Raw genomic sequence first — 576,716 nt, 5'->3', positions numbered from 1 at the left:
GGTGCATGGCCAAATGGCCATGCACCCAAGACTCTATGCCCTGGCAACAACCACCGCAGCATATCACATCCATAGAGTCAAACATTTCAACTATGATCTATGGGAAACTTTTAATGTCCGCGAACAATGTGAGTGTTCTTAGAACACTTTGAACTTGCCAGCGAACAATACGGACACCGTTTTCAGGACACCCCCTACGAACATTTCAGAACAACGCGATAGTTCTTATAACACTTTCAACTTAACAACTAACAATACGGACAGCGTCCTAAGGACACCCCCTACGAACATTCCAGGACACCGGGAGTGTTCTTAGAAGCGTCTTCAGAACACCACCATCTTGTTTATTTGCAAACATTTCATGACACCGCGAGTGTTCTTAGGACACATTCAACTTGACAAAGAACAATACGGACAGCGTCCTCAGGACACCCCCTACGAACACTCCCCGGACACCGGGAGTGTTCTTAGAAGCGTCTTCAGAACACCACCATCTTGTTTATTTGCGAACATTTCAGGACACTGCGAGTGTTCTTAGGACAGACTCAACTTGACAGAGAACAATACGGACAGCGTCCTCAGGACACCCCCTACGAACACTCCCCGGACACCGCGAGTGTTCTTAGAAGCATATTCAGAACACCCCCATTTTGTTTATTTGCGAACATTTCAGGACACCGCGCGTGTTCTTAGAACACATTCAACTTGACAGAGAACAATACGGACAGCGTCCTCAGGACACCACCTACGAACACTCCCCGGACACCGCGAGTGTTCTTAGAACAGTTTCACTTTGCTTGCGAACAAAACGGACACATATTGACTCCTTAGAACACCCCCTAGTCAGTTTATTAAGAAAATTTCAGAACACCCGTGATGTCCGCAAACAAATCGAACACAAAAAGAACGTCTAACACATAAAAAACACAACTTTCATCCTATCTCACACACTCCCACCCTCCCCAAACACTCCTACACACCAACACACTCTACAAAATACACAATTTGAACAAAGTTTCACCGCGCTGTCCGGGGACGTCCGCGAATCCAATATGGCGGGCGCTACCGAAAAATCTGACGTGCTTCACGCTCCACGCCGTCCAATCAGCGAACACTTTGCATGTCCGCGAACATCACGCAAGACGATTGGCCAATCAGGACACTTTCCGCGGAGCGAACAGGGAAGTGTATCCGCAAACCGAACACAGATATCACTAATTTTTTTTTACCTACTTTTTGGTCATTTTTAAAAAAAACTACTGGACGAATTTTCACCAAATTTGCAAAAGCACGCTTTCGGGACCAAGCCGCGGCTCCTGGTCCAAATTTGGTGGAAATCCGTCCAGCGGTTTGGGCTGTAGACGCGAGCAAAAATTTTTTCCCATTCACTCTATGTAGAGTGAGTATAATGTATAGAAATATGAGCATATAGAGGGAAGGTAGAGTAATAAAAATAAAACTATGACAAAGTGCTGATAACCATAATGATTATCTTCATGCACAGAAAGGATTGCTCTCTTTCAAGCCTGTATCTTCCGCTATGTACATGTTTCATATGATGTGACAGGACCCCAAGTCTACAAATATAGTACCTTTTCAATTTTTACTTCCTGACTGTTACTGTAGAAAACTATGTGGCTTCGATATCTCAGTAAAGGATAAAAAGGGAGAGCCAGCCATGTAATGTCATCAGTTATGTCATCAATGATATTTGTGATGTCATCTTTGATGTCCTGGGTGTTAGTGTTAGCAGTGCACGGTGGCGCGAGTTATGGTTGCTTATGTTACCATAACTGGCGAATTTCAAGGGTTTTTCGGTTTTACTTGGAACCATAACGTCCCTTTAACAAAGTTTTCTCACTGAATTTCATAGGTTTTTAGTAGCACAACTTAACCATAATATCCCTGACATGTAACATAGAACATACTAACCCCCTCGTAGTGATTTTCATGTCGGCGGACTACCGCCATGTCCGTGGACACATCGAAAATCTGAGCGTGGTGAATGTAAATTTAAATAGTGTGCCCCATTTCCCCTTTGAAGTTGGCTCTGAAAAGAGCCGTTTTTTTTTTTTTTTACATATGCTTGACAGACACCTGTTATTTTATATTTTTTTCTTGTTTTTTTTTCTTACTTTACTCCTAAAATCTTCACATAACCTTCTCCAAAGCAACCCTTACATTCCAAAATAGAAAGGCATTTCCGGTAAAAGATAAAGAAATGCCATCTTCTTTAAAATTAACAGCATTACTGGCATCAATATTCTCATTGTTACAGAAGAACATACCAGCTCTAAGCATGAAGGCACACATGCCTCGGTTGATGACACACCTAGCAATGTTTTGCTGAGGACAAAAAACTGAACTATTGTCCCATATTGCCCTAGGTAGTAATCCAGAAAAAATTACTTTTGCATTTGGAAGGATCTTCATTACGGCTTGAACCAAGCGTTCCAAATCAGCCAACAAAGTAGGGGCACTGACGTTGCCCAAATGGAAAGCAACATAGTGCAAAACTACCACATGCAGACTGTTCATCGTGGCCATATCCGCACAAACTTGTACAATTCCCTGTACATTGTAATCAGGCACAGTGCTCCACACCACCTCCACTCCTTTCACATCAAAGTTCTTTGCAACATGCCTGCATTCAGCGTACTGCTGTAAACCATGCACAAACATATCTCCGAGCACCAACACCCTGACTTTCTCCACTTCTGCCATCTTCACCACACACAGTCTCTTTCAACACAAATCCACAACCTCGACATCTGATTGGCTGATCCGTACAGTCTTCTTTCCATGTTGGATTTCCTGGAAAAACCCGGATTTACCACGCCCTGTCCACGAACAGCCGCAGTGTCCGCGGACGGCGTCCACTTTACTCTCTGTACCATTCCCTATTGCATACAGCTAAGCAATCACACAATACGAATAACGTCCTCAGAACACCCCCATTTTGTGAATTTTCGAACATTTCAGGACAATTATCATTTCATTATTCTACATATTAACATTACAAATATTATACTTTTATCTTGTACTCTGCACACAATGCTATCTTTCTCCATTAGTAGCTCAGTATACTACATAGAATCCCATAATACAATGCTATTTATTGATATAAATGCATCGTTCAAAGCACTAATAACGGTATGATATTTATTGCAATATCCTTGACACTTTTTTCGGAACATTATAATAAAAATCCCTAGTACACAAATTCCATGTAAACTACATACACATGTGATGTCATCAGTGATTTCATCAATGACATTTGCGATGTCATCTTTGATGTCCTGGGTGTTAGTCTTAGCAGTGCATGGTGTTGGCGCGAGTTATTTTTCGTAGCTTACCATAACTTGCTATTTTCAGGGGTCTTTCGGCTGTACTTAGAACCATAACGTCCTTTAAACAAACTTTTTTTAATATCACGCAAACAATATACAAACATGGCGTGCAAAAACCAACTTCTACAGATGGCTTTACACAGAATGTTGCAAAGTAAGAATTTATGCTCGTTCACAGTGAAGGTCAGCTGCTTCCATTTTTTTCTCGGGCCCCGGAGAGGCTCACGAAGCAGACTATAAGGTTGTATTGTGTTTTGACCTTGACAGACAGAGATTGTGATGAAAGACTTCTCTTGAAGGAGTGTTGCTAAAACGTAAGAGAAGATAAAGATGAAATTTCTGAAACGAAACCACTTTTACATATTATATCACTATGCGAAAGACCGTTGGCACACGCGGAGTCGTATTTTGGGACTGCACCACTCGTAGACAATGGAAATTGCAATTCTATTGTAAGTAACCCTTTAGATTACTTTATACCAAATATAATTACAATAGCGTAGCATTAAAGACCGCTGAAGTTGAACTCGTTCGTTGAAAGTGGCATAATGTTTTCTACTGCACACTTTCACCGCCGAATTGATCCCCTGTCGTTTAGAGGGCTCTGAAAAAGGCAGACGACACAGAGTGGGTTAATATAAATAATTTAACCGGTCTATAGTCAGTCAAGCGCTCTACTCGCTGTGCCACTTCACTGTAGCCTGTCAAGTGGCACAGCGAGTACAGCGCTCGCTTTGACATCCGTGCACAGCTTGCTAACGCAAGTTCGAATCCCGGCAAGGCGAAACTCAGCCTTTCATCCTTCCGTGGTCGATAAATGAGCACCACACACTGTGGTTAATAATAAGCACCGCTTACATACCTCACAGTTCTTAGCGCTATATGAATGGGAAAATATTATTATTTTATTATTAACATACTCTGTTGCACTATCTTCGATAGCAAATAGTTTCACGCCCTAATAAATAAAATGATGATTTTTAATGAAGATCGGCTGGTGAGACTAATTTATGTTTTTTAAAACAGGTACGTGGCCCCATTTTGTCTATGTCACGATTTACAGACTCCAGTGGATGGGGTCTTCAACTGCCAGGTGCAAGTCCAAATATGTAACTTCATGACCCTCACCATTTTATGGGACAATCGCCAAGGACCAATATGCCCTTACGCAGTACTAGCGGCTACAAACAACATACCAACCAATACGGTGGTTTAATGGCTCGTTGTTGGAGCAACCTTCCGATTATCAGAGAGACCATTTACTGCTTTTATCATAAACCAACAGCCTATCTACCGTAAAGGAACAACGCGTGGCTCCAAATAAACTTTTGCTGATCGACAGCAGAGACAATAGCAAATCGCTGAATATTCACTAAACATTTCATGTGAAATAAGTGTACTTTACCAAATGTACAATCCTGCTGTTTACTTTTAAACCACAGTTTCATATTCCGAATTGTGGCGCACTGAGTTGTAAGCTGATCTAACACTCTCTGTACCGCAAAGGAACATCGCATGTCTCAACATGAATTTTTGCGGATCGACAACAAAGACAAATGCAAATTGCTGAATATTCTCTAAACATTTGATGTCAAATAAATGTACTTTACAACATTTACAATCGTGCTCTTTGCTTTTAAATCACAGTTTTATATTCCGAATTGTGGCGCGCTGTGTTATGACATAATGTGTGTTGTCTTCCGGGTTCTGTGTAAAGTCGCGTAGTACTGGAGACGACTGGGCGCGTTTCATTACGCACCCTGTAACGTCACGGAGAAAGGCGGGGAATATGAATGCTTTGATAATATCAGGCTTAGGGGCAGGAGATATGATTTAGTGTTAATTTTAATTACAATAGCGTAGCATTAAAGACCGCTGAAGTTGAACTTGTTCGTTGAAAGTGGCATAATGTTTTCTACCGCGCACTTTCACCGCCGAATTGATCCCCTGTCGTTTAGAGGGCTCTGAAAAAGGCAGACGACACAGAGTGGGTTAATATAAATAATTTAACCGGTCTATAGTCAGTCAAGCGCTCTACTCGCTGTGTCACTTCACTGTAGCCTGTCAAGTGGCACAGCGAGTACATCGCTCGCTTTGACATCCGTGCACAGCTTGCTAACGCAAACGCAAGTTCGAATCCCGGCAAGGCGAAACTCAGCCTTTCATCCTTCCGTGGTTGATAAATGAGCACCACACACTGTGGTTAATAATAAGCACCGCTTACATACCTCACAGTTCTTAGCGCTATATGAATGGGAAAATATTATTATTTTATTATTAACATACTATGTTGCACTATCTTCGATAGCAAATAGTTTCACGCCCTAATAAATAAAATGATGATTTTTAATGAAGATCGGCTGGTGAGACTAATTTATGTTTTTTAAAACAGGTACATGGCCCCATTTTGTCTATGTCACGATTTACAGACTCCAGCGGATGGGGTCTTCAACTGCCAGGTGCAAGTCCAAATATGCAACTTCATGACCCTCACCATTTTATGGGACAATCGCCAAGGACCAATATGCCCTTACGCAGTACTAGCGGCTACAAACAACATACCAACCAATACGGTGGTTTAATGGCTCGTTGTTGGAGCAACCTTCCGATTATCAGAGAGACCATTTACTGCTTTTATCATAAACCAACAGCCTATCTACCGTAAAGGAACAACGCGTGGCTCCAAATAAACTTTTCCTGATCGACAGCAGAGACAATAGCAAATCGCTGAATATTCACTAAACATTTCATGTGAAATAAATGTACTTTACCAAATGTACAATCCTGCTGTTTACTTTTAAACCACAGTTTCATATTCCGAATTGTGGCGCACTGAGTTGTAAGCTGATCTAACACTCTCTGTACCGCAAAGGATCATCGCGTGTCTCAACATGAACTTTTGCGGATCGACAACAAAGACAAATGCAAATTGCTGAATATTCTCTAAACATTTGATGTCAAATAAATGTACTTTACAACATTTACAATCTTGCTCTTTGCTTTTAAATCACAGTTTCATATTCCAAATTGTGGCGCGCTGTGTTGTGACATAATGTGTGTTGTCTTCCGGGTTCTTTGTAAAGTCGCGTAGTACTGGAGACGACTGGGCGCGTTTCATTATGCACCCGGTAACGTCACGGAGAAAGGCGGGGAATATGAATGCTTTGATAATATCAGGCTTAGGGGCAGGAGATATGATTTACTGTCGCAAAAGCAAGTCAGCCAGGTCAATAGCACCAGTCATAGGATTATCACATAATGTCGACGCACACCAGCCGGATTTATCGTTTCTTTAGTGGACAAAAGTCGGTTGACGCCCCTAGGAAATTGTACTATTAGCGAACAAAAGGAGTGCTCTTAAAAAACTTTCACCCTGACAACGAACAATACAAACAACGTTCTCAGAACACCCCCATTTTGTGTAATTGCAACCATTTCGGGACACTGCGAGTGTTCTTAGAACACATTCAACTAGACAGATTACAATACGGACAGCGTCCTGAGGACACCCCCAGTTTGTGTATTTACGAACAATTAAGTACACCGCGAGTGTTCATAGCTCATTTTTACCTTCCTTGCGAACAAAAAGGACACATACTCCGTTAAACACCCCACCATTTAGTTTATTTACAAAATGTCAGAACAGCCGTGTTCTCCGCGGACAAATCGAACGCAACAAAAAGGTCTAGCACATAAAAAAAGAAAGCATTGAACCTATCTCATACTCCCCAACCCTCCCCAAACACTCTTACACACCAACACACGGCACTAAATACAATTTTTTATCCACGTTTCACTGCGCTGTACACGGTCGACTGCGAATACAAGATGGCGGGCGCCACAGAAAATCTGACGCGCTCCACGCCCCTCGCCGGCCAATCAGCGAACACGTTGCATGTCTGCGGACATGACGCAAGCCCATGGGCCAATCGGGGTGCTGTCCGCGGAGCGAACAGGGAAGTCCGTCCGCGAAGCGAACGCAGATATCACTAATTTTTTTGCCTTACATTTTGGTCATTTTTAAAAAAACTACTGGACAGATTTACACCAAATTTACAAAAGCACACTTTTGGGACCAGGCCGCCGCTCCGGGCGCAAATTTGGTGTAAATCCGTCCAGCGGTTCGGGCTGTAGCCGTGCGCAAAGTTTTTTCCCATTCAGTCTATGGGAAAAAAAAAGTTTTGGGACCCCCCCTATAACTTTTCCCCCCCTGGACGAATCCTCACCAAACTTTGCAAAAAAATTCAGAGTGACCCAACTACTTTTTTTGCAAAGTTTGGTGAGGATCCGTCCAGGGAGAGCGAAGTTATAAGACGCCCAAAAAGTGCTCTTCCTATGGAAACAGCAACTTAACCATAACTACATGGCCACTACCGTGGCCATGTAATATATATATATATATATATATATATATATATATATGTATATATATATATATATATATATACATATATGTATATATATATATATATATATATATATATATATATATATATATATATTTAAATCGGCATGATTCTAATACGTAAGATATTTAATATAAAATATATTTGCTAAAAGATATTCATTTTTTTTAAATATCAGCATGCCTATTACCACAATGCTAAAGGTTAATATTACAATATTAATCCAGATCCTCAACATTTTAAATACTTGCCTTTTTTTAAAGATAATGTATCACCACTCAACAGATTGGTCTTTTAAAGGCTATTTACACCAAATCAGGTGTTGACTCACGGACATTGTGATATTCATAAAACTATGTCACACGTTACCACTCCTGCATATTTCTGTCTCTATAGACTATAAATGATGGACGTTCTTCGTGGCAAATTGATACAGTCATGCAATAAGGAAAGGATATTCTAAGATGTTATTGTTTCTCACATTCCTTCTAGATACTGTACTTTATTCGGGCCAAATAAGTCTGCTATTGTGTGTTCATTTTCAGAGGAGGGTCTGGGCTTTACAAAGCCTTCCAGTTTTCTTTTCTGCAATTCAAAAGGAGGAAAAATTACAAATATTATACAATTGTTCTCTTGGAAGAGTATGCGATTCCAATCATGCCAATTAATTATGCACTGGGGGTATTCTCTCATTAATTAATGGAATCAAATAGAGTGTTTTTTTTCATTAAAAATATCTAATGTGTCCACGATTTGTGATGTGCACCATAACTTACTTGTATAGTCTATCGAGGTGTCCTTTAAATTTTAGATCATTCTGAATGTGCAGAATGGCCAGCTTGTTTGAATTTTCACTCTGTTCTACCATTATATTTACTGGCCGATTCATGGAATTAATGTGCGCCGAAAACTTCGGCGCAAGTGTGCGAAAACGTGCGATTCGCAGTGAAAGAGCGAAAATCGCTGTGCAAGTGCGAATATCGCAGGTAAACCAGCGCACAACTATTCATGGAAGTCCATGCGCGAGTATAATCAGGGATGTGCGCTGAAAAAGTGCGCGGCGCACGCTGGCGCACAGGTCATCTAATGGCGTGCGCTAAGGCCACAGTGAAAGCGCACATAGCGCGGCGCACATAACAAAAGTAGACGGAACACGGGGCGTAACACTCGGAATGGGGAACAACTCGGAAAATGTGCGCGTCACAGGGGAAGTACAGGAGGCAAGTGCGCGGAACACCCACACGCTCATCTACAAAACCTATTCATGAAATCGAATAGGGCAAACCAGCGCATGGGCAAAGACGCGCACTGACCCAAACCCATCTGCCACACGAAGGCAGGCGGTAGCGTCCCGGCGCTGGAAAAAAATGTGCGCCAAAATGTGCGCTAACAAAAAGCATGAATATAGAGCTTTGATGAATGTCCCATACTGTGGCCCCCTAGGACAAATGATGTGCAAAGGGGTACACGACAAACAGCGACTCCCGCTGTGTGAAAAATTAGCTTGTGCGTGTATTTCGTGTGTGCATGGGAAGTTTTACACGCGATCGGGCCTGGGGGAGCGGGGTACGTGTATTTCAGGGGTGCGTGTGAAGTTCTACATGCAATCGTGCCTGGGGGAGCGGGATACGTGTATTCCAGGGGTTCGTGGGACATTTCAAACGCGATAGGCCCTGAGAGAGTGGGGTGCGTGTATTCCTAGGCTTCGCGTGAAGTTGCACATGCAATTGGCCTGGGTACGTGTAAATCTCGGGTTCACGAGAAGTCTCACACACGATAGGCCATGTGCGAGTGGGGTGCATATATTCCTGGGATGCAGGGGAGTCCTACACATAAATTGGCAGTGTGGGTCCTCCCAGGTGTTCCCTCTACACCCTTCACGGCCCCTGCAGGCAGCCCACACCACAGGGGACTCCATGTCCCGCAGGCAGCCCATCCACCATGGCCATGTCCCCCAGGCAAGCCACATGTCAGCTTGCACTACTGATCACCAACAAATGAGCCCCTCCACCCCCACCCCCCAGCAGTGCAGGGCACCTGCCAGCAGGCCCCCACTCATGTCCCACTCATGTCCCCTTGCACCCCAACCCCCCAGCATTGTGGGGCACCTGCCAGCAGGCCCCCACTCATGTCCCACTCATGTCCCCTTGCACCCCCACCCCCGAGCAGTGCAAGGCACCTGCCAGCAGGCCCCCACTCATGTCCCCTTCCACACCTACCCCCCAGCAGTGCGGGGCACCTGCCAGCAGGCCCTCACTCATGTCCCCTTGCACCCCCACCTCCCAGTAGTGCGGGGCACCTGCCAGCAGGCCCCACTCATGTCCCACTCATGTCCCCTTGCACCCCCACCCCCCAGCAGTGCGGGGCACCTGCCAGCAGGCCCCCACTCATGTCCCCTTGCACACCCACCCCCCAGCAGTGCGGGGCACCTGCCAGCAGGCCCCCACTCATGTCCCCTTGCACCCCCACCCCCCAGCAGTGCAGGGCACCTGCCAGCAGGCCCACACTCATGTCCCACTCATGTCCCACTCATGTCCCCTTGCACCCCCACCCCCCAGCAGTGCGGGGCACCTGCCAGCATGCCCCCACTCATGTCCCCTTGCTCCCCCACCCCCCAGCAGTGTGGGGCACCTGCCAGCAGGCCCACACTCATGCGCCACTCATGTCCACTTGCACCCCCACCCCCCACCAGTGCGGGGCACCTGCCAGCAGGCCCCCACTCATGTCCCCTTGCACACCCACCCCCCAGCAGGGCGGGGCACCTGCCAGCAGGCCTCCACTCATGTCCCCTTGCACCCCCAGCAGTGCGGGGCACCTGCCAGCAGGCAAACACTCATGTCCCACTCATGTCCACTTGCACCCCCACCCCCCAGCAGTGCGGGGCACCTGTCAGCAGGCCCCCACTCATGTCCCCTTGTACCCCCACCCCACAGCAGTGTGGGGCACCTGCCAGCAGGCCCCCACTCATGTCCCCCTTGCCCCCCACCCCCCAGCAGTGCGGGGCACCTACCAGCAGGCCCACACTCATGTCCCACTCATGTCCACTTGCACCCCCACCCCCCAGCAGTGCGGGGCACCTGCCAGCAGGCCCCCACTCATGTCCTCTTGCACCCCCACCCCCCAGCAGTGCGGGGCACCTGGCAGCAGGCCCCCACTGATGTCCCCTTGCACACCCACACCCCAGCAGTGCGGGGCTCATGCCAGCAGGCCCACACTCATGTCCCACTCATGTCACCTTGCATCCCCACCACCCATCAGTGCGGGGCACGTGCCAGCAGGCCCTCACTCATGTCCCCTTGGACCCCCACCCCCCAGCAGTGCGGGGCACCTGCCAGCAGGCCTCCACTCATGTCCCACTCATGTCCAGTTGCACCCCCACCCCCCAGCAGTGCGGGGCACCTGCCAGCAGGCCCCCACTCATGTCCCCTTTCCCCCATCCCCCAGCAGTGCGGGGCACCTGCCAGCAGGCCTACACTCATGTCCCCTTGCACCCCCACCCCCCAGCAGTGCGGGGCACCTGCCAGCAGGCCCCCACTCATGTCCCCTTGCACCCCCACCCCCCAGCAGTGCGGGGCACCTGGCAGCAGGCCCCCACTCATGTCCCCTTGCACACCCACCCCCCAGCAGTGTGGGGCACCTGCCAGCAGGCCCACACTCATATCCCACGCATGTCCCCTTGCACCCCCACCCCCCAGCAGTGCGGGGCACCTGCCAGCAGGCCCCCACTCATGTCCCCTTGCACCCCCACCCCCCAGCAGTGCGGGGCACCTGCCAGCAGGCCCCCACTCATGTCCCACTCATGTCCACTTGCACCCCAACCCCCCAGCAGTGCGGGGCACCTGCCAGCAGGCCCCCACTCATGTCCCCTTGCACACCCACCCCCCAGTAGTGCGGGGCACTTGCCAGCAGGCCCCCACTCATGTCCCCTTGCACCCCCACCCCCCAGCAGTGCAGGGCACCTGCCAGTAGGCCCCCACTCATGTCCCCTTGGACCCCCACCCCCCAGCAGTACGGGGCACCTGCCAGCAGGCCCCCACTCATGTCCCCTTCCCCCCCCACCCCCCAGCAGTACAGGGCACCTGCCAGCAGGCCCACACTCATGTCCCACTCATGTCCACTTGCACCCCCACCCCCCAGCAGTGCAGGGCACCTGCCAGCAGGCCCCCACTCATGTCCCCTTGCACCCCCACCCCCCAGCAGTGTGGGGCACCTGGCAGCAGGCCCCTACTCATGTCCCCTTGCACACCCACCCCCCAGCAGTGCGGGGCACCTGCCAGCATGCCCACACTTATGTCCCACGCATGTCCCCTTGCACCCCCACCCCCCAGCAGTGCGGGGTACCTGCCAGCAGGCCCCCACTCATGTCCCCTTGCACCCCCACCCCCCAGCCGTGCGGGGCACCTGCCAGCAGGCCCCCACTCATGTCCTACTCATATCCACTTGCACCCCAACCCCCCAGCAGTGCGGGGCACCTGCCAGCAGGCCCCCACTCATGTCCCCTTGCACACCCAAACCCCAGTAGTGCGGGGCACCTGCCAGCAGGCCCCCACTCATGTCCCCTTGCACCCAAACCCCACCGCAGTGCAGGGCACCTGCCAGCAGGCCCCCACTCATGTCCCACTCATGTCCCTTTTCACCCCCACCCCCCAGCAGCGCGGGGCACCTGCCAGCAGGCCCCCACTCATGTCCCACTCATGTCCACTTGCACCCACCCCCCAGCAGTGCGGGGCACCTGCCAGCAGGCCCCACTCATGTCCCCTTGCACCCCCACCCCCCAGCAGTGCGGGTCACCTGCCAGCAGGCCCCCACTCATGTCCCCTTGCACACCCACCCCCCAGCAGTGCGGGGCACCTGCCAGCAGGCCCACACTCATGTCCCACTCATGTCCCCTTGCACCCCCACCCACCAGCAGTGCAGGGCACCTGCCAGCAGGCCTCCACTCATGTCCCACTCATGTCCAGTTGCACCCCCACCCCCCAGCAGTGCGGGGCACCTGCCAGCAGGCCCCCACTCATGTCCCCTTTCCCCCACCCCCCAGCAGTGCGGGGCACCTGGCAGCAGGCCCCCACTCATGTCCCCTTGCACACCCACCCCCCAGCAGTGCGGGGCACCTGCCAGCAGGCCCACACTCATGTCCCACGCATGTCCCCTTGCACCCCCACCCCCCAGCAGTGCGGGGCACCTGCCAGCAGGCCCCCACTCATGTCCCCTTGCACCCCCACCCCCCAGCAGTGCGGGGCACCTGCCAGCAGGCCCCCACTCATGTCCCCTTGCACCCCACCCCCCAGCAGTGCGGGGCACCTGGCAGCAGGCCCCCACTCATGTCCCCTTGCACACCCACCCCCCAGCAGTGCGGGGCACCTGCCAGCAGGCCCACACTCATGTCCCACGCATGTCCCCTTGCACCCCCACCCCCCAGCAGTGCGGGGCACCTGCCAGCAGGCCCCCACTCATGTCCCCTTGCACCCCCACCCCCCAGCAGTGCGGGGCACCTGCCAGCAGGCCCCCACTCATGTCCCACTCATGTCCACTTGCACCCCAACCCCCCAGCAGTGCGGGGCACCTGCCAGCAGGCCCCCACTCATGTCCCCTTGCACACCCACCCCCCAGTAGTGCGGGGCACCTGCCAGCAGGCCCCCACTCATGTCCCCTTGTACCCCCACCCCCCAGCAGTGCAGGGCACCTGCCAGTAGGCCCCCACTCATGTCCCCTTGGACCCCCACCCCCCAGCAGTGCGGGGCACCTGCCAGCAGGCCCCCACTCATGTCCCCTTGCCCCTCCACCCCCCAGCAGTGCGGGGCACCTGCCTGCAGGCCCACACTCATGTCCCACTCATGTCCACTTGCACCCCCACCCCCCAGCAGTGCAGGGCACCTGCCAGCAGGCCCCCACTCATGTCCCCTTGCACCCCCACCCCCCAGCAGTGTGGGGCACCTGGCAGCAGGCCCCTACTCATGTCCCCTTGCACACCCACCCCCCAGCAGTGCGGGGCACCTGCCAGCATGCCCACACTTATGTCCCACGCATGTCCCCTTGCACCCCCACCCCCCAGCAGTGCGGGGTACCTGCCAGCAGGCCCCCACTCATGTCCCCTTGCACCCCCACCCCCCAGCCGTGCGGGGCACCTGCCAGCAGGCCCCCACTCATGTCCTACTCATGTCCACTTGCACCCCAACCCCCCAGCAGTGCGGGGCACCTGCCAGCAGGCCCCCACTCATGTCCCCTTGCACACCCACCCCCCAGTAGTGCGGGGCACCTGCCAGCAGGCCCCCACTCATGTCCCCTTGCACTCCCACCCCCCAGCAGTGCAGGGCACCTGCCAGCAGGCCCCCACTCATGTCCCTTTTCACCCCCACCCCCCAGCAGCGCGGGGCACCTGCCAGCAGGCCCCCACTCATGTCCCACTCATGTCCACTTGCACCCACCCCCCAGCAGTGCGGGGCACCTGCCAGCAGGCCCCACTCATGTCCCCTTGCACCCCCACCCCCCAGCAGTGCGGGTCACCTGCCAGCAGGCCCCCACTCATGTCCCCTTGCACACCCACCCCCCAGCAGTGCGGGGCACCTGCCAGCAGGCCCACACTCATGTCCCACTCATGTCCCCTTGCACCCCCACCCATCAGCAGTGCAGGGCACCTGCCAGCAGGCCCCCACTCATGTCCCCTTGCACCCCCACCTCCCAGCAGTGCGGGGCACCTGCCAGCAGGCCCCCACTCATGTCCCCTTGCACCCCCACCCCACAGCAGTGCATGGCACCTGTCAGCAGGCCCACACTCATGTCCCACTCATGTCCACTTGCACCCCCACCCCTCAGCAGTGCGGGGCACCTGCCAGCAGGCCTCCACTCATGTCCCCTTGCACCCCCACCCCCCAGCAGTGCGGGGCACCTTCCTGCAGGCCCCCACTCATGTCCCACTCATGTCCCCTTGCACCCCCACCCCCCAGCAGTGCGGGACACCTGCCAGCAGGCCTCCACTCATGTCCCCTTGCACCCCCATCCCCCAGCAGTGTGGGGCACCTGCCAGCAGGCCCCCACTCATGTCCCACTCATGTCCCCTTGCACCCCCAATCCCCAGCAGTGCGGGGCACCTGCCAGCAGGCCCACACTCATGTCCCACTCATGTCCACTTGCACCCCCACCCACCAGCAGTGCGGGGCACCTGCCAGCAGGCCCCCACTCATGTCCCATTGCACCCCCACCCCCAGCAGTGCGGGGCACCTTCCTGTAGGCCCCCACTCATGTCCCCTTGCACACCCACCCCCCAGCAGTGCGGGGCACCTGCCAGCAGGCCCACATTCATGTCCCACTCATGTCAACTTGCACCCCCACCCCCCAGCAGTGCGGGGCACCTGCCAGCAGGCCCCCACTCATGTCCCCTTGCACCCCCACCCCCCAGCAGTGCGGGGCACCTGCCAGCAGGCCCACATTCATGTCCCACTCATGTCAACTTGCACCCCCACCCCCCAGCAGTGCGGGGCACCTGCCAGCAGGCCCACACTCATGTCCCACTCATGTCCCCTTGCACCCCCACCACCCATCAGTGTGGGGCACCGGCCAGCAGGCCCCCACTCATGTCCCCTTGGACCCCCACCTCCCAGCACTGCGGGGCACCTGCCAGCAGGCCCCCACTCATGTCCCACTCATGTCTACTTGCACCCCCACCCCCCAGCAGTGCGGGGCACCTACCAGCAGGCCCACACTCATGTCCCACTCATGTCCACTTGCACCCCCAACCCCCAGCAGTGCGGGGCACCTGCCAGCAGGCCCCCACTCATGTCCCCTTGCACCCCCACCCCCCAGCAGTGCGGGGCACCTGGCAGCAGGACCCCACTCATGTCCCCTTGCACACCCACCCCCCAGCAGTGCGGGGCACCTGCCAGCAGGCCCACACTCATGTCCCACGCATGTCCCCTTGCACCCCCACCCCCCAGCAGTGCGGGGCACCTGCCAGCAGGCCCCCACTCATTTCCCCTTGCACCCCCACCCCCCAGCAGTGTGGGGCACCTGCCAGCAGGCCCCCACTCATGTCCCACTCATGTCCACTTGCACCCCAACCCCCCAGCAGTGCGGTGCACCTGCCAGCAGGCCCCCACTCATGTCCCCTTGCACACCCACCCCCCAGTAGTGCGGGGCACCTGTCAGCAGGCCCCCACTCATGTCCCCTTGCACCCCCACCCCCAGCAGTGCGGGGCACCTTCCTGCAGGCCCCCACTCATGTCCCCTTGCACACCCACCCCCCAGCAGTGTGGGGCACCTGCCAGCAGGCCCCCACTCATGTCCCACTCATGTCCCCTTGCACCCCCAATACCCAGCAGTGCGGGGCACCTGCCAGCAGGCCCACACTCATGTCCCACTCATGTCCACTTGCACCCCCACCCACCAGCAGTGCGGGGCACCTGCCAGCAGGCCCCCACTCATGTCCCCTTGCACCCCCAGCAGTGCGGGGCACCTTCCTGCAGGCCCCCACTCATGTCCCCTTGCACACCCACCCCCCAGCAGTGCGGGGCACCTGCCAGCAGGCCCACATTCATGTCCCACTCATGTCAACTTGCACCCCCACCCCCCAGCAGTGCGGGGCACCTGCCAGCAGGTCCCCGCTCATGTCCCCTTGCACCCCCACCCCCCAGCAGTGCGGGGCACCTGGCAGCAGCCCCCACTCATGTCCCCTTGCACACCCACCCCCCAGCAGTGCGGGGCACCTGCCAGCAGGCCCACACTCATGTCCCACTCATGTCCCCTTGCACCCCCACCACCGATCAGTGTGGGGCATCTGCCAGCAGGCCCCCACTCATGTCCCCTTGGACCCCCACCTCCCAGCAGTGCGGGGCACCTGCCAGCAGGCCCCCACTCATGTCCCACTCATGTCCACTTGCACCCCCACCCCCCAGCAGTGCGGGGCACCTGCCAGCAGGCCCCCACTCATGTCCCCCTTTCCCCCCCACCCCCAGCATGCGGGGCACCTACCAGCAGGCCCACACTCATGTCCCACTCATGTCCACTTGCACCCCCAACCCCCAGCAGTGCGGGGCACCTGCCAGCAGGCCCCCACTCATGTCCCCTTGCACCCCCACCCCCCAGCAGTGCAGGGCACCTGGCAGCAGGCCCCCACTCATGTCCCCTTGCACACCCACCCCCCAGCAGTGCGGGGCACCTGCCAGCAGGCCCACACTCATGTCCCACTCATGTCCCCTTGCACCCCCACCCCCCAGCAGTGCGGGGCACCTTCCTGCAGGCCCCCACTCATGTCCCCTTGCACACCCACCCCCCAGCAGTGCGGGGCACCTGCCAGCAGGCCCACACGCATGTCCCACTCATGTCCCCTTGCACCCCCACCCCCCAGCAGTGCGGGACACCTGCCAGCAGGCCACCACTCATGTCCCCTTGCACCCCCATCCCCCAGCAGTGTGGGGCACCTGCCAGCAGGCCCCCACTCATGTCCCACTCATGTCCCCTTGCACCCCCAATACCCAGCAGTGCGGGGCACCTGCCAGCAGGCCCACACTCATGTCCCACTCATGTCCACTTGCACCCCCACCCACCAGCAGTGCGGGGCACCTGCCAGCAGGCCCCCACTCATGTCCCCTTGCACCCCCACCCCCCAGCAGTGCGGGGCACCTTCCTGCAGGCCCCCACTCATGTCCCCTTGCACACCCACCCCCCAGCAGTGCGGGGCACCTGCCAGCAGGCCCACATTCATGTCCCACTCATGTCAACTTGCACCCCCACCCCCCAGCCGTGCGGGGCACCTGCCAGCAGGCCCCCGCTCATGTCCCCTTGCACCCCCACCCCCCAGCAGTGCGGGGCACCTGGCAGCAGCCCCCACTCATGTCCCCTTGCACACCCACCCCCCAGCAGTGCGGGGCACCTGCCAGCAGGCCCACACTCATGTCCCACTCATGTCCCCTTGCACCCCCACCACCGATCAGTGTGGGGCACCTGCCAGCAGGCCCCCACTCATGTCCCCTTGGACCCCCACCTCCCAGCAGTGCGGGGCACCTGCCAGCAGGCCCCCACTCATGTCCCACTCATGGCCACTTGCACCCCCACCCCCCAGCAGTGCGGGGCACCTGCCAGCAGGCCCCCACTCATGTCCCCCTTGCCCCCCCACCCCCAGCAGTGCGGGGCACCTACCAGCAGGCCCACACTCATGTCCCACTCATGTCCACTTGCACCCCCAACCCCCAGCAGTGCGGGGCACCTGCCAGCAGGCCCCCACTCATGTCCCCTTGCACCCCCACCCCCCAGCAGTGCAGGGCACCTGGCAGCAGGCCCCCACTCATGTCCCCTTGCACACCCACCCCCCAGCAGTGCGGGGCACCTGCCAGCAGGCCCACACTCATGTCCCACGCATGTCCCCTTGCACCCCCACCCCCCAGCAGTGCGGGGCACCTGCCAGCAGGCCCCCACTCATTTCCCCTTGCACCCCCACCCCCAAGCAGTGTGGGGCACCTGCCAGCAGGCCCCCACTCATGTCCCACTCATGTCCACTTGCACCCCAACCCCCCAGCAGTGCGGTGCACCTGCCAGCAGGCCCCCACTCATGTCCCCTTGCACACCCACCCCCCAGTAGTGCGGGGCACCTGCCAGCAGGCCCCCACTCATGTCCCACTCATGTCCACTTGCACCCCCACCCCCCAGCAGTGCGGGGCACCTACCAACAGGCCCCCACTCATGTCCCCTTGCCCCCTCACCCCCCAGCAGTGTGGGGCACCTGCCAGCAGGCTCACACTCATGTCCCACTCATGTCCACTTGCACCCCCACCCCCCAGCAGTGCAGGGCACCTGCCAGCAGGCCCCCACTCATGTCCCCTTGCACCCCCACCCCCCAGCAGTGTGGGGCACCTGGCAGCAGGCCCCTACTCATGTCCCCTTGCACACCCACCCCCCAGCAGTGCGGGGCACCTGCCAGCATGCCCACACGTATGGCCCATGCATGTCCCCTTGCACCCCCAGCAGTGCGGGGCACCTGCCAGCAGGCCCCCACTCATGTCCCCTTGCACCCCCAGCCGTGCGGGGCACCTGCCAGCAGGCCCCCACTCATGTCCTACTCATGTCCACTTGTACCCCAACCCCCCAGCAGTGCGGGCACCTGCCAGCAGGCCCCCACTCATGTCCCCTTGCACACCCACCCCCCAGTAGTGCGGGGCACCTGCCAGCAGGCCCCCACTCATGTCCCCTTGCACCCCCACCCCCCAGCATTGCAGGGCACCTGCCAGCAGGCCCCCACTCATGTCCCACTCATGTCCACTTGCACCCACCCCCCAGCAGTGCGGGGCACCTGCCAGCAGGCCCCCGCTCATGTCCCCTTGCACACCCACCCCCCAGCAGTGCAGGGCACCTGCCAGCAGGCCCACACTCATGTCCCACTCATGTCCCCTTGCACCCCCACCCACCAGCAGTGCAGGGCACCTGCCAGCAGGCCCCCACTCATGTCCCCTTGCACCCCCACCCCCCAGCAGTGCAGGGCACCTGCCAGCAGGCCCCCACTCATGTCCCCTTGCACCCCCACCCCACAGCAGTGCGTGGCACCTGCCAGCAGGCCCACACTCATGTCCCATTCATGTCCACTTGCACCCCCACCCCTCAGCAGTGCGGGGCACCTGCCAGCAGGCCCCCACTCATGTCCCCTTACACCCCCACCCCCAGCAGTGCGGGGCACCTTCCTGCAGGCCCCCACTTATGTCCCCTTGCACACCCACCCCCCAGCAGTGTGGGGCACCTGCCAGCAGGCCCACACTCATGTCCCACTCATGTCCCCTTGCACCCCCACCCCCCAGCAGTGCGGGACACCTGCCAGCAGGCCTCCACTCATGTCCCCTTGCACCCCCATCCCCCAGCAGTGTGGGGCACCTGCCAGCAGGCCCCCACTCATGTCCCACTCATGTCCCCTTGCACCCCCACTCCCCAGCAGTGCGGGGCACCTGCCAGCAGGCCCACACTCATGTCCCACTCATGTCCACTTGCACCCCTACCCACCAGCAGTGTGGGGCACCTGCCATCAGGCCCCCACACAAGTCCCCTTGCACCCCCACCCCCCAGCAGTGAAATGGCAATCCCACGACACAAACCAAAAGTCAACTATGTACATCAACACATGTCCGCCACACGAAGGCAGGCGGTAGCGTCCTTGCGCATTAAAAAAATGTTCGCTAACAAAAAGCCGTATATACAGCTCCGATGAAAGTCCCATACTGTGGCCCTCTAGGACAAATGACGTGCAAAGGGGTACGCAACAAACACGGACACCCGCTGTGTCAAAAATAGCGTGTATTTCGGGGGGGCGCGGGAAGTTTCACACGCGATTGTGCCTGGGCGGGCGGGGTACGTGTAATTCAGGGGCTCACGGGAAGTTTTACACGCGATTGTGCCTGGGCATCCGGGCTACGTGTACTTCAGGGGCTCGTGGGAAGTTTCACACGCGATTGGGCCTAGGCGAGCGGGGTACGTGTATTACTGTGATGGGCGTGGAAGTACAGGAGGCAAATGCGCGGAACGCCCACACGCACACGCCAAAAAAGACGCGCTAATCTGGAACCACGTACGCAAGCAGGAAGCAGGCGTACGTCGACCCGCGCAGCATAAAAGTTCATGCAAACAACAAACAAGCTCAGACGCCAGGATGAATATACCGTTCCTAGCAGCAGTGGCCATGGGATACCGCAGGAGGAGGAGGAGGATAGTCAGGCCCAGAATTTTTACACCCAGTACCAGCCTTTTTGGGATGCCTGATGACCATGTGTATGGAAGGTACAGGTTTCCACCTCACATAATACTCAACCTGGTCAGTGAGTGGGAGGATGACCTCACATCACCCGCCCTCTGCTCCCAAGCACTCAGCCCCCTGGAGAAGGTCCTTAATGTACTGCACTTCTAGGCCACTGGATCATTTCAGCGGACAAGTTCCATAGTGGGGGGGGTGCCACAGGCCACGCAGTCATGCTGCCTACACCAGGTCTTGGCCATCATGACTGCACGCCCATCAGTACACAGGCACATATACCTGCCCAGAACACCTGCAGAAAGGCAGGCTGTCGTCCAGGATTTTTACGGGGCGGCACACTTCCCCAAAGTGCTAGGTGCCATTGACTGCACCCATGTGGCTCTACGTCCCCCCCAGGGCATCTGAGCACATCTATAGAAACCGCAAGCACTGGCATTCCATCAACGTCCAGCTAGCACATCAACCACTTCCTACTGTACAGTGTTGGTGCCAGGCAAATCTGGAAGTGCACTGCTTACAACATGAACTCCATCTCCAAAGTAGACGGCCTTGTGAAGACATGAGGAATGAACCTGCAAATTAGGAGGGAGACATGGATGCACAAGCACACATCAATACACCATGCAGTGTACAATACTACAACAATATGCACTAGGAATGTATACACAGTATTGACTACAGACTGCCCACATATGTCATGGGAGTCCAACGTCACTGTGTAAGTTACTGTCACTTGGGGACATCCTTTGCAAGCCCATGGTAACGGGAAGCAGGAGGGGTGTGTGTCTCACGAACCCAAGCATCTAACCCAAACTCAGGACAAGCCTGCATGTGCCCAGCCGGAATACAGTGGATGCCCACGGGAGCCACACAAGGCAACACACACTAACAAAAGCAAAAAATTCAAAAATCAAAAATCAAAAATCAAAAATGGCCATGTGGGGGACAGGAGGGGTGGGGGAGGCCACCAAGGAGGTCTGAGGACAAGGTGCACACCAACAGCCACCTGTGTGGATGTTGCGAAAAAAAACCACCTCCATGGGCCCATGGCCTGCACGGCTACGCTATCGTGAGAGATTCAGAATCGCTGTGGTCGCTCTCATCCCCCTGTGCTGCTGCCGCCACAGGAGGTGGTGGTGCTATGGGAGGCAGCCCCCGCAAAGCCCTAGTCTGGTCCTCCATGGCAGCAAGCATGCGGGTGTGGAAGGTCTCGTTCTGGAGGAATATGGTGCGGAGATCCCCATGCACCACCTGACATGATGCCCGGACCTCCTCCTGAGTTGCCTGCATCTCTGCTGAGAGGGTATGTGTGACCCGCTCCAGCAGCTGTTCTGTCCTTGTGACAGTGGAAGCCACAAGCTCCACAAGAGTCTGCCTGAGGTGACGGACTTCTACCCTCAGGGCTTACCTCTGGCCCTCAGACTCTAAAGAAATGGCTTCCCGCATAGTGTCCGGGCCGCCCGTCTGTCCCTGTTAGACGCCAACATGTCCTCCCTGATTGATTGGCAAATGGAGTCTGTTGCCTGCTGTAGTTGCTCCATCTGCCTTTCTGGGGGGACAATGGAAGTGGCCACCCTCTCCATAGCTTGAGCCATCATCTCAGATGCTGCTGCCTGTTGGTTTGCCATACCGTATATGGATTTCTCCCATGTGGTATTGCCTGGTGGCGTACGGCCACTGCGTTGGCGGGCACCACACCTGTCTGGGGCAAGGCGAACTGTGCCTTGCTGTGTTGGCACTGCCTGAGGCTGCAGGACTGCATTCCCCCTCTGATCTGCTGGCCCAGGAACAGGATCAGATGTTGCAGAGTGTGGCCCTACATCCGTAATCACCAAAGGCGGACCTACCAACACTGACCTCCCCATAGTGGGCTGTACCCCTGGTGCAGGTGTAGTCGGACAGAACAGAATCCCTCCCAGAAACACCTACCTGCGAAGCCACATAGGTCTCATCATCCGAATCAACACCCGAAAAGAGGTCTGGGGAGGTGCACCCAGGGACACCCCTGGAAAGAATGGTCTGCAGCAAGAGTGGGTTCTCAACCACCACCACACCCCGTCCCCCACTGGTGCCCGGTCCTGCCTGAGATCCCTCCTGGGTCTGTACAATCTCCTCACCCTCAACAGCATCAAGTGCGTCATCCCCTGCAGAAACATGTAAGACAAAAAATGGAAACAGGCATTAGCACCATGGCACACAATTAGGCCTCACAAGCTACAGAACCAGTACTTGATTGACACATGTCCCACATGACTATAACCCTCCCATGCATGCACTGTCACTGAGTTTGAAGGGGAGGAAAATGTCAGACACTGATGACACCAAGATGGAAGAGCAACACATTAGCTGCATGCTGGCTAGCAGAGCCATCACACATTGGCCTGTGAGTGGCATGTCCAATCCACATACATGACACATGCCATCACACAGATGACATGTACCATAGGCATGTCACATATCGTTTGACAATAGGGCTGAGAAATGCGTAGTGAAAGTGGGGGGATCGAAACAATCAGCCTGAACGAACAATGAGGAATACGGAACAATGTTGTTGCAAGATGCCACTTCAAGGGCAACTGGCGTGATGTGGCACAAAAAGTCTACTGTGGGCAGAAGGGATACTGCAATACCCAAATCCAGGACCGCAGAATGTTTTTGAATGAAGCACATGGGTGACCCAAACCACTCAGGCACACACACCCTCACCTGGCACTCAATCCGAACCCCTCACACACACAACATACACATGGATCACACACACATGTATGTGCACTCACCGGACAATGCCTTGTAATCTGGCAGATCTCCCACACCTTGGATCTGTTCCTCTGTGACGTAGGTCCCAGCAACAGACTCATGTACAGTGAGTTCAATTTCCTCTTGTGGAGACCCACCTCCAGTCACCAGAGTAGCGGCATGACTTGAGGCCAGCTTTTTCTTTGCCCTGCGCTTAAGGTCATTCCAGCGCTTGTAGCACTCACCAGCTGTGCGCCTCACTAATCCAAGGGCACTTAAGATGCCCGTGACGGTCTGCCAGTGTGCCTGACGTTGAGCAGGTGTGGTCTTGCACCCGGAAGTGATCAACATTTCGCTGTCATGTGCTGACACATACTGCACAAGTGCATCACGTTCAGCATCATTGAAGCTAGGCTTCCTTTGCGTGCCGGACTGCGTAGCCGTGTCTGGGGTATCAGCCGGTAGTGGACGAGCACTCTTCCTCTTTTTTTTGGAAGGTGCTGGGGATCCTGAGTGGCCTACGCCGCTCTGGCCACTAGGGGCAGGAGCACCGGTAGACTGGGTAGTTGGAGTGTGGGAAAGCACACTGAGCATGGGACTCAGGTAGTCAGGGGGAACGTTAGCAAGATGGACTGGGACCAACACTGCCCTGGCTGGGAGAGTCAGAGCTGGGGTGGATGGAGGATGGAGCCCCTGCAGCCTCCCCACCCTGCCTACTTGGGGCAGCAGATGACATAGCTGCCCCTTATCCACGTGGCATGGTGACACAAACTTGCACCGCCACACGTGGTCTAGACTTGGGGACCTGGAAGTCAGCCTGGGAGTCACCCTCTGCCAGGTCAGGTGCCACAATGGGACGGTCCAACAAGGGCTGAGCAGAGATGGTGTCAGCCACGTTTCCCTCAACTATGGGCTATGGGGGGGGGGCATGGGTGTCCCTGACTGGTCCTCCACACGTGGGGGGCTAGGGGTACCCTGCAAATCCCAACCACGTCCCCTACCGCACCCACCACGGCCACCTCTTGAGGCTCGGCCACCTTTGCCACCCTTACCGCTTGGTCGCCTCCCAACCATGGCACTGATGTTGATGTGCGTATGGGAGTTGCAGTAAACTATTGTCCTGGGCAATTGGGTGTCAAAGGGGTAGGGTACTAGATGGAATTCATACCCTAGTGCTCTAGCAAGGCTGTATGTGACTCCTGGGGAAAGATGACGGGCCACGCAACGCACAGGCACCACAAAAACAGGAAATAATGTGCATGCAACCCCTCGTAAACCACGTGCATGGAAAAATGAACATGCACTACGCTGTGGCACCCAGAAACACAAAAATTAACGTACGCGTGTTACACGCAGCCTACAATGACCTCTGAAGGGGTACGCGACACACGGGGCAAGCACAGTTGGTAAATATGTGCGCGACTCACCGTCTGCCTGGAAAATGAGCGTGAAAAATATGCGCATGTGCGCGTTGGCAACACCCCCGCCAAAAGAAGAATTGTACACTGTCTGAGGAGACAGGACAAAAGAAGAAGTGAACGCTGTTTGAGGTAACAGGCCCAACAGAAAATCAGAAAAAAGCTGTCAGAGGTAACAGGGAGTACGAACTAGAAACGCTGTGAAGTAAATCGCGTGTGAACCGACAAGAAGTACAGAATTCACCCACTCGCTCTCCACGAAAAGCACGTACAAGGAAATGACGTCCTACACGTGCCTTTTGAACCTGCCCACACGTCTAACGTCACTTCCGCGTATACGCGTTAAGGCCCTAACCTCCAATTACACGAGCTGACACTCAGACGTGCAGTTCTTGGATGTGTAACATGCACCCAGGTTCAGGGAAACGCCCGCGCGCACGTCACAGATGCGCTTACGCGCTAAGGGCCTTTGGTCCAATGGAATCGCGTACGCGTGCTGACGCGCTTACGCGCTAAGGGCCTTTCCTCAAATTACATGCTGACGTGCCAGATTTTCACGTGCCAAATCACTCCGTATCAAGCTGGCCATGAGTTCTCACACGGAAGACCACGCTCCTGCCCAGAAGGCCGAATTACTGCCCCCCAGAGCTCCGAGCACGCTCCCACCTGCCATCTGCTGCTGCCTGATTGCCTGCTGCCCACGTGCCCTGCCATTTGCTGCCTGCACGTCAGCCCGGGTGCTGTTGCTGTGGCCACCCCTGCTGGAACCGAAGACTCCCGACTGCTATTCCATCGCTCCACAGCCCAGCCCCAGGACCCAGTTGCCCACCCACACCTGCCTCTGGGGTTGCCATGTCAGGCACTACACCATCTGGAACCACTGGCAACCCCAGCCAGAGAGGCAGAGGGCCACCAGCTTCACTGCCACTGAAGTTGGTGTCCTGGTGGAGCAAGTCCTGGGGCAGTATTATGCCCTCTTCGGAAGGTCGGCCGCCGACAAGGAAGGACGGACTCGGATCTGGACGGACATCATGACTGCCATCAACACGGAGGGGGTGGCAGTCCGTGACTTACAACATGTCAAGAAGCGTTGGGAGGACTTCAGGTCCAGAACCCTCAACAAGGCCCGGTGCCTCTTGAAGGCAGCGGATGCTAAGGGGCGCCGGGGCCACCTGTCGGAACATCAGATGAGGGTCCTGGAACGCATACGCCCAGCGCTCCATGTCCAGGTCCTTGAGAGGCAGACCCGTCTGGAGTCGAGCGGTAAGTGTACATGCATACTGATTGGAAGCTGTGCGTGTGGTGGTGTGCCAGTAGTGTGCAGGTTGTACATGTGGTTTTGTAGGGCCATGTATGGATGTGTATGTACAGGGCTGTGAGGCTAACACATGCAAGTCCTTTCATGTGTGTGACACATGGATGGTGTATGTGTGGGTAAGCATGCAGGCCAAATGCAGATGTGTGAACACACATGTTTTCATTACTGTGTATGTAAATTGGCATGGTTGTGGTGTCACACATGGATGTTGGTTCCAGCTGCATGTATCTGCACCGTGTACATGTGCATGTGTGTGTATTTGACATGGGTGCAACAGTGATGCAACATGGATGCATGTGAGACTGATATGTAGAAGACTGATTGCCAGATGTGACATGGATGCCCATCCCATCACTGCGACAGTTGGCGGAGGTGTACACATGCATGTAATTGTGGTAGCGTGTGTGCATGTCTAGTGCACTCCCTGTGTTTCATGTGATGTCTGGCTCACCTTTGGCTGCTCATGCTGTTTGTATGTGTATGGATGCTGCTGGCTGTTGCAATATGGCTGTGGAATAGCTCATGTGTGTGAGTTGCAATGACATGTGTGTTGGGGATTGTGATGTCATGTCTGAAGTTTGACAATGCCAATCATGTACAACTGTCATGTGTGTATGAGTCCATTGTACAGTGCCCTGATGCCTGTCTCCTATCTCTCCCTGTCTGCAGCGTCAACTGATGAAGAGGGCGGAGAAGGTGCTGTGGAGCTCAGCGGCAGGGATCGCACCGCCAGCCGGAGACGCAAGGCCCGGCTCCCCTCCCAGCTTGTCATCTCGTCGGGGAGTGAGGAGTCCGGTGCTGCGTCCCAGGTCACAGCTGCCGAGGGGAGGTCCAAGAGGCGGAGGTAGGAGTTGGACTCCTCGGCAGCCGAAGGGGCAGCTGAGACCCCACAGGGCCCAACGGAGGAAGATAGCACGGAGTCATCCAGGTTGGTGGGGGGTTTGGTGGAGGTGGAGGCCGTGCAAGGGACAGAGACGGGGTCTGGAGGTGGGGATTCCACTGGTGCTAGTGGTGCAGTACAGGGGCAGGGACAGGAGGCAGCACAGGCCGCCGCAGAGGTGCCTGTGTGTAATCCTGTCCCCGATTCTGTGACTGCATCCTCTTGCACCAGCAGGGATACCTACGTCCAGACCCGTTCTCAGGGAGGGGATTGGCTACACCAACTGGCCTTCCTCTCCCTGCGGATGTGGTTATCCGGCACCGGGTTGAGCCTGTCCTGGGTGGGTTGGCGTTGCGTCACCGTGCCATGCAAGCTGACCTGCAGTCTTTTGATGAGGAGACTGCACATCTTCTCGGATGGCTTGTTGACCACCTTGACCCACTGGGACAGCTCACAATGGCCGGATTCCTCTGTTTTATGGACCTTTTTCCGACCCCCTCCTCAACTGAACCCCCTATGTGCCAGTTGTCCTCCATGCCATCTTCCCACCCATGTGTCACCTGGGTGCCCTGTGGAGCTGCCTCTGACCCTGCGCCCAGGCTGGTGGAGGACACATCCCTGCCACAGTCGGGAGTCAGACGTCCAGCAGGGCTGGGAACCTCAACAACTGCACCCCAGCTGGAGGAGGATGTGCAGGCAGCAGGAGCCAGGGCACAGGCAGCAGCACAGCAGCAGCAGCAACAAGGTGGGAGCCATGATGGCTCGGGGCCTTCATCATCGGAGGGGCAGGCATCGGCCGGAGGGCAGGAGGACCCTGGACGGGAAGTGTCTTCCATATGGCAGCGGTTGGGCCATCCCATAGATGCGGAGCGGCAGCGGGCGGAAGACGCACGGCTCACAATGGTCAGGGCGGAGAACTCCATGCGTAGGGCCCTGAGGCGGGCCGAGTGCCTCGAGGCCATTCGCAGGGACCTGGAGTTCCAGATGTCATCGTCCCTGCGAACCCTCGGGGCCATGGAAGAGAACCGCCTCCGGGACATCGAGCAGGAGTTCGGTGATGCCCTGGCCCGGAACATCAACATGTGAGCCGTTGGACTTGCCCGCTGCCCTTGTGAATAGTTATTTAGTTAGTTTAGGTTTCCTTTGGTTTTTTCTTTATTTTGAACCTTTTGGACAATGGACCACATTTTTGTATATAGTTTTTTTTATTAGGTAGGAGTTTTTGATAGGTTTAATTTCTTCTGTTGGGATCATGGAACCTGGATTGTTCATCTGTATATAATTGACTGTTGGATTCTACTTTTTTGTTTGGATTTCCCCATGGAGCAATGGTTTGTTTTTCCCTTGGATTTCATTTTTGGAACTGTGACTTTGGACACCTTTCCTTTGGATTATGATTTGTTGTTTTTCATTATTTTACAGACATGCAGCTTATCTTTTTTAATTTCCATTGTCGTTTGTTTGATGTTAATTCCATTCATGTTGCTTTTAATACATTTTTTTATTCATGCTTCGATGTGTGGTATTATCTCATTGGTTTCATGCATGTCATGATATGGGTTTTGAGATTCACTTGCACCCATTGTGTGTGTGTGAGTGACATGTCTTCATTTACATACTTGCCATTGGGGTTGTGTCATGTAATTGGCATTTCTATGTGGGTGGGTGCAATACTTGGGTGGGTCTTTGGCATGTGGAGGCTGGCCATAAGGGCCAGGGATCTAGATTGTGATGACGTGTTGGCTGGGGGACATGTGTCAGGGCCTGCTGGCAGGTGACCTGCACTGCTGGGGGTGGGGTGCTGGGGGACATGAGTGGGGGCCTGCTGCCAGGTGCCCCACACTGCTGGGGGGTGGGTGTGCAAGGGGACATGAGTGGGGGCCTGCTGGCAGGTGCCCTGCAATGCTGGGGTGTGGGGGTGCAGGGGGACGTGAGTGGGACATGAGTGGGGGCCTGCTGGCAGATGCCCCGCACTGCTGAGGGGTGGGGGTGCAAGGGGACATGAGTGGGGGCCTGCTGGCAGGTGCCCCGCACTGCTGGGGGGTGGGGGTGCAGGGGAGATGAGTGGGACATGAGTGGGGGCCTGCTGGCAGGTGCCCCGCACTGCTGGGGGGGTGGGTGTGCAGGGGGACATGAGTGAGACATGAGTGGGGGCCTGCTGGCAGGTGCCCTGCACTGCTGGGAGTGGGGGTGCAGGAGGACATGAGTGGGACATGAGTGGGGGCCTGCTGGCAGGTGCCCTGCACTGCTGGGGGGTGGGGGTGTAAGGGGACATGAGTGGGGGCCTGCTGGCAGGTGCCCCTCATTGCTGGGGGTGCAAGGGGACATGAGCGGGAGCCTTCTGGCAGGTGCCCCACACTGCTGGGGGGTGGGGGTCCAAGGGGACATGAGTGGGACATGAGTGGGGGCCTGCTGGCAGGTGCCCCACAATGCTGGGGGGTGGGTGTGCAAGGGGACATGAGTGGGGGCCTGCTGGCAGGTGCCCCTCAGTGCTGGGGGTGCAAGGGGACATGAGTGAGGGCCTGTTGGCAGGTGCCCCACACTGCTGGGGGGTGGGTGTGCAAGGGAACATGAGTGGGGGCCTGCTGGCAGGTGCCCCACACTGCTGGGGGGTTGGGGTGCAAGGGGACATGAGTGGGACATGAGTGTGGGCCTGCTGGCAGGAGCCCCACGCTGCTGGGGGGTGGGTGTGCAAGGAGACATGAGTGGGGGCCTGCTGGCAGGTGCCCCTCAGTGCTGGGGGTTGGGGGTGCGAGGGGACATGAGTGGGGGCCTGCTGACAGGTGCCCCACAGTGCTGGGGGTGCAAGGGGACATGAGTGGGGGCCTGTTGGCAGGTGCCCCACACTGCTGGGGGGTGGGTGTGCAAGGGGACATGAGTGGGGGCCTGCTGGCAGATGCCCCACACTGCTGGGGGGTGGGGGTGCAAGGGGACATGAGTGGGACATGAGTGTGGGCCTGCTGGCAGGTGTCCTGTGCTGCTGGGGGGTGGGTGTGCAAGGGGACATGAGTGGGGACCTGCTAGCAGGTGCCCCTCAGTGCTGGGGGGTAGGGGTGCAAGGGGACATGAGTGGGGGCCTGCTGGCAGGTGCCCCTCAGTGCTCGGGGGTGGGGGTGCAAGGGGACATGAGTGGGGGCCTGCTGGCAGGTGCCCCTGACTGCTGGGGGTGCAAGGGGACATGAGTGGTACATGAGTGGGGGCCTGCTGGCAGGTGCCCTGCACTGCTGGGGGGTGGGTGTGCAAGGGGACATGAGTGGGGGCCTGCTGGCAGGTGCCCTGCACTGCTGGGGGTGGGGGTGCAGGGGACAGGGGTGGGAAATGAGTGGGGACCTGCTGGCAGGTGCCCCACACTGCTGGGTGGTGGGGGTGCTGGGGGAGATGAGTGTGTGCCTGCTGGCAGGTGCCCTGCACTGCTGTGTGGTGGGGGTGCAAGGGGGTAATGCATTGGTGATCACTAGTGCAAGGTGACATGTGGCTTGGCTGGGGAGGCATGCCCATGGTGGATGGGCTGCCTGCGGGACATGACCAGGGGTGCAGGTTAGTCCCCTGTGGTGTGGTCTGCCTGCAGGGGCCGTGGAGGGTGTAGACGGAACACCTGGGAGGACCCACACTGCCAAATCACGTGTAGGACTCCCCTACACCCCCGAAATATATGTACCCCACTCGCACAGGGCCTATCGCGTGTGAAACTTGCCCGCACCCCACTAATACACGTACCCTGCTGTAATCGCGTGTGAAACTTCCCCGCACCCAAGAAAAACACGTACCCTGCTGGAATCGCGTGTGGGACTTCACGCACACCCCTGTAATACACGTACTCTGCTGTAATCGCGTGTTGAACTTCCCCACACCCCAGAAATACACGTACCCTGCTGAAATCGCGTGTGTAACTTCCCGCGAACCCCTGTAATACACATGCTCTGCTGAAATCGCGTGTCAAACTTCCCCGCACACCAGAAATACACATACCATGCTGAAATCACGTGTGTAACTTCCCGCGCACCCCAGTAATACAGGTACCCTTCTGAAATCACGTGTAAAAGTTCCCCGCACCCCAGAAATACACGTACCCTGCTGAAATCGCGTGTGGAACGTCCCGCACACCCCAGTAATACTGACACCCCAGTAATACTGGTACCCTACTGAAATCGCGTGTAAAAGTTCCCCGCACCCCAGAAATACACGTACCCTGCTTTAATCGCGTGTGGAACTTCCCGCGCACCCCAGTAATACTGGTACCCTGCTGAAATCGCGTGTAAAAGTTCCCCGCACCCTAGAAATACACATACCCTGCTGAAATCGCATGTGGAACTTCCCGCGCACCCCAGTAATACACGTTCCCCACTCGCCGTTTGCTGTTTGGCAGCCCTATATACTGGTCCAGGGTTAGCGCAGCCCTTTGCGATGAATTGTGAATTTTGATGGCTTTTCCTTGCGCGAGGGGATTCTTGGGGGCGTAACTGGCGCAGCTGCAGGGTCGCTGCGCCACTCTGCGCCACGGCTGGTTTTGGAGGCTGAAATCCATGAATACGCTGTGCGCAGATATCGATTTTAGCGCACGCGGCTGGCGCAGACATTCGCACGCGCACACTGTGCGCCAGCTGCGTGCGCCACTTTTGTGTGAAATTCTATGAATTACCCTGTTAATGGACACACTCTAAAACAAAAATAATGAAAAATATTAGAAATATTCAAATTTGAAGAGAGCTTATGTTATAATTGTGTATGGTATGTTTAGTAATGTGTTATTATTCAATTACCTGGAATGCACACACATTTCCCAGTAAAGTAATAAAGTAAACTCTTAACACCCCATGTTGTTTGGCCGCTGCCATTCACGACAATGTGTAGTAGGTTCCTGAACTATATTAGCGTAGGAAATTCATGCTATCATGATGTAATTCTTTTAACATTCGGCATGTCGTGTGCCATTTTATCAGCATTTTCTTTTGCTGGTTTTTATTAATTTCCCTATACTGACACGTGACATCCTTTTATTGTTTATAACGTATTCTGAATGGTTATCCATAAATCCTCCTGAGATGGATTACATTAACCCCTATAGAAAGTGGATTAAATTGACCTTTTAACAACATTAGAAATATGTGTGCATCCATGTATTATTGCTAAAATAGGCAAATCAGGAAAGGGTTTATGCTCATTAATCAATATGCACATCCTTAGTTATCCCAGTGTGATGTAATGCCAATCAATGGCCTCTTTACTGCTGACAGACTGATTCAGGGTTTTGAAAAGACATTTTCATTTCTGTTTTCTTACTCATTGGTGTACCTCTGTTTAGCTGTACCCATATATATTGAAATATTACAGGGCCTGCATTAGCACCCCTGTAGTTATGGTTATGTTGCGTAACTCACAGAAGAAGCACTTTAACTTTGCGCCCCCCTTGATAAATTCTCACCAAACTTTGCAAAGTATATGGCCACCTCAAAATGGTTCTGTAAAGTTTGGTGTGTTTTCGTCAAGAGGGGCAAAGTACTTGGGTGGTCCCAAAATATTTGAAATCCTCATAGACACAATCGAATAAAAGTCTTGCTTGCGTGTACAACCCAAACCGTTGGACAGATGTTGACCAAACTGGCGCCAGGAGCAGTGGCTTGGTCCCAAATGTGTGCTTTTGTAAACTGGTGCAGATCCGTCCAGTAGTTCTTTAATAAATGGCCAAAAAGTAGGTCAAAACAAATTAGTGCTATTTGAATCCAGTCCGCTGACTCATTTCCTGATTCAGAGTCTGCAGATGCCTCTGAGTCAATCAGGGAGTGGCTCAATGTCTGCAGACACCAACGACGCACGCTGATTGGATGTTCAAAAACATAAGGTGCGTCAGACTTTTTGAAACAGAAACCATATTGGATCCACGGATCACTGCCTTTGTCCGCAGACAGCACAGAGGTCTTAGAGACCAGTTAGACACTAATGCTACTATAATCAACAACAACTTAGAGGAACTAGGTTTCACTCAGAAAATCACAGCTCCTACCCATACCAAAGGTAGAACCTTGGATTGGCTAGCTTACAGTCTCATCTATAATTCCACAGCCATGGTCTGATCATCACCTGATCACATTCTCCCTAGAGCCCACACCATCGCTGCAACCTAACAGCATAGCTCCAGCTGTCCCAACTAGAAATAAGAGAAATATCACTCCTGAAAACCTTATTCCTATGATCCTACCTACTCTCCTACCTACTCTTAACGCTATTCCCGACCATATGGATCCCTCAACCATGGTAGATCTGTACAATAAAGTAATTCTATCCTCCCTTGATGCCATAGCACCTCTCAAAGTGAGAAAGCGTAAATCTCGCAAACATATGAACAATTGGTTCTCTCCTCACCTTAAGGCTATCAGACAGGAGAAACAACGCTATGAAAAAATCTGGAGATCAGATCCATCTGAAATTAATAAGATAAACCTAAGTAATTTAGCTTCCCAGTACAAAAAAGAAATGATTCCTGCAAAACAAACCTCTTATAACCTTGGAATCTCTCAACCAAAATCTAATACTAAAGAGCTCTTTGCAATTCTGAAAGAAATAGAAACTCCCGTCCAGCCGCCTGACTCATGCATCAAGGATAAAAACTGGTGCACAGATATTCAAAATGTTCTTGCTAATAAAATTACTTCTCTGCAAACTAAAATTAGTAACAAAAAAAGACTCTCTTCTCTCCATCTCTAAATTGAGTAATACTAGTTCTACTCCTCAACCCACCTGGACGTTACCTCCTGTGCCCACCTCCCTCATCAACTTCAGTAAAGTCTCTACTAAAGAGGTCGAAAAAGTTATTCTTGCACTCAAACCTTCGAACTGCTATGGGGACCTATGCCCTGCACAACTGATAAAAGATGCAGTTCGAGAACTCTCACCATTTATCACTAAACTAATATATGCTTCATTTACAGCCGGTACCATACCCAACAACCTGAAACAATCCTGAGTCCTCCCTCTCCTTAAAAAAACGAATCTAGATCCGGCCATCCCTACCAACTACCGACCCATCACTAGAGTGCTGTTTCTTCTCAAAATCCTTGATGAAATAGCATACCAACAAATTCAACAATACCTTGAACTTAACCACCTCTTAGGAGTCCGACAATCAGGCTTCAGACCTCAGCACGGGACCGAGACTGCGCTTATAGATCTTAAGGCACAGATAGATGAGAGATGAGGGCAAGACAGCACTTCTGTTACTTCTCGATCTCTCAGCTGCATTTGATCTGGTCAACCACAAGATCCTCTGCACACACTTACAGTCGGCAGCTCATTTCTCCCATGAGGCAACTGAATGGATCCAGTCCTTCCTCAATAACCGCACTATGTGAGTTTTTTCCCCTTGAGCAGCCGCTGACCCGATACCCATTACCTGTGGTGTGCCACAGGGTTCTTGCATCTCCCCTACCCTGTACAACATTTTTACAAAGCCCCTTTTCGATGATCTAGATGGCCTGGGTATCACCTACACGGACTATGCTGATGATACCCAGATCCTCAAGATCCACAGATGACGGGGGATTATGACAAGGATTTGGCCTTTGTAAATCGTGTGTACCTCATCATCCAGGCATGGATGGCCTCCCATAGTCTATGCCTGAATGATGACAAGACAGAACTCCTCATCCTAGGCACCGCACCCAACCTCAATGAACTAGATCAAAACTACTCTGCTTTTGTCATTGACAATAATATCATCACCATAGCTAAGGAGGTTAAAACCTTAGGATTCTATTTAGAATCAACGCTCACCTTCAAAAAACAAGTCAACGCCATGGCTTCCCTACATCTTATACATGTAAACTCATTAGGGCATCCAAACCATTCCTCTCACCAAACAACTGCATCACTCTAGCCAGAGCATTGATCCTATCCAAGTTGGATTATTACAACGCGCTCTACGTAGGCAGTAACAAATACATTACAAATAAAATTCAAACCCTGCAAAACAATGCCTTAAGAGCAGCCCTAAGCCTCCCGAGGAAAGCACATATCTCAGAGACTAGAAGATTGTACAATTGGCTTTCTACTAAAGATAAAATCTTCCTTAAATCGGTCTCTCTGGCCCACAAATGCCTACACCAAGCGGCCCCTCAATATTTGATAACGAGATTCACCAGACCGACTTCCTGCCGTCCCCCTAGAAAGGCCAATTCAAACCTCCTCCTTGTCCCAAGATTCAAACGTACTATGTCTGGAGGGAATAGCTTTCCTGTCAAAGCAGCCCAATTTTGGAATTTCTTACCACCATCCCTTAGGGAAGACCTTCCCTACCCACAATTCAGATCTAATACCATCCGCTGGATCAAGGAACATGACACCTAATGCTAGGACATCTAAACACTTCCACTGCCGCACCTATTGTAAATTGTGTATAAATTGTAAATCCTCTCACCTCTATGTTTAGATATATCACAACTTGTAAACTTTGTATATTCACCTATAATTTGTACGTTACTGTATTGGTCCAAATGTTTGATGCTTCCAACACTGTAACCTAGTTGGATTAATTTACTCTGTGCTCTGTAACTTAAGTTGTACACTCCTCTTGTTGCTTGCACCCTGCTACCCACGGGTTAGGTGTGCTTTACAAATAATAAAAACAAACAAACAAACAAGAAGTCTGGAAATTACATTTGGGTTTATTATGTGGATGAAAGTGGATCTGGAAAGGGTGGGGGAGTGGGTCAATGTTGATAGGGGGCTGTTTTTAGAGGTGAAAAAAGCAGTACAGGTGCTACAGAGTCCTCAGCCATTTTTAATGTTCACAGACGTCATTGGGAGTGAGGAGATTCAGGATGAATCTTGTTATTTGAAGGTGTATTGTACGTACTTATTATATGGTTTCATTCTATTGTGGTGGTTGGGGCCAGTGGACAGATTCTTGGGGGCATGTCTACTGGCCACACACATTATATTAATATGTGTATAGTAATTATAGGTACTGTAGTGGGAGTATACAGTATAAGTAATATGGTGGAATAATATCATTGAAGTGTATACAGTATTTATGATTGTCGTACAATTGAGGATAGAGTTTATTGAATATGTATTTATTCCTTTGTGAAGATAAAAACAAAAATAGGATAATACTTGGTGTGGTTCTTAGTTGGATAAGTGCTGTGTTTGTGGTGCAGTATTTTTAAAGAAAAGGGAAATTGTGGCCTAATGGTAATGCAATGGCAGATTGTGGATGAAGCAATGTTTGTGGTCTTATAGTATGGTAGTAAAAGAACAGTATTTTATGTATAAGTTGAAGTGTTTTATATAGATACTTTGTTAGTATAAACATATGTGTGTACAAACGACACAGGTGATTTATCATTGAGCCTAGTCTGGGAAGGGGGTAAAGCTACAATAAGAGGGAAGCTAACATTGGAAGGGGCACATAGGAAAATAATTAACTTTAGAAGAAAGCTAAAAACGGAGATTGCACAGTGAGAACCCACACTCTGTGTGCACACAACAGAGGATGTCCTAATTCTGGACCTAATCAAAGTACGTTGAGAGGAACTGTGCAGCATATGGCAGGGAAAGACCATGACACAATTGAGATATTTAAAACAAAAATGTTATAAGAAGGGTGATAATGTCCATACCATGCTAGCCAATTACCTACGTAAACAGAGAGCAGATAGAGCAGTATACAAAATTAAGAATGAACAGGTAACGGTGCTGACCAACCCTCGAGAGATTACGGACCATTTCTCAAGTTTTTACACTCTATTATACACCTCTGAGAGAAATGGCTCAGCTCCGATATCGAAAGGTATTTATCCAACCTTCCTCAGTCTGCAATAGCATAAGACCACTTGGAGATGTTAAATGGCCCGATATTGACTGAAGAGGTTCAGAGTGCCATTTCCTATCTCAAAGCAGGCTCAGCACCGGGGACAGGACGGATACACGCCAGCCTTCTACAAAGCGAAGAGCAATATTTTGGCTCCCTTCCTAACCAAACTTTTCAACTCAATATTGGTGACAGGTCAAGCCCCTCCATCATTCTCTGTATCGAGAATAGTAGTTATCCCCAAAGAACAGAAGGGTGACTCAGAATGTGCATCGTATTATCCAATTTCACCAATAAACGTGGACGCAAAACTCTATGCCATCATATTGGCATTTTGCCTGCCCCAGTTTCTCCCCCAACAGATACACACGGACCAGGTTGGCTACATAAAAGGCAGGGGGTAGATAACATACATAAAACCTTGGATTTCATGGCCATCCCTGATGTAAATGAAGACTGCCCCATTTTAATGTCAATAGATCCTGAAAAGGCATTTGACTGAGTCTAATGGCATTTTCTAACCACAGTCATGAAATGGGCGGTCCTGGGTGAGATGAGGGCTAAGGATGCACAAGCTCTGTATCGTAATGCATCAGCTAGAGTCATAGTCAATGGCATTCCCTCAAGCTTGTTTGATCTAACCCGAGGTACAAGACAAGACTACCCACTCTCCCCCTCATCGTATGCCCTAGTTATAGACCCCCTTGCACAGAAAGTAAGATCCATCCACCAAATACATGCTATATTGAGGGGGGACAGGAATATAAACTTGCAATGTTCGCAGATGACATTCTGACATATCTCACGCGCCCCCTAACTCTATCCCCGCTCTTTTTGAAGCCATGGAGGACTATGGAGTACATTCAGGATTTTGAGCCAACTTAAAAAAAAAAAAATTGCAATTCCCCTCCAGCCCACTGTCAGCATCACATCTCAACTCATAACAGAATGGGGTAAGCCATTAGATACCTAGGGGTAGAGATTACATCAAACTTACCAGATCTGTTCGACGCAAACTATGTGCCCCTATGGAACACTCTTAAAGCTGACCTGGACAGGTGGACCAAGCTATCTCTCTCTTGGGCTGCGAGGTTCACTTCAATTAAAATGAATATTCTCCCAAGATTTCTATTTCTCTTCCAGTCTCTCCCGGTGGTGGTCCCAGAAGCTTTTTTAGTGGTGGTCAAAAGCACATTATTGGTCTTCCTGTAGGCAAACTTGAAACCTAGAATACCCTACACAACAGTGATCCTACCCAAAGATAAGGGGGCACAGGATACCCCAATCTTGCTGAATACTACAGAGCTTCCCAACTTCAGATTCTCTCTGATCATCTGTGGGAAAACCCTGAGAAGCAGTTGGTCTCCTTAGAAAACACTCTATTTTCACCTGTCACCCTGGGGGAATGGTTATTGGTCACATCCGCTGCTATACCCGCTGAATCCAGGAACACCTTATCCTGGCCATACTATAGTCATTCCGATTATTGCTACTGGACGGAATCGGAAGCGGCCTCTGAGACTCTGTCAGACTCTGTGATGAGTGGTAGTGAGTGAGGTGCAGCTTGATTCCCGTTGGTGCACGGTTCAGGTTGAGACTCGCTGGTGTATGCTGCACGTTGAGAGGTTCTTTCCTCTAACAACGTTCCAACGGCGGCTCACTCTGCGGGTCGCTGCTAGTTGCTCCACCAGGAAAGGCTCACCTCAGGGCCTTGGGAGATCTGGAGATTTGGAGTTCAATCCAAGTTGGCAGAAATCAAGTCGGCAAGCCTGCGACGGTGACGGCAGACAGAGGGGCCCTGAGTAGTGCTGACTGTCGCGCCTTGGTACGGGCTGGTCACAGGCTTTGACCTCACAGCCCTGAGTCCCAGAGTCTCAGACCTGGGTGGAGAGCCAAGGCTAAGAGCTAAGGGTAAGGTAGCTCGGATTACCCTGCATCCCGAGCCCTGAGCTCTGGCAAATGATTCTAAGCCTACCGCGAAGGGCATTGAATGCTTACAGGTGTACAAACAGCGTAAATGTCCACACTCCTGAGTCCTGGTGATCAGGTAGCCATCACAGGCACTTAGCGGCCAGGGTCAGGGCCAGGTATTGGTCAAATTCTGGGAGGTAGCAATTCTTCAGAGTGTTTTCTGTCTGTTGAGGCGGGAAGCTTGCACCTAAAAATATATAAGAGATCTGCCACACTGAGGTGCGCTCTTACGGTCTCAAGGAGATCACTGCACTCTCTTTGTAGTGGGTGGAAGCCCATATTGATGTTGCAGAGACCCCTCCTAGAAAGGTGCTAAACTGGGTACCTTGTGGTTTTGGATGATAATCACCAAACTAAGTTAATACTCTGGCTGGGATTGTAAGCAGCACGACAACAACAGGAGACTGTGGGCTTTGTGCCTTTGATCCTGTTGGGGGGAGCAAGAGTACCCAGAGGAACAGAGCCATTGTGATAACATTTAGCAATAGTAGGACCAATATATTTTCTTCTCCACACTACAATCACTCCCACAGGCACTCAGACAGTTACCAAAGGAAAAAAAAAAATCACTTACACACCAACCAAATCTTATCTACATTTCAACAGATTCTTGGATGCACGGAACAACTCATCACGTACATCCTGTTCATGACGCCAAAAATGTACTACTCTCTCCCGAAAAGTGCACGAAACAACCATAAATCATCAATGCAATAATGGAGCAAGTACTTTGAACCACAAAAAACAGACAGACACAATAACTCACAACCACGCACTCTTAGAGGATAAATCAGCTCTTTACGGCCATTTATTCAAAGCTTACAAATACATAGAAATCACTCATCACAGAAGAAATCAAAAGGAAATACATCACCGTGAGCGTAATTGAAGTCCTCATCTCGTCCAGAAGCGGCTGGAAGACTCCGGGGACAGCCAGGCCGAGAGTACCATAGCTCACAGGAAGGCCAGACGGAGCGTCCTTCTCTGGCTGAAGTCTCACCTGACCCCCTCTGGGTTTCCGCATATATAGGAACTCCAGAAAAGGGGAGTTAATTCTTGAACTTTCTGGAATTGCACCTGCGCAGTTGAGGAACAGCCGTCGGTTGCCAGCTGGGTCAATCGAGAGCTCCCCCCAAGGAACGCAGGGCCTCCCTGCTCTAAAAACACGCTCCACAAAGAACAGTAGCAAGCCATAACAACGTTAGCTTTCCCAGCAGAAATGACCTTGACTGCATACCAAGTTTGAAAAAGCATGTTTGTCTCAGCACTGTGAATCTAACACTTCAGCAAAATGTGTGCAGCCTTTCACTGCGAAGTGAAGTAAATATCCAACATGGCTCAGAGCGCTCCCAGAATGCATTGCGCACCATTTTGAACCAAGCATAATTCAAGCACAACATGCTCTCTGCCTTCTCCCTATCTAGTTGTCTTTGTAGGGTGACTACCTGCTCTGCGCATGCCCTATTGAAGTCCAGTTGTTGCTCCAGCTTTTTCTAGCACTGCAGTAGGGCGTCCAAACCTTCTTGGTACTCCTTCTGCAAGGCCAGAAATCTGGTATACTGGTCAGACTTTTCCTGTTGCAGGATTCCCATATCCTCTTTGATTTTAATGAGATACTATCTACTCTCATTTTCTGACTCCTGGCTCCTGTGCAGCATCTGCTCAGAAGAGACCAGGTCAGATTGGGCCTTCTCTAATGCCATCTGTTGCCTATTTGCGAGATCTTGGCTTTCAGCACATTTGTCCTGGATGGCTCCCTTATATAAATATAAATATGCTGCTATCCTGACAATCTTGTCGTGCTCATCTTTGGCTTTAGGGGCCATATATAGTTCACTCAGGGCCACATGTATTGGACCCTGATCTCTCCATATGTCTGACCCTGTTGTAGTGATCTGGGGTGCGATAGTCTGCAACCACACCGTCTGGTCCTGTTCCGTCCATTCGCCTCTCACAAATAGTTTATGTAAGAGGTGCTCTCTGGCTATTTTGATAGCTACCAAGGTCGTCATTCTGGAAATTGATTTCCGTCCTGACTTACAGAAGTTAGTATTTTATTTTGCAAAACAGACCGTCTCCTTAGAGCGTCCTTCTTTTGAGGGGTGCTTTTACAGTGTAACACAGCGTGGTGATCCAACAGGATTTATGTATCCTGTCAGTTAGCATACTGTATTAAGCTGCACAAGTGGTAGTTCTAATCCAGACGTCCCGGACGAGCCCCCACTCTGTTAAGTGACTTCAATTCAGCACTCCAACTAAGTCAATGCCTAGTCTGGGATGCCCAAGGGAAGCCCTTATTTATATATTTTTATGACAAGTTCATAGATCTGGATGATAATCCCTTGTATAACGCCCATCTCTTTGAATCCCCCTGACCTCACTGAGCCAAGAAGTAGGTTTGTTTTGCAAATTAAAAGATTTATTGAAAAATTAGACAAGATATATATCACACTTATATAAATACATTTATATTTGATAGCACACTTATGAATATGACAGTGATCAACAATGGAGAATATTACACTAGCACACTTTTTTAATTACTTAGGAGTTGGTATAGAGAGGATAAGGTAGCTAAGAATGCTTTTATGGTTTCAAGGAAATGCACTGATGGAAAAGAATGCAGCACAGAAATAACTGAGATGGTTTCCACAAGAGATAATATGATCACTTTTTCTTTTGACAATTCACTCCCCCCTATGCAATATAAGGAGATGGAAGAAGAGCACACAATTGTCAGGAATATAATGAAATGCAATACAAATTCTAGTTCCCCCCTAGCAAGCGTAGAACAACCGGTATGCTTTTAAAACATGCAGAAATACTTTTAATGTGATTTGCAATGAAGTGAAAATATGCTAAAAATGATTTCAATTCCCTATAGGAGATTCAAGGTGGGTGACAGCTACTTTACTCTATGGAGTAGAATGTCGGGCTTGTTGGGAAGCTTAGATTCTTAGCTTTAAAATGAAAGTTAAATCTCGCTCCTAGGACGTGCGGTTCAAAAGACACGGACAATTTAGAGGAGTTCTGGTCTCTAGATAGTGCCTGAATTTGGATGTCCTCCGTCAAAGTGCTTCGCAAGAAAGTGGAAAGTGCTGTCCCTATCTGGCTTTCAATGGTTCTTTTTAGGTCTTTTGAAAGTGGGTGGGAAGGCTGACTTTCAATGCCCATGCTCTGAGGATCCTGATAGGCTATAGGATTCTCTGTCGGCTGACTGGGGAACTGAATTGTGAGTTATCCCATGTCATCAGGCATCATTTTTATGGCATACAGAAAGAACACTCCCCTTGTCACTTTGCACACAAATCTATTTCTGACTTAAATGCATATTTATCTATGTACATTTTTTCTAATATTATATGTCCAGTTAACATATTTTCTGTAGCGCCAAACCATCTGATCCCTGTCTTTGTAAGATGTTGTGTTCACTTCGGACAGAATTCTGCCCTGTTCATCCACAACACAACCTCTAAACTTTTCCAGAATGTACACAAATGTGCGCAAGGAATATGGGCTACAGATGATGAAGTGTCAGATTTTTAACATACATACATTTGGAGTAATACCCCATTTTCCGCTACTACCCCCCAGAACATACCACAGAGTCCTAGCACCTCTTAAAATGTGCACAGAAAAATCACAGGAATCATGATATTATTGATATAATTTTGACAATTATGTACTATGAATTATCCATCTTTCTAAAATGATGCTCTGGCCCAGAGGGGAGTGGTTTCCCAAAGCACATGGGGGAATTTCTGGTTTGTCCACTTCCTCCAAGCTCAGCTGGCTCACAGAGGCAGTGCCCCTCCCATTTCCTTCCAAGAGGAAGCCATTTACGACCCCCTGATTTAGCAATTTGCTTGGCGCAAAGGGAAGTTCATTATTCTGTTTTCCTGCAGTCCCAGGTACTCCTCCCCTAATTCAATCAGAGAGGTGTAATCTCCTTTTGGTGAGGCAGCAGGAAGCAGGCCAGCCCTGTGAATACAGTTGCTGGGCAAGTTTCAACTCATGTCGGGGTAGTTGCCGGGCAGAATTCAGTCCCTTTAAGCCAGGCTTAAGCCAAAGGTCACTTTTGTTCCCATTTTTCTTCATTCAAATCAAACTTACAATTTTGACACATGCAGCTAGAACGCTGATTCTAAGTTCAAAACTATGACATTTAAACAGTTGCAACCTATGTGACACTCAAAAGTAGGTCACTCATTTATTTTAAACATTACGATTTTAGTGGCTTTCAATCCCATTTCACTTAAGCTGCTGACATCCACAGCTCAGCCAGTTTTGTTGTGAACATTATTTTAGGCTCTTCATCTTTCCAGATTTGGGATGCACACAAGACTTCATTCTACCAGACGTCTGCTGATGTTCAGTAAGATTTTTGAATATCTTGAAATGTTTGAAATAGGCATTTTGAGCTTGCATTCAGAGAAACAAAGGTGATTTGAAAGCACTTTTTGAGCTAACAGGCACGGCTGTTTTTCCTTTGGCACCACGTTTCACTCATGGCGTTTCTGGCCCATCATGCTCGCACTGGTGGGTGGCAGGTCAGGCGACCATTTTGGTGTGCGCAAAAACTGCATGGTTTTCCTGGATTCTGGCGCAAATGTGGGCTTTTCGGCCATCTTAGATTTTCTAAGCCTACAGCACCAAATGTTGCAGCATAATAACTTGAACGTGTGTCGATACACCTAACACCATGACCTATTGGCGACCTGATTAATCAAATCTGGTAATACAGGGATAATAGTGGTTGGTGGTTTAAACTGCCATATGACTGGGAGAGGGGGGAAGTCACATAACCCTTAGCTAAGAGAGAAGGGATCTATGCAACACACTAAAAAGAACCCCAAAGGCCGAGGGTGGGAACATCTGGTTTTGTCCTGGGACTTAGAAATGATAAATGGCAGAAGCGCCAGTGATTATCCAGGTCACCATACATGGTCAAATGGAATACATATTTGCCTGCCCAGGATGCATTTAAAGGTTGAAGACATAGAAGTCATGCCATATGAGTGGAGTGATCATGTCGCTTTGGTATGCAAGCTCAACACTTTCAGCAGGGATCTCCCTGTGAGAAATATGGGTAATGTAAATGTCAATAAAGCAGGAATAAGGATTAGTTGGTCGGATACAAATGTAACACATGCCATGGAAGCACTTGCTATGGATAGATCTCATCACCTTCCAAATTTTAGGGAGATGACGATTAATTCCATAGAAGATTGGATATATACTTTTGCTAGCAAGCGTGCTGTGGTTCCTATGGGGGTTATGATAAGTACTGGGGACAAAAAACCCCCTATGACAAGATGATTAGAGATGCTGAAAGAGATCTTCGAGCAGAGGTTCGCTATGCCAGGAAACAGGCTGTTCCTCTAGAGATATGTTATGCTAATTTGAGGTGTATCAAAAATAGATATAGAGCAATCATCAAAGCCAAAAGAAAGGCAGATAAGAATATGTGCTGGCAAAGATTAGTGAAGAGGATCTGTGAAGGAAAGACTTGCAATATCTGATCCATTCTGGGTGAAGCACGGGGTGTAGTGAAAGGTCCATTAGCTAACCAAATTGAGGCTGTGGCATGGACAATATTTCTGGAAAATCGGAATGCCCAGGTAGACAAGGAGGAATCAAGATCACTGGGCAGTCCCCCATCAGTTTCACCCATTAATACATCATATGAAGCTGTGGTGAATAAGATTAAGGAGCTAAAATCTTCCTGAGGGCCAGGACCGAATGGACTGGCTAATATTGTCATGAAATCCCAAACTGAGTTCTGGGCCACCTTACTGGTTATCTTATTTGATAAGATCTTAAAAGAAGGGAAAATACCACGATCATGGCAACCGGCGGTCCTTATCCCCGTCTTTAAAAAGAGAAATCGCGTAGATCCTAGTAACTATATGCTGCTCTCAATGTTAGACTCTACGGGGAAGATATTTGCCTCACTGTTACTAAAAGAACTAAAGATTTGGGTGGAGCAATCAGGCATTCTATGCAAATTCCAAAGTGGGTTCAGACATGGATATTCTACTGGCCATAACATTATGGTAATGGACCTATTACGCTGCAGAGCTAGGAAAGGGGGGCAACCTCCCTTGTACACCTTATACATAGATTTCATGGTGGCATTTGATTCTATCCCTAGAAGTCGTCTGTGCCGGAAATTAAAACTTATGGGCTGTCCTGAGGGTCTGTTATACTACCTCAGACTGTTACATCAAGATAACAAGTAAAATTGAAATGAGATCAGGGAGGTCATACTACAGGAAATGTTTCCCAAATTAGGGGGGTAAAACAAGGATGTGTCACTGCACCTTTAATATATAATCTATATGTCCATGACATCCCTGCAGCCATAATTGCTGCGATAAACTGTCCCCCTAAAATAGGTGAGGCCCTTTGCCTCATATTAGCCTATGCGGACGACCTGGTAATTTTCGATCATACCATTAGTGGCATACGAAGGTCGGCCTCAGCCCTTTGGGAATATTCAGGGGAAAATGGCCTCAGGATTAACCTGGAAAGGACGAAGGTCATGAGGTATACCAAGAGGAATACTTCTCGAGTGCGCGCTTAGGGTAGGCATTGAAAATATTGCTTATACTCCACAATATCAATACCTGGGTATCAATTCCGAACTCACTGGTGACTATGTAACATGCAAACAAACACGTGCTATAAGAGCAGCACAATTGACTGCTTTGTTCTGTAGATTTACCATCAAGCAGGGAGGTTATACTCTATGCAGCACACGTCAATTGAATATGCAAGTTCTGTCCCCGATGATAACATATGGTCTTGAAGCTCTCTTCGATATATACCTGAAATGGTTACAGGTGATTGAAGGGAAATTTTGCGATGCATCCTGGGTCTACCACCTGGTATACCAATGTCGATAATAAGGCTGGATCTTGGGCTGATTTCCCCAAAAGCTATAGTACTGAAGAAGCAGGCTGCATTATATTTGAAAATGATCAGTAGCACAAGGAATGGACTATTAATAGCAGTTCATCAGCAAATGTCCAGTAAACAATCACTGTGTACAGCTAACAGGCAAATGATTAAACTATTTGCCGTAATAGGTTGGCAATTGAGGGCAGGGAGTAATTCAGTTGAGGCATAGATGGCACTGGGAAAACAGATAGATCTCTGGGACTGGTTGGAGAACTATGATCATCTCAGGGAGTTAAAAAGTTATCAGTTTGTGCAGCATAGACTGCATAACTTCAATTAGCCCCAGAGATATTTGAATCCTTGCCCAGTGGTAAGACTCAGACGCTTTATATTATTACTCAGATTAGAGCAGATACCTTCATTAATGGTCACTGGGAGAAGGGATAAGATCGCAATGGAACTGTGATTATGCTGTTTGTGTAAAGAGCAAGATCAGTTGGAGATGGCTAAACATCTGACAGATGTCATGAAATGACAAGTGTAATTAACATTCTCTTGGGCAAGCATGCTCATAGTTATGAGTATATTAAGGAGGATCTATTTTGGCTTCACTGTGTCAATTCTAATAGCATGTGCCTGCTGACTGCATTATATAACATCTGGCTGAAGGTTGAAATCAGCCTGGGTATAACAATATAAGAAGTTGATAAAGAGAATGTGTCTAACCCGATCTGCTAGAAAACAAGGTAATGATCACATTCGACCTGGGAAGGTTGCCACATAAGGTAAAAGATGTGCCATCGAAAGTTGCTAATTTTCCTCTGACTAAGTGCAGCCTGAGTCATATATCCCATATTGACGAAGTAGGGATTTCAGTCTATGTCTGTTCTTTGTAGACTCTATAGCTCTGATTGAGAGAGTATTTAAATGTTTAGTGTAAGTTGGAAGTATTATTGTTTGTCTATGAAATTATGTTTTTTATTGTATATTTTTAATTATCTATAATATGTTTTTATATGCTATTTTCATAAATGTTTGTGTAAAGTTTCAATGTAAACTAAAACACAATAAATATTATTATTATAGTCATTATGGGGTCCCTCTCACTTAATGACAGGAGTTATAACATGGCCTTCCCCCCTTAGCTGTATCTGGTCTCCATCTATACAGAATCACATAAGCAAGGTACTCCGCTTCCAGCATTTATATGAAGGAGTTCTTGTTAGGGCAGGACAAATGTGGAGAAAAGGGATCCTTATCTCTAAATATGAGTTAGAAGAAGGATTGCAAGGTATAACGATAGCTCCTTTACTCTATCTGCTAATGAGAAGTGTTCTGCGAGACCCATGCTGGGGCAATTCCTAAAACCGCTCTCTCACAACATTTGAACAGTTATTAGCCATAAAAAGAGGTTCAAGAGGGTTGATTGCTGAATTATATAACAGACTTCTCACTAGGTGCCACTTGACACGCCCCACATCGGAAACTAAATGGGACACAGAACTAGAACTACATAATCAATCAGACACGTGGAAGGTCATATATAAAGCAGTATGGAGCTCATCCAAATCCATGCAATATAATATGCACAATGCAAGATTGCTGATGAGATAGCATTATACCCCCAGCGGCTATCAAGGATGTTTCCAGGTAATTCCCTGTACTGTTGGAGGGATTGGGGTGAGATATGTGACTATTGGCATCCATGCTGGAAGTGTGTGAATATCCAGACATTCTGGAAGGATGTTTTAGGGTGGATCCATGCAATAAACGGCATCAGTAGATCACTCTCCCCATTATTAGTTCTGTACAGCATTGAACCAGAGGATGAGGACTCATATACTCTACTCTCCTCATTATTGGTTCTGTACGGCATCAAACCAGTGGATGAGGACTCATATACTCTACTCTCTCACATTCCCCAAAATCTATTGTTGGCAGCAAGAGTGTGCCTAACAATCAAATGGAAATCTAATGTCTGGCCCTCGAAAAGAGAATGGATCATGAAAGCCCATTCCATATATGAGATGGAAAGTCTCACAGATAGACCTGATCTGGTTTCCCTTCATAGAACACTACACAGCATATTTGGAATCAATGAAAGGAGCACACTAGTATTGAATGAGGATCCTTTTTAAGCGAGTCACCACTGCTTCTCTTCGGCCTTCATGATGAGCCCTCCCAAAGACTTTAATAAAGGGTCAAATAATATGAGTAAATTGTGGATGAGGTCTCAAACATTCAAAGTGAAAGTGTTGTTAAGTATTCAATCAGGCAAAACACCCGGGTCTCCCCTAGCATGTAATTCAGATGAAATACTTATTTATTGTGTATAAAGGTTCAATATTCTGTGTGATATACCACTCATATCACACCCTTCTCAAAATATCCCCAGGTCACAATGGACCAGGAATCTGGCTAGTTGGTAAAGGTAAATATTTATTTACTTATTTAAAATTCAAATCAAACACAAATTAATATATGGGGCAGCAATCACTAATGTGATGACAACACAATTCAGAAAGTAAGTAAGGCAATGGAATTCACTTATAGCACTACAGAATTGAAAATACAGGAAAAGGAACAGTTTTGGCTTGTGAAAAGATAGTGCTCAGATTAAGATTTCCCCTGCAAAGTTCTTAATTCACAAATGAGCAGTTCTACACAGATGTCAGTAAGCAGCAGGTATTCAGGAATGTAGAACAGTATACAGTGTTTGAATATAATCTTCCCTTCCCAAACAAGAGAGAAACGTGTTTTGGAACTTTTACACCTTTAAATGACAGTTGAAAATGGCTTATAAAAACAATGAAAAGTATGCAAAAATCCTTAAATTGATATAAATTCCTATGGGAGCAATACTGAACAGGTTCTAAAAAACATAAACTACAATAAAAACAAAAATACACACTTTAAATCAGAATGCGAGTTTGGAAATACTTTGAATGGGAAAACACACATGGAAACCTTTGCAAAATTGTGTATTCCCACCTAATTTTCACTATGCAATGTTTAATACTGGTCAAATATACTGTTTTGCAATGTGGTTTTTAGTTGTGGATGTAGCTACAGGTCTTAGGTTTAAGTGAGAGTTTGAAATTAAGGTTCTAGCCATAAAATTGAAGAGGTTATACAAGTTTGAATGAGAGGTGTTTTTGAAAATAAAGGTGTGAACAGAAATCAGTTTTTACAATGACAATTATGCTCTAAACTAGGGTATTCAGGCTGGTTACCCGTTTGAAACACAGTAGGCTCCAGAGTGGTCCATGGAAACCAAACCCAGCACCTCTGTGTCCGCCTTGGAGGACACAGTCGGATTACCCGTGGGAGGAGGGGTTGAGATTGGAGTAGGACAAAACAAGTATACTATGAGTGACTATGATTCCTGTTTATACTTACAGTCCACTGTAAATTAAAATTGGACCGTCAGGTTCTGGTCATCACGGATCTGGTCTAAAGGCAGCAGGGCACTTCTGGCGGGATGGTCAGCTAGGCGGTTCTAGTCAATTGGACTGCACCTCAGATTGTATTGAATTGGATTGGCCCTTCTGGTCACTGGACACTGTAGATTAGCGGGATGAAGAGTTTCCGCAGACAAGCATGAATGGTAGCAAGCCAGACTGGATCAGAATTATTTCCCTGAAGTTTTTTGGGATGGTTTCAGGATTTGGGGTAAGCTGAGTTTTTGCAAAGTCATCTGGAATCAGGACAAGATGAAAAGTTCAGGAACAGGATGAAGAAGTCAGGACCAGAGCATCACGCGGAAATCAGGATGTACTCAGGAATCAGTGTGTGTCTGTGTGTGGTGACGTTCCCCTATTTATCATGCCAAGTGACATCACTATGTTTATGGTAGGGGCAGAATTACAAACCACACCCCAAGGCTGTGAGTGGTCAAATGTACTTTCCTTTTCCTGGTTGGAAGCCAGAAAGAGCTGTCATATCTTATGATGTGACTTGGGAACTCCCACAATTTTTTTAACCACATTGTAACTTTCCTACAAATACACATTTCTATAACTATGCCCTCTAATGAAATCAGACACATGCATTACATAGTTTGTGGGTTACCCTTACATCCGATTCTCATCTCAGTGAGGCTGGCTTTGTATTTCTGTGGAATTTTGGCAATTTTAATCATAAAGATTTGGCCTAACAATTCCTAATTCAGTATATATCTGTGCAATCACTATTGCTGTGTACACGGGTATACAATATTATATTTGCAACATCAATAGTTTTGGCACAATTATTCTTTTGGTGTAACTTTTGTACATTATGTAGTACAGGGTTCAATCACATCTTCACAGAAAGAGCATGCAATTAGATTTACAACTACCAACTTTTAGATTTGTCCTCCTTCATGTGGCAAAGTTAAAGGTTTTTAAATCTTTTTAAATCTTAATTACAAATAGGCATTTAAACACCAAAAGTTCTTACCAGGTTTTGTTTTTACTTTTCTTTCATTTGGCAACAGCTGTCAAATTCCTTTGATCAGGGTGGCGTCCAAAGGGAAGTTTCCTGCCGTTCCCCTTTGGGGATGAGTGTTCAACTTGCCATTGTCTTGGCTGGGCCACAGACGGATGTCTAATGAGTTTGTTCTGAGTATGCAAGAACCTTCCAGCAGCAATTAGCCATTTACTGTCAGTAGTGAGGTGTCAACCATTCCCAGGCTGAAGCTGTCAGCCCAGATGTAACTATTTAATTAACTCAAGACTGGGTTTAACTTTAGGTTACCCACATCTTTCATTAAACATATAAAATGCACATAGTTATCAGTGTATCTTCACATTAGCAATCCTTTGACTTTTCTTCAACAATTAAATCTTTAACCCAAAACATGCTTTTAAACAAGTGATTTTGCACTTTCTTCATGGAAAAAGCACATTTAAGCTGAGTCTTTTACATTAGATTTTCCCCTGCAGCACACACCTTTTATTCAGCATAATTTCTGTCCTTGAGTGCTGGGATTTGTCTGCAGTCTGGATGTATGTATACAGCCTTTGCTTGGAGTTCTCTCTGTACAGCTGAAATTGTTATATGTTGCCATTTTAGCCACATTTTTCCCATGGAAATGAAAACAATCTTGCTGGGCTGCCTTTTTCATGAAATACATTTCTTAGCTCCTGTCAGTCAGTGAGGCCCGGCTCCTCTGAGCCCCTCAATCCAACACTGGATGATCTGTAACCCTTTTACTCTCAAGGATTCACTGGAAATACATGGATCTATTGCCAAAACAGCACTTTGAAGGTTGCAAAGCTGCATTTTAAAAGACATTTTCGGCTTTTAGCCCAGTTCTGTAGCCTTGCTTCATGTTGAATGGAACAGAGCCCACTGGCATGCTCCTGCAGTGAGAATTCTATTTTTACCCCACTTTGACTGTGTGTGGTAGGGGTGTGCAGCCTTTTGTGGTTGTGACACACACGCAGTTTTGCAGATTTTTGCACACACAGGGGTTAGCACATCCATTTTTGGCTGTTTCTTTCCCCATTTGTAAAGGGGTGCAGTGGGGCATATCGGTATGGGTCACAATATCCCACAGTGTTGAAAGCATAACTGTGAATAGTAGTCTTTTTCGAGCAATACTACGCTACCTGGTGATGAGTGGGGGAGGGATGAAGGAGGGGTCGGGGAGAGGAAAAACAAACTGTGAAGAACATTCCAAATATGTGGGGTTACAGCTCCCAAGCAACCTGTTTGTACTATGCATAATGACTATCACTGTGAAATTAACATTTATGTTATGTTGTTATGACAATTGCTGTAAAACCAATAAAAACTATTTAAAAAAAAACAAGTGAGCAGGTGTAGAATGGATATTTGACCATTTGAAAGCAGACAATAATGGTAGAAGGGCTACTTTATGCTATAGACATCTGTGGACATAGATGGATTAGACAATCAGGTTACCTGGTTGTGGTGTACTGGAAGACAGGACAGCAAGAGTTATTTTTGTTGTGTGCAGTGAGATGGCTATTGCTATGGCTTTGAGGAAGTAGAGTGTCTGGATCGTGGGCGATTCTTGGATGCATTGGTTAAAACTGTACTCTGAGCAGTGTGGATTACCTGTGAATCTTGTATTTGACGAATTTGAAGTTTCCGAGTTCGGAGTCCAAAGAATTAAGTGGGCGCAATGGCTTCCATTTTACGAGAGTATGGTTACTTTGAAGCATCCAGACATCATTGTAGTTTAGTGTGGGGGCAAGAATTTGGGCTATGTCACCGGAATGTTCTTACAGTTTGCTATGAGGAATACTTTTGTAAAGTTAATGGATCTGTTTTAATGTTCAAAGATTGTTTTTTTCTCGGATAGCTCAAAAACAAAGGTGGAAATGTTCTCATTTATTTTGTCCACAAGTCGAGAAAGCAAGCTTCAATGCAAACAAAGGGATATGTACTTTTTTTGCAGGAAGTTGGAATGACTTCTTTTCACTATGAAAACATCAAGTTTGATATTGTTAATATTTTTCGAGGCAATGGAGTGCATTTGTCTGATGTTGGGAATCAGATTTTTCTTTTAAATATGCAAAATGCATTGAAATAGCTTTTGTGAATATGTGAGATATGTATTCAAGTATTTTTTAGTAGTCATAGTAAATAAAAAGGAAAAACAGAAAACAAATTTTAAGCCGTTTTTGTGAAAGTTAGAACAAATAGTTAAGTTCAGCAGGACATTAATTAGTACAGTATATAAAACCCCCAACATTTTTTTTAAAAAAAGGTTCTTTTAAGAGTCACCATTTATAATGGGAAAACACAAATTGATTTTAACTCCCCTCGCCCCCCAACCTGGGCTTTTCCAGGTGTCTGTGGACTATGCAGGCTGTTAAAGGTCCTTTGATTTCTTCTATGTTTACCTGCGAAAGGTTGCTCCAACCTTTTTTGTGTCTTTCTGGCTTTTATATATTTTTTTTAAAATGTGCATTTCTTGTAGGAGAGACAACGAGGTAAGGTGGATGGATTGAAGGGCACCAACCATAGATACAGAAGGGCAGGTGGACAGGTGAACATGTTGGTGTTGCCTTAAATCTAAGGTGTGGGACAGTGTTTCTCATACTCCTTGACCAAACATTTGAAAGCACTCAAAAGATGCTTCCTCCTGCACATTGGTGTCTAGCAGTACAAAGAGAAGACTGTGACCCACAAAAGGTAAGGATCAATAGCATTCTGTATGGCTGGCGTGGCAGCTGTTGGGATCCTCTGGCCCACAGGAGTGCCTTGTGTGGTGGCAGGAGTAGTTGAGGAAGATGGGGGAAAGGATGTTAACCCGCTTCCCTGAGAAAGTAACAGCCTTACTCAGAGCACCCGGATGGTTGGATCGAGTGTGGCGGTGCATGTTGGTGGTCCCAAAAGAGTACTCGCCAAGTTTCCCACGACTAAATATGACAATGCACTCAATGTATTTCACCTAGGCAGCCCAAGCTTTTGGTACACTCCCAACGGTGATAAAAAAACACCACACCCATGACTCTCTCTGGATGCTGGAGGTAGGCACTTCATCTACCTCATCATCCTCCTCCGCATTAGCATGCATGTTCCCCTGTCAGGCCCTCCAGCCAGTGGTTGTGGTGGTGGTGGCCCCTGGGAGGGGGGATGGCCATTAAAGATGCCACGGAGCAGGTTGTTAGTGTTCTTCAGAGTAGATGCTGTCATATGCTCTCTCCTGGATAGCCAGATTGAGAATAAGTAAAATTAATGGGTGGGTCCCGTCAGAGAAACCGTCCATGGAATGTGTGACTGTCTGCAGAATACAGAGTCAAAAATAGGTCCAGGAAAGTTGTAAAAAGTTGACAGATCAAATAGGAATGGAACTAGCAGCTCTGGAAGGGTACACTTTTTATTTGAAACATCCTAGATTGACCAAACATGCATTATCAAACTGTCCATGGCGACGGACACCATGCGCTGACATGCCATCACGCCGCACTGGCACGGTCACATGATGATGTCCAGGGTAATCCACAATGCTGGCAGGTGTCCATGGATCTCAGGGAGCAGGAAATGCTGGGCACAAGCTCAGGGATATCCGTAAACAGGCATGCTGTCCACAGACTAATTAAAAGTGTGTCATTTGAGACCAGACATGTCCAGACAAAGTGTGATGTCTATGGACGCCCCATTGAGTTAACCGACTCTGCTGACAGTTGTATGGTCTGTGTACTATTATTTTTTTTTCTTTAAAAAAAAAGAACTTATGACAGAATAACATAAAATAGATTTATAGTATAAAAAATAAATCTATTTATGAAAGGGCTTAGCTATCGGAATGGGAAACATACATGGGAGAATTTGGAATGTCTACAAAATCATCATCGGGAGAGGGATTGAGAGAAGTATCATCAAACATTCTTCGATTTGTATGTTGTGAATTTGATTGGAGTGATTGCTGGGGGTATTGGAGACAGGTTCAAGCAGTCCAGTGATAATCAACATTTTTAATAACATGATTTTTAACTTAATTTAGAAGTTCCTTAAAATCATTGCTAAATTCATACAATTTTCAAGACAAGATCATGACTTCATTGTGTAAAGTTTGGTATAGGGATTGTCTTGCGTTGTAATTTCATCATGTAAACTATGCGCTGTAAGAAAAGAAGAAATTATACGATTTGGCATTTTTAATCTGATAATATTGGCCAGTAAAATGATAAATGTAAACTTATCAGAATTTTTACTAATGTGAAACATGGAAAAAATAGCTAACATTTGAAGACTTACTACACTTGTGTTACTATAAACTATACATATTAAGACCCATAATGCAAACAAATCAAAGGCACATACAGGGAATCTACAGTAAGGAAGACAGAAACAACTTCACCAGAAAATGATAATAGCATTAAAGTTCATCATCACGTATATAAATAAATTGTGTGTTTGAAGCCTGCTTATTGCCCTGTATATGTGCACTATGAGCTGAGACCAAATCATAAGGAAAGTACTTTAAGAACATACAATAAGGTTAACTTGTAGATATAGAGCATCTTTCGCGTTTTCAAATTCTCACTGTTAGTGAGCAAAAACAACTGGCCTACATATGTCAGAGCAACAAAACAAGTGGCCTAGATAGCTCGCGCCACCACTGTGCACTGCTAAAACGAACACCTAGGACATCAAAAATGACATTGCAAATTTAATTGATGACACCACTGATAACATCACATATATAGGCAACTCCTTAAGCAAACTTTGCAAAAAAGTATATGGCCACCTCAGAACCATTTTGCAAAATTTGGTGCAGTTTTGTTTCAGTGGGGGGCAAAGTTATAGGGGGTCCCAAATATGTAGAAATCATAATAGATATAATGCAAAAAACATTTGCTTGCCACTAAAACACAAACCACTGTATCTATGTTTACCGAGTGTGTGCGGGGAACGGTGCATTCGCTTTGAAATAGTGCTTTTGTAAATAGTAATTATTGGTTTTATAGTGGGAGTATTCAGTATTTTTAATATGGTGGAATGATATAATTAACATGTACAGGGTATTTATGAGCATAGTGCAATTAAGGATAGTGTTTCTGGAATCTGTAGTTATTTCTATGTGAATCGCTGGTTCTTTTTTGGGGGAAAAACAACAGTATCATTTCTTAAATGAGATAGTTTAAAATGTTTAATTGCATACGGCTGAACATATAGATTATCTTTTTCAACCTTCATAAATAGCACATTCTATGTATTATGTTTGGTGCAACATTAGTGTTAGGTACACTGTTGTTGTATTAACATGAAATAATGATTGGGAAAAAATCTATGGTGTATTAAAAAATGCTACTGGATTTACATACAGATTTTGGCATTGACATAGTTTTAAAGAATATATATGTTACAGAATATATGTGTGTGGTAGCATTATGTGAGTCCTAGGGTGATATGTAAGGAACTCATGGTGGCAACAGTAAAGACAGACGCAAGTGATAACAGTTCAAGGGTGTTCATTAAACTGTATAGGTAGGTTAGAAAAACACCTAATCTAAACATAAATCTAAGATGGGAGCAAGCTACGACTATAAAAATAATAATGTGGCATTCCCAGTGGCGTCTTGTCAAATAAAAAGGCCTATACTAAGAAAAAACTATTGCCAATCCTCACGTTAAATACAAAAAGAGTGTGGGATAAGGTTCATAAGAAGAAAGAAAGAAAGAAGTGTTCACAAATGATAAGTCAGGATTTGGTAGCCGAGGGTCTCCCTTCCCCACATTTTGAGCACTTGACAAGGTGGGACTCCGGAGCACAGAACACGTTCTAGCTTTCCCAGGATGAGACTACAGTTCTGCACTTAAGTATCAGGAACTTCGGTGGTTAAGTCTCTTTTCTACAAAAGTATCTTGCCTCCAAGGACCTGATATGTTCAAAATAATAAACCAAAAAGTTATTTTCCGGGTGTACGTTGGGTGATAACATTTCATCCCTGGATCCCCCTCTTCCGGGTTCAGACTCATCTCGAATGTTGGCTTCCCTCTGTCAGGTTCACTATGGCCTTTTCTTTTACAATTACACCTGTTGCGTTCACAAGTCTTAATGTCTTTTTAAACAATACACTCTGGAGATCCATCCGTCAGGTTTACTCTTGTCAACACAATGTTCATCGGGGCATCATGCTACACCCCTTCTGTTGTTATCCTTCTGTCGGGTTCACTCTTCCCAACCACACAGTTCCTTCTCCTTTCTCACTATGCTGGATTTCATCATTTGCCACTTTCATTCAATACAGTTTGGTTTCTTATTGGTTTCTCCCCTCAACTCACCGGCTGTGATGAACCACTTGGTCTTTCTTGCTTCTTGAGTCAAGGATGGTACCAGATTAGCAAGCGTCTCTCCCTGTCCTGCTTATTAGTGAAGGAGGGCTTTGTGTACCATTGTCTTCTGCTGCAACACACGCTGCCTATTGTTTGCAGCCTTATATTTCCTTCTACAGAGGTTCTTCAGGTCTAGATTGGAAAGGGAAAGGTTGCTTCTCTCCTTGTCGCCCCTTTGGTTCTCACTGCTTTTCTCCTCCTCTTGAACTGCCATGCTTGGATAGCTCCCTCATTGTGCGGCCTGCCTTTCTTGTAGTGTGCTTTCGTGCTCCACCTTTTATCACTGTGGGGAAGGCAAAGGGCTATCAGCTGTGTGTTAGTCCATTGTCTTTCATAGTGTGCGAAAGTGTTTGTGTCGGAAAAGGGGGAGAGTAGAGTTTCTGAGTATCCTACGTGGTTGGATGGGGAAAAGGTGTTATAAGAAGGGGATACCGTGTCTCACCCATTTGTGTCCCACTTCCACTCCCCAAGGACCCGCCATCCAGGTGATCCTTCTGTACTGGTCCACCCACAGGAATTGAATCCAGTAGCGATGGCCGTGTCATGGCCGCCTGGATGACAGATCCCGGGGGACTAGTCAGGAGACACCTTCAGATTTCTCATACATAGGACATTTGTTTGAAGTGTGTTGTAGATAAGGGTATGCTTAAAGTAGTTAGATATCCATTGGCATATTCTAACTATATTGGAATTTACATAATGTATTGCAGTATCAAAAAGTTTGGTGTATAAAATAACTATAGTTATCTGATGGTGTAAAGTTTAATAAAGTATTGGTAGTAGAATGTGCTGAGCACTAATCGTGTTAGTGAGTAAGGGAGTGGTGGTGTGATGGAACAAGTAGGAACAATATGATGTTTTGAGGACACAGTGGTGTTATAATGGTGTGATTTAGTTTATAGGTATGAGAATTGTGTGGTTGCAAATCGAAAAGGAGTGAGGAAGGGTGTATGTGTGCTACTGTGTGTTAGTGATAGGGGTATAGAAGAGTAAAGAAATGAAATTGTAGGAAGTGTGTGAGTGCTGCATTTGTAATATGTTGCAGTGTTTTTTTTTTTTTTTAAGAATATGGAAACTGTGACCTGGTGGTAATGGAATGGTAGTTTGTAGTTGGAGCTGTGTATGGTGTGTTATAGTAGTGCTTGGAAAAGAACAATACTTTATATGTGAGTAGAAGTGTTGTATATAGAAACGTTGTCAGTTGACACATATGTGTCAGCAGGTGGAGAATGGTGGCACTATGAGGGATGTAATGAGAAAGGTTGGAAAGTAGGACATGTACATGGAAGGAAAAATGGAAAATGCTGCACATTTAAAGAAAATTCTTTTCTAGCATACAATTCTCCATTATTAGCAAAGCACAACATGCTAATGGAAATGTTGGAGAATCTCATTGAGCCTAACTACTTTATTGAAAAATGTAAAGTAGATGGAGTCTATAAGATTATTAGTTCTAATTTTTAACTGTAAAGGGTGGCTCCTAAAGGAACCTTTTTTGTATTTTTTTATTTTGTATTTTTTTTTTGCAAGAGAGGCAAGGAAGTAATATTGGGAGGGAAATGAGGGAAGGTGCACCAACTACAGATACAGAGTGGCAGGTAAGATAAGATGTTGAGCGTGCCTTAAATCTAAGGTAGGGAGCAGTGTTTCTCATTCTCCTTGATTGCAGCCTCGAAAGAACTTTGAAACTGCTCACCCATGCAGAGTGATGTGTCTCAGTATATACGGAGTACTGTCTTGGAAATATATGGATCAGCAGCCTCTCTGTAATGCTTACCTGATACCCTGCAGGAGCATCTGACATTCTGATGATGTCATGATTCCTGCCCCTCATGTCCCCAGCCCTCCAAAATGTCAGGCTGGAGCCAGGCCACGATCACCTACATGGCCCTCAAGGGCCTCTCCATCCCTCCAAAGACCCACTTGGAGTCAGACTTGGCGCTTGTAGACCAGACTCACTCACTCCCATAGGATAACATTGGGGATTGGACTTTTAGTGCATTGATGGGGACAAGATGGATGCCCCCACATATTTTGGTTCCCAGAACTGCATGTGCAGTCTAGTCTTTTGGGTGTGGTTCAGCCCAGAGACACCTCTGATACCCAGAGACTATTTAAGCCACGCCCAGGCTGAGAAACATGCTTTGCATTTTTTGCACCTGCAGCGTGACACTCAGCGTGTTTGGATTGGTCTCCAGTAGGTCTGCATCTTTATGCTGTGCTCAGCTCCTGCAAGAACAAGAACACCGTTAGGAACAGCCTTACCTTGCAGCGCTTCTGCCCATCATTCATCGCTCCTTCTGTTCTGCGGGCATCTTTGGCGGCGTCATTCCCATCTCGGCACGCCACTTCCTAAGAAAAAGGGAAAAGAACAGAAAAAAGGCATTAGTAAGCATTCAGCAAATCTTCGATTATTTTTAAAGACTGTACGAGCTTCAAACGCTTACCTGAATCCAAGCCGCTCTGGGGAAACTCTGTCTCTGGAACTTCTCTTCCATCTGCAAGAGGGAAAAGACACTCCAGGTTAGCATGGAAACATCTAGAGGCGCTGCATACTGCGCTTACTCACCGCATTTCTTCTTCATAACCGGCATCCACGCTTAAAACGTCGCGGCACCCAAACGGCACAAAAAAAGAACTCAGTTCAATACAAATACGAAAGGGTCTCATCGCGCATCGTGCTCTCACTCACCTTCAGCGCTATTCATCACAGCAGCACGTCGCCATCCCCGGACGCCGGCCATCACCTAAGGAAGGAAAGGAATGAAGTTAGAGAACTGTTCAAAAGACTCATTATACTTACCTGTCAGACTCTTGCCAGTGAGCCAGTGAAGTAACTAGTTAGCAACGAGCCTGCATCAATAAATGCGCCCCTGCGCTGAAAGCAGGACGAAGAGCACACTTTCCAAGAAAACAAGGTGAGCTGTGGATCAAAGGGAAGGGTTGGACCCCGGGGAACAAGGGGTTCAAGCACACAGAGACAACGGGGAGTTAAACCCTACCAATTCTGTGTTTCAGGCCCAGTCTCCAGTCGAGTAGACTCCAGGGAAGGGTTTGAGGTCATAAGAGGTCAGAACAGGCTGAGTGACGTCCCCGTGGATACCAGGTGAGCATTACAGATCAACAGCTTTATGCTCCAAACCACTCCTTCCCCAAAGTAGCACATGGTGGTGTGAATAAACCCAGGGTACTCTGCGGCAGGAAGAGCTGGAATTTGGTCTGCAGCAATGGATGTGCTGTGTCCCCATGATGGATGGATGGGTTTTGTCATAGGAACTAAGAGAAAGACAATGGGAAAATAACTATGTGCTAACACCTTCTCCCCTCCACTATACCCACTAGCTCCACAGGACTGATGAGAAGGCTGAGCTTACCTCTTAGTTTGTTGATGTGCATACACATGTGCAAATGGAGAGGCACCTACGACCAGTTCATTCACTGGTGATATGCGGTCTAGTACAGCTGCGACTTGCGTGCTGCTGGGGCAAGGTGTGTACAGTAGCGGAGCCTGATGATGAGAAGCTCAGGCCAGAGGAATAAATCCAAACAATGGAGCAGCTGAGGAGGAGTGAAGATGCGACAGAGAGTTGTCAGGTTTGCTGGGAGCAGAATTAGAATGGACTGGTAGCTTTGTGTGGTGTGGTTTCTCTTGCAGGACTCGAGCCAGATGACTGCAGGGATCCGAAGGCCAAGTACTTGCTGAAGCAGGCGGTGTGGAAATAAAGGGCAAGCAGGAGTGGTAAGTGTTAAGCTGCTGCTTACTGTCAGAAGAACCAATGCGAAGCACTGGACGAGGCTCTGGGTATGGTCTTTATAGTCCCGGGCCACTGCTTGTGTCTAGGCTGCATAGACTGATGGAAGTTATGGGGGTGCCTGGTGGCCATTTTGGTTTCTGGGTTGCATCCACCCCTGGTGGCCATCTTGGAAGGGGCTAGCATTATGTTGGCATTGTGCGCCTACACCGGCCTATGTCAGCAAGCAACTAAGGTGGTCTAGCCTTCTCCCATGTCTCTGCTCTTGTGACTGCTGTATCCTGAGGGTGCATTCTGTGTGATCATGACAGCACTCCCCCAACACTCCCCCCCCTATTAGTACAATGCCTGGTCCTGGCCATCCAGGGTAGTTACGATGGTAACAGGCCACTAAATGTGGGGCATGTACATTGGAAGCCGGTTCCCAGGATCCAACTAGCACTATACCCTTTCCAGTCAACCAGGTAATACAGCTTTCTTCTTACTACTTTGGAATTCAAGATATACTGAACTTCATATTCTAGTTCCTCACCCTGAGTTGTTACCGGCAGTGGTTTGTTATGGAATCCAGAGTACCTGGTTGCACGGGTTTATGGAAAACTGGATGCACCCTTAAGGTAGATGACAGCTCCAGTTTAACCGCTACCAGATTGATTATGGTTACGATTGGATAGGGACCAATATATTTTGGTGGAACCTTTTTGCACCCTTCAAATCGGTAAGTTTAGCAGCTAACCACACCTTGTCCTATATTTGATATATCAGGGCATCCTTTCTCCGCTGATCTGCAAATCTGTAATTTGACTATATTTGCTAGGAACACTTGGGCCAGTGTTCCGGCACTGGGTAGTCCCTTTAGGGTTTTGAAATGTGCCATTTTGGTCATGTGGTCAACCACTATTAGCAGAGTATTGTTGCCACTGCATGGGGGAAGATCCATAATAAAGTCCAGGGATATAGTGTTCCAGGGAGCGGGTGGTATCAGTAATGGATCGAGCATAACCTGTGGCTAAGTTCTTGGTGTTTTTTTTGTGTGCATATATCAACGGGCTTGACGTATTGTGTCACGTCTTTTTGCCAGGAAGGCCACCAGTAGTGCAGTTGAATCTTATCAAGGGTCTTTGTAACACCAGGGTGACCCCCAATTAACACATCATGTTAGATTTGCAAGATCCTGGATTGTGTGTTGGAATCTGGTAAATACAGGCAGCTCTTGTAATATGGGAGTCTGTTGCACTCTTCTCGTTGGGGGTCTAGAGAGACCCAGGCCTGTAGTTGTTCAGGTTTCATTGTCTGATTTCCTCTTGCAAGGAATCCAGGGGTGGAGGGGTCACATCAGTGACTCTCAATAGTTTGTGCTCCAGAATAATGGCTACCGGTGCAGGGGCAGCATAGACATCATCCCCGTCTGTATCTCAGCCTATGCGAGAAAGCTGTCCAGACGACTGAGCCTTTGCTGTTCGGGGTTGCTGTAGGTTTTGGTGGTCCGTGTGCACCATGTTGGGATGGCGAGCCACAAAGAGATAATGCTGCCATTCTTCGAAGGGCAATTTGATAGTGAGTAGTTCTTTGTCTGTTGCAGCATAGTTCATTTCTGCAGTTGCAAGGCACCAATGGTTCCACTAGAGGCTCTGGTAATGGGTCTGGCCACTCCTCTTATCCACGATTTCTGAAAAATGTGCTTAGTGTATGTGATCACAAGAATGACATTATGAACTGGTTGACTATATTTGAGTATGCATTTGAGGTACAAGAAGTAGTGGATGCTGATAAGATTACATGGTTGCTCAGTTGACTACCCCATTCTGGCTGCCGTGCTACTATGAATATGTCAAAGGCTGACAGAAAAGAGTCTAGTCTTAAAATTCAGGAAGACTCCGACCCAATACTTGAAAGGATTTAGAGAATACAAAAAGAAAGAAGGTAATGTTATGTTGCTGATTCTTTTAAAAGCTTGACTGGTTGGACAGATACATGGTCACCACATTTGAGGGTATGATGTATTTGGTCATGCTTGAACATATGTTTGCTTCTTGTTTCCTTGAGCTTAAACAGCACTTGGCTGACTTTAAGGAGATAGCTCCTAAGAAGTTAGCAATTGCAGCAGATGAATGGGTGTCAAATAGAGTGTCCCATAAGGACAGCCTTCTTCTAGTAATCAGGAGAAGGGGAAAAGCACACACATAAGGGGGGTGGGGGATCTGAAGAGTCTTCCTCTCAGAATGCCCACAAAATGTTTAAAAAGGGTAAGTCACCTGAGAACAGTCAGAGTAGTGGGAGTAACCCTCCCAGGTATAGCTCAGGTTACAGTATGCCTCCCTATGCACACAGACCCAGTGGATCTGTGTGGCTTGTGGGGAAGGTGACCATGTGAAGGGGGACCACATATATAAGGTAAAAAACTTGGGGGTCCACTCTGTGAGTCTAGCCTTCCCCTCCTATGAGGAGGAAGAATTTATCACAGGGGATTCCTTCTCCTCAGATTCCTTCCCCAGTGGGATAGAATCTGAGGTAGTCTTAGATCCCCTGGGTTCCTGGGAGCCAAGAGTTTCAGAAGCGTATGCTAGGATACCTGACAATACCAAGCACTACTTTAAAGACAGTGTGCTGATCAATGGAGTAGACATCCCCACCCTTAAGGATAGTGGAGCCAGCAGAACTGTGGCGGATGCCACACTGATCAATCAGGAGGAGCCTGCAAGAGCTCCCCTGATGCCCACTAAGTTAGCTAATGACCCCCCTCAAAACATTCCCAGTAATGCTTGTAAATCCTAACTATCAATGGTACAGTAGTGAGGATTCCTGTGAACATTCAGAGGCTAGTCCTTGGAAAGGTTCTGCTGGGTAATGACCTCAGAGACGTATGTTTTGTGGGGGATACAGCAGAGAGACCCTGCACAAGGTCACAAACAAGAGCTGCCCTGACCATGTCCAAGGCTGAGCCAAAGCCAAAGGGGAAACCCAGGGCTAAGGGAGTAAGAAAATCAAAAAGAAAGAGGGAAAGAGAATATTCCCCCAAATCACCTACCACTGAGGTGGAGGTAGTTGGCCAAGCACCTGAACCTGATGAGGAAGTGGTGCGGCCTGAAATACTCAACCCCCATGATGATCCACCAAATGTATTGGTTGAAGGTGGTCCTGGCAGGGAAAAGTGTAGCAAGGGCCAACATCAGTGCCCATCTTTGGAAGGCCTAAGGATACAGGCCTGCTCCCAGCTTGAGGGTGAACCTCCTGAGAAGCATATGATTTATTGGGAAGGTGGGTTCCTGTACAGTGAGCCAACAGAGTCTACTGAAGGAGACCATAGGAGGTTGGTGGTCCCCCTTCAAGTAAGACCCTAACTCTTGCAATTGGTGCATGGAGACCCCCTTGCCGGTCACCTTGGGATCAAGACAACCAAACAAAGGTTATCCATGCACTTTTACTGTCCCAAGTTGGGGGTGCAAGTAAAAGGCCACTGCAGGAGTTGTGCCACTTGCCAGAACTCTGGAAAAAGTGGTGCAACAATCCAGGCTCCATTAGTGCCACTCCATGTTGTGGGAGTGCCGATTGAGAGTGTAGGGATTGACATTGTTGCTCCCCTTGACCCTCAGACATCCTCTGGCAATAGGTTTATCTCGGTGCTGGTCGGCCTTGCCACCAGATATCCTGAAGCCATCCCATTGAAGACAGTGACTGCCATATTTACTAGGGTTGGCTTCCTTAACGGAATTTTGTCTGACAGAGGCAGCAACTTTATGTCCAAGTATATGCAAGCCATGTGGAAGGAGTGTGGTGTCACTTATATGTTTTCATCAGCTTATCATCCACAAACAAATGGCAGAGTTGAGAGGTTTCATAGAACTCTCAAACACATGATTGGGGCTCTGGAAGAACCCCAAAGGAGAAAATGGGATCTCCTGTTACCTTGTTTACTCTTTGCTTACAGAGAGGTACCTCAAGAGGTGGTTGGCTTCAGCCCCTTCGCGGACCACTGGACATAGTTAAGGAAAGGTGGGAGCTCCCCACTCCTCCTGTTACTAACAATGTATTTGACTATATGCTGGGCTTAAGGCAGAGGATGGTCCTCGTGTTAGCTCAGGCCAGTGACAAGTTGAAGGCTGGTTAGGCATTGGTCAAACATTGGTATGACCAGAAAGCTTCACTTGTTCACTTTAGCCCAGGTCAAGAGGTCCTGATGATCATGAGCCCTATAAGGCCTCAAACCCTACAGGATAAATGGTCAGGCCCTTACAGAATCAGAACCTCTCCCTGACTTATTCCAGAATGGTCCTTCAGATCTTCAGATGGCTCCACTGAGGGTGTCCAAACGGCCCCTCACCTGACTTCTGACCAACACGGGGAAGTAAAGACTTTGCTGAAACAGTTCTCCTCCTTGTTCTCACTGACTCCAGGTTTGACACCTGGTGAAAACGTGAGATTGACACTGGAGATAGTGTACCTACCAAAGGTAGGGGATACAGAATGTCAGATAAGGTGAGATCCTACAACATGGCGGAAATCAACAAGATGTTGGATCTGGGAGTGATTGAGCCTTTCGGGAGTCCCCGGTCCAGCCCACTGTTCTTAGTGCCAAAACTAGTACCTCTGAACTTTGCTTCTGTGTGGATCACACGGCTCTGAATGCTGTCACCAGGGCAGATTTGATATATAAATGATTTATAAATATATGCTCACCGACTACCTAGAACTGATGAGCTGGTGGATACCTGTGGTGCTTCCAAGCACCTCAGCACATTCGACCTCACTGCAGGCTATTGGCAAAAAGCCATAGCAGCACATGCCAATGAAAAGACAGCATTCTCAACCCGAGAGGCCTTATCAGTTCAGGGTAATGCCCTTTGGGTTGGAAAATGCATCTGCCACTTTCCAGAGGATTATGAATCATGTTTTAAATGAGATGGATGAATTCTGCTTAGCATGTCTGGATGATATAGCAGTCTACAGTGTCACCTGGCAGGAACATATGGAGCACCTTAGAATTGTGTTACAGGCTCTTCAGAAGCCCCACTGACCAGAAAGGCCAGCAAGAGCCAGATTGGGCAGGGAGCTGTGGTCTACCTTGGATGTGAGGTTGGTGGAGTGAGGCTTCTGACTATAACCCAGTAAGGTACAAGCAGTACAAGACTGGCCTACCCCTCACTACCAAAACCCAAGTGAAAGCCTTCTTAGGAGTCATTGGGTACTATCAACATTTTATGGCAGACTATGGCACAACAGCTGCCACTCTGACTGCTCTCACTACTCCAAAGAATCCTAAGAAGGTTGCTTGGACTGGGGAGTTTGAGAAGGCATTCAATGACTTAAAAGACTCCCTGTGCCAGGCCCCTGTCCTCAGGGCCCCTGACTAAAAACATGCTTTAATTGTGGAGACACATGCCTCTGACACTGGAATAGGTGGTGTACTATCACAAATAGATGAGAAAGGCAAGGAACACCCGATTGGATTCATTAGTCAGTATCTTAAGGACAGAGATCTCAGATGGTCCACAGTAGAGAAAGAATGTTTCTCTGTTGGGTAGGCCCTAAGGAAGATGAGGCCCTACCTCTATGGCACCCACTTCACTGTGAAAACTGACCAAAATCCCTTAAAGTTGATCATGAACATGATGGGAGAGAATCCAAAGTTGCTCAGGTTGTCCATAAACCTGCAAAGGTTTGATTTCACCATTGAGCACAGGCCAGGTATCCAACATATCAATGATGATGGGTTGTCCAGAATGTTTAAACGACCTGAACATAAGGCCTATCCAGGGGTGGATTAGTTCCCCTTTTCCTTAGTCTGGGAGTGGTAAGTGTTAAGAAAGATTTCATTTGTATGCATTTGTACCTCCATTTATGGACCCCCAAACTTTTTACTTTTGTTTGGCTTTCCTATCCTGCTTTTTCCAGTGGAGCCTATCCTCCAGCTGAACTCCGCTGGGCTTTGCTCACTTGTTATGGGGAATCTGACACGCACTTCAGACTGTCAGTACTGAGAAACTATGTTTCCCTCAGTCTTTGACTGTAATGCCATTTATTGGTATTTTTTTAACAGTGCCCAATGTGCCTTCCAGTACCGTGCGCTGGGGTCCCTTTTTGTTTTATGGCCCTAGACTCCCTCATAGGATTTTTTGGTGATTGTATGAGTGTGCCTGGGACAAACTGGTGGTAGCAGTTACATTTTATAATCTTGTACCTCTTTTTACCAATTCACCTGATATTAAAGGCAATCTTGAATTCACAGTTGAACTGTTGGATCTGATCCTCAAGAACAGTTACTTCCGTTTTCAAGCGAATTTCTTTGGCCAAATCTCTGGTACATCCATGGGGTCAGCAATGGCACCAGTTTATGCAAACACATACATGTATCATTTTGAATATACATATGTCTTGGAACATCAGCATTGGGCACCACAAATTGTGCTGTGGAAGCGCTACAACAATGACATTTTTGGGATATGGTGTGGCCCTAGGAATGAGCTGGACCAGTTCTACATCAAAAATCAAATTCACAATGGAAATTGGGGCACCAACTTAAATTTCCTGGATGTGGAACTTAAAATACAAGAAGGGCGACTTACCACCTCTATATACCATAAAACTACAGATGCAAATAATCTCTTGCACTATACAAGTTTCAACCCTAAACCCATGTTGAGGAGCTTACCTTACAGTCAAATACTCCATCTGAAAAGGATTATCTCAGATCCAGACGTCCATTATTCTCAATGCTCTAAATTGATCGACAAGTTTGAGGAAAGCGGGTACCGAGTAGAAGTATTAGATACAGCAATAGAAAGGACAATCTCACTTAACAGGGAACAACTATTGACACCTAAAGAAAACAACAAACCTACTCCTCTACTCTGCATCACAAAATGTTCACGTCAGAGCATTGAAATTGGAGAACCATAAACAAGAATTTCAACATCCTGCATAATCCCCGACCCTATGTGAACTATTCTCCAAAGTACCTATGATGGCCTTCAAAAGAGGTAGGAACTTAAAAGATAGACTAGTCATAGCAGAAAGGCCCAATAAGGAGAAACAACTTCTACTTAAAACAAAGAAGAAATGTACCTTTCCATGTCTCAATTGTAAAAATTGTAATGATGTTATAAAGGTTGACACCATTTGCCACTCCCACACTGGGAAAAAGGTCAAGATACATGATTTTGTTACTTGCCTGTCAGCAGGAGTGATTTATTGTATAAAATGCCCCTGTGGCAAACTATACATTGGACAAACCACCAGGGCTGTGAAAGACAGGTGGACAGAACACAAGTCAACCATCAGGTGTAAAAATATGAGATCACCAGTAGCATACCACTTTGGTGAATACCATCACACTATAGCACAAATCAGGTTTCAAGTGACTGAAGTAGTAAAAAGGCCTCAACGAGGGGGAGACTATCTCTCCCTATTTTCGAGTAGAGAGAAATTCTGGATTGATCAACTTGACACCTTACAACCCAAGCGACTCAATGAGGAGTTTTCCTTGAGTTGCTTTATTTAGAATTTGAATTCGACTGAACTTTACTTTTTATTCTGAGTGCACTTTAACTTTTTGCCCCTGGCCCAGTTCTTAGATATGAATGTTGTTAACCTCCTTGAACAAGACCATGATGTAGCAAGTAACCATAATGCTAAATAGATGTTACCATTGACTAGACTTCTGTGAAAATAGTTCTCTCTTTTGTTTTTTTTTTGCCTTTTTTGTTATGCACATTTCAAAATGGATATATGTAGGAGATATATCTCTGTAACCCAAAGAGTCACATTACAAGGACAAATTGGTGTCTAATGTGTCCATTCATTTTCAGAATTAGCTGGATAATGAGATAAAGTATGTGTAAGATTCAATTTACAATTTATGATAGATGGTTGGACTCTGTTATATATCTCAAAAAATTATCTCTGCATAAACAAGTTGAAAGGCTTATTTTTTCTATCAGGGGACTACTGATCCTCGACGTATACTATATGGAAGTTTGAACATATATGCATGTGGCACTTAACATGGGTATTTTCTATAAATAAATTTCCCCCAATAATATGATTCCCTCCGGATATTGCATTCATGCTATAGAGATCTGAGCTTTGCTCCTTTTTGAACATTTTGCAGTTATAAGATGGCCGCCGCCATCTACTGACTTCTTCAGTTGTCTTCCATCATTTATGTTGCTATACACTGACACGTTAGATATAGAAGTATGCGGCTGAACAGCTTCCATGGTTACTGTGACCATGGACGCATGAGCAGCCTGCGGAGCATTCTGATCCTCGATCTGGATTGTCGGTATGTGATAAACTGATGTTATTTTGCTCGTAGCCCCATGATCACATCGTGCGGTGTAATTTCCGTTGTGTAGATGTTTACGTACATTTATTGTTGAACATTGCCACGCATTTAGTTACAGGTAGATGGAACCCTGATCGAGCGTTTTCCTTCGCCATACACCGATCTCTCCACTGACAGCATAGTGCACCCTTGTTCAAAGACCTTGGCTGTAAAAGCCAGCGGTGCGGGCTGCACTCCTTGGTTCACTACAATGTGGTTTCTATTAATTTATACAAGATATATATCCAATTCACAAATAATAGTATAATCAGTCAGTTTCATCCATGTTTACTGAATTTTTATTCATAGTATTCTCAAATTATTAGATCCCTATTCATGCAGTTGCCATCAGGAAGGCCAATGCATTTCGGAAAAACTTACTTCATCAGGGCCTTATTAATCTTGTTTCAAAAAACACAACACACATTCGTAATACATAATCAAAGGACAATTTTCAGTAAATGGTGTTGCACAAACCCCATGTCTGCCATGTTGGATCCTCATCCATATTATCCATATTAATTCCAGTAGTATGCATTTTAGTAACCATAAAGATCACATCCCATTAATCGGTGTTAAAACCATGTATATAGTACCATCCGTAATGACATTAGTTCCATAATTGCAAGAATGCCCCAAACAATAATCATACCAGCATGTATCACAATCATGAAAAAATAGGAAATAAAAAGATAATACATACAGACCGGGATAATAGGTTGATGAAGATGGCCTGTACCGTGAAATATAAGGGAGACAGCCCAGGAATTAGCAAGGGTGGAGGAATCTTAACAATAGCATATAGTACTGCCATCTTTCATATGGAAGTCACGAAAAAACGGTGGATGCTGCATTAACTGACCTTTGAAAAAATAAAGTTGCTTCTGCACGTAAACCGTGTTCAAGAAAATAATCTGTGCGCTGCTGATCGCATCTAAAGCCGTTCAACATAGTGCACCCTTGACAAACAAGCTTTTTCGTGCAAGAGCTTTTCATTCAGGTATCTCTTCTGGCGTTAACGCTTACCCATTAAGAACGCAATCACATCTAAACACGCAAGGTACATTCTCTACATGTTTTTTACAATATTACATAGTATTGATTACCTACCCTTAATACTGCAAATATGTGTTTCCTAAATTAGGTAATATGAATGGGTGTACACACGAGTACCGTTCCATACTGAGTACGCTGATACCATACATTTAGTTGACTAGAAGCTCACATTGTGGTTCACGCTCGATCAATTTATGGTATGTACCCCTGCGAAATATATTTCTCCACATAACGCTTTAAATGAATTGTTTTAAGCAACAACCAGTTCTCTATATATTATATGTATTCTTTATGCTTCCCTTCGATTTAGAAAACACACTAATGTTTAGACCCTCTATCTTGCAATTTGATTTTGGGCCATTGCTGTTGGTCTTTTTCTGACAGCTACGCACACTACAGTGACACAAGGGTGAGTGGGTTACCATTTATAAATTGGGGAATCAGTACTCAGTCATCTATACACATTTTGAGTTGCCATGTGTATATAGATTTATTTGTTAAATTAAATATTTACATAGGTAATGCACATTGACTTAAACATCTGGTTCTGTAGGCAGACTGAACTTAATTATCTACATTGGTAGTGTTAGTTGACTTGATTTTTTTTTTATTATTGGTTATGCATATCAATCAATCTATACCTTTGTAAATGTTTGACCTTGTTATCATGATAGGTGAGCTAATCAAACATGTTTTCCTTTGTTTTGTTTACATGTTGCCTCCATTTCATTTTGTAAATTGACCTAACAACCAGCAAATTCACCCCAGGCTTCTGATGAAGAGGACGTATCCTCAAAACGCGTAAAGCCTCTGACTTTGTTTACAACTATGTGTCTTGTCCATCTCGCTATTTGAATGCTGTATACAATTAAAATATGACTGTGTGCTTTTATACACTCTGTGTATAAGTCATGTTTTTTAGCAAATGAATATGTGGAATATTTTTACCTTTTTTTGAATCTTTCATGAGTCATTGGCTATTACCCATTACCACCTTTCTGGTGGTGGATACTTGATAGTGTGCATGGGACGGGAGGGATCCGTAATAGGTTCTTCTTCTTCCTTTACATGGTCCGAAAATGGTTGAGCCACAATGTCTTTTCTTCTGTCCCATGGCCATTTTGTCCCCTGCCTTCACCCAGGTCGAGTAACCCGGGTTTTCCTTATTTGGTCATGCAGCCTCCTCCAAAAACCGATCTCTTTCGAGTGCTTCTGCCTCTCACGTGTGTGTGCCCAGGAAGCGGGTTGGGACTGTCTGGTCCCAGTGCTCACTACTGGTGCCAGGATGTCTGGAGTGCCTGAATGACTGAGACCACTGTGAACTGTGACTGGTCTACAACTGAGATGCCAGAATGAGAGCAGATCTTTGATTGGAAGTCCTCAATTTTGGCACAAAGCTAATCTTGGATAAGAGAAAGGACTAGGCATCCATTCTAGGTCAATCACCTGAGTTCTCACAGAACTATAGAAGGAGCCAAGCCTCCTACATGAAGAAGCAGACTTGTGGACCTGCCAGAGACACTTTGGAAGGTTTTGGCACCCTTCACTCTCTGCTGACCCGTCAGACCCCTGCTTTCCTTTTTGATCAAGAAAGCATGCCAAGGCGCTGTGCCCCTTTGGAGTAGTGGGAACTACGATCTGTGCCCTTTGCTTACCCACCAAACAATCCCCTTCGTAAGTGTTCCTGGGCCATCCAGTGAACTGTCGAGCTATACCTCAGGGTATCCTGCAGAACCGCCACGTCTGAAGTGTCATCCCGAGACTTGGGACATTGCTTGCTTGTGGTCCCGTGCATTCTCCTATCACATTTCACAGGCCTAGATCCTCTGGGTCCCAAAAAAGGAGAGTGCATAGTGATGCCTGCATCTGTGCTTCCCATGACACTACCTGTTGGTGACAGTCGCTGTAGATCCCTTGCTTTTCTGCTCTACTGTGCCCTGCAGTATGCTGCACTGGAATTTTCTTCATACCTCCTTCGGAAGCTGAGAAAAGGCAACTGTCCCTTCACGGACAAATGTTCTCCTTCACAGCCCCTGAGAGCCAGAGCACCGTAAAACTGCACGACACGAACCTACTAGCGACCTCAACTAAATTGGCCCAGACTATGGCGAGGGTCGGTGAGTACTTGCATCACTTACCGGTGGCCCCTGGCACAACCGATTACTTTTACGCACGACTATCCCTCAAAGGTATTCAAACTTGTCTGGGTTAGGCTACGCTCCCTAGCTATTCTCGCCATTTGAACACTGCTTTGCCGCCAAGGGCAGGGCTACTCGAATAGTGCTAACCAATTCTTCATAACCTCAAACCCCTTCCTGTCTTGCTACAGCTGTCCCAAGAAGACCCACCTTTTGCTTCATTTGTGTGATTGTGTATTTTCATGCACAACTGTACTGTTGAGCACAAGGCTCCACTCTTCTTAGGGCTGAACTCGAAAGTTAGGGAATAAACTCTGAAGAATTGCCTATTGCGATAATTGTGTTAATTCAACCCTCTCCTTTTCAGGTTGTGGCTAGATTTGACCACTGTAGTGCATTAGGAAATGTAAAGTATATATATTGTATAGTATAATGATACTGTGTGATAACTATTTTCGTGTTGCTAAAGTTACTTGTGTCTATTGGTCTGGCAGACAACACATGTATAGATATTTTTCATATACACTTGTCTAAGAGTAATTTGTGGTTCACTGCTGTGTGTGCTCATTGTTGGCTTCTGTCACCCCTCCGGAGACTTAGTCTTGACAGCCTGTCAAGCTACTTAGATTGGTCTGGCTTGTCCAGAGGGTTCCCCTGTTTCACTAAACCGAAGGTGGCCTACTATGCTTCTATCCATCAGGTCAGAGTTTAGAAATCCATCTTAACCGTGACAATTGGTATTTGCCTTCTGATATCATACTCAAAGTGCTGTGCAAGTGAGTAGAGATTAGATTTTTCGTAGAGTAGTTAGTAAGAAAGGGACACATTTTCTGAAAGTTGTGAAGGTTGATACTGACAGCAGAGGCAATGGTAGTGCTGAATTTTTGCAGTCAGAGTTTGCTGCCAGAGAGGGCCCAGGGATTGTAAACCTTGGGTAAGGGAGCATGAGGGTCAAGTTGAAGGAGATAGGAGTGGGCAGGGCAGGGATGGCATTGGAATCTGGAAAAAAGATGACATACATTTTGACAAGTTCAGTAAGACCCATCCAGTGACGGAGTGTAGTGAGGCGGTTGTTAATCTGTTCCAAGATGTCTGGACTGAAGCAAGAACAGACAGATAGGAGTACCAGCAGCAAAGAGGTGATAGTGAAATCCAAAAGAAGTCTTCCTAAAACAGAGGTATAGAGGTATACAGGGTGAAGAGAGGAAGTCCAAAAGTGTATTTTGTAAGTTTGGAACATAATTGATTAAATAAAAGCTTCGACCAAAAAAACAAGTACTTGACAAACTACTTGCTATTCTCCTAAACATATGCTATTCAATACACCCCACGTAAGAGGTTTGTGAGTTCCAGGATATTTTAAATCAGCAACCTTCCAAGTTGGAGGCAATCCAGGTGAGAGCAGAGGTTCACAAGATCAGTACAGATGAGAGTTTCGAGTGGTGCACATCAGACAAAAAGTTGAGACCTGCATTAGTACAGGCTCATTCGAGTGTTTAATATGGAAGCAAGACTAAAGTGGATCTTCAAGGCCATTATCCTCCAACTACCTAGTGAACTGGTAGAAGGTCATAGGCTAATGGACCTTTGAATACTGTTGAAGAGGAGGAGCTGGACAATTGAATGCCAGCGCCTTTGGTTCAGAGAGGGTTTATTCAAATCCAGACAGATTAGAAAGAGGGGCGGAAGAGTTTCACATAAAGAGATGCATCATTTTAAAAGTGTCTAATTTTATTTTGCAAATTCTCCTTGTCTCTTCAGTGTGTGCAATGATTTATTTTGTAAAACACGTGTCAAAACTTTGCTTGAATTTACTTTCACTTCTTTTCTTTCTTTTTCTTTTGAGTTAGTCCTTTTACTATTTCTGTCTTACTTTGGGTGGCTCTGTTCTTAGTATTTTTTTCCTTTAATTGTGGAAGCTGTAATGCATCATGAGTAAAATATACAGATGTATTCTTTGGTACAAATAACATATAACTTCGTATTTATTCTTTTCAAAGTCTAATAAATCACCTAGTAGCCAGCTGTGCAGTTCCACTCAGTTCCACTCATTCTTTTCCACAAACAGCAGCATCAGATATTTATTTATTGGGTACTTATAATGCACCTCTACAGAGTGGGTTTCAAGACACACCTTGACAGGGGGGGACGACAAAAACAAACATGGTGCTATTAGGCCTTGTGACATTCCGATCATGGAAGTTCAGTAACACGAAGTGCAGGGGAGAGGGGAAGTGCCGGTCAGGGCGGAAGTGCTGGTTAGGACGGAAGGGCCTATGGAGTAAGCGAGTCCCAGGCGGGGAAAGCTGTACAGAACCAGGTGAATGCAGAGAGTGAAGGGGAAAGAAGGTCCATGTGCTAAGTGCGAGGAGGGGGACTTGGAGGACTCAAAGGGTACAGGCCCGGCCAAGCAAGGGCAGGGGGACGGAGACTGGTCAGGGGAGGCCAAGTGCAGGGGTAGACTGGTTGAGGAGGGCCTGGTGGCCTGTTAGAATCTGAAGGAACCAGACAGCCAGTCAAGAGGCAGAGGAGGACTTTAGCAGTGGAGGGGGAGACGGAAGGAGGAAGAGAAGAGGAGGGTATTGAAAAGCTTCCAGAACTCAAGGAGATCCAGCTCAGTCTGAGAGCGTCAGGGAGACCATTTAGAGGGAGACACCTGCAGAAGCGAGAGATCTACCCACCACTCTCTGCTTGTAGAAGCGTCTGATTTGCTGAGATTTGGAGCTAGGAGACCGAAGGGCTCTTGCAGGATGCATTTAGGCAGGGAGAGTTGGATGTAGCAGATTCACATGCCCCAGAAAGCCTGTGGATGAGGCAGAGGGTCTTGAACTTGATCCTCGCAACAACCGGGAGCCGGTGGAGAGATTTATGTGCTGGAGAGATGTGGTCCCTGGGCTTGAGGCCAAGGATATGTATTGAAGTCCTATTCTGTTTAAGTTGAAGGGGGTGAGGGGAGGATTTAGGCAGAATGAGGCAGAGGCTGTTGCGGTAGTCCAGCCAGGAGAGGACCAGAGCTCTGAAGACATTGAGTTTCTGGGGAAGGTGAGGAAATGCAGAATACCTCTGAGGAGGTGCAGCTGAAGGAGTGCCTTCTTGGCAAGGTCTGTGATGTGAGGAGAGAAGGAGAGAGATGAGTCAAAACACCTAGGTTTAGAGACTCACAGGAGGGTGAGAGTAGAAGACACATGGAGGGTGGCCAGAGTGTAGGAGGGAAGGAGGAAACTGGGGTCCCAATTAGATGGATCTCAGTCTTTCTGGCATTAACACAGAGATTGCTAGCAGTGCACCATGCCTGAATAGCAGACAGACAATGAGGAATGAGAGAGGAAGAAGAGGAGGCAGAGGAGTGAAGCTTGAAGTAGAGCTGCATGTCATCTGTATAACACTGAATGCCAGGAGAGAAGGCAGAGATCAAATGGGCTAGAGGGACCATGTAGATGTTGAAAAGCCAAGGCGAAAGGATAGAGCCCTGAAATACACCACAGGTAGAGAGTGAGATGGTGGAAAGAAAAGGGCCCAAATGAACCTGTGAAGGTCTGTCAGAGAGGAAGGGGGGTCAAACATTCCAGAGCCAGGTCTGTGATGCCAAGGGTATCACAGAGCTGATTTATAAGGGTGCATGATTGACCTTTTCACAGGCAGAGGAAGGGTCTAGAAGGATGAGAATGGAATGAGAGTTGGAATCAAAATTAGAGAGCAAGTCTTCAGGGGTGTTCAGGAGTGCACTTTCCATGCCGCTGGCCGCTCTGAAGCCAGATTGGTGGTCGTGAAGACAATCAACAGATTCAGTGTGGTGGATAGGCTGGGAGATGACTAGCTCCTCCAAGAGTTTGCCCAGGAAGGGGGTAATAGAGATAAGGCGTTAGTTAACCAGACAGGAAGGGTTGGCAGAAGGCTTTATGAGGAGAGGGTGCACAAGGGAGTGCTTGGGGAATAAAGGGAAGGATTGAGTGGCAAATGCGTGATTGCAGAAATCAGTCAAGGCTGAACCAAGGGAGACAATGTTGTCCTTGATATTTCTGGAGAAGCAGGGGAGCACCTGTTGGGATGGAATGTTCATAGATATTACATGTCTAGAAACCTCATCAGGTGATATGGGAGAGAAAGAGGAGAGTAGGAGGGGAGGGGCCAGAGGGGCCGAGGGAGGCCTGAGAGAGGGTGAGGGAGAAGAGAGTGGTGCAGAGGTGAGTGAGGACAGGATGTCCTGAGTTTTAGAAATGACGTGAGAGGCCAGTGCAGTTCAGAGGGCCAGGGAAGGCAGAGGAGAAATGAAGACTGCAGTAGATAAATCTTCTTTCTAATAATCCCTGCCTAGTTGACTTGTCTGAAAGTTGTGGCATAGTGTTGTGAGTTCTAGAACTATAATGACCCTTTCACTGTCATTACATTATATGTTGTTGTAATATAGAGGTGGGAGAGCTGGGAAATGTATCAATGGATCCAGAGAAGCTGTATTGGCTCTCATGGCAAAACTCAAGCTGGGCTGTTGAAAGACCCATGACTGACCTCCTTCATCCACATTCCCCAAAATGCAAAACCCATATCTTTCGTCCCGCTGTAACAATGCAAAATCAATAGCTGGCAACCTACCTGACTACTCCACAGGACCAAAAAATGCACCTGGCCTCCTGACTTCCCATCCTTCACAGCACACACCCTAGACCTTTTCTCATGCCTCCCCATGCCTCATGCCATACCTGTCATCTGCATTTTGAAAGGTAGAGCACAGTGAGACTATATGATATTGCCAGGATCACACACATTTTAGAGGGGAAGCATGTATATGAGTCCAGTCTGCCCATTCGGCACTTGAACACATTACTTCTCAGCTCTAGCTGATACAAATATGTGTTAATGATTGGCTTTGCAAAGATAATATAATTAACTGTTTTATGGTGCAATTACCGATATAGAAAATGCATCACATCATAAACCAACGTGACTAATATATAAACATTATGTTAAGCAAAAAGTGCATGTGTGCAGCTTTGTCTTCCCCATCTTCCCCATTATGGATGGACATATATATATATACCAGAATGCATGTCAGTTAACAGATTGTCCACTGCCATTTGCCATTGTACCTTTATGCCTTTAAGACACAACACAACAGAAAACACTGCATGACAGGGGCACTTGTGTGTAGTCATTTTTTGACAGAGGTATGCAGCTTGTTATTATGCATGATATAAAGACAATTAACATTCCAATAAAAAGTGAATCCTATCTTGGGCACAGGTCAAACCAGCAGACTTTATCTAAATAAACAGCTGGAGATGGAGGGAGAGGATTCTGGTATAAAGCACCTATCAAGTTTGTATGACATAAAGTTCACACTTTGGCTGCTCGTCACAGGCACTAGGCTTTCCCATTCACTACTCCATCTCCCACCCGGACTTAATGAGCTTCCCATTGATGATAAGAATGAGAAGTGTCAAAAGGCTATGTATGCACAACTTGCCACCATTCATAGATGATGCCCACAGGAGTTAGGCTATGAGCAGGTGCCAGGAATTGACCTTAGGCAGATGGTGGCAGTTAAATATATGGTTTTCGGGGTCGGGGAGGGCGAGTAATTGGAGTGTGGCCTTAGCTTTATGGGAGTAGTGTCTGGAAACATGAATTGAGCTTGAGACAGCCTTTTGGGAGACTCGGGTGGATAACTCAGGGGCAACGTGCTCTCCTTGGAAGAAAAACGTCATGGAGCGACACAGGTTCGGTCCCGGGTCCGCACTTAGAAACCTCTGGGTATTATAAATAACCTTTCATATCATATCATTTGGCCCCAAATGGCATTACTCTCCCTTGCCTAGCTCACCCACCTCTTGCGGTTTCTGCAGAATGTATGTGCAGGCTCTGCTTTGCATAAATCCTAACCAGCATCATGACTCTGGAGGCAGCAAGCCACGACTGCAGGCCCTTCAAGGAGTGAGTCTCTGTGGGCCTCAGCAATTGCATCCGTAGTTTGAAATGAGTGATCTTGATATGATATATGATATGATATGGCATTTGTAACGTGCCTATACACAAGTGTTTCAAGGCGCGACGAGGTAGGGAGGGGGAGCAGGGGGGAAAGACAGACAACGATCCTACTAGGCCAGATGTCATTCAGATCACGCAAGTGCAGGGGTAAGGGGAAGGGAAAAAGTGCAAGGGGAAGGGGAGAGGGGGAAGTGCTGAACAGGGTAAGTAGAATAAAAAATAAATAAATAGGGCCAGCTGGTGGCAAGTGCAAGGTAAGTGCAGACAAGTGCTGGGAGGGGGGTGCTGTAGGGATGCAGAGACAGTCCCGCAGTGCAGGGGTTGCCAGGGAGGCAGTGCAAGTGGAGAGTGGCTGGGCCAAGGACCGAGGTCGGTGAGAGTGGCCCAGGTGCAGGTTCAGTGCATCTTTTGCCAAGCAATCCAAAAAAAGAGTGCTCTTTTGCCAAGCAATCCAACCCTGTGGTGCATGCAAAATGCTCTCTCCCACGGCACTGCTTCTGGAAGGAGGCATGCATGGGAGACTCTAAAGTGGGTTTCGTCAAACCCTTGGTCCATACCAGTCTTCTGTGGTGAGATGAAGCTTGAATCATACTCGACAATTATCGCAGGATACACATATGTGCATAACGTTCCACTTAGTGTGCCTGGCTGAGAAAAAAACAACACATAGTCAAGACCTTTTCTGAGCTGTTCCCCAAACATGCTGCAACTCTCAGTCAGATGAGGCTCAATATGCTTTGCTTGTGGCGAGTGCAGACTTAAGGTGCAGCGATGTAGGGGTAGTTATTAAGGTATGTTTCAATAGATAAAGCCTTTCAAAAGTATTGGCATGACTCCCAAGCTTCCTTTATGCAAGCCCACTTCTGCCCGCACGCAGTGTGAAGGTGCCAGTGGAGACCATGGCACTGGCAGTGCTGCATGTTATATATCATAATAACATAGCATAAAATATTACATCACATAAAATAACTGAGCCCTTACTCTTCTGAGTTCGAAATTAGGGTTTTTCAGAAAAAAATAAATGTAGTGACCAATGTTTCTTGGCCACCAACTTAAACTCATTGCTATGTGCAAGGAACTCTACCTGCTTTTTGCTGAACCCCCAGATGTTCTGATGTTCTGCACCCTACGTTGAACCTTCTCAGAGAGACAAGGCCTACATGTTCTCTCCTCTGCCATGTTTTCTTTGTGAATTTTATAAATGCAAAGAATCTCTGTTGTTCTGCTCTCGCAAACTTTGGGCCTCATTAAGAGTCCGGCGGTAACTGTGCCAGAAATTCCGGCAGGTTACTGCAAGACTCGCATTACCATTCCGCCTCCGTGATTGCCGGAATCACCGGGGCATTACAACCCCGGTGACCCGCTAATTCCGGAGGCGGAATTCTGTTAATCCCCATTCCCATAGAGTCCCATAGGACTCCAAGGGAATGGGGAAGTGGAAACACCAGCACCATGCTGTAATGGTGCCGGTGTTTCCACGTCTGCCTGCAGGCGGGTGGTGTTAAACCCACCAGGTCAGACCTGGCGGGAGTGACACCTCCCGCCTGCAGAATTCGAGATCAGCCAGTCCGGAAACAACGGTGGTGGAGGGTTTACCTCCATCGTAGAGAGGTCCCATGTCCTTAGCAGGGCCAATTCCGGATGAATCCCTCTTGAGGTCCGTATGCTGTCGCAATGTCGGTGCCCTCCTCGCAAATTATCTCCTGATATGTTTTTAATTTTCTGCACCACTTTATTTTGATCTTTTGGTGCGGGGCCCCTAAAAGGCGCCAGGCCCATAGGCCGGTGCCTACGTGGCCTAGTGGATAATCTGCCACCTACCGCCTTCATTTGACTGTGTGGGTAATACAGCACAGCTATATTTAGGCCTATCTTTTTGCGAAAGGCCGCCTTGGTAGCTGTATTTTTAGATGGCATGAACATTAAACGTTTCTGTGCCATGCCCATTTAAATCACACATACATGCCAGCCGGGGCAGTGCAAGCATGTTTGGTGTCACCATTAAGTGCCCTCTTGAATCCTTTTCCCGTCGCAATTTCAATGAGACTAGATTTTGTTGTTGCTGTTGGGAAAATGCCTCCCCCTGCTGTTGGATCACTAGGTCGCTGCATGTATTTGCCATATTGTAACATCAGCCATGCGAATGCAGTACCTGCGAGTGATCATGAAAATGTATAACTTTCACTATAAATAAAGTGCACTAAATTTAAAACTGGCGTCTGCATTCGCCAAAAGCATCGGAATGTTGCTTGGGAAGAGCAGGCCCCAACAATTGCGACGATGTCCTCCGCCTAAACACTCATCGTCTATATTTAGGACTGTACCTTTCCAAGGCCACCGGGCCACTGTGTTTAGGTCAAACTCATCAAATGCTCAGTAAACGAGAGGAGGTTTGTGTGCCTCGCAGATGGTGCCCTGAAAAGATCAATTTCCTGTTTTCTATTTGTGCAAAGGAGACTCCCTGCCTGAGAGGGGGCCAGTACCCGTCTCTCTGACCTTTTCCAGGGCTATCAAAAGTTGTTAATCTACCTGCTTGGAATCCTGCTTGCCTTGCACCCTGCGGAAGGGCCCAGCAGGGGAATCCCTAGGATGCAGGAAGTTTGGACTATACTCAATAGGTCTGTGGACCATAGGGATGCTTCTTGATGCCTGATGTTACGTAAGCCTACAGCTGCATTTGCCTGTGCTCCAGGAGAACCAAACCAAAGATGGCGGTGGTCCTGAGAAGACTGCTGTTAGCTTTAGCTATCTGCTCTGACCCTGTCTGTACCGAGAGCGATTGACAACTTAAGGGTGTGCAGGAGCGTCTCTTCTGTCTTTCAGCATCTTTGAGTTGCAAGTAAATGCGTTTATCCTTACATTTTTGCAAAACATAGTGAATGATGCAGCCTCTAAAACAGAGATCCAGACGGTAAAGTGTGCAGCAGTGCAGCATGAGCTGGGAGTTCCTCTGTCCAACAGGCTTGTGTGCAGAAGAACGGCACAATGAGGCCACCTACTGGACGATCAGAAGCGTCTAGGTTATTTTTGTGCACTCCTTGTTGATTTCCTTTTTTCTGCTTTTGGGAGAAAGTGATTTGATGATCGAACCTCCCCACATCGTCTTTGTTGTGCCCTTGATTCAAAAGCACGTTTGTCTCTTCTCCTCTCATTTTATCTTTTCTTAATTTGAGTATTTTTTATAGCACTAACGTATTGATACAATTGTATTTGTTATTGTATTTCATACAATTGTTACAATGGGTATAGTCATTTTAGCTTAATAAATTGTGTTTGACAAATTCTAATCTTAAATGTCATGCAATGTGAACTGGTCCAATAAGCATATCGCTGCACAAGCTCAGCCCCCTTTTCTACAAGCGAAGAAACCTAAAACGTGTCAATTACTTTACAATAATGCCTCATAGCAAAACACGTGCTTAAAATACAACACATCAAGCAGACCAACAGAAAAACAGTATAAAGTAGGGGACAGAAGTCATCAGGAATTGGCAAAGACAACGGTGCTGGCTTTGTGTAGCCATGGGATAGGCGTTTTCCATGCACGTCCATAATGGTGCTGCCTGGACATAAGATGGCAACGGCGGGAAGATGGTGTTCCTACTTGAGCATATATTACGCAAGGCACACTTGGTTAAGTCAATTTTCTCACAAATGGGGTGTCATTACAAATTTGCCGGTCCGGGAACTACGGTACCGGTAAACGTGCTGGCACCGTAGTTCCCGGACCGGCAAACTATGAGCTCCACAGCGGCACACACGAGCAGAACTTGACGGCAGCACCGGCACTGTCATTAACAGTACCTGTGCTACCGTGCTCCCCATTCCTATTGAGCCCTCTGGGGCTCAAATGGGAATAGTGACTGACAATTACAGCACCCGGCAATGGGTAATTAGCGGGCCCGGCGGGGTCAGACTACCCCGGTAATTGCCTGTTGCCGGGTGCCAGCATTTTCACGAGTTTGGCGACAGCCGCACCAGTTTTAACAGCACAGCTACCGCCAAACTAGTAATGAGGCCCAGGGAGCTGGTTTCCAGCAGCTAGTAAGCTATTACCATTCATAAATCTCAGAGCTAGTCAAGAGGTAACAGCAGTGTGTTTTAACTGGGAATGGGAATGGCCAATGGGCCTAGAATAGACATTGGTGGTCAATGGGGGTCATTACGAGGTTGGAGGTAAGGGATTACTGGCACCGGTAAGGACACCAGTGCCGGTAATCCCTTACCACCCTATTCCGAGGTCCCTTAGCGGGTCCCTTATGGAAGGGACCCGTTAAGGGACTTAAGAGCTAATAACGGTACCACAAATTGCGGTACCGTTATTAGCTCCATCCCCATTCCCATTGAGCCCTAAGGGGGCTCAAATGGGAATGGGGAATGGTTCCCGGAATGGGGACTTACCGGGTCCTACAAGGTTGGAATGATCCGGTAAATCCCTATTTCGGGAACCCGGACCCGGAATACGGTAAGGGGGTAGCCATGGTGCTAATAGCACAATGACTACCTCCACCCTCGTAATGACCCCCAATGTGTGGCTAAAAAACTGACGATCACCCACAAGCTCGTAGACACTCCTCACATCCCATCTCAATCCTATCTTCACTTTTTTTACCAATAATTTTGTCGTTTAGGTAGTGCTTACATCGCCACCTAAGAGCCAGAACTAAAAAGGAGTGGAAGGTGAATTAAAGTTCAAATGTATTCTAAAGAAAATGTTGCAAGAGCAATGCGTAAACTACAAAGGCCTCAGTATGACGCAACCGCCAGGATTCAACATTATGGGGTCCCACCTAGAGCGAGAGAAGCCTCTAGACCAGAGGTCTGCAACCCGTGGCTCTCCAGGTGTTTTGGGCCACACCTCCCATGATCCCACACCATTGACTATGCTGATGAGGGTTAATGGGATTTGTAGTCCAAAACCTTTGGCAAGCCAAAAGATGCAGACTCTTGCTCTAGGCGCTCTCCCATTACAGTTGGCCTCATTACGACTTTGGAAGTAGCCATGCCCTTAATAAGGGCATGGTTGCCTCCAAAATCGGGTCAGGGTCTGGGTTCCCTGAATGGGGAAATACCGGGCCATTCCGAGTATGGAGGGCCCGGTATTTCCTCCTTCAGGGAACCCGGGCCCGGTTCTTCCCCATTCCCATTCGAGCCCCATAGGGCTCAATGGGAATGTGGAGGGAGCTAACAACGGGCCCATTACAAGAGGGCCCGTTGTTAGCTCTCTGGTCCCCTCACGGGACCCGCTCTGGATGTCTGAATGAGCCAGACGTCCAGAGCTGGTCCCGCGAGTGGACCTCGTAATAGTGCAGAGTGGGTTTAACAGCGCCAGCACCATTACCAGCGCTGTTAAACCCATTCCGCAAATCTTATAATGAGGCCCGGTGTGTGGCAACTGAGAAGTTCTTGTATTAGCACTTCCTGACCATGAAACTATGACATGGATTTTCATTTGGTCAGGGCCCTAGGTTCTATTAATACAATGCAATGTATGTTAGTTTGTTTGGACCAAGTAAGCCAATGTAATTGTTAAGTTATAAATTGGCTTCACGAAGTATAGCCAAAAACTGCAGATGCAATGCAAATGAAATCTACATCAGGAAGAAAAGCTGAGGAGGATCTCGCAGTTAATGCTCATACAGGGTGAGACTGTTTATACACATGTTCTTTTTTACATATGAAAATCTATCCTTAAAAGAGGCAAAAATCATGATGACTAGAGAAAATGGTATGCAATATGAAAACTTTAGTTCTCTATATTCTATTTTGTATTTGCTTTTAGAATGTTAGTATGTTTACATATACTTGTTAAAGTTACTTTTTTCTGAAACATTAATTTTTTACAAGTGATGAACTTCAATGGAGCTCAATACGAGTTTCATGGTATTCCAGTGGTAAATCCACTGAAATACCACCAAACTCAATTACTGCTACCACCAGAGTTATCAAATGGTGGTAATTCGCCATTTTAGGAGTCTATCGGGCACTTCCAGGATTTTGGGCAGTTATACCACCAGCGGAATTACTGTGTGGTATATCTACTGATTTTTGGAGTTAAAGTTGGGATTGCACCTTCAGCAACAAGCTAGAGATAAATCCTGCCCTTTTCCTAGTAAATCCGGTAAACATTATAATAAATCCGATAAATACTCCACTTGACCTAGTAAATCGGCCAAACATTATAATTGGGTAGTGGGAGAAAAGTGGTGATAATTGAATTACCTCCACGATTTTCCAGCACCACCAACTTTGTAACGAGGCCCCATGTATTCCCATTGTGGATATGAGGCTTTTCTTACAACACTACAATCAGTGGGGAACTTGGAGTTGAATCCTGCATTGACCTGAAAACCTGGGAAACAAAAAATGTAATGTAACATAATATAATGCAAAGGGTTCTGATATAGCACAACCTCGGCAATGCTGGATGCCTCTTGGTGAATAATGTGTTACAATAATAAAGATAGAATCCTTTCAACATTGCTCACTAAGTATTGCTTTTTGTTTATTTTAAATTACAAAATTCTTTTTTTTTCCCTAACATATCTTTTGTTTCTACTTGCCCGGTACATTTTGAGACAAATATGTTTTCCTAATGTAACACGTTTAATAATGCAAGCACAAAATCATTGCAGTCTTAGCTAAAGTTTGACAGTCCAACATTCTTCATTTCCACAGTGCCACAGTCTCCCACCTGGAGCTTGTCACTGAGAAGTAGGCAGGTGTTGCCCTACAGGTGCAGCCTGGAGGTTTGTCTAATGCATGACATGATACTGGAAAGTAGCAGTAGTAAAGGCTCTTCCCATTGGGGGACTATATGTGTGTAGACAATTCCACAGTTTCCCTGCCATGTCTGATTCCTCCTGCATGCCTGCAGTATGAACAACCAATGGACAATGCCATTGGCAACAGCGTCAGCACTGTGTGCATCCCCTACACACCCCAATCTACTAAAACCCTCACTATGAGCCTCAGTATGGACTCGCAAATGGTCATCCCAGCGGATATTGAGAGATGTGTTGTGAGGCACAAATTGCCAGGATATATTTGAGCCTGCTCCTGACTTCTGGGGAAAACTAGCATGAAAGCCAACATTCTCCCCTCCAATTTCCAGCACCGCCATTTTGAAGTGGGCAGAAGCACTGGAGAGAGCTGCTGTATTCCAGCTGCAAAAGCTGATCACATCTATCCTTGTGCGGCAGTGTGTGTCACTGTGAGGATTTCCAAATAGGCTGACACTTTTCTGATTCGTTCAATAATTCAAGAAAGTGATGCTCTCATCAGGGAAATGCCTACCTTATACAGGAAAGGGTTGAGCAGTAGATATTAGCGACACCTCACAGGTGCAGTGTTTAAGCTCGTGTTTAAAAAAAAATGCAGAAGTAAGACTTTGCAAGGAGAATACCCTCCCAGTTTCTGAACTACATCACTAAAGGTAGGGCCATCGTCAGATCGTAAATCAGTAGGACACATTAAGAAAGAACATGGTGCTTTTAAGAAAAGTGTTGTTCCTTCAGGAACAACACTTTTCTGAGTGTCCGCATATCTCTGAAGTGGGCCATCAGTATCAGTGGTGTGATGATCAGCATGTGCTGTCCCAGACAACAATGACAGCGAGACCCACACACCCTACAGAATTGAAAGAGCAATGGAAAAAGCACAATTGTGTTTTGTCATTTTTCCCTGCACTCGCCTTAGGAAGAATAAAGCTTCGAATGTGACCTTCTGCTTAAAATGGTTGTTAGATCTGATGCTGAACCGTCTGGACTTTCCTTGTTTAAATGTAATTGATTAGTGTCCTCATATGTGGATCCAAGCAAGAGATGAAATCCACTATGAGGTGTGTATAATTAGTTAATAAAAAAATAAGAGGGCGACAGACTTGGAAACTAAACTGCATTTCTTTCATGGCCACGGTGATTAGATTATAAATGTGATTGCATTACAATGAGCACGTTAAGAAATGTAATATGACTGGGAGATTAAAGGTTCTCCCTGTCCCCTTTCTGTCTGCCTTTGCTCCCCAGATAATTATTTATGAGAGAATAACTTAGTGCTTGTAATCTGCTCAGTGATTGTCTGGAGACCTCTCATTTGAATATACAGTACGGAGGCAGTGGTTCAGCTCTCAAGGTCAGGCGGCGTCGCAGGCAACCTAATTTCTCACTGATTCCGCTAATACACTCGGCAGTTTTCAGACTCACAGAGTGATTGCGAGCCTTTTTTTAGCAAGGAAAAAAGGGGGGCAGTGCGAGACGATTTGCTCGCTACAACCGTGGCATCGTCCATTGCTTAGAATATCCTTAACAGGTCAAATAGTCCAGAAAGGCTAATGGATATGCTGTAAAGACCTGGGTGCAAGCAGCACAGCAAAGGTTTCAATACCAGTAAGGGAGCCCTATGTGTTCATTCACCTGCAATCGATAATTATTTTGCGGGCTCACCTGGGGGGTAATTTAGAGTTTGCCGGTATTCCACTACTAATTCCGGCGGTAAACATGCAAACAGACCTACCATTACTGGCACCTGATATCTCAAAATTACCAGGATATTACATATGCCAGCAACGGCGGTCATTCCCATGCCACGGAGTCCCATTGGACCACCAAACGGTGCTCCCGCTTACCTGAATTCAAAGTAGAGTGTGCCCAAGCGCCACGTGGGTCAACAGTATATTTCATCTACCAAATCTCAGCTGGTGATGGTGATGCAGTTCATAACTGGTTCACACTGCGAATAGCAATACGTGAACGTAATTACTCGATCGGCTTTCCAAAATAATATGTTAGAGAGGGAAACCCCCAAGCTATGCTGCCACTTACCTAAATTCGAAGTAGAGTGTACTCTACCACTAATGACGCCAGAGTTGGTAACCACGGTAACGGTTGCCGATGCTTAAAGAAAGCATCCGCCATCTTGTGTTGGTATTAAATGCTTCAAGGAACAATGGTGAGGAAGAAGGACAATCGCGTTATATCTAACCTGGCGTCCATCTTAAACTGGCTGCATATGTTTTGGCAGTATCATTACACAGGTGCAGCTAGCCCTATAATTTTGAAGTAACAGCTTACCCAATGTTCCTGTGTCTGTGTTCCGCTTGGGCGCACTCTACTTTGAATTCAGGTAAGCGAAAGCACCGTTTGGGGGTTCCCCACTTTAAGGCACATTATACATGAGAGCCGATTGAGTAATCACGTTCATTCATTGCTTTTGGCAGTGTGAACACATTATGAACTGTTTCAAAGTCACCAGTTAATACCTGATATATGAAGTAAATTTTCGACTGATGTGACGTTTGAACGCTGATAGCCCAGCACCCTTCCGCACAGAATAATTTACCTTTAAGGGTGAGTTTCAGGAGCTTCAGACTCAATCGATACATGGGACTGAAAATGATATATGATATGTGTCCATGACACTGATGGAAAATTCTTATTTTTTTACAGTTATGTCATTGTGCAGCAGCTGAGCTCTGCCTGAGAATGGCAGTGAGAGTGTTCATATTCCATTTTGTTGATAACGCGACTCACGCAACTCTAAGCGCCCAATTAATTTTTTATTGGGGATTCCCCCGTTCAGCAACTCGCTCATGATTAGGAGTTGACCCGAGGAGGTGAGTGTATCTTATAGTGCATATACACTGTTCTTGACCATTATGTGCTATCGTAAGCTATATCAGTAGCCTCACCCATTACTATTGTTCTATTTAGTTGCCTACACGGTTTGGTGACTGTAGAACTGGCTGTGAATGATACATGAGACTCTAACCACCACATAAGTTACAGTGACCACATACGTTACAGTGAACTTTGCTGCATTAACACAAGGAAGGTGAGACCACGTATCGTATTCAGTGTGTCGCCTTACAAAACCCAATCAACGAAGATACATAGGTGACACTTTGAAACGATATTTCAGGACGATAAAAACAATGCAATGAATCAAGGCAAACAAGTAAAAATGCACCAAACATGGAATTTTCCGATCTGCAGAGCAGAAATTGAGGCCCTAATTAAAAGATCTCGGGCATCCAGAGCACCTGGACTCGATGGAATTTCAAATGCAGTACTAAAGGAAAATCCGGAATTATGGGCAGAATTCTGCAAAGTTCTATTGCAAAGAATAAGGAACGAAGGCAAAGTTCCTGAAAGTTGGAAAGCCGCAAATGTAGTACTGATTTTCAAAAAAGGGAATTGGATGCTACCGACAACTATCGACCAATCACATTCCTAGATTGCGTGGTAAAAATCTTCGCCACACTACTCCTTGAACGTTTCAAAAAATGGATCAAAGAAAGTAATCCTGCCAATCAGGATTTGTAAAAGAGGTAGGTTATGGCCTTAACCTCTTCCCGATTAGCCTGCTAAAGAAAGAGCTCTCCATACTAAACAAAAAATCTATATGGCAAGTATAGACTTACAAGCCTTTGACATTATTGATAGAGGGAAGCTATGGGACAAATTAGAAGCAAAGAATTGCCCAGGCAATTTATTACTGCCCATAAAAGAACTTTACTCAAAGATATACATGCAAGTATAGTTGGACTAAAAAGGGACTCACACTAAAAAAATTAAAACCGGCAAAGGGCTAAAACAGGGATGCCCGCTAGCAGCTACCTTGTTTAGCTTCTATAAAGAAAACCTAAAGGAAAAACCAGCTAACAAAAGATAATTTCCATCAAAAATAAATTGTACTGAAGTAGGTACGCTGCTATACGAAGACGATTTGATCATTTTAGATCAAACTAAGATCGGTCTGCAAAGGTCGCTGAATAAGCAATCGACCTACGTGACCCAGAGGAACTTGAAAATAAATGCCAGCAAATCGGAAATAATAATCTTAGGAGAAATAAGAAGACCAAAGAGACTAAAAGAAACGTGGACACTAGATGGAAAATGTCTGCTACCGATAAATGAAATGAAATACTTAGGAGTCCAGCTAAGTACTTCGAATACAGAAAAGGCATGGATGGAAACCCTAAAACAAAAAACAAAAAGACTAATTGCGCAAGGAAAGGCTATCGAGAGAATATTCGGAAAATGTTAATTACGGCCAGTCATAATCTTTTATATCCAAAAAGTAACACCAATACTCATATTTGGAGGAGAGACATGCCTGGGACTGCGAGAAGAGATTTGGAACTTATTAGAAGGTTTCTTCTGGAAACAGATCTTGAGGCTACCAATGGCTAACCCCAATGGCAGTAATTCGACAAGAATTGGGGTTAATATCCTTGAGTGTAATAGTCATGTGGAAAAAGCCATGCCTATGTAGGAAGTCAATTCTCAGTAATTGTGCCCCTTAGTTCGATGTATTGGGAATGCAAAAACATGGGAACAAAGAACAGGTACTTAAAGATTGGAAAACCGAATGTGATACATTTATGGACAACATAGGAACTTCAGCAGACACCTTGATGAACAATCCATCGGTCATCAAATAGATTCTCTGGGCCGACGATTGGCGTAGAGCAGAAAAAATGAGAACAAATTTGTCAACGCATACTCTATCCAAAAATAATCATGGATTGATAAATAAAATACTATCATACTCACAAAAAAATCTCTCACCTTAAACAACGTGATCTATTGTTGAGACTGCAATCAAATTTACTCCATAACAAAACCACCCTTAGAAGATACAGAAAACACCAAGGATGCTTCAAATACCAATTATGTAGAATTGAAACTGAGACACTAAGCCATCAAATTTTATTTTGCCCAAAATTGAAGGACCTGAGTTCTATTCACTTCAGTGATCAATTAATAGAGCTGGGAGGGCTTGAAGCAGACAAATGGTGGGATCTCTTATACAGGTCTCAAAACAAAATAATTCATTTTGTGACCACAAAATGGATGGAGAGTACATTAAGAAGACTAAAAGATGATGGGAAAATGAACTAAAGTACATTCCTAAGGATTTTTAAGATCATGTAATCAGAGATGGTTTTGGAGAAATTGAAAAAAGATTTTAAGTTTGAATGTGGAAATATAAAATGTGAAAAGTGTGTAATAAACTAACCACAAATAAAAAAATAAAAATTGCGGAACATATTGAGGTTTGTACAGCAGAAGGCACATGTATTGTTTTTAGTTAGGTTTGACACAGATTAGATACTCACATATAGCAACAAAGAAAGAGCAACAAATGCATTCATGTTGCGGTTGCAGAGGTTACAGACAGGGTAGTATTATAGGTTGTGTTTGGTTGTCGTAGCCAAAGTTATAGTTTGTTGTGAGGGAAGAGCTGAAACAGGGGGAAAATGGAGTCAGAAGGTTACTGTTGTGGAAGTGAGGTCAGCGTGTTAATATGGCAGAAGTGTCACCATATTGGATGTTAATGCCTAGAACACAATGAAAAGAATAGAACGCGGTCCCTGGTATGGAGCTTGGCTCTGTTTAGCTCAACTCAAAAAACAAATTTCCTTTCCCGATCGCCAAGAGAGAATCTGGGGTCAGAGATGCCCACAGTGCACAGATAAACGCTAATTGTATCCAGCTGCAGGGCCTTGGACATGGTGGAAATGGAATGTTTACTGTGTGGAGAGAAGGAAGGGATCCACCCTTTGAAGGACTAATTCATGAGAATAGGGCATACGGTTGTGTGATGCCAATGGGCAAGGAGAAGATTTAGAGCACTACTGCGTTCACCTAAGTGGAGTAATCCCATTTGAATCACAAGTACACATATAACCAAAAACAAATAAAGCACTGAAATTCAGACTCAAGAGCAGTGCCCCGGTCACGTCATAATTGGGCACCTGGTGTTGAAGGAGATAAGGGGGGTGCAGTGTCTGGAACCTTCTGTGATTTGGGATAGGAGGAGCAGAAGTGATGCCAATAAATCTAGCACACGTTTGGGGGTGCTGCTTGTGTGTACCGCAACTTCTGGTATAATGAGAAGGCCTGTTGTCTTATCTAAGTAGTGTTTGCCTCACCAGTTTACTTTGATCTTGTCTTGATCGGAGGGATAACATCACGTGACGGTCTCGATTTTTAATGTGTCAGTAAGTTCAAACAACTAATGTTTGGCCAATTGGTCCAGGGACTATAGGTGGGCATTAGCATTTTCTATGAGTGGTAGCCAATGAGGGTGGTGGGATAACAATGTAACCTATGTATTCCGATTTTGCAGTTTACTGCTGTATAATCTGTAACTTCTTGGAAAGTGACGAGCTCTGTGCCAGTTCGGATCTACGGGACCATCTCAGATCTTTTTGCATATGATAAACTTTGTTTTCCCTTGCAAAGAGGCGCAGCGATTATTTGGCCTTTTGGATTAATTTCACTATACGGGTTGTGGGTTGCTATTCTCTTTACACATGCAAATGACCTTTGCCCTACACTATCATCATTTCTTTGGCAAGACTGAAATTCGGAAAACACTGTGGAAGCCCTGATGACCTACGGGTATTCTCTTTTGCAAAATCCTCTATTGTCTAGATATGCGTCTGCCACATTGTTCAATTCTGTCTTTCCACTACTCATACTTTGCTAGTGTGCCAGAGCGTAAACTGTGTCTGTCAACACATGCTTTAAACGCTAAACAAACACTAATAATTAACAAAAACTAGAACACATACACAGTTCCCAGTCCTGCAGCTTGGCGCAGGGGGTATGGAGGGGTGCATTAGGTGCTCGCGAGGGTGGACAAGACACACCCATAACAAAAAAAAAGATAGAAATCAGATTGGCCATAACTAGTCGACCAAACTGCAGACTTTCTATAGAAAGTCTTTTAAAACACATAAAACCTATCCACATCCATGTCATGTAATACACACTCCTCAGCGTGATGTTGACATTAATGCAAGACAGAGATAATGAAGACATCTTTCTCTCGATAACAGTCCAGGTTCTACATTGGTCACTGCACTTCTCATTCTACTTTGAACCATAACAACACAGCACCTCTTCCCTCCCTCCTTCAAGATCTCTATGTCTTTCGTGATCTCTATGATCGTGCTGCTGTCAGTAATAATTGTAGCAAACACACACTTGACAAAGAAACTCTCATCGAGGGAGAAAAAGAGAGAGATGGTGCTAGAGAGAGCCAAACCGACAGACGGAGAGAGAGTGCAATGAAAAAAGAGAGCGCGCGAAAGATAGAGAGATAAAGATATGATATAATATGATATGGCATTTATAACGCGCCTATACACAAGTGTTTCAAGGTGTGATGAGGCAAGGGAGGAGAAACAGAGGGAAGACAGAGACAGCAATCCTACTAGGACGGGTGACATTCAGATCACGCAAGTGCAGGGGAGGGGAATTGCAGGGGGAAGGGGAGGGGGCAGTGCAGTACATGGGATAACAGAGAAAGAAAGAAAGAAAGAAAGGAAGGAAAAAAGAAAGAAAGAAAGAAAGAAAGAAAGAAAGAAAGAAAGAAAGAAAGAAAGAAAGAAAGAAAGAAAGAAAGAAAAAAATAAGAGTGCGGCCAGCTGGTGGCAAGTACAGGGTTAAGTGCAGACATCAGGTGTCAAGTACTAGAAGGGGCTGTAGGCATACAGAAATAGTCCCCGAGTGCAAGGATTGCTAGGGAGGCAGTGTTGGTGTGCAACTGGTAGGGAGGGGACCTGGGCCAGGGATAGAGGGTAGCCAGGTAACCAGTGCAGTTCAGAATCAGCCAGGAGATCAGCAGGGGAGAGGAGCAGAGAAAGCAGAAGCAAAGAGGAAGGTTTTAAGGAGAGATTTCAGAGAGGCAGGAATCTGTTCTAGAGGGAGGCCCCAGCAGAAGAATGAGATCTGCCACCAACTCGCTGCTTGGAGAGGGAGTTGGAGGTGGATGAGGGAAGAGCTTGAGAAGCAATTTATTTAGGAAGATGGAGTTGAAGGTATTGAGGCCCCAGCCCCCAGAAGGCCTTGTGGACAATGCAGGAGGTTTTTAACTTAATCCTCACCTCCACTGGGAGCCAGTGCAGAGATTTCAATCCTGGAGAGATTCGATCCATGGGCTTGAGGCCAAGGACAAGTCTCACAGTCTTGTTTTGGATGAGTTGCAGAGGGCAGAGTGTAGAGGCAGGCAGATTTAGAATGAGGCTGTTGCAGTAGTCCAGCCTAGAGAGAACCGGAGCTCTGGAGACAGTGATCTTCTGAGGGAAGGAGAGGAAAGGAAGAATACCTCTGAGGAGGTGCAGCTGGTAGTGTGACTTCTTCAAGACATCAAAGATATGAGGAGAGAAGGAAAGTGTGGAGTCGAAGATGACCCTGAGGTTTTTAGCCTCACAGGTGGGAGCAGGAAGAGGGCCAAGAGAGGTCAACTAGAGAGTGACAGGAAAAGTGGGAGCAGGTGTGCTGATGAGAAGAATCTCAGTTTTACTGGCATTAAGGGAGAGATCATTGGTGGCACACCACTCCTGGATGTCAGGCAGACAGTCAGAGATTAGAGAAGGAGAAGAGGTGGCAGAAGGGAGCCTGAAAATGAGTTGAGTGTCATCCGCATAACACTGAAAGTTGGGGCAGAGAGCGGAAATGCGGTGGGCAAGAAGAACCAGGTATTGGTTGAACAGCCAGGGAGAGAGGTTAGACTCCTGGGGAACACCACAGCTAGAGATAGAGATAGAGGAGAGGAATGGCCCTAGTTGGACCTGATAGGGTAGATTGGAGAGGAAGGAGGTCAGCCAAGCCAGGGCCTGATCAGTGATACCCAGGTTATCTTGGAGGTGGTTGAGCAGGATGGCATGGTTGACCGGACCGTGTCAAAGGCAGAGAAGAGATCAAGTAGGATGACGACGCAGGGGGTCTTGGAATCAAGGTTGGAGAGCAGATCTTCACGGATGTTCAGGAGAGCAGTTTCCATGCTTCTGGCAGCTCTGAGGCCATATTGATGGTCATGGAGGCAACCAACAGATTCAGAGTGAGGATTAAACTGGCAGATGGCCAGATTTTCCAGGAATTAATCTAGGAAAGGAGTCATAGAGATTGGACATTAGTTAGCCAGGCAGGAAGGGTTGGCAGAGGGTTTCTTAAGAAGAGGGTGCACAAGGGAGTGCTTCCGTGGGGGAGAGGAAAAAAACAGTGGTGAAGAGGTGGTTGCAGAAAACAACCAGAACAGGAGCCAGCTTGTCAATGTGGTCCTTGATGGTTTTGGAGGAACAGGGGTGAACCTGTTTTGACGAGACTTTCGTAGATCGGACATGTCTAGAAACCACGTCTGAAGAGAACAGGAGAAAGGCAGAGACGGAGGAAGGAGAAGTGGCTGAAGAAGGTCAAGAGGAAGAGCAGGGAGTAGAGGGAGGAGGGGGTGGTCGAGAGAGAGAGCACAGGATGTCCTGAGTTTAAGAGATGAAATGAGAAGCCAGGGCCGTGGAGGTCCAACATCAGCATTTAATATGTCAAGTGCAGCTAGTAATACTAATAACATGTCTCTATAAGGTATGTATCACCATCATCTCACCGCTTTAAAGGACTAGCGACAATTGCTGTTGTTATTACCTATCTGAATAAAATTCATTTTTAACAAACTAGGTCCCACTTGCTGCATGTGCTGTAATCCACCAAATGATCTTCCCAAACTTTAACCATATAGGTCACTCACACTTCTTGATAGCAGGTGTGCAAGCTACATGAGATATCTAACGGAAGGTGTGTTGGTTTGGCACAGGATGTTTTCTGGTGTCAGACATGTGTGAAGCAGCTAACAGTCGTGGGCGATCTAGTTCAGGGGACGCTTGAATCAGCCAGATGTGCATTTCTTGTAGACCTACAATCAACATATAAAGTTGGACCTCTGCGGCTGATAGAGCCCTGTTAGGGGCTTGCAAAGCTCTTTTCCCACTGGCTTAACTGTGTGAAGTTACAGATTTTGCACAAGATCTTACAAAGTTTTCAGTTTTATTTCTTTCCAAATACGGTGGCAGCAACGTTTTTTCTGGCCAGAACCATTCATTTAGAGGATAACTTGTTTAACGATTCTTTTTGCAGCTAAAAACCATCGCATTCATGTACAAGTGTACCCTGTCTGGCCTGTTTGACCTCCAGTACATGGACTGCTCATATCTATCATTATTTTGTCTTCGAGTTCATCAGTTTGCAAGAAGTATGCTCAGCAAACAGAGATTTTCGTGAATTTTTCACTGCAGCCACTTTCTTCGCTTGGCATGTAACAGTGGAATTTATGGGGGGGTTTCAACAGTACAGGTAAAAAACACAACGCCTCGAGAGCACTCTTTGTTGTGCTCGTAATCACTTATGCATATTTATATGCCAGCAAATCCCGATTTGCGGGCATATATAGTGCCGGCTTAAAACTTTGCAACTTCATGAAGTTTGTAAAGTTTTGCAATACATTTCATAAAGTGCGAAATAAAAGTCCTGCAACTTCACACAGCCCTAGTGCTCGTGAGGAAAAACAGGCTGCTTTCTCCCACAAGGCTCTAGAACTCACCCATTGTCCCTGCCTCTGCCTCTCTGAAGCACATAGGGATCTGTAGCTAGAGCAATAGTTGATTATTTATATGGGCCGGCTGACCAACAAGTCAATGCGTGATTTTATGTTTCTAGCATGGTTGGTGCCTCGCGCACATGCATACAAATGTAAAGCAAAACATTGGGCCTCATGCTGACATTGCCGGTCCAGAAATAAGGGTGACGGTAAGCTCACCGACACCCTTGTTTTCTGGACCGGCAAACTACCGTTTGCCTGCCGGAACCGCTTTGCCCGACAGATCTGACCCTGCTGGACACAGCGGTCACGGTAGGCAAAACCGTCACGGAAGCACCAGCACCATTAACAACAGTGCCAGTGGTTCTGTGTCCCCACTCCTATTGAGTCCTATGGGACGCTATGGGAATGGGGATTAACAAATGGGGCTGCCGGACTTGGAATTGCCAGTTGCTGCTAACTCTTTACGGATCTGGTGGCATCCTGCCGGTAGCACCAGTATGGTTACCACCGGACCAGTAATGTACCCCATGTGTTAATTCCAGGGGCATTTGGCCACACCCCACATTTTCTCCAGAGGGGAAAGCTTGTGAAGCAAAGGGGTGATGAAGAGAACTAAATGGGACCATGAGGAGGCTGAGGGCATACAGGGACTTTGTGCTCTAGCACCTTGAAGCGGCTCTTGTGCTAGATGGAATTAACAATAAAGATCTCAGATGAAATAACCGGACAGACTCAAAGAATATTGATAAGTACTACTTTATTCTCAATTTAATAAAGCATGGTCAACTGGCAGACATCGAACTGATGCTTGCACACTCACACACAAACTTGAGTAAAGAGGGGTCTTATACCCCAATATGCATCATCTATGATGACATCCTATGTGGCAAACTATAAAAGTTATTAGTGGGATGGATTAGTTAGGGAAACATGCCCGCTTGGAAAATACATAGGGGTTAGTACACCACTGGCTGTCTCTTATCTGTGTGGCACACCTCAAACTACCTCTAAATACGTATAATACTGATTATAGCAAACACACTGGCAGCAGATTGGTCTATGCAGCATTGTATAGCAGGTTTTCCCATAGACCCGCTGATTGCTTGGCATTTTCACCCAATGTTGGACTTTCGGCTTGGCTAGCAGTTCGTAAGTGAAACCAAAACCCAGGTACTTGAATCACATCAGATTTCTCCGCACTTTCCCAATTAGTCCACCATCTCTCATGAGTCCCGTTATGAGCCAAAGTTTCCTGTGTGTAGTTGACCTTGTAGCCTGCTCTCTGTTCTGGGACATTCAAGGGATTGTAAGCAACTTACTATGTTCATCCGGGGCACAATGAATAGCTGTTGTTTTCGACTTCTGAGTGACATGTGAAGAGACCACGAATGTGTGGATTTTGGCCTTTGATTTACTGCTATTTGATTTAAGTATAGTAGGTTTCATTGCTCCTGTTGGCCTCTCGAGACCTGCTCACTCTACCTTGTATAGACTTGAAACACTTTTCATTGTCCAATACTTGGCTCTTGCAGATGTTTTCTTCTTCTTTAATCTAATAGCCATATGTCTCATCCATGGCTTATCCATCTGCCTACATTTGGGCTTTTCAAATATTCCGTAAAAATAGCATCCTTGATCCCAACCCAACATAGACTCCTCTTTGTTTTGCACACAAAGCTGTATTTCCAGTGTCTCCTGACAGTTTAACCCTGATCTGTTTCTGAGGTAGGTGAATTGCATCTTAACACAAGCCAGCGTCCATTTTCCAAATTTGGCCGTCCTAGCCACATTATATTTTCCTTTAAAGCAAGCTTGTATATGTTGTTTCTACCTTGCATTACTGCCTATTTACACTTATTGGTCAGCAAATTACTTTGTCTTCTTTTGCATTCATTATTCCTATACCATTGTGTACATGTTTCTCTTGTTACTGTAGTTACATCGGCTCTCTTATGTATTTTCCTTCAAATTCGATATGGGTTTGTATATTTGCTTTATGACATCATTCTTTCCTCATCAGGTTTCACTCAGTGCTCCATGAAGTCCAATGGTGTGTGATGACATCCATCCACGCAGCATACTTCCACACTTTCAGTGCAAAGGTACATTTGGTAAGGCTGTCTGAGTGCATATTATCTCTAATACACTTGATGTGGTATAGGAACAACAAATGGGGTCCCAGACAGAGCTCAACTCCCCCTGTTCAAGTATGATGGCATTGAGGGGGAGGGAATTCGGGATAATGCCTCCCAACTGCTCCTAAAGATCCCCCACCCCCTTTCTGGTCGGGTCCTCAACCACATTATGCTCTTCATTCTCCTTTATCATCTATTCATACTGTAGCTTCTTTGGGACCATATCTTTGTCACCCCCTTCAAGTGACCTGCATTCTTTATATGTTCACCCACACTCCAGGTAGTGTGGTAGCAATCTCCTGATGGTGGACATACTATCCATCATCTTACATATGTTTAATGATCCTTAGAGTAGTACAGGGTACGTTTCCTTCTATTCCCAGAAGTAATTTCCTCATTTTGCATCTGCTCACCAATTCCACTGTCTATATCAATCATGATGTTCATCCCAATAGCTTTCTTGGCTCTCTTCTGACATTGTCCCAAGATGATCCTTATGAAACAAAATCCTAGAAATACCAACACTAGTGCTGCTCCAAGTAATTTGAAGGCATTTGCCAATCAAGTTGGAATCCATGGAAGCAGAGACGAAAACCAGCCATCCTCCTCCGTCTTTACTATTTCATCCACCATTTCCGTGCACATGGGTGACAAAATCAGTATTGCTTCTCTTCAAGTCCCATTCTCTTCATCATGGGCAGGTAACAAATGGACAGTAAGAAGGCCCAATTCTGGGACACACACCTCCTTCTATTGCTGTTATTAAGTCCAGGGCATACCTGTTCTGGAGGGCCATGAGCCTGATTGCCCTTAACTATTGTCTGATCACATTAAATCCTTTTATTGTCATATTGATCATTTGCAGAAGCTCCCATCTGGTTATCTGTAACCACTTAGCACTTACTTCAGTCTGATTTCCTGCCAGGAATATAGCTGAGAATATCACTGTGCTTCTGCTGAACAACCTATGCTCATCTAGAATATCATAAGAGGCTTCTATTGATTTTGCTGAGAAGTAATTATCTCTCCTCTGTCTGCTTTGATGAAACAATATTTTCTTCCTCAAGTGCGTGTCAATTTTTGGGAAGTCTGTAATCTGCAGGTCGCTTTGTGGTACTACTAAGGCTGGTATGCTTATCAGTACCAATTAACAAACTCCTCCCCATTGTGGTTGCAACTTTATATATGCTCTTGATTGATCCATAGGACCAGTAATGGTCCATCAGAACTGTTGTTCCTTCCTTCATGAGTGGTACATCAAACACTCATCCACACTTGTGGTGTTCTCTAACATTCACTGTGCCATTATTTCTGAAGCATAAAGATGCATTCTGCAGAGGTAGTATCTGTAACGGCCCCCCCTCATCTTCAACCCATGTCAACAATCTTGCAATCATTTTTGCATTCCTTTTCTGCATTTGCTACAACTACTTCCCATTGTCCGGTTAATGCTATTGCATTGCACACAACCAATCCATCAGCCGATCATTCCAGAGAAAGCGTTTTTCCTTTAATTTGTTATTGACCTCTTTCCCAGCATTCTCGTATTTCCTTCCCATTCTTATCCTTCCATTGTAACTTTTCATTTTCTTCAATCTTGATTCCTGCTCCATTTATTACAGGCTGTTCGTATTTTATTATTTGATGCATTGTTTCAGGCTTTTCTCTTGACTTTATGCCTTGTACATAAGTGTCTTCTCTTTGAGATGTCACTTTATTCACCCACACTATGGATGCTGTTCTGCCTTGGAACTGACCTCTGGTTACGCAATGTGCAAGGTGTGTCAGGCAATGTGCCTTTTCAGTAATTCTTCTGAATATGTTAGAGTTTTCCAAAACATAAGGTGTGGAAGAACACACATAGCAGATGTTATCTGACGCTCTTCTGACCACCTTCTTCATGTGCTGATACCGTAGGTCATGCTTTAAATGAGACAAATTATCAAGATAAATATGTATACCTTCATGATCTTCCCCAACATCCTTTTTAAATTGAAATAAATGCCTAGTAATATTATAAAAAATGCTGTTTGTGATTTCATCAGAGGCAATAGTAAATGTTTCATTGTCATCCACCATATCTGTAGTGTTTCTTATAATATGTATAAATGTCCTAATAAACAGGAGGCAAACACAAATCATAATGCAGAATGCTACCACAATTATTAATCCATGGAAACACATGAATATTATTGATGCCAATGAGCCTCTTATATTCTGAAACCTCCTAATTTTTGCTATGACTTTAAAAATGTAACTCTGTAAGTCTCTATGAATCACACCTTTATATCAAAAGCTATCATTCTAAAATTAATATGATTGATCTTAGGATTTCCAAGAAATGTTATAATGTTGACGTATCTTCTTATTAGAGCGGGATAAGACTGTAATATGTAGGCAAAAACAGAATACAAGAACAAGAATGTGTGTTATGTTATTGCAATCAGTAACAAAAAGATGAAATCTGTTTCTTCTTCTTTCAGTTCCTATAATTCAACACATTGTTCTGCTAGTCTGTCTGAAAATGTTCCAGGATAACTACAAGTCTGTTTACTCCTTGTCAAATGTTAAAACATACTGGTCTTTACTCTAAGGTGCTGCTGTGTTCTTCATTAGTCTTGTATTTACTATTGGCAATAGAACGTGTCTGTATACACATAACTTCTTCTCTTGCTTCACATTCAGTAGTTGCAGGAGGAGTCAGGGGTTCACCTATTTATGGCTTGATGTAACGCAAATGAAGCCAGGCTCTTTGTCCTTTTAAGTTGGCTGCTGAGGCAAAAGTGGAGTTCTCATGCAGCGTCCAGTCACCAACTCATGAGAAATTATATCTGAGCCAGACTGGTTTCTTAGAGCACATAAGGCTAGGGGAAGGCAAGGGAGCCACCCTTTCTTTAGGGTCATATAGCTCTTTGCAATCCTTTCCTTCAATAATCCATTTGATCACTCACAGACACCATTTTCCTGTGGTTGATATGCAGAGGAAAACATATGTTTAATGCCTAAAAAGAGAACTGTTTGTTCAAATAGTTCATTTACAAAATGTGGTCCATTGTAAGACTGCAAAACCTCACACACACACCCTATCTTGGAAAGACTTCATGCATAAGGAACTTGGCAGCTCATGTGGCATCGGTCTGTGTGCATGGACCTTCCTCGATCCATCTATAAAAAAGACATACCACAACCAGCATATCTGCAGCATATATACATAGTCTATGTGTAGGTATTGAACTGGGCCATTGGGTGTAGGAATTGCTCCTCTCACTGTTCACAAAATATGCCCTGCAATACATGTCTGGCACACAATGCAATTTAAATTAAACTGTGCCACATGTTCAAACAGATTTGGTGAGAAACACTCTTCTGCAATTGTAGCAGCTAGACTCTCTCTCGAGTCGTACTTGCAGGGTAGTGGAGTTGCTCCGATGCTACCCTCAATAATGCTAGAGGCATAACTGGCTTTCCATTACTATCTTTTCTCCAAATTGCATCAGTGGGGGATAAAGAACACCACTGCATTTTCAATAATTCCTTCTCTTCTTGTGGTGCTCAAGCTTGTATCTCAATTAACTGGGCAATAGACAGCATGTTAAAGCCCTCCTTTACCAACATGCAACTTCCTGTCATCTGTTTAACACTTTCCGTTTCACAAATTGAAATAACAATGGCTTTTTGGCTTCTGTGTTTGCGGCTTAATTTCTGCAGGAAATTACGTCTTCACTTTTTGTATGTGTTGTTCATTTTATTACTGCTAGAGTCAATGGGAGTGCTAGTACTTCAATAATTTCATCCAACAGGGCTGCATGTTGTGCTGGAGTGCCATCTGCATGGAGGAAGTCCCTACTTTTCCAGTGTGACAGACATGTGTGTGCGGTTGACTTCACATAGGCGGTGTCAGAGTACACCGGCACATTCTCATCTTTGATTCGCCAAATCGTGGTGATACCTGCCACTAATTCTGCAGCCTGTGGAGCTTGTCAACAATTCAAATTCACCCTCTGGGTTCAGCTTTACTCCTGCTAAACCAGTATGCCTTTCACCAGTCATTGGTCAATTTTTGAATAACCATCAATAAAAACAACTTCCCCCCTTCGAGGACATTTTCTCTAGCTTGAGGAATTTCATTATAGTTTTCAGTGTACATTGAAGAATCATGTGCATAATCATCTTCCCCCTACTTGCTCATCTTTGAACGTTGCTGGGTTCACGGTCTTACATCTGACAATTGTAATTGCAGGATTCAATATTATTACCTCCTATTCTGATGCTCTTTGTGTGGTCAATGTGCTTTTGGGTTTCTCTAAAATCGAAATAACTTGTGCTAAACAAATAATGTTACACCCCATTTTTATAATTGAAGCATTTTCAATTGCAAATGCAGCAGCAGCAGCTAAATACTACTCATAAGGATAATGCCCTTTCATAACTGGATCTAAAATCCACTATAATAGTCTAAAGGTTTATGTCCATGTCCTAATATCGTTTACTGCTGTCATGAATTCTCCATTTGAATGGGAAAATAAATACAATTCTGCATGATAATCTGGACATCACAAAACAATGGATCTACTGATCAACTTTTTTTAATTCAGCAAATCACTCAGCCATTTTATCTGTCCCACCTGTGCTTTTTTAAGCCCTTTTAAAAGTGGTTGAATATATGCAGTGGAATCAAAAACACAAGCCCTGCAATAATTACTTGGGCCTAAACATGGTAGCATTTCTCTCACTGTTTTAGGTTCTGAGGTCTTCATAATTACTTCTGCTCATGCAGGCATCACTTTTGTCCCCACATGAGAAATCACCCGTCCTATATTTAAGACCTCTTCCTGACAGTATTGGTCTTGAATATTCCTTCATCCGCCTCTCTGGACATGGGTTATTTCATTGGCAGTGCCAAAGTGCTCCTGGTTTAAGCTTCATTTTAACTGCTCCTACTCATTTTAATAGACCCATGTCATATGCACTTGTGGTCCATAAATTCTTTGGCACTTTCTCTAAATCTTCGTGGAAAAATAATGCTTTTGTTTTCACCAATGCCATTCTCTGTGGTATTTCTCTATTCTCTATTTGTATCCAATAAATAAGTGTTATGAAAAATACTAATTCATCATCTGAGTACTCATCCATAAACAACTCCTACAAAATAGCTACTAATCAGCTACAAAAATATGTGGAAACCGCAAATGTATTACACGATCAGGTTTCAGGGCGGCTCACAGCACAGAGTCAGCCATGCTGGATTTACAAACACACATGATGGAACTGATAGAGAAAGCCAAACCCGGGTTACTCATGCTGCTGGATCTCAGCGCTGTGTTCGACCTGGTAGACCACCAGCTTCTCCAATAAGCTCTGGACAAACTAGTAGGGTGTTCGTCAACAGCACAGGCTTGGTTAGCATCCTTCCTTAAGGACAGGAAGGCGAGAATACGCTGGGGTGAAAACTTTTCAGAAGCAACCCCGATACTTTTTGGAGTCCCCCAGGGAGCAAGTTTGTCTCCACTCCTGTTTAATCTCTACATAAGAAGTTTCTGTTCACTGCTAGAAAACATCGGCATATTTTTTACCAATAACGATAGTCCACAGATGTCTCTTTGGGGAAGCACCGGCCTACTTCAAAAAAACAATTCGCAATGTATGCGCCCAAAGATGTCTAAGATCAGCAGACACGGGTCTTCTGAATATACCAGAGGCCAAACGGGCTACTGGAAGGGGAAGATCTTTCCCTGTTAGGGCGGCCAAATATTGGAATGGGTTAACTGTGACCCTAAAACATGAAGGAAACTACCTCAGTTTCAGGAAGGCTTTGAAAACCTTCTTATTCCAGTAAGCCTGAAGTATTTTAGTGTATCCTTAGCACTGAGGAGACACTATACGCCCTGAGAGTACTCTAATGTGAATTTAACTTCTCTGCGCTCTCCGCGCCCTGATGCCCGTGGGCTTTCAGCACGTTATAAGCACTAAGACATAGACATAGACAAGACCCTTATCATCCAGCTTGAGTAATATCTGTCCTCCCATCCATTCATTCTGTACTATTGTTATTCCCTTAGCTTTGTCATTTATTTATTTCTGCTTCCTTCTCCTTCTGTATATTTTGTCTGTCCTTTCTTTCATCATGCAGTTTACTTTCATCGTGTGTTGAGATATATTTGTATTGTCTGCTTTTGCTCTCTTCCAGATTGTCCTCACTGTAATAAGTGGGGGCCTCATATGTCGGATTAACATACCTTGCTGCTGATGTTAATTCCTTTAAATGATAATATGTGTTCTCCTCTGTGTGTGCACCTTAGTTTTCAGGAGCCAGAGGCATTATATCCTCCCCTTTATTCTGATTAGTCATCCACTCCTTCTCCACTGGATCTTATTTCCCACTCTGGTACATCGTCCATAGCTCTAAAACAGCCAACCTTTTCTGTAACTTCTTTCCCTTATATGTAGCATGCAAATATGTTGTCATATGTCGCAATACTGTTTTTGACAACAAACCCCACTGAGGCCACTGCATATCCTGCATAAGTGTAGAAGAGGAGTGTCCCCATGGGGACAAGTCTATTTCGACTGTCTATACTTACCTGATTTTTTATTCTTCTCTTTATGTTATCAAATATGCCACACTGATCAATTAGGGCAGGCACCATCAATCACCCCTTTATTTATCAGAGAAAATCAACTATGTATATATGCTTTTTTTAAAACCACTTTTGAAATCTATGCAGCAATGTTCTTTTTGTTCCTTCCTTGGCACTTTCTATCAATTTTTAATATTAATACATGCATATGTATAACCCCACATGAACACTTTTTAATTTGTCTGTTTATGCCTTCCTTTACTATCTTTAGAAATGTATGTTCTCTCATTTTTACTCATCTAGGAGCTTGTTACGCACTCTTCTTGTTGGCCTTGTCTCAGGAACACTGAACACCCATATTTGGAGTCTTTTTAGCGTGTACCTTTCCATCCCCTTGGAACTGGGATTCGTGGTGTCTACTTCTCTTCTTTAAAATCCCCAAAATTTATATATATATATATATATATATATATATATATATATATACATGTATATATATATATATATATATATGTATATATATATATAATTTACAACATAGTCCCTCACCCTATTATTGCCATTTTCAATATTCTACTTACGTCTGTTGCTCAGCTCGAGTCCCTTCGGCATTGACTTTCCCTCAACCGGTCAGTTCACCTTCCATCCAAGGGACACTTGCGGGAACCGGACAAGAATTTCATTAATGGGGGACCTGCCAACTGTATCTTTTTACAGGTGTTTTGTTGCTTGCCATTCTCCACAGGAATCTCTGCAGTGTTCTGGCTAATGGCGGCAGTGGCCAAACGACCAAAGATCTGGATATGGGCCTAGGGCGATTAGACCTGAGCCATCTGCCCCATAGACCCACTGATTGGTTGGCATTCTCACCCAACCTTGGATTTTCGGCTCTGCTAGCAGCTTGTTAGTGAAATGAAACCCAGGTGCTTTAATCTTCGTCAGATTACTCCCCACTTTGCCAATTAGTCCATCATCTCTCATGAGTCCACCATGAGCCAAAGTTTCCTGTCTGTAGTTGACCTTTTAGCCTGCTTTCTGTTCTGCGACATTCAAGGGAGTGTAAGCACATCACTATATGCAACTGAGGCTTAATGAATAGCCCTTGTTTTTGACTTCTGAGTCAAATGTAAAGAGACCCCAAATGTGTCAATTGTGTCCTCTTATTTACTCCAACGGCTTCGTGAGCTGGTTGGTCCCACCAGGCTCAAGGGGAGAAGACTCCTTGCGGATCTTCACTGTCGTCAGAGTTTTTGGCCATTTTGGACCTGCAGCAGGGCTTCACCGGGATGTCCAGAAAAATGCAGCAGTCCCTTCCTTCAGCTCCTCATTGGTTCTCTCGTTCCAGGATGGTGAACAAAGCAAACCAAACCTGGTTTGGCATGCAGAGTAAAACACAAGAAAGACCTTTACAAAAAGAAATGGCGAATAAACCCAACCGGAACCAAATAAAATTAAAAGGGGTCCAGCGGATTAAAGTTCGAGGCTACCACCATAGCCTCTAACAGTACCAAGGCTATTTTCATAGCTCACGGTAAAATAGAAATGGTAGATACCACTGCACACGGCCAAATCTTAGAGAAAGGGAGACGAAATAATGGTCCATGAGAAACAGACAAAAAAAGGGATAACTATTAACCCTTCCAGTACTCTATGTAAGATCGTGTTTACTGAGTCTGTACATTTAAAAATACTAGTAGAGTCAATGGCAACTTTACATGATCTGGGAGACAGTAGTAAGTCCCTGAAAATGGAGTTTAAAGTGGGAAGTCTAAAAAGACAACCCTGTGTCACTGCACTAAATGTGCTGTGTGCCACACAGTAAAAAGATGATGCCTATGGAGTAGGTGAGACTCCATAGTCAATGAGCACAAAATGTACAACACATGTAAGAGTGGGAAAAAAGGCTCACACTCTTACCAGGTTAAAAGTTAAAATCCTAGACATCCAGCAAAGCTGCTGAGGGACTCCGTAGGTAATGGAAATTAGCCATTCTGGAGAATTCTCCCTAACAGTCACATATGGTTCGCCATCTGTCCGATTCTGACCCCAGGGATGTCCTTTGAAGAGATTCTTGTCTTGGGGATCTACGCTTCCACTTTTGCTTTTCAATGAATCTGACCTTTGGTTGAACTAGTGTAATCTTTCAGTCTTTATTTCTGTGTATGATGATGGCACGCCGACTCTTCCACTTGGCCTATTTATTTTTGTGTTTTTTTTTTATTGGTTATTTGTAGTGTGCCTATACACAAGTGTTTTGAGGCACAACAAGACAGGAAGGGGAAATAGGGGCACAAACAGAAACAATCCTATTAGGCCTTGTAACATTGAGATTGTGTAAGTGCCATAATGAGAAGTGCAGGGGAGAGGGGAGGGGAAGAAGTACAGATCACGGAGGAAGGGCCCGTGAGAGGGATGGCGACAGAGGGAGTCTGGTGGAGGGGCAAGGGAAGGGAATAGCAGGCAAGGGGGGAGGATGGACCAGGAATTAAGTGTGAGATAAGGGGCTCGAAAGGCAAGAGGGATGCAGGCCCAGCCAGGGAAGTGAGTGGGGAGGGGCCCTGTGCAAGTGTGGTGGGGGGAGGGAAGAGTAATAGACTGGACTCCGGGGGGCCTGATGCCCTGTACGACTCAAAAGGTACCATTCAGTCCATCAGAGTGGAAGGGGAAATTAGCAGCGGAGGGGGAGTGGGAAGGAGGAAGAGAAAATGAAGGTCTTGAGAGGTTTCTGGAACATAAGGAGATCTGAGAGAGTCAGGGAAGCCTTTCCAGATGGAAGCGCCTGCAGAGATTAGAGATCTACCCCCACACTCTGCTTGGAGAAGCATCTGATCAGCAGGGAGTTAGAGCTAGTTGACAGAAGGCCTCTAGTAGGGAGGTATTTAGGGAGAGAGACTTGGATGTAAAGCAGTAAAAGACCCCAGAAAGCCTTGTTCTTTACGACTGAAATGCATTTGCAATCTGTGTGCAAAACTAAACTGTGCAATCCTTTTTACAGCACATCCATTTGGTGGCCAGAAATTGCTTCTATAAATGTATTGATACAGCAAGGAATTGCTTCTGTAAATGCTTTTGTTTCCACCATAATAGATTATTGTACATTGTTGGATGTCCTGACTCATGTTTGGACTATTATGCTGCAACATTTGTTCCCCTGACCTGCCACCCACCAGTGCGAGCGTGATGGGCCAGGAATGCCATGGGTGAAATGTGTGCCAAAGGAAAAACAGCAGTGCCGGTTGGCTCAAAAAGCGCTTTGAAATCACCTTTGTTTCTCTGAATGCAAGCTCAAAATGCCTATTTTAAACATTGGAAGATATTCAAAAATCTCACTGTACACCAGCAGACATTTGGCAGAATGTAGTCTTGTGTGCATACAAAATCTGGGAAAAGAAAGAGCCTAAAATAATGTTCATGATGAAACTGGCTGAGCTGTGGATGTCAGCAGCCTAAGTAAAATTGGACTGAAAGCCACTAAAATCTAAATGTTTAAAATAAATGAGTGACCTACTGTTGAGTGTCACACAGTTTGTAACTGTGAAATGTCATCGTTTTGAACTTAGAATCAGCATTCTAGCTGCATGTGTAAACATTGTAAGTTTGTTTTGAATGAAGAAAAACTGGGAACAAAAGTGACATTTGGCTGAAGCCTGGCTTGAAGAGAGGGAATTCTGCCCGGCAACTACCCACGACAGGAGTTGAAACTTGCTCAGCCACTCTTCCCAGGCCTGGCTGCATTCTGCTGCCCCCACCAAAAGGAGATGACACCTCCCTGATTGAATCAGGGGAGGAGCACCTAGGACTGGAGGGAAACAGAACAATGAGCCTTCCTTGGCTCAGGGAAATGTTAAATTAGGGGGGGTCGTAAATGGCTTCCTCTTGAGAGAAACGGGGAGGGGCAGTGCCTCAGTGAGCAACTTGAGTTGGAGGAAGTGGACAAACCAGAAATTCCACCATGTGCTTTGGGAAACCACACCCCTCAGGGCCAGAGCATCATTTTAAAAAGATGGATAATTCATAGTACGGACTTGTCAAAATTATATAATTAATATCATTATTCTTGTGATTTTTCTGTGCACATTTTAAGAGGTGTTAGGACTTTGTGGTATGTTCTTGGGGATAGTATCGGAAAATAAGTTGTTACTCCAAATGTATGTATGTTAAAAATCTGATAATTTATCATCTGATACCCATATTCCTTGTGCACATTTGTGTAAAATCTGGAAAAGTTTAGAGGTTCAGTTCTTGATGAAAAGGGCAGAATTCTGTCATAAGTGGACATGACATCTTACAAAGACAGGGATCGGATGGTTTGGTGCTACAGAAAATATGTTAACTGGACATATAATATTAGAAAAATTGTACATAGATAAATATGTATTTGGATCAAGAATAGATTTGTGTGGAAATTGACCAGGGGTGGATCCTCTGACCCATAAACTACCTGATCACGATGACACTCCATTTCCTTCCCCCAATCAAGGGACTGAGGAAAACTTGGCCAATGATTAGTTGCGAGGGGCAGGCTTAGTTATGCCAACACACACCCATTTTCTAAAGACATAAAAAGAGCCACTGGAAGCCAGACAGGGACATTCATTTTCCAACCTTCAACTGAGTTCCTGCGCAGCACGCTGACGGAGAACTCCAGAACCACAACTCCAGAGAGCCAGACTAACTCCAGAACAAAAACTCCAAAGAGCTGAACTCTTAAGCAGGCCGCAAAATCTTTTGCAAACTATTCAACCGCTGGGCTGTGCGGTTTGCTGCTTGCTAAGAGTCCTGTGTATCTAGAACCATGTGCCAGACCCACAAAGCAGTGCTATATCCAGAATCCATTTGATCCAGACCAGCAGAACCAGAGATCCGTGCAGTGCCGAGTGCCAGACCAGACCGATGTATCCAGAACCGCAGACCAGACCCAGACTGATGTGAGCAGAACCGGTGCCTGATTGACCCGCCGAGCACACAGAACCGCAGCTAAACCTATTGACCAGATCTGTGACAAGGCCATTTCGTTTAAATGTATAGTGTGAGTATCTCGCCAGAACTGTGCAGAACCAATCTCTTCGTTTAAAATAATCTAATTCAAACTATTTTAACCTATTGAGAACTGCATCATAGGAGTCATGTGTTCATTCTGTCATTTCAAAGCTGCAAAACTGTCATCTGTCATTCTGAGCTTGACTTTTATTTTGAGAATCTGCCTGCACAAAATCGTCCGTATCTCTTGAACCGTTAGTGATACAAGCTCTAAACCGACTTCTTATAGTTCCTCCGTAATTGCGCTTTACGCACACGACTAAATTGCCGTGATTTGACATTTTTCTTCATTTCAGCCACGTGTAAAAATATTTGTCTTTTGCTTCCATTACCGAAATCCGATTTCAACCTGATAATCCCTCATTAATCATTGTTAGTGTGGACCTGAACTGATTTAAAGTATCTCTCATTCACCCTGAACCTCTAGAGGCATTAAAATCAATTTTAGCATATTTCACTCCCTTGCAAATCACCTGAAAGTCTTTCGCCTGTGTTTCAAAATCATCCCTGGTGCTATAAGCTTGCTAGGGGGGAACTGAATTCGTATTGTACTGTGATTGTATTCCTGAAGACTGTGTGTGTTACTTCCATCTCCTTACATTGCATAGCGGGGGAGTGAATTGTCAGAGAAAAAGTGATCATATTATCTTTTGCTGAAATCATATCACCTAAATCCATAAAACATTCCCTGCTACCTTGTTCTTTCCGTACCAACTCCTAAGTAATAAAATAAGTGTGCTAGTATAACATTATCCATTGTTGATCGACATTATACTCATAAGTGTGATATCAAATATTAATTTATTATAAAGTGTGATATATATCTATTGTTTAATTTTTCAAATAAACCTTTTTAATTTGCAAAACAAACCTACTTCTTGGCTCAGTGGGGTCATGGGGATTCTAACAGAGGGGCGTTATAGAAGGGTTCATCATCCAGATTATAACTTGTCATAAAAATATATAAATAAGGGCTTCCCTTCAGCAATCCCAGACAAGGCACTGACTTAGTGGGAATGCTTGATTGGAGTCATTAACAGAGTGGGGGCTCGTAGCCGGGGATTCTGGATTAGACCTACCGCTTGTGCAGCTTAATACAGTGTACTAACTGATAGGATACATAAATCCTGTTGGATCACCACGCTGTGCTAGGCTGTGAAAACACACCACAAAAAGGAACGCTCTCAAGAAATGGTCTGTTTTGCAAAATAAAATACTAACTTTGGTAAGTCAGGAAGGAAATCAATTTCCAGAATGACGACACTGCCAGACATCAAAATAGCAAGAGAGCACCTCTTACATAAACTGTTTGTGAGAGGTGAATGGTCTGAACAGGACCAAATATCTGGTTACAGGCGATCACACAACAGGTCACTACAACTGGCTCAGATAACTGGAGAGATCAGGGTCCCTTACATGTGGCCCTGAGTAAAGTATATATGGCCCCTAAGCCTAAGGATGAGCACAACACGATTGCCAGGGTAGCGGCATATTTATATTTATATATGGGAGCCATACAGGACAAATGTGCTGAAGGCCAAGATCTGGCAAATAGGCATCTGATGGCATTAGAGAAGGCCCAATCTGACCTGGTCTCTTCTGAGCAGAGGCTGCAGAGGAGCCAAGAGTCAGAAAATGATAGTAGGCAGTATATTATTAAAATAAAGGAGGATATGGATATCCTGCAACAGGAAAAGGCTGACCAGGATACCAGATTTCTGGCCTTGCAGAAGGAGTACCAAGAAGGTTTGGACTCCCTACTGCTGAGCCAGAAAAAGCTGGAGCAACAACTAGACTTTAACAGGGCATGCACAGAGCAGGTAGCCATCCTGCAAATCCGACTAGACAGAGAGAAAGAGGAAAGCAATAAATTGATTTTGAAAGACCTGGATACCCAGGCAGAGTTTGATGAAGAGTGCCAGAAAGCTGGTGCCCTTCAACGGCAGAGGGACGACCTGGCGGCACAGATGCAGGCTATTGCTCAGGAAATGGACACCTTAGGCCAGGAAGTCTGCCAATTAAAAGAAAACATTGAAGGAAATCACCTGGCCCTCCAGGGGCTGGGTGACCTCCAAAAAGAGCATCAGAACTTGTTAGAGCACACCAGGAGGGTGGAAGATGCTCTGGCAAGAAAGGAGCAGGCCAGTAGGGATGGGCCTCAGGAGGTAACCCTCCTGCAGCAAAGACTGGCCCAGTATTCCAGGACCAATCAGGAGGCACTTAGAGAGAATGAGGCTCTCTGTCAGCACAATGATAGTTTCCAGCAACAGGTAGCCATGCACGAGAGACTGATAGAGTCTAGTAAGGCCTTAACTGAAGAACTGAAAGCGCAGGCTCTTGCATTGCAACAGGGAGCAGGGGCTGACAGAGATGAAGTTCGCTGGGAAAGGGAAACACCTGAGCATAACCTCAGGAGCCCTATTACCAGAGGCCTTCATCTCTCCCAGTCCTTGGACTCTGCCACCCCCATGTGCCCTGGCGCACATGAGCACAGGGCCACAGGGAGGGCAGATTACTATCCAGCTAAAAGTATGGGGTTCATAGGCCAGTACCTCCCAGGAATGGATGGGCGGGCATCCGGGTATGGGCACCCAAGCACAGTGCAATTTAGTGGGGAACCCCAGGAAATTAGACCCACTAAGGGCATCCTAAAAACCTCTACCCAGTTAGGTCAGTGGGGGGGTACCCATCAAATCCTGGCAGCAAGGAGGGATCTGAAGACTCCTCTGAGCGGCCCAGGACACAGGAGACCAGGTCCTCACATTCTGTCAGCCATTCCCAGGCTCGCAGAATCCGGGAAAACCTGGAAGATCAGACGGGCACCTCTGGGAGCAGTGCCCCTGAGTCAGAGGATGAGTGAACCAGGGTTACCCGAACCAAAAAGGCCAATAAGGCCAAAAGGGCCTTGCTTAAGGACCCCTTAAAGCAGATCAAGGCAATAAGGAGTGTCATCACCCCTTATCACAAGAACGCCAAGTATTCTGTTTGGGAACACTTGGAGCTTTATGAGCAAATGATGGAGACTTTCCATTTGAAGCACAGCAGTAGCTGCATCCAGTACGTCAAATGGACATTCTCCCCAGAATACTCCAGTTTCTTTGCGGGGCTGGAGGACCAAAATCATTCAAGATGGACCACCTATAGGGCGGCCATCTTGAAACATTTTTCTGTTCATAGAAATCCCCAAGAGGCTCGCAAGGGAGCCTACAATTTGCAATGTGGGGAGGATCAGGCCCCACAAGAATTTGTGCAAGAATTGAAGCGTGTCTTTGCGAAGACCACCAGAAGGGTGCCCACGGACAGCAGAGAATTCATCAACACATTTTTCCATGCTCTTCCCTAGTACATAATGACCCAGCTCGTGAGAGATTTTCACGAGAAAAGATCTTTAGACTGGGTCATTGAGCAAGCCACCCGGATCTATGAGGTGCAGAAGCCCATAGAAAATAAAAGTAATGCGCAGAAAAACCCCAAAACCAACAACACCCCTGTTGCTGACAAGGTGGCGGAGGTAAAGGTTGCCCCTGTTTTAGATTTGGAGATGGGGGGGCCTAAAAACCTGCCTGCGCCAAATAATTCACAGCCCAGAAGGCCCTTGGGCCAGTCACAGACAGGGAGTCGAGGAGGTAGTCCCACAAATGGGGTCCCCCGCTCCCCTGACTATGTAAGTCCACGCTACAAGGGAAATAGACCAATCCTGGGTTATGCCCCCAGCCCAAGGGGGGGATACAGCCAAGCACCTGACCCAGGGAACTTCCCTCTTAACTTCCCACAGGAGGGCAGACATTACCGAAACACTTGGCAGAACTTTTTTCCCAGGTATCCACCCAATTTCCAACCCCAAAACCATCCATCCTTCTTTCCCCAATTCCCTGAGCCCAGACCACCTAATCCGGGAGAGGGTAGGCCAAGGGTGGAAGGGTACCCAAATCTTCCCAACCCAGGGTATTGCCAGAGAAGGTATAGCTACCCTTCCCGGGATCAGCCCAGGGGAGAAAACAGAACCCTGTATCAACCTGAGCGGGATTCCTAACTTCAGCGCCAGGTCCAAAATATGGCACGGGATCTGGGTCACACACTGAGGGCTCAACAGAACCCTCAGATGAGCATACCACCGCAGAATGCCCCAAACTCTGGGCCTGGTGCTCCAGAACAATGACGGGGGAAGCACCCCGATAACCCACCGGTTCCCAGGGAGGAGGCACAAGGGGAAGAGGGGTGTAAAGCCTTGGTGGAAGCTTCCTTCCCAACTTGTAAACAGCCCCTGGAAAACCAGGAACCAGAAACAAAATCTCCTGCCCTTGAAAGTCTGCCACCCAAGGAGCAGAGAGGAGGTAGGAGAAACAAAGAACCCAAACAGACCCACTTTGTGGAGGAGGTACAGGTCTTCCAATTTGAGGGAGAGGGATCCTCAGAGGACGCTGGGAAAAGGATCTTCTCCTTCAGAAATGGGGGAACTCCTCCCAAGGAAAAATGGGTCCCAAGAGATTCCAATCGAGACTGGGTGGATGTGGGGATTGAGCTGTCGCCGCCCATCATCCTATCCCAGAACCAACAAAACCAAACTTCCTTGGTTCAAACCCATCCTGGTGACTGCCTCCAAGAAGGCAGGGGCGGCCCAGAACCGGAACCAGGGGAACCTAAAACCGAATCAACAGACTGGGTAGATGTGGGGATTGAGCTGTCGCCGCCTATCATTCTATCCCAGAACCAACAATACCAAAATCCCATGGGTCAAACCCACCCTGATGACTGCCTCCAAAAATGGGGGGTGGCCCAGAACCCGAAACCATTTCCAGTTGCCAACTGTTTCTTTCAGATTCCCCAGGCTTTTCACAGAATTCTGCCCAAATCTCTTCTCTCGCCATGTCAAAAACCAGAAAGTTAGCCCACCAGTTGTCCAAAAATGTGCATTATCTGTGCCCCCTTAGGGAGCAGGAGGGAAGATACTATGCCCCGGTACAAGTACAGGGGCAGGGTACAATCTTGGCGCTGGTGGACACTGGATCTGAAGCCACCCTTCTGTCCAAAAGGGCCTTTGATGAACTGAATTCAGGTAGGGGGGAGAATTACCGAATTCCTCTCACCTCTCTTCCTGGACAACTGCAGAACTTTGATGGGAAGGAAATTCCCGTCGAGGGGACTGCAGACTTGGACAATACATTTGGTCGACACAAGGTGAAACACCCGGTTATAGTAGTAACTCCAGAGGGCGCCCCTTGTTTACTAGGGAATGACCTCCTGAGAAGGTTGTCACCCCTAATAGATTGTGTAAACAAGGTCCCCTGGACCCAGACTAGCCGACCAATAAAATTAAAACAGAGTGTCAACCATGTTAGTTTAAACGGCACCTGCCACATGGTTGAACAAAAATCTGACCAAGTAGAATTTCACTTCCAGATCAACCAAATTCCAGACGTGACAGTAATAGCAGTAGGACCACAGACTGGTGATGGGGGGTCCTCTCTATTTCTCAAAATCAACCTTCCTTCCAGTTTAAGGTGGTATTCCAAACTGGAAGGAAACACTCTGAAATTCTTTACCAATCCACAATCAGACACTCCCACTCCTATAGTCCAGAAAGATGTGAAATCAGCTCAGAGTCTGGCTGATATTCAGCAAATTGGAGAGCAGTTGTTCATCCCTGTTCAGTTAAATCATGGGAAGGACTCTGTTCTCGCCCGAGTGTGTGTGAACAACGGTAAGAGCTTCATCAGCGAAGCCATGTTCCGCCAACTCCCAAAAGATCCAGCCATTCCCTCATTCAAACTGATAGACAAATGGGAAATGGACCTGGAAGCACCTAATTCCAAACATCTCCTGCCAAGCAGGTGTATGCTCAAAATCTCCATTGGCAACAAGAGCATAGTCCATAATTGTTGGGTCGTGCGAGACATCACGGCCGCCTTTTACTTAGGCAGTGACATTCTCAATCGCTTCGCCATTAGTTTAGACCTAATAACTTCAAAGTTTGGTCCCGATTAGCGGATAATCCCAAGGGCTTTGATGATCAAGAAAAAGCATTTAGGTCAGCTCAATTACTACCTTATGCAGTTGAAATTCAGCTTAAAGAGAAAGTCACCATCCCAGAAAGGACCCGACAATTCTCTGGAATTGAAAGTTAAAAGAGGACACAAATTGAAAAACCCTGATGCGTATATTCATCTAAATGCTTCTCTCCAACAACAAGGGTTAGGGGTAAACCCAACACAGTTAGTCAACATAGAACATGACACCATTCCAATAGAGGTGGATAACAGCGACTTAAAGAGTATTACGCTAGCCGCAGGCACCATTATTGGAATGGCGGTTGATGACCGACATTTATCCATTCATATAGGAAATGAACTGTTAGGACCAATCCCCAAGGACTGTTTTGACAGTGACAGTGAGGACAATACAACACTAGACAGGATTTTCACCCGGCATGGGGGGAACTTCCTGGTTTACACTTCTTGCCCTTATGGTAAGGAAGATGTGACTTGTGATTTCAGGATGGATGAGGTGATTTTCCAGGTCCATGAGGGCTGCCTTTCCCACCTGAAGCCTCCAGTCCAAATCAGCACTCTGACCAGGGACTTCTCCACCCAGCTGGAGGAGGCCGCTGAGATAGCCAAACCAGAAGTCTTTTCCGGCTTCAGGCAGATGGTGGAAGAGAGAGTCAACCTAGCTCATGCCTGTGTGAATCTGGAACAGAAGCAAAAGTTGAAACAAGTTTTCTTGGATTTCCAAGATCTCTTTGCGGTAGACTGATATGACTGTGGTCGCACCGACATCCACACGACAACAATTCCCACGGACCATGGCATCACTCCAGTGTTTGTGAAGCAATATCGCTTGCCTCTTGCATGCATGGTGTCCCTTACTGAAATAATTAAGAACCTTGAGTCCCGGGGAATAATCCGTCCAGTCCACAGCACTTTCAATAATCAGGTGCTGGGAATATTGAAGCCAAACGGCCAGTGGAGACTCTGCGCCGACCTTAGGGAGCTCAACATACGGGTCCATACTTCCCGATGGCCTCTGCCCTACATTGACCAAGGGCTGGCCCAGATCCAGGGGTCACAGATATTCACAGCAATAGACCTGACCAATGGATACTGGACCGTGCCTGTCAGTAGGGAGGACCAATACAAACTGGCTTTTACCTTTGGGGGCCAGCAGTACACATGGACCCGGACTCCCTTCGGATAACCTCAACTCCGGCAATGAATTCAACATTTTCCTACACAAGGCCATGCCCGACCTGGGTGCGAGGGGTAACCTGGCATATGTAGATGATGTCCGCATCAAAAGTTCAACTGTGGAGGAACATATAGCGGAGATCCGTTATGTTCTGACACAGTTGCGAGCCGCCGGAGCAAAACTTTCCTTTTAGAAAGCACAGTGGTGCAGAACCCGTGTTAATTTCTTGGGGCATGAGATTACTCCTCAGGGTCTCTGTCCCCAAGTAAAGAAAGTGTAAGCACTTCAGAAACTGAAATACCCCACTACTCTGTGAACTAAGGAGCCTCCTTGGACTGACTAATTACAGCAGAAATTTCATTGAGGGCTACGCAGAGATCACTAGACCCCTGATTCATCCTTTGAAGGGGGGGGTCCAGTGGGAATGGGGTCCAGAACAATCCGAGGCAGTAAGACAACTCAAAAGAAGCCTTTCACAAGCGCCTTGCCTAGCATACCCTGTCAGAAACAAGGAGTTCTTCCTGGAGACAGGGTTCTCTAATACGTGCTTGATGGCAGTATTATACCAAAAGCATGACAAGGTCAATAAAGTAATCTCCTATGCGAGCAATACTTTATCCTCTGTGGAGGAAAAATTCAACAATTGTGAGAAGGCACTCCTGGCAACAGTGTGGGCATTGAAGAATTACCACCCGTTCATCCAAGGGGAACACATCATAGTGGAGACTCCACACCAGCCTCTGCAATACCTACAAAGTGACGGAATCCGGGCCGGAAATGTGAGTAATTCCCGAATTACTTCCTGGATCCTGTCAATACAAGGCTTTCCTGTGGAGGTCAGATATGGCCAAAACAAGAAGAGTCCCCTCGTGCAAGGTCTGGCTGACTTGCATGATTGTGCCAGAGAAAACTGTCTCGAGGACGAAAGTCTAAAAATCAAGGACAACATGGAGGCATACCTTAATTCCCCACCCAAAGTCTTTGAAGAGGACAAGTGTGAGGGAATGCCCACTGTCTATGTGGATGGATGCTCTTACCATGTTGACAGCAATGGGGAGAAAGAACTGGTGGCCGGCGTAGGGAATGCATGGGTGAATGAGTCCCCAGAACCCTCATCTGGGTACAAAATTGGTCCCCGAAGTAGTCAGGTGGCAGAATTGATGGCTGTGCATCAAGCCATCTTCACTGCTGTCCAACATCAACTCCACGAACTGGTCATAATCACAGATTCAGATTATGTACGGAACGGGTTTGTGGAGCACCTGGTTAATTGGAAAACCAGAGGCATGTTATGTGCTAATAACAAACCCTTGAAACATGGGAAGTTAATCCAAAACATTGATGATCTGGTCACCTTGAATGGGATGACCATCTACTGGAAAAAGATCAAGGGTCATTCCAAAGTAGAGGGACCAGACAAAACTGGAAATTACTTAACTGATCAGCTGGCCAAAACCGGGGCCATCCAAGGGGATCTAATAAAGATTGAGTCCCTGTTGGGGGAAATCCAGGTCACTACCATCACTAGGTCCCAGACAAATGCTCACACTGATCTTTCAACTGCACAATGGAGTAAGGAGACCCCAGATCCTGATTTGATCACGGCTCAGAAGGGGGATCCCATAATTGATAAGTTTTACCAACACATTGAGGACCCTGAGAACTTTCCCCTGACGTATACCGATTACGTTGGGAAAGAGGACCTTAGAGGGTTGATGAAATGTCCAAAAATGTTCCGAATCCAAGACGGTTTGTTGGTAAGGAAATCCCAAGCTGGCCATGATCAGTGGGTGGTCCCTACCTCATTCCGAAGCCTGATGTTAAGTCACGCCCATGATGCTGCCACCGCTGGTCATAGGGGGTTTCATACAACACTTGAGATCTTAAGAGAGGTTGCATACTGGCCACACATGGGGCAGAACCTCGACCAATACTTGAAGGGGTGTCTTGTGTGTGCACAATTTCAGCCAACATCTCTCACACACCGGGCGCCTCTCCAAAAGAGGGGGGGTGACACTGCCATGGTCAGATTTGCAAATCGACTTCATAGGCCCCGTGATTCGCTCGTCTAGGGGGAATAAGTACATGTTGACGGTCACATGCTTATTTACCAAATTGGTGGAATGTCTCCCGGCCCCAAACTGCAAGGCAGAAACAGCAACTGCCCTGATGATCAACCACATCTTTTCGCGTTTTGGTCTACCCCAAAGGATTGGGTCTGACAAAGGTAGCCACTTCACCAGTGAAGTGATGACAAAGATGTGGGAGATACTGGGGGTCAAAAGGAAGCTACACATTGCTTACCGACCAGCTTCTTCTGGGGCAGTAGAACGCTATAACCAAACCATTGTGAGCATCTTAAAAAAGTTTGTGCCAGATTCTGGGCCAAGTTGGGATATCCGATTACCTCTGGTCCTAATGGCCATCAGATCTACCCCTTCATCTGCAACCAAAATGTCACCATTTGAGTTGATGACTGGACGCAAGATGGTGCTTCTCCAGCATTTTCACTACAGTACCCAAGAGCAGACGTTGATCAATGCCTCCACAACTCATGAGTATGTGGAGAATTTGAGGAAACACCTCCAACATGCTTTTGCCTATGCTCAGCGGAATCTAGAAAGATCAGCTGATAGCATGAAAACTCACTATGATTTGAAAGCCACCAGGAAGGAATATAAGGTGGGGGACCGGGTCTATCTATACAATTTCCAAAGGAACCAATCCAAACAGCGAAAATGTTTGCCTTCATGGTAGGGACCCTTTGAAATTATAGACAAGATCTCCCCAGTTGCGTACAACATCCGCATACCCAAAGGTAGTTTGGCGGAAGGGGAAGACAAGTGGGTCCATATAAATCAGTTAAAGTGTTGCCATCCCAGGCACACCCTGCAGCAATTGGAGGAGTCCTCTGCAATACCAGAGGGGGGCACTCCAGAGTAATTCAGTTCCAACCCTAAAATATTCCACATATCAAAAATATAGTAACATCATGTAAATGTCTCCTAATTATATCCTGTTTTTAAAATAAGACTGCAAAATGTATCCTGATGTATAAAATGTATCTGTTCGCCACACCAATAATAGTGGTGGAAAAATGTCTAGGAATGTGTATTGCCGCTTTGCTTTGTCATCCTAAGAGAAAGAAAACCTGGAGACTGACCACGGAATATGACCTGGGGACCGGGAGCAAAGATCCAAGGGGCCTGGGGTTCCGCCCAATACTCCCATCAGGACCGGCGAGGAGAACCGATCGATCCACCCTGCTGAAGGAAAAGATGCTGAACTTTGTCATCTGCGGAATTGGAAGAAGATGATGCGGACATCCCAGCGCGTGGATCAAAACATCCTTTGCACCCGACTCCCCCTTGACTTGAAATCAAAGCGCAGTTGGGCGGGGTAGCTTGTTGGGTGTCCTGACCCACGTTTGGACTATTATGCTGCAACATTTGGTGCTGTGGGCTTAGAAAATCCAAGATGGCCGAAAAAAGCCCACATTGCGCCAGAATCCAGTGAACCGTGCAGTTTTGGCGAACACCAAAATGTTCCCCTGACCTGCCACCCACCAATGCGAGTGTGATGGGCCAGGAATGCCATGGGTGAAATGTGTGCCAAAGGAAAAACAGCAGTGGCGGTTGGCTCAAAAAGCGCTTTGAAATCACCTTTGTTTCTCTGAATGCAAGCTCAAAATGCCTATTTTAAACATTGCAAGATATTCAAAAATCTCACTGACCACCAGCAGACATTTGGCAGAATGTAGTCTTGTGTGCATATAAAATCTGGGAAAAGAAAGAGCCTAAAATAATGTTCATAATGAAACTGGCTGAGCTGTGGATGACAGCAGCCTAAGTTAAATTGGACTGAAAGCCACTAAAATCTAAATGTTTAAAATAAATGAGTGATCTACTGTTGAGTGTCACATAGTTTGCAACTGTTAAATGTCATCGTTTTGAACTTAGAATCAGCATTCTAGCTGCATGTGTAAAAATTGCAAGTTTGTTTTGAATGAAGAAAAACTGGGAACAAAAGTGACATTTGGCTGAAGCCTGACTTGAAGAGAGTGAATTCTGCCCGGCAACTACTCCCGACAGGAGTTGAAACTTGCTCAGCCACTCTTTCCAGGCCTGGCTGCATTCTGCTGCCCCAAACAAAAGGAGATGACACCTCCCTGATTGAATCAGGGGAGGAGCACCTAGGACTGGAGGGAAACAGAACAATGAGCCTTCCTTGGCTCAGGCAAATGTTAAATTAGGGGGGGTCGTAAATGGCTTCCAACTTGAGAGAAACGGGGAGGGGCAGTGCCTCTGTGAGCAACTTGAGTTGGAGGAAGTGGACAAACCAGAAATTACACCATGTGCTTTGGGAAACCACACTCCTCTGGGCCAGAGCATAATTTTAAAAAGATGGATAATTCATAGTACGGACTTGTCAAAATTATATAATTAATATCATTATTCTTGTGATTTTTCTGCGCAGATTTGAAGAGGTGTTAGGACTCTGTGGAATGTTCTTGGGGATAGTAGCGGAAAATAGGTTGTTACTCCAAATGTATGTATGTTAAAAATCTGACACCTTATCATCTGATACCCATATTCCTTGTGCACATTTGTGTAAAATCTGGAAAAGTTTAGAGGTTGTGTTCTTGATGAAAAGGGCAGAATTCTGTTATAAGTGGACACGACATCTTACAAAGACAGGGATCGGATGGTTTGGTGCTACAGAAAATATGTTAACTGGACATATAATATTAGAACAATTGTACATAGTTAAATATGTATTTGGATCAAGAATAGATTTGTGTGTAAATTGACCAGGGGTGGATCCTCTGACCCATAAATTAACTCATCACGATGACACTCCATTTCCTTCCCCCAATCAAGGGAGAGAAGAACACTTGGCCAATGATAAGTTGCGAGGGGCAGGCCAACACACACCCATTTTCTAAAGACATAAAAAGAGTCACTGGAAGCCAGACAGGGACATTCATTTTCCAATCTTCAACTGAATTCCTGCGCAGCATGCTGACGGAGAACTCCAGAACCACAACTCCAGAGATCCAGACTAACTCCAGAACAAAAACTCCAAAGAGCTGAACTCTTCAGCAGGCCTCAAAATCTTTTGCAAACTATTCAACCACCGGGCTGTGCGGTTTGCTGCTTGCTAAGAGTCCTGTGTATCTAGAACCCTGTGCCAGACCCAGAAAGCAGTGAAATATCCAGAATCCATTTGATCCAGACCAGCAGAACCAGAGATCCGTGCAGTGCCGAGTGCCAGACCAGACCGCTATATCCAGAAGCGCAGACCAGACCCAGACCGCTGTGAGCAGAACCGGTGCCTGATTGATCCGCTGAGCAGAGAGAGCCGCAGCTAAACCTATTGACCAGATCCGTGACAAGGCCATTCCGTTTAAATTTATAGTGTGAGTACCTCGCCAGAACTGTGCAGAAGCAATCTCTTAGTTTAAAATAATCTAATTCAATATATTTTAACCTATTGAGAACGGCATCATAGGAATCGTGTATTCATTCTGTCATTTCAAAGCTGCAAAACTGCCATCTCTCATTCTGAGCTTGACTTTTATTTTGAGAATCTGCCTTCACAAAATCGTCCATATCTCTTGAACCGTTAGTGATAAAAGCGAGATTTAACTTTTGTTTTAAAGCTGAGATTCTAAGCTTTCCAAGAAGGTCTAAACCGACTTGCTACTTCTTATAGTTCCTCCGTAATTGTGCTCGACGCACACGAATAAATTGCCGCGATTTGACATTTTGCTTAATTTCATCCACGTGTAAAAATATTTGTCTTTTTCTTCCATTACCGAAATCCGTTTTCAACCTGATAATCCCTCATTAATCATTGTTAGTGTGGACCTGAACTGATTTGAAGTATCTCTCACTCACCCTGAACTTCTAGAGGGAATTAAAATCACTTTTAGCATATGTCACTCCCTTGCAAATCACCTGAAAGTCTTTCGCCTGTGTTTCAAAATCATCCCTGGTGCTATAAGCTTGCTAGGGGGGGACTGAATTCGTATTGTACTGTGATTGTATTCCTGAAGACTGTGTTTGTTACTTCCATCTCCTTACATTGCATAGGGGGGGAGTGAATTGTCAGAGAAAAAGTGATCATGTTATCTTTTGCTGAAATCATATCAAGTTTATTTCTGTACTGCCTTTTGTTCATCTTTGCATCTCCTTGAAACCATAAAGCATTCCCAGCTACCTTGTTCTTTCCAAGTCCTAAGTAATAAAATAAGTGTGCTAGTATAACATTATCCATTGTTGATTGACATTATACTCATAAGTGTGATATCAAATATTAATTTATTATAAAGTGTGATATATATCTATTGTTACATTTTTCAAATAAACCTTTCTAATTTGCAAAGCAAACCTACTTCTTGGCTCAGTGGGGTCAGGGGGATTCTAAGAGAGGGGCGTTATACAAGGGTTCATCATCCAGATTCTAACTTGTCATAAAAATATATAAATCAGGGCTTCCCTTGAGCAATCCCAGACAAGGCACTGACTTTGTGGGAATGCTTGATTGGAGTCATTAACAACATTTATCTGCAGGGGTTTCTTGCTTTGTCCATTGGACGGCTGCATTAAAAATGTGTGAGCTAGCACCATCTATTACTTTGCAAAGATACATCTAAATATGTATTTATTTTGAAGGAATTATGCAGAGTGAACCAGGCCTTAACAGGCAATAGAGCACTTAACAAGCAGGTTTTAGTACATATCACAAGAAAGTGCAATCTATATTTGGCGTAAGAAATACACACATCATATTCTGAATCAAAATGATGCACAAAGAACAGAGTGACAATAACAAGTATGCAGCCAACAAAAGATTGGCTGTGGAAATATTCCAAGAAGCACTGAGTGTCACGACTCGCTCCCTTCGCTCCCGTTCCCACCACTTGGGGGCATGATTTGGGGTTTATTCCCTACTGGACCTTTCCTCCGAACCTTATGCTACAGTGCTGTGATGAATTGGGAGCGCTAAATCCCTATTTTCCAAGCTACTTCCCTTCCGGATCCATTCCAGGTTTTTGGAAGCCAGCATGCTTCTTTAACCAAATGACTATGCTTCCCAGAATGCCTGGCCCACTGCTCCACCTCCACCCTTGCAGGACAAGGTTGGGTGGAGGATAGGTAACAGCTGTGGCTGCAGGTGCAGCAATCAGCACACCTGAGGCGTGTGCTCGTTAAGCAGCTTTAAAAGCCTCAGTCTTACTTCAGTCCAGCGCTGGTCATCGTTTGCAGTGTTCCTGTTGTGACTAGTCCCTTGTTCCTTGCCTTTGTACCTAGTTCCTAGTTCCTGTTTTCTTGTTCCTCCGCCCTGAATCTCGGATTCATGCGCAAATTGATTTCTGCTCCCTTGATTCCCTTTTTGTCTTCCTCTGTTTGCAGGCAGCATTTCTCAGTGCTTTCCCCTTTTAGATGCAGCCCAGTTTGTCTGTGTTCTATATTTCTTTGACTCTGTCCTTTGCTTCTGTAAACCCGTATGCCTTAGCCTTCCTCTTAGATTAGCTTCCTGTCTTTTCCTTGGAGGGGTAGGGAGAAGTTTGCATTGGTTATTTCGTTTTTTCCCTGCTCCTGATCCTTACTTTCTATTGGGATCCATTCCATGTTTTCCATTGCACTTCTGCATTTATTTCCCATTTGATTATTAGGTGTGGTGTGCGGTTGTAGCTAGCTCCTGTGTGAATGCTTATGTTTTCCTCACTAATTTGTAATCACTATTCCAACTTAGGTATTTAGTTTTCCTCCCATTGCTGTTCTAGCCTTTCTGGGTCCCAGTTTCATCAACAGGATTCGTGGGCTAGCTGACATTCAAGAGGTTTATCTCGTCCTCGTGAGTACAGTTCTTTAGTTCCCTTATTTAATACCATCAAGAGTGTTAGTTCACAGATCCTGTCATTACTTGCCCTCCACGTGGGTTTAGCGCTGTCAGTACCTGTAACAGCAATTGGGGGTAAGGCGCTTGCCGACTTTCCTCGCGGTCAGGTGCTTACCCCACATCCCTTTTCATATATTGGTTTTGTTGTCACACTCTATTTGCACTCCTGGGTTCTAACATACATGAGTCGTTCCTGTGTGCACGTAGTTTAATTCGAAGCTATTCACTGTGTGCTTTAGTGCACATTTCCCTTGCCATATTCGCTGCCTTTGTACTCGCCTGACTAATCCTGACAGAATGACCAGCCCAAAATTCCATTGAATATGGCAAGTTTAAGAAAGAAAGGCAGCAAGGCCTCTAACAAGTTTGTACAGACAGCTTCCCCTACATTTACCTGTGACAATCAAATCACTAGTCCTGACTTAAATGAACTCCTTGTCACGAATGGGCATTTACGTGCAAAGTACTTTTCCCATAGGATGGCATATCCTACATTGCCTGATCCTAGTTCTATCTTTTGTTTTGATCCAGATTCTATGTCAGCGCAAGCCTTAGCCGCAGAAAACAATACACTGTTAGACTTATTATACAAGAGTACCTCTGTTGTTGAACCCCATGATTCCAGTTGTGCTTCACCTCAGATAGAACAGTTTCATGGTACAAACATAAAGAATGGAGGGGTTCCTTGCATAACTTCTGTTTTCTACCCTCAGTCTAAAGCATACTCCTTTGCACAGGTACATACTGTAGTCCCTAATGCCAAGAGGTCTAATGTCAATAGTTTGCTTAAGGGAAACACAGACCAAGTTGGTAAGAGAAACTATAAATCACAGAACCTGCAAGCAGTAGAGGACAATGTACAATCGGTGCACATCCAGATTGCTAGTGCAGGATCCAGCCCTGATGCCACTATGCCTCCCCCTGTGCCTACTGATAGTGATGTACAGTTAATGCAGGGCATGCTAAGAGCTAAGCTTGAGGAGTTAAGACAAGAATTCATTTCTTTACAAGAGGAGAATAAAACCTTGCACTCTTTACTGAATACACCTCAGACTTTATCTGTTGATGTTGAGGAAGTGAACACTGTTCAGCCCCTGAGTGCAGAGACTTTGGTAAACCATGATATTTGTCAATATGTTAGATCTATTGGGAGTGAAGGTCTTTCGTCTAGCACAGCGCTTAATCTGGGCACAGTTTCTAACAATTGTTCTGCTGTTTGTCAGGGATTGCAGTTAGCTGAAGATTTACAAGCCACTCCTTTACCTAAAATTTCCTGTGTAGCAGTTTGTCATAATTCTGAGCTAGCACACATACAAGATTCTGATTTCCAAACACAATCCACAATGGTGGCATACACAGATTCAGTCACTACAGTAGGCTTAGGCCCTGCTCTTGATACAGCTGCTGAGACTGAAGTAGATGTTAAAGCTGATGTGGAAAACGATGTTACCTCTGGGTTCACTCTTCCTTCTGCCAATTCTGATCAATACGAACAGTCAGAGACAGTACAGATTTCATGTTCTGATGGACTCATTCCACAATATACAGAACCAAAAAACCGGCAGGAGATTCCTGAACTGTTGATTGTTAATCTGCCTCTTTCAGAAACTAAAACAGAGGAATGGACAATTGACGAAATCCTGATTAACAGAGACTTTACTATGGTGATTCCACTGGTTGATTTTGACTTCTACAAAGAAAGAGACTCTGTGTCACCCACTAAAGAAAGGGACTGCAAGGGTACAGCTCAGTCTTTGGTTACTGGTACCAAGGAGTCTACTGCCCTAAAGGTGCCCTCCATTCCTGAGCCACCAATGTGTCTGTCAACTTCTGAGACTTCTGTCTGTCCTCCTACAACCATTGACTCTTCTATGATCCAATCCACAGCCCTGCAGTCATCTTTGGCACACGTGTCTTCAACCAATGAACCGCTGCCATGTCTGCCATTTACTCAAGAGCCAGTCCCAAAGACCTGGACATGTTTGTATCCAGCAACCGAGATTGCTTCAGCTTGCATGCCTTCAGCCTCAAGGTTTCCCCTGGCCTGCCTGTCTTCAGCTACAGTGACTCATCCTGCAGATCATCCTTCAGCTTTAGAGCCTCCGGTAGTCCATCAAAAGTGCATGTCTTCAGTCCCGGAGTATACTGAGTATTTGCCTTCAGTTCATGAGACGCCTGTATCCTGCTTAGCCTCGCTGCCAATATCAGAGGAATACCTGTCTACACCATCAGATCCTGCTGTATTTTCTTCTGCTCCAGCGATTCCTCCTGGATCCCAACCATTTACTGTCGATGAACGTCTAGCTTGCCTTTCTTTTGCTTCAGGAGGAGCACCAGAATGCCTGCCTTTTCCACAAGACGATTCTCCCAACTGCTTCACTTTAGCATCAGAGCCTCCTAAAAATGCAGCATCAGAGTTTGAGACTTTTGCCAGCTCCCGCTTCAGAGTCATCAAGCTGGACCAAGTGGTGAGTCAGAACCACTCACCTGGGTGTGCACAGAGGGTGGTGCAGACCGGCGTATTACCTACAGGACTTGTGCAACAGAATTCCGCCAAGAAGCACCAGTTGGGTGCTAGTAGCCAAAGGAAGGGAATGACTGCTGCAGTTCAAAATGCGTCTGTTATTGCTCCTTCTGCGAGTGTGCCTGAAATACCAAGTACTGCGTCTATCACTCCTATCAGTATGCCAAACGTCCCTGCTGTTGTATCCCATGTGCAACAAGGTGGTTACACGACTGTCACCAGGAGTACCAGCCTTGTACAACCCATTGGACTTTCAGGTCTTCAAGGCGTAGAACATGTGCAGTCAAACCTTAGTCACTTTCAACCACAAGCCTTTTCCCAGATGGATGACAGAAGAAAATCTGAACCTCTACCTCAGCCGCCATCTTCTCTAATGGCTGAACATAAACCTTTCCTGAAGCCAGCAATTTTCTCACCTCCCGCATGTCCACTCTCGGCAGAAAGGCTAACAGGGCTTCTACCATTGTCTAAGGCATGTTGCACCAGCCTGCCTCCCTCCTCAAAGACTTATAAGGGTCCACTCCCAGTGACTGAGCTTCCTGGACCTTCCAACTCTACTTCAGGTCCTGCAAGTCCTTCATGCCTTTCTTCGAACCATGAGTCTCTTCCTCACCAGAAGCCACCGTTTATATCAGTACCACCTCCAAAGACAAAGCACTCCTATCATGGAAGTCCATCTGCCTTTGCCCACAGGCCACCATTTCCATCAGTGCCACCTCCAAAGAAAAAGCACTCCCATCATGGAAAGAAGATGTCTCGTGCGGGTGGCGGGCACCCGAAGACGGCCGTAGGAGGGGGTATACTGTCACGACTCGCTCCCTTCGCTCCCGTTCCCACCACTTGGGGACATGATTTGGGGTTTATTCCCTACTGGACCTTTCCTCCGAACCTTATGCTACAGTGCTGTGATGAATTGGGAGCGCTAAATCCCTATTTTCCAAGCTACTTCCCTTCCGGATCCATTCCAGGTTTTTGGCAGCCAGCATGCTTCTTTAACCAAATGACTATGCTTCCCAGAATGCCTGGCCCACTGCTCCACCTCCACCATTGCAGGACAAGGTTGGGTGGAGGATAGGTAACAGCTGTGGCTGCAGGTGCAGCAATCAGCACACCTGAGGCGTGTGCTCGTTAAGCAGCTTTAAAAGCCTCAGTCTTACTTCAGTCCAGCGCTGGTCATCGTTTGCAGTGTTCCTGTTGTGACTAGTCCCTTGTTCCTTGTTCCTTGCCTTTGTACCTAGTTCCTAGTTCCTGTTTTCTTGTTCCTCCGCCCTGAATCTCGGATTCATGCGCAAATTGATTTCTGCTCCCTTGATTCCCTTTTTGTCTTCCTCTGTTTGCAGGCAGCATTTCTCAGTGCTTTCCCCTTTTAGATGCAGCCCAGTTTGTCTGTGTTCTATATTTCTTTGACTCTGTCCTTTGCTGCTGTAAACCCGTATGCCTTAGCCTTCCTCTTAGATTAGCTTCCTGTCTTTTCCTTGGAGGGGTAGGGAGAAGTTTGCATTGATTATTTTGTTTTTTCCCTGCTCCTGATCCTTACTTTCTATTGGGATCCATTCCATGTTTTCCATTGCACTTCTGCATTTATTTCCCATTTGATTATTAGGTGTGGTGTGCGGTTGTAGCTAGCTCCTGTGTGAATGCTTATGTTTTCCTCACTAATTTGTAATCACTATTCCAACTTAGGTATTTAGTTTTCCTCCCATTGCTGTTCTAGCCTTTCTGGGTCCCAGTTTCATCAACAGGATTCGTGGGCTAGCTGACATTCAAGAGGTTTATCTCGTCCTCGTGAGTACAGTTCTTTAGTTCCCTTATTTAATACCATCAAGAGTGTTAGTTCACAGATCCTGTCATTGCTTGCCCTCCACGTGGGTTTAGCGCTGTCAGTACCTGTAACAGCAATTGGGGGTAAGGCGCTTGCCGACTTTCCTCGCGGTCAGGTGCTTACCCCACATCCCTTTTCATATATTGGTTTTGTTGTCACACTCTATTTGCACTCCTGGGTTCTAGCATACATGAGTCGTTGTTCCTGTGTGCACGTAGTTTAATTCGAAGCTATTCACTGTGTGCTTTAGTGCACATTTCCCTTGCCATATTCGCTGCCTTTGTACTCGCCTGACTAATCCTGACACTGAGGTGGAAGAAGGAAAAGGCTCAAGACATTAATGCTAAGGGGGTAAAAGAGTACAAAGTTGAAGATGGTCACAAAGATCAGACCTAATTAATGAGGAATTTCTTGAACCAAAATAATTTCAGATATTTCCTGAAGATGGAAAGGAAACCAGCCTTAGTTCTGGAGACTGTTGCAAATTCTTGGTGCCCTGCCAAGCAAGGCTTCAGGAAAGTGTGTTTTCTCTTGAAACTGAGAATTTCTAGACACAGATCCTCTTCGCTTCCATAGGAGCTATGGGATCTATGGATCTCTGAGAGCCAGTCATTGTTAGCCAATGGCAGCCATATCAATTGCAAGGCACTATGCACTGGACAGCATGGCTGTCCTGACATCAGTTTGAATTTTGATCCCTTTACGCCTTGACTGGTAACACTATGGTCATTTACTTGCCTCGGACAGTCGCAGGAAATGCAAGGGCATTGCAAGGTTTGGTTTCCGCTCATGCAGCAGCAGAGCAACTTTCCCTTGTTTACAAAGAACAGCAGAAGGCCAAGCAAAATGATGACCCAAGCCAGGCCTCCTTATCGCTGTTACCTATATCAGTGCTTCCTCCAGACAGACCCTTAGCAACATACTCTTTTTCGTTCCCTCTCCAGGCCTAGGACCTTCCATATGGTTTTTGTTCCTTCTCCTGTTTCCTCTTCTCCCATTAATGGTGGCACCAAATGAGAGGCCCTCCTGGCCCCCTTCCTCTCCTATAAGACCACCATTAATGTCTACTTAAATGGCACTGGGGCTCATTCCAAGTTCGGCGGTAGCCTTGCTGGTAAAACCGGCAAGCTGCCGCCGAATTTGGAAAATTTACCGGTGCCCGGGTATGGCCAATTACCAGGTCATTATGGCCCACCGGACTGGGTATTTGCCCATTCCAGGGTGCCGGTAAAAAAAGCTACCCATTCCCATTTGAGCCCCATAGGGGCTCAATGGGAGTGGGGAGGCTGGATGCACCGGCACCATTCAGAATGGTGCCAATGCATCCGACATGCTCTGCTTGCGGGTACGGTCTGCCCGCCAGGTCCGACCTGATGGGCGAAAAGGCACCTGTGACCAGAACTCATAGTTTGCCGGTCAAGTAACTATGGTACAGGCAAACTTACTTGGTACTGTAGTTACCGGACCGGCAAGCTTGTTATGAGGCCCACTGTCTTGGTCCAGGGCCCTCAGGCCAATCACCTCCTCTTTCATAGGTGCTTCCTGTGCCTTATCAACGTCCTTTCCTCTCCCACTATCCCTTCTTACCTACTATGGCTGCTCTGCTGCCTCCTTCCTCTGCTACCTCTTTAGCACCCCTGCTACTTCTCTGGCCACCATGTTCCCTCCCTCCTATGCCACCCCTCTGGCACTATCTTCTCCCTCTCGCACTACCCTGCCTTCTCTTCCTTTCTCCTCTGCCCATCCTCAGGCACCCCCAATACTTCTGCAGAGTGTACCTCTGGTATGTACCCCTCCCCAAAAGTCCATCAAATGTGGCAACCTTCTCCACATCGCTGCTCTCAGCTCTTGTTAAGCTTTCAAACATGCCTCTCACATCTGCTGTCTCCTGGAAGTGCTTGATTTAGATGTACTCAGTCCGACTGAGACTTACTTCACGGCCAGCTCTGTCACAAGATTCTACACTCTCCTTCCCGATGGCTACAAGATCCTCTTCAAACCTAGAAACAACTGTCCCGGTGGGTGTGTAGCTTTGATTTTCCCATAGTAGATTCCTGCTTCTATCATTCCAATGCAGCACTACCCCTCCTTTGAATGCCTGTTCTGCAGGCTCTCTATCTTTCCTGGCCACTCTCTCACTGTGGCCACTATCTCCAGTCCTCTGTGGGCTAACCTCTCCTCCTCGCTCCTTGCCTCTACCTCTCAAATTCTCCTCCTCACAGACTTGAGCATCCACCTGGATGCTACCAGCCCTTCTTCAGGACTCTTTCACAACATCTGCGATTCGCTCTCTCTCTCTCTCTATTATTCCCTCTGGCCCGACTCACTCTTCAGAGCACACCTTGGATGATCTGATATTCTCTCAAACCTCCCCTTCTCTAACACTCTCACCACTCCTCTCTTTTGGAGTGATCACATTCTCCTTTCTCCCCTCTTCTCTCTCTTCCCTGCAGATCAAGCTGAATCCAGCACTGCCACAAACCTTCTTGGTCATCCGACCCATGGAGCGTGTGTCAGTTGAGGCTTTCGCTTCTTCTTTCTCTCCTCCTCCTGCATCTTTGGATGACTCACACCCTGACGCAGCCCTCCCTTACCTTCATCTCTCTATCTCTAACACTCAGGATGTCCTTGCCCCTGTCATGATGATCTGCTTGAAGCGCAAATCCAAGTGCAACTCTTGGTGTGATTCTGATCTCACCACCCTTAAATGCAAGAGTAGGGCAGTGGAGTGTGTCAAGGGTTTTGACCCATGTTGAATTATTAGACGGGGTAGATGTGTGGATGAGCTCTCGCCGCCCATCATTCTATCCCAGAACAAAACTAAATCAATAGACTGGGTGGATGTGAGGATGAGCTGTCGCCGCCCATCATTCCATCCCAGAACCAGGAAAACCGTGCGGTTGTGCGCACACCAAAATGGTTGTCTAACCTGCTACCCACCAGTGTCAGCATGATGGACCGGAAGCGCCAGGGGTGAAAGGTGGTGCCAAAGGAAAAATAACAGTGTTGTTAGACCAAAAGCGCCTTAAAATCACCTTTGTTTTCCTGAATGCAAGCTCAAAGTGCCTATTTCAAACATTGCAGGATATTCAAAAATCTTACTGAACACCAGCAGACATCTGGCAGAATGAAGTGCTGTGTGCATACAAAATCTGGTAAGATGAAGAGCCCAAAACAATGTTTATAACAAAACTGGCTGAGCTGTGGATGTCAGCAGCTTAATTGAAATTGGATTTAAAACCACTAAAATCAAAATGTTTAAATTAAACGAGTGACCTACTTTTGAGTGTCACATAGTTTGCAACTGTTAAATGTCATGGTTTTGAACTTAGAATCAGCATTCTAGCTGCATGTGTAAAAATTGTAAGTTTGTTTTAAACTGGGAACAAACAGGGCATTTAGCTGAAGCTTGGCTTAAAGAAATTGAATTCTGCCTGACAACTACCCCCGACAGCAGTTGAACTGGCTCAACAACTCTTCCCACGCCTGGCTGCATCCTGCTGCCCCCGCCAAAAGGAGATCACACCTCTCTGATTGAATGAAGGGAGGGGTACCTGCAGACTGCATGAAATTGAACAAAGCCCTGTCCTGGACTCAGGCAAATGTTATATTGGGGGGGGTCATAAATGGCTTCCTCTGGGGAGAAACTGGGAGGAGCAGTGCCTGTGAGAGCAAACTGAGCTTGGGGAAAGTGGATAAACCAGTTATTCCACCATGTGATGTGGGAAGCCACACCTCTTTTTGACCGGGGCATAATTTTAAAAAGATAGATAACTCATAGGGCGGATTTGTCAAAATTATATAAATAATATCATTATTCTTGGGATTTTTCCGTGCATATTTTAAAAGGCGTTAGGACTCTATACCATGTTCTGAGGCAGAACCCCGCTATTTATTGATATTGCAGACACTGTGTTTAAGATAGACAAATGAAAAGTTACTGGAATGTGTGTAGAAGGGGGGTGTACAGTTGTGTCAAATCTGGAAAGGTTTAAAGGTTGTTATCTGGATGAAAAGGGGCAGAATTCTGTCAAAAGTGGACACTACATCGTACAAAGACAGGGATCGGATGGTTTGGTGCTACAGAACATATGTTAACTAGACCTATAATATTATAAAAATGGTACATAGATAAATATGTTTTTGGATCAGAAATAGATTTGTGTGCAATTTGACAAGGGGAGGTTCCTCTGACCATAAAACCTACAGCATCACTCTGACACTCCATTCCTTTCCCCCAATCCAGGGAGAGAGGAAAGCTTGGCCAATGATAAGTGAGAGGGGCAGGCTTAGCTAGGCCCAGGCACACACCCATTTTCAAAACACATAAAAGGAGCATTGAAACCCAGGTAGAGACATTCACTTTCCACTTTCTTGTGGGACGCCTTGCCGGGAGACTTCAATCTTCACATCCAGAGATCCAGACTTCCAATCCATCAATCTCCAGAGACCAGAAATTCACTCCAGAATTTGTAGCAGAGAGGCCTGAATCCACAAGCTGAATCCTCTTCAGCAGGCCTCAAAACCAACCAAACTATTCAACAGCCGGGCAAGCTGTTTGAATTCTTTGCCAAGAACTTTTGCAAGAACCTGTAGCAGTATCCAGAAGGCAGTGCTGTATCCGGAACCAGAGAGAACCACAAACCAGACCATTGCGAGCAGAACCGGTGCTTGACAGACCCAGAGAGCAGAGCTGACCCAGCTAGCCGGGACTTCAGAACCACCCGCTGGAAGTCCCGTCCAACCTGACCAGATCCGTGACGAGGCCCATTCCTGTCCAAAATCTAGTGCGAGTACCCAGCTAGCACTGTGCCAAAAACAATCTCTTAGTGTAAAATAATCTAATTAAAACTATTTTAACCTATTTAAAACGACCTCATAGGAATCGTATGTGTCATTCTGTCCTTTTTCAAGCTGAAAACTGTCACCTGTTATTTTGAACTTTTAAATTTCAAATCCGAAAAACTACCTTCACAAAATCATCCGTATCTCCGGAACCGTTTGTGCTAGGAGCGAAACGAACCTAGAACCGACTTGCTACTCCTTATAGGGCCTCCGTAATTACGCTTGACGCACGCGATTAAATTTGCCGCGATTTTACACTTTGCACAATTTCAGCTACGTGTAAAAATCAGCAGCTCCTTGCTTTCCTTTGCTAAAATTCGTTTTAACCTGCAAGTTACTCATAGAGCATTACTAAAGTGAGCCTGAACTAATATAAACTAGATATCACCCACCCTGAACCTCTAGAGGGAATTAAAAGCATTCTTAGCACATTTCTCACTTCATTGTCCTCACATTGAAAGCATTTTGGGCCTGTGTTTCAAACTTCTACCTGTTTTCCTCTAAGCTTGCTGGGGGGGAACTGAATTTCATATTGTATTTGATTGCATTACTGAGAACTGTGTGCTCTTCTTTCCATCTCCTCATATTGCATAAAGGGGGGGAGTGAATTGTCAAGGAAAAGTGATTACATTGTCTTCTGTTGAAGCCATATCAAGTTATTTTCTGTACTGCATTTCATTCATCATTGCGTTTCCTTGAACCATATAAAGCATTCTTTCCCACCTTATTCTTCTGTTCCTATTCATAAGTAACCAAGAACTGTGCTACTGTAGGATTACCTCTTGCTGATTACTGCTCATATTCACAAGTGTACTATCCATTATCAATTTATTTATAGAAGTGTGATATATATATATTGTTTCATTTTTCAAATAAACCTTTTAAATTTGGAAAACAAGCCTACTTCTTGGCTCAGTGGGGTCAAGGGGGATTCTAAGAGAGGGGTGTTATACAAGGGTTCATCATCCAGATTATAACTAGCCATAAAAATACATAAATAAGGGCTTCCCTTGGGCATCCCAGACAAGGCACTGACGTAGTGGGATTGCTTGATCGGAGTCACTTACAAGTGGAATTGGAGGACATCGGGTGCAACACTGACAAACTGGCCTGCTGCCTGCTCCATGGGTAGTACAGACTCTCTGTCCTCTCTAAGAAGAGAGCCTACATCCAAGCTTGCATCTCAGAGGCATCTAATAACTCACCCAAACCTTTCAAAATCTGCAGGGAGCTGGCCAATCCTGCTGCAGTCTCTTCCTCTCCTGTTCCTTCCCAGGCCCTCTGCACGGTCTTGGCCTCTTATTTCACTACTAAAACTCAGGACATCCTGCCCACCCTCTCTTCCTCTACCTCGTCTTCCTCCTCCTCTACCACTCCTGGCCAGTCTGATGCCGTCTCTTCTCCTCCTTTCTCCTGTTGACCCCTGATGATGTTTCTAGACAAGTCCTATCTATCAAAGTTCCATCACAGCAGGTTCTCCCCTGCTCTCCCAGAACAATCAGGGACCACATCAACACCCTTGATCCAGCCATTTCCAATTTCTGCAATCACTCCTTTGCCACTGGAATTTTCACCTCCCCCTTAAGCATTCTCTTGTGCACCACCTTCTAAAGAAGCCCTCAGCCGATCCTTCCTCTCTGGCTAAACATCACCTGATTTCTATGATTCTTTTCCTAGGTAAACTCTTGGAAAACCTGGCATCTCTCAGCTTAATCTACATACTGAATCTATTGGTTGCCCCCATGACCACCAGTCTTGCTTCAGAGCTCTCAGAAGCACAGAAACTGCTGTCCTGAACACCTGTGAAGACTTGCTCTCCAATCTTGACTCTAATTTTCTTTCTGTCCTCATTCTCCTTGATCTATCCTCTGCCTTTGACATGGTAAACCAAGCCATCCTGCTCAATCGTCCCCACTACAACCTTGGTATTACTGATCAGTCCCTGGCCTTGGTGACCTCCTTTATCACCGAGCAGACCTCTCAGGTCCAACTGGGGTCTTTCCTCTCTTCTATCTTTCTCTGTACTTATGGTGCTCCCCAGGGATCTAACCTCTCTCCCTGGCTCTTCTGCTCCAATTATAAATGTTATGCGGATGACACTCGGCTCTCTTTCAGGCTCCTCTCAGCCACCTCTGCTTCTTCTCTCATACCAGACTGTTTAGCCGAAATTGAGGAATGGTGTGCCTCCAATGATCTCTGCCTTAATGCCGGTAAGTCTGAGATCCTCCTAATTACCACCGCTCCCTCCTTTCCTCTCTCTGTCTGGCCACCCACTCTGGGCACTCTTCCTGCTACGTCCTGTGAGGCTAAGAACATTGGTGTCATCTTCGACTCCACCCTCTCCTTCTGTCCTCACATTTCTGACATCTCTAAGAAGTCAAACTATCAGCTGCGCCTCCTCAGAGGTACTCTTCCTTTTCTCACTTTCCCCCAGAAGCTCACTGTTTCCAGAGCTCTGGTCCTTGCTAAGCATGACTATGGGCCTCATTACACGGATGGCGGAGAACCATGGCGCTATTAGCGCCATGGTTCATGCCGGTAAAATACCGGCACCGCCTTGGCGGAAAGGGGAATTACCGCCCTATTCCAAGGTTGGCGGGGCGGTAATTCCCCCTTCCAACATTGCCCTTCCCCATTCCCATTTTTGCCCCATAGGGCATAATGGGAATGGGGAAGGCGCTAATTACGGTACCGCAAATTGCGGTAACGTAATTAGCTCCCTGGGTCCCTTTGCGGGTTGGTTTTTAACGCCTGCAAAAAGCAGGCGTTAAATCCCCCAACCCGCAAAGGGACCTCGTAGTAAGGCAGTAAGGATTTACCGGTACCGGTAAATCCTTACCGCCATCCGTGTAATGAGGCCCTATATCAACAGCCTCTTACTAAATCTTCCTGCCTCTACTCTTGGACCTTTACAACTTATCCAGAACAGGACTGCAAGTCTTGTCCTTTGCCTCAAGCCCAGGGATCATATCTCCCCAGCTCTGAAATCCCTTCACTGCCTCCCTTTTGCTGCAAGGATCAACTTCAAGACCCTCTGCATCATCCACAAGGCTTTCTGGGGCATGGGACCGCTCTAGCTCCAACTTTCTCTTCCAAAACATCTTCCTTCTCAAGCTCTCCACTCATCCAACTCTAACTCTCTGATGGTCAGATGGTTCTCCAGACAGAGAGTAGGGGGTATATCTCTTTTGTCTGCTGGGGCCTCCCTCTGGAACAGCCTCCCTGCCTCTCTCAAACTTGAGCAGAACCACCTCTGGTTCTGGAAGCAACTCAAGCTCTTCCATTTGCTTACACTTTTTCTCTTCCTCTCCGCTGCTGATGCACCTGACTGCTCTGTGCACAGGTCACCTGGTCACCCTCTGAACTGGGGACCAGGCTCCTGTATGTCCAGTTCTCCGTGCATTGCCTGTGGGCTCCCCAGCACTTAATGGGCTGTATCTGCTACCGTACAGTCCCTTCTCTCTGCACTTATGAGCCACCCGCTGGCTGCACTTGTGAGTTAACTGCACTTTCCCCCTTCCCCTCCCTCTTGGACCTTCTCCCCTTTTCTCTTACCCACACTTGCGCAAAGTGAATGACACAATGCCTAGTAAAATCTTATTTTAAACTCTCATTGTTTTCATCACCTTGTCTTGTCATGCCTAGAAACACTTTCAAAACAGGCGCATTATAAATGCCACCTGGCGCCTTCCAGGTTGCTGCTCTTTTTCCCCACTTAGCAAGCCCCGCCCAACTGATGCCTTTCTGGTTGCCACTCTTTTTCCCTACTTAAGGAGCCCTCCAGCCTCTTTACCTTTGAAGATGGGGAGCAGGCAGGTGCAAGTGGATCGAGGTCACCTGGCCTAAGCCCCACCCACCTGACACCTTCCAGGTTGCTGCTCTTTTTCCCTACTTAGCAAGCCCGCCCACCTGGTGTCTTCCTAGTTGCCGCTCTTTTTCCCTACTTAAGGAGCCCTCCAGCCTCTTTTCCTTTGCAGATGGGGAGCAGGTGCAAGTGGCTCTAGGTCACCTGGCCTAAGCACCACCCACCTTCTTAGCCCTGCCTCTTCCTTCCATCTCATAATGCTTAGATCAAGAGTGTCTCTTGCCCGGGCATTCAAAGTGAAGGGTAGATGAAGAAAAGGACAATTCCTGTCTGGACCTGTTCGGACCAGGAGGACCCATGGTCCGAACCCCTGCTCAGACAGCAGGTAAGTTTATTCATTTCAGATTCAGCTTTGAGAAGGCAGCCAGCCTGTCTCACACAAAAACCCATTGACAAACACCCTGTGTCGCAATGGACGATGAACCAGGCCGGTGCGTACTAATGAAATATTTATGTATTTTTAAATTTGAATAAAAATCAAACAGATTCAATATAGGGCAACAATCACCATTGGGGTGATAATTACACAGCAAAATGATAGGATACACTTAATTTAACTTTCTGACATCAGACACAACAATGCAAATATGAATGAAACCAGATCACTTTGGATAATACATTTAAATGGGACAACTGTTATTTTATGCATTCTACCTACAACACTCCCCCAAACCTCTGTTAACCAAGTTTTGTTTGGGTGGCGAGGGGTAGCAAGAAGTCAGATGTAATATGCAAAAAATAAATAAAAAATCTGACCTACCATCCCTGAATGGGAGGCCAAAATCAGATTGAAAACGCTTGAAATTTAGCATGATGGCACTCAGAATTAACTGAATAGTTATTTTACAAGTGTGGTTGAATGAAGGAGACAGGAATTTGTGTGGCTGTACTAAAGAAGCAAGAAAACCTACAAGCTATAATGCAAGGTACTACGAAACATGCATACAGGTGGGAAAATTTACTTTGGGAAGGAAAAACAGTGCAGCAAGAATCACACGTGACAAAGATGCAATTTCTTAGTTTTCACGGGTTTAAAACAAGCAAACAGCTTAGAAAATGAGCTAAACAGAGAGAATCGGGAATCGGTTTTGCTGATGAGGTACAAAAGAACATAACAGGTATGATACGAAAGTGGAAGGGAGACTCTTGATGGGTGACAGTATGGGATTCTTTATTGGGAAGGAACATCTGATTTTAAAAGGGAAACACTTTTACGGGCAAACTTGGTTTTGTTAGAAAAAGATTGGTTCTACTGCAACTATATTTTGGTGGCTAGATATTTAAGGAAAGACACGGTATGCAAGGGGGTTAATTTGCAAGGTTAACCTATTCACGCCGTGTTCATCTCTATGGCAAATTAATTAAATTATTCTAAATAGTATTAAGGACTTACACAATGAACTGAAATTATTTGGAAAGAATTGCGCTAACACATGGAGACTAACAGGGATTCAGACAGGACTGGATGCACACAGGAATCTGCCAATTTAAGAATTTACTAGGGTATATATAGCATTCTTATTGGGTTGGCCGAATGCAAGGTAACAGAGCAGTATATGCAGCTTTTTGGTTACTGGGGAGGGTAATACTTCCAATATGCACTTGAATTGGGTAGTTTGGAAAGCTAACCGGGTCGCTGGACAGCCGGACAAGAATCTGGTCACTGCGCAGGGGATGGGCTCTCCCTTAAGGGGACAGCGGGGAAACCGGGGTCTGGTCACATTAGACAGTGGGGTGCATCAGCTGGGCAAAGACACGGGTCTGGTCGCTGGATTCTCCCAAAGGGGTCTGCGCCCTTGCCTCCTTTCTCCCTGAATTATTGGGATTTTTGTAGGGTTTAATTCTGGATAAGTGGTTCTGCCTGGACAGGAGGTTCTGCCTGGATCTGAATTAGCTACCTCTGGCCTGGCTTTGCAGTCTGGAGTCTTCCAGGGTGAATGTTGAAGGGCTGAAACTCTGGATGTTGAATGCCCTGAATTTGGCATCTTGAATTTTTGAATGTCTTGACTCTCCCCATGCCTCCTCGTTTTATAAGCAGGATGACATCAGATAATTTTTACTATGTGAGCGGAAATAACTTGGACATGCCTCTAAGATAGATTAGGTCAGGCTGCGGCTGTCACTGACTCCTTGCAAATGGATTGGAACCAGGGAAGTGACATCAGTTTTAGGGTGTGTGTTTTATGATGTGCTTTGTTACACCACAGTTGTTTTTGCCAAACTCAGTTATGAAACAAAACCCTTATATTTACAATTGCTATCCTCCTGATAATCAGATGGGCAGACCCCATATTTTGCAAGGAATATGCCATTCCATACCCCAAATTTGTGCACTGCTGTTTTGTCCTTCTGACACTCTTTTGCAATTTCTATGGAAAACATTTCACCTAAAATTCCATAAATGACTACACATAAGCCTATCAATGCCGGGCATATTTCCATTAAATTTTACATCTGTGTCATGTACGCTTTCCTGAGAAATGCCTCTTTAATGCTATTCGCGTCCCCTACATGCTAGGAAGACCCAAATAGTCTCATCTTGCTGATACACAAATTACATTAACAACCATCATACTTTCACAGTACTGCTTATTCAGATTGCTGAAATAAATGTGTTAATGTAAAAAGTTGTTTAATTAAATGGGTTGCCTTTGTTCCCAAAAGTGGACAGTCTTTCCAAGCCCCTAGACAAATGTCTTTCCCTGGCCAGCTTTACACAGGCGTTGCCATGGATTCTCCTTTGAAGTCCTTCAGTTTGAATGCAGTGGATTTTACACTTCTGAGGCAAACACATGGGTTGGAACCCACTTTGTTCTTGGGACCATCTCTACCATGCAGTCTGAGGCATCCTCTAATTATCACACCTGTCAGCCGAAAGAACGGGTTGCCTGCCCTTGCAGCAACAAATCACAGGGAGGTGCAACAATTGGCCTTTAAGCCAAATTGGTCTAACAGGAATGCCTACCTCAGTTAGGCTATTGAAGTTCTTTTTGTGAAGAAAAATAAAATACACAGCGTTAACTATACCTACATTTTTTCTGCTTTTCTTCCCCAAATGTACAGCTGTGTTTCTGGGTTTTTGACAGTATTCTTTCCCATTTAGCTTCCATAATGTTATTTAATTTCTCTGCAAGGCAAAGTAACACGGTTTCATTTAATTTTCATGTCCATTTAACAAAATGTGTTTTTCCTTGCATTTTGCTTTCTGAAAGCTTTCATAGCCCTGGTCAATTTCTGTACACAGGGATATGTTAAAGAAATTGGTTCTTTGAAACTGACACCGAACAAAGGGAGAGAGAGAGCTTCTTTTGAAGAGCTTTGTGTGTGTTCATTTGTTGCAAAAGTGAACACTGGCCGTTCAGACTGAAATGAATTTCTCTGCTCTGCACTGAATTTACTTGACACAACAATGCCATTCAGGGTGGAATGGCCCTCATTTGATGATGTTCAGCCTGAATATAGATGGGCATGGCTGTGTTTTACTGGAGCCAAACTGTGTGATTTGTAAAGATGGAAATATCACCAGTGCAAGGTCATTTTAAATGCAGGTCCTTTCTGGGTGCAGCCTTGAGTTTCCAAGATGACAGCACAGCAGCGCAGAGCCATTCCGCATTTAATTTATTTTCTTTAGATTGACATGAAGAAACAAAATTCAGCCATTCTTGGGGTGTCTATGCTCCATCTCGCCCCATATGTGCTCAGCAGAGACAGCGCAGCCTTTACTTCTGTAACTGCTTAAAATCACAGTTTTGTGATGCAGGGGAATATGTGCTCAGCAGACACAGCCCAGCCATATTTTGTAACTGCTAAAATGCAGTTTTGTGAGACAGGGATTTCTGTTGGGCTGGTAAATGTACCCCATATGCCTCCCCTCCCTTTCTGCACCCCTCTCCCTCACTTTTTGTTTTTCTCCAACTCTAACAGAAATGTTGTCAGGCCTAGTATGGTAGTCGCCTGTCTGTTTACATTTCCTTCCAAAACTCCTCCTCCCTTCCTTATCTATGTCTTAGCACTTGCACTATCTGAAATTTCGTCAGGCCGCATACGATAGTTAATTTCACATCCTTACTGTTCATGGACTGCAAGAATGTCATTGTATTTTCCCTTGTTCCCTCCCTTGCATTGAAGCGCTTTTAAACACATTATGTATAGGCACTATATAAATAAACTATCATATCATATCACATCATATCATACACTTTTATCAGATGCATGGAAAGCGGGCACAGTACAGTCCTGTTTCAGCACAGCACAAGAGTATGAGTGTTAAACAAGGCACCTCAAGTAGGTTCAGCAAATAGAAGCGTTCATCTGAATTATATGCAATATAGAATACTGGCAGTAGCATTGCAAGCTTCTGTCAGCTGCACATGAAACAGGTGCAACACACAAAAGACTTGCAGCTGCACTTGGCTCAGCAGCGCAAGCGCCGATCTAATGCATATGATACGGCCAAAACATACAGCAATAGGCACTGCAAGCTTTCAACTGATGCACATAAAATATATTTAGCATATGCATCAGAAAGTGCAAGGTTCCACATTAACGACGTCTCCACATACAAGAGCAGTGCACACTTCTGCAGGCACACATGAAACATGGAGAGCGTATGTAGCAGTGATGCAATCTGCTTTAGAGAGAAAGAAAAAAGGGTCAGCAAAAACAGAAGTGCTACTTCCATTATATACATACATATAGTACATGGCCAATACATCAGGAGAACAAGCTTCTTTCAGATGCACTACACAGATGAAGCAACTTCAGGTCATGCAGCAGCGCAATCTAAGACATTGCTTCAATACAAGCAGGAGGAATGCAGTTTTACCCATATTTGGTATGCTTACATCAGATACATACACATACAACAAGTTCAGCACATAGGGCAGGAGAGCAAGCTTCTATCAGATTCACCACACACATGAAGCAGGTTCAGTACAAGCAGCAGTGCAACCAAGAATCTGAATCAACACAATCAGGAGACATGCAGTGTGGCCCATGCACGCTGTGCTTCCATCAGATTCATAGACATACAACATGTTTAGCAAATAGGTCAGGAAAGCAAGCTTCTATCACACATGAAGCAGGTTCAGAACAAGCAGCAGCAGTGCAACCAAGAATCTGGATCAACACAATCAGGAGAAATGCAGTGTGGCCCATGCACGCTGTGCTTCCATCAGATGCATACATATACAACGTGTTCAGCACATATGGAGAGCAAGCTTCTTTCATGTGCAGTGCGTACGTGAAGAAAGTTCAGTACATGCAGCAGTACAATCCAAGAGGCTGCTTCAACACAAGCAGGAGGAATGCAGTTTTACCCATACATGGTATGCTTACATATGATACATACACATACACCATTTTCAGCACATACATCAGGAGAGCAGCGTCTTTGAGATTCTCACACAAATGAAGCAGATTCAGAACAAGTAGCAGCAGTGCAATCTAAAACACTGGATCAACACAAGCAGGAGGCCTGCAGTTTGGCCCATACATGGCATACTTTCATCAGATATACACACATACAACATGTTCAGCACATAGGTCAGGAAAGCAAGCTTCTATCAGATTCAGCACACACACATGAAGCAGGTTCAGAACAGACAGCAGCAGTGCAACCAAGAATCTGGATCAACACAATCAGGAGGCATGTAGTGTGGCCCATGCACGCCGTGCTTCCATCAGATTCATAGACATACAACATGTTTAGCAAATAGGTCAGGAAAGCAAGCTTCTATCACACATGAAGCAGGTTCAGAACAAGCAGTAGCAGTGCAACCAAGAATCTGGATCAACACAATCAGGAGAAATGCAGTGTGGCCCATGCACGCTGTGCTTTCATCAGATGCATACATATACAACGTGTTCAGCACATATGGAGAGCAAGCTTCTTTCATGTGCAGTGCGTACGTGAAGAAAGTTCAGTACATGCAGCAGTGCAATCCAAGAAGCTGCTTCAACACAATCAGGAGGCATGTAGTGTGGCCCATGCACGCTGTGCTTCCATCAGATTCATACATATACAACATGTTCAGCACATAGGTCAGGAGGGCATGCTTCTTTCAGATTCACCACACACGTGAAGCAGGTTCAGAACAGGCAGCGGCAGTGCAATCTAAGAAACTGGATCAACACAAGCAGGAGGCATGCAGTTTGTCCGATACATGGCATGCTTCCATCAGATATAAACACATACAACATGTTCAGCACATATGGAGAGCAAGCTTCTTTCATGTGCAGTGCGTACGTTAAACAAGTTCAGAACAAGCTGCTTGAACGCACGCAGGAGACGTGCAGTCTGGCACATGCATGGCATGGTTCCAATATATACATACACATAGAATAAGTTCCACACATAGAGCAGGAGAGCAAGCTTCATTCAGATGCACCATGCACATATAGGACGTTCAGCACACTCAGTAGAAGTGCAAGCTTCCCTTAGATCACAGTTGTCAGTGCACGTTTTTGCTATGGCTCTCTTGTGTTTCAGCTCTGGAGGTGACATTGTCGGCGCCTTTGTTCCTTGGCCTCTCTGCTGAGAGGCAAACAGGAGTTTACTAAACTGTACACGGAGCTTAGTAAACTCTGCACGGATCCAAATAAACAGCAACTCGAAGCTAATGACACTGTGTCAGGACCTAAGTGCTTGCAATGTGACCCCACTCCGACTCCATGTCAGATGTATGGGCTCCGAACCCTGCCTTCGCCTTTGTGTGTAGGAAATGTTCATACTGATCGCAGCAATGCCCCATAATTAGTGTACTTTGCCGAGAAGTGGCACGTTGCTCCAGACTTCCTGTAATGGAGGGGCTGGGTGCTAATAGGCCACTATCTACTCAGACAGCCTGCTCCTGATTTAGAAGGGAAGTGCTGCAGTCGGGCCAGACAGCGGGGATGGATCATCCTCAAGTGCACGGACACCTCTAGCCCTTTGCGGGCAGCTCTGCAGCGAGGCAAATGGCTGAGATGAGACACTTGGCCCGAGTTCAAACCCGCAGCCTCTGAAGACCTCTGTGCCAACCGCCGCGCCATTCTGCTCGGATACCTCACTAGCTGCCCTGGGGAGACTTGATTTATCCTCTGCCTGTAAACATTAATTCCTTACCTAAAGAGGGTCAAGGGTCACCACTTACTGTACCAGATCATCAATCATGTATGTGGTGGGACTGGCGGGCGGGGCGGGGCATTCGGCAGAAGACTTTTGAATGGAGTCGGTTCAAGGAAAATCTGCCCCTTCATGACAAGATTTGCAGAAACCAAATCCAGCGCTACTCTAGGGATGGACCCTGGCCATCCTGATCTGCCATTTGATGGACTGACTTCCTGTGTAACCGAGCCAGGCAACTAACCAGCAGTGCGGCTCAGAAGGGCATCCGTGCCCCTGATTCTATGATCTAAGACAGAGCTCTCAAACACCCCTCTTCTGCCACCCTAAGGAGGGGCCGACTTTCTAGTGAACTGCAGCACGCTCATCCTTTTAGCAGTCCAAACCATTTTTGTTGTCTTTTATTTATTAAATGTATATGGCTGCAAACCTGTTACATGAACATGTGCAAAGTGAAAGTCTTGAATCGGTCTCTGGTGAGCGTTTCTGTCCACCGTGAGTGTTGGGCGGGTGCCTGCCATGGACATCCGGCAGGCGCCCCAGGGTGCCACTCATCAAAGCACACGACAGGCCCAGTGCCTGTGGGGGTTGGGGCCTGCCCTTGACATCCGGCAGGACCCCCAGGTGCTATGGGACATCAGCACCATCAGGGTGGGGGCACAGCCTGCCAGGCCTCTGAACATGCGGACCTCGGCCACCATCCTGGCACGAGGGTCCCATGGCATCAGGGCCTGCAGGCATCAGGGCCTGTGTCATTAATGAGACACAGACTCAGTCGTTCTTCTTTGGGAATCTGCAGCCGTTCTCCCTCACGTGCCTGCAGGAGCTCCTTTTATTAGCTTGGGCCATGACGCAGTCATGGCCCATCTTAAAGGGGCAATACACGTGGGAGGGACACATCCCCTTAAAGGGGCAACACACATGGGAGGGTCACCCACAACACTCTCTTTTTTCATAACAAACAAACAAACATAGCTAACACCTGTATGCGTCCCACCTATTACAGAACGACAAACTAGTTCTCACTTCAAACCTTGCGAGATAACCAAATACCAAAACATAGCACTGAAGCAATACCTAGCTAACTGAACACAGTTACAACCATAACACATGCTAAGCAAATCTAAACCCACTCCGCGGGTGACAGTCGTGGTGGGTGAGCTGCTGATGGAATGTGGGCAGTTCTCCCAATTTACAGGACCCTTTATTAACCTGGGGTTCAGAACTACAACTGCTGACAACACGCCAAGGTCGGCGGCTGGCTCTACTCACACCCCACAACTGCAAGGCCACCGTTTCCCTTATAGTTCTTTTCTGAGACCACTCTAGGCATGCGACTACTATGCAGGTTCACAGCAGCAAACACACAGGATTACAGAGTCCTCTTAAAGCAACTGCAGGACCGCAGAATACAAGTCTGTCTTCCATCAGCATCTGTTCAGGAGTCGCTTAGCGGGTCCAGGTCCAGTGATGGTGCAGTTCACAGCCGGCAAAGACGCTCCTGGCGGGTACCAGGGGCCACATCAGCTTGACCCCCTGCTGCTCAGATCAGGGTATCGAGACGCAGGTTGTTGGGCATCAAGGCTGCTCCAGCCGTTGACAATAAATGGTGCCGTCGGTCGGGCACGGGTGACAGGACATCACTCACCCCTTTTTTCTGCAATGCTCCCCCCGATTAGGGGCATTTCTTTTCCTCCAGGGGCACAAGAGGGTGTACACACACTCAGGATATGCTGCAACCCATACCCTGCCTGTTGCACTGTTTAGGGGTGTTGGTTTGGACACACCCACAGTGTTCCAGAGCTCAGGGGGAACCAGCAGGTACCTCCCCCAAACCCACGTTGGCCTGGTCTCATGACGGCATGGCATTCAGAGCGACACCAGTGTCGGTAGTCCAGAAACTACTGTGGCTCAGTGTCGAGGCCACCTGTGGTCATGCAGGGTGGCTGTGGCGGTAGGGAGTCATGGACACCCCTGGGGCCACCTGGGTGATGCTGGTATCAGAGTGTTGAGCCACCGGCTCCCTGGTTCTTTCCATTGCAATGGGAAGCCGTCCCAGGACTCCCTGGCAGTATAGGGTGCCACCTGTCCGTCGCCGACGGGTTCTCGCATGCACTATGCATGCACCATCCTCGATCTGATGACAACAGTGAGATGGGTTGTGGCAGGGTGTTAGGACCACCCGTGGGGCAGACTGGGAGCTCGTGCTGGCTCATAAGGTGTTGAGGCCACTTGTCAATCTAAATGGGTGACTGTGGTGGCATGGTGCTGCGGCCACTTTCACTGCAGACAGGTTGACTTCCGCAGCATGGTGTCCCGTTTTCCCGATGGCACTGGCTGGAAAACGTTTACTTATGTTCTTGTTGGCCATACTTCTCGACTGCTGGTAAAATGCACAAGTTCTTTTTCCACTAGCCATGCAGGAATTGCCTGGGGTTAGAGGTGCACCGTGGGATTCTGCCTCTTGGAACGCCTGGCAGCGCAGATCGCTTTCCCCCAGTGCGGCGGGGTCCTCGTCCTGTCACGTCCTGCGCATGCAGCATTCCATGTTTGACAATCCTGGTGAGATGTACAGCATACGGAGCTCCATATGCTTCTATACTCATGGACTGGAACCTCAGGAGCATACAGGTGTACACCCCGCCTTAAACACTGTGTAGCCATTGCTGGTGCGATAGGCAGAGCGCCGAGTGCAGGAGACTCACATGCTCGTTGCCTGGAATTCCCAGGAGCAGATAGGTGGCAGATCCACTTTTGGCGCTTTTGTAACAGTCCCTTTTGGTGACATATTGCTGCCGTCAGTGCGCCGAGTGCTTCTTTTCCCTTTTTCCGACCTGGCATACAAATGCCCACTTCACTGCCGATGGGGCTGGCAGGGGTCTGACTTCATGGCTCTGATGATCGGGGCGGGCCCATTACTATCTTTGGGCTACCATGGAACACTTTCCAGTGGGAGTGGCAGTGATCCTTCTGCTCTGCCACACAGGCTCGGGGAATGTAGGTGGGTGGTATGCCTCTGTGTTTATGTGGGGCACCAGGCAAACGAGCTGTCCATGTTTGCTCTCCACTGCCCAGCCCCAAGGCCTTTAAACGGCCGGCTTTACTATTCATATCTGCTCCCTTTCTTTCCCCCTGCTATTCACCACCACTGGGCCTAGGAACTGTCCCAGGCCATAAGGCTATTGGCCAACCCAAATGGCTTCCTTCCGCATGGCCAAATCGGCAGTGACATTGTTGTCACCTTTGTCTGAGGGCCCTGGATCTGAGAAGGGTCCATGCATTGAATATTTGCTGGCCACATTGGTGCGTGCCCCTCAGGCTGACAAGCATTTTCACTTTCTTCGACTCCGGCATGGAGCACAGCAGAACTCACCGCCGGGGCGGGGGGATCCGGGAACTCATTGGCCGCCTCCTCAGAGTTACGGCCATACGATGTTGGCAGCTTGCAGGGGTTTGCAGGGGGGAAAAGGGCAGTCCACGTCCCCCGCGAATGCAGAGGTTCTTCTTCCCAATGACTGCTGCCGCTGGGTTTTCCATTCTTCGCTCCCCTCCGGAGCACTCCCACTTCCCACCGCAGGGCGGGATGGCCACAGCGCCCTTGCAGCTCGCGCCTTCTTGTTGCCACGGAGGCTGCAGCGGAGGACGCCTGGCCTGCTCCTCTTCACAGGGCCGGGGGGGCTGGCAGCTCATTCCCCTCATATTTTGCGGTAAAACCCGCAGGGCGATCTCCTTGTTCCCAGAGGGGAACACACCTTCCCCTCCATGAGCCTTCTCCTTTCTGGGGGAAAACAGCAAGCCACATATTTTCCCGGCAGCAGCCGCTCCTTCTCCGGGCGGGGTTTGTTCCCCGACCGCGGCTGCACCATTTCCGCGGCGGATGCCGCAGGGTTTGCGGGAAGGCTTCTTCCCTGGCCGTGGATGCCGCAGGGTTTGCGGGCAGGCTCCCTCCCTGGCTGCACGAGCTCCCCCATACAGAGGGCCGCGGCCGAGGAGGACCCACCATCAGGGATCTTCTTCCCCACTACGGCGGGGCTAGCAGCAGCACACGCAGCCGATGCCGCTTCCCTTTGTTGCATTTTTTTTCTTTTTTTTTCCTCTGGGCCCGGTTGATGTTGGCCCCCGCTCCCATGGGGGGTGGGGCCGCATCAGCTGTTTGGCAGCTCCCCCTTGCCTGCCTCAGTGGCCACATCCGCAGCGCCAGCACAGCGTGCCACGCGGGTGGGGGAGGGGCAGGCAGCTCACCTCTTTGTTATGTCTCCAGTGGGGCAGGCGGGGAAAGACATCCTCATTGCAGGGCAGCCGGCAATCATTCTTCTCCCGCGGGGGAGGGGTGGGCAGCCACCTTCATTTCTTCCGTCTTTCTTTTTTCTCTTTTTCTCTGCTCCGGTTTCCAGAGCACCGTTCAGCCCTCATGGGTCCTGATGGTGGGGGCCCACCTTTTGGTGGGGCGAGGCTCTGTCTCCCCACGTCCACGGCCACCTCCACCACTAGAGTTGTCCTCCTGGGGAGAGGGGTATCAGCTGGCACCGCCCCCCCTCATGTGGCAAATGCCGCCTGCATATACATTTTCGCGCGGCCGACGCCACGGATCAGACATGGTTGGGGAGGCGGCTCCATCCGTGTCTCCTTTGCGGGCCCCGTTGGAGATGGGCCCGCATCCTAATTATTCGGCGATGTCCACCGCTCCTTCCCGGCACACGGGGGGGTCCTCCACGCCTCCTCCTTGTGGCCGACACCGCGTTCACACCACGGGCACCAGGCGGCCCGCACCCATTGGCAGCACGGGGCCCTGGGCAGCCCTTAGAGCGACCGACAACGCCACACGCATAGGGCTCCAGCCCTCGTCGCCATTGTTGGGGGGGCGCCTGCCATGGACATCCGGCAGGTGCCCCAGGGTGCCACTCATCAAAGCACACGACAGGCCTAGTGCCTGTGGGGGTTGGGGCCTGCCCTTGACATCCGACAGGACCCCCAGGTGCTATGGTACATCAGCACCATCAGGGTGGCGGCACAGCCTGCCAGGCTCCTGAACATGCAGACCTCGGCCACCATCCTGGCACAAGGGTCCCAGGGCGTCAGGGCCTGCAGGCCTGGGCCGCCACGTGTAGGCCTGCGGCCTACATCATTAATGATACACGGACGCAGTCATTCCTCTTTGGGAGTATGCAGACGTTCTCCCTCACGTGCCTGCAGGAGCTCCTTTTATTAGCTTGGGCCATGACGCAGTCATGGCCCATCTTAAAGGGACAATGCACGTGGGAGGGACACATCCCCTTAAAGGGGCAACACACATGGTAGGGTCACCCACAACAGTGACCAGGTCGGACTTCTTTCCAACCTGCATTCGCGATCACTGCCAACAGAACGGCCACTTACTACAGAGCAGTGTCGATATCTATGGGGCGTTGTGCCACTGTGTACACCTCGTGCTAACACACATACCGACATGCCCAGTTCCAATCGGGAGATGCCACTCCAGCCATGGTTTTAGCTTTGCATTTTACAACTTGTAGCACTGGGTTTATAATGGTGACATCCAGGGCTGCAAGTCCAGAATGCAAAGTTAAAAGCAAGGACTGGATAAGCATCTCCTAAATGGAATGGGGCATGTTGCATTCATGGCACTGTATCTTTAGGACAGTACATTCCATGGTTTTGCACCGTGAGGCCACTGACCTTTTCACGGTGCTTGTGCCATCTTTTGGACAGCTGCGGCCATTAACCTTAGGACATATATTTCACTATTTCTAGGGCATGTTTATCAAAGACAGTGCACTCTATTTTTCGAATAGAACTCTTGCAAGCTTAAAGACAGACACATCTTGGCACTGTTAAGACGGGGAGCCCTCAACCGTCTTTAAGAACCAGACCATTTTTTGTGGTGATCACTAGTTGTCTTAAGGACAGAAATCCCTATCACTATCTTTACAATAAAATGCCTGCTAATTACACAAGATAGAGTTCTCACTATCTTTAGGACAGAGGTTTCATTCTTTTTAGTAAAGAGAACCTTTAGATCAATCCAGCTTCTGGGATTGGAAAGTTAAAAGGCTTAAGTCAGAGAGCTCTCATTGTCTTTAAGGCAGAGCTCTCTTGATATCTTTTGGACAAGTCGTGTTTTATTACGTGGTGACACTCAACTCAGGGAGTTCATTTTCCCCCAGTCAAGGTGGCGCACAACAAATCACTATGATTTTGGTTCAGGTTCAATTTGGTAAGGCCTCCAAACCATTTCACACCCAACCTCAACAAATGCCCAGTGCCTCAATGGACTAGGAACCAGACCGGTGTGTAGTTGGAATATATATTTATTCATTTATTTAAACCAAATTTGACAAACAGACTAACACCAGCCACCAATTCTGTGGCAACACAAGAACAAAAATGCCTTTGTAATGACACCAACACAGAGATAATACTAAGATATGCAGTCACAATTTCCCCCAGCTTTCTTTTCAAATCACTCACCAATTCAGAATCCCTCACCAATACAGAAAAAGAACCATTCAAAACACAGTGATTGCAGATTTGGTTATACATTTTTCTCCCAGCAACCTCCACCCTCCAAACATCAATAAGACTTGACCCCTCTGAATTGAAGTCCAGTGGGAGAGAGTAGGGATACAATGGGAACATCTTTTGGGTTCTGAAAGAAATGCACTCTTTGGAAAAGTGAATCAAGGGCAAAAATAGTTTTTTTCACTTATTACCACAGATGCAATATGAGGGAAAGTTACACAATGGGAACATTTGTTTTGCCACACCTAAAAATAATAGGCAGAGCAAAGGGGAGATTTTGTTTTTTCCACCACACACGCAAAGGAAATACAAGGCATCACACTTCTGACTTGAAATGAAGGGGATCAATGGGGAATTTCGTTTTGCACTGTGCACACTCACGTGGAAACAGGGTTTTGGGATTCATTCTTTTGGCAAATCTTTATGTCCACACTGGTTCAAAACACACAGGGATGAGCTTGTTAATTTTGAATGCTAACAAAACACATCTCGTGATTTTTACAGGGGAATTCCTTCATTTACTTTAATTAAATATGCCAGAATATACACAGACAAACATGATATTTTGCTATCGGGAAATACTAGAACAGTACTTGAGAAAAATGCAGGGCCTACGCAATTTATGGCTTTGGGATAGTTTTACTTACAGGTGAGGCCTTGTAATGGGCATCAGAGAACAGCACGGCATCTCTGGGTCAGCAAGGGTATCAGTCAGGTATAATTCCCTCTGGCTCCTCCAAGCGGTCCCAGTCAGCTTCTAAGTCTCCTGGTCCCTGTTTCCAATGCACGATTTGGGGCATCTCTGCTTGGGTGCTTCTTGCAAGAGTTCAGGAGCAGGTTACCTCCCTGAATAAGTGAAAAAGCCCTGTTGCAATAAAGTATATGTTTGCTCTACAATCAGGGAATTGTGAACCCGCATCAGAGAACACTTTTCTAATTTGAATAGTACTGATCCTAAATTGTCTATTGCCATCCATTGGCAGGAACCCCACCAAATGGATGATATGAAAGACATATTGTTCATTAGCCAAATTCAAGCAGGTGTTCACCCCGGGGGAGGTGACCGTCAAGCATTATTGCGTCCGTTGGATGCACGCACTATCTGCCGGCTCAGATGCACCACTATGGGTCTCAATAAAGATACGTAACAACATGTCTTTTTATAATAGGCTGTTGTGTGTGGGTAACATGCTGTGTATGTATGGCAATGATATTTTTTGTTCACCGAAGCTTCATTATTCTTGTACCTATTCATCTGGTAAATCTGTGTGGCAATGGTGGAGCCCAGTGCTGGCCGTACTGGCGGTCCTGAGCCCTATCGCAAAACCATAAGTAATTACACACACTTTCTAGAGCTCACTATGTCAAATAATTATCTGATACTCTTTTAGAGTATCTATTTCATTTTTGAAGTATATTAGGCAGTTTTTCTCCACAACATTAATGAATGCAGATAGTGTACTTTTTCATTTTTAGTTCCATTATTTTGATAGTCCATCTTTTCATCCAGGTTTGTCAAGTGGATTTCCACGGGAGTGTTACTGATCGTAATTTAACATGCTTTAGCACTCTGGCCGTCAGATGCTGCACGTAACAATTCATATAATAGGTCACATTGCATTCACACCGGCAGTCACGTGATCGCAGACCAGCACGCGACACGTGACGTACTTGGCATGCATTAGGTGCTTTTCTTTAATCGCGAGGGCCTGCACTGGCAGAACGTAGAGAGAATCAGTGGACACCGGGCGGGGCAACACTGACGATAGAACATTGTAGGTAAGGAACTTTAGCGTGCAGGATCCAGATGGGTTTGTGGAGCGAGGATGCATTTTGAAATGCAACTGCTGTAGGATTTGGTAAGTGGAACATCACACCACTTCATTTCTCAAATATAGTCGTACTTTCTTTTCGTTCACGCATTAGATAATTCCAGTAATGGACAATATTCCTTTACGTAATAGATTGAAGCCACGCTATACATTCATCTGTGCAAGTAATTACAGGAAAGGTAATCTATTTTCTTCCTATTTTTCGGCTATTGAATTCACCAATTTTGGTTATGGGCTTCTCTAATTCTAGAAGCTCATACATTTGCTCTTTATTATTCATTGCAGGACAACTGATCACATATTCCCGTTGCTGAAACCAGCAATGCTTCAACTGTACGAACTAAGACGATGGACAAATTAATTTCGGTAATATACCTTGCACACATTAGCAGGCACTGACTTGCTATATTAGAGTCACCAACACTTTATTGCATCTAGTCTCACACAGTGAATACATCGTTTTTTTCAGCACATTATATAGTGGGATTGAGACCAGGTTTTGCTAGTGCACCAAAGATTGTGAACAGGCGCAGCTGACTGCACAACAGGCAGTGGCACAGGGCTTTGGCTGTTGCTGCACATGGAACAATGATGATTGCATGACATAACGCCAACACAACCCTAGTTGATATGGAGATCGCATGGCTTTTACACACATCATAAATGGGATATTGTTTCTTATCAGTTCTTCAACTGTATTTGAAGTATGAAGGTATCAATATATGAGGATTATTGTGCCTTTGTTCTCTCCTTTTTTTGCTGTTTTTTTTCGTTATATGATGACATGTTCCTCAACACATTTATTCGCATTGTGGCATGGTAATGTATTGATTTGAATAATGGTTTTTCAAATATATTTGATGTTACCCCTGGTACCAATGCCCTTGACCTCATATGCTTGGTCAATACTTTGTTTTAATCTTTTGTGTCATTTAATGTATGTTACCTTCTTCTCCTTTTTAGGAATTGTTGTGAACCAAATGACTGCGGTTTATATCATGTATAATTTGTGTTACACAGAGTTTTTTTAAAAATTGTTTTTATTGGCATTTTGTTTTAAACAAGAACATTGGGACTCAACAGTGTCCCTCAACTCCCCCCCCTCCACACCCCCCACCCCACTCACCGGTTTTAATGTCTTTGCACTGTCTCTGCGAACCTTGGATGGTTTTGTTTAGGCTGTGAACATATCAAGTATGCGGATGTTATGGGGCACCATTGCTGTATGTGTCGCCTTGCAGAAATTCGATGGCTTCTCCCCAGTCCGTGGCAAACTTCTGTCTGTCCCCTTGGAGATCGTATGTGATCTTTTCCATAGCTACATGTATCCAAATCCTTCGGAGCCATTCTTGGGTGGTTGGAGGGGGGCTTTTGTTTCCATTTTTGCGCCATGGCCAGCCACGCTGCTATGAGGAATACCATGAAATTCCGTTTTTGTGTCTTTGTATAGGACTTATCTCGGGAGGCCCACATGCCGCACATTCAAATTTCCTCTCCCAGATGGGCCGCGCCCTCAAAGATAACCTGCATTTGTGCTTTCACTTCCTCCCAAAATTGTTGTATTTCTATGCAGTCCCACCAGATATGTCTCCAGGTGCCCAAAGTGTCGCATCCCCTCCAGCATTTTCCTTGTGTTGTTGGGAACATTTTGTGGATTCTCTCCGGCGTATAATGCCATTGAACCATTATTTTCATCCAGGCTTCCCTCGTTTGTACTGCCCGTGTCCATTTCGGGATTACTTGCCAGAGGTATGACCATTGGTCCCTCGTAATTTGTTTCCCTAGGGTAACTTCCCATTTTTTCATATACTGCCAGGTAATGTTTTCTTCTTGGGCGTTGATAAATTTGTGTAGAGTGGATTCAAATTTCAAATCCCCCATATCAGTCATGATATAAGTCTCGAATGGGGTGAGGTCTCTTGACCAGGCCTTTGTAATTCTTGGTGAAGTGAGCCAGTGGTGGAGTTGCTCATATTGATATCTGTCCCTTTCCGTAAGGCCCAGCAGTTCCCGGGTGTTTTGGAAGGATCTGATTTGTTGACCCTCAATTATATCTCCCATTTTCGTGCAGTGTGCTTTGCGCCATTTCCTAAAGGAGCCTCTCTCCTGGCCGGGGGGGAAGTCTGGGTTGTCGAAGAGTGGGGTGAAGGGGGCTGGGTCGATCGTCAGAGCGCCCTTTCTTGTAGTTCTGTTCCAAATTTCCATGGTAGAGCTTATGACTGAGGTTTATGTTGTGGTGTCTGTGTTCGGGTTTCATCCAGAGGAGGTGGCGTAGATTTGCTCTTGCCACTGCCCTGTCCTGTGCCGCCCACCACTTTTCTGAGTCATCCGTGATCCATTCGTGTAGGACCCACAGTTGTGCAGCCGCGTAGTATTTCTTCATGTGGGGAAGCGCCATTCTTCCGTCCGACTTATGTGCAGTGAGTGTTTGGAGTGAGACTCTCTGAGTTTTGTTTTGCCATACGTATTTCGAAATAGTTTTGGAGAGGGTTCTAAAGAATGTCGGTGGGACCCGTATGGGGAGAGCCTGGGAGTAGTATAGTAATCTTGGTAATATTGTCATCTTGATGACTGTGATTCTGCCTCACCATGAAATTGTCAATGGGCTCCACCTGAGTAAATCGCTTTTGACGTCTTCTAAAAGTTTGGGGTAGTTTCCTTTGTAGAGGTCCTGTATCCGCGGTGTCAATTGGCCTCATTACGACCCAGGCGGTAAGTACCGAACATTACCCCCATGGCGTAATTAACGTTTACGCCGTGGTTCGATGGCGTAAAGTGCTGCATGTTCCGACCCATCGGGCACGTGCATTACGCCATGGCGTTAATGTAAAGTACGGCATGGCGTAAATGGCCCAAAAACGGCCCTTACCACCATCGCACGCCGCGCAAGGAGCCCTACCGCCACACACAGCATAGAGGCAACCGCAATTAGCGGTCACCGTAATTAGCGGTCACCGTAAATAGGCGGAACCGGAAATAGCGTCATCGCGGCTGAACGGGAAACTGCACGGCGGCCATCTTCAAAAACACAATCCATTGCCATCCTCCACAACCATACCTGATCCAACCCTGACACCTATCCACACCCATCACCCACCCAATTACCCAAGTAAAATGCCCAAAGTTGTAAAAAAAGCATGTGACGGCAGCGCCAAGACCGTTTCTTAAAGGAGGAACTAACCATGCTCGCAGAGACCCTGCAAGATAATGCTGCAGCTGTATTCTCCACGCAGATGACAAGGCCGGCAATAGCGAAAAAGAAGGCCATATGGGCCCTAGTGGCACAGCGTGTGAGTGCAGTGGGGGCCGTACCCCGCACTGCCCAGCAGTGCAGAAAGCGCTGGGACGACTTGAGGCTCTGTGTCCGAAGCATACTCTCAGCTAACCGGAACGTAGGCACGTCAACTGGGGGTGGATCCGAATCACCCATAAAGCTGCAAGCATGGGAGGAAATATGTGCATCCACCATTGGGATGGAGAGCATCCAAGGTGTCGGAGGGATGGAGAGAGGAGTGCCGACCTCAGGAGATGCAGGTAGGTGGCCAGAGCAAGCCATGCTAAACTCAACAAAGTCCTATCATGTGAAGTACCATGTAGCCCCATAGTGCATATGCAACACATCGGCAGGTGAATGTCCACAGACACATCCAGACTCCACCCTGTACACATGCAGCATGCACACCCTAACTGCTGGCACACACATACCACCATGCTACCTCCACACAAAAGGCACAAAACCTGTATGCCCCTGCCTGAAATGTGCTGCATGTACCCACTGTATAGATGTCATCCCTCACAATGCACGGCCAATGTCCGCGGACCCATCAATAACACTATCCCTCCTTTGCTCCACCACAGGTTCTGACACAGACCTCCAGGAAGAGGACAACACTGCATCCAGATCCACCAAGAGGGCCAGGCCACAGGCATCCACCTCAGCCGTCCTAAAGGAAACACACCAGCAGCCACAAACCCTGCCTGGGGAAGAGGACAGGCAAGTGCCAGCCCCCACAACAGCAAACACAGACCCAGCAGCAGAACCGCACATGTCACTAGTCGTGCCCACTGAAGGGACAGGCTCTGCTGCAAGCAGCACCCTGGTGAAATCGCTGACATAGCGGCAACCTCCGACAGTGAGGCAGGCAGCATCGAGGTCATCGATGAGGAAAGGCCCACTGCCCAGCCACATTCCCCCTGCACATCCCTAAGCCCCCTGCAGGCGGATGCCACACAGGGGCAGTTGGAGGCCGAGGATTGGCCAGCCACCCCATCCCCCCAACCTGAGGTGAGCAGCCCAATGGACATGCAAATGCCACTGGGCATGGCCCAGCGGAACCAGCAGACCCTTGAAGATATAGTTACACGCCAGAAGCAGCTATCCGCCCTCCACAACGAACATGTTGCACAGTGTGGGCGGGCAAGGGATGCCATGGAGAGGTCGGCAGACCGAGTCACAGCTGCCATTCAGTCCTCCACAAAGGACATATGCACGGAACTCGCGGCTGTGCGCAATGTCCTCACAGAACTTGTTCAGACCATCAGGGACATGCGTCCAGATGTGCAGCCCGGACCCTCCTCATCAACCAGCTCGGCACAGAGCAGCCCCATCCGCAGATCAGGGCGCAATCTTCGCAGCACGGGCAGGGGTGCCCCGGGGGCCAGGGGAGGGGATTCACATTAGTGGCTTGACAGTTGAGCAGGACTATTGCACACCCTGCTGCACAGACACTACCGCACCTTTGTAGGGATTCCAGGGGGGAGGGGGGAGGGGGGAGTGGGTGTGTTGGGGTGTTCAGGGGGGAGGGGGCAGGGGGGAGGGGGTATGTTGGGGTGTTCAGGGGGAGGGGGCAGGGGGGAGGGGGTGTGTTGGGGTGTTCAGGGGGGAGGGGGAGGGGGAGGGGGTGTGTCACAAGAATTCAATATTGAAATACACATTTTCTTTTTGCCACTAATCAAATGTGTGGACATTTTTATTGCGTATATGTACTTCATTGTTGTACAATTCACAGTGTGCATGTCCCGCACACACACAGTGCCCCAAGTGCTGTCTCAATGTTACACGCACGCGCCGTGTGTGCTAGAAGCATTGGTCAATGAGATTCTGACGCATTACACGCCCCTCCTGTGCATCGCTGCCTCCTTGAGGTGCTGCCCCATCCCCACCCTCATCATCCTCATCGTCAGGTGGTTGCAGTTCTGCGTCAGGGGGCAGGGGCACATTTCTTCTGACGCACATATTGTGTAGCATGACACATGCCATGACGATCTTCGCAACCTTCTCATGGCGGTACAGGAGTGTCCCGCCAGACCTGCTGATGCAGCGGAAACGTGCCTTCAGTAGGCCAAAAGCTTGCTCGATCACCACACGCGTACAGGCATGGGCACGGTTGAAGTCCTCCTCATGCTGGTTCTGTGGGTTCCGGACTGGTGTAAGGAGCCACCTCTTCAGGGGATAGCCTGCATCACCTGTATGTGGGCAAGAATGTATGTGTCAGGGATGAGATTGATGAACATGATGTGCCACCATGACTTGCATTCAACAGTTACTTTGCACCACTTTCATTTGCGCTACTGGATTCACACTATGCAACCGCTATATGTCCATGGCTTTCATGTGCTGTTTTGAATGCCAAGACACAATGTATGCGGGGGTGACAAGTGCCTTGTGAGTGCCCATCCACTGTGTCCGTTCAGGGTGTTTCTGTAGGTGACCTGGCACGTGTCCTGTGAGGGTTACACTCACATGATAGCAACATTGCTGTCTGCTTCATTATGACCCCAGTGAACAAGACTGTTGTCAATAGGGACAGTTTGTGGGCCTTGCTGTCTGTGTTGTGGTGCATTGATGTTCCAGTCCATCATGTGCCTCCTTTGGGCACAGTCATGGGGGACAGGCCTTTCAGTAGATGCTGTTGGTGACATGCATGTACGTGCATTTCGTTGGAGTCAATGTGGTCACAGTATGGTCAATGCACTTGCAGATGGTTGTGTCATGGTTGGGAGACACCTTCATTCACATGTTAGGGCTGCTTAGGTCAGGCCTCACGTATTCAGGTGTCAGATGACGTAAGTGCTGCCTCAGGGTATGTTCTGGCTACTGCTAGTCGCAGCCAGATGAAGTATGCATCATTCCCCCCCTGCATTGGTATGTCAATCACCCACCCACTTCACATTTCAATGCTCATGACATGTGACTCACCGAGTTGCCAGGATCTGGGCCCTGCATGTTGCTCCATGTAGCGTGGTATTGTAGAGTTACGCAGGACCATTGAATCATGGGTTCCTCCAGGGAATCGGGCACAACAATGTGTGAAGATCCTGTTGGAGTCACAGACCATTTGCACGTTGATTGAGTGAAATAGTTTACGGTTGCGGTACGGTACCTCCAGGGCATGTGGGACCGTCAATTCCACATGGGTGCAGTCGATGGCACCAATGCAACCAGGTATGCCAGCTAGTGCATGGAAACCCACTTTGGTGTTTGTTAGCAATCTCCTGGGCAGACCGTGGTAATGAGATGTGGTCATCTGTGTGCTTGAGGAGGGCATCCAGCACTTGCATCAGTGTACGCGAAAATAATGGTTGTGATATGCCATGCAAGTGCCCCACTGTGTGCTGGTAGCTGCCTGTGGCCAGGAAGTGGAGCACGGACACTACCTTCAGTAGGGGGGGCGGGGGTGGGTGTTTCAATCATGCTGACGATGTCGTTGTGTATCATGTCCACAATGGTGGTGATGGTGTCCCGGTCCAGTCGGTACAGGGTGTGGATCTGCTCAGCGGTGAGGTTGAATGGACTGGCTCTGATGCGTGGGATTGGGGGCTGCCTGCGTGGTGGCACTGGCTGTGCTGTTGGGGCTTGCTGGGCCTGCCTTGCCCTCCTTCTCCTCCTGCGTCTCCTCTGTGCAGCCTGTTGTTGTTGTTGTTGTTGTTGTAGTAGCACTTGCATTGCTATCAGGTCCTCCAGCCCCAACATTGCTAGTCCAATTGGTAACATTGTGGAGTGTGACTGGGTGTGGGAAGGGTTTGGGTGTGCTCTTTTTGTACTTCCTGGTCTGTATTGCCTCCACCTGTGCTGATTCTGTGCACCTGTGGCAGCTGGATTCACTTAACATGTCCCTTTACGGTTGGTTCGCGATGGCGTAATTAGCACCATGGCGGTAAGGTACTTAACGGGCTGGGTGATGGCGTTAGGTGCATGTCCGCTTGGGTCGGGATTCGCGTACCTTTCTGCCATGGTGGTAATTACGGTGTGGGTGGTCGCGTGCGCGCGTCCTTGGTGCAGTTAGCGGCGGCGTTAACTACGATGCCGCTAATGGCATCTTAGTTAACGGTCACAGGTCGTAATCTGCCCCAGCGGAAAACGATGGCGGTAATCGTTTACCGCCATCGTTTTTCACTTTGCGCCAGGGTCGTAATGAGGCCCAATGTCACTCCGAGATATTTGACACCTGCTTCTGCTTTTTGTGGTTGGAGGTCTGTCGTTGTCTTGTATATTTCTTTCTTGTCGCCCGCCAGTGCCATCACTGATGATTTCTGTTTATTTATCTTCAAACCTGAGATCACTCCATAGTTGTCTATTTGCTGAATAAGGGGGGGAAGTGTATTGCTTGGGTCTGCTAGAGTTAGCAGCTTGTCATCTGCATATGCCACCATCTTGTGCGTGTGCCCTCCCATTTCTATGCCTCTGATGTCTGGGTTCGCTCTAATCTGCATTAGGCGGGGTTCTAGGAATATAGCATAGAGAAGGGGCGAAAGGGGGCACCCCTGTTTCGTTCCCCTGCTGATTCTGACTGTATCCGAGAGTTCTCCGTTGACTGCGATTCTGGCCGTCGGGGAATTATAGTTGGCCCGTATCATGTTGATAAAGTCCATTCCCATGACCATTTTCTGTAATGTGGCAAACAATAGTGACCATTCCACCCGGTCGAATGCTTTTTCAGCATCCAGCGCTATTATTGCCGAGGGGATTTCCATGATTCCTGTCTTCTCTATGAGGTGTATAATTTTTCTAATGTTTTCGTGGGTTTTTCTTTTAGGGATGAAGCCTGCTTGTTCCTGGTGGATTAATTTGGGGAGTAAAGGAGCTAGTCTGTTGGCCAAGACTTTTGTATAGAGTTTGGCGTCGATATTGATTAGAGCGATTGGGCGATATGAGCCCGGAGCTTCAGGGTCTTTCCCCTTCTTATGGAAGACTAGTATTTTTGCTTCATTCATTGATGGTACGATGTTACCTGAAGTCTTGAAGGTGTTGAAAAGTGTTGTTAGATGGGGTGTTAATATGTCTGCGTATGTTTTATAAAATGCTGCAGTAATGCCGTCTGGCCCCGGGGCTTTATTCCTAGGGAGGTCTCTGATTGCCTTCCCCACCTCTTCCTCTGTTATTGGTTGGTCGAGGGCCGTTTTCTCTGACAGTGATACTGTCGGAAGGGTAATTCCTGTTAGAAACTCCATTTGATCCTCTCTACTCGGCCGCTGCAACGTATATAGGTTCTGGTAGTACTTTCGGAACTCTTCTTTTATGTCCTTCGTTTGCGTCTTCTTTTCTCCCCGCCCGTTTATCAGGGTTTTCACTGCTTGATCCTGGCGCCTGCCTTTTAGTTGTCTCGCTAGGAGCTTGTCCGCTTTATTTGATTTCATCGCATACCAGTGTTTTGCATGGAGTAGTTGCTTCTCGACTCTTTTGGTTCTTATCAGGTCTAACTGGCTCTGTGTGTGTCAGTATGCTCTCTTCAGTTTTCTGGAGGAGTTTTTGGTCATTTCCTGTCTTATTTTTTCCAGCTTCTCCCCCAGCTCATCCTCCCATTTGTGGATGAGCTTATTCTTCCGCGCTTTTAGAGTTATTAGTTGACCCCTTATAACGACTTTGAATGCTTCCCACTTGGTGCCCCGGGTAATATCCGGGGTATCGTTGTGCTCGAAGTGTTCATCTATTTTTCCCCTGATAGTTTCTCTTAACACTGGATCTTGTAATATTTCTCCTGGGAGAGTCCATTGCCACAGCTCTGAGTGGTTTCGCATCTTGGGGAGGGTGATCCATAGTGATATTATGCCTTTTTCGATGTCCCGCATTTCCCTGAGTAATGAACCTGATGCCCATATGTAGTCTATTCTAGAGCTTCTATCGTGAACCTGTGAGTGATAGGTGTATCCGTCCGTTGGTCCTCTGAGTTTTCTCCACACATCATCTAGAGCCAGATTCTGCATCGCCTGCCTGAGAGCTGGTGACGGGGCCCACTGGTGGGATGATTTTGGTTTTGAGCGATCTTCTGGTAGGTTCCACGCTATGTTGAAGTCTCCCGTGAGGATCACCTCCCCTTCCGCGAAGCTTTCGAGTTTGTTGAGTGTTGCTTTGATGAAGCCTCCTGGCCCGTATTAGGGGCGTATAGGGTTGCAATTGTCAGATTACGGTTGTCTATCTGGATCTTAGCAAAGACATAGCGGCCATTTTTGTCTGCCAATGTTTCCTTGACTTGGACCTGCAGGTGGTTGGTGAATGCAATAAGGGCACCTTTTTTCTTTTCCTCATCGTTAGATTGAATAAGCTGTTTATATCCTCTTATGCAGAGTAGATTTTTCCTCTTCTTCTGTATGTGAGTTTGTTGGAGCGTTATTATATCAAACTTTTCCCTGAATAAGAAGTGTTCTGTTTTTTTCCTCTTCACTGGCGTGTTCAGCCCCCTAATATTAAAAGTTAGTATTTTCAGCCCCATTCTGTCCTCTGTTTTTGCAGTTCCTCGGTGGGGGCCTCCTGTGGTTCGCTATATTGTGCATTTGATCTGGTGATTGAGTTTATTCCCTCTCAAACTTTCCCAAGAACCCCCTCCCCTAACCCCTCTCTTCCAATCCCCCCAACAATGTCCCTGAGGAGGGCCCTGGGCCCTATGGTTTCTCTGGCATTACGCCTTTGCTCCATGCCCTCAAAAGTCTCAGGGTGGTAGTTCGCAGGGATTCCTAAACCCTGCATGTCGCGCGATTCCACGATGGTCCCATGGCTTCGCCGCGCATAGTTTTCAGCTTTTGCCCTCTCTATTGTTCCTCTAGTCTTGTAGACTCCTTCTCCGGATCTGTCTTGGCTTATTCCCTCCGGGTTCTTGATTCTAGTCTGGGTTGCATGACTGGAGTCTCATTCTTCTTTTCACCGTTTGCCACCCCTTCGGCTGTCTTCGTTGTTTTGGGGGTTCCCTAGTTTATGTCGGATCTTGCTCCTTTTCCTGGCATCCCAAGATCCTCAGGCCCTCTTCGCATGTAGTGACGCGGTGTTGCCTTTCTTCCCATGAGAATAGAAGGCCAAAGGGGAATGTCCATTTGTATCGAATTTGTTTTTCCGATAAGATCTTGGTCAGTTGGCCCATTTCTCTTCTTTTTCTGAGCATGGATTGTGCCAGGTCTTGGAAGAGTAAAATGTCTTTGCCGTTCATTCTAATTTGGTCCAGAGTCCTGGCCTCTCTCAATATTCATTCCTTTTGTGCGTATGTGGTCATGGCCACTAAGACGTCTCTGGGGCGGTACCCGGGGTCCCCTGCCCACCGGGGGCCTACCCTGTGTATTCTATCGATGAGAATATCTTCACTGGGGTCGTCCTTCAGTATGTTCTGGAACACTTCTTGTACCGCAGTGCGGAGATCTTTGTCCTCCACTGTTTCCGGCATATTTTTGATGCCTATGTTCGATCTCCTAGATCTGTTCTCCAAGTCTTTGCATTGAGTTTTGAGTTCCAACGCCAGACGTGCAAGGCGGTCTTGTGCCTCGGCCCGTGAAGTCGCCTCTTCGTCCATGTTCTGGACCGTCCTTTCCAAGTTGTCCGTCCTCTCTTCTAGAGATTGGATGTCCTTTTTTAAATCCTGTACAGCTTGTTTCATTTCCCCCTTCATATTGTCAAATTGGGATTGCGTAGAGGCAATAAATTGGTCTTGAAGCTCCTTAAACCACTTTTTCAAATCCTCTTGTGAGGTCGCCATTTCCGCGCTTACATCGCATTCCACAGGGGGTCTTTCTGGGCTTGAGTGTTTGGCTGCTTGCTTTATTCCCGCGTTTCCTAACCCCGAGATGTGGGTTAGGTCTTGTGCCTGTGTGGACCCTCCTTTGTTTTTGGACTTAGCCTGTGACTTCTGCCTGGTCCCGTGTTTGGACATATGTGTTTTTTTTCTTTTCCTAGGCGTTGTCTCGGTGTGGCTCTCTCTCCCCGATCTTGGAGCGTTTGTGGGGGTCCGCTTGTCTCTTTGCCAGAGCCTGTGCCCCTCTGCTCAACCGCTGTTGGGGTGTGGTTCGCCCTGATTCCCTGGGACAGCATTGGGGTGCTTTGTATGGGATTGTGGGCTGTCTCCGTAGGGTCCGAGGTGGTCTCCCCGTGACTCTTGTGTCCTTTTTATCCTCTCTTCCCCGGATTCGATGAGTCGTCTCAGGCCCGCCTCATGGGGGGGCTCTGTTTGATTTTGTGGGCGATTGTTGGAGGGTCCTTCCCATCCCCCTGTGGGTCCGCGGGGCGTGCGGGAGGTGCGCAAGTGGGGGGCCCTCCCCGTGTACCCTGGGATCTTCTCGCTGCAGCCGCGTACCTGTTTGCTTTGTCCCCATTCGGGGCTCCGGGCTCCGGTAGACTCGAGCGCTGCTTCTGGAGCCGCCGGACTCCGACTGCCTCTCACCGCTGAGTTTCCTTCTGCTGGGCTATCAGAGACTCCTTTTCTCCCTCCTGGGCTGCTCCCTCTCACTGGCGGCTTCTCTTATGCTGTTCCCCTCATTTCCAGAGTTGAGACGTCCTCGGCGCCCGTCCGGTCCTCCTTGGCTGTGTCACTCCTGGGGGGGTCCCTCACCGCTTCTCACCAGATTTCTCACCGGAGGGGGACTGGTACCTATGCTGCACGGGTTCTTCTGCTGCTGTCGGGGGGGGGGGAGCCGATCCCGGGCTGGACGCACTTCTCTCGGATGCTTGCCGCGGCGGCCACTTGCAAGTGAAGCTCTGTGTCGGCGGGAAGGTGGGGTATTTCGGGGCCGCGGTGACGGTGCTGCCGCCACCGATGTACTTGGTTCTGCGAGACTTCGCTCCCAATCTCTATTTGAGATAGGAGGGGTAAAGGAGTCGTCTCGATGGGCTCATCGCCGGCTTTTGTTATTTTCTTCATTGACGCGGCCCGAGCTGGGGGACAGAGCTACGATCACGCACGTCTGCCCAGCTCGGCCGCCATCTTGGAATCCGTGTTACACAGAGTTTTGCCTTGAAAAGGACCGTTGAAGGTCGAAACATGTGTCGGAAAATTGCTCTGCCAACTCAATATTGCAAAAACCTTAATACAAGAATTATTGGACAGCTCTCTTTGTGTTGACATTTGAATTATTGATACCAATATTGTCATACATTTGTTGTTTGTTTTATATTTTGACCTAGCAGCGCAATTCACTAGTGGAACTAAAACTATTTTGTCTCTCTTTGCTTATGTGAAGTAGGTTTGAGGTTCCTACTTGTTTCACTAGTTTGCAGCAGCTAGATTCATCAGCAAAGGCTGTTTTTTGCTTTCTTCTTTGAGATTTCTTGCTCGAGCGCTACCGTTAGCTGGCATACCTCAATCTACCTCTCTATTTAGAATTTGGATTTTGGAGCTCTCATGCATGTGAATCAACAGAGATAGTAAACCTCCCGGCATTTCCTTTCGAAGTAATTCACGCCAAAGAGTTGCTCTATCAACTAGATCGAAAGCAAGAGAGAGATCCATGGTGGTCAAATATATTGGTAGACCATTCTCCCTCCATGCAATCACTTGCAGTACACTCACTAGGAGCCCTCCCGTGTCCGTGCCCACTTCTTTCCTAAAACCAAACTGTTGTTTCCTAAGGATATCATTGATGTTACTCTAATCCTCTACATTCTTTAGGATGATATCAGAGAATATGTTTCAGTCAGCATCCAATAGTACGATGGGACGTTAGTTCTGTGGACTGCACCTGTCACCTTTTTTATGAATAGGGACTACAAATGACATATGGCAGGAAGATGGTATATATCTAGTCTGAATAATATCTATGAATAGATATTATTAAAGATATAAACAAAGGTCCTTAGCCCATAGAGCAGGATTGCATTTAAAGGTTGCATTCGTTAAGAGGTTTGGACCGGCAGCTATAGAAGGACTGGCCTGAATGATAAGATTTTAAATATCCTCAATCGTGATCCTTACCTCTCAGGCACAATCTGTCATGCCTTCCAGATCTAATTGTATCTGAGTCTTACATTCATAGAGTGACCCAAAATGACCGGCCCATACTTCCTCAGAGATAGAGTTGGTCTGTGCCGGAACCTCTGACGACTCCATGGCATTGACGAGAACCAAGAATTGCCTAGAGCTACCATCCTTTAGAGCATCAACTATTTGTTCACTGTCATGTTGGTAAATAGAAGCACGATGCCCCTTTAACCAATTTTTTAAGTTTTGTTTTTCCACCCTGAAAACATTGTGCTTAGCTTCGAGTGAGTTACAGGGTTTCATTATCTGGCAAATAGCCTTATGGGACATTTTATTCCTCCCTTGAACATCTTTATAAAAATCATATTTATGTCTATGACATATTAGTTTGGGGGGAGGTCTTTTCACAGATCTTCCAATTAGTGAGTCAATGAATGGTCCAAAGCTTTCAAGGTTCCAGCCATTAAAATCCACCATGAATAGGGAGTTTAATTTCATAACATTCCCCTCTTGCCAGGTAATTCTCAATTTTCTACTGTTCACAGTAAGTGGTGCATTATAATAGGTTCTGCTAGTGCCCTCTGCAGCCAACAAAACAGTGAGTGCATTTTGTGGTCACTCAACTCAGTGTTTTTTATATGAAAATCTTGACCATGATCGATAAGTGCTTTGAATATAAATATTTAAACTATCGTCGATTTTCGAATGCCATCTGACCATGTAGAGGGGTCTGCTGTTCTCCCCAGAAGCGCATTTGCAGAGAATAGGCCCCAATTCAAAAACAATTTGTTCCCGAGATGCCCTTGCAGTTTTTGCCCTTTGCACCCAGGAGGTCCACCCAAGATAGTATTTTGATTATTGAGATGCAAAGGAGTAAGTAGACCTAGAGCCCTATATCGAGGGGAATACTTCAATCCCTCTATCTCAATTTCTGCATTGAGATCCCCCATTATAATAATCTGAGCCCCTGGTGTGTTTACTATTCACTCTTCAATCAGAGCATTAATCTTTCTAAGGGTCTTTAGATACTGCTCTGGGGTTTTACAGAACTTCCTGAGGAGGGCTTCCTTCATGCCCTCATAAACGGGCCTTTCCTCAGGAGTTAACTGAAGAATTGCATCAGTCCCTGGTGTCGGTAAGCGACTCATTGGGGCTGCACCCCACAGTACCTCATCCGCCTCCTGCAGCTGGAATGGCAGCTTGCATGCTTCAAACCAGTCGAAACTAACCTTCCCCATTTCATAAGCCTGTACTAAGTCGTTGGGGATGTGCCATCTGGGCTTATCACGGGCACTCTGGTTTGAGCCACTACTGCTGCCTTCACTAGATGTGTATTTGTTGGCATCTTTGTTCTCTTCAAGTGACAGCTTGCACAGCTCCATGGCAGACCTGTCACCCTCAATGGTGACCTTGTCCCACTGTTGCTGTTCCTCTAGAGCTAGTCAGAACATTTACTGGGTTCCTTAGAGACTGTGCTGAGGCCTGGGACTGGCGAGATGCCACACTAGTCCCTGTCCACACTGGCACTCTTGAGTGTTGAGGAACCACACTTGCCCCCCAGTGAGATGATTTACGAGAAACACTGCTCATGCAGTCCTCCCTGTTATTTACCCCCTCCGGAAGGTCTTGTCCGTTCAGGGACACAGGGCCTAGCCTATCCCCTGGGGTCTTCTCCCCAACCGCCCTCACTTCTGCCCAAGCTTGGCGGCTAACTCAGGTTTATTAACCGTAGTGCTGTAGGGAAGTCCCCTCTCTTGACATAAGATGCCCAGGACATCCTTGGTCATGCCTTTTATAGTCTCCATGTCAAGCTCCATGAATATTACTAACATCTAACAGTGACTAAACGTTGCCTGCAAGAGTACTTATACTGTTGGGTGACCCAGCTGTTCGTACAGCTCTAACCGATCTTACCGCTTGCCACCAATGTGACGAATCAACTTCCGGGGCACCTGTGGTCCAGGGATGATTATCAGTTTCTAAACCATCAATCAACCCCACACCTCTAGTACACCAGAAGGGATCTGAACAGATTGCAAAGCAAGGAAATTGTAAAACCTCCTTGTCCAATTTTTGGTAACATGGATGGAATGGCACGCTTATCTCCACAAGTTGTGGATCATTGGTTAGTTGCAACACAGCGAAAATACAATTATTACCCAATGATAAAAGGTACTGTCCAGTCAAGGTTGTATAAAAATATCTACTTTATTATTTCTACAACAGCCAGTTCTAGCACACCACAATTACAACCCACACTGTAAAGGAACACAGAGGACAGACAGTTTCACAAAGGAAAGGATGCATTCTGGATACTGACAGGAGGGTAGCTGGTAAAGTAGTAAGTCTTAAAGTTCAATATTTTTTGATTCCAGCACCAAAGGGCAAAGGGTCATGACTGTCTCTATGGGCCTTCAGAGAAGAACCATGGGGGCAGAGCCTGTACCTGGTGCTGAAGAAGTTCTCGGTGTTTCAACAGCGTCAAGGAGGTTCTAGGGCACTTTGCAGCCTGTTTGAAAGAGTTAGTGGCGGGAGGCAGCTGCAGGTACCAGACGGCAGGCAGTTCTGCAAGCCAGGCTTGATGGACATCTGTAGGCTGTCCCGCGCAGCAGCTCGGGCCAGGAATCGTTGTCTCTGTGCTGGTTGGCGGATCTGGAATGCTGGTCGAGGTGTCACGGATGGCTCTGGTGACTGCGGTATGACAACAGTCAGTGGTGCAGCGGGATGCGGTTCGAGGACTTGACTGTCTCAAAATTGTCCTTAAAAAGATAAACGTTGGATGATGCTTGTGTGACACTCCTCTTAGCTTCTTCACAGGACTAGTGTATTTTCAAGGTGGATGGCCCAAACCTCAGGAGGGTGCTATCAGGCAACGGCCTTGTCCTTTGTCCAGAGACTCTCTGGCAGTTTCCACCTACGAAGCTTGCTGTCAGTACCTAGCAGGGTATGCTGTGTGCTGGCTGGGTACTGGTTCTGGAGCTGCTGGATGGGTCCTCTAAGTCTGGTTTCTCCCTCTGTTCCCTGGGAGATGTTTAGGGGAGTGATCTTGCTTGCCTCTTGGAACTCCTGCACTTCCTTCACTGGCGGAATATGTAAGGTAGACTGTGCCTTCAGCTCGGGTCCAAATGAGTCCTTCTTCTTACTCCTTTTGAAGTCTTCAGATGATCTGATCAATGAGGGGCTCAGCTGTCTTTTAAAGCCAAACGGGTCCCAGCGATTGGTGTAGGCCAAGCCTAACTTAAGTGAGCCAACACTTGGTCTCGACCAAAAATCGTTTGTGATGTTTCAGGTCAGAACCAGGGCCCTTGGCAACAGACAGGGGAAGGATGACAACATATACTTCTAATTCCCACCCATCTTCCTGTCTGCAGTACATCAAAGTGTCTCCCTAATTAACTGAGACTCCTTTGAAGTAGGGGTTACAGGCAGATGTTTGTCTCCTGCAATTTACATACTTTCCTGCTCTGAAAGGAGTGGTTCCAGACGGGACAATCACTGCCCTGTCATACCAAGGAGGGTTGTTAGTACCAAGTTGACATGTTGCATTACAAAAAGGTGTTGGCGTTTGGTCTCCATTGTCACTTCCTGCACTCTGGCCTTCTCTGCGGCCAGCTCATTAACATTCTTCAGTATACGCTGCCACCAGCAAGGTTTGAAAATGGAGATGCAAATCCATGGGGTCTTGAAATTCTGATCAGGCTGCCCACGGCCAAAGTTTTTTGATGAACCCATGGCTGTCAGGTATCAGCTAAACATGACAGGGGAGAGTGGTGCTAGTAAGCTGTATGATCCCAGAGTACAAGACTATTTTTCTGCTTTGCAGTGAGCATGGAAAATATGTGTAGGAATGGCCCCACATATTTTCGGAGGTTGTTCTCCCATCATTCATTCTTTTAAATAAACAAAAAGAAAACAGGCGAGCACACTCTTCCCACACGGATGGTCGAATATCACCCACACACAGCAGAGGAAATACTGTAGACCAGGGCAAATTCCCATTACCTTTTTAGTTTTGTCTCCATTTTGTGAATAAATACTGTCTGCACATTCCAATTTACAGGCGGCATGTATTAATTGATTCCAATGGAATCGCACCGCTTTTTAGCAAGTGTTAAACTGAGGAGGGACTCGTGGAGATCAATTCATTGTATGTCTGCACTAAAATCTCCTACTGGCTGAAACAAAGTGCACTGACAAGAGGGAGGAGGTCACTACAGCAGAGCTCTTCAGTATGTTCCTTGCCCATCTTCCACCTTGACACTGCTGAAAAATGGAGCACAGTGGGAAAAGAAGGCAAAAAGGCATTATGCCTCACATCTAATGGTCCTTTTCCTGCTCTGCGCTGTTAGTAAAAGGGACTATGAAGGTGTAAGAAAGTACATCAAATGTATTAGTAAACTTTTAATATACATTAACAGTTTAATGGGTCATATGTAATAGACAAGTCATAATTTAATTTGTATCTGAAATTCACATTTAGCTCCTCCTTCCTCTGAGTTAGCCGCTGCCACTGGGAAATGCAAGATACTCAAATTAAGCGTTTAGCTCTTGCTCACCAAATCTTTATTTTGCCCCTGCCTCTCTTTAGAATATAGAGGTCGTACTGTCATTGAGAGAGAGGGAGAGCTCTGACTGTCCCAAGGACAGAAAACTCTTGTTTTGTTAGTGTCACAGCTGTCTCTATCTTTTGGAGAAATATCCATTACTATCCACAGGACAGAGAGCACGTCATACCTTTAGAATTGTTACATCTCAAACCCCTAAGCTACAGTCTTTGGGAGAGTGAAGTCGTATTACCTATATGAAACAATCCACCTGCTAGAACAGAGAATGCTTGCCAATATTAGGACCAAAGAATTCATGTCTATTGGACATGGAGGCTTTATTTTCTTCAGGACAGTGAGCTCTTACTGTCTTTAGGTCAGAGAGGTCGTATTTCCTTCAGGATTAAGACATGTTGATACCTTTAGGACAAAGAGATCTTACTAATGTTCGAAAGATGACCTCATACTTTGTTTAGGAGCCATCTCCTTGGATCATTAGGACAGACAGTCTTCCTGCCTTTACTACTGAACCCTTACTACTTTTGTGAAAGAGAGCTTGAAATGTTCTTAGGAAAAGAGCTTTTACTGCCTTTCGGACAGTGAGTGTTTGCTGTGTTTTCTAGGAGAGGAGTTGTATCTTTTGGGCACTGAGCTTTTACTTTCTTTAGGACAGAGAGGTCTTGCAGTCCTTAGGATAGAGAGCACTCCCACTCTTTGTGACGGACATTTTTTCCTTCATCAGGACATACATCTATACTTTTTCAGGACAGACAGCACTTATTGTCTTTAGGACAGTGGGCTTTAACTGTCTTCACGAAATGGAGATCTAATTGGTGGAAGCTCCTCCTTTCTTTAAGAACAACGAGTTTTTAATATCTTCAGGAAAGACGGCTCTTTCTCTGTTTAGGACACATAGCTCTTTTTTCTTTGACTGTATTCACATCATGGAAATGTGATTGGGGAGTACTCTTGCTATCTTTAGGATATACAGCTCTTAGTTTCTTCAGGAAAGTGAGTTCTTTGATCTTTTAGGCAGATAGTGTTTACTATCTCAAGGAAATAGCTATGAATACATTTAGGAGAGTGAACCTTTACTGCATTTCAGGGGAGAATGATATTAGCTTTAAGACAGAGAATTCCTACTATTTTTAGGATGGAACACTCTTGTTATTTAACGTGAGAGGGTCCCCACAGAGAGCCTCTACTATTCCTAGGATAGGCAGCTCTTACGACTTTAGAACATGCATTCCTTTATCATTCAGTCGGAGAGCTCGTTATATCTTTGTAACAGAGTCTCTTTACTTTCTTCATGACAAATTAGGCTTGCTCTCCTTAGGGCAGTTATCACATATTTTTTTAGGACAGAGCAGAATCCACTTGTGTGGAATCAATGCCAGTGCAAGAATAATCCCACCTAGTGCAGGGGAATGTCAGAGCATTCCCAGGCAGATACCCTGCCCAACCTGACTGAATGTATTTCAGCCAATCACAGTGCTCAGAACACTACACCTCTTTAGTGGCTGAGGATTCTGCTATACTCGTTCGGATTTTCACACTATGATGATTCAAATGTTTCTAATCGGATGAAAACCACCAAATTAGCGTGGGGGGGAGGTTTCACCAACAAATTCCTAATTTCTACCTTACAGAGACACCAAGGGGAGCCCTGCCACCTCTCCTTCTACATCACAAATCAGCCAGCTGATGAGGGATCTCTTGCTAGTGCATACATGCCAAAATGCCCCATTCCATTTGGGAGCTTCTGGTCCAATTGTCGTTCTTTTCCTTTGCATTTCAGGATTTTTTGTCCTCAGTGTACAATGAGGCAATCCATAAAATACATCCCAGAATGCAGAGGAAAAATAGGACTGGACAAGCAGATCCTGAACGGAATAGGGTAAGTTGGCAAGTATGGTATTGAGGAATCTCTGCACACCTGCTTAAAGGGATACATACTTCCTTAGGAAGCACACCCAGTCCACAGCCTGCCCTCCCACCCCTAGAAAGCAAGCATTGATATTGATATTCATATTTTATTTCTATTGCGCTCGTACACATGTTTTTCTCTAGAGAGCGACAAGGCAAGGGAGGGGAACAGGGGAGAACAAAACAGCAATCTTACTAGGCCAGGTGACATTGAGAATGCGCAAGTGCATGGGAGAGGGGGAGGGGAAAAGTGCATGGAAGGGGGGAGAAGTGGAAAGTGCGAAGCAGAGGAGAAACAGATAAATAACAATAAATAAATAATAAAGGCAACAAACAGTGGCAATGCAGCCAGCCATTTGCAAGTGCTAGGTTTAAGGCAGAAGACAGGGTAGGTCTGATAACTCCAAGAAGAAAAAGGGGGCGCGGGTTGTATGGGTACAAACACCGACCCCAGTGCAAGTAGTGGCCCGGAGGCAGTGCAGGAGGGTGGCAGGGTGAGCAGGTACCTGGGCCCAAAGGACAGAGGGTGGCCATGGGCACGGTGCCAAGAGAGAACAGATCAGCAGGTGAGAGGGGGAGCGAAGGCAGAAGAAAAGAGGAAGGTCTTGAGGTGCTTCAGGAACCGGAGATGGTTCTCCTCAAGTTTTAGAGTGCAGGGAGGCTGTTCCAGAGGGAGGCCCCAACCGAAGACAGAGATCTACCCCCAGCTTGTTTCTTTAAAAACGACTGGCCCTGGGGGAGTTGGAGGTAGAGGAGCGAAGAGCTTGAGAGGGGAGGTATTTGCCGAGGGACAGCTGAAGGTATTTTGGACCCAGGCCCCAGAAAGCCTTGTGAACAATGCAGAGGGTTTTGAATTTAATTCTTGCATCCACTGGGATCCAGTGGAGAGATTTCAGAGCTGGAGAGATACAATCCTAGGGCTTGAGGCCAAGGACAAGTCTCACAGTCCTGTTCTGGATTAGTTGCAGAGGGCGGAGAGCAGAGGCACGAAGATTTAGAAAGAGGCTGTTACAATAGTCCAAGCTACAGAGAACCAGAGCTTGGGATACCATGAGCTTCTGGGGAAGGAGAGGAAAGGCAGAGTACCTCTGAGGAGGTGCAGTCAGAAATTTGACTTTTTAGAGACCTCAGAGATGTGGGCGGAGAAGGAAAGGGTGGAGTCAAAGATGACATGAGGTTCTTAGCCTCGCAGGTGGGGGTAGGAGGAGAGCCAAGGGAGGCTGGCCATAGAGTGAGGAGAAAGGATGGTGAAGGTGTGCCAATGAGGAGGATCTCCGTCTTGCTGGCATTCAGACAAAGATCATTGGCGGAACACCAATCTTAAATGGCAGTTAGGCAATCAGAGATGAGAGAGGGAGAGATGGTGGCAGAGGGCAGCCTGAAAATGAGTTGAGTGTCTTCAGGGTAGCACTGGAAATTTGAGCAGAAAGCGGCAAAGCAGTGGGCGAGAATTGTCAGGTATTGGTTGAAAAGTCAGGGCGAGAGGTTAGACCCCTGGGAAACACCACAGGTAGAGACGAAGATAGATGAAAGGAAGGACCCAAGTTGGACCTGGGAGGGTCGATCTGAGAGGAAAGAGGCCAGCCAGGCCAGAGCCTGATCAGTGATACACAGGTTTTCACGGAGACGGTTGAGCAGGATTGTATGGTTGACCGCGTTGACGGCAGAAGAGAGATCGAGGAGGATGAGGACAGAGGGAATGTTAGAGTCAAGGTTGGAGAGCAGATCTTCACGGATGTTCAGGAGAGCAGTTTCTGTGCTCCTGGCAGCTCTGAAGCCAGAGTGGTGGTCATGGAGACAGCCAACAGAATTGGAATGAAGGTTAAGCTGAGAAATGGCCAACTTTTCCAGGAGTTTGCCAAGAAAGGGATTAATGGAAATTGGGCGATAGTTAGCTGGACAATAAGGATCAGCTGTGGGTTTCTTGAGAAGAGGATGCACAAAGGAGTGCTTCAGAGGGGAGGGGAAGGATCCGGAGGCAAAGGACTGATTGCAAAATTCAGCAAGGGCCGGAGCGAGGGTGTCAATGTGGTCCTTGATGGTTTTAGAGGAACAGGGATGAACCTGTTTTGAAGAGGCTTTCATAGATTGGACTTGTCTAGTGACCTTGTCAGGGGTGAAAAGAGGAAAGGACGAGAAGGATGGTGGGAGGGTGGCTAAATTAGGGTCAGCAAGCACAGATGGAGAGGGAAGAGGAGGGGTGTGGGTGGAGAGGTTGGACAGGAAATGAAGTGAGAGGCAAGGGCATTGCAAAGAGCCTGAGAGACAACATGAGGACTTAGAGACTGCAGCAGGGTTGGCCAGCTCCTTGCAGATTTTAAAGAGTTCGTCCGAGTTGTTAGATGCTGCAGAGACACAAGCTTGAATGTGGACACTCTTCTTAGTGAGGACAGAGAGTCGATATTGCCTTGTTGCAGGCGACAGGCCAGTTTGTCAGAGGATGAACAGGAAGTCCTCCATTTCCTCTCCACTGCCCTACACTTACGTTTAAGTGTAGCTAGGTCAGAGTCATACCAGGAATTGCACTTGGCTTCAGACTTCAAACGGATCCTCATGACCGGGGCAAGAGCATCAAGTGTATCAGAAATTGAAGAGTAGAGCAGAGACAGGGCTGTGTTAGGATGTGAGACAGCCAAAGGTGGAGAGAAAGTGGCAGCAAAAGCCTCAACTGACACACGCTGACACAAGCATGTATTTGTTTGTGCAATGGAGATAGGGCTGCCAATGGTGGGGTTATGGGGATGCATCTGGTGACTAGGTTATTATGGGTCGACAGGAGTGTCTCCTTTCTCTATCAGTTCCTTCTCTTGGGTACTGAGTGTTCGACCTTACTGATAGTGTTTTCTTCTCTAGAAGATGCTAGCTGAGGATGATATACCTATTTCCTCATGAGTATCAAGGTTCTATGTGATTACATGGACCACAGTTAGTCCGTGGTCTATTCGTTTGACTCTTGTAAGTTGAATTATTTTTAAAATGTATTTTAAATGGGGGTGTCTCCCATAACTCTCTTAAATCCTTCCTGTATCCCATCACCTGCCCTTACTACCTCCACACACTCACACAAACACACATATATATAAAAAAAATGAAACACATTATTGAAGATTGTGAGAGAAACATCAAAGGTTTCCTAGTCAGACTGTGAGCTGGCCAGTCAGCAACAAACATGTATGTGAAACCTATTATTAGACAAGCTATTTAATGTGTGCAAGCTCTCTAATTAAATGCATTTTGTCCATGTCCAAGTATAAGCCACTATAAAATGGCACAGCATAATGCAACTGTTTGGACCTTCTGAATTTTAACATTTTTATAAAATCACAAAAGAGAAAACAAATTGGGTTTGTATTCTTATTATGTGTGTGAATTACTGCTAGCACATAGACTGAGGTCCAACAGGTGGTAAGCCTATTTTACTGCAGCCGGTAATTCACATTACCACGCGTGGTAAAACAGAAGATACATTGTTTTTCTGTGAATTGAGTTTTTAGAAGTACTAGACGTGTGTGTAAGTACAATTATTTGCTTGTGGAATGATTCATGTATTTTTAAATTCAGCCTCAAGTGTATATTGCAGTATTGTACATACACTACTGCGAGATGGAGGAATACGATATCTACCCAGAGTGTATTCAGTCTAGTAGTTTGTTATTGTGAGTGACCCTGGTAAAAAACAATTGTTAGGTAATATTCTGAAAACAGTCTCATCGTGATAAATCTACCCCAACAAATTACCACAATGCCCTACCGCCATAAAATACCACTCTTTTTCACCATAATAAAATAATACCACTAAGTGATCGGTATAACCCAAAAATATGTCCGACAGTACAGTAGGCTTACCTGACAAGATTATTACATAACTGTTGATGATAACCATAACGTTAACTAGTGCCTTTACCCTTGAGCACTGCCATAGGGGAGCAGCCATCACTCAAGGCCCATTGCTGCCTGAAGCAGAACTGCCCACTCATGGGGAGTGCAGTAAGGGGTCCCTGCCTTCCTCCATAAGATGAGCCATTGCCATGCATGGGAACTGGCTGCAGAAGTGAGCTGCCATGCCTGAGTAGCTACTGCCGCAGTGGCAAGCTCCCATGAGCAGGCTACAGTGATGAATGGCACCCAGCTCAAGGGCCCTTTTCAATGCACACCTGGTTTGATGGCATACCTGTGTATCTGCCCGACAGGTACTGAGGTGCAGCAGGAATGCTCTGGCGCTCAAGGTGTTCAGGTCGACAAAGGAGCTCTGTCTGAATGTCACCAAAAAAAGGAATGATGACATCAGCGGGGGTTGGGTCTGCAGATGCGACTCGCTCCCAATGTTGTACGAATCTCAGCTGCGGGGAAAGCGGCATGTGTCTTCTCCAGAGCATTGTAGGGCCATAGTTCATGTTTAAGAGTGCCAGTTTTGGCATTTTCTCTTTGTTAGTGAGACCCCATGTGTTCCGGTGTGATTGCAGCATGTGGCCGTTCTTCCTCCCACTCCCTTGTTTTAGTCTGTGTTACTGTTTCCTTGGTGTTCTAGCTCCTGTATTTTATTTCTGTCTTTATGTGCATGTATTTGTTTGTTCTGTCAATTTCTTGAATCTCTCTTTCTTACTTGCTGATCACTCTTGGTTTTCTTCTGGTGGCTGGGAGAGGTGTCACTGAGAGTTGCGTGTCCAGGTTGTTGCCTGGCTCCCACTTGTGATGTTTTTTCTCCTTGTGTCTGATACGGTGGGAAACGTTCTGTGCAGTTCACCTGACTTATACTTTGTAAATGCTGTTGTAGAATTGCTAATTACACTACTTGTTTTTTCCTACTTCTTTCCTTTTCCTACTGTCAATAGCATCAGTGTTCTTCTGGTTGTGCATTCCTGTCTTGACAGAGGAAAAGTGTTCCTAGTGTGTTGATGTCTGGGATATTGGTTCCCAATATCTTGAGGCTTTCTTGCCTGTCTGATATGGGACAGGTGGAGCCCGCTCCTTGCAGTTTTCTGTGTCTTACAGCATTTTGGGTTGGCGGTTCTGGATTTGCTGTTAGTGTCATTTTTTGTGCCCTGCAGGGGTGGATGTATGGTGGATCAGGGGTGCCAGGCCCATATGTTTGGTTTTTGGGTGTTGTCTAGGTGGACGTTCGAGACATTTGAGGGTTGGTCTCACCTGTTGCCAACTTGGGATGTGTTTTTCTGTGGTTGATTTCCTTGTCGTGGCAAGCACAAAATGGATCCTATCAGTTGTCGGTTTTTTGTAATCCTATGTGTGGCAAGGTATCTTTGTGGGATTTAGTCCTTTCCTTTTGCTTGGCTTCCTCCTCCCCATTTCCTTGGTTCCCCTGATTTAGATGCGTTGGTTGTGTTAGTGTCCTATCTGTGTGCAGTTGTGTTCGTGTGTGTCTTTGTCTCCTGCAGAGATCGCTGGTGGTGCTCTGGTGTCTGCTGCATGGCTCTCTTTTGATTGCTGCGTGATAACTTGCCTGAGTAACCTCCACTCTCTAATTCTCTCTAATTCTTTCAGGAAGAGTTGGAGTGTGGCAGTTTGGGAGTCTGCTTCCTTTATGTCACTGTAAGAATGGTATTTGACTGAGATGAGTACGTTATTGAGTGACTGAGTTTTGACTTACTGGGTGTGTGTGAGGTAAGCATGGGGACTGTTGGGTCCCTTAAGCTCCCTATGAGCCAGTTAGAGTGTGTCGGTGTGGTGGGCACTGCTGAACTTCCGTTTCTGTACCTGTCAACTCACCTTACTCCTACTCACTGTCTCAGTCCTCCTTTCTGTGGACTTACCCACACAAGATTATAACATTATTTTTAATAATCACTTTCAGTATACAATATAGACATAATAAAAACATTACACATGTCTTACAGAGAAAAGCACATTAACAAAACCTAGATTGTCCATTTCCATTATTTTCTGATTGAAGGTTATCATTCCAAGATGGACAGTATGGTACACTCCTACTCAAAGTGTACCGGACTCCGAAAAACTCCTATGGGAAAAGGAAGCAGCAGGCCATTGTGTCCCAATGCAGGTTCATGGCTACTTTGGAACATATCAATGACCATTGATCATTACATGTGACAAGTATCCCTATGATAAACTGGGTGGATGCGTGAATTGCTGCGTACATAAGCATTTATTTTTCTCAACACTAACCCTAATGTTAAAGTCTTATCATTCGAGGGGTCCAAATAGCTCAGACTCATGTAAGAACCATGGGTGCCACTCTGAATGTGATGAAACAATGTCCTACTCACTCAGTCTTTGTGGCAAAAAAAAATCTTGTTTTTAAGAAAAGAGAAATTCTTTTCAACTAGTGATGGTGTTTATATGTTGTTTCGTGGTGCGATGTACAAGTTATTTTATGACGAGTATTGCCTAAGTAATAGAAGTAAAGAAGAAATAAAATTAAAGTTTATGTCTTCTCTTTTACCCTTATCTCTCTAACACACTCTGATTGGCCGCATTCAAGCAGTCACAGAGCAATCCGCCAATCACATCCACAAACCCCTAATCTAACCTTCTCACCTCAGCTCAAAAGTCCAGATGTACCTTTCATCTCTGAGAGTGCATGCGTAGTGTGAGTCGGAGCCTGCTCTATCACAATCTCCTTTTGCAACTTCTGCACATTACCCTTCCAGGCTCTACAGCCATCAACATCAAATAAGACATCCAAGTGCTATGTGATAATTTTCACTACTAAGGAAATATGCTAAAACAATGCTATAGAAACATTTAAAATAAATATTGTAGTTCAGCTGCATATTTTTACTGCATGCACAATAATCCCTTCCAAACTATAAAATGTGATTCCAAAACATCACGTTCTTGAAAGTACACTTGAAAGACAATTAGTGAATTAGCAATATCTATTAGAGCATTGGAAACCTTTTCTGCTACCTTTGTGACTGCTACATGTCCTAATACATATGCAGTGCATAATTCCCTAATATTCTCATTTGGATAGCGTCAGAAATCGGAAGTGAGGAGAAAATGGCAGCTCATATATATTATGCCTTCAACTGAGTTTGAGGTCTGGTTGGAAGTGGAAACACTTTTAGCTTTCAATCATACCTCTATGGAAGGCTTCAGCTCCCTATAATCCAAGCCACTCCATGATCCATGCATAGTTGTCAGCCAGGAACAGTCTAACTTGGTCACAAGGGGGCTCATGTTGGCCAAATGAGTAATTTGGCGGCACAGAGACATTACATTTACATGTGCAAGTGTGTATGGCACCTTTTGCCCTTCACACTTACAATACACTTTGCAAAGTGAGTAAACACTGCCTGGCATGCCAGGCAGCATTTAATTGTGTATGTGAGCACCATTTGCTATGCTCACAGATGAAATAAAACCATCCCTGAGATGCAAACATGTTGGTGAGGGTTTCATTTCAATGGGGAACCCTGCTTACCAACTCTCCCTGACATGCTTGCCTGTTGGGGAGGTTTTCTTTTCAATTGTACATGCTCCCTGTCATGCGAGCATGCCAGAGAGCGTGTACAATGGATCCCTCTGGGGTCTGCTTGCTTTAAGCTTGTGCATAAAGCAGGCAGACCCCATAGGGAAGTCCAGCATCTGCGCCAGTAAAACATCTGTGCCGGCGCAAATGCTTGATAATTTTTATGGCGGCGAGGAAGGAGGTGGCGGAAAAGCATGTTGTGTTCCACCACTCCTCTCGGCCATACAAATGTTTAAATAGGAGCCATAACGTAAATGAAGGACGTAAGAACCTTGCAGAAGGCTTTTACGCTATTCATTCAGGCTACGTGCTCATGGAATATAGCTCCAAGATCTGTGGGGATGACAAACTCTGGATCAGTTGGGCGCTGGTAGGGTATGACGGTCCAATGGTCGCTGTTGAGTGATTTGATCAATTATATGGTCCAGTCAGGTCTTAGTCATTAATTTGTTTATTTTTGGTTAGTTAGCACCAAAGAAAACATCATTGTAGAAATGAATGACAAGTTTTTGACATGGTAAATCGCTACACAGCCGACGCGCGTTTCAACCTAAGTCTTTTTCAAGGCCAATTGAGTTAAGGGGCGGACTTCAAGATGCTGTAGGCTGGTCCTCCCAGATAAGGGCGCCAGGGGGGCTGGATAGCCGATCGTTGGCCGGGTCCGGCGAGTTCGTTGCGTGCGAGCGTTCTCAGAAATACGTGCTCATGGAACTTAGCTCCAAGATCTACTTGGACTTTTGCCGAAAGGGATTTCATGATATGACCTGCCTAGCTGCGAGGAGTCACACTACAACATTGCTTGTTTGTGTACTAGTTTACTTCAGAGTGTTTTATATGCCCCTGTGCATGTTAGCCTGCTCCCATTCTAGCGCACACTCTAAAAGCTACTCATTAAACAACATTGCATTGCAGAGGCCGAATGGCATTAACATGATGTGAACTTTAATACAGAGTAAATCAAGTACTCCAGTAAGGCGGATGCTCTGCCTGCTGTTAAGAGAAAAAAGAACAGATTGGGGTGCATTGGCCAAGGCATTTAAAAACAAAGGCTGCAGCTCAAAAGAAGAAATACAATACGGTGCTCTGAGCTTTTCCCATAACATGCCCAGCAGTGCTGAGAAATGATTTGGATGATTAACAGCGCTTTGGAAGAGTGTGAAAAAAAGTGACGCGAACAATAAATCAAGAGCAGCAAAAAAGAACGTGAATCCATCCATCTTGTGAAGCCTTTTATCGTTTGCTCTCTGGTCTGGCACAGAGATAAGGTAAGCAGAAGGCTGCACTCTCACCTGGCAGAGTTTTGCACCTGTAATGTAAAACGTGCCATGTCACAGTGGTGGGAGCAAGGGTCCAAGAGAGAACTGGCTGATAAAAGGGTGGGCATTCACCCCTACAGGACCTCTGTGGGCATGGACATAGTAGGCTGGACAGAATATTAGCATAGATGTGTCAACCATGTAACTGACTCTGTCCCAGCCCAGTTGGTTTATTAGCAAAAACGGCGTATTTGACAGTGGTTTCTGCGACATGTACTACGGAAAAATTATTCAGTGTTCGATCTTCTGACTGTGTACCTTTGGAGGCATGGCACAAAGAAGTCATCCTCTAAATCTTGACTTCCACAACATGAATCAGCGTTAGCCAGAACACGGAAATCGCTGCGGTAGGGAGCTGCCTTTAGTGGTAGGTGTGTTGCAGGGAGGTATAGAGGTTCAGGGGGTGTGGTGGTGGGTATTCAGAGGCTGGGGGAGATCGCGGGTGGCAGACTAGGGGAAGACAGGGATGCAGCTTACAGAAGTTTCGGGGGGTTAGATACCCTAATGGATCACAGCAGCGTTGGGTGGACGTGGGTACAGGCGTGAAAACCCCTGAATTTGAACAATCTGCCTAGTCGTTCAAATCTGTTTGGCTGTGGATGGCAGGAGAAAAAAAAGCAGGCACACCTTGTATGGCTATGCCCCGCCCCCAAAACGCAGGATTCCTAGGCAGTTCAGTGCAAGCGCCCAAGTCAGCACTAGAAGAGTGGAAGTGGCCACACAGGCCGCCGAGTCTCGCAGGTGTGCAAAGATGTGAAGATATGAAAGGGAGAACCCTGCGCAAATTTTTTATTTTAGATGCCCCGCCTGGCAGACCACACTGATCTGGGCAGCCATGGACAGAGAAGACATGGCTTTGATGCCTAGGTCTTTCACCACCGACAAAAGGATGTGGCCTGTCCCATCGATGAGGGACAGAAAAGAGTTTAACAAAGAGTAGCAGCCTCAGAACCCACCACCAGAACCTCAGTCTTTCCTTCGTTTAATTGCATCCATTTGTTACACATCCATTCCCCCATGGCTTCAAAACAATTCATAAGCATGACAGCAGTTTCAGGCAAGGACAGGTCCAGCCAGACCAAGATCTGGGTATCATCAGCATATGCATAAATAGAGAAGCTGTGGGAGACCATGAGCTTGGTACAAAGACAGTGAACAGCACAGGGCAAATAGAGGAGCCCTGGGGGGCACCACAGGACAGAGAAATGGGAACAGAATGGAACGGTGAAAGAGAAAGAGACTGAGAGTGGTGAGAAAGAAAATAAGTGAACCAGAACAGGCCGGTACCTGAGGGGCCGGCCCTTGCGAGGTGACCAAGCATGATCGATGCTGTCAAAGGCAGAGGACAAGTTGCGAAGTATCAGCGCTCCCACACTGCCTTAATCTTGCAGCCGTGCACGGTGTCCACAACTGAGACCAAAACCTCCTCTGCACCATGTCCTAGCTGAAAACCCGATTGAGCCCAATCAAAAAAAGAGAAATTCTCCAAGATAAGGAAGAAGAGAAATAGGGCAAACGTCTGCAGGTGCAGAGGATTTAAGTCTGGGTTTTTTAAATAATGGAATCACAGGGGTGTGTTTAAGAGAGGCTGGGATATAGCAGCATTGAATGAAACATTCACTGCTTTGAAACCAGTGGGGCAATCTGAGTTATGAACTCCTTCAAGACAAACAAGGGGATGACATCCATAAGGGGGTTTGATTTCAGCCTGTTCGTGGCCACAACAATCTCATCACTGATAAACAAGGGAAAGACATCCTAAACAATTCCCAGCATGGTAGCAATTACCTCTGGCTGAGGTTGGAGTGACCACAGGCTGGATGCCCAAATATTCTCCTGAATGTCTTCAATTTTGTCCACAAAGTACAAAACAATTGAGTCGCATAACGATTGAGATGCCGGTACAGATTCTGTGGCAATCGTTGACAAAGAGTGGACTAAACTACATAACTCAGAAGGTTGATTCAGAGATGTTTCCAGCTATTGAGAAAAGAAGGTGTGTTTAGCTTCAAATACAGCTTTGTGGTACTGCACAGAGATGTGCTGCAGTGTCAGCTTAGCTTCTGACCCATAGTGCAGATGCCATTTGTGTTCTGCTTGCCTCTGCTGAAGGTTTAGGCCACAAACCTGGTCGCTGAACCAAGGTTGGGATACCCGACCCTTAGATTTCAGCACCTTAATAGGGGCATCACAGTCAGCAATGGTAATAAAAGCATGGGAAATAACATTACGATCAAGAGAAGGATGATCCGCACAAAGGGATTCTAATTGGCTAGAGATTTGATCGCGTGGGACAGAACGCCAATTCCGTCCAGAGTGGTTGCAAGATTTGTGCACCGTGCTGGCATTCTCCACCTTCCAAGAGACTGAAATAAGGACATGATCAGACCAGTAAATGGGGATTACAAAAACCACTGACTTTTCTGAATGGTCGGCAAAAATGAGGTCCAGGGTATTACCACATTGATGAGTCGGACCAACCATCAACTGAGGGAGAGCAAACTCATCCATAGCCTCTACAATCCTAACCACTGCAACATCAAGAAGATCATTCATTTTAAGATTAAAATCGCCACCTATCCAAAAATGGGTGTGGCGAAGTTGTAGGTCAGCTGCCATTTTTACAAAGGTTTCAATAAAAGAGGAGTCATTGTCAGGAGGACGATAGACCACCAAAATATGTGCAGTTAAGGAAGGGGAATGGGTAAAGTGAGAGTGCAATGCTTCCATTTTAATGTCATGACTTAACAGTAAAATTCTCCCCGAAAGCTGGTTGCTGAATATGGCGGCCACACCACCACCAGGATGATCAGATGAACGGTTGACGTGCAGAATGTTTAAGACTGGAGGAAATAACGGGGTCAAGGCCGAGAACGAGCATTCGGCAACATGCACTGTAACTGGTTTGAGATGAAAGGACAGTGTGGGGGGACAAAGTGCCAGCAGAAAAATGGATGGGGAGCCGTGTTGATGGGGGTTAGACCAAGCAGCATATAGCGTGAAAAAATACCTAGAATTGCTCTTACTTGGTCATGCCTCCCTAATCCATTACTGGCCCATCAGCGGCACGGACGAGCACAGATGGGCTTGACTTTAGCACGCTTTTGGCATGCACAAGTTATGCCTGCTGCGATTGTCTGCTGCGCTTCCGAGCCTCCGACGTGGTAACAATGCACATCATATCACAGGAACCAATCCTGTCAACCCAGTGGGTTAGACAGGGAAGAGAGACTCCACTCTCTGCATGCCGGTAAGAAATAATGAAAACAAACGCCAGCGGGAGTGAGACCCCAAACATATAGGAGTACAGGCACCCTCCTGCCACACAAGCGGGATACAAAGAAAGAATAGTAAAATGTGCCACAATTAAATAAAAAATAAAACAAACATAATAAAAACAAAATGTTAATTCAAAGTAAGGAAAATTACAGTGTCCAGTCACCCGCCGCAGCACAGAGCACAAAGCAACCACAGCTGTTTAAGGAACCTAGCAAAAATAAATAAAAATAAATGGACCATCACTCTAATGAAATTACCACTTCATCAAATGGCTGTAATTCAAAGTGATTTAATGTACAACCATGCAAATAATCACCAACAATATGACCCTCACCACACCCTAATCCCCAGCACATCCATTCCCCACATCCCTGTGGTCTGCAGTCTGTCCCATGAAAGTGTCCACTACCTCCTCCTCTTATTCCATGAAGGCGTGGTTACATGACTTGTACAGCGCTAGGTGCACGTTGGTAGCATACTTGCCACTGATACCTCAGTAGGGGTGGCTGACACGGCACTAGCAGCTACACTGCACTGGAGGTGCTACATTGTAAGGGCTATGGCCCTGTACATTGTCTCATTTGAGGCCGAAATGTGCCATGACAACTCTCTAACTCTTAGACTCATTAGGCCGTTGATGGCCCTTGATTCTGCTGCACACCGACACAGTTGGCCCAGGAAAGTGGCCACCCGCCTGGAGGCACCCAACACACATCATGCATTGCCTTGGAGTGTCCCAGTTGCTCCAGCGTTATATGCTGAGTTTCCTCCTGCTGCTGCTAGATCTGGGTGAGCCTCTCCTAGATGACATCTAGTGTGTGGTCCTGCAATGGCGCAGGATACAGATGAGTCCATTTAACTCAATGCCAGATGCCAGGCCTGCTTGCTCCTCATTATCCTGACCTTGGGAATCCATGTTCTCAGGGCAGTGATAATGGAGATCTTGGCAAGATGACAAGGGGGAGGGAGAAGACTGCATGGGTGATATGCTGGGCTGGGAGGAAGCATCAGAGACCATTTGCCTCACAGGGGAAGATGCCGAGGTTGAGATATTGGTGACAGACTCTAGTGGTGCAGTGCCAGCAGGTGCAATGGCCTGGTCCCATGCCTGAATGTTGTTGGCACTTGGGTGGGTGAATTAGTCCTCTGACTCCACAGCAGTAGTGGGTGGTGGCTCAGTAGGGGGAGGTCCTGTAGCATCAATTGGTGGCATGATCGTGGCAGTTGTTCCAGTGCCCCAGAGGAGGTAGAAGCAGTGCCCTCAGACTGGGGTGTTTTGGGTGTCTTGTGGGCACTTCCCTTCATGGGTGAGGCATGTCCTGTGACCTTTTTGCCCCACTTCCTGGGGAAGGTATGCCAGAGGTGCTGCTGCCTTCCATGTGGCTTTGTGTGTCTTGTGTGCCTGTCAGGTGTCAGGAAATAGTGCATCAATACATTGATGGACTTTAGTAGGGTGTTTTCTCAGGTATTGTTCTATTTACTATCATATCACAGGATGCTAGGGCCCCGTGGGGTCTACTTCATATGGCAGCAAGTATGATGGTTAACTGCCTTGATGGTTGTGTGTGCATATGGACAGTCAGAAATATGTGCCTTGCTTGGACTGTGGTGTCATGTGCTTCGCAGTTGTACAAGGGCACATGTGCCAATGTAGGGCAGGCCCAAAGGGTACTTGCATATCCTGTTGTACTGTCAGTTGAGTGGTGTCCTGCTAGCTATGTTGGTGTGATTGCTCTATTAGGTGGGAAATAATCTTCATGGAGGCCTTGCAGCTACTGGTCTGTTGCACTAGTTGTAAGTTTGAGCCACACATTTAGTTGTGTTGGTTGATTGCCATATGTTATGTGTGTGGCAGCAGTTTGGCTGATGTGTCTGTACATGATATTGATATTGGATATTTTATTTGTATCGCGCTCATACACAAGTGTTTCAGAGCGCGATGAGGCAAGGGAGTGGAACAACGGAGAAGAAAAACAGCGATCTTACTAGGGCCAGTGACAATGAGCATACGCAAATGCAGGTGAGAGGGAAGGGGGAAAGTGCAGGGGGGATGGGACAAGCGGAAAGGGTGCTCCGCATTCTGGCAGGGGTGGTGCCAATGTGACATGAGATTGGGTGACTGTCCATGATACTTGCTGTCCCATGGTAGTTGCATGTGTCCAAAATCATGGCCTCTTAAATCTACATGGTGAGTATTGAAGGGGGTTCACACCTTCCATGCTTCCTTATGTACTGATGTGCGATGACCCATTTCTCCTATCAGCTTCAAAGGAGCAACTGTTCATCCACCAGTGAATGCTGTCTCCTGACAGTAGTTGGAAATGACAGTGCAGACTCAGGCTTTGAGGTTGTTTCACCTCTTCTGCATGTCCTCACTGTCCCGTGGGATATGTCCTACAGCCACCGCCTTATCCTTGATTTTTCCCCAAATGGTGTTCTTGCACTGCTGTGATGTTTTGCAGCTTTGTGGCCCATAGAGCTCCTTTGCATGGGCCACCACCTGCTCCACAAGCACACTGATCTCCTGCTTAGTGAACTTCTGCAGCGTTGCCGCATTTCAGGCACCTTTCCCTTGCCTTTGCCTCCTGACATGTATTTGTTTCATCTGGGGGTGGATGGCACTTCTTTAAAGGCGATTTTCAAATGATTGAGTTTTTAAATTTGGGCACCGGCGAACTTCCTGTTCGTATCAAGACAACTTCCCATTTGGCGGTAATTCCACCAGGGGAATTACCATTGGGTAATTCCGTCAATATACAGCGGTAATGGTAATTCTGCCAAATGTTAGCAGAATTACCATAGGTGTTCTGGTTTTCAGTGGCAAATAGTCAGCGGAATTACCCTTTCCGCTGGTATGTGGTGCATGCCCCCAGCTACTCATGATTCGATGTATGTCCTGGAGGGATTCTTGGTGGTAATGGTAAGTCTGCCTGGAGGAATTACTGACATTCTTACCACCAAACTCGTAATGAGAGCCTTTGATTTTGGATTCTATCAATGTAATGCTTTTCACAGGTAACCTACCCTTTAAGGCAGATACGGCCCCTGAAAGTTATCTTAACGAAATGTATCTAATTTGAATTGCGGCACTATTTATCAAATTCATACATACTACCCGTTGGTCAGCTAACCCACAAATGGTCTTGGGACTCTTCAAAATTCTGCCCATTTTGCCCAACAGAAGTCGAATCTGATAAGCACTTGCTTTTGTTGTGCCTGTATTATGCAGAATTTTGAAAGTGATGGCTCTACCCTATCTTTTTCAAATATCACATATGTTATTCAACTGCCTTATATACCTATGTAAAAGGACTGACCGAATGTGACATTTGCAGTCTTCAGCTATTTGAATAAGGCATGGAGAACCCAGGCGAAAAACAAGGAACTGAATAAACTATTGTTTTTTACACCTGCACACGGATGTTAGTCTCTTGATGTATGCTGGCACTGATTAACAACACTGTTTTATAGAGTGCAATGCATATATTCTTTTTTCTCTCTTCTTGTTTAACTATATTATGCTTTTATGGGCATCTACCCAAAATAAAGTTGATTGATTGACCAAATCTGCCTGCTGCTGCCTCTCCAAATGGCCTAAAAAACCCTGTTTGGTTGTGACAGTTAGTGGGAGGGTTTTTGACATCAAAATATGTATGCAGGAGTGCCACTTTCAATACCTGTATTAAGAAAAAGGCTGAGTCTGGCATGACAAACGGCAGTCACAGGATGCCAGGATGCCAGTAGAAGGGGCACGAGTTCTCACTAGATGTTTAGTGTTTTATCTTCCATGATTGGGTAGGAAGGAAGAACAATGGATGGGGTTGGTGCTGTTTGCACGAACGGGCTACCGTGGGGGTATAAAGTGGGGAACAGGTATTGAAGATGGAGGGGCATGACCCCGAGGAGAAAGCAGGAAGGAAGGCTTCAGAAGATGATAAGGAGACAGTAGGGATCAGGGGATAGGTAGGGAGGAAGTTGAACTGATTGAATTATTTATTTATTGGGGGTCTTGAAAATGTTTTATCATTAAATCTATTTGGCAAGTTGTTAATTCAGTTTTGTTAATTTGTAAGGCCAGGGAGCCAAGTAGCGTTATTTTGTGAGCTGTGGCCTGTCACATTAAAGCAACCTTTTCCACTACAAGCGAGTCTGGGTGTTTCATGCAGTAAGCCCAAATAGAATCATACCGCTCCCCGCCAAACACCAAAGTGGTCAACCAATGAGTCACGGTGGGCTTACTGATTACGACTGGGCAGGAGGCAGAGATCAAAGTGTTGTTCACAGTTCTCTGTCTTTCCCTCTGAGCCAGAAGGTTTATGGGAAATGTAGACACTGGGGATATGTCTTCTGAGTGAGGCATAGGGAATTCTGTGATACGTATCCATAGGCAGAGTAGGTAGATATGTGTGTTAGGATCTATGTCTATGATTTGAAAGCGGTGGATTAGGTTAGTAATTCAGGACTAGAAAGTGAAGATATAGGGCCTCATTACACGGAAGGCGGTAATCCAGGGTGCTATTAGCACCCTGGACCATGCCGGTAAATTACCGGCACCGCCTTGGTGGAAAGGGGAATTACCGCCCTATTCCAAGGTTGGAGGGGCGGTAATTCCCCCTTCCACCATTGCCCTTCCCCATTCCCATTTTTGCCCCATAGGGCATAATGGGAATGGGGAAGGAGCTAATTATGGCACCGCAATTTGAGGCCCATATTTTCCCAACAAATCTTCACCAATAAACTTACAATTTGGCATGCCCAAGATAGAAAGAAACAGCATTCCCCACAATGCACTGCACTGATTTACTGCAAGATTTGGAACATGAATATGTACTTTTCATGAAGCAACTCGTAGAATCCAATAACAGTATGGCCCGCGCTCTGAGCCTCCTGATTGGCCAGCACCCCCTCCCAGGGTGCTAATGATGGATAATTGCGTAACAGATCCGGTTATTGGTTTGGCCTGGTAGCTCCTTGTCCTTGTCCAAAGGGTGCATTGTTGCATTTTTCTTTATGCTGGGACTAACATTTCACACAGTGCATGCCCCTTTTCTAGTGATTGTATGTGCTGCTGTGTCTTTATATTGTATCAGTAGAGGAAGCCGAAACATCCTTACAAGTCAGTTTCGTTGGTTGAAGAGTGCACCCGCCTATACAAATTCATAATTTATGCACCCAGGAATCACAAAAGGAAACAACTATTGAAATATAAGTGTTATTCCCGTTTCTCCCAATTACACATGTGTAATTTAAGCACCAATGTTGCGTGTCTTACACATGAGTACATATCAAGCACAACTTTGTAAGCAGGCACTCTGTGGAGCATGGTGGGTGGTGGATGCAATACAACCGAGTTAAACACAGAGGGCCTCATTACACGGAATGCAGTAAGGGTTTACCGTTACCGGTAAGGGTACCGGTACCGGTAAACCCTTACCGCCTTCCTACGAGGTCCCTTTGCGGGACCCGACCGCAACGGCTGGTTTTACCAGCAGTTAAGGAACGGGCCCGCAAATGGACCTTGGAGGCAAATACGGTACCGCAATTAGCGGTACCGTAATTGCCACCTTCCCCATTCCCATTGAGCCCAATGGGGGCTCAAATGGGGAAGTGCCATGGGGAATTACCACCCCCACACACCTTGGAATGTAGCGGTAATTTCGCCATTCACCATGGTGGACTCGGTACGGTACCGCGGGCAACCATGGCGCTAATAGCACCATGGTTACCGCCTACCGTGTAATGAGGCCTATAGGCAGTTATATCTGCTGCTCACCCCCGAACACGGAGATTCCAGTACCGACCCCACTCCCATGTGCCCTCTTCTCGCTGCACTTGCCCGTTCTGAATACTCACAGGGCATACATAGTAGGTTTGTCTTTTTCATCCACTGTATTTATTGTTTTCAATACCATGTTCCCACCCTGTTGCAGAATTGACTTACTGTATAAGCGTCTAACAAATGCACAATAAGTAAATATTCACAAACATTTTGTAATGTCTTTCCTTCATTTAGTTGAACACAAGCTTACTCCCGAATGGTCAAGTAAGCAGCGGGTAACTTGTGGGAGAATACATCCAAATGAGCTGTGGTTAAAGGGTGAGTGTCAAAAGAGGAGATGTTCACTAGAAATGCACTGCACATTCAAGAAAACAAATGTATTACAAGGACAATATGCCTATGTTGCATTAATTCGCAATGAATATGGAATTGGTGATGTGGAGTGGTGACAGTGCAACACATTGCCTCGGAACACACTGCTTACATGAATAAGTAACACCTTTCCTTGCCGTGATAAACGTGTCTCAGTCCCAGGATTCTCCTGTACTTAGTCGGTCTCCTTAAAACCCCCAGTCATATAGAGGATGTAGAATAATTTGGTGGTCGTTGGAGACCAATCTGAAGGGAAAGGTACACAAACAGTCTACTCCTCTACAATGTGCCATTTACTACACACCCACCCTCACCTCCTACCCATCCACGTGCCTTACTTAGCAACATATCAGACAGCACAAACACAAATAACTCGTCTGATCTACCAATCCTCTACAATGAATGATTCCGCCCTAGCACCTAGGTCTACACCGCAACACTCTCCACCGAACCTGACACCGGGACATCTGCTCCCTGCCATTTTTGTCCCCTTGTTGCTTGTGGATCCCATGCCGCCAAATTGATGCTCCGCCGAATGGTTAACTCCCGATGATCTTCTATTGATCGGTTGTGATCTGCTTCCTTTGCTGTGTACTTCCTCCTATGACTTGTAAATTGCACCGTTGCTTACGGGAGCCAGGTCCACGCGCATTAAATTCCATGAGTCAGGCCCTTAATCTGAAGCAGACAAGGGCTCTACCATAGATCTTAAAAGCCAAAGAAGAAGGGACTTAACCCCATGTCGAGCTTCTACATCTTCATCTACATCTTCAAGTATGCACAGGGTACCCGATCATGCTACCACACATCTAATTCCGTGGACTTCTTTCTCACAGCCATTCAAAGAACAGAGAGTTGTGAGGAAGATGACGACCTGGGCGTGGATGGTTGCGTTCATGGATGCCCCGGTGCACAGAACATTTCACGTAATTCAAAACTAAAACAAAAAGATCAAGGAATGCTTTTCTATGAACTGTGTGCACCCAAATAATAGTATTGGAGCCTTAGTCTTAAATACACTAGAGTTTATGTCCACACTGGCTTCTCATGTTTCCTTCTGCAGACTGTAAACATAGCATAGGTGCATAAAGAACTTGTATTAAGACGTGCTCACCACCAGTATATAATTGGAGTTAGACAATCGAATGCCCAGATCATATTCCCTACATATCCAGAAACATATTTCACCCTGATGATGGATGGCAAGGCTCAAAAGGCATTGGCTTTGTTTCACCAGCCTCTCAATATATACAAGGGGTCTTGCGTTAAGCACATTATAAGTGATTAAATCACTCTTACAGTACGCTTTGTCATACTTGCACCATAATCCTATCAGGACCTGGAAATGAAAATATTGGTTTGATTTAAGGCAGACGATCCTATGGGAATGGAAGCGATCATGTCTCTTACGAAGGATGTTGCACACTAGATAGCATCAATCTGTGAGTGCTTTGCCTCTGCACTAAACATTCGTATCCTTGCACTACAATCCTGCCAAGGCTGAGGATCCTTTGGGAAGTGAACCGATGAGGTCTCTGTCTATGCACAGTGCTTCTTTTACAATATATAAGGATGTTGCACACCGTGTAGCATCAATAGGTGAGTGCCTTCCTCGGCACTAAATATTCTTATCCCTGAACGCACAATCTTGCCGTTTCCCACATATGAAAATATTGGGGTGACATAAGGCTGAGGGTCCTATGGAAAGTGAAGTGAGTAGGTATCTTACTATGCACGCTCCTCCTAATCTAAAAGTATGTGGCGCATCATAGGTCATCAATATAGGAGTGCTTTGCCCCTGTACTATAAAGAGATTATCTGGGCTAGAACCCACCTGGGCACTGCAGACTCCAGGAGCCAAGTAGGAGTGTATCAGATGCAGGTTTGGCTTTAGTACCCCCGAAATGTTGAGTTATGCTGACTTGATCTTGTTGACCTACAGAGCCGTGGCAGAACAGAACAGGGCCCAGATAATAAACGGTGCCAGCACCTGCATTCATAGACATATATTTTCAGCCAATTGAAATCGTGACGGGGTGGTTTCGGAGGGGAGGGCAGGAGACAGCTCACGCTCACAGCAGATCTTAAATGTGTGGTTTCAGGGATGAAGGAAAGAGTTAACTGCTTGTAACTTTGAAGATGCACCAGAATAGTCTCATTCGAATCTGTGAAGATGTTAGATGGCTCCATGCAAGTAAGTGCACCCTTCCAAAGTGAGTCCCCCCCAACATTTGAAGGGTTAGCCCCCCACATTTGAGCCTGGTTGTGCTGCCGGCGGAGACCAAGAAATAAGGAACACACATGATGTTTGCAGGGGTTGAGATAGATTGCCCTGCACCTGTTGCACTGAATTTAAGCCCACTCTGTGCTCTTCAGTCCTGACCTCTACTACTGGGTGAAAGTACTTTTTCCTCATTGCCTTTTACATGTTGAGCACATTCTCAGACACGAGGGCTACAGGCGGGGTGCACTGGACTCCACGCTGCTACATCTATGGCAGAGAGCAAGGGCAGATCATTTAAAAGCAATCTAAAATTAGAGTTTTTTTTTTCTTTTTAATTAGAAAAGGGCCACGGCACCTCGTGGGTCCTGTCGTAAATCCGGCTCGCCCGGGTAAAAAATGTCTTGAATTTAACTTGTAATTAGAAGCTCTATTGTAGGCATGACGCCTCATTTTTCATTCACAGCTCCTCATTGCTCCAAGTCAAGAAATCAATCTGAGGTCGCTGATGAGATGAGGCCGTCAGATCAGTGCCGCGATTGATGAGCCGCTGGCTGGAGCGTGCGCGGCCTTAACCCCTCTGCAGGCGCGCGGCAAGTTGGACGGAGCAGTGACGCTCTTGCAGAGCATTGTCTTTACCTGTTATCAATGGACAGTGGACATTTTATAGCAAGGCAACAGGAGACCATCTAGCAAATAAATGAGCAGCAGGAGATGGGCCACGCAAGCAGCACACTTGGTGCCATTCTAGGGGGCAAGTAGCAGCAGCACACCGTGTTATCTTTATATGCAATTTTGTGCATGTCCACAATAACGAAAGCAAGCACAAACAAGAAGATCGGAAATGCAAAAACTGGGCAATGCTAGAAAAGATAGGTTAACCACTGAAAGGATTGGCAGAGTTGCTCTAAAAATGGCGACCACAGAGGTCATCCCTCCACTGCCCCCGGTCCTTATGGATATGAAAGGTCACTTATTAATTGCAAAGATACACCCTGACTAAGGCATCAAGGGACCCAATCCTGTTTAATAACCCCCCCCCCCCCCCGAACATGAAAAGGACCCAGTATGGATATGGAACTTGTCTTGTGGCTGACTGCTTAAGGGCTAAGGGCATATGAGTGTGTGCTGACCTATGTTTATTCAGCTTGCTTTTTCCCCTTAGTTTTGGATATTGAAAAACTAACTCATGGATTTTGTTAAGTTTGTCATTGTGTGCCTTTTCCCCGACTATTTCTCCCAATTATATCTTTGTGTTCTATAACATGTTTTGCTCAAATTCCTGTTGCTGAGTCGAGGCCACGACAACCCTCCCTCACCTTCCAATTTCCGGGGGATATGGCATTATCTGTTTCCTTATTTGGGGGTGTCCTTAGTTGTGGCTGTGGTTCAGAAAGCATCCAAATGAGCTTTGGTTCAGTCGTTGTTGTGTGACTTTCCCTCACCGATTTGGACCCACTGCTAATGTGAAACTATCATTATCAACTTAGATGCTAATAGGCCAAGCCAAATGACTGGGGCTCTCGCGATTAGGGCTCTTCATGGCCAACGTAGAGAATTGCCCCCTGAAGGAGAAGTTCGTCAAGGGATTCTGCTAAACAAATGTTCTATGCAGGCATCATTGCATAGTTTATCAACAGAACAGGATGTCAGTAACTACACGGCATCCCTTCGGGACCTTTGAGCGGTTAAGTATTTGGAACCAAAGGGTGGGATTGAAGTTGACAGTGACCGTACTGTCCTAGCCGCAACGTGAAACTGCTAGGTGTCTGTCTCTCAGACAGCAGGCCTGCCAAGGTTTGTACAATCTTTGAAAGGAACATGTCCCTATGTCAACTATGCTCTGTCAGGCACTTTCTCCAAACCACAGTCTAAATGCAGTGCAAAATCAAATGTATTGATCCATACAAATGCAGCAGTTTGTCATGTTTTGATGTGATAATCTCGAATATTAAATGCTGCACAAAAAGAAGACCGAGTTTTTTCAGCCGATCTTTTGCAGTCTCCAATATTCAAAATATATCAATTGCTCAATCCCCCCGCCCTTTGAAATCAGGGGTTTCACCACTGAGCCCCCTTCAACCTCGGCCCCAGCTTAACCCCGCCTCACATACAAATACACACACACGCAGAAACACTGCTTTTTTATTGTTACAGTTGACTTGCAACATTTCATAGTCAAAACACATATGATAAAATACAGCTAGCTTTATGATTTCGCGAGAAAATAGCTAAATATTATGTGTTATGTTATGGTTTGTTATAGAGTTTTATAAAGAACATGCTCACCCGAAGGTATCATGGTGCTAGGAGAGAGAAGGGAGTAGTAAAGCCAACCGAGCCGGAGTGACAAATTAAAACAGTAATGTTTTCAGGTTTCACCAGAAAGTTAAATGGTCAGGGGTCTCGCACAAGGAAAGGGACAGATTATTCCATTCCTTGGCCGCGGCCACTGAGAATGCACGGCCTCCTTTGCGCACAGATCTAAACCAAGGTACCAATAGATGGCAGGACCCTTGGCAGCGGAGAGCGTGGGTTGGTAGGTACCGAGTGAACTTAGCCTGCAAATATTCTGCACCAATGCCATAAAAGGCCCTGTGCACCATGCACATTGATTTAAACAGAATACGCTGAGTGACTGGCAGCCAGTGTAGCTGGCGCAGTAACGGGGTCATGTGGGCATAAAAAGGAGGATGGAGAATGGAACGTTCAGCAGCGTTCTGTAGGAGCTGAAGCCGTCCTATCAGGTAGGCAGGTTGAGCTAAATAGAATGAATTACAGTAATCTAGCACACTCAGCACCAGGGCAGCAACCGCGAGAGCCTGGTTGCTGACCGGGATAAATGGAAGGACCTTACGAAGGACCCTAAGCTTGAAGTGACCGGCTTTACATACCGCGCTGACCTGTTTATCCATAGTCAGCGTGGCACAGACCCGCACGCCAAGATTGCGCACTGATGGTACCGGAATAGGGGCGGGGGCCAGGGAGGGGGGCCAGAAATCAGTGGTCCAGAAGGATTGAGGATTGGATGTGCCTACCACAAGAACCTCAGTCGTGCTGGCATTTAGTTTCAGCCAGTTCTATGACATCCACATGCCTAAATCCTCAAGGCACCGCCTGAGGCGAGAGGCTGTTTCGGTTTTGGTTAGCTCGAGACAAACCAGAATCTGGGTGTCATCCGCGTAGGAGTAAAAGCGGAACCCATGAGAGGCAATAAGGAGCAAGAGATATCGTATATAGATATTAAATAAAATGGGGGACAGGGCCGATCCCTGAGGGACGCCGCAAGAAAAAATGAACCGGGGCCGAACGGAAGGGAGAGAGGGACACAGATTGTGATCGGTCTGCCAGGAACCCAGTGAACCATTTTAGCATTAAGCCATCCATCCCTGCCTCCGAGAGCCGGGAGATGAGAAGGGCATGATCGACGGTGTCGAAGGCCGCCAACAGATCTAATAACAGGACCGCTCCGACACCGCCCTGATCGGCCAGGCACTGCAGGTCATCCATGACAGAATTAAGTACTGACTTAGTGCCTCTGCCAGGTCGGAATCCAGATTGAAAAGGGTCAAGGAAGTGGGAGGACTCCAGAAAGGCAGAAAGAAGGGGGGACACCAGCACCTCCAGTACTTTTATCAGGAAGGGGAGGAGTGAGATCAGACGATAGTTGGCCAGCACCTCAGGGTTGAGAGATGGCTTTTTTATTAAAGGGATGACCAGAGCGTGTTTAAGAGAATTGGGTATCACCCCTGTCACACAGGAGATGCTGACGGCCGAGGTGATGGAGTTGATTATGTCTGGGGAGGATTCCTGCTGAAGGGCCAGATGTATAGCGTCCTCCTGCAAAGCGGACTTTCATTTTAGAATAGCGGATAACACATCTGTATTAGAGAAGTGGGGGAAGGTGGACCAAGTACCTGTAGTGGAGAGAGGTGTGGTCACCACTGGGGGCTTCAGAGTGGACTGAGAGTCGGCTTTAATAGTGTTGCAGATGGCGTCCATTTTTTCCACAAAGAAAGTAGAGATGGCATCACATAGCTCTTGGGAGGGAGGAGCTACATTGTGTCCAGCTTTGGGGGTGGATAAAGATTGGACAAGATTAAAAAGGGACTTAGGTTTGTTTATGGCCTTCTCGACTGACTGACCAAAGTAAATACGTTTGGCTTTATTATATCGCTATGATATAAGGCACGCATATTATGATGGATTAACTTACATTCAGGCAGGTAGTTTTGGCACCATTTACTTTCTGATTGCCTGCAGCAGAGTTTGCTTTCCTTTAGGTCTTGGGAAAACCATATTTCAAGAGGATGGCTTCGCTGTTTACGCAGTTTAAGCAGGGCCAAGAAGTTTGCAGTAGTTAGGAAGGCTACTTCCAGTGTAGATAAGGTACAGATTGTGTTACTGTTGCACTGACTTTGTAGTGAGCAAGACGGTTCGGGTTTTTGTACTCTGGTCCAGCTGCGTTTAAGAATCGCAGGCTTCTTAGGCACAGAGAGAAGAGTTTTTGTGACAGGGAGGAAAGGGACCATAAAGTGGTCAGACCTGTTGGATATTTTGTGTAGATTTGGGGTCTGGCGGTATTTTCTTACCACCAAAAATAATGGTAATTTGGTGATGGCTACTCCTTGCATTTAGATTGGGTTTGGCCTTATTTCCTTTCAGTGACCATTCCTTATTACATTATATAGGATCATTTAGTGGTATACATTATTGTTGGCAATAGAATGCTATCACATTCAGTGAAGCGCTATCCTCCAAAGCGCAATAAATTATACTACATTATCCCTCCTTTTCTGAGAATTTGGGAGTGGTCCAAGCCACAATTGGAAGAAACTCAAATCACGCTCCTCTTCTTCTTTTAAAATGTATGCGTATTCGGATATCTTTCATTCCCTGTTGTAGCTAATTTCATGTGCAACATCTTCACCTTTGCGGACAAAATAATTAACCATCCTCCCATTATTAGCACCAGAACAGCTAAACCCACCATAGAGTGTCCCCCCCAGGTTCCCCAATTAAATTTTTGATATTGTTTTTTCTCAAATTCATTTTCACAATATGCTTTTCTTTATGATTCAATAAGAACTCCACATCCGGGTCTATTGGAAATGCATCCCTTTTAAAAAATTCAATATTTTCTACTTGGCTTTCCCAAATATCATTTGTAATATGAAACAATGTTAATCCTCCAATTGAAACAATTGTGTCGTTTGGAACCTGTAAGTAAAACACATTATATTTCACCTGTTTGACAATAAATGTTCCATGATTTAAATGTATTATTGTCAGATTCTTCATACAGGTGCTGACCAACCATTTACCTTTGACCATTTTAGCTTGTGCCAACTCTTCACATCCCATGTTGCTAATAACTACTTCACATCCTCCTGATATACTTATAAGATAAGATTTCAAACCACAAATAGCGTCTGTAGCATCAGGAATAAACGGTTTACCCGGACACATGTAATTGTGTTCTTTAAATTTTACACAGGTTTCCAAATTTGGGATCAAGTAAACCTCAGGCTCCCATGACTGAAATGCCACCACTTCTGGAGTCTCACATTGTGTACCCACTTAGTTTGATAAATGAGTTCGGGAGCTATGTATGGGTTGCATAATAAAAACCCTATTTCCAACCTTTCCAAATCCACATATAAGGGCATTGCATTGCCCATTTCAAATGCAATTTTCACTTTTACCACATCAATCTCCCTCCTGGTCAACCTTTCTATCATTTGATGAATAATATATTGTGAAACGAAATACAATGGTATATGTCCTCGAATCAATTGTGAAATTGCAGTTTGAACTTCCCTCATGTAATTCGTCAACAATCTATCAACAGGATTCATTATATTCAGGATCTCATTCAATGTCCGGTCATGCTTTATAATTAACTTAGTTGTTCGTTGAATAACATCCGCTTGTTCATTTAATACGATCGCAGTTTCATTTATAAACCTTACTTGTTCATCCAATCCCCCCCTATTTCCATCTAAAGTTGTTTGGATCATTTCTAAGTCAATACTCAGTTGTTGTGCTTTAGTACTCAGCGTCCCTACTGAAATGGCATTTGCTGTTGACATTGTGGTACCTATTATGGCTCCAACTATAGACATTACCAATGAGACCACAAGCATTACTGCTCCTCTTTTTCCTCTCCTTTTCTTTATGTCTGCTGAATTCACAAATCTTTTCTCTAATTGCATCAACATATCTTTTATCGACTGCTTGGCGTCCTCTTTCCTTAGTTCTAGCCACTCTTTAGTCTGCTCAGCCTTAATTCCAGTATCATTAAAATGTTTTTTCATCGAAACATCAAAATTCAAGGGTATATAAATGTTCTGGAAAATCATCCTTCTATCACTCATGATGAATCCTGGTGCTTCTTCTAACGCAATGCCAGATGCTGGTCCGGGCTCAATGACAACTTGTGCTTCCAATGTTTTAAATCCCCTCCGATTATTATGATTATCAGCCATATTGATGACGTCATCATCAATGTCACTTGTTTTACAGATTTGTTCTTGGGCCCCCCCCCCGGGGCTTTTCCAGAATCCGTCCTCGTGGACTCCATGACTTCATCCTCCCGTGTCCTCCGGTCCCGTGACCTCTGACCAAAGATTTGTTAGTATTCTAAATCAAATAGAAAAGAAACAAATTAAGTATATAGCACAATACTAATTTCACCCTTTTACCACAAAACAATATATATCCATGTACTTTGTAAAACATTTCACCCTTTTCCTTTCGCCTTCTGAAATTAAGTATGTTAGAGAGAAAACAAACATACATAATGCATCATTGATCTTTGAACATATTTCAGCTTTGTAAAATAATATTTCTAGTTTGAACCCTCTTTTAATGATCATCACATATAGTCTTTTTTTTATCTATTCTATTATAACCATCACTTCTATTTTTATTTCTCTGTCATTGCCCTATGAATAGACTCATGTATCCTCTTTCATGTATTTAAGGGGCTTTATCTGTTTCTACACGCTCAAGCCTCTTTACCTCATGTTTGGGGTGCCAGGGTTTAATTGGATTTACGTGAGCAAACTGTGCTGTTACTATTTCATCTTCAGTTTTCAAAATTTGAAATGGCCCCTGCCAGGCTGCCAGAAATTTAGAGTTGTTCAGTTTACCTTTTCTAAAATGAAATTTATACACCTGATCCCCCTCACAATATTCTTTCACCTATGTCTTTTTATCATCAATATGCCTTTGCACTGTCAGCAGCCCTCTCTAGATTCCGCTGCACAAAAGCAAATGCATGTTGTAAATGTTTCCTCAGCTCATCCATGTATTCATGAACTGTAGATGCGCTTACAAGTGTCTGCTCATGTGTTCTGTATAGCAGGTGTTGCGGCAACACCATTTTCCTACCTGTCAAAACTTCATGAGGGCTAATACCTGTTGCTTTGGTAGGAGTTGATCTGATTGCCATCAAAACCAAAGGTAAACGTAAATCTGAGCTGGAACCTGCCTCTGCTACAAACTTCTTTAATATATCCGCAACAGACCTATATCTGCGTTCAACTTCCCCAGAAGAAGGGGATCTATATGTAATGTGTAATTTTCTTTTCACTCCCAGTATTTGCCATGTCTTACTCATTAGAGCGCTTGTGAAATGACTTCCTCTGTCTGATTCTATTCTGTGGGGTAACCCAAATCTGCGGAGAACACATGATTTACCAGTAATGTATGAATTAATGTATGACACTATCCATTTTGACATCAAACAGACCACACTCAAAATATACCGGTTCCCTCTGCTCAACCTCTTTACAGGCCCTACATAGTCTGTTTGCAAATCTGACCATGGAAGAGGTAAGCCTCTTTTCATTAATGGGCCTCTATGCATTGGTGGAGCAGGTTCAAATTGGGCACATACTAGACATCCTCTAGTATATAATTCCACATCTTGGGACATGTGTGGCCAGTAAGCATAATCTTTCAGTATCTCCAATGTTTTTTGTGAACCTCTGTGGCCTGCAGTTATTGCATCATGCGCATGGTGTAGCATTAGCCCTCTCAATGAAAAGGTTACCACCCACTGTATTTGTCCTGTTATGGACCCTCTAATCATGAGCCCATCCTGTAGTCTAATTCGTTTCTTATTCTTTAATAGCAACCTCAACTCTTCTTTTCCCACACAAACATTTTCTGTTCAAGGTTTTTGATCAGGGTCTATCAAATGATTAGAATATATTCCCAAAATTGAATCATCCTTTTGTACCTTAATCAGATCTTGATCTGGTGTATCGTAACTCCATTGTACTACTAGTTGATCCACCTCTTTTGGCGCTTTAGAACGTGTTACTGCATCAATTTGTATTTCACCAAGTAAATGTTCAATAGGTAGCAACTCTCCCATCACAGCCCCAATTTTAGCTAAGTGATCTGCCTTATCACCCCCCCCCCTTATCCGCTCCTGGAGTTTTTAAATGTCCCCAAATTTTTCTGCAGTATATTGTCAAATCATTCTCTGACACAATTTGACTATGGCTTGTATCATTTTTCCATGTTTAAGGGGCTTTTTATTGTATGTAATCATGCTTCTCGCTTTCCAGGCAGGTAAATATTCCACAAAGCTATTTTGTGCATAATCAGAATCAGTCACCAGCACACTTTCACTAAATTTATTATCAACTGCAGTAGTAATTGCTTTATACATGGCTGCTAATTCCGCTACTTGACTGCTCCTAGCTCCAATTCTCATCCCTATACTGGGAACGTCTTCACATTTCAACCAGACATTTCCTATTCCTGACACCAATTGTTTATTACTGTAATTTTCAATGTGAAAAGCACAACCGTCAACATATACAGTCGGCAAATCCTCGCATGTCTTTTCATCACAAGCTTTGTGTGGTGATTGCCCAAATTCCTGTAAACTAGATTCCACTTCTACTTCGTTTGATACATGTTCAGCTGCACAATCATGTAGATCTGCCAAACCTTGAGCAACTAGGCTGTTTTTATTGTGGCCATATCTCACTTCTACAGGAAAACCCTGTAATGCCAGTGTCCATGAAGTGATTCTGGACTGTGCTAGGTTACCTGACCTAATTCTTTTACTCTCTAAAAACTGCAAAGGTTGATGATTTGTCTCAATAGTCACTTTTTCTCCCTGAACAATGGGGCAGAAATGCTGTAGCGCCCACACAGTGGTCAAAAGGGCCTTTTCACATTCATTGAATCTAATTTCAACTTGGGAAAACGCCTTACTTGAATAGGCAATGGTCTTGTGATTCAAATCATGTTTTTGTGATAATACTGCTGACATACAATGTTCAGAGAAACATATTTCTATAAAGAAATCCCTATCCTTTATGGGATATGCTAAGCATGGTGCCTTTACAAGACATTCCTTTAATTTAGCCACTGCCTCAGACTGCTCTTTTTCGCATTTCCAGGGTGTATTCAGCTTTAACAGCCTAGCCAATGGTTGAGTAATTTCAGCATAATTTTCAATGAACTTTCTGTTATAGCCCATCATTCCTAATAAACTTATTACCCCTTTCACACTTTTAGGGTCTTTTAGTTTTTGCATGGCCTCTACTTTCTTCTTCTGTGGGTTTAGTCCATGTTCAGTCACTTCATGCCCTAGAAAATTCACTTTTTTCTTGCACCATTGTGCTTTTTGTAAAGATACTTTGGCGCCTGCTTTTTGCAATTGGCCAAGAACATATCTTATTTCATCAAAATGGCATTTTTTTATCAGGACATCATCCACATAAACTATGGTTCCTCTTTCTGCTGCATCAGGCATAGCCTTTCTAAAAAATATTCCAAATTCACTCCCACTATTGACATACCCGAATGGAACTCTAACCCATGCGTATTGGGTCTTATCAAATGAAAATTAAAATAAATTCTGAATCTCCTCTGCCAATGGCACGCACCAATATCCAGAGGTGAGATCTAACGTGGTAAACACTTTGGAGCCATGCACCTGAGCCAGGCCTTGATCAATGAATGGCAGTGGTCATCTGGATACTGGCACTCTTTTATTTAATTCCCTCAAATCTGCACATAGCCACCATTGACCATTTGGCTTTGTAAGGATATTTGGCATGTTACAGCACAGAGTACAGCACTACTGCACAGGTAGCAAACAGCACAGAGTACAGCACTACTGCACAAGTAGCACATTTTTTTTTTTGCAGCATCACCACAAGGGTGCGGTGCATTGCTATATGGGTTCCCAGATTAACAAGGAAAGACAGGCTATTCAGTCAAAAACGATTTTAACATATAAGATGCAAATCTATTTTTACAGTTAAAAGCACACGTGCTCATTTAAAAATGCACACTATTTTTCACATGAAATGCCTATGGTGCGAGAGACACATTTGAAAATTAACAGCTAACCTATTAACCATTAACCTGACTAATAAAACCTTATTTAACATAACCCACTAATGAAATGTGTTCTCCACTGCAGAATTAGGCATACTCTGAAAACCATTTAAATGTGTGTGCAGATTTGTTTTCTTCTCTTCTTTGTCTGCTTCTCCGTGTTTTTGTGCACAGTAACTGCAGGAAGAAGGAAGTCAGATTTGCAACAATTGCAAATGTATAAGCGAAGCTATTGTTGAGAGTAGGAGGATGAGAGATGATGGATTTCATTGGGACACGTCATACAGAGGGCTGAGATGAAAGTTTTAGTGGGCAGTATCGGGGAAAAAGACAGGGAGACATTTTTCTGCACTACTGGGGAGAGGACCGGGCTGTGGGACTCCTGACGGAATGCAGATCCCTGAGTCCTGCTACAGTCAAGATTGTGCAGTCGAGATTGGGGAGAGCTGAAAGAAGGACCTTTCCACTGGCTGAGGCGTTCCTATCTGCAAAAGCTGAGAATTCCAGGCAATGACCCCGGTTTGAGAAGGCAAGCGTTCCTTTTTGCTGGAGTTAATCCAAGGGAGCCACATTCACAAAGAGAACAGCCAAAGAGAACAACTAAAAAGATAAGGTAATGAGAAGTGTGGGAGCTGAGTGTGTACGGTAATATGCAGTCAGTGTAGGATTCCTGTGCATGCCTTAATCAAATGCTAATGTTGCAATTTGAGTTCTGTTCTCCGCCACGCTCTTCGCAGTGTGTCATAGACAATGCTTTTACTGTACCATTTTATTTATTTCTGTAAAGAATGAGATCGTGTTTAAATGCAACTTTTATAATACAGAAAAATATTTGAAAACAGACGGGTGGTGTATTTAATATTTACCATTACAATGCCGATGATGTGGGGAGATTTTTAAACAGTGCAATGGTCATTTTAAGACAGATGTGTGCATGTCAGAATCAGTATGAACAGTTGTGAGTGACCGTAGCATAGCTTGTTGGAGGTACATGAGCCAACGGGAAGAGAGACTCTCTGAACATAGCTCCCTACCGTATATAAGGTAGTGGAAATTACCACAAGACTACCACATATGTCGTAAATAAGTCAGTGAGTTCGCCCATGGTGGCACACCATCACTATTACTGAAAAATGTGGTCTTCCTAAAATGTAGGTCTGAGGTCTCTCTAGTGATCACACGAAAAATCTAAGCAAAGATAAGGGATTTTGGACATTGGGGCCACAAATAAAACAAGGGAATTATGCTCACCAAAATGCCACCAACCGCGCCTACCAACCACGTATACCAAATATGCAGGTCTGGGTGCTGAAATAATGCATGTCCATTGTATTATTGTTGCACATGGCCAAATCTGAATACAAAGAGTGATTATTGCTAAGTTATTTTTCGGCGGTAATAAAATACCGTCAGGCCCCAAATCTCCACAAAATACCCTACATATTTATGGTGCGTTGGCCGGGAACAGCTTGTGATCTAATGTTGTCCGGTCCCATCAAATACATGTTTTTAGATGCACTCTAAACAATGACATGCTACACTTTGCCAATGACTGGCAGAAGCTTTAAGCATGGAGGTCATCAGGTACAACCAGATACAGTGGCAAAGCAATGTTCTTTTTCCTAGTACTCAGACTGATTGGCCCTTATGTGCTTGAAACAATTCTGGTGGTAGCTTGACCTAAAGATATTGTAGAAGGCAACCCTCTGGTTATAAGTTGTGTAGTGCATGAAATCTGTGTGGAATCCAGAGAAAAAACCCAGTTCAGTTAAGAATACATAATGCCAAAAATGCAAGTAACTAGCCATTGTTCTACAGTGGTGCTATTTTTTTCGATTCTCTTGTGGCCTTTTAGACTTGTGTTGCCCTGAAAAGTTCCTTTTAACTGAAAAAAAACATGTTTCACTTGACTTTCTTGACGGGGTTTTTTCTACTTGAAAATGTTTCTAAATAAACTTATGTATTTGAAAAAAATAAAAAAAAAAAAAATAAAAAAAAAAAATGTGCTACTTGTGCAGTAGTGCTGTACTCTGTGCTGTTTGCTACCTGTGCAGTAGTGCTGTACTCTGTGCTGTAACATGCCAAATATCCTTACAGCTTTCACACACCTAAAATAGGTGTGTTGGATGTGCTATGAATAGGCCTGATGATTCCCTGAGACTCCAAATTTTTAATTATCTCTGCCAATGACTCTAAACATGCCAGTGGTAACCTATACTGGTGCACAAATACTGGGCTTCTACTACATCCTTCCGGTAGCGTGGCCACATGTAAATTAGTTAGGCCGCAATCATAAGCATCTTTAGAAAAGACATCTTTAAACTCCATAAATATTCTTCTCAATTCATTTCTATCCTCATCGCTATCGCATGCATCTGCTGATAAAATCTGCTCCTCTACCATTTTTGAAAATTCTGGGAAATCTTCCAGCGGAGGAATCTCTGTGCTTTCTTCTAGCTGTGTGGCTGTGTCTCTCTGTAATGCTGCCACTTTTAAATATTTTGGTATATCAGCTTCCACTTCAATGGGCTGATTATCTGTTTCATTTTCATTTAAGTAAAATGTTATACAATCCTCTTGATGACAGCACACTGTCTCATTTGAATCATAAGGGTACACAGAATGAATTTTAAATATTCCTTTGGGCTGAGAATCCAGGTATTCTGGCAACTCACCCCTGGCAACCACATACTTTTCAGGGATATTTCCAATCACCATGTTATTTAGACCTGCAGTATAATGTGATTTTCGTATAGCCATTCCTAATGAAGAATGTTCCTCTAAATGAATATCTTGACCCCCTTTATTATTCACCATCATTTTTACAGACCCTTCACCAACATCTATCAATGGCATACATTCATAATCCAGGCCTTGCTGTTTTATAGATTCATTCAAGCACACAAATGCATCAGAATCCTTCATCTGCTGTCCATTTTTGCATTTCAGCGTTATTGCAAACTGCTTAGTGAATGCAGGGATAATAGTATCCTTCCTCAGCTGTAATTCAATTGCATATGGGACCAGTTGTGCGCAATGATAAGCCCTTCTTTTGTCTTCAAATTCAGGTGCCGGCCCACCTAAGCGTGACCATATTTTTTGATTAAGGAAATCTAACACCATACACATTCTGTGCATGATATCATTGCCCATGTAAAAGTCATTTTGTGTCCCACTCACTATCCAAACATTATGGTGAATTGTTTTTTGTCCAATACTAATCTTCAGCATGCATCTGCCTGCAATTCGATTTTCAAAGTCTGGACTGTCTAAACCAGAGACATATTGGTTTTTTATTCTAAATTTCGGGATTTCCTCCTTCTCCATTATTTTTTGCAGTAATTTCTAATTAATAAAGCTTCTTTCCTGTTCAAGAGCTAAGGTGGCTTTTATTGTTTTAGAATAGTCATTTATACCAATGTGAACCCCTGGTTGCTCATCTTCCATGTATATTTCAGCAAGAGTAGTGATGTGTTTTTCTGTATCTGTTTTAGGAGCAGTATTCTGTTTGCATGTCTTTTCTTTTAAATAAAACCCTAATGTGTGCCCATCTATGGCAGTTTGCCATTTTTTCCTTGGGTCTAAATATATTCGTACAGATTGTTTCTCATCTTCACTCTGCATTTTATCTTGACACATCAAGATAACTGTGACGCTAGGTATACAGCTATTCTGGAAATATACTTCTACTGCATCATTTGTTTTGGCAACGATGTGACATTCATTTATATTGTTGTTTTGTGACTTTAGTTTCTTAGGTCTCAATGGTTTTTTGTTAAGGAACACAGTACTCCATTCACCCCATCTATGAGAGGAGACAATCTTTTCAGGCAATCAGTTCCCATCAGAAATGGAATTTCACAAATAGATGTGATCAATACCTCCTGTTTCATTCTGTGTTTTCCTATCTTTATGTCAACCTCGGTAACACCTATAATAGGCACCTCCTCCCCATATAAATTCTGCACTGGACCTTCATTTTGCTTCACTGTGATCTGATTCTGTGGGGATCTCCCTTCATTGATACTCTTTACCAATTCTTTAGACATAATTGTGGCCTGTGCGCCAGTGTCAATCATTGCAAATATATTGCATTTCTCTTCTACAGTGATGGGAGCATAATACCTGTCTTCAACTTCATCTAGCACACATAAGAAGTGTGAATTCTTACTGATTTCAGGGCTCACCTTTCTCAGGCCTTTTTCACTTTTGGCTAAGCACATTGGTAATTGGAAAGACATTTTTCCCTAATTTTTCCCATTTCTGTGTGAGAAACTTGATTCATTTCTCCATGTTCAGAGGTTTTTTTGAGTGTGGCCACCGTTCGCCCATCCATCCAGGTATCATCAGAGGTCACATTATAATCCTCCAACTGAACATGTGTAATAACATCACTTGGCAATTTGTCATTGTCTAATTCTGTGCATTTGTAGTTACTTAGTATGGTACCAGCCCTTTTAAATTCTTCAAAAATATGTGGCTCAAAGAATTCTTCAGGTGATTGACCTGTACCCTCCTTTTGAATATTTCTTTTTTCTGCCTGTGTTTGGTTATTGTTCTGATTGCCCAGGGAAGGATTTATAGCATCCCCACTTACTTCCTGTTCACTGGTATTCCCAATGCATCAGTCATTTTTCTTAAATCTGTCCCTTTGTTCTTTTGGAATTTTAGGTTTTCCTGTTTCATTTGTACAAATCTCCAATGTTTGATTCAGCTCTAGGTTAAACCAAACTTCTTTCATAAGGGTATTTGCGCTTTCTGTCACATGTTCATTTATCGGTATCTTTATTTTGGAATCTTTATACATCTCAGAGTCATTATGGAAAATCACATCAGAGCAATCTGTTTTCTTGGCACTGCAGGTATTATAAGTACTTAGTCACTTTTCAGAAACCACCCGGTCTTTGCTATGGCCTTCTGCCCCCTCCTTTGATGACTGTTTTTGTGCTGTACAGAGCTTTCCTATTTGCTCAGCTAACATTTTCACTTAGGTCTCTAGACACTGGAATCTTTTTATCTCTCTAGAATCCTCTCGCTGTGGCCTAGATCGATATTGGTTGTTTTCCCCCTGATTGATTCTATTCTGATACCTCTCAGGGGAATGATTTCTATTGGAATTGTTCCTGAATTCTTGATTCATATGTGGAGGGGAGCGGGGTGCACCCATCCTTTGATTGTAGTCCCCTGGTGGAGAATCATTGTACTGACGTGGAGCATAATTCATATTCTGCCTCATGTCCTGTCTCTCATGTTGTGGGTACTGACCCCTATGTTGATTCCCATTATCAGTAAATCGATCCACATATCAGTCTATCCTGATTACCATATATCATGGTGTTGGGATCAAATCTGCTCTGCATCCCCAATGTCTGGTAGGGACCATTATTTCTTTGATCCTGATTTGGTCTCTGGTTATTGGTCATACCTGACATATCAGGCCGATAGCCTGTCCGGGGCCTATCTCCTAAGTACCTAGGGCTGATGTAGCTCTCCCTATTACTAGGATCATGTGATTGAAACATTGGTGCAGGAAGTGACAACCTTTGTTGATTACCCCTTTGTTCAGGTATCAAATTATTTTTACCTGGACTTTGAGCAGACTCAAGGGACATTTTGGCTGACCTGATTTCCATTACTGTTGCTGAGGGTTCTTTAGCTTTTGGTCTGGTGTCTTTCATTTTATCACTTTCTCTACCCTGACAATAGAGTGCTTCATACAGTTTTGTGCTTTGGTGTACAATCCAGTCAAGGGACTTGTCACAATCAAATTCATGGACCAACTGTGATATGATGTCTTTCTGTAGCCCATAGAAATAGGCAGTTTTAAATTCATTAGAATTGGGGTCAAAAGATACATCAAAGCGAGAAAACGCTCTTTTTTTAAGTCTTGTAAAAACTGGCGTGGGGATGTATTAGGCCCAGCAGTGATTGTGTAAGAAACTTTCTTTGCCTCCTGCAATGTCTGGAAAGGAGAAAAATGATGCCTAATCTCTTTTTCAAACTCTGCCCATGTCATATTCTGCTGTTCATTCAACCCCCTTATGATACTGGCTGTGGGAGCATCTAGAGTTAAATGAAAATACTGTCTGTATTGTTCCTTAGGTATCTGGAGGGCTTTAAATATGTCATGCACTGCCTCTAAGTGATCCTCTATGCAGCATTCCCCTCCCTTTTTAAATAGTTTGATCAGGGCTTTGATGGATTTCATTATCTTTATGGGGCTACTTGTTGCAATACACGGAATTGTGCTACTTGGTGATTCAACCCTGGTTTCAGGTGTATGGGATTGGTGGTGGCCCCAATGGGTATATCAAATCCCCCAAGGGCTCTGCAACAAGTTCAGTCACCGGCCCAATCACTGGGGCACTAGCTCTTTGGGTAGAAATAGAATTCACCTCAATTCTATTGAATGTGGTGCCCTATCCTGCAACCTGGGAATGCACATTTGCTGTTCCAATTCCTTACACTTCTTAAGGAGCCTATCTGCCTCTTTTTGAAAATAGTTGTTTTCATCACTCATTTTATTAATTACCTCCTGCATGTCGCACATTTGCATTTGGCATGCATTGAATTCTTTGTTTCACTGTCCTCAAACTGTTTCTTGCTTTTGGACAATTGAATGTCAAGATCTCTACATTTTAATTGCATGTCTTTTTGATATCATTCAAATTCTGCTCTTAACATTTCCTCCTTTTTACTTGCCCCATCTAGGTCGGCTTTTAACCTGTTTATCAGCTTAGTATCATTTTCTTGCATTCTCAGGGACCTATTCAAAATAAACCAGGTCTTGGCGCATAGCTGTATCAGACAATCCTTCTCTGCATGTTTATCAGCTGCATTTAATAATCTCAGAAGGCAGACCTGAATTATGCTGCCTTCTGCAAAAATGTTGTCTAGTGGTTCTTTCTGCACTTCACCATAAATGTGATCGTGCCATTCTGTGGCATTATTTGACGACCATGTCCCATGTGCATATAACTTTGCCTCCAGATATTGCACTAGTTCTGAAAATGTGGCCTCTATTTGAGACATTATGAAATTCGTTTTTTAGTGACACAATGCTATTATGAAATGGGTTCCCTCTAATGTACAGATGGTAGTGTGAGACACACTTGCCACGCCCAGTAGGTGCTCTATGATCACTTCCCGGCCTGCAATGCACCATAAATGTGTTGGATATTTTGTGTAGATTTGGGGTCTGGCGTTATTGGCTATAGCAATGGACATGGGTGCAGAGAAAATATTGTGTACATTGTATTTCATATTAACAATTTCTATTATACAGCATCAGAGCTTACATAGTTTATCATCAACTCTTCACCACAACAAGTACATACAATTTTGATAATTTCAGAGGGAAATATCCTTTAGGTTTCCATGTCGTATGACAGTACAAAAGACAAAATAGACCGCAACAATTGTAAGTACAAATGAGCGATACATCATTAATAGAGTAGCATCGTAGGGCTATTATACCTAATTCTCAACTTCAAGTCTAAGTGAGCATAAGCAATTCATGGCAGCAAAAATAACAGCGTTTCGCTCCCCACTATAGATGGTCAACCATAGGGTGACGAAAGAGAAGTTTTGAAATAAGCGCTCCAGGTAATATTTCCTTTTTTGCAGTAGAATGGACAGAAGATGAGAAGATGTTTGAACGTCTCAGGTTCCTTAAGATTGTTACAGAATCTACAGATTCGGAGTAAAGAAATTGCTCCTATTCTTCGACCAACAACCTCATGTGTTGGACAAAAATTAAGGATTTCATCACGAGTTTGGCGGTAACCCTTAAATCTGGCGATCGCGCTATTACCGCTGGATTTAAGGGTCCGCCAAATCATGGCTTCGGCAGATTTCTCCCCAGCGCTGAGCTGGGGGGAAATCTGCCAAAAATTTGCGCTATTACTGCCGGCGGGAAATCGGGCGGTGGTAAGAGCGTGAAAATTCTCCATTGAGCCCAATGGGGAATGGGGCATTCCCGAATGAGCTCAGTGGGGAATGGGGAATTCCATTACCGCCAAACCCGTGATCCGGCGCTAATAGCGCCGGGGGTTTGGCAGTAGGGCTAATACAACCTGCGGTAATACCGCCGGATTTACCGCCCAACTCGTGATGAGGCCCTAAGTCTGAAACGCAAAACATTGTTCTGACTTTGGAGCCCAGAAATGTGATTAGATATCGCTCGGGATCAGTTACTAGTAAATTTAACAAAATTCCTTCTTTCAACATAGTAACTGAGATGTGATTTTTCCATGGTTCAAATTGTTTGCCTGCAACCGATTTAAAATAGGAAGACAAAATTGATGGCACAGATCCTTCACTCTCATTCATGACACATTTTCTTATATAGGTTCAACATTGTCCATGTGCATATTGCGCTAAAAGAGAGCAAGCCAAACCCATGGCAAACTATGCACATTGGTTGACTTACCAGGAGAGGCAATAGTTTCTTCCAAAATTGGCTTTCTATTTTGGTCAAACATTTCAAGTCTTGATACGCTCTGATCTCGGCACCATATGTTATGGTTGGGACTACTTTTTGCTTATAGAATTTTATAACCGGGTCTAGGGAGAACTTTCCATATTTCTTAAGAATTATTCTGGCTTGAGCAACTGCAGTTTGTACTTTCCTTTCTCTTTCGAGCTTGTATGGCAGATCAGATGGATGATTGTTAGTTTTCAGGCCCAAATGGCAGCATTAATTTGTCATTTCTGTTTGTGAGCCATAGATATGCCACTTATACTTGGCTTTTTTGATTTGCTGTGTCATGCCACAAATTAATATTTTGGTCTTTGACAGATTTATAGTCATTTTATTATAATCAACATGGACCTCTAGTGCCGATAATAGATTTTGTAGACCTCTAGGTTTTTCAAGAATAGAAATAGGTCCTCTGCATAGAGCAGCCACGGTAGCAGATAAGAGTCAATCTTCGGATGCGCGCATAAAGTGGATGCCAGGATGCAACCCTGTTTAAGACCACAATGTGTTTCAATTGGATCAGACAAATTACCCTCTATGGACAAGCAGACTTTTATCGATGTGTTTGTGTGCAGTTGAGCAAGCCATGATCGCAGATAAGTGGGGCAATTCACTTTCTTGATTTTGTCAAAAAAAGGTTTCCTTGAAACCAAATCAAACGCTGCCTTAAGTCGATAAAGGCCATATAGATTGGTTGTTTATTCTGATAACCATAGCTCTTAATCAACCAAATTTCAAGCAATTTAATTGCTGTTCCCAAACCTGGAAGAAAACCTCTATGAAGAGTGTCAGTAGTAGAGGAGAGGGCCTGGCTACCTTGCAAAGTTTAGGTTTTGGAAAAGGTGATTTCCACGCTTGTTGCGGTTAGTACAGTATAGGTTTTATTTCAGTGAGGACACATGATCAGCCACTACAAGGACCATGTGTCCACTCTGAAATAAAATCTATACTGTACCAACCACAACAAGTGTGGAAATCACTTTTTCCACAACCTAAACTTTGCAAGGGAGCTAGGACCTCTCCTCTAAACTTACCAAGAGTGTGGGTTTCACCTCAACCACATGTGACCTTTCATAATAAAGTAATAGTGATACCAGACTAACTAGAGCTTAGCGCAGGAGTGTTCACCGACTAGGGCCAACTTTCTCTCAGTCCTTCAGTAGAAGTCTTACTAATATCTTGCCTGGGATGTCCAGGAGTGTAACTGGATGATAGTTCTCTGGGTGTTCACAATTGATTGCATTTTTTGAAGATTGGAACTTTGATTGACTTCCCACTTGCCTCGGGACGATAGCTCAGGGGAAATGTGCTCGCCTTGGAAACAAGATGACACAGAGCAACACAGGTTCGATCCCAGGGTCCGCGCTTAGAAACCTCTGGGTATTAAGCACGTTATAAATAACCTATCATATCATCATATCATGTGGGGGGAATTTTTCTTTCTTCAATGATCCTAGAGAAGATGACAGAGAATGAACGCCCATTCTTCTGGGTGAGATTTAGCATATCATTATTGAGACAATCAGGTCCAGGTGCCCAAGAGTTGCTTAGCTTGTTAATTTGAAAGAGTATGTCCAATTTATCGAAAACATATATTATCGAACGATGTCCAATTACTAGGATTGTCAATATTTTGCGCCGAATGAGTTGCATGCCATTTTTCAAAGTGTTGAATCCTGATTTATTTGGGAACAGAATTAATCTGGTACGCAGATTGCTTGTTTTGGTACACATAATTTGTTAGCTTCCAAATATCAGCATCGTTCTTGAATGCCATAGTTGATAACATCTGTTCAGATTCTTTTTGAAACATCATAGCTCAATGTACTTTGAGCCAATCTTTGTACTTCATCTTGGGCACTCGAATAACCTCATGTCTCACAATTTATGGCAAATGCGCTAATTGTCTAATACATTTGCTTAATTCAGCTTTCTTAAAGACTACCTCTTGATTAAAGACATGTTTATGTCTATAGGTTGGTTTCTGTTTAGTTGATAATTGCAATTTGAACATGAACATGGCAGCCACATAGTGGTCATCTAGCAGCATGATCTCAGAGTGGATGTCTTGGGGGTCAGCTCAAAGAGATTGTTCGAAGGTGAGCAATTTCCCTGCAGACCAGCAGAACCTATTACAGCTGCCCAAGAGCTCAAGTTGAGGCATATATCGCTCTGGAAGGTGTGAAGGAGTTACCCAAGACCATTTAATTTCCATCAGCTCATGATCATTATGTAATAGTGGCAAAACCTGGAAATCTTCAATAATGTCAAACATGCTGCCCTGAACAAAAACATAACGCCTCATAGTCCACCGGTCCAGATAACCCTACCAGCATCGACAAATTCCAACGTACGATCCTGGAACTATCACCACCATAAACCGCCACCACGGAGTTAAGGCACCCGTAATCTGCGTCGCTAGGGAAATGCCCAGTTACCGGCAATACCTAACACCGTGCGCATTATGAGGACATGGAAACACTTCCATGAAAATGGCAGAAAAACCGTGGACACGGTGGCGGTATCGCCGCCACCACGAACATGACGTTAAACAGTGCCTAGTGAGCTCAATCAGGCCACAGGGACACCAAATGAGCCCAGCTGGAGCCAGCAGGCCACTGGGAGCCTACAAAAGTCCCACACCCAGGACAACTCCCAACACAACTAGGCAGCAGCTGTAGCAGCATTGGGTCTGGGGCTGTTGAACCTACAGGCAGCACTGCACATGGTGGCAGTAATGGTGCAGAGGAGGAGGAGGAGGAGGCGGAGGCGGGGGAGGCGCAGGCGGCAGTTAGCAAACCCTCCACCCATGCCAAACCCAATTGTTCAGCCGGCATGAACCCGCAGGCAGCCTGCAATACCCCGCATCAGGGCCTCACCCTGGAACCTGACCCCAGGACAGATCCACACATTATACCGGCTGGACTGTCCAACAATCATGTACATCACCACCATGATTGAGGACGACATCAGCAGCCACATTGGCATTCCGACCACAATCCACCCCTCCTAAATGTGGTGTCGGTACTGCATTTTCTTGGCACAGGAATTTATCAGCACACAGTTGGTGAGCTGCACGGACTCTCACAGCCCTGTTTTTCTAAAATATTGGGGCAGGTACTGGATGCCCTGCTGAGACATTTGTCGGAACACATCGCCCTACCCCGTACCCTTGCCCAGGTTATTGCCACTAAGTTGGCCTTCCATGCCATTGCAGCAATGCCAAATTGCATAGGTGCAGTAGACTGCACCCACCTAGAGCTGAGAGTACCACGTGCAATGGAGATGGTGTACTGCAATAGGAAACTGTACCACTCACTGAATGTACAGATGGTATGTGACGCCAGACAAGTGATAACACATTGATGCGCATGTTTCCCGGGGTCAACACATGAGTCAACACATGACTCAATGGTCCTGCGTAATTCGACATTGCCACATTACATGGAATGCTACGCTGGACAAAGCACATGGCTATTGGGTGAGTACAACTGCCAATGCACAGGCCCTGTGGAAGGGGGGTGTGTGTCCAGGGCAATGACCTGTATGAGTGGGCTGCTACAACTGCACATACATCACCCCCCGGCCCATGTAATGGACAGTCAGCACAACCCACACATCACAAAGCTACACATGACAGGTTGCCACAGTGTGCCCGTACACACCCTGCCAAATGAGACACACAACCAATACTGCCACAAGCCCATACAACTCCTGCCACTCAATACATCCACCCACACTATGCACCACTGCTCCCCCAATGCACATGATGCCTGCACATGAGACATCCTGCATCGACCACATCTTCACAGTCTATTAATTGACTCCTCCATGAGTGTACATCACTGCACAATGCCATACTTACCAACCACTATTGTCTGCAAGGACAACTACATATGCACAGCAAGTCTTTGGGCAATGTCCAAATGCCAACGTCGACAACAATGACCCAGGAATGGTAATCACCCACCGGTCCGACCACTGCTTGGCCCATATGGATGAATGAATGATGACACAAGATTGCACTACATCTGATCAAGACATGATACCACCAACACTGACATGTCCCCCACATTTACATCCCATGTAGGTGATGCTGGATATGCACTCACGCTATGGCTGATGACACCTGTACGGAGGCCAGGGAACAGACATGAGGAGGCGTACAACAGGGCACACATCTGCACACGTGGCATGATTGAGAGGACATTTGGCCTACTGAAGGCCAGGTTCCGCTGCTTGAGCAGATCTGGCGGATCACTGCTCTACAGCCCTGTGAAGACAGGTAAAATGGTGCTCGTGCGTGCCATGCTGCACAATCTTTGCATGCGCACGAACATTCCACTGCCTCCAGACCCAGAGGATGATGATGGAGTTGAAGATGGGGATGGTGACGGGGATGAAGATGGGGATGGGTTGACTTCACTCCCTCCCTGGGGTGCACAAGATAGCCAACAAGCACAGGATACACTCATTCGCATTTACTTTTGAGAGACTGCACAATGACAGCATTGCATGGATATAACGATGCCAGTTAATAAATGGATTTACTGCAAATGAAATGATGGATGTCCACTCATTATAGAGTTTTCAAAGGTGATATATTTAAACAAAACAGGAAAGAAGGTGCATTGTGTAGGGAAGCTGTACACCCATGCCCACCCACCCCCCAAACGTACCCACCCCCAACCAGGCCCCAAAAACACTAACCCCCTAATGGACCTCCCCCACCACCCAAACGTACCCACCCCCAACCAGGCCCCAAAACACTAACCCCCTAATGGACCTCCCCACCACCCAAACATACCCACCCCCATACAATTGTGTCCCTGATTGTCTCCTGCACAGCCAAACACACATGGCATTATTTGCGTGTGCGCTTCTGCGCATGGGCGCACTTGCCAGAGGGCCCTGTCAGTTGACTTGAGTGCCTCCGTGGGCTGGCAGTGGTGGAGCTATATGGGGTGGTGCTGGTGGACGGCACAGTTGGTGTCAGTGTTGGCATATGTCCTAGATATGCCTGCTGGACAAGCAAAATGGACTCTTCTATGGTAGATGTGTTATTGTTGCCCTCCCGGACATGGTGTGCCATGGTCACGATGGTGGTTGCAAAACGTCCAATGGCCCTGGAGATCCGATGCCCAGATGTAGAATAACTCTCCCTCTGCAGCCTGGCCTCATCCCGCTGCAGCCTGGACTTCTCCAGCTGCCTTTCAACAAGCTGCGTAAGTGTGGCCTGCTGATCCTCCATCCACTGCATGCGAGCATTCAGCTCAGCCATGGAGGGGGTTGGTGACCTCATGGGACTATGCAGTGATGGGGGGCTGAACTGGAGTTCATGGAGGGATGATAGGTCATCCACGTTTGACCCTCCCCCTGTGGCCCTACTTCAGCCTGCAAGGCTGGGGCACTGTTATCACTGCATGCAGCCTCCTAGCCTCCTCCGCAGTGCAGACGGTCTCAGGGATGGGATCTGTGGCCATGATGGGTGGGCGTGGCAGTTGTGTGGCAGCAGGCAGCATGGGGATGGTGGTGTTGGCTGGTTAATCCGTGCCAGATGCAGCTGGTGGCTGAGTTCCAGAGCAGCTTGCGTCATCCTCCTGGGCAGGGGTGCTGTGTTGTCCACGTAAAGGTGCACGTTGCCTCACCTGTTGTCGCTGTTCCTTGAAATGTCTGTGGGGACACAGAGGGCATGCTATTAGATGTGTGCTGGTACCTGATGGGTCCATCACATGCATCAGACAGGTCGATCAGTGAGCACTTGCATTTACACGGATATGACTGTTGATGCACTCAGGTGTATGTGTCTCTGCTTGTAACCAGTCATGAACTGTGAGCATGTCCAAGGGCCATGTATTGTTCTGGTGTTGCTTTTCATATGGCTAATGAGTGGGTCCTTTGGGGCACTCCTGCCCTACCTGGGGGGGAGGTATTTATGACTGGGTCCTTTGGGGCACTCCTGCCCTGACTGGGGGGGAGGTTATTAGTGGGTCCTTTGGGGCACTCCTGCCCTGACTGGGGGAGGGGGTTATGAGTGGGTCCTTTGTGGCACTCCTGGACTCAAGAAGCACTCATGGCACTGTAATGTGTGCACTTACCAGCATCTGCAGGTGGGCTCACTCCTGCTTCTGCATCGCCAATGCCATGTATTTACTCAAGGTGGAGTACACTGTTGCAGCGCTCCTCCCATGTCTGCAGTTTTAGTGGTGATGCAGGACCTCCACCTGTGCCACTGCTCTGTTGCCAGTGTGCAGCAATGAGGATTCGAACCCTGAGTCTGAGGTCGTCCCACCTCTTGTGGCAGTCCTTCACGCTACGTGTTGTGACACTGACTGCTGTGCACTTGCATGCAGCTTCTACCCACACCTCCTTTCTACATTGCTGGGTTGCACGGCACTGGTCAGCGCTGAACAGCTTTTCTGCATGCTGCACAATGTGGTCCACTAGTACTGTCAGCTCTGCCTCGCTGAAGTGCTGTTTCGGCTGTTTTTGTGCAGGGATGCTGGCTGCCATGGTGGTGGTCCTTTTTGCCTTCTCAGAGTGATGATCTGGCCTGTGCTGACTCTGGATGGCAGTGGATTGTGGTTTATATAATGGCCGCGTCTCTCTTTCTGGTTTTCACGGTCATGGTATTTCCGCTTCCGGTGTTTCCGTGTCTGTGACGACGGTGTCGGTCACGGTTTTTGCACTGCTTTTTGGGGCAGTATGTCCATTTCCGTGGGTGTTTATGTGGTGACAGTGACACAGTTTCTGCGTTGGTGTGCTGCGCGCGACCGACAGGCCGCAATCGGCTGCTCTTTCTGCAACCTTGCGGACGTGAAAACTGTATCACCGTCGTCCCGGAATCACCGCATTCCGGACCGACGGACTCGTAATGAGGCCCATAATCTATGAGGGTACTCTGATTTACCCTCCTCCAAGTGGGTTTCGGGGGGATGATCCTTTTAAGTGCACCGTTTAGCATAATGAGGGACAGATCTTGCATCAAGAGTAGCCACTTTTGACTAATTCCATCCAACTCAGACTGTTGACTCACATGGCAATGGATATTTAATTCCCCTGCGAGGATTGTAAATGTAATGGTGGGGTCTAAAGAAATAAGCTCAAACATTTGCTCTAAGTGGTCGAGGAAATCAAAGTCATAAATGCCATCATGGTTCCAAGACAAGTTCAAAATCGTAAGGTTGCCAGCTGGGGCTTTAATTTACGCCATTTGTGTTTAAATATTCGGCAAAGCCCATGTTTCCAATGTAAAATTCAGGCCAATTTTGACTGCTACTAAGAGACTAGCTGAACGACGACCTCAATGTGAAATGTTGGCTGGCAGCAACGATAAGGTATAGGTCAAGTGGCACAGCAGTAGAGCGCTCGCTTTGACATCTGTGCAGAACCTGCTAACGCAGGTTTGAATCCCGGGAGGGCCAAAATCAACCTTTCATCCTTCCGAGGTCGATAAATGAGCACCACACACTGTGGGTAATAATAAGCAGCTCTAAGATACCTGAGGGTTCGTATATAAGTGCCAAATTATTATGTATAGCCATGCCAGATCGGAGGTGAAATAAACCAGGTCTCTTGAAGTATAATAATGTCAAAATCATTCAGGGGATTATGTTCCAATTGAAATAAGTGCTTAAACTCCCTTGTATTCCATCTGGCTAACTTGCAAACAATTGCATTAGTATTAGCGGGTATTTATGCATAATTCTTATCCATATCCGTTTGATGATAACCCCCATGCCAAGGTTCACATGCTGCAGTTTCCAATACCGAGGAGACTTCCCACACATCGTCAAAAGTTCCCATAGTACAGGTAATTTGCAGAAGCTGATTAGGAGCAGTGATCATAGTGTGATGTAACCTCATGGGAGCCTGATCAATCAGCAATGAGTCATATCGTAAATCATCCTGCTTTGATCTTGCTCTGATTTAGCTTTCCATAAGGTGTTCAAAACTGTTCCTGACTTAATCCATTGCGTAGATTGTATAAGATCTTGGGGATGTGGAAACTGTATCAATGATATGTGTGATGTGCTAAAATCTTCAAGAATCTGTGTATCACCAACTATGGAGAGGATGCTACTTCTAATTAGGGTCTAAGTTTGAAATCGTCTACCTCTGCACTGACCAGAGAATGAACATTTTTATGAGTGGCCAAGTGGTGGTCCTGTCTGGCTATGTTACTTTTGGCAGAAGAAAACGGTTGAAGATGTGTATCATCGGGTCTCTCAGTATTACTGTTGAATGCAGCCTCAGGCTCTCTAATATGGTGGGGTGAAACTCTCAATGTCTGAGTAGGTGGAAGTGTCAGAGATTGTATAAACCTTTGACAATTTCCCCGAGACGGTGTTGGTTCTTAGATTTTTGTTGCCATGCAATTGATGGATGGCAAGGGCTTGACTTTAGAGAATATGGTAAACGTGGGGCAGGAGTCATTCGTGTTCGTATATTCTCAGCCAGATGCCATCTTAGAAACACACACAGGCAATGCCCCTTCTAACTAATGGCATCATAGCACCCTTTGAGAAATGTCACACTTAGCTCCTTTTCTTGCAGTGTTGTGCCCACATCATTTTGGAAAACATTACAGACTGCACAAAGGTCCACTGAACGAGATCTATCTGAGGTTTAAGAACTTGAATAAACTAGAATCATTGAGATATCGAGTACAGTGTGTGCTTGCTTAAAGCAAGTATAAGCTTGTGAAGGTGAGCACATCGTAAGCACTCTCTTAGGTTTGTGATTGGCCAAAGGAACAGATGTGGTTTGGTTGATGGTGTTTGCTTCTTTTGCAATATCAACCCCCAAAAATTGCTTTGAGCTGCGATCCTCATCAGCCCTACAGTGGGCAGTAAGATCCAACAGCAATTATGTATTTCTAGTCATCTTAGCGTCCAACATCTCGTATAGTCTTGTTATCGATGTGAGAGCCATAGTCATGGCTCCCAGAGTGACTTCCAGCAGCTGAGGTGACGTCTGCTTTGGGAAAGACACTCTGTGACGGGTTGTGTTGGCAAAGGAAATGGACAAAGGGGAGGAAACAGAGGAAGAGTTTGAAAACATAATCAGTGTTCGGGATAGCACAGGTGACGGAAGTGAATTTCAAGAGAACCATATAGATCTTGTTGGACTTTCACCTGAGACACAGCAGGCCCATCAATTTGGGGCATATGACACGAGCAAGGTGATGTTAGCTTGGCTCTATAATCATTCGAAGTGCCACCTACATTAGAAAGATTATTTACAACTGATCCATCAATTTGGGGCATATGACTTGAGCCAGGTGATGTTAGCTTGGCTATAGAGTCATTCAGTGTCACACCTAAGTCATAAGGATTTTCTACAACTGATCTAGTAAAGTCCAGGCCAGTGGGATTAGAGGGTAGACTCTATTTACAGCAACTGAGTGTTCTCAGTGTACACAAGGCAAGAAGAAACTGCACAGTTTGTGGCATTTACGATAAGGACATTATCAGGGGAAATGTAGCCAGAAATGTGCCTATACTAGGTCAGAGAGACGACATGAAAATCTCCCAGAAGATGCCATGTGGCACAGCTGATTAGGCAACTCATCTGCACCATTCATCTGCACAGGTGAAACTACAAATCCTTTGCAACCCACTTTCGTAGGAGGAGAATTCTAAAAAACAAACATCTTGCAACATGATGCTTGAGACATTAAGGCCATAGCTCCCAAGTTGCCCACTGTGGACTTGCTGCCATTTTCATTTGCCACAAAATCAAATCTTAGTTTCTGAGAAATGATGGCTTATGTGGTACCCGGGTGAAATTTCATAAACCCCAACTCTTTCATCAACACTACAGTTAGAAAATGAGCTTACAGAATCAAAAATCAACAAAGTCCACCTTATATAGGACCATAGACATATCTATAAGGAATTGACTCTCACAGCAGAATAGGCCTCCTCTTTCAAGGCACATAATGAACAAACATCAAGTACATCATATCGGCATGCTTTGACCAGACGTCTCAAGGTATGACAATGGAAGTGGTGACTAGTGTACAAAATGGTTTGCAGTCCCCTAAACTTGGGTTTGTCGTGGTGGACAATGGCAACAAAAATGGTGGTGACCCTCAACCAGACATGGGCATAGAGGTTCACACAAAGTGTGTACAAAACGAAAACAACAAAAATACTTAGGATCAAGGGCAATAAGAGACCATAAGAACAACTAGTAACACGCAAAATCAAAATGGGGACAAGAACAGAGACAGTGTGAGACGAATCAACTTCTGGTGCACCAGTGGCCAGGGATGAATATCAGTTTCTAAACCATCAATCAACCCACACCTCTAGAAGTGATCCGAACAGATTGGAACCATAAGCAATGTATAAACCTCCTTGTCCATTTCTGGTAACCTGGATGGAATAGCAGGGTTATCTCTGCAAGATCGTGGATAGTTGTTTAGTTGCAACACAGCAAAAATACAATTATTACCCAAAAATAAAAGGGACAGTCCAGTCACGTTTGTATAAACATATCCACTTTATTATTATCACAACAGACTGTTCTAGCACACTACAAATTACAACATATCCTGTAAAGGAATGCAGAGGACAGACAGTTTCAAAGTAGGAAAGGGATGCACTCTGGATACTGACAGGAGGGTAGCCGGTAAAGTAATTAGTTGCAATAGTTCAAGGATACTTAGTTCCAGCACAAAGGGAGCAATGGGTCATACAGTGTTATTAGGGGCTGTCGCATAAGGAACAGAGGGACAGAACTGTGTGCTTGTAATGGTTCTTGTTGCTTAATAGGGTCAAATCTGCTTCAGGGTGCTTTGCAGCACATGCAACAAAGTTCATGACAGGAGACAAATGCAGGTATCAGGCGGCAGGCAGTTCGGCGAGCGAGGCTAGGCGGATGGCTGCAAGCTGGCCTACATGTCGTCTCGGGGTTAGGAATCATTGTCTCAGTGCTGGTTGGTGGGTCTGAAGCACTGGTCTAGGCGTCTCGGACGATGGTAGTCACTGCGGCATGACAACGGTCAGCGGTACAGTCAGTTGCAGCTTGAGCGGTTAGACTGGCTCGAAAATGTCCTTAACGGCAGACACTGGTTGATGCCTGTCAATGCGCTCCTTCTAGCTTCTTCACTAGGCTTGTGTCATCCTTTAAGGCAGACAGCCTAAAGCTGAGGAGACTGTTGCAGGCAACGGCCTTGTCCTTGGTTTGATTCAGAGACCCTCTGGATACTGACAGGAGATTAGTCGGTAAAGTACCATGCTTCATCCATCAGATTAACCTGATTGTGATACAGTCCTTGAATGACCTCAGCCTCAATAAAATGCTGCAGTGAGCACACATGTATGCACATGTCAGCCGCTCCTACACAGTTCAAAATAAATTCTCCCGGTTTAAACAGTCAAGCCATTTGCCTCACAACCAATTTTATCTGGAGATCCTCACTCAGTGGAACTCCACACTCTATGCACTGCACCACTTCCTTGAGCAATGTTTTTCCAAAATGTAATTATTATTTGGGGGTCAACAAGCCAGTGGAAATTATTGGTCTTGTGTGCATGATGCAAATGCAACTGTCAGGGTGAGGTGTGAGGAATCTAGACTCAGTAAATACCTCTGCTCAATTGCCTTAAGATAAGAAGAGCTTCCTGAATTGTAATCATTCTGTGAAAGGTGATTCAGCCAAGGAACTTGGAAGCCTCTTGGAAATAATGCGGCTCCGTTTATGGGTTGACCCATTCATTCATCCTATCAATGACACTGACAATTCTGATTTTGAGTCATTTGTAAAGCACACTTAACAAAGTGAATCATGTCTAGGTGCAGATTAACAATAAACAATTTAAAACGAGAGGAGCCGAAATGCAATATATTACAAGGGATCAACCCAAACCACATTAGCGGTAACCTCATTTAGTTATCTCACCTATGTGGAATTGAAATAGGGATTTAAAGTCCCGAATCCCCAAAGGGAGACTATTCCATAGTTAAGACCAATAAACATGATTTCTGCGGTCTCCTCTGGACACACACTTTGAAGGCGGAATTTGCAATAGTAGTTTGTCACTTGATCATAACTGTTGGACTCGATAATACCAGTTGATTTTTTTTGGGATAGATAAGATAGGGCTGAGTTGTTTATACATTTATAAACTATCACAGAATTTTAAAATGAATTTGATCCTTCACAGTCAGCCAGTGTAAGGATCTCCTAAGGGTTGAGATTGGGGAAGACTTACACACTCATAAAACTAGCCTCAATACTGCGTTTTTTGCTTTTTGCAGGTGCTGAATTTGAGTGATCAGAATGCCTGCCAGTAGGCCATTGCAATAATCCAGGTGGGAGTTCACCAGGGCACGCATACAACTTAATGATCCCCACCTGGAATGACTGGAAGAGTCTGTCGCAGGAGGGGCAAGGTGCCAAACACTGAGTGCACTCACCTGGGCAATTATCTGTAGCGAAACCTCTTGACACATGCCCTCAGGACTTCAGGTCTGTACTTTTACGAGAATAGCAAGCTGCAGAGTTAGTGGCTCAATTCGGAGCTATTCATGTGTCACTGCCAGAACGTTGCTGGGAGGTCCTGCTGGTGAAAGGGAACATGTGGATACCAGTATGAGCGACTACAACTTCTGGTGCACATATCACTTATCTAGTTCAGGTCACTTTTTCTCTGTCACTTCCCCTATCGACTGGCCCAAAACCCCGCTCCTGTGCAAATTCATGTTTTAGGCATTTCAGGCATGGTAAGGCCATTGTGCCGAACAAATAGAAATGAGTGTGGGGTATTAAGTGAATTTTTTCATTTTATTTTTGATCGATTTAGAAAGACTGCTTAGTTTCGGTTGTTCAGACCATTGATATAAGTGAGCGGGAACGGTCAGGAGCGGTGTTCTACTACTTTGATTTTTTTCTGTTCATCATTCCCCTACTTTTTTATATTCACCATTCTATATAGAGGATGTGCCCATTCATGTCCTTGTGTAAGTGTAAAGTTGTAATTACTAGTCACTTAGACTATTGCAATACCCTACCGCTACACCTTGTGACATGTTGCACTATGCTTCCGCCGACCCTCTTCCCTGTCGAGACCACGGTTCCACGACTTTTTTCAGTACACTTCTACCACTGATTCAGACGTTTTAAAATAAATCATAGAAATTTCGCCTCACCCGCCCTTTCACACCCATTCACCACATTCCCTAGCCCGTATCTAACTCCCATAACCTCATGCCCAAACACCCCTCTCAATTACCTTTGCATCGGTTCGCCCGTCATCTTCGACTGCTGCACTCTGCACGCAGGGGCCTGTCATGAACACGACTGGGCGGAAGCCGCGGGTGTGGCAGGTAAGTGTTTGTGTGTTCGTTTGTCTGTGTCTGTTGTGGGGGGTATATTTATAATAGGGGATGGGGTGGGGGAGTGGGTGGAAGATGGTGTCAGTGTTTTTGTGACCGTATGAGGGTGTGGGGGATTATTTGTGGAGGGGATGCGAGGGGTGGGGAGCAAGTAAGTGTCTGTGTCTGATTGTGTTTTTGTGCGCTTGTGTGTATGTCTGGGTAGGTGAGGAGCCCTTTTTGAGTGGAAATGGAGGGGCTGGAGAGGGCAGTTTGGAGACTTTGTTGGGAAAAACCCCATTCTTAAGTAAATCCCTGCCAGCGCCCGGGAGAATGCAGGCAAGGGATTTGTATTAGGGGCGGATCGATGGGATCAGGGGGGGTGAGCCCCCCTGAAATCGTAATATTTTCAAAATATTTTCCAATATTGAAAGCTGCACACAATCGGCTGTCTTTTTTGCATGCGGTCTTCAATATTGGGACATGCCACTGAGAACCGAAAGTGGTAGGTGAGCCACTATGTATGGGCAGGGCATAAAAGCAGTATGCCTTTTACTGGTGTCTATTGCCCGAGCTGCCCTTTAGCACATTTCCAAACAGAGTCTGTTTTAGTACAGTTGGTGGTGCAATGCCAGACAAATTGATGTATCTGTACACCGTAAGTTTTCAGAAGAACACTTTCCTAAATATTTTTTTAAACAGTTAATTCCCCTTAAACATGCCCTGGCAACCTCACACATTTCCCAGGGAGATTTGCTGATGTTGATGGTGATTACCGTTTTCTTTGGCATAATGACTGCTGTTTCTTGCATTAATTTTTGGATATAGTTTTTCGTATTCATGCTTTATTACCAAATGAACAGCAGAAATGAACAAACATGCGTATATGTTGTTATGTAATAAATAGTATGTAATATTGGATGTATCACATGACCACTACCTGAAACACCTAGTCAGGGACACAGGCAGTACTCTTCTGTTATGTACCAAAGTACTCATGCATTTTGCTTTAGGGGAGACAAGAATGAATACTTCACATGTTCTAGAAGACCTGTACTGCCATTGAACATTGTGGAAGGGCCAAAACAGCTTCTCTTACCCCACCTTCAAAACCTCTATCTCTGAATGCACTCAGTCCTGCAAATTAAAAGAAACAAGAGTGCCAGATGGAGCATAATGCAGGAGACCAAGAGGTTGGGGGGTTAGAGAGCACATGCAATACCAGACATTTAACAACCAAACAACAATGTGCCATTAGCTTTTAAAGTTTGGTAATTAGGAGAAGCGTAGTGCAAAGAGAGATTGCATAATGTACTTAATCTGTGGCACCACCCCACAGTGGTGACAATATAGTGAATGGCACATATACCCTGTTATGGCAAATAGAAAAGGCATTTTTAGATACAATCTCAAAGCTAGTGTTTAAGAACTATACCAAGCATGCCTATTTCACTTTCAAATTACTTGAATACGTTCCCTGCTCCCAGCATCCCCCCCACTCCCTGCATTCCTTTTCACCCATCCACTGGGCCTCTTCCTAAAACTCAACCTCAGGCACTGTATACGGGCGTGTAACGGTTTATTGAGATGCCACCCTCAACACAGGGAGTTCCTTCCCTCCCCAAGCTGTCACACAATACATGGTAAATGTCAGCTATTTTATTCAGCCCTATTTCAGACTCATATCATGCCCCTTGGACCCTCCATGAGCTACCAATGTGTCAAGAACCAGGCCAGTGTACAGAAAATATATTTGTATTTATTTGAATTACAGGTACATAATGCACAATGCCCATGGTCAGATCATCATCTCCTGGACTGGACTATGGCTATTTCCCAAGTCAAGAGAGGGTTGCAGGGTTGCATTTAGAAATACCTGCAAACTCACCCCGTTAGCCATGGTACCCTTTATTTTGCCCATGACAAATGACTTGCCTAATTTGAACTTGGTTGAAGAACTCTCCAACATCTTTCATAAGATACTGGAAACAGCTGTTGAAAGTTTTGTGCAGGCTATGTCACGCCTACTTAACAAGCAACCCGACAAAAATGGTATAGTCCAGAGATTTGGGTACTCAAGAACAATGTGTGCACTGCACTTAAACAATGGTATAGAAATAAGTCCACTGAGGATAAACTCCTCTATCTGCAGACGGTCAATGCCTATAAAACATCTATTGCTAGTGCAAAAAAGGATCACTATGAGCATCGCATCTCCGGGGCAGCCTCCAGCAAGAAGGAGCTTTTCAATATCCTCAAAGAACTGGAGACTCCCTGTTCCCTGCCTAGTCAGGTGGTCAAAAATTCTAAATGGTGCAATGATATTCACGGGGCATTCCTGGACAAACTAGAATAAATGCAGGAAAGCATCAGCTGCAAAAATAGGGAGTCAGTCCCAGTGGACTTGAAGGACACTGCAGAGTGTGTAATGCCCAAGACATTTCCATAGTGTGCTTTCCAGCCCATCTCGGAGCAGTATCTGCCCGAGATCCTGGGCAAACTTAAGCCCACTAATTGCAAGGGTGTCTGTCCGGCTATAACCGCCAAAGCCTGTGCCCCACACCTGGTGGCCCTGATAAGGACATTTGTCAATGCAACCTTCAGGGATAATACTGTCCCTTGTACCATAAAACAAGCATGGATCTCCCACTAATAAAAAAAGCCCTCACTTGACCCCAGCATAGCGGGCAACTATTGCCACATTACGAATGTAGCTTATCTTTTGAAGATCTTAGATAAAGTACACATCTATAGATCAAAGCCTATTTGGTCGCACATGACATCTTGGGGCGTAAACAATCAGCCTTTAGAAAAGCTCATAGTACGGAATCTACTCTTCTTGAGCTTAAAATCAACATATTGCAGTCCATGGCAGAGGGCAAGATCACCATGCTTATGCATATTGATCTCTCTGCCACTTTTGATCTTGTGGATCATGCCATTCTGGCAGAGAGCTTATGGACATCAGCACATTTTTCCGGCCCACTGATTGAATGGGTCAAATCAATCCTGACAGACCGTAGAGCAAGGGTCTTCTTCCAGAATGTCAGGGCTGAGGAGTTTACTGTCTTGTGTGGGGTCCTGCAAGGTTAATGCGTTGCACCCACTCTTTTTTAGCATCTTCATGCTCCATTTATACGAGCAATTAGATAAACCCGGAGTGGTGTATGCTAATTATGCAGATGACACGCAGTGCCTCGTGCACCTTCAAGGGGATTGCACTATTGACCCTGCCTCGCTGACCTCCACCTATGAACTCTTTCAATTATGGATGCAAGTTAATAAGCTGGCCCTAAATTGATTCAAGACAGAATTATAATGCTGGGTACACTATCGCAGCTGAAGAGGCTCAACTCGAAATACCTTTCGTTTAAAATTGCTGACTTCAATATTGACACCCAGCACAAAGTGAAGGCACTTGGGGTGATTCTCGATCAAGAACTGTCCATGAAAAATAAGGTCAATGGTCTTGTATCCAGCACTTGTCACGAAGCTCCCTAAGCTCCTAACCAAGCTACATCCCTTTGTGTCATCGGCCAATCGCACCATAGTGGCGTGAGCCATTATAGGAGCTAAAGTGGACCACTGTTCTAGTCAACTGCAGCAGGTCTGCAAAGGAGAGAACATGAACCGGTGGCTAGAAGAGCATTGCATTGGCTTCCCATTCACAGCTGAATTACCTGTCATGTGATGTGCATTACGTACAATTGTATTTCAGGGCAAGCTCCCAAGTATTTGGCCAGCTGCATTTCGCACTTAGCGGCGCGCAGAGTGCTGAGATCTAACAACAATGGTTTGCTAGAAATGCCAAAATCTCATCTTTCCTATGTGGAGCACAGATCTTTTCCTCATGCTGCCCCACGGATATGGAACGCCCTTCCACTGGATCTTAGATCCTGCTGCAGCTTCTTAAAAGCAGGTTGAAAACTTCCCTATTTGAGTAAACTGCTGACCATCCTAGATTCTCCCTGGCCTCCACGTATCCCTCTGATTCTTTTTTGTGTTGTATTTTATTGTTGGCGCCCCTATGCCTCTGGGCTTTGTCATGTGTGTGGTTGAAAGAAAATAAATAAATAAATAAATAAATAAAATAAAGGTATATAAATCACACTAAACTACACATACTAACTTCTTTTGGGCTCACAATTAACTTTTTTCTTTTATGAATATATCACATCAATGGATTAGGAAAAACACAAATTATAATACCTTTCTTTTTACAGAGTGACCGAATTCCATTTACATATGCAATGCTGTACGATTTTGATTTTTCTGTGTGCATAAAAGGCTAGCAGTTTGATTTTAAAATGTGTGCAAATGCATATGGCAATTATTGTTCCACCCAAACCTCTGCTTTAAAATCAATACAGGGTGATTTAGCAGTTTGCTTTTCAGACCCCCTCTACTTTGGCCTCTGTTGGGAACATCGGACAGGCAAATTGGAATGATTTGGACATTTTGGTGTTCAGACCCTCCTCCACTTAAAGGCCTGTGCTGAGGAAGCTGGATGGTATAAATTGGGATGATTTAAGAATTGTTGATTTTGTACCCACTTCCACTTAAAGGCCTGTGTTAGGGGAAGCTGGATGGTAAAAATTGGGATGATTTGAGAATGTTGGTTTTCAGTCCCCCCTCAACTTAAAGGCCTGTTTTTGGGAAACTGGATGGTAAAAATTGGGAGGATTTGAGAATTTTGGATTTCAGACCCCCCTCCACTTAAAGGCCTGTGTTGGAGAAGCTGGGTGGTAAAAATGTGGATGATTTGAGCATTTGGGATTTCAGACCACCCCCCCTCCACTTACAGTCCTGTGTTGAGGAAGCTGGATGGTTAAACATTGGGATGATTTGAGAATTTGGGATTTTAGACTCCCATCGACTTAAAGACCTGTTTTGGGGAAGCTGAACCGAAAGATTACCCAATTAAATTAAAGTCTATAGATTTTATCGTACACTGGGAATGAACTTCGTTAATTTAAAATTTTAATAAAAATCACCCTGTGGTGTTCCGTCAAGGGGAATTAATACCATTTATATTTTTAGGTAAATAGGCTGAGAATCTGCACAGTTCTGCCTCCCAACCACCCATTATACAGGGAAAGGATTTAAGGGCAGCAGATTTCATCACCTTTTGGTTACAAAGGGCTCAAGTTTACTTACATTGAAAACCTCTGTTTAAAGTTCAGGAAAGCCAGCAGCATTTCAGGACCCTCTGGAGAGATAGGGCAGGGGTCTGGTCACTACAAACTCAAGGATGGCCCCCACCTCTTCACCATAGGCCCAGCCTGCTTTTAGGCCTTCCTAGCGGTAGACGGCTCCCGCCAGATGCAATCTCCCTTGGTGTTTCCTTGCAGCTGTCAGATGGTAAGTTTTAGCAGCTCCTTTCACAATGGTCATTTTAAGAGCTTGCCTTTTTTCATAGTGCATCCACTTTATATAACAGTGATGACACCGTCGGCTTTACAATCTTGGAGAGTACCGTTCAAGAGTTCTCGCAAATAGGATTGGACAGTTACCCTTCTTCTCCCAAATCCAGCATCTCTAAGGACATTATATGATACAATAATTTATTTATATTGGACTCATACACAGGTGTTTCAGAGCACGACCAGGCAAAGGGAAGGGGAGCACGGGAGAAAACAAAAACAAATGATCTTACTAGGCCCAGTGACTTTGAGAATGCGCAAGTGCATGGGGAAGAGAAAAGGGGGGATAGTGCATGGGAGGCAGGAGCAAGTGGAAAGTGCAGAGCATAGGAGAAAAACAAGATAAATAATAAGTTAATGAATAAACAAATAAGGTGATCAAGAACAGTGGAAGCGCACCCTGTGAGTGGCAAAGACCAAAGTTAGTCAAATAGGGTGTATCTGATAAGTGCAGAAGAAGAATTGGGGGGAACTGTATGGGTACTGATACAGGCCCCAATGCAAGGGATTGCCCGGAGGCAGTGCAGAAGGGTGGCAGGTTGAGGAGGTACCTGGGCCCAAAGGAAAGGGGGTGGCCAGGTGCAACAGTGCCAAGAGAGAACACCGATTGACAGGGGAGAAGAGGGGCAAAGGCAAAGGCAAAGAGGAAGGTTTTGAGGAGCTTTCGGGAACGATAGATGGTTCTCCTGAACTTTCAAGGTGGCAGGAAGGCAGTTCCAAAGGGAGGCACCAGGCGAAGACAGAGATCTGCCACCTGCTTGTTTCTTTGAAAAACGACTGACCATGAGGGAGTTAGAGGTAGAGGAGTGAAGGGCTCGAGAGGGGAGGTATTTACAGAGGGATAGATGAAGTTATTTTGGACCCAGGCCCCAGAAAGCCTTGTAGACAATGTAAAGAGTTTTAAATTTAATCCTTGCATCAACTGGGAGCCAATGAAGGAATTTCAGAGCTGGAGAGATACGATCCCTGGGCTTGAGGCCAAGGACACGTCTCACAGTCCTGTTCTGGATTAGTTATAAAGGGTGGAGCGCGGAGGCAGGTAGATTTAGAAAGAGGCTGTTACAGTAGTCCAACCTAGAGAGAATCAGAGCTTGGGAGACAGTGAGCTTCTGAGGGAAGGAGGGGAAAGGAAGAGAGCCTCCAAGGAGATCTAGTAAGAAGTTAGACTTTTTACAGATGTCAGAGATGTGTGCAGAGAAAGAAAGTGTGGAGTCAAAGATGACCCCAAGGTTCATAGCTTTGCAGGTAGGGGCAGTAGGAGGGCCAAGGGAGGCCGGCCAGAGAGTGAGGGGAAAGCATGGAGAGGGTGTGCCAATGAGGAGGATCTCAGTTGTGTTGGCATTTAGACAAAGATCATTGGCATCACACCAATTTTGAATGGGGAGTAGACAGTCAGAGATGAGGGAGGGAGAGGAGGTGGCTGAGGGAAACCTGAAAATGAGCTGGGTGTCATAAGCATAACACTGAAAATTTGAGCAGAAAATGGAAATGCAATAGGCTAGAGTTGCCAAGTTTTGGTTGAAAAGCCAGGGCGAGAGGTTAGATCCCTGGGGAACACCACAGGTAGAGAGGGATATAGAGGATAGGAAGGCCCCAAGTTGTACTGGGAAGGGTCAATCAGAGAGAAAGGAGGTCAGCCAGGCCAGAGCCTGATCAGTGATACCGAGGTTGTCATGGAGATGATTGAGCAGGATAGTGTGGTTGACCGTATCAAAAGCAGATGAGAGATAAAGTAGGATAAGGACAGAGGGAATGTTAGAGTCAAGGTTGGAGAGCAGGTATTCACGGATATTCGGGAGAGCAGGATTGGTTTAGGAGTCTGGAAGAGACATTTGGCAAATTCTCTTTGAAACTCCCTTTTGCCTCTAAGTCACCTTTTGGGCAACATTTAGTTTTATAAAACAACATTGTAATTGTACTAATAACTCCTATAATTGATATATATTAAGCTTCAGCTCATCATGGGGAAATACATTAAATGACAGTCAGGTCCGCACCATTTTGCATAGCTGTTTGGCAATTTTCCACTGTTTTTTTTTTTTTTTAAAAAGGCATAATAGTTAGCAACATATAATTTATTTCACATATTCCTAATTTTACCCTCAACCAGAACGCCAACTTTCACATTCGGGCAATGTAAAAGCAGCCAAGAATACATGTTATCTTGCCATTGCAATTCCAAAAGTTGAAGGTGGATGAATTTTATATTAAAAAAAATCGCCTGGAAATTATCTAAAAAATTACACATCAATCAAGAAAGTTTCTGAAGGGGACCAGCTTTTGATCTGAAAAGCTTCTATTTTCCTGTATTTTTTTCTCCAGAGTTCAGCCTTGATTATAGCCCCCGTGTTTACACCTCCCCCCTATATTCCGGTCATGCACCAGCCAGAGCATTTGACCTGCTCAGAACTGCCCTTCCAAAGACCAGGGAAAGACTGTTTTCAACACCTCTTAGCATCCACACCTTATTGCAATTGTAAACACCTGGAATGCCAGCCAGGCTTCCAGTGTGGGAGTCCTTTGTGAAGTTGTCCCCACACCAAGCAAAAGGGTTTGTCTCAGGCTTACAGGAACTTTGTTTTTATGGAAACAAAGTGGGTTTTCTTTTCAAATGTTTGCCGGTATTTTTCATGCGAAGCATAATATACATTACTTTTTGTCAACACACGCCATGTATTTCGACTGACATCTTTATGTTGGCTGGGGAACATTTTTTGGCTGTTTTTGCTTTAAACTGCAAACACACGTGCAAAGCCATTTTGGTGTCAGTGTTTAAAAATCCAGTTTTTCATGTGAAAGGGGCCTTTGGATTTCTTCTGCCTCTGTGAATCAAAAAGGCAGTTTTTCCTTTTCTAATGACAGGTAAACCTTTTCACATAGCACATCCTTGTGGTACGTGCAGAAACCCCCACAGTCTGCCTTAACAGACCCATTTTCTCTGTGAAGAGTTTTCTTATTTTCTTTGATGAAAGCTGGCTGGTCAGTTTCCCATTGGGCCTTCAGTTTCGTTTATTTGGGGGTTTGGATTAATCCCCACAGGCTGCATTTTTCTGCTGCCTGTTTTTCAGAGTGTAGGATTTCAATGTATTTCACTGCTCTTTGTCATGTGATTTTGAATTTGGTTAGCATGAATGAATGGACCGTTGTGAGAGGCATACTTCTGTGTGGTGCCTCAGAGAGCAACATAGCAACATAGCAGTGTCAAAGCAAGTTGCCTCTATTATTTGATATACTACTCAGCCCACCACATCAAATGGATATGCACCAGGGTGAAGATCACCTTGGAGCATATACAAGGACTGTCTCTCCACACCTCAGCAGAAAATCACAAGATTGGTATTACATTACAAGGAAGCTGAGGTAAAGCTAACGGTCCCCTGGTGCTGGCAATCATACTCTACATCTGAGCAGTGCAATGGGATCTGTGTCATCAAATGCTGTAGGCCACTGGATGACACACATTGAGATGGCACAGCTTGCCAAAGTTGTGGATGTGTTGGTGCTGGTTAGTGGTCACTGTGGTGGCAATGAACACTGTGCTGGTGGCTATGTCCTCTGAGTTGTGAGTTTTGACGTGGTTGCATCTCAAATGTGTCACCATTGCCAATTTGTCAAGTGAAAACCAGTCACTGCAAATTCTATTCCACACCCACCTGCCACACAGGTTAAGGTTCGGGATTGTTGCATTCTTTATTGCCGTACTTTTTGCAAGAGTGAAGTACCACCACATTCATGATGCTGGCACTGACAGTTTTGCTCTCACTGACACAGGTCCGGTTTCTTGTAATCTTAGCCCAATCAGTGCTGATACTGATAATGGTGGAGGCGTTGCTGATGCTGACCTCCTGTGCTTCCACACTGATAGGCACTGCTCCTCCACCAAAAGAATACTGTTTCTTGCAATGATGACTTAAATTCCTTAATGCTTCTCAACAGAACTGTAAGTCTAGGTAGATATGACCAGATCATCCTGGCCCTCATCGACCTTCACTGGGCCCCACTGTACGCACAAATCACCTTCAATCCTTGCTGCATAATCTATAAGGCAGCCGCCCTCTAGTCACCCATCTACCTCACAGAGAAGCTCAGCATCTCTGGCTGACAACACACCACCAGAAGCCAGGACATGAGCAGACTTGAAATCTGCCACTGCAAAAAAGGAAAGGACCATAAAACAAGCCTTCTCTGCCTACACCCAAAGAATACAGAACCTCCTTTCAGCATCAGACTCACCCCTAAACTCTTCCAATTCAGAAAAGAACTCAAGACCTACCTCTTCAAGGAGTCTCCCTCCTCAACACCTATACCATCACATTGCCCCGCACGTCACCTGACTTGCTAGACACCATCAACTCCTCTCCTCAAGTTCTTCATTATGCAATTGTTCTGTTGTATACATCTGTAAAGTTCTCTGTTTTGTATTTGTATTGTTGTATACCTCTGTAAAGCGCTTCATTATTTTTCAAATCTAGGTCCGTGCTCAATAAATACAATAATAATAATAAGTATCTCCATCTCCACCCCCCCACTCCTTGGATTGGTGATGCCATCTCAAGCTGAGAGACCATCGCTGAGGAAGGAAGCAAGCAAGCAAGGAAGGTAGAGAGGGAAGGATGGAAGGAAGGAAGGAAGGAAGGAAGGAAGGAAGGAAGGAAGGAAGGAAGGAAGGAAGGAAGGAAGGAAGGAAGGAAGGAAGGAAGGAAGGAAGGAAGGAAGGAAGGAAGGAAGGAAGGAAGGAAGGAAGGAAGGAAGGAAGGAAGGGAAGGATCGGAAAATGTAAATAAAAAGCCTAAAGGAATAGGAAAGTAAGGACATGTGGGGAGAGAACAGATGTGGTGAAAGAAGGAAAAAGTAAAACAGAGGGGTTTCCCAAAAGGGACTGCTCCTCTGGGTAATGCTGTTGCTGGAAAATGCTGCTGCTGCCTTTTGCTGATATCTGCGGATTTTGGGTTTTACTACTGGACGCTCTCCTGTCCATAGGAAAATAGAACTGGTGTTGAGTGGAGAAATAGGTACAAGCACATAGGCTTGGCCAGCCTATCAGAATCCTTCTTGCAATAGTTTTTCATTTGACTCTTCTCCTCACAAGTGATTGGTTGACCTATACTCAGTGAAATGCTGCGCCTCCAGATAAAAGCCTGGCGTGTTGTCACCTTTCTGCTGCCATATTATCCACATGGAGTGGTGAAAATTCGTGAAATGGTGTGGAATTTTTCAAACATTTCCATGAAATTATGGTAGATAAAAATGTCACAATTTTGCTCACTGCTACTATTCATTTATAACTACGCATTGGCGCAGTCGCAAGGGCACAAGTGGTAAAGAACATCTCCCAGCTAATGATCCATTTGCTTCTTGAAGATTTGTGTTTTTGTTGTTCTTGAAGTCTTATTTTTTTCTAAATAATTTTTATTCATCGGTAAAGATTAATCTGAGTGAAAACGTGTTTTCATTTGTTTGCTTATTTATTCAATTTGCGTGCTATTTATTGTTAAACATTTTCCATTTATCCTCAACAATGGTGGTGATTGTTGCTTGATGTTTATTGTTTTCTCTAGGTGGCCAATATTTACAGGGTAATTCATGGACTAAATATGCGCCGAAAAGGGGAGCGCAAGCGTGATAATCGCAGCGCACGCGTGCGAAAGCCGCGCACGCAGCCGTTCATCGATTCATGGAATGCGTTGCGCATGTAAACCTGTGATGTGTGCCAAATCCGTGGGTGGTGCACAGCGAAAGCGCACAACGTGTAGCACACACAAGAAAAGGGGGCGGAACATGGAGCGTAACACGCGGAATGGGGAACACCGTGTGAAAATGTGGGCGTTATGGGGTAAGTACCGGAGGTAAATGTTCGTAACGCCCACACGCGCGCTAACAACACGTATTCATGGAATCGAACAGGGGAAAACCGTGCGCCAAAAAAGACGCGCTAATCCAGAAGCACGTACGCCAGCAGGCGTAAGCGGCCCGCGCACCATAAAAGTGTGCGCAAACAACAAACAAGCTCATACGCTACGATGAATATACCGTTCCTCGCAGCAGTGGTCGTGGGACACCGCAGGAGGAGGATAGCCAGGCCCCGCATTTCTTTACCCAGGACAAGCCTTTTTGGGATGCCTGATGACCAGGTCTATGGGAGGTACAGGTTTCCACCACTAATCATCCTAGAATTAGTCAGGGAGTGGGAGGATGACCTCACATCACCCACCCTGCCTCCCAAGCACTGGGCCCCTTGGAAAGGGTGCTCAATGTACTGCACTTCTTGGCAACTGGGTAATTTCAGCAGACAAGTGCTGTATTTGGGGGTGTCTCAGAGGCCACACAGTCACGCTGCCTACACCAGGTGTTGGCGATCATGACTGCACGCCCCTTAGTCCGCAGGCACATATACATGCCCAGAACACCTGCAGAAAGGCAGGCTGTCGTCCAGGACTTTTACGGGGAGGCACACTTCCCCAAAGTGCCAGGTGCCATTGATTGCACCCATGTGGCTCTATGTCCTCCCAGCGCCACTGAGCACATCTATTGAAACCGCAAGCACTGGCAATCCATCAATGTGCAGGTTGTATGTGATGCCAAGGGAATCATCACCTCAGTATATGCCAACTATCCGGGGTCCAGCCATGATAGTTTCATATTCCGAATTTCACCCCTAAACCAGGACCTGGAAGCTTGGAGGCATGGTGACACATGGCTAATTGGTGAGTATAAATGCCTCTGCACATGCATGCATGTCAGACACTGAGAAATGGGAAAACCCCACTAATGACAACAATTATCACCTCCCCAGGGGACAGTGCCTACCCTCTGAGCACCTACATGATGACGCCAATACGGAACCCCACCACACCACCCGAGGTAAGATACAACCTAGCCCATATTGCAACCCAGGGCATAGTGGAGCGCACATTCATAGTGCTGAAGTCACGCTTTCACTCCCTTGACTGCTCTGGTGGCCAGCTGCTATATGCACCCCCAGTAGTTTGCAGGATCATAGTGGCAGCATGTGTCCTGCATAATGTTGCAACGCGGCGGGGCATGCCAGTGGAAATGGTGGACCCCCAGATCCCCAACCACATGCACAGCCGCTGCACATGAGAGGTGAAAGGGCACGTGGTGAGGCAGCCCGTACCCAGCTTGTGGCAAATTTCTTCACCTAAAATACCACACCTGCGGAGTGCACACAGGCCTGGCACATACCAGCTGACAATTTATGATAATGACAAAAGGGACAGTCAACTGTCACAACCTTACCACCCTGAGATTGTTTACCTGGAAGTGCTACATTGTGTGCATCCCTAGCTACATAAACACACCCAATGCTGTGTCAGTAAAAGGAACACATTCATGCAGCATGAAGGACTACCCCCTTGCAAAATACTACAACCATAAGTGGCACGTCACCCAACCCCTCCCTAACCCCATCTCAGCCACCCAACACACCATGGCATGGCATGCGATGTGAAAGCAACCAAATGAATGCACAACACATGACACAAGTGTCACAACGTGCACCGTCCCGAATGGAAACAGGCCACAGACAATTTCCTCTCACTAATGAAAAAAATAAAATAAACAGCACACATGAACAAATACTTACCAGCAAGACAAAACATCAGTACAGGATCCAACAGTGGCAACATATGACAGTAAAAAATGAAAGTAGTGCATGTGTCACAACCTGACAAAGGCAGCACATCAACCCCTTCCAACTGCAGTGTGTTGCTGGTAGGCAAATGTGGCAGTGTACTGCATCTGCAATGGAGACGGGATCGTTAAGACATGAAGAAGCTACATATATATATGCAAAAAGTCTGGTATGTAAAACCATATACAAACCACCATGCAGTGGAGAAATGTACAACAATCCCCACTAGGGATGTATACACAGTTTGGACTACAGACTGCCCACACAACTTATGGGAGTCCAATGCCTCTGTCTAAGTTACTGTCACTTGGTCACACCCTTTGCGAGTCCAGGAAAGATGAAGCAGGAGGGGTGTATGTGTCAGGAACCCAAGTTTCTAACCCAAAGACAGGACAAGACTGCATGTGCCCAGCTGGAATACACAGTGGATGCCTACGTGAGCCACACAAAGCAACACACTTTAACATGAATTTACAATCTGAAAGAAAATGGTTATGGACAAAAAAGTAAATGCAAATTAAATAAAGAAAAAGAAAAAGTAAATGTAAAGTAAACCAAATAAATTAAATAATAAAGTAAAAATCAGAATACAAATTAAATAAAAATAAATGTATGCAAATTAAAATGAAATAAAAATTAAAATAAAATGAAAATATAAATAGAAAAAAGAAGATAAAAAAGATAACAAGTGAATTAAAAACGAATTCTATTTTGCAATTCGGAATGAAATACGAAAAAAACCAAAATAAAAATAAAATAAAAATAAAAATAAAAAATGGCCATGTGTGGACCGGGAGGGGCACCCAGGAGGGAGGAGGTACAGGGTGTACCCCAACACCCACATGTGTGGATGTTGAGAAAAAAAAATAAAAAACCCTCCATGGGCTCATGGCCTGCACGGCTACCCTACAGTGGGAGAACTGCCGTCGCTGTCATCACCCTCTGGTGGTACATTAGAAGGTGTGCGTGATATGGGAGGCAGACCATGCAAAGCCCTGGCATGCTCCTCCATGGCAACAAGCATGCGGGTCTAAAGGTTTGGTTCTGCAGGATGATGGTACGGAGATCCACATGCAGCACCTCACGGGTAGCACGCATTTCTGCCTGCAAGATCTCGCGTGATGCCTGGATCTCCTCACAGGTTGCCTGGAGCTCAGCTGAGAGTGTGTGTGTTAGCTGCTCCAACTGCTGTTCTGACCTTGTACTCTGGGACACCTCAAGTGTACCCAGAGTATCTCTGAGGGAACTGTGTTCTAACCTCAGGGCATCCCTGTGGGCCTGTGGCTCTGCAGATATGGCTGTGCGCTGAGGCTCCAGTCCAGCCCGTTGGTCCTTGTTGGATGCCAACATGTCCTCCCTGTGTGAGCGGCACATGGACATTGCCTGCTGCTGGAGCTTCACCTGCCTTTCAGGGAGGAGAATGGAAGTGGCCACCCTGTCGACAGCCTGAGCCATCATCTCACACAATGCCCCCTGTTGTGCTGCAATAGTATACATGGAGTTCTCCCACACAGTATTGCCTGGTGGAGCACGGCCACCGTGTTGGCGGGCACCACACCTGTTTGGGGCAAGGTGATGTGCACCTTGCTGTGCTGGCACTGCCTGAGGCTGCAGGACTGCATTCCTCCTTTGATCTATTGGCCCAAAAACAGGAGCAAATATTGTGGAGTGTGACCCTGCATCTGTGTCCGCCACAGCAGACTTTCCAACACTGAATGCCCCATACAGGTGTCTGCCCCCAGTGCAGGTGGGTTGGACAGAACAACATCCCTGCCAGAAACACTCCCCTGCGACGGGACATATGTCTCAATGTCAGATTCAGCACCTGATTCATAGAGGTCTCCGGAGGTGTACCGAGAGACACCCGTGGACAGGATGGTCTGTAGGAATAAGGGATTTTCACCCACCACCACCCCACATCCTCCACTGCTGCCTGGTTGTGGCTGTGAGTACTCCTGCCTCTGCACCATCTCCTCCTCCTCAACAGCATCTAGTGCCTCATCACCTGCAAAAAGAAAAGTAATGAAAACAGGCATGAGCAGCATAGCCCACACACATAGGCATGACGACTTAGACATTGAATACATAAATGACACATGTCACACATGACAATAACTCTGGCATGCATGCACTGGCAATGCAGTGGAAGGGGAGCCAAAACAGCAGACACTGAGAACTCCAAGATGGAAAAGCAACACATGTGGTTCATGCTGCCTAGCACCTGCATCACACATCAGCCTGTGAGTGGCATGGACAATCCACATACATGGCACGTGCCAGCACACAAATGGAACGTAGCATAGCCATGGCAGATTTGACAGGGACACCCAGATGGTAGCAAATCAGTACTATCACCCATCCATGTGAGATGGACATCATGAAATAGAACATGCAAAAGAGTGTGACAAAACACGCATGTGCCACACACTGCAACAAAGCCAGTGTTCACTAATGCTGCAGTGATGGGAGGCACATGGATACATCAATGGTTGGTATCTTGGACATGACAGAAGACAATTGTCATGTTGAACATTCAAACAGGCCCCGCAGTGATTGTGTGCAGGGCATGTGTAGGTGCACAATACTCAATCAGCCTGATTGATGAAATCATTCCCATAATAAGTAAAGAAATGTGGGGCATTGTGGGGTGTAATCTATGTCTGAAGTATGTTAAATTTGGAGCACAATGGCACACACATGTGTGTTAAACATGCAAAGGATTCCATCAATCAGGCAGCATGAAGAGGAAACCTGTATGGACTATGTTGTGGCATGATGGCAGTTGAAGGGCAAGTGCAGTAATCAGGTGGAAATTGTTAACTGCGGTCAGAAGGGATACTGTAAAACCCAAAACCAAGGCAAGGGGATAGTTTGGAGGCACCACATGGGTGACCCATAGCAGTCATGACTACACAGCCTCACCTGGCACTCAATCAGAACACATCACCCAAGCAACATACACATGGTTTGCACACACATGCATGGCCACTCACCGGACATTGCTTCAAGATCTGGTAGGTCTCCCACGCCTTGGATCTGATCCTCTGTGATGAAGCCTCCAGTGATAGACTCATGTTCTTTGTGTACTTCCTCCTCTGGTGGAGAGCCACTGCCAGTCACCAGAGTAGAGGCATGATTGGAAGCCAGCTTGTTCTTTGCTTTGCATTTGAGGTCATTCTCACAAATCCAAAGGAACCAATTTGGTCCACGATGCACTGCCAGTGGGCCCTACATTCAGCAGTCGTAGTCTTGCACCCTGCAGTCACCAGCATTTCATGGCCATGGGCCGACACGAGCCCACAAGTGTGTCTAGTTCAACATCATTGAAACTCTGCTTCCTTGATGTGCCGGAGTGGGGGTCCCAGCCTGTACCGCAAAAGCACCCTTCTTCCTCATGAGAGGTGGTGCGGACCCTGAGTGGCTTACGCTGCTCTGGTTGGTAGGGGCTGAGGCACAGGTGGACTGGGCACTGGAAGTAGCCAAAGGCACGATGACCAAAGGTCTCACTGCAGGCACTGGCTGCTGGGTGATGTTGGCAGGACCAACCTTGGTATGATGGTCTTGGACCAACACTGTCCCAGCTGGGTGACTCAGAGCTGGGGTGGATTGAGCTACCCCTGCAGCCACCTCACCCTGCTACTTGGGGCAGCAGATAACATTGCTTCCCCAGATCCACATGGCCTGGTGACAGCAACTTTCACCGCCACACTTGGCTTTGACATGTTGACACGGAAGTGGGCCTGTCAGTCATCCTGTGCCGGTTCGGTCAACAATATGGGCCAGGTTAACAAGGCCTGAGCTGGGATGGTGTCAGCTGCATCTCCCCGACCCATTGGGGGGTCATAGGCGTCCCTGATTGGTCCTCCACATACTGGCCTCTAGGGCCACCCTGCACATCCTGGCCACGTCCCCTACCGCGGACACCTCTTGTAGGTCAGCCACCTTTGCCTCTCTTACCACTTGGTCATCTCCCAACCATGGCACTGATGTTCTTGTGCAAATGGGAGGTGCAGTAAACAATATTCCTGGGCAAATGGGGTGAAAGGGGCAGGGTACTCGATGAAATACGTACCCTAGTGCTCTAGCAAGGCTGTCTGTGACCCCTGGGGGAAGATGATGGGTCACGCAATGCTCAGGCACCCCAGAAACAATATTTAACGTGCATGCGACCCCTGGTAGCCCACGTGCATGGAATAAAGAACCTGCACTATGCTGTGGCACCCAGAAACACAAAAATAAGTGTATGCGTGGTACACGCAGGCTACAATGACCTTGGCAGCCCGTGACATGCAACACATCCAGAGGTGCTGGGAGGACTGCAGGTCCAGGACCCTCAGCAAGGCCCGAGGCCTCTTGAAGGCAGCGCATGCAGAGGGGTGCCGGGTCCGCCTTACCAACATCCCGATGAGGGTCCTGGAACACATGCACCCAGCGCTCCACCTCCAGGTCCTTCAGAGTGAGACCCATCCGGAGTCGAGCGGTAAGTGTCCATGCGTACTGATTGGACGCAGTGCATGTTGAGGTGTGCCAGGAGTGTGCAGGTTGGACATATGTCTTGAAAGGCCCATGTATGGATGTGTATGTACAGGGACATGAGCCTGCCATATGTGAGTCCAGTCATGTGTGAGGCACCTCAGTGGTGTATGTGTTCAAATGCATTATGCCCAAATGCATGTGTGGGTGCACACATGTATACATTTCTGTGTATGTACTGTGGCATGGTTGTGGTGTGACACATGGATGCTGGTTCCACCTTCATGTATGTGCACAATGTACATGTGCGTGTGTGTGTATTTGACATGTGTGCCACTGTGATACACCATGGATGCATGTGACACCGACATGTTGGAGGCTGATTGGCAGATGTGGCATGGATGCCGATGATTTCACTGCGACAGGTGGTGGAGATGTACAGATACATGTATGTCTGGTTGCGTGTGTGCATGTGTTGGGCACTCCCCGTGTTGCATGTGACGTCAGGCTAATCTTCGGATGCTCATGCTGTTGTTTGTGTATGGATGGTGCTGTCTGCTGCAACATTCCTGTTAATTTGCACATGTGTGTGGGTTCAAATGATATGTGTGTTGGGGAGTGTGATGCCATGTGTGAAGTTTGACACTGCCACTCATGTGCAACTGTCATGTGTGTATCAGACCATTGAACAGTGCCCCGATGCCTGTGTTCTGTCTATCCCTGTCTGCTTCATCAACTGATGAAGAGGGCGGGGACAGTGCTGTGGAGCACAGCGGCAGGGATCCCACCGCCAGCCGGAGACGCAAGGCCCAGCTACCCTCCCATGTTGTCATCTCGTGGGGGAGTGAGGAGTCTGGTGCCACGTCTGCGGTCGCAGCTGCCGAGGGTAGGGCCAAGAGCCGGAGGTCAGAAGTGGACTCCTCGGCAGCAGAAGGGGCAGCTGAGACCCTTCAGGGGCCTATGGAGGAAGATGGCACGGAGTCATCCAGGTTGGTGGGGGGTTTGGTTGAGGAGGAGGCTGTGGAAGGCCCACGCACAGGATCTGGAGGAGGGATTCCACTGGTGCTAGTGGTGCAGTTCAGGGGCAGGGACAGGAGGCAGCACAGGCGGGTGCGGAGGTGCCTATGTGTAATCCTGTCCACGGTCCTGTGACTGCATCATCCTGCATCAGCAGGCATGCCTTCGTCCAGACCTGTTTTTAGGGAGGGGATGCGCAAACAACTGGCCTTCCTCTCCCTGTGGACGTGGCAATCCAAGACCGTGTTGAGCCTGTCCTGGCTGGGGTGGCGTTGCGTCAACATGGCATTCGGGATGTCATACAGGGTTCTTGTGAGGACACTGCACGTTATTTCAGATGCCTCGTTGACTGCATCAACCCACTAGGACGGGTCACCAGTGCTGGGTTCCTCTGTGTGCTGAACCTTCTACCAACCCCCTCCTCAACTGAACCCCCTATGCGCCAGTAGTCCTCCGTGCCATCTTCCTGCCCAAGTATCACCTGGCCACCCTGTGGAGCTGCCCCTGACCCAGCGGCCAGGCTTGTGGAGGACACATCCCTGTCACAGTCGGGAGTCGGAGGTCCAGCAGGGGTGGCCACCACATCAACTGGACCCCAGCAGGAGCAGGACGTGCAGGCATCAACAGGCAGGGCACATGCACGGCAGCAGCAGGATCAAGGTGGGAGCGATGATGGCTCAGGCCATCAACAGCAGAGGGGCAGGCATCGGCCAGAGGGCAGGAGGACCCTGGATTGGGAGTGTCTTCCGCCTGGCAGTGGTTGGGCTGGCAAATAGAGCGGCGGCGGGCGGAAGATGCATTCCTCACTATGGTCAGGACGGAGAACTCCATGCGCAGGCCGTTGAGGCAGGCTGAGTGCCTCGAGGCAACTCGCAGGCAGTTGGAGGAGGCCATGGCTGCATCCCTGCGAGACCTCAGGGCAAGGGAAGGGGCCCGCTTCTGGGACGTTGAAGAGGAGTTCGATGATGCCCTGGCCCGGAACATCAACAAGTGAGCTGTTGGACTTGCCCGCCACTTTTGTAAATAGTTCTGTAGGTGTAAATTTCCTTTCTATTTTTTTTTTCCTTTGGGGCGCATGGACTATGCCCCACCTTTTTGTATATGATTATTTATTAGGTAGGATTTAGGGTAGGTTTCCCTTGGATTTTTGGGCTCATGGACCCTTGGATGTTCATTTGGAAAATAGTTTTGGACCTGGATTTCATTTTCTTGGACCCATGGTGGAATAATTTTGGAGCCATTTTCATTTGGATTTTATTGGTTACAGCATTCATTTATTTTTTTTCATTTTTGGACATCCAGACTTGGAATATTTTTTTGTATTATTGTGCTTTTGTTTTACTCATTTGGTTTATTCTTCAATACACTTGTTTTTCGATACTTTACTTGTGTGGTCATCTCTCATTTGTTTTGTGCATGTCACAATGTGGTTTTTTACAGTCATGTTTCGCCATTGTGTGGGTCTGAGGGACATGTATTCATGGGCATGCTGCTTATTTATTTTCTATCATGACATTGGGAATTCAATGTGGAGTGGAAGGAATGCTTGGTTGGGTGTTTGCACTGGGGTGGCGTGGGGTGGGATTTGGGTGGCCATAAGGGCGATGAGTCTGGAGATTGATGACGTGTCAGGTTGGGGGACATAAGTCAGGGTCTGCTGGCAGGTGCCCGTCAATGGTGGGTTGGTGGGTTTATGGGGACATGAGTCGGGGCCTGCTGGCAGATTCCCGTCAATGGTGGGTGGGTGTGGTTAAGGGGGACATTAGTTGGGGCCTGCTGGCAGGTGGCCGTCAATGGTGGGTGGGGGACATGAGTCAGGGCCTTCTGGCAGGTGCCCGTCAATGGTGGGTGGTTGGGGGACATGAGTCGGGGCCTGCTGGCAGGTGCCCGTCAATGGCGGGTGAGTGGGTGGGTGGGGGACATGAGTCGGGGCCTGCTGGCAGGTGCCCGTCAATGGGTGGGTGGGGGACATGAGTCAGGGCCTGCTGGCAGGTGCACGTCAATGGGTGGGGGACATGAGTCGGGGCCTGCTGGCAGGTTCCCGTCAATGGTGGGTGGGTGGATGGGGGACATGAATCGGGGCCTGCTGGCAGGTGCCCATCAATGGTGTGTAGGTGCATGGTTGGGGGACATGTGTCAGGGCCTGCTGGCTGCTGGCAGGTGCCCGTCAATGGTGGGTTGGACATGAGTCGGGGCTCACAAGTGCGCTCACAAGTGCATGGTGCCATGTGGGCTGCCTACAGGGCATGGTGAGGGGTGTAGGGTAGTCCCCTGTGGTATGGGCTGCCTGCAGGGCACATGGAGGGGGGAAAGGACACACCCGCAAGGGGCCACAATGCCAAATCGCATGTGCACTTCCCGCGCACGGCCGCAATACACATACGCCGCTGGCCCAAGGCCTATCACATGTGAAACTTCCCGCGCAACCCCGAAATACAAGCAAGCAGGTTACACGTATTCCGAGGGGTGCGCGGGTACATTTTCATGCGTTTTGGATGCTGTGAGTGGGGTACGCGCAGTATTTTCACTCCATTACAGTGCAGTGGCCCTGTAAACTGGTCCAGGGTTAGCGCAGCCCTTGGCACTGCAATGGTGATTTCAATGGCTTTTCCTTGTGCAAGGGGCATTCTTGGGGGCATAACTGCTCACAATGGCTTGGAAATTCCATGAATACGCGGTGCGCCAGAATGCTGTTTAGCGCACATGGCTAGCGCACGCTCCCGCTCTGTGCTGCTCGCGTGTGCTGCCTCAGCGCTGAAATCTATGAATTACCCCCTTATATTCTTATTTATAGGTTGATATTTTGGTTGTCAATGATTTGCAAAATAACACAATTTGAACATAAAAAGTATAACTAGGCTTTGGAAAATTTGTGACACAAAGGTAGAACATAAACATAACCTAATTTGTATGCACACCTTTGTTGTGGTGATGCAATATCCAATGATTGGTTTGGCCAATAAAATAATGAAGAACGTTCATGCATGTGCAATGCATTATGCACATAGTTATTCATTTGGCAATGGGTCATGCAGAGTTTAAGAGAATCAACCAATGAGATGTACATCTGAATACTCCACCTTTACCTAGGAAATCATTCCCTCATATGAGACCACCAAACACATGTGTTGTAAACTATGCAGGTCACACCTCAGAGCAGTCGAATTAGTGGACATATTCAATGCTGCAGGTACGGGTGTAAGAGAAACGTGATCCCAGATCCCTGACCTAGAATCAGGGACTTGCTTTAATTCAATTTTAGACACATGTATAGCGCCACAAGGAACCATGGGTTCAACAGATGCTGGCCATTTACCTGCTGCTGAAAGAGAAGAGCTTTACAGTGGGTTGTAAATAGTATCTTCTCAAGCCTAGCTACACACATTTCCTTTTATTCTGTCCCCTAACAGATGTGAGTAGCCGTGCAAGTAATAAGCAAAATCTGGGTTTTCATTTTCTCTTCTGACTTCCCAGCTTGGGGTGGTGGGCTTTATTTCAAATCTGATTTTTCCTTACTCGTTGCCACTGCCTTCCATTCAAAGGCCTTAAGTTAGCTGATGATGGGGTGATAGTTGCAGAGGGGAGTGCCAAACTTTAGTGCTATCACTTGATTCAAAACTGTTTTTCCTGTTTTGCCATTGAAGATCTGTGTAAACTGTGTTAGGATTTCTGAACCAATTGTTCTGTAGGAAGCATTGCATTTGTGTTGCCACATATTAGTGGCTGTTGCATTTTGAATATGTTTTCCTTTTTCATTAAATCATAAATTAATAAATATCTTATTGATACACACTGGACTGGTTCCTAGTCCATTGTGACACAGGGTGTTTGTGTAGGTTGGGTGCAAAACGGGTTGGGGGCCTACTCAAGTAAAAGGACCCGTGGTTTATTAAAGATAAAAAATTGTTTTTATTGTGTGCCACATTAATTGTCAGGGGAATGAGTCCCGGGCTGGAGTGTGCCATGTATAAATCTATGACAACATTTAAGCAGCACAGAAGTGAATAAATTGACTGGCTGCAAGAATGACATGTGCCCAGGTACTTTCTGAACCCATAGCGAAAATCAAAAGCTAAAACCCATGAATGTGACACAGTAAGTGAACAAATATCTTTAAAGTGAAATATACAAATGTAGTTAAATTCTCCTTCCCCTTAGAAGAAAGTGAGCAAGACAAAATAACATTGCAATTTTTAAAAAGTAATGAACACTAGAAAAAAAAACCTGAGAGAGGAAATGTTCCAATACATATTCTGGCAAAGTATAACAGGTGCTCACCTTTTAAACCCTGCAATCTGTCGTTCAATATTCCCTGGTAAACAAAATCCCAATATCTGTGGTTTTGTGGGTAGATATCTGCACTGGGAAATTGACAACCTGAGTAAACTCCTGGTAGCCCAATACATGAGCAAGCTTGCCAACCTCAAAAAAAAAATGTAGTGTGTCCACCCACTGAAAAAAGGTTTAGCTATTCATCCCACATGTGTCCTTTTCTTCTACCCTGAAAAGCAGCCACAATCAGGGGTGAATAACTGCACCAGTGTCCAGTATTACAAACTCTTTTGCCACATTCTGGGTAAATACTCATGACCTATTTGCACTCTGATCGTTTCCCCTCCAGACCCTAATGTCTGGCTTTCAACAAAACTCAGATTTATAAACTTGAAAAGTACACATTCCATAGTGTCATTCAAATATGTAAAAATAAATTGAACCATGTTTGGCAAAAAGTGTACAATTGTGCCATTACCCTCACCCCATGACTGGAAGACTTCAAATACCAGAATTCAATTCAGCGGAAGGCAAAATAAGGGTCTCTGAATGCAAAAGCTTGAAGGACTGACAGTAGCACAGTTTAAAAAAAAAGATGCCATGTGTTTTCTTAGTCTGTTATGAGATATTTAAACCGAAGAATATACACAGCGCCAGACTGGACTTTCTCCCATCCATACAGTAACTGGGACCAATTCTGCTTAGTTTCAAAGTGAGGAAAGTGCCGACCCCCTCATGCCATGTTGCTCTAAGTGGTTTTGCAACATTTCCTGAATTGTTCGGCACCATAGCCTGAGGGGGCTGGCCTTTTTCATGCTTTTAACCTGAGAAGGGTTGGTCCTGGTTAGTGCATGTATGGGAGACCTAGGTCACCAGTTGTGTTTCACCAACATTGTCACTGTAGCTGTAATCATATCTTTTTTAATTATGTATAAAAGATTGCAGGCTTTGAGAACTCCCAATGTTTTTAGTTATTGCCCTGTGTGATTAAATTATTTGCTGGGGATTACATACTTTGTTTAAGGAGTGTGCTACAACCCCCTTGTTTTATGGCTGGTCTCTTGGTGACTGTTGTTATACATCCCACAACCCAAACTAACTGCACTGAAGCAGCACATAAAAGGGAAAAAAATGACCAGCTGCAAAAATAACATATGCCCAGCTACTTTCACCCCCATAGTGAAAATCAAATGTTGACACCCATAAATATGTGCACAGTAAGTGAACATATACCTTAAAGTCAAATAAATAAATGTTGATCAATAGACCTACTCCTTAGACAAAGGTGTGCAAGACAAATTAGCACTGGACTTCTAAAAAAAGTAATGATCACCAGAAAAATAACCAGAGAGAGGAAATGCTCCAATAAATAAGCTTGCAAAGTATAAATGGTGCTCACCTTTTCAACCAAGATATTTGGCATGAAATATTCCCTGGAAAACTAAATCCCAATACAAAATAAGTCTTTGTCATCTTGTGAGTAAGCGTCTGCACTGAGAACATGACAACCTGAGTAAAATCCTGGTATCCAAATACTTGCACAAGCTTGCTAACCTTAGAAAAAGCAGGGGGTTGCGTCCGCGTTCTGAAGAAAGTTATGATGTCCACCCACATTTGACCTTTAGCGGTGCCCTGAAAAGCAGGCACAATCAGCGGAAAATAACTGCACCAGTATCCAATATTTCAAATTATCTTGCCACATCATGGGCAAATACTCATGTCTTACTTGCCTCTCATTTCCCCTCCTATCCCCATGTCTGGCTTTCAACAATACTCTGCTTTATAAAACTAACTTGAAAAGTACACATACCATAACGTCACTCAAATATATACATCCTCACAGAACTATGTTAGGGAAAAAGTGTACAATTGTGGCATTGATCCCCTCATCTTGACTGTGAGACTACAAATACCAGAATGCAATTCAGCAAAAGGCAACATTATTGTCTCTGAGTACACAACTTTCAAGGACTGACAGTAGCACAGTTTTAAAAAATTAATGTGGATGCCATGTATTATGAGATATTTAAAACTAAGAAAACACACAGCATTTGGGACTGTGGACTTTCTTTTTTTTTTGTTTCAAAACATTTTATTGTGACAAATCAACATACATGACAAACGATAATCATTAATGATAAACAAGAATAAATGTCAAAGAATATACATGAAATATTAACAAGATTATTTTAGAAAGTGAAGATGACGTATATTACTGTCAGGCATGTATAGATAAATGGGTCTAGTTAGCTTCAAACATATTTTAAAAGATAAGGGGGAGTGGGTAACATAACAATAATAACATACAACTGACATGACAGACAGGGCATAACACAAACAGAGGGTGAGGAGGGGAGGGGATAAAGGGATACATAGTAATAACATTAATGAAAATCTGCATTAGATAAAAAGTCAAGAAAAGATTGCCATTTCAACATATGTTTGCATAGTAGAGCAGGAGAGGAAGCTATAGACTTTTCTAACCTATGAATATTACACATATTATTCCACCAACATTTAATGCAATGCAGATTTTTTCCAATTGGTAGTGATAGTTTGGAGTGCCACCATGAGACATAAATCTAAGAGCAATCTTGTATGATCATTGGCTATTGCAGTTTGAAGGAGGGAGCTTCCGAAAATAAGAATATCAAAGCAGAAATCTTGTTGGGTTTTAAAAAATAGTTTGATTGTTTGCCATACAGAGATCCAGAAGAGCTTAACATGTTGACATTCTATGAACATATGCTTAAAAGAGTCTGGGACTTGTGAGCAGCTCCAGCAAAGGTTGTTAGATAGAAGGCCACATTTGAAGAGGGAGACAGGGGTAGCAAAGGCTCTGTGGTGGAAGAAAAAAAAGAGGGTTTTGGGTTAGGCTGGCTGATGAGGTAATTTTCGAGATGCATTTCCACTGTGAAGGCCAGTCAAATTGAAGGTTGAAGGTTTGGCAGTGTGCAATTGTCTTTCCAGTCGCTATGTACCAAACCAACTGCTGGAGTAGGCATCAGGGATTTATAGAAAAAAGAAGCAGTTCTATTGGGCCTCAGTCTCTAAAACAATCTTAGTGCATGAGGTGTGCTGAAGTTATGAAGTAGTTCATAGTTTTCAAACAGAGCAGCAATAATGATCAAATATTGTATCATGGCAGAGGCAGGGAAATGGTATTTGATAGCAAAGTCTCTAAAAGTAATGGGAACATGCTGTGAGAAAAATTGGTTACAATATGTACAGACTGATTCATGGAACGTTTTCCTATGGGATTGTGCCATTATAAAACACTTGAATCAGGCCCTTAATGTTTCTAGATAGCTACACCTTCCACAAGGTCGATTTACCTTTCATATTAATCAGGGGATTTAGCCAGATAAGAGGAGAGATAAAAGCTGAGATTTTGGTCAGAGATGGAAACATATATATTTTGAGATAAAGAGCAGATTGGCGGATACATGAATATTTCATACGTTTATTCTTGTTCTTAATGAGGTAAATATCCAACAGGGGGATTGGGGAAGCCATAGCTCTTTCGAGAAGCACCAAATTGGGTATACAATGTTAAAAAGTAGTTTTTCCACCACACAGAATCAATTTCATCAATGCTTGAAACACAAACGTAGTAGCAACTTAATTCACTCTTGCTTCCTACTACGTAAAAATAGCCCTTTTATGTGGTGTATATGTGTTTTTTTAAATGTTTTTGATACTTGTGCTATGAATAAGGAATTGAATTAAAACATGACTTTTTAGAGAAGTGGTAGTAATTGCTTTATTCGATTACACACAGCCCATATTTGCTAAGTGGCTGGTGGCAGTGTTTCTATTTCTGAGGGCAACGTGTGATACTGATTGATTATGTATGTGTCCCTTCTTTTGGTTAAATAGATATATTATATCCTCACTTGATAGGAGGGATTATCACCAGAGTGTGAGGCAACCATTGAATGAAATTAAGTTCCCAAATCACATTGTAAAATATGACAGCTCTTTCTGACTTCCAACCAGAAAGAGGCAAGTGCCTCAGACCTATCACAGCTGTGGGGGTGTGGTTTGAAATTCTGCCCCTACAATAAACTGAGTGATGTCACTTGGCATGATAAATATGGGAACTTAACCACATACACAGACACAGATTCCTGACTACATCCTGATTTCTGCATGACGCTCTGATCCTGACCTCATCCTGTACCAGAACTTTTCATCTTGTTCTGATTCCAGACTATTTTGCAAAACCAAGGCCCAGCATTTGCTGAACTCTTTTCAGCGAGGCCCAAATCCTGAAACCATCCCAAAGGGAATAGTTCTGACCCAGTTTGGCTTGCTACCATCCAGGCTTGCCTGTTGAACTCGCCATCACGCTAATCTTCAGTGTCCAGTGACCAGAAGGGCCAATCCAATCCAATCTGAGGTTCAGTCCAATTGACCAGAACCACCCAGCTGATCCAATTCTGCAAGAGGTGCCCTGCTGCCTGTAGACTGATCCATGATGACCAGAACCTGACGGTCCAATATGAAATTATAGTGGACTGTAAGTATCCATAGGAATCCTAGTGACCCTAAGTATATTTGCCTTGTCCAATCGCAATCTCAACCTATCCCATCTTTAATTTAAGAACCCTTAACCTTGTCAGAACCATTCTTGCAACCCTGTTTACAATCCCAAAGTAATTCCCATAAAGAAAACATAGTATACGCCACGTGAAGAGTTACAAGCGGCCGTGCGTAATTGTGGAGATTCACAGGTGGCATTCTCTTTTTCTTAGTTATTAATATAGTTTAAATAAAACCAATCTGTCATTGTAAAAGTGCATTTCTGCTTTTCTCTGTTTCATTTTTTTTCAAAAAAAACCTCTCATTCAAACTTACATAACTTATTCAATTGTATAGCTAGAGACTTAATTTCAACTCTCGGTTAAACCTAAGACCTGTAGCTACATCCAAAACTGCATTGCAAAACAGTATATTTGACCTGTTTTTATTAATAATTGCATAATGAAATGTAGGCGTGAATTAGCATTTTTGCCAAGTTTTACACATGTCTTTTCCCATTCAAAGTGTTTCTTAAACTTCTATACTGATTTAAAGTGCGTTCTGTTGACACATTGTAGCTCATGTTGGTTAGAACCTGTTTAGTATTGCTCTCATAGGAATTTCTATCAATTTAAGGATTGTTGCACACTTTTGCACACTTTTCCTTGTTTCACAAAGCCATTTTCAACTGTCATTTTAAAAAGTGTACATTTCCCAAAAACGGTTTTCTCTCTTGTTTGGGGAGGAACAATTGCATTCAAACTCTAGACACTGTTCTTTTATTCCTGAATGCATGCTGCTTACTTACATCGGTATAGAATTGTTCATTTGTTAATTAAGAACTTTGCCGGAGGAAACCTCAACCTGAGCGCTATCTTTTCACAACCCAAAACTGATCTTTTCACTGTGTTTTATCTTCTTTATTGCTATAAGTGAATTCAATTGCTTTACTTACTTTCTGAATTGTTTTGTCACCACATTGGTGATTGCTGCCCCATGTATATATATATATGTATTCAGTAAAAAAAACTTTGTTAACGGGACGTTATGGTTAAGTTGCGCAACTAAAAACCTATGAAATTCAGTGAAAAAACTTTGTTAAAGGGACGTTATGGTTCCAAGTAAAACCGAAAAACCCCTGAAATTCGCCAGTTATGGTACGCTAAGCAACCATAACTCGCGCCACCACCGTTCACTGCTAAGACTAAGACCCACAACATCAAAGATGACATCACAAATGTCATTGATGACATCACTGATGACATCACATGTCTGGCTCACTCTTTTTTCTTTTGCTGACATATCTAGGCAACATGGTTTTCTTCAGTAACAGCCAGAAACTAAAAATTGTATTTTATTTGTAGACGTATCCTACAAGTAGGTTCTTACAGTAATTCCCTTAGAGTCCAGTCACATCATATGAAACATATACATAGGGGAAGACACAAGCTTTAAAGACAGCATTATTTTCATGCAAATAAATGATTGCTCTGTTTCAAAGCTGCTATTTACCCTATGTATATGTATATTGTTATGTGTTCTTGTCTCTTTGTGTTTTGTCTATAGTAATGCAAGGTTACAAGACATTTGGTCGAAAAAAAATGGTCGACCGGACAATTGGTCGAAACCATTTGGTCGAAAACCAAATGGTGGAATGTTTTTTTTATTTTTACTTTTTTTTTTTTTGGGAGGGTCCCCCCAACCCCCTTTTTTTCTAAAAAACCCTTTTTTTCCCTAAACGAAAAACCTAAAAAATATATACATAAATAAAAAAAATCAACCATTTCGTTTTCGACCAAATTACGTCGACCATTTGTCTTTCAACCAAATGTCTTTCGACCAAATGTCCGGACACCGTAATGCAATTATGTAGCTACTTATTACATATTTCACAGTACACAAAAATCTATTAAGAAAACAATTATCATTTCATTATTCAACATATTAACATTAAGAATATTATACCTTCATCTTGAACGCTGCACACAATGCTATGTTTCTGTATTAGTAGCTTAGTATACTAGATAGAACCCCATAATAGAATGCTATTTATATCAATGCATCGTTCAAAGCACTAATTAGGGTATGATATTTATTGCAATGATCCTTGACACTTTTTTCACAACATTATAATAAGAATCCCTTGTACACATATTTCATGAAAAGTACATACACATGTGATGTCATCAGTGATGTCATCAATGACATTTGTGATGTCATCTTTGATGTCGTGGGTGTTAGTCTTAGCAGTGCACGGTGGTGGCGTGAGTTATGGTTGCTTAGCTTACCATAACTGGCGAATTTCAGGGGGTTTTCGGTTTTACTTGGAACCCTAACGTCCCTTTAACAAAGTTTTTTCATTGAATTTCATAGGTTTTTAGTTGCGCAACTTAACCATAACGTCAAGTTAACAAAGTTTTTTTACTGAATTTCATAGGTTTTTAGTAGCGCAACTTAACCATAACGTCCCGTTAACAATGTTTTTTACTGAATTTCATAGGTTTTTAGTAGCGCAGGTTAACCATAAACTCCCTTTAACAAAATGTGTTCATTAACACGCAGACAATATAGAAAGATGGAGTGTAAAAATCAATTTCTCAGGGATGGATTTACACAGAATGTTGCAAAGTAAGAATGTATGCTCGTTCACAGTGAAGATCAGCTGCTTCCATTTTTTGCTCTCGGGCCGGAGTGGCCCACGACTCGCACTATAAGGTTCTATTGTTTTTTGACCTTGACAGACATGGATCGTGCCAAAAGACTTCTTTTGAAGGAGGGGTGCAAAAACGTAAGAGACGATAAGGATGACATTTCTGAAACGAAACCGCTTTTATATATTATATCACTATGAGAAAGATTGTTGGCACAGACAGAGTCGTATTTAGGGACTGCATTACGCGTAGACAATGGAAAATGCCAATATAATGTAAGTAACCCTTTAGATTATTTTATACCGGAATATAATAACAATAGCGTGGCGTTAAAGCCCGGTTAAGTTGTACTATCACTGCCGAAGTGGTCCCCTGGCACTCAGACGGCTCTGAAAAAGGCTGAGGAGAGAGGGTGGGTTAGTGGGAATAAGTTAACATACTCTGTTGCACTATCCTCGCTAGCAAATAGTTTCACGCCCTAATAAATAAAATGAATAATTTTAATGAAGATCGGCTCGTGAGACTTATTTATGTTTTTAAAAGAGGTACATCCTTCCCTACTGTCAATGCCACAATTTTCAGACCCCGGCCGACGGATTTTTTAACTGCCGGGTGCAGCTCCTAGTAAATAACTTCATGACCCTCACCATTTTATGGGACAATCGCCAAGGACCAATATGCCCTTTTGCGGTACTAGCAGCTAGAAGCAACATACCAACCGTTATGGTGGTCTAATGCCTCGTTGTTGGAACAGCCTTCCAATTATCAGTGCGACCACAGTCCTTCTTGTATCATAAACCAACATCCTGTGTAGCGCAAAGGAACAGCGCGTGACTCAAGATTAACTTTTGCAGATCAACAGTAAAGACAAATGCAAATCGCTGAATATTCTCTAAACATTTGATGTCAAATAAATGTACTTTACGAAATGTACAATCTTGCTGTTTGCTTTTAAATCCCAGTTTCATATTCCAATTGTGGCGCGCTGTGTTGTGAGATGATCTGTGTTGTTTTCTGGATTCTGTATGAAGTCGCGTAGGAGCAGTGTTGGCAACGCCTTAGTAAGAAAAGTAGCTATTGGCCATCATAAAAGTAGCTAGAAGTAGCTAAATAACGTCATAACCTAATTTGCATAATTCACCAGGTGCATGATGGGTGATTGCCGAGGGCATGGTTGTTATAGCCTCTCATTGAGCTCACCCCTTTTTTGTAATGAAAGTCGCGAATGCCAGATGCGAACTCATTACATCCAAATGCATACATTCACATGCAAATGCAGTAGTATTTAAATAAACCCCACAATGATTAGGTTGTTCTGTTGTCGCTTCTTAAATGTTTACTGCCATTTTTAATATGGTAGTATTTTATAATCCATAATGCCTTGTTGTTGGAACAGCCTTCCGATTATCAGTGCGACCATAGTGCTTCTTTTATCATAAACCAACACCCTGTGTAGCGCAAAGGAACAGCACGTTACTCAAGATGAACTTTTGCGGATCGACAGCAAAGACAAATGCAAATCGCTGAATATTCTCTAAACATTTGATGTCAGATAAATGTACTTTACGAAATGTACAATGTTGCTGTTTGCTTTTAAATCACAGTTTCATATTGTGGCGTGCTGTGTTTTGAGATGATGTGTGTTGTTTTCCGGGTTCTGTGTAAAGTCGCGTAGGACTGGAGACGACTGGGCGCGTTTGGCTACGCACCCTCTAACGTCACGGAGAGAGACTGGGAATATGAATGCTTTGATAATGTCAGGCTTAGGGGTGGGAGATATGATTAAGTGTCGCAAAAACAGGTCAGCCAGGTCAATGGGGCAAGTGATAGGATTATCACATAATGTCGGCGCACAGCAGCCCGAACCGCTGGACGGATTTACACCAAATTTGCGGCAGGAGCGGCGGCCTGGTCCCGAAAGCGTGCTTTTGCAAATTTGGTGTAAATCCGTCCAGTAGTTTTTTAAAAAATGACCAAAATGTAAGGCAAAAAAATTAGTGATATCTGTGTTCGCTTCGCGGACGGACTTCCCTGTTCGCTCCGCGGACAGCACCCCGATTGGCCCAGTGGCTTGCGTCATGTCCGCGGACATGCGACGTGTTCGCTGATTGGGCGGCGTGGTGCGTGATGGGCGTCAGATTTTCTGTCGCACCCGCCATCTTGCATTTGCGGACGTCCGCAGACAGCACAGTGAAAGTTTGTTCAAAATGTGTATTTTGTAGAGTGTGTTGGTGTGTAGAAGTCTTTGGGGAGGATCGGGGAGTATGAGATAGGTTCAAAGTTGTATTGTATTTATGTGCTAGACGCTTTTGTTGTGTTCGATTTGTCTGCGAACAACACGGCTGTTCTGGAATGTTCATAAATAAACAGAATGGATTCAGTGTCAACTTGATAGTGTTCTAAGAACACTCGTGGGGTCTTGGAATGTTTGCAGGGGGTGTCCTGGAGACGTTGTCTGTATTGTTCATTGGCAAGGTGAAAATGTTTTAAGAACAATCGCGGTGTCCTGAAATGTTAGTACATAAAGAAAATGGGGGTGTCCTGAGGAAGCTGTTTGTATTGTCCTCTGGCAAGTTGAATGTGTCCTAGGACCTTCCCCCTGTCCGCGGACTTTAAAATGGTTGCAATGCTTGCATCTATGGGTGTGATATGCTGTGGTGGTTGTGGCCAGGGTATAGAATGTTGGGTGCATGGCCATTTGGCCATGCACCCAAGAGTGTATGCCCTGGCCACAACCACCGCAGCATATCACACCCATAGTGGCTTTTAACTTTGGGTCAAAAACTAATTTATAAGGAACAATGTTATAAGCTTGTATGGGTGTGATATGCTGCGATGGTTGTATTTATCTTGTTATACGTACTATTTGGTTTAGTAACGGGAGTCCATGTTTTTCTTGTTCATTTCTGTAATAAAAGAAAATAGCATGTTAGTATTAGTATTTTATAATGACTTATTATATTGTACAATCAACATTTTCTTCTTTTTATTGACCCTCATATTTAGTAGATTACAAACCAGAGTACTGTGCAATTTGCAAAGTTTCTGTGTTTCTTGCTAAAATCATTGGGTCTGTGGGAGAAAAAAAATCCATGTTGGATTAAAAAAAAAAACCTTTTTCTGTTATGCTACAGTTTATTTATTTGTTTGTTTTCCGCGTTTACTTGTTCTTTCTGCCTAATGCTTTATGCATTGGATTGTTTCAGTTGTTGTGAGCAGTAAGATATTCAGTATGTGTTTGGATATTGTAAAGTTTTCGCCCAGTTAGATACCAGTAGGCGTATTCTAACTGTTTATGTTTTGATATAATTTCGTGGTATTGATTTATCTGTTTGCATATTTGTAAATTTTGGGACAGTTAGATACCAATTGGCGTATTCTAACTGTCTATTTTTTGCTCTATTTGAGTGGTATTAATTTATCTGATTAGTTGTTGTAGAATCTTTGGGCAGTTAGATAGGTTTTGAAATATTGTGACAGTTTATATTTTTTTACTACAAGTGTACTTAAGGTTTAAGTACAGTTCAGTTATCAAATTTTGGTTTTAAGAACATTAAATACGCGTTTGTAAGATTAGCTGGTAATCTCTGCTTTAGAGTAACAGTACTATCATTACATTCAAAGCATCCACATTTTTTTTTATGTATGCAGTGTAGTGCCCTGAGTTGGTTGTGGCTCCTGCGTGGTAGATTATAGCTATTGTTGTGAAGGTTTTTCTACCAAGTGATATTTGACCATGTGTGAATCCAGTCATCTTGCAGTTGTTTTTCGTACCATCTGCATTGTAACGTAGAAGCATTAGTATTACGTATTTACTATGTGTTTGTATTAGTAATGTGGAACGATTATCCGAATTGCAGGAAGAACATAATCTACTGTGGTTTGCATTTTGTACAAGTTGCTGAAATGGAACAAATTCACAATTAGGTCATTGGGGATTTGATCTTGTGTCACATTGTGGCAGAGAGTGCATGTATGTTTCCACATGTATGAAATCTGGAAGATTTCATTTATAGGTATGTATTTGTTTTCCAGTACTAATAGTAAGTACATTAGAAATTCTTGTGGATCTTCCTGTGAGTTTATAGTGAATTTCACCATTCCAGCACAGTAGTCCAATTGTTGTCTTATTCCAAAAACACTATACGTGTTGTCAGGATTGTTTGTTGCATTTCTGTGAAGTACTAACATTTGTAAACACAATGGGTCTGTACTGTGTAAGTAAATGTTGTCAACAATTGGTGGTAATTGAAATAGAATATTCATTGCTACATTTGCGTAGCAATTTACACCAACTATATTTGAGAATTTAAATGGTCCAGGTAGTTCTGTATCTAACTGCTTTTTTTAGAGTTTGTCTTCCTTCTTTAAAGAAGTACCTGGTTTACTTTCCCTAATTGATTCTTTTTTGCTTGTGGTACTTGATGAAGTTTTAGTTTCTTTTAGTCTCTTAGGAGGATTTGCAGTGACATCCTGTTGCATTTCTGTTTGATTTAGTTTTCTTTTAGAACATTTTCCTTTTTGTGGAACAGGATATGTTTGTAGATGGGGGGTGTATAGTGAACGAAGTCTATTGTATTCTAAAATGCAAGGAATATCAGCGTTTACTTTATTTGCATCAAAGTTTATTAGAAATAGACTGTCAATTGTATGTAGGCGTGACAGTGCTACGTAGCTCATGCCTTCTTTAAAGACTGTGTTACCAATGTCTATCATTGCTTTGTCTAGAGTAAGACCTTGTGATTTATGAATGGTGACTGCGTATGCAAGAGTTAGAGAAAATTGTTCTCTGCGTACATACATGTCTTTGAAGAGAAGGAATCGAGCTGGTGAGCGTCCTATTCTTTTTACTTCTGAAAGTTTGTCAAAGAGAATATTGACAAACTGAATTTTGTTGTCAAGTGGGTATGTTTGAAAGCCAACAACTGTACCCAGTGCTCCATTAACTAGTCCTTGGTCCACGTCAAGGTTACGTTTAAGCATTACGCTGCAATTTAAGGATAATTTTAATATCTTTTCCAAGCCTGCTCTGTTTGAGATTGATTTTTCTAAACTATTTAGTCTTGCTGTGGCTTGGTCACACATGGGTAGTGTCATTCCATTCACATCTAGTTTGTCTGTGGTGCTAATTTCCATAATTGGTTGCATTTCTTTGCTTAACATTATTTCATTGAATTTGAAACAGCTTGCAAGAGTTGGCATTAAGGCCATACAATTGACATTTTTGTGGGCTAATTGTTCCATAACATTTGTAGCACATGCATTATCACCATTAAGTGCATGAATGTGCCAGGTTTTCAATATTGCTTCTGCTTCTCTAGAAAGTATACCAACTCTGATACTTTTTAAGATGTTGGCATAAGTGAGATCTGCAGATTGGTGCATGTTTTCTGTTAATTCTCTGTATTGGAAATGTTGCCAAAGGTTGACATTTCCAATGCTGCCAACAGTTTCACGGCAGAGTTTGTGTCCTAATGTTTTAAAAATAGGCTCACCTTTTACAGGTGTCAATTGAAGAAGAGCTCCGAAAACAATGATGTGTTTTCCTGCAAAGAGCTATTCATAGTTTGTTTTGAGTACTTCTTGTAATCTGAGGTGAATCAACGCCAACATTAGGTTGGACACCATGCTCACTTCATCTATTAGTAGCATTTTCATTTGTTTCAATACTCTGCGTACTTCCATTGCAGCTTCTGCAGAAAGTTTGTAATAATCTAACTTGTTTTGGTGTTCTACTGGCAGGAGTAGTAATCGGTGTAAAGTGACAGCACCTATGTTGTAGGCAGCTAAACCTGTGGGGGCATTGACAACAGCTGACAGTTTGTTGTTTGTCAATTGTTGAAGGAACTTACTGATGATTTTGATTAGGAATGTTTTGCCAGAACCAGCCTCACCACTGACATACAATAGTATAGGTTTGTAATTTTGGCAGGTGCATTCTTTGTTTTCATGTTGCACACCATGTGCAATTTCTTTTGTTATTTCTTGAAAAATGCTACGTTGCTCTTTGCTTAGTTTTGATTGTAGTGTAGTTAAGTCTTCTTTATCTTCATAGTGACACATGGTGTTTTCTACTTCTATCATAGCTAATTCTGCCTCATTTGTTATTAGTGGTTCTCCCAGTGGTTCTTGGCTTGCTGTGACAGAAGGTTGACTACTGTCAGGAGTGTCCTTATCTAGTTGGGCCTGGAGTTCCTCTTCGTGTTGCTGTTCATTGTGCAACATTGTTTTGTACTGTGCAAAGTTTACATCAGTTATACTGCTTTCATTGGCTTTGAAAGGGTCTTCATATGAGTCATAGGTATCTAGTATTTCTTCTTCTTTTCTCCATGGTTTGAAGAGTTGTAGCAGGGACATGTAATATATTTCTTTATGTTGAGGAGTCTTTAATGACAATTTGATATGATTAATTAAATTTGGTTTGGTGAGTTTTACTAAGCTGCCATCACAGTTTGTCACTTTTTATTTACGGTTTTGCTCATCAGGTTTTATATTATTTTTGTATGTGTAGTTTTGGGCTATGTGGTATAGACACATTGGGCCTCATTACATGTTGTGCGGTAATGGAATACCGTTACCGGTAATGATTTACCGGTACCGTTAATTCCCTAAGCAAATCACGACCCGGACCCACCGCTATCTGCGCACCCGTTAATTACGGTGCCACTAATACGGGCGCGCGACCCACAAGCCGGAATCAGCGCCATGGCGCTAATACCAGGCCATCACAAGCCATGCGGACATGGTATGAGCGGCATGTAAAACACCCAAAAAACCCTTACCGGCATGGCGCTAATAACAGCATTGAAAAGCACCCGTTAAGAGACCTGAGCAGTGTACCCATCAACTACAGGTGGACACAATCAGCACAGGTGCATGCAATGGAGACAGACAGCACAAACGAGCACACCACACCCCTACCCACACCCCTTCCCACACCAAGATGGTCCCAATAGCAGCAGCATGACATGACAGCCTTGACTACATGATAGCAGTGCAGCACCTACAACAACAGCCAGCACTAGAGGTGAGCCGTAACAGGCACCCATTCCTCACACCATACAGGCGAAGACAGCCATCCACTGAGGAGGTGGCTCCTAACCCCTGTACGTATCCGAATTGAGTGGCAAGAGGGGGGGTTTGAGGTTCAGCGCAAGGATCTAATATATTTGGTTGGAGTGGGTAAAGCTGCAGGTGGATGCAGGAGGCGCGATTTGCCAAATCTAACGCCAAGTAAGGAACCAAGTAAACAATTGTTTTGCAAACACACTGCGCATAAACACAAATTTAGTCCAAAGTGGTATAGTGAATTTAATTGTCACTGAGGTAGCCTGACACGTGTTTCGGGCACTTGCCCTTCAACTGAGGCTACAGAGTTGTACATATATACACATTTTTGATACGGGGTTAACCAAAAACAAGAAAAAGAAGGAAAAAGTAATTTTGAAACCAAGGTTGATACAAGGTGTGGGGACCCAAGGTATCGGTGCATCCAAGGTGAAAAACCACAAAAACACACATTAAAAGTACGGAAACACAAGATTTTTTGGTACATCATATCAAGAGTCAAGTTTCCATTTTTAAACAAGTTTCAAAGAGTCACAAAACAAGACAGAATACAATCAAACGCAATTGCAAATGAAAGAATAAATAAAAAGAAAAAACCGAAAAAACATACCATATGTATGAGTAAGATTCATCAGGTCAAAGTGAATTGGGGAAAAAGATTAACCAGAAAATCATTAGCTGGGAGGTTCTAAGCGGGCCATACATCATTTGGATTGTTGTTAAAAAAGGAACCTTTTTACCTGTGAGTTAGGTGTGTTCAGTGTGAACTGAGGGAGAAAGCCGTAAAACTAATTAGGGCAGCATATAAATTATTACCATGAGAAATTGGAGCTTACAATCATTTGAGAATTGAAATAATGGCAAGGTACTTACCCTGATTAGGGTAAATGAGAGAATAATTTAACATGCGCTCCACTGAAAGACAATAATGGGCGCAGCTAATTAGACAAATCCACATCTGTAGTCAAATAGCATTTAAAATCGAAGGCAAGTGCCAAATAGGTACCTGTCACTTGCAATTGCACTCAAGGGTTTATATAAAAGCGTTTCCGCGTATCTTTAAGGTAGAAATTGAAGGGAGAGGCCGTCCAATTGGCGTGTGTCCAAGATGAGAGGGAAAAGGAAAAGGTAAGGAGACGGATTAATTAGCTGCGGGTGCGTGTCTGGCTACATAATTGCGAGCCGCGCAGTCCCTACCAACTAGGGATCTGCGTGAAAGTGTTGAACTCACCAGCGTCTCCGCTGAATGGAACGAAATGGAGCCGGCTGGCCGCGACTCATACTGACATTATTATGTTAGCCGGCAGACGTCAAGCGACCGCAGCCGTACGTGAAGGGACGTGCGATCGCCATCTTGGTTGTGTGTATTGAGGTGTCGACCGAATAAAACGAAAGACGGTTAAGGAAGGGACTAGAAGAGGCGAGCAATACACAGATGTACTCAAAGTGAGCTGAGACAACAAGTTCACTTTAATCAATTACAATAATTTGCAATAAAATTTAACCCAGCATTGTGGTGTATGTTTAAATTAATTAACATTAACAAAGCCCATGTGGGTAAGTGCCGAGTAGACACTTTAGAATGAAAATAGAATGAAAATAGAGGAGGCAAATTCAAAACAAACGTAGAGGAAGAATCATACCTTCCTGAACCCTCTCATATGGGCACTTAGAAAAAAAATTTTTAGGAAGGGGAGAGAATTGTCGGCAGCTAGATGTATGGCACACGAAGAAACCCCCGCATGGGGAAGGAGGAAGGTAAATTTTGTAGATTACATACCAATTAAAATAAACATTCTATATATTGCAAATTTGCTCATAAAAACACAGACAGTTCATGATCTGTATTGAGGCCTTGTATGACCGTGCGAAAACGACAAATGAGTCGCGCTTCTAATTGGCGTAGTTTCAGAACCAAATTGCCACCTCGTTGTGGTAATGAAACCTTGGCCATCCCAGTGAATCTGATTTCAGCCTTGTTGTCCATTTGGTGGACTTGTTGCCAATGTACAGATAGAGGGTATTTGGAATCTACTTGAGAGATGGAAGCCAAGTGTTCCCTGATTCTAATCTTCAAAGGCCGAATTGTACTGCCAATATAGCGCTTCCCACATACACAAAGGATGCAATATACACAGAATTTGGTATTACAGTTCATGAAGGAGTTGATTGAATATCTACCTAAATGGCCAAAGTCTAGTTGCTTAGTTTCAAGTGCGAACATGCACATGGAACACCCCCCACATTTACGAAAACCAGTTATACTGGCTAGCTGTAACCAAGTTGGTTTGGATTGTGGGTTGGACATGCAAGTAGAGAACATGAACGTATTGTAATTCAAATTGATGCATTAAAGGAGGAAATTGCACACTTTGATGCACCTAGCACTACTATAGACAAAAACTATAAAACCTTGTATACCCGCTTACGTAGACACCAAGATGAGGTCAAACTCCGCAAATCACGTAAATTTTCCCGTGATGACAGAGATTATCGGGATAATAGGGTTTATACATACCAACCAAAATATGATGAAGTCTCACGCTCACGACCAACTAGTGCAGCCTCTTCACTAGCAAGTTCAGAAGTAGATAGTGATGCTGATAAAGCAGATACAGACATAGACCCCCTAGTGGGGCCTAGTCAAACTGAATCTAATCTCTCCGATGATTTTGTTGCACCCACGGGCAATTGTGATCATACTACACAATCCCTACCTAACCCTTTTTTAGAGCAAATTCGCCGTTACAAGAAAGGCAATCGCCAAGCCGCACTTGCGGCCATGAAAAAAGTCAGGTTTCAAATACCTCCAGTTACAAGTACCACAACCCCAGACCCAAGCCTCGGGGCACAAGGGGCGGCCAACCTCGCAGGCGCAAACGCTCCTCCCCTTCAGCAACGCAGAATGACTCGATCTCAGTATCAGCAAAACCTCAGGAATCAGACACACTAGATCTGATTACCAATTTGAGTGATTACCCTCTCTCTCAAGATGAACGTGTACTCCTGAACAAAGGACTCTCGTTCGCTCCAACCGACCGTAATGACTTTGTGCAAATCCAGATTGACCTGTTCAAATTCATTCGGAAAATCAAACTGAAAAAATATTTTGCTACACAAATCAAATATTTTAAGCCTAAATCACAGCAGCCTGCCCTCTCGGATGTCACACTTCAAACTATGTTAAGTACACATGTCCTTATGTCATTGGACGAATGCGATCATGATCCTAACACTAATATGATGGACCTATTACATGACCTCAGTATACAACAGCAAAATCTCAAAATAAAAGAATTATCAAGTAAATCTAAATGTGTGCCTACTTTTCCGAAAGACAATTTGATTGATACCTTCCATCAAGCAGTCACAAATGACATACACAAACTGCAAGACTCCACTCATACGAAACAAGGGCGCAAATGCAACTTGACGCGCCAACAACAAATAGCTTTGCAAAAGTTGGCTTCTAATGAGAATCTGATCTTCAAAGAGGCAGACAAAGGTGGCAATGTGGTAATAATGAATAGGAGGGACTACATTGCCATGGGCCTAGAACACTTAAATTCACCTGGCTGCTATGAAACGCTGCCCTCAAATCCAATTTGCACACTCAGGGCAACAGTCAGCCAACTTGTGGCCAAATGGTACACCAGAGGCCTTCTAACAGATGTTGAAAAACGGTTTCTTACTGTAGATGGTCCAATTATGCCCACTGCCTACTTCCTGCCCAAGATTCACAAACCCTTTACCAGAATACCAGAAGGAAGACCAATCTTGAGTGGGGGTGGTGGGATCCTTGAGCCAATCTCCATGTACATTAATGAATGTCTTGCTCCTCTTGTGACTTCTATCCCCACCTTTATCAGAGATACCATGCACATTTTACACATACTGGATCAATTACCTGTACTTCCAAACATGTTACTAGTGACACTTGATGTCAAAGCACTCTATACCTCCATTGAGCATGCGAAAGCAATCATTAGTGTTGATCATATTTTCCGGGAGCACTCTGCCTCATTCTATGAACACATAGAAATGATTAAAGATCTCTTATCGTGTGCTCTCTCCAACAACGTATTTTTGTTCAACAACATTTATTACCGCCAACTTATTGGAATAGCAATGGGGGCAAACTACGCCCCAGCCCTTGCAAACATATTCATGCATCATTTTGAACAAATGGTTGTCTTTACAAATACTATGTTCTCACCATATAGCTATATTTGGAAAAGATATATAGATGACGTAATTCTGATTTGGAATGGCTCCTGTGACACCCTGAATGATTTTGTGAACTATCTTAACACCAACATATGGGGAATTCAGTTTACACAGACTGTTAGCACCAGTAGTATCAATTTTCTTGATTTAACTATTATGATTTCTGATGGTAAACTGATAACCAAAACTTTTCGCAAATCCACTTCAGTTAATTCTCTGCTTCATGCGAGCAGTTGCCACAAGAAATCGGTTGCACGCAATATCCCCAAAGGGGAATTTATACGTGCTAGACGTAACTGCTCAACAAATGAGGATTTTAAAATTGAATGTTCATTTATTCGCAACCGTTTTCTGGAAAGAGGTTATGATAGTCACCTCCTTGACAAAGCTCAACTGGAGGTCCAATCTCTGCAGAGAGAGGTTTTACTCACTCCCAAAGTACGCCCTCAGAGTACTCATAGCAACAAATTGAAATTTATTACCAAATATAACACAGAGAGTTCAAAACTGTATAGCATAGTCAAGAGACATTGGCACATTTTACAATTGGACAGAGATATCACCCCCTGGGTAGATGATTCGCCAAATTTCATCTACACCAAGGCTAGCAATCTTAAAAATATTCTTTCTCCTTCATTTATGTCCAACCCACAATCCAAACCAACTTGGTTACAGCTAGCCAGTATAACTGGTTTTCGTAAATGTGGGGGGTGTTCCATGTGCATGTTCGCACTTGAAACTAAGCAACTAGACTTTGGCCATTTAGGTAGATATTCAATCAACTCCTTCATGAACTGTAATACCAAATTCTGTGTATATTGCATCCTTTGTGTATGTGGGAAGCGCTATATTGGCAGTACAATTCGGCCTTTGAAGATTAGAATCAGGGAACACTTGGCTTCCATCTCTCAAGTAGATTCCAAATACCCTCTATCTGTACATTGGCAACAAGTCCACCAAATGGACAACAAGGCTGAAATCAGATTCACTGGGATGGCCAAGGTTTCATTACCACAACGAGGTGGCAATTTGGTTCTGAAACTACGCCAATTAGAAGCGCGACTCATTTGTCGTTTTCGCACGGTCATACAAGGCCTCAATACAGATCATGAACTGTCTGTGTTTTTATGAGCAAATTTGCAATATATAGAATGTTTATTTTAATTGGTATGTAATCTACAAAATTTACCTTCCTCCTTCCCCATGCGGGGGTTTCTTCGTGTGCCATACATCTAGCTACCGACAATTCTCTCCCCTTCCTAAAAAATTTTTTTCTAAGTGCCCATATGAGAGGGTTCAGGAAGGTATGATTCTTCCTCTACGTTTGTTTTGAATTTGCCTCCTCTATTTTCATTCTATTTTCATTCTAAAGTGTCTACTCGGCACTTACCCACATGGGCTTTGTTAATGTTAATTAATTTAAACATACACCACAATGCTGGGTTAAATTTTATTGCAAATTATTGTAATTGATTAAAGTGAACTTGTTGTCTCAGCTCACTTTGAGTACATCTGTGTATTGCTCACCTCTTCTAGTCCCTTCCTTAACCGTCTTTCGTTTTATTTGGTCGACACCTCAATACACACAACCAAGATGGCGATCGCACGTCCCTTCACGTACGGCTGCGGTCGCTTGACGTCTGCCGGCTAACATAATAATGTCAGTATGAGTCGCGGCCAGCCGGCTCCATTTCGTTCCATTCAGCGGAGACGCTGGTGAGTTCAACACTTTCACGCAGATCCCTAGTTGGTAGGGACTGCGCGGCTCGCAATTATGTAGCCAGACACGCACCCGCAGTTAATTAATCCGTCTCCTTACCTTTTCCTTTTCCCTCTCATCTTGGACACACGCCAATTGGACGGCCTCTCCCTTCAATTTCTACCTTAAAGATACTCGGAAACGCGTTTATATAAACCCTTGAGTGCAATTGTAAGTGACAGGTACCTATTTGGCACTTGCCTTCGATTTTAAATGCTATTTGACTACAGATGTGGATTTGTCTAATTAGCTGCGCCCATTATTGTCTTTCAGTGGAGCGCATGTTAAATTATTCTCTCATTTACCCTAATCAGGGTAAGTACCTTGCCAGTATTTCAATTCTCAAATGATTGTAAGCTCCAATTTCTCATGGTAATAATTTATATGCTGCCCTAATTAGTTTTACGGCTTTCTCCCTCAGTTCACACTGAACACACCTAACTCACAGGTAAAAAGGTTCCTTTTTTAACAACAATCCAAATGATGTATGGCCCGCTTAGAACCTCCCAGCTAATGATTTTCTGGTTAATCTTTTTCCCCAATTCACTTTGACCTGATGAATCTTACTCATACATATGGTATGTTTTTTCGGTTTTTTCTTTTTATTTATTCTTTCATTTGCAATTGCGTTTGATTGTATTCTGTCTTGTTTTGTGACTCTTTGAAACTTGTTTAAACATGGAAACTTGACTCTTGATATGATGTACCAAAAAATCTTGTGTTTCCGTACTTTTAATGTATGTTTTTGTGGTTTTTCACCTTGGATGCACCGATACCTTGGGTCCCCACACCTTGTATCAACCTTGGTTTCAAAATTACTTTTTCCTTCTTTTTCTTGTTTTTGGTTAACCCCGTATCAAAAATGTGTATATATGTACAACTCTGTAGCCTCAGTTGAAGGGCAAGTGCCCGAAACACGTGTCAGGCTACCTCAGTGACAATTAAATTCACTATACCACTTTGGACTAAATTTGTGTTTATGCGCAGTGTGTTTGCAAAACAATTGTTTACTTGGTTCCTTACTTGGCGTTAGATTTGGCAAATCGCGCCTCCTGCATCCACCTGCAGCTTTACCCACTCCAACCAAATATATTAGATCCTTGCGCTGAACCTCAAACCCCCCCTCTTGCCACTCAATTCGGATATATATTGGGTCCCAGAGGCTCAGCTGCAGACCGGATCACTGACTAATAAATAAGCACTATGGCTACTGCAGCAGAATATATTTTGACCCGAGAAGATGACATTAAAGCATTATTTGCTCCCAAAGGTTCAACCCTGAATCCTTTCAAGAGACTGATCTCTGAAAATAACGATCTTCGAACTAAGTTTATGAAATTAGAACGTCTTAGCGTCAGAGAGATTAATACATTTTGGGAAAAAACTACACTAACACATTACTTGAAAGAAAATAAAATTCCTACAGGCCTTCGTATTCTCATTCTGCCAGACTTCGAAGACCCGGCTGATAATGATCTAGCGACCGATTGGGAAGCTAATCTATCGGCTAGCTCGAATACAATGCTTAAACTACTTATTGAACATGCAAGTAGAGAACATGAACGTATTGTAATTCAAATTGATGCATTAAAGGAGGAAATTGCACACTTTGATGCACCTAGCACTACTATAGACAAAAACTATAAAACCTTGTATACCCGCTTACGTAGACACCAAGATGAGGTCAAACTCCGCAAATCACGTAAATTTTCCCGTGATGACAGAGATTATCGGGATAATAGGGTTTATACATAACAACCAAAATATGATGAAGTCTCACGCTCACGACCAACTAGTGCAGCCTCTTCACTAGCAAGTTCAGAAGTAGATAGTGATGCTGATAAAGCAGATACAGACATAGACCCCCTAGTGGGGCCTAGTCAAACTGAATCTAATCTCTCCGATGATTTTGTTGCACCCACGGGCAATTGTGATCATACTACACAATCCCTACCTAACCCTTTTTTAGAGCAAATTCGCCGTTACAAGAAAGGCAATCGCCAAGCCGCACTTGCGGCCATGAAAAAAGTCAGGTTTCAAATACCTCCAGTTACAAGTACCACAACCCCAGACCCAAGCCTCGGGGCACAAGGGGCGGCCAACCTCGCAGGCGCAAACGCTCCTCCCCTTCAGCAACGCAGAATGACTCGATCTCAGTATCAGCAAAACCTCAGGAATCAGACACACTAGATCTGATTACCAATTTGAGTGATTACCCTCTCTCTCAAGATGAACGTGTACTCCTGAACAAAGGACTCTCGTTCGCTCCAACCGATCGTAATGACTTTGTGCAAATCCAGATTGACCTGTTCAAATTCATTCGGAAAATCAAACTGAAAAAATATTTTGCTACACAAATCAAATATTTTAAGCCTAAATCACAGCAGCCTGCCCTCTCGGATGTCACACTTCAAACTATGTTAAGTACACATGTCCTTATGTCATTGGACGAATGCGATCATGATCCTAACACTAATATGATGGACCTATTACATGACCTCAGTATACAACAGCAAAATCTCAAAATAAAAGAATTATCAAGTAAATCTAAATTTGTGCCTACTTTTCCGAAAGACAATTTGATTGATACCTTCCATCAAGCAGTCACAAATGACATACACAAACTGCAAGACTCCACTCATACGAAACAAGGGCGCAAATGCAACTTGACGCGCCAACAACAAATAGCTTTGCAAAAGTTGGCTTCTAATGAGAATCTGATCTTCAAAGAGGCAGACAAAGGTGGCAATGTGGTAATAATGAATAGGAGGGACTACATTGCCATGGGCCTAGAACACTTAAATTCACCTGGCTGCTATGAAACGCTGCCCTCAAATCCAATTTGCACACTCAGGGCAACAGTCAGCCAACTTGTGGCCAAATGGTACACCAGAGGCCTTCTAACAGATGTTGAAAAACGGTTTCTTACTGTAGATGGTCCAATTATGCCCACTGCCTACTTCCTGCCCAAGATTCACAAACCCTTTACCAGAATACCAGAAGGAAGACCAATCTTGAGTGGGGGTGGTGGGATCCTTGAGCCAATCTCCATGTACATTAATGAATGTCTTGCTCCTCTTGTGACTTCTATCCCCACCTTTATCAGAGATACCATGCACATTTTACACATACTGGATCAATTACCTGTACTTCCAAACATGTTACTAGTGACACTTGATGTCAAAGCACTCTATACCTCCATTGAGCATGCGAAAGCAATCATTAGTGTTGATCATATTTTCCGGGAGCACTCTGCCTCATTCTATGAACACATAGAAATGATTAAAGATCTCTTATCGTGTGCTCTCTCCAACAACGTATTTTTGTTCAACAACATTTATTACCGCCAACTTATTGGAATAGCAATGGGGGCAAACTACGCCCCAGCCCTTGCAAACATATTCATGCATCATTTTGAACAAATGGTTGTCTTTACAAATACTATGTTCTCACCATATATCTATATTTGGAAAAGATATATAGATGACGTAATTCTGATTTGGAATGGCTCCTGTGACACCCTGAATGATTTTGTGAACTATCTTAACACCAATATATGGGGAATTCAGTTTACACAGACTGTTAGCACCAGTAGTATCAATTTTCTTGATTTAACTATTATGATTTCTGATGGTAAACTGATAACCAAAACTTTTCGCAAATCCACTTCAGTTAATTCTCTGCTTCATGCGAGCAGTTGCCACAAGAAATCGGTTGCACGCAATATCCCCAAAGGGGAATTTATACGTGCTAGACGTAACTGCTCAACAAATGAGGATTTTAAAATTGAATGTTCATTTATTCGCAACCGTTTTCTGGAAAGAGGTTATGATAGTCACCTCCTTGACAAAGCTCAACTGGAGGTCCAATCTCTGCAGAGAGAGGTTTTACTCACTCCCAAAGTACGCCCTCAGAGTACTCATAGCAACAAATTGAAATTTATTACCAAATATAACACAGAGAGTTCAAAACTGTATAGCATAGTCAAGAGACATTGGCACATTTTACAATTGGACAGAGATATCACCCCCTGGGTAGATGATTCGCCAAATTTCATCTACACCAAGGCTAGCAATCTTAAAAATATTCTTTCTCCTTCATTTATGTCCAACCCACAATCCAAACCAACTTTGTTACAGCTAGCCAGTATAACTGGTTTTCGTAAATGTGGGGGGTGTTCCATGTGCATGTTCGCACTTGAAACTAAGCAACTAGACTTTGGCCATTTAGGTAGATATTCAATCAACTCCTTCATGAACTGTAATACCAAATTCTGTGTATATTGCATCCTTTGTGTATGTGGGAAGCGCTATATTGGCAGTACAATTCGGCCTTTGAAGATTAGAATCAGGGAACACTTGGCTTCCATCTCTCAAGTAGATTCCAAATACCCTCTATCTGTACATTGGCAACAAGTCCACCAAATGGACAACAAGGCTGAAATCAGATTCACTGGGATGGCCAAGGTTTCATTACCACAACGAGGTGGCAATTTGGTTCTGAAACTACGCCAATTAGAAGCGCGACTCATTTGTCGTTTTCGCACGGTCATACAAGGCCTCAATACAGATCATGAACTGTCTGTGTTTTTATGAGCAAATTTGCAATATATAGAATGTTTATTTTAATTGGTATGTAATCTACAAAATTTACCTTCCTCCTTCCCCATGCGGGGGTTTCTTCGTGTGCCATACATCTAGCTGCCGACAATTCTCTCCCCTTCCTAAAAAAATTTTTTCTAAGTGCCCATATGAGAGGGTTCAGGAAGGTATGATTCTTCCTCTACGTTTGTTTTGAATTTGCCTCCTCTATTTTCATTCTATTTTCATTCTAAAGTGTCTACTCAGCACTTACCCACATGGGCTTTGTTAATGTTAATTAATTTAAACATACACCACAATGCTGGGTTAAATTTTATTGCAAATTATTGTAATTGATTAAAGTGAACTTGTTGTCTCAGCTCACTTTGAGTACATCTGTGTATTGCTCGCCTCTTCTAGTCCCTTCCTTAACCGTCTTTCGTTTTATTCGGTCGACACCTCAATACACACAACCAAGATGGCGATCGCACGTCCCTTCACGTACGGCTGCGGTCGCTTGACGTCTGCCGGCTAACATAATAATGTCAGTATGAGTCGCGGCCAGCCGGCTCCATTTCGTTCCATTCAGCGGAGACGCTGGTGAGTTCAACACTTTCACGCAGATCCCTAGTTGGTAGGGACTGCGCGGCTCGCAATTATGTAGCCAGACACGCACCCGCAGCTAATTAATCCGTCTCCTTACCTTTTCCTTTTCCCTCTCATCTTGGACACACGCCAATTGGACGGCCTCTCCCTTCAATTTCTACCTTAAAGATACGCGGAAACGCTTTTATATAAACCCTTGAGTGCAATTGCAAGTGACAGGTACCTATTTGGCACTTGCCTTCGATTTTAAATGCTATTTGACTACAGATGTGGATTTGTCTAATTAGCTGCGCCCATTATTGTCTTTCAGTGGAGCGCATGTTAAATTATTCTCTCATTTACCCTAATCAGGGTAAGTACCTTGCCAGTATTTCAATTCTCAAATGATTGTAAGCTCCAATTTCTCATGGTAATAATTTATATGCTGCCCTAATTAGTTTTACGGCTTTCTCCCTCAGTTCACACTGAACACACCTAACTCACAGGTAAAAAGGTTCCTTTTTTAACAACAATCCAAATGATGTATGGCCCGCTTAGAACCTCCCAGCTAATGATTTTCTGGTTAATCTTTTTCCCCAATTCACTTTGACCTGATGAATCTTACTCATACATATGGTATGTTTTTTCGTTTTTTTCTTTTTATTTATTCTTTCATTTGCAATTGTGTTTGATTGTATTCTGTCTTGTTTTGTGACTCTTTGAAACTTGTTTAAAAATGGAAACTTGACTCTTGATATGATGTACCAAAAAATCTTGTGTTTCCGTACTTTTAATGTATGTTTTTGTGGTTTTTCACCTTGGATGCACCGATATCTTGGGTCCCCACACCTTGTATCAACCTTGGTTTCAAAATTACTTTTTCCTTCTTTTTCTTGTTTTTGGTTAACCCCGTATCAAAAATGTGTATATATGTACAACTCTGTAGCCTCAGTTGAAGGGCAAGTGCCCGAAACACGTGTCAGGCTACCTCAGTGACAATTAAATTCACTATACCACTTTGGACTAAATTTGTGTTTATGCGCAGTGTGTTTGCAAAACAATTGTTTACTTAACCCCTGTACGTAACCCACAGAACCATCAGGAAGAGGACAACAATATAGTACATCCTTCCAATGACAGTGCTCCGCTGCCTAAGCGGCCTGGGTGTGGCACTCCTGTACGGCCGTGTCAAAGTGGCAAAGAGAACCATGGCATGTGTAGAGCATCACAAAATGTGCATATGATGGAATGTGCCTATGCCACTTGAAATTGACATGCAACCACCAGAAGAGTATGATGTGGCTGGGGATGAGTGCGGGTGGAATGCCCCGGCAGGACATGAAACAGGCAGTGCCAAGGAGGCACACGATGTGCATCAGCATCTGATTCTGTAATCTCATCATGCACCAAGGTGAAATAGCATGACGTAGATGGGAATTGTTGCCCTGGTGCATGTTTCGAGGCCCACAAAGGACCCTGTCCACAATGAATGACACATACACAATAATGGAGACCACACTTGGGTTTCAAACTCTGAACAGTGTATATTGAACATATTGTGGTACTAAAGTGCATAACCCAAACTCCCAAAATACACCCTTACCCCCCTCCCCCCTCAACACACCCAAACACACCCTTACCCCCTCCCCCCTCAACACACCCAAACACACCCTTACCCCCCTCCCCCCTCAACACACCCAAACACACCCTTACCCCCCTCCCCCCTCAACACACCCAAACACACCCTTACCCCCCTCCTCCCTCAACACACCCAAACACACCCTTACCCCCCTCCCCCCTCAACACACCCTTACCCTCCTCCCCCCTCAACACTCCCATGTGAGTCTAATGACGTGAATGTGTCCATTGCCACATGTCGCACACGAATCCTGGTGGCCCTATTTGCCAGTGCCTGCATCGTCATCTGGTGGTTGTGAAGCCGTGTGCCGCAGGTACCGCATAGACCGGCGCAGGGGACTAGTCTGGTGTGAACTCCCAGACGAGGAGGGGCCTGGTTCTTCCTGGGCCGTGAGTGGGCACCGACGCTCAATAGCGTCTGCTATGCGGTTCATGGCCTGCCGCAGTTGGGCCATTTCACTGCAGATTCGGCTGGTGCATGCCTCCATGCCCTCCCTTGTCTGCTGTGCAAGTGTAGCAATGTCCTCCCTCAGGCGGGCTGTCTCTGCCACATGTTGACCTACTAGGCCACTCATCTCGGTCTGCCTCTGGTAGATGGTTGAGAGGTCATGTCGCATGGTGGGTGCTGGTGGGATGGCTGATGCACCTGGTCCCATTGCACTTGCATCAGGAGAGGATATCTGGGGGCTCCATATCCCTTCAGGGGTGGGTGAATCTCCATGACTACCCAGACCTGAGGAGTACCTCGGGCTTGCCAGTAAGGGGCTTGTTGGTCTGGGGCTCTGGCTATCAGCATCAATGGCAGGTGTGTCCTCCTCATCTGAAGGTGGGGCCGTGGCTGCTGCTTCACCCGTTGAGCTGGTGGCAGCAGAGTGCATTCCCTCGATGCTGCCCTCACCTGCTGGCAGACACACTTCCGTGGGTGCCACGACGGGAGCAGCCATGGCCTGTGGATGCGTGCAACTGGTGTTCCGGCTGCTTTTGTCCCTGTGGTCATGCACACTCATCCTGGCTACCCTTGTGGATGTGGCGGTGTCCCCTCTGGCATCCCTCCTTGCTTTTTTGCTGGATGTGGGAGCAGGTGTGGAAGTGCGTGCCTCCTCAGTGTCACTGTGTGATCCTGCAAGGGTGAGAAATGTTGACAACCATCAGTAATGGGTCGACATGCCTTGAGCAAAATGAATACGTCATGCCGTTCTATGCATTCCGGGCTCTTTAGTGTGGATGCAGGTAATGGGGATGTTGGGTGGGTCATGCATGAATGGGTCTGTGTTGTACGGGCATGTGGTGATGCATGCATGTCTGTTTGTGGCTGGAGCCACGGCATTCATATGGACACATGATTGGGGGGAACATCACACTTCACTGTGCATTGTTTGATGCATACACTCACCTGCATCGGACGAAACGGCCACGCCATGCTCCATTTGTCCAACTCCCTCAATGCATTCCACCCCGATGGTTGATGCACATGTCTCCTCCCACTCAGTGAGCTTGATTGGCGATTCACTGCCTCCTCCTGTGCCCGTAGCCAGGTTCCGGTTCACGGATAGAATGTTCCGCACACGGAGCCGGAGGTCATCCCACCTCTTTCGGCAGTCTTTGACTGTGCGGGTTGTGGTGCCTACCGCGCTGACCTTGTGGGCTACCTCTTCCCAGATGGCCTTCTTCTTCACAATGGTCTCCCGACGCATGTCGTTGGTGAAGACGACATGAGCATTGTCTGCTAGTGTCTGCGTTAGCATAAGGAGCTCCTCCTTGCAAAATTTCTCCTTGCGTTGCCGCTCAGACGATTTTTTAACGGCCTTGGGCATCTTCACGGTGTCCTTGGTGTATTTCCCAACGTGGTTCCTGGTAAGGTGTCCTGGATAAGGAGGATGGCAATGGATTGTGTTTTTAAAGATGGCCGCCGTGCTCTTTCCCGTTCCGGTGCGATGACGCTATTTCCGGTTCCGCAATATTACGGCAACCGCTATTAGCGGTGACCGCTAATGGCGGTCACCGACATTTGCGGAAACCGCTATTTGCATGTGGCGGCAGGTCGGAAGTGCTAACAGCGCTTTCGAGGATGCCGTTAAGGGACTTTTGCGGCATGGCGGTAGGCTCATTACCGGCATGGCGGTAGGCTCGTGCCCGCGATCTCGTAATGCAATTTGCGGCCTCTTGCGAGGGCGGACACGCTATTTACGCCATGCCGGTAATTAGCAATTTTTACCGCCTACCGTGTAATGAGGCCCATTGTTTCCAAAGTGGTACTCCTGTTTGGGTAGTATGTGTCCAATAAATTGTTTTTTAAAATGTCTTGGCTGTTGGGATCATGTTTGGCTATTGTTTCTATATCTTCGTATGATTTTAGAACTCTTTTTCTAGATTTAGCTGGACAAAGACTTAGCCATACTATATTTGCAGATTTAACATACAATGCAGTACCAGTTAATCGATCAGCTGCTTCATAGGATCCACATTCTCTATGGGACAGCATTTTTATGCCCAAGCTGTATAATTTCTGAGACACTGTTTTATCTGATGACAGGTCATTGCAGAGGTCTTGGAGCTCTGTCTTTTCTGATTTGGTTAAGTATGCTGTGACATATCATGCAACTGCAGTAGAATTGTCTGCAATGTACTGCACATCTATGTTTGCATTCAACAAGTGGGCAATGATTGCAGTGTAATCATTGATATATTTTTCTTCTTCTTTTCTTTTTATGCAATATGTATTTTTAGGTGACTTACCTTTAACACTTTGTCTAACTGAAGACATGAGGTTGTTCACTTGACCTGTATTTGTAACTGGTCTAGGGAAACCAAATCGGCATTTGGTGTAGTATTTCCCTTTCTTTTTGTATTTGCGACGACAATATTTGCCACATTTGTGTCTTTGGAATTGTAAGATTTTTGCATGAAGATCACTATTTGTGGATTCTGACGGAATTTCACAAGTGACATATTTTTCAATAAACTGTAAAACAGTGGCATCACTGTCTTGACCAAATTTAGGAGCATCTTTAATCCATAAAAGCATGTGGACATGTGGCGCTCCTCTGGCTTGGTATTCATTTCTCCAAAAGAAGTGTTGCACTTCTCCAAGGGGAGGAACAGTTTTATTACAAATAAAATGTAGCATAGCAATGAAGCGATGGTGAAAATATCTAGAAACATTAACAGGATCCTGAGAACAAAGTTCTCCATGTGTTAGTATATCTATGTTTGTTTTGTTTTCATTTGATATGTGCAGGAAAGCATGTAAATCTTCCCATGCATATTCTGCGCAACTTAATGTAACAAACCAAGTGGGTGGTCCAAGGTTTCTGATCATACAACGTACATCTCCATGGCGTCGAAACCAGTACTCTTTAGTACCTCGCATATTTGCTCATAGATTTGTAAGATTTGCCTGTAAAACCTCATCTTTTTGTTGAACTTTTTGTAATAATTGTGTGGCTGTCATATTTTGAAAGTGTGATCCTGATTTTAATATGTGTGCAACTCTGTAACATAAGGTTGCTAGTTCACTTTCAAAGAGTAGGTGGAATATGTATTCCACATTTTGTTGAAATCTGCGATCTTCAGAATACATTCGTAATGACCGATATTCTGATGCTGATATTTGAACAGGTCTATCATCGTATCTTCCTCCTTTGTCAGTAGGAAAGAGTAGAGGAAAAGCATGTGCTTCTATACTTTTTTCTCATATGCTGATTGGTGATCCTTTTGTTTGACGCATTTGGTACGTTTCCAGTGCATTTTCTATGGTGTCATTAGAGTGCAATGGGTGAATTGTATACTGGTCTAAAGTGTTTGCTATTGTAGCAGGATCTAGGAGCTCAAATTGACTAGTTTCTTGTGTCTCTTGAATTATTTCAGTTGTATCTTTCAAGTTTTCTTCAATATTAATTTCTTTGTAATAATCATTATTCTCTTTGAGATATTGCAGGGCTTCTCTAACTTTATGTAAATCTACCAGTTGTTGCCAAATTATTTTGTCTTTTGTAGGTACTCCATTTACCAAGATAATTAAAGATTGTTGCATTGGACGTTGCACTCCTAGAGTGTGCACATTTTCTTTTAGATCTAATGGTAAATACACTACTTTTCCACGAATACCTTTCACTAATTCAGAGGGAGGTAATTTTGCAGTTTTCGGTTGAAGGCGTATTATTGCTTGAAATGGATGAACTGTTTGAATTATGATGCTCTCATATAAATTAAGTTGTTGAAGGAGTTTTGGTAGTGGATGTAATTCCAAGTTATTTGAGATAGCACGTGAAGGAGTTTGGTTGTTGTCAAGTTTGGTAGTGCAGTAACTGCAAAGTATTATGGGGTCAGTTATTTCGTATTTGTTTTCTGCTATAAGGTAGAGAGCTAATTGAAACCATTTAGAATCTTCATTGTCTTCTATTTTGTATGAAAGGTCTATAGTTTTTGAGTTACTTTTATAACACTTTCTGCGGCAACATACACACACGTGGTTTGGTACTTCAGCTGAAGTGCTTTGAAATTTTAGTATTTCTTTTTTGTATTTGTGTAGTGAAAGGTTGCCGTGTGCAGATTTGTTACGAAGTTGGTTGACAACTAATTCATCTTGTAAGTGGGTTTCATTTCCAAAATATTTTTTCTGTATATACTCAATTTCTTCTAGTAGGTCTTTTGGTGTACCATGTAGAAGAATGTTATTTAAATTGGCTAGTGCTAAAGCAGGACTTTTTGCATATTACAGTTTATAAACTAGATTTCTTATACTTGCATGATGTGTTGATATCCTTTTGATATCATGGAAGGTTGTTTTGCAAGTAGCTCCTGATATGCAGGCCAACGAATGTCCTTGCAGACCTGTGTGCTTGCGTACTGGACAAGCATCCATACTTTGCAGTATTTTAATTTTGATTTTGTCTTTGCTTTTCACATATTGATTGAGGAATAGGCGCAAAGATTTGAACATTTTTTTGGGAATGTTACACATTGACGTGCATGGCCATGTGTAAATTAGATGTTCTGATTCAGTCGAATGGAGGGGTAAATCTAAGTTTTCAGGGCATATTTTTGTAAGGAGTACTTCTTGTTCCATTATTATTAACTTTTTCTTAACCTCGACCACTGCTATGTATGGCAATTGTATTTGTTTGCTTTTGTTTGTACACTTCTTCATTAAAGTATGGTTCTGTGCTTGTAGTGTGACTCCATTCACCTCCACAGATATTTAAGAAGTTATTTCTGTTCACATTTCGTTTATTGAGAAGTCTTTTTTTGAAATTAAGTTATTAGTTTTGTTAGTGGTTTAATTCTGTTCAACACAACAATAAATACGTTTCTTTTGAGAAGAATTACACTGTCTATCAATTCTTCTAAGATTACTTTCCTACGATAGGTTTGAAGTGTTGAACCTGGTTTCTCTCCTGTTTTTATCAGATTTTGAAGGACTTTGTGACGGAACATTTTGGCTAATATACTTTTCTTGGTATGCTTACTTTGTACTATATCAAGATTTATAGAAGACGTTTTATTTGTAGTTATAGTTGATTTTCTGTTAATAGTTTTTTGGGTCGTTTTACTTTGTGATAGAGGAGGCAAAGTTTTTGCACTAGAAACTTCTTCTGTTTCACAACATGACTGTATTAGCTGTTGTGTTTCAACGTTTTTTTACAAATTCTGCTATAGATGGGTGTTTATGTTGGAGACTTTTCTTTTCATTTGCTCTACTTCTGTGTCCCTTTCTACGGAGTTGCTTTTTGGTGGGCATTCTTTAGCGTCTGTTGAAAAAAATACAGAAGGTATGGGTTGGGGTTTTCTGCAATGCATGTGTGTTGTGTGCATGATTGTTTGAGTAAGATGATAAAGATGTATGTAATGGTGTGTGATTGTGAATTGGGAAGTTGAACTACTAGGGATGGGTATTCTTCAATTAATGTGTTACTAAACTGGGGTTCAGATGACAGAAAAAAGTAAGCTGATGGTGTGGAGAAGAATAAATAATATAGGTAAAACTATGCAATTAAAACAGTTGTTTGTTCTACAACATCTACATTCTAGCGGCTGAGTTGGGTAATTTGTGTGCCGAAAAATAGGAATTTGAGGGCCATTCTGACAGGAAATCACTGTTTAAGACGAGGGGGATTTTTGGTCAGAATGGTGCAGAATCTCTATTTTTAGGCACAGAAATACCATGAATGCACCGTACAGTGTGTGTGAGTTATAAATCAAATATTATGGTAAAAATCTACTTACTTTTTTTTCAAAAATGAGTAGTTTGCTTCTTAGTTGCTCTTTGTAAATCAAAATCGGCTGCTTCTATTCAGGAGAATGGGCTTCACTGCAATTGTAAAAGAAAGAAATTAGTAATTTGGTTGCTATATAGCACTGTTTTCATTTTAGACATAGATTTTTTTTAATTGAAATGCTCAGCGCCTTCCTGAAAACCATTAAAACTATATTATGACTAAGAGTAGGAAAGAAAATATCTTTACTATGGTTTGTGGAATTCATAATCTACCAACGTATACCACTATTCTTGTAACTAAGCTTTTCCACGTAATAGTGAGTCATTGTCATCATAGCTCTCAACCATGTGTGTCGCAAAGGCGGGTGAAATCACCTGATTTTGTTTTTGGCGGGTGAGACGCCCATTGGAATGAATGGGCGTGCAGGAGGCTTGGTGGGTGAGTCAGTCCTTTACAAGGTGGGTGACACCCGCCAAAAGCGTGTGAGTTGAGAGCTATGTGTCATAGCCTGCGTTTGCACGTAACAGTGAGTGAATGTCATAGTCTGCTTGTCCTATATAAATGTATGTAAGTACTTATATAAACAAAAAAAATTAAAACCAATTATGTGTTTGTACAAATATTATTGTTTGAGTTTTGATCACAGAGTGTGTATGTTATTTTGTGTGATTATATGTTGTGTATATATTTTATTTAAAAAATGTTAGTTTAATAGTATTGGCATGTGTGTGTGTATGAAGAAATTAAACGATATAAAGGTTTGTAAGTGACAGGTCATTTTAGGACAATGAAACAATGATCGTCCATTCATTTTTCAGATTATAGAAGGTAAAAGTCGGTTAGAAAATGTGTTCATGTACTTTGTAGAAAATATGCATACCTGTACTTTCTGTTCATGTATATGGATATGGACCAAGCTGCAAGTAGAAATACTGGAGATTTGTATAGTATTTCTCGTAGATCGTGGTTGTCAATGGTATGAGACTTGTACTTCGAGAGATACACCGTACATTTGTAGTGCTGCTCTATGATGATGCAGTTACATCTAGAGTTATTGGATTTGATTGGTGGATGGTCATGTGATTACTTAGCTACATCCAATGAGGGAATGGCACATAGAGTGAAATCGAAATGGTAGAAGGGCTGTACATGTTACAATACGTTCGCGGACATGGCAGTAGTTCTAGGACACCGCGTATTACATCCGGGGAATTTGGGGAGGGGAGGTATGGAAATGAGATTGGATGAAGCAAGGGATTGGTCAGTAAAGTTTAGTGAGTGTGTTGTGCTAGGAGAGGTTTTCTCAGATATTGTTTTTGCAGAGAGAAGAACAGATAGCTATGGCTGAGTGTTTCAAAACATAGATTGTATGGATTTTGGGAGACTCGTGGATTCATTGGTTGAAGGTGCATGCAGAGTGTTCTTAGAACATTTTCAACTTGCATGAGAACATTACAGACAGATGTAGTGTCCTCAGGACAGTTACATTTTTGTTTCTTTACAAACATTTCCGAACAACCGCGGTGTCCGCGGACACCTACATTGGTTTTATCACAAGGAACTGAAAGTAATTAAAACACAATATAAGAAAAGTAACTTTATTTCATATATATATACAATTATGACTGGGAAGGTGGGGCAGAAACGGAAACAAAAACAGGAGAATTAGGGATTTCTAGATAACTGGGATCAGGTGAAGAAGGGAAGGAAATCTCATCGAAACACTTTGGTCCATAGACAGGGTTTGGGGTTAACTGCGTGGGATAGGGTGAGGGGGGACAAGTGCAGGTTGGACAATGGTGTGCTGTTGGGGGTTTCACATAATTTTTCACAAAGTTTTTCAAATCCATACAATTTTGCATAAGGTCGTCCATTTTTTGATTAATCTGCTGTACAGTGATATCCTCTGATTGTTGTTGTGAGATGCTTGGAATTTTTGTATGGTCTGTAATAAAAAAAATGTATATGTTAAATGTATACAAAATAATATTTATTAATTGGTTTATATAGTAAAGTGTGTACCATTAGGTGGACTATTTTCTAACATTTCCTCTCATGGGAAATGCTCCTCTAGCCAGTCGAGAGTACTACACATTTCTGTGAGAAAACAAAAAAGTAATATGTTTTTTTTTTCTAATATAGAAAGTTTATAAATATATGAGTAAAAAGAAGTGCACTTACTATGTCTGGTGAGATATGTAATCAGTAATGTATACATCTTGTCTTGCTGTTGGTTGTGGAGCGTCTGTGAGGTAATTATGGTAGAAGCCAGTTTATCTTCTTTTGGTATATTCCATTTTAAAACATATTGTATTTACATGAATGGTTAGTGTGTTACATATATGGGTAACATTGTTTAAGTACTACTACATATACTTTGTATGTGTGCTGCTTTGTGAATTTGTTAAATGTTCCTATGTTATGATATAACTATTACACATACCTCCCCAGAGTTTTTAGGTGGTGGTACTGTTGTCCAAACATGTCTGCGGACCGTCAAATTCAGTAGAAAGGGTTCAGTATGTTCCATATTATGTGTACATAAAGTCAAAGTTGCGCTACTAAAAAACTATGAAATTCAGTAAAACAACTTTGTTAAAGGGACGTTATGGTTAAGTTGCGCTACTAAAAACCTATGAAATTCAGTGAAAGAACGTTGTTAAAGGGACGTTATGGTTCAAAGTAAAACCGAAAACCCCCTGAAATTCGGCAGTTATGGTAATCACTGATGACATCGCATGTGCATTTACCTTTCATGAATTGTCTGTACAAGGGATTCTTAGTGTAATGTTAATAATAAAAGTGTCAAAGATTATTGGAATAAATATCAAGTGCTAATCAGTGCATTAAGCTATGCATTGATATAAATAGCATTCTATTATTAACTTCAATCCAGTATACTAAGGTACTCATGTAGAAACATAGGCATTGTGTGCAGCATACATGATGGAGGTGCAATATTCATAAGCTTGCCATGTTGAATATTGAAATGATAACTGTTTTCATATTAGAGTTTTGCGTACAGTGAAACTTGTGATAAGTAGTAATAAAACCCGCTTACTACATAATTGCATTATTATACACAAATCACAAAGAGACAACACCACATACAAATATGAATATATACAAGGGAATTGAAGTAGGAAAAAGAAACAGCAATAGTAGCAGAAAGTGTTCATAACCTAACTGATTACCTTTATGCAGAGAAATGATTGCTCTGTTTCAAAGCTGTTACTTACCCTATCTATATATATATATCACATGATGTGTCTGGACCCTAAGGAAAATAGTGTGAGTACATCATATAAAAATATGAGCATATACAGGGAAAGTACAGTAATAAAAAAACATCAAAAGTATCAGAAAGTGCTGATAAATCTACTGATAATTTTAATGCACAAAAAGGATTGCTGTCTTTCAAGGTTGTGACTTCTCCTATGTATATGTTTCATATGATATGACTGGACCATAAGGGAATTAAGAACATACTTGAAGGATAAGTCTACGAATATAGTAATTTACAATTTTTAGTTCCTGACTGTTACTAAAGAAAATCATGTGGCCTGGCCTAGATATGTCAGGAAAGGAAAAAAAAGGGAGAGCCAGCCACGTGATATCATCAGTGATGTCATCAATGACATTTGTGATGTCATCTTTGATGTCCTGGGTGTTAGTGTTAGCAGTGCACGGTGGCGGCGCGAGTTATGGTTGCTTATCTTACCATAACTGCAGAATTTCAGGGGTTTTTCGGTTTTACTTTGAACCATAACGTCCCTTTAACAATGTTTTTTCACTGAATTTCATAGGTTTTTAGTAGCGCAACTTAACCATAACGTCCCTTTAACAAAGTTTTTTTACTGAATATATATATATATATTAATTTGTGTTTGATTTAAATTTTAAATAAATAAATAAATACATATTTACCTTTACCAACCAGCTTGTTTCCTGGTCCACTGTGGCCTGGGGGGTATTTAGAGAAGGGTGTGATATGAGTGGTATATCACTCAGAATATTTAACCTATAGACCTAATAAATATGTATTTCATCTGTGCTTTACATGCTAGGCGAGACCCGGTTGTATTGCCTGATTGAAATCCGTAACACTATTTCTGTTTGTGATATGAGAAAAAAAATACAGAAATCATACTAACCAAAGTTTAAAAAAACTTGTAACTTCATGATCACCCCTGTATCTCTCCTGGTGGGGGCGTTTAGAATCTATCAAGATAATGATCTCCCCCGTAATTCTATATCTTCTATATATGTTACCTATGCCCCTTCCCCTCTCCTTTCTTAAATTCTTAGATTCCTGCTTAATTGGATTTCCCTGGGGGAAAGGAAGGCGTAGAATATTGCTTAGTTAATTAAAAAAACCTCACTCTATTGGTGGTGTCAACTTTCCAGATTTTAGAAAATATAACAGGACTGTGGACTTTCACCCATCCATGCAGTAACCAAGACCAACCCTGCTTAGATTCCAAGTGAGGAAGGATCCAGCTCCTTTAAGCCATGTTTCTCTAAGTGATGTTATAAGGTGGGCTCCTTTATTAGGCAACATACCCTTAGGGGACTGACCTCTACCTATGTCTCATTTTATGTCACTGCAGGGATGGGAACCTCACCGTTGCTGTAGACATATTTGTTTTGTATTATTGACTGAGAGACTGCAAATACCCAAATACAATTCAGCAAAAGACAAAACCTTTCAAGGACCGACAGTAGCACAGTTTAAACAAAATATGTAATTCAGATGCCCATTTGTCACCCATCCATACAGTAACCAGGACTGTCACAACTTAGCTTTACAGTGGGACCGATCCTGTTTAGATTCACAGCATTTCTCTAAGTGGTCTTGTAATCTTAGCTTGATTATTGGGCAACATGGTGTGAGGAGGCTGACCCCTTCTTCACTTTGAAGATAAGCAGGGTTTGTGCTTGTTACTGCGTGGATGGGAGACCTCAATGGCAATTGTGTCACTGGCCATGATTTTACTCCCCTGCCATCACTATATTTATCAAAATATGTTTAAAAATGAAACTGTAACTGTGGGCACAGAACTACTCTAACCCATAACTATCAATAGTCCTTTGTAGCCCTGAAAATTGCAGCGAATATAGGAAAAATGGCCAAAGAATATGCTTTCCTGCACGCAGGCCCTCATCTTTTCTGGCTCCCCTCACTCACTAGATGGCCTTCTCACCTCCGCGGCTCTCTCCTTCCCCCCCACAAAAGCACGCTCTTTCTGTATTGCAGTTTGCTTTGAGATGTCAGCAATTCGAAGCAATAGCCGAGGTTACAGAAAATATTGTGTTGCAAACTCAGTCCCTAGACACCCCTCCAACTCCCAAATTTCACTTGGTGCCCTCTAGCCAACCCCACCCACACCCCTAGCCTATTGGCATTTGCATGTGTTTTGACCTGCAAATAGATTTATTCCTGTGTTTCATTTTCCCATATCCTCGTCTAAAAACCCCAGTTTGGGGTAAATCCCTGAGATATAGCTATCTATTTTATGAGAAGGGGTGCCCCCCTTCTCCATCAAATATTTAAAGAAGTACTGCACGGAATAACCCCAAACCAAGCATGTATTGCGAGTCAACGCGTCGTGCCCAAGTTGTTTTGGACTTGGTCCAAATCCGTCCAGCGGTTTGGGCTGTGTGCTTTGATAAAAATTGACCTTGTTTGTCTATGGGAAAATTATTGGGAAGAAGGCCACACTTTTGAACCAAACTTTTTGGGACTTCTTAATAACTTTTTTATTTTTGAACACATCTTTACGAAACATTACAGTTTGGGGTAGGGGCCCGCAAGTCCTTAATCACTTTCGAAATTTCGGTCAAAAATCTGTTATTCAAATCAAAAGTTGTTAACAATAGAATTTTGAGGAGTTCCTATGGGAATCCGATTCACATTAACTATAGGATGGCGACTGCCACCATATAATATATATATGTAATGTGTGTGAATGAGTAAGTGCATAATGTATGGGTGGCTGGGTGGGCCTGTGAGTACTGGTGAATGGGTGCACGTGTAAATGAGCGAGTGGATTTTGTTTGAATGTGTGTGTTTGTCTTCAATGCCTGGATTATTTACTCGTAATCTTCATTACTCCTAGTCCCACTCTTCCTCATCACAGTATTTACTTATGAAGCACCTTGTCTCATACGTAAGTACTAGGATAAGGTAGAAGGATTTGGAGGGAATGCTGGGCTGAGGAGCTCAATTTGTGGGTTAAAGGAGGAGAGTTGGAGGGGGAGGGGACATGTTGGAAGGGTAGGGCAGGAAGGGGGTGCAATGAAATGTAATGGCAACCATGATATAGCAGGCATGAAATGTGATATTAGTGGCTCGATTGTCATTTGGGTGCAGCCAGTCTAGCCATTTCTTACGGTATATTTTCTGGGCATCCTAATGATAAATTATTATGTGGCTAGACTAGCATTTCTTTAATTTTATTTATTTTGTATAAGTGTATTGGATAATTAAATCTGTACACTGTCACAAAATATACATTACACCATTATTAAAAACAATTACAGATTTATGATGTAAAATATAGAATACCATAGTAAAAATCCATTAACAAACAGACCACAGGCAATACAGGAGTAAAATAACCATGTCTGTGAAGTAAAATGTCATTACATTATTTTTGCAACAAAGTTACAATAAATTATTCTTGTAGCAAATACTCTCCATATCCCACTTATGTGTTTCAATATAAAATATACAACATTCGAAATAACCCTCAAATGTGCTCCCACAGTGTCAACCAACATTGGTGTAGAGGAGCAGGTAGATGCTATCTTTCCAGTTCCTGCCCCTTTACCACTGTCATATTGGAACAGTTAAAGAAAAACAATCAATGTTACCTCCTGTATTGTTCCTATACTGTCTCGAGTCTATGAGAGATTTTATGCACTTAGGCAGCCATACAGAATGTACCCTTGCACTGAAAGTGTGGAAGGATGTCGCATGGAAGAATGTTATACAGAAGGATGTCACCTGTCAAGATGTCAGAATGCATCAGTGAATACTATGGACAGATGTTAAAGTAAAATCTGAGGTGGAAAATGTGATGTTATAAAGAAGATACATGAACCTATGCTGAAACTGCATGAAAACATTTAGAAGAAGCAATGTAACTGAAGCAGTAAGAGTAACATGTACCTCAAGCTAAAGTAATCATGGATCTAAAGGCGATGTGGTAACTTAAAGACCAATAACTGTAAACATGCAGTAACACAAGGTAGAAAGAAAACGTATGGAAGCTTGCTATAGAGGAATGTATAATGTGGCAAGGACAGCCATAGTAGGAAAATGGATGCTGACTCCCGTTGAGCTTAAGCAAGCTACCTCAGACGCAGGCCGAGGCTGTTGGATCAAGAGACACGGAAAGACAGCTCTGTGTACAGAGCCAACAATGAGTGAAGGTTCACCCTGAATTAAGAATGCTATTTTTAAATGATAAGCACTGAGCACAGAGGGAGTACATGGATAGGTTCTGAATGTGATACATTCTTCAGAGATGAAGGAAGAAGCAAACATCTGTGAGACTCAAACTGCTGGTCAATTAAAAGCATACAAAGTTCACATGAGATAGTGTGAGCAAGTCTCTAAAGGCCAAGAGGAACAACAGCACCCTGCATAACTAAATCACATAGCAGTAAATAGAAGTCTGAAATGGACACATTTGTGGTCTCTTCACACGTGACTCAGAAGTCAAAATCAAAGGCTATTCATTAGAGCCTTAAGCTAAGATAGTGGTGTGCTCACACTCCCTTGAATGTTATAGGACAGTGATCAGGCAGAAAGGTCAAACTACAAATGGAAGACTTTGGCTGATAGCCTACTGATGAGAGATGATGGACTAATTGGAACAATGGGGAGTAGTCTGCTGGGATTCAAACACCTAGGTTGTTTTGCACTTACATTCTGCTAAAGAGACAAAAGTGCAATTTTGGGAGAAAGACCAATCCACTGCTGTATTGTCCACTATAACCAGTACTATATGTATTTACAGGTAGTTGAAGGTGTGCCTTACCGTGTCTTACTGACAAGAGGTAGCCAATGATGCACTACCCTTTATATGTTTTATAAGTAGATATGCTCCACTAAACCAATCCCTACCCTCAATAGGTTTTGTATTTTGCCTCGTAGAATGATGTCATAGATAATGCATATTGGGGTATCAGACCTTCATGTAATCAAGGTTCTGTGTGAGGGTGCATTCAGCAGTCCGATGTCTGTGAGATCACCCTACTGTATCGATAATAAAGTAGTACTTTGCCATATTCTTTGAGTTCTATGTTGTTTCATCAACAGTCATTTTTACGACTACCTTTTTTATGAGTACACTATTGTTACACATATTTTTGGGGGGTTTTCCCCTAAGCTGCCCCTCCCCCACCAATATTTTACTATTCCCGACCGCCCCAAACCCTTATCTGCCCTGTCCAACCCCCCTGACATTTCAATGACTTTTTTTTGTATTTGTGTACTCATAAAAAAAGCAGTCATAAAAATGACTGTCTATGAAACTACGGTATGCCATTCTTTGAGTCTGTCCAGTTATTTGGTCTGAGATCCTTATTGTAATTCCATCTAGTACAAAAGACACTTCATTGTGGCATTGTATATTTCTTTGGGCATCTATGATAACGTAAACATGAAACGTTTTATTACAGGTTAGTCTGACCTTTTGGTGTAGCCAATCTAGGTATGTCTTATTGTGGCATGGCATTTGTTGCTGCACCTGATTAAGGCTACATAAAACATTATAGGTTTTATTATGTATCTGGCCTACATTGTGCATCCAGTTTTGACATGTTTTCTTATTGTGGCATTGCATTTTTAATAGCAAAGCAATAAGATAGCTCAGCTGGTTGAGTGCTTGCTGCTGTGATCTATGTGTGATCTGCAGGTGGCTTGTTCAAATCCTTTCAAGGCCAACTCAGCCTTTCATTCTTTCACAGTTAATAAATGAGTAACAACCTAGGGTGGGATGATAATTGTATCTAAACATGTGTTATGTATAGTACTTTGGTGAAAGCAGTATATAGATAGCAACACATTATCATTAATTAACACATTTAATCTCCTGTGCACTGTTGGTTTCTTGCATCTATTGAATTGGTACACACTGTATTATCACAGCAACTGGCAATGCAGGGGCTCTAGTTATCATACAAAGACAATACCTGACATGCAGCTATATTTGGCATAATATGGAAGTAACTGGCAATACAATGCTGAGTGGCATTTCTAATGGGTCTAACCCTTTTATAGCTTTATCCCATCCATGACAAATGAAGTCAGCACCCTTGTTAAAATGTGTTTAATATCTAAAATATTCTTGTATGCCTATTGAAATTTGAAAAAGTGTACGTTGGTGTACTTTTTTAAGCCCACAATACAGTGATGTCACCAGGATGAATGAGGACCTGATGCCATCTGGGTCAAAGGTCACGTGATGTCACTTCCTGTGATGCCATCAGGTGTACATTTCACTTCTGCAACCCCAGGCATTTTGGTGAATCATCGTCTCTGTTCTATACTTCAAGGATCAGCTGATTGACAGCAGAGTCTATGAATGATCGGCTTCTGACACATCTGCAAGTGAGCTGAAATCCTCCTGGGGAGCACAAAATAAATAAAAAATCAAAGATGAAACAATGTTATGACTAAAATAATATAGTTTTGAGAAGTGCACGAATCAATACACAGATTCAGTGTTATCCAGTCCTTGAACCACTGAGTTTAAAACCCATTGCACCAGTGAAATGCAACGTTTCCCTGCTACTTAGTTAAATGCAATGGCTAAGCACTGAAACAACCAGCTCCAGTTAGAGAATTGTGATAGGTTTACCAATAAAATGCCTGACCGACAGCAGAGTAGGTGTATTAGTAAAGCCCTGGAGAATGCAGACATTACAAAGGTGTAGCTACGAGGACCTAGAGGATGAATTATTGAACAATGATGCCATGAAGGTCAAAGCCAGACCGCGAAGTGCATTATTAAACATTGATGTGAATTATTAAGTCATGAGAGTTCGAAGAGTTGACCGAAACCCCAGGTAGCACAACCACTCGGTATCTTATCGGGCCAAGGTGGACACCTCGCTCGCTATCGAAAGGGTGGCATTTTTAATTAAGGCGGGCTTCTTCCTGCAAGGGTTTTGATTGACGCACTAAAATACCAACTATGTTTTGAGCTCACTCCACTTTAGTTTTGGCAAACAGTAGAGCCAGAAACACAATATGCTGCAGGCTGATGTTTAATGAAAAAGGCTCACACTTATGAAAGGCCAGCAGGGCTGGGGGAAGTAGCAAACATCAATTTCATCAACTCTCAGGCCACATTATTTATTATTATTATTGTTGAATTTATTGAGCGCTGACCTAGCTTCGAGAAACAACAGAGCACTTTACAGAGGTATACAACAATACAGATATACAGCAAAGTGCTTTACAGAGGTTTACAAAAGTAAAGAAGCATAACAGAGTGTTTTTCAGAAGTAACAACAGAACAGATATACAGCGGGGGTAGGATATAGAGAGGCACAGAGGAGGGGTACAATGGTACAGGGTGGCAGGGAGGATAGGGGAGGATGGCATCTGGTGATTCAGTTGGCACAGGGACGGCATGATTGCGTAGGTGTTGAGGAAGAGTGACTCCTTGAAGAGGTGGGTCTTGAGTTATTTTCTGAGTTTTAGGAGCGTGGGGGCGTTCCACATGTATCCCTTGGTGCAATTTCATTCTAGTGATTAGCAAGTTGGGGTTACCATTTTCTTGATTTGTGAATCCAATAGTCCACTGACAAATTTCAGGCAATTACACTGTCTGGGGAAAAACAATATAGCAATAATGGCTGCCACGGTTTGCTTACATGGCTGGTAATGGCACACTACTCTTGGCTGGCAGGTCAGAGAGTAGAAGTGCATTAAGGAGGGCATAGGATGAATAACTGCAATAAAAGACCTTCCTGCGGTAGCCATGAATGCACCCTGGCATCACTCTAGGTATTGTGGAAGTGGCCCACAGACCATATATTTAATCCATTACCAAAGCGAATCACACTTGTTTCAATACCGATGGACTCAAGTGTATGTTCCTGCAACTAGAGCTAATGCTAATGAATGACTAACAAGTGGATTTTGGATTTTGGACAGTGATGGATGGTTCAGAAACAATTAGAGATTTAAGAGGAAGACAAGAATAAATAAAGGAGAATTGAGTGTCACTAGGGAATACATCGGGAAGGCAAAGGAGGATATTAGATTGGGAAGGAAGGAGGAATTGAGGGTGAAGTTGTTGTATCCTATAAATGTACTGTTGCCCGTCAACACACATATTGTCACATGCCATCTACTGAAATGTTCTCTAGAAAGCTGCCACTGTTAAATGGCAAACTTGAATAAAATGAAGATGGTTAAAAAGATGTGTGTTTCAGGTAAACTCTTGATTCATGCCTGCGAGATGAAATACATATTCAACCAGAGCCTAAACCTCTGGTGCATGTGGACTGGGGTATATTAAAATAATACTTCATAAAAGTACATTTGTTTATGGCAGCTTAAATAATTCGTCCCAATTTAACCACTCAATGCAAATGTGCTGTGGTGAGCATGTCAAATAGATGTTCCTGTCTTTGGGTAATTTGTGTGAGGAACATTGAAATACATAGGGGCAAGCGGAAGGGTAGTTCACATGAAATATGCAGATAGATAGTTCTGTATTGCATGAATGCACTTCTTGAAATGCATATGTATTTGTTCTCATGGTATTTTAAGGTAAGTCAATATGGCCTATTACCATCTTCGTACTGGGGTGATGTTTGATCAGGATTTAACATGGTATCATGCCCTTATTGAACTTCCTGCATGGGTGAGGCAAGCTACAGTGAAATAAAGGAACTGACCTGTGACCACTGTATTTTGGCTACAACTGACTTAAAGTTAGAGATATTCCTTGAGCACCCTCCAAGAAAGCTAAGACACCTGGGCCAGGGACGTCATTTGGGGGTCTCCCTTGCTACCACTGTGGTCTCCCTTGCTACCCCTAAACAATAGAAAACAAAACATGTTTTAATGTTTTTTTTTTCTCAAACAAAGTGAAGCTCCTGCACTGTGGCCAATGCCATGTGGCTATTTGAGCCATTTGACTTTCTGGAGTTCCATACAATAATTGCTAGACTCATTACAGATTTATTTCAGGCACACTTCAGGTGGTGAGTCACTGATGTAGTCTGTTCTTAAACACCTCAAATTCAAACTCAATACAGACAAAATCCTTCAAAAAGCATTTAGATGTCATAAGCGGTCAAGGGTCATGTGATGTCACTTCCACTACTCCTGGCATTTTGGTGAAATGATATCCCTGACTTGGGCCTACCAGCCTGTCCTGTGTTTCTTGAGCTTGGACTTGCATCCTTGTTTAATTCAATTTCCCTCTCCTTCTCCATGTCTTTCCTTTCATCATGTGCTTGATATGGGGCCTACAGTTAGTATGGTTTCTGGTTTGCTGTCCCTTCTCTCTTGGTTCACCCCTGTTTATTATGTGTGGTGAGCTGTTTTATGTATTTGCTTTCGGTGGTATTAATATGTATTATGTCCTTTGTGTCTTGTTATGCACTGTCCATACTTTGCTCCCTGTGTTTCATTGGCATGCATTACATTCTCCACCGTTTGTTGGTACAGCCTTAGATGTTCCTGCTTTGTAATCACTAGGATCAGTGGGGGCAGCTGCCATGATGTTTTTCTGAGTCGTGCCTTTAAATTGCCATTTATTACTTAATCAAATATAGCAGCTCGAGGGATCTAGTGCGTGCATGTTCCTTAAGGGCAGTTAATGAAGACAGTACCTGCAATAAAATAGTGTGGGTGAAGAATCGTTGTGCTTCAGTTTGACTTGGCAAAGCTCTTTGGTGTTTACACCCCATTCCATGTAGGACTTGTGTAATAGTCTGTTTAGCTTCTGCAGCCTGGATGTTGTTGGGTGTCATGACCCACATTTGGACTATTATGCTGCAACATTTGGTGCTGTGGGTTTAGGAAATCCAAGGGGACGCAAAAGCCCACATGTGCGCCGGAATCCTGGAGAACCGTGCAGTTTGCACACAGAAAAATGTTCCCCTGGCCTGCCACCCAGCAGTGCAAGCGTGATGGGCCAGGAGTGCCATGGCCGAAATGTGTGCCAAAGGAAAAACAGCAGTGCCGGTTGGCTCAAAAAGCGCTTTGCAATCACCTTTGTTTCTTTGAAATGCAAGCTAAAAATGCCTATTTTAAACATTGCAAGATATTCAAAAATCTCACTGAACACCAGCAGACATTTGGCAGAATGTATTCTTGTGTGCATACTAAATCTGGGAAGAGAAAGAGCCCAAAACAATGTTTATAACAAAACTGGCTGAGCTGTGGATGTCAGCAGCTCAAGTGAAATTGGACTGAAAGACATTAAAATTTAAATGTTTAAAATAAATGAGTGACCTACTGTTGAGTGTCACGTAGTTTGCAACTGTTAGATGTCATAGTTTTGAACTTAGAATCTGCGTTCTAGCTGCATGTGTAAAAATTGCAAGTTTGGTTTGAATGTAGAAAAATGGGAACCAAAGTGACATTTAGCTGAAGTCTGGCTTGAAGAGAGTGAATTCTGCCCAGCAACTACCCCCGACAGGAGTTGAAACTTGCTCAGCCTCTCTTCCCAGGCCTGGCTGCATTCTGCTGCCCCCACCAAAAGGAGATGACACCTCCCTGATTGAATCAGGGGAGGAGCACCTGGGGACTGCAGGAAACTAAACAAAGCACTGTCCTTGGCCCAGGCAAATGTTAAATTAGGGGGGTCGTAAATGGCTTCCTCTTGGAAGGAAACGGGGAGGGGCACTGCATCTGTGAGCAAGCTGAGTTTGGGGGAAGTGGACAAACCAGAAATTCCACCATGTGCTTTGGAAAACCACACCCATTTGGGGCCAGAGCATAATTTTAAAAAGATGGATAATTCATAGTGCGGACTTGTAAAAATTATATAAATTATATCATCATTCTTGTGATTTTTCTGTGCACATTTTAAGAGGTGTTAGGACTCTGTGGTATGTTCTTGGGGATAGTAGCGGAAAAAAGGTTGTTACTCCAAATGTATGCATGTTAAAAATCTGACACTTTATCATCTGAAACCCATATCCCTGGTGCACATTTGTATAAAATCTGGAAAGATGTAGAGGTCGTTATCTGGATGAAAAGGAGAGAATTCTGTCATAAGTGGACACAACATCTTACAAAGACAGGGATTGGATGGTTTGGTGCTACAGAAAATATGTTAACTGGACATATAATATTAGAAAAATGATACATAGATAAATATGCATTTGGATCAGAAATATATTTGTGTGCAATTTGACAAGGTGAGGATCCTCTGACCATAAACCTACCTCATTACTCTGACTCACAACCCAGTTGCCCCAATCAAGGGAGAGAGGGAGAACTGGGCCAATGATAAGTTGAGAGGGGCAGGCTCAGTTATGCTACGCACACACCCACTTTCTAAACACATAAAAGGAGACTGTGCAGGACAGGTAGGGACATTCAATTTCCATTTCCTTGCGGAGCAGGCTGACAGATGACTTCACATCCAGAGATCCAGACTGACTCCAGCAAGACAGATACCAGAACTTAGAAGTCTGACTCCAGAACTCAAAGTAAAGGCATAACCCACAAGCTGAGTTCTCTTCAGCAGGCCTCAAAACCTAACCAAACTATTCACAGCCGGGTGAGCAGTTTGAATTCTTTGCCAAGAACTTTTGCCAGAACCGGTAGCAGACCCAGAAGGCAGAATTATCCAGAGAGACCAGAGATCCAGAGAGACCAGACCCAGACCAGATCACTGAGAGCTGACCCAAATCGCTGTGCGCAGAACCAGTACCCAGTGGCGAGAGAACCGCAGCCAATCCTGACCCGATCCGTGAAAAAGTCGCATTCCTGTCCAAAATATAGTGTGAGTACTCAGCCAGAACTGTGCAAAACCAATCTCTTAGTTTAATATAATATAATTCAAACTATGTTAACCTATTGAGAACTGTATCATAGAAATCGTGTCCCTTCTTTTGATTCAAAGCTGCAAAACTGTCATCTATCATTCTGAACTTTAAAATTTCATTTCGAGAATCTACCTTTACAAAATCATCTGTATCTCCGGAACCGTTTGTCCTAGGAACAAAATCTTAAAAGCTGAGATTCTAAGCTTTCCAAAAAGCCCTGAACCAACTTGCTACTCCTTATAGTGCCTCCATAATTGCGCTTGACGCACGCGACTAAATTGCCGTGATTTCACATTTTGCTTCATTCCAGCCATGTGTGAAAATATTTATCTTTTGCTTCCATCACGGAATTCTGTTTTCGACTTGTTAACCATCCCTGAATCATTGAAAGGGCTGGCCTGAACCGATTTAAAGTATCTCTCACTCACCCTGAACCTCCTATAGGGAATTAAAAGCAAATTGAGTATATTTTTCACTTCATTGCCACCACATTTAAAAGGATTTTGCCTGTGTTTAAAATCATACCTGTTTTCCTCTAAGATCGCTGGGGGGAACTGGAACTTTGTATTGCATTTGTGTGTATTCCTGAGAATTGTGTGTGTTACTTCCATCTCCTTACATTGCATGGGGGGAGTGAATTGTCCGAGAAAAAGTGATCATATTATCTTTTGCTGAAATCATATCAAGTTTATTTCTGTACTGCCTTTTATTCATCTTTGCATCTCCTTGAAACCATAAAGAATTCTCTGATACCTTATTTCTCTGTTCCTAGTCATACGTCACCAGAACTGAGCTATTGTAGGATTACCTATTGCTGATTACTGCTCATATTCACAAGTGTGATATCAATTATTAATTTATTATAAAAGTGCGATATATATATATTGTTTAATTCTCAAATACATCTTTTAAATTTGCAAAACAAACTTACTTCTTGGCTCAGTGGGGTCAGGAGGATTCTAAGAGATGGGTGTTATATAAGGGTTGTCATCCAGAGTAGACGAACTGGACATACAAATATATAAATAAGGGCTTCCCTTGGGCATCCCAGACCAGGCAATGACTTACTGGGATTGCTTCATTGGAGTCATTTAACAAAGTGGGGGCTCGTAGCCGGGGATTCTAGATTAGATCTATCACTTGTGCAGATTAATACAGTGTGCTAACTGACAGAATATATAAATTCTGTCGGATCACCACGCCGTGTTACACTGTAATAACACCCCTCAAAGGAACGCTCTAAGGAAACGGTCTGTTTTGAAAAATAAAATACAAACTTCTGTAAGTCAGGAAGGAAATCAAGTTCCAGAATGACGACCTTGGTAGATATGAAGATAGCTAGGGAGCACCTCTTACATAAACTGTTTGTGAAAGGTGAATGGTCTGAACAGGACCAAAATGTATGGTTGCAGGCGATCACACAACAGGTCACTACAACTGGGTCAGATACGTGGAGAGATCAGTGTCCCTTACATGTGGCCCTGAGTGAACTATATATGGCTCCTAAAGCCAAAGATGAACACAATAAGATTGCCAGGATAGCGGCATATTTGTATATATATATATGGGAGCCATACAGGACAAATGTGCTGAAGGCCAAGATCTGGCAAATAGGCAACTGATGGCATTAGAGAAGGCCCAATCTGACCTGGTCTCTTCTGAGCAGAGGCTGCAGAGGAGCAAGGAGTCAGAAAATGATAGCAGGCAGTATATTATTAAAATAAAGGAGGAAATGTACATCCTGCAACAGGAAAAGTCTGACCAGGATAACAGATTTCTGGCCTTGCAGAAGGAGTACCAAGAAGGTTTGGACGCCCTACTGCAGAGCCAGAAAAAGCTGGAGCAACAACTGGACTTCAATAGGGCATGCGCAGAGCAGGTAGTCAGCTGCAAAGCCACCTAGATAGGGAGAAAGAGGAAAGCAATACATTGATTTTGAAAGACCTGGATACCCAGGCAGAGTTTGATCAGGAACGCCAGAAATCTGGTGCCTTTCAAAGGCAGAGGGACGACCAGGCGGCACAGATGCAGGCTCTTAGTCAGGAAATGGACACCTTAGGCCAGGAAGTCTGCCAATTAAAAGAAAAAAATGAAGGAAATCACCTGGCCCTCCAGGGGCTGGGTGACCTCCAAAAAGAGCATCAGAACTTACTAGAGCACACCAGGAGGGTGGAAGATGCTCTGGCAAGAAAGGAGCAGGCCAGTAGGGATGGGACTCAGGAGGTAACCCTCCTGCAGCAAAGACTGGCCCAGTATTCCAGTACCAATCAGGAGGCACAGAGAGAGAATGAGGTTCTCTGTCAGCACAATGATAGGCTCCAGCAGCAGGTAGCCATGCAGGAGAGACTGATGGAGTCTAGTAAGGCCTTAACTGACAAACTGAAAGTGCAGGCTCTTTCATTGCAACAGGAAGCAGGGGCTGATAGAGATGAAGTTCGCTGGGAAAAGAAAACACCTGAGCATAACCTCAGGAGCCCTAATACCAGAGGCCTTCATCTCTCCCAGTCCTTGGACTCTGCCACCCCCATGTCCCCTGGCACACATGAGCACAGGGCCACTGGGAGGGCAGATTACTATCCGGCCAAAAGTACCTCCCAGGAATGGATGGGCGGGCATCCAGGCATGGGCACCTAAGCACAGTGCAATTTAGTGGGGAACACCAGGAGAGTAGGCCCACTAAGGGCATCCTGAAAACCTCTGCCCATTTAGGTCAATGGAGGGGGTACCCATCATATCCTGGCAGCAAGGAGGGATCTGAAGACTCCTCTGAGCGGCCCAGGACACAGGAGACCAGGTCCCCACATTCTGCCAGCCATTCCCAGGCTCACAGTATCCGGGAGAGCCTGGAAGATCAGACGGGCACCTCTGTGAGCAGTTTTTCTGAGTCAGAGGATGAGTGGACCAGGGTTACCCAAACCAAAAAGGCCAATAAGGCGAAAAGGGCCTTGCAAAGCAGATCAAGGCAATAAGGAGTGTCATCACCCCTTATCACAAGAATGCCAAGTATTCTGTTTGGGAACACTTGGAGCTTTATGAGCAAATGATGAAGACTTTCCATTTGAAGGACAGCAGTAGCTGCATTCAGTATGTCAAATGGACATTCTCCCCAGAATACTCCAGTTTCTTTGCAGGTCTGGAGGACCAAAACCATTCAAGATGGTCCACATATAGGGCGGCCATCTTGAAACATTTTTCTGTTCACCGGAATCCCCAAGAGGCTCACAAGGCAGCCTACAATTTGCAATGTGGGGAGGATCAGGCCCCACAAGAATTCGTGCAAGAATTGAAGCGTGCCTTGCGCAGACCACCAGAAGGGTGCGCACAGACAGCAGAGAATTCATCAACACATTTTTCCATGCTCTCCCCAAATATATAATGACCCAGCTCGTGATTTTCATGAGAAAAGATCTTTAGACTGGGTCATTGAGCAAGCCACCCGCATCTATGAGGTGCAGAAACCGGTGGAAAATAAGAATCAGCCCAAAACCCCCAAAACCAACAGCACCCCTGCTGCTGCCAAGGTGGCAGAGGTAAATTTTGCCCCTGTTTTAGATTTGGAGATGGGGGGAACCTAAAAACCTGCCTGCACCAAATAATTCACAGCCCAGAAGGCCCTCGGGCCAGTCACAGACAGGGAGTCAAGGAGGTAGTCCCACAAATAGGGTCCCCCGCTCCCCTGACTATATAAGTCCCCACTACAAGGGAAACAGACCAATCCTAGGTTATGTGTGGACTCTTCCGGCCCAAGGGTGGGGATCCAACCAAGCGCCCAACCCAGGGAACTTCCCTCCGCACTTCCCCCAGAAGGGCAGAAATTCACCAAATCCTGGGCAGAACTTGTTCCCCAGGTATACACCCAACTTCCAGCCCCAAAATCTTCCATCCTTCTTTACCCACTTTCCAGAGCCCAGACAACCTAATCTGGGAGAGGGGAGGCCAAGGGAGGAGGGGTAACCAAATCTTCCCAACCCAGGGTACTACCAGAGAAGGGTTAGCTACCCTTCCCGGGATCAGCCCAGGGGTGAAAACAGAATCCCGTATCAGCCTGAGCGGGTTTCCCAACTTGAGCGCCAGGTCCAAAATATGGCCCGGGATCTGGGTCACATACTGAGGTCTCAACAGAACCCTCAGATGAGCATGCCACCACAGAATGCCCCAAACTCTGGGCCTGGTGCTTCAGAACAATGACTTGGGCAGCTCCCTGATAACCCACCGGTTTCCAGGGAGGAGGCACAAGGGAAAGGGGGGTGTAAAGCCTTGGAGGAAGCTTCCTTCCCAACTTGTAAACAGCCCCTGGAAAACCAGGAACTGGAAACAAAATCTCCTACCCCTGGAAGTCTGCCACCCAAGGAGCAAAGAGGAGGTAGGAGAAACAAAGGACCCAAACAGACCCATTTTGTGGAGGAGGTACAGGTGTTCCAATTTGAGGGAGAGGGATCCTCAGAGGATCCTGGGAAAAGTATTTTCTCCTTCAGAGATGGGGGAACTCCTCCCAAGGAAAAATGGGTCCCAAAGGATTCCAACCTAGACTGGGTAGATGTGGGGATGAGCTGTCGCCGCCCATCATTTTATCCCAGAACCAACAAGACCGAAAACCCCTGGTTCAAACCCATCCAGGTGACTGCCTCCAAAAAGGGGGGGGGGGGGGGGCAGCCCAGAACTGGAACCAGGGGAACCAAAAACCGCATCAATATCCAGTTGCAAACTTTTTCTTTCAGATTCCCATGAATCTCCACAGAACTCTGCCCAGATTTCTTCTCTCTCAATGTCCAAAACCAGAAAATTAGCCCAACAGTTGTCCAAAAATGTGCATTATCTGTGCCCCCTTGAGAAGAACGAGGGAAGATATTATGCCCCGGTACAACTACAGGGGCAGGGTACAATTTTGGCACTGGTGGACCCTGGATCCCAAGCTACTCTTCTGTTCAAAAGGGCCTTTGATTAAATAAATGCAGAATTGGGGGAGAATTACCGCATTCCTCTCACCTCTCTTCCTGGACAACTTCAGAACTTTGACGGGAAGGAAATTCTCGTCGAGGGGACTGCAGATTTGCACATCAAAATTGGGCGACACAAGGTGAAACACCCGGACATAGTAGTGACTCCAGAGGGCTCCCCTTGTTTACTAGGGAATGACCTCCTGAGAAAGTTGTCACCCCTAATAGATTGTGTAAACAAGGTCCTCTGGACCCAGACTAGCGGACCAATAAAATTAAAACAGAGTGTCAACCATGTTAGTTTAAACGGCACGTGCCACATGGTTGAACAAAAATCTGACAAAGTAGAATTTCACTTCCAGAACAACCAAATTCCAGATGTGACAGTAATAGCAATAGGACAACAGACTGGTGATGGGGGGTCCTCTCTATTTCTGAAAATCAACCTTCCTTCCAGTTTAAGGTGGTATTCCACACTGGAAGGAAACACTCTGAAATTCTTTACCAATCCACAATCAGAAACTCCCGCTCCAATAGTTCAGAAAGATGTGAAATCAGCTCAGTGCCTGGCTGATATTCAGCAAATTGGAGAGCAGTTGTTCATCCCTGTACAGTTAAATGATGGGAAGGACTCTGTTCTCGCCCGAGTGTGTGTGAACAACGGTAAGAGCTTCATCAGCTAAGCCATGTTCCGCCAACTCACAAAAGATCCAGCCATTCCCACATTCAAACTGATAGACAAATGGGAAATGGACCTGAAAGCACCTAATTCCAAACATTTCCTGCCAAGCAGGTGTATGCTCAAAATCTCCATTGGCAACAAGAGCTTAGTCCATAATTGTTGGGTTGTGCGAGACTTCTCTGCCGCCTTTTACTTAGGCAGTGACATTCTCAATCGCTTTGCCAATAGTTTGGACCTAATAAACTTGAAAGCTTGGTCCCGATTAGCGGATAATCCCATGGGCTTTGATGATCAAGAAAAAGGATTTAGGTCAGCTCAATTGCTACCTTATGCAGTTGAAATTCAGGTTAAAGAGGAAGTCACCATCCCAGAAAGGACCCGACAATTCTCATGGAAGTGAATGTTAAAAGAGGACAAAAATTGAAAAACCCTGATGCTTATATTCATCTACATGCTTTCCTCCAACAGCAAGGGTTAGGGGTAAACCCAACACCATTAGTCAACATAGAACATGACACAATTCCAATAGAGGTGGATAACAGTGACTTAAAGAGTATTAATCTAGCCGCATGCACCATTATTGGAATGGCGGTTGATGACCGACATTTCTCCATTGATTTAGGAAATTAACTGTTAGGACCAATCCCCAAGGACTGTTTTGACAGTGACAGTGATGACAATACAACACCAGACAGGATCTTTACCCAGCATGGGGGGAACTTCCTGGTGTACACTTCTTGCCCTTATGGTAAGGAAGACGTGACTTGTGACTTCAGAAGGGATGAGGTGATTTTCCCGGTCCATGAGGGCTGCCTTTCCCACCTGAAGCCTCCAGTCCAAATCAGCACTTTGACCAGGGACTTCTCCACCCAGCTGGAGGAGGCCGCTGAGGTAGCAAAACCAGAAGTCTTTCCAGGCTTCAGGCAGATGGTGGAAGAGAGAGTCAACCTAGCTGATGCCTGCGTGACTCTGGAACAGAAGCAAAAGTTGAAACAAGTTTTCTTGGATTTCCAAGATCACTTTGCGGTAGACTCATATGACTGTGGTCGCACTGTCATCCACACAACAACAATTCCCACCGTCCCTGGAATGTCTCCAGTGTTTGTGAAGCAATATGGTTTGCCTCTCGCATCCATGGAGTCCCTTACTGAAATAATTAAGAACCTTGAGTCCCGGGGAATAATCCGTCCAGTACACAGCACCTTCAATAATCTGGTGCTGGGAATATTGAAGCCAAACGGCCAGTGGAGACTCTGTGCCGACCTTAGGGAACTCAACAAACGGGTCCATAATTCCTGATGGCCTCTGCCCTACATTGACCAAGGGCTGGCCCAGATTCGGGGGTCACAGGTATTCACTGCAATAGACCTGACGAATGGATACTGGACCGTGCCTGTCAGTAGGGAGGACCAATACAAACTGGATTTTACCTTTGGGGGCCAGCAGTACACATGGACCCGGACTCCCTTCGGATACCTCAACTCCGGCAATGAATTCAACATTTTCCTACACAAGGCCATGCCCAACCTGGGTGCGCGGGGTAACCTGGCTTATGTAGATGATGTCATCAAAAGTTCATCTGTGGAGGAACACATAGTGGAGATCCGTTATGTTCTGACAGAGTTGAGGGCCGCCGGAGCAAAATTTTCCTTTCAGAAAGCACAGTGGTGTAGAACCCGTGTTAATTTCTTGGGGCATGAGATTACTCCTCAGGGTCTCTGTCCCCAAGAAAATAAAGTGGAAGCACTTAAGAAATCTGAAGGATCCCACAACTCTGCGGGAACTAAGGAGCTTCCTTGGACTGACTAATTACAGCAGAAAGTTCATTGTGGACTACGCAGAGATCACCAGACCCCTGATTCATCTTCAGAAGGGGAGGTCAAGTGGGAATGGGGTCCAGAACAATCTGGCAGTAAGACAGCTCACAAGAAGCCTCTCACAAGCGCCTTGCCCAGCTTACCCTGTCAGAAACAAGGAGTTCTTCCTTGAGACAGGGTTCTCTAATACGTGCTTGATGGCAGTATTATACCAAAAGCATGAAAAGGTCAGTAAAGTAATCTCCTATGTGAGCAAAACTTTATCCTCTGTGGAGGAAAAATTCAACGATTGTGAGAAGCCACTCTTGGCAACAGTGTGGGCATTGAAGAATTACCGCCGTTCATCCAGGGGGAACACATCATAGTGGAGACTCCACACCAGCCTCTGCAATATCTCCAAAGTGACAGAATCTGGGCCGGAAATGTGAGTAATTACCGAATTACTTCCTGGATTATGTCAATGCAAGGCTATCCTGTGGAGGTCAGATATGGCCAAAACAAGAAGAGTCCCCTCGCGCAAGGTCTAGCTGACTTGCATGATTGTGCCAGAGAAAACTGTCTTGAGGACGAAAGTCTAAAAATCAAGGACCACATGGAGGCATACCTTAAATCCCCCCACAAAGTCTTTGAATAAGACAAGTGTGAGGGAATGCCCACTGTCTATGTGGATGGATGCTCTTACCATGTTGACAACAACGGGGAAAAAGAACTGGTGGCCGGCGTAGGGAATGCATGGGTGAATGAGTCCCCAGAACCCTCCGCTGGATACAAAATTGGTCCCCGAAGTAGTCAAGTAGCAGAGTTGATGGCTGTGCATCAAGCCACCCTCACTGCTGTCCAACATCGATTCCACGAACTGGTCAAAATCACAGATTCGGATTATGTACGGAACGGGTTTGTGGAGCACCTGGTTAATTGAAAAACCAGAGGCATGTTATGTGCTAATAACAAACCCTTGAAACATGGGAAGTTAATCTAAAACATTGATGATCTGGTCACCTCGAATGGGATGACCATCGATTGGAAAAAGATCAAGGGTCATTCCAAAGTAGAGGGACCAGACAAAACTAGAAATGACTTAGCTGATCAGCTGGCCAAAACCGGGGGCCATCCAAGGGAATCTAATAGAGATTGAGTCCCTGTTGGGGGAAATCCAGGTCACTGCTATCACTAGGTCCCAGACAAATGCTCACAATGATCTTTCAACTGCACAATGGAGTAAGGAGTCCCCTGATGCTGATTTAATTACCACTCAGAAGGGGGATCCAATAATTGGTAAGTTTTACCAACACATTGAGGACCCTGAGAACATTCCCCTGATGGATACTGATTACATTGGGAAAGAGGACCTTAGCGTGTTGATGAAATGTCCAAAAATGTTCCGAATCCAAGACGGTTTGTTGGTAAGGAAATCCCAAGCTGGCCATGATCAGTGGGTGGTTCCTATCTCATTCCGAAGCCTGATGTTAAGTCACGCCCATGATGCGGCCACTGCCGGTCATAGGGGGTTTCACACAACACTTGAGATCTTAAGAGAGGTTGCCTACTGGCCACACAGGGGGCAGGACCTCGACCAATGTTTGAAGGGGTGTCTGGTGTGTGCACAATTTCAGCCATCATCCCTCACACACCGTGCGCCTCTCCAAAAGAGGGGGATGACACTGCCATGGTCAGATTTGCAAATCGACTTCGTAGGCCCTGTGGTTCGCTCGTCTAGAGGAAACAAGTACATGTTGACGGTCACATGCTTGTTTACCAAGAGGGTGGAATGTCTTCCGGCCCCAAACTGCAAGGCAGAAACAGCAGCTGCCCTGATGATTAACCACATTTTTTCCCGTTTTGGTCTACCTCAAAGAGTCAGACAGAGGTAGCCATTTCACCAGCGAGGTAATGACAAAGATGTGGGAGATACTGGGGGTCAAAAGCAAGCTACATACTGCTTACCTTCCAGCTTCTTCTCGGGCAGTTGAACGCTACAACCGGACCATTGTGAGCATCTTAAAAAAGTTTGTGGCAGATTCTGCGCCAAGTTGTGATATCCGATTACCTCTGGTCCTAATGGCCATCAGATCTACCCCTTCATCTGCCACTAAAATGTCACCGTTTGAGCTGATGACTGGACGCAAGATGGTGCTTCCCCAGCATTTGCTCTACAGGACCCAAGAGCAGACGTTCATCAATGCCTCCACAACTCATGAGTATGTTGAGAATTTGAGGAAACACCTCCAACATGATTTTGCCTATGCTCAGCGGAACCTAGAAAGATCAGCTGATAGCATGAAGACCCACTACGACCTGAAGACATCCAGGAAGGAATATAATGTGGGAGACTGGGTCTATCTATACAATTTCCAAAGGAACCAGGCCAAACAGCGAACATTTTTGCCTGCATGGAAGGGACCGTTGGAAATTATAGACAAGATCTCCACAGTAGCTTATAAGATCTGCATCCCCAAATGTAGTCTGGCGGAAGGGGAAGACAAGTGGGTATATATAAATCAGCTAAAGTGTTGCCATCCCAGGCACACTCTGCAGCAACTGGAGGAATCCTCTGGAATCCCAGAGGGGGCCGCTCCAGAGTAATTCAGTTCCAACCCTAAAATATCCCACATATAGGGCCTGATCACGACTTCGGCGGTAACACTTAAATCCGGCGGTAGCGCTAATACCGCCGGATTTAAGGGTCCACCGAATGAGGGCTTTGGCGGATTTCACCCAGCTCTGAGCTGGGGGGAAATCCGCTGAAAATTTGCGCTATTACCACCGGCGGGAAATCCGCCGGTGGTAAGAGCGCAAAAATTCCCCATTGAGCCCAATGGGGAATGGGGCATTCCCGAAAGGGCTCAGTGGGGAATGGGGAATTACTTTACCGCCGAACTCGTGATCCGGCACTATTAGCGCCGGGGAGTTTGGCAGTAGGGCTATTACCGCCAGCGGTAATACCGCCGGCGGTAACGCCCAAGTTGTGATCAGGCCCATAGTCTCTAAAATATCATGATTCTGGTATGAAAATGTTTCCTGTTATATCTTGTTTTTTAAACTAAGACTGAAAAATGTAACCGGATGTATACAATGTATGTGTTCGCCACACCATTAATAGTGGTGGAGAAATGTCTAGGAATGTGTATTTGCGCTTTGCTTTATCATCCTAGGAGTGATGAAATCCAGAGACTGACCACGGAAGACGACCTGGAGACCGGGAGCAAAGATCCGAGGGGACCGGGGTACCGCCCAATATTCCCATCAGGACCGGCGAGGAGAACCGATCGATCCAACCGGATGGAGGAAAAGATGCTGAACTGTGCCATCTGCGGAATTGGAAGAAGAGGATGCGGACATATCAACGCGTGGATCAAAACATCCTTTGCACCGACTCCTCCTCGACTCGAAATCAAAGTGCAGTTGGGCGGGGGGTCTTGTTGGGTGTCATGACCCACGTTTGGACTATTATGCTGCAACATTTGGTGCTGTGGGCTTTGGAAATCCAAGAGGGCGGAAAAGCCCACATGTGCGCCAGAATCCTGGAGAACCGTGCAGTTTGCGCACAGCAAAATGTTCCCCTGACCTGCCACCCACCAGTGCGAGCGTGATGGGTCAGGAGTGCCATGGCCGAAATGTGTGCCAAAGGAAAAACAGCAGTGCGGGTTGGCTCAAAAAAGCGCTTTGCAATCACCTTTGTTTCTTTGAAATGCAAGCTAAAAATGCCTATTTTAAACATTGCAAGATATTCAAAAATCTCACTGAACACCAGCAGACATTTGGCAGAATGTATTCTTGTGTGCATACTAAATCTGGAAAGAGAAAGAGCCCAAAACAATATTTATAACAAAACTGGCTGAGGTGTAGATGTCAGCAGCTCAAGTGAAATTGGACTGAAAGACATTAAAATTTAAATGTTTAAAATAAATGAGTGACCTGCTGTTGAGTGTCACATAGATTGTAACTGTTAAATGTCATAGTTTTGAACTTAGAATTAGCGTTCTAGCTGCATATGTAAAAATTGCAAGTTTGGTTTGAATGTAGAAAACTGGGAACCAAAGTGACATTTAGCTGAAGCCTGGCTTGAAGAGAGTGAATTCTGCCCGGCAACTACCCTCGACAGGAGTTAAAACTTGCTCAGCCACTCTTCCCAGGCCTGGCTGCATTCTGCTGCCCCCACCAAAAGGAGATGACACTTCCCTGATTGAATCAGGGGAGGAGCACCTGGGGACTGCAGGAAACTAAACAAAGCACTGTCCTTGGCCCAGGCAAATGTTAAATTAGGGGGGTCGTAAATGGCTTCCTCTTGGAAGGAAACGGTTAGGGGCACTGCATCTGTGAGAAAGCTGAGCTTGGGGGAAGTGGACAAACCAGAAATTCCACCATGTGCTTTGGAAAACCACACCCCTTTGGGGCCAAAGCATAATTTTAAAAAGATGGATAATTCATAGTGCAGACTTGTAAAAATGATATAAATAATATCATCATTCTTGTGATTTTTCTGTGCATATTTTAAGAGGTGTTAGGACTCTGTGGTATGTTCTTGGGGATAGTAGCGGAAAAATGATTGTTACTCCAAATGTATGCATGTTAAAAATCTGAGACTTTATCATCTGAAACCCATATCCCTGGTGCACATTTGTGTAAAATCTGGAAAGGTTTAGAGATCGTTATCTGGATGAAAAGCAGAGAATTCTGTCATAAGTGGACACGACATCTTACAAAGACAGGGATCGGATGGTTTGGTGCTACAGAAAATATGTTAACTTGACATATAATATTAGAAAAATTGTACATAGATAAATATGTATTTGGATCAGAAATAGATTTGTGTGCAATTTGACAAGGGGAGGATCCTCTGACCATAAACCTACCTCATCACTCTGACTCACAACCCAGTTCGCCCAATCAAGGGGGAGAGGGAGAACAGGGCCAATGATAAGTTTAGAGGGGCAGGCTCAGTTATGCTACGCACATACCCACTTTCTAAACACATAAAAGGAGACTGTGCAGGACAGGTAGGGACATTCAATTTCCATTTCCTTGTGGAGCACGCTGACAGGCGACTTCACATCCAGAGATCCGGACTGACTCCAGCAAGACAGAGACCAGAACTTAGAAGTCTGACTCCAGAACTCAAAGCAAAGGCCTAACCCACAAGCTGAGTTCTCTTCAGCAGGCCTCAAAACCTAACCAAACTATTCACAGCCGGGCGAGCTGTTTGAATCCTTTGCCAAGAACTTTTGCCAGAACCGGTAGCAGACCCAGAAGGCAGAATTATCCAGAGAGACCAGAGATCCAGAGAGAGCAGACCCAGACCAGATCACTGAGAGCTGACCCAAATCGCTGTGCGTAGAACCAGTACCCATTGGCGAGAGATCCGCAGCCAATCCGGACCCCATCAGTGACGAAGTCGCATTCCTGTCCAAAATATAGTGTGAGTACTCAGCCAGAACTCTGCAAAACCAATCTCTTAGTTTAATATAATCTAATTCAAACTATGTTAACCTATTGGGACTGCATCATACAAATCATGTCCCTTCTTTTGATTCAAAGCTGCAAAACTGTCATTCTGAACTTAAAAATTTCATTTCGAGAATCTACCTTCACAAAATCATCCGTATCTCCAGAACCGTTTGTCCTAGGAACGAGATTCTAAGCTTTCCAACGAGCCCTAAACCGACTTGGTACTCCTTATAGTGCCTCCGTAATTGCGCTCGACACACGCAACTAAATTGCCGCGATTTTACATTTTGCTTCATTCCAGCCACGTGTGAAAACATTTATCTTTTGCTTCCATCACAGAATTCTGTTTTCAACTTGATAACCATCCCTGAATCATTGATAGGGCTGGCCTGAACTGATTTAAAGTATCTCTCACTCACCCTGAACCTCCTATAGGGAAGTAAAAGCAATTTGAGTATATTTTCCACTTCATTGCCACCACATTTAAAAGGATTTTGCATGTGTTTAAAATCATACCTGTTTTCCTCTAAGCTCACTAGGCGGAACTGGAACTTTGTATTGCATTTGTGTGTATTCCTGAGAATTGTGCGTGTTACTTCCATCTCCTTACATTGCATAGGGGGGGAGTGAATTGTCCGAGAAAAAGTGATCATAATATCTTTTGCTGAAATCATATCAAGTTTATTTCTGTACTGCCTTTTATTCATCTTTGCATCTCCTTGAAACCATAAAGAATTCTCTGATACCTTATTTCCCTGTTCCTAGTCATAAGTCACCAGAACTGTGCTATTGTAGGATTACCTATTGCTGATTACTGCTCATATTCACAAGTGTGATATCAATTATTAATTTATTATAAAAGTGCGATATATATATATATATTGTTTAATTCTCAAATAAACCTTTTAAATTTGCAAAACAAACTTACTTCTTGGCTCAGTGGGGTCAGGGGTGTTATATACGGGTTGTCATCCAGAGTACACAAACTGGACATAAAAATATATAAATAAGGGCTTCCCCTGGGCATCCCAGACCAGGCACTGACTTAGTGGGATTGCTTGATTGGAGTCATTTAGCAATGTTATCTTTCTGAACATGGGCATCCTGGCTGTTATCTTTCTAAACGTGTGTAGCCTGGCTGTTATCTTTATAAACTTGTGCAGCATGGATGTTATCTTTCTTAACTTGCACAGCCTAGATGTCATCTTCTTAGATGGCACAGACAGGCTGCTATCTTTCTCAGCTTGCACATCCTGGCTGTTATCTTCTAAACCTGCACCGCCTGGCTGTTATCTTCTAAACGTGTGCAGCCTGTCTGTTATCTTCTCAGTTTGTGCAGCGTGGCTGTTATTTTCTTAACTTGCACAGCCTGGATGTTATTTTTCTCAGCTTGTGCAGCGTGGCTGTTATTTTCTTAGCTTGCGGAGCTTGGATGTTATATTCTTAGCTTGCACAGCCTGGCTGTATCTTCTTAACTTGCGCAGCCTTGCTTTTATTTTCTTAGCTTGTCCAGCATGGCTGTTATCTTCTTAGCTTGTGCAGCATGGCTGTTATCTTTCTCAGCTTGCGCAGCCTGGCTGTTATCTTCTTAGCCCGCGCAGCCTGGCTGTTATCTTCTAAACTTGCGCAGTGTGCCTGTTATCTTTCTCAGCTTGTGCAGCCTGGCTGTTATTTCCTTAGCTTGTGCAGCCTGGATGGTATCTTCTTAGCTTGCACATACTGGCTGTTATCTTCTTAAATTTTGCAGCCTGGCTGTTATCTTCTTAGCTTGCAGAGCATGGCTGTTATCTTTTTCTCAGTTTGCACAGCGTGGCTGTTATCTTCAAAACTTGCACAGCCTGGCTTTTATCTTCTTAGCTTGCGCAGCCTGGCTGTTATCTTCTCAGCTTGCGCAGCCTGGATGTTATCCTTGTAAACCTGTGGAACCTGGGTGTTATCTTTCTTAACATGCACAGCATGGCTGTTATCTTCTTAGCTTGTGCAGCCGGGCTGTTATCTTCTGAGCTTGTGCAGCTTGGCTGTTATCTTTCTCAGATTGCAGAGCTTGGCTGTTATCTTCTTAGCTTGTGCCACCTGGCTGTTATCTTCTAAACTTGCGCAACCTGGCTGTTTTTTTCTTAGCTTGTGCAGCCTGGCTCTTATCTTCAAAACTTGCGCAGCCTGGCTGTTATCTTCTCAGCTTGTGCAGCCTGGCTGTTATCTACTAACTTGAGCAGCCTGGCTGTTATCTTCTGAACTTGCACAGCCTGGATGTTATCTTCTCAGATTGTGCAGACTGCCTGTTATCTTCTAAACTTGATCAGCTTGGCTGCTATATTCTAAAATTGCGCAGTCTGGATGTTATCTTCTTAGCTTTCAAACCCTATCTCTCATCTTCTAAAGTAGTGCAGCCTGCTTGGTATTTTCTCAGCTTGCGCAGCTTGCCTGTTATCTTTCTCAGCTTGCGCAGCCTGACTGTTATCTTTTTATCAGCTTGCGCAGCCTCGCTGTTATCTTCTAAACTTGTGCAGTCTGGATGTTATCTTCTTAGCTTGCACATCCTGGCTGTTATCTTCTTAGCTTGCACAGCCTGGGTGTAATCTTTTTTCTCAGGTTGCATAGCCTGACTGTTGTCTTCTAAACGTTCACAGGCACAGCGCCGTTGTTGCCATGCCACAACATTACGAGTTTCCTCGTGGGTGCCGCTTTGGACGCCTGCTTCTCATGTCATGCCAAACTCTCCAGAAGCCCCTTGTTCAAAACACATGTGTGCCAATTTTCAGTGTGTGGAGTTTAGCCGCGCTTTGAATCCATCCTATTCTAAATTCAGCTGCATCTACGCAACCAAGAAACCAGTCAGGACACATCAGTATGTATCAGAATCCATGCTTATGGAAACTAGTCGAATGCACTGCCACCCACCAGCATGCATCGGCTATCATGCACTACTCTAGAACACTTTGCACAAAACCTCTGCCGTAAGAATGCAGCTATTCCCCATGATAAAGACTTGGTCTAGCTGTACACATAACGATTCTCCTACTCTTGCATACCCTCCAGACTTCCTCTTAGCACCCATCCACATACCAGCTCAACATGGGTGGCTAGCAGGGACTTTGCCACCCCAACCTACCATCGTATTCGCTAAAATGCACACACGCATTCTACTCTCCTTAAGAATTTCCCATAACTGGACTTCGGTCCCCCAAGGTCGTTCAACCTATTGCATGTTGAGACCATACCAATGGTGAAAGGCGCTATACAAATGAAAATGACATTACATTCCATCAATCTAATTGTTAACTGCTGCCCATTGCTAAGTAGAAAGAGTCAAAAGAAGGTGGTGCAGTAGTAAAGAAACCTGTGCCGAGACTGTGAATTCCTTGTCCCCCCACGTCCTCCTTCTAGCACTAGAAGAGGAGTGCCACTGGAGAGAAGCGTAACAAATCACTCTCTTCCAACTCACTGGGAATTCCACCTCCCTGCTACCAGTGGGGCTGCTGCACCTATCCCCATTCTGCTGCCACCTTTTGCACCTGAGGTTTGGCTGTGAACCAACATTGAAGCAGTGGAGGGCATATTCAACCTGTCAGAGATGCCAGTCCACAACGAGGACTGCAAAATGTTGCCACAGTGCACACAAGAATTGCACTGCTGCTTCAGTTCTTGAGCCTGGGGGCTGGCAGAGACACACTTTCTGGATCACCCTAAGTTTGTTCAGCTGGAACTACATCTCCTAGCCACCACTGGAGCTCCTGCAAATGCACATTTGGGGCTCAGAGCTACACCACTCTTGTTTTTTTTGATTTATTTGTTTTGGGTGGAACACAGGCACACACCACCAGCCATACATCATAGGATGGCAACATAGGGCATCTGTCACTAGCCGTATACCGTGGGATACAAACTACTTTTCGATTTTAACACTATTTGCTATCTATGGGTTACATTTGCTATTCCTTCCCATTCAATATACACTATGATGTGTAAAACTCTTAACACCCGGCAAAGCAGTGCACCATGGATTTACTTTGAAACTGTGTTTAGGGATCCTGTATGCAAGGATAACACTGACATTCATGATCTTTTAGATTCTGTGACATGCTTTGGATTACTGAGGCCTGGTTAAGACCCTCCATCATCCTCTCCATTGTCAGTCTCTTCCTGCATTGCCACCATATTCTATCAGTGAATAAGAAATAGGAGACCGAGGTAGATCTAGTGGTTATTCTAAAGGATAACTTCGAAACTTCACAATTTCTTCTAGGTTTCTCTATATCCACTTGTAGCAGGTTGTGAGTTCATGGTAATTACTATCTTTCAAAACCATCTTCAAAAACATTATGACTTCTGTGTTATTGTTCCCAAGGATGACAGGCCCAGCACATCAGAGGTCTTCCCAGCCAAGTGCCCAAACTCACCCTGACATTGAAACATCTTACCATCCTAGGTGATTATTTCAATTTCTTGGTGGAGGGTCACACTGATTTACTGGTATTTGACATCCATGAACCCCTGCTTTCCATCAGTCTCTGTCCATCTATTTCTCTCAATCACATCAGAGTTCATGATTGTCGAGCCCCCCCATAAATATGATGTGGTTAGACCAACTCCTTATACCATTCTCCTTTTCATTTTTCTGCTCCCATTACAATTCTCTGGGTTAAACTCAATATCCATTTTAGTCTAAAAACTGGATTTGCTGAAAACTCTCTTAAACACACGCTGGAGAAGGTGATTTTCTTAGTCTGACACACTGCCCCATCACCATCATAGCGTGAATATTATTTCAATGTCTATAATAATGAGTTCTCCAAATAACTGAACACCATAGTGTAACTGTAACTTTAACAACTTTAACCAAGCTAGAATAGAAGCCAAACATAGCTGGTGCAACACTCTGTGCTTGAAGTAAAAATAAATCCCATTTGTTTGCCCTCAAAACTTACTAACAAGCAATCATGTGGACAAAATAATCCTTCTGGACTAATAAGATTTGCATTGCCACGAACAAAAGCAGTCCTATACTTAAACCTCTCAGAGACCTTACCCAAAACTACAACTGCTATCCTTCTATTTCTCCCTTTCGTATGTGATAATCTCAATACTTTATTCATCAAAAATGTAAAAAAATACAACAGAGTTTGGCATAGACTGATAAGCACCATTCTCACCTATAGTGATCCCCTCTGTCTTTTCATCCTCTCATCTTCTTCTCAGTGTCAGGTCACGCAGGGCCAAATAGAAAGTCTGATTAAAGACCTCAAGCCCATCAATTTCGAGGATGGCTGGCTTCTTGCACATGACAAAGGGCCTCATTCCGAGATTGGAGGTAGTCATGGCGCTATTTTCACCATGACTGCCTCCAATAACGGGTCCGGCACCGGTATGGTTCAATGGGGACTTACCGGTGTAGTCCGACCTTTGTGGGACCGGTAAGTCCCATTGTAAAAGCGATTCCCAATTCCCATTACAGTCCCTACAGGGCTCAATGGGAATGAGGAAGGCACTAATAACAGTACTGCAAATTGTGTTACCGTTATTAGCTCTGAAGTCCCTTAACGGGTCCTGTCCATAACGCCTGGTGAGACCAGGCGTTAAATGTGGGACCTACTAAGGGAACACGTAGTAGGGAGGTAGGGGATTACCGGCACCAGTCTCCTTACCGGTGCCCAGTATCCCCTACCACCCTACTCGGAATGAGGCCTAAAATGTTGCATTATTTGCTGCTCCATACATCTGGTCAGCCTCAGGCTCTAAAAAAAATGATAATTTCCCTGCTTAAAAATGGATTCTCCCCCTCCAGTGAATTTTAGACCCTCCATTAACCTTGCAGTGATCTGCAAAATGATGGCAAAGGCTGAGAGCTCGATTTCAATCCTACCTGTATAAACAATAACCTCCTTCTCTGCTTCTTTCTCGTTTTAAACCAAGACACGGCAGGGATGCCTCAATAGATTTCTGGGATAAAGTTTTGACAGCTGAAATAGGGGGAACAATATCCTGACAATATCCTGTTAGTTATCCTAATTTGGTGGTGGCATTTACTATGATAAGTCACAGTGCACTGCTCCACACTTTTGTATGTGTCACCTACAGGGACCTTGGACTGCTTTCAGTCATTCCCTAAGTTCAGACACCAGAAGGTCCAGCAAGTGGTCTTAGTCACTGAAACCGGTCTTAAACCCAGACTAGATCCTTTTAGATCCTCTTCTCCAAACTGACCTGTGGGGTTGTGCTATGGGTCTCACTGCCCCCGAATTCTTGAATCTTGACATAATAAAATAGTTTAAAAACCTTGTCCAATACCTGTGTTCATCCAGTTGTATGCAAATGACACACACACCTATCTAGAGGTCTCAGGAACTAGCAACAAGCTCTGAAGCCTTCAAGAATGTCTAAATATCAACAAGCACTGGATCAGAGTTTACCAACCCCAACCTAATGGAACCAAAACATAATCGATTATGTTTGGCACCCATAAATGAAACACCCAGAGTTGTAAGGATTCCACCTCTATTTGCACACCAAACTGAAATATTGGGGTGTAATCATACATGCTTGTACAACTCTAGCTGTCCATGTCAACTAAGTACTAAACAGCTTCCTTTTCCTCACTGCTAAACTTTAAGCACAGTTGGTTTGAGCCTCAGTCAATTCAAAGCTCAGTGACAACAACGCCATGTATGCTTGTCCACCCACCTGTCTCTACCAACAAACTCCTGAAATTGTAAAATGCTGCAATAATTCTCATCTGTAGAGCCTGAAGGCATGATCAAGTTTCTGATGCCAAATGGGAGCTCTACTGGCCTGGGCTCATCGATGGAGTGACATTTAAACAAACCTGCATAGCCTTTAAAAGTGTTAAAATCTAAGCCCCAACTTGTTTACAAGGTTAACTTCACCACCATCCCACAACTCACAATCCTAGAAGTTCTAATGACAACATTGTATATATAGCACAGTTCAAACTGCCTTCAAAAGGTGGAGAAGGTTCTCAATCCAAGACCCCAACATGTAGAACAGCCTTGCAGCTGACATGCTAAATATCAGGTGCCACTCACAAGATAGGGAAGCTTAGAGACTGCTAATCAGTACACAGAACCTTGTGGAAGTGAGGTAGGAAACTTGAGTTTGGTGAGAAAGCCAATGCAAAAGAAAAAAATACAAATGGCAAATGGAAATTCGTTTTACACGGGATTTGCAATGACACACAGCTAAGGTAAGGGGTTTAGCTTTTCAAATCAATAATCGGTTTTCACAGACAAGGACAGAGGCACATAACAGATAGGATTCTAGACAAACAGGGTTACTCTCAATGGGACTACGGCTTTTGTTCTTTAATAGGAGAGATGCAAATTAGGCGTTTGTGGGGTAGTGCACACAAAACATGGGCAAATTTGGTTTTCAGTTACACAAAGACTAATTCCATTGAGGCTATACTTTAATGACTGTAGTTAGTAGAGAAAGACACTCAGCACAAAGGGGTTCATTTTGAATTTTAACCAACTCGTACGGTGAATTTCAATGGGGAATTAATTGATTTAATTGAAAAATAATGGTAAGGATTTATACAGACAACTGAGAGGATATATCACAGGGAACATGCTAACCTACACAGGTTAATACAGATTATACTATGAGAAGGTGAATAAATTATACTGGCAAACACATTTGAAATTTCAATTGGATTTTCAATGGGGTTTTAATGGGATGCAATGCTATAATGCTCAATGAGATCCCGAACAATGTCATCACTGAATACGCCTATTAATTCACTATTAAATAACCACATGCCTGAAATGTAGAATATCGAGCTCCTTAGATCATAACTCCATGCAAATCTCTTCTCCCATATCACTATGCTTACTCTCTACTGTACACCATCACACAATTAGAGTGCAGCTGCACCCCTCAATCAATTCGACCTTGTTGCTACATAGTAATATTACCCCTTGAACACATCAAAATTACAAGGAAATGCAGCTATACCCCATGACAAACTGTCCTAGCTGCACATGTAAGCGTCCTACTGGCTTAACGCAACCTCAACCCAGTCTTGGTGTTCAACCACCAGACAGCACATATTCTACCAATATCAATACCACCACAATTAATGCTAGGATGCAGCTACCATCAGGCAATTATATCAGCTGCACACTTAACTGGTACATCCAAGCACCCTACGACACCACACTCTCTCAAATGACCTGGACTACGTTCCCCGAGGGCATTCAACCTACACGCGCTTTGAGGTCATACCAATGATATATAGAGTGCTATATAAATGCCAAATAACATAAAATAACATAAGATAACATAACATAAAAGGAAGGGCCTATGCAATTTAGGGCTTCGGTTATTAGCAACTTACAAGGTAAGCCTTGGTTTGGGATTCTGGAAAGCCTTCTGGATCTCAGAAAACTCTCGACAGCTAGGGCAAGGAGTCTGGTCTCTGCACTCTTCTGGATGGGATTCTGGACAGCTAGGCTGGATCTCAGGATATTCTGGACAGCTAGGCAAGGTGTCTGGTCTCTGCACACTTCTTGTGTGTCTGTGTGTCTGTCCCTGTGTTTAGTATAGTCTGCCCTTATATAGACCAAATGACATAATTAATTTTACAATCTGGGGGAAGCACTCTTGAATGGGCTACCCTGGGCTAGGACAGCCTACCATCCCTCTCTCTGCCCCCTGGCCGTATTGGTTCAATGGGAGAGAGTATCATCTGTCTATTTGTTATTTATTATAGTTCTTTGTTCTCCGGTCAACTTTTTAGCAAAACTGAGTTATGTATCATAACTTCAAACTTATACTAGCCACCACCATAAGAAATCTATAGGTGGTTTCAGGGGGTCATAGGGAATTAAGCAAGCCAATTGCTGATTCTGTGAGAAGTAGCATGGCCCCTCCATGCCCTTTTGTCATTTTCATGAAATGCATAACAGTTATAACTCTGCAAATGATTAAGCATAGTCATACTCCCATTTTCCATCTTTCCACCAATTTTCATATTAGTCCTATTTATAAATCAGCCAGAAACGAGTATTCACTGGCCATTTCAGACCACAAAGTCCTAGGAACATGTGCTTAGTCTCTAAACAACCACCTGGAAATCAAATGGAAATAAAGCATAAAACAACATTATTTCTTATTCTGAGTGCTGGGAAAAATGCCTCAATCAAACATTTAATGTCAATTTGGTGGATCTGTCACATATGTGGTGCTTCATCCCTCTCAGCTAACCGTCTCCCCCTGTCTCGCTTGCAAAAAAAGACTTTTATTAAACCCTTTGAAGTTTGTCAATTTGTCCTTCGTACTGGCTGCTGGAGGAACTCACACATCTTGGTCAAGCTCTAGCCAAACTTGCTTTCTTTGTCCTCCCTGCTAGTACTGCCTTCCATTCTGGCAGAGTAGATAACTATAACGCCCTCAGCCACATCACATGTCATTGTGGATTGGTTCACTTATTGGTGCAACTTCCAGTGGGAGGCAAAGCTTTCAATTGAGTTTTGTGCCTGAGCCCAAAAAAATGCTTATTCCGGTCCTCTGACCTTCTTCCAAGGTGATGAAGTCTTGTGGGGGAAAACATAATGTAGATTGCTTAGCCAACCGCCTGCCCACAACAGATTTCACTGACATTTCTGTGTGAGCAAATCTGTCCTTTAATATGCCATATTTTTCATCTAATGTATGAAATGCGGATCTGTATGTCATGAGATTTCTTTTTAATTTGTCGTTTTGAGTGGGTTTGCATTTACTGTTGGTCAATGGACACAAAGGGGTAGGCCCCCTGCACAGGGTTATTTGATTTAACACTGGATGACAGAAAAAGCCAAGCTGTTTTTCATTTGCAAGATTCAAAGCGCTGCTGTTCACATAAAAGGGAAACCAAAAGCAGTACAGTAACAGTAAGACAAGGCGTTTGGATGTAGTGCATAACTTTTTGGTATTCAGATGAAAGAATGCAAACGCAGGGCCATCTTGAATGCAGTGCGTAACTTCTTATAATTCAGATGAAAGAAAAGAAAACGCAGGGCCGTCTTGAATGCAGAGCGTAACTTCTTATTATTCAGATGAAAGAAAAGCAAAGGCACAGCCATTCTTGGTGAAAGGTTCAAATGCTTGCCACACATGTGCCAGGGAAGCAAAGCACAGCCATTTTTGGTGGCAATGTTTAATGCAGTTTTTAGGTGAAGGGGATTTTCGTTCAGGGCCTTAAATGCACCGCACAATGTGGTCAGTTGGGGTCATGTAATGTATCACAATAGTCACCCAGAGACCGGGCGTTCCCACTGACGATGGTGGAAGACCATGCTAGTGGTCTAATAGCATTCTAAAAATCTATGGAAAAACAAAACCCTTGAATTTCAAGGAAAACACCTCAGTAGCAGGGATGTTAAGATGGGCAATACATTGTAACAAAACCTTTGAAATGCAAAGAAAAAATTCAGTTTCAGGGACGTTAAGGTGTGAACCTAACACAACAAAACCTCTGAAATTCAACTAATGCCACCTTAACTTATTGCCTCTGTTGTGCAGCCTATTACCACAATGATGACATCACAGATCACATCAGTGATGACATCACTAATTACACATTGTATGAGAACACTGATAATATCAAAAATTGCATCACTGATGACATCACTGGTGATAACACTAATTACATTGCATATAACAGATTACATCAATGATAGCATTAGACATTACATGATTCATAGGTTGGCTCATAAAACAAGTAAGGCAATGGGCTTGGCCATGAGGAAGGTTGTGGTCACTGGCTATCACCAAACACCATAGCTAGTGTCGGAAAGTGTTGCAAAATATCAATGTGCATGGCTAAAAGCCATGCCTAGTGGCCCGTTAAAACGTTCAACTCTACAGTGGGCAATGTTGAAAGCTGTAATCAGTGGCCATAGCTAGTGTCCATTCATATGTTAGAATATACAGTTGACTCATCCACAGGCTGTGGCCACTGGCTAGTATTGTGTTGAAGACCATTGCTTGTGACTGGTTAGTGTATATAATACACAGTGGGCACAACAAATGTCCATTGCTTATGGCATGTTAGTATTTTAAAATATACATTGGACATGGCCAAAAGATGTACAAACTGCTCATGGTCTAAGGCCATGGCTAGTGGCCCATTTATATATTAGAATATATATGGCCAGTAGTCAAAGATTGTGTGCTAAAGCCAATGGATAGTGGCTGATTATTGCATATAATATACAGTAACTACAGTTGAAAGCTGAAAGGTGTAGCCACTCGTGAAGGCCAATGTCTATTTTTGGTGGCCTATTATTTGTAACACAATAGAGGAGGGCAAAACACAACAGTATATAGTGAAAATACGGCAGTAGGAAGATCCCATTCAGTATAGGACAAAAGCACTACAAAAAATGTGGCCAAGGAGATACCAGGTCAATTTGGAAGACAGTAGGATAGAGAGAGCATAACTGTTTATCCCTATCCTAACCCTAAAGTTAGGAACCTTTCCCTCGGAAGCGCTCATGTGCAGCTTAGAAAAAGGGGGAAACAGTAAAAGAAGTCAAAGAGAATCCATTTTTGAAAAACAAAAACAAGATAGAAGTTGTTAGACTCCTGTATGTCCTTGGTCACTGTTAAATCTCACAGAGGAATATAGGCAAGAAAGGGGTGTAAAAGTAAAGTTTACACCTTGGACTGAAAAAACATATAAACAATGACAAATCTGAGCTGTCTATTGTGGGTACAAAACAATTTTACTATCCCATGGACAGGTCAAAACTTCCCAAGGTGACTCTACAATTAAAATCTAAAGGAAGAGGCTCAAAATGGTGTTGTTATGCTGCTATAATACAAGTTTTTTTAATAATGCAGATTACCCCCTGGTGGGGATGAGCCAATTTCCAATGATGTGATGTGATCTCTGATGTCTCTGATGTCATCATTGTGGTCATAGGCTACACACAAATTTGAGAGACTAGATGTTTTGGTTTATATTTTTGTCTTGGACCTTAATGCAACAGCCCTCCTAAAAATACTGCCTACAACATGGTATTCAATGTGCAGAAGGTCCCTTGTTTTCCACTATTCAACCAGCTATTGACCATAAGCACATGTCTTATTTCAATTAAATTTTGACATACTACAAAAGAATTTGTATCAAAAAAGATATCACAATTTTATTTTCATATAAAAATATATATAGCGGCTTCATTGCATTTATAAAAATATACATATTTCATCAACGTTTAAGACAAGCAATTTTTCAATGTTTTCTTATCATTTCGTAAATTGTTGTATACAAACGGTCGACTTTATACTTCAACAAATCTTTTCAATAATATATTTCACAAAGGCAATTCATCTTATATCTAGTGTGTTGTTGCTTGTAATCACACCTTGGGATACTCAATCACAGTTTTTGTTATTGTGGAGTACCGTCCATTAGTATCCCCTTTGATTTATACCGATGGTTCACCAATCATCCATTCTTTCATTCCTCACACAAACATACCCGACATGTTTCATTCCTCTTCAACAACTAACATACTAACAGGAAATTCTTCAGGGGAAGAAAAAAACACACTAGATTGAAAACATTCTATTTTTATGAACTGTTCCTTATTCAAGGATTTCACCGAGTTTAGCAATTCTCCTTCTCAACCCTTTCTGCTCTTGGTCAATTTCTGGATGAGGTTTCTGTGGAAATACAAGGAGTAAAGAGGGCTATATTAGTCACCACTCTTTAAATGTAGTGTAATTCATACAGTTTTTAGAGGTTTTAAATACATTTCTAGATGGGTACAATCAACCCTATCACATGTCTCCTTTGCTTCATTAAATAATCCTCAGTATACTTGTGGGTAAATGTTGTCACATGAATCACGTGCCTTATAATGCTGTCTCTACCTATTTTGAGTTCTATTGACATACCCCCTTATGGGCGTATTACACCTCGATACTTTTTAATAAGGCAAATTACATGTCAGAATTACCTGTATGGGGAATCATTTTACAATTCGAGTAGCTGTTGTTTAGTTTACAGCTAGAAGGTATGCACACTTCTGTATGGTCATTCTGGATTCAGCATATCCTTTATTTAAAGAGATGTATAGATATGGGAAGATAATAGGATTAGATTCAAATACCAAACATCTATTGGCTTGGGTTTAGTTGTTCATTTTTCCAATTGCAATGTTTACCTCATTCCGTGTTTATTTTCTTTTTTAGACATCCTGTGACCTTTTGGCTCAGCAAAGAGGAGATATATTTCACTTCTAGAGACCATTCGCCGGGGTCTCTTAAAGCCGTTTTTGGCCTCAGACTTGATAATTGCTTAATCATATGCAGCTACACCTCTGGGTTTGGTATCCTGTGTGGTAAAACACATCTGATCTTGATAATTTTTTCGGGGAGCTGGACATCGTGTTTCCCCTTTATTATGTAATTAATTCCCCAACTATAGGATCCTATCACATACGGTGGGGGTTATGGTTCTTTCTTACCTCCATCAGACTTGTTATTTGTCCAACTTCGCGGTCTCCCGCGGTCCCAATCGTATACACCAACTTTTTGCTTCTGCGGTTCCCGGGTGCCTTCAGAGTAGACGCACACCCGTCTTAGTTACTGCTCATAGATGTGTCTTCCTACGGCCTCGTCGACTTCCGTTACTGGAAGTTCATTCCGTCTCGGCATCTGCTTTCCGGCATTTCCGTCTCTATGATCCATTTCTCTTCTTTTATTGGCTGGAGGTTACTTTGATTTAGTCTTCCAGTGACGGCATTCCTTCAAACTGACATGTTTAAGGTCCTTTTTTCCTTCCCTTCTAAAAAGTCACGTTGTTTATTTTCAATTTGTTCGTTATCAGTCAATAGTTGTTCCCTAAACTCCATATCTCAGATACACGTATGTATGCTTCATGACCTTAGTGTCTTAATCGGGTTTCAAGCATCTCAAACAGCTCCTTTGTACTTCTAATTATCCATATTTAGCGTCTAGAATGTTTTTGGACGTATGCTCCTATCTAACTCTTCTATTCTTTTCACATCACATGGACTAGCATAGATATTATATCTGATGGTCCACAGTTTTAATAATCACGGGCATCATGTAATTATTCTATTCTTTCATTTAAGCCTGTTAGCGCACTCTTAGTGACAAAAATAAACTCTTTTTCTTTTCTCAGTAGCCTTTTCTGATCTACATTAAGATCATTGCTCCGTTTCAATTTGAAAATGACAGACCATGTCAGCTCTTCTGGTTTGTGAATGTTTTCAACAAAATGCCCTACTAAAGGTGCTGAGTGGACCTGGTTTTTGATGCAGCTTTTATGCTCTGTTATCCTTAGCTTTATTTTCCTTTCTGTTTTCCCCACGTATAGTTTCTTACACGGACATTTTCATTTTTCTTCCAGACCTATATCTATTTCTGATGTTTTATTGGTCTGCTGACAGCAGGTACAAGATTCACAGGGAAAATGACCTATTGAAGTTTTTAATCCCCATGTTTCAGTCAAAGTGGGCTGTTTATTTTTCCGTGCTGTAATATCGTTCCTCATGATTTGATCTCTAATAGTTTTACTTCTTCGGAACGCTATTAGCGGCTTCTCTATAGGGATGTCGCCTTTTTTTAGAATCTTGCAGTTCCGGTAGATCATTTTACGAATTCTATTCGACAAGTTACTATAGGTGTTAGCAAAAACTATGCTACCTTTTTTAGTTCTCATTGGTTTCTTCTGGTATTCCAGGAGGGCCTCCCGATTGTTGTTATCTTCCCTTTTCATTGCTTTCTTCGTCAGATTCATCGGGTATCCTCGATTGTGAAGATTATATTTCAATTTTCTGGCTCCCTCTTTTTAGTCCTCTTTATTGGTGCTGTTTCGCTTGAGCCTTAGAAATTGGCCGAAGGGCAAATTGTCTCTGATATGGACTGGGTGGAAGCTTTGATAATGTAAGATGGAATTTCGATCGTTGGATTTCTACAAGGCTTCACAAATAGTGTTCCATTCGCTGGCTCGGCCTTAATCGTAATGTCAATTTCTTCTCTACTATGGTTATGTGTGAATTTTAGATGTATGTTCTGTATGTTTAACCATCTAAAGAAGTCCAACATTCTCTCTTCATCCCTTTCCATATTACAAGCACGTCATCTATGTACCTCTTCCATAATTCAATGTTATCTTTATATGGATTACTCTCACTGTAGATGACGCTTATTTCAAATGCCTCCATATACAGGTTGCCTATACGAGGGGCTAATGTAGCCCCCATTGTGGTTCCTTGTACTTGTTTGTAGAATTTTCAGTTGAAATGGAAGTAGTTCTCTGTTAGTTCTACTTTGGCGCACCACAGAATAAAAGAACTTGGGGTCTTGCTTCTAGGACTTCTAAGGATGCTTGTTGCGGTATATTAGTATATAATGCTACCACGTCCAAGCAAATGAGGATTTCATCTTCTGGGTTGAATGGTCTTCCTTCCACTTCCTTTATTAATTGGGTAGTATCTTTAACAAAGGACAACATCTTTTTTTACCATGGGTTGCATAAATGCATCTGCGAACCTAGAGAGGGGTTCTAAAACTGATTCACAGCCTGACGCAATTGGCCTCCCTGGTGGTCTAGTCAGGGATTTGTGTATCTTTGTAAGCACATAGAATTGCAAAGTCCTCGGTTTATCCTGTTGAAGGAAATCTGCCTCCTTTTTGGTTAACCAGTCTCTTTCTAAGGCTTTTGAAACTTTAAGGCTAATCATTTTCTCCAATCTTTCTGTTGCATTTATGTCCAGAGGCTGGTAATTGTTTGCATCATTGATCTGTCTCATGCATTCTTCTATGTAGTCTTCTCTATTTTGGACAACAATGGCTCCGCCTTTGTCTGCATTTCGGATGACTATTGATTCATTCTCAAGTAATTGTGTTAAGGCAAGTTTTTCTTCTTTGGTTATATTCTGGAAACATTTCTTTCTTTCTGTTTCCTCTTCAAGTTTCCTAATTTCTTGTAGGACTCTTCTTTCAAAGAATTTGGCCTCTGCACTTTGTGAACTTATTGGTGGAATGAAATCAGATTTTTTGTGGAGTCCACTGTCTTTTCTATTGAATTCCTCTTCGTCAGCAACATACTGTCTGAGATGTATCTTTCTCATAAGTTCAGAGAACTCTTCTCTGAATAAGAAACGGTTATGCCTATTTGTGGTGACAAACCCTAGGCCTTTCTCTAGTATTCTAGTTTCTACTTGGCTGTGTGTGTAGTCTGATAAGTTTACCAGAGTGCTTTCATGCTCTGTGTCACTCTCTGGTCTGGTTCCCATTCCGACCTGTCCTGTCATAAAAAATGTTTTTCATTAGGATTTCCCTGGTTGGCATTTCTCCTATTGCCACCTTGTCTGCCTCTATATTGTCTCCGGCCCGTGTTAAATTCAGCATTCTTTCCACGTCTTGGTATGTTTGTTCCTTCTCCCTTACTGTCTTCACTGGAGCTATAGGACGTGCCCCTGAACCTCACTCTCCTATTCCCTTGGTTCCTTTCTGTGAGGTTCTTGAATCCGCCTATTCTTTAAAGAAATTCTCCTGTGTATATGGAAAAGCTTTTTCATGGGTAAATTGCTGGATGTCTTTTTTCAGTCTTCTGACCCATTCTTTAGTTAAATCTTCCTTGAACGTTTTCATTTCCATCAGTAATTTGTCTAGTCTTTTTTTTATACTGCTCCAGGGGAACTATTTTCTTTATTATCTCCTCGAATTTTTGTAGATCTATGGCAATTTTTTCTGTAGTTAGTTTAGCCGTGTTGATGATTAAGATGACCCAATCTCGCCCACATGTATTCCCAATATAGCTCCATTGGACCAGGAACTCTTTGTTATCTAGGAATAGTCTGGGCTCGTTTCTTACCACCAAACATTGTGGCAAGATGCCATTTCTTAAGTATTCCAACATTATACTCCCATGGAGTTCTGATCTTATTATCTTTTTTTTAATTTGGGTAAGTTCATCCCAGTTTGTGAGATTCGAAGTATCTCCCAGTTTTCCACCAAAAAGTGATGAATTACTCAAGAGTTCCATCACAGGCTGCACAACACAGGGCACAAAGTTAACATGGCTTTAGTTGAATTTCAGGCGTTTTGCTGCATTATGTTCTCACCTTAACGTCCCTGCAAATGAAGTTTTTTCCTTGAATATTTATATACACACACACACACACACTTAAAAAATACATGTCCTTACCTTTTCCCCAAATCATTGCTACAAGGAACTCCTCAGCAGACAGGCCTCTGACTCCCATGCTACAAACACGCAAGACACCAGGGTTCCAGTAATGCGCAGAGCAGAGGAGCCGGAGGCCTCAATGTCATGGGGGGGGTGGGGCGCTCAGATTTGAAAATGAAATAATATATTTGTTTAGAGGGAGTCCTCCCCATTCCCCAGGACATGTTCTGGTTGGGTAGATGGTGCATCTGAATGTAAAGAGGACTCTTGTCTGAGCCATTTTTACTTATGGTTTCTCTTCCTCTGCAAACAATTAATCAAGGGTCACATGGAAGATGAAAGGGGACACAGTTGCAACCCCTAGCGGCCACCAAATGACGTCTGTGGTAGAGAGTGCTTCTGTGTGGTCTACTGGATCTTCCCGCTCTGATTAGCGGCTTTAGTTGCACTGTGTAAGCTTCCGAATAACCTGGAGCGAAATATTTGGTCAGCCACAGAAACTAGATAAATACAGCTACTTATTTTAGGGCTGAGTTATGTGCCTGTATCAGGCATGTCTTCTACAGATTTGGAAATATTGCCCCTTGAGCGGCACAAAGCGTTCTTATAAAATGTACATTCCCCTATATATTGTCAAATGTTCAATTAAACTGAACAATCATTATTGTTTTCTTCAATTGTTGTTTTTACCGCCGGGCTTGTGAAGATGAACCTGTTGATCTCTCTCTTATATGCTCACTTGTCATAGACCCGCCCATTTATTCTTACTATCTATGTCACATGAATACGCCTGATCTCCCCAGATACCTGCACCATGTGTGCACTGCAAATGACTAATCACAAAATATTATAACGTAACAACGTACTGTACCATTTGCCACTTTTAGGAATTAGTGGCAGGTCAAAATAAAAAACAATTTACAATGCATCTAGTGAATCGGTACTGGGGAAATTGACTATCCTTGTTCATTTGATAACTGTAGGGAGGGTTCTCTCCCTGTCTACGTCATTAACATGCCATCAATATAACGTTAGCAGCAACAGTGACTCTGAATACATATGTTATTCTTGTAGTAATCTATTTCTGTTCAATCACTTACCGAGATGTTTGCCAGGCAGGGGGCAGTGTCAATGCCTATAAAAGCGAACTTCAAACGTTGTCACCACCGCTGTGAACATGGGTGTCTGGGATATCGAAATGCTGCCAATCAGGCCTGGCTTTAGGGGGAGCGGGCGAGCCGGACGACCGCCCGGGGCGCCACGCCCCCTAGGGCGCCATTAGCCCCCCGGCACACCAGCTCGGGGAAGTCTTTCAAGTGATCCCCGAGCTGGCATCAAGGGAGAAGGCGCGACAGGTGGGCGTATTCAATGACAATGGGGTGCTTAGCACCCCATTGTCACCAAATGCGCCCCTCTGCCGCTGCGCCTTCAACAACAAAAGACGCCATTAACCCTCCCACCACGTCAGCTCTGGGCAGTCCTTCAAGGGCTCCCCCGAGCTGGCATAGTGTCAGAAGGCGTGTCAGGCGCCTCATTATTATTAAATGAGCCTTCGGCGGCGGAGCTCATCAAATAACAACAGGGTGCTGATGCGCCCTATTCAAATAATTACCTCCTCGCCAGAGCGAGGAGGTGTTAAAAAAAAAAAAAAGTGGCACTTCCTGGCCCTGCCCCTTTTGACCAGGGCTGGGGGGGAAGGGGAGGCGCCAATTCGCCCAGGGCGCTGGGACCCCAAAGGCCGGCCCTGCTGCCAATAGTTATTTTCAAATAAAAGGTTGCATCTGTGCAGTATGAGAGCTGAGAATGTATTCCATCCATTGCTCCATTGCTGCTGGACGTGCTTTGAAATCTGAAATAGCCAAGGCACTACATCTGTCAGGAACGTGAAGGCATCCTGCCTGTCTTCTCTAGTTTTCGGACACCATTCAGTCTCAGGGCCCAAGGCAAATGTTCCTAATGGCTGCATGCTCACACATGGCCCTTTCAGTGGGGCTTGTTTTAGGGCTCTCCAGGGAATGACAACCTGGCCTCGTCTGCAAGGGCCGTTGTCAGCTAGATCCTCAAACATTGTCAATCCAATACTGCAACATTTTTGAAAATGTTGGAATTCACAAACGGGGCCATGTGGGGGTGGGAGGTGGGGGTGGGCTTTGTGTAATCCCCAAAGCCATCTCTACTTAAGTGCTATCAATGTTTCCCATATTTTGAAGGGTTGCCAATGGGCACAGAACGGGATATATATTACAAGTCCAGTGCTGTTTATCCCTTCATAGTGTTTAGATACGAGACATGATTACATACAAGTTTACAGTGTAGATGTCTGAGTGGCAAACATTGATTTGTGCACATTAAAAAAGACAAACACCTGATTAAGCATGAATCATAAATTATAATAGCCTGTTTTTTTTAAGTACAATCACACATATAAAAGTCTATGATTGCCTGTTTTATAAGTACAACGGAAAATACAAAAGCAAACCCTTCTGCTTTTGTCTGTTCCAATATGATTGCTTCAACTGTGCAAGAACAAAAAATATGTGCATACATACTATTTGAAAATACAGTTCAAATCATATTGACATACATTCAGGTGAACAAGGGAATGGGCACAGGAAACAAGAGACAGGAAACAAGAGACTAGGGGCCTCATTACACGGATGGCGGAGAACCATGGCGCTATTAGCGCCATGGTTCATGCCGGTAAAATACCGGCACCGCCTTGGAGGAAAGGGGAATTACCGCCCCATTCCAAGGTTGGCGGGGCGGTAATTCCCCCTTCCACCATTGCCCTTCCCCATTCCCATTTTTGCCCCATAGGGCTCAATGGGAATGGGGAAGGCGCTAATTATGGTACCGCAAATTGCGGTACCGTAATTAGCTCCCTGGGTCCCTTTGCGGGTTGGTTTTTAACGCCTGCAAAAAGCAGGCGTTAAATCCCCCAACCCGCAAAGGGACCTCGTAGTAAGGCAGTAAGGATTTACCGGTACCGGTATTTTACCGGTACCGGTAAATCCTTACCGCCATCCGTGTAATGAGGCCCAAAGAAAGAATTAGAAGGAAAACGTGTTATCCATAAGTAAATATTAGTGAAATGATCACCCATCTAAGTTTGTTTTGTTGATTGGCCCCTCTTGATGCCATGTTGTTGTGTTTGACTCCAACCAATTTCATATTTTCTTTCTAGTCCATTTGATGTTCTCATTGCCAGGGTTCTTCCAAAGGCAGTTTTCAATCTTGACCCCTAATCACACTCAAATGCTCTCAGATTCTGATCCTCACTTCCCTTATTGTGCAACGACACATTTTTTTGAATACTCATTTTATCACATATACTATGTATATTGTTCTAAATTTAATGGGCCTCATTGTGAGTAGGGGGCTGTGCAGCTCAAAATGGTGGTAATTCTGTGGTTACAGAGTTAATAATGCATTACCAACGTATTACTGCACCACCCGAATATGTATTTGGTGGTGGGGTAGAGGAAAAACCTCCACCAAAATGCTGGAGATAATTCTGCCACCTTACTGCCAGAATAACGCAATTTTGGTGGAATTACCGCTGGTGGTAATTCCCTCGAAATCCCCATGGAATCCTATTTACTCCATAAATGTGGACTAACACTGCCATACTGCCACTTGTAATCTGACAGTTATTACGCCGAACCAAGTGGTGGTAACAGTAAATTTGTTTGGTGGTATCTCAGTGGATTTGCCGCAGAGTTACCACCAAACATATAATGAGGCCCATTTGTGTTTCACAATCTTCAGATTGTAATTATTGTTTTCAGTATTTGTACATTGTTTATCACAAATCTGCACATAGTAAATGAATCACATCTTAAAAAGACCATGACTGGAGACAGCAGAGACCATGGCCAAGTGTGCCAAACCTTTGTTCCCCATTGCAAGCTTCCTTCAGTCTAGACTTCGTGTCTCTGCTTTTCAGCAATGGATCCTGATATGCATTTAGCCCATGCCTTTGTGCAAGCTGGTTGCACTTGCGAAGGAGCCTGGGTTACATTGAAACCTTTAAAGAGGTTTGATCCAGCTACTTGGGCCATAATCTCGAACAAATTAGCCCAGTCTCCTTCTGCAAGAAAAGAGCACTTCTACAAACGATGCTACACTTTCCCTGACGTTTGACAGGAGATGGACATCTCCTGCTTTAAGTCATTTAATACACATTAACGTTTTTTTTTTTTTCTTTTTAGGGTGAGTCCCCCCTCCAACCACTGTTTTTGTGGTAAAAACCACTTTTTTCACTAAACGAAAACCCCCAAAAAATATATAATTTAAAAAAAAAAATCGATCCTTTGGTTTTCGATCCTTTGCTGTTGATCCTTTGACCATTCGACCCTTTGCATACGATCCTTTAACCAGACACCCACATTAACATATATGCTCACAAACACAGGCCTTTCAAATGCAAACACAGTACTCAAACGATTTGGTTGTATACTCAAGTATGACAACTTCCAGCACACTAGCACACTCTTATAATTAACAAAAGAACACTCAATCAAACATGTACTAACTCCCACTCACACATTGAAGCACTAGTAAGTGAGGTACATTGATACTAGTCACACAACGACTAAATTAATGGAAGGGAAGTCATTGAGAGAGTGACATAATTGGGTGGATGAATGAGTTAAGAGTGGTGAGTGTGGTAAGTGAAGTAGGTGAGGTGAGAGTCTTGAGTGGGTTCAGTGAGGTGAGAGAAGCAACACCCACATGCACCCCCCACACTTTCACAAATGAGTGAGTGTGTGTTTGTGTGTGTATAGGGTGTGAGTGAGGTGAAGCCATAATAGAGTGCCTACATGAGACTAAGGTGGTGTGACCAGGGTGCTTGATGGTTGTGCCTCAAGCTTTTGAGGATCACACATTGCTCCTTGATTTGCCCAACTCAACCCTCATGGAAAACAGAGCAATTGCAATTAGCAAGGATATTGTCTCCCACTGTAGAGAATTTGGAGGTTACATGCCAATGGATCAGCATTATTAGTGGTTTATCACCCTGAGGCATTTGCACCCCAAGAAGCAGCAGGTAAGAGAAACTATCTCATAGCATCCATTTGTGTCCCAAAAAATATACTGCCTCCCATCAAAACTATTAAGTGTAGACTAAACGTGGTGCAGTGTGCACAAAATATTAATATATACGATACCATCGTTCGTAATATGTCTGAATTACTGACTCAGGACTGAACAGTGGAATTAATGATTCTACTAGAAAAGTCCCAGCCTGGTAATAAAACACCTCCGTGTTTCTTGAATCATCAATACATAGTTAGTGGACAATTAAAGAATAAAATGCACCTTAAAGTAAGAAGTTAGAGAAAGGCCTTGTGCAGAGTGTGAAAAGATAAGACCGCAATCATCATTCAGTCCCAGATTTGGACAGGTTTGATGCAAGCTTGGATCAGAAAGCAGAATCAAAAAGCAAAGGGAGAGGGAATTCATGGAGGGAAAACTAGGCTAACATGGGCATCTCATAAGAAAGAAGAGAAGGAACGGCCAAGTATAAAGGTGGAATTTCTGAGAAAATGAGGCAACTGGGTGGATTGAGAACAAAAAGTGACCCTGGAGAGGATTTTCAAAGTGGCCATTATTTCACTGTGCGAATAAGCCCAACACCTCTAAATAGGATTTGGAGGGTACTCCCACAAGAAGATATGAAAGTGACTTTTAAAGCATATGTGTCCCTATTTAAGAATAGACGAGTAACTTAACTGACATTTAACATTTGTTAAGGTTGATTAAAATACCCGAAGCGTTATAACAAATGTGTTAATTCAAAGGGATAGGGGCTGAGGAGAAATTGAAGGAAGGGGTTCCGATGATTGGGAGAGAGGGTAAGAGGGGCCGAAGAGCAGGGTACCCCCACAAGAGGCCCATGTTGCAGCGACGCACCAGGAAATCTCCAGAGTTCTCTGTAGGCCAGTTCGCCACCGGAAGTAGCTATGAAGGGCCAGAGAGAATTTCATATTGGCGATGCTTGGCACGTGAGCCCATGCCATGCGATGCCTTGACCCAGTCCTGGCATTGTTGCCAACAGTCCATTACATGCCGGAAATAGGTGCATACCTATGATGAGAATCAGGAAACCTAAAACAGGACACAAACATTGAATTCTCAGTAAAAGAGTATGGAGGACATGCTATCTGTGTAGCAAACCTGTGCTATCGATGTTTTACTAAAAGTATTGCAGGGAGATCTGCTGAAGAAATAGTGGTTCTATGGGATGTTTTCAAATGTCACTGGTTAATGTATTTATTGCTCCATGTTTCTTTTAACAGAATTTTTTACCTCAGAATGTGGGGTAAGACCCCCTGCCTCTTCCACTCCCCCACAACTAATGATGCCTGGCCCCATCCTCCCATCTATATTTTGGTGGTACAATACGGTAAACAAAATCAAGCAAAAGTAATTCGACCAGTTGGGGTTGAGCAAAACACGTCCTGCCCAAATAACATGGTCTTTGGGAAAAAAAAACACGGTTATGTGCTGGGAAATACCATCAACATAGTTACAACAACTGCCTATGCATGATCAGTACCATATCATTTAATGAGTCAAAAGCAATGTGTGCCTACACATTAACATTGGAGGCTGTTTAAGTGTAACCTTGTTGTGGCAAGACATTGCTTATATGTCAAGAAACAGATGCACAGTAGGTTAAGACACTTTTATTACATCAGGAGCTGAATTGTGGGATGTTTTTACCCATGCATCCAAGCCCTACAATAAAACTGTGCAGTACTGGCATGGAAAACATCATGATGGCCAGAACTCCCCAGAGAGTGCACAGGGAAAACATGAAGAATAGGCTGCCACCCATTTTTGCCTATGTTGTGAGCACAGGAGGGCACTGCCTAAAACCACCATTGGGCTACACACACAGTAGCCTGAAACCATTGGGCATGGCAATGCCGATTGCCAAAAGCAAACCAGAACTGTGGGGAATTCATTTTCTTAATCCCAAAAATGGTTGCATTACCAGTACTCACCACTATCAGAAAGCCAGCGTTTTAAAACCACCAGACTTTTGTGTAAAACTGAACAAATGAAACAAAACCAGACCAAGGAAAGACTTGCTAAGAGGTGGATACAATGTAAAACTATATTCTGAAATGACTTGAAGGAAGTAATTATTTAATGTATAGGTAAAAATTGTCAGTTTGATTTGAATGTAGAAAACTGGGAACAAAAAGTGACATTTAGCTGAAACCTGGCTTAATGAAACTGAATTCTGCAGCTGAAACCTGGCTTAATTGAAACTGAACAACTACCCCCGACAGGAGTTGAAACTCGATGCTCAGCCACTCTGCCCCTAGCCAAAAGGAGTTAACACCTCTCTGATTAGATTAGGGGTGGAGCAGCTGGGGACTACAGGGGGTTGAACAAAGGCCTGTCTTGGACTCAGGCAAATGTTATATTGGGGGCGTCGTAAAATAGCTTCCTCTTGGGAGAAACTGGGGGGCAGCTGTGCCTCTGTGCCTGTGTGAACAAGCTGGCTTGGGGGAAGTGGATAAACCAATTATTCCACCCTGTGATGTGGGAAGCCACACCCCTTTTTGACCAGAGCATAATTTTAAAAAGATAGATAACTCATAGTGCGGACTTGTCAGAATTATATAAGTAATATCATTATTTTTGTGATTTTTCTGTGAACATTTTGAGAGGCGTTAGGACCCTGTGGTGTATTCTGGGGGGTTGCTAGCAGAAAATAGGGTCTCACTCCAAATGTCTGCATGTTAAAAATCTGACACTTCATCAATTAATGTCCATACTCCTTGCGCACATGTGTGTAATTTTGGGTAAATGTCCAATATTGCAAAACCAGTTAAAAATCGCAAAATGTTGTCATTTTTGAATGCAAGCCCCCAGGAAGATCAGAGGCGGACAAGCATGGACCATAAGGAATATATAATGTGCACATGTAATTTCAACAAACTGTATATCTGGGAAAGATGTATTTGAATCAAATATAGATTTGTGGGCAAACTGACCAGGGGAGGATCCTCTGACCCATAAACAAACCTCATCATGATGACAATCCATTTCCTTCCCCCAATCATGGGAGAGGGGAGCATTGGGCCAATGACAAGTAGAGAGGGGCAGGCTTAGCTAGGCCCAGGCACACACCCATTTTCAAAACACATAAAAAGAGACTGCTGGGACAGCGAGAGACATTCAATTCCATTTGCTGCGGAGCATGCTGACCGACGACTTCACATCCAGAGATCCAACACTTAGACTTCCAAGCTAAACAGAGACTACAGAACTTTGAACCAAGAAGGCCCACTGCAAGCAAAAGTATTTGCCAGCAGGCTTCAAAATCATTTGCAAACTATTCCACAGCCGGGCGAGCTGTCTGAATTCTTTTGCCAAGAACTCTTGCCAGTACCCAGAAAGCAGTGTTACATCCAGAATCCACTTGATCCGGACTGGAAAGCAGAGCAGTATCCAGAACCAGAGGTCGCTGAATCCAGTGAGGCTAGACCAGCAGAGCAGAGCTGACCCAGATCGCTGTGAGCAGAACCGGTGCCTGATTGACCCACAGAGCAGACAGAACCGCAGCGGGACGTGTTGACCAGGTCCGTGACGAGGCCTAGTTCAAATTATATTGTGAGTACCTAGCAGAACTGTGCAGAACCAATCTCTTAGTTAAAATAATCTAATCCAAACTATTTTAACCTAAGTAGAACAGCCTCCTAGAAATCGTGTCATCTGTCATTTGTAAAGCTGCACAACTGTCACCTGTCAATTCTGAAGCTGCAAGCTGTCACCTGTCATTTTGAGTTTACTTTAAATCCTAAAAACTACCTTTATTTAATTGTCTGTATCACTGGAACCGTTTGGGCTAGGAACGAAATTTACCTTTCATCTGAAAGCTTAGAATCTAAGCTTTCCAACAAGGCTAGAGCCGACTTCCTACTCCATTACCGCAATCACGAGAAACACACTCACGAAATTTACCGCGATTTGCGATTTTGGCTCAATTTCTCCACTTGTCAAAATAGCAGCTCCTTTCTTTCTTTTGTTAAAATCCGTTTGCAACCTGGTAATAACTCATAGAGCATTGCTAAAGTGAGCCTGAACTAATACCAACACGCATCTCCCACTCACCCTGAATCTCTAGAGGGAATTAAAATCAGTTGGCACATTTTCGCATCCATTGCCATCACATTTAAAAAGCATTTTGGGCCTGTGTTTCAAACTCCTACCTGTTTCCTCTAAGCTTGCTGGGTGGGAACTGAATCTCGTATTGTATTTGATTGCATTCCTGAGAACTGTGTGCTCCTCTTTCCATCTCCTTCCATTTCTTACATTGCATAGGGGAGGGGGTGAATTGCCAGAGAAAAACTGATTATCTTATCTTTTGCTAAAATCATATCAAGTATTTCTGTACTGCATTTTATTCCTCATTGCTTTTCCCTTGAAATCATAAAAGTATTTTTGCTACTTTATCCATACTATACTAACTCCTCATTGATTGTAAAGAAGTGTGCTAGTGCCAGATTACCCATTGCTGATCAACATCATATGTCTAAGTGTACTATCAGATATTAATTTATTATAAAGTGTGACATATATATATTGTTTAAATTCTCAAATAAAACTTTTAATTTGCAAAACAAACCTACTTCTTGGCTCAGTGGGGTCAGGGGGATTCGGTGGTCATCCAGAGTACTGAACTAGACATAAAAATACATTAATAAGGGTTTTCCTCAGCTTCCCAGACTAGGCATTGACTTGGCTGTAGTGTTGATTGAATATCGCTTACAAAAGTGGGGGCTCGGAGCCGGGATATTCTGGGTTAGATTTACCATTTGTGCAGATTAATACAGTGTGCCAACTGACCAGTTACACATATCCGGTTATATCATCACGCTGTTTTACACTGTGAAAGCACCCCTCAAAGGAACGCTCTAAGGAAACGGTCTGTTTTGCAAAATAAAATACAAACTTCTGTAAGTCAGGAAGGAACTCAAATTCCAGAATGACGACCTTGGTAGATATGAAAATAGCTAGAGAGCACTTCTTACATAAGCTATTTGTGAGAGGTGAGTGGACTCATCAGAACCAAACGGTCTGGCTTCAGGCAATCGTTCAACAGGTCACTGAAACAGGGTCAGATTTATGAAGAGATCAGGGTCCATTATATGTGGCCTTGAGTGAATTATACATGGCTCCTAAAGTTAAAGATGAACACAACAAGATGGTTAGGATAGCGGCATATTTGTATCTATATATGGGAGCCATGCAGGACAAATGTGCTGAAGGCCAAGATCTGGCAAGTAGGCAACAGCTGGCGTTAGAAAAGGCCCAATCTGACCTGGTCTCTTCTGAGCAGAGGCTCCAGAGGAGCCAGGAGTCAGAAAATGATAGTAGGCAGTATATCATTAAAATAAAAGAGGACATGGATAGACTGCAACAGGAGAAGGCTGACCAGGATACCAGATTTCTGGCCTTGCAGAAGGAGTACCAAGAAGGTTTGGACTCCCTTCTGCAGAGCCAGAAAAAGCTGGAGCAACAACTGGACTTCAACAGAGCATGCACAGAGCAGGTAGCCACCCTGCAAATTCGATTAGACAGAGAGAAAGAGGAAAGCAATAAATTGATTCTGAAAGACCTGGATACCCAGGCAGAGTTTGATCAAGAGCGCCAGAAAGCTGGTGCCTTCCAAAGGCAAAGGGACGACCTGGCGGCACAGATGCAGGCTCTTAGTCAGGAAAGGGATACCTTAGGACAGGAAGTCTGCCACTTAAAAAGGAAAATGGAAGAAAATCACCTGGCCCTCCAGGGACTGGGTGACCTCCAAAAAGAACACCAGAACTTGTTAGAGCACACCAGGAGGGTGGAGGATGCCATGGCAAGAAAGGAGCAGGCCAATAGGGACACAGCTCAGGAGGTAACCCTCCTGCAGCAGAGACTGGCCCAGTACTCCAGGACCAATCAGGAGGCACAGAGAGAAAATGAAGCTCTCTGTCAGCACAATGATAGGCTCCAGCAACAGGTAGCGATGCAGGACAGACTGATAGAGTCTAGTAAGGCCTTAACTGAGGAACTGAAAGCGCAGGCTCTTGCATTGCAACAGGAAGCAGGGGCGGATAGAGATGAGGTTCGCTGGGAAAGAGAAACTCCTGAGCATAACCTCAGGAGCCCTAGTACAAGAGGCCTTCATCTCTCCCAGTCCCTGGACTCTGCCACCCCCATATCCCCTCGCGCACATGAGCCCAGGGCCACGGGGATGGCAGGTTACTATCCAGCTAGAAGTATGGGGCTCATAGGCCAGTACCTCCCAGGAATGGATGTGCGGGTATCCGTGTATGGGCACCCAAGCACAGTGCAATTTAGTGGGGAACCCCAGGAGAGTAGGCCCATTAAGGTCATCCTGAAAACCTCTGCCCAGTTAGGTCAGTGGGGGGATACCCAGCAAATCCTGGTAGCAAGGAGAGATCTGAAGACTCCTCTGAGTGTCACAGGACACAGGAGACCAGTTCCCCACATTCTGCCAGCCATTCCCAGGCTCGCAGAATCCGGGAAAACCTGGAAGATCAGACAGGCACCTCTGGGAGCAGCGCTTCTGAGTCGGAGGATGAATGGACCAGGGTTACCCGAAACCAAAAAGGCCAATAAGGCAAAAAGGGCCTTGCTTAAGGACCCATTGAAACAAATAAAGGCAATAAGGAGTGTCATCACGCCTTATCATAAGAACGCCAAGTATTCTGTTTGGGAACACTTTCAGCTCTATGAGCAAATGATGGAGACTTTCCATTTGAAGGACAGCCAAAGCTGTATTCAATATGTAAAGTGGACCTTCTCAACAGAATACTCCAGTTTCTTTGCGGGTCTGGAGGATCAAAACCATTCAAGGTGGTCCACATACAGGGCGGCAATCTTGAAACATTTTTCTGTGCACAGAAATCCTCAAGAGGCTCGCAAGGCAGCCTACAATTTGGAATGTGGGGAGGATCAGGCCCCACAAGAGTTTGTGCAAGAATTAAAGCGTCCTTTTGCACAGACCACCAGAAGGGTGCGCACGGATAGCAGAGAATTTATCAATACGTTTTTCCATGCCTTACCCAAATACATAATGACCCAGCTCGTGAGAGATTTTTATGAGAAAAGATCTTTAGACTGGGTCATTGAACAGGCTACCCGGATCTATGAGGTCCAGAAGCCCATCGAAAATAAAAATAATGCGCCGAAAAACCCCAAAACCAACAGCACCCCTGCTGCTGCCAAGGTGGCAGAGGTAAAGGTTGCCCCCGTTTTAGATTTGGAGATGGGGGGGCCTAAAAACCTGCCTGCACCAAATAATTCACAGCCCAGAAGGCCCTCGGGCCAGTCACAGACAGGGAGTCGAGGAGGTAGTCCCACAAATGGGGTCCCCCGCTCCCCTGACTATGTAAGTCCCCGCTACAAGGGAAACCGACCAATCCTGGGTTATGTGTGGACTCCTCCAGCCCAAGGGGGGGGATCCAGCCAAGCACCTGACCCGGGGAACTTCCCTCCTAACTTCCCCCAGGAGGGCAGAAATTCTCCAAATCCTGGGCAGAACTTTTTCCCCAGGTATCCGCCCAATTTCCAGCCCCAAAATCATCCATCCTTCTTTCCCCAATTCCCTGAGCCCAGACAACCTAATCCTGGAGAGGGGAGGCCAAGGGTGGAGGGATACCAAAATCTTCCCAACCAGGGGTACTACCAGAGAAGGGATAGCTACCCTTCCCGGGATCAGCCCAGGGGAGAAAATAGAGCCCCGTATCAGCCTGAGCGGGTTTCACAACTTGAGCGCCAGGTCCAAAATATGGCACGGGATCTGGGTCACATACTGAGGGCTCAACAGAAACTTGAAAACAGCCCCTGGAAAACCAGCAACCGGAAACAAAATCTCCTACCCCTGAAAGTCTGCCACCCAAGGAGCAGAGAGGAGGTAGGAGAAACAAAGGACCCAAACAGACCCACTTTCTGGAGGAGGTACAGGTCTTCCAATTTGAGGGAGGGGGATCCTCAGAAGATCCTGGGAAAAGGATCTTCTCCTTCAGAGATGGGGGAACTCCTCCCAAGGAAAAATGGGTCCCAAGGGATTCCAATCCAGACTGGGGAGATGTGGAGACTGAGTTACCGCCGCCCATCATCTCATCCCAGAACCGACAATACCAAAATCCCCTGGTTCAAACCCAACCTGGTGACTGCCTCCAAAAAGGGGGGGGGGCGGCCCAGAACCGGAACCAGGGGAACCCACAATGGCTCTGATCTCCAGTTGCCAACCTTTTCTTTCAGATTCCCAAGGCTCTCCACAGAATTCTGCCCAAATCTCTTCGCTAGCAATGTCCAAAACCAGAAAGTTAGCCCACTAGTTGTCCAAAAATGTGCATTATCTGTTCCCCCTTGAGGAGAAGGAGGGAAGATACTGGTGTAACGCTCACCTGGCTCCCACGGAGGCGCAATGGTCTGGTCTGGGTTGCTGTGGCCTCTTCAAGCGTGATGCGCAGAATTCGGACCACCATTGAACAGGACCCCCAAATCTTGCTTGTCTGGCCCGTAGGAATATCCTTCTGCAGATGAGAAAGGGGATTAACTGTCTGCTGAATAGTGTGCTTGCTCCCTCCTTTCCCCCTTTGTTCTTCTCTGACTTCCTCCAAAACCCCCGGTTTAAGCTCACCTTATGGTTTGGAAGCATGAACTCTCCATCCTGCTTCTGGTGCAGGGGCGCGTTTGTTCAGTTACTTCACTGGTTTTCAGAATGGCGTTGGCACATCCACTTGACTTTTCTGAGCGATACGTCGTAAGTATGAAGATGCAAAAGTTCAAGTGTGAGCCTCCTTTTATGTTTTTTTTTCTGTCCTTTATTTCAGGTGCAGAACAAAGGCGATGCATCGAGGGGTTAAATTGTCGGTGGTAAAATCAGGTGAGTTAGTGATGAGGGTGACCCCTCAAAATGTCTTTATAATTCCCCAGTAATGTCTTTTGTCCTTTCCCCATAGGGGCCGGGGTGCGGTACCTGCCAAAGATGCGGCGCCGACCCGAGATGTGGAATGGCTCACCAAGAAAAGCCGGTAAGTAATGTGGCTAAAAATTCAGCTTTCCTCTTGTGTTCCCTTGCTCACCTTTTTTCTCTTCTTCTCTCCCCTAGGCGCAGAGATGTGGCGACTGGTGCTGATAGCCGCGATGGAGCCGGGCGGCGTCTCGGGAACAGGTGAGTGAAGCGCGGCGCTGCAGCGAGCAACGCAGTACTTTTAAATGGAAGTCTTCCTTCAGGAATGCTGGCGTGAAGATTCCGGATGCAGGTAAGAAGGTTGAATAAGTTTGTGGTTTTCACCTTTCTCTTCTCTTTTTCCCTTACAGGTTTTCCAGGTTCGAGGCGGGCGTGGCTGGAGTCAGGTGCAGGAGCAGACACGGTGAGCGTTCAGCTGCTGGGATGCAGAACAACGCGAAGCACGTGTGGCTGTCCGGGCGTGGCTTAAATAGCTTTGGAAGAAGTTCCAGGTGAGTATTCTTCCACAGCCCCACCCAAGTAACAAAATAGTTCCTTCAGAAAAATAGTCCCACCTAAGCCTCATTTGGCTTGGTTCATCATGCTGCATGGTCTGCATCAGGTGAGTGTGCAGCATGGTCTGCTTCAGGTAAGTGCACCAAACACTTCCCCTTACGAGCCTGGCGCCTATGGCGCCAGGACTGATGTCCAACATGAGCCTGGCGCCAACGGCGCCAGGACAGAGTCAAAAGAGCCCCTATAAAGGGCCGCTGGGCTTTTACCCGGGGGCATGATGCCTGCTCCCGGGGGTGCTGGGCCTGGTGCTCTGGGGGTAGGCATCATGACAGCACTCCCCCTCAAGGCCCCTCTGAAGGTCGTTTCCCCAGGAGGTTTAGGTTTGTTCGGGAAATTCCAATGGAACCTTTTTACTAGCCGAGGTGCATGTACGTGGTCGCTGGGTTCCCAAGATCTTTCCTGAGGCCCGTACCCCTTCCAATCAATTAGATAGAAAAGTTTTGATTTTGAGATCTTAGAGTCCAAAATGTTCTTCACCTCGAATTCAGGCTCCCCATCTATCTGGATTGGTTCTGGTGGCTTTATTAATCTGGTTCCTGGTTGCACTGGTTTCAAAAGCGACACATGAAAAACGGGGTGAATCCGCATGCTAGCTGGTAGATTTAGCTTGACTGCCACTGGGTTAATTATAGCTTTGATCGAGTAAGGGCCTAAATACCTTGGATTAAAGTCCGAGGTCCATTGAGCGATAAGTGTTTGGTAGCCAACCATACTTGATCCCCTATTTGGTATGGAGGCGCCTCCTTTCGATGCAGATCCGCATTCTTTTTGTATTTCCCTTTCGCATGTTGTAAGTGTGCAGTAGCATCCTTGAAGATTTGAGTAATCGTAGAATGCAAATGGTCCACTGCGGGCATTTCGAGGCTCAAAGGTGAGTCCAAGTCTGAAGTACGAGGGTGATGTCCATATAGGGTATAAAAGGGGCTCTGACCAGTTCCAGAGTGTATCGAGTTATTGTATGCATATTCAGCCACCCATAAAATATCCTTCCAATTACCCTCCGATTGGTGCAACATACATTGTAGATATTGTTCAAGGGTCTGGTTCGTTCTCTCCGTCTGACCATCGGTCTGTGGGTGGTGGCCGGTTGAGAGTCTTACGGCTATTTGTGCCAGTTGACAACACATTTTCCAAAAATGAGAAATAAACTGGCTTCCCCGATCGGAGATTAGTATGGACGGGAATCCATGCAGACGGATGATATTTTCGAGGAATTCCTTGACAAGAACAAAAGCTAAAGGTAATCCTTTCAACGGAATAAAATGGGCCATCTTGGAAAATAAATCCACCACAACCAGAATAGTATTGTATCCTTTACAAGAGGGCAGGTCCGTGATAAAATCTAGTGACAAGGTGTGCCAAGGTGCTGGTGGAATGTCTAAGGGTTGAAGAAGACCGGCGGGTTTTGTTTTTTGACCTTTGTTTTGGGCGCAAACTCCACAGGACATCACGAAAGATTTAATATCCTTTCGCCAGGATGGCCACCAGAATTGTCGTTTAATTTTTTCCTCTGTTTTGGCAATGCCAGGATGTCCTTGCATCAGAGTATCGTGATGACGGGAAATTACCAGTTCTTGCAATTCCTTTTCTGGCAAAAATAAACATCCTTGGAAGTAAGGTAAGACATCGTTGATTGAAAAGGCAGACCCCCTTTTGATCCAATCCTGCAAGGCTGAAGGGTCCAGGAATAGTTTTACCCGTGCTTGAATGTCTTCAAGGGTTTGTAAAGTGGTTATCCCCAAGATTCTTTGTTCGGGAATTATCGGCACAGGTTCTGAGTTTGTGTCCATTTCTCCCATTCCAATTCGAGATAGCGTGTCCACTTTGCCTTTCTTACAGCCGGGACGGTAGGTGATTACAAAATCGAACTCAGCAAAGAATAAAGCCCATCGGAGCTCTCGTGAAGACTGAGCCTTGATAGGGTTTAAATACTGTAAATTTCGGTGATCAGTGATCACGGTGATGGTATGCCTGGCGCCAAGAAGATAATGCCGCCAAGCCTTAAAGGCGGACTTAATGGCTAATAATTCCTTATCGGTGATTGCATAATTTATCTCCAGCGGCGAGAACTTTCTGGACCAAAATGCTATGGGGTGCAGTTGGTTGGTTCCGAGGTCTCTCTGAGACAGGACAGCTCCCATGGCTAAGCTGGATGTGTCGGTTTCGACTATATATGGGAGATCAGGACGCGGGTGTTTCAAAATAGGTGCAGACGTAAATGTAGCTTTTAATTCCTGAAAGGCCTGTTCAGCTTCCTCGGTCCATTCAAAACGTTTATTCTTCCGCAAGAGGGCAGTGATGGGTTGCAACACCCGTGAAAATTCCGGGATAAACCTGCGATAAAAATTGGCAAAACCAAGCATGCTTTGGACACCTTTCACCGAACTAGGTGATGGCCATTTGAGGATGGCATCCACTTTCCGTGAGTCCATTCGGACCCCTTTAGGTGTCAGGATGAATCCAAGAATCTCAACCTCGGTAGTATGGAAAACGCATTTTTCCAGCTTTGCAAACAGTTTGTGCTGGCCCAATTTCTCAAGGACGGCCCTGACATGTTTTCTGTGATCAGATTCCGAAGAGGAGTACACCAGAATGTCATCGATATACACAACAACACAGACATCGATGAGTTCCCGAAGGACATCGTTTATGAAGAATTGGAAGGCAGCAGGTGCGTTGCACAACCCGAAAGGCATCACCTGGTATTTCGAATAGTCCATATTTTGTACGGAAGGCCGTTTTCCATTCGTCGCCTTCTTTTACTCGTACCAGATGATAAGCCCCCCGGAGATCTAACTTGGTGTATATGCAAGCGTCCTTCACCTGGTCAAGGAGTTCAGGGATCAAAGGCAGAGGGTAACGATTTTTAACAGTTATCTGGATCAATGCGCGGTAATTGATACAAGTTCTAAGGTCGCCTTCTTTTTTTGGCACGAAGAACAAAGCCGAGGATGCCGGAGACTTTGACGGGCGAATGAAACCATTGGCTAGGTATTGATTTAATATTGTCTCAAATGCAGATTCTCCGGCTCAGTAAGGGCATAAATCCTGCTACAAGCGGGTTGTGCACCGGGCACCAGATCGATTTGGCAATCGTACGATCTGTGAGGAGGTAACGTGTTGGCCTGTTCCTTTTGGAAGACGTCCTGAAAGTCTTGGTATTCTGGAGGTAGTTGCCTGGAGACAGAGGTTACTGATGCTAGACTGATCTTCAGATTTTCTGGGTAGCAGGTTCGTGCACACTCCGGAAAGTTTATTCTCTTCGCTCGCCAATCAATTTGAGGATTATGTGTCTCTAACCAAGGGATTCCGAGAATAACCTGAAACTGTGGAGCCTTGATTACATCAAACACAACTGCCTCCCGATGGCCGTCCGGACCTACAAGTGTCACCTCAGCTGTGGAATGTGTTACCGGTCCCGAGGCAATTTCGGTTCCATCAACTGTGGTGATGACATCTTTGCTGGTTTTAGGACGCAGGGGAAGGTTAATCCTGGAGACCAATTCACGATCCACGTAGTTTCCTATAGCCCCACTATCGATGTATGCCTTTATTGCATGCAGCCGCTTAGGCTTTTCCGGATCTACGAGGACCATTGGCACAGTGAAATGCGAGGTCTGAGAGTTCGTTTTCAAGGTCGGCAAGCGGACCCCTACGCTTGTCGGGTGGGGTCGTTTCCCGATACAGAGGTTTCATGGATTTTATCAGCGGCTCCTACCACCTTTCTGGGCAGCCTTGCCGGGCAATCTCGTAGAAAGTGTCCAGAGGATCCACAATAAAGACATAAGTGCATCTGCCATCTTCTTTCACGTTCCTTTTGCGTTAAAGTCCTTTAACTCCTCCGATTTGCATTGGCTCAGAGGCTTCAGCCCCCTTGAGGTTAACGTGGGTCTTGACTAACCCCAGGTTCTCAAACTTGGACCGATCTGCTTTTCTGTTTTGCAGTCTGGATCCAATTGGACCACTAAGTCTATATATTCTGAGCATTCTTGGGGCGGATTTACAACTTGGGCCAGGACATCTTTAAGTTCTCCACGTAGACCTCAATAAAATAACGTGATTCTTTTATCCTCTGGCCACCCAGTTTCCACAATTAGTCTATTAAAGGTTGCAATGTAGGAAAGGAGGTCTTGATTGCCCTGTCGCAGAGATAGAAGTTCGTCATCTAGAGCCTGCCCCTGGGAGTGACGAGCAAATAAACTTTCCATACTTGCTTGAAATCCTTGAAAATCACGAAGAATCGGGTCATCTTGAGTTACCAGTGGAACCGACCAATCGGCAGCACTGCCGCTGAGATATGACAATACAAAGGCTACCTTGGTCTGGTCATTTGGGAAGGCCCCAGGTCTGCACAGGAAATGCAAACAACACTGATTCATGAATACGGCAAATCGTTTGGGGTCCCCAGCAAAGCGTTCGGGTGGGGCCAGCGGCATGTTTCCAGGTAGATTAATCTGCACCGGGTTACTGGAAAGCACAGGAGCGGGGTTCCCACCGGAACCGGGTAAAGGAGTTTGTCCAGCTTGACCTTGCAAAAGCTGTCGAGCCAGGTCATCAGCTCTTTCCTTTGTTACAATCACTTCCCTCCTGAAAGCATTAGTCTCTTGACGAGCGGCATGTACTTCGGGCCGTAATTCCCCCCAGTAGTTGGGCCAACTGGTCAGTCTCGGAAGTTTCCATAGCGCCTGGGTGGGAATTTGTAGGAAGGCTTCGCGTTCTGTAACGCTCACCTGGCTCCCACAGAGGCGCTGGTCTGGTCTGGGTTGCTGTGGCCTCTTCAAGCGTGATGCGCAGAATTCGGACCACCGATTGAACAGGACCCCCAAATCTTGCTTGTCTGGCCCGTAGGAATATCCTTCTGCAGATGAGAAAGGGAATAAACTGTCTGCTGAATAGTGTGCTTGCTGCCCCCTTTCCCCCTTTGTTCTTCTCTGACTTCCTCCAAAACCCCCGGTTTAAGCTCACCTTAGGTTTTGAAGGATGAACTCTCCATCCTGCTTCTGGTGCAGGGGCACGCTATCGTCCAGTTACTTCACTGGTTTTCAGAATGGCGCTGGCACATCCACTTGACTTTTCTGAGCGATACGCCGTAAGTATGAAGATGCAAAAGTTCAAGTGTGAGCCTCCTTTTATGTTGTTTTTTCTGTCCTTTATTTCAGGTGCAGAACAAAGGCGATGTGTTGAGGGGTTAAATTGCCGGTGGTAAAATCAGGTGAGTTAGTGATGAGGACGACCCCTCTAAATGTCTTTATAATTCCCCAGTAATGTCTTTTGTCCTTTCCCCATAGGGGCCGCGATGCGGTACCTGCCAAAGATGCGGCGCCGACCCGAGATGTGGAATGGTTCACCAAGAAAAGCCGGTAAGTAATATGGCTGAAAATTCGGCTTTCCTCATGTGTTCCCTTGCTCACCTTTTGTCTCTTCTTCTCTCACCCAGGTGCAGAGATGTGGCGACCGGTGCTGAGAGCCGCGATGGAGCCGGGTGGCGTCTCGGGAACAGGTGTGTGAAGCGCGGCGCTGCAGCGAGCAACGCGGTGCTTTTAAATGGAAGTCTTCCTTCAGGAATGCTGGCGTGAAGATTCCAGATGCAGGTAAGAAGGTTGAATAAGTTCGTGGTTTTCACCTTTCTCTTCTCTTATTCCCTTACAGGTGTTCCAGGTACGAGGCGGGCGTGGCTGGAGTCCAGGTGCAGGAGCAGACACGGTGAGCGTTCAGCTGCTGGGATGCAGAACAACGCGAAGCACGTGTGGCTGTCCGGGAGTGGCTTAAATAGCTTTGTAAGAAGTTCCAGGTGAGTATTCTTCCACAGCCCCACCCAAGTAACAAAATAGTTCCTTCAGAAAAATAGTACCACCTAAGCCTCATTTGGCTTGGTTCTTCATGCAGCATGGTCTGCATCAGGTGAGTGTGTAGCATGGTCTGCTTCAGGTAAGTGCACCAAACACTTCCCCTTATGAGCCTGGCGCCTATGGCGCCAGGACTGATGTCCAAAATGAGCCTGGCGCCAACGGTGCCAGGACAGAGTCCAAAGAGCCCTTATAAAGGGCCGCTGGGCTTTTACCCAGGGGCATGATGCCTGCTCCTGGGGGTGCTGGGCCTGGCCTGGTGCTCCGGGTTAGGCATCATGACAACTATGCCCCGGTACAAGTACAGGGGCAGGGTACAATTTTGGCACTGGTTGACACTGGATCCCAAGCTACCCTTCTGTCCAAGAGGGCCTTTGAGGAACTAAATGCAGAAAGGGGGGAGAATTACCAAATTCCTCTCACCTCTCTTCCTGGACAACTGCAGAACTTTGACGAGAAGGAAATTCCCATTGAGGGGACTGCAGACTTGGACATTAAAATTGGGCGACACAAGGTGAAACTCCCGGTCATAGTAGTGACTCCAGAGGGCACCCCTTGTTTACTAGGGAATGACCTCCTGAGAGGGTTGTCACCCCTAATAGATTGTGTAAACAAGGTCCTCTGGACCCAGACTAGCCGACCAATAAAATTAAAACAGAGTGTCAACCATGTTAGTTTAAACGGCACGTGCCACATGGTTGAACAAAAATCTGACCAAGCAGAATTTCACTTCCAGAACAAACAAACTCCAGACGTGACAGTAATAGCAGTAGGGCAACAGACTGGTGATGGGGGGTCCTCTCTATTTCTGAAAATCAACCTTCCTTCCAGTTTAAGGTGGTATTCCACACTGGAAGGAAACACCCTGGAATTCTTTACTAATCCACAATCAGAAACTCCCACTCCTATAGTCCAGAAAGATGTGAAATCAGCTCAGAGCCTGGCTGATATTCAGCAAATTGGGAAATGGACCTGGAAGCACGTAATTCCAAACATCTCCTGCCAAGCAGGTGTATGCTCAAAATCTCCATTGGCAACAAGTGCATAGTCCATAATTGTTGGGTCGTGCGAGACGTCACTGCCGCCTTTTACTTAGGCAGTGACATTCTCAATCGCTTTGCCATTAGTTTGGACCTAATAAACTTCAAAGCTTGGTCCTGATTAGCGGATAATCCCATGGGCTTTGATGATCCAGAAAAAGCATTTAGGTCAGCTCAATTGCTACTTATGCAGTTGAAATTCAGATTAAAGAGGAAGTCACCATCCCAGAAAGGAACCGACAATTCTCCCTGGAAGTGAAAGTTAAAAGAGGACAACATTTGAAAAACCCTGATGCTTACATACATCTAAACGCTTCTCTCCAACAGCAAGGGTTAGGGGTAAACCCAACACCATTAGTCAACATAGACCATGACACCATTCCAATAGAGGTGGATCACAGCGACTTAAAGGGTATTTCTCTAGCCGCAGGCACCATTATTGGAATGGCGATTGATGAACGACATTTCTCCATTGATTTAGGAAATGAACTGTTAGGACCAATCCCCAAGGACTGTTTTGACAGTAACAGTGAGGACAATACAACACCAGACAGGATTTTCACCCGGCATGGGGGGAACTTCCTGGTGTACACTTCTTGCCCTTATGGTAAGGAAGATGTGACTTGTGACTTCAGGAGGGATGAGGTGATTTTCCAGGTCCATGAGGGCTGCCTTTCCCACCTGAAGCCTCCAGTCCAAATCAGCACTCTGACCAGGGACTTCTCCACCCAGCTGGAGGAGGCCGCTGAGATAGCCAAACCAGAAGTCTTTCCAGGCTTCAGGCAGATGGTGGAAGAGAGAGTCAACCTAGCTGATGCCTGTGTGACTCTGGAACAGAAGCAAAAGTTGAAACAAGTTTTCTTGGATTTCAAAGATCTCTTTGCGGTAGACTCATATGACTGTAGTCGCACCGACATCCACACCACAACAATTCCCACGGACCCTGGAATGACTCCAGTGTTTGTGAAGCTATATCGCTTACCTCTCGCATCCATGGAGTCCCTTACTGAAATAATTAAGAACCTTGAGTCCCGGGGAATAATCTGTCCAGTCCACAGCACTTTCAATGATCCGGTGCTGGGAATATTGAAGCCAAACGGCCAGTGGAGACTCTGCGCCGATCTTAGGGAGCTCAACAAACGGGTCCATACTTCCCGATGGCCTCTGCCCTACATTGCCCAAGGGCTGGCCCAGAATCAGGGGTCACAGGTATTCACAACAATAGACCTGACCAATGGATACTGGACCGTGCCTGTCAGTAGGGAGGACCAATACAAACTGGCTTTTACCTTTGGGGGCCAGCAGTACACATGGACCCAGACTCCCTTCGGATACCTCAACTCCGGCAATGAATTCAACATTTTCCTACATAAGGCCATGCCCGACCTGGGTGCGAGGGGTAACCTTTCTTATGTAGATGATGTCCTCATCAAAAGTTCATCTGTGGAAGAAGACATAGCTGAGATCCATTATGTTCTGACACAGTTGAGGGCCACCAGAGGAAAACTTTCCTTTCAGAAAGCACAGTGGTGTAGAACCCGTGTTAATTTCTTGGGGCATGAGATTACTCCTCAGGGTCTCTGTCAACAAGAGAAGAAAGTGGAAGCACTCCAGAAACTGAAATACCCCACAACTCTGTGGGAACTAAGGAGCCTCCTTGGACTGACTAATTACAGCAGAAAGTTCATTGAAGGCTACGCAGAGATCACTAGACCCCTGATTCATCTCTTGAAGGGGGGGGTCAAGTGGGAATGGGGTCCAGAACAATCCGAGGCGGTAAGACAACTCAAAAGAAGCCTCTCACAAGCGCCTTGCCTAGCTTACCCACTCAGAAACAAGGAGTTATTCCTGGAGACGGGGTTCTCTAATACGTGCTTGACGGCAGTATTATACCAAAAGCATGACAAGGTCAATAAAGTAATCTCCTATGCGAACAAAACTTTATCCTCTGTGGAGGAAAAAATCAACGATTGTGAGAAGGCACTCCTGGCAACGGTGTGGGCATTGAAGAATTACCGCCCGTTTATACAGGGGGAACACATCATAGTGGAGACTCCACACCAGCCTCTGCAATATCTCCAAAGTGACAGAATCCGGGCCGGAAATGTGAGTAATTCCCGAATTACTTCCTGGATTCTGTCAATGCAAGGCTTTCCTGTGGAGGTCAGATATGGCCAAAACAAGAAGAGTCCCCTCGCGCAAGGCCTGGCTGACTTGCATGATTGTGCCAGAGAAAACTGTCTCGAGGACGAAAGTCTAAAAATCAAGGACAACATGGAGGCATACCTTAATTCCCCATGCAAAGTCTTTGAAGAAGACAAATGTGAGGGAATGCCCACTGTCTATGTGGATGGATGCTCTTACCATGTTGACAACAACGGGGAGAAAGAACTGGTGGCTGACGTAGGGAATGCATGGGTGAAGGAGTTCCCAGAACCCTCCGCTGGATACAAAATTGGTCCCCGAAGTAGTCAGGTGGCAGAATTGATGGCTCTGCATTAGGCCATCCTCACTGCTGTCCAACATCAACTCCACAAACTGGTCATAATCACAGATTCTGATTATGTACGGAACCGGTAAGTGGAACACCTGGTTAACTGGAAAACCAGAGGCATGTTATGTGCTAATAACAAACCCTTGAAACATGGGAAGTTAATTCAAAACATTGATGATCTGGTCACCTCAAATGGGATGACCATCTATTGGAAAAAGATCAAGGGTCATTCCAAAGTAGAGGGACCAGACAAAACTGGAAATGACTTAGCTGATCAGCTGGCAAAAACCGGGGCCATCCAAGGGGATCTAATAGAAATAGAGTCCCTATTGGGGGAAATCCAGGTCACTGCTATCACTAGGTCCCAGACAAATGCTCACAATGATCTTTCAGCTGCACAATGGAGTAAGGAGACCCCTGATGCTGATTTAATTACAGCTCGGAAGGGGGATCCAATTATTGGTAAGTTTTACCAACACCTTGATGACCCTGAGAACTTTCCCCTGACGGATACCGATTACATTGGGAAAGAGGACCTAAAAGTGTTGATGAAATGTCCAAAAATGTTCCGACTCCAAGACGGTTTGCTGGTAAGGAAATCCAAAGCTGGCCACGATCAGTGGGTGGTTCCTACCTCATTCCGAAACCTGATGTTAAGTCACGCCCATGATGCGGCCACTGCCGGTCATAGCGGGTTTCACACAACACTGGAAATCTTAAGAGAGGTTGCATACTGGCCACACATGGGGCAGGACCTTGACCAATACTTGAAGTGGTGTCTTGTGTGTGCAAAATTTCAGCCATCATCCCTCACACACCGTGCACATCTCCAAAAGAGGGGGATGACACTGCCATGGTCAGATTTGCAAATCGACTTTGTAGGCCCTGTAATCCGCTCGTCTAGAGGAAACAAGTACATGTTGACCGTTACATGCTTGTTTACCAAGTGGGTGGAATGTCTCCCGGCACCAAAATGCAAGGCAGAAACAGCAGCTTCCCTGATGATTAACCACATCTTTTCCCGTTTTGGTCTACCTGAACGGATTGAGTCAGACAGAGGTAGCCACTTCACCAGTGAAGTAATGACAAAGATGTGGGAGATACTGGGGGTCAAAAGAAAGCTACATATTGCTTACCGGCCAGCTTCTTCTGGGGCAGTAGAGAGATACAACCGAACCATTGTGAGCATCTTAAAAAAGTTTGTGGCAGATTCTGGGCCAAGTTGGGATATCCGACTACCTCTGGTCCTAATGGCCATCAGATCTACCCCTTCATCTGCAACCAAAATGTCATCATTTGAGTTGATGACTGGACACAAGATGGTGCTTCCCCAGCATTTGCTCTACAGGACTCAAGAGCAGACACTGATAAATGCCTCCACAAATCATGAGTATGTGGAGAATTTAAGGAAACACCTTCAACATGCTTTTGCCTATGCTCAGCGGTATCTAGAAAGATCAGCCGAGAGCATGAAGACCCACTATGATTTAAAAACTACCTGAAAGGAATATAAGGTGGGTGATCCGGTCTATCTATACAATTTTCAAAGGAACCAGGCCAAACACCGAAAATTCTTGCCTACATGGAAGGGACCATTTGAAATTATAGACAAAATCTCCCCTGTGGCCTACAAGATCCACATCCCCAAAGGCGGTTTGGCAGAGGGTGAAGACAAGTGGGTACATATAAATCAGCTAAAGTGTTGCCATCCCAGGCACACTCTGCAACAACTGGAGGAATCCACTGGAATCCCAGAGGGGGCCGCTCCAGAGTAATTCAGTTCCAACCCTAAAATATTCCACATATAGCATATAAAATTCTGTAATCCTTGTATATATATATATATATATGTTCTTGTCTCCTAAGTTAAAAAAGAAAATGTATATGTTCATATCTTCTGATTCATAAAATGTATATGTTCGCCACACCATTAATAGTGGTGGAAAAATGTCTAGGAATGTGTATTGCCGCTTTGCTTTATCATCCTAGGAGAGATGAAACCATGGAGACTGACCAAGGAGGACGACCGGGGACCGGGAGCAGAGACCCAAGGGGCCCGGGGTACCGCCCAATATTCCTATCAGGACAGGCGAGGAGAACCGATCGATCCACTGGATGGGGGAAAAGATGCTGAACTGTGCCATCTACCGGAAGAAGATGAGGAGAACATCCCAGATCTTGCGAGTTCCATCAGAGAAAGGACAGAATGGCCATCGCAAGAGGGGGGGCTTGTGGGATGTTTTTACCCATGCATCCAAGCCCTACAATAAAACTGTGCAGTACTGGCATGGAAAACATCATGATGGCCAGAACTCCCCAGAGAGTGCACAGGGAAAACATGAAGAATAGGCTGCCACCCATTCTTGCCTATGTTGTCAGCACAGGAGGGCACTGCCTAAAACCACCATTGGGCTACACACACAGTAGCCTGAAACCATTGGGAATGGCAATGCTGATTGCCAAAAGCAACCCAGAACTGTGGGGAATTCATTTTCTTAATCCCAAAAATGGTTGCATTACCAGTACTCACCACTATCAGAAAGCCAGCGTTTTAAAACCACCAGACTTTTGTGTAAAACTGAACAAATGAAACAAAACCAGACCAAGGAAAGACTTGCTAAGAGGTGGATACAATGTAAAACTATATTCTGAAATGACATGAAGGAAGTAATTATTTAATGTATAGGTAAAAATTGGCAGTTTGATTTGAATGTAGAAAACTGGGAACAAAAAGTGACATTTAGCTGAAACCTGGCTTAATGAAACTGAATTCTGCCTGACAACTACCCCGACAGGAGTTGAAACTGGATGCTCAGCCACTCTGCCCCTGGCCAAAAGGAGTTAACACCTCTCTGATTAGATTAGGGGTGGAGCAGCTGGGGACTACAGGGAGTTGAACAAAGGCCTGTCCTGGACTCAGGCAAATTTTATATTGGGGGCGTCGTAAAATAGCTTCCTCTTGGGAGAAACTGGGGGGCAACTGTGCCTCTGTGAACAAGCTGGCTTGGGGGAAGTGGATAAACCAGTTATTCCACCCTGTGATGTGGGAAGACACACCCCTTTTTGACCAGAGCATCATTTTAAAAAGATAGATAACTCATAGTGCGGACTTGTCAGAATTATATAAGCAATATCATTATTTTTGTGATTTTTCTGTGAACATTTTGAGAGGCGTTAGGACCCTGTGGTGTATTCTGGGGGTTGCTAGCGGAAAATAGGGTCTCACTCCAAATGTATGCATGTTAAAAATCTGACACTTCATCAATTAATGTCCATACTCCTTACGCACATGTGTGTAATTTTGGGTAAATGTCCGATATTGCAAAACCAGTTAAAAAGCGCAAAATGTTGTCATTTTTTAATGCAAGCCCCCAGGAAGATCAGAGGCGAACAAGCATGGACCATAAGGAATATATAATGTGCACATGTAATTTCAACAAATTGTATATCTGGGAAAGATGTATTTGAATCAAATATAGATTTGTGAGCAAACTGACCAGGGGAGGATCCTCTGACCCATAAAAAGACCTCATCATTATGACAATCCATTTCCTTCCCCCAATCATGGGAGAGGGGAGAATTGGGCCAATGACAAGTAGAGAGGGGCAGGCTTAGCTAGGCCCAGGCACACACCCATTTTCAAAACACATAAAAAGAGACTGCTGGGACAGGTAGAGACATTCAATTCCATTTGCTGTGGAGCATGCTGACCGACGACTTCACATACAGAGATCCAACACTTAGACTTCCAAGCTAAACAGAGACTACAGAACTTTGAACCAAGAAGGCCCACTGCAAGCAAAAGTATTTGTCAGCAGGCTTCAAAATCATTTGCAAACTATTCCACAGCCGGGCGAGCTGTCTGAATTCTTTTGCCAAGAACTCTTGCCAGTACCCAGAAAGCAGCGTTACATCCAGAATCCACTTGATCCGGACCGGAAAGCAGAGCAGTATCCAGAACCAGAGGCCGCTGAATCCAGAGATGCTAGACCAGCAGAGCAGAGCTGACCCAGATCGCTGTGAGCAGAACCGGTGCCTGATTGACCCGCCGAGCAGACAGAACCGCAGCCGGATGTGTTGACCAGATCCGTGACAAGGCCTAGTTCAAATTATATTGTGAGTACCTAGCAGAACTGTGCAGAACCAATCTCTTAGATAAAAAAATCTAATCCAAACTATTTTAACCTAAGTAGAACAGCCTCCTAGAAACCGTGTCATCTGTCATTTGTAAAGCTGCACCACTGTCACCTGTCAATTCTGAAGCTGCAAGCTGTCACCTGTCATTTTGAGTTTACTTTAAATCCGAAAAACTACCTTTATTTAATCGTCTGTATCTCTGGAACCGTTTGGGCTAGGAACGAAATTTAACTTTCATCTGAAAGCTTAGAATCCAAGCTTTCCAATAGGCCTAGAACTGACTTCCTTATACATTTACCACAATCGTGAGACACGCAGTCGCGAAATTTACCGCGATTTGCGATTTTGGCTCAATTTCTCCACTTGTCAAAATAGCAGCTCCATTCTTTCTTTTGTTAAAATCCGTTTGCAACCTGGTAATAACTCATAGAGCATTGCTAAAGTGAGCCTGAACTAATACCAACACGCATCTCCCACTCACCCTGAATATCTAGAGGGAATTAAAATCAGTTGGCACATTTTCCCATCCATTGCCATCATATTTAAAAAGCATTTTGGGCCTGTGTTTCAAACTCCTACCTGTTTCCTCTAAGCTTGCTGGGGGGGAACTGAATCTCGTATTGTATTTGATTGCATTCCTGAGAACTGTGTGCTCCTCTTTCCATCTCCTTCCTTTTCTTACATTGCATAGGGGAGGGGGGTGAATTGCCAGAGAAAAAGTGATTATCTTATCATTCGCTAAAATCATATCAAGTATTTCTGTACTGCATTTTATTCCTCATTGCTTTTCCCTTGAAATCATAAAAGTATTTTTGCTACTTTATCCATCCTATACTAACTCCTCATTGATTGTAAAGAAGTGTGCTAGTGCCAGATTACCCATTGTTGATCAACATCATATGTCTAAGTGTACTATCAGATATTAATTTATTATAAAGTGTGATATATATATATATATATATATATATATATTGTTTAAATTCTCAAATTAACCTTCTAATTTGCAAAACAAACCTACTTCTTGGCTCAGTGGGGTCATGGGGATTCTAAGACGGGGGTGTTACACAAGGGTGGTCATCCAGAGTACTGAACTAGACATACAAATACATTAATAAGGGTTTTCCTCAGCATCCCAGACTAGGCATTGACTTGGCTGTAGTGTTGATTGAATATCGCTTACAGAATTGCAGATGCAATTAAGTAATTTCCTTAAAAAGACAGCTTAAAAATACACAATGGTAGCCCCATCACATCCTATAGTTTTCTGTGAAAAGGTGTGGGTGTCTGAAAGGGGTTGGCCTGTAAATGGGCCAAACAATGCATAGCAATTAGCAAGCACCTAGGCCTGCCTGGGGGAGGGGGTGTATGGAGGCAGACAAGAGCCACAGTCTGTGTGACTATCATCACGCACCATCTCCTACTTTTTAAGAAGGTCCATGCCATTAGGTTTGCTTCACAGTTTATGGGAACCTATGAGCCAAAATTAAGAAAGTCAAGACAATGTACATCCTGAACCATGACGAACTGAGGAATACGAATATAGAGGGAGTATAGAGGGAGTGGAGAGACTCAAGTGCTATGGAAGATGCATGTAAACAGCCTGCTAACCAATAAGTGAAAGAAGTGTATTATGCCAAGAGTGCCATGGAAGCTATGAACACATTAAAGAACTATTCCTTATATCCAAGGAATGTCCTAGCACAGAACAAACACACTGCAACATTCCATTCGCAGAGCTAACTGAGAGTCTATCCATCTTCTTTGTAGAAAATATTACATCTTCGACATTCCTGATTAAATGTGAGACTAATGCAGACCTCCTCCAGACCATCCTTATTTTGCTAATAGATATGTTCTACCCTTGAAATGGTAGAGGAGACAGCATCATCTAAACCGTAAAAAGAAGCAGTGGGCACACTTTGCTCCCTGTCTCCATCCTTCATGATCAAAGATCCCATTCAAATACTGGCCCCACAATACACCAATCTGTTCAATGGGTCATTCCAAACAGGAAGAGTCCTGCTGGCCCTTAAGCATGTCATTTTCAAGACTCCATTATAAAGAAAGTAAATTAAGATCTAATGAACTGTCCAACCTCCAACCTTCTATTCCTAGACAAATTAGAGCAATGATGAACAAAGCCACAGCTTCAAATATAAAGAGAACCCCTTGGCCTATTCCTGGAGCACAGGCACCACACTATGAGACACAAAAGGTTCCGTCCACATATTGAGGGACAAGAACCATAGAGCCATTTTAATTCTTCTTATAGCATCATCGGCTCAATGTACGATGGACCATGGCGTTCCGCTAAACAGGCTCAACCGTGCTATAGGTATACTGGGTCAGCCCCTACACTGTATTTAGTCCTTCCTTATAGATTACAGATAGCCCTTCACAATTTCAGCTGGGCAGATTCCAATACAAGAACCCATCACATTGCAGAGTAGGTTTTAGCATCAATTCTCACCGCCCACTCTGACTCATTGCAACTGTATACTGATGAAATTCAACTGCTGCTGAATAATGACAACATGACTGACTGCAAGCTTATCTCAAAAAGCCTAATCACAGTTCAGAATAGAATGATTTCCAACACACTGTAGTAAGGCAGGAAAACCTTTAATCATCAATTTAAGGGTAAAGCCAATCATGTATATTCCTTTTAAATGGACCACAGGTAAGAGTGGGTTGACACCCGCCATACTGAATTCATCAGATAAGTCGAATATCAAATTCGACATTCATCATCCTTTGATATTGCTCGTCCTTCTGGCAGCCCAAAATCATGCCCAAAACCTAGTAAGAGATTTGGCACATGGAACATGCAAGAGTGGGCCAATTAGAACACTAACCCCCTGATTCACAGAATTCTGCACAGTGTATTTCTGCAGTGCAAAGTCACTTTTCACTGCAAAAGTATGCATTGCACCGTGAATTAGGCTGATTTAGGGTGGTTCAAAAAATTACCGTTTCAGTGCAAATTGACTTTACGATGCAAATATGTACTTTGCACCACTCTGTGAATCAGGGTGTAAACGTCCTACAGAGCTTTGGGAAGTCAGGTACCGCTCCACATTCTATGAGGAGATTAGGGGGCCTAGTAAAAGACCCATCACACTCCAGGGTTGTGTATGGCTGTTAGAGGGAGGAATAGGGCCGAGCCACATGGAATGAAAGCAGGCAAGCTTTTGCTGCAGCCAGTAAGAGCATTTTGTGTGTGTCTTTTTCACATTTCATACCATGTTTGTGGCTTTTCAATGTGTATTGTGTATGGTGCTTGTTTTGTGAAGTTTTTGAAAGTACCACCAATTCTTCGAGGGATATGACGTCCTTTCATTACCGTGATTTTCTTGCTGAATAAATTCATCAGATTTTTTGTGGGGTTAGAAAAATATATATATTGGGTGTGAGTGTTCGGGGGATGGGGATTGGGGTGAAACCCTCCCAAAAAGAAAAAATAAAAATGTGATGAGTTTTTTCATAAATAAAATCAACAGTAAAAAAGCCAGTGAAAAAACATCCCTGCGATGAAATGACATGGAACCCTTCGGGGAACCCCCCGTGAATCTCTTTCTGAGTCTTGGATTTTTAGGCTGCCCTGCCCTTCTCTTTACTCCTCCCAACCAAAAACAAACAAAAAAAAAAAACATAAAAAGGAACCCCTTTCTGAAAACCATTTGTGAAGCCATTTGAGAATGTTTAATACTTTTTTAACTTTCCTCTTTCCACTTAAAAAAAAACCCTTTGTGAATGCTCTTTGTGTACCCCTTTATGACTGTTGACTGAATCCCTTTCAAATAGACCCCCCAACAATAGAAAAAAGAAGGCAAATGAAAGATCCTTTCTACTAGAAACCCTTGTGAAAACGGTTCCATAATTAACCCCTCCATCATCAATAGTTAATGAACAAGTGGATTTCCTTGGGAACCTGTTACCTTCAGATAAAGAGGCGGTCCAGCAGCAGGACATGCAGCACAAAGAGGCAGAGTGGGAAGGTCAGCAGGAGGAGGGACAGGAGGAGGGGAGGTGGAGGGTCATTGGGAGGTCAAGTTCAAGAAGGCATAAATGGAGAAGCAGCAGTGGGCTAACATGAAAAGGCTCATGAGGAGAAGCAGGTGGTATATAAGAGGTGGTGGAGAAGGAAGAGTCAGATGAGTGGCAGAAGAGTGTGGATGAGAGACAGGAGCAGGCACTTAAGAGTAGGATGAGGAAAGGCTTCTGGGGTGGCGGCAAGGCATTATGAGGAAATGAATGGGGGCCTGATGAAGAGACAGGAGGATTGGCACCATAGGAGGTGAGTCTGGTAGAGCTAATGACAGTGGCCTCTGTCCTGTGAAGGGGCAAGCACGGCCGGTTGATGGGATAAACAACAAAAGTTACTGCCCCAAAGCATTCCAGTCCTCATCAGTATGGAGGTACATTCCCGTTCCTGAGGGTAAAGAACAGGTAAGGGTGTGTGAAGAATTGTGCAAGCTTGGCAATAAAGAGGTGTGACAGGGAAAACGACTGTGCATTATGCATTGAGCAGAAATGGAATGCAAAACACATTTGTTGATGGCATGAACTGATATTTAATACATTTGTGCCACCTGCTGCTCATGCTGCATGCCACTATGGCAACTTCCGCCAGTGGTTCTGATGAAGTATCAGCCAGCACATCTGGACATGTAGGTCCAGATGTGCTGCATGTCCAGGCAATGTGGAGCCTTAATTGCATCGTCCCCCTCCTCTGGTGGAAAGGTTGGATGTGCAAATATGCAGATGCAGCCGACATGACAGTCTGTTCCTGCATGAAAACACACAATGCTTGTATCGAGGGGTGGGGTCAGCAAGGGGGACGGAGGGCCTGAAGACAATGCATTCCAAGATGGTCACATGCAAGCACATCCTATGAACATCCCCCACTGAAATGAGCCAAGTGGCAAAGATTGACATATGCATACTTCAAATGTCACCTCTCCCACTTCACTACTCCTGTCGTGCAACACTGTCCTTCTTACACACTATCATATAATACCCTCCTCAATTTTTCTATCCCTTGACCACCCTGCACATCTGCACAATTCTACTTCTTCTCCCTCCTTGCCCCCACACCCTTCCATTGAGACTCCCCAGTAAACACAAACTTCATACTAGACACCTGCGCGGTCAAGGTAGTTGAGAAAGTTAAAACACTTGGCACATTATTTGATGCATCCCTCAATGTGGATGCTCACGTCAACCATGTGATTACAAAATGCACACTACCATCTCAAAAGCTTAAGACAAATAAATCCCTTAGTGTCACAGTAAAATTGTGAAACCTTAGTTTAAGTCGTAATCATGCCCCGGTTGGACCATTGCAACGCCTTACTATGCGGAGCAACCAAAAAGAACATTCAAAAGCTACAGACTGTTCAAAATGATGCCATCAGGCAAATCTACAATGCTACAAGGAAAGAATATATTTCAAATTACAGAAAGGAGCTTCAATGGCTGTCTGTAGAGAAATGGATTCAATTCAGGACACTTGCTCTGGCTCATAAATGCCTACATGGAGAGGCAGCAAGATTACCTAAAACAAACATTGAAATCATACTCCCCAAGCAGAACCCTGCACTCAAGTGCTGCACACCTTCTTGTCATACCACAAGCCAAACGAGCTTAAGGAAAAGGTATACCCTTCCCTATCAAAGCGGCAAGTAACTGGAACACACTTCCTACATCCATGCGATCAAAGGAAAGTTAGAGTACTTTCCAAAAAACCTTGAAAACAACCCTGTTCGAGTAAACTAGTCCTCAAATGAGCCATTAAGTTTTAAGTTGTCTGTTGCGCGCCCCGATGCCTCCTCTTTGATCCTCTGTTCATCAGTTCTCTGTCACCAGTTAATGTCCTGCTCTTCAGTCACCATCACCAGGAAGACCCTAAGGAAAGGGTTACACTCTTCTCCCCATCTAATGTCCCAGGAGGATAGCTCAGCCAGCGGCAATGTGCGTGCCTTGGAAGCAAGATGACATGAAGCAACACAGGTTCAATCCCCGGAAGCAAGATGAAATGAAGCAACACAGGTTCGATCCCCGGGTCCCGCTAAGGGACCAAGGAGCTAAGAACGGGCCCGCTAGTAGCGGGCCCGTTATTGGCTCCATCCCCATTCCCATTGAGACTTATGGGGGCTTGAATGGGAATGGGGAATGGTTCTCAGAATGGGGACTTGCACCATGGCTACCCACTTACCGCATTCCGGGTCTGGGTTCTCGGAATAGGGACTTACCGGGTCATTCCAGCCTTGGAGGACCCGGTAAGTCACCATTCTGAGAACCATTCCCCATTCCCATTCGAGCCCCCATAGGGCTCAATGGGAATGGTGATGGAGTAGCTCCCTGGTCCCTTAGTGGCTCCCGCTAAGGGTGCCTGGTCAAACCAGATGCCCATAGAGGGACCCGATAAAGGACCTTGTGATGCGGTGGTAAGGGGTTAACAGCAACGGCACCCTTACCGTTGCCGTTAACCCCTTACCGCTAACCTTGTATTGAGGCCCTGAATGTATTCCCTATTGCCTCCAAAAACATCCATGACGTTTCTGTGGCGAGAACAAGTTACTTGTTTTTTATATAGGCAGAGCAAATAACCTATTGCCTCCATGGTTATAGCCATTGAATGTACTCTCTGCCTCAAAAGAATTCTAAAAACATTGTACTCACTAAAAAAATTGTACAACATTTTATTTGCAACTTAATTTTGTAGGCAATACCATTTTGGTCTGGCAACAAAAAGGTGACACTCCCCTTTACAGGCCTTGAAGTCACTCTCTTGTCTAAAATCATTTCAAATACTTTTGCATTTCAAAAGGAACTCCAATACCTGTTATATTAAACTTTGCAAGAACCAAACATTTTGGTCTGGCCACCAAAAGATAACACACTGATGTGCAGCTACCAAATGCACTACATTCCCTAAAACTAATTCTAAGATCTTTTTTTGACAGAAATAATTGTAAGACTTTTTGTTCACACGTTTTCAGCGACAAGTATTTATTATTGTGACAAAAAATAGTGCACTAAATCACATAAATAAAATAGGATAGCCTCTTGCCTTGAAATCATTTTCCAACATGTCTATGGGCCGCATTACACGGTAGGAGGTAACCATGCCGCTATTAGCGGCATGGCAATTCCCTTACCGCATACTGGGTCCGGGTAGGTGGTATGGGGACTTACCGGGTCATTCCGACCCTGGAGGACCCGGTAAGTCCCCATGTCAAATACCATTCCCCATTCCCATTCGAGCCCCCATATGGCTCAATGGGAATGGGGAAGGAGCTAATAACGGTACCGCGATTTGCGGTACCATTTTTAGCTCTGAGGTCCCTTAGTGGGTCCCATCCTTAACACCTGGTCAGACCAGGCGTTAAGGCTAAGAGCACCATGGCTACCTCCTACCTCGTAATGAGGCCCTATTGGCCTAATTACGAGATTGGAGGAAGCCATAGCGCTATTTGTGCCATGGCTGCCTCCAATACCGGGTCCGGCACTGGTCTGGTTCAATGGGGACTTATTGGTGCATTCCAACCCTGGAGGGACCGGTAAGTCCACATTGAACCAACCATTCCCCATTTCCATTTGAGCCCCCATAGGGCTCAATGGGAATGGTAAGGGCGCTAATAACAGGCTCGCAAATCGCAGGCCCGTTATTGGCCCCATGGTCCCTTAGCGGGATCCGTAAAGGACGTGTGGAGACCGGTGCCGGTAATCCCCTACCACCCTATTCCGAGGTCCCTTGGCGGACCACACAGTCCCTTACGGGTCCCACAAAGGGACCAGGGCTCTAATAGCGGGCTTGCACGGCGCAAGCCTGTTATTAGCGCCCTCCCCATTCCCATTGAGCCCTATGGGGGCTCAAATGGGAATGGGGAACTGCATGTTCAATGGGGACTTACCGGTCCCGCCAGGGTCGGACTAGACCGGTAAGTCCCCATTGAACTACACTGGTGCCGGACCCGTTATTGGTGGCATTCATGGCGCAAATAGCTCCATGACTACCACCATTCTTGTAATGAGGCCCAAAGACTTAGGGGGTCATTACGAGTTTGGCTGCCTCCAAACCCGTGTCCGGGTCCGTGGCGTTGGAATGGGGACTTACCGGGACATTCCAACCCTTGCGGACCTGGTAAGTCCCCATTCCGAAAACCATTCCCCATTCCCATTTGAGCCCCCATAGGGCTCAATGGGAATGTGGAAGGAGCTAATAACGGGCCCACAAATTGCTGGCCCGTTATTAGCTCCCTGGTCCCTTAACGGGTCCCGCTAAGGGCGGCTGGTAAAACCAGCAAGCCCTAGTGGGACCCGCTAAGGGACCTCGGAATGCGGCGGTAGGGGGTTAATGGCACCGGCATCCTTACCGGTGCCGTTAACCCCTTACCGCCGCACTCGGAATGAGGACCATTGTATTTTCTACTTTGAAAGCAATAAGTATCTGGCCTGGCCAAAAAAATATTAGACACTCAGTTACAGCCCAAAAATATACTCCTTTGTCTAAAAACTATTCAAATTATTTTTTTCATTTCAAAAGTAACTCTAACAGTTTTTATGTGCAAGGGGCAAAAATGTTGCCTGCCTTCAAAAAGATAATACACTGATTTGCAGCCAACAAACCCACTCTATTGCCTAAAACAAATTCTAAGACTTCCTATTGACAGAAATAATTTGAAGACTTTTTGTTCACATATTGTCACGCAACAGGTATTTATGCCTGAGACAAAAAGATAGTTTAGTGATCACAGACACTAAATATAACCTTCTCTGCCTTGAAAACATATTACAACATTTCTATGTCAGTAAAACACATCTAATCTGACCATGAAAGGACAACATAACTCTAATACTTTTTATTTGCATCTTTACAAGAAACACACATTTTGTCTAACCAAAAAAGAATATAGAATGGGTTACAGCCACTGAATAAACTATTTTCCTGCTTCTAAATAATTATAAGACTTTTGAGACAACAAGTTGTTGGTCTGTCCTCAAAAGATGACATAGGGCCTCATTACGATTTTGGTGGCAGCCATGGCGCTATTAGCGCCATGGCTGCCTCCAAACCTGGGTCCGGGTCCGGTCTGGTGGAATGGGGACTTACCGAGACTTTCCGACCTAGACGGACCCGGTAAGTCCCCATTCCAAATGCCATTCCCCATTCCCATTTGAGCCCCCATAGGGCTCAATGGGAAGGCGCTAATAACGGGCCTGCAAATTGCAGGCCCGTTGTTAGCTCCAAGGTCCCTTAACGGGTCCCGTAAAGAACGTGTGGTCAGACCACCCGTCCTTTGCAGGTCCCGCTAAGGGACCTCGGAATTGGGCGGTAAGGGTTTAACGGCACTGGTCTCCTTACCGGTGACGGTTACCCCTTACCGCCCAACTCAGAATGAGGCCCATACTCTTTGTACATCCCCTGAATGTACAATTTTGCCTACAAATAATTCTAAATCTGTATTTCTCCCCCAAACATTAATGATCTTTCATTTGAAACTTAACAAGCAGCAGTGAGGTACAGCCACTGAATGTAATCTGCTTTCAAAGATATATAAGACATTTATTTCCAAGCAACAAGTATTTAGTCGGGCAAGAAATAGTGGCTCAATACCTCACAGACACTGAATGTAATCCCTGGACACCCCCAATTCATTCTATATATATATGTCTTTTCCAGGGAAGCAACACACTATTATATTGGTCTGACAACACAAATAAATTACTCATTTATATCCAGTGAGTGAACTCTATTGCCCATAAACAATTCTAAAACGGTTTACTCAAAAAATGAAATCTAAGACGTTTTATTTATAACTTTACAAACAACACAATGGGCCTCATGACAAGTTTGCCGGTCTGGAAACAAGGGTGCCGTTAAGCTCACCGGATCCCTTGTTTCGGGACTGGCAAACTACAAATCTTCCTGCCATTACCGCTGTGCCCGACAGGTATGACCCTAGTAGGCAGTCTTGTCACGGGAGCACATTGCTAACAGTGCCAGTGCTCCCGTGTCCCCACTCCCATAGAGTCCATTAGGCTAGGGATTAACAAATGTACCGGCGCCTGACTTCCCAGCTGCCGGACTTGTAATAGCCCGGTGGTCCCGGGAAGTCAGGCACCAGTAAATTATTATGGGTCTAGCGGCAACCTGCCGGTAGCACCGGCAGGTACCGCCAGACCTGTAATGAGGCCCAATGTTTTATTTGCATCTTTGCATGTAACATTTTTTTTTGTCTGGCAAAAAATGACTGAACACTGATCATAGTAGCAGATTGCCCCCAAAAACGTACAGGACTTTTCCATAGAAGCAACAAGTTATTGGTCTGGCCACCAAATGACAGCACACTCAGTTACAGCCACTGAATGCCATATTTTTACACAAAACATTCTTAGACCTTTTATGTCCATCTTCACAAGAAATATGTGTTTTGAATGACCAGAGGAAGATGGCACACTGAGCTGCAGACACCAAGTAAAGTATCATCCTGTATTCAAAGGATTAGAAGACTTTTCTATGCTAGCAACTAAAAGACAACACAATAAATTACAGTCACAGAATCAATCTCTTACCTGTTAAGATCTATTTGCCTTTCTATTAGCAAACAAACACCTTTTTTATATGCAAATTCGAAAGCAGTAAGTATTTGATCAGGTCACAAAAAGGTGGCACACTGAATTAACACCCACTAAGTATAATCTCCTCCTGCCTTCAAAGAAATATACCCAATCAATAGGTATTTCATCTAGCTACAAAACAAAAAAAAAAGATTAATTATCCATTAAGGCAAAGAATGGACTCTCTTGTCAAAATTGATTATTAACCTGATTGTTTCTCAATTTAGCAAACAGTAAGTGTTTTTTTTCTGGGCACCTAAAGATGGTGGCCTCAGTTTCATGTCTATTTTATTCTACCTCAACCATAGCACAATTTTGATTTAATGTTTTACTTCTCCATCAATTTAATGAAAAGTAATGTTCTTCTTCTCCCTCATCTAAATCCTAACAATCGCCCAACACCCCTTCAACTAAATCCTAGCAATTTCTAATAAATTCCCTCATCTTCTGCACGATATTCTGTCCTTGTAACTGTCTGGACACGACTCTGAAATTGAACCATGAATGCCCTATTCAGAGACTTCTGGGCAAAACACGCAAAAATACCCTCCTAAATAACATACCGTTTTGGGGAAATCCTGTTTTTCAATAGACAACCTGTCACAGGTTTCCCCCCTTCTCACCTGTCTATGTTGCCTGGTGTCCTCCTTTGGTGGAGTCTTCTTTCGTATGGTTCGGGACTTAAATAAGCCCGCTCGGCCGTCCTCGGCTTCCAGATTACGTTCAGCTTTGATGTCCAGGATCATGGGAAACTCCAGGAGTATTCAAGAAGGTGTTGGGGGCGCGCGGAAGTGGCACAGGGATTCCGGGAAGTAGAAAAGAGGGAAGAAGTCGGAAGAAGGGAATCCAGGGGCCAGGGAATAGCAAGTAGCACTAGAGAAGGTTCAGAACACACGTCCGATCACAGCTAGTAGCAGCGTTGAGACGCGCGGGGCTGCGGGCATGTGGCTTCTTTATAGAGGACGCTGCGTAGAACGTGAAGACTGGCGAGCAGCGTGCTGAGCTTGCCGCCATGTTGTTAGAATTATGAAGTGTAAGGCCCGACATGACAGGGACCAGGAAGCCCAGAAGGGGCGAGTTTGATGGTTCATGACAGCATGCCTCCTCCGGAAACTCGTTCCAGCGGGTTTGCCCGGGTGTATGAGATGGAACCTTCTGAGTAGCCTGGGGGTATTTAGATTTGAAATAGGTTCCCCAGTGCGTTCACTGGGGGGATATCTTTCCACTCCACCAGGTACTGGAGTTTGCCGCGTCTATATCTAGAATCGCAAATCCTGGAGACCTCATACTCCAGTTGGTCATTGATGAGTACTGGTTTGGGCCGAAGGTTAGTTCGAGAGGTCTGAACATATGGCTTTATTAAGGACGTGTGAAAGACTGGATGGATTTTCTTCCAGGAGTCTGGAAGCTTGAGTCGGTAGGCCACTGGGTTGATGATTTCCTTTATAATGAATGGCCCATAATATAGAGGAGCCAATTTATTTGGTCGCAAATGCCGTGGCAGCAGTTTTGAGGACAGCCAAACCGTATCCCCTATTGTGTAAGAAGGGCCTGGTCTTCGTTTGGAATTTGCATACAGTTTGGTCTGGGTCCTGGCCTTTTCTAATTGTTCTTTGGCTTCTCTTTGAACATTAATGAGCATTTCAATCCAGGAATCGACTGTTGGAACTGGTGTAGGATGAGGAAGGATGGAGGGTAGAACCAAAGGGTGGAATCCTTGGCTACAAAAAAAAGGTCTGGTCTTAATAGCAGAGTGGTCCGAATTATTATAGGCAAATTCTGCCACTGGTATTAAGAGGGACCAATCGTCCTGGACCTTGGTAGCGAAGCAACAGAGGTATTGTTCCAAGGTTTGGTTTACGAGCTCTGTGGCTCCGTTGGTTTGGGGATGATATCCTGAGGAAAGAGCGCGTTGGATTCCTAGTATTTGGCAAAGATGTTTCCAGAACTGAGAAATGTATTGGGGCCCTCTGTCTGATATGATCTTGATCTTGGAAGGAAGTCCATGCAGTCGGAATATGTGTTCCAGGAAAATTCCAGCAAGTTCTGATGAGGATGGCAGTTTAAACAGAGGTGTAAAATGGGCCACATGGGTGAACAAATCAATGGTGACCATGATGGTTGTGTATCCCCTGGAAGGTGGTAATTCCACAATGAAGTCTGTTGCTATGAATTCCCAAGGCCTTGTGGGAAGTGGAGGTTGCTGCAATAGAACCGCTGGTCTCTTGTTGTCATGTTTGTTTTGATTACAGACAGAGCATGCCTGGATATACCTTTGTACATCAGTTTTCACTCCAGGCCACCAAAATTGCCTTTGTATTAATCAAAGGGTATTGGTAATACCACGATGCCCCAGGGTAAAGAGTATCGTGACAGAGATTTATTATCCTTTGCTGTAGTTTTTGTGTTGGGATGACCAAGGCATTGTCTTTGAACAAGTATCCATCTTTGGTCTTCAGTTTCCACTGGTTCCTGTCCGAGATACCTTTCCAGAGTTCCGAGGATTGAGTTTGACTGCGGACTTCATTAAGGAGGCTGGTCACCTAGGCTATAATTATTGTGTGGGGAAACATCTTGGGAAATGCTCGGTGTTCAGGAGGTTCATAGTCAGGGCACTGAGACAAGGCGTCAGCAATTACGTTTTGTGTTTCCGGAACATGGTGAATTTGGAACTGGTATTGACCAAAGAAGAACGCCCAACCGGCCTGACAGCTGTTCCTGCATTCCAGAGCCTGTAACACTTGGAGATTTCGATGGTCCGTCCGAACCTGGACAGGATGTTTAGCTCCTAGAAGTAAAAGACGCCACTCTGTGAAGGCTTGACGGATGGCTAGAAGTTCCTTTTCTAAGACTGAGTAATGAGTTTCGCTGGAGGTCAATGTCTGTGAAAGATAGGCAATAGGATGTTCCAGCCCGTCATCTAGTTCCTGTTTCAGAACTGCTCCAATGGCATAGTTAGAGGATTCTGTTTCCAATAGCAATGGTCGATTTATATCAGGTTGAACCAGGATGGGGGCTTGTGTAAATTCTGTTTTTATGCGTTGGAAGGCCTTCTCCTGGGCTGGGGTCCAACGATAGGGAGTATCTTTCTTCAACAAGGAGATGATCGGTTGAACAATCTCGGAGAAGGATGGTATAAACATCCGATAGAAATTGGCCAAGCCCAAGAAAGATTGGATCTGTTTTACGGAGGTCGGAGTTGGCCCGGATAGTATGGCTTTAACCTTGCATTGATCCATGCCTACACCATCTGGGCTAAGGACAAATCCTAGATAGTGAACAGTGGAAACATGAAAAAGGCATTTCTCTGGCTTTGCTAGAAGCTTGTGTTCGCGTAGCCGTTGTAACACTGATTTAACACGTTCTTCATGCTTGAGAGGATCCTTAGAGAATATCAAAATATCGTCCAAGTAGACGATGACGAAAAGAAATAGCATATCCGAAAACACCCGGTCAATGCAGCGTTGGAAGATTGCCGGAGCATTAGAGAGTAAAAAGGCCATGACCAATTATTCATAATGACCAAAGGGTGTTCTGAAGGCTGTCTTCCATTCGTCACCTTCTCTAATACGAATCAAGTGATAAGCACCCCTAAGATCCAATTTGGTGAATATTACGGCTCCTCTTACGGCTTCCAGGATATCCGAGATCAAGGGTAATGGATAACGGTCCTTAAGGGTGCACTGATTAAGACCTCGATAATCAAGACAAGGTCTGAGTTCCTTGGTGTCTTTTTTAGGAACAAAAAATAATGAAGCTCCAGCCGGAGACTTGGATGGGCGTATGGTGCCAATTTTTAGGTTAGTATCTAGGTATTCACGAAGGGCCTTTTTCTCTGGTTCAGACAGGATGAACATCCTTCCAAAGGGAAAAACGGCTGAAGGTTCAGTTTCAATAGCACAGTCCTCAGGCCTACGGGGTGGCAGGGCTTGGACAATAGCAGAAGAGAACACATCAGCGTATTCCTTGTAGGTTTTAGGAACCTGGATGATGTTGGAGACCATAAGAGGATCTTGCTGAGTTGTTGAATGTTCTTCTGATGTTGTCGGTGAAGGATCCAGGAGCAGACAATGGGACATGCAAAATTCGGAACCTAGGAACAGGGAACCAGCTGTCCAATTGATGTATGGGTTGTGTTTTTGTAGCCAGGGCATTCCCAAAACCATTGGGTAATGGGCAGATTTTATGATGTCAAACTTTATCCTTGCTCGGTGATGGTTTATAGCAAGCTCAATTTCTTTAGTCTGAAGGATTATGGGTCCAGAAGAAAGAGGTCTTCCATCAATTGCTTCTACAGGTTGCTGGACGTTCCGGGATTCGTAAGGAATATGGTGTTTAAGGACCCATTCCTGATCTATGAATATTCCCATGGCCCCACAGTCCACTAGTGCCAGAATGGGGTAGGATTCCTTCTTAGATGACAATTGAAAAACCTGTAAGACGACCAGGGAGTTTTGTCCAGGAGAGTTCAAGGATGGTGGTATAGATGTGGAGCCTGCATCTCTCTCCCGAAACTGAGCTCCATCTAGGATCGGGAGCTGGCATTTCCCGAACACCGTGGAGGGGCTAAGGGACATTCTCTGACTAAAAGCTTGTCCGAGGCACAGTACATGCATAAGCCAGTATGGATCCCTCTCAGCCTTTCTTGGGAGGATATGGGTCCACGGAAGGCCCCTAGCTGCATGGATTTGGGTTCATTTGTAGGAGCAGGAGAATCTTCGGATTTTGAAGGGCTCACAAGAGAATTGTTTTGGATGGTTGACTTGGTTTTCCTTTTCTCTGCCTTTCTTTCCTGGATTCGGAAATCAATTTGTAGATCAAGATCCATAAGTGCCTGGTAAGATCTAGGATGTGCTACCCTGGCTAATTCATCCTTAACATCTTCATTTAGCCCTCTTCGAAATAGGGTGAAGCAAGCTTCAGAAGGCCAACCCGCTTCTTTAGCCAATTGCTTGAATCGAGTTATGTAGGTGAGCATGTCCTGAGAGCCTTGCTGGAAATCGAGTAAACGTTCTTGAGCACTAAAGACCTGATCTGGGTGGTCAAACATAGTTTTTAGTGCTTGAATGAATCCATCATAATCATCCATAAGAGAATCTCTGGTGTTAACTAATGGTGTGGCTAGGCTAAGGCGTTCCCGGAGAGGTGAGAAATAATAAAGCCCACATTAGCCCTGGGGTGGAAAAATAATAAGGTTTAAAGGTAAAGTGGACCAAACAAGAATCCAGGAATCCTCAGAGAGTTTTTGCACAGCCGTCATATTTGTCAACAATGCCGCCCAATAGCACGCTGTCCTTTGAGACAGAGTTGCGCGAGAGTACCAATTGTTTCAGCGTGGCGTTCTCCGCTTTCAAGTTCTGTACTTCGGTCGATAGTTCTTGCATGCCACGCATAAGATCCTGAATGGCCGCCTCCATGTCTGTATCGACTTCGGTCAGGTGGCATCTCAATCTGTTACAGGTTTCTCCCCTTCTCACCTGTCTATGTTGCCTGATGTCCTCCTTTGGTGGAGTCTTCTTTCATATGGTTCGGGACTTAAATAAGCCCGCTCGGCCGTCCTGGGCTTCCAGATTACGTTCAGCTTCGATGTCCAGGATCACAGGAAACTCCAGGAGTATTCAAGAAGTTGTTGGGGGTGTGCCGAAGCGACACAGGGATTCCGGGAAGTAGAAAAGATGGAAGAAGTCGGAAGAAGGGAATCCAGGGGCCAGGGAATAGCAAGGAGCACTAGAGAAGGTTCGGAACACACGTCCGATCACAGCTAGTAGCAGCGTTGAGACGCGCGGGGCAGCGGGGGTGTGGCTTCTTTATAGAGGAAGCTGCGTAGAATGTGAAGACTGGCGAGCAGCGTGCTGAGCTTGCCGTCATGTTGGTAGTATTATGGAGTGTAAGGCCCGACGTGACCGGGACCAGGAAGCCCAGAAGGGGCGAGTTCGATGGTTCATGACACAACCAAAAGCTGGTGGACTAAGTGAATATCTGAGTATATTTGCCCAGGCTTAGCGAGGACCCTGTGCATCCAGCCGATCGGTCTGGAACAATATCCCTATAGATCTTTGCTTGCTTGCAACAGAATATTTTGAGATTTTAAACTGAGGTGGAATCAAATTTCTTCAAACAGGCCATGGCAAATGTTTACATGGAGACCAATAGAAATTTGAAGGATAAAACTTGTTGAACACTGTTAAACAAGATCAGTAAGGACAAATACACAGTCGAATCCAAGTGCAGTGAATAGAAATCATAATATCCTTTCAGATTCTTGTTCTTTACCCTCCTTTATCGTTGTTTGCTTTGAGAGCACATGGAAGCACATTATTGATGTGTTGCACATTTTCATCACATATATTTGGATGCTGGCTAATCTGAAGTCCAGGAGATAAGGAAGAGGGGCAGGTTGTTTTCATTACAGTTCAATGTGTGTGTGTGTGTGTTGTGTGTGTGTGTGTGTGTGTGTGTGTGTGATCACACTCCTTTGTCAAATAAGTCTACAAACAATTTTAAATAGAGTGTGAGGTCCATGCGTAGGAGTAAGCAAACTCCTGGAATTATGTATGTCGACAGGAATGACTGTGGCAATTGAATAACGGTATGGAGATGTTCACAACATCCCCCATTGCAATTGAGAAGATTATGTGTCAAATGAGTCGTACACCATTGATTAGCCCAATGAACAAGGGCTGTCATAAATTGGCAAGAAGAAATAATGGGGGTCATTCCAACCCTGGTGTTAGGGGGTTAACGGCACTGGTAAGGATGCCAGTGCCGTTAACCCCCTACCACTCTGTTATGAGGTACCTTAGCAGGTCCCACCAGGAGCGGCTAGTTTCACCAGCCGCCCTTAGCGGGACCCGTTAAGGGACCAGGGAGCTAATAACGGGCCCACAATTTGTCCGCATAGGTTGGAATGTCCCGGTAAGTCTCCATTCCGACACCACAGACCCGGCCCGGAGTTTGGATGCAGCCATGGTGCTAATAGCACCGTGGCTGGTATACACCAAATTGTTTGTTTACAATTGTTCGAATGGAAAATTGACCGATTTTAAAGGGTCACTATTGACCTTTTTACAATTGACCATATATATATATATATATATATATATATATATATATATATATATATATATATATATATATATATATATATATATATATATATATGGGGTTTTGGGGGGGTTGGATTTCCCCCCGCATATATGTTACAATTGACCTTCACAATTCGGTCAATTGTGAAAAGGTCAATTGTAATTCGAACAGTTGTAATACGAACAATTTGTATACAACCCCGTGGCTACCTCCAAACTTGGAATGAGGCCCAATGTTTGGTTTTGCACACCTATTTTTCTTTGAAAAACATAAAAAATAGTGAAATATCGGACTACAGATTGAGCACACACACGCGCGTGCTCAGTGATGCATTTACTCCAGCTGCCCTGCAGTTCCTCTATAGGCCCTAAGGTTTGTTCCAGCAGATACTCCTCCAGGGCCTCCTTCTTGTCCTTTAGCTCTTCCTCAATGGTGTACGCCAATACTTTCAATTGCCTCTCCCTTTTGGACTTCAGGGAAATCAGTTCCTTCATGAAGACTGATTTAAAAGGGTCCAAGGTGACTCCCTCTGACATGAGGGCTGGAAGGTTGTCTTTAAAATAGTTCTATTGCCTTTTCATTTAGTAAGGATGGGGACATCGGGCCTCATTACGACCCTGGCGGAATGGGTTAACGGGTGCCACAAAAGGATGCAGACCCGTTAAACCTGTTCTGCCACATTACGAGGTCCCCTCACGGGACACGGTAAGCACGCCTGGTAAAACCAGGCGTGCTTACCGGGTCCCGCGAGGGGAAGAGGGAGAAAACAACGGGCCACTCATAATTAGCCCGTTGTTTGCTCCCTCTCCCATTCCCATTCAGTCCTATGGGGGCTGAAATGGGAATGGGGAAGGTACGGGTTCTTGGAGGGAGGAATTACCGGGCCCTCTGAACTCAGAATGGCCTGGTAATTCCTCATTCTGGGAACCCGGAACCGGACTCGATTTTGGCAGAAGCCATGCCGCCAATAGTGGCATGGCTACCGCCAAGGTCGTAATGAGGCCCATGGTCTAAGAGGGAGATGTTCCCTAGAGTGGTTTCGACTACTCTGCCCATCAGGATGGGAGACATCCAAATGTAGTCTATCCTGAGGAAAGTGTTGTGAAAACTAGAATGGATTCACACTTGTGCTTTCAGATCACTCTCCAGGCATCCCTAAGAATCATCCTATCCATCCCCTTAATAAGACATTGGGCCTTATTACAGGTCCGGCGGTAACGCTGCCGGTGCTACCGGTGGGTAGATGCGGGACCCGTGATAATTTACCAGCTCGGAAGTCAGGCACCGGTACATGTTTTTAATCCCCATTCCCATAGAGTCCTATAAAACTCTATGGGAGTGGGGACATGGAAGCACCGGCACCGTTAACAACGGTGCTGGTGCTTCCGTGAAAAGTCTGCCTACCATGGCCACTGCGCCCAACAGGGTCAGACCTGTCATGCACAGTGGCTCCGGCAGGCAGACTGGTAGTTTGAAGGTCTGGAAGAAAGGGTGCCAGTAAGCTTACTGGCACTCTTGTGTCTGGACCGGCAAACATGTAATGAGGCCCATTTAGTCACAATCCCAGTGCCCCTGGCCCTGTCCCTACTCCTATCAAGGGTCAAGGACGAAGCCAAGTTAAAGTCCCTCATGAGAATTATTTCACCCTCAGTGAAGTCTCCCAACCCATTGAGGATATCTAGAATAAATCTGTCCTGCTTTGTGTTTAAGGTGTTTAATGGGGATATAGTGAGCCTCAAATGGGCCAGATGCCCGCCGACAGCTGTAGCTACCTTCTCTCACCTTTGATACTGTAAACTCCAGGTTGTCCCTAAGGGCTTTAAGTACCCCACCTGTTTTATTGGATGTATTAGAATGAAATATATGAGAGTAGTATCTGAGCTTCACTCTGTGCCTATCCAATGTGTGAATGTGAATTTCTTGCAAAGCAATCAAGTAAGGTTTACAATCTTGAAGAAATTGTTCCACCTTCTTCCTTTTTACCGGGGAGTTAAGTCCCCTGAAGTTTTGCATTAGGATTAGGAATTGGAATGGTTGACTAGGGTGCGTCTTCTCAGGCAATTTCTTGCAAAGCAATCAAGTAAGGTTTACAATCTTGAAGAAATTGTTCCACCTTCTTCCTTTTTACCGGGGAGTTAAGTCCCCTGAAGTTTTGCATTAGGATTAGGAATTGGAATGGTTGACTAGGGTGCGTCTTCTCAGGCAACGCCTCTTTCTTGTAGCAATATGTAAGTTAAGGTCCATATCGTAAGAATCCCATTCTGGATTTTCCTGAGTCCGCTGACCCCACAACCCACACCTGTCACAACCAAAACAATACAAACAAAAACTCCAAACTTCTGAGTCATGGTTCCACCACTAAAGGTCTGTGAGTCACTAATTGTTAGGTGTTGACCAAATGCCAATTCAAAACTCGGAAGGACCCCATAAACCCACCGCTGGATTAAAGAAGGTGGGATTATATCCCGTCGGCCTTTAGACCTTCTTAACTTCAATGGAACTTTCACTCCTCCCAAATTTTGAACTCATGGTCGTGGTCTTCATATCCATACACCGACCCTGACAGCGGTACTTGCTACACCCCTACAGGTACAAAGCGTCAGATCCAGATGTTTCTTTAATGAGGCATAATTTCAGGTTGGGCCTGATCTTGCTGGATGACCCTCTGCTTTACCCTATCGCGGTCCCATTGGTTTCCGCGACCATTCCCACGGATATCTTTTCCGAGCCTTCATTGTATGTGCTTCTGTGCTCTCTTCTAGTTCATTCTCTTCTAGTTGCAATAATGTGAGACCTTCTCTTGCATTAGACCTCCAAAATGGAATAGCAAGACAAAGGGAAATGTTCATCGATATTGGCTCACTGTTCTGGAAAGATCTCTTGTTACTGGTCAAGTTTCTTTGCATTTCTGTTGAGTGATTAAGACCGAGTCCTAGAACAATTGGACCTCCGACCCCCTTCACCAGAATGGGGACTAACGCTTGCCAATATAGAGTCTTTCTGAGCATAGGAGGACATGACTGAAAGTTCATCTTTCAGTCTGGGATTAGGATTTCCTCTCTTTTGGCCAGTGTGATGGGCTCTATCTATTAAAATTGTTGCTACCAGGACAATGCCCAAGAGTTCACTCAATAGAGTCTGGATGCATATTTTTTGTTCATTGTCCCCCACTTCTTATGGCAGATTTATTTTCGGATATTGGAGGGTCTGGAGTGATTTTCAAGGTCTTCACAATGGAGTTCCAAGTTCATAGCTGTTCGGTTTAGATGTTCTAACAAAGCGCTGATGGGACAGACTTCATCAACAACATCTTGAATGTCCCGTTGATGTCACTTCTTTGACCAAGTTGGATCAGATCCCCTTTGATCTCCTTTATCAATTGTTGGTGATCAGCCTTTAGGGAGTGGAATTGTTATTTGAAAGATTTCATGAATGTCTCCTGGAAGGAAGTGAGACAATGCAGCAGCTCCGTTTTCGTTAGTGTTTCAATTCCAGTTGCACCTTGCTCTAACTCGGATGCCTACATTGCACTACCCTTTTATAGAGTCCCTTGGCTCCAACAGTGCTGTAAACTCCTTTTATTAAGTGGGGCCTGGGTTTTGGGGTGGGGGACAGCCTCCTTACCCTTGGGCCTAGGCATTCGCACAGGCCCTCGGGTAGGCCCAATGCCACTATTGTCACCGCTCCTGCCCCTGACCTCTAGCCTATTCAAAGTAGGGAGGATTCCCAAAACTGGCTCTGGGCGGACAAAGGCTCAACGGGGCCAATGGCGCAGGTACTTGGAAGAGCAGAGTCTGTTTTATAATGCCCCAATATCTTGCTTTCACTTTAGTACCCCAGCAACCATAAAGAGGAATGCCAGCACCACAGTTTTCTGCCTCACAGGCTGTCTTCCGGCAGTGAGCTACCCACTGAACCTCCTTTTCCCCCTACACTCTGCCCACCTGGAATTATTATTTCCAAGACTGAACCAGGTGGCATCAATGCAAGACCCCCATTACACCTCTGATCTTTACTCCATCCCCCATGACAGCTTTCCCTCTACCATGTCTAATGTGATGTCCTGGTAAAAATGATTCTTCCTTGTGTTTTGGGTCCCTGGTAGCATACATCCTTCATCCCCAGCCATTGTTCCAAAAATCTAGAGGACAGGTACATTAAAAGACTTAACATATCGACCAGGATTAGCATCTACAAAGATTCTCTGGGTGAACATTGCCAGCTTCATTTAGAAATATTTGATGAGTTTTAAATGGTTACAAAAGGTTATCTTCAATCAGTGTAACAACAAGGCATCCCTGCGTTTAATGTGTGGGCTGCAATTCTGTTCTTCTTTTGCAAGGTTAGGTTCCTAGGCGATCATAAAAAGCGCGGTCAGCATAATGTATCTCCGTTATTAAGGATGAAAAGATGCAATGCACAGCCTCTACTGAACCAGGCATCACTGTCAGCACTCTTCACCCTTTTTGTCTTGAATGACTCTACCCCATCCATCTCTGTTCAACGCACAGGATTTCATTCTGCAGCCTTCAACCCCTCCACCCAACATATTACTGTTGCAGCATTTCCCCAAATGAACATCCACACTAACTGAAACGTAAAGCAATGTAGTTTTTGCAAAATGCATGTCAAAGAGAGCCAACCACTTGACATTAGATATGATCACCAAATCACTAACCACCAAATCATACAAAAGTAGGAAGCAAACCTGGCCAGAGCCCCACCCACATCACCCTCATTGGTCGATACCATAACACAATGGCTGCCTGTAAAATAATCCACTTCCAGGTTCATGCTGCACAAAGAAGAAATAGTACTCGTAGTACTCATAGCAGTAATAGTTGTAGTAAGTATAGCAGAGTCACAGTAGTAGTAGTAGTAGTAGTAGTAGTAGTAGAAAATTACCAGTACAAAGAACCAGTTTCACAATGCTTACACAAAACAATAAGGCAAAAAAGACAAAATAGTGAGCATAACAACAGAGCAACCACATAACATAGACATGACAGTAATCATGATCAATAATCAGAGCCAGTGGGTGTTATGGTCCCACACATATTACCCTCCCCAAAACAGCTTCAAAGAACAGAACTATCACAGTGTTAGAATAAGAGCGTCACTAATCAAAATAAAGGCAACTAGCAAGCAGATCACTGCGTGTGTGGGTGACCACATGTACATTTAGAAGTTATACAAGTACCACTTAGTGGTAAATGCCATTGAGATACATAGAAATACCACAGCACAGGCACAATGGCAGTGCAAATGTGGAAAAAGGCCAAACGCTGCTTTTTATGTATTAGGGATGATAGCGTACGCGGTAGATGATGGAAAATGATGGGATGTTGCTGGGGTAAGCATGCCATTTCAGTCCCAGAGGTTATTATAGAACAGCTCTGAAAACTAACACTGTAGAATCCAGTTGTTCTAAAGTACAATATGCACCATACATCAGACCTAAAGTGAATGGACGATAATATGATCCCCATTACACCAGTGCATACCTGCACACAAAGGCACCAGGGAAAAGATCAGGCAGGAGAACACTTTCCATAACTGAAAATTGGTGCAAGAGTCAACAACATAAATCATGTTTTTTTCGAAACAGACTGCACATTGACTCTATGGGGCCAATAGACATATGTGTACTTATCACCCGCACCCCCAAAGCATAGCAACCCTTAAGGCGGAGGGGCAGGGGCCTGGAACTGAAGCCAGAGTTCCAGGAGATGGTGAGACCCCATCTGACAGTGAAAGTAAACCTCTACCCGCTGCAACTCCACCAGGCCAGGGAACGGATGACACCCAGAGGTTTTAAACAAAGCCCTCTTAAAGCTGTCCTCAAGATGGAAGAATTGGTGGGTCAGGGGTATCTTGACCTTGGCTATGATCTTTTTCTTCTTTTTCATCATCTACCTAGGACCAATCGTTCTCATGATGATAGTGATGTGTGTACAAATCAAGTGTTGCCAGAAGATCATCATGATTGGCTACAACGTGTATCACTCGTACGTCCTGCCTGCCCTGGTTCCGGACTCTCAGCTGGTATTTTCTTCTGTATGTAAATTACTTCTTCTATGGGTAGACAGTGACTGACTATTTCTTCACCCTGGTGCAGCGGGAGGAGCCCCTGAGGATCCTCAGCAAATACAATGTTTTCATCTGCATAATCTGCAATGACATCATGGCCTGTGTTTGGCTTCTTCTTCGTCCGGACGCCCTTTTTAAGCTCTCACCAAAGAAAACCTGGGAAGGTTTCATGGGAGGATTCTTTTCCACTGCAGTCTTTGGGCTGCTGCTGTCGTACTTCATGGCTGGATACAGCTCCTTTGTGTGCCCAGTGGAGTTCAACAATAACACCAACCGGTTCAGCGCATAGCAACCCTGATAGAAGCCTCATCACGGACACAGTTATCAAGTGCTCTGTTTTGAAGAGTCAACCATTGTACGGCTACATTCATATATCTCACATCAATGATGAAAATTGCCATCCTTTCAGCTGTCAGTTAGTCAGACTTTGAAAAAGTAATTTTGCATAATGAAAGTCCGAAATGCTAGCACATAATTAATTGTATTTATGTATGTATGTATTTATTCTTTGATTACAAAATTATTTTTTTGATGAATACAATCATGCCATGTGATGAAAACATGTCAGAGCCACATCGAAGATAAACTCCATTTGGGTATAAACACACCACTTCTGTGGACATCTGCCACAGCCATGGCTCTCCATCCACACAATCTGGAATGCAGCTATGACGATGATAATTCAGTCTAGCTGGTCACATACATTTTCACACTGAAACCCTACACTTGCCTCAACACCTCTGGCATTAGCATGCAGCAACAACCTATGACAAATTTGCTCTAGGTGGGTACACATCAAGTCTCTTGTACTAGCTCTCTGACCACCCACAGCACCCGTCCACGTACCTAAGCTCTTGAGTTGCTTACCGAAATCAAACCAGCCCTCCTAAATCCTAATCTCGGCCAAATGCACACACACATCTTAAAGTCTACTCTTAGAAAACTTCCCCATACCTAGACTTTTGTCCGAGAAGGTGTTCCAACCACAAACCACACTGAGGCCATTCAAATGGGAAAATTGTGCTATATAAATGATGACTAAAATACAAAGATTACAATGTTGTGCAGGTCATCAAGAATGAAGTGTAGTTGTTTCAATGCTGTGCCCAGGTCAAAAGCCAGATTTGAAGGGGATGAAGAGGATGTGTGTGGTGCTTTGTTGTCTTCTATAGCTGTATATATGTTTACCCTCTTTATTTTCCTCTACATCTTTTCTCTTTAATTACTCACCCGCCACTATGGTCTGGAGACCCATGGTGAATGGGCAATGCTATAAAACACTTCATAGACAGGCATAGGCACTGCAAGACTACTGCACTTGTGACGTGATTTGGTAAGTACAAACAATTTCTAACGTGACATACAATAGCAAAGTAACATTGGAAACAGTTGTGCAGAATAAAACAATTAAGCAAACATGGCACAATGGCTAAAAACAACTTGAGGTATAGATGCAGCAACTTAAATAAATGTAAAATAAATATTAGCCATCAGAACTTTAAAGATATTTATGATTTCAGACATAGAATATTCACTCCGGAGAGGCAGGGCACATCATACTCTCACTCAGTAGCGTTCCTTTGGAATCAATCTAGTTCCCAGAAGTTCTTTTAGAAAACTGACTAACGTTGAAACAGACTACACTTGGATAACTTCCTTCATACGTTAAGACACTTTAATTGTGAGAAAATATGTGGGTATTCACAGTGAAAACGAAGTGGGGAATGAGATAATTAAGGGTTCCATGTAATGATGTCCCTTCAAAAATGTCACCTGGCAAAAAAGTCAAGGGGAGCCGAGGACATCCCCAGAAACCCTGCTCCCATGTCGATTTAATGTCGCCACAACCTTTTCCCTGACATTATGTATGGCAACCATATATATGGGGAAAATATTACTGGATACCTAATTAACGTGATCATCAAAGAAGAAAACACAGAAGATTGCTAGCTCACATCAGACGAAGTAGCAAATAAATCCATTCAACCACAAGATGGGACTGCAGCATGGCACATGCACATGATACTGCCTTCTGCGGATATATGACACTGTTCCAATTCCCTATCAACAATATAAAAGTGCATGCTACTCGAAAATACCTCTTCGGGGTAGACCTGGTAGCCAGATACCTGCAGATGTTTCCCTGCAAGTTTGCTCTTTAGGAACGCACTAGCCCTGTTCATTGGATTCTTTCTGTCAGGTAATGAAAATGCATAGTCTTTCAAAAAATAATATCGAAGCATGTGTGGAAGCTTGATTTTAGACATCTGATTATCAATTTAGAGTTTTCCCAAACTGGTGCCCTTGTATAATGTTGATTTAGATATGTTATATGTTATGTTATGTTGAAGGTGTTTTCTATAGCAAACTATCACCACCTGTGTGGTTCCCTGGTGCTCTGGCGGGTTTGTAAGGCAAGATTGTGAGGGGGGGGGGGTGGAGGTTTGTGGGACTGAGCAGGAGAAAGGATTACGAGAGCTGTGATGTGCTGTTGGCAGTTTCATTTTGGTTTACACTATTCACTGAGTTTAGGTGTGATTTTCAGTTGACAGCCATCACATGCTGTTGTGTGAGGCTATGTGTGGTTTGTTTAGTTGTCACGGTGTAGTAAAGTGCTTTCAGTTTGTTGTGCTGTAGAGATATGATTATGTTTGGTTCAGAGTTTGAGAGGTGGATGCAGAGGGGTGAGTTTACTATGGTTTTCAAGTGGCATCACTATCTAGATGTGACACTTGCTAATCTCTTACAAATTCTGTCTAGATGTGATGCATGCTAACCTCCACAATTCTGTCTAGATGTGATGCATGCTAATCTCCACAATTCTATCTAGGATGGATGCATGCTAATCTCCATGATTCTATCTAGATTTGTCACATGCTGATGGCCACAAGTCTGCCTAGATGTGACACATGCAAACTCGAAAATACCTCTTCGGGGTAGACCTGGTAGCCAGATACCTGCAGATGTTTCCGTGCAAGTTTGCTCTTTAGGAACGCACTAGCCCTGTTCATTGGATGCTTTCTGTCAGGTAATGAAAATGCATAATCTTTCAAAAAATAATATCGAAGCATGTGTGGAAGCTTGATTTTAGACATCCGATTATCAATTTGGAGTTTTCCCAAACTGGTGCCCTTGTATAATGTTGATTTAGATATGTTATATGTTATGTTATGTTATGTTATGTTGAAGGTGTTTTCTATAGCAAACTATCACCACCTGTGTGGTTCCCTGGTGCTCTGGCGGGTTTGTAAGGCAAGATTGTGAGGGGGGGTGGAGGTTTGTGGGACTGAGCGGGAGAAAGGATTACGACAGCTGTGATGTGCTGTTGGCAGTTTCATTTTGGTTTACACTGTTCACTGAGTTTAGGTGTGATTTTCAGTTGACAGCCATCACATGCTGTTGTGTGAGGCTATGTGTGGTTTGTTTAGTTGTCACGGTGTAGTAAAGTGCTTTCAGTTTGTTGTGCTGTAGAGATATGATTATGTTTGGTTCAGAGTTTGAGAGGTGGATGCAGAGGGGTGAGTTTACTATGGTTTTCAAGTGGCATCACTATCTAGATGTGACACTTGCTAATCTCTTACAAATTCTGTCTAGATGTGATGCATGCTAACCTCCACAGTTCTGTCTAGATGTGATGCATGCTAATCTCCACAATTCTATCTAGGATGGATGCATGCTAATCTCCATGATTCTATCTAGATTTGACACATGCTAATGGCCACAAGTCTGCCTAGATGTAACACATGCAAATCTCCACAATTCTATCTAGATGTGACATACTAACCCCCACAATTCTATGTAGGTGTGACACATGCTAATCTCCACAATGCTATCTAGATGTGCTGCATGCTAATCTCTACAATACTATAGGGTTGTGACGCATGCTAATCTACCTAATTTTATCTCCTTTAAACTGTGATCAATTAACACAATTGGCTTAGTGCCAAATAAGGTAGTCCTACAGATTGAGGCTCGACTCATGGGCTGCCTTATACAAACAGGTTAAATGCTGACTATTGCTGATACGCATAAATAGGCTGAATGCTGGGCAAGTAGGTAATGAGAGAGATGGGGTAGTTAATCAAATACAGCAATGGTTTACCCCTACCTACACCATACTTACCTTATCAGTCACTGCTGGTTGACGGCTGCAGGCTTCACAGGCGAACGTGGACAAATACATACTGGAATGCTTGAACACCCCAGAGTATTTGCTAGTATTCCATATTTCACGGTATACTGTAAAGCTTTTGTACATCATACTTTTAAATATATTTTCACAAAATCAGAATCAAAACTTATATTTTCAAGCATTCAGGACTTTTTCAGTTTCTTTTAAGTGCTGGCAATTCAAGTCCTGCTACAGCCAATTCATCTAGTTGCTTTCATCTCCGAGACACTGAAGGGGAAGGCGAGTAAGACTTCTGGAATTCTCATGTCTACCTACTGAAGAAACTCCTGTTAGCAGATGTTTCTTCCTTTCAAACCCCTTGTGCTGCCTTTTGACCTCTAGCTCCCAGTCACCTACCCAGGATTTGGGATGAGTAGGACTTATTACTAGTTTGGGGCAGTTTAATTCAACGCAGGTAGTGCAAATCTTCGGTCACCTTGTTAAAATCAGGTCCTTGGTTTGATGGTGGAATTAAGTCCTTTGTTTTTCCAAGCAGTAAATATTGCAGGTCAAAAATTCTAAATGGTGGCTTTTGGTGTTTGCTGGATCAGACCCTAAATGTTGTTGTAAATCAGGCCATAAATGTCAGCAGCGCTCTCCCAACAGTAATGCATGACAGAGCATCGGAGCGCATCACTCTGAGAAGGGCCTTTAAAGGACATCCCTGTTTGGGGGATACACATGCTCGTGTGACAGCCACGGTTGAACCTGTGGCTCCCACACTTCAAAAACAAATTCTGACTATGTCAAAAATGATCTTGGCATGATTTGTGTATCCCCATGAGCCTGTTCTGAACAGGCGCATAGGGAAGGCCCTAATTTCTGGGCATTTGAAAGCGCAGCCAGTTTGTGAATTAGCCATGCACTTTAAAATGCCCAGATATCCTCCATTTTTTGTGCAAATGCACAAAGGGGTAAAAAAAAAGGACACCTCAATGAGCACTAGCACATCTCCTCTCTTGCTCCAAAAAGGTTTTGAGAATCTGGCCTTAGGCCTTCATTTTTCCATGTTACATGTGAACAGTTATTGATTATGTTAGTCATGAGAATCCCATTTTCCAGATAGAACCTACTGCCATGATCTTTCGGGGTAGTCAGTATTATGTGGTAACATTGCTCCTAACAATGGTGCTCATTCTGGCAACCTGCGTAACATGAGCCTGAGGAGCTGCCATTCATATTTCAGCTTATTACCCATAATGTGCTTTTACATCTCTGCAGCAGGTGCAATAACCCAATGAGTCTTACCAAGATTGTAACCTGTAGGTTAGACACTGGACTCCACTGTTTGATGCATTAACTAACTAAACTGTATAGCTCAATGCCTGTTGTGCTACAGCATAACCTTCCCATCAGCCCCCCAGCTCCCGCCAATCATACATGGTCTTGCCATTCATCCTCCTGACTTTGGGCAATACTTAAAAGAATAATAGTGCAACATTGGTGAACATGAAAAGTACATTAAGACCTATCTCTGGTGTACAATGTGTTTGTACACATTGTTGTTTGGCCAACTGTTAGGCGGAAACCTGTGCAGTTCCCTCTGGGACCACTGCAAAAGATTTAGGACTACAGGTGTTTGGCAGTAAACCCACTTGGTAGCAGTCTGTACCACACAGATTCACTTGATAGCTGTGGCTGAGCAGTCAGACTTCCCTCAAGAAGCGTTAGGCAGTATGTGGAGTATACAATATAGGGCAATCTACACAGTAGAACAAGCAAACACGGAACAAGGCTTCGGTGTAAAGATATAAAGGTATTTATTTATAACAACACATATATGGAAAACACTCCGGCACTAATACGGCAAACAACTCCAATCACAATTACTATACGAAGAAAAAGATCAATCCCCCTAACAATAGTTTGGCAAGTCTAGGTTCACTGGCATCACTTATTTGCAGACAGAGGTGTATGCTTTAACCTAGATGGCATTCTAGTATTCGTTTGGACGGGAGAGAAAAATAAGGCAGGTTATGAAGTCAACTCGGTATCAATACTTCTCGGACAAATGCAAGGCAAGTAAGGCAGGGTCTTCTGTAGATCACAAAGTTCAGAGGCCAGGCCCACTCGGAGAGAGGCAAGGCGATATGTCCCAAAAAGTGTCTCAGTGGAAATGCGCTTCGAGTCTTTATCGCAAACTTGTTATGGAAAGATTGGACCGGTTCAGAACAACACGTTAAAGAAAGCTTGGAGGCGACCCAATGGAAAGGCGAGGATTAAGACACCTCACTCGATCCGGCAGAAAGGGAAGCCAGGCGGACACGGTACCTTGTTTGTGGAGAGACAGCTCCGGCGGGGGCAGTTGTTCCTGGTGGTGGATGGACATCGGGTCTTTGCCAAGAGTAGAGATGATCTCGTCGTCAAAGAAAAGTGAAGTCTGGTGAACCACCAGGGAAGAGACCAGCCGCGGAGTGCTCCGTCACAAGGCACCACCTTTTGGTTGCGGTACAGGGGTAGTGGCTATCCGGTTGCCGAGATGCTCTGCACGGGCAATTCGACCACTGCGTCCTGGAGCGAAGAAAAAGTAAAGGGGACTGGTTGTTCCCACCAGTCAGGGGAAGAGACTCTCCGGCAGGGAGATCTTCTCTGTCGTTGGGAAGTGGTGAGTCGGTTCCGCCGGAGGTGTCGTCGTTGCAGGTCGGCTCAGCTTTACCCTCGTCGGATTCTTAGGTCCTGTGGCGACTTTTGAAGATCCAGTCCCAAAAGCCCTGCTTTTATGCAGAAAATCCCCATTCATTCAGCCTAGCTGTCAATCAAAACACGCTCAGTGGTGAGCGGGGTGGCTCACCACTTGGGCCAATCACACTAGAGTGCGACCGGAGTTGGCAAGGCAACTCGGTCCAGGGTGCCTAAACCCCCTCCCAAACTCCTGTGGTAACCCAGACAGAATGGCACCACTTTGGAGGGTCTCTGTACAGAGCCCGCCAAAAGTGGAACAAAGGGCTCAACCTTTGGTTTAGGAGTCACAGAGACGAACACAGACGCCATTTTAAAAACCGAGTTCTGGCAGAAAATACCATCCGATAGACTTATTTAAGATAAGTAAACCGGTGGTATGTTAGAGATTAACAGGAAAAAGGTATCAATCTCCAACAATGGGAAGAATCCCATAGGGTTATATTCGGGGCCGAATATAACAAGTAGTTTCCACTGCCACCAGCCAAAACTCGACGAGGGGGGACGGGACAGTGCCCCCTCGAATAACAGACCCAGGAGTAATCGAATTACCCCTACTAGCACGTCCACAATAGGATGGTTTGTACTAGTTCTGTTAGTAAATTTAGGTCTAGTAAAGCCAATGGTGACTTTACATGCCCGGTGAGACAGTAGTCAGTCCCCGGGTATGGAGTCTATGATGGAGGTCCACTAGGACGCCCGAGTGCTACGGCACGGAGGGTGCAGTGTAACACACATAGCAAAACATATGAGACACTATGGAGTAAAAGACCCCATAGCCCATAGAACACATTGACATTCAAAGGAATTACACACATTCATGTCCAAGAGTGGGAGAAAAAGAGTCTCATTCTTGGCAGGATGGAAAAAAAACAAACTCCAGAAATCCAGCAAAGCTGCTGGGGGACTCACTAGGTTAGGAAATTCAGCCTAAACAGAGAATTCTCCCTAACACCAACCAAGCTATTGGAGGTTCTTAGACAACAGTAACACAACAGGACAATGGATTGTGCAGTAGTTTGGCATGATGGTACAAACGAAAATGCTAGGCCACCTCCACATTCTGGGTTTAAATCAAATGAGGGAAATAGGGATGGCCAGCAAAACAAAAATATTAATATATTCTCTCCTTTGCAGAACATTAAAATGCATGTTCCTTCCCAAATTCAGTTGAACTGCCCTTCTAGCAGTTACAAGCAAACTTTACTTTTAATTACATATAAATACTGCATATGAGGAACGGCAAAAAGGAGAAACATAAACATGACTTTTGCGGTCTGGTAAATAGTAGAGGTTAATCAATCGCTTTTAGAACAGTGCTGCAGAAAGATTTTGCAAAGTCGGGGTGCCTCAACGTTTGAGAACGGTAGCTTTCCTAATCCCGACCTAATCCTCTTCTCTCATCTCTGGATTGGAACCTCCTCCCAGCGAAGCCATAAACTGCAGGTATTAGGCAGAAGCACACGATAGGAATCCGCTGATGTATTGCCAGCAGAGAAGGCCCTGCAAGGCTAGGCTCGGAGGAGGCTACTCAGCAAAGCCCGCACAGGTGGTGGGGGCGGGGAGTGGGAGGTTTATAAGAAGCTCTGGCGGTAACTCTACTACACTCGGGGTATATCCTGGGATTCCTGAGCACTCGTCAAGCCTTCGCCAGCCACCTTGCCCTGGATTTACTGGGGGTTTGAACAGTTTACAAGGAATGAACGCACAGGAAAAAAAAGACATGTTTTTTTATGGGTCAGGTTTTATGCTTTGCAGTTAACAGTGAATGCGTTTATATCAGTGCCAGTCGTTAGCTCCATCAAACCTGAAGGCGGCGATGCCCCTGTGTAAAACCTATCAAGCAGAGCACACTGATATTGCTTGAAGCGAGTACTAGGGCAATCTAGAGGGACATGCACCTGTATGTATGAATTAACTGATCCATTTACTGTACCTGTATGTATGAATTAACTGATCCATTTACTGTATGTATCTTTATTGTTTACACGCAGTCCAGCTTCGGAGCACTGTACAGTGAATATGAGTCTTGCACAGATTGGTCAATTCTTAGAGCTGCACAATCTATATCCTACACGTTTATGCTAATTGAATTTGTGGAGTCTGTCATTGACTAGAGGTTTGGTTACATGGCAAGGCAACATTAGCCATTTCGGGCCATTGTCGTCTATGGAGGGAGGCACATTTTCACTTTTTCCATAGTGGCAAAAACATAGCTGTGACCCTGAGTTTAGAAGGGCCTTATTTTCTTATTTTGTTTTTAGAACAAGTAGCCTCAGTCATCGCAGTACCCTTCAGACATTGCACATTTATTTGTCTGCCATGACCCCAAAAAAGTGAATTCTGGAAATCTGAAAATTGATAGGAAACCAGATTAAGGTGGTTAAATATTTCTAATATTTGTAATTGGTCTAGATAAAGAGGGGTCAGTTCCCAAAGCATTATTCAAACTTATTCAAACTTAAGTCAAATGCCCACCAGGCAACAATCACAATTTACCCACATTAACTCCTTGTACACCCACCAAACTAAGACATGCACATGCAAAGATCAAATACACCCACTATTCCTACTCCCCATACACACACCAAACTGAGCCAACCACATGCAAAGTGCACCTACACCCACTATTTCCACCCATGTAAACACACAGAACATGGCCAGCCACATGCAAAAGTAAACCTACATCCACTATTCCCACCCCCTGTACACCCACAGAATAGAGCTAGCCACATGCAAAGTGTACCTTCACCCACTATTCCCACCCCCTGTACACCCGCGAAACACAGCAAGCCACATGCAAAGTGCACCTACACCCAACAAATCTAACCCCTGTGCTCCCACCAATCACCAACCAACACACATAACCCCAGACCCATGCATACCCCTCAAAGGACCAGCACACACAAGGTGCACCACAAAACTGCACAGCACAACTCCCATGCATCCCCCTTGAATCCAAAAATAGGACACAAGTCCAAACCAAATTAATGCCACATGGCTCTCACAATCATCACACACTAGTGGGGGCACAATGGTGAATGAGAGCTGCCCACCCCACCTAGCACCCCAAAAGAACTCAGCCTTGTGCCCAAATGAAAAATCCAACGGATGCCAGCACACATAACAATTTATTTATGTATGTATGTATGTATGTATGTATGTATGTATGTATGTATGTATGTATGTATGTATTTATTTATTTATTTATTTGACATGTCTAGAATGCTCTGAACCCATGGGCATCTGGGCGCTGGTTGCATAGAAGAAAAGACGATAAATCAAGATTAAAGTTTATAGCCCTGGTGTCTGGGCGCTGGTTACTTGGGAGCATGACCCAGACCATGAGTGCTAACAATTATAATTCAAAGATGATTTTGTGTATAGCCTGGCATGGTGGCCACCTGTGATTCAAGGATCATGGGTGAACAGTCAAGTTTTGAGACTTTTACGGAAGGTCCAGAGGGATGGATCTGATATTAAAGAGAGCGGGAGTGCATTTCATTGTTTATCTGATACCATTGGGAAGCTGCACCCCCCCTTGCATTTTTTTGCTTGAATCTGGGGTCGGAGAGGAGGTGTGAATGGGCAGCCCGGGTAGTTCTGGTAGATTGTGATTTGGTAACTTCGCTTGACAGGTAAGGATGAGCAGTGTTCCCCAGGCATTTATGCATAAGTGAGAGAGACTTGAACATGATGCAATTGCAAACCGGTAGCCAGTTGTTTTTTCTTCTAGCAGCTGACATGTTCTTTTTTTGGGATGTTTAAGGCTGCTTTTAGGGCATTGTTTTGGATTCCCTGGAGTTTTGGAATGTTGCGAGTGGTTGTGCTGACAAAGCGGGCATGACAGTAGTCTACCCTGGACAAAATCAGTGCTCTTGCTATCATGATTCAGCTCTCGGGGGTGAGGAAGGGTATGCAGGTGTTAATGAGTTTCATTGTGTATGCAGCCGCAGATGCGATTGCATTCACATGTCTTGTTAGATAGAGTGAGGAGTCTAAATAGACACCCAGCGACTTTACTTCTTTAGAGAATAGGATGTGGTTCCCATCTATGACAAAGGACTTGTAGCTGTTAGTTAGCTTATTTAGTCGTATTTGTGTTCCAACAAGACGTATCTCTGTTTTTTAATAATTTAAACAAAGACCGTGTTAGGCCATCAAGGCTTGAATGATTTGTTATGTTTTGTGCAGTTCAGTGGTATAATAATGATAGTTTCCAGAGATAGGGCGGAGGACCTGGGTGTCATCCCCATAGTTAGTGTAAGAAACACCCTGCTTGTCCAACAGGTAGAAGAGGGCTTCGTGAAGATTTAATACAGTGTTGGGGAGACACAGGAGCCTTGGGGTACTCTGAACATGACTGGGACTGGGGGGGCACCACAATATTGGAAAAAACCCTCATTGTTCTGTTAGACCGGAAGGATTCCATCCAGAGGGTGGCTTTGGATGAGAAGTAGGTTGCAGAGGAGAGGTGTTGGCATAGGATTCTGTGGTCCACTAAGTGGAAGGCTGCCTAGAGGTCAGATAGGAGTATGATGGCCAGATTCCCCTTGTATATGATTTAATCCATTTGGATCTTTAAATCGGGTAGTGCAGACCCAGTTCCATGACCCAGTCAGAAGCCTGCTTGACGTAAGCCCTGGAGTTAGTTGCTTTCTAAGTATTTTTGTATTTGTAGATAGGCTGCTCTATCCAGTATTTTAAGTTGGAAGTGCACCTTTTTGATCGGGCAGTAATAAGTGGGGATATTCGGATGTAGAGTCGGCTTCTTTAGGAGTGGAAGGACCAATGCATCCTTTATGTTAGCATGGATGTTGCCAGAGGAAAAGGAATTGTTGATGAGAGATGTGATGAAGGGGGCAAATTCGTCCACATAGTCTTTAATAAGGGATCCTTGGCAGATATCCCATTGGCATCTAGATGGCATTAGGCCTTTGATCATTTTCATGACTTCTTCTGTGGAGAGGGGTTTCAATTCAAACAGTTTGAGGGATTGTGAGCGTGGTGGCCTGGTGACCAGTGGTATTTCCGTTAGTGATAGCTTGTTTTATTTTGTCTAAATTTTAGTTTGGAGTAGGGTGATTTTGTCCAATAGCACCTTTTGCATATTGGAACACATCTGGTCTCTTTGTGGCAGCTATCTGGGCAGGGGGGTGGAGGGTGACTGGGGATTTGAGTTCTGGCAGGATGGCAAAGAGCTCTCTGGGGACCGAATTGGCCTTTTGTATTTGCTCATTGTAGGTGGAGCTTTTGGCTGAGAAGATGGCTTGTTTGTAGGATTTGGCTCAAGAGAAAAAGTGTTCTTTATTGGAGGCTGACAGCGACTTTTTCCACATGGTCTCAGGTGCTCGCTTAGTTGAGCATAAGGTTTTGAGATTAGGGATGTACCATGAGTTTAGGCGGGCTAGTGGTTTGAGTTTTTGATTCCACAGGGGGGCAAGCTTTTGGGGTCGCTAATTGAACGCTGGAAGTACAATATAGGTTGCAGCAACGGGAGAGTGTTTGCAGGAGTGATATTGCATGCATTTCTTAAAAGGGAGCCTGTAGCTGGTTGCTGCGTAGCACACATTTGGTTATCTTTTGGGATGGTAAATGAGATTACATTATGGTCAGACCAAGGGCATGGGGTGTTGGCTTGGATGTTGGTATTGCAGTTCAGATTAGTCAACCAATCTAACGTGCAACCTTTGAAAGGAATAGGCCAATACCCAACAAATTCCACCAGAAGTGTCACCACCTACACTGTCCAATCACAACATCCTACTGTAACCTGTTGATGGACATTGAGCAAACATCATCTAAACTGCAACCTGTGTGTTTTTCTATACAAATGAGTGTCCACAATGACTGACACAACTTGTATTTGTCACAATCCCAATTACTGACATTGTCAATGTATGTCCGGTTTAACTACTGGTCCACCATAACATCTCTCCGGAGCAAATTTACTCCATATGTTCCGCAGCAAAAATATGGGGGAGGAATACCACCTGATGGTATGTGCACATCCGCATGAATGCATCATCACACCATCCCTCGTGTGATTGATCAGTGGTCCGTCACATCCCCACCCACCATAGTACACCGGTTGGACAGATACAAATACTACACAGATGTGTCTCACGTGATGTATGCCATGGAAAAATCAATGACCACATACATCAGAGGCACACGTGGTGGTGTTGACACACATTTACCTGAAGCACATATACAACTTCAAGCACCCTTATTCACACACCTTTCAGACCTACCTATGTCAGACAGCCGTTTGGTGAGTAACACATGCATCAGCAGACACAGTGGGTGAAAAGAATGCAACCCTGCACAAAAGTACAAATCCGGGAGCACAGACATTCTCAATAAATATGCTGAGCAGGACAGTGACCAATACTGGGTTCATCAAAATCACTGAGCAACAAACACCATCACTGGCAACATAACCACACCCAACACACCTGTGACACCCATGCAACATCGACAAAGCCTTGGCAATAGCAACGTCACCCATGAGACAACCCCCACATTAACGACACAATCCCGAACACAAATGAGTAGTAGGGCCATATAGATCAACCACATCACATGTAAACATGCATCTCCAGTACAGCATCCATGCCCACTGCAAGGCATAGTCCTCATTTTCACACATAGTGAAACATAGACACGACAGACAACACACATGGATACATGACATCTGTGCAAGGAATATAATGCAGGACAACACTGACAAACACAATGACGAACACTAAAAATACCACACAACCGCCACACACACTTGCATACAGTCACAGATGCACATGATAGTTTGCACACCACACAAATACATGTACTCAGCCCATGCACATGCATTGGCTACATGCATGGACTGAGGAGGCCACAATAAATACATCCACATACGCTGAGCCATTGGCGCGTGTTTGTGATCCTGACACCTACGTATTTCACACATATTGCTTGTTGGCTGTGCACATATAAGCCCGAATCCTGCCTGCAGAGTGAACAGATGCATGTACAAATGTCACACAGAACCGTAAGAACACATACATCTGATAGGCTGAGTGATAACACATGAATCCAAAGAAGCATATAAAATGATTATGTGGCATGCACCCTCAAAGACATACTAGTGTGACATGCACTACAAAAGATGACTGCACACACATTTAAGCTTTGCAGAAACTGAACATCCCAAAAAATAACCGCATGATTCCGATAGGACACAAAAACTGTATGGGTATTGAAACTGAACAAAAAGAATGGAGCAATTAGTACAAAATAAATCTACAGGAATCCTCCTTCAAAAACGAACAATAATGAAGCCAACACACACAGTCACTGCTGCAGCCCAAGTCCTGACAACTCAAGCTCCAATGTTGCTTCTGACACTGCCTCCACTTGTCGCAAGTGTGCCTCAGTGCTGTCCCTGAGGGCCTGCAGGTGCTCCATTTGCTCAGCTGCCCTCCTGCTCTCCCCCAGAATGGCAGCATGTAACTCCTCCATCCTGGCACGTGCTGCATCCCTGATCCTGGCAGCTGACTCCGCTATAGCCTGCAGACTTTCTTCCCCCTGCTGCCACATGTGCCACAGTTGGCATGTTGTGGCCACATGAATCTGTTGCTTTGCCACCTTCCTCCCATGCATCCCCTGCCAGAGCAAGAATGCCTGCTGTGCCCTCTGTGCCAAGAACTGCCGGCGTGCTTGCCTCTGCTACCGCTACTATTCCTGCCACTTGGCAGCCCACCTCTCAGGCTGGGCCTCCCTCCGGAGCGATGACCGACTCCTGGAGGGGAGTAGTGCCTCAAGAACCGTGTCCGCCTGCACTGCTTGATCTTGCGTGACTGACATACCAGAGCTTGGTCCCATCGGAATGCTCTCCATGGCCACTTTCACCCCCACTGACTGTGAAAAAGGCAGCAGACAAGCAAATGGTTGTATGAAGGCAGAGGATCCTCGGGTGGTTTCCAGCATGGAGGCCACACCTGTGGGTGCCTGGGGCACAGTTGCTGAGGAAGAGGCAGTGTCACTTGTATTGCCTTTACCATGTTCACCACACCCAGCAGTGCACCAGCCATCCACAACAGAATGTAGCATATCTGCCTGTACTGGATGACGAGTTGGCCATGGATCACTTCCATGGACTTCAGTGCAGCCACCTGCGGGTCATGGTTCGATATGAGCATGGGCAACGCGGCATCCTGAATTGCCTCAGGAGCACTCACAGTTTGAGTTGTGGCGTCGACAAATGTGTGCAGCCCTGTAGATGATGTCCCTGTGACAGTAGGGAATATCTGACCCATCCAATGTGTCCTGCACAATGGCCTATCCCAGACACATGAAGCCAACCTGCACATCGGTTGGTGTACCCCCACCAGACACCATGAGCAGGCCCCCAATTGTGCCCTGCACCACACCTGACCATGACACACCAGATGGCTGAATCCCCCTGCACCTCAGCCCATCAGGACTCACCCTCCAGGTCCATGCCAACATCCCTCATGACATCCCCAGTGCCATCAGAAGATGTACCCTCGGATGAGGTTGAACCCAGACAACGGGTCCTTTAAGTTGAGGCAACAGTACTCTGAGATGGATGGGGATGCAGATCTTACTCAAACATCAATAATCAGACCGACTCTTAATAAAAAACAACACTTTTATAGTAAAAACTCGTCATGATCATGAGGATGGCATCAGGATACGTGGCAAAATAAGAAAACTTACTAGTGGTTGTGAGTGGTTAAAGGGGAACATCTACATATACTTTCAATGGGCGACAAGGATGTTATTGGATCTCTAAGATCAGGTGGGCAACTAAGCCAATCCCAAGTGCAAGTCATCTTCCGTGTCAGTCTATTGGTTTATCAATCTATAGGGCTACTTATTATGCGGCCCTTAATAATTGGTTGGCACGGTTGTACCCTTCTAGGAGGTTCCATGCGCTAACAGCACGCAACTGGATCTCCAGGTGTTGGGGGGTTTGGCTTGATCACGTCTCCCCAACCAATTAGCCCAACATTCATCATCACTCCTGTGGTCTGCCGTTCAGTTAATCCCTTTGAACTTGTCCTTGCAGAGGCTTACTACGCCTGGGAATAAAAGGTAGTGAAGCATGGCCTTATCTTTTGGTCTCGGTGTAGCTCGACCCAAAGTCTATTCTCATCCGATCACATGACTGGAGACCATGTTTCTGAGCTCTTCGATGCATTTTAATACTATTAAATGAAGAAATCTTGACACCCCCAATGATTTTCATTACACCTCAAATGGAAGATGTGCTTGCTTTTCACGTTTTCGTATCTTCTCGAGTACATGGCAAGGCTCTCAGCGGCCCCAACTCTTGACTGCGGGCCAGACAAGCCTTTCTCGAATCTTCCCTTGCTGTCAGCTATTATTCTGCTGCACCACACTTCCAATTCTTCCATTCACGGGGTCCAAGTTTGCTAAAGTGCATTGTGCAACATCCAGATTCTATATATTTCCTATATACATTGGCACATTGCCACAATCTATACACTACATAACCAGCCTTATGATTACTTTGTCTACTTCCTTTATTGCATCTGTACATTTGCAAAAAATGGTTTTGCATTTTCTTCGGTGCTTCTCTTCACATACAATCTTCACTTCTGGGGTGAAATGGTACATACTTCATTAATTCACTACTTCACCATCAGGATCTATAGGGTCTATATCCGTTCTTCATTTATATCTCCACTGTGTGCGTCACCTCTACTACATGTGACATCACCAGGGCTTTCCTCATTCATTTTCACACTTCTTCTGGAAGTTCCTTCAGAAGATTGACATTTCTTTTTGGATACATGTAGGGTTTTCTCAATGGATACCTTGTTTCAAGGACTTTTCACGGTATTGGCACTCTTACTGGTATTGCACTTGTCACAATCTATGGCTGCCAACATATACGAAAAATTGAAGGCAGAACTTCCGGTAGAGGTTCTTGGCTCCTCCTCTACAAGCTGAATGATGGTATCGGTTGCCGTGGTCTACACAGCCTCTGATAATTCCTTGGCCTTGCAACTATCTCATCCTCTTTGCTGGTGGTCTCCTCATCTGCATGCGACACTGGATGGGAAGGGAGAAAGGAGAGGCAGTTCAGCACGTGTGTACACATGCGCATGTCCGAAGATCAGTATGGTGTCATTCCGCCACCTCATACACAAATGGCTCAGCCCAATCACAATACGACACCCTGAACAGACAGACATGTGAGCACAAAATACAAGATGTCATGCATGGATCTGCAGAAAATAAGCATTCACCACCCCAAGGGTACAACAGTCAACATATCCAACTTGGAACATGGATGGGGCAAACATGAGGACTGGGACATATTACCAAGGCACTCAGCCATCATTATTGCATAATCGACACAAGCATTCCTCGTCCTCCACTGACCCAGGACCCTCCTCCCACACATGACCATTCTACACAGCCATGGGTAAGGTGAACATGGCTGACTCCATGCTCCTCACCATAGACTACCACTGCATCGAGGAAAGTCAGCAATCCATCACCCATCCCAATCAATGGCCATCCAGAGCACAATACCCCCTCATGAGCATCAGATCAGCCAACAACCGACTATGCACCCACACCAGATGAGTCACCAAGCCCTCAAATTCACCAAAGTTAAATACACATCCTGTAATGCAGATTGTGGCCTGGGCACACCACCATGAATTGGACCACATGTAACCATCTGTAAATATACCACTGGGAAGTGAATGTGAAGGGTGAATGTCCTTTGACTTGTAACACATGGCACAACACCCTTGGCATCAACATGCAACTGCAAAAGGCCATGGTGGAATACAAGGACACCCTTGGCACACCCTCACAAGGTCTTCACACCCATAAAACCCATACAACATTGCTGTGTCCATCAACATGTGTCCTCCCAAAATGCAATCTCATCACATGGCATACACATACTTTCCTATTTAACTGACAGTGTGGACTCACCTATTGCCTGGATCTAGTCCTGCAGTACAAGGACTTGAGTGTGAAGATCCATAATTCACCATCTGCAGGATTCTGGGATGGAGAGGTGAAATCCTAAGGCGCACGCCCGTGTGCACCTCTGCAGTTGGGTCCTGCCTCGAGTGCCACCCTGGCCTTCTTTTGGCACCGGATCTTCATATTGTCCCATCTCTTTTGAATGTTTTCAGGGGTTCATACAGCCACACCTTAACATTAACGGCTGTGGCAATGTCCCGCCAGATCCTCCTGCGACCAACCGCCCAAGCTGCCGCTCCGGGTGGAACAGGGCATCAAAGTGCTGCAGCACCTGTTCACATAGTATAGCAACTTCCATCCCGAGAAGTTAGCTGCCCTCATCTGCACAACCCTTGAGATAAAGGTGCAGGTGGCCGATATATTGATGTTGACACTGGTAGACTGGAACAGGGTCTTGAATGCACCTGTAACAGAGACAAAATTGTAAGAATCTTCAGTTGACAACGTAACAACACTCTGTTTGATCCCCATGTAGCACATCCACACTTCATGGCCCCAAATATGCTCCCATGATGTTGTCCTCTATGCCTGGCCCAATATTGATTCAGCCATGCATGGTCAATCAGCCACTGTCAATGTCACAACGGACACCTCTGCATGAACTGACACACTCACACATGCGTGCACACCAGCCAGCTGTACATGTCTCTGCAGTTCAACCAACTCAATCACCTTGCCAGCACAATTCATGCATCTGCTGCATCAGCTCCCATATGCATGATGGTACAATTTGTGCCTAACTACTATGCATTGCAAAAGCAACCATGTAATACGTGCATATCAAGGTATAGGTAAACTACAACTTGCAACACACTGTGTCCTCCACAATAGTACCCGCTCCCCATGATTGTCACCATCCCACCCCCACCTTCCTGCATGCAGCCAAAGAGCCACCAGTTGCCCTTTCGCTATCCCCCCACTCACCTGTACTGAGTAGCAGCAGGCAGCAATGCAGTGAAGTTATACCAATGTGCCATGGCAATGTACAACAAACTGTCCGAAAAGTCCACACCTGAGGGATTGCAGGAGGGGGAGAGCAGGCCAAGATGGGTCTTTAACTGGTGGCAGGGAGCTGTCTGTGCACTCATGCAACTCCGGATGCCAAAACAAGATGAACCGTGCCACGTACATTATGTGTGGCACGCCGCACCCGACCACACATGCGCAGCTTACCATGAAAATGGGATGCATGTGCAGGATACATCTGCGCTGCATAATCTAACAGTCAGAGGACACAGCAAACTTCCTTGATCGCTTTAAGGGTGCAAACGGAGAAAATGCAGGCAAATGCTGAAGAGCAGGATTTGCAAATACCCATCTTCCAAACCCCTGACATGGATGGAAGGGGAACTGGCAGGGCTGGGAGAGCAGTGAAAGGGAGGGGACAAGCACCAAGAAGTGCCAGGGTGAGAGCACAACCACAATATGCTGGGGATACATCACTGGCACAGACAGGCACTAGTGCAGTCACTGCAGGTGCCACTGGTACCCCTATTACCTAGGGACAGCCAGATGGGGGATTGCAAGTCTTCACAGACTATGTTGACGAACACCAGTCTGAGCTGTACACCTAGGCTGGAAGCCCCCTGACACTGGCCCAGCATCAACATAAGTTGCAGGAGGTGACTTACCTGGTGAATGCCTGTGGAGTTGAGAGGCGAAAGAGGTGCATAAGCGGATGGATGAACTAACCTGGCATACTAAGCAGAAGCGGGGTGCAAATTTGTCCTCTGCACAGGTGACTGTTGATGGTTCTCTGCATATTGAGAATCTCACTCCTTTTGAGGAGGTAGGCTCTGCCCTTATCTCAAGTGAACAGGTTGTTGGCGTCTGAGGCATCAACACATTTGGACATGCTGCAGGTGAGTGATATTTGTGTATGATACAGATGATCATGGCGCCATTGTGCATGACAAAGGATGAGTTATTTGGTGTTGCACAGCGAATTCCACTTCATGGGATTGATGTTCAAGCTGTACATACACATAGGTCCAATCCACGTGAAATGCAGTGTGACTGTTGGATGTGTACAGGACACTTCATTGCACCTTACAGATGCAGAAGTGAAAGCCATTGCCTACATGGCAATGTGTGCATGTGCTGCATATCGGCATGCACAGCATCTCTGCAACGTCTTTGTAGTGTGTACTCTCATTCTTACGTGTAAATACATGGCTCCTCCACTGGCACTGGCTCATGCAAGTGTATGTCACTCAATGCTCCAGTCATACAGTGACCATGGGACAGGTGCTATTCCATCGTAGTGTGGGGGGGGCATCCACTGCAGCCCGTATGCTGGTAGCATACTGCATAGCCATCTATACTTAGGATCCTGTGGCATTTGGGGTGCCCATGGTCTGTTGAACATGGAAGTGCACACCGGTGACCTCTGTGTCAGTCCTTGGCATGACATGCCTGTGGTGCATGTCATGGTGTATGTCCCTTGATGCAACAATGACTGTAAGCTTTGCATGGAGGATGACTGTCACCTTGGCATTGCCTGTCCACACAGGGATAGTATTATGATTATGCTGGCCACTGAGTATACATGGCCACATTCACACATGTAGAATTGATTATCTGTCGGATGGGTTGCAGGGTTCATATCCAACTTGGCCAGTCTCTTGCCATCTTGGCACACAGGTCTTGCATTTGCAACTATGCCACTGTGTCTCCATTTCATACTCCTACCAGCGTCATTCACCTACTTCCACATCCCATTGATCCTCAAATTGTGCATTTACTACACAATCTAAACGGCTGCATGTTGTCATGCATTTTGCCTGGGCTGCCGCAACATCCATCTGTTGCTTGCTCTGTCAGTGTAGCTACATGATGCTGCCTTTAGATGTCCACACCAAAGGAAACAAGGATGGGTCTCAAACCATATATGTATACAGGCACTCCATCAATCCTAGATGGAAGACATCTAGGCATACAGCCAGCATTTCATTGACGAGCAGTTCCCGTCGACGGCTGAGTCACATGACCGCATCTATTAATGCAAGTGTCAATGCAAAAAAGCCCGAACAGTCGAACAACGCTGATTGCTGTTGGTGAAACGCCAAAGTGGAACTCCATCGTGCATGACGTGCCTCTACGGATACGAGCCATTTCGAAGTGCCGCTGTATCACCAAGTAAGTTTGTTGACACGCGCAAGAGTATTCATCTCTCCGCTTGGCTACTTAGGTTTGACATTAAATTCGGCCGCACACATGTGTGTTCTTGTGTCATCCATTAGGTTTGGGTGTTATTCTACAATCGTTTGGAGACCACATTAAAAGCCGTATTCTCCGTTCCGCCTGCAGTTTAGCAGCAGCCGCTGCACCAGGTTGGTTGACTAATATATGTGCAATCCAGTCCTGGATTATAATGAATATACGTGCTTTTTTAATTATATCAGAATAACTGAAGACTGTGATGCGTCATCTTTTTCCAGTCACATCTAAGAAGTGATATTGTTTGAAAATAACGGCTCATTCAAGAGATGCCGCGTGTATCAGTGAACGAAAACATGACTAATAAAGAGCCATAATAGGTATGTGGCACTCGTGTCTCTACGCGTTTCTACACTTGTCAAAACGCTATGTTGTTTAAATGCAGAAACATGGTTTTTATATATAAAAACTAATTTAATAACAACACGAAAAGTGCCCACTAAAATAGGTTAAGCACTATTTTTCATTTTAAGCAGATTTAAAAAAATGAGATGTCTGTGTGTTTGAAGAAATGTATTAATACTGTATCATTGAGATAGCGAACTTATATTAAATATATAGCATGATGCCCACCTAATTAGCCTGAAAGGACAAACAAATGTTCTCAACCCGTTTTGTCTGCAGTGAAATAATTTTGACAAAAAGGAAAGGCTCAGGTGCCATTCTAGACCCTCGAACAAGAGGGTTGACGTGTCCTGAGGAAAGCCTTACATACACAACTACTCAGTTTAAGAACAATTAGAAGTCGGTTTGTCAAATATACTTTGAGGCTGGAAACGGATTTACTCATGTCGACACAACCAAAAATTGGGGGCTTTAAATCTAAGCAATTATAAATGGGCTAGTCCTAAGTCACCCATGTGTTACTAACATCACTGATGATACAAAGTATTATGTTAATGAATGCAAAGACAAAAACTGTTGACCAATTGTCTCTTTTTACTTGAGACTTTTTTATATGTTGTTGAGATTTGCAAATGTGACCAAATGGTCTGTTTTATGACCGAGTTAAAACAAAATAAATATATGAGATATTGCTGTAAAAAATGGAGCCTTCCATCTCTTTATATTTGTTAAAGGATTGATGGTGTGTCTGTATACATATATGGTTTGAGACCCATCCTTGTTTCCTTTGGTGTGGATATCTAAAGGTAGCTTGTTGTCACCCCCCTAGTCTTGTCTCTGTATCTAGTCCTCCGCCAACAAGCCCCTATTTTTAAAAAAAAGAGGACATATGTTGTAGCAGTTTGCTCACTGTTTGTTTTACAGCTACATGATGCTGGCCACATGTGTGTAAACTGTAGCTGACACATACATGCACATTTTTAAATGTTCATCCAATCATGGTGGAAAGTTCATGACTGCTACTTATTCAATGGCAAGCTGATGGTGTATGCCTGTATCGGACATGGCACTTCCATCTCCAGATTATGTGGTGCAGAATCATATGCTTGTCACTGTCAGTGTAAAACATTTGAATCCTGGAGGCTTACGTGTCGTAGTTGCATGGATTACACTTTAGTCACTCATCAGTTTTACACTGCCATCATGTTGGTTCTATTCGGGGTGTCTGGAATGTCATGCTGCTCGTGCTAGTGTTGGCATGAATGTGGGACAGGACTATGGGACCGGTTCGGGATTCTGTTGCATGTGTCTGTAGGCTGTTTGTGCAGCATGCATTTCATGTGAGGCGTGGGTATATATCCGGATGTAGCCCTAATATGTGTGGTCCTACTTTTTGTAGGTGAAGCCGCAGCTGAGGGGGAGCTGGTGCCAGGCAGCTCATCAGGTGATGCACAACCAGGCACCAGCAGTGGCCGGGTTACTGTGCATGTCAAGAACCCGCAGCTGTTGGAGGTCATCCTCTGCATATCTGCACAGGCATCATTGGGGAGGAGGATGAGGATGATCATGTTGCAGAGTTTTTGAGGAAGATGATGGGTCTGCAAGCGCTGAGCAGTCCCAACCCCTTGTTCCTCCTTGAGTTTGCAGAGGAAACTCAGCCTGGGGGGGGCAGGAGACTGTGGTCCAGCCTGTGGTGAACCATGCATCTTTTGACGGCACTATGCCTACAACATTTCCCACACCTGTTGTAGAGGAGCAGATGCATGCAACCGCAGAGATCCAGCCCTCCTACCTCCTTTGCATCGGAGGAATCATACCATGCCTTGTCTGATACCAATTATCGTGCCAATAATGCAGTAAGTATTTGGAAGAAGATATCCATTGAGACAACCATACCGAATATAACCTCGAGTTGATGGCAGCCTACAGGAGGAACTCCCTGAAGGAATATGAGAAAGAGCTAAGGAAGTGAACTGATTACATCATACGAAAGTGTGCACAATGTCCCGAGATACTGAATCAAGACAATATATGAATCTTAGAGGACAAATGACGAAGTAAAGAATCGAGTGAACTATGAAAGTGGAAAAGAAGATGATTACATGTTAACAAAATGCTGCAGAAAACAGGAGCATGAAGAATGTACAGACGCTGAAACACAAGGTAAATCAAGTCATTGTATGGGTTAGCTATGAATAGTGTGTCGAATGCAGGTGAACCCACCATTGTTTAGAAACTGGACATTGGTATCATGAAATAAATGTGCCAAAAACCATGAAGGGGGAATGAAAAACTGTGTCACAGTAGAATAGCAGGCTAGTGGAGCTGAGTGGCAAGGCTGTCTGGCCTGAAGTCAAGATCTTAGAAATCGAGGTCAGCTATCTAATCTGAAGAAGAATGAGTATGCATAGGATGAATCCTCTCTTGTAAGATGCAAGAAAGAATAGAAAGGATGCCAAGTTTTAATTCATTTGTAAAAGCTGCAGAATGGACCAAATCGTGGTATCTTGTCACGTGAGCCAAGGATGGAAATGGAGTATGAACTTGGAGTTCCAGACACGATAGCGAGTGCCCTCACTCCTGTGCATTCCCAGGATGAGAGTACTCTGCAAGGCCAAGTACAAAGACAATTTCATGGCAGAAGGCATGGGTGATGAGAGATGCTGGGCTAATTGGGTATAAGGTAGCTCCATGTCCTATCTCCCTGCACCTGGGTCTTGGCTTACATGCTGCTAAATGAACCGAATGTTCCAGACATGCCACAGCACACCAACCAATTGTATTAGTCTGGATAATGAATGAACTTATTGCTGGAAAACCAATCAAACACAGTGTAACAATTTTCTCTTAAATTACATGGTTGAAGAGGTATGCATAAATTGTCCACCTGATAAAGGAAGCCAATAACAATCCTAGCTCCTTTACGATTGTATATCTAGATGTTTCCCTTAACCAATCCCAACCCTTGATAGGGTTTTCACTATTGCCACATAGTATGATGTCACTCTGATGCATAATGAAGTATAAGATGTGTATTTTTTGTGGAAATCATTGAGAGACTGAGTATACAGTCCGTTTATGTTCATTGTAACCTCCCTGTTTTAGATAATTGTTAATAAAACAGTAACTTGCCATCTTCTTGAGTTTGTCCGGTTATTTGAATTATTCTGGTGTAATCCCATCCATTAACAAATGCACGTTCCCAGGGCCATAATCTGATGTGGTGGCAGTGCAGATGGTTTCAGATCAAAACAAGTTGGACGTCTGAGTTTCGGATGATCAGGCATCCTCCGCCATTAGCTGGAAGATCATGGCGTTTCCGCTGGAGAATGGCCGATAGAAATAAACTTGCAAGAAATATCAAGATGGTGGGCAGGTCCCACTTTGAAGAAATATGTGATTGGTTTTCACGGGCAGTCTTCTGACAGATGGCAAAGTGGTCAGATTTGAGAAGGTGTCGATATAGAAGGCCTTGAGTTGATTAACTGATGTAAGTAGACTAAGGGAAATGGCAATATTCTGGGTGGGATTGTGACGTTTTTTGGGTAACGGAAATTTAATGCAGATAACGGAACGCCTAAGTAATCCTATTTCAAGGGAGATTGTACAAGATGTCTCAAATTTCAGTCAGAATATTAAGAGAGAGAATATGCACAGTCAGGACTGTGTAAGGTGATGTCTTAAACCCTGCACAGGGTAATATAATTGAGGCGAGAAGAGAATACCTCTTACTATAAATAATTATAGAGAAAAGGGGAGGTGATCACAAAAGGTATAAATGTGGATTCTGTTATGATTTTAAGTATTTGATGTATGAAATCTCGAGAAGTAATAAGCTCTGAACGTTCGAAGTGACATTGTTTTGAGGTAAAGGATAGTAAATGATTGGCACCAATCAGAAGGCAGATACGTTGTTGAAGCAAAAGAGGATTGTGTGGCAATTGATGGTGCTTGCTCATATTTATTGTTTTGAGATTAAAAGTGTTGAGCAATAAACATTGAAATAGGTAGAGATTTATTAACGATCTGGTAAGTATTGACAGTCAATTGCGACTTGTCATTATGGAGGTCATGCACCTTTGTAAAACTTTACCAAGACATGAGTCAAAGCTCAAACAATACAGAATCGGTTGACCACAAGGGTGATCATTGTCAAAAGCAGTATTACAACACATGACCATATATGTGCATGCTGCGTACACGGGAAAGAAATTGGAAAACAAGGCTGGCAGTTTTAGAACTTTGGAAAATGTCAAAAGAGGATGAAGAGGACCCAGTACAGCAGGAGTGGATGCTTAATCATCATAAAGGGGAGGGCATTGAGCCCTCAGCCCCTCTTACATTGTCTGAGATTAAGAGCATAGATATAGAGGAGATAGGAGTTTATCCTTTAAATAAAGAAATTAAAAGCAGCAGCCAGGTACAAAAACCCAACATGTGTACCCCCACGCTTACAGTAGTGATGACAGTCCAGAAGAGAGCAACAGGAAGGAAGATGCTTGTTAGTTTGTACAAGATAAAGAAGAAAGAGGTGAGAGATTGAAAATATCGACAGATATAGACAGAGAAATTAAGAGATGGAAATGAGAAAAGAATAATGCTGATGAGATAACGCTTGTACAGAACAAATGGATGGGATGACAGATTGTATTCAAGTTAGATGAAAAAAGCATTGAGGATGGTTATGCAAAGGGAAGACAAATATGAGCAAGTACAGAAGAATAGGGAACGAGAAAATCATTTGAGGGAGGATGGGCAAGGAAAAAAAGCAGGGGACAAGAGGAACAGAAATATAGAGAAGAGAAGAGCTAGATAAAGATAAAGAAGGAAAGTGGGCAGATGAACAAAGGAAGTATGACACTCGACAGAAAGAGATAGAAGAAAGGGATAGGAGAGAAAGGAAGAGAGAGGATGAAGAAGCACTGCGATTGAAGAAAAAATGATTGCAGAGAAGGAGATAAGAGGATGAATAAAGGCAAGAAGTAAGAAAGGAAGAACCAAGGCAAGAAGAAGATATGGCAAGAAGGGATATGACAAAGCAAATCAAAGTGGATGAAGAAATAAATCAGAATGGAAAGCGGCAAGCTCTTGAGGCTAGTCACATTCTTAAAGAACTAAGAAGACCGAGTGATGAAATACAGGGGCAATGGGACACGATAAGTGAAGTTCTCCTGATGAGAGAAAAGAGTCAAGAAATACCTAAAGTAGCACAGAAAGAGGAAGGATATGATGCAGAAAGTTTTGGAGAAAGGATTGAAAAGATATATCAGCAAATAAGGCAGCACAACGAGTATGGAACTCAAGAGCAGCAACCGATCCCTGATATCTAAACCACTGAATGAGGAGGAAAACATGTTTAGTGATGAACCCAGAGCATTGTCTTTGAGCAGGTCAAATTTAGATAGAGAAGAGGAGGATGATAGTCTCACTGGTTGACTAACTTCTTTTTTTGACTCCACCTTTTCAAACTTTGAGACTTGTACAGCTCTCTAAGACCCTATGAGTAGGGAGGTGCTAAACAAAAACTTAAAATAAACTTAAATGAAATAAATTGTGTTGTAGAGGAGGAGCCAAATACTCCTACCATAAGCTCTGCCCCATGTTGCCCATATGCTGGAAATTTGCAACATGTGCAATACCAGTGAGGATGCTTATGCTGCAAAGAATCTTCTAGACAAGGTATCCACTGAGAAAACCCTATATGCATTCACGAAGAAATAATGGCCTTCTGGAATAAATCCTGGAAGAAGTATGAAAATGAATGAGAAAGAAGACTAGTGACATCACACGAAACAGAGCTGACACCCACAGAAAAGACACAAATGAAGAAAGCTTATAGACATTGGGCCTCATTCCGAGGTGGGGGCAAAGGGATACCGGGCACCGTTAAGGACATTGGTGCCGGTAATCCCTTTGTGCCCTATTCCGAGGTCCCTTTGCGGGTCCCGCTAAGGCCGCCTGGTTTTACCAGGCGGCCTTAACGGGAGCCGCAAAGGGTCCAGGGAGCAAATAATATTTGCACCTTCCCCATTCCCATTGAGCCCTATGGGGGCTCAAATGGGAATGGGGAATGGTATTTTCAATGGGGACTTACCGATTCCGCAAAGGTCCGAATAGACCGGTAAGTCCCCATTGAATGAGGGCGGACTCTGTACCGTTATTGGAGGCAGCTATGGCACTATTAGCGCCATGGCTACCTCCAATCTCGGAATGAGGCCCATTCTATAGGATCTGAGGATGAGGTGTCGAAGTAAAGCAGCATTTTGGGATCGAAATGAAGATGATTGTACAAAAAAACACTGAAGAAAATGCAAAGTCATTTTACAATTGTACAGATGCTATAACATAAGTAGACAAAGTAATCCTGAGGATGGCTGTGTAGTGAATAGAATGCGCAGTGATGCACCAATGTATATACATAGGAATGTATAGAATCTGGATGTTCCACAGCACACTTTAGCAACCTTAAACCCCGTGAATGGAAAGGGCTTGAAGTGTGGTGCAGTTGAGAATAACTGATGATGAAGGAGAATTAAAGAAAGGCTGGTTGGCCCAGCACCAAGTGTTGAGGCCACCATGAGCCTGGTTGTCTGTCAAGAAGCTACATGAACATGAGAAAGAAACACATTTCTGTTTGAGGTGAAAAGGAACAACACTGAAGGTGTCAAGAGTTCTTCGTTTAATAGTATTATATGCAACATAAAGCTCGAAAACATGGTCTCCAGTCAAATGGTCGGATAGAAATAGACTGTGGGTCGAGCTACACCAAAATGAGAAGATAAGACCATGCCACACTCCCTTTTATTCTCAGGCACAGTGAGCCTCTGCAAGTCCAAGTTCAAAGCCTAATTGAACGACAGATCACAGGAGTGATGATAGATGTTGGGCTAATTGGATGGAGAGGCATGACCAGGCTGACCCTCTTAGCACCTGGGGCACTATAGTTTGTGTAACCAATTGAGTGTTGAGTGTTAGTATGACATTGAAGATGACTTGCACTTGGGATGCACTTGGGATGGGCTTAGTTGTCACATGATCGTAGAGACCCAATCACAACCCTCGTCAGTGTGGAACATATACCTAGATGTTCCCTTTAAGCCTATCACATCAACTAGTAGGTTTTTTCATATTTGCCACATAGGATGACGCCAGTAGTGACGAATTTTCAGTATAAAATGCGTTTTTTCATGAAATATTTTGAGAGCGAGAAATCAAGTGAACGTCCATTGATGTCTGTTGTAACCTGTTTTAGATCATTGTTAATAAAACAGTACTAAGTTTTGCCAACTTCCTGAGTCGGTTTGGTTATTGATGTATGAGTAAGCTCTGCATCCCCATCCATTTCTAAGTATTGCTACCTCGTCTTAAAGGGCCCTAGGTCCCGTGGTTCTTTGTTGCTGCATTCCTTCTAATGAGAGGATGAAGAAACACATCCACGAAGTACACTAAATGAAATACATCTGCACCGAAACCAGTGAGAAAACAATCTGGCAACTAAGCCATGGGAATTCCTTAAAACTGTAACACTTTACAATTGTTCACATACAGCTTTCAACCGCAAGATCAAGGTTAGGTTAGTCTCAAGTGGAGAAACATAACCGAGCACAAGCCTTTGCATCAGATGTGTGGCGATACACAGAATAAGGAATGCACAATGTAAACAGTATAACAAAAAAAAAGTGGCCAATAATCAGATAGGCACTTATTTTATGCTTTAGCCAAAAGGGCAGTGGTTTTTCAGAGGACCTATGTGTGTTCTTCACTAATTACACCATTGGGACACGTCCTAACAACTCTTTATACCCATGCAGTCTTACTCTACTATGTATTTTTTCTCAATTCTCTCTTCCCATATTTCCCTCTTAATGATAGTTTGATCTTTACTCAAATGATGTTTCTTTTAATTTGATTGTGATGTACTGCACCTTGATACTATTATTATTGCTTGTAATTTATAATGAACTACGCATTTACTAATGTTAAGCCTTCAAAAAGATCTTATGGTCGAAACATGTGTTGGATGAAGTCAGCACACTCCATGATTTTGGGAGCACTGGCAAACAGTATTGACACTTGAATATTACATTATAATAAATAGTATTGGGTTCATTGCAGTATGATTTGTATTCAGACTGACTGTACACTATTTCTTTAAGAGGTTAGGGCATTTCCACTAGAACACCACAAAACGCAGCAGCCAACTCTAGCAATACTCTATCACTCCTATTCCTCAGCACGTAAGACCATTGGTTGCCCAACAAATTGTCTATACCTAGTAGAGTGTGAAGTGCCTGGTGGACATTGAGCTAATTCCTCTTTGCATTAAAAGCTATGGACAATGGGATCCCAAACGTGGGAGTCACAATTGAGAAGAAGCAGACATGTATTTGTGTATGTAGGCATATAGGTATGCATGCCTCTATTTATGTATTTGTTGATGGATGGATAGAAGATGGATGGGTAGATGGATTGACAGGTAGATGGACATATGTAGTTTCTGTAGGTAGAGTTTGAAGTGCCTGGTGGATATTGAGATAATTCTCCCGTAAATTAAAATGTGTGCACAATAACGTAGAGAAAGTGAGACCCACAACTGAAAAAGAGTGGCTACCAACACACTGATGTTTGTATCAGTAAACCTGAATGCATGTTTTTCCATGGAACGAAAAATATCCAATAGCATACAGAGAGACAGTGTTTTTAAAAAAACAAATGTTTATATACAAGGAGAGCGCCTTTTACAAAAAGACGTGTCTCCTAAATGGAGGATCTTAAAATTCGGTAGCTTGAAGACAGCGGACGAGCAAAGAAAACAAAGGGCTGAGGAAGCCTGGTCTTGATTTTGAACGCCAGTGACCAGACATGCTCCAGCATACTGCTGTCACTATGGCAGATGTGCAAGGAACTATAGTATTTTCATGTGGGCCGGCATACATTCCAAATAGTGTTAGTAAAGATTCAGATTATTAAATGTCAAAATGTGTTTTAGTAACGTGAGCTGTAAAAAGTACTTCAACATGCCTGTCTCACTTTTTGTGGTGGGCGTGGTTATTGAAGGACTGCACTTGTCTTGTGGAAAGTCTAGAGCACAGATGGCATTTAGAGCCTAATTGCCTTTATGTCCAGGAGTGGACTGTATAGTCTTTTGGATGCCCTGAATCGTTTCCATTCGCCACTGCACTCCTCCACCACTGTACGCAGCTTTGTACCGTCTTTGTGTTTTCAGGAGCCTGCTGAGTGGTGTTGGGAGATGTGACCATGATGGTTACCAGCTTCTCTGGAAGCCAATTGACTGTGGATCTTGCCCACTGAAGTTGCTGATGTCTTCATTCCCTGGCTATAGTAAGAGCTGAGGTTTCCTCTGCACTAATTCTTGTGCTACCACTGATGCAGATGCTGCCTTGGCTGGTGGTGCTCGTGCACATTTATGTTTGCCCACATCAACCCTTAACTCATTTTGATGAATTAGTATAATGCACTATTCAGGAGTGGGAAAACCTAGAACATGCATTTGGTTGTTTCCCCCATTCATGTCTTCACACTGCCCCAACTAAATAGCTGGTATAAGGCTTCTGGAAAACTAAGCTCAAAGTAAGTAAATAACTGGAGAGACATGGCGAAGTATGCATGTCTCATGGGGACATTGTGTGTGCTAGCTGACCCCTGTAGACACAAACATACGCAGGTGGAAATAGGGCCACAGGGAGCTGTGGAAGCTTTATGCAGTACAATATTGTAGAGTAAAAAACAGACAACGCAACACACATGGACCTTTCCTCCATAGACCATTTGTCATATATATGGTATTGCTGTCTGAATATAATACTCCTCGCTTCGAACCAGCATTTTGCCTGCTGTGTAAGCGCCTCACAAGCGTACAATAAATAAATAAATAAATAAATGGCAACACCTTGTCTGATCCTACACGCTGGGTTTCACCGTAGAACTACATTCTTGCTTTCAATCCAGAGTTAAATCACACTATGCATGCTGCTGAACGGATGACGGGCAACCCGTAATCAGGCCCATTGTATTTCCTTCATTCCCTTTCTAGATCTACCCTTCTCAGTTCAGACTATGCTATTTCATTTGACTTGTCAATGTCTTTATTGGGGAAAACGCTGTTGAGGGTTGCTATGCAGATACACACGTCCAATGAGGTGTTCTGCACCTCTGAAATGACTACCTCCCTCCTGTTGCCTCATATATCGATTTGAAGAGAAATATGCCAGGCAAAGGAAGGACAGTGCCAACAAATGTATATATTTTGAGGCCTCCATGTTAAAGAGGATCAGTATAGAGGTTGGTGTCCACTTTCAACTTATCTGAGTGACTGTGGCATGAATATTCCAGATCTGTGATCGTCAATTATTGTTCAATTCTACTGGTTTGTCCATCATACAAATGACAAGTGGGCCAGCAGAGAACAATGTTTATTCTTGTGTTTTTAGAAACATTTTTTGAGTTAGGCATGGTAATGGACAATGATACAATTTGAATTTATTACGATGCAAAGTTGCAATGATTTAGGTTTACAACCTGACTTTGGTTGTGTTTGAGGCACCATACGTAATTCAAAATGATGCATGGCAAATGTCATTATGCAGGACTCGGTGCAAGCGTGTGACAACATTTGTCCATTATCAAGGCACAAAGAAATCTGTTGCCAAATTCAGCAGATGACCACTGGCATATTTAACCTCTGGGCATTTGTGAAACAGCCAGTGTTTCTGGTACAGGTAACAATAGACTTGTATGTTAACTCAAAGCGTTTTCAACTGGCAGAATAACATTTAAAATGTAAGATATAATGCCACCTTTCATGGCTAAACTGGGTAGTAATGACCCCCCACTCAAGTAAATAGGAGTGAACGAAGCAAGGATCTTCAGCCCAGGAGGCAATCATTTCCACCAAGAAACACCCGACAAATGAGGCATTATAACTATTAGAGCCCCGGGCTTACATCAGGTTTACTGAGGACCAGCATGCAGTGTGAGAAAAGCGGTGGTGGTGAGGGCACAACCGTGTCTTCTCATGAAAGAAATGACAGCTAAGGTGGTCGCCATAGCCATGGAGGACAGGGCTCTTCGTGGAGTACCTCGTTCATGCCATGACAGTTGCTGGCAAGTTTCAGACAAGATGAGCATTTGAGGGCTGGCGAAGGGAGGCACAGGGTAAGCTCAGGTAAGAGGGGGCCTTTTTTAATTTGCATTTGGTTAAATGAAAAACCGTTTGCACATACAAGAACACTTTCAATCACATATATAAATATAAAAAAACACTTTACATATAATGAATAATCCAAAAATATTTCACATGAAAACATATTCCATAGTATAATAAAATGTCATCCATTGTTACTAGGGTGACCAGATATTCAAAACAAAAAAACGGGACGGCCAACAACATAAAAGAGTGACTAACCCATCGCAGCCCACCAATTACCGCCCCTCCCCAACACGCCCCCACAACCACCCCCCAACCATATTTCCAGCTCTTCTCCTTTCTATAAACTGTATATGATCTCATTTGTGCAGTTTTGTTTGTGAATCGTGGCATGTTAATTCAAGACGAGCGTTAGCTCTAATTGATATTTCATCGCCTGCTGGACACACATTTGCAAGCCAGTCTCCACGGCACAGTCAGTAAGTGTTCTGACTTGTATCTGAGAGTTTGGGGGTTCGAGCCAAACCACCAACTTCAAAATGCTGAAAGTGTTCTGAAAAATAATTACGGTTTTTATTACCGTAGCACCCCAACATGCAAACCCCGGACGGGGTTTCAAAAATGAAAAAAACTCCCGGGACCCCGGGACGGAGGGTGATTTCCCTGGACTGTCCCGGGAAAACCTGGACGTCTGGTCACCCTAATTGTTACTCAAAATGGCCAGAATTCATTATTTAAGCAATAGAACCCGAGCGACGGGGGCATTACCGAAGGCCCCGGGGCATTACCAGAGTCGGTAATGCCCCCGCCACGAGGGTTCTATTGCTATTAGTATCCCGGCCCGCAAAATTTGCGTGCCCGGGGTACTAAAAGTAATTTTTTTCTGTCCTGAAACGCTGCAGCGTTAAAACGCTGCAGCGTTTTGGGACAGAAAAAAAACGACCAAGAAAATGGCCGCCGCCATGGAAAGGGAAAACGGAGTCCGTTTTCCCTTTCCATGGCGGTCATCGGGAGCAGACGCGCTGGGAACACTTGTGTTCCCAGCGCGTCTGCTCCCGTAAAAGGATTTAAAAAAAAAAAGGTAAGTGGGGTTGGGTGGGCAGGAGTGGGACGGGGGAGAAAAAAAAAAAAAGTACCGGCGTCCCCGGCGGGGGACGAGGGAAGCCCCCAGCCGTGTGGAGGCGCAGAGCGGGGATGGCCCCGCTCCGAGTCTCCACGCGGCTGGAGGCTTTCTTTGTTCCCCGCCGGGGACGCAGGATCAAGAGGGTAAGTTGGGGGGGAAGGAGAGGAGGGAAAAATTAAAAAAAAATAAAAGACTTACCCGAGTCCCCAGCGGGGGCGAAGGCAGCCTCTCAGCCGCGCGGAGGCTCGGAGCGGGGATGGCCCCGCTTCGAGCCTCCCCATTGGCTGAGGGGCTGCCACGCCCCCCGCCGGGGACAAAGGCCGTGGAATCCCGATGGAGGGATTCCCGGCCGGGTAGGGACCTGGCGAGAGCCAATCAGAATGCTTGTTGCATTCTGATTGTCTCTCGCCGGGTTACTAATATAAAATAAGCCTGCAGATAGGATATACAAGCTATAAAAAAATAATAATAATAAAAAAAACATCTGTTCACATCAAAGGAGAGCCCACATACTCATCCACATACCTTAGTTTTTACTTTCTGGAAGGAGTTAAAATAGTTACAGGGGACCTTTGCAGAGCTGTTACGGGGAAATTGGGGAATGGGAAGAGGAGCGCATCAGGGGCACAAGGCAGAGCAGAAGGCCGGGTTTTTTTTAATGAGCAGTAGAAAACTTGCTCAGAACACAGGATTTCACAAGTAACTAAAGCCCAGGTCCTGAGTAAACTAATTGGCTGCAACAGCTGCCCAGGGCCCTAATGTATCCTTAAAGACTGCCATCGGACAGCCAAGAAAATATAACATGTTGGTTTACAGTGAAATGTGAGTTCCTTCATATAGAGATTGGGTGAAATGTGCATTGTAGAAATGTTTTCATAAACAATTGAAACATTATAAAAATAGAAACATTACATTCTTCAAGAGAGGAACATTAATACACCTATGGAATTGCAATGATCTACGTCGAACACCATCCCAGTGCTTACCTTTATTTTGGAGACTGGGATGGTCACGAAATGCTCATCCTTTGCTAAAGGCACCTGCTCGCGTTCAGAGCTGTCATGTTCTGGGTAGCAAATGTTCATCCACACTTGTCTGTACTTCTAGCAATGGGCAGTCATGTAATGCATTTCAGTAGCCACCCCTCTCCCACAGAATCCTTGTCCCAAGCTGAAGGAGGGACTGGCTCTTATTCTGAGCCGTCATGAACAGGACAAAGGTGATAGCAGCTTAGCAGCACCTTAAACCGCCTCACAATTTCTTTTGTGAAACAATTATTTTATTATCATCAGCGCCTTTCCTATGTGTGAGTGTGTAGTCAATTGTCACTGTGATAGGAATCCACCCCTCCACCTCCACAAGGCCAACCAGGACACCTTACGCCAACATGCTGAGCGTGCCCATGGTAAAAAGAGCTGGAGCAGGGGGCGCCAGCTTCCGCTACCTTGCATCTTCACACTGGAATGCCCTCCCTCCTACTCTGCGAAGCAAGGTATCGCTGATGGCTTTCCGCAAAGCCATGAAAAAAACACTTTTCACCTGATGGGCACCTCACTCTTCATCTGTAATTGCGGAATGCATCTCTCGGTAACCTGCAAAATGTTTTATAAACTGTACCCTACTGTATAATTGTATAACATGTAAATGCATTACCTACCTGTATCTGTACCGCTGTAACTAAGTTCCCTGCAAGTAACAGTGCCTCGATGCCCTAGGGCTGTTTGTGCGCTATACAAATGTAAATAAATAAATAAAAAGGACTTTAACAACTGAGAGACCTCACACAGATTCACTAACCTACCAAATATGTGTCTGTGTCCAAGGCAAATGAAGTGAGTAATAGAATAAAGCTCTTTTAAATATTCATTTATATTCATGATGTCCACTAGCCTTACATGCAACAAAGAGTTTGCTTTATGTGGATAGTCAAATGTTCTTAACATGATGCATAACAGCAAGCTGGACGTTTGTGAAGCATCATCTCTATACCAATGTCACTCTACTACGCAATTTCTTTTACAATGTGTCTTAAAGTGTTGAAAGTAAAGTAGTGTGAAATGAAGAAGTTTATACACACATTATTTTGGTTTTTAGGGCTTCTACTTTTTTTAAATTCAGGATGGGGAAATAAAACAGCCACCATGATCTTCTTTTGGCTTAGCATTTTTCTGTAAGGATTCAAATATTGTCAGGTTCCTTTGATATAGTATCTGTGCAGTTCCTAAGCCAATTCTTAAATATTTGTACCAAATACAGGTCTGAAAGCATGTGGGCAAGTGTCTAAATTGCAGAATGGGTTACACTTCCCTGATTCACTGCTTAACCAAAGTGTGTGATGCTGATAAAATAGTGTAATCTCATTTCACATGTCACTTAACTGTTTAAGTTCAAACATTGCAAAAACTACTGCCTTACAATGGGGTTCAGTTAATGATTTTTGGGACAAAATGGTGTCCCCTCATGCTCCTCTGTTAGTGACCCCGAAGGATGCCACGTAGAACTGTGTTATTACTTCACTGGCTCAGTCCCATATTATGTGATTTGACAGGCAGATATATAGGGGGTAATTCACAGAATTTGGTGCACAAGTGGTGCACGCAGCTGGCGCACAGAACCCATTCAGGCGCATAGCGTATTCATGGATTTTAACATCCATAAGCAGCCGTTGCGCGGAGTGGTGCAGCGACACTGCAGCAGCGCCAGTTATGCCACCAACCCCGCCCCGTGCGCAAATAACATCGCACAAATCCAGTACATGGTGCAAAGGCCAGTGGACCAGCATACAGACCCCCAACCACGAAAACGCATGTAAAACTCCACACGCACGCCCCAGAATACACATACCCCACGCGCACCAAGCCCATCGTGTGTAAAACTCCCCGCTCACCCCTCGGAATACACGTACCCCGCTGTAAATGAAAATGCATGTAAAACTCCCCACGCACCTCTCGGAATACATGTACCCTGCTCGCGCCAGGCCTATCGCGTGTAAAACTCCCTGCGCACCCCTCGGAATACATGTATCCCACTCGCGCCAGGCCTATCACATGTAAAACTCCCTGCGCGCTCCTCGTAATACAAGTACTCCACTTGTGCCAGGTAAATTGTGTATAAAAAGCACCACCCTGTGTTGTGGGCTGCCTGTGGGGAATGCCCAGGGTGGATGGCCTGCCTGTAGGGCATGGGGAGGGTGAGTGGGTTGCATTTGGGGCATGCCCAGGGTGGATGGGGTTCCTGCGTGTATTTCGGGGGTGCGCAGGAAGTTTAAAACGCGATAGGCCTTGGGCAAGCGGGAAACGTGTATTTCAGGGGGGGCACAGGAAGTTTTGCACACGATAGGCCTTGGGCGAGCGGGGAACGTGTATTTCAGGGGTGCGTGGGAATTTTCACACGTGATAGGCCTTGGGCGAGCGGGGAACGTGTATTTCGGTGGGTAGTGCGCGGGAAGTTTCACACGCGATAGGCCTTGGGCGAGCGGAGAATGTGTATTTCGGGGTTGCGCGGGAAGTTTCACATACGATTTGGCATCGTGGACCCTCCCGGGTTTGCGGTTCCCCCCCATGCCCTGCAGGCAGCCTACACCACAGGGGACTACCCTGCACCCCTCACCATGCCCTGCAGGCAGCCCATATGGCACCATGCACTCGTGAGCGCACTTGTGAGCCCTGACTCATGTCCCCCACCCACCCACACACCCACCATTGACGGGCACCTGCCAGCAGTCCCCAACTCATGTCCCCCACCCATGACGGGCACCTGCCAGCAGGCCCCGACTCATGTCCCTCATTCACCCACCCAGTCACCATTCACGGGCACCTGCCAGCAGGCCAGACTCATGTCCCCACCCAATCATTGACAGGCACCTGCCAGCAGGCTCCAACTAATTTCCCCCACCCCACCCCCAGTGACGGGCACCTGCCAGCAGGCCCCGACTCATGTCCCCCACCCAACCACCCATCCACCCACCATTGACGGGCACCTGTCAGCAGGCCATGACTCATGTCCCCCACCAATTGACAGGCACCTGCAAGCAGGCCCCGACTCATGTCCCCCACCCACCCACCATTGACGGGCACCTGCCAGCAGGCCCCGACTCATGTCGCCCGTTCATCCAGCCACCATTGACAGGCACTTGCCAGCAGGCCCCGACTCATGTCCCCCACCCCACCCCCAGTGATGGGCACCTGCCAGTAGGCCCCGACTCATGTCCCCTAACCAAAAAGACTGACCCACCATTGACGGACACCTGCCAGCAGGCCCCGACTCATGTGCCCTACCCCACCCTCAGTGACAAGCACCTACCAGCAGGCCCCGACTCATGTCCCCCCACTCAACACGTCATCACGATCCACACTCATGGCCCTTATCGCCACCCAAATCCCACCCCACGCCACCCCAGTCCAAACACCCAAACAAGCATTCCATCCTCTCCATATTGAAATCCCCATGTCATGATAGATCCCAAATGACAAGTATGCACATCAATACATGTCCGTCAGACACACAGAATGGGGGCACGTGAATGAGAAAACTCACATCATGACATGCACGTAACCAATGAGAGAATACCACACAAATGAAGTATGAAAAAAATGTATTATATACAAAATTGAAGGAATGAAAGAACATTACACAAGAAAAGAAATATAAACAAAAGCCTGGATGTCCAAAATGAATGGAAAAATGTGAATGCTGAATCCAATTAAATCCAAATTAAAATGGCCCCAAAGCGTTCCTCCATTAAACCAAATCCAAAGTATAAAATAATATATACAAAAAGTTGGGGCATAGTCCATGCGCCCCAAAGGAAAAAAAAAATAGAAAGGAAACTTACAGAACTATTTACAAAGGCGGCGGGAAAGTCCAACAGCTCACTTGTTGATGTCCCTGGCCAGGGCATCATCAAACTCCTCTTCAACGTCATGGAGGCCAGGCCTGTTCCCTGGCACCGAGGTCTCTTAGTGACCAACTCCCTGCAAATTTCCTCGAGGCACTCAGCCTGCCTCAATGCCCTGCTCATGGAGTTCTCCGCCCTGACCATAGTGAGCCGTGCCTCTTCTGCCCGCTGCCGCTCCGCATCTATTTGCCGGCCCAACCGCTGCCACACGGAAGGCACCAGTGATCCCTCCTAGTCGGTCGACGCGGTCAACGAGGCATCTGAAATAACGTGCAGCATCCTCATGAGAACCCTGCATGTTATCCCGGATGCCAAGTTGACAAAACGCCACCCCAGCCAGGACAGGCTCAGCAAGGTCCTGTTTTGCCACGTCCGCAGGGAGAGGAAGGCCAGTTGTTGTTAGCGGATCCCCTCGCTGAAAACGGGTCTGGACGAAGGTATCCCTGCTGGTGGGGGATGATGCAGTCACAGGATCGGGGACATGATTACACACAGGCACCTCCGAGGCTGCCTGTGCTGCCTCCTGTCCCTGCCCCTGGACTGCACCACTAGCACCAGTGGAATCCCTCCTCCAGGCCCTGTGTGTGGGCCTTCCATGGCCTCCTCCTCAACCAAACCTTCCACCAACCTGGATGACTCTGTGCCATCTTCCTCCATAGGCCCCTGTGGGGTCTCAGCTGCCCCTTCTGCTGTGAGAAGTCCACCTCCGACCTCTGCCTCTTGGACCTACCCTCGCCAGCTGCGGCCGCGGACATGGCACCAGACCCCTGACTCCCCACTGAGATGACAACATGGGAGGGGAGCTGGGCTTTGCATCTCCAGCTGACGGTGGAATGCGTGCCGCTGTGCTCCACAGCACCGTCTCCACCCTCTTCATCAGTTGAGGCTGCAGACAGGGAGAGACAGAACACAGGCATCAGGGCACTGTACAATGGTCTGATACACAAATGACAGTTGCGCATGAGTGGCAGTCTCAAACTTCACACATGGCATCACACTCCCCAACACACATATCATTTGAACCCACACAAATGCGCAAATCAACAGGAATGTTGCAGCAGGCAGCACCATCCATACACATACAATAGCATGAGCATCCGAAGGTTAGCCTGACATCACATGCAACACGGGGACTGCCGAACACATGCACACACACCACCAGACATACATGCATCTGTACATCTCCACCACCTGTCGCAGTGAAATGATTGCCATCCATGTCACATCTGCCAATCAGCCTCCTACATGTGGGTGTCACATGCATCCATGGTGTATCACAGTGGCACACATGTCAAATAAACACACACGCACATGTACATTGTGCACATACATAAAGGTGGAATCAGCATTCATGTGTCACACCACAACCATGCCACAGTACATACACAGAAATGTATACATGTGTGCACCTACACATGCATTTGGCCATCATGCATTTGAACACATACACCATTGATGTGCCTCACACATGACTGGACTCACATGCGTTAGGCTCATGTCCCTGTACATACACATCCATACATGGGCCTTTCAAGACATATTAAGATCGTTCAGCCTCTCTAGCTCCCCTTTCTTCTATGTTTTTTCTTTGTCTGCGCCCTCACACCTATAGGTTTATGGTGCGCCATACAAATGTAATAAAGTAAAATTAAAGTAAAAATATGTCCGACCTGCACAGTCCTGGCACACCTCAACGTGCACTGCGTCCAATCAGTACGCATGGACACTTACCGCTCGACTCCGGACTGGTCTGCCTCTGAAGGACCTGGAGGTGAAGCGCTGGGTATATGCATTCCAGGACCCTCATCTGGATGTTGGTAAGGCGGACCTGGCACCCCTCTGCATGCTTTGCCTTCAAGAGGCGCCGGGCCTTGCTGAGGGGCCTGGACCTGAAGTCCTCCCACCGCTTCCGGACGTGTTGCATGTCGCGGGCTGCCACCCCCTCCACATTGATGGCAGCCACGATGTCCTTCCAGATCCTCTTCCGTCTTTCATTGTCGGCGCATGAACTTCCAAAGAGGGCTTGCTCCACCAGGATGCCAACTTCATTGGCAGTGAAGCTGGCAGCCCTCTGCTCTCTGCTGGGGGGTTACCACTGGTGCCAGATGGTGTTGTGTCAGAAATGGCAACCCCCGAGGCAGGTGTGGGTGGGCAACTGGGTCCAGGCGCTGGGCTGTGGAGCGATGGAATACCAGTTGGGAGTCTTCTGTTCCAGCAGGGGTGTTCACAGAAACTGGACCCCTGCAGATGGCTGACGTGCAGGCACCAAATAGCAGGACATGTGGCCAGCAGGCAGGCAGCAGCAGATGGCAGGTGGGAGCGTGCTCGGGGCCCTGGGGGGCAGGAAAATGGCCTTCTGGGCAGGAGTGTTGTCTTCCGTGTGTTGTCGCGTGGCTAGCTTGATACAGAGTTATTTGGCATGTGAAAAAACTGCACGTCAGCGTGTAATTTAGGAAAGGCCCTTAGCGCGTAAGCGCGTCTGTGACGTGACATGTGCGGGCGTTCCCCTGGCACGGGTTGAAGATCCCACGTGGGTTTCCATTGCTCTGTACGTGCTTTTCGTGGGAAGCGGTGCGTGTGTTTTCCAGGCGTTGGGGTTCACACGCGATTACTTCACAGCGGGTGGGTGTTGGCTACGCGTTCTTCTTCTACATGCCAGGCAGATGGTGAGTCGCACACGCTATTTTTCCCACTGGGGGTGTCCATGTTTGTCACGTACCCCTTTTTTATGGGCATACTAGCCTGCGTGTTGATCGCATACGTATTTTTTGGGCTCCTGGCTGCAACAGTGTACTGCGTGTGTTTTTCTACATGCACGTGGGCAACAGGGGTCGGTTATCTCTTTTTCTTGCTTCTCTGGGATGCCTGTGCGTTGCGTGACACGTAAATTCTCCTAGAGGGACACAGAATGGGACATTCATTGTTGCTGTATATACGTGTTTTTTGTTTGTGCACACTTTTGTAATGTGCAGGGATGCTACTACCTGCCTTTGTGTGGCGGACATGTTTAGGCCTGTGCGTGACTTTGGCCGTGCACGGGTTTCCCCTATTCGATTCCATGAATACGTGTGGTTCGCATGCGTGTGGGCGTTCCGTGTACTTCCCAGCAGTACATCCCCAGTTATGCCCTTATTTTCATGCATTGTTCCCCATTCCGAACGTTACACCCTGTGTTCCGCCCCCTTTTTGGTGTGTGCGCTAACGTTGTGCGCATTCTGGATGTTGCAATGACGTGTGCGCCCATGTGTGCCACGCACAGGTTTGGCGCACTTCCCGGGGGAAACACGCACAGGGCCTTCCATGAATCGCACGCGTGTGCTTGCATTTTCACGCTTGCGCCGGCTTGCACCACGGTTTTCGGTGCACATTTGTTCCATGAATCGGCCCCTTAGTCTCACAAGCCAGTCAGTGCACCAGAGATGCCAGTATAGTGAGTTGACTCCAGCACATCCAACATTAATGTTGTCACTAGTTGATGCCCATCGCCAAAGTTGCTTCGGCTATCCACAAGGGAATATCTGAAGCTTGTTGGTATGCCCAGTCCTGCTACGTAACTGAGTCTTGCACAGCACACCATCTACCATATCCTTGGTTCTTGGAGATTCACAATCTGCAGGAGGTAGGCTAAGGGACTAACAGAGAAGCTGTGGGAGCAGGGTTAGGTTGCTTTTTTGCAATGTTGATGTGTGCAGATTTGAAAAAAATAGGGCTCTCCGTAGTGCTAAAGTTTTAGATACTTTGTGAGATTTCTAGACCAGAACTTAACGTGTGCTCCTATGTTGCTAATGTAAATTGTTTGTATTGTTTGTTGATGGTGTCATTCAGAGAGATGCTTAAGGAGTGTTAAGACTTGTTATGATCTATTTTTGGTGGGTTAGTGTGGTGTATAGGGAAGTTTAGTGTACACACCTGTCTTCGGGTGATATACATTGCATTTTGTAACCTTTGTGTTTCCGGTGCTGGAGCTGTGTGTCGGGATGCATTGTCATTCATGGTGGGAGGTAGAATGATTTTGAGGTGGTTATTGTTGCCATTCCCTGTATTACATTAACTTGGGGTAACTATTTCACTTTGGAAACATTACGCTTGGTCATGTTTATTTAGTTGCATCTATGAAAAAAATGTGTTGGCCAGATTGCATACCTTGTGAGGTGTGCCTTTTTATGTAATATTAGGCTAAGTGATGCAACGTCAGGTGCCACTATGCCAGGGTACAAATGAAGTCCCTCATTGTCTAGTGCGTTGCATGGGGCCTCTCCTCTTGCTGCTCCCTGATACCTGAAAGACACTATAAAGGTAGCACCACTCAGTCTTACATGGGGGTTAAGGTACATGCACAATGATCCACAAACTAGCATTTGACAAAGCCAACAATACATAACACTACATTCGTAGCAAAACCATGGCGCCAGGTACCATTACAAATGTGCATTTTGTCTTTAAATCCTATTTTGATTTTGGGCAATGTCACTGCTCCAATATGCTTTGAATGACACCATTTGTGGCAGGGTTGATACTAGTTGTACAAAAACCTTTCTGGGTGAGAATGGGTAGGGGGGCCCCATACAAGTATGTTTGTCCTGCCCACGCAAACTCTGTGAAGGTATCCCCCACTCTGAAGTTTCAGTCTAGCTGTGCTGCTGGCAGGAGTCATAGAGAATTGTGTACGGGTAGCCCCTTTCTCTCACAATAATCCAGCCCCCCCTAAGTATTACAGCTGATTGCTTGACATGCAAATGTTGTGTACATGATGCATACCTTTGTCAAATGATCACTACATGCAGATGGTTTTATAACAAAGGATTTGCTGGGGGTGTCAAGACTTGAACTGAGTAAGACTTATAAGATAGTGTAAGGAGCTCTCAGTGTTCCTGACATCAGTAGTGAAATAATTAACAATCCTGGGTTTTAGGCCCTCAAAACAGAGGGGAAAAAACATATTCATTTACTTAAAACGGTGTTTGTTTGAATGTATATGTGTGTACATGTGTGTCTCAGAGTGTGTTTGTTTGTATATATGCTTGGGGCAGCACAAACATACATTGAATCAGACAGCCGGATTACATTTAGGCACTAGTGTATACTGTTGAGACAGGCCTCACCGTTTTATTTGCATTGCATTCTTTGGACTGAAGAAGCATGGAATGGGAACAGACCTCTTGATCTGATTTGGGCAGAACCTGCTTGAACACAGGGCAATGCTGGCATACATTTTGAATATGGGCAGCATAGACTTTTTTTGGACCAGTATCAACATGTCTTCCAAAATGCTCCTCTCCACTGTTGGTGACCAGCCACCAATTGGGGTGTTTCATGTGTTGCCCTGGAGAACGGAGTGCAAATTCTACAATGTTTAACCATTTTACTGAAAACGTTGGGGCAAAATGCATAATTTCAACCGTTTATTTTAAAAAAGATACTAAGGGAAATAACCACTCAAACCCTTCTGGATTGGGCCAGTTGTACTTGCACTGGTCGTTCAGGGAAAACCTGTATAACGTTCCACTTTAGAAATTCACCAGCTGCAGCAACTCTTTAGTGGTATTGTTAGAGTGGGTCATGGAAACCCATGAAGATGGCTGATTAGCAGCTTCAAAGTGGCCTAAAGGGCAAGGCGGAAGTGCCTGAAATGCAGGCCCAACAGGCAAGTGTCTGCCAGTTCAGAGAGACTAGTATTGTGACTACTGTGGACCACTTTGATCATTTACTTCACTGTGCCATTCATAGTTCTGTCCATTGTTGCTAAGCACCTTCTTTAAAATGCACAATTTGCCACATAATTTACCAAAAACTCCACCTTGGACATTACTCTAACAGTATGTCACAAAAGGAAGACATTGCCATTTGTGACAGTGGGCCACTGTTTCATTGGTGCCCGAGTCAATTTTATGCCCCTGTCTGACCCAGCTAAATAGGTTTGGCTCCTTCTCTGTCCACATATTCGGAGAGCCTGAGACCCCCATCAAGGCGAAAAACAGGACTTTTTCCATAGTTCACCCTCCACCCCAGCCACGCACACCGGCTACCCTAATAATGTTCTACAGTTACATTCTTGATTAAAAGACCAAGCAGGGGTCAACATTATGTGTTTCTTTCTTATTTTTTAAGTTACTTTTTTCTGCATTATATCCGCTCATCAAAACTGAACATGGGGCATTTCAAAAAATGTTAGTTTCACCTATCTAGGGCTAAATTGGCTCTTGAGAGTGGGGGACTGTCAAACCAAAACAAAAATATGTTGCCTGGAGTTCCGTTTGAAACAATCAAACAGTTACCCTGCCTCAGCCCTGGTGCCTCCCCCTCAGCTCCGCGTGCCCTTGTTTACTGCACTTGCACGATCCCAATGTCACAAGGCCTAGTAGGCGCTCCACTGTTCCCCCACCCTTTTTGTCTTGTGGAGCCTGAAAACACGTTCTGCTGTAGAGGCGTCATACTAATCTTCAATAAATAATAAAATAAATAAATTAGCGCATGCGTAGATGGAAAACGACTGCAAGCTAATGACTGGCCAGACTGCAAGCTAATGACAGGACACATGATCCCTATGTTTTCCACATACGTTGCCTGACATGACCGGACTTTCAGTTTTGGCCGTTTGCCATAAGTCCCCCTTTGCCCGGGGTCCAGGTTTAAATGAGGGATCTCCATTTCACAAGGAAAGTCTCCTCAGTCCCACACGGCGGTATGCAGTCCTCAGGCAAGCCTGATGTGCATATATCCCGCCCATGTCCTTGTCAGACTGTGCATCTGCAGGGCTCCGCCAGGCGTGCAGAGCTTCATAATACCAGGTGGCAGCTTCAGATATTAGCTCATTCATCAAGGTGTTAAGGAAAAGCTTAGCAGCCGTTATCACTAAGGTGGAGGTAGAAGTGTGAGCGGGAGCCTTGCAGGCTGCTATTCTTGCGCTAATGCCGCCATGTGCACGGCGCGGAACAGCTAAGCAGCTCAAGCTGTGCTTATGGTGCACCTAAGTACAGCTGTCTGACCAGTGGCTCTGGGGCCATAACTAATAGCAGGTTACTTAAAGCCTCCTCCCCGTACAGGATCAGCTCCGCGCCTCTTTCGGGGATCATAGGCTTTGACAAAGCCCCAGCTTATGAAGCTGTGTTTTATTGTGACAGAGCCTCGCAGAGCGCCCCGCTCCTGGGTATTTGCAGCAGTCGTAGTTATTCCATTTGTGGTCTGATGTTCGGTGTAGCCAGGCCAGGCTCGTGTGTGGTTTCATGTGGTGATGTATTCGTGAATGCTGATGCATGAAGGTTGACTAGGGAGGGATGCTGCGCGGATGAGTGGATGAAGGTTGGAATGTTGAGTCATTATGCCTGCCTCGGCTGGGTGAGTGTTCTGGGAGTGACGAATCTGATGTCCTGCTGTTTTATTCCTGTTCAGTGGTCTGGGGGGGAGGGGGCGGAGGGCTGGGGGGGGGGGCAGGGCTCTTTAAAAAGGGATTATGGTGACTGAGGTCAATGAATAATATCTTCAGTTGTAGTTTTTGGGGGATCTTGAAACAATATTTTTACTCAAGGGGGTCTCAATATCAGGGGTCAAGTTCTAAAAACTTAAGTGGGGAGGACTCCTTAAAACTTAAGTGGGGAGGACTCATCAACAAATGCAATGTGATATGATGTTGCCAGAAATTAGCATACCGAGGTGAAATATGCACACTTCATTAAATTGGCTTTGCATGCCCACCCAAATTGCACAGTTCTAATGGAATTGGCCTTTTCATAAAATCAACACACACACAACCAGGAGAGGATATTTTCTTCTAATAGTGTTTTTGAAAAGTTTGAAAGGTATGCATGTTTTAAACTTCAAGAACCAATACAAATGTTTTCCAAGGGACATGCAATACCGAAATGGGACATTTAACCTTTATTTTTATTATTTTTGATCAGGATATATAATGCTGTTGTGAAGTGTCCGACCTACAAACCTGAAAATTGTGGTTCGATCCCCATGGTCGGCTTTAATGCATACATTCAAAGAGGACATTCAATGTTTCTCATTTTGGCTGCGGGGGACTGAGTCCACCCTCTGAAAAAAGTGGGTGGACTCAGTCCCCCCAAGTGTACCCTTGACTTCAGCCCTGCTCAGTATACAAGTTTGAATGCCACTGCTGTACATGTATTTCTTAGTGTATACTAAGGCTGATCATACTGTTCTGCTGGGTAATGATACAGAGCCTTGCTTAAGGGTCTAAGGGTTCTGAGGGCTCTTTACAATCAAGTGTAGTGTTGTTACTGGCTGTAAATCACCACCCAACCATTCACTATTGCCATTAGCACTTGTGTGTTGAAGTGAGCAGACAAAAGCAAAATTCGTACCGTTTCCTGTCTTTTTCACTTCCTCATTGCTTACGGGCCACGCTGGTCCTTTTCAGTTATCATTACCTGAACACCATGAAGACTAAAAAGGAGTACTGTGGCACAACAGCCTCATGGAAGGGGAAAGGGTACGTTTCCAATCATTATTATTATTTTAAGAAGCAAGCATGTGGTTAAACCGAGCTGGGGGCGGGACCGGATACCATTTGCTTCTTTCAGTGGATACTGCCCACACTCCGACGAATCAAAACGGCTCCAGTGCTGCTCATGGTGTTAATTACCTTTATTAATAAGTTGGGAAAGAATACTTCTCCCAAGTGATAATGACCACTCCGGAGGTCTATGCGACTATCAGCACATAGTGGTTATAGCTAAACTCTTTTGGAGTTTCGGTGGGGACGTTAAAATAAACTTTACTTAATAATGGATACATTAAATTGGCAAAATTAATTAGTAAATTAAATGTGGTTCTATTGTTATAGAATTTAAATAACCAGATAAGCAATTAAATTGCAAGTTTCATTAAACTGTAGCAGTTTTCACATGAACATGTATTAGGTATCATGTAAAAGTAAATCATTTCACTATAAGAAAGTGAAAGGAGTTTCTCATGTTTTAGCTTTCTCCTTGGTGTGATTAATATGATTTTGTAGCAAAAGAAATGGTCCACCCAGAGAGGAAGTGTCTTGTTTAAATAAACCTTGCATGTTTTGTTGGGGACCTGTCTTCTTTTGAAGACTGAATGTTTGCAATGCAGTCAATTCCAGTAGTTATTCTGTAGCATCGTGATTGTCTTGTTGTCTTTCCTGACAAGAACAATGACAGGTCATAATATTGAGTGGCGAATACAGTAGGTCACAATAAGTACAATATAATATTGCTTTAGTAACCCGTTGCACGGGCTATACCAAGAGGTTATGTCCTGGCCGTCTGAGTTAAAGACCTGAGCAGAGCGAGGCCACTTATCGAGGGCACTGGGATGTTACTAATGTTATTAGCGCCCCGGGTTAACAAAGCAGTAACCCAGGATGCTAAAAAAAAGTATTTTCATTCAAAGAACGGGAAATATCGCATGTCCCGTTCATTGAATGACAATACTGTGCAAAGATGGTCGCCATGACTGAGGAATGCGGGGCTCCATATGGAGCCCATCTTCCCTTCCATGGCAGCCAACCAGAGCAAGGAGAGAAGCTGTAGGAGCTGCGGTGACAACCGCTCCCACAGAAGCAAACAGGTAAGTAGGGATTAGGCATCAAAATAACTGCAGCAGTGGTGGGGGAAGATGGCGGGCTCGTGAGCTGGCGATCAGGTGGCTTAGAACACAGGCTATATTGAGAGTATCAGCCCGTATTTCTCGCCCCATGATTGGCTGGCTTCCACCCACATGGTGCTAATAAGAAAAAATACTCGAAAATAACATAACAAAAATAAACTATTGGCTTGGATAGTACTGTAGGGGTGAGAAGGGGAGGGCAAAAGGAAGCAATATACAAACATGAGCTATTGGAGTTATAGGGGGGGGTCCTACCTATTAAGGCTCACCCAACTTTCCTGTTTGGGAAATGTCAGTCTATAAATGTATGTAGGTGATTTATATAGCTCAGACCTTGGCTTAGACAGCAACAGACTACTTTACAAGAAAGGGATTGAAACATGGTGGGGAGACGCTGGTCGACTTGTTGCTCTATAGTCTATATTCATTGATGTAGTTTACCTTGAAGCGCAGGGTCTTTAGATCTTTCCTGAATTGACCGAGAGAGGGAGATAGCCTGATATTAGCAGAAAGATTGTTGCAGTGCGTGGGAGCACAGCAGGAAAAGGCTTGTTTTGTGGTCTTCTTGCAAATCTTGGAACCCAGTTTTGCAACATCTTTCCTTCTGGTGTCGCTTGGATCTCCTGAGATGGTGCACCTTTCAGCTAATTTCAGCTAAGTATGGCATCTTGGACATGGAAGCTTGGGAGGTGATGCAGGCAGTCTTGAAGGTGAGACGAGCTTTGAAACGTAACTTGCGTAGTTCAGTGTGCTTGGGGCAATTGTGGTTACCTTTCTTTAGTCCTGGTACATGATACGGTGTGCATGACAACTTTCAAGGGGGCTAGAGTAGGCATAGGGGCACGTGCCAGGAGAGCATTGCCACTATTCAGATTTGAGAGTAAGATCTGGTACAATGCTGTGTGTGTCTTCCTCGTGATGTGTGCTTTGAATGTGCATTCACAATTGATGTGAGGCAAAGGGACATTGCTCTAGAGGTGAATTGGGGAAGAAGTTATCAACATCCCTCAGTGCTTCCAGTTTTGAACTTTGATGCATTTGCTTGCACCCAGGGCAATTACAAGCTCCTTTTTTTAAAGGTTGTGTTTCATTTAAATGTTGGAATGGTAGTATTTCAATTGTTGAATGCCATTGAGGCAGTTGAACTTCTGGAATAGTTCTGTGTCATCAGCATATTGATGGATTCTGATGTTGGATTTGGTGGCTGAGAGTGCCTCCAGTGGCTTCATGTAGCGACTGAAGATGACTGGGAAGAAGTTGGAGCTTGTGGGACCCACAGGTTACTGGTGTTTGTTGGGATCTGCAGGTGCCCAAATAGATGAGCTGGTGTCTGTTGGTGAGGTAGGAGTCAACCCATCAAAGGACTCTGGCTATGAATCTCAGCCCCGAGGACATGCTGTTGATTAGTAATATATAGTCAACTTTGTTCAATGCAGTAGAGAGGTCAAGCAGGGCGAGGAGGCACAGGTTGCCTTTGTGCATGGTGAGGAGTGCCTTGTCGAAGAACTGCGTGGTGGTGGTCTTGGTGATGCTTCTTAGTTGGAAGATAGACCAGTATTTAATATATGTATTTAATAGGAAGTCATTATTTTGACTTTCATTATTATGAGATGGATATTAAAGTAAACTATATTTTTGCTCATGAATACTGTGACATGGAACCAGCAGTATCAGAATAAGGCAAGTCTCAATTTGATATGTTCATTTGTGTTGGATGAATGTTTCAACTTTCAAGGCGATGAAATGGGAAGCTTTCAGCTGTATGCCCGCGTCGACCCCCGTGCAATTCTCTTGGGGGGGTTGTGAGCATCGTTATACATTCATGGTTGCCGTCCCTATTCGGACAACCATTCACCAAGTTTTGAGGGCACTGCACAGATACAAAGGTCAACTCGCCTTCAACAACCTTTCCAAAAGACCTTTGTAATCCCTCCTGGGTTATCAAAACATCAATAGACAAAGAAAAATAACACAAAAGAAAGAAAAGGACAAAGGTGTTAAAAAAGGAAAATAATAAAATACGATTGAACTTATTTACTAGCTGATTGTAGCCAAAGCACATATTCAGACAACTCTGGCTTGATCATCATGAAGCCGGACTACTGCTTTTGTTGTTGTTGTTGTAGTGTTCACTTGATGTAACAAGCAATTAGACACATGGGCTGTTTGTCTTGTTGATATGATGCAACACCTGACACATTTTTTTCATGATTATTCCTTGAAAAAAAACTGCACATAAATAAATGTTTGAAAAAAACGAATAAAAATAAGTCACCAGTCAAACCTAACCAGAAGAAAGGTATCAGTTGATTGCAGAGAATAGTGTTCCCATGATTTCATATTAATAGAAAATATGTTTTAAGAGAAGGCAGAGTGACACCTGGTTTCAGGAAGAAGACAAGGGGACAGCAGTGAAGGGGGTAACGAGTTAAGTCACCCCATCATGGAAACATGGCCCGGAGCATTATTAAGAGCGGAAGAGTGAAGTGGCGCGCAGAGGACAGCAGGCCAGCAGAGGGAAAGCACATTGAATATAACATTAACCCATTTAATGCATCAAGAAAAACAGTATTTTTAAACCTATATTTTTTAACCCGATGTCATTGCATTGCAAAGTATAGCAAAAGATGTAATTTTGAACTTTACATTAGATGCTTAATTTTCAAACATTAATGATTAAGTGTTCAAACCGAATACATGCAAAGATTAAAACGGCATGTTACAGTATTTGTTTTTTCCTTACTTATCTTATATCTGTGGCAATTCATCCTTTTTTTTATTATGTCTGGCAAGGTGCAGGCCCTGGGTATAGCGTGTGGTGGTAAGACATGTTGAAATGGTCTACAGCTGAAACGGCGGATTGGTCCAGAGCCCTGAGGAGAGGCGAATCTGGAGTCATGAAGGGCAGATGATGCTCCGTCACTCTGACGGCAGACCCCCTTGATGGCCTGATGCTCGCTGTGTAATGGTCTGGGATGCGTTCTAGGACGCCCGTGTGTGATTGACGGATTTATATGATGCTAAGCCCTGTGACATGTGTGCACCCAGTACACCTGCCCATTACTTTATTTTACACATGATTCCTGGAGAACCTGCCCTTTGGTGCCCATGCTACTTTGCTGTTTGCCCTGTTGTGTTTTATGTTTTTGTTGTATGTTTTTGTTTTTAATGTAAAATGACTGCATGAGCTGCGTTGGGAATTTAATAAAACGATTTTAAAATAAATACATGTCTGGCAAAAACACTACAGACGTCTGTGCAGTTTTAATTTGTGTGGTAACCTGCGTTATGCATTTTGCTTTTATGTTTCCAGATACAATAATGCTTAAAACACAAACAGTTTATATCAGGTCAAAATGGCAGCCAAATAGATACCGTTTGTGGGTGCGTTACAATGATAAAGTATTAGAATGTGGGTGGAACATCAAGTAGGAGGTTGATGGGGAATTAAGAACATGCACAGGGAATAGGGAAAGGCCTTCGGAGGATATCTCAGGGGCAACATGCTCGACTTGGAAGCAAGACAACACAGAGCAACACGGTTTGATCCCTGGTCTGCGCTTAGAAGCCTATGGGCCTCATTACGACCCAGGCGGTAAGTTACCGCCTGGGCCGTGACTTTACCACCATGGTGTAAACTACGTTTACACCATGGTGGTTGGCGGACTTACCGCCCCATTCCGACCTTGGCGGGGCGGTAAGTCCCCAATCCCCATTTACCCTTCCCCATTCCCATTTTTGCCCCATAGGGCATAATGGGAGTGGGGAAGGCGTTAATTACGCCACCGTAAATTACGGTGGCGTAATTAACTCCATGGTCCCTTAGTGCCATGGATTTTAACACCCGCTAAAATCGGGTGTTAAAACCTCCATGGCGCTAGGGGAACTCGGAATTGGCGGTAAGGGGTCGGCGCAGCTAACGCTGGCGTTAACCCCTTACCGCCAGGGTCGTAATGAGGCCCTATGGGTATTAAGCGCATTATAAATAACCTATCATATCATAGAAGATCAGGTCCAATGGTATACAGCAATTGACAGGTATGTACACAGGCAAACAGGCTATGCCATCACAGGGAGGGATGAAGGGATGATGCCACTACTTGCCGGTTTCCCCTTCGAGAGATAGAAGTGACTTCTTAATCAGAAACTTAAGACCATGTGCAATGACTATATTCATAGTTACAGGGTCCTAGTGCGTTTCATGTATAAGGAGCAAACATGGTAAAGCAGCAGAGTTGAAAGACAACAGTAGGTTGGGGAAACAGAGAAGTTGGGTAGGGATTGGGAGGATTATAATAGTATGAGAAAGAGAGTATTGGGGTATGTTTAGCTAGATAGGTGGGGGAAATCCACACATGTATTTAAAGTCTTTGAATGGAATTTGAAGAGACTTTGCCCAGAACATCAGAGAAGTAATTTCACAAATTAAAAGTGAGATCCGATCAGTCAGGGAGTACTCCAGATACAATGTTTCAAGCTTGTGCCTTCGTGACCTGCTATTCTATCAGAGGGAAAACATTGCTTCTTTGCAGATAATTCCTTGACACAAAATGCGATGTTGCAGTTTCTACGAGCACACACACTATGCACTAAATTGCAGAGTGTCAAAAGATCACAGCAGAGGGTCAGAGAGGAATTGATGGCCTCTAAAATGGCAGGCAGGCATCTTATAGCTTTGGCCCCTTCCCTTAAGTCCTCCCCCGCGATTTGAAACACTTGTGTATTGAGCATGATATAAATAAAATATCATATCATATCAAAGCAGACAGAGGCGTACTCTGGTACCACAACCAATCACAGCTCTATATCAATCAGAGAACGCAGGTGTAGATAGTCACCAGAAGTCCCACCCAGTGGAAGCAAAGGTGCCTTATGAAACCCAAGGGGTGCAGTCTGAGGTGCAGATTTCAGGAGCAAGAGCCTTGGGTTTAGAGTGGGAGTTGGAGGAGCTGGAGGTATTCTTCGAGAGAAGCTGGTACTGAGCTATCTGAAATTACACTGAAGTTTGGAGGCAATTGGTGACGATTGAAGATGGGAGAATGAATAGGCTGGAGTGCCAGTGGAATTCAGGGAGACCTGAGATAGAGTCGGAAAGAAGGCTGGTGAGTGAAGGCCTAAAAAGGAAACGCTTGGAGAGTTAGGGTGGTATTGTGAGGAAAGACTTGGTTACAGCAGGGGAGTACACGAGTTCAGAGAGTGCATTGTGTAGAAGTAGGCAGTAATTTTGGAGAAGCATTAAGGTGTGGGCGCAGATGTGATGTAAAGAGGAAGGTGGGGGTATGATCAGGTGGCAAAAATGATTCTTAAAAGGATCTTCGAAGTTCATAAGTGGAGTATAATATATTATAGGGGGACAAGGCAATGGTCACACCTGGTGCCAACTTTTGTAGTCCCGAAAGAAACCACACAGCGAGGTGAGAGTGATAGCAGGATGGCAAAGATGGAAGCAGAGACTGCAAGTACTGCTAAGGAGGAGGTGGATGTTATAACAGGCAGTGAATAAGACATTAAGGAAATGTTGGTGGCACAAGGGATGGTGAAGGAGGCCTGCAGTGGAACAAGGTGGTAACAAAAGGAAATTAAGGTTGTGCTAAGGCAGAAATAATAACATCAGAATGGGAAGGAGATTGGGTTGAAAGCAAAGAGGACAGACTTTGCAGAAGAAATATTGGAGGAGGTATTAGTTCACTTGGCAAGGAAGGTTCCGATTGGCCAGGCCAGGACCGGGCAGGCACATAAGGTGGAAGGAGGAATGAGAGCAAGACAACGAGATTATAGTATAGAGGGGAAAGGGACAGCTTCTGAAGATGATGTATTGGAATAGGAGACCAGGGATCTCTCTTTCTCTCTCACTCTTTATCTTGCACTCTCTCTCTCTGTCTTGATCCTGCTCCAAGCAAATTCCTTCAGATACCTTGCAGCTTGGATGGACTTTAGGCAAGCCATACTCCATGGTTTTCCGTATACCAAGAAATGTTCATCTACTTCCACTAGAGAGAGGATTTGGGATCCCTTCAATGCATAACACCAGAAGAGCACTCACCAAGCAGAGATAAACCTAAGGAGAGTTTAAAACCCAGAAGCCTTAGAGACTCTAGCAATTGAAGGACTGGTAAGGCCTTGTGGAGATTAGGGGATTGGGCCATTTGTTTTGTTTGTCTGTCTTTCAGAAATAGTTAAGGTTAACACTTTGTGATAGTGGGCCCAACATGACATTAGTTGAACACCCCAAGTTGAAGAAGCAAAGGAAACTTGTAGTGTTTTTATTTAAATAAATCTGTTAAAAAGTACTTCCTGTTGTGGCGCACTTCTTGGCCCCAATCATGGGTATGTGACAGTACATAGCTCCCACAATACAAACATATTCTACTTCAATGTCTGTGTTTTCCTGATTTGCTCAAGTTACTATACTTCACATTTGTAATGTTTTTTTTTCCTTCGTTTGATTTCAAAAGATTTTATAGTCTGGAAAGTAACTAATAAGATAGAGCATCTCCTTAACTATAAAAGGTTATGCAAATACTGCAAATACTGCAGTGGGCCAGGATGGCTCACACCCTTGATCTTATAATTTGATGAGACTAAAGGAAGTGAGAAGGCAAAGACTGCTAGGGGTATAGGCAATAATGCTAAATCCGTAGACTTGAACATACATTTCCTCAAGTAAGTTTCGAACAAAGAGTTCTATTACTACTACACAAGTAGTTCATAGGAAGGTCGAGATGGGCTGGGTTGTGGAACAGTATCTATTGATGGTCGGCACATGTTTTCATAGCTGTGGTCTAGCTTACATGACTGGTTACTAAAGGAAAGGTGTTTGCCGCCCCAATGCTGATGGCTACTCGACCAAAGAAATGGCCATTCACCTGTTTGCTTTTCTTCCTATTTAATTTTATTATTTTATTATTTATTATTTTATTTTATTGTTGTTTATAGTTCGAAAATGAACTTTTACAACAAACAATACTTCATCATATAAACACATGCTTATCACAACAATACGTACAATACTTTTTATACCAATCCTAAAAGCTAGTCTAAAACAAATTAGCATCATTCAGTAATAAGGACTCATACACAAACAATTCACAAATGAAACACATAATCGTAGTAGCCTCTCATAGAGAGCAATACATACATTTAACTATCTCAGTTTAACACCAAAGTTTAAGTTGATACGTATAATCAAACTCAATATACCAAAGTCGCACTAGCTTACCATACACCAGAGTAAACACATATGGGTCCTATGTATCCATAACAGCATTTAAAGTATACATAGCCATTGTCCATATATGATAAAGAGCTAATATCATTCTTTCATATGATGTATTTAGGCATAAGTGCCAAAAGTGTATGGACGCAATAGTTTCACAATTATGCACATATCAACCATACATACATCTGTATACATTTCTGAGTTTGTGGCACATGGTGTGTACATGTCAAATTGTTTCTAGATTTTCATACTTTGACAAATTCTACAGTACCTTTGTTCCAGTGTTAATTTCCATTGTGCACCATAAGTTGCTCTAAAAGGCAATTGATTAAGACGCATAAGCAGTCTAAATCTTTTCACAGCGGGAGACGGGCACTTAATCAAGTACCTTTGAGGACAACGGCACTGGTGCAAAATCCCCTCTAAGTGTACATAATTATGTAAACTAATCATGCATACAAAGTTTTCACTCCAATCTTTCAACCTTGATTTGTTAATATAAGCTGTCTAAATAGCTTTAAATCTTTCACCTTTGGAACGCTCATCACCCAATTAAGTGACGCATAAGAGTCGATACAAAGCTGGTCGTATTTTGACTGTGCCTCCTCTCACTCCATGTTGAAAACTCCCCTACCCATTATCCTCAACATGTCACTAGTCTGGTGACACAGGAATTTCAATGGAGGCAGGTTCTTTGCTATTGGACAATGGCTTTAATTGAGGTTAAGCCACATTCAACTCTTATACATTGAATTGGACAAGACACAGGTAGTCTTAATATTGATCTCCAAAAATGGCCTTCTACTTTGTCGAGCCAAGTTAGATTAGTAAGAGTGAGAGCTCAAGGCCATATATCAACACAGTAATAAACCATTGAGTATACAGCAACATAATACCTTTAAAGGTGTAACCCGCATATTGTGTAACATACTTACAAACCAAGTTAGTGATATGTCTAGCTCGTTGAATTTTCCTCTCTCTCAAAGTGGTGTATCCTAGCTTACTATCCATCTGAGCTCCAAGATATTTATAGGATAGTGTGTAATCGATAGTGCCCCAGCTGATCTTCATTTCTGGTCAGTTAACTTGTTTAGCAGAGACAAGCATAGTCTTAGTCTTGGTTAGATTAATAGTCATGCTGTATTCAGATGAAAACTGACGCAGTTCTTCTAATATTCTTTTCATCCCCATGATGTTATGATCAGTTATCACAAAGTCATCGGCATATAATAATGCCAAGACTTTTGTGTTTTTAAATTGAATAGGGCAATGCACATGCTTTTCTGAGCGCCTAATTAATTTGACAGTGTACAGGTTAAATAAGTGAGCCACCAGTAAGCAACTTTGCCTAACTCCCTTATTCATTTTGATGAATCCAGATAGTCTAGCAATGGCGTCCAGACATACACGGGCTGTATTATTTTGATGTGACATGATCAGAATTTGCAGTAAAAATGGAGGGCAACCATAGGAGACCAACATCTCCCACAGTTTATTACGATTAACCCTATCGAACGCGGAGTTCAAATTGACAAAAGTGACAAATACTGAAGGGTTACCATGTTTTCATCCCTTGTCATGATCGCGTCCAAAACTTTGATATTGTAGGTAGTACTGGACCCAGCCCGGAATCCGGATTGAAAGGCGTGCAAAATTCTCTTGTCATCGGTCCAGCTCTGCAAATGATGGAGCACTTTAGCTGAGAATATCTTGCTTGTGGTGTTTAGCAGGGAACAGATTTGATAATTGGCAGGCAGGGAGCGTGACCAAGCTTTGTGTACTGGATCAGGATTGAAGTCGTACATGACTTAGATATTATTTTGTCACTGCACCCTTTTTTATAAAGTAACATCAAAAGCAGGGACCAGCCCAACAGAACTTGTTTTACCACCGCAGATGCAAGACCGTTCAGGGCAGGGAGCTCTGCAATTTTTAAGTTTAACTATGATGTTAATTATATCTTGTCTGCTAAATTTCAAAGGCAAAACTCCATTAATATGGACAGATTTTTCAGTCGTCTGGCTATCATACATGTTAACCGTAATGTAGGCTGCCCATATTTGTTCTTCAATAGCATTGAGAGGCTGAGGCAAGGTATGTTCTCTGGCTTTGTTCAGTACTTTCCATATGACTCTACTGTTGCCCTGTAGGATGGTTGTAATTAGACTTTGCCATCTCTTGTTCATTTTTTCTAGGCAATGTCTCTTACACCATCCCCTATACCTGGATTTCAGAAGATTGATTTTACTTGAGTAGTCCCTACATGTAGGTAAAGATAGCTTCAAATGCCGGAGATCCCGACGGTATAACCATCGTTTGATCACCACATATTTATGCAGACACAAATTACTTGCCAGTTGCAATAATGGGCTGGCCCAGGGTTAGAGCTACTTCGCCCATCCATTTACTGTTGAAGCTCTCAATTGCATCACCATTAAGGCCGGCAAGATTATAAGAATGGAGTCACAGGAGCAATTGCACATTTTTAGACATTTTCCTAATTCTCGTAAGATTCCATTTAATTCAGCCACCATTATTTGTCACTTCAATATTAGTGGGGCCGCGAGCCTCCGTGTTGGCCAGTGACAAATTAGGATGGGCGACAACCATAGCATTGTCACTAAAAAGGCAATTACACTATCTCAAAGTCACTCATTTAACTCAGGGCTGTAATATTCAAACAGATATAATCTAAGGGTGCAGTCTTACTCCCATTTGACCATGTGCACTGGCCAGGGCTATCGCTAATGGTTCTTCCATTTAATGACCATATGTCCCAATCATGCAAAAAATTGCTCCACACTCTACCTCTGGCATTTCGCTTATGTTTCACCATCACACTTTCAGGTAGAATATTGGCAAACTCTGCCTCCATCCGTGATCCCCCACAATGTGCATTCAGGTCACCTCCTAGGATAACCACTTCATTATGTTAAGGATTTCATTCAGGCAATACACCCGGATCTCACCTTGCATGTAATGCACCGATGAAATACTTATTTATTGTGTCTGTAGGTTCAATATTCTGAGTGATGTACCACTCATATCACACCCTTCTCAAAATACCCCCCAGGTCACAGTGGACCAGGAATCAGGCTGGTTGGTAGAGGTAAATATTTATTTATTATTTAAAATTCAAATCAAACACAGACTAATATATGGGACAGCAATCAACAATGTGGTGACAATACAAAACAGAAAATAAATAAATCAATTGAATTCACTTTTAGCAATACAGATGATAAAACACAGGAAAAAGAACAGTTTTGGCATGTGAACAGATAGTGTTTCAGTTAAGGTTTACCCTGCAAAGTCCTTAATTCACAAATGAGCAATTCTACACAGATGTAAGTAAGCAGCAGGTAGTCAGGAATAAAAGAACAGTATATAGAGTTTGAATGCAATCTTCCCTCCCCAAACAAGAGAGAAAAGCATTTTGGAACTTTTACACTTTTAAAATGACAGTTGAAAATGGCTTTGTCAAACAATTAAAAGTGTGCAAAAATCCTTACATTGATGTCAATTCCTATGGGAGCAGCACTGAACAGATTCCAACAAACAGAACAGGTTCCAACAAACATGAGCTACAATATGAGCAACAGAACACACTTTAAATCAGAATGGAAGGTGGGAAATACTTTGAATGGGAAAAGACAAGTGTAAAACCTTTGCAAAAATGCAAATTCCTGCCTAATTTTCACTAATGAAAACGGGTCAAATATACTGTTTTGCAATGCGGTTTGTAGTTGTGGATGTAGATACAGGTCTTAGGTTTAACTTAGAGTTGAAATTAAGTCTCTAGCTACAACATTGAAGAAGTTGCAAGTTTTAATGTGAGGCGTGTTTTAAAATAAAGGCGTGCAAATGAAGACAGAAATCAGTTTCCACAATGACAATTATGCTCTAAACTAGTGTATTCAGGCTGGTTACCAGTTAGAAACACAGTAAGCTCCAGAGTGGTCCGCAGTGTAAGAGGATTCAATTCAACACTACAGCTAAATCAATGCCTAGTCTGGGATACTGAATGGAAACCCTTATTGATATCTTTATGTCCAGTTCATGAGTTCTGGATGACTACCCCTATATAACACCCCTCTCTTAGAATCCCCCTGACCCCACTGAGCCAAGAAGTAGTTCTGTTTTGCAAGTTTAAAAGGTTTATTTGAGAATTTAAACAATATATATATATATATATATATATATATATATATATATATATATATATATATATATATATATATATATATATATATATATCACACTTTATAATAAATTAATATCTGATAGTACACTTAGACATATGATGTTGATCAACAATGGGTAATCTGGCACTAGCACACTTCTTTACAATCAATGAGGAGTTAGTATAGGATGGATAAAGTAGCAAAACTACTTTTATGATTTCAAGGGAAAAGCAATGAGGAATAAAATGCAGTACAGAAATACTTGATATGATTTTAGCAAAAGATAAAATAATCACTTTTTCTCTGGCAATTCACTCCCCTCCCCTATGCAATGTAAGAAATGGAACGAGATGGAAAGAGGAGCACACAGTTCTCAGGAATGCAATCAAATACAATACGAAATTCAGTTGCCCCCCAGCAAGCTTAGAGAAAACCGGTATGAGTTTTAAAACACAGGACCAAGTGCTTTGAATGTGGTGGCAATGAAGTGAGAAATATGCTGAAAATGCTTTTAATTCCCTTTAGGAGGTTGAGGGTGAGTGAGAGATACTTGGGATGAGTGCAGGCTCACTTTAGCAATGATTCAGAGATGGTGATTAAGAGGCAAACGAATATTTAGCAAGGAAAGAAATGACTGCTGATGTTTACACGTGGCTGGATTTTTAACCAAATCGCAAATCGCGGTAAAATTCGCGAGGGCGTGAATCGTGATTACGGCAAAAGTATAAGGAGTAGCGGGTCGAGTCTAGGCTTGTTGGAAAGCTGAGATGCTAACCTTTCAGAGGAAAGTTAAACCAAGTTCGTAGCCCAAACGGTTCCAGAGATATGAACAAATTTGTAAAGGTTGTTTTTCGGATTTAAAGTAAACTCAAAATGACAGGTGACAGCTTTGCAGCTGCAGAATTGACAAGTGACAGTGGTGCAGCTTTACAAAATGACATGTGACAGTTACGAGGCAGTTCTACTTAGGTTAAATAGATTGAATTATATTACTTTAAACTAAGAGATTTGGTTTTGCCCCGTCCTAGCTGTACTCACAATATATTTGGAAGGTCTGGGTCGCGCCAGGGATCTGTCAGGTTTTGGACTTCAGTTCCGGTCTCGCCACGGACGGTCTCTGCGCACAGCGTCTGGTCTCTGCTCTGCTGGTCTGGTCAGGCACTGGTCTGGTCTGTCCGGATACAGCGGTCTCTGCACGGCTCCTGGATCTCTGCACTGGTCCTGGCAAAAGTTCTGGGCAAGGGATTCAAGCAGCTCGCCCGGCTGTGAGTAGCTTGCAATGATTTGAGGCCTGCTGCAGAGAACTCAGCTTGTGGTTTTAGGCCTCTGATTTAGGTTCTAGAGTATAAGTTCTAGGTTCTGGAGTATGTAGCTGGAGTCAGTCTGGAACTGGTATCTTCTGGATGATGTGTGGTCTGGCAAAACGCTCCGCAGCAACTGGATTTGAATGTCTCTACCTGTCCCAGCAGTCTCTTTTTATGTGTTTTGAAAATGGGTGTGTGCCTGGGCCTAGCTAACTCTGCCCCTCTCTACTTGTCATTGGCCCAATTCTCCCCTCTCCCATGATTGGGGGAAGGAAATGTGACTCAGAGTGATGCTGTAGGTTTTATCGGTCAGAGGATCCTCCCCTGGTCAGTTTCCACACAAATCTATATTTGACCCAAATACATATTGCACAGATACGCAGTTGTTTAAAATTACATGCACCCATCACATATCACATGAGGTATACTCTGTTCAAACTCTGCTCTTCCTGGGGGCTTGCATTCAGAAATGGCAACATTTTGCGCTTTTTAACTGGTTTTGCAATATTGGTTTTTCATTAAAATGTATACAAATGTACACCCTCCTACTACACATATCTCAGTAACTTTCCATTTGTCTAGCTTAAATACAGTGTCTGTGGTGTCAATAAATAGCGGGGTTTTGCCCCAGAACATCACACAAATTGGAGTTTGGGCTTGAATTGTAGGCAAAGTTTCCATTTTAAGGTTCCCCACATTTCACATTTCTGTCATCCGTTTACCAAGAGTTATCAGTGTTTCTGTAAAATATATATTTTGCTTTCAATTCAGTTCTCAGAGTGTTGGGTTCCGCCTCCAAGACTTGGGTGGGTCAGTGATCACATGTCTCTTCTGCTGGGAGCTCTTTGTGTACAGTCAACAGTCAACATCAGCATATTCTATTCAAGTGCAAGAGACAATTGTGTGGTCTCTGGGAGGCTGAGGTCAGCAGACCAGGGAGCCACTTTGCATTTGGTTAGTATGACCATGTGATTTCCTGGTCTTCCTGAGGTGAGAAGGGTTCCCAGCCTTTTGGCCTGTTACTTAAATCAGTCTTAAAAAACTGTTTCACCTTGTGTCGCCCAATTTTCAGTCTTAAATAAGTCTTCTGGGAACAGCATGTGGTTAAGATTTTAATTAACTCCCAGCCTTTGATGTAAAGGCCTCTCCTGCAACTCCTGACATGCAGTTTCCCTGTCAGAGTTTAGACCGCTAGCGCCGCCTTGAGGTATTTATCGGTGCTGTGTCCATTTTTTGGATCAGTCTTGAATGAATGCATTCCAAACAAGAGATTTTACATGGAAGTATATTATCCAGGTTCAGTACATGGCACTGGTGTGGTTCTGCAGTAAAATAATGTTGTGCCCGTTGAAGGAATGAATTCCCAATAGTTGTGGGTTGCTTTTGGCAATCAGCATTGCCCCTTTTGCAATGGGTTCAGGCTACTGTGTCTAGCCCAATGGTGGTTTTAGGCAGTGCCCTTCTGTGCCCATAACATCGGCAAAAATGGGTGGCAGCCTATTCTTCATGCATTTCCCTGTGCATTTTCTGGGAAGCTCTGGCCATCATGATGTTTTCAATGCCAGTAATGCACAGTTTTTATGGTAGGGCTCGGATGCATGGGTAAAAACATCCCACAAGCCCCCTTCTTGCGATGGCCATTCTGTTTCACTGATGGAACTCGCAAGATCTGGGATGTTCTCCTCATCTTCTTCCGGTAGACGGTACAGTTCAGCATCTTTTTCTCCATCCGGTCGGATCGATCGGTTCTCCCCACCGGTCCTGATGGGAAGATTGGGCGGTACCCCGGGCCCCTCGGGTCTCTGCTACCGGTCTCCGGATCGTCCTCCTTGGCCAGTCTCCAGGTTTTCTTTCTCCTAGGACGACAAAGGAAGAGCGGCAATACCTATTCATGGACATTTCTCACCCACCATTGATATAGTGGGGTGGCATATATATGTTAGAACTCAACAGATATGAACATGCACATTTTTTTAAATTAAGAGACAGGAACACATAAACTTGAGAAACACAGAATTTGATAGGCTATATGTAGGATCTTTTAGGGTTGGAATTGAATTACTCTGGAGCGATACGCTCTGGGATTGCAGAGGACTCCTCCAGTTGCTGCAAAGTGTGCCTGGGATGGCAACACTTCAACTGGTTTATGTGGACCCACTTGTCTTCCCCCTCTACCAAACCGCCTTTGGTGATGCGGATCTTGTAGGCCACAGGGGAGATCTTGTCTATAATTTCAAACGGTCCCTTCCATGTAGGCAAGAATTTTCGCTGTTTGGCCTGGTTCCTTTGGAAATTGTATAGATAGGCCCGATCACCCACCTTATATTCCTTTCAGGTAGTTTTTAAATCATAGTGGGTCTTCATGCTCTTGGCTGATCTTTCTAGATTCCGCTGAGCATAGGCAAAAGCATGCTGAAGGTGTTTCCTTAAATTCTCCACATACGCATGAGTTGTGGAGGCATTTATCAACGTTTGCTCTTGGGTTCTGTAGAGCAAATGCTGGGGAAGCACCATATTGCGTCCAGTCATCAACTCAAATGGTGACATTTTGGTTGCAGATGAAGGGGTAGATCTGATGGCCATTAGGACCAGAGGTAATCGGATATCCCAACTTGGCCCAGAATCTGCCACAAACTTCTTTAATATGCTCACAATGGTTCGGTTATATCTCTCTACTTCCCCAGAAGAAGCTGGCCGGTAAGCAATATGTAACTTCCTTTAGACCCCCAGTATCTCCCACATCTTTGTCATTACTTCACTGGTGAAGTGGCTACCGCTGTCTGACTCAATCCTTTGAGGTAGACCAAAACGGGAAAAGATGTGGTTAATCATCAGGGCAGCTGCTGTTTCTGCCTTGCAGTTTGGGGCTGGGAGACATTCCACCCACTTGGTGAACAAGCATGTAACAGTCAACATGTACTTGTTTCCTCTAGACAAGCGAATCAAAGGGCCTACAAAGTCGATTTGCAAATCTGACCATGGCAGTGTCATCCCCCTCTTTTGGCGGGGTGCACGGTGCGTGAGGGATGATGGCTGAAATTGTGCACACACAAGACACCCCTTCAAGTATTGGTCAAGGTCCTGCCCCATGTGTGGCCAGTATGCAACCTCTCTTAAGATTTTCAGTGTTGTGTGAAACCCCCTATGACCGGCGGTGGCCGCATCATGGGCGTGACTTAACATCAGGCTTCGGAATGAGGTAGGAACCACCCACTGATCGTGGCCAGCTTTGGATTTCCTTACCAACAAACCGTCTTGGATCCGGAACATTTTTGAACATTTCATCAACACTCTTAGGTCCTCTTTCCCAATGTAATCAGTATCCGTCAGGGGAAAGTTCTCAGGGTCCTCAAGGTGTTGGTAAAACTTACCAATAATTGGATCCCCCTTCTGAGCTGTAATTAAATCAGCATCAGGGGTCTCCTTGCTCCATTGGGCAGTTGAAAGATCATTGTGAGCATTTGTCTGGGACCTAGTGATAGCAGTGACCTGGATTTCCCCCAACAGGGACTCTATTTCGATTAGATCCCCTTGGATGGCCCCGGTTTTGGCCAGCTGATCAGCTAAGTCATTTCCAGTTTTGTCTGGTCCGCCTACTTTGGAATGACCCTTGATATTTTTCCAGTAGATGGTCATCCCATTCGATGTGACCAGATCATCAATGTTTTGGATTAACTTCCCATGTTTCAGGGGTTTGTTATTAGCGCATAACATGCCTCTGGTTTTCCATTTAACCAGGTGCTCCACGAACCCGTTCCGTACATAATCCTAATCTGTGATTATTACCAGTTTGTGGAGTTGATGCTGGACAGCAGTGAGGATGGCCTGATGCACAGCCATCAACAATGCCACCTGACTACTTCGGGGACCAATTTTGTATCCAGCAGAGAGTTCTGGAAACTCCTTCACCCATGCATTCCCTACGCCGGCCACCAGTTCTTTCTCCCCGTTGTTGTCAACATGGTACGAGCATCCATCCACATAGACAGTGGCCATTCCCTCACACTTGTCTTCTTCAAAGACTTTGTGTGGGGAATTAAGGTATGCCTCCATGTTGTCCTTGATTTTTAGACTTTCGTCCTCGAGACAGTTTTCTCTGGCACAATCATGCAAGTCAGCCAGACCTTGCGCGAGGGGACTCTTCTTGTTTTGGCCATATCTGACCTCCACAGGAAAGCCTTGCATTGACAGAATCCAGGAAGTTATTCGGGAATTACTCACATTTCCGTCCCGGATTCTGTCACTTTGGAGATATTGCAGAGGCTGGTGTGGAGTCTCCAATATGATGTGTTCCCCATGGATAAACGGGCGGTAATTCTTCAATGCCCACACCGTTGCCAGGAGTGCCTTCTCACAGTTGTTGAATTTTTCCTCCACAGAGGATAAAGTTTTGCTCGCAGAGGAGATTACTTTATTGACCTTGTCATGCTTTTGGTATAATACTGCCGTCAGGCACGTATTAGAGAACCCCGTCTCCAGGAAGAACTCCTTGTTTCTGACAGGGTAAGCTAGGCAAGGCGCTAGTGAGAGGCTTCTTTTGAGTTGTCTCACCACCTCGGATTGTTCTGGACCCCATTCCCACTTGACCCCCCCCTTCAAGAGATGAATCAGGGGTCTAGTGATCTCTGCGTAGCCTTCAATGAACTTTCTGCTGTAATTAGTCAATCCAAGGAGGCTCCTTAGTTCCCGCAGAGTGGTGGGGTCTTTCAGTTTCTGGAGTGCTTCCGCTTTCTTTTCTTGGGGACAGAGACCCTGAGGAGTAATCTAATGCGCCAAGAAATTAACACGGGTTCTACACCACTGTGCTTTCTGAAACAAAAGTTTTGCTCCGGCGGCCCTCAACTGGGTCAGAACATAACAGATCTCCGCGATGTGTTCCTCCACAGATGAACCTTTGATGAGGACATCATCTACATAAGCCTGGTTACCCCTTGCACCCAGGTCGGGCATGGCCTTGTGTAGGAAAATGTTGAATTCATTGCCGGAGTTGAGGTATCCGAAAGGAGTCCGGGTCCATGTGTACTGCTGGCCCCCAAAGGTAAAAGCCAGCTTGTATTGGTCCTCCCTACTGACAGGCACAGTCCAGTATCCATTGGTAAGGTCTATTGCTCTTAATACCTGTGACCCCTGAATCTGGGCCAGCCCTTGGTCAATGTAGGGCAGAGGCCATCGGGAAGTATGGACCCGTTTGTTGAGCTCCATAAGGTCAGCGCAGAGTCTCCAATGGCCGTTTGGCTTCAATATTCCCATCACCGGATTATTGAAAGTGCTGTGGACTGGACGGATTATTCCCCGGGACTCAAGGTTCTGAATTATTTCAGTAAGGACTCCATGGATGCGAGAGGCAAACGATATTGCTTCACAAACACTGGAGTCATTCCAGGGTCCGTGGGAATTGTTGTTGTGTGGATGTCAGTGCGACCACAGTCAAATGAGTCTACCGCAAAGAGATCTTGGAAATCTAAGAAAACTTGTTTCCACTTTTGCTTCTGTTCCAGAGTCACACAGGCATCAGCTAGGTTGACTCTCTCTTCCACCATCTGCCTGAAGCCTGGAAAGACTTCTGTTTTGGCTATCTCAGTGGCCTCCTCCAGCTGGGTGGAGAAGTCCCTGGTCAGAGTGCTGATTTGGACTGGAGGCCTCAGGTGGGAAAGGCAACCCTCATGGACCTGGAAAATCACCTCATCCCTCCTGAAGTCACAAGTCACATCTTCCTTACCATAGGGGCAGGAAGTGTATACCAGGAAGTTCCCCCCATGCCGGGTAAAAATCCTGTCTGGTGTTGTATTGTCATCACTGTCACTGTCAAAACCGTCCTTGGGGATTGGTCCTAACAGTTCATTTCCTAAATCGATGGAAAAATGTCAGTCATCAACCGCCATTCCAATAATGGTGCCTGCAGCTAGAGTAATACTCTTTAAGTCGCTGTTATCCTATTAGAATGGTGTCATGTTCTATGTTGACTAATGGAGTTGGGTTTACCCCCAACCCTTGCTGTTGGAGAGAAGCGTTTAGAGGTATGTAAGCATCAGGGTTTTTCAAATGTTGTCCTCTTTTAACTTTCACTTCCAGGGAGAATTGTCGGTTCCTTTCTGGGATGGTGACTTCCTCTTTGATCTGAATTTCAACTGCATAAGGTAGCAATTGAGCTGACCTAAACGCTTTTTCTGGATCATCCAAGCCCATGGGATTATCCGCTAATCGGGACCAAGCTTTGAAGTTTATTAGGTCCAAACTAATGGCAAAGCGATTGAGAATGTCACTGCCTAAGTAAAAGGCGGCAATGACGTCTCGCACGACCCAACAATTATGGACTATGCTCTTGTTGCCAATGGAGATTTTGAGCATACACCTGCTTGGCAGGAGATGTTTGGAATTAGGTGCTTCCAGGTCCATTTCCCATTTTTCTATCAGTTTGAATGTGGGAATGGCTGGATCTTTTGGGAGTTGGCGGAACATGGCTTCGCTGATGAAGCTCTTACCGTTGTTCACACACACCCGAGCGAGAACAGAGTCCTTCTCATCATTTAACTGGACAGGGATGAACAACTGCTCTCCAATTTGCTGAATATCAGCCAGACTTTGAGCTGATTTCACATCTTTCTGGACTATAGGAGTGGGAGTTTCTGATTGTGGATTAGTAAAGAATTTCAGGGTGTTTCCTTCCAGTGTGGAATACCACCTTAAACTGGAAGGAAGGTTGATTTTCAAAAATAGAGAGGACCCCCCATCACCAGTCTGTTGGCCTACTGCTATTACTGTCACAGTTGGAATTTGGTTGTTCTGGAAGTGAAATTCTACTTGGTCAGATTTTTGTTCAACCATGTGGCAGGTGCCATTTAAACTAACATGGTTGACACTTAATTTTATTGGTCGGCTAGTCTGGGTCCAGAGGACCTTGTTTACACAATCTATTAGGGGTGACAACCTTCTCAGGAGGTCATTCCCTAGCAAACAAGGGGTGCCCTCTGGAGTCACTACTATGACCGGGTGTTTCACCTTGTGTCGCCCAATTTTATTGTCCAAGTCTGCAGTCCCCTCAACAGGAATTTCCTTCCCATCAAAGTTCTGCAGTTGTCCAGGAAGAGAGGTGAGAGGAATTCGGTAATTCTCCCCCCTTCCTGCATTTAGTTCCTCAAAGGCCCTTTTGGACAGAAGGGTAGCTTGGGATCCAGTGTCCGCCAGTGCCAAAATTGTACCCCGCCCCTGTACTTGTACCGGGGCATAGTATCTTCCCTCCTTCTCCTCAAGGGGGCACAGGTAATGCACATTTTTGGACAACTGGTGGGCTAACTTTCTGGTTTTGGACATTGCTAGCGAAGAGATTTGGGCAGAATTCTGTGGAGAGTCTTGGGAATCTGAAAGAAAAAGTTGGCAACTGGAGATCAGAGCCATTGTGGGTTCCCCTGGTTCCGGTTCTGGGCGCCCCCCCCCTTTTTGGAGGCAGTCACCAGGATGGGTTTGAACCAGGGGATTTTGGTATTGTGGGTTCTGGGATGAGATGATGGGCGGCAGTAGCTCAGTCTCCACATCTCCCCAGTCTGAAGTGGCATCCCTTGGGACCCATTTGTCCTTGCGAGGAGTTCCCCCATCTCTGAAGGAGAAGATCCTTTTCCCAGGATCTTCTGAGGATCCCTCTTCCTCAAATTGGAAGACCTGTACCTCCTCCACAAAGTGGGTCTGTTTGGGTCCTTTGTTTCTCCTACCCCCCCCTCTGCTCCTTGGGAGGCAGGCTTTCAGGGGTAGGAGATTTTGTTTCCAGTTCCTGGTTTTCCAGGGGCTGTTTACAAGTTGGGAAGGAAGCTTCCTCCAAGGCTTTACAGCCCCCTTCCCCTTGTGCCTCCCTGGAAACCCGTGGGTTATCGGTGTGCTGCCCCTGTCATTGTTCTGGAGCACCAGATCCCGAGTTTGGGGCATTCTGCGGTGGCATGCTCATCTGAGGGTTCTGTTGAGCCCTCAGTATGTGACCCAGATCTCGTGCCATATTTTGGACCTGGCGCTCAAGTTGTGAAACCCGCTCAGGCTGATAAGGGGCTCTATTTTCTCCCCTGGGCTGATCCCAGGAAGGGTAGCTATCCCTTCTCTGGTAGTACCCCTGGTTGGGAAGATTTTGGTACCCCTCCACCCTTGGCCTACCCTCTCCCAGATTAGGTTGTCTGGGCTCAGGGAATTGGGGAAAGAAGGATGGATGATTTTGGGGCTGGAAATTGGGTGGATACCTGGGGAAAAAGTTCTGCCCAGGATTTGGAGAATTTCTGCCCTCCTGGGGGAAGTTAGGAGGGAAGTTCCCCGGGTCAGGTGCTTGGCTGGATCCCCCCCCCCTTGGGCTAGAGGAGTCCACACATAATCCAGGATTGGTCGGTTTCCCTTGTAGCAGGGACTTACATAGGCAGGGGAGCGGGGGACCCCATTTGTGGGACTACCTCCTCGACTCCCTGTCTGTGACTGGCCCGAGGGCCTTCTGGGCTGTGAATTATTTGGTGCAGGCAGGTTTTTAGGCCCCCCCATCTCCAAATCTAAAATGGGGGCAACCTTTACCTCTGCCACCTTGGCAGCAGCAGGGGTGCTGTTGGTTTTGGCGTTTTTCGGCGCGTTATTTTTTTTTTCAATAGGCTTCTGCACCTCATAGATCCGGGTAGCCTGTTCAATGACCCAGTCTAAAGATCTTTTCTCATGAAAATCTCTCACGAGCTGGGTCATTATGTATTTGGGTAAGGCATGGAAAAACGTATTGATAAATTCTCTGCTATCCGTGCGCACACTTCTTGTGGTCTGCGCTAAAGCACGTTTTAATTCTTGCACAAACTCTTGTGGGGCCTGATCCTCCCCACATTGCAAATTGTAGGCTGCCTTGCGAGCCTCTTGAGGATTTCTGTGAACAGAAAAATGTTTCAAGATGGCCGCCTTATAGGTGGACCATCTTAAATGATTTTGGTCCTCCAGCCCCGCAAAGAAACTGGAGTATTCTGGGGAGAATGTCCATTTGACGTACTGGATGCAGCTACTGCTGTCCTTCAAATGGAAAGTCTCCATCATTTGCTCATAGAGCTCCAAGTGTTCCCAAACGGAATACTTGGCGTTCTTATGATAAGGCGTGATGACACTCCTGATTGCCTTTATTTGCTTCAATGGGTCCTTAAGCAAGGCCCTTTTTGCCTTATTGGCCTTTTTGGTTTGGGTAACCCTGGTCCATTCATCCTCTGACTCAGAGGCACTGCTCCCAGAGGTTCCTGTCTGATCTTCCAGGTTTTCCCGGATTCTGCGAGCCTGGGAATGGCTGGCAGAATGTGGGGACCTGGTCTCCTGTGTCCTGCGCCGTTCAGAGGAGTCGTCAGATTCCTCCTTGCTGCCAGGATTTGATGGGTACCCCCCCCCACTGACCTAACTGGGCAGAAGTTTTCAGGATGCCCTTAATGTGCCTACTCTCCTGGGGTTCCCCTCTAAATTGCACTGTGCTTGGGTGCCCATACCCGGATGCCCGCCCCTCCATTCCTGGGTGATACTGGCCTATGAGCCCCATACTTTTAGCTGGATAGTAATCTGCCATCCCTGTGGCCCCGTGCTCATGTGCGCCAGGCAGCATGGGTTGGCAAAGTCCAGGGACTGGGAGAGATGAAGGCCTCTGTTACTAGGGCTCCTGAGGTTATGCTCAGGAGTTTCTCTTTCCCAGCGAACCTCATCTCTATCCGCCCCTGTTCCCTGTTGCAATGCAAGAGCCTGCGCTTTCAGTCCCTCAGTTAAGGCCTTATTAGACTCTATCAGTCTCTCCTGCATCGCTACCTGTTGCTGGAGCCTATCATTGTGCTGACAGAGAGCCTCATTCTCTCTCTTTGTGCCTCCTGATTGGTCCTGGAGCACTGGGCCAGTCTTTGCTGCAGGAGGCTTACCTCCTGAGCTGTGTCCCTATTGGCCTGCCCCTTTCTTGCCAGAGCATCCTCCACCCTCCTGGTGTGCTCTAACAAGTTATGGTGTTCTTTTTGGAGGTCACCCAGTCCCTGGAGGGCCAGGTGATTTTCTTCCATTTTCCTTTTTAAGTGGCAGACTGGTATCCTTTTCCTGACCAAGAGTCTGCATTTGTGATGCCAGGTCGTCCCTCTGCCTTTGAAAGGCACCAGCTTTCTGGCGTTCTTCATCAAACTCTGCCTGGGTATCCAGGTCTTTTAGAATCAATTTATTGCTCTCCTCTTTTTCTCTGTCTAGTTGGATTTGCAGGGTGGCTACCTGCTCTGTTCATGCCCTGTTGAAATTGATCTGTTGCTCCAGCTTTTTCTGGCACTGCAGTAAGGAGTCCAAACTGTCTTGGTGCTCCTTCTGCAAAGCCAGAATTCTGGTATCCTGGTCATCCTTTTCCTGTTGCAGGATATCCATATCCTTCTTTATTTTAATGATGTACTGTCTACTCTCATTTTCGGACTCCTGGCTTCTGTGCAGCCTCTGCTCAGAAGAGTCCAGATCAGATTGGGCCTTCTGTAATGCCAGCAGTTGCCTACTCGCCAGATCTTGGCCTTCAGCACATTTGTCCTGCATGGCTCCCATATGTAAATATAAATATGCCGCTACCCTGGCAATCTTGTTGTGCTCATCCTTGGCCTTAGGGGCCATATATAGTTCACTCAGGGCCACATGTAGGGGACCCTGATCTCCCCATATATCTGACCCTGTTTCAGTGACCTGTTGCGCGATTGCCTGCAAACAGACTGTTTGGTCCTGATGAGTCCACTCACCTCTCACAAATAGCTTATGTAAGAAGTGCTCTCTGGCTATTTTGATGTCTACCAGTGTCGTCATTCTGGAATTTGAGTTCCTTCCTGACTTACAGAAGTTTGTATTTTATTTTTGCAAAACAGACCGTTTCCTTAGAGCGTTCCATTGAGGAGTGCTTTACAGCGTAACACAGCGTGGTGATCCGACCGGATGTATGTCTCCTGTCAGTTAGCACACTGTATTAATCTGCACAAGTGATAAATCTAACCCAGAATATCCCGGCTCGAGCTCCCACTTTGTAAGAGGATTCAATTCAACACTACAGCTAAGTCAATGCCTAGTCTGGGATACTGAATGGAAACCCTTATTGATATCTTTATGTCCAGTTCATGAGTTCTGGATGACTACCCCTATATAACACCCCTCTCTTAGAATCCCCCTGGCCCCTCTGAGCCAAAAAGTAGTTCTGTTTTGCAAGTTTAAAAGGTTTATTTGAGAATTTAAAGAATATATATATATATCACTTTATAATAAATTAATATCTGATAGTACACTTAGACATATGATGTTGATCGACAATGGGTAATCTGGCACTAGCACACTTCTTTACAATCAATGAGGAGTTAGTATAGGATGGATAAAGTAGCAAAACTACTTTTATGATTTCAAGGGAAAAGCAATGAGGAATAAAATGCAGTACAGAAATACTTGATATGATTTTAGCAAAAGATAAAATAATCACTTTTTCTCTGGCAATTCACCCCCTCCCCTATGCAATGTAAGAAATGGAAGGAGATGGAAAGAGGAGCTCACAGTTCTCAGGAATGCAATCAAATACAATACGAAATTCAGTTCCCCCCCAGCAAGCTTAGAGAAAACCGGTATGAGTTTTAAAACACAGGCCCAAGTGCTTTGAATGTGGTGGCAATGAAGTGAGAAATATGCTGAAAATGCTTTTAATTCCCTTTAGGAGGTTCAGGGTGAGTGAGAGATACTTGGGATGAGTGCAGGCTCACTTTAGCAATGATTCAGAGATGGTGATTAAGAGGCAAACAAATTTTTAGCAAGGAAAGAAATGACTGCTGATGGTTACACGTGGCTGGATTTTTAACCAAATCGCAAATCGAGGTAAAATTCGCAAGTGCATGAATTGTGATTACGGCAAACGTATAAGGAGTAGCAAGTCGGTTCTAGGCTTGTTGAAAAGCTGAGATTCCAAGCTTTCAGAGGAAAGTTAAACCAAGTTCGTAGCTCAATTGATTTGAGGCCTGCTGCAGAGAACTCAGCTTGTGGTTTTAGGCCTCTGATTTAGGTTCTAGAGTATAAATTCTAGGTTCTGGAGTATGTAGCTGGAGTCAGTCTGGAACTGGTATCTTCTGGATGATGTGTGGTCCGGCAAAACGCTCCGCAGCAACTGGATTTGAATGTCTCTACCTGTCCCAGCAGTCTCTTTTTATGTGTTTTGAAAATGGGTGTGTGCCTGGGCCTAGGTAAGTCTGCCCCTCTCTACTTGTCATTGGCCCAATTCTCCCCTCTCCCATGATTGGGGGAAGGAAATGTGACTCAGAGTGATGCTGTAGGGTTTATGGGTCAGAGGATCCTCCCCTGGTCAGTTTCCACACAAATCTATATTGGACCCAAATACATATTGCACAGATACGCAGTTGTTTAGAATTACATGCACCCATCACATATCACATGAGGTATACTCTGTTCAAACTCTGCTCTTCCTGGGGGCTTGCATTCAGAAATGGCAACATTTTGCGCTTTTTAACTGGTTTTGCAATATTGGTTTTTCATTAAAATTTATACAAATGTACACCCTCCTACTACACATATCTCAGTAACTTTCCATTTGTCTAGCTTAAATACAGTGTCTGTGGTGTCAATAAATAGCGGGGTTTTGCCCCAGAACATCACACAAATTGGAGTTTGGGCTTGAATTGTAGGCAAAGTTTCCATTTTAAGGTTCCCCACATTTCACATTTCTGTCATCCGGTTACCAAGAGTTATCAGTATTTCTGTAAAATATATATTTTGCTTTCAATTCAGTTCTCAGAGTGTTGGAGTCAACCTCCAAGACTTGGTTGGGTCAGTGATCACATGTCTCTTCTGCTGGGAGCTCTTTGTGTACAGTCAACAGTCAACATCAGCATATTCTATTCAAGTGCAAGAGCCTATTGTGTGGTCTCTGGGAGGCTGAGGTCAGCAGACCAGGGAGCCACTTTGCATTTGGTTAGTATGACCATGTGATTTCCTGGTCTTCCTGAGGTGAGAAGGGTTCCCAGCCTTTTGGCCTCTTACTTAAATCAGATTGTCTTCTGGGAACAGCATGTGGTTAAGATTTTAATTAACTCCCAGCCTTTGATGTAAAGGCCTCTCCTACAACTCCTGACATGCGGTTTCCCTGTCAGAGTTTAGACCGCTAGCGCCGCCTTGAGGAATTTATCGGTACTGCGTCCATTTTTTGGATCAGTCTTGAATGAATGCATTCCAAACAAGAGATTTTACATGGAAGTATATTATCCAGGTTCAGCACATGGTACTGGTGTGGTTCTGCAGTAAAATCATTTTGCGCCCGTTGAAGGAATGAATTCCCAATAGTTGTGGGTTGTTTTTGGCAATCAGCATTGCCCCTTTTGCAATGGGTTCAGGCTACTGTGTGTAGCCCAATGGTGGTTTTAGGCAGTGCCCTTCTGTCCCCATAACATCGGCAAAAATGGGTGGCAGCCTATTCTTCATGCATTTCCCTGTGCATTTTCTGGGAAGCTCTGGCCATCATGATGTTTTCAATGCCAGTAATGCACAGTTTTTATGGTAGGGCTCGGATGCATGGGTAAAAACATCCCACAGCGGAAACTAACCCCAGCACCTCCATGTCCGTCTTGGAGGACTCAGTCGGATTACCCGTGGGATGATTTTACGGTTTTGGGATTTTCACAAGACAAAAGGATTTTAAAGACATTATTACTAATAAATAAGTTCTTAAGTTAAGGAGAGGATGGGTTGAGATTGGGGTAGGACAAGGTAAATATAGTATGGGTTACTGTGATTCCTATTGATACTTACAGTCCACTGTAAATTAATATTGGACCGTCAGGTTCTGGTCATCACGGCTCGGGTCTACAGGCAGCAGGGCACTTCTGGCGGGATGGTCAGCTGGACGGTTCTGGTCAATTGGACTGCACCTCAGATTGGATTAGATTGGATTGGCCCTTCTGCTCACTGGACACTGTAGATTATTGGGATGACGAGTTTCAGCAGGCAAGCATGAATGGTAGCAAGCCAGACTGGATCAGAATGATTTCCCTTAAGTTTGGGATGGTTCAGGATTTGGGCATAGCTGAAAAGAGTTCAGCAAATGCGGAGGCCTGGGTTCTGCAAAGTAGTCTGGAATCAGGACAAGATGAAAAGTTCTGGAACAGGATGAAGAAGTCAGGACCAGAGCGTCACACAGAAATCAGGATGTAGTCAGGAATCAGTGTGTGTATGTTTTGTGAGGTTCCCATATTTATCATGCCAAGTGACATCACTAAGTTTATGGTTGGGACAGAATTACAATCCCCACCCTCAAGGCTGTGAGTGGTCAAATGCACTTGCCTTTTTCTGGTTGGAAGCCATAAAGAGCTGTCATACTTTATGATGTGACTTGGGAACTCCCGCAATTATTTGAACCACAATTTAACTTTCCTACAAACATACATTTCTATAATTATGCCCTCTAATAAAATCGGACACATGCATTACATATTTTGTGGGTTACCCTTATGTCCAAATCCCATCTCAGTGAGAGCTGGCTTTGCCGTTCTGTGAAATTTTGTCAATTTTAATCATAAAGATTTGGCCTAACAATTCCTAATTCAGTACATATCTGTGCAATCGCCCCTAGTACACGTATATACATGATTATATTTGCAGCATCAATAGTTTTCGCACAATTATTTTTTCTGTGTAAATTGTGTTCCTTATGTAGTACAGGGTTCAATCACATCTTCACAGAAAGAGCGTAAAATTAGATTTACAACTGCCAATTTTTAGATTTGTCCTACTTCATATGGCAAAGTTAAAGGTTGTTAAAACTTAATTACAAATAGGCATTTAAACACCAAAAGTCCTTCAGCAGTTTCTTTTACTTTTCTTTCACTGGCAACAGCTGTCAAATTCCTTTGATCAGGGTGGGGTGCCCTCTTCCTTGAGAGGGAAGATCCCGGCCCCTCCCCTGTAGGGATGAGTGATCAGCCTGCCGTTGTCTTTGGCTGGGCCACAGACAAATGTCTAATGAGTTCTTTGTTCTGAGTATGCAAGAACCTTCCAGCAGCAATTAGTCTTTTCCTGTCAGTGGCAAGGTGTCAACTATTCCTAGGCTGAGGCTGCAGCCCAGAATTAAATATTTTAATTAACTCAAGACTGGTTTTTGACTTTAAGTTACCTACATATTTCACTAACACATGTAAATTAACACAGTTACCAGTGTATTTTGACATTAGCAATCCTTTGACTTTTCTTCAAGAATTAAACCTTTAAACCAAAACAAAACATGCCTTTAAACAGGTGATTTTTCACTTTCCTTATGGAAAAAGCATCTTAAACTGAGTCTTTTTAAATCCAATTTTCTTATGCAGCACACACACACACACATTTAATTCAACGTTATTTCTGTCATTGAGTGCTCAGATTGGTCTGCAGTCTGGAGGTATGTATCCGACCTTTGCTTGGAGTTCTCTCTGCACAGTTGAAATTGTTACATGTTGCCATTTTAACCACATTTTTCCTGTGGAAGTGAAAACAATGTTGCTGGGCTGCCTTATTCCTGAAATACATTTCTTAGCTGCTGTTAGTCAACAAGGCCCGCTCCTCTGAGCCACCTGGATGATCTGTAATCCTTTTAATTTCAATGGTTCACTGGAAAAAACAAATGTATCTAGCACCAAAACAGCACTTTGAAGGTTGCAAAGCTGCATTTTAAAATGCATTTTTGTTTTTTAGCCCCATTTTGTGCTTCATGTTAAATGTAACAACACCCACTGGCATGCTTCTGCAGTGAGAATTATGCCCCCCCCCACTTTGACTGTGTGTGGCAAGGGTGAGCAGCCTTTTGTGATTGTGACCCATACACAGTTTACAGATTTTTGCATGGCCACGGGTTTGTGCATCCATTTTTGGGTGTTTCTTTCCCCATTTGTAAAATGGTGCAGTGGGGGATATCGGAATGGGTCAAAGTATCCCACAATTACCTGCAATCAAACACCAGTTGGTTAAGATGCTATGCAATAAATTGTGCACATTCATCATGCACTCACCCGTAGGGGGGTCATATATGCTTACAAACAGGGCATTATGAAGAGGCATGCAATCTTTACTTTTAATTTCAACTGCCAGGACATAGTCCTTGCCAGAGGTCTCAGATAATTTTCAAGACCAGAAGGCATGGCTAATACCCATTTTCATGCATCCAAAGGTTCGGCCTTTCTCCCTCTTCTTAGCAGGAGTTTGGTAGATACAATGGGTATCTATGTGGCATTCAGTCATCAGCCAAGTCTCTTGTAAAAAAAAAATAAAAGATGTTTGGTACGCTTCAATTGAACCCCCTGTGATAGTGATATCAAGTTCAAAGCCCAGAAAATTGAGTGAATCAGTTTGAGTACGGATCAGGGTAGCTGTTGCAAGAAGAACACAATACATTTGGGAAATTGCTCCAAACTGGCGTGTCAAGGGTTGCACAAATTCAAATTTAAGCACATTTAAACACAGATGATGGCAGGTGGGCAAGTTCAGGAGTCGATGGATACTGAGGTTGATGCCACCATCAACTATGCTTCCAATAAGTCCATTCTGGGACATATGGCTGCCAACCTCTTGCATTGTAAACACCATCTTCGAAGACATGTGATGTTTTTCTTCTGGACTCGTTATAATATGTTGCTGGATAAGATAACCAGTGAAGTCCATCTATAGCTGAGGAGACATTACAATACTGAACAAAGACATACAAGTGTGAGGGGAAACTGGGTCTTCCGAGAGAGCCAAAGTATGTATTCGCGACTCAGCTTGCGACATTATACAAGGCACAGTTGAACTAGAGCATCCTCTTCTTTCAAACATAGCCAGGGTTGTGTTACTATTACTGGTTATCAGTGAGTTTGGCCAATTAACCAGTCTGTCACTGGGAGGTGGGTATAACTGAGGGTAGGATGACTGTGCCGAATTTTAGTGTGCACAAAGTGAACATAGATTTGAAATGTTGATGGGGGCAGTCTCATTGCAATGTCATTGGTTAGCTGTTAGCTGTCAACATGGGCCAGCCGAAGAATGAGAGCCCACCAATTTACTGGTCAAAAAAATATACACTTTAAATTCCACAAACAACTTGATGGCATGACCCATGATCGGCCCCCAAATATCCTGCCTCAAGTTCCTCTTTAGAGCTGACATTCCACAATGAAAAGCATGGCTTTGATCAATGATTGTAAATCTTAGGTTGTGCAGTAGTACAAATGTTGAATGTCACATGCCACAGGGTTGGTTAATGTGATCTGAATTGTCCTCATCACTTACCATAAAGACACCTTCTTTACCCTGAGTATCACTATCATTAGTTCCACCTGACACAATAATTAATTTTCGATTCACTTTTCTTCTGCAGACTCTGTTGAAGTGTAATTTCCTCTAATACACACCCTTTTGATGCATTGCATTGGCTAAGTGTTCCTCATTGCTGCATCTCTTGCATTATCTTGCACATCAGGAGACCGTTTAAGTTCCCTATTCCCCACCTTATACTCACCCTAGCTGCTGACAATGCAAACAGCTTCAATAGATTCTCATTTCAAGTTTGTCTCACACATTTCTGTATTCTTAGCAATTTCATCTTTGTTTGGTGAGTCAGGATTCTTCCCTGTCCATGAACGTTCTATGCATGTTCTGTTAAAAGCATGGTTCAAAATCTGATCCCATAAGACAGGGCATGTATTGATAGGTTCAAGATGCAGCAAGGCATCGCAAGTCTTCAATAAGCTCATCAATAGTTTCATGGCAGCCCTGCTTCCTGCAACAAAATGTAAACTTCTCTAGAACAAGGATAGTTTTCTCCTGAAATCATTTTTTAAGAGCTTCAAACTTGCTTCATATGCCCCCAAATTAATTTCCTGAGGAACACATTTAGGAGACTTGCTCCTTCAGGCCCAAGCCATGACTTAGCAGTTTGGTCCACACTGCCCCTTCTGGGGAGGGTCCAAGGCTGTTTTGCATATGGTCTGCCCCCTTCTATAATGGCTTAGCAGGCTAAAAAACGATGGTCTGGAGGGTTGCCCAGTGTTTTGCCTGTGGTTATGATTTATTCGAAATCTTCTAGCAATCAACTTTTGATTTTGCTTTAGGAACCCTAAATTGGATGTGTATTCCCACATGTGAGTCCTGAGCCTGCTGGGCATAGAGACTGCACCTCACTGATGATGCCCAACAATGCGGAAACATGTCTGGGGATACTTGTGGTCTCTTGCAAAAGGGATATGGCCTTGCGGTTCAGGCTGGACTGCCCCTTCTGGGGTGAGTCCAAGCATAATTTGCATATGGTCTTTCCCCTTCCGCAACGGATTGGCATGCTGAAAAACGATGCTCAGGATGGCTACCAGAGCTGTGCCTGTGGTTATGATTTATTTAAAACTTTCCAGTCATCAACATTTGGTTTTGCTTTAGTCACCCTGAGTGAGACAGTATGCCCAGATGTGGGTCCCAGGCCTGCTGGGCCTAGAGACCCAAACTGCTCCTCACCGATGATGCCCAACAAGGCTGAAACATGTCTGGGAATACTTGGCATCTTGTGCACAAGGTGTGTGACTTAGCGGTTTGGGCTGGACTGCCCCTTTCTGGGGTGAGTCCAAGCATGATTTGCATATGGGTTTTCTCCTTCCGTAATGGCTTGGCAGGCTGAAAAAACAATGCTCTGGAGGGTTGCTCAGAGCTGTGCCCGTGGTTGTGATGTATTCAAAACCTTCCAGCCATCAACTTTTGGTTTTGCTTTAGTCATCTGGAGTGGGACGGGTAGGCCCAGATGTGGGTCCAAAGACTGCTGGCCCTAGAGACCGAAGCTACTACTCACTGATTACGCCCAACAATGCTGAAACATATCTGTGGATGCTTGTGGTCTCGAGCATAAGGGATGTGATTTATCAGTTCAGGCTGGACTGCCCCTTCTGGGGAAGGTGAGCCTGATTTGCATATGGTCTTCCCCTTCAATAATCACTTGGCAGGCTGAAAAACATTGGTCTGGAGGGTTGCCTGGAGCTGCGCCCATGGTTATGATTTATTCAAAAGCTTCCTTCCATCAACATTTGGCTTTGTCCAAGGTTTTCAAAATAGCCCACTTCTTCCTTGACTGAAAATCTTTTGCAGCCTAAGCTTTCATGTTATCCTCACTTACTCCCAGTTTCTTTTTTTTTTGTTTATTTATAAAGTTTACACATAAATAATCAATCAAACAATCAGAACAATAAATACTCAGCCAAAATACACAGAATAACAGAATATTATATATACACAACTTGCAATAAATCAGTAAATACTCAGAAAGTCATCCCACACCTTTCCGTACAACCTCAACTTCCCTTGTCTCTTGTAAACCTCCTTTTCCATGGATGCAAGGGCAGACATGCCCTCAACCCAATCATCAAGAGAAGGCGCATTCCGCGACTTCCAGCCCCTGAGGACCAACTTTTTGCCCAGACAAGCTCCACGGAGTAAAAACTTTTTCCGTGACGTAGAGAGATCATCCAGCAAATCTCCTCCTCCCAAAATCATTGTCATAAAATCCAATTCAACATCCAAATTCAAAACACGCTGACAGGCACCACAAACATCGTGCCAAAATCCCCGTACACGCACACATTCCCACAACAGATGTTCCAGACTTCCCTGTCCATTCCCACAACACCAGCATTCATCCGAGTCCATCAGCCCCCTCTTAAACATTCGCTCCGGGCTCCAAAACACTCTATTGAGGATCTTTATCTGTCTTGACCGTTCCAACATATCAATTGCACACAGTTTAACATTCACACACATATCCAACCACATCTCCCAGTTTCCAACACAGTTGTTGTGCACCCGAAGTTTGAAGAATTGTTGGTTGCTGGTTCACAGACCACCACTGTTAAGGAATAACTTGCACTAGCTACCTCGCAACTCCTGGTGGACACACAAGACATACAACAAACCTGAGTACACATTCAAGCAGAATAGTGCTATTCTTTTTTGCATGCCATGTCATGTACGCATGTAGCAGAATGTGGCAAGAAGCTATGCATTAGTTTAAGGCTCCCTCTCCAACAGATGTTTGAAACCTTACACGTTAGTCTGCATAAATGTGTAGGTCAATAACTCAGTTTGACACGAGGATATGCATACAAATTTAAATGAAGTGATGTGAATCCCTCGCCTGAGCGAAGTTTTCCTAACAGCTGTAGCTGAACCAATTGCAAGTACCAGAGGTATGGGTGTACACTGCTGTGTTAACTAGTCTTGTGAAAGCCACTGTGAGACTCCTTGTGAGGTAAATGGTGATCCCCAGAGACCCAATGTACACCAAATTGAAAAACATATATCAAGCAAGGGTGTGTCTGCTGAAAAGATTCACCAGGCCTGGGGTTGCCAAACATCATGGTGAAAACTACAGAGAAATATCTTTCATTTGTGCCGTGTTGGTATATTTATCAATACAAGATTTCTAAGTGCAAGTGTGATTTTTAATTAAAGTTCATTCTTGTCATGTAAGAAGGCAGAAAATCACTAGCTCCGTGCCAATGCATTTCGGATCGAGGTTCTTCTTCAGGGCGAGTTCTCCCTCCTCCTCACTGCTCTGCAGCAATGTTTCCAAGTCTGAACCAGCACACAGCAACCTCTGAGGACAGCCAATAGACTCGTCTCTGTTCCTCACTGATTATCAACCTTGGATCGTGTTCCCTTGTCACCAGATTGAATGGTGCATCACCGGATGAAGGTAAGTGATAAAGCAACTCAGGAATGACTAGTCTAGACACATTGAAGGGAAAACTGGACGTGTGTGCAAAACCATCAAACATGGGGCTAAGCGCAGTGACATCCAGCTAGGAATGTCAATATTCAGCGCCAAATGTAACCTCCCCGAGTCCCCGCATTCCTAACATTATACAGCAATGGTGCATGGGCAGCATGCTCCTTTACAGCAATTATAGACAATGAAAAATGTGGCCACTCAGAGGCGGCAGAGATGGTGATGAAAATAAGAAGACCAGATATGTGTATCTTCTAAAACACTGGCATTAGTACGTCATTCTGGGTGTGCCACCTCTCACAAAAGGTCCCACATGGCTGTACGGGGATCAGTCAGGGGCATATTAAGTTCCATCCCAGTTTCAATACTTCTAAGATCTACATGAATTGGTGCCCTTGTTTTGTACAGTTTGGCCACAAGTTACCCATGCTCTGGATGTGTGATGGATTGCCATTTGGGAAAGGTGCAGGGCACCAGGTTTTTTTTATTTTTTTAAATTTTGTATTAATTTAATAAAATGATGTGGAAATTCCATCTCTGAAAGGGTAATCTATTTATCGGATTTCCCTTTCATAAGCTTCTTGGCAAAAGCATAGTGTGTACGTGTGCCCTGCTGCATCAGAAGCCTGATCTTCAGCACCTGATCTACCAGTGGCACAAAGCAGGTCCAGAGGACACAGGTGCACATTTGACAATTGCAGTAACAGCAACATCTCTACATCACAGGGGCTGTATTTAAAATATGCACCTCTGTTCCAAGACCCTATAATTATCTATAGTCAATCTCCTGGTGGGAGAAATATTTTAACAAAGTAAGCCAAAATAGTATGGTGGATGGAATTGCCATAATTATTACAGACGCAGAAATGTGATATTGCCCATCTGTCAGCCCTGTGGGTTTATGCTCAGCTGTGTTAGGATGTTGTGTAGTCTTCTTCGACAGGCTGGATATTGCACTTACTGACGTGACTGTAGCTTTGGAGGATTTACTCCCTTTTTTCCTTTGTAATGGTAGTTAACACCCCTCCCAGTAGACAAATACTCCACAGGAAGCTGGTCTGGGAACAGGAACTGAAGGTGCAGTTATTCTCAAAAGGCTTGGCCTCACATCAGGGTGTTGCTTTTCAAAGCGTCATTGATGCTATTGAGGAGGGAAGAGGGTGGGATTAGTGTAGATCCAGGGAGTTCTGTACAGATGAAGGAATTTTCTCCACTTGTGTTATTTATGCCCCTAGCTATCCTTCATGTTCCCTCCATTAGCACAACACACTTTGGGTGTTATCTCCACTAATTATAACAGCAGGGATTGGACTCCTAAAGTAGGCTTGCTTTAGTCCAATCACATGTGGACTTTTACCTTTAAAAGAAGCTGCCTCTGACCACTTCTTTTATTCTCTCTGGAACAACACCTGAGAAGCACTCATAGGACCTCTTTTTGGAGGGATGTACTTTCCAGAGCCCTCAGCCACTGAGATGAAGAAGAAGCATTCCAAGACAGAGTAAAGCTCTCCAACCACCCACTTCCACAGCACATTGGGGAGGACTTGTGCTGTGGACCAGGAACTGCCACTCTGTGCCAGAATCTCCTGAGGCTCAGAGGACAGACCCTGAACAGACTCTTCTTGTCCTAGAACCATTGAATTGGGTAATATCAGATCAGCTAATGCATCCTGGTCTGCAGCCTCAATGCCGATTGAACTGATGTTGAGCCATGTTCAATGCCAAGGGATCCTGCAGGTGCCGATTTTCGGCTCTCCTCTGAACATTTTAAGAAACGCCTGCATCTTGAGCCCACTTGATGCTGCATCATGCCCTCACTGAGCCGGTTACTGTTACACTCACCTGGTATCCACATGGGCACCACACGATACTGGATGGAGGTCTAAGCGCTATTCCGGGGCCCTCTGTGCATGGTTATGTGCCAGACGTTCCGTCCTGCATCTCTGTGCAGGGGCGCATAGTTGGTACGGGAGGTCCGTGGATCTCGTTGCTTCACTGGTCTGTGCGCTCTTATGTTGTCTTCCAGGTCAGTAATAATGTATTTTCCATCTTTATTCTGTCTCTTTCTTTCCCTCTGTTTTCTCTGTCTTCTCAGCACCTTGCTCCACTGCGCTGTTCTCTAACAATGTCTCTTTTTGTTTTCACAGGGATGGTTGCGATCTTCGAGTTGCCGCACCGATGGCGAAGACCACAGTGAGTTATTGATGCACGGAGTGCTGCTGTTTATTGGTGTTAATTGCCAACCTGTGTTCTCTTCTCTTCTTTGTACAGGTTCCGGTGATGTTCCGAGTGATGAGCGATCGAAGCGCTGCTTGACCAGGTAAGTGCTTTGTTAATGCTGACCTTGTTCCTTCTCCCTTGAGGGTTGTGGTGAAACCCGGAGATGGGCAAGGCAAGAGAAGCGCAGGGTGCTGCTTGCCCAGGTAAGAATTGTTATTAATTCTGTCCTTGTTTCTTTCTTTACCTTTGCAGGTTGTGGCAAACTCCGGAGATGGGAGAGGTAAGCGAAGCGCAGGATGGATTCAAGGCCGGTTACTTCACAGGTAAGTGTTCTTGCTCGCTAATGCTGTTCTTGTTCTTCCAGTTTATTAATAGAATCCTGATCTAGGGCTTCAGGATCGGGCCACTGGAGAAGCAGATGAGCAGGAGCTGGACACGGTGAGCGTTACATTGCAGGAGTGCAGAATAATGCAAAACATGTTCTGCTGTTTGGGTGTGCTTTAAATGGCCTAGGTAAAGTAGTTCCAGGCCAAGTAGTTCCAGGCCCAGCCACCCCAAAAACACTAGACCGCATGGCTTGGTTCTAAAGAACTGAGCTGTGTAATAGGCCTCCATGTTGGATTACGGTCCAAAACTGGTATTGCTTTATTCCTGATAATGAGCCTAGCGCCAAAGGTGCCAGCACTGACTTAAAGTATGTTTCTGATGGAGTTTTAAGCCCTTTGGGGCCAGTGTGAAGAGCTTTAGCCCCACTGCTGCCAGGGGGCTGTTATTCCTGAGGGGGTCAGGGGCATGGATTGTGACAGTTACCTGATAGGCTCAAACCAATCACTTGATGCCAGGACCTGACTTGAACCACTGGAATATCATTTGCCAACACAAACCAGAGGTTGTGCCTTGATCTGACTCGCCCTCAAACTACCACTTTGCAGAGTTATATATCAGAGCAACAGGATCACGACTTCGACTATCATCACCTATCAACTCAAAATACTAGGTCATCACTCATCAACCCTTCCCGTTGGTACAACCCTAATGGACCTGGCAGAACCACAAACAGATCCTGATGAGCTCCTGTGAGGGACCATAGGGGGGGTTTATATTTCCGCTCTCTATTTGGTAGAGGAGAGGCACAGAGGACCCCTGCCAAGATTCTCAGTATTGGTACGTGGTCGAGCAATCAAGGCCTAGCTTCTCGGGAAGTGATGCGGGCTGGTTCTTAAGTACAGTGTAGTCCCCAAACACCCACAAAGGAATGTCCGCACAGTGTATCAGTTAAAACACAGTCTTTATATAATTGATATTCATGGTTATGTACAGTTTCATGATAACTCACTTTGTACTTGGTTATCTATAATGGCAAATATACAGTTCTACGTGGTACCACAATTACTATTAGATCTCTTTAAAGTGCATCAATTGCATGGTTAAATGGCAAACAAATCAGTTTGTAAAGGCAACCAACAATAGAGGTAAGAAGAAAGCAGTTGGTTAGAACAATTGGCAGAATACTGGTCACTACCGTAAAACACAGTTCTGTGTGGAATCCCCCTACCTGGGCAACCTGTAGAATAAAGATATAACACAAGCCCAGTACATATATTGTTCACAAGCGACTTCCCAATAGTTCTGCAATCCCAAAGTACCTGGGTTGTAACGTTCCTCGTCGGGGAATCGACGGCCCTTCTTGAGTGCCCTCGCTTTAAGGCAGGAGTCACAGGTCGTGGAACGTCTGACAGAGAACAGGGTGAGCTACGATGGTGAAGTGGTGGCTTTGTTCCTAGCGGTGCTCGTTGACGGGGAAGCATAAACCTCCTGCAAGGAAGAGGCGTGCGGGGCACCTTGATATCGATAGTTCTGGACCGCAAAGGGCATTGAGTTGACGGTCTCTCTGTGGTCTTCGGGAGGCAGGAAACCCACCAGCAGATGCTCCTCAGCGCATCGACAGTCAGGCCTTCTCCAGCAGGATAAAGCAGCGTGTCATTGGATCTGAAAGTTATTAGGCAAATGGGAGCACGGCGGCTCCAGTCGGTGACAGCGGTCGTCGACAGTGGTGGACAACAGTCCGGGCGCTTCTCCTTGGGATTCCACGGCAGTCCCCGTCTCGGGTCGGCAGCCTGTCGAAGGTCTGTCTACGAGGGAGCTTTGGCAAAGATCAGCTGGTGCAGGATGGTCCCTCGTAGCTCGGGAAGAGGGCACCTTACCAGGTCCTCTCTGGGTCAGTCCTTGGAGACACAGCATCTTTCAGATTGTGAAAGAGAGCAACAGCAATTCTTCTTGTCCAGCAGGGCTTCAAGGTTAAGCTTCAGGTTTGCTCCAGTTACTCCTCGTAGTGGACTTCAGCTTCTGAACATGATTCCTAGCAGTGAGAGGTCCCCAGACATACTGTTGATCTCCCATCCCATTCATTCCGCTGGGTCATACTCAAGCATCCAATCACGGCGAAGGGCATTCATGCAGGCAGGCAGCCAATCAGGCACACAGTGCATTCATGCAATTCACTTCTCTCCAGACACTCACAACAAGTTATGTGTATTGAGACAAGTACCCAGCCATTCAACACTCCACACTGCATTCATACCAGTTTCGAGCAGGGTTGTCTCAGTCATTGCGTCAAACACCAGATACTAGACACCCACAATAGAGAATGCGTATTCGTCACACACTCCATTCACCCAGGTCCCACCCACAGGCATACCCACAACATACGGTCGTTGGGAAGGCTCCAGCCAGTCTGGTCAGCACTCCCCCCACTACCATATATGGAACTTCCACCCAACAGTCAGTCAGGGGGAAGGGACAGAGTCAGGGCTTCCCAGGACTTCGGGAAGATCAAGGTAACAGGCGATGGAGGGCAAGAGGCCACGGGGGCCATCTTGTCTCCATCAGGAATCTACCGAGTCCAATGACAGGGCCTGGGCATCCCAAAATGGAGTACGCTCAGGGAACCAGTCAATTCAGCACAGATTTGCCAACAGCCCGTACCCTACTCTGTGGGCCACACACAGGTGCCCATAAACATACACTAGGGGCACAGGGTTGTACCCCCACACATGGGTGCCATAAGGGTATCCCATGGGTCTGTTCACCAAAACCAAAGGAGGGAGCTGCACCACCAGGAGTCCCACATGAACTCCTGAGCGGAAAACCCAACAGAACACACAATAAAAAGCAGTAAAGGACAAGGTTACGGAGGCCCTGTCCCTCCGATGCATTTCCAGCATCACAAGGCCCCAACCTGCCTTGCTGAGCACCACCTTCGAACCGCACAACGCTAACACATTTGAACCTGCGTGACACCAACTTGCTGCTCGTGCCCACATGATCCAACATACGCAGACAGAGCCCAATCCACTTGCACCACTGCTTGAAGCTGTGTTCAATGTTGTAGAACTGCCAAGAACTGCAGAATATTACTATTGACTATTAATTGCCCCCTTGGTCCTGTTCTGGGCCCTAGAGCAGTGGTCTTCAAACTGTTTTGGCCAGGGCCCCCCTGAGCAAAATTAGGGCAGGTCGGGACCCCCTAGAAATGCCAAATGGACAGTATATATTGCGCGCCGTCACCTGCTCCCATCAAAGTCGCTGGGCTCCCTCTTCCCACTCCTACCCAGTCGCTGGTCTCTCCCCACCCCATCACACACCCAGGGCTCTCCCCACTCTGCTCCCATCACTATCCCATGGTTCCCGCCCATTGTGCTCCCACCATAGTCCCTCGGTTCCCCCATCCCGTTCCCAACACAGTCTGAGGGCCAGTGGCGGCTGGTGAATCTTTTTTAAGTGGAGGGGCATTAAGGGGAGGTTCGGGGGGGTTTCCCCCTGTGAATTTTTTTTAAATAATAGGTTAAAATGTTGCATTGTAGAGCATACTTTTAACAAAAAATGGGTAAATAGCCAAACAGTTTGCAATTGTTGCTGGGAGTCCAGGGGGCAGGCATTGATATTTTATTTCTATCGCGCTCGTACACAAGTGTTTCAGAGCGTGACAAGGCAAGGGAGGGGAACAGAGGAGAATAAAACAGCGATCTTACTAGGCCCAGTGACATTGAGAACGCGCAAGTGTGAGGGGAAAAGTGCATGGAAGGGGGGAGAAGTGGAAAGTGCGAAGCAGAGGAGAAACAGATAAATAACAATAAATAAATAATAAAGGCAACAAACAGTGGTAGTGCAGCCAGCAATTTGCAAGTGCTACGTTTAAGGCAGCAGACAGGGTAGGTCTGATAAGTGCAGGAAGAAAGATGGTTCTCCTCAAGTTTTAGAGTGGCAGGGCGCTGTTCCAGAGGGAGGCCCCAGCCGAAGACGGAGATCTACCCCCAGCTCGTTTCTTTGATAAACGACTGACCCTGAGGGAGTTGGAGGTAGAGGAGTGAAGAGCTCGAGAGGGGAGGTATTTGCGGAGGAATAGCTGAAGGTATTTTGGACCCAGGCCCCAGAAAGCCTTGTGGACAAGGCAGAGGGTTTTGAATGATAGATGTCCGGTAAAAAGATACCATCCCTGTCCTCTGGGCCCCACTGGTCCTAACACAATGAACATGATTATGTGTATATGCAAGGCGCTGCACATTCATACAGCAATCACTCTATCATTCACATGACCATCCATCACCATACACTCACTCATAACGCATCCATACACATGTTTAAATAAAAACAATGAACATAAACGTACCTTCTGCATTGGCCTGTGTGTGGGTGCTGAAACGGCCTGCTCCAGCTGCTCTGTCCGTATGTGCGAGGAGGCGCAGGAGCTCCCCCTCGGACATACAGACATGCAGTGCCCCAGCCAGCATTTCCAATGAGCTATGCAATGCTGGCGAAGCAAAACGCCCCAGCACTTGCATGGCTCAGTGGGCATGTGCGGCTGGGGAACTAAACTGAACTGTCAAAGGGAAACAGTGTTTCCCTTTGACAGTTCAGCCAGCCCAGGAGCACTCCATTAGCTGGATAAAGCAGCTGAGGGAGTGCTCACTGTTTCACTGGGCTGGCTCCTTAGCTCCTCCATAATGGGTGAGGGGCCACTGGGTGGGCGCCTCTTGCCATTATGGATGAGCCGCCAGGCTCGGACAGGCCTATAGGGCAATGCCTGTACCAAAAATGTAAAATGCTAGTTTGGGCCAATCAAAATGGGCCACCATTTTGGCCAATGTGGACCATTTTGATGAGTTACTTAACTATGCAGTTAGTAATGTTGACCATTGTTGCTGAATATATCACAATTTACTTACATTTTAACACAAAGCACCCCTTTGGGTACTATTGAAACAGTGGGCTTCATAACTACTCTGGCGGTAGCTGTGCCGGTAAAACCGGCACGGCTGCCACTGGAGTTGCATCCGGGTCTGGCACCCGCGAATGGGCAATTACTAGGTCATGCCGAGTTAGGCAGACATGATAATTGCCCTTTCGAAGGTGCCGGTAGATCCCCATTCCCATTTGAGCCCCATATGGCTCAAATGGGAATGGGGAGCTCGGATGCACCGGCACCGTTAATAACGGTGCTGGTGCATCCGACGAGCTGAGGTCAGACCTGGCGGGGGCTGTCAAGCACCCACGAGCACAACTCTTACTATGGCGGAACGGTAGCAACGGTGCCGGTAGCTTACCAGCACCGTTGTTACTGGTCCGCCATAGTAGTAATGAGGCCCAGTCTGTGACTAAAGGAATGAATATCCATTTACAACTGTGGGCCACTTTTTCATTGTTGCCTGAGACAGTTTCATGCTTCAGCCCGCCCATGTGGGCCACCCCTGCCCATTTCTTCCAATCTAAAAAAAAAAAAAAAAAAAAAAAATCTTTTTTCATGCTGAGCTCTCAGGGCCCCCCTGGGATGCACCCGCGGACCCCTAGGGGGTCGCGACCCACAGTTTGAATACCACTGCCCTAGAGACTAGTTAGGACTCCAATTCCCTTTTTGCATCCAAGAAACATATCCTTTATAAAGAACATTGTGGTTTTGACTTCCCTTACAACACTGATTAATTACCCAGAGTGCTGCAATGTGCTGCCTTTACTTATTCTCTGTTCTTTCCTCAGGGGTGGGTTTTATTAAGTCCTTTTCTATTTAGTTATTTTCTAGATGGTTTATTTTATTACAGTATATCTATTTTTATTGGATGTTGATTGGACATTCCCTTTTATTTGCACGAGTATACTTTGCTCTTTGGATAGCTGCTGAATCACATTCACACCCCTCTTCAGAGTATAGCCTCCCCTCAGCCCACGTTAACACAAAAGGCAACTGAGAGATATCTCTTAACTGTGCCTGTTTTATGTGTATGACTGTGATGGCTAATGATTTGAAGCAGTATGAGAGCAGAGTGGGCATTTGACGCTCTACTCAACCTTGTACTTCTGCAGCACAGAATCCAATTTGTCACAGGATGGTTAGCCATCCTTCTGCAATATACATGGTGGGGTATTAAGATGGCAAAAGCAAACTACACGCCAGTTAACTAATCGCAACATTTAAAACATCAATACAATAGGAAAACATACTCAATTTCCTACTCAAGCCTCCTCCAAGAGAAAATGACAAAAAGGGGTAACCCAAGTGAGAAATAGGTTTTGGTGTATATTTGATTATACCGATTGGCTAGAAAATATGGGGGAGACAAAGTTCACATTTTGCATAAAAGCCTATTGTTTACATTTGTTTGTGTACTCATCTTCCCACCCGGGAGATAAACTCTATCCTCAAGGACAAAGTAATTAGTCAATCTAATGCACCCTTTACGGGGACACCCGCACCATTTATTGCAAATGAAGCTCTCTCTTGTTCTTCTCTTTCCCTGATCCACTCCCTGCTAATGGAAGAGTGTGAATGACGCCGGCTCCCATTGGATACCCTGCATGTCCATTTCTGAGAATTGAAAGGTCAGATCTGTGTTCTTGCTCTGATTAGCATATATCCGTAATTTAGGAAACGAGTTAGGAGCGAAATACCCATTCAAATCTTAGTGTTATTGTAAAGGTTGTCACCTGTAATCTGTCAGCATGCTTGAAAGCTTTCAAGCTGTAAAACAAGATACATTTGACTACTTTTTCGAAAAATATATTCTCTGTTGCTAATTCATTTTCAATTGCTCTTAGTCTTATGTGCATTTTCTCATCCAAAGGTGAAATCCAAATCAATAAATGTTGATGAAGCTCAGAGTGAACACATATCAGGGACTCCATTGCCAGTTTACTAAAACAAAAAGCAGATACGTGATCTTAATGTTTCCACAAGCTGCAACCAAATATGCCTACCTGGGCCACAATACGTGAACCAATCTATTCCTGAAATTCGGTGGGCACTGTTTCAGATTGTATGCTATCACACATTGTCATTCATGATATATCTGCATGGACAACACTGTCCTTCTACCAACAAAATGCAAATTGGACAGAACATGACATGTTTGGAAGAAAACCATAACTGGCAATGGTATGGCATAGTAGGTGTGGTGTGCAAAGTGCACTGCTGCCATGTAAACAAAACATGTGGTGCTTTGCTAAACTCATACAGCCCTTAGTTAGCTTAAAAATATGTGTAAGTAATAACGTCCATGAGTGAGGCAGAAATAAATAGACCAAGCAAAGTGGAGCCCTGCAACGGGGGCTGAGCAGGGCTCCCATCCAGTTCAGCCAACAGCCACGGGTCTTATGGCAATTTGCACAGCCAGCATCCAAAAAAAATAAAATCTACAGGCATATGTGTTTCTCCAAAATGAAAAAAAAAATAAATGCCATTCAAAGTGAAAGGGAGCTGGGCTCCATTTCTACATCCACAGCGCTAAGAGCAAACAAACAGAAACTAAAGGGCAGCAGGATGACAATAAGAGGTGCCCAAGGGAGCAGATCATCACAGATGCTCCACACATCAGTTATTATCAGCGCCCCGTGCCCGCCTTCAGGGATTTCTGAATACATTCAGTCCCTGCCCTGGGTGATACACCAAAAGAAAGGTAAATTACTGACGGCCCAATTCAGACGTCCATGTAAAAATAGAAAACTAGTGTTCCAAGGAGGAACACCACTTTTCTTAAAAGCACCATGTTCTGTAAAGGAAAGAATGTGGTGTACTGACATGAAAGCCTCAGCTCTTCAATGATTTACGGTTGAATGACCGTAAAGACAGTCATTCATTCAGGGCAGGCTTGGCAGGCACTGCAAGGGCATTCCCCTTGCAGAGTACTAGTTTTGAATGTAATATAATGGAGTTAACATAAGTGTGCAGTGCGTGTAGTTAACGCACACTGCCTGCGCATGAATCAGGAAAGTGGCAGACATTTTAGAAATGCTGGTAGTGACACTGGTGTACACGTTGCTTCCACACAAAAGATCTTATGAGTTTTTGCAGCTAGAAAGCACAACAACTCCCTTCCCATCCGTCCACCCACCTCAAAATGGCTCTCCACTCCAGTTGCTTGTCGCAACAAAGGATCTGGCCCGAGTGTACATTGCTTTAAAGATATATATATATATATATATATATATATATATATATATATATATATCTTTTTTTAGTAGCGCAACTTAACCATAACGTCCCTTTAACAAAGTTTTTTCACTGAATTTGATAGTTTTTTAGTAGCAAAACTTAACAATAATGACTTTGATTTTATATACATGTCATATGGAACTGACTAGATCTCTTCTTATGAACGTGATGTCCGCGAACTTATTTAATGTTCGCGGACATGTTCGGAGAACAGTACCACTACCTAAAAACTGTGGGGGGGGAGGTGGTATGTTTGATTGTTATATCATAATATAGGAACATTTAACAAATTCAAAAAGCAGCACACAAACACATTATATGTAGTAATACATAAGAAATGTAACCCATATATGTAACACACTAACCATTCATTTAAATACAATGTGTTCTGAAATGGAATATACCACAAGAACATAAATTGGCTTCCAACATAATTACCTCACAGACACAACAGAACTGAGAACAAGACCAGACCCACTGAATACATAGGACTTATCTTACCAGAAATAATAAGTGTACTTTATTTTACTCATATATTTATAAACTTTCTGTATTAGATTAAAAAATATATTATCTTTTTTTTTTCTCACAGAAATGTCTAGTACTCTGGAATGGCTAGAGGACAATTTCCCACATGAAGAAATGTCACAAGATAGTGAAACTAATGGTAAACACTTTATAATATAAACCATTTAAATATTATTATTTTGTATACATTTAACATATATATATTTTTTTGTACAGAGCATAACAAAATAGAAACTACCTCTGAAGAAGCTGTTATGGAAAACACGCTTGACAACATAAAAGAAAAAATTGATTTACTGTTGACCAATTTTAATAATTTGAAAACTTGTGTTGAAGATCATTTTAAAACAAAAACGTCATACCATTGCCCCACATGTACTTGTCCCTCCTCACCATATCCCAGTCAATTATCCCCAAACCCTCTCCATATTCCAAAACGTTTTGATGAGATTTCCATCCCTTCCTCACCTAATACCAATCATGTTGAAACCCCAAATTCTCCTGTTTTTGTTTCTGTTTCTGCCTCACCTTCTCTGTCATAAATTATTAATATATGTAAAATAAAGTTTAATTTTTATATTGTATTGTGAATAGTTTCCGTTTTTTTTTTTAAAAACAATAAAAGTGTCCGCGGACAGTGCGAGTGTTCTGAAATGTTCGTACATAAACGAAAATGGAGGTGTCCTGAAGAACACCACACCTGTTCGTACTGTTCGCTAGCAAGTCGAAACTGTTCTAAGAACACACGTGGTGTCCTGAAATGTTCGTAAAGTAACAAAAATTAAAGTGTTCTAAAGAACACTATATCTGTCCGTAATGTTCGCTATCAACTTAAAACTGTCCTAAGAACAAAATTGGTGTCCTCAAATGTTCGTAAATAAACAAAAATGGAGGTGTCCTGAAGAACACCACACCTGTTCGTACTGTTCGCTAGCAAGTCGAAACTGTTCTAAGAACACACGTGGTGTCCTGAAATGTTCGTAAAGTAACAAAAATTAAAGTGTTCTAAAGAACACTATATCTGTCCGTAATGTTCGCTATCAACTTAAAACTGTCCTAAGAACAAAATTGGTGTCCTCAAATGTTCGTAAATAAACAAAAATGATGTGTCCTGAACAGTACAACTGTTCGTAGTGTTCGCTACCCAATTGAAACTGTTCTAAGAACACAATTGGTGCCCTGAAATGTTCGTACATAAACTAAATTACACGTGTCCTGAAGAACACTATATCTGTCCTTACTGTTCGCTAGCAAGTTCAAACTGTTCTAAGAACCCTATTGGTGTCCTGAAATGTTCGTACGTAAACGAAAATGGAGGTGTCCTGAAGAACACTATACCTGTGCGTAGTGTTCGCTACCCAATTGAAACTGTTCTAAGAACACAATTGGTGTCCTGAAATGTTCGTACATAAACTAAATTACACGTGTCCTGAAGAACACTATATCTGTCCTTACTGTTCGCTAGCAAGTTTAAACTGCACACGCGGTGTCCTGAAATGTTCGTTTCACGTGTGACGCACTTTTAATTACTTCAGAACCCGAACAGTGTCACCCGTGGGAAAGCACAGAGGTCTGATTTGCGCGAAGCGGGCCAGAATTTATTACCCAGAACCCCAGACAAAGTGAACATTGTGTTTTTTCCCCACCAAATATCACACTTTGTCGGGGATTGTGGCTAATAAAAACTGGGGCAATATGCGCAAGGAAGACCTCTGTGGATTCCCACGGGTGTCCTCTTTTGGGAAATGCATGGGGTTCCCTGTTTCCCTTGCTGGCTGCGACACCCTAGGCCCAAATCTGTAGGTTGCCCACATGAACAAAATGGGCAGTGGCGAATGGCTTGGGGTTCCCAGTCGGTTACCCTTTTCCTTTTGCGCCCCCGGTAGGTGCACCCACACATGTGAGGTACCGTTTTCATCGGGACACGTGTGGGGACGCGGGAAGGTAGGCCATGTGTTGTTGGCAGTGTGTTTCGGTGGGTGGCCAGAGCGAAATGTCTGAGAATTGTCTTCATTTCTGGCCAATTTCAGAGACATTTCACATTTTGGACTTTGCGGGGGTGTCTGGGTAATAAATTCTGGGGCGATGTGCGCAAATCATACCTCTGCGGATTCCCACGGGTGTCCTCTTTTCTGAAATGCATGGGGCTCCCTGTTTTCCTCGGTGACTTGGACACCCGAGGCCCATATCTGTATGTTGTGCCGGTCGGCAGAATGGCTGAGATTCCCCTCTGCAAACAGACTGGGGGTTGCTTGCGTTTTCGGCTTGCCCCTTGCCAGCCAGGTAGGTGCACCCACGCATGTGAGGTACCGTTTTCATTGGGACACCTGTGGGAACGCGTGATGGTAGGCCATGTGTTGTTGGGGGCGTGTTACTATGGGTGCGTCGAGCGAAATGTGCGGAAAAAGTGTTTTTTTCCCCACATTTCGGAATTTGCAGGGGTGTCTGGGTAATAAAATCTGGGGCGATGTGCGCAAATCATACCTCTGCGGATTCCCACGGGTGTCCTCTTTTCGAAAATGCATGGGGTTCCCTGTTTTCCTTGGTGGCTTGGACACCCGAGGCCCATATCTGTATGTTGTGCCGGTCGGCAGAATGTCTGAGATTTCCCTCTGAAAACAGACTTGGGGTTACTTGTGTTTTAGGCTTTCCCCTTGGCGGCTAGGTAGGTGCACCCACACATGTGAGGTACCATTTTCATCGGGACACCTGTGGGAACGCGTGACAGTAGGCCATATGTTGTTGGGGGCGTGTTTCGATGGGTGAGCCGAGCGAAATGTGCGGAAATTGCGTATTTTTTCCCACATTTCGGACTTTGCGGGGGTGTCTGGGTAATACATTCTGGGGCGATTTGGGCACATCATACCTCTGCGGATTCCCACGGGTGTCCTCTTTTCGGAAATGCATGGGGTTCCCTGTTTTCCTTGGTGGCTTGGACACCCGAGGCCCATATCTGTATGATGTGAGAGTGTGACATTTCCGGTGTGAAAACAGACTTGGGGTTACTTGTGTTTTAGGCTTTCACCTTGGCGGCCAGGTAGGTGCACCCACACATGTGAGGTACCGTTTTCATCAGGACACCTGTGGGAATGCGTGACGGTAGGCCATGTGTTGTTGGGGGCGTGTTACTATGGGTGCGTCGAGCGAAATGTGCGGAAAAAGCGTTTTTTTCCCCACATTTCGGACTTTGCAGGGGTGTCTGGGTAAAAAAATCTGGGTCGATGTGCACAAATCATACCTCTGCGGATTCCCACGGGTGTCCTCTTTTCGAAAATGCATGGGGTTCCCTGTTTTCCTCGGTGGCTTGGACACCCGAGGCCCATATCTGTACGTTGTGCCGGTCGGCAGAATGTCTGAGATTTCCCTCTGAAAACAGACTTGGGGTTAATTGTGTTTTAGGCTTTCCCCTTGGCGGCCAGGTAGGTGCACCCACACATGTGAGGTACCGTTTTCATCGGGACACCTGTGGGAACGCGTGACGGTAGGCCATGTGTTGTTGGGGGCGTTGTTCGATGGGTGCGTCGAGCGAAACGTGCGGAAAAAGCATTTTTTTCCCCACATTTCGTACTTTGCAGGGGTGTCTGGGTAAAAAAATCTGGGGCGATGTGCGCAAATCATACCTCTGCGGATTCCCACGGGTGTCCCCGTTTCGAAAATGCATGGGGTTCCCTGTTTTCCTCGGTGGCTTGGACACCCGAGGCCCATATCTGTACGTTGTGCCGGTCGGCAGAATGTCTGAGATTTCCCTCTGAAAACAGACTTGGGGTTACTTGTGTTTTAGGCTTTCCCCTTGGCGGCCAGGTAGGTGCACCCACACATGTGAGGTACCATTTTCATTGGGACACCTGTGGGAACGCGTGACGGTAGGCCATGTGTTGTTGGGGGCGAGTTTTGATGGGTGCGTCGAGCGAAATGTGCGGAAAAACCGTTTTTTTCCCCACATTTCGGACTTTGCGGGGGTGTCTGGGTAAAAAAATCTGGGGAGATGTGCGCAAATCATACCTCTGCGGATTCCCACGGGTGTCCTCTTTTTGAAAATGCATGGGGTTCCCTGTTTTCCTCGGTGGCTTGGACACCCGAGGCCCATATCTGTACGTTGTGCCGGTCGGCAGAATGTCTGAGATTTCCCTCTGAAAACAGACTTGGGGTTACTTGTGTTTTAGGCTTTCCCCTTGGCGGCCAGGTAGGTGCACCCACACATGTGAGGTACCGTTTTCATCGGGACACCTGTGGGAACGCGTGACGGTAGGCCATGTGTTGTTGGGGGCGTGTTTCGATGGGTGAGACGAGCGAAATGTGCGGAAATTGCGTATTTTTTCCCACATTTCGGACTTTGCGGGGGTGTCTGGGTAATAAATTCTGGGGCGATTTGGGCATATCAAACCTCTGCAGATTCCCACGGGTGCTCTCTTTTCGGAAATGCATTGGGTTCCCTGTTTTCCTCGGTGGCTTGGACACCCAAGGCCCATATCTGTATGATGTGAGAGTGTGACATTTCCGGTGTGAAAACAGACTTGAGGTTACTTGTGTTTTAGGCTTTCCCCTTCGCGGCCAGGTAGGTGCACCCACACATGTGAGGTACCATTTTCATCGGGACTCCTGTGGGACAGCGTGACGGTAGGCCATGTGTTGTTGGGGGCGTGTTTCGATGGGTGTGTCGAGCGAAATGTGCGGAAAAAGCGTTTTTTTCCCGACATTTCGGACTTTGCAGGGGTGTCTGGGTATAAAAATCTGGGGCGATGTGCGCAAATAATACCTCTGCGGATTCCCAAGGGTGTCCTCTTTTCGAAAATGCATGGGGTTCCCTGTTTTCTTCGGTGGTTTGGACACCCGAGGCCCATATCTGTACGTTGTGCCTATCGGCAGAATGTCTGAGATTTCCCTCTGAAAACAGACTTGGGGTTACTTGTGTTTTAGGCTTTCCCCTTGGCGGCCAGGTAGGTGCAGCCACACATGTGAGGTACCGTTTTCATTGGGACACCTGTGGGAACGCGTGACGGTAGGCCATGTGTTGTTGGGGGCGTGTTTCGATGGGTGAGACGAGCGAAATGTGCGGAAATTGCGTATTTTTTCCCACATTTCGGACTTTGCGGGGGGTGTCTGGGTAATAAATTCTGGGGCGATTTGGGCATATCAAACCTCTGCAGATTCCCACGGGTGCTCTCTTTTCGGAAATGCATTGGGTTCCCTGTTTTCCTCGGTGGCTTGGACACCCAAGGCCCATATCTGTATGATGTGAGAGTGTGACATTTCCGGTGTGAAAACAGACTTGGGGTTACTTGTGTTTTAGGCTTTCCCCTTGGCGGCCAGGTAGGTGCACCCACACATGTGAGGTACCGTTGTCATCGGGACACCTGTGGAAACGCGTGACAGTAGGCCATGTGTTGTTGGGGGCGTGTTTCGATGGGTGAGCCGAGCGAAATGTGCGGAAATTGCGTATTTTTTCCCACATTTCGCACTTTGCGGGGGTGTCTGGGTAATAAATTCTGGGGCGATTTGGGCATATCATACCTCTGCGGATTCCCATGGGTGTCCTCTTTTCAGAAATGCATGGGGTTCCCTGTTTTCCTTGGTGGCTTGGACACCCGAGGCCCATATCTGTATGATGTGAGAGTGTGACATTTCCGGTGTGAAAACAGACTTGGGGTTACTTGTGTTTTAGGCTTTCCCCTTGGCGGCCAGGTAGGTGCACCCACACATGTGAGGTACCATTTTCATCGGGACACATGTGGGAACGCGTGACGGTAGGCCATGTGTTGTTGGGGGCGTGTTTCGATGGGTGCTTTGAGCAAAATGTGCGGAAAAAGCGTTTTTTTCCCCACATTTTGGACTTTGCAGGCGTGTCTGGGTAAAAAAATCTGGGGCGATGTGCGCAAATCATACCTCTGCGGATTCCCACGGGTGTCCTCTTTTCGAAAATGCATGGGGTTCCCTGTTTTCCTCGGTGGCTTGGACACCCGAGGCCCATATCTGTACGTTGTGCCGGTCGGCAGAATGTCTGAGATTTCCCTCTGAAAACAGACTTGGGGTTACTTGTGTTTTAGGCTTTCCCCTTGGCGGCCAGGTAGGTGCACCCACACATGTGAGGTACCATTTTCATCGGGACACCTGTGGGAACGCGTGACGGTAGGCAATGTGTTGTTGGGGGCGTGTTTCGATGGGTGAGCCGAGCGAAATGTGCGGAAATTGCGTATTTTTTCCCACATTTCGGACTTTGCGGGGGTGTCTGGGTAATACATTCTGGGGCGATTTGGGCATATCATACCTCTGCGGATTCCCACGGGTGTCCTCCTTTCGGAAATGCATGGGGTTCATTGTTTTCCTCGGTGGCTTGGACACCCGAGGCCCATATCTGTATGATGTGAGAGTGTGACATTTCCGTTGTGAAAACAGACTTGGGGTTACTTGTGTTTTAGGCTTTCCCCTTGGCGGCCAGGTAGGTGCACCCACAGATGTGAGGTACCGTTTTCATCGGGACACCTGTGGGAACGCGTGATGGTAGGCCATGTGTTGTTGGGGACATGTTTCGATGGGTGGGTTGAGCGAAATGTGCAGAAAAAGCATTTTTTTCCCCACATTTCGGACTTTGCAGGGGTGTCTGGGTAAAAAAATCTGGGGCGATGTGCGCAAATCATACTTCTGCGGATTCCCACGGGTGTCTCCTTTTCGAAAATGCATGGGGTTCCCTGTTTTTCTCGGTGGCTTGGACACCCGAGGCCCATATCTGTACGTTGTGCCGGTCGGCAGAATGTCTGAGATTTCCCTCTGAAAACAGACTTGGGGTTACTTGTGTTTTAGGCTTTCCCCTTGGCGGCCAGGTAGGTGCACCCACACATGTGAGGTACCGTTTTCATTGGGACACCTGTGGGAATGCGTGACGGTAGGCCATGTGTTGTTGGGGGCGTGTTTCGATGGGTGCGTCGAGCGAAATGTGCGGAAAAAGCGTTTTTTTCCCCACATTTCGGACTTTGCGGGGGTGTCTGGGTAAAAAAATCTGGGGCGATGTGCGCAAATCATACCTCCCTCTGCGGATTCCCACGGGTGTCCTCTTTTCGAAAATGCATGGGGTTCCCTGTTTTCCTCGGTGGCTTGGACACCCGAGGCCCATATCTGTACGTTGTGCCGGTCGGCAGAATGTCTGAGATTTCCCTCTGAAAACAGACTTGGGGTTACTTGTGTTTTAGGCTTTCCCCTTGGCAGCCAGGTAGGTGCAGCCACACATGTGAGGTAACGTTTTCATCGGGACACCTGTGGGAACACGTGACGGTAGGCCATGTGTTGTTGGGGGTGTGTTTCGATGGGTGAGCCGAGCGAAATGTGTGGAAATTGCGTATTTTTTCCCAAATTTCGGACTTTGCGGGGGTGTCTGGGTAATAAATTCTGGGGCGATTTGGGCATATCATACCTCTGCGGATTCCCACGGGTGTCCTCTTTTCTGAAATGCATGGGGTTCCCTGTTTTCCTCGGTGGCTTGGACACCCGAGGCCCATATCTGTATGATGTGAGAGTGTGACATTTCCGGTGTGAAAACAGATTTGGGGTTACTTGTGTTTTAGGCTTTCCCCTTGGCGGCCAGGTAGGTGCACCCACACATGTGATGTACCATTTTCATCGGGACACTTGAGGGAACGCGGGACGGTAGGCCATGTCTTGTTGGGGGCGTGGTTCGATGGGTGAGCTGAGCGAAATGTGCGGAAAATGCGTATTTTTTCCCACATTTCGGACTTTGCGGGGGTGTCTGGGTAATAAATTCTGGGGCGATTTGGGCATATCATACCTCTGCGTATTCCCACGGGTATCCCCTTTTCGGAAATGCATGGGGTTCCCTGTTTTCCTTGGTGGCTTGGACACCCGAGGCCTATATCTGTATGATGTGAGAGTGTGACATTTCCGGTGTGAAAACAGACTTGGGGTTACTTGTGTTTTAGGCTTTCCCCTTGGCGGCCAGGTAGGTTCACAAACACATGTGAGGTACCGTTTTCATCGGGACACCTGTGGAAACGCGTGTCAGTAGGCCATGTGTTGTTGGGGGCGTGTTTCGATGGGTGCGTCGAGCGAAATGTGCAGAAAAAGCATTTTTTTCCCGACATTTCGGACTTTGCGGGGCTGTCTGGGTAAAAAATTCTGGGGCGATGTGTGCAAATCATACCTCTGCGGATTCCCACGGGTGTCCTCTTTTCGGAAATGCATGGGGTTCCCTGTTTTCCTCGGTGGCTTGGACACCCGAAGCCCATATCTGTACGTTGTTCCGGTCGGCAGAATGTCTGAGATTTCGCTCTGAAAACAGACTTGGGGTTACTTGTGTTTTAGGCTTTCCCCTTGGCGGACAGGTAGGTGCACCCACACATGTGGGGTACCATTTTCATCGGGACACCTGTGGGAACGCGGGACGGTAGGCCATGTGTTGTGTTTGTGTGGTTTTCATAACGTTTTGACCCATTTGCTGGTGCCCTTTGTCTCACAACCCTTTCTTTTCCCAAATGTGACCTACATTTAGTCGCTGCTTTAGCCACCATACACTTTTGTAATCTGCACAAGTCACCTACCCTTGAAAAGGTCTGCCTGTGCTCTTTCAAGCAAATGTATGGCTGCCGTTCCTCACCACATTGGTTTTCCCAATTTACACATGCTAAGTGCGTCTGGTCAGGCCGTGAGCATAAAACTCCTGTGTACCATGGCTCAGTGTTTGGCTTGTGGTATTGCTTGTTTTGTAAAAACACTACAAAAATGGTATGCTCTCCTAACTGCAAGATTCGAGGGAATGTAGCGGAGCATTGCTTTTCTCAAAATTCATAGAAGCCATTGCCGTACCAAGCCAACCATGTCCAACACATACCTTTTTTTTCAGTCATTTTCCTGCTTTTCCCCCATTCAATGGCAGTTTCCCCTACCTAGTTGTTGCCTGACCTATGCAAATCACCCCTTCCTAAACTTGGAATTTTGTCTACTTTTCAGACATATATGCCTTTCTGTCCTCCAATTTGGCTTTCCTGCCCTTTTCTTCCATTCCGTCCATGCATGTCCAATTGGCAAAAATGGCAAAAATCGCCTACCTCTCACAAAACGGTTGATAACCCCATCAAAATAATTGTTTTCCATTTCCACTCAACCTGTTCCTGAAAGCCAACACATTGGGGAACGCAGCACAGCAAACCATTTGTTCCTAGCTCTTACAGGGAAAAAACCACAGGCTTCTTTGTACATCATTTTATTGGCATTTTTTGAAAAAACCCCAAATTTTCGCACTTTTTCCTTATTTTCTCTCACCCCCCTACAGCAACCTGGGATTCCTGGGTGGCGTTACGACCGCCTACATGTGGGAAAAAAGGAGCCAAATTTGGCCGAGATATCTCATGTAACAAAAAAGTTACAAGCCATTGAATGGCCACATACCAAAATCACCAAAAAAGGCTCTGGCACTGGGGAGAAATACCCATGGCACTTAAAGTGTTAAATGATATATATAGACTACATATATTCAAACAAAATTGCATGCAAACACAATCTATGTTTAAACCTTTATAAAAATACTTTTACAATTTCATATTTTTTGTTTTTATTTATTTATTTACTTAATTACTTTAAATTAGACATGACATTGAGGCGCTATTACCTAGAACAGTTTACTTACAGAAATAGTGGTATTCACTAATATATTATAAATTTCACAAGACACAGTAAAGATATTTTTTTTTGCTACAGTTAGTCATTCAATACAATTTGTTCATTAAGAACATATCATATGTACTGAACTGATGCAATGTAAATAAATTAGTTTAATGGTTTTACAGAAGGCACTGAGGATTTCAATTAAAAAAATATTAATATCTAAATTAAAAACAGTGCTATATACAAACAAAGTTACTAATTTGAAGCTTTTACAATTGCAGTGAAGACCAGTTTCCTGAAAAGAAGCAGCCGAATTCGAAGAAGAAAGAAAAACTAAGAAGTTACCTGTTAATTTTAAAAAAAAGTAAGTAAAATATCACCATAATATTTGTATTATTAATCAAATATACTATAACATTAATACAAGCTATTTTGATTTCTTAAAATAGAGATTTTGTACCATTTTGTCCAAAAGTTTCCATGTCTTAAACAGCGATTTACAGCCAGAATGGCCCACACATTTCTATTTTTTGACACACAAATTAGCCAACTGAACCACTACAATTTTCATATTATAGAACAAACAACTGTTTTAATTGTATACATTAGATTTACTATTTGTACTTTTCCACACCACTAGCTTACTTTTTTTTTGTCATCTGAACCCCAGTTTAGTAACACATACATTCAAGAATACCTATCCCTACTAGTTTTAGTTCCCAATGCACAATCACACACCATTACATACATCTTTATCATCTTACTCAAACATTCATGCACACAGCACACATACATTCCAGAACACCCCAACCCATATCTTCTTTATTTTTTTCAACAGACCCTAAAGAATGCCTACCAAAAGACAACTCCGTAGAAAGCAACGAAAAAGTAGAGCAAATGAATATAAAGGTGTCCAACATAAGCATCCATCTCTAGCAGAATTTGTAAAAAAAAGTTGAAACAAAACAGCTAGTACAATCATTGAGTGAAACACAAGAAGTTTCAAGTACAACAACTTCGCTTCCTCTATCAAAATGTAAAACAAACCAAAAAACAATTAACAGAAAATCAGCTATCAGTACAGATAAAACTACTTCTTCAAATTTTAATATAGTGCAAAGTAAGCATACCAAGAAAAGTATTTTAGCCAAAATATACCGTCACAAAGTCCTTCAAAATCTTATAAAAACAGGAGAGAAATCAGGTTCAAAGCTTAAAACCTATCGTAGGAAATTAATCTTAGAAGCATTGATGGACAGTGCAATTCTTCTCAAAAGAAATGTATTTATTTTACTGTTAAACAAAATGAAACCACTAACAAAACTAATAACTAAATTACAAAAAAGACTTCTCAATAAGCGAAATGTCAACAGAAAGAACTTCTTAATTATCTGCAGAGGTGAATGGAATCCCACTACGAGCACAGAACCATATTTTCATGAAGAAGCATACAAACAAAAGCAAACAAATACAATTGCCATAAATAGCAGTGGTCGAGGTTATGAAAAAGTGAATAATACCATAATGGAACAAGAAGTACTCCTTACAAAAATATGCCCTTAAAACTTAGAATTACCCCTCCATTCAACTGAATCAGAACGTCTAGTGTACAAATGGCCATGCAAGTCAATGTGTAACATTCGCAAACAATGTTTCAAATCTTTACACCAATTCCTCAATAAATATGTAAAAAGCAAAGACAAAATCAAAATTAAATTATATAAGAAATCTAGTCTATAACCTGTACTATGCTAAAAGTCCTGCTTTAGCACTAGCAAAGTTAAATAACATCCTTCTACATGGTACAGCAAAAGACCTACTTGAAGAAATTCACTATATCCAGAAAAAATATTTTGGAACTGAAGCCATTTACAGAATGAAATAGCTTTAAACCAATTAAGCAACAATTCTACACATGGCAACCTTTTGCTAAACACATACAAAAAAGAAATACTAAAATTTAAAAATACATCAGCTGAAGTACCAAACCATGTATGTGTATGTTGCCGTAGAATTTTTTATAAAAGTAACACAAAAACTGTGGACCTATCATACAAAATAGAAGACAATGAAGATTCTAAATGGTTTGAATTAGCTCTCTACCTTCTAGCAGAAAACAAATATGAAATAACTGAGCCCTTAAAACTTTGCAGTTATTGCACTACAAAACTTGACAACAACCAAACTCCTTCACGTTCTATCACAAATAATTTGGAATTATACCCAGTACCAAAACCTCTACAACAACTTAATTTATATGAGAGCATCATAATTCAAACAGTACACCCATTTCAAGCAATAATACGCCTTCAACCAAAAACAGCAAAATTACCTCCCTCTGAATTGGTAAAAGGCATTCGTGGAAAAGTAGTTTATTTACCATTAAATCTAAAAGAAAATGTGCATACTCTAGGAGTGCAACGTCCAATGCAGCAATCTTTAATTATATTAGTAAATGGAGTACCTACAAAAGACAAAAAAATATGGCAACTGCTGGTAGATTTATAAAAAGTTAGACAAGCCTTCCAATAAAGAGAATAATGAATATTACAAAGAAATCAATATTGAAGAAAACTTGAACGATACAACTGAAATAATTCAAGAAACACAAGAAGCTGGTCAATTTGAGCTACTAGATCCTGCTACAATATCAAATACTTTAGACCATTATACAATTCATCCTTTGCACTGTAATGACACCGTACAAGATGTACTAGAAACTTACCAAATGCGTCAAACAAAAGGATCGCCAATCAGTATATGGGAAAAAAGTATAGAAGCAGGTGCTTTTCCTCTACTCTTTCCTACTGGCAAAGGAGGAAGGTATGATGATAGACCTATTCAAATATCAGCTTCAGAATACCGCTCATTACGGATGTATTCTGAAGATCCCAGATTTAGACAAAATGTGGAATACATATTCCACCTACTCTTTGAAAGTGAACTAGCAACTTTATGTTACGGAGTTGCACACATATTAAAATCAGGATCACACTTTCAAAATATGACAGCTACACAATTATTAGAGAAAGTGCAACAAAAGGATGAGGTTTTACAATCAAATATTACAAATCTATTAGCAAATATGCGTGGTACTAAAGAGTACTGGTTTCAACGTCATGGAGATGTACGTTGTATGATCAGAAACATTGGCCCACCCACTTGGTTTGTTACATTAAGTTGTGCAGAATATGCATGGGAAGATTTACATGATTTCCTACGCATATCAAATAAAAACAAAACAAACATAGATATTCTAACACCTGGAGAAATTTGTTCTTTGGATCCTGTTAATGTTTCAAGATATTTTCACCATCGCTTCATTGCTATGCTACATTTTATTTGTAATAAAACTGTTCCTCCCCTTGGAGAAGTGCAACACTTCTTTTGGAGAAAAGAATACCAAGTCAGAGGAGCACCACATATCCACATGCTTTTATGGATTAAAGATGCTCCTAAATTTGGTCAAGACAGTGATGCCACTGTTTTACAGTTTATTGAAAAATATGTCACTTGTGAAATTCCATCAGAAGCCACAAATAGTGATCTTCGTGCACAAATTTTACAATTTCAAAGACACAAATGTGGAAAATATAGTTGTCGCAAATACAAAAACAAAGGCAAATACTACACCAAATGCCGATTTGGTTTCCCTAGACCAGTTACAAATACAGGTCAAGTAAACAACCTCATGTCTTCAGTTAGACATAGTGTTAAAGGTAAGTCACCTAAAAATACATATTACATAAAAAGAAAAGAAGAAGAAAAATATATCAATGATTATAATGCAATCATTGCCCACTTATGGAATGCAAACATAGATGTGCAGTACATTGCAGACAATTCTACTGCAGTTGCACGATATGTCACAGCATACTTAACTAAAGCAGAAAAGACAGAGCTCCAAGACCTATGGAATGACCTGTCATCAGATAAAACAGTAACTCGGAAATTATACAGCTTGGGCATAAAAATGTTCACCCATAGAGAATGTGGATTTTATGAAGCAGCTGATCGTTTAACTGGTACTTCATTGTATGGTAAATCTGAAAATATAGTATGGCTAAGTCTTGGTCCAGCTTCTAAAATCATATGAAGATATAGAAACAATAGCCAAACATGATCCCAACAGCCAAGACATTTTAAAAAACAATTTATTGCACACATATTACCCAAACAGAAGTAATACTTTGGAAAACATGTGTCTATACCAAATAGCCCAAAACTACACATACAAAAATAATATGAAACCTGATGAAAAAAAAGGTAAATATAGAGTGACAGACTGTGAAGGCAGCTTAGTTAAACTCACTAAACCAAATTTAATGAATAATATCAAATTGTCATTGAAGACTCCTCAACATAAATAAGTATATTACATGTCCCTGCTACAACTCTTCAAACCATGGAGAAAAGAAGAACAATTACTAGATAACTATGACTCATATGAGGATGCTTTCAAAGCAAATGAAAGCACTATAACTGATGTAAACTTTACACAGTACAAAACAATGTTGCACAATGAACAGCAACATGAAGAAGAACTCCAAGCCCAACTAGATAAGGATACTCCTGACAGTAGTCAACCTTCTGTAACAGGAAGCCAAGAACCACTGGGAGAACCACTAATAACAAATGAGGCAGAATTAGCTAAGATAGAAGTAGAAAACACCATGTGTCCATATGAAGATAAGGAAGACTTAACTATACTACAATCAAAACTAAACAATGAGCAAAGTAGCATTTTTCAAGAAGTAACAAAACAAATTGCACATGGTGTAGAACATGAACATAAAGAATGTTCCTGCCATAATTATAAACCTATACTACTGTACGTCAGTGGTAAAGCTGGTTCTGGCAAAACATTCCTAATCAAAATCATTAGTAAGTTCCTTCAACAATTGACAAACAACAAACTGTCAGCTGTTGTCACTGCCCCCACAGGTTTAGCTGCCTACAACATAGGTGGTGTTACATTACACCGATTACTACTATTACCAGTAGAACACCAGAAAAAATGAGACTATTACAAACTTTCTGCAGAAGCTGCAATGGAATTACGCAGAGTATTGAAACAAATGAAAATGCTACTAATAGATGAAGTGAGCATGGTCTCCAACCTGATGTTAGCTTTGATTCACCTCAGATTACAACAAGTACTCAAAACAGACTATGAAGAGCTCTTTGCAGGAAAACACATTATTGTTTTTGGAGATATGCTTCAATTAACACCAGTAAAAGGTGAACCTATTTTTAAAACATTAGGGCACAAACTCTGCCGTAAAACTGTTGGCAGCATTGGAATTGTCAACCTTTGGCAACATTTCCAATACAGAGAATTAACAGAAAACATACGCCAATCTGCAGATCTCACTTATGCCAACATTTTAAAAAGTTTGAGAGTTGGTATACTTTCTAAAGAAGCAGAAGCAACATTGAAAACCCGGCACATTAATGCACTTTATGGCGATAATGCATGTGCTACAGATGTTATGGAACAATTAGCCCACTAAAATGTCAATTGTATGGCCTTAATGCCAACTCTTGCAAGCTGTCTCAAATTCAATGAAATAATGTTAAGTAAAGAAATGCAACCAATAATGGAAATTAGCGCCACAGACAAACTAGATGTACATGGTATGACACTACCCATGTGTGACCAAGCCACAACAAGACTAAATAATTTAGAAAAATCAATCTCAAACACAGCAGGCTTAGAAAATATGTTAAAATTATCCTTAAATTGCAGAGTAATGCTTAAACGTAATCTTGACGTGGACCAAGGACTAGTTAATGGAGCACTGGGCACAGTTGTTGGCTTTCAAACATACCCACGTGACAACAAAATTCAGTTTGTCAATATACTCTTTGACAAACTTTCAGAAGTAAAACTGATAGGAAGCTCAACAGCTAGATTCCTTCTCTTCAAAGATATGTATGTACGCAGAGAACAATTTTCTCTAACTCTTGCATACGCAGTCACGATTCATAAATCACAAGGTCTTACTCTAGACAAAGCAATGATAGATATTGGTAACAAAGTCTTTAAAGAAGGCATGAGCTACGTAGCTCTATCACGCTTACGTACACTTGACGGTCTATTTCTAATCAACTTTGATGCAAGTAAAGTAAACGCTGATATTCCTTGCATTTTAGAATATAATAGACTATGCTCACTATACACTCCCCATCTAAACACATATTCTGTTCCACAAAAACTAAAACATTGTAAAATAAAACTAAATCAAACTGAAATGCAACAGGACGTCCCTGCAAATCCTCCAAAGAGAGTAAAAGAAACTAATACTTCATCAAGTATCACAAACAAAAAAGAATCAATTAGAGAATGTAAATCAGGTACTTCTTTAAAGAAGGAAGACAAACTCCAAAAAAAGCAGTTAGATACAGAACTACCTGGACCATTTGAATTCTCAAATATAGTTGGTGTAAGTTGCTATGCAAATGTAGCAATGAATATTCTATTCCAATTACCACCAATTGTTGACAACATTTACTTACACAGTCCAGACCCATTGTGTTTGCAAATGTTAGTACTTCACAGAAATGCAGCAAACAATCCTGACAACACATATGGTGTTTTTGGAATAAGACGACAATTGGACTACTGTGCTGGAATGGTGAAATTCACTATAAACTCACAGGAAGATCCACAAGAATTTCTAATGTACTTACTACAAGTACTGGAAAACAAAAACATACCTATAAATGAAATCTTTCAGATTTCAAACATGGGGAAACATACATGCACTCTCTGCAACAATGTGACACAAGAAAAAATCCCCAATGAACGCTTCATATATATATCAATACCAAATTGTGAATCCATTCCATTTCAGCAACTTGTACAAAATGCAAACCATGGTACATTATGCTCTACCTGCAATTCAGATAATCGCTCCACGTTAGTCATTCAAACATATAGTAAATACGTAATACTAATGCTTCTACGTTACAATGCAGATGGTACCAAAAACAACTGCAAGCTGACTGGATTCACACATGGTCAAATATCACTTGGTAAGAAAACCTTCACAACAATAGGTATAATCTACCACGCAGGAGCCACAACCAATTCAGGGCACTACACTGCATATATAAAAAAGAAATGTGGATGGTTTGAATGTAATGATAGTACCATTACTCTAAAGCAGAGGTTACCAGCAAATCTTACAAACGCTTATTTGATGTTCTTAAAACCAAAATTTGATAAATAAACTGTATTTAAACCTTTAAATACATGTGTGTTAAAATAATATAAACTGTTAGAATACTCCAAAAGCTATCTAACTGCTCAAAGATTCTACAACAACTAATCAGATAAATGAATACCACTAAATTAGACCAAAACATACACAGTTAGAATACGCCAATTGGTATCTAACTGTCCCAAAATTATACATTTGTGTTAAAATAATATAAACTGTTAGAATACTTCAAAATCTATCTAACAGCTCAAAGATTCTACAACAACTAATCAGATAAATGAATACCACTAAATTAGGCCAAAAAATACACAGTTAGAATACGCCAATTGGTATCTAACTGTCCCAAAATTTAACAATATCCAAATAGATAAATCAAAACCACTAAAATATATTAAAAAAATAGACAATTAGAATACGCCAATTGGAATCTAACTGCTCCAAAATTTTATAATATCAAAACAAATGAAGAATCTGTTACTGCTCCAAAAAAAATACAACAAAGCAAAGTATAAAGCATTAGCCAGAAACAACATGTGAACACTGAAAACAAACAAACAAAGAAACTGTAGCATAACAGAAAAAGGGTTTTTTTTTAATCCAACATGGATTTTTTTTTCTCCCACAGACCCAATGATTTTAGCAACAAATACAGAAACTGAGCAAATTGCAAAGTACTCTGATTTGTACTCTACTAAATATGAGGGTCGAAAAAAAATAAAAGTATATTGCTTATACAATGTAATAAGTCATTACAAAATACTAATACTAACATGCTATTTTCTTTTATCACAGAAATGAAGAAGAAAAACACGGACTCCCATTACTAGACCAAATAGTAAGTATAAAATAATAAGGACAACCATAGCAGCATATCACATCCATAGTATCTAATACCTTTGTTCCTTATACATTTGTTTTTCACCCAAAGTTATAAGCAAATATGAATGTGATATGCTCCGGTGGTTGTTGCCAGGGCATAGAGTCTTGGGTGCATGGCCAAATGGCCATGCACCCAAGACTCTATGCCCTGGCAACAACCACCACAGCATATCACATCCATAGAGTCAAACATTTCAACTATGATCTATGGGAAACTTTTAATGTCCGCGAACAATGTGAGTGTTCTTAGAACACTTTGAACTTGCCAGCGAACAATACGGACACCGTTTTCAGGAAACCCCCTACGAACATTTCAGAACAACGCGATAGTTCTTAGAACACTTTCAACTTAACAACGAACAATACGGACAGCGTCTTAAGGACACCCCCTACGAACATTCCAGGACACCGGGAGTGTTCTTAGAAGCGTCTTCAGAACACCACCATCTTGTTTATTTGCGAACATTTCAGGACACCGCGAGTGTTCTTAGGACACATTCAACTTGAAAAAGAACAATACGGACAGCGTCCTTAGGACACACCCTACGAACACTCCCCAGACACCGGGAGTGTTCTTAGAAGCGTCTTCAGAACACCACCATCTTGTTTATTTGCGAACATTTCAGGACACCGCGAGTGTTCTTAGCACACATTCAACTTGACAATGAACAATACGGACAGCGTCCTCAGGACACCCCCTACGAACACTCCCCGGACACCGCGAGTGTTCTTAGAAGTGTCTTCAGAACACCCCCATTTTGCTTATTTGCGAACATTTCAGGACACCGTGAGTGTTCTTAGGGCACATTCAACTTGACAGAGAACAATACGGACAGAGTCCTCAGGACACCTCCTACGAACACTCCCCAGACACCGTGAGTGTTCTTAGAAGCGTCTTCAGAACACCCCCATTTTGATTATTTGCGAACATTTCAGTACACCGCGAGTGTTCTTAGGACACATTCAACTTGACAGAGAACAATACGGACAGCGTTCTCAGGACACCCCCTATAAACATTTCAGGACACCAGGAGTGTTCTCAAAAACGTATTCAGAACACCCCCATTTTGTTTATTTGCGAACATTTCAGGACACCGCGCGTGTACTTAGAAAACATTCAACTTGACAGAGAACAATACGGACAGCGTCCTCAGGACACCCCCTACGAACACTCCCCGGACACCGCAAGTGTTCTTAGAACAGTTTCACTTTGCTTGCGAACAAAACAGACACATAATGACTCCTTAGAACACCCCCTAGTCAGTTTATTTAGAACATTTCAGAACACCCGTGATGGCCGCAAACAAATCGAACACAAAAAGAACGTCTAACACAAAAAAAACACAACTTTCATCCTATCTCATACACTCCCACCCTCCCCAAACACTCCTACACACCAACACACTCTACAAAATACACATTTTGAACAAAGTTTCACCGCGCTGTCCGGGGACGTCCGCGAATCCAAGATGGCGGGCGCTACCGAAAAATCTGGCGTGGTTCACGCTCCACGCCGTCCAATCAGCGAACACGTTGCATGTCCGCGAACATCGCGCAAGACGATTGGCCAATCAGGACACTGTCCGCGGAGCGAACAGGGAAGTGTGTCCGCGAACCGAACACAGATATCACTAATTTTTTTTTACCTACTTTTTGGTCATTTTACAAAAAACTACTGGACGGATTTTCACCAAATTTGCAAAAGCACGCTTTCGGGACCAAGCTGCTGCTCCTGGTCCAAATTTGGTGGAAATCCGTCCAGCGGTTTGGGCTGTAGGCGCGAGCAAAATTTTTTCCCATTCACTCTATGGAGAGTGAGTATAATGTATACAAATATGAGCATATAGAGGGAAGGTAGAGTAATAAAAATAAAACTATGAGAAAGTGCTGATAACCATAATGATTATCTTCATGCACAGAAAGGACTGCTCTCTTTCAAGCCTGTATCTTCCGCTATGTATATGTTTCATATGATGTGACTGGACCCTAAGTCTACAAATATAGTCCCTTTTCAATTTTTACTTCCTGACTGTTACTGAAGAAAACTATGTGTCTTCGATATGTCAGTAAAGGATAAAAAGGGACAGCCAGCCATGTGATGTCATTAGTGATGTCAGCAATGACATTTGTGATGTCATCTTTGATGTCCTGGGTGTTAGTGTTAGCAGTGCACGGTGGCGCGAGTTATGGTTGCTTATGTTACCATAACTGCCGAATTTCAGGGGTTTTTCGGTTTTACTTTGAGCTATAATGTCCCTTTAACAAAGTTTTTTCACTGAATTTTATAGGTTTTTAGTAGCGCAACTTAACCATAACGTCCCTTTAACAAAGTTTTTTCACTGAATTTCATAGGTTTTTAGTAGCACAACTTAATCATAATATCCCTGACTTCATATACATGTAACATAGAACATACTAACGCCCTCGTAGTGATTTTCATGTCCGCGGACTACCGCCATGTCCGTGGACACATCGAAAATCTGAGCGTGGTGAATGTAAATTTAAATAGTGTGCCCCATTTCCCCTTTGAAATTGGCTCTGAAAAGAGCCGTTTCTTTTTTTTTTACAGATGCTTGACAGACACCTGTTATTTTGTATTTTTTTTCTTGTTTTTTTTTCTTACTTTACTCCTAAAATCGTCACATAACCTTCTCCAAAGCAACCCTTACATTCCAAAATAGAAAGGCATTTCCCGTAAAAGATAAAGAAATGCCATCTTCTTTAAAATTAACAGCATTACTGGCATCAATATTCTCATTGTTATAGAAGAACATACCAGCTCTAAGCATGAAGGCACACATGCCTCGGTTGATGACACACCTAGCAATATTTTGCTGAGGACAAAAAACTGAACTATTGTCCCATATTGCCCTAGGTAGTAATCCAGAAAAAAATACTTTTGCATTTGGAAGGATCTTCATTACTGCTTGAACCAAGCGTTCCAAATCAGCCAACAAAGTAGGGCACTGACGTTGCCCAAATGGAAAGCACCATAGTGCAAAACTACCACATGCGGACTGTTCATCGTGGCCATATCCTCACAAACTTGTACAATTCCCTGTACATTGCAATCAGGCACACTGCTCCACACCACCTCCACTCCTTTCACATCAAAGTTCTTTGCAACATGCCTGCATTCAGGGTACTGCTGTAAACCATGCACAAACATATCTCCGAGCACCAACACCCGGACTTGCTCCACTTCTGCCATCTTCACCACACACAGTCTCTTTCAACACAAATCCACAACCTCGACATCTGATTGGCTGATCCGTACAGTCTTCTTTCCATGTTGGATTTCCTGGAAAAACCCGGATGTAGCACGCCCTGTCCACGAACAGCCGCGGTGTCCGCGGACGGCGTCCACTTTACTCTCTGTGCCATTCCCTCATTGCATACAGCTAAGCAATCACACAATACGAATAACGTCTTCAGAACAACCCCATTTTGTGAATTTTCGAACATTTCAGGACAATTATTATTTCATTATTCAACATATTAACATTACAAATATTATACTTTCATCTTGTACTCTGCACACAATGCTATGTTTCTCCATTAGTAGCTCAGTATACTAGATAGAATCCCATAATACAATGCTATTTATATCAATGCATCGTTCAAAGCACTAATACCGGTATGATATTTATTGCAATATCCTTGACACTTTTTTCTCAACATTATAATAAAAATCCCTAGTACACAAATTCCATGAAAAGTACATACACACGTGATGTCATCAGTGATTTCATCAATGACATTTGCGATGTCATCTTTGATGTCCTGGGTGTTAGTCTTAGCAGTGCACGGTGGTGGCGCCAATTATTTTTCTAAAGCTTACCATAACTTGCGATTTTCAGGGGTCTTTCGGCTGTACTTAGAACCATAACGTCCTTTAAACAAACTTTTTTTAATATCACGCAAACAATATACAAACATGGCGTGCAAAAACCAACTTCTACAGATGGCTTTACACGGAATGTTGCAAAGTAAGAATTTATGCTCGTTCACAGTGAAGGTCAGCTGCTTCCACAACTTCTACCGATGGCTTTACACAGAATGTTGCAAAGTAAAAATGTATGCTCGTTCACAGTGAAGGTCAGCTGCTTCCATTTTTTTCTCGGGCCCCGGAGAGGCTCACGAAGCAGACTATAAGGTTGTATTGTGTTTTGACCTTGACAGACAGAGATTGTGATGAAAGACTTCTCTTGAAGGAGTGTTGCTAAAACGTAAGAGAAGATAAAGATGAAATTTCTGAAACAAAACCACTTTTATATATTATATCACTATGCCAAAGATCGTTGGCACACGCAGTGTCGTATTTTGGGACTGCACCACTCGTAGACAATGGAAATTGCAATTGTACTGTAAGTAACCCTTTAGATTATTTTATACCAAATATAATTACAATAGCGTAGCATTAAAGACCTCTCAAGTTGAACTTGTTTGTTGAAAGTGGCATAATGTTTTCTACCGCGCACTAGCACTGCCGAATTGATCCCCTGTCGTTTAGAGGGCTCTGAAAAAGGCAGACGACACAGGGTGGGCTAATAGAAATAATTTAACCGGTCTATAGGCGGTCAAGCGCTCTACTCGCTGTGCCACTTCACTATAGCCTGTCAAGTGGCACAGCGAGTACAGCGCTCGCTTTGACATCCGTGCACAGCTTGCTAATGCAAGTTTGAATCCCGGCAAGGCCAAACTCAGCCTTTCATCATTCCGTGGTCGATAAATGAGCACCACACACCGTGGTTAATAATAATCACTGCTTAGATACCTCACGGTTCTTAGCGCTATATGAATGGGAAAATATTATTATTTTATTATTAACATACTCTGTTGCACTATCTTCGATAGCAAATTATTTCACGCCCTAATAAATAAAATGATGATTTTTAATGAAGATCGGCTGGTGAGACTAATTTATGTTTTTTAAAACAGGTATGTGGCTCCATTTTGCCTATGTCACGATTTACAGACTCCAGTGGATGGGGTCTTCAACTGCCAGGTGCAGGTCCAAATATGCAACTTCATGACCCTCACCATTTTATGGGACAATCGCCAAGGACCAATATGCCCTTACGCAGTACTAGCGGCTACAAACAACATACCAACCAATAGGGTGGTCTAATGGATCGTTGTTGGAGCAACCTTCCAATTATCAGAGCGACCATTTACTGCTTTTATCATAAACCAACAGCCTATCTACCGCAAAGGAACAACGCGTGGCTCCAAATAAACTTTTGCTGATCGACAGCAGAGACAATAGCAAATCGCTGAATATTCACTAAACATTTCATGTGAAATAAATGTACTTTACCAAATGTACAATCCTGCTGTTTACTTATAAACCACAGTTTCATATTCTGAATTGTGGCGCACTAAGTTGTAAGCTGATCTAACACCCTCTGTACCGCAACGGAACATAGCGTGCCTCAACATGAACTTTTGCGGATCGACAACAAAGACAAATGCAAATTGCTGAATATTCTCTAAACATTTGATGTCAAATAAATGTACTTTACAACATTTGCAATCTTGCTGTTTGCTTTTAAATCACAGTTTCATATTCCGAATTGTGGCGCGCTGTGTTGTGACATAATGTGTGTTGTCTTCCTGGTTCTGTGTAAAGTCGCGTAGGACTGGAGACGACTGGGCGCATTTGATTACGCACCCTGTAACGTCACGGAGAGAGGCGGGGAATATGAATGCTTTGATAATATCAGGCTTAGGGGCGGGAGATATGATTAACAGGCTGATTCATGGAATAATTAGCGCGGCGCAAGTGGCCAAAAACGTGCGATTCGCAGTGGAATAGCGAAAATCGCAGTGCAAGTGCGAAAATCGCACGAAAAGCAGCACACATCGATTCATGGAAGGCCGTGCACGAGAAAACCATCGGATGTGTCCTAAAAAAGTGCGCGGCGCACGTTGGCGCACAGGCCATCTAATGGCGCACACAACAAAAGTAGGCGGAACACGGGGCGTAACACTCGGAATGGGGAACAACTTGCCAAAATGTGGGCGTCACGGGGGAAGTACAGGGTGCAAGTGCGCGGAACGCCCACACGCTCGCCTACAACATGTATTCATGGAATCGAATAGGGCAAAAAAGCACACGGTCAAACCAGCGCACAGGCACAAACACGACCGCCACAAGAAAGCAGGCGGTAGCGTCTCTGCGCCTGTAATAAATGTGCGCCAAAAGGTGCACCAACAAATAGCACCTATATACAGCCATGATGAATGTCCTATACTGTGGCCCTCCATGATAAATGATGTGCAAAGAGGTACCGACAAACACGGACACCAGCTGACTGAAAAATAACGTGTGCGTGTATTCCGGGGTGCGCGGGAACTTTCACACGCGATTTGGCAGGGTACGTGGATTTCAGGGGTGCGTGGGAAGTTCCACACACGATTTGGCCGGGTACGTGTGCGGGAATTTCCACACGCGATTTGGCTGGGTACGTGGATCTCAGGGGTGCGCGGGAAGTCTCACAAACGATTTGGCAGGGTACGTGGATTTCAGGAGTGCGCGGGAATTTCCACATGCGACTTGGCTGGGTACGTGGATCTCAGGGGTGCGCGGGAAGTCTCACATGCGATTTGGCAGGGTACGTGGATTTCAGGGGTGCGCGGGAAGTTCCACATGCGATTTGGCCGGGTACGTGCGTGGGAATTTCCACACGCGATTTGGCTGGGTACGTGGATCTCAGGGGCGCGCGGGAAGTCTCACACACGATTTGGCAGGGTACGTGGATTTCAGGGGTGCGCGGGAAGTCCCACACGCGATTTGGCCGGGTACGTGCACGGGAATTTCCACACGCGATTTGGCTGGGTACGTGGATCTCAGGGGTGCGCGGGAAGTCCCACACGCGATTTGGCCGGGTACGTGGATCTCAGGGGTGCGTGGGAAGTCCCACACACGATTTGGCAGGGTACGTGGACTTCGGGGGTGCGCAGGAAGTTCCACACGCGATTTGGCCGGGTACGTGCGCGTGAATTTCCACACGCGATTTGGCTGGGTACGTGTATTTCAGGGGTACGCGGGAAATTCTACACGCGATTTGGCTGTGTGCTCCCAGGTATTCCCTGTACACCCTCCACGGCCCCTGCAGGCAGCCGACACCACAGGGGACTACCCTGCACACCTGCTCATGTCACCCAGCACCCCCACCCCCCAGCATCCAAGGGCACCCTCCACCAGGCCCCCACTCATGGCCCCTATCACCCCCACCCCCCAGCGGTGCAGGGGCAGCACCACCAGGCCCCCACTCATGTCCCCCTGCACCCCCACCCCCCAGCATCCGGGGGCACCCTCCACCAGGCCCCCACTCATGTCCCCCTGAACCCCCACCCCCCAGCATCCAGGGGCAGCCTCCACCAGGCCCCCACTTATGGCCCCTATCACCCCCACCCCCCAGCAGTGCAGGGGCAGCACCACCAGGCCCCCACTCATGGCCCCTATCACCCCCACCCCCCGGCATCCAGGGGCACCCTCCACCAGGCCCCCACTCATGGCCCCTATCACCCCCACCCCCCAGCAGTGCAGGGGCACCCTCCACCAGGCCCCCACTCATGTACCCCTGCACCCCCACCCCCCAGCATCCAGGGGCACCCTCCACCAGGCCCCCACTCATGGCCCCTATCACCCCCACCCCCCCAGCAGTGCAGGGGCAGCACCACCAGTCCCCCACTCATGTCTCCCACCACCCCCACCCCCCAGCAGTGCAGGGGCACCCTCCACCAGGCCCCCACTCATGTCTCCCACCACCCCCACCCCCCAGCATCAAGGGGCACCCTCCACCAGGCCCCCACTCATGGCCCCTATCACCCCCACCCCCCAGCAGTGCAGGGGCACCCTCCACCAGGCCCCCACTCATGTCCCCCTGCACCCCCACCCCCCAGCATCCAGGGGCACTATCTACCAGGCCCCCACTTATGGCCCCTATCACCCCCACCCCCCAGCAGTGCAGGGGCAGCACCACCAGGCCCCCACTCATGTCCAACTCATGTCTCCCACCACCCCCACCCCCCAGCATCCAGGGGCACCCTCCACCAGGCCCCCACCCATGTCCCCCTTCACCCCCACCCCCCAGCATCCAGGGGCACTCTCCACCAAGCCCCCACTCATGTCCCCCTGCACCCCCAACCCCCAGCATCCAGGGGCACCCTCCACCAGGCCCCCACTCATGTGCCCTATCACCCCCACCCCCGGCAGTGCAGGGGCAGCACCACCAGGCCCCCACTCATGTCTCCCACCACCCCCACCCCCCAGCAGTGCAGGGGCACCCTCCACCAGGCCCCCACTCATGTCTCCCACCTCCCCCACCCCCCAGCATCCAGGGGCACCCTCCACCAGGCCCCCACTCATGTCTCCCACCCACCCCCACCCCCCAGCCACCATGGGCAGCCCCCACCAGGCCCCCACTCATGTCTCCCACCACCCCCACCCCCCAGCAGTGTGGGGCACCCTCCACCAGGCCCCCATTCATGTCTCCCACCACCCCCACCCCCCAGCATCCAGGGGCACCCTCCACCAGGCCCCCACTCATGTCCCCCTGCACCCCCACCCCCAGCATCCAGGGGCACCCTCCACCAGGCCCCCACTTATGGCCCCTATCACCCCCACCCCCCAGCAGTGCAGGGGCAGCACCACCAGGCCCCCACTCATGTCCCCCTGCACCCCCACCCCCCAGCATCCACGGGCACCCTCCACCAGGCCCCCACTCATGTCCCCCTGCACCCCCACCCCCCAGCATCCAGGGGCACCCTCCACCAGGCCCCCACTTATGGCCCCTATCACCCCCACCCCCCAGCAGGGCAGGGGCAGCACCACCAGGCCCCCACTCATGGCCCCTATCACCCCCACCCCCCAGCATCCAGGGGCACCTTCCACCAGGCCCCCACTCATGGCCCCTATCACCCCCACCCCCCAGCAGTGCAGGGGCACCCTCCACCAGGCCCCCACTAATGTCCCCCTGCGCCCCCACCCCCCAGCATCCAGGGACACCCTCCACCAGGCCCCCACTCATGGCCCCCTGCACCCCCACCCCCCAGCATCCAGGGCCACCCTCCACCAGGCCCACACTTATTGCCCCTATCACCCCCACCCCCCAGCAGTGCAGGGGCAGCACCACCAGGCCCCCACTCATGGCCCCTATCACCCCCACCCCCCAGCATCCAGGGGCACCCTCCACCAGGCCCCCACTCATGGCCCCCTGCATCCCCACCCCCCGGCATCCAGGGGCACCCTCCACCAGGCCCCCACTCATGGCCCCTATCACCCCCACCCCCCAGCAGTGCAGGGGCAGCACCACCAGGCCCCCACTCATGTCCAACTCATGTCTCCCACCAACCCCCCACCCCCCAGCAGTGCAGGGGCACCCTCCACCAGGCCCCCACCCATGTCCCCCTGCACCCCCACCCCCCAGCATCCAGGGGCACTCTCCACCAAGCCCCCACTCATGTCCCCCTGCACCCCCAACCCCCAGCATCCAGGGGCACCCTCCACCAGGCCCCCACTCATGTCCCCTATCACCCCCACCCCCGGCAGTGCAGGGGCAGCACCACCAGGCCCCCACTCATGTCTCCCACCACCCCCAGCCCCCAGCAGTGCAGGGGCACCCTCCACCAGGCCCCCACTCATGTCCCCCTGCACCCCCACCCCCCAGCATCCGGGGGCACCCTCCACACGGCCCCCACTCATGTCCCCCTGAACCCCCACCCCCCAGCATCCAGGGGCAGCCTCCACCAGGCCCCCACTTATGACCCCTATCACCCCCACCCCCCAGCAGTGCAGGGGCAGCACCACCAGGCCCCCACTCATGGCCCCTATCACCCCCACCCCCCGGCATCCAGGGGCACCCTCCACCAGGCCCCCACTCATGGCCCCTATCACCCCCACCCCCCAGCAGTGCAGGGGCACCCTCCACCAGGCCCCCACTCATGTACCCCTGCACCCCCACTCCCCAGCATCCAGGGGCACCCTCCACCAGGCCCCCACTCATGGCCCCTATCACCCCCACCCCCCCAGCAGTGCAGGGGCAGCACCACCAGTCCCCCACTCATGTCTCCCACCACCCCCACCCCCCAGCAGTGCAGGGGCACCCTCCACCAGGCCCCCACTCATGTCTCCCACCACCCCCACCCCCCAGCATCAAGGGGCACCCTCCACCAGGCCCCCACTCATGGCCCCTATCACCCCCACCCCCCAGCAGTGCAGGGGCAGCACCACCAGGCCCCCACTCATGTCCAACTCATGTCTCCCACCACCCCCACCCCCCAGCAGTGCAGAGGGACCCTCCACCAGGCCCCCACTCATGTCTCCCACCACCCCCACCCCCCAGCATCCAGGGGCACCCTCCACCAGGCCCCCACTCATGTCCCACTGCACACCCACCCCCCAGCATCCAGGGGCACCCTCCACCAGGCCCCCACTTATGGCCCCTATCACCCCCACCCCCCAGCAGTGCAGGGGCAGCACCACCAGGCCCCCACTCATGGCCCCTATCAACCCCACCCCCCAGCATCCAGGGGCACCCTCCACCAGGCCCCCACTCATGGCCACCTGCACCCCCACCCCCCAGCATCCAGGTGCACCCTCCACCAGGCCCCTACTCATGGCCCCTATCACCCACACCCCCCAGCAGTGCAGGGGCAGCACCACCAGGCCCCCACTCATATCCAACTCATGTCTCCCACCACCCCCACCCCCCAGCATCCAGGGGCACCCTCCACTAGGCCACCACCCATGTCCCCCTGCACCCCCACCCCCCAGCATCCAGGGGCATCCTCCACCAGGCCCCCACTCATGTCCCCCTGCACCCCCAACCCCCAGCATCCAGGGGCACCCTCCACCAGGCCCCCACTCATGGCCCCTATCACCCCCACCCCCCGGCAGTGCAGGATCAGCACCACCAGGCCCCCACTCATGTCTCCCACCACCCCCACCCCCAGCAGTGCATGGGCACCCTCCACCAGGCCCCCATTCATGTCTCCCACCACCCCCACCCCCCAGCATCCAGGGGCACCCTCCACCAGGCCCCCACTCATGTCTCCCACCCACCGCCACCCCGCAGCCACCATGGGCAGCCCCCACCAGGCCCCCACTCATGTCTCCCACCACCCCCACCCCCCCAGCATTGTGGGGCACCCTCCACTTGGCCCCCACTCATGTCTCCCACCACCACCACCCCCCAGCATCCAGGGGCACCCTCCACCAGGCCCCCACTCATGTCCCCCTGCACCCCCACCCCCCAGCATCCAGGGGCACCCTCCACCAGGCCCCCACTTATGGCCCCTATCACCCCCAACCCCCAGCAGTGCAGGGGCAGCACCACCAGGCCCCCACTCATGTCCCCCTGCACCCCCACCCCCCAGCATCCAGGGGCACCCTCCACCAGGCCCCCACTCATGTCCCCCTGCACCCCCACCCCCCAGCATCCAGGGGCACTATCTACCAGGCCCCCACTTATGGCCCCTATCACCCCCACCCCCCAGCAGTGCAGGGGCACCACCACCAGGCCCCCACTCATGGCCCCTATCACCCCCACCCCCCAGCATCCAGGGGCACCCTCCACCAGGCCCCCACTCATGGCCCCTACCACCCCCACCCCCCAGCAGTGCAGGGGCACCCTCCACCAGGCCCCCACTCATGTCCCCCTGCATCCCCACCCCCCAGCATCCAGGGGCACCCTCCACCAGGACCCACTCATGTCCCCCTGCACACCCACCCCCCAGCATCCAGGGGCACCCTCCACCAGGCCCCCACTTATGGCCCCTATCACCCCCACCCCCCAGCAGTGCAGGGGCAGCATCAGCAGGCCCCCACTCATGTCCCCCTGCACCCCCACCCCCCAGCATCCAGGGGCACCCTACACCAGGCCCCCACTCATGTCCCCCTGCACCCCCACCCGCCAGCATCCAGGGGCACCCTCCACCAGGCCCCCACTCATGGCCCCTATCACCCCAACCCCCAAGCAGTGCTGGGGCAGCACCACCAGGCCCCCACTCATGGCCCCTATCACCCCCACCCCCCAGCATCCAGGGGCACCCTCCACCAGGCCCCCACTCATGGCCCATATCACCCCCACCCCCAGCAGTGCAGGGACACCCTCCACCAGGCCCCCACTCATGTCCCCCTGCACCCCCACCCCCCAGCATCCAGGGGCACCCTCCACCAGGCCCCCACTCATGGCCCCCATCACCCCCACCCCCCAGCAGTGCAGGGGCAGCACCACCAGGCCCCCACTCATGTCCAACTCATGTCTCCCACCACCCCCACCCCCCAGCATCCAGGGGCACCCTCAACCAGGCCCCCACCCATGTCCCCCTGCACCCCCACCCCCCAGCATCCAGGGGCACTCTCCACCAAGCCCCCACTCATGTCCCCCTGCACCCCCAACCCCCAGCATCCAGGGGCACCCTCCACCAGGCCCCCACTCATGTCCCCTATCACCCCCACCCCCGGCAGTGCAGGGGCAGCACCACCAGGCCCCCACTCATGTCTCCCACCACCCCCACCCCCCAGCAGTGCAGGGGTACCCTCCACCAGGCCCCCACTCATGTCTCCCACCACCCCCACCCCCCAGCATCCAGGGGCACCCTCCACCAGGCCCCCACTCATGTCTCCCACCCACCCCCACCCCCCAGCCACCATGGGCAGCCCCCACCAGGCCCCCACTCATGTCTCCCACCACCCCCACCCCCCAGCAGTGTGGGGCACCCTCCACCAGGCCCCCACTCATGTCTCCCACCACCCCCACCCCCCAGCATCCAGGGGCACCCTCCACCAGGCCCCCACTCATTTCCCCCTGCACCCCCACCCCCAGCATTCAGGGGCACCCTCCACCAGGCCCCCACTTATGGCCCCTATCACCCCCACCCCCCAGCAGTGCAGGGGCAGCACCACCAGGCCCCCACTCATGTCCCCCTGCACCCCAACCCCCCAGCATCCACGGGCACCCTCCACCAGGCCCCCACTCATGTCCCCCTGCACCCCCACCCCCCAGCATCCAGGGGCACCCTCCACCAGGCCCCCACTTATGGCCCCTATCACCCCCACCCCCCAGCAGGGCAGGGGCAGCACCACCAGGCCCCCACTCATGGCCCCTATCACCCCCACCCCCCAGCATCCAGGGGCACCTTCCACCAGGCCCCCACTCATGGCCCCTATCACCCCCACCCCCCAGCAGTGCAGGGGAACCCTCCACCAGGCCCCCACTCATGTCCCCCTGCACCCCCCACCCCCCAGCATCCAGGGACACCCTCCACCAGGCCCCCACTCATGGCCCCCTGCACCCCCACCCCCCAGCATCCAGGGCCACCCTCCACCAGGCCCCCACTTATGGACCCTATCACCCCCACCCCCCAGCAGTGCAGGGGCAGCACCACCAGGCCCCCACTCATGGCCCCTATCACCCCCACCCCCCAGCATCCAGGGGCACCCTCCACCAGGCCCCCACTCATGGCCCCCTGCACCCCCACCCCCCAGCATCCAGGGGCACCCTCCACCAGGCCCCCACTCATGGCCCCTATCACCCCCACCCCCCAGCAATGCAGGGGCAGCACCACCAGGCCCCCACTCATGTCCAACTCATGTCTCCCACCAACCCCCCACCCCCCAGCAGTGCAGGGGCACCCTCCACCAGGCCCCCACCCATGTCCCCCTGCACCCCCACCCCCCAGCATCCAGGGGCACTCTCCACCAAGCCCCCACTCATGTCCCCCTGCACCCCCAACCCCCAGCATCCAGGGGCACCCTCCACCAGGCCCCCACTCATGTCCCCTATCACCTCCACCCCCGGCAGTGCAGGGGCAGCACCACCAGGCCCCCACTCATGTCTCCCACCACCCCCACCCCCCAGCATCCAGGGGCACCCTCCACCAGGCCCCCACTCATGTCTCCCACCCACCCCCACCCCCCAGCCACCATGGGCAGCCCCCACCAGGCCCCCACTCATGTCTCCCACCACCCCCACCCCCCAGCAGTGTGGGGCACCCTCCACCAGGCCCCCACTCATGTCTCCCACCACCCCACCCCCCAGCATCCAGGGGCACCCTCCACCAGGCCCCCACTCATGTCCCCCTGCACCCCCACCCCCAGCATCCAGGGGCACCCTCCACCAGGCCCCCACTTATGGCCCCTATCACCCCCACCCCCGGCAGTGCAGGGGCAGCACCACCAGGCCCCCACTCATGTCTCCCACCACCCCCACCCCCCAGCAGTGCAGGGGCACCCTCCACCAGGCCCCCACTCATGTCTCCCACCACCCCCACCCCCCAGCATCCAGGGGCACCCTCCACCAGGCCCCCACTCATGTCTCCCACCCACCCCCACCCGCCAGCCACCATGGGCAGCCCCCACCAGGCCCCCACTCATGTCTCCCACCACCCCCACCCCCCAGCAGTGTGGGGCACCCTCCACCAGGCCCCCACTCATGTCTCCCACCACCCCCACCCCCCAGCATCCAGGGGCAACCTCCACCAGGCCCCCACTCATGTCCCCCTGCACCCCCACCCCCAGCATCCAGGGGCACCCTCCACCAGGCCCCCACTTATGGCCCCTATCACCCCCACCCCCCAGCAGTGCAGGGGGCAGCACCACCAGGCCCCACTCATGTCCCCCTGCACCCCCACCCCCCAGCATCCACGGGCACCCTCCACCAGGCCCCCACTCATGTCCCCCTGCACCCCCACCCCCCAGCATCCAGGGGCACCCTCCACCAGGCCCCCACTTATGGCCCCTATCACCCCCACCCCCAGCAGGGCAGGGGCAGCACCACCAGGCCCCCACTCATGGCCCCTATCACCCCCACCCCCCAGCATCCAGGGGCACCTTCCACCAGGCCCCCACTCATGCCCCTATCACCCCCACCCCCCAGCAGTGCAGGGGCAGCACCACCAGGCCCCCACTCATGTCCAACTCATGTCTCCCACCAACCCCCCACCCCCCAGCAGTGCAGGGGCACCCTCCACCAGGCCCCCACCCATGTCCCCCTGCACCCCCACCCCCCAGCATCCAGGGGCACCCAAGCCCCCACTCATGTCCCCCTGCACCCCCAACCCCCAGCATCCAGGGGCACCCTCCACCAGGCCCCCACTCATGTCCCCTATCACCCCCTCCCCCGGCAGTGCAGGGGCAGCACCACCAGGCCCCCACTCATGTCCTCCCACCACCCCCAGCCCCCAGCAGTGCAGGGGCACCCTCCACCAGGCCCCCACTCATGTCCCCCTGCACCCCCACCCCCCAGCATCCGGGGGCACCCTCCACCAGGCCCCCACTCATGTCCCCCTGAACCCCCACCCCCCAGCATCCAGGGGCAGCCTCCACCAGGCCCCCACTTATGGCCCCTATCACCCCCACCCCCCAGCAGTGCAGGGGCAGCACCACCAGGCCCCCACTCATGGCCCCTATCACCCCCACCCCCCGGCATCCAGGGGCACCCTCTACCAGGCCCCCACTCATGGCCCCTATCACCCCCACCCCCCAGCAGTGCAGGGGCACCCTCCACCAGGCCCCCACTCATGTACCCCTGCACCCCCACTCCCCAGCATCCAGGGGCACCCTCCACCAGGCCCCCACTCATGGCCCCTATCACCCCCACCCCCCCAGCAGTGCAGGGGCAGCACCACCAGTCCCCCACTCATGTCTCCCACCGCCCCCACCCCCCAGCAGTGCAGGGGCACCCTCCACCAGGCCCCCACTCATGTCTCCCACCACCCCCACCCCCCAGCATCAAGGGGCACCCTCCACCAGGCCCCCACTCATGGCCCCTATCACCCCCACCCCCCAGCAGTGCAGGGGCAGCACCACCAGGCCCCCACTCATGTCCAACTCATGTCTCCCACCACCCCCACCCCCCAGCAGTGCAGAGGGACCCTTCACCAGGCCCCCACTCATGTCTCCCACCACCCCCACCCCCCAGCATCCAGGGGCACCCTCCACCAGGCCCCCACTCATGTCCCACTGCACACCCACCCCCCAGCATCCAGGGGCACCCTCCACCAGGCCCCCACTTATGGCCCCTATCACCCCCACCCCCCAGCAGTGCAGGGGCAGCACCACCAGGCCCCCACTCATGGCCCCTATCACCCCCACCCCCCAGCATCCAGGGGCACCCTCCACCAGGCCCCCACTCATGGCCCCTATCACCCCCACCCCCCAGCAGTGCAGGGACACCCTCCACCAGGCCCCCACTCATGTCCCCCTGCACCCCCACCCCCCAGCATCCAGGTGCACCCTCCACCAGTCCCCTACTCATGGCCCCTATCACCCACACCCCCCAGCAGTGCAGGGGCAGCACCACCAGGCCCCCACTCATGTCCAACTCATGTCTCCCACCACCCCCACCCCCCAGCATCCAGGGGCACCCTCCACTAGGCCACCACCCATGTCCCCCTGCACCCCCACCCCCCAGCATCCAGGGGCATCCTCCACCAGGCCCCCACTCATGTCCCCCTGCACCCCCAACCCCCAGCATCCAGGGGCACCCTCCACCAGGCCCCCACTCATGGCCCCTATCACCCCCACCCCCCGGCAGTGCAGGATCAGCACCACCAGGCCCCCACTCATGTCTCCCACCACCCCCACCCCCAGCAGTGCATGGGCACCCTCCACCAGGCCCCCATTCATGTCTCCCACCACCCCCACCCCCCAGCATCCAGGGGCACCCTCCACCAGGCCCCCACTCATGTCTCCCACCCACCCCCACCCCGCAGCCACCATGGGCAGCCCCCACCAGGCCCCCACTCATGTCTCCCACCACCCCCACCCCCCAGCATTGTGGGGCACCCTCCACCAGGCCCCCACTCATGTCTCCCACCACCCGGACCCCCCAGCATCCAGGGGCACCCTCCACCAGGCCCCCACTCATGTCCCCCTGCACCCCCACCCCCCAGCATCCAGGGGCACCCTCCACCAGGCCCCCACTTATGGCCCCTATCACCCCCAACCCCCAGCAGTGCAGGGGCAGCACCACCAGGCCCCCACTCATGTCCCCCTGCACCCCCACCCCCCAGCATCCAGGGGCACCCTCCACCAGGCCCCCACTCATGTCCCCCTGCACCCCCACCCCCCAGCATCCAGGGGCACTATCTACCAGGCCCCCACTTATGGCCCCTATCACCCCCACCCCCCAGCAGTGCAGGGGCACCACCACCAGGCCCCCACTCATGGCCCCTATCACCCCCACCCCCCAGCATCCAGGGGCACCCTCCACCAGGCCCCCACTCATGGCCCCTATCACCCCCACCCCCCAGCAGTGCAGGGGCACCCTCCACCAGGCCCCCACTCATGTCCCCCTGCATCCCCACCCCCCAGCATCCAGGGGCACCCTCCACCAGGACCCACTCATGTCCCCCTGCACACCCACCCCCCAGCATCCAGGGGCACCCTCCACCAGGCCCCCACTTATGGCCCCTATCACCCCCACCCCCCAGCAGTGCAGGGGCAGCATCAGCAGGCCCCCACTCATGTCCCCCTGCACCCCCACCCCCCAGCATCCAGGGGCACCCTCCACCAGGCCCCCACTCATGTCCCCCTGCACCCCCACCCCCCAGCATCCAGGGGCACCCTCCACCAGGCCCCCACTCATGGCCCCTATCACCCCAACCCCCAAGCAGTGCTGGGGCAGCACCACCAGGCCCCCACTCATGGCCCCTATCACCCCCACCCCCCAGCATCCAGGGGCACCCTCCACCAGGCCCCCACTCATGGCCCATATCACCCCCACCCCCCAGCAGTGCAGGGACACCCTCCACCAGGCCCCCACTCATGTCCCCCTGCACCCCCACCCCCCAGCATCCAGGGGCACCCTCCACCAGGCCCCCACTCATGGCCCCCATCACCCCCACCCCCAGCAGTGCAGGGGCAGCACCACCAGGCCCCCACTCATGTCCAACTCATGTCTCCCACCACCCCCACCCCCCAGCATCCAGGGGCACCCTCAACCAGGCCCCCACCCATGTCCCCCTGCACCCCCACCCTCCAGCATCCAGGGGCACTCTCCACCAAGCCCCCACTCATGTCCCCCTGCACCCCCAACCCCCAGCATCCAGGGGCACCCTCCACCAGGCCCCCACTCATGTCCCCTATCACCCCCACCCCCGGCAGTGCAGGGGCAGCACCACCAGGCCCCCACTCATGTCTCCCACCACCCCCACCCCCCAGCAGTGCAGGGGCACCCTCCACCAGGCCCCCACTCATGTCTCCCACCACCCCCACCCCCCAGCATCCAGGGGCACCCTCCACCAGGCCCCCACTCATGTCTCCCACCCACCCCCACCCCCCAGCCACCATGGGCAGCCCCCACCAGGCCCCCACTCATGTCTCCCACCACCCCCACCCCCCAGCAGTGTGGGGCACCCTCCACCAGGCCCCCACTCATGTCTCCCACCACCCCCACCCCCCAGCATCCAGGGGCACCCTCCACCAGGCCCCCACTCATGTCCCCCTGCACCCCCACCCCCAGCATCCAGGGGCACCCTCCACCAGGCCCCCACTTATGGCCCCTATCACCCCCACCCCCCAGCAGTGCAGGGGCAGCACCACCAGGCCCCCACTCATGTCCCCCTGCACCCCCACCCCCCAGCATCCACGGGCACCCTCCACCAGGCCCCCACTCATGTCCCCCTGCACCCCCACCCCCCAGCATCCAGGGGCACCCTCCACCAGACCCCCACTTATGGCCCCTATCACCCCCACCCCCCAGCAGGGCAGGGGCAGCACCACCAGGCCCCCACTCATGGCCCCTATCACCCCCACCCCCCAGCATCCAGGGGCACCTTCCACCAGGCCCCCACTCATGGCCCCTATCACCCCCACCCCCCAGCAGTGCAGGGGCACCCTCCACCAGGCCCCCACTCATGTCCCCCTGCACCCCCACCCCCCAGCATCCAGGAACACCCTCCACCAGGCCCCCACTCATGGCCCCCTGCACCCCCACCCCCCAGCATCCAGGGCCACCCTCCACCAGGCCCCCACTTATGGACCCTATCACCCCCACCCCCCAGCAGTGCAGGGGCAGCACCACCAGGCCCCCACTCATGGCCCCTATCACCCCCACCCCCCAGCATCCAGGGGCACCCTCCACCAGGACCCCACTCATGGCCCCCTGCACCCCCACCCCCCAGCATCCAGGGGCACCCTCCACCAGGCCCCCACTCATGGCCCCTATCACCCCCACCCCCCAGCAGTGCAGGGGCAGCACCACCAGGCCCCCACTCATGTCCAACTCATGTCTCCCACCAACCCCCCACCCCCCAGCAGTGCAGGGGCACCCTCCACCAGGCCCCCACCCATGTCCCCCTGCACCCCCACCCCCCAGCATCCAGGGGCACTCTCCACCAAGCCCCCACTCATGTCCCCCTGCACCCCCAACCCCCAGCATCCAGGGGCACCCTCCACCAGGCCCCCACTCATGTCCCCTATCACCCCCACCCCCGGCAGTGCAGGGGCAGCACCACCAGGCCCCCACTCATGTCTCCCACCACCCCCACCCCCCAGCATCCAGGGGCACCCTCCACCAGGCCCCCACTCATGTCTCCCACCCACCCCCACCCCCCAGCCACCATGGGCAGCCCCCACCAGGCCCCCACTCATGTCTCCCACCACCCCCACCCCCCAGCAGTGTGGGGCACCCTCCACCAGGCCCCCACTCATGTCTCCCACCACCCCACCCCCCAGCATCCAGGGGCACCCTCCACCAGGCCCCCACTCATGTCCCCCTGCACCCCCACCCCCAGCATCCAGGGGCACCCTCCACCAGGCCCCCACTTATGGCCCCTATCACCCCCACCCCCGGCAGTGCAGGGGCAGCACCACCAGGCCCCCACTCATGTCTCCCACCACCCCCACCCCCCAGCAGTGCAGGGGCACCCTCCACCAGGCCCCCACTCATGTCTCCCACCACCCCCACCCCCCAGCATCCAGGGGCACCCTCCACCAGGCCCCCACTCATGTCTCCCACCCACCCCCACCCGCCAGCCACCATGGGCAGCCCCCACCAGGCCCCCACTCATGTCTCCCACCACCCCCACCCCCCAGCAGTGTGGGGCACCCTCCACCAGGCCCCCACTCATGTCTCCCACCACCCCCACCCCCCAGCATCCAGGGGCACCCTCCACCAGGCCCCCACTCATGTCCCCCTGCACCCCCACCCCCAGCATCCAGGGGCACCCTCCACCAGGCCCCCACTTATGGCCCCTATCACCCCCACCCCCCAGCAGTGCAGGGGCAGCACCACCAGGCCCCCACTCATGTCCCCCTGCACCCCCACCCCCCAGCATCCACGGGCACCCTCCACCAGGCCCCCACTCATGTCCCCCTGCACCCCCACCCCCCAGCATCCAGGGGCACCCTCCACCAGGCCCCCACTTATGGCCCCTATCACCCCCACCCCCCAGCAGGGCAGGGGCAGCACCACCAGGCCCCCACTCATGGCCCCTATCACCCCCACCCCCCAGCATCCAGGGGCACCTTCCACCAGGCCCCCACTCATGGCCCCTATCACCCCCACCCCCCAGCAGTTCAGGGGCACCCTCCACCAGGCCCCCACTCATGTCCCCCTGCACCCCCACCCCCCAGCATCCAGGGACACCCTCCACCAGGCCCCCACTCATGGCCCCCGGCACCCCCACCCCCCAGCATCCACGGCCACCCTCCACCAGGCCCCCACTTATGGCCCCTATCACCCCCACCCCCCAGCAGTGCAGGGGCAGCACCACCAGGCCCCCACTCATGGCCCCTATCACCCCCACCCCCCAGCATCCAGGGGCACCCTCCACCAGGCCCCCACTCATGGCCCCCTGCACCCCCACCCCCCAGCATCCAGGGGCACCCTCCACCAGGCCCCCACTCATGGCCCCTATCACCCCCACCCCCCAGCAGTGCAGGGGCAGCACCACCAGGCCCCCACTCATGTCCAACTCATGTCTCCCACCAACCCCCCACCCCCCAGCAGTGCAGGGGCACCCTCCACCAGGCCCCCACTCATGTCCAACTCATGTCTCCCACCACCCCCAACCCCCAGCAGTGCAGGGGCACCCTCCACCAGGCCCTCACTCATGTCCCCCTGCACCCCCACCCCCCAGCATCCAGGGGCACCCTCCACCAGGCCCCCACTCATGGCCCCTTTCACCCCCACCCCCAGCAGTCCAGGGGCAGCACCACCAGGCCCCACTCATGTCCAACTCATGTCTCCCACCACCCCCACCCCCCGCATCCAGGGACACCCTCCACCAGGCCCCCACTCATGTCCCCCTGCACCCCCACCCCCAGCATCCAGGGGCACCCTCCACCAGGCCCCCACATATGGCCCCTATCACCCCCCACCCCCCAGCAGTGCAGGGGCAGCACCACCAGGCCCCCACTCATGTCCAACTCATGTCTCCCACCACCCCCACCCCCCAGCAGTGCAGGGGCACCTTCCACCAGGCCCCCACTCATGTCCCCCTGCACCCCCACCCCCAGAATCCAGGGGCACCCTCCACCAGGCCCCCACTCATGGTCCCTATCACCCCCATGCCCAGCAGTGCAGGGGCAGCACCACCAGGACCCCACTCATGTCTCCCACCACCCCACCCCCCAGCAGTGCAAGGGCACCCTCCACCAGGCCCCCTCTCATGTCTCCCACCACCCCCACCCCCCAGCATCCAGGGGCACCCTCCACCAGGCCCCCACTCATGGCCCATATCACCCCCACCCCCCAGCAGTGCAGGGACAGCACCACCAGGCCCCCACTCATGTCAACTCATGTCTCCCACCACCCCCACCCCCCAGCAGTGCAGGGGCACCCCTCCACCAGGTCCCCACTCATGTCTCCCACCACCCCCACCCCCCAGCATCCAGGGGCACCCTCCACCAGGCCCCCACTCATGTCCCCCTGCACCCCCACCCCCAGCATCCAGGGGCACCCTCCACCAGGCCCCCACTCATGTCCCCCTGCACCCCCACCCCCCAGCATCCAGGGGCACCCTCCACCAGGCCCCCACTTCTGGCCCCTATCACCCCCACCGCCCCAGCAGTGCAGGGGCAGCACCACCAGGCCCCCACTCATGGCCCCTAACACCCCCACCCCCAGCATCCAGGGGAACCCTCCACCAGGCCCCCACTCATGGCCCCTATCACCCCCACCCCCCAGCAGTGCAGGGGCAGCACCACCAGGCCCCCACTCATGTCTCCCACCACCCCTACCCCCCAGCAGTGCAGGGGCACCCTCCACCAGGCCCCCACTCATGTCTCCCACCACCCCCACCCCCCAGCATCCAGGGGCACCCTCCACCAGGCCCCCACTCATGGCCCCTATCACCCCCCAGCAGTGCAGGGGCACCATCCACCAGGCCCCCACTCATGTCCAACTCATGTCTCCCACCACCCCCACCCCCCAGCAGTGCAGGGGCACCCTCCACCAGGCCCCCACTCATGTCTCCCACCACCCCCACCCCCCAGCATCCAGGGGCACCCTCCACCAGGCCCCCACTCATGTCCCCCTGCACCCCCACCCCCCAGCATCCAGGGGCACCCTCCACCAGGCCCCCACTTATGGCCCCTATCACCCCCACCCCCCAGCAGTGCAGGGGCAGCACCACCAGGCCCCCACTCATGTCCCCCTGCACCCCCACCCCCCAGCATCCAGGGGCACCCTCCACCAGGCCCGCATTCATGTCTCCCACCACCCCACCACCCAGCATCCAGGGGCACCCTCCACCAGGCCCCCACTCATGTCTCCCACCCACCCCCACCCCGCAGCCACCATGGGCAGCCCCCACCAGGCCCCCACTCATGTCTCCCACCACCCCCACCCCCCAGCATTGTGGGGCACCCTCCACCAGGCCCCCACTCATGTCTCCCACCACCCCCACCCTCCAGCATCCAGGGGCACCCTCCACCAGGCCCCCACTCATGTCCCCCTGCACCCCCACCCCCCAGCATCCAGGGGCACCCTCCACCAGGCCCCCACTTATGGCCCCTATCACCCCCAACCCCCAGCAGTGCAGGGGCAGCACCACCAGGCCCCCACTCATGTCCCCCTGCACCCCCACCCCCCAGCATCCAGGGGCACCCTCCACCAGGCCCCCACTCATGTCCCCCTGCACCCCCACCCCCCAGCATCCAGGGGCACTATCTACCAGGCCCCCACTTATGGCCCCTATCACCCCCACCCCCCAGCAGTGAAGGGGCACCACCACCAGGCCCCCACTCATGGCCCCTATCACCCCCACCCCCCAGCATCCAGGGGCACCCTCCACCAGGCCCCCACTCATGGCCCCTATCACCCCCACCCCCCAGCAGTGCAGGGGCACCCTCCACCAGGCCCCCACTCATGTCCCCCTGCATCCCCACCCCCCAGCATCCAGGGGCACCCTCCACCAGGACCCACTCATGTCCCCCTGCACACCCACCCCCCAGCATCCAGGGGCACCCTCCACCAGGCCCCCACTTATGGCCCCTATCACCCCCACCCCCCAGCAGTGCAGGGGCAGCATCAGCAGGCCCCCACTCATGTCCCCCTGCACCCCCACCCCCCAGCATCCAGGGGCACCCTCCACCAGGCCCCCACTCATGTCCCCCTGCACCCCCACCCCCCAGCATCCAGGGGCACCCTCCACCAGGCCCCCCACTCATGGCCCCTATCACCCCAACCCCCCAGCAGTGCTGGGGCAGCACCACCAGGCCCCCACTCATGGCCCCTATCACCCCCACCCCCCAGCATCCAGGGGCACCCTCCACCAGGCCCCCACTCATGGCCCATATCACCCCCACCCCCCAGCAGTGCAGGGACACCCTCCACCAGGCCCCCACTCATGTCCCCCTGCACCCCCACCCCCCAGCATCCAGGGGCACCCTCCACCAGGCCCCCACTCATGGCCCCCATCACCCCCACCCCCCAGCAGTGCAGGGGCAGCACCACCAGGCCCCCACTCATGTCCAACTCATGTCTCCCACCACCCCACCCCCCAGCATCCAGGGGCACCCTCCACCAGGCCCCCACCCATGTCCCCCTGCACCCCCACCCCCCAGCATCCAGGGGCACTCTCCACCAAGCCCCCACTCATGTCCCCCTGCACCCCCAACCCCCAGCATCCAGGGGCACCCTCCACCAGGCCCCCACTCATGTCCCCTATCACCCCCACCCCCGGCAGTGCAGGGGCAGCACCACCAGGCCCCCACTCATGTCTCCCACCACCCCCACCCCCCAGCAGTGCAGGGGCACCCTCCACCAGGCCCCCACTCATGTCTCCCACCACCCCCACCCCCAGCATCCAGGGGCACCCTCCACCAGGCCCCCACTCATGTCTCCCACCCACCCCCACCCCCCAGCCACCATGGGCAGCCCCCACCAGGCCCCCACTCATGTCTCCCACCACCCCCACCCCCCAGCAGTGTGGGGCACCCTCCACCAGGCCCCCACTCATGTCTCCCACCACCCCCACCCCCCAGCATCCAGGGGCACCCTCCACCAGGCCCCCACTCATGTCCCCCTGCACCCCCACCCCCAGCATCCAGGGGCACCCTCCACCAGGCCCCCACTTATGGCCCCTATCACCCCCACCCCCCAGCAGTGCAGGGGCAGCACCACAAGGCCCCCACTCATGTCCCCCTGCACCCCCACCCCCCAGCATCCACGGGCACCCTCCACCAGGCCCCCACTCATGTCCCCCTGCACCCCCACCCCCCAGCATCCAGGGGCACCCTCCACCAGGCCCCCACTTATGGCCCCTATCACCCCCACCCCCCAGCAGGGCAGGGGCAGCACCACCAGGCCCCCACTCATGGCCCCTATCATCCCCACCCCCCAGCATCCAGGGGCACCTTCCACCAGGCCCCCACTCATGGCCCCTATCACCCCCACCCCCCAGCAGTGCAGGGGCACCCTCCACCAGGCCCCCACTCATGTCCCCCTGCACCCCCACCCCCCAGCATCCAGGGACACCCTCCACCAGGCCCCCACTCATGGACCCCTGCACCCCCACCCCCCAGCATCCAGGGCCACCCTCCACCAGGCCCCCACTTATGGCCCCTATCACCCCCACCCCCCAGCAGTGCAGGGGCAGCACCACCAGGCCCCCACTCATGGCCCCTATCACCCCCACCCCCCAGCATCCAGGGGCACCCTCCACCAGGCCCCCACTCATGGCCCCCTGCACCTCCACCCCCCAGCATCCAGGGGCACCCTCCACAAGGCCCCCACTCATGGCCCCTATCACCCCCACCCCCCAGCAGTGCAGGGGCAGCACCACCAGGCCCCCACTCATGTCCAACTCATGTCTCCCACCAACCCCCCACCCCCCAGCAGTGCAGGGGCACCCTCCACCAGGCCCCCACTCATGTCCAACTCATGTCTCCCACCACCCCCACCCCCCAGCAGTGCAGGGGCACCCTCCACCAGGCCCTCACTCATTTCCCCCTGCACCCCCACCCCCCAGCATCCAGGGGCACCCTCCACCAGGCCCCCACTCATGGCCCCTTTCACCCCCACCCCCCAGCAGTGCAGGGGCAGCACAACCAGGCCCCCACTCATGTCCAACTCATGTCTCCCACCACCCCCACCCCCCGCATCCAGGGACACCCTCCACCAGGCCCCCACTCATGTCCCCCTGCACCCCTACCCCCCAGCATCCAGGGGCACCCTCCACCAGGCCCCCACACATGGCCCCTATCACCCCCACCCCCCAGCAGTGCAGGGGCAGCACCACCAGGCCCCCACTCATGTCCAACTCATGTCTCCCACCACCCCCACCCCCCAGCAGTGCAGGGGCACCTTCCACAAGGCCCCCACTCATGTCCCCCTGCACCCCCACCCCCAGAATCCAGGGGCACCCTCCACCAGGCCCCCACTCATGGTCCCTATCACCCCCATGCCCAGCAGTGCAGCGGCAGCACCACCAGGACCCCACTCATGTCTCCCACCACCCCACCCCCCAGCAGTGCAAGGGCACCCTCCACCAGGCCCCCTCTCATGTCTCCCACCACCCCCACCCCCCAGCATCCAGGGGCACCCTCCACCAGGCCCCCACTCATGGCCCATATCACCCCCACCCCCCAGCAGTGCAGGGGCAGCACCACCAGGCCCCCACTCATGTCCAACTCATGTCTCCCACCACCCCCACCCCCCAGCAGTGCAGGGGCACCCTCCACCAGGCCCCCACTCATGTCTCCCACCACCCCCACCCCCCAGCATCCAGGGGCACCCTCCACCAGGCCCCCACTCATGTCCCCCTGCACCCCCACCCCCAGCATCCAGGGGCACCCTCCACCAGGCCCCCACTCATGTCCCCCTGCACCCCCACCCCCCAGCATCCAGGGGCACCCTCCACCAGGCCCCCACTTCTGGCCCCTATCACCCCCAACGCCCCAGCAGTGCAGGGGCAGCACCACCAGGCCCCCACTCATGGCCCCTAACACCCCCACCCCCCAGCATCCAAGGGAACCCTCCACCAGGCCCCCACTCATGGCCCCTATCACCCCCACCCCCCAGCAGTGCAGGGGCAGCACCACCAGGCCCCCACTCATGTCTCCCACCACCCCTACCCCCCAGCAGTTCAGGGGCACCCTCCACCAGGCCCCCACTCATGTCTCCCACCACCCCCACCCCCCAGCATCCAGGGGCACCCTCCACCAGGCCCCCACTCATGGCCCCTATCACCCCCACCCCCCAGCAGTGCAGGGGCAGCACCACCAGGCCCCCACTCATGTCCAACTCATGTCTCCCACCACCCCCACCCCCCAGCAGTGCAGGGGCACCCTCCACCAGGCCCCCACTCATGTCTCCCACCACCCCCACCCCCCAGCATCCAGGGGCACCCTCCACCAGGCCCCCACTCATGTCCCCCTGCACCCCCACCCCCCAGCATCCAGGGGCACCCTCCACCAGGCCCCCACTTATGGCCCCTATCACCCCCACCCCCCAGCAGTGCAGGGGCAGCACCACCAGGCCCCCACTCATGTCCCCCTGCACCCCCACCCCCCAGCATCCAGGGGCACCCTCCACCAGGCCCCCACTCATGTCCTCCTGCACCGCCACCCCCCAGCATCCAGGGGCACCCTCCACCAGGCCCCCACTTATGGCCCCTATCACCCCCACCCCCCAGCAGTGCAGGGGCAGCACCACCAGGCCCCCACTCATGGCCCCTATCGCCCCCACCCCCCAGCATCCAGGGGCACCTTCCACCAGGCCCCCACTTATGGCCCCTATCACCCCCACCCCCCAGCAGTGCAGGGGCACCCTCCACCAGGTCCCACTCATGTCCCCCTGCACCCCCACCCCCCAGCATCCAGGGGCACCCTCCACCAGGCCCCCACTCATGGCCCCCTGCACCCCCACCCCCCAGCATCCAGGGCCACCCTCCACCAGGCCCCCACTTATGGCCCCCATCACCCCCACCCCCCAGCAGTGCAGTGGCAGCAACACCAGGCCCCCACTCATGTCCCCCTGCACCCCCACCCCCCAGCATCCAGGGGCACCCTCCACCAGGCCCCCACTCATGTCCTCCTGCACCGCCACCCCCCAGCATCCAGGGGCACCCTCCACCAGGCCCCCACTTATGGCCCCTATCACCCCCACCCCCCAGCAGTGCAGTGGCAGCACCACCAGGCCCCCACTCATGGCCCCTATCACCCCCACCCCCCAGCATCCAGGGGCACCTTCCACCAGGCCCCCACTTATGGCCCCTATCACCCCCACCCCCCAGCAGTGCAGGGGCACCCTCCACCAGGTCCCACTCATGTCCCCCTGCACCCCCACCCCCCAGCATCCAGGGGCACCCTCCACCAGGCCCCCACTCATGGCCCCCTGCACCCCCACCCCCCAGCATCCAGGGCCACCCTCCACCAGGCCCCCACTTATGGCCCCTATCACCCCCACCCCCCAGCAGTGCAGTGGCAGCACCACCAGGCCCCCACTCATGGCCCCTATCACCCCCACCCCCCAGCATCCAGGGGCACCCTCCACCAGGCCCCCACGCATGGCTCCCTGCACCCCCACCCCCCAGCATCCAGGGGCACCCTCCACCAGGCCCCCACTCATGTCCCGCTGCACCCCCACCCCCCAGCATCCAGGGGCACCCTCCACCAGGCCCCCACTTCTGGCCCCTATCACCCCCACCGCCCCAGCAGTGCAGGGGCAGCACCACCAGGCCCCCACTCATGGCCCCTATCACCCCCACCCCCCAGCATCCAGGGGCACCCTCCACCAGGCCCCCACTCATGGCCCCATCACCCCCACCCCCCCTGCAGTGCAGGGGCAGCACCACCAGGCCCCCACTCATGTCTCCCACCACCCCCACCCCCCAGCAGTGCAGGGGCACCCTCCACCAGGCCCCCACTCATGTCCCCCACCACCCCCACCCCCCAGCATCCAGGGGCACCCTCCACCAGGCCCCCACTCATGGCCCCTATCACCCCCACCCCCAAGCAGTGCAGGGGCAGCACCACCAGGCCCCCATTCATGTCCAACTCATATCTCCCACCACCCCCACCCCCCAGCAGTGCAGGGGCACCCTCCACCAGGCCCCCACTCATGTCTCCCACCACCCCCACCCCCCAGCATCCAGGGGCACCCTCCACCAGGCCCCCACTCATGTCGCCCTGCACCCCCACCCCCCAGCATCCAGGGGCACCCTCCACCAGGCCCCCACTTATGGTCCCTATCACCCCCACCCCCAGCAGTGCAGGGGCAGCACCACCAGGCCCCCACTCATGTCCCCCTGCACCCCCACCCCCCAGCATCCAGGGGCACCCTCCACCAGGCCCCCACTCATGTCCCCCTGCACCCCCACCCCCCAGCATCCAGGGGCACCCTCCACCAGGCCCCCACTTATGGCCCCTATCACCCCCACCCCCCAGCAGTGCGGGGGCAGCACCACCAGGCCCCCACTCATGGCCCCTATCACCCCCACCCCCCAGCATCCAGGGGAACCCTCCACCAGGCCCCCACTCATGGCCCCTATCACCCCCACCCTCCAGCAGTGCAGGGGCACCCTCCACCAGGCCCCCACTCATGGCCCCCTGCACCGCCACCCCCCAGCATCCGGGGCACCCTTCACCAGGCCCCCACTCATGGCCCCTATCACCCCCACCCCCCAGCAATGCAGGGGCAGCACCACCAGGCCCCCACTCATGTCCAACGCATGTCTCCCACCACCCCCACCCCCCAGCGGTGCAGGGGCACCCTCCACCAGGCTCCCACTCATGTCCCCCTGCACCCAGGTCCTCACAATCCCCAATCATGTGCGTTATGGTCAGCCTCCACAGCCAAAAGGCCCTACCAAGTAACCTATTCACCCACATGGAAATGGAAATTACATGTTACACCCCCAATGTTCATAAAGCTAATGAACCCATGTCTGTCACACACAATGGTTGCAATAGAATGGGAAAACACCCAACATGACATGCATGAAACCAATGAGATGATACCACACAGTGAAGTATGAAAACAAAATTGTATTAAAAAAAATTGAATGCAAATGAACTGAAACAAACTACAATGGCAATGAAAAAAAGATAAGCTGCATGTCCGTACAAAAAAATCAAAACTACAAATCCAAATCCAAAAAAATGTTGTCCAAAGTCACATTAAAAATAAAATCAATCCGAGAGAGAAAAATAAATGCAAAGGCCATTGCTCCATGGTGAATAAATAAAAAATAAAAAAAAAAAACAATCCAATGAAGAACTATGTACAAAACATCCAAGGGTCCATGAGCCCAACTGAACAAAGGAAACCTACAAAAAACCCTAACTAAAATGCAACTATATACAAAAAATGGAGCAGTGTCCGTCGACTCCAAATCATAAGAAGAAACAAAGGAAACCTAAAACTTTAGAACTATATACAAAGGCGGCGGGCAAGTCCAGCGGCTCACTCCGTGGTGTTCCGGGCCAGGGCATCATCAAACTCGTCTATGTCCCGGAGGCGGTCATGTTCCATGGCCCCGAGGGTCCGCAGGGACGACGCCATCTGCTCCTCCAACCCCCCGCCTCAGGGCCATCCGCATGGAGTTCTCCGCCCTGACCATCGTGAGCCGCGCCTCTTCCGCCCGCCGCCGCTCCGCACCTATCTGCTGGCCCAACCGCAGCCACACGGAAGACACTTCCTGTCCTGTGTCCTCCTGCCCTCCGGCCGATGCCTGCCCCTCCGATGTTGATGGCCCCGAGCCATGATGCCTCCCACGTTGACTCTGCTGCTGCCTCCGACGCAACTGCCTCTGCCAGCACAACGGCATCCAGGCTGATGGAATCCACCGACGCCGTTGTGCACATGCCCTGCCTGATGATGCCGGCACATCCTCCATCTGCTGGGGTACAGTTGCTGTGGTGTCCACCACTGCTGGACCTCCGACTCCCGACTGTGGCAGGGATGGGATCCCCAACGAGCTGGATGCATTGGTCAGGGCAGGTCCACAGGGGGAAGACGGCAAGGAGAACGACCGGCGTATAGCCTCCACAGTGGAGGAGAGGGCCGCCAGATTGGCCGACACATGCAGGAAACCCCCGAACATGGAAGATCCCAATTGGGCCACGTCGGCACGGTGCTCTTCGTGATGACGTGCGTTCTCCTCCCGGGAAGCACACACGTCATCACGAATTGCACCCATGCGCATCGCGACCCCAATCAGGACCTTCTCCATACGGCCACGGGTCCCCTCGTCCGCAGGTGGAGGGGAGTCAGGTGACATGGACATCCCCTCTACCTGCGGACGGGCCTGGGACAGGGCATCCCTGCTGTTGAATGGTGGTGCACTCACAGGGTCAGGGACAGCGACATGCCCAGGCCCCTCCACGGTGACCTGTGCTGCCTCCTGCCCCTGCCCCTGGACTGCACCACTTGCACCAGCAGGGATGCCCCCACCAGGTCCCATGTGTGCCTCTGTGGCGGCCTCCTCCTCCTCTGTGGAAACCACCAACCTGGATGGCTCCTCACTGTCTTCCGCCGTAGCAGGCCCCTGTGGGGGCTCACACACCCCTTCCACTGCAGCCGTGGGGGCATCCCCGCCGCCTTGCTCCACAGCGCCGTCTCCGCCCTCTTCTTCACTAGCCGCTGCGTAGAGGGAGACATAGAACACAAGCATCAGGGTACTGTTCAATGGTCCCCTAGACAGGAAGCAATAGCAGATGAGTACCACAGTCAAAGTACACTTCCATCATGTCCCTCCACAACACATGGGTCAGTCCAGACAAAACACACACAGTAACAGGCATGGTGCATGCCATGGACATTTCCATACATGTCCAATGGACTCTTGAAACATACAACGATATGGAACTCACATGCATCATGGGTCATGCCTATCACATGCACGCACTTCACCTCAGTCACATCCATCTGGCCTCATACACCCCAAACACAGCGGATACAAGGATAACTAGGCTGCATCAGTGAATCTGTGCATTGTCACACACATGTGTCATGCATCCATGGCATTCACAAGTCACAGACACGCAGGTCAGGCACACAGACATGGCTACCATATATGTACCTGGCATCAGCACCCATCCCTCACCCCCACCCATGTCCAGGAACAGAGACTGGCATGCTCTCATGTGTAAAATCTGCCTAGGGATCCCCATGTCGCATTTAAACACAAGCAACAAACATGTGGTTCACACATCACTGGTCGCACATGCATTACCATGATGTCCCTGTACACATACATGCATACATGGCCTATGTCACACATACAGGCAAGTATCAGACAACCAGCACACCGCAACATGCCCTGTCTCACACAGCAATGCTTGGCCACTTACCGCTCAACTCCAGACGGGTCTCCCTCTCAAGGATGTGGGCGTGGAGCGCTGGGCGTACGCGTTCCAGGACCCTCATCTGGATGGAACTCATGCGGCCCCGGTCCCCCTCCACGAGGCGCTGGGCCTTCACGAGGGTCCTGGACCTCAAGTCCACCCAGCGCTTTTTGATCTTCTGGATGTCGCGGGTTGCCACCCCCTCCGCGTTGATGGCAACCACACAGTCGGCCCAGATCCTCTCCCGTCCTTCCTTGCTGGTGCGGGACGATCCAAAGAGGGCATCATACTGCCCCAGGACATGCTCCACCAGGACACCAACTTCGGTGGCAGTGAAGCTGGTGCCCCTCTGCCCCTCTGGCCTGGGGTTGCCACTGGTGCCAGATGTGGAAGTGCCCGACATGGCAACCCCAGAGGCAGGAGTGGGTGGGCAACTGGGTCCTGGGGCTGGACTGTGGAGAGATGTTATCCCAGTCGGGAGTCTTCTGTTCCAGCAGGGGTGGACGCAGCAACTGGACCCCTGCAGATGGCTGATGTGCAGGCACCAAATGGCAGGGCACGGTGGCGGCAGGCAGGCAGGCAGGCAGAAGCAGCAGATGGCACGTGGGAGGCTGCTCGGGGCCCTGGGGGGCAGTAATTCGGCCTTCTGGGCAGGAGCGTGGTCTTCCGTGTGTTTTCGCGTAGCCAGCTTGATACGGAGTGATTTGGCACGTGAAAATCCTGCACGTCAGCGTGAAATTCGAGGAAAGGCCCTTAGCGCGTAAGCGCGTCAGCACGCATACGCGATTCTATTGGACCAAAGGCCCTCAGCGCGTAAGCGCGTCTGTGACGTGACCCGCACTGGTGTTTCCCTCATAGCAACGGATGACGGAGCACACGTGGAAAGACTGCACGTCAGAGTGTCATCGCGTGTAATTGGACAAAAGTGCACATACACGCGATTGGCCTACGTACGTGTATTTCAGGGGTGCGCGGGCACTTACACACGCGAGTACATCAGCGCACGTGTATTCCGGGGTGCGCGGGAATTTCCACACGCTATTGGCCTGGGTACTGGATTTCAGGGGTGCGCGGGAAGTTTCACACGCAAGTACATCAGCGCACATGTATTCCGGGGTGCGCGGGAATTTCCACACGCTATTGGCCTGGGTACTGGATTTCAGGGGTGCGCGGGAAGTTTCACATGCTCACCTACAACACGCGCAAAGAAACACGTACGCCAGTAGGAAGCAGTCATATGTCGACCCGCAACGCATAAATTTGCGCGCAAAAAACTAACAAGCTCAGACGCCAGGATGAATATACCGTTCCTGGCAGCAGTGGCTAGGCTACCAAAGGAGGAGGAGGATAGTCAGGGCCAGAATATTCACACCCAGAACCAGCCTTTTCGGGATGCCTGATGACCAGGTGTATGGGAGGTACAGGTTTCCACCACACATAATACTGGACCTGGTGAGTGAGTGGGAGGATGACCTCACATCACCCACCCTGTGCTCCCAAGCACTCAGCCCCCTGGAGAAGGTCCTCAATGTACTGCACTTCTTAGCCACTGGATCATTTCAGCAGACAAGTGCCATAGTGGGTGGGGTGTCACAGGCCACACAGTCACGCTGCCTACACCAGGTCTTGAACATCATCACTGCACGCCCATCAGTCCGCAGGCACATATACCTGCCCAGAACACCTGCAGAAAGGCATGCTGCCGCCCTGGATTTGTACGGTGTGGCACGATTCCCCAAAGTGCTAGGTGCCATCGACTGCACCCATGTGGCTCTATGTCCCCCCAGGGCATCTGAGCACATCTATAGGAACCGCAAGCACTGGCATTCCATCAACGTGCAGGTAGTATGTAATGCCAAGGGAATTATCACCTCAGTATATGCCAACTATCCCGGGTCCACCCACGACAGCTTCATTTACCGAATGTCCACCCTAAGCCGGGACCTAGAAGCTGGGCGGCATGGCGATACATGGCTGCTTGGTGAGTTTGAATGCCACTGCACATGCATGCATGTCAGATACTGAGCAAGGTCACAACCCCACCAATGATACCAATCACCACCTCCACAGGGGACAGTGCCTACCCTCTCAGCCCCCACATGATGATGCCAATTCGGAACCCCACTACGCCACCCGAGGTAAGATATAACACAGCCCACATTGCAACCCGGGGCATAGTGGAGCGCACATTCGGAGTGCTTAAGTCACGCTTTCGCTCCCTTGACCGTTCTGGCGGGCAGCTGTTATACGCTCCCCCAGTAGTGTGCAGGATCATAGTGGCAGCATGTGTCCTGCACAACGTTGCAACACGCCGGGGCCTGGCCGTGGACATGGTGGTGCCCTCACATCCCCAACCACATGCACGCTCGCTGCGCATGGGAGGGGAAAGGGCACGGGGGGAGGCAGCCCGTACACAGCTAGTGGCTAATTACTTCACATAGAAATCACACCCCTGTGGAGTGCACACTGCCCTGGCACATACCATCTGACAATCAATGATGACTCAACCTGACACTGATCCTGAATGTCTGGAGAATCAACCGTCAAAACCATATCAGCCTGAGATTGTTCACCTGGAAGTGTTACAATGTGTGCATCCCTACCTACACAGACACCACCAATGCAGTTTCGTGAAAAAACACATTCATGCAGCTAAAATGAATACCCACTTGCAAAATGCAACATGAGGACAGTGCCATGTCACCCAACCCATCCCCAGCACCGCCACACGACACACCGTGCCATGTCATGCTATGTGCAGGTAAACAAAGTAATCCCCACAACATGACACAAGTGTCACAATGTACAGTGTCCCTAATTGAAACTCGCGACACCTGAAATGCTCACAGTAATGCAGGACCAACAACACACTTGAGCAGGTATTTAGCAATAACACTTATCAGCTACTGACCCTCAAAACTACCATTAACATGACATTACGAATGTAAGGAATTAGTAGTCTCACCACCTGGAAATGCCTGCACTCCCACCACTTCCAACTGTACAGTGTTGCCGCCATGTAGAGTTGTAGGTGCACTGCTGCCAACATGGAGCCCATCTCCAAAGTAGAGGGCCTTGTGTAGACATGAGGAAAGGATCTGCAAATTAGGAGGTAGACACGAATGATGAGTTACACATCAATGCAACATGCAGTGTACAACACAACAGCAATATGCACTAGGAATGTATACACAGTATTGACTAGACTACCCACACATGTAGTGGGAGTCCAATGTCACCATGTACGTCAATGTCACTTGGGCAGACCCTTTGCAAGCCCATGGAAACGGGAAGCAGGAGAGGTGTGTGTGACAAAAACCCAAGCATCTGAACCAAATACATGACAAGCCTGCATGTGCCCAGCCACAATGCAGCGTATGCCCACGGGAGCCACACAAGGCAACATATTGTCCCAAAAAATTTTTTTAAAAAATTAAAAAAAAAAAATAAATTGCCATTAATGGGCCAGGGGGGTTGGGGAGGCCACCCAGGAGGTCCGAGGACAGGGTGCACACCAAAACCCACCTGTGTGGATCTTGCGAAAAAAAAACACCTCCATGGGCTCATGGCCCACACGGCTACCCTATTGTGGGAGTATCACTGCTGTCGCTATTATCACCCTGTTCAGCTGCATCCGGAGGTGGTGGCACTATGGGAGGCAGCCCATGCAAGGCCCTAGTCTGTTCCTCCATGGCTGCAAGCATGTGGCTGTGGTAGGTCTCATTCTGGAGGATGAGTGTGCGGAGGTCCCCATGCAACAACTCACGGGATGCCCGGACCTCCGCCCTAGTTGCCTGCATCTCAGCTGAGAGCGTACGGGTGAGACGCTCCAGCTTCTGTTCTGTCCTTCGGTTTGTTGAAGCCTCAAGCTCAACAAGAGTCGTCCTGAGGTGAAGGAGCTCCTGCCTCAGGGCTTCCCTGTGGCCCTGGGACTCTATGGAGATGGCTTCCTGCAGAGTCGCCAGTGCCGCCCGCCTGTCCCTGTTGGATGCCAACATGTCCTCCCTGTGTGACTGGCAGATGGAGTCGGTTGCCTGCTGTAGTCGCTCCATCAGCTTTTCGGGGGGGACAATGGAAGTGGCCACCCTATCCATGGCCTGAGCCATCATCTCTGATGATGCTGCCTGTTGGGTTGCCATACCGTAAATGGATTGCTCCCATGCGGTATTGCCAGGTGGCGTACGGCCACCACGTCGGCGGGCACCACACCTGTCTGGGGCAAGGCGAACTGCGCCTTGCTGTGCCGGCACTGCCTGAGGCTGCAGGACTGCATTCCCCCTCTGATCTGCTGGCCCAGGAACAGCATCAGATGTCGCGGAGTGTGACCCTGCATCCATAACCACCAAAGGCGTAGCTGCCAACACTGACATCCCCATTGAGGGTTCTGACCCTGGTGCAGGTGGGTGGGACAGAACAGAATCCCTCCCAGGAACACTCACCTGCGACGGCAAGTAGGTCTCATCATCCAAATCAGCACCTGAGTACAGCTCGGGGGAGGTGCAGCCATAGACACCCCTTGAGAGCACGACCTGCAGCAGTTGTGGGTTACAACCCACCACCACACCACGTCCCTCACTGGTGGTCGGTCGGCCCTCGGACCCCTCCTGGGTCTGCACCATCTCCACAACCCCAGCAGTATCAGGTGCGTCTTCCCCTGCAAAGACATAAAAGCAAACAAATGGAAACATGCATTAGCACCATGGCACACAATGAGGGCTGAGAAGCAACAGAACCAGTACTTGATTGACACATGTCCCACATGACTAAAACCCTCCCATGCATGCACCCTCACTGCGTATGAAGGGCAGGCAAATGGCACACACTGATGACACCAAGATGGAAGATGAACACATTTTCTGCATGCTGCCTGGCAGTGGCATCACACATTGGCCTGTGATTGCCAGGTGAAATACACATCCCATCACACAGATGGCATGTACCATTGCTATTGAGTGAAGATGGAGAGGAGGGCAGCACTTATTCATTCAGTCCAGTTCCCTCATGTAATAGCTTTTCTAATTCAAACAGGTCTGATTTTTCACCTGGAGCTGCCAGTCCAAAATGGTCCGATTGCACAGGGACATGTCTAAACAAATGATATCCAGGTAACAAAGTCACTCCACTTTACCATAGCCATGTCAGACATGTGACTAGAGGACTGAGAAATGCCTAGTAAAAGTGGTGGAATGCAAACAATCTGCCTGAATGAACAGAGAAAAATAAGCAACAATGTTGTGGCAAGGTGACACTTCAAGGGCAACTGGCGTGCTGTTGGGCTAGATGTCTACTGTTGGCAGAAGGAATACTGCTATGGCCAAATGCTGCTGCGCAGAATGTATTGCATGAAGCACATGGGTGACCCAAACGACTCAGGCGCACACACCCTCACCTGGCACACAAACAGAAGCCCTCACACACACACCATGCTCATGGATGACACACACATGCATGTGCACTCACCGGACAATGCCTCATAATCAGGCAGATCTCCCACGCCTTGGATCTGTTCCTCCATGACGTAGGTCCCAGCGACTGACTCATGTGGAGTGAGTTCCATGTCTTCTACTGTAGACCCACCTCCAGTCACTAGAGTTGCGGCATGACTTGAGGCCAGCTTATTCTTTGCCCTGCGCTTTAGGTCATTCCAGCGCTTATAGCAATCATTGGCTGTGCGCCTCACGATTCCAAGGGCACTTACGATGTCCGCAACGGTCTGCCAGTGTGCCTGGCGTTGTGCAGGTGTGGTCTTGGATCCTGCAACAATGACCATCTCGTTATCATGTGCGGACACATATTCGACAAGTGCATTCAGTTCGGCATCCGTGAAGCTGGGCTTCCTCGACGGGCCGGACTGTGTAGCCGTATCTGGGGCATCAGCCTGTGCCGGACGAGCACTCTTCCTCTTCCACTTGGAAGGTGGTGGTGATCCTGAGTGTCCTACGCCGCTCTGGACACTAGGGGCAGGAGCCCTGGTGGACTCTGTATCAGGAGTGTGGGATTGCACACTCAGCATGGGAGTTGGTGCAGGCATTGGCATAAGTGTAATGGTGTCAGGGGGATGTCAGCAGGATGGACTAAGACCGACAATGTCCTGGCTGGGTGTGTGAGAGCTGGGGTGGATGGAGCCGCAGCTGCCCCTGCAGCCTCTCCACCCTGCCTACTTGGGGCAGCAGATGACCTTGCTGCCCCTGATCCACGCGGCCTGATGACATCAACGTGCACCAGCGCACGTGTCATAGGGCTGCTGACCTGGAAGTCAGCCATCGAGTCAGCCATGTCTGGTGCCACAATGGGCTGGTCCAACAAGGGCTGAGCATGGATGGTGTCATCCACATCAGTCTCAACCGGGGGGGGCAGACGGGATTATATGTGGCCTTGACTGGTCCTCCACACATGGGGGGACAGGGTCACCCCGAAAGTAACAACCACGTCCCCTACCGGATCCACCACGGCCACCACTTGTGGCTCGTCCACCTTTGCCACCCTTACGGATTCCTCGCCTCCCAACCATGGCACTGATGTCAATGTGCGTATGGGAGTGGCTGTAAACTATTGTCCTGGGCAATTGGGGGTCAAAGGGGTTGGGTACCAGATGGTAATTGTACCCTAGTGCTTTAGCAAGGCTGAATGTGACCCCTGGGGAAAGATGACGGGTCACGCAACGCACAGGAAGCCCAAAAAAGGGAGATGACGTGCACGCAACCCCTCCTAGACCACGTGTGCAAAAAAAACCCCTGCACTACGCTGTGGCACCCAGTAACACAAGAATGAACGTATGCGTGTGACACGCAGCCTAGAATGACCTCTGAAGGGGTAGGCTACACACGGGGAAAGCACAGATGTTAGATACGTGCGTGACTCACCGTCTGCCAGGAAAAAGAGCGTGAAAAAGAAGTGCGTTTGCGCGTTGGCAACACCCCCACCAAAAGAAGAATTGTACGCTGTCTGAGGAGACAGGACAACAGTAGAAGGGAACGCTGTTTGAGGGAACAGGCCCAGGAAAACCAGAAAAAGAGAAAAAAGAGAAAAAGCTGTCAGAGGTAACAGGGAGTACGAACTTGAAACGCTGTGAAGTAAATCGCGTGTGAAACAACAAGAAGTACAGATTTCACCCACTCGCTCTCCATGAAAAGCACGTACAAGGAAATGGTACCTTTTATGCAGGCCCACACGTCCAGCGTCACTTCCGCGTGTACGCGCTAGGGCCATTTCCACCAATTACACACTTTGTCACTTCCGCGTGTAGGGCCATTTCCACCAATCACACGCTCTGTCACTTCCGCGTGTAGGGCCATTTCCACCAATTACACGCTTTGTCACTTCCGCATGTAGGGCCATTTCCACCAATTACACGCTTTGTCACTTCCGCGTGTAGGGCCATTTCCACCAATTACATGCTTTGTCACTTCCGTGTGTAGGGCCGTTTCCACCAATTACACGCTTTGTCACTTCCGCGTGTATGCGCTATGGCCATTTCCACCAATTACACGCTTTGACACTCGGACGTGTCTTTCATTTTTTTAACACGCAACATTTCAAACGTGTGCCATATTCAACATGCACGTGACTTCATAGACGCGCATACGCTGGTGGCCTTTGGGCCAATGAATGTACAGACGTGTGCTGACGCGCTTACGCGCTAAGGGCCTTTCCTCGAATTACACGCAGACGTGCTGGATTTTCACATGCAAAATCACTCCGTAACAAGCTGGCCATGCGTTCACACACGGAAGACCACGCTCCTGCCCAGAAGGCTGAATTACTGCCCCCCAGAGCCCTGAGCACACTCCCACCTGCCATCTGCTGCTGCCTGATTGCCTGCTGCCCACATGCCCTGCCATTTGCTGCCTGCACATCAGCCAGGGGTGCTGTTGCTGTGACCACCCCTGCTGGAACCGAAGACTCCCGACTGCTTTTCCATCGCCCCACAGCCCAGCCCCAGGACCCAGTTGCCCACCCACTCCTGCCTCTGGGGTTGCCATGTCGGGCACTGCAACATCTGGCACCAGTGGCAACCCCCTGCCAAGGAGGCAGAGGGGCACCAGCTTCACTGCCACCGAAGTTGGTGTCCTGGTGGAGCATGTCCTTGGACAGTATGATGCCCTCTTCGGAAGGTTGCACGCCGACAAGGAAGGATGGACTCAGATCTGGATGGACATCGTGACTGCCATCAACGCGGAGGAGGTGGCAGTCCGCGACTACGAACGTGTCAGGAAGCGCTGGGAGGACTTCAGGTCCAGGACCCTCAACAAGGCCCAGCGCCTCCTGAAGGCAGCGGATGCTAAGGGGCGCCGGGGCCACTTGTCGGAAGATCAGATGAAGGTCCTGGAACGCATATCCCCAGCGCTCCACGTCCAGGTCCTTGAGAGGCAGACCCGTCTGGAGTCGAGCGGTAAGTGTACATGCATACTGATTGTAAGCTGTGCGTGTGGTGTGCCAGGAGTGTGCAGGTTGAACATGTATTTTTATGTGGGCAAGTAGGGGGGGGTGTACAGGGTCGTGAGGGTGACACACGCGAGGGGTCTCATGTGTGACACATGGATGGTGCTTGTGTGTGTGGGCTTGCATGGCACAGGATGTGAAGGAATGATTGTCAGGTGTGACATGGATGTCGATCGGAACACTGCGACAGTTGGCGGAGGTGTACACATTCATGCAAGTTTGGTGGTGTGTGTGCATGTGTAGTGTACTCCCTATGTTGCATATGATGTGTGGATGACCTTTGGCTGCTCATGCTGTTGTATGTGAATGGATGGTGCTGGCTGTTGCAATATGCCTGTGGTATGGCTCATGTGTGCAAGTTGAAATGACATGTGTATTGGGGATTGTGATGCCATGTCTGAGGTTTACCAATGCCACTCATGTATGACTGTCATGTGTGTATGAGTCCATTGGACAGTGCCCTGATGCCTGTGTTTTCTTTCTCCCTGTCTGCAGCGTCAACTGATGAAGAGGGCGGAGAAAGTGCTGTGGAGCACAGCGGCAGGGGTCGCACCACCAGCCGGAGATGCAAGGCCCGGATCCCCTCCCAGGTTCTGATCTCGTCGGGGAGTGAGGAGTCCGGTGCCGTGTCCCAGGCCGCAGCTGCCGAGGGGAGGTCCAAGAAGTGGAGGTTGGAGTTGGACTCCTCGGCAGCAGAAGGGGCAGCTGGGACCCCACAGGGCCCAACGGAGGAAAATGGCACAGAGTCATCCAGGTTGGTGGGGGGTTTGGAGGAGGAGGAGGCCGTGCAAGCGACAGAGGTGGGGTCTGGAGGTGGGGATTCCACTGGTGCTAGTGGTGCAGTGCAGGATCTGGGACAGGAGGCAGCACAGGCCGCCACGGAGGTGCCTGTGTGCAATCCTGTCCCTGCTCCTTTCACTGCATCATCTTGCACCAGCAGGGATGCCTACCTCCAGACCCGTTCTCAGGGAGGGGATTGGCTTACAACACCTGGCCTTCCTCTCCCTGCGGATGTGGCTATCCTGAACCAGGTTGAGCCTGTCCAGGGTGGGGTGGCGTTGCGTCAACGGGCCATGCGAGCTGACCTGCAGTCTTTTCATGATGAGTCTGCACGTCTTCTTGCATGGCTCGTTGAATGCGTTGACCCACTGGGACAGCTCACCATGGATGGATTCCTCCGTTTCCTGGACCTTGTTCCGACCCCCTCCTCCACGGAACCCCCTATGCCCCAGTCGTCCTCCATGCCATCTTCCCACCCATGTGTCACCTGGGTGCCCTGTGGAGCTGCCTCCGACCGTGCGGCCAGGCTGGTGGACAACAGATCCCTGCCACAGTCGGGAGTCGGACGTCCAGCAGGGGTGGCCACATCAACGACTGCACCCCAGCTGGAGGAGGATGTGCAGGCACCATCGGACAGGGCACATGGACAGCAGACGCTGCAGCAGCAGGAGGCTGTAGGTGGAAGCCACGATAGCTCGGGGCCTTCAACATCGGAGGGGCAGGCATCGGCCGGAGGGCAGGAGGACCCTGGACGGGAAGTGTCTTCCGTGTGGCAGCGGTTGGGCCACGCCATAGATGCAGAGCGGCGGCGGACGGAAGAGGCGCGGCTCACGATGGTCAGGGTGTAGAACTCCATGCGGGGGGCCCTGAGGCGGGCCGAGTGCCTCGAGGCAATCCGCAGGGAGTTGGAGGTGAACATGTCGGCGTCCCTGCGGACCCTCAGGGCCATGGAACAGGACCGCCTCCGGGACATAGACGAGGAGTTCGATGATGCCCTGGCCCGGAACACCACTAAGTGAGCCGCTGGACTGGCCCGCCGCCATTGGATATAGTTATTTAGTGATAGGTCTCCTTTATAGTTTATTTTTATTTGGAGTCGACGGACACTGCTCCACATTTTGTATATAGTTCCATTTTAGATGGGTGGGGGCCTGGTGGAGGGTGCCCATGGTGGCTGGGGGGTGGGGATGGTGGGAGACATGGGTGGGGGCCTGGTGGGGGTGCCCCACACTGCTGGGGGGGTGGGGGTGGTGGGAGACATGAGTGGGGGCCTGGTGGGGGATGCCCATGGTGGCTGGGGGGTGGGGGTGGGTGGGAGACATGAGTGGGGGCCTGGTGGGGGCTGCCCATGGTGGCTGGGGGGTGGGGGTGGAGGGAGACATGGGTGGGGGCCTGGTGGAGGGTGCCCCACACTGCTGGGGGGGTGGGGGTGGTGGGAGACATGAGTGGGGGCCTGGTGGGGGATGCCCATGGTGGCTGGGGGGTGGGGGTGGTGGGAGACATGGGTGGGTGCCTGGTGGAGGGTGCCCCACACTGCTGGAGGGGTGGGGGTGGTGGGAGACATGAGTGGTGGCCTGGTGGAGGCTGCCCATGGTGGCTGGGGGGTGGGGGTAGGTGGGAGACATGAGTGGGGGCCTGGTGGGTGCTGCCCATGGTGGCTGGGGGTGGGGGTGGGTGGGAGACATGAGTGGGGGCCTGGTGGGGGCTGCCCATGGTGGCTGGGGGGTGGGGGTGGTGGGAGACATGGGTGGGGGCCTGGCGGAGGGTGCCCCACACTGCTGGGGGGTGGGGGTGGTGGGAGACATGAGTGGGGGCCTGGTGGGGGATGCCCATGGTGGCTGGGGGGTGGGGGTGGTGGGAGACATGGGTGGGGGCCTGGTGGAGGGTGCCCCACACTGCTGGTGGGGCTGGGGGTGGTGGGAGACATGAGTGGGGGCCTGGTGGAGGCTGCCCATGGTGGCTGGGGGGTGGGGGTGGGTGATTGACATGAGTGGGGGCCTGGTGGGGGCTGCCCATGGTGGCTGGGGGTGGGGGTGGGTGGGAGACATGAGTGGGGCCTGGTGGGGGCTGCCCATGGTGGCTGGGGGGTGGGGGTGGTGGGAGACTTGGGTGGGGGCCAGGTGGAGGGTGCCCCACACTGCTGGGGGGGTGGGGGTGGTGGGAGACATGAGTGGGGGCCTGGTGGAGGCTGCCCATAGTGGCTGGGGGGTGGGGGTGGGTGGGAGACATGAGTGGGGGCCTGGTGGGGGCTGCCCATGGTGGCTGGGGGGTGGGGGTGGTGGGAGACATGGGTGGGGGCCTGGTGGAGGGTGCCCCACACTGCTGGGGGGTGGGGGTGGTGGGAGACATGAGTGGGGGCCTGGTGGAGGCTGCCCATAGTGGCTGGGGGGTGGGGGTGGGTGGGAGACATGAGTGGGGGCCTGGTGGGGGCTGCCCATGGTGGCTGGGGGGTGGGGGTGGTGGGAGACATGGGTGGGGGCCTGGTGGAGGGTGCCCCACACTGCTGGGGGGTGGGGGTGGTGGGAGACATGAGTGGGGGCCTGGTGGGGGCTGCCCATAGTGGCTGGGGGGTGGGGGTGGGTGGGAGACATGATTGGGGGCCTGGTGGGGGCTGCCCATGGTGGCTGGGGGGTGGGGGTGGGTGGTTGACATGAGTGGGGGCCTGGTGGGGGCTGCCCATGGTGGCTGGGGGGTGGGGGTGGTGGGAGACAAGAGTGGGGGCCTGGTGGGGGCTGCCCATGGTGGCTGGGGGGTGGGAGTGGGTGGGAGACATGAGTGGGGGCCTGGTGGGGGCTGCCCATGGTGGCTGGGGGTTGGGGGTGGGTGGGAGACATGAGTGGGGGCCTGGTGGGGGCTGCCCATGGTGGCTGGGGGGTGGGGGTGGGTGATTGACATGAGTGGGGGCCTGGTGGGGGCTGCCCATGGTGGCTGGGGGTGGGGGCGGGTGGGAGACATGAGTGGGGCCTGGTGGGGGCTGCCCATGGTGGCTGGGGGGTGGGGGTGGTGGGAGAATTGGGTGGGGGCCAGGTGGAGGGTGCCCCACACTGCTGGGGGGGTAGGGGTGGTGGGAGACATGAGTGGGGGCCTGGTGGGGGCTGCCCATGGTGGCTGGGGGTTGGGGGTGGGTGGGAGACATGAGTGGGGGCCTGGTGGGGGCTACCCATGGTGGCTGGGGGGTGTGGGTGGTGGGAGACATGGGTGGGGGCCTGGTGGAGGGTGCCCCACACTGCTGGGGGGTGGGGGGGTGGGAGACATGAGCAGGTGTGCAGGGTAGTCCCCTGTTTTGTGGGCTGCCTGCAGGGGCCGTGGAGGGTGTACAGGGTACACCTGTGAGGATCCACCCAGCCTAATCGCGTGTGATTATTCCCGCGCACCCCTGTAATACACGTACCCAGTCTGCACGTCTTCTTGCATGGCTCGTTGACTGCGTTGACCCACTGGGACAGCTCACCATGGCTGGATTCCTCCGTTTCCTGGACCTTGTTCCGACCCCCTCCTCCACGGAACCCCCTATGCCCCAGTCGTCCTCCATGCCATCTTCCCACCCATGTGTCACCTGGGTGCCCTGTGGAGCTGCCTCCGATCGTGCGGCCAGGCTGGTGGACAACAGATCCCTGCCACAGTCGGGAGTCGGACGTCCATCAGGGGTGGCCACATCAACGACTGCACCCCAGCTGGAGGAGGATGTGCAGGCACCCATTGGACAGGGCACATGGACAGCAGCAGCTGCAGCAGCAGGAGGCTGTAGGTGGAAGCCACGATAGCTCGGGCCTTTACCATCGGAGGGGCAGGCATCGGCCGGAGGGCAGGAGGACCCTGGACGGGAAGTGTCTTCCGTGTGGCAGCGGTTGGGCCACGCCATAGATGCGGAGCGGCGGCGGGCGGAAGAGGCGCGGCTCACGATGGTCAGGGTGGAGAACTCCATGCGGGGGGCTCTGAGGCGGGCCGAGTGCCTCGAGGCAATCTGCAGGGAGTTGGAGGTGAACATGTCGGCGTCCCTGCGGACCCTCAGGGCCATGGAACAGGACCGCCTCCGGGACATAGACGAGGAGTTCGATGATGCCCTGGCCCGGAACACCACTAAGTGAGCCGCTGGACTGGCCCGCCGCCATTGGATATAGTTATTTAGTGATAGGTCTCCTTTATAGTTTATTTTTATTTGGAGTCGACGGACACTGCTCCACCTTTTGTATATAGTTCCATTTTAGATGGGTGGGGGCCTGGTGGAGGGTGCCCATGGTGGCTGGGGGGTTGGGGATGGTGGGAGACATGGGTGGGGGCCTGGTGGGGGTGCCCCACACTGCTGGGGGGGTGGGGGTGGTGGGAGACATGAGTGGGGGCCTGGTGGGGGATGCCCATGGTGGCTGGGGGGTGGGGGTGGGTGGGAGACATGAGTGGGGGCCTGGTGGGGGCTGCCCATGGTGACCGGGGGGTTGGGGGGGTGTGAGACATGGGTGGGGGCCTGGTGGAGGGTGCCCCACACTGCTGGGGGGGTGGGGGTGGTGGGAGACATGAGTAGGGGCCTGGTGGGGGAAGCCCATGGTGGCTGGGGGGTGGGGGTGGTGGGAGACATGGGTGGGGGCCTGGTGGAGGGTGCCCCACACTGCTGGGGGGGGTGGGGGTGGTGGGAGACATGAGTGGGGGCCTGGTGGAGGCTGCCCATGGTGGCTGGGGGGTGGGGGTAGGTGGGAGACATGAGTGGGAGCCTGGTGGGGGCTGCCCATGGTGGCTGGGGGTGGGGGTGGGTGGGAGACATGAGTGGGGGCCTGGTGGGGGCTGCCCATGGTGGCTGGGGGGTGGGGGTGGTGGGAGACATGAGTGGGGGCCTGGTGGGGGCTGCCCATGGTGGCTGAGGGTGGGGGTGGTGGGAGACTTGGGTGGGGGCCAGGTGGAGGGTGCCCCAGACTGCTGGGGGGGTGGGGGTGGTGGGAGACATGAGTGGGGGCCTGGTGGAGGCTGCCAATAGTGGCTGGGGGGTGGGGGTGGGTGGGAGACATGAGTGGGGGCCTGGTGGGGGCTGCCCATGGTGGCTGGGGGGTGGGGGTGGTGGGAGACATGGGTGGGGGCCTGGTGGAGGGTGCCCCACACTGCTGGGGGGGTGGGGGTGGTGGGAGACATGAGTGGGGGCCTGGTCGGGGCTGCCCATGGTGGCTGGGGGGTGGGGGTGGGTGGTTGACATGAGTGGGGGCCTGGTGGGGGCTGCCCATGGTGGCTGGGGTGTGGGGGTGGTGGGAGACATGGGTGGGGGCCTGGTGGGGGCTGCCCATGGTGGCTGGGGAGTGGGGGTGGTGGGAGACATGAGTGGGGGCCTGGTGGAGGCTGCCCCTGCACTGCTGGGGGGGGGGTGGGTGGGGACATGAGTGGGGGCCTGGCGGGGGCTGCCCATGGTGGCTGGGGGGTGGGGGTGGTGGGAGACAAGAGTGGGGGCCTGGTGGGGGCTGCCCATGGTGGCTGGGGGGTGGGAGTGGGTGGGAGACATGAGTGGGGGCCTGGTGGGGGCTGCCCATGGTGGCTGGGGAGTGGGGGTGGTGGGAGACATGAGTGGGGGCCGGGTGGAGGCTGCCCCTGCACTGCTGGGGGGGTGGGGGTGGGTGGGGACATGAGTGGGGGCCTGGTGGGGGCCTCCCATGGTGGCTGGGGGGTGGGGGTGGTGGGAGACAAGAGTGGGGGCCTGGTGGGGGCTGCCCATGGTGGCTGGGGGGTGGGAGTGGGTGGGAGACATGAGTGGGGGCCTGGTGGGGGCTGCCCATGGTGGCTGGGGGTTGGGGGTGGGTGGGAGACATGAGTGGGGGCCTGGTGGGGGCTACCCATGGTGGCTGGGGGGTGTGGGTGGTGGGAGACATGGGTGGGGGCCTGGTGGAGGGTGCCCCACACTGCTGGGGGGGTGGGGGGGTGGGAGACATGAGCAGGTGTGCAGGGTAGTCCCCTGTTTTGTGGGCTGCCTGCAGGGGCCGTGGAGGGTGTACAGGGTACACCTGTGAGGATCCACCCAGCCTAATCGCGTGTGATTATTCCCGCGCACCCCTGTAATACACGTACCCAGTCTGCACGTCTTCTTGCATGGCTCGTTGACTGCGTTGACCCACTGGGACAGCTCACCATGGCTGGATTCCTCCGTTTCCTGGACCTTGTTCCGACCCCCTCCTCCACGGAACCCCCTATGCCCCAGTCGTCCTCCATGCCATCTTCCCACCCATGTGTCACCTGGGTGCCCTGTGGAGCTGCCTCCGATCGTGCGGCCAGGCTGGTGGACAACAGATCCCTGCCACAGTCGGGAGTCGGACGTCCAGCAGGGGTGGCCACATCAACGACTGCACCCCAGCTGGAGGAGGATGTGCAGGCACCATCGGACAGGGCACATGGACAGCAGCAGCTGCAGCAGCAGGAGGCTGTAGGTGGAAGCCACGATAGCTCGGGGCCTTTACCATCGGAGGGGCAGGCATCGGCCGGAGGGCAGGAGGACCCTGGACGGGAAGTGTCTTCCGCGTGGCAGCGGTTGGGCCACGCCATAGATGCGGAGCGGCGACGGGCGGAAGAGGCGCGGGTCACGATGGTCAGGGTGGAGAACTCCATGCGGGGGGCCCTGAGGCGGGCCGAGTGCCTCGAGGCAATCTGCAGGGAGTTGGAGGTGAACATGTCGGCGTCCCTGCGGACCCTCAGGGCCATGGAACAGGACCGCCTCCGGGACATAGACGAGGAGTTCGATGATGCCCTGGCCCGGAACACCACTAAGTGAGCCGCTGGACTGGCCCGCCGCCATTGGATATAGTTATTTAGTGATAGGTCTCCTTTATAGTTTATTTTTATTTGGAGTCGACGGACACTGCTCCACCTTTTGTATATAGTTCCATTTTAGATGGGTGGGGGCCTGGTGGAGGGTGCCCATGGTGGCTGGGGGGTGGGGATGGTGGGAGACATGGGTGGGGGCCTGGTGGGGGTGCCCCACACTGCTGGGGGGGGTGGGGGTGGTGGGAGACATGAGTGGGTGCCTGGTGGGGGATGACCATGGTGGCTGGGGGGTGGGGGTGGGTGGGAGACATGAGTGGGGGCCTGGTGGGGGCTGCCCATGGTGGCCGGGGGGCGGGGGGGTGGGAGACATGGGTGGGGGCCTGGTGGAGGGTGCCCCACACTGCTGGGGGGGGTGGGGGTGGTGGGAGACATGAGTGGGGGCCTGGTGGGGGATGCCCATGGTGGCTGGGGGGTGGGGGTGGTGGGAGACATGGGTGGGGGCCTGGTGGAGGGTGCCCCACACTGCTGGGGGGGTGGGGGTGGTGGGAGACATGAGTGGGGGCCTGGTGGAGGCTGCCCATGGTGGCTGGGGGGTGGGGGTAGGTGGGAGACATGAGTGGGAGCCTGGTGGGGGCTGCCCATGGTGGCTGGGGGTGGGGGTGGGTGGGAGACATGAGTGGGGGCCTGGTGGGGGCTGCCCATGGTGGCTGGGGGGTGGGGGTGGTGGGAGACATGGGTGGGGGCCTGGCGGAGGATGCCCCACACTGCTGGGGGGTGGGGGTGGTGGGAGACTTGAGTGGGGGCCTGGTGGAGGCTGCCCATGGTGGCTGGGGGGTGGGGGTGGGTGATTGACATGAGTGGGGGCCTGGTGGGGGCTGCCCATGGTGGCTGGGGGTGGGGGTGGGTGGGAGACATGAGTGGGGCCTGGTGGGGGCTGCCCATGGTGGCTGGGGGTGGGGGTGGTGGGAGACTTCGGTGGGGGCCAGGTGGAGGGTGCCCCACACTGCTGGGGGGGTGGGGGTGGTGGGAGACATGAGTGGGGGCCTGGTGGAGGCTGCCAATAGTGGCTGGGGGGTGGGGGTGGGTGGGAGACATGAGTGGGGGCCTGGTGGGGGCTGCCCATGGTGGCTGGGGGGTGGGGGTGGTGGGAGACATGGGTGGGGGCCTGGTGGAGGGTGCCCCACACTGCTGGGGGGTGGGGGTGGTGGGAGACATGAGTGGGGGCCTGGTCGGGGCTGCCCATGGTGGCTGGGGGGTGGGGGTGGGTGGTTGACATGAGTGGGGGCCTGGTGGGGGCTGCCCATGGTGGCTGGGGTGTGGGGGTGGTGGGAGACATGGGTGGGGGCCTGGTGGGGGCTGCCCATGGTGGCTGGGGAGTGGGGGTGGTGGGAGACATGAGTGGGGGCCTGGTGGAGGCTGCCCCTGCACTGCTGGGGGGGGGGGGTGGGTGGGGACATGAGTGGGGGCCTGGTGGGGGCTGCCCATGGTGGCTGGGGGGTGGGGGTGGTGGGAGACAAGAGTGGGGGCCTGGTGGGGGCTGCCCATGGTGGCTGGGGGGTGGGGGTGGTGGGAGACATGGGTGGGGGCCTGGTGGGGGCTGCCCATAGTGGCTGGGGGGTGGGGGTGGGTGGGAGACATGAGTGGGGGCCTGGTGGGGGATGCCCATGGTGGCTGGGGGGTGGGGGTGGTGGGAGACATGGGTGGGGGCCTGGTGGAGGGTGCCCCACACTGCTGGGGGGGTGGGGGTGGTGGGAGACATGAGTGGGGGCCTGGTGGAGGCTGCCCATGGTGGCTGGGGGGTGGGGGTAGGTGGGAGACATGAGTGGGAGCCTGGTGGGGGCTGCCCATGGTGGCTGGGGGTGGGGGTGGGTGGGAGACATGAGTGGGGGCCTGGTGGGGGCTGCCCATGGTGGCTGGGGGGTGGGGGTGGTGGGAGACATGGGTGGGGGCCTGGCGGAGGGTGCCCCACACTGCTGGGGGGTGGGGGTGGTGGGAGACTTGAGTGGGGGCCTGGTGGGGGATGCCCATGGTGGCTGGGGGGTGGGGGTGGTGGGAGACATGGGTGGGGGCCTGGTGGAGGGTGCCCCACACTGCTGGTGGGGGTGGGGGTGGTGGGAGACATGAGTGGGGGCCTGGTGGAGGCTGCCCATGGTGGCTGGGGGGTGGGGGTGGGTGATTGACATGAGTGGGGGCCTGGTGGGGGCTGCCCATGGTGGCTGGGGGTGGGGGTGGGTGGGAGACATGAGTGGGGCCTGGTGGGGGCTGCCCATGGTGGCTGGGGGTGGGGGTGGTGGGAGACTTCGGTGGGGGCCAGGTGGAGGGTGCCCCACACTGCTGGGGAGGGGGGTGGGGGTGGTGGGAGACATGAGTGGGGGCCTGGTGGAGGCTGCCAATAGTGGCTGGGGGGTGGGGGTGGGTGGGAGACATGAGTGGGGGCCTGGTGGGGGCTGCCCATGGTGGCTGGGGGGTGGGGGTGGTGGGAGACATGGGTGGGGGCCTGGTGGAGGGTGCCCCACACTGCTGGGGGGGTGGGGGTGGTGGGAGACATGAGTGGGGGCCTGGTCGGGGCTGCCCATGGTGGCTGGGGGGTGGGGGTGGGTGGTTGACATGAGTGGGGGCCTGGTGGGGGCTGCCCATGGTGGCTGGGGTGTGGGGGTGGTGGGAGACATGGGTGGGGGCCTGGTGGGGGCTGCCCATGGTGGCTGGGGAGTGGGGGTGGTGGGAGACATGAGTGGGGGCCTGGTGGAGGCTGCCCCTGCACTGCTGGGGGGGGGTGGGTGGGGACATGAGTGGGGGCCTGGTGGGGGCTGCCCATGGTGGCTGGGGGGTGGGGGTGGTGGGAGACAAGAGTGGGGGCCTGGTGGGGGCTGCCCATGGTGGCTGGGGGGTGGGGGTGGTGGGAGACATGGGTGGGGGCCTGGTGGGGGCTGCCCATAGTGGCTGGGGGGTGGGGGTGGGTGGGAGACATGAGTGGGGGCCTGGTGGGGGCTGCCCATGGTGGCTGGGGGGTGGGGGTGGGTGGGAGACATGAGTGGGGGCCTGGTGGGGGCTGCCCATGGTGGCTGGGGGTGGGGGCGGGTGGGAGACATGAGTCGGGCCTGGTGGGGGCTGCCCATGGTGGCTGGGGGGTGGGGGTGGTGGGAGACAAGAGTGGGGGCCTGGTGGGGGCTGCCCATGGTGGCTGGGGGGTGGGAGTGGGTGGGAGACATGTGTGGGGGCCTGGTGGGGGCTGCCCATGGTGGCTGGGGGTTGGGGGTGGGTGGGAGACATGAGTGGGGGCCTGGTGGGGGCTACCCATGGTGGCTGGGGGGTGTGGGTGGTGGGAGACATGGGTGGGGGCCTGGTGGAGGGTGCCCCACACTGCTGGGGGGGGTGGGGGGTGGGAGACATGAGCAGGTGTGCAGGGTAGTCCCCTGTTTTGTGGGCTGCCTGCAGGGGCCGTGGAGGGTGTACAGGGTACACCTGTGAGGACCCACCCAGCCTAATCGCGTGTGATTATTCCCGCGCACCCCTGTAATACACGTACCCAGCCAAATCGCGTGTGATTATTCCCGCGCACCTCTGTAATACACGCACCCTGGCTAATCGCGTGTAAAACTTCATGCGTACCCCTGTCATACACGTACCCAGCCAAATCTTGTGTGAAAATTCCCACGTACCCCTGTAATACACGTACCCTGGCTAATCGCGTGTTTAACTTCACGCGTACCCCTGTCATACACGTACCCTGGCTAATCGCATGTAAAACTTCACGCGTACCCCTGATATGAACGTTATCCGCTTTGCGTTCCTTGTTTGGCAGCCCTATAAACTGGTCCAGGGTTAGCGCAGCCCTTTGCGATGATTTAGCGATTTTGATGGCTTTTCCTTGCGTGAGGGCGTTCTTGGGGGCGTTACTGGCGCTGCTGCAGGGTCGCTGCGATACTCTGCGCCACGGCTGGTTTGGGAGCCTAAAATCCATGAATACGCTGTGCGCGGAAATAGGTTTTGGCGCACGCGCCTGGCGCAGACAATCGCACGCGGACACTCTGCGCCAGCCGCTTGCGATACTTTTCTGCGAAATTCTATGAATTACCCTGTATGTTTCGCAAAAGCAAGTCAGCCAGGTCAATAGCGCCAGTCATAGGATTATCACATAATGTCGGCGCACACCAGCCGGATTTATCGTTTCTTTAGTGGACAAAAAGTCGGTTGACGCCCCTAGGAAATTGTACTATTAGCGGACAAAAGGAGTGGTCTTAAAACACTTTCACCCTGACAACGAACAATACAAACAACGTTCTCAGAACACCCCCATTTTGTGTAATTGCAACCATTTCGGGACACTGTGAGTGTTCTTAGAACACATTCAACTAGACAGATTACAATACGGACAGTGTCCTGAGGACACCCCCAGTTTGTGTATTTACGAACAATTAAGTACACCGCGAGTGTTCATAGCTCATTTTTACCTTCCTTGCGAACAAAAATGACACATACTCCGTCCTCTAAACACCCCACCATTTAGTTTATTTACAAAATGTCAGAACAGCCGTGTTCTCCGCGGACAAATCGAACGCAACAAAAACGTCTAGCACATAAAAAAAAAAAAACATTGAACCTATCTCATACTCCCCCACACTCCCCATACACTCTTACACACCAACACACGGCACTAAATACAATTTTTTATCCACGTTTCACTGCACTGTACGCGGTCGACTGCGAATACAAGATGGCGGGCGCCACAGAAAATCTGACGCGCTCCACGCCCCTCGCCGTCCAATCAGCGAACACGTTGCATGTCCACGGACATGACGCAAGGCCATGGGCCAATCGAGGTGCTGTCCGCGGAGCGAACAGAGAAGTCCGTCCGCAAAGCGAACACAGATGTCACTAATTTTTTTGCCTTACATTTTGGTCATTTTTTAAAAAACTACTGGACAGATTTACACCAAATTTGGGCGGCGCTTCTAACTTTGCACTCCCTGGACGAATCCTCACAAACTTTGCAAAATAAGTATTTGGGTCACTCTGAATTGTTTTGCAAAGTTTGGTGAGGATTCTTTCAGGGGGGGCAAAGTTATAGGTGGGTCCCAAAACTTTTTTTTTCCCATAGACTGAATGGGAACAAAATTTTGCTCGCATCTACAGCCCAAACCGCTGGACGGATTTTCACCAAATTTGGACCAGGAGCAGCGGCTTGGTCCCGAAAGCATGCTTTTGCAAATCTGGTGAAAATACGTCCAGTAGTTTTTTTTTAAAATGACCAAAAAGTAGGTAAAAAATATTTGTGATATCTGTGTTCGGTCCGCGGACACACTTCCCTGTTCGCTCCACGGACAGTGTCCTGATTGGCCAATCGGCTTGCGTGATGTTCGCGGACATGCAACGTGTTCGCTGATTGGACGGCGTAGAGCGTGAAGCGCGTCAGATTTTCAGTAGCACCCGCCATCTTGGATTTGCGGTCGTCCGCGGACAGCGCGGTGAAACTTTGTTCAAAATTTGTATTTAGTAGAGTGTGTTGGTGTTTAGGAGTGTTTGGGGAGGGTGGGAGTGTATGAGATAGGATGAAAGTGTTTTTTATGTGTTAGACGTTCTTTTTGTGTTCAATTTGTCTGCGGACATCACAGATGTTCTGAAATGTTCTAAATAAACTGAATGGGGGTGTTCTGAGGACTCAATATGTGTCCGTTTTGTTTGCAAGCAAAGTGAAACTGTTCTAAGAACACTCGCAGTGTCCTGAAATGTTCGCAAATAAACAAAATGGGGGTGTCCTGAGGACGCTGCCCAATTTGTTTGTTGTCAAGTTGAATATGTTCTAAGAACACTCACGGTGTCCTGAAATGTTCGCAAATACACAAAACGGGGGTGTTCTGAAGACGTTGCCGAACACTCGCTGTGTCCTGAAATGTTCACAAATATGAATGGGGGGTTGTGGCTGGCAAGTTGAATGTTTTCTAAGAACACTCGAGGTGTCCTGAAATGTTCGCAAATAAACAAAATGGGGGTGTCCTGAAGACGCTGTCCGTATTGTTCTCTATCAAGTTGAATGTGTTCTAAGAACATTCATGGTGTCCTGAAATGTTCGCAAATAAACAAGATGGTGGTGTTCTGAAGACGCTTCTAAGAACACTTGCGGTGTCCGGGGAATGTTCGTAGGAGGTGTCCTGAGGAGGCTGTCCATATTGTTCGTTGTCAAGTTGAATGTGTTCTAAGAACACTCGCAGTGTCCAGAAATGTTCGCAAATACACAAAATGGAGGTGTTCTGAAGACGTTGTCGAACACTCGCTGTGTCCTGAAATGTTCACAAATATGAATGGGGGGTTGTGGCTGGCAAGTTGAATGTGTTCTAAAAAAACTTGCGGTGTCCTGAAATGTTCGCAAATAAACAAAATGGGGGTGTCCTTAGGACGCTTTCCGTATTGTTCTCTGTCAAGTTGAATGTGTTCTGAGAACACTCATGGTGTCCTGAAATGTTCGCAAATAAACAAGATGGTGGTGTTCTGAAGACGCTTCTAAGAACACTCGGGGTGTCTGGGGAATGTTCGTAGGGGTGTTCTGAGGACACTGTCCGTATTGTACTCTGTCAAGTTGAATGTGTTCTAAGAACACGCGCGGTGTCCTGAAATGTTCGCAAATAAACAAAATGGGGGTGTTCTGAAGACGTTTCTAAGAACACTCGCGGTGTCCTGGAATGTTCGTAGGGGGTGTCCTGAAGACGTAGTCCGTATTGTTCGCTGGCAAGTTGAATATGTTCTAAGAACACTTGCAGTGACCTGAAATGTTCACAAATAAACGAAATGGGGGTGTTCTGAGGACACTGTCCGTATTGTTCGTTGTCAAGTTCAAAGTGTTCTGAGAACTATCGCGTTGTTCTGAAATGTTCGGAGGGGGTGTCCTGAAAACGCTGTCCGTATTGTTCGCTGGCAAGTTGAAAGTGTTCTAAGAACACTCATAATGTCCGCGGACATTAAAAGTTTCCATAGACCATAGTTGAAATGTTTGACTCTATGGATGTGATATGCTGCAGTGGTTGTTGCCAGGGCATAGAGTCTTGGGTGCATAGCCATTTGGCCATGCACCCAAGACTCTATGCCCTGGCAACAACCACCGCAGCATATCACATTCATATTTGCTTATGACTTTGGGTGAAAAACAAATGTATAAGGAACAAAGGTATTAGATACTATGGATGTGATATGCTGCTATGGTTCTCCTTATTATTGTATACTTACTGTTTGGTCTAGTAACCGGAGTACATGTATTTCTTGTTAATTTCAGTGATAAAAGAAAATAGCATGTTAGTATTAGTATTTTGTAATGACTTATTACATTGTATAATCAATATACTTTTTTTTTGGACCCTCATATTTAGTAGATTACAAATCAGAGTACTGTGCAATTTGCTCAGTTTCTGTATTTGTTGCTAAAATCATTGGGTCTGTGGGAGAAAAATAAATCCATGTTGGATTAAAAAAAAACGTTTTCTGTTATGCTACAGTTTATTTGTTTGTTTGTTTTCAGTGTTCACTTGTTGTTTCTGGCTAATGCTTTATACTTTGGCTTGTTGCATTTTTTTGGAGCAGTAACATATTATTTATTTGTTTTGATATTATAAAATTTTGGAGCAGTTAGATACCAATTGGTGTATTCTAACTGTCTATTTTTTAATATATTTTAGTGGTATTGATTAATCTATTTGGATATTGTTAAATTTTGGGACAGTTAGATACCAATTGGCGTATTCTAACTGTGTATTTTGTGGTCTAATTTAGAGGTGTTCATTTATCTGATTAGTTGTTGTAGAATCTTTGAGCAGTTAGATAGCTTTTGGAGTATTCTAACAGTTTATATTTTTTTAACACAAGTTAACTTAGGGTTTAAATACAGTTTAGTTATCAAATTTTGGTTTTAAGAACATCAAATAAGCGTTTGTAAGATTTCCTGGTAATCTCTGCTTTAGAGTAATGGTACTATCATTACATTCAAACCATCCACATTTCTTTTTTATATATGCAGTGTAGTGCCCTGGATTGGTTGTGGCTCCTGCGTGGTAGATTATACCTATTGTTGTGAAGGTTTTCTTACCAAGTAATATTTGACCATGTGTGAATCCAGTCAGCTTGCAGTTGTTTTTGGTACCATCTGCATTGTAACGTAGAAGCATTAGTATTATGTATTTACTATGTGTTTGTATTACTAATGTTGAGCGATTATCTGAATTGCAGGTAGAGCATAATCTACCATGGTTTGCATTTTGTACAAGTCGCTGAAATGGAATGGATTCACAATTTGGTATTGAAATATATGTGAAGCGTTCATTGGGGATTTCTTCTTGTGTCACATTGTTGCTGAGAGTGCATGTATGTTTCCACATGTTTGAAATCTGAAAGATTTCATTTATAGGTATGTTTTTGTTTTCCAGTACTTGTAGTAAGTACATTAGATATTCTTGTGGATCTTCCTGTGAGTTTATAGTGAATTTCACCATTCCAGCACAGTAGTCCAATTGTTGTCTTATTCCATAAACACTATACGTGTTGTCAGGATGGTTTGCTACATTTCTGTGAAGTACTAACATTTGCAAACACGATGGGTCTGTACTGTGTAAGTAAATGTTGTCAACAATTGGTGGTAATTGAAATAGAATATTCATTGCTACATTTGCATAGCAACTTACACCAACTATATTTGAGAATTTCGATGGTCCAGGTAGTTCTGTATCTAACTGCTTTTTTTGGAGTTTGTCTTCCTTCTTTAAAGAAGTACCTGGTTTACTTTCCCTAATTGATTCTTTTTTTGCTTGTGGTACTTGATGAAGTATTAGTTTATTTTACTCTCTTTGGAGGATTTGCAGGGACATCCTGTTGCATTTCTGTTTGATATATTTTTCTTTTATAACGTTTTACTTTTTGTGGAACAGAATATGTGTTTAGGTGGGGGGTGTATAGTGAGCGAAGTGTATTGTATTGTAAAATGCAAGGATTATAGGCGTTTATTTTACTTGCAACAAAGTTGATTAGAAATAGATCGTCAAGTGAACGTAAGCGTGATAGTGCTACATAGCTCATGCCTTCTTTAAAGACTGTGTTGCCAATAGCTATCATTGCTTTGTCTAGGGTAAGACCATGTGATTTATGAATCGTGACTGCGTATGCAAGAGTTAGAGAAAATTGTTCTCTGCGTACATACATATCTTTGAAGAGAAAGAATCTAGCTGTTGAGCGTCATATCCTTTTTACTTCTGAAAGTTTGTCAAAGAGTATATTGACAAACTGAATTTTGTTGTCGCGTGGGTATGTTTGAAAGCCAACAACTGTACCCAGTGCTCCATTAACTAGTCCTTGGTCAATGTTAAAGTTACGTTTAAGCATTACTCTGCAATTTAAGGATAATTTTAATATCTTTTCTAAGCCTGCTGTGTTTGAGATTTATTTTTCTAAACTATTTAGTCTTGTTGTGGCTTGGTCACACATGGGTAGTGTCATACCATGTACATCTAGTTTGTCTGTGGCGCTAATTTCCATGATTGGTTGCATTTCTTTACTTAGCATGATTTCATTGAATTTGAAACAGCTTTCAAGAGTTGGCATTAAGGCCATACAATTGACATTTTTGTGGGCTAATTGTTCCATAACATCTGTAGCACATGCATTATCACCATAAAGTGCATTCATGTGCCGGGTTTTCAATATTGCTTCTGCTTCTTTAGAAAGTATACCAACTCTGATACTTTTTAAAATGTTGGCATAAGTGAGATCTCTAGATTGCCACATGTTTTCTGTTAATTCTCTGTATTGGAAATGTTGCCAAAGGTTGACATTTCCAATGCTGTCAACAGTCTTACGGCAGAGTTTGTGTCCTAATGTTTTAAAAATAGGCTGACCTTTTACTGGTGTTAATTGAAGCAGATCTCCAAAAACAATAATGTGTTTTCCTGCAAAGAGCTCTTCATAGTCTGTTTTGAGTACTTCTTGAAATCTGAGGTGAATCAAAGCTAAAATCAGGTTGGAGACCATGCTCACTTCATCTATTAGTAGCATTTTCATTTGTTTCAATACTCTGCGTAACTCCATTGCAGCTTCTGCAGAAAGTTTGTAATAGTCTAATTTGTTCTGGTGTTCTTCTGGTAATAGTAGTAATTGGTGTAATGTAACACCACCTATGTTGTAGGCAGCTAAACCTGTGGGGGCAGTGACAACAGCTGACAGTTTGTTGTTTGTCAATTGTTGAAGGAACTTACTAATGATTTTGATTAGGAATGTTTTGCCAGAACCAGCTTCACCACTGACGTACAGTAGTATAGGTTTATAATTATGGCAGGAACATTCTGTATTTTCATGTTTTACACCATGTGCAATTTGTTTTGTCACTTCTTGAAAAATGCTACTTTGCTCATAGCTTAGTTTTGATTGTAGTATAGTTAAGTCTTCTTTATCTTCATACTGACACATGGTGTTTTCTACTTCTATCATAGCTAATTCTGCCTCATTTATTATTAGTGGTTCTCCCAGTGGTTCTTGGCTTCCTGTTACAGAAGGTTGACTACTGTCAGGAGTATCCTTATCTAGTTGAGCTTGGAGTTCTTCTTCATGTTGCTGTTCATTGTGCAACATTGTTTTGTACTGTGTAAAGTTTACATCAGTTATAGTGCTTTCATTTGCTTTGAAAGCATCCTCATATGAGTCATAGTTATCTAGTAATTGTTCTTCTTTTCTCCATGGTTTGAAGAGTTGTAGCAGGGACATGTAATATACTTCTTTATGTTGAGGAGTCTTTAATGACAATTTGATATGATTAATTCAATTTGGTTTAGTGAGTTTAAATAAGCTGCCTTCACAGTTTGTCACTCTATATTTACCTTTTTTTTCATCAGGTTTCATATTATTTTTGTATGTGTAGTTTTGGGCTATGTAGTATAGACACATGTTTTCCAAAGTATTACTTCTGTTTGGGTAGTATGTGTCCAATACATTGTTTTTTAAAATGTCTTGGCTGTTGGGATCATGTTTGGCTATTGTTTCTATATCTTCATATGATTTTAGAACTCTTTTTCTAGATTTAGCTGGACCAAGACTTAGCCATACTATATTTTCAGATTTTCCATACAATGCAGTACCAGTTAAACGATCAGCTGCTTCATATGATCCACATTCTCTATGGGTGAGCATTTTTATGCCCAAGCTGTATAATTTCTGAGACACTGTTTTATCTGATGACAGGTCATTCCAGAGGTCTTGGAGCTCTGTCTTTTCTGCTTTAGTTAAGTATGCTGTGACATATCGTGCAACTGCAGTAGAATTGTCTGCAATGTACTGCACATCTTTGTTTGCAGTCCATAAGTGGGCAATGATTGCATTATAATCATTGATATATGTTTCTCCTTCTTTTCTTTTTATGTAATATGTATTTTTAGGTGACTTACCTTTAACACTATGTCTAACTGAAGACATGAGGTTGTTCACTTGACCTGTATTTGTAACTGGTCTAGTGAAACCAAATCAGCATTTGGTGTAGTATTTTCCTTTTTTTTTGTATTTGCGACGACAATATTTTCCACATTTGTGTCTTTGAAATTGTAAAATTTGTGCATGAAGATCACTATTTGTGGCTTCTGATGGAATTTCACAAGTGACATATTTTTCATTAAACTGTAAAACAGTGGCATCACTGTCTTGACCAAATTTAGGAGCATCTTTAATCCATAAAAGCATGTGGATATGTGCTGCTCCTCTGGCTTGGTATTCTTTTCTCCAAAAGAAGTGTTGCACTTCTCCAAGGGGAGGAACAGTTTTATTACAAATAAAATGTAGCATAGCAATGAAGCGATGGTGAAAATATCTTGAAACATTAACAGGAGCCAAAGAACAAAGTTCTCCAGATGTTAGTATATCTATGTTTGTTTTGTTTTTATTTGATATGCATAGGAAATCATGTAAATCTTCCCATGCATATTCTGCACAACTTAATGTAACAAACCAAGTGGGTGGGCCAAGGTTTCTGATCATACAAAGTACATCTCCATGACGTCGAAACCAGTACTCTTTAGTACCACGCATATTTGCTAATAGATTTGTAATATTTGATTGTTAAACCCCATCCTTTTGTTGCACGTTTTCTAATAATTGTGTAGCTGTCATATTTTGAAAGTGTGATCCTGATTTTAATATGTGTGCAACTCCGTAACATAAAGTTGCTAGTTCACTTTCAAAGAGTAGGTGGAATATGTATTCCACATTTTGTCTAAATCTGGGATCTTCAGAATACATCCGTAATGAGCGGTATTCTGAAGCTGATATTTGAATAGGTCTATCATCATACCTTCCTCCTTTGCCAGTAGGAAAAAGTAGAGGAAAAGCACATGCTTCTATACTTTTTTCCCATATGCTGATTGGCGATCCTTTTGTTTGACGCATTTGGTAAGTTTCCAGTACATCTTCTACGGAGTCATTACAGTGCAAAGGATGAATTGTATAATGGTCTAAAGTATTTGATATTGTAGCAGGATCTAGTAGCTCAAATTGACCAGCTTCTTGTGTTTCTTGAATTATTTCAGTTGTATCTTTCAAGTTTTCTTCAATATTAATTTCTTTGTAATATTCATTATTCTCTTTAAGATATTGGAAGGCTTGTCTAACTTTATATAAATCTACCAGCTGTTGCCATATTTTTTTGTCTTTTGTAGGTACTCCATTTACTAAGATAATTAAAGATTGCTGCATTGGATGTTGCACTTCTAGAGTATGCACATTTTCTTTTAGATCCAATGGTAAATAAACTACTTTTCCACGAATGCCTTTTACCAATTCAGAGGGAGGTAATTTTGCTGTTTTTGTTTGAAGGCGTATTATTGCTTGAAATGGGTGTACTGTTTGAATTATGATGCTCTCATATAAATTAAGTTGTTGTAGGGGTTTTGGTACTGGGTTTAATTCCAAATTATATGTGATAGCACGTGAAGGAGTTTGGTTGTTGTCAAGTTTTGTAGTGCAGTAACTGCAAAGTATTAAGGGCTCAGTTATTTCGTATTTGTTTTCTGCTACAAGGTAGAGAGTTAATTCAAACCATTTAGAATCTTCATTGTCTTCTATTTTATATGATAGGTCTACAGTTTTTGTGTTACTTTTATAAAAAGTTCTACGGCAACATACACATACATGGTTTGGTACTTCAGCTGATGTACCTTTAAATTTTAGTATTTCTTTTTTGTATGTGTTTAGCAAAAGGTTGCCATGTGTAGAATTGTTGCTTAATTGGTTTAAAGCTATTTCATTCTGTAAATGGCTTTCAATTCCAAAATATTTTTTCTGGATATGGTGAATTTCTTCAAGTAGGTATTTTGCTGTACCATGTAGAAGGATGTTATTTAACTTTGCTAGTGCTAAAGCAGGACTTTTAGCATAGTACAGTTTATAGACTAGATTTCTTATAGTTGAATGATGTGTTGATATCCTTTTGATATCATGGAAAGTGGTTTTACAAGTAGGTCCTGTAATGCAGGCCAATTAATGTCCTTGTAGTCCTGTGTACTTGCGCACTGGACAGGTATCCATATTTTGCAGTAATTTAATTTTGATTTTGTCTTTGCTTTTTACATATTTATTGAGGAATTGGCGTTAAGATTTGAAACATTGTTTGGGAATGTTACACATTGACGTGCATGGCCATTTGTACACTCAACGTTCTGATTCAGTTGAATGGAGGGGTAATTCTAAGTTTTCAGGGCATATTTTTGTAAGGAGTACTTCTTGTTCCATTATGGTATTATTCCCTTTTTCATAACCTCGACCACTGCTATGTATGGCAATTGTATTTGTTTGCTTTTGTTTGTACGCTTCTTCATGAAAATATGGTTCTGGGCTCGTAGTGTGATTCCACTCACCTCCGCAGATACTTAAGAAGTTCTTTCTGTTGACATTTCGCTTATTGAAAAGTCTTTTTTGTAATTTAGTTATTAGTTTTGTTAGTGGTTTCATTTTGTTTAACAGTAAAATAAATAACTTTGTTTTCAGAAGAATTGCACTGTCCATCAACGCTTCTAAGATTAATTTCCTACGATAGGTTTTAAGCATTGAACCTGATTTCTTTCCTGTTTTTATAAGATTTTGAAGGACACTGTGACGGTACATTTTGGCTAAAATACTTTTCTTGGTATGCTTACTTTGCACTATAATAACATTTGAAGAAGTAGTTTTATCTGTAGTGATAGCTGATTTTCTGTTAATAGTTTTTTGGTTTGTTTTACATTTTGATAGACGAGGCAAAGTTTTTGTACTTGAAACTTTTTGTGTTTCACTAAATGACTGTATTAGCTGTTTTGTTTCAACTTTTTTTTACAAATTCTGCTAGAGATGGATGCTTATTTTGGACACTTTTATTTTCATTTGCTCTACTTTTGCGTTGCTTTCTACAGACTTGACTTTTGGTAGGCATTCTTTAGGGTCTGTTGAAAAAAATAAAGAAGATATGGGTTGGGGTGTTCTGGAATGTATGTGTGCTGTGTACATGAGTGTTTGAGTAAGATGATAAAGATGTATGTAATGGTGTGTGATTGTGCATTGGGAACTACAACTAGTAGGGATAGGTATTCTTGAATTTATGTGTTACTAAACGGGTTCAGTTGACAAAAAAAAAAGTAAGCTAGTGGTGTTGAAAAGTACAAATAGTAAATCTAATGTATACAATTAAAACAGTTGTTTGTTCTATAATAAGAAAAATGTAGCGGTTCAGTTGGGTAATTTATGTGTCCAAAAATTGGAATTTGTAGGCCATTCTGGCTGTAAATCGCTGTTTAAGACATCGAGATGTTTGGACAAAATGGTACACAATCTCTATTTTTAGGCACAGAAATAGCTTGTATTAACGTTATAGTATGTGTGAGTAATAATACAAATATTATGGTGATATTCTACTTACTTTTTTTCTTAAATTAACAGGTAACTTCTTAGTTCTTCTTTGTTCTTCGAATTCGGCTGCTTCTTTTCAGGAGACTGGTCTTCACTGCAATTGTAAAAGCTTCAAATAAGTAACTTTGTTTGTATATAGCGCTGTTTTTAATTTAGATATTGATTTTTTTTAATTGAAATCCTCTTTGCCTTCTTTAAAACCATTAAACTAATTTATTTACATAAGATACATTGCATCAGTTCAGTACATATGATATGTTCTTAATGAACAAATTGTATTAAATGACTAACTGTAGCAAAAAGAATATCTTTACTATGTCTTGTGAAATTTATAATATACCAGTGAATACCACTATTTCTGTAACTAAGCTGTTCTAGGTAATAGCGCCTCATTGTCATGTCTAAATTAAAGTAATTAAGTAAATAAATAAATAAAAACAAAAAAAATATGAAATTGTATAAGTATTTTTTTAAAGATTTAAACATAGATTGTGCGTGCATGCAATTTTGTTTGAATATATGTAGTCTATATATTTCATTTAAAAAATGTTAGTTTAACATGAGTTGAGTGTGTGTGTATAAAGAAAGTAAATAGTCTAAAGGTTTATAAGTGATAGTTGATTTTAGGAAATTGAAAAACATACAGTAAATTCATTTTACAGATTACACAAGCTAAAAGTCTGTTTGAAAATGTGTTCATTTACTGTACAGAAAATATGCATACATGAAGTTTGTGTTCATGCATATGGGTATGCATGGAGCTGCAAGTAGAAATCTTGGAGACTTGTACAGTATTTCTGATAGATGGTGCTTGCCAATGATATTACACTTGTACTCAGAGAGATTCACAGTACATTTGCAGTGCTGATCTATGATGATGCAGTTAGATGTAGAGGTCTTGAATGTGATTGGTGCATGGTCATGTGATTTCTTAGCTACATCCAATGAGGGAATGGCAGAGAGAGTGAAGTGGAAATGGTAGAAGGGCTGTTCATGTTACGATATGTCCGCGGACATGGCGGTAGTTCGCAGACATCGGGAGTTACATCTGGCGATTTTTGGGTTCAGAAGTCATGCAAATGAGAATGAGTACTAAAAGGGATTGGTCAGGAAATTTTAGTGGGTGTGTTGTGCCAGAAGAGAGTTTCTCATATACTGTTTTTGCTGAGAGAACAACAGATAGCTATGTCTGTGTATTTTAGGAAAAAGATTGTATGGATTTTGGGAGATTCATGGATATATTGGTTGAAGGTGCATGCAAAAAGCTGTGGAGTAGCTGTAGATCTTGGATTCCCACATGTGGAAGTACACTGGCATGGAGTACGTGGAATGAAGTGGTTGGACTTGCTACCTCTCTGTGCTACTTTGGAGACAGAGCAACATCCAGACATAATTGTAATCCATTGTGGAGGGAACAGTTTAGGACATGTGACTGGAATTTTTTTGCAATTTGCTATGAAAGAAGGACTTGGGACGGTTATGGACATGTTTCCTAATTCTCAAGTGATATTTTCACGGATTGCGCAGAGACAAATGTGGCCTCGTTCTTCTTCATTTGGTCCACAAATGGAAAAAGCAAGGCGCAATGTTAATAAAGCTGTTTGTGCCTTTCTAAAAGATTTTGGCATGTCTTCTTTTCACAATCAAAATATTCTGTTTCGTCGTACAAACAGTTTTCGCAAAGATGGAGTCCATCTTACTTATGGTGGCAATCAGATTTTTCTGAGAAATGTACAAAATGCATTGCGACCTTTTTTGGAATTACAACATCCATTTTGAAGTAGGTGTTAAGCATTTATCATTTTTGACTTACAAACACCTCCCAAAGGCTCTTTTCAGAGCCACCACTTCCTCCCACAGACAATTGCAATGTTTGTGATAGGGTAGCAACCCAATTTTTTAAATGTTCGTGAACTGTCCGCGGACTTCTAAAAAATACAAAGGGCCCTGCTTCATTTATTTTCACTTCTATTTTTTAACTGTGAAAGGCGGCTCTGAAAAGAGCATTATTTTTTTTTTGATTTTTGATATTTTGTATTTTTTTTTGTTTTTTTATACACGACACACTAGGAGAGGAGGGGAAAGGAAGGTAAAGGGGGACACCAACCACAGGGAAAAGAAAGGACGAGCAGAGAGAGGAAGATGTAGAGTGGGCTTTATTTGGGTAGTGAGCAGATCTTCTCGTGCTCTGAGACAATAGTCTCAAAAGCGCTACAAAGTCGCTCCCCCCTTGCAGAGTACTGTGTCACAGTACATACATACAACTGTGACCCTCGAAAGGTAAGGGTCATCAGCATTCTGTATGGCCTGTGAGGCAGCTTGAGGAAGACGCTGTCCCACAGAGGTGGTCCTTGTGGTGACAGGATCAGAAACAGAGGATGAAGTAGAGGAAATCAACCTGCTACGTTCTTCGCAAGGTACAGCCCTGCGAATAGCCCAAGAGTGAAATGAACTCAGGTGTCGCTTCATAGTAGTGGTCCCAAAGCTATACTTACCGTGCTTCCCGCGACTGAGTATCATTTTGCACTCATTGCAGGTAACACAGTTCGCACGAGCCTTAGGAACATTCCCATGAATGGTAAATAACCGCCACACCCAAGACTCACGCCTAGTGCGGGTAGTAGGGTTTTCCTCTACCTCATTCTCATCATCCTCTTTTTCCTCCTCTGCATCCTCACTCCTGTTCCCCTCTTCAGGCCCTTGGGGAGATGATGGGGGTGGAGGTGGTGGGGGTGGTGCTGAAGCAGGTGCAGCACCAGGTGGCAGTTCAGCAGCCAGAGATGCCATCTCGATGATGGTGTAATCTGCAGGTGGCAGCAAAAATCGCTGTGTTTTGAAGAATAGCCAGAAATGCAATGAGAATAAACTCTAGGGCGTGGTCTTTTATAGGGGTGCTTGTGCGCGGTCCGAGGACATGCGCGCTGTCCACAGACAGATCGAACACAAAAGAAAGTTCGAAAAGTTTCAAAAGGTATGTAGAAACTCAGGATTACTATGTGGGACTTGTGCCATGGTGAGATTTTATTGAAAAATATTATGGATTCATTGAAAATGTACTTTTAATTTGTTCGGGGACCCGAACAGTGTCCGCATTCAGAACACGCGATCAGCGTGGGCGCGGTCATATGATCCGTTCGCGAACAAGTCCGCGAATCAAGCGCATGTCCGCAGGACACCAAATGCACGGAGATTGGCTAGCGCATGCGCGTTGATGTTCTACGGACACTGTTCGGGTCCTGAACTAATTAAAATTGCGTCACACGTGAAACAAACATTTCAGGACACTGCGTGTGTTCTTAGAACAGTTTAAACTTGCTAGCGAACAGTAAGGATAGATATAGTGTCCTTCAGGACACGTTCAATTTGGTTTATGTACAAACATTTCAGGACACCAATTGTGTTCTTAGAACATTTTCAACTTGCTAGCGAACAGTACGGACAGGTATAGTGTTCTTTAAGACACATCCATTTTCGTTTATGTACTAACATTTCAGGACACCGTGTGTGTTCTTAGAACAGTTTGAACTTGCTAGCGAACACTACAAACAGGTATAGTGTTCTTCAGGACACCTCCATTTTCGTTTACGTACGAACATTTCAGGACACCAATTGTGTTCTTTGAAGAGTTTAAATTGATAGCGAACAGTACGAACAGGCATAGTGTTCTTCAAGACACCTCCATTTTCGTTTATTTATGAACATTTCAAAACACCTGCACTGTCCGCAGACACCTACATTGTTTTTTTTTTTAAAAAAGAAACTATTTACAACACAATATAAAAATGTAACTTTATTTAACATATATTCATAATTTATGACAGAGAAGGTGAGGCAGAAACAGAAACAATAACAGGAGAATTAGGGGTTTCAACATGATTTTTATTAGGTGAAGAAGGGATGGAATTCTCATCAAAACTTTTTGGGTTATGGAGAGGGTTTGGGGATAATTGACTGGATTATGGTGAGGAGGGACAAGTACATGTGGGGCAATGGTACGAGGTTTTTGGTTTAAAATGATCTTCCACAAAAGTTTTAAAATTATTAAAATTAGTCAACAATAAATCCATTTTTTCTTTTATACTGTGAAAAGTGTTATCCATAACAGGTTTTTCTGAAGTGTTTTCTATTTTGGTATGCTCTGTACAAAATAAAAACATATATATGTTAAATGTATACAAAATAATAATAATTAAATGGTTTATATAATAAAGTGTTTACCATTAGTTTCACTATCTTGTGACATTTCTTCATGTGGGAAATGCTCCTCTAGCCATTACAGAGTACTAGAAATTTCTGTGAGAGAAAAAAAAACACGATAATATATTTTTTTATCTAATACAGAAAGTTTATTAATATATGAATAAAATTAAGTACATTTACTATTTCAGGTAAGGTATGTCCTATGTACTCAGTGGGTCTGCTCTTGTTCTCAGTTCTGTCGTGTTTGTGAGGTAATTATGTTGGAAGCCAATTTATTTTCTTGTGGTATATTCCATTTTAGAACATAGTGCATTTAAATTAATGGTTAGTGTGTTGTATATATGTGTTACATTTCTTATGTATTAGTACATATATTGTGTTTGTGTGCTTCTTTTTGAATTTGTTAAATGTTCCTTTGTTATGACATAACAATCAAACATACCCCCCCAGGGTTTTTAGGTAGTGGTACTGTTCTTCGAACATGTCCCCGAACATTAAATGAGTTTGCGGACATCAAGTACAGTAGAAGTGATTCAGTCAGTTCCATATGATATGTATATAAAGTCAAAGTGATTATTGTTAAGTTGCACTACTAAAAACCGATGAAATTCAGTGAAAAAACTTTGTTAAATGGATGTTATGGTTAAGTTGCACTACTACAAACCTAAGAAACTCAGTGAAAAAACTTTGTTAAAGGGACGTTATGGTTAAGTTGCGCTGTTAAAAACCTATGACATTCAGTGAAAAACTTTGTCAAAGGGAAGTTATGGTTCCAAGTAAAACCGAAAAACCCTTGAAATTCCCCAGTTATGGTAAGCTAAGCAACCATAACTCGCGCCACCACCGTGCACTGCTAAAACTAACACCCATGACATCAAAGATGACATCACAAATGTCATTGATGACATCACTGATGACATCACATGTGTATGTACTTTTCATTAAATATGTGTACAAGGGATTCTTATTATAATGTTGCGACACAAGTGTCAAGGATCATTGCAATAAATACCATACCCTAATTAGTGCATTGAACGATGCATTGATATAAATAACAGTCTATTATGGGGTTCTATCTAGTATACTAAGCTACTCATACAGAAACATAACATTGTGTGCAGTGTACAAGATGAAGGTATAATATTCGTAATGTTAATATGTTGAATAATGAAATGATAATTGTTTTCTTAATAAATTTTTGTGTACTGTGAAATATGTAATAAGTAGCTAATAAAACACATGTATTACATAATTGTATTACTATAGACAAAACACAAAGACACAAGAACACATACCAATATAGGTATATACAGGGAAAGTGAATTTAGCAAAAAAGCACAAGTAGTAGCAGAAACAATTCATAACCTAACTGATTATTTTCATGCAAATAAATGATTGCTCTGTTTCAAAGATATTTACCCTATGTATATGTATCACATGTTGTGATTGGACCCTAAGGAAAGTAGTGTGAGTACAATGTATACAAATATGACCATACACAGGGAAAAATACAGCCATAAAAAAAAAAAAACAGAACTATCAGAAAATGCTGATAAGTCTATTGATTATCTTTATTCACAAAAAGGATTGCTGTCTTTCAAGCTTGTGTCTTCCCGTATGTATATGTTTCATATGATGTGACTGGACTCTAAGGGAATTACTGTAAGAACCTACTTGAAGGATACGTCTACAAATAAAATACAATTTTTAGTTACTGACTGTTACTGAAGAAAACCATGTGGCCTAGATATGTCAGCAAAAGAAAAAAGAGGTAGCCAGACATGTGATGTCATCAGTGATGTCATCAATGACATTTGTGATGTCATCTTTGATGTCCTGGGAGTTAGTCTTAGCAGTGCACGGTGGTGGCGCGAGTTATGGTTGCTTAGCTTACCATAACTGGCGAATTTCAAGGGTTTTTCGGTTTTTCTTGGAACCATAACATCCCTTTGACAAAGTTTTTTCACTGAATTTCATAGTTTTTTAGTAGCACAACTTAACCATAACATCCCTTTAACAAAGTTTTTTCACTGAATATCATAGGTTTTTAGTAGCGCAACTTAACCATAAGGTCCCTCTAACAAAGTTTTTTCATTGAATTTCATAGGTTTTTATTAGTGCAACTTAACCATAACTTCCCGTTATGGTTAAGTTGCACTAATAACTCAGTGAAAAAACTTTGTTAAAGGGACGTTATGGTTAAGTTGCGCTGTTAAAAACCTATGACATTCAGTGAAAAACTTTGTCAAAGGGACGTTATGGTTCCAAGTAAAACCGAAAAACCCTTGAAATTCGCCAGTTATGGTAAGCTAAGCAACCATAACTCGCGCCACCACCGTGCACTGCTAAGACTAACACCCATGACATCAAAGATGACATCACAAATGTCATTGATGACATCACTGATGACATCACATGTGTATGTACTTTTCATTAAATATGTGTACAAGGGATTCTTAATATAATGTTGCGACACAAGTGTCAAGGATCATTGCAATAAATACCATACCCTAATTAGTGCATTGAACGATACATTGATATAAATAGCAGTCTATTATGGGGTTCTATCTAGTATACTAAGTTACTCATACAGAAACATAACATTGTGTGCAGCGTACAAGATGAAGGTATAATATTTGTAATGTTAATATATTGAATAATGAAATGATAATTGTTTTCTTAATAGATTTTTGTGTACTGTGAAATATGTAATAAGTAGCTAATAAAACACATGTATTACATAATTGTATTACTATAGACAAAACACAAAGACACAAGAATACATACCAATATAGGTATATACAGGGAAAGTGAAGTTAGCAAAAAAGCACAAGCAGTAGCAGAAATAATTCATAACCTAACTGATTATTTTCATGCAAATAAATGATTGCTCTGTTTCAAAGATATTTACCCTATGTATATGTATCACATGATGTGATTGGACCCTAAGGAAAGTAGTGTGAGTACAATGTATACAAATATGACCACACACAGGGAAAAATACAGCCATAAAATAAAAAAAAACAGAACTATCAGAAAATGCTGATAAGTCTATTGATTATCTTTATTCACAAAAAGGATTGCTGTCTTTCAAGCTTGTGTCTTCCCGTATGTATATGTTTCATATGATGTGACTGGACTCTAAGGGAATTACTGTAAGAACCTACTTGAAGGATACGTCTACAAATAAAATACAATTTTTAGTTACTGACTGTTACTGAAGAAAACCATGTGGCCTAGATATGTCAGCAAAAGAAAAAAGAGTTAGCCAGACATGTGATGTCATCAGTGATGTCATCAATGACATTTGCGATGTCATCTTTGATGTCCTGGGTGTTAGTCTTAGCAGTGCACGGTGGTGGCGCGAGTTATGGTTGCTTAGCTTACCATAACTGGCGAATTTCAAGGGTTTTTCGGTTTTTCTTGGAACCATAACATCCCTTTGACAAAGTTTTTTCACTGAATTTCATAGGTTTTTAGTAGCACAACTTAACCATAACATCCCTTTAACAAAGTTTTTTCACTGAATATCATAGGTTTTTAGTAGCGCAACTTAACCATAACGTCCCTTTAACAAAGTTTTTTCATTGAATTTCATAGGTTTTTATTAGTGCAACTTAACCATAACGTCCCTGTAACACATTATTTTTTTACGGAATTGTATAGGTTTTTATTAGTGCAAAGTCACCATAACATCCTTTTCAATAGTTGAAGACCACTAGCATCTTAGGTCATCAAAGTGGGAACCCCGGGTAGTAAAAAAAAAAAAGATTTTCCTTCCTACACCGGGACGCCGCAGGAAAATCTTTTACCAAGATGGCCACCATGGAAAGGGAAGGCGGGGTGTATGAAGAGAACACAATGGGGCATGAGCAGGGGGTGGGGGGAAAGGAAGGAAACACAGGGCATTAGCGGGAATGGGGGGAACACGAGAGAGACACGGGGTATGAGCAGCGGGTGGGGGGAACAGGGGAGACACAGGGCATGAGCGGGGGGTGGGGAGGAACACGAGGGAGACACGGGGTATGAGTGGGGGGGAGGAACACGAGGGAGACACGGGGCATGAGCCGGGGGTGGGGAGGAACACGAGGGAGACACGGGGCATGAGCGGGGGCTGGGGGAAACAGGGCACACACGGGGCATGAGCAGGGGGTGGGGGGAACAGGGCACACACGGGGCATGAGCGAGGGGTGGGGGAACAGGGCACACATGGGGCATGAGCGGGGGTGGGGGAATAGGGCACACACGGGGCATGAGGGGGGTGGGGTGGAAAGGAGAGAGACAAGGGGCATGAGCGGGGGGTGGGTGGAACACGAGGGAGACACAGGGCATGAGCAGGGGGGTGGGGGGTAACATGAGGGAAACACGGGGAATGAGTGGGGGGTGGGGGGAACACGAGGGAGACATGGGACATGAGCGTGGGGTGGGGGCAACAGGAGACACACAGGGCATAAGCGGGGGGTGAGGGGGTACACGATGGAGACACAGGGCATGAGTGGGGGGTGGGGGGGAACACGAGGGAGACATGGGGCATGAGCGGGGGGTGGGGGCAACAGGAGACACACGGGGCGTGAGCGGGGGGCAAGGGGGTACACGATAGAGACACAGTGCATGAGCGAGTGGTGGGGGAGCACGAGGGAGACATGGGGCATGAGCGGGGTTGGGGGGAACAGGGCACATGGGGCATGAACGGGGGTGGGGAACAGGGCGCACAGGGGGCATGAGCGGGGGTAGAGGAACAGGGCGCACACACGGGGCATGAGCGGGGTTGGACGAACAGGACGCACACACGGGGCATTAGCCGGTGGTGGGGGGAAAGGAGAGAGACACAGGGCATGAGCGGGTGGTGGGGGGAAGACGAGGGGGACACGGGGCATGAGCGGGAGGGGGTGGAGGGTAACACGAGGGAAACACGAGGTATGAGCGGGGGTGGGGAGAACACGAGGGAGACACGGGCATGAGTGGGGGGTGGGGCAACAGGAGACATGGGGCATGAGCGGGGTGTGGGGGAAAACGAGCGAGACACGGGGCATAAGAGTGGGTGGGGGGTAACACAAGGGAGACACGGGGCATGAGCGGGGGTGGGGGTGAGGGCACAGGAGGGAGACATGAACATGACCGGAGGGTCGGGGGGCAACAGGAGACACGGGGCATGAGCGGGGGTGGGGAGTACACGAGGGAAACACGGGGCATGAGCGGGTGTGGGGGAAAGGAGGGAGACACAAGGCATGAGCGGGGTAGGGGAACGGAGACACGGGGCATGAGCGGGGGGTGGGGGTAACACAAGGGAGACACGGGGCATGAGCTGGTGTTGGGGGTAACAGGGGAGACAGGGCATGAGCGGGGGGTGGGGGGTTAACTCAAGGGAGACACGGGGCATGAGCAGGGGGTGGGGGTAACACAAGGGAGACACGGGGCATGAGTGGGGGGTGGGGGGTAACACAAGGGAGACACGGGACATGAGCGGGGGGTGGGGGTAACAGGGGAGACAGGGCATGAGCGAGGGGTGGGGGGGTAACACAAGGGAGACACGGGGCATGAGCAGGGGGTGGGGGGAACACAAGGGAGACACGGGGCATGAGCGGGGTGTGGGGGGTAACACAAGGGAGACACGGGGCATGAGCTGGGGGTGGGGGGTAACACAAGGGAGACACGGGGCATGAGCGGGGGCTGGGGGTAACAGGGGAGACAGGTCATGAGCAGGGGGTAGGGGGGAACATGGGAGACACACGGGGCATGTGCTGGGGGTTGGGGGGGAACAGGGGAGACACACTGGGCATGAGCGGGGGGGACAAGGGGAGAGACACACGGGGCATGAGCGGGGGGTGGGGGAAAGGAGGGAGACACGGGCATGAGCGGGGGTGGGGGGAAGAGGAGAGACACACGGGACATGAGCGGGGGGTGGGGGGAAGTGGAGAGACACACGGGCATGAGCGGGGGGTGGGAGGAAGGGGAGAGAGACATGGAGCATGAGCGAGGGTGGGGGGAAGGGGAGAAATACGGGGCATGACCGGGGGAAGTGGAGAGAGACACGGGGCATGAGCGGGGGGTGGGGGCAGGGGAGGGGCACACGGGCATGAGGGAAAGGGGAGAGACACATGGGGCATGAGCAGGGGGTGGGGGGGAAGGGGTGAGCGACACGGGGCATGTGCGGGGGGTGGGGGGAAGGGGAGAGAGACACGGAGCATGAGCGAGGGTGGGGGGAAGTGGAGAGATACGGGGCATGACCGGGGGGAAGGGGAGAGAGACACGGGGCATGAGCGGGGGGTGGGGGGGAGGGGAGAGGCACACGGGCATGAGCAGGGGGTGGGGGGGAAGGGGAGAGACACATGGGGCATGAGCAGGGGGTGGGGGGGAAGGGGAGGGCGACACGGGGCATGTGCGGGGGGTGGGGGGAAGGGGAGAGAGATACAGGGCATGAGTGGGACGTGGGGGGGAGGGGAGAGAGACACGGGGCATGAGCGGGTGGTGGGGGGTGTGGATAGACACACGGGGCATGAGCGGGGGTTGAGGGGAAGGGGAGAGACACACGGGGCATGAGTGGGGGTGGAGGGGTAGGGGAGAGAGACACAGGGCATGAGCGGGGGGTGAGGGGAACAGGAGGGAGACACTGGGCATGAGCGGGGGGTGGGGGAAGGGGAGAGACACACGGGGCATGAGCGGGTTGAGAGACACACGGGGCATGAGCGGGGCGTGGGGGGGAAGGGGAGAGACATGGAGCATTAGCGGGGGTTGGGGGGAGGGGAGAGACACACGGGGCATGAGCGGGGGGTGGGGAAAAGGGGTGAGAGACACAGGGCATGAGCGGGGGGTGGGGGAACAGTAGGGAGACACGGGGCATGAGCGGGGGTGGAGGGGAAGGGGATAGACACACGGGGTATGAGCGGGGGGTAGGAGAGAAGGGGAGAAACACACGGGGCATGAGCAGGGGGGTGGGGGGAAGGGGAGAGAGACACGGGGCATGAGCGTGGGATGGGGAAAGGGGATAGACACACGGGGCATGAGCGGGGGTGGGGGAAGGAGAGAGACACACGGGGCATGAGTGGGGGTGGGGGGTAGGGGAGAGAGAAACGGGGCATGAGCGGGGGGTGGGGGGTATAGTAGGGAGACACAGGGCATGAGCAGGGGGTGGGGGAAGGGGCGAGACACACGGGGCATGAGCGGGGGGTGGGGGGGTAGGGGAGAGACACACGGGTAATGAGCGGTGCGTGGGGGGGAAGGGGAGAGACACGAGGCATTAGTGGGGGTTGGGGGGAGGGGAGAGACACACAGGGCATGAGCGGGGCGTGGGGGGAAGGGGAGAGAGACACGGGGCATGAGCGGGGGGTGGGGGAACAGTAGGGAGACATGGGGCATGAGCGGGGGTGGAGGGGAAGGGGAGAGACTCACAGGGCATGAGTGGAGGGTGAGGGGGAAGGGGAGAGACACACGGGGCATGAGCGGGTGGTGGGGGAGGGGAGAGACACACGGGGCATGAGTGGGGTGTGGGGGGAAAGGAGGGAGACACACGGGGCATGAGCGGGGGGTGGGGGGAAGGGGAGAGAGACACGGGGCATGAGCGGGGGTGAGGGGGAAGGGGAGAGACACACTGGGCATGAGCAGGGGGTGGGGGGAACCATAGGGAGACACGGGGCATGAGCAGGGGGTGGGGGAGAAGGGGTGAGACACATGGGGCATGAGCAGGGGGGAAGGGGAGAGACACACAGGGCATGAGTGGAGGGTGAGGGGGAAGGGGAGAGACACACGGGGCATGAGCGGGTGGTGGGGGAGGGGAGAGAGACACAGGGAATGAGCGGGGGTGGGGGGAACAGTAGGGAGACACGGGGTATGAGCAGGGGGTGGGGGGGAAGGGGAGAGACACAAGGGGCATGAGCGGGGGGTGGGGGTAACACAAGGGAGACACGGGGCATGAGCTGGTGTTGGGGGTAACAGGGGAGACAGGGCATGAGCGGGGGGTGGGGGGTTAACTCAAGGGAGACACGGGGCATGAGCAGGGGGTGGGGGTAACACAAGGGAGACACGGGCATGAGTGGGGGGTGGGGGGTAACACAAGGGAGACACGGGGCATGAGCGGGGGGTGGGGGTAACAGGGGAGACAGGGCATGAGCGAGGGGTGGGGGGGTAACACAAGGGAGACACGGGGCATGAGCAGGGGGTGGGGGGAACACAAGGGAGACACGGGGCATGAGCGGGGTGTGGGGGGTAACACAAGGGAGACACGGGGCATGAGCTGGGGGTGGGGGGTAACACAAGGGAGACACGGGGCATGAGCGGGGGCTGGGGGTAACAGGGGAGACAGGTCATGAGCAGGGGGTAGGGGGGAACATGGGAGACACACGGGGCATGTGCTGGGGGTTGGGGGGGAACAGGGGAGACACACTGGGCATGAGCGGGGGGGACAAGGGGAGAGACACACGGGGCATGAGCGGGGGGTGGGGGAAAGGAGGGAGACACGGGGCATGAGCGGGGGTGGGGGGAAGAGGAGAGACACACGGGACATGAGCGGGGGGTGGGGGGAAGTGGAGAGACACACGGGCATGAGCGGGGGGTGGGAGGAAGGGGAGAGAGACATGGAGCATGAGCGAGGGTGGGGGGAAGGGGAGAAATACGGGGCATGACCGGGGGAAGTGGAGAGAGACACGGGGCATGAGCGGGGGGTGGGGGCAGGGGAGGGGCACACGGGCATGAGGGAAAGGGGAGAGACACATGGGGCATGAGCAGGGGGTGGGGGGGAAGGGGTGAGCGACACGGGGCATGTGCGGGGGGTGGGGGGAAGGGGAGAGAGACACGGAGCATGAGCGAGGGTGGGGGGAAGTGGAGAGATACGGGGCATGACCGGGGGGAAGGGGAGAGAGACACGGGGCATGAGCGGGGGGTGGGGGGGAGGGGAGAGGCACACGGGCATGAGCAGGGGGTGGGGGGGAAGGGGAGAGACACATGGGGCATGAGCAGGGGGTGGGGGGGAAGGGGAGAGCGACACGGGGCATGTGCGGGGGGTGGGGGGAAGGGGAGAGAGATACAGGGCATGAGTGGGACGTGGGGGGGAGGGGAGAGAGACACGGGGCATGAGCGGGTGGTGGGGGGTGTGGATAGACACACGGGGCATGAGCGGGGGTTGAGGGGAAGGGGAGAGACACACGGGGCATGAGTGGGGGGTGGAGGGGTAGGGGAGAGAGACACAGGGCATGAGCGGGGGTGAGGGGAACAGTAGGGAGACACTGGGCATGAGCGGGGGGTGGGGGAAGGGGAGAGACACACGGGGCATGAGCGGGTTGAGAGACACACGGGGCATGAGCGGGGCGTGGGGGGGAAGGGGAGAGACATGGAGCATTAGCGGGGGTTGGGGGGAGGGGAGAGACACACGGGGCATGAGCGGGGGGTGGGGAAAAGGGGTGAGAGACACAGGGCATGAGCGGGGGGTGGGGGAACAGTAGGGAGACACGGGGCATGAGCGGGGGTGGAGGGGAAGGGGATAGACACACGGGGTATGAGCGGGGGGTAGGAGAGAAGGGGAGAAACACACGGGGCATGAGCAGGGGGGTGGGGGGAAGGGGAGAGAGACACGGGGCATGAGCGTGGGATGGGGAAAGGGGATAGACACACGGGGCATGAGCGGGGGTGGGGGAAGGAGAGAGACACACGGGGCATGAGTGGGGGTGGGGGGTGGGGGAGAGAGAAACGGGGCATGAGCGGGGGGTGGGGGGTATAGTAGGGAGACACGGGGCATGAGCAGGGGGTGGGGGAAGGGGCGAGACACACGGGGCATGAGCGGGGGGTGGGGGGGTAGGGGAGAGACACACGGGTAATGAGCGGTGCGTGGGGGGGAAGGGGAGAGACACGAGGCATTAGTGGGGGTTGGGGGGAGGGGAGAGACACACGGGGCATGAGCGGGGCGTGGGGGGAAGGGGAGAGAGACACGGGGCATGAGCGGGGGGTGGGGGAACAGTAGGGAGACATGGGGCATGAGCGGGGGTGGAGGGGAAGGGGAGAGACTCACAGGGCATGAGTGGAGGGTGAGGGGGAAGGGGAGAGACACACGGGGCATGAGCGGGTGGTGGGGGAGGGGAGAGACACACGGGGCATGAGCGGGGTGTGGGGGGAAAGGAGGGAGACACACGGGGCATGAGCGGGGGGTGGGGGGAAGGGGAGAGAGACACGGGGCATGAGCGGGGGTGAGGGGGAAGGGGAGAGACACACTGGGCATGAGCAGGGGGTGGGGGGAACCATAGGGAGACACGGGGCATGAGCAGGGGGTGGGGGAGAAGGGGTGAGACACATGGGGCATGAGCAGGGGGGAAGGGGAGAGACACACAGGGCATGAGTGGAGGGTGAGGGGGAAGGGGAGAGACACACGGGGCATGAGCGGGTGGTGGGGGAGGGGAGAGAGACACAGGGAATGAGCGGGGGTGGGGGGAACAGTAGGGAGACACGGGGTATGAGCAGGGGGTGGGGGGGAAGGGGAGAGACACAAGGGGCATGAGCGGGGGGTGGGGGGGAAGGGAAGAGACACACGGGCATTTGTGGGGGGTGGGGGGAAGGGGAGAGACACACGGGGCATGAGCGGGGTGTGGGGGAAAGGAGGGAGACACACGGGGCATGAGCGGGGGTGGGAGGAAGGGGAGAGAGACACGGGGCATGAGCGGGGGGTGAGGGGGAAGGGGAGAGACACACGGGGCATGAGCAGGGGGTGGGGGGAACCGTAAGGGAGACACGGGGCATGAGTGGGGGGTGTGGGGGGAAGGAGGTAGACACGGGACATGAGCGGGGGAACGGGAAAGAGAAACAGAGCATGAGCGGGGGGTGGGAGGAACACACAGAGAATCAGCGAGGGGGGGAACATGGGAGACACGGGCCATGAGCGGTGGTGGGGGGAACAAGAGAGAGACACGAGGGCCAGTGCCTCACCACCTTTTCGTGGCCGACGCAGCCCACATCTACACTGTGCAGGCAGCAGATCCCGCTCCGATAAACAAAGATGGCGGGCATCTCTGAAAATAGACGCACTGCACGCTTCACGGCAGCCAATAGAAAAGCACGTCAGATGTCTGCGGACATCACGCAAGCTGCTTGCCCAATCACCGTCCTGTCCGCTAAGCGAACACAGATTTCACTAATTTTTTCTGACCTACTTTTTATTCATTTAAAAAAAAACTACTGGACGGATTTTCACCAAATTTGCAAAAGCACACTTTTGGGACCAAGCCGCTGCACCTGGTCCAAATTTGGTGAAAATCCGTCCAGTGGTTTGGGCTGTAGGCGCGAGCAAATTTTTTTTCCCATTCAGTCTATGGGGGAAAAAAAAGTTTTGGGACTCCCCCTATAACTTTGCCCCCCCCCGGACGAATCCCCACCAAACTTTGCAAAAAAAAATTCAGAGTGGGCCATATCCTTTTTTTGCAAAGTTTGGTGAGGATTCGTACAGGGGGAGCGAAGTTATAAGCCGCCCAAAAAGTGCTCTTCCTATGGAAACACGAACTTAACCATAACTACATGGCCACTACTGTGGCCATGTAATATACATATATATATATATATATATATATATATATATATATATATATATATATATTCAGTGAAAAAACTTTGTTAAAAGGACGTTATGGTTAAGTTGCGCTGCTAAAAACCTTTCAAATTCAGTGAAAACACTTTGTCAAAGGGACGTTATGGTTCCAAGTAAAACCGAAAAACCCTTGAAATTCGCCAGTTATGGTAAGCTAAGCAACCATAACTCGCGCCACCACCGTGCACTGCTAAGACTAACACCCAGGACATCAAAGATGACATCACAAATGTCATTGATGACATCACTGATGACATCACAAGTCTGGCTCACTCTTTTTTCTTTTGCTGACATATCTAGGCCACATGGTTTTCTTCAGTAACAGTCAGAAACTAAAAATGGTATTTTATTTGTAGATGTATCCTTCAAGTAGGTTCTTACAGTAATTCCCTTAGAGTCCAGTCACATCATATGAAACATATACCTACGGGAAGACACAAGCTTGAAAGACAGGAATCCTTTTTGTGCATAAAGATAATCAATAGACTTATGAGCACTTTCTGATAGTTCTGTTGTTTTTGCACTTTCTGATAGTTCTGTTGTTTTTTTTTATGGCTGTACTTTCCCTGTATATGGTCATATTTGTATACATTGTACTCACACTACTTTCCTTAGGGTCCAATCACATCAAGTGATACATATACCTAGGGTAAATAGCAGCTTTGAAACAGAGCAATCATTTATTTGCATGAAAATAATCAGTTAAATTATGAATTGTTTCTGCTACTACTTGTGCTTTTTTGCTAACGTCACTTTCCCTGTATATACCCATATTGGTATGTGTTCTTGTGTCTTTGTGTTTTGTCTATAGTAATGCAATTATGTAATACATGTGTTTTATTAGCTACTTATTACATATTTCACAGTACACAAAAATCTATTAAGAAAATAATTATCATTTCATTATTCAACATATTAACATTACAAATATTATACCTCATCTTGTACACTGCACACAATGTTATGTTTCTGTATGAGTAGCTTAGTATACTAGAGAGAACCCCATAATAGAATGCTATTTATATCAATGCATCGTTGAATGCACTAATTAGGGTATGATATTTATTGCAATGATCCTTGACACTTGTTTCACAACATTATGATAAGAATCCCTTGTACACATATTTCATGAAAAGTACATACACATGTGATGTTCATCAGTGATGTCATTAATGACATTTGTGATGTCATCTTTGATGTCCTCGTGTTAGTCTTAGCAGTGCACGTTGGTGGCGCGAGTTATGGTTGCTTAGCTTACCATAACTGGCGAATTTCAAGGGTTTTTCGGTTTTACTTGGAACCATAACATCCCTTTGACAAAGTTTTTCCACTGAATTTCATAGGTTTTTATCAGCGCAACTTAAACATAACGTCCCTTTAACAATGTTTTTTCACTGAATTTGAAAGGTTTTTAGCAGCGCAACTTAACCATAACGTCCCTTTAACAAAGTTTTTTCACTGAATTTCTTAGGTTTTTAATAGTGCAACTTAACCATAACGTCCATTTAACAAAGTTTTTTCACTGAATTTCATAGGTTTTTAGTAGTGCAACTTAACAATAATGACTTTGACTTTATATACATGTCATATGGATCTGACTGAATCTCTTCTACTGTACTTGATGTCCGCGAACTCATTTAATGTTCACGGACATGTTCGAAGAACAGTACCACTACCTAAAAACTCTGGGGGGTATGTTTGATTGTTATATCATAACATAGGAACATTTAACAAATTCAAAAAGGAGCACACAAACACATTATATGTACTAATACATAAGAAATGTAACCCATATATACAACACACTAACCATTCATTTAAATGCACTATGTTCTAAAATGGAATATACCACAAGAAGATAAATAGGCTTTCAACATAATTACCTCACAAACACGACAGAACTGAGAACAAGGGCAGACCCACTGAGTACATAGGACATATTTTACCTGAAATAGTAAGTGTACTTAATTTTATTCATATATTTATAAACTTTCTGTATTAAATGTCTAGTATTCTGGAATGGCTAGAGGAACATTTCCCACATGAAGAAATGTCACAAGATAGTGAAACTAATGGTAAACACTTTATAATATAAACCATTTAATTTTATTATTTTGTATACATTTAAGATACATATATATATTTTTTTTTTGTACAGAGCATACCAAAATAGAAAATACTTCAGAAAAACCTGTTATGGATAACACTTTTCACAGTATAGAAGAAAAAATGGATTTATTGTTGACTAATTTTAATAATTTGAAAACTTTTGTGGAAGATCATTTTAAACCAAAAACCTTGTACTATTGCCCCACATGTACTTGTCCCTCTTCACCATATACCAGTCAATTATCCCCAAACCCTCTCCATAACCCAAAACATTTTGATGAGACTTCATCCCTTCTTCACCTAATAACAATCATGTTGAAACCCCTAATTCTCCTGTTTTTGTTTCTGTTTCTGCCTCACCTTCTCTGTCATAAATTATTAATATGTGTTAAATAAAGTTTAATTTTTATATTGTGTTGTGAATAGTTTCTTTTTTTAATTTTTTTTAAACAATGTAGGTGTCCGCGGACAGGGCAGGTGTTCTGAAATGTTCGTAAATAAACGAAAATGGAGGTGTCCTGAAGAACACTATACCTGTACGTACTGTTCGCTAGCAAGATTAAACTATTCTAAGAACACACTCGGTGTCCTGAAATGTTCGTAAAAAAAAAAATTAAAGTGTCCTAAAGAACACTATATCTGTCCGTAATGTTCGCTATCAAGTGTAAACTGTTCTAAGAACACAATTGGTGTCCTGAAATGTTCGTACGTAAACGAAAATGGAGGTGCCTGAAGAACACTATACCTGTTTGTAGTGTTTGCTAGCAAGTTCAAACTGTTCTAAGAACACACGCGGTGTCCTGAATTGTTCATAATTAAACGAAAATAGAGGTGTCTTAAAGAACACTATACATGTCCGTACTGTTCGCTAGCAAGTTGAAACTGCTCTAAGAACACAATTGGTGTCCTGAAATGTTCGTACATAAATGAAATTGGACGTGTCCTGAAGAACACTCTATCTATCCTTACTGTTCGCTAGCAAGTTTAAACTGTTCTAAGAACACACGCAGTGTCCTGAAATGTTTGTTTCACGTGTGACACAATTTTAATTAGTTCCGGACCCGAACAGTGTCCGTAGAACATCAACCCGCATGCGCTAGCCAATCTCTGTGCATTTGGTGTCCTGCGGACATGCACTTCCTTCGCGGACTTGTTCGGGAATGGATCATATGACCGCCACCCACGCTGATCGCGTGTTCTGAATGCGGACACTGTTTGCGTCCCCGAACAAATTAAAAGTACATTTTCAATTAATCCATAATATTTTTCAATAAAATCTCACCATGGCACAAGTCCCACATAGTAATCCTGAGTTTCTACATACCTTTTGAAACTTTTCGAACTTTTTTTTGTGTTCGATCTGTCCGCGGACAGCGCGCATGTCCGCGGACTGCGCACAAGCACCCCTGTAAAAGACCATGCCCTAGAGCTTATTCTCATGTTGTTTCTGGCTATTCTTCAGAACACAGCGATTTGTAAGAGGATTCAATTCAACACTACAGCTAAGTCAATGCCTAGTCTGGGATACTGAATGGAAACCCTTATTGATATATCTTTATGTCCAGTTCATGCGTTCTGGATGACTACCCCTATATAACACCCCTCTCTTGGACTCCCCCTGACCCCACTGAGCCAAGAAGTAGTTCTGTTTTGCAAGTTTAAAAGGTTTATTTGATAATTTAAAATATATATATATCACACTTTATAATAAATTAATAATTGAATAGCACACTTAATCTGATATGATAAAGATCAACAACGGAGAATCTGGCACTAGCACACTTCTTATAATCACTAATGAGTTGACATGAACTGGATAAGGTAGCACACTGGTAAATAGGAACAAAAGAAGAAGGTGGTACAAAATGCTTTATAGAGTTCAAATGGATGCAAGGTTGAATGAATGAAATGCAGTATAGAAATACTCAATATGATTTCAACAAAACAATGTAATCACTTTTCTCTGGCAATCCCCTCCCCCCCTTGATGCAAGGCAAGGAAATGGAAGGAAACACACAGTTCTCAGAAATGCAATCAAATGTGATTCAGTTCACCCCGGCAAGCTTAGACAACAGAAGTTTAAAAACACAGGCCCAAATTGCTTTGATATGTGCTGGCAATGAATTAAAAAAATATGCTTAATTGCTTTTAATTCCCTTTCAGAGGTTCAGGGTGAGTGGTATCTAGTTAATATTAGTCCAGGCTCACACTAGCAATGATGCAGGGATAGTTAGCAGGTTAAACGAAATTCTGGCAAATGGAAGGCAAGCAGCAGCAGTTTTTACATGTGAAGAAATTTGCAAATCGCGGTAAAATTCACGGATGCGCCGAGCGCTATTACAGAGGAACCACAAAGACTATCTCTATCGTTTTGGGGTCCTAGGAAAGCCTAGGATCTCAGCTTCAAAATGAAAGTTACTGCAAGTCTCTAGCACAAACGGTTGCGGAGATATGAACGATTGAATAAAGGTCGTTTTTCAGATTTGAAATTTTAAACGCACACTTTTTCAGCTTTAAAAATGATGGCAGGATAACACAATTGCTAAGCTGCAGTTCTACTTAGGTTAAAATGGATTGAATTATATTATTTTAACTAAGAGATGGGTTCTACACAGTTTTACTATGTACTCACACTATATTCTTGAGTGAAATGGGCCTCGTCACGGATCTGGTCAGGGTTTTAAACTGGACTCTGGTCTGGTCTGGTCTGGCCTCTGCACTTCACAGTGATCTGGGTCAGCTCTCTCTTTCTGGATCTCTGGTCTGGGTCTCTAGTTCTGGATAGATTGATGTCTCTAGTTTGGCTCTCTGGAGGTTTGATGGAGGTAAGTATGGATTTTTCCGGCAGAGCGTCCCGCTGCAGATGGAATTGAAGGTCCCTATCTGTCCTGTCTGTCTGCTTTTATGTGTTTAGAATGTGGGTGTGTTCTAGCATCACTGACCCTACCTCTCTCTCAGCTTCTAATTGGTCAAACTTCCATTTCTTATTTGATTGGGGAATGAACTGTGAGTCAGAGGGATGTCATTTTATGGCTTGCAGATAGGACACTCCTGTGTCAGATTGCACACATTCTATATTTGATAATAAAAGACATATTTCACAGTTACACAGTTGCTTGAAATTACATATACATGGTGTGGCTGAATTTAGCCATGTCTCTGTCCAAATCTGCTGTTTCTAAGAGCTTGCATTCAGAAATGGCACATAATTGACTTTTTAACTGATTTTTCACTTTCTGACATTGACCCAACTTTACATACATGTGTGCAGGGAGTATGGACATTAACTGATGAAGTTTCAGACTTTTAACATGCATACATTTAGAGTAATATCCACTTTTCCGCTAAAACCCCCCTGAACACGCCACCGGGTCGAAAAACCTCTTAAAATGTGGGCAGAAAAATCACAAGAATTATGGTGTCATTTATAAAATTTTCACATGTCCGCTCTATGAGTTATTCATCTTTTTAAAGTTATGTTCTGGCTCCAAAGGGGTGTGGTTTACCCTCAGCACAAGGTTGTATTTCTGGTTTTTCCAGTTCTGCCAAGCCAGCTTGCTCTCACAGGCAGTGCTCCTCCCCTTTCCTCAGGAGGAAGCCACTTTTTACGACCATTTACGACTCCTGCCAATAAAACCTTTGCCTGAGCCAGGACAGGGCTTTGTTCACTTTCCTGCAGAGCACAGGTAATTCAATTATCAGATAGATGGCATATCCTTAGTGTGAGCAGCAAAAGGGCAGCTAGGCCTGGGAACACAGCTGTGACTCAAGTTTCACTCCTGATGGGGGTAGTTGCCAGGCAGAATTCAGTTCCTTAAGCCAGGTTTCAGATAAAATGTCACTTTTTGTTCCCCAGTTCCTGCATTCAAATAAAACTAAACATTTTCACATATGCAGCTAGAATGCTGATTCTAAGTTTAAACTATAACATTTAAACAATTGCAAAGGCATGTGACACCAAACATAGGTCACTCATTTAATCTAAACATTTTCGATTTTAGTGTCTTTAAATCCAGTGCAACTTAAACTGCTGACTCCATAGCAGTTTTGTTATAAGCATTGTTTTGGGCTCTTCATTTCCCAGATTTTGTAGGCACACAACACTCCATTCTACCAAATGTCTGCTGGTGTTCAGTGAATATTTTGCACATATTGCAATGTTTGAAATAGGCACTTTGGCTTGCCTTCAGGGAAACACAGGGTGGTTTTAAAACGCCGGCTTTTGGATAGTGGTGAGTACTGGTACTGCACCCATTTTTGGGATTGAACAAATGAATTCCCCACAATTCGAAGTTGCATTTGGCAATCAGCATTGCCATTCCCAATGGTTTCAGACTACTGTGTGGGTAGTCCAATGGTGGTTTTAGGCAGTGTCCTTCTGTGCCCATAACATCGGCAAAAATGGGTGGCAGCCTATTCTTCATGCATTTCCCTGTGCATTTTCTGGGAAGCTCTGGCCATCATGATGTTTTCCATGTCAGTACTGCACAGTTTTGAGGTACGGCTCGGATGCATGGGTAAATACATCCCACAAGCCCCCCTCTTGCGATGGCCATTCTATTTCACGAATGGGACTCGCAAGACCTGGGATGTTTCCTCATCTTCTTCCAATAGATGGCACAGTTCAGCATCTTTTCCTCCATCCGGTACTGATCGATCGGTTCTCCTCGCCGGTCCTGATGGGAATATTGGGCGGTCCACTGGGCCCATTGGATCTTCGTTCCTGGTCTCCGGATCGCCCTCCTTGGCCCGTCTTCAGGTTTTCTTTCTCCATGGACGACAAAGGAAGAGCGGCAATACCTACTCATAGACGTTTTTCCACCACTGTTGAGATAGTGGGGCAGCATATGCATTTCATCATAACGAAACATTACATTCTTATTTTGAAAAAAAACAGTATAACTAAGAGACAGTTTCATGCAAATCACAATATTTTAGAGACTAGATGTGGTATGTTTTATGATTGGAACGGAATTAGTCTGAGACAGTACCCGCTAGGATTCCAGAGGATTCCTCCAGTTGTTGCAGAGCGTGCCTGGGATGGCAACACTTCAACTGGTTTATGTGAACCCACTTGTCTTCCCCCGCTGCCAAAGGACCTTTGGGGATGTGGATTTTGTAGGCCACAGGGGAGATCTTGTCGATGATCTCAAAGGGTCCCTTCCATGTAGGCAAAAATTTGCGCTGCTTGGCCTGGTTCCTTTGGAAGTTGTATAGATAGACCCGGTCTTCCACCTGATATTCCTTCCTGGAAGTTTTCAGGTCATAATGGGTCTTCATGCTACCAGCTGATCTTTCTAGATTCCGCTGAGCATAAGCAAAAGCATGTTGGAGGTGTTTCCTTAAATTATCCACATACTCATGAGTTGTGGAGGCATTTATCAGTGTCTGCTCTTGGGTCCTGTAGAGCAAATGCTGAGGAAGCACCATCTTGCACCCAGTCATCAACTCAAATGATGACATTTTGGTTGCAGATGAAGGGGTAGATCTGATGACCATTAGGACCAGAGGTAATCGGATATCCCAACTTGGCCCAGAATCTGCCACAAACTTCTTTAATATGCTCACAATTGTCCGGTTATATCTCTCTACTGCCCCAGAAGAAGCTGGCCGATAAGCAATATGCAACTTCCTTTTGACCCCCAGTATCTCCCACATCTTTGTCATTACTTCACTGGTGAAGTGGCTACCTCTGTCTGACTCAATCCTTTGAGGTAGACCAAAACGGGAAAAGATGTGGTTAATCATCAAGGCAGCTGCAGTTTCTGCCTTGCAATTTGGGGCTGGGAGACATTCCACCCACTTGGTAAACAAGCATGTCACAGTCAACATGTACTTATTCCCCCTAGCCGAGCGAATCACAGGGCCTACAAAGTCGATTTGCAAATCTGACCATGGCAGTGTCATTCCCCTCTTTTGTAAAGGCGCCCGGTGCGTAAGGGATGATGGCTGAAATTGTGCACACACAAGACACCCCTTCAAGTATTGGTCGAGGTCCTGCCCCATGTGTGGCCAGTATGCAACCTCTCTTAAGATTTCCAATGTTGTGTGAAACCCCCTGTGACCGGCAGTGGCCGCATCATGGGCGTGACTTAACATCAGGCTTCGGAATGAGGTAGGAACCACCCACTGATCGTGGCCAGCTTTGGATTTCCTTACCAGCAAACCGTCTTGAATCCGGAACATTTTTGGACATCTCATCAACACTCTTAGGTCCTCTTTCCCAATGTAATCAGTATCCGTCAGGGGAAAGTTCTCAGGGTCCTCAAGGTGCTGGTAAAATTTACCAATAATTGGATCCCCCTTCTGAGCGGTAATCAAATCAGCATCAGGGGTCTCCTTGCTCCATTGTGCAATTGAAAGGTCGTTGTGAGCATTTGTCTGGGACCTAGTGATAGCAGTGACCTGGATTTCCCCCAATAGGGACTCAATCTCAATTAGATCCCCTTGGATGGCTCCGGTTTTGGCCAGCTGATCAGCTAAGTCATTTCCAGTTTTGTCTGGTCCCTCTACTTTGGAATGACCCTTGATCTTTTTCCAGTAGATGGTCATCCCATTCGATGTGACCAGATCATCAATGTTTTGGATCAACTTCCCATGTTTCAAGGGTTTGTTGTAAGCACATAACATGCCTCTGGTTTTCCAATTAACCAGGTGCTCCACGAACCCGTTCCGTACATAATCCGAATCTGTGATTATGACCAGTTCGCGGAGTTGATGCTGGACAGCAGTGAGGATGGCCTGATGCACAGCCATCAATTCTGCCACCTGACTACTTCGGGGACCAATTTTGTATCCAGCGGAGGGTTCTGGGGACTCATTCACCCATGCATTCCCTACGCCAGCCACCAGTTCTTTCTCCCCGTCGTTGTCAACATGGTAAGAGCATCCATCCACATACACTGTGGGCATTCCCTCACACTTGTCCTCTTCAAAGACTTTGTGGGGGGAATTAAGGTATGCCTCCATGTTGTCCTTTATTTTTAGACTTTCGTCCTCGAGACAGTTTTCTCTGGCACAATCATGCAAGTCAGCCAGACCTTGCGCGAGGGGACTCTTCTTGTTTTGGCCATATCTGACCTCCACAGGAAAGCCTTGCATTGACAGAATCCAGGAAGTAATTCGGGAATTACTCACATTTCCGGCCCGGATTCTGTCACTTTGGAGATATTGCAGAGGCTGGTGTGGAGTCTCCACTATGATGTGTTCCCCCTGGATAAACGGGCGGTAATTCTTCAATGCCCACACCGTTGCCAGGAGTGCCTTCTCACAATCGTTGAATTTTTCCTCCACAGAGGATAAAGTTTTGCTCGCATAGGAGATTACTTTATTGACCTTGTCATGCTTTTGGTATAATACGGCCGTCAAGCACGTATTAGAGAACCCTGTCTCCAGGAAGAACTCCTTGTTTCTGACAGGGTAAGCTAGGCAAGGCGCTTGTGAGAGGCTTCTCTTGAGTTGTCTTACTGCCTCGGATTGTTCTGGACCCCATTCCCACTTGACCCCCCCCTTTAGGAGATGAATCAGGGGTAGGTTCTTAATTATTTCAGTAAGGGACTCCATTGATGCGAGAGGCAAGCGATATTGCTTCACAAACACAGGAGTCATGCCAGGGTCCGTGGGGATTGTTGTTGTGTGGATGTCAGTGCGACCACAGTCATATGAGTCTACCGCAAAGAGATCTTGGAAATCCAAGAAAACTTGTTTCAACTTTTGCTTTTGTTCCAGAGTCACACAGGCATCAGCTAGGTTGACTCTCTCTTCCACCATCTGCCTGAAGCCTGGAAAGACTTCTGGTTTGGCTATTTCAGCGGCCTCCTCCAGCTGGGTGGAGAAGTCCCTGGTCAGAGTGCTGATTTGGACTGGAGGCTTCAGGTGGGAAAGACAGCCCTCATGGACCTGGAAAATCACCTCATCCCTCCTGAAATCACAAGTCACATCTTCCTTACCATAGGGGCAGGAAGTGTACACCAGGAAGTTCCCCCCATGCCGGGTAAAAATCCTGTCTGGTGTTGTATGGTCCTCACTGTCACTGT

The 576,716-nt window shown here is 46.5% G+C and overlaps 1 long non-coding RNA gene across 2 annotated transcripts; it reads left to right on the top strand.

Annotated features, from left to right (window-relative positions):
* The first annotated feature begins 152,171 nt into the window (after window positions 1-152,171).
* LOC138503380 (uncharacterized) lies at window positions 152,172-429,070 on the top strand. 2 transcript variants are annotated; one of them, XR_011279627.1, is made up of 3 exons: window positions 152,172-152,249; window positions 192,828-193,115; window positions 428,633-429,070. It is a non-coding gene; the product is annotated as an uncharacterized lncRNA (long non-coding RNA). The 2 variants fall into 2 exon arrangements; XR_011279628.1 differs by having other exon boundaries at window positions 152,219-152,329.
* Window positions 429,071-576,716: the final 147,646 nt, after the last annotated feature.

Source organism: Ambystoma mexicanum, chromosome 11 (genome assembly GCF_040938575.1).
Source record: "Ambystoma mexicanum isolate Mex_15411 chromosome 11, UKY_AmexF1_1, whole genome shotgun sequence".
Taxonomy (NCBI): domain Eukaryota; kingdom Metazoa; phylum Chordata; class Amphibia; order Caudata; family Ambystomatidae; genus Ambystoma; species Ambystoma mexicanum.
The sequence above is the reverse complement of the archived record's forward strand: the minus strand, read 5'-3'. Positions and strand labels throughout refer to the sequence as shown.